The following is a 447,747-nucleotide window of genomic DNA, read 5'->3' as shown; positions in this document are numbered from 1 at the left end:
GCTGAAGATTAGATGGGTAGATCACATAACTAATGAGGAAGTATTGAACAGGATTGGGGAGAAGAGAAGTTTGTGGCACAACTTGACCAGAAGAAGGGATCGGTTGGTAGGACATGTTCTGAGGCATCAAGGGATCACCAATTTAGTATTGGAAGGCAGCGTGGAGGGTAAAAATCGTAGGGGGAGACCAAGAGATGAATACACTAAGCAGATTCAGAAGGATGTAGGTTGCAGTAGGTACTGGGAGATGAAGAAGCTTGCACAGGATAGAGTAGCATGGAGAGCTGCATCAAACCAGTCTCAGGACTGAAGACAACAACAACAACAACAACTCGGCCAGTTCCACTTTATAGTAAGAGTGTGTTTGTTGCACCAAGCTAATTGTTAAACATTAAAACCCTATGACACTGACAAATGCTCACATACTTCCTGGACCTTAAGTTAGATACAGGGTGAGTCACCTAACATTACCACTGGAAACACCTCCCAAACCACAGGAAACACTGAATAACCAATTCCGCGGACTGAAAGTGAGGAGAGGGGCTGTTGTAATTGGTTTATACAAACCATTGAGAGATGCACGGAAGTCTGATTTTAAACACATACTTATGTTTTCTTAAATGGAAGCCTGTTACTATTTTTAGCACAACTGAAAATAGGAACAAATGCTTAATCAGTGCCGTTTGTTACACTGTAAAATGTTAAGTACATCCAGAGTAATTTGTAACGTAAAGTTGACGCTTGAAACCTCAGATGTTCAGCCGACTGTTGTAACAAACAAGATCTGTGGGGGTATGCTTACGCCGGCCGGTGTGGCCGAGCGGTTCTAGGCGCTTCAGTCCGGAACCGCGCGACCGCATCCTGCCTCGGGCATGGATGTGTGTGCTGTCCTTAGGTTAGTTAGGTTTAAGTAATTCTAAGTTCTAGGGGTCTGATGACCGCAGAAGTTAAGTCCCATAGTGCTCAGAGCCATTTTTGATATGAAACATCGTATTGATGCAGCCTGTGGCAACATTACACCAGATTTACTGCGTCGTGTAAGACATTCATTACGCGGTAGATTGCAAATGTGTGCAGCAAATGATGGCACCACTTGGAACATTTATTGGTCTGAAATGTCAGGACACACACTTTTACATTCTGTAATTGAAAACAAAAAACAAATTTGTAAGTTTAACTAAATTCTCATGTTAATGTGCATTTTTTTCTAACAAATCGGTGCTGTACAGCATTCTTCAGAGAAAAAGACTAAAAAAAATGATAGCATGTGGACGTAACGCGCTGTTAAAGTCTCTTCTGTACCTACGTTACATCACTGCTCTTTTTGAATCCCTAATTAATTCGGTTCTCTCCGATACGCAAGACCCAACTGCTGAGGAGTTACTCAAGCGTCAACCTTATGTTACAAATTACTCTGGATGTAATTAACATTATACAATGTAGGGAACGGCATAGTTTAAGTATTTTTTTCTATTTACAGTTGTGCTAAAAATAATAACAGATTTTTATTAAAGAAAACATAAGTATGTGTCGAAAATCAGACTTCCGTGCATTTCTCAATGGTTTTTATTGACCAATTACACCAGCTCCTCTCCATCTGCGGAATTGGTTATTCCGTGTTTGTTGTGGTTTGGGAGGTGTTTACAGTGGTAATGTTAGGTGACTCACCCTGTACATACTGGTGTCCAAAATTAAAGCAACAAACCGCTATTTCCCCATCCCGCGTCTAATTCACGATATAATCGTACAAACTGTCAACAGATGTTCGTACGATGTTGTTCTACACTTAAGATGGCGTTTCGGTCAACGGAAAATCACGCCAACAATGACATAGGGCACCTATCAAGTGGAATAGTGTTTGCCGGATAGCCACACATCAACAATCGCTGTGTGCACAGTAACAGACCGTGCAGTATGGCACAGAGAAGGCGCCTAGCAGACTCTCTGCGGTGGAGGGCCATAGGAAGAATGGAAGTGGGACAGTTGCAAATTGATGTGGGCCAGTGGCTAAACATGAATCGTTCTGTTGTTTCTCGGATGTAGCGACAGTTTATAGAGACGGAAACTGTATCACAAAGACCAGGGAAGAGTCGAGCACACTTGACATCAAAAAGAGAGGACCGTTATTTGGCTGTAAGGGCACGACGGTACCGCCTTAATTTATTTAGCGTATGGCATTTAGACACAATTGTTATTACAATCAATATGCAAAATTGTAATAATTTGGCATTAGATATTCTTACAGTTATTACAATAGTTATACAGAATTATACAAAATTATACAAAATTACACATAATACACATGTTACAGTAGTTATACAAAGTTATAGTAGTTTGGAAGTAATTACAAACAAACATCTAATGAGTTAATATATGCAATTGATTCTGGAGTCGCCATCAGGAAATCTTCTGGAGTCCCATCATAGGCTGTCCTGGGGCAGTCTTCTATTATGTGCTGGATAGTTTGATTTTCTCCACATTGACATAGCGGCGATTCTGTCATGCCCCACTGGTAGAGGGAATAGGCGCATCTGCCATGTTTAGTTCTAATTCTGTTTAAAGTTGCCCAGGTTTTGCGTGATAAGTCAAAACCTGGAGGCTTCTGGGAGATACATGGAAGTTTGCTGATGTTCTTTAAGGACCATTCTTGGTGCCAGGCGCTGGTTATGTTGAATTCTTCCTCTGTTGCAGATGTGGCTATTGCGGTTCTGATGGGTGACCTTCTGGAGCGGAGGCGGCTTTGGGTGGCATCTTCAAAATTCTCATGGATGGGTAAATTCCGATTGCTCATTATCTTTTTGTACTCTCTTATAAGAGCGTTTGTGCGGCGTAGGTTAGGGGGTGGTATGTGGCTTAGTACTGGGAGCCATTCCACGGGTGTAGTCTTTATTACACCAGCGATCATTCTCATTGTGTTATTGAGCTGTGCATCGATTCTATGGGTGTGGGGGCTGTTTAGCCATACCGGCGCACAATATTCGGCAGCTGAGAAGACGAGACTTAAGGCTGATGTCCGTAACGTAGTAGCTGCCGCTCCCCATGTCGTTCCACAGAGCTTCTGTATAATGTTATTCCTTGTTTTTAGTTTCTCTGCTGTTTTCATTAGGTCACCTTTGAAAGAGAGTGTTCTATCGAGGGTCACACCTAGGTACTTTGGGGTTTTATTGTGGGTAAGCCATGTGGTCTCGAATTTTATTCTGAGCTCCCTCTTAGCCGCCTTAATACCACGCAGCAACTGGCATCTGTCCTCTCAGCATCCACTGGACGTGTTGTATCGAGGCAAACGGTGTAGAGAAGGCTTAGACAGAATGCCCTTTATTGTCGGAGACCTGCTGTATGTGTGCCTGAAGCGTCTTCGCAGAAGGAAACGTCTAGAGTGGAATCGTCAACATTCCACCTGGACAGTCGAACAGTGGGATTATGTTCTTTCCACAGATAAGTCCCAATTTGGCCTGGTGAGTGATCAAATGGTTGGTTCAAATAGCTCTGAGCACTATGGGACTTAACATCTATGGTCATCAGTCCCCTAGAACTTAGAACTACTTAAACCTAACTAACCTAAGGACAGCACACAACACCCAGTCATCACGAGGCAGAGAAAATCCCTGACCCCGCCGGGAATCGAACCCGGGAACCCAGGGGTGGGAAGCGAGAACGCTACCGCACGACCACGAGCTGCGGACGGAGAGTGATCCTCGACGGTTTTGGATCTGAAGGAAATGTGAAACATGATTTACAGACCTGAACATTGTGGAAAGAGACCGATATCGAGGAGGATCGCTAATGATGTGGGCAGGGATTATGTTGACCACTCGAACATCTCTTCATGAAATTGTATGGGTGAATCGGAAAGGTTTACTTGCTGTCAAGTATCGCGACGAGATCTTGGGACCTCATGTACGGTTGTTGCGAGGTGCTGTGCGCCCAGACCCTGTGCTGATGGCCGGCCGGAGTGGCCGAGCGGTTCTAGGCGCTTCAGTCTGGAACCGCGCGACCGCTACGTCGCAGGTTCGAATCCTGCCTCGGGCATGGACGTGTATGATGTCCTTAGGTTAGTTAGGTTTAAGTAGTTCTAAGTTCTAGGGCACTGGTGACCTCAGAAGTTAAGTCCCATAGTGCTCAGAGCCTGTGCTGATGGACGATAATGCTCGACCTCATGGAGCACGAGTGGCTGATGTTTTCTCAGAAACGGAAGATACTGCACGCATGGCGTGGTCGGCTCGCTCTCCCGATCTGAATCCTATAAAGCATGTCTGGGATGCACTAGGGAGACGGCTTGCATCACATCAACATTCATCAACCACTCTGAAAAACTTGCTAGCAGCTCCGCAGTAAGACTGGGCGTTGTTGCCTCAACATGACATTGACGACGTTATTCATGGCATGCTCCGTCGTTGTCAGGCCTGCGTCGCTGCTCACATACCATAGTGAGCACATTAACCAGTTGTTGGAATGTGCGTGCAAATCAGTTAAGTTGGAAAAAACGAAGAACGTATGCGTCTACCGTTATGCATGTTGCTGTTGTTTACATTCTGTATTCTTTACATTGTTTTTAGTTTGCTGTCACCTGTTTTGTGGCAAAATAAACTCCACCTTGCAAAATTTCCGTATATATTTGGTCCATTGATAGTGACTGGGCCAAATATTTCACGAAATAAGCATCAAAGGAAAAAACTACATAGAACGAAACTCCTCTAGCTTGAAGTGGGAAACCAGATGGCACTATGGTTGGCCCGCTAGATGGCGCTGCCATAGTTCAAACGGATATCAACTGCATTTTTTAAAATAGGAACTCTCATTTTTTATTACATATTCGTGTAGTACGTAAAGAAATATGAATGTTTTAGTTGGACCACTTTTTTCGCTTTGTGATAGACGGCGCTGTAATAGTCACAAACGTATAAGTACGTGGTATCACGTAACATTCTGCCAGTGCGGACGGTATTTGCTTCGTGATACGTTACCCGTGTTAAAATTGACCGTTTTCCAATTGCGGAAAAGGTCAATATCGTGTTGATGTATGCCTATTTTGATCAAAATGCCCAAAGGGTGTGTGCTATGTATGTTGCTCGGTATCCTGGACGACATCATCCAAGTGTCTGGACCGTTCGCCGGATAGTTACTTTATTTAAGGAAACAGGAAGTGTTCAGCCACATCTGAAACGTCAACCACGACCTGCAACAAATGATGATGCCCAAGTAGGTGTTTTAGCTACTGTCGCGGCTAATCCGCACATCAGTAGCAGACAAATTGCGCGAGAATCGGGAATCTCAAAAACGTCGGTGTTGAGAATGCTACATCAACATCGATTGCACCCGTACCATATTTCTATGCACCAGGAATTGCATGACGACGATTTTGAACGTCGTGTAAAGTTCTGCCACTGGGCACAAGAGAAATTACGGGGTGATGACAGATTTTTTGCACGCGTTCTATTTAGCGACGAAGCGTCATTCACCAACAGCGGTAACGTGAACCTGCGTAATATTCACTATTGGGCAAAGGAAAATCCACGATGGCTGCGACAAGTGGAACATCAGCGACCTTGGCGGGTTAATGTATGGTGCGGCATTGTGATGCTACAGGTGCAGGAGGCCTGGCTCAGGAGATGGTGTGCGTGGCTGTCATTCACCACAAGGCATCAGTGAAACAGTGTCGTCTGCACGCATATTTATTACTTGTGACTTTTACAGTGCAGATTGTCTCCTACGACACAGTGGAAGGTGTGCTGATTGACGCACTTAAGTTTAAATGGTTCAAATAGCTCTGAGCACTATGGGACTTAACATCTGAGGTCATCAGTCCCCTAGAACTTAGAACCACTTAAATCTAACCAGCGTAAGGATATCACACACATCCATGCCCGAGGGAGGATTTAAATATGCGACCGTAGCGGGCACACGCTTCCAGATTGAAGCGCCTTGAACCGCTCGGCCACACTGGCCCGCCGCACTCAAGTCCAGCAAGGAATGTGGACACAGTGTTTTATCAGCTACAGCAATGGAGTAGGGGATTTCGGAACATACGAATCTTCGAGCTGCCGTTTGAAATTCCGGCCACGCTTGTCGTGAACGCGCTGCGGTCTTACGGGTAAGTATTAAATCAAGTGGAAGAAAAGTGGCATACTTTCGAGACGTATCCTGAACTGAATAGAGTGCGTCAGGTGCGAATCGAACAGCGTAAACACATCCCATCGTACGTGACCGTTGGTGGCTGTCTTGCGACCGTCATTTATGACGGTCAACCGCGGACTTGTTAAAAAAAAAATGTCCAAATGTGTGTGAAATCTTATGCGACTTAACTGCTGTCATCAGTCCCTACGCTTACACACTACTTAACCTAAATTATCCTAAGGACAAACACACACAATCATGCCCGAGGGAGGACTCGAACCTCCGCCGGAACGAGCCGCACAGTCCATGACTGCAGCGCCTAAGACCGCTCGGCTAATTCCGCGCGGCGGACTTGTTCAGGGTGCGGGCAGGAAGCGCATGTACAGGGTGTTTCAAAAATGACCGGTATATTTGAAACGGCAATAAAAACTAAACGAGCAGCGATAGAAATACACCGTTTGTTGCAATATGCTTGGGACAACAGTACATTTTCAGGCAGACAAACTTTCGAAATTACAGTAGTTACAATTTTCAACAACAGATGGCGCTGCGGTCTGGAAAACTCTATAGTACGATATTTTCCACATATCCACCATGCGTAGCAATAATATGGCGTAGTCTCTGAATGAAATTACCCGAAACCTTTGACAACGTGTCTGGCGAAATGGCTTCACATGCAGATGAGATGTACTGCTTCAGCTGTTCAATTGTTTCTGGATTCTGGCGGTACACCTGGTTTTTCAAGTGTCCCCACAGAAAGAAGTCACAGGGGTTCATGTCTGGCGAATAGGAAGGCCAATCCACGCCGCCTCCTGTATGTTTCGGATAGCCCAAAGCAATCACACGATCATCGAAATATTCATTCAGGAAATTAAAGACGTCGGCCGTGCGATGTGGCCGGGCACCATCTTGCATAAACCACGAGGTGTTCGCAGTGTCGTCTAAGGCAGTTTGTACCGCCACAAATTCACGAAGAATGTCCAGATAGCGTGATGCAGTAATCGTTTCGGATCTGAAAAATGGGCCAATGATTTGTTTGGAAGAAATGGCGGCCCATACCAGTACTTTTTGAGGATGCAGGGACGATGGGACTGCAACATGGGGCTTTTCGGTTCCCCATACGCGCCAGTTCTGTTTATCGACGAAGCCGTCCAGGTAAAAATAAGCTTCGTCAGTAAACCAAATGCTGCCCACATGCATATCGCCGTCATCAATCCTGTTCACTATATCATTAGCGAATGTCTCTCGTCCAGCAATGGTAGCGGCGCTGAGGGGTTGCCGCGTTTGAATTTTGTATGGATAGAGGTGTAAACTCTGGCGCATGAGACGATACGTGGACGTTGGCGTCATTTGGACCGCAGCTGCAACACGGCGAACGGAAACCCGAGGCCGCTGTTGGATCACCTGCTGCACTAGCTGCGCGTTGCCCTCTGTGGTTGCCGTACGCGGTCGCCCTACCTTTCCAGCACGTTCATCCGTCACGTTCCCAGTCCGTTGAAATTTTTCAAACAGATCCTTTATTGTCTCACTTTTCGGTCCTTTGGTTACATTAAACCTCCGTTGAAAACTTCGTCTTGTTGCAACAACACTGTGTTCTAGGCGGTGGAATTCCAACACCAGAAAAATCCTCTGTTCTAAGGAATAAACCATGTTGTCTACAGCACACTTGCACGTTGTGAACAGCACACGCTTACAGCAGAAAGACGACGTACAGAATGGCGCACCCACAGACTGCGTTGTCTTCTATATCTTTCACATCACTTGCAGCGCCATCTGTTGTTGAAAATTGTAACTACTGTAATTTCGAAAGTTTGTCCACCTGAAAATGTACTGTTGTCCCAAGCATATTGCAACAAACGGTGTATTTCTATCGCTGCTCGTTTAGTTTTTATTGCCGTTTCAAATATACCGGTAATTTTTGAAACACCCTGTACGACCTGAATACCTGCAGCGATGCCTCGTCCAGATACCACGTGCAGACACGACACCTCCATCGCAACCGACAACGCTGCCTATTACATACGTTGAAGAACATGTCGGACGCGGACGTTGTTCCGTTCCATTTACAGACCCCCGCGGTCCCAGTTTCCGCGCCCACGCCGACGCAGCCTCCATCGGTACCGTTGCCGTGCTTGACAGCAGAGACCACGTCTGCACCCAAGCCGTGTGAGGAAGGAGAGCGTCAGTAAAACGATTCGAGCTAGGACACGGAGATGCGGGAGGTGCCTACTGTTTGTCGTGATCCACAGGACGGGGACACGCGTTCCCACAAACAGAAGTAACCCTAGCGACGAAAGAAGAGGAGGCTGTCTGCAGGAAATGATTCGCGAGATGGTGACACGCTGCAGAAAGATGAGGAAATCCATCTGCGTCCAGGGCTGTGGACCTCACACCAACGGTTCCTGGTTCGCTGCTGGCGACGTCCGCCCAAGGACAAAGCTAAGTTGACGATGCTCAGCTCACCGACGAGCCCTTTGGCGATTTTGCTGCTAAGACATCGGATGAACATCATGCGTCGCCTAACGTACCACAGCTTGGTGATTGGGCGTCCGAGATGGAAATGGAAAGAATAGCGACAAAAAGATGCCCACTGTCGGCGGATCGTCGGACGGACATCTTGTCTCAGTAGATCAATAATAATATATACGGTGCGGGTGACAGGGACGGCCGGACAGACGACAAGGCGCATACTGGCTTAAACGACTGCAGGATACGTCATCTTACTATCAAATGACCCAGGTGTATCGGATAGGTACAGTGAATGTCAACGGCATTAGTTCCACAATCAAAACTCAGTTGTTAAAGGACATGATTCGGACGGCGGACATTGATATCGTGTTTCTTCAAGAGGTACGGTCTGATCTGCGCCTGGATGTTTATGGATACACTTCTTACGTCAACCCAAGCTTCGACGGTGGTGGTGGTACGGCCATACTACTACGCGATGGCATCGAACCAACGGATATTCAGTTTTTGCCATCAGTGAGAGGCATTGCACTCACCATCGGCGCAGTCCACCTTGTGAATCTGTATGCCCCACCTGGTACTGCGAAGCGTCTAGAGCGAACAATCTATTACTCCACTGAGGTAGCTCCATTGTTTCAAGGCGCGACAGAGTATATGATGGTGGGCGGAGACTTTAACAGCGTCTTACGCCCTGAGGATCAGATCCCTCACCGTGTCTCATGTCCAGTCCTTCATCCTATGGTCAGAGATCTCGCTTTGCACGATACATGGACGCTAATACACCGTGACCGACGCAGATATACACACTTCACCAGCCACTCGGCCAGCAGGTTGTACAGGATTTATGTCTCCCAAAGTCTTCAGGCAGCAACTGCCGGTTCTGAGCTGTGGCCTGCTGCATTCACCGACCATCAGCCCTTCATCTATGCCGTGACTCTGCCACGGACCGTAGTAGAGGACTTTGGACTCTTAACGTTACCATTCTCCGGGAAGAGGCTTGCGGTGTAGCCGTCACTGATACCTGGCACAAATGGGAGCGACGGCGTCATACCTATGATTCCACGACACGATGGTGGACATACTGCTCCAAATCAGCTCTTCGCCGCACGCTCATGGCGTATGGACGAGACAGGGCGCTTTGGCTCCGATCCACCTCTGAGTTTAACTACACGATCTTGCGAGAAATAGCGTCGCAACGACCTTCGCCAGAGCGCCAAATGGCCGTCCACCAGACACAGGCACGGCTTCTGCAGGTCACGGCTGACAGATTGGACGCCACGCGGGTTCGATAGAGACTGCAAGATTCCATCCCAGAGGAACGTACCTCTCTTCATCACATCGTCAGAGAACGGAGATACCGTAAGAGACGACTCATCACGGCAGTTTTTTCTGCGGACGGGCAACGCACAGAGACACACAACGATATCTCCCGGGCCCTGACAGATTATTACCGCACACTATATCTAGCAGAACAACGGCGTGACGATGACATTGAGGACGTTTCACACGACCTGTCACCTTCGGGTAGGGCGCAAGGCGACGCCACATTCTTGGAGGCCGTCACGTGGGAAGAAATGCGCATGGCCCTCTAGCGGGGCGCGAGAAACAAATCATCTGGACCTGATGATCTCCCGCTTGAATTTTATAGCACCTTTTCTGACCTGATGGGGGAAGTTTGGCGGCAGATGTGCTGCGACTCCTGGATCCGGACTTCCGCATCCCCCCAGAATTTTTGGAGGGCATGATCATCCCTGTGCCAAAACCAAACAGGCGGTGCAGACCGTAAGACTTCCGGCCGTTGACGTTATTGAATTCGGATTACAAGCTGTGCGCCCGCATTCTTCGTGCTCGTCTCCTCGCTATTGTCAAAGATACCATTCATGCCGGTCAAACATGTCTGGGAGGTGGCAGTAACATACACGAGGCGTTAAGCTCTTATAGAGATGTTGGTGGCGCTAATGTCGGCATGCCGCTTAGAAGGCGCCCTCGCGGCGGTTGACCTAGACCACGCATTTGACCGAGTTGAGCACCATTTCTTGCAGGCTGTCTTACAAGGGGAGGCCGCCAATTGTGAAATTCAGATTCGATTCATACTGCGCATAATAAAAGCTCATGGCCAGAGGTGTAATGTGGCATAGCACCAAGATGCACTTCTCAGCCGTTGTCGAGAAAATCGACAGTTAAAAGAAACCGTTGCGGTGAAATACTCTCTACGAATAACAATTTTCCTCAGCATCGTGGAGCAGCGGTAAGCGCTCGGGTTTGTAATCCGAAGGTCGCCGGATCGAATCTCGCACCATTCAACTTTTTTTTTGGTATTTGTTTTTTGTAATTCAAATATATATATATATATATATATATATATATATATATATATATATATATATATATAAAAAATTCCCGGCAATCAGTTGCAACAATTATGCATATAATAAGTTGTTGAAAGTCGTTTGTCGTGGAAAAACTGGCGACTTCGAACATCATTATGTTTTCCGCAAACAAAGTTGTATTTCACAAATGTTATTAATTGTCTTCATAATGTTAACCACGTACAGTTAACGGAAGACGTAGAAACGATATTCCGAAACGAATACGTATAGCGTAAGTCAAACGTTCGAATTAGAATAGAGACCCCACGAACACAAATTCGCTGTGGCAGGTATGAAATATAAACTCCGTTACTCGCTCGTTACACTTGAAGGACAGATGAATGGGCCGAAACGAGCCGCCGCATAACAGCGTAGTTGCCTGCTAACTTTGAAAGAAGATAGATGCGGTCCCTAGCGCAACTTGTAACATCGTCGGTAATCAGTGCGGACGGGCGAGCTTTGGTACACCCTGTTAAAAAAACGGAAAAATGGAGGCGGTACAATTGGATAGCGATCCGCCTTCACCAACATGCATAAGCAATTCATGAATAGTTTATATATATATATATATATATATATATATATATATATATAATTTGAATTACAAAAAACTAATAATAAACAAAATTGCATGGCGCGAGATTCGATCTGGCGACCTTCGGATTATGAACCCGAGCGCTTACCGCTGCGCCACGACGCTGTGGAAAATTATTAATCGTAGAGAGTATTTCACCGCAACGGTTTCTTTTAACTGTCGATTTTCTCGACAACGGCTGAGAAGTGCATCTTGGTGCTTTGCCACATTACACCTCTGGCCATGAGCTTTTATTATGCGCACTATGAATCGAATCTGAATTTCACAATTGGCGGCCTCCCCTTGTTAGAGAAAATGGGACTATCCCCAATATCGTCTCATCCACGGAGCCCCTTCCACAGTTCCGGTCAATGGCTACCGCTTGCCACTGTTCACTATTGTGCGCTCAGTGCGACAAGGATGTCCCCTGTCAGCCTTTCTCTTCGCCGTCGCCCTCGAGCCTGCACTTCATGGTCTACGACAGCGTTTGGAGGGCAGTCACCTCCGCGATGTGCATTTTAAATGTTGTGCCTATGCGGACGATGTAGTATTCTTGGCGAGGTCTGTAGAAGATATATGTACAGCGATTGCGTGGCTTCAGCAATACGGAGAGGTGGCCGGGAGCCGTATCAACCTGCGAAAGTCGCACTACATGGATGTGGGCAGAGGATTGCATTTGAGTAAGTGCCCATTACCAACATCCTGGCGATGAAGTGTTTGGGGAGTGACCTTCCATGGGAACGTGCAGCTTACAGCACCAGCTACGTATCGCAGACTACTTAATGTGATCCGCACGCAAGTTCGTCTCCATAACTTTCGAACACTTGACTTGATCATGCGCATGCGGGTACATTTTGTCAACGTCTACCTCGCTCCGAAACTTAATCATTACACACGCGTTCTCCCGATGGCCGCTACGGTAGCTGTCAAGTTCCAGGCGGCCTTCGGTCATTTCGTCAGCGTGGGTACGGTGTTCAAGAACCGTTACGAGACGCTAACGTTGCCCACACATGCAGGCGGCATTGGAATGATAAACGTGCACAACAGGGCGCGCGCTCTCTTCCTGCGGACGATGCATCGCCTACGTACTTCGGACAAGGACACCCTCCCTGGTACACTGATACAGGAGGTGGTGGTTCAATCCCTCCGTTCGCCGATTCCTGTTGGACATATCACGCCAGCACTGTGTCAAATTCACACCTATCTGATCGACATGAGTTATCTGTTGGATGTCTTGCCGACCACGCGGGAACCTAGCACCAAGGACTTCTACCGCTACTTTCAACGGACGCTGCCTGCTAATGTGGTTGAACGTCGACATCCGCCAGTTGGCTGGAGGCGGGTGTGGAGTAACATACACTCGCTTTCCTTCCCACCACGGTTAGGGCGCTGTGGTTTGTGATAACGACTGAAAAATTCCCCACCCGACAACGTTTACACATGATACATCTTGCCGAGGATCCTCTCTGCCCCAGATGCGCCGCTGTCGACACCGACATGCACCGTTTCATTTGTGGTACGGCTACCGACTGCTGGCTCCTCACACGGCGCATGTTGCCATTGTTGCTGCGACGAACGCCTCAGTCCGTAGAGCCCACCGAACTGATCCATCCCGACTTCACTTACTTCCCTGCTACTCGTCATAACGCCACGGTGTGGGTTAAGGGTATGGCATATTTTTTTAATGAGAGCGCTGCAGGTTTGTTAGATTACTGGCATTATTTAACGAGTAACTACACTATTTTACGGCGCATCGCGTCGTATGGTACGCTCTTTGCGATTTACTTGTGGTCGTTGTTTACGTGCCCTGCAGACCATTGGGGTGTACCGGGTGTGAGAAGAGACTGAGATATCGCACATGGTGGACTGCTGAGAGACATCAACGGTAATTATAGGGGGTTTCACCCTCGCTGAACGAGAAGACGATCAGGACATACCGCCGTCTGGCTGCTGTGGACACCCCAGAGTAAAAAAGATAGAACAAAAAAATTACCAGTAGAAACATAAGAACAAAATGAACAACAAATAAAATATAATAATGTATTGTACCCCTTCCTTTATCCTTTTCTTTTTTAATAAAATGTTCAGAGGTATATTTAATTTTTGTTCCTGGGCGGAGCCTGAAGTGGTGGCGCACGACCGTCCTAGTTAGCTCTGGAGTGAAACTGGCGGCGGCACTAGCTTTGTGTTTGTTTTTAGGTTATATAGGTTTCTGGGGGTAGTATGGGTGATAGGGGCCAACGCCTGAAGTGGAAGAGGTCTAAACACTAAAATAAATAAATAAAAAATAAAATAAAATAAAGTAAAAGGGGTAGCGTGTTTGACTCGTATTCAAAACGTTTTCGATCCCGGGTTCGAATCCCGCCGCTGCTTAAATTTTGATTAATAATCAGCATTGGCGGCCGAAGATTTCCGGCATAAGAAGTCACCCCTCATTCTGCCAACGGTCTTGTAAAAGAGGGCGGAGGAGCAGACAGAGGTTCAAGGCAGTCTCTTGTCCTACGGGTGGGAAACTACCCCTAAAGGCGGAAGAATCAGCAATGATCAACAGCACGAGAATGTAGAAGGCAATGGAAACCACTGCATTAAAGACACATAACGCGTGTCCACAGGACATGTGGCCTGTAATAGAAAACTGTCACGCTGATCTCTCCATTGGTAAAAGATTCCGGAATAGTCCCCCATTCGGACCTCCGGGAGGGGACTGCCAAGGGGGGAGGGGTTACCATGGGAAAAAGATTGAGTAATCAACCGAAGGATAACGTCCTACGAGTCGGGGCGTGGAATGTCAGAAGCTTGAACGTGATAGGGACACTAGAAAATCTGTGAAGGTAAATAAATGGGAGGCTGAATCTAGATATAGAATGGGTCAGAGAAGCGAAGTGGAAAGAAGACAAGGATTTCTGGTCAGAAGAGTATAGGGTAATATCAACAGCAGCAGAAAATGGTATACGGGAGTAGGATTCGTTATGAACAGGAAGGTAGGGCAGAGAGTGTGTTACTGTGAACAGTTCAGTGATAGGGTTGTTCTTATTAGAATCGACAGCAAATCAACACCGACAACGATAGTTAGGGTATATATGCCTACGTCGCTATCTGAAGATGAAGAGAGAGAGAAAGTGTATGAGGATATTGAAAGGGTAATACAGTGCGTCAAGGGATATGAAAATCTAATAGTCACGGGAGACTGGAATGCAGTTGTTGGGGAAGGACTAGAAGAAAAGGTTACAGGAGAGTATGGGCTCGGGACAAGGAATGAGAGAGGAGAAAGACTAATTGAATTCTGTAACAAGTTTCAGCTAGTAATAGCAAATACTCTGTATACTTGGAAAAGGCCGGGTGATACGGGAAGATTTCAGTTAGATTACACCATGGTCAGACAGAAATTCCGAAATCAGATACTGGATTGTAAGGCGTACCCAGGAGCAGACAGACTCAGATCACAATATAGTAGTGATGAAGAGTAGACTGAAGTTTAAGACATTAGTCAAAAAGGATCAATAGGCAAAGAAATGGGATACAGAAGTGCTTAGAAATGATGACAAGATACGGTTGAAGTTCTCTGAGGCTATAGATACAGCAATAAGGAATAGCTCAGTAGGCAGTACAGTTGAAGAGGAATGGACATCTCTAAAAAGGGTCATCATAGAAGTTGACAAGGAAAACATAGGTACAAAGAAGGTAACTGCGAAGAAACCGTGGGTAACAGAAGAAACATTTCAACTGATCGATGAAAGGAGAAAGTACAAAAATGTCCCGGGAAATTCAGGAATAGAGAAATACAAGTCACTGAGGAATGAAATAAATAGGAAGTGCAGGCAAGCTAAGACGCAATGGCTGCAGGAAAAATGTGCAGACATCGAAAAAGAAATGATTGTCGGAAGGACAGACTCAGCATACACGGAAGTCAAAACAACCTTCGGTGACATTAAAAGCGAGGGTGATAGCATTAAGAGTGAAACGGGAACTCCACTGTTAAATGCAGGGGGGAGAGCGGATAGGTGGAAAGAATACACTGAAAGCCTCTATGAGGGAGAAGATTTGTCTGATGTGATAGAAGAAGAAACAGTAGTCAATTTCGAAGAGACAGAGGATCCAGTATTAGAATCAGAATTTAAAAGAGCTTTGGAGGACTTAAAATCAAATAAGGCAGAAGGGATAGATAACATTCCATCAGAATTTCTAAAATCATTGGGGGAAGTGGCAACAAAACGACTACTGACGTTGGTGTGTAGAATGTATGAGTCTGGCGACATACCATCTGACTTTCGGAAAAACATCATCCACACAATTCCGAAGACGGCAAGAGCTGACAAGTGCGAGAATTACCTCACAATTAGCTGAACAGCTCATGCATCCAAGTTGCTTACAAGAATAATATACAGAAGAATGGAAAAGAAAATTTAGGGTGCGCTAGGGAGAGATGTGTCATATGGGAGACGTTTAATCCGAGAGGATTTGGAGATGATGTGGCGAGTCGACGTCATTGAACATCCAGAGAGTCCTTGGCCCTCCTCTGTGGTCCTTGTGAAGAAATGGATAGCACATGTCGACTAACGTCGACTGAACAAAATTTCGAGAGAATGTCTCTCTCATTGTCACGCGCAGATGACACCATAGACTGCTTGAGTGGAGTAAAATGTTTCTCAGCTATGGACGTGGAGACATGTGCACGAGGCTGACTGGAGAAAAACTGCCTCCATAACTCCTGACAGCCTCTATCAGTTCAGAGTTATGTCGCTTGGAGTAAGTAACTCTCCAGTCACCTTCGAATATATATGATGGACAACCTGCTTAGAAACCTTAAATGGGTGTCATGTCTTTGCTACCTGGAAAACATTTTGGTTCCTTCAAAGACATTTGAACAACACCGATGTCACCTGACAATTACGTTGAAATATGTCAGGCAGCAAGCTTCTGACAATAAAAAAAAGTGCCTCTTCGCCACCCAAGAAATAAAAATCTAGGAGCACGCAATGAATGGTGATGGAGTTTGTCCTGATGCAGAGAAAATGAGACACACAGAACTCCTCAGCACATTCATGATGTGAGAAGTTTTCTCGGAATTTTCTCACTACCAACGATTCATAAATGACTTCTGTACCAAGGGATGTCACTTGCAACAACTGCTGCAGGGAGACGCAAAAATTGTCCTGGGACGAGGTGCAAAAAAGTACTTTCCTTGTGCTTAAGGAGGCACAAACATCTTCTCCAAACTTAGCATTGTATGACGAGAATGCCGAGGAGGAACTTCACACTGATAGTAGAGGTTATGGAATACGTGCATTTCTAGTGCAGATTAAGGAAAGTGCTGCCTTTCTAGAAATCCTATGGCAGAACACACCATTGTCGGCACTGCATTACATGACATTGATGCTGAACAGATCCAGCGTTGCTGAAAATCATAAATGCTTTAAAGGATGGGGAACTGACCAAAGGAGAATTCCAGTTAATAAATGGAACATTGTAAAGAAGACATATGAGCTGACTTAACAGAAATGGTTGCACACCATCCAAGCTCATCTAGGGCCAGCTATCCCGAAGTTGTTCCACAACACTCCAACATCTGTTCCCCTAGGTTTCATGAAGACACTAGACATAATCAGACGCAGGTATTATGGGTCAGGTCTCTACCTATCCGTTACACACTATGTGAGTCACTGTAAGGAATGCCAGCAACAGAATCATGTGACACAAAAACTTCCCTTCCACCGAAGTGGAATCGACCTCTCGAGGAGATTCCCAAAGTCGACAAATGGGTATCAATGGATAAAATCTGCACTGATAACTTCACCAGCTACCCTGTCACCAAAGCTGTGCTGTCTACCGTAGCTACAAAAATTGCAAGATGATTTGTGTAAGAGATCATTTTGAAGCACAAAGCACCACGTGTGATGGTCTCCGATAGTGGAAAATTTTCCCGCCAAGACTAATATCAAAATAAATGTCATTTCCTGTACAGCACAGTGAAGCAATTCACTACAGGCTACACACTGTTCTTTATGCTCCACAGTTGCGAGGCCGAAACGACAATGGATACGCTGTTACCATTTCAGTTGGACAATACTCAGGATGACTACATGAAACACCGCATCACCAGGATCGAAGATGCAAGATAGTTGGCTCACATACGGACCCTGGACGATCAGGAGAAAGACTTAGGGGGCTGTAACGCAGAGTACTGGCCACTAATATACAGCCCCGAAGACTTGGCACGGGTTTTTTACGCCTGTGCGAGTGTCGGAAAAGAAACTAAAGCGCTACTTTGGGCCATATCTTAAATTTCGTCGCTAGTCGGACGTCACATATGACGTCCAAGATTATAACCCTTCATCAAGAAGACAAAAGTGCAGAGACGTCATCCATATCCACCGTATGAAGCGCTCCTAGGGTCCAGAAGTGCAGATAGACGTAGGCTTTTCGTTCAAAGAAAATGAAGACCGAAGCGACGCTCGCGAATCATCAATGAGAAGGGTTACTGTTGATGCCACCTCTCCGTACTGCTGAAGCCACGCAAGCGCTGTACATATATCTTCTACAGACCTCGCCAAGAATACTACATCGTCCGCTTATCATAGTGAAAAGTATATATCAACGCGAGCAGAACGCGAGGATCCGCCAGCGCTGCGTAAAAAGGACCATTCACAAAATGTAAATTCTGGGTGCTTTAGTCGGTGCCAATAACTTCTGAAACAGCAAATCGCTGTTACTCCAGGTGAGCAATGGCGCGTGTTGTGCTGTAAGCAGTGTGGCGTACGGTTAGCGTCGCATGTGAGGCGTGCTTATGAGTGTATAGTTTAAACCCGACTCTTCACAACTACGTGTAACACAGTATTTATCAGTTGCGGAAAATTCTCGAAATTTCTTATGTTTCTAATGTTTGTATATTCTGCAGTGTTCATGTTTGCATAAATAGCTGCACCTTCCATACTAGAGTTCTTTTCTGGTTCTGCGTTGGAATTTGTAGTAAATGTCTTTTCAGTGCTAAGTTTTGAACTTCACTGATGATGCTGCTTTCGGATTTGGACTTGATTGTGGTTACGACGTGACAATATTGTCTGTGAAAAGAGAATGTGTGTTTCACATACATGATGCTTCCAAAGTCTGTATTGATTTCTCTCTCGTTTAGGAGTGTCATTCTGTTTGAGCTCCTCATATGCTCTTTGTTCCAAAAATATAGATATTAAAGACAATGGCGTACATTTTTCTTTTCTTAGAAACGGATGTTAAGCTGCATCTTTTTTGTCACTTGAGACTTTTCGTTATGTGACAGATTCGCGATAAACATAAGCTTGAAATGGATCTAATTACACAGCGTACTCAACACAAAATCTAAGCTCAAAGTCGTCAGATATTGGCAATTTGTTTTGCCCAGTAGTCTCACATAGTTCTTGGCCAAAGTTCACTCGACGGCCGAGAGGTATATGTCCAAACTATGTGTGGAATGGCTGGATTTATTTTAGGGGTCACTCACCGCGCCAGGGAAGTAACATGACACACATCGGGGCTGTTATTTGTATCTCGTCCCTTTCAGTCTACATGGCGATTGAACGGAGTTTCGTAGTACGATCTACAACGTTGCGTGGTAGTTTGCTAATATCATTATTGAAAATACTGACACCGAGAAAATAAAATTTCTTCTGCTATCTATGTACGACATCATTGGTGACTTATGTAGATGAGTTTGATGTGTAGGCTTCAGCCGACGTGACGCAAGCGTTGTATCCGGAATCCGCAACGACAGTAATTGTGGGGGAGGGATCTACGCTCCGTGCGCACGGCGAGGCCGCTGACGCAACCGACTGCGAATAATCCGAAACGCTGACCTCTTTTCCGGATTCTCTCGATGGAGAAAACCGTATTTTCCCCGTTCACTCTGGAGATGGCTCCTCTTCGTTAGTCCAACTCTTATCGCTCTGATTTATTTTGACGAAGCTCCAAGGAAATGCTAAAATAATGAAGCAAAGTTAGTCTTTCTTCCGTAACGCAGCTCAGCTCGAATGTTTAAGACGAGTAATTATGCAGTGTGATACTGCTGGAGTTATTGTGTATAACTGCAAGGAAGGGAGAGGGTAGAACCTGATATAATCACATAGTCCACTCTTCTAGAATGACACTAGATTACCGAAACCTTGTACGGAAGTACCATCATTAGCATAGGTACATATCATTAGTCCGTGATACATTACGGAGTAACACACTGCTTACTAGAGAGACTGTACGCAAGAAGGGAGAATGTTCAAAATGTTATAGATCAACCAAAATACAATGTAATTGTTTTACCTCACTTTCTATAAATCTTCATGCACAAAAGAACGGTTTTAAAATATCATATTCTACTTTCTGCAAGAAATTTATTCGACCACGGCATGATAGTCTGGAAAATTTAGTAAGAGTAGAATAATGGTTGGTTTACTCTGATATGTGCCGAAAAAAAGTACAGCTATGTGTAGTGGAAAATGTATTATTCATACCATTTCCTCCGCCTAATTAACTTACAAGGAACCCCTTGACTGCGAGGTCGCAAAAGGCCAATGATTTTTATGGCGTACTGTTCCCCACATATTGTCTACCACGCAACGACAAAATTGGCTACTAATGGCTACAAGGGGCGGAACTGGACGTATCCGATGGTGAGCACTGCATGAGGCTGCAGAGCATAGTTGAACTGCTTAATCGACGAGTAACTCACAACAGGGCTAGCGGGGTTGATACAAAACACAGGAATGGCAACGATAAGCGAAGCAAACATTGGATTATACGAGGGCAGTTCAATAAGTAATGCAACACATTTTTTTTCTCGGCCAATTTTGGTTGAAAAAACCGGAAATTTCTTGTGGAATATTTTCAAACATTCCCGCTTCGTCTCGTATAGTTTCATTGACTTCCGACAGGTGGCAGCGCTGTACGGAACTGTTAAAATGGCGTCTGTAACGGATGTGCGTTGCAAACAATGGGCAGTGATCGAGTTTCTTTTGGCGGAAAACCAGGGCATCTCAGATATTCATAGGCGCTTGCAGAATGTCTACGGTGATCTGGCAGTGGACAAAAGCACGGTGAGTCGTTGGGCAAAGCGTGTCATCATCGCCGCAAGGTCAAGCAAGACTGTCTGATCTCCCGCGTGCGGGCCGGCCGTGCACAGCTGTGACTCCTGCAATGGCGGAGCGTGCGAACACACTCGTTCGAGATGATCGACGGATCACCATCAAACAACTCAGTGCTCAACTTGACATCTCTGTTGGTAGTGCTGTCACAATTGTTCACCAGTTGGGATATTCAAAGGTTTGTTCCCGCTGGGTCCCTCGTTGTCTAACCGAACACCATAAAGAGCAAAGGAGAACCATCTGTGCGGAATTGCTTGCTCGTCATGTGGCTGAGGGTGACAATTTCTTGTCAAAGATTGTTACAGGCGATGAAACATGGGTTCATCACTTCGAACCTGAAACAAAACGGCAATCAATGGAGTGGCGCCACACCCACTCCCCTACTAAGAAAAAGTTTAAAGCCATACCCTCAGCCGGTAAAGTCATGGTTACAGTCTTCTGGGACGCTGAAGGGGTTATTCTGTTCGATGTCCTTCTCCATGGTCAAACGATCAACTATGAAGTGTATTGTGCTACTCTTCAGAAATTGAAGAAACGACTTCAGCGTGTTCGTAGGCACAAAAATCTGAACGAACTTCTCCTTCTTCATGACAACGCAAGACCTCACACAAGTTTTCACACCCGAGAGGAGCTCACAAAACTTCAGTGGACTGTTCTTCCTCATGCACCCTACAGCCCCGATCTCGCACCGTCGGATTTCCATATGTTTGGCCCAATGAAGGACGCAATCCGTGGGAGGCACTACGCGGATGATGAAGAAGTTATTGATGCAGTACGACGTTGGCTCCGACATCGACCAGTGGAATGGTACCGTGCAGGCATACAGGCCCTCATTTCAAGGTGGCGTAAGGCCGTAGCATTGAATGGAGATTACGTTGAAAAATAGTGTTGTGTAGCTAAAAGATTGGGGAATAACCTGGTGTATTTCAATACTGAATAAAACAACCCCTGTTTCAGAAAAAAAATGTGTTGCATTACTTATTGAACTGCCCTCGTATCTACAACAGCAGTTACCGAAGGTGACATTTCGTCAGAAAGGAACTCAAAGAATTTCGCAGAGTGAGAAAGAAGTAGCGGATGAAATATTAGCGTTTCTGCGAGATGTCAATAGAATGTGTGGTGCTGTATACGCTCGACTGTGCGGACAATGAACGTGAGGAGTACAATGATGACAATACGTGTGTAACAAGTAAAAGTGAACTGTTTGTCGAGCCACCTAGTTCGTCACCCTTGTCGGACAGGGAGCCACAAATTTCGCCTCCAGTGAGGACAATCGTCATTCAAAGAGCGGGTCCTAAACATAATTACCTACATGGAAGATCATCCACAGCATAGTAAAATAAAAATTAAAAAAATAATAGTTTTCGGACCAGTCCTACGTTATGCACATCAAATTGCGCCCGGCATACACTCACATTCAGAACAAGCAAAACATCTCGTAAACTGAAGGTAGTGGATCAGTGTGACTTGAGCAGATGTCCAGGATGCCTTGCAGACGTATGTGCGAACCCTACCATCAAGTCAGTGAGTTTCAAAGAGGGCACATTATTGGCATGAGAAAATGTGCAAAGGACGTGTGCCGAATGGTTTACAGGTCATAGAACACGACGAGATGGGTTAGGTCGCACCATCCAGATCGCCCCGAGAAGATCGACACCTCATCCAAATGGTATTGCACAACAGATGTGGGTCCTCCTAGGCTCTGGCGCAACAGTGGAACAGTCTTAACTCATCATACACTATCTTGGGTGACAGTCCATAGCCATTTCTTACGGCATGGGTTACGTGTGCGTCGTCCACTTCTCTGCCTACCTTCGACAAATGTGCAGAAACATGCTAAACGGCAATGGTGTATGGAACGACGTCATTGGGAACAGTAATGGTATCAGATAGTGTTTTTTGGAAGAATCTAGGTTCTCTTTGTTTGAAAATGATGGCCGCATTTTGGTTCACCGCAGACACGGGGAGCAGCATCACAGTGACTGCATTCGCACAAGACGTACAGCGCCAACTCGAGGCCTTATGGTGTGGAGTGCTATTGGGTACAACCACAAATTACGACTGGTGCATGTCCAGGACAGAGTGGCCAGTGTGACCTACTTGAATGACATCCTACGACCTGTAGCCATAGCCTTTCTGCCACAGCTCCCCCAGACGCCTTTTTTCAGCAAGGCAATCCATGACCATACGTTCCTGCATGAACACATACCTTCTTGGTATCACAGGATGTCAACCTTTTGCTCTAGTCCTCCAGATCACCAAACTTGTCGTCAATCAAAAATGTGTGGGATATGGTGACCCAATGCCAACGACTACAGATGAACTCTGGTACCAGGTGAATGCACACGGATGGCTATACCACAGAACACCATTCGCACCTTATACACGTCAATGCCACCATGCATGGAACAGTTTATCAGGGCCCATGGTGGACCCTGTGCCTACTAGGCAGCAAGACACATGCTGAGCCAAGCTGACTAAAATGCTAACCATTTCTGTAGAACATACTAATGTACATGTCCTGTGAATACAAATGTCCTGTCTCTAGTCGTTCAACATGTTTAGGTTTTTCTGAACACGAGTGTATATTACAGTGATTTCTAGGGAAGCAATGGATGGTTGCTTAACTTCAAACACTGCTACAGGATTGGAAGACACAAGATAACGAAATTTAAGACAAAGCATCAACTTCACGATGCACTCCAATAAGGAATTTGTTTTCAAATCTGAACAATCGGGATTTGAAGAGGAAATGCATATAAAAGGAATCCTGTAAATTAGAGGTACCAAGAGAATTGTATCAAGATCAAGTAACATCAATGGCTTAACGCATTCATATACAATTATGCCGACCATTAAGATGGATGCTAAATTGGCTGGAAAGTTATTTATTGAACTGCTAGAAGTTGGAGGAAAATGGGTGTAGGGTGTAAGAGAACTACAACTATGATGTGAGTACTGTTTTTGGCCAATAGCACATCGAAATAATTTGCCTTTGCGTGATTCCTATATGCAGGTATGCCTTAAAGTATAGCGTTCCACGATAAGCTCCGCAACAGACTGTTTTGCTTGCGGTTGTATGCCATCACATTCCATCAGTTCTCATCACCCCACTACACCAATAGGATTCTATATGCATCCTTAAGAAACGATACCTAGCTAAATGTCCTGCATGGTTTGTAACTCCAAAGGACTTTGCATTTGATCTTGTGGAGCATACCTTTGTGATCATTGAGACCTTCTGCGCAACATTTCCACAACACTGGGAAGTCAAATGAAGTTATACTACAGTAATCATCAAAGTTTGCATACTGTTAAAATTTAGTTATTAAGTTCGTTTATCATTGGTATATTATTCACTACATTGTTAAATCGTGATTCTACAATAAAGGCTTCCGTTACAGGTGTCTTAGTTGCTGGTGAACCCTCAGGGTTGTACGGTCGTGGTCTTTGAAATATAAACTCACTCCAGTTTTTAGACCAGCAAAGAAAATGTGTCAAGCTGACGGCTCTGTAAGGATAAGGGCCCTCCACATTGCATGTGGGGTATACATAACTCCAATGAATACAGTTATGAGGGGAACTCGAAGTCCTTGGTAACTAGTGATGGTAAAAATGTCAGCTGCAGCACAACATCCTCTTTAGTCAGGAAACCATGAAGTGAAGTTTTCCAAAAGCAAAGTTTCATCTACAGAGACGAACTGTTATCTACAGTCTTCTAAATATATAAACATGGGGACAATTTCAACAGAAAAGAAAAATCCATGAAACTTAGTGATACATGATCAGTATCTCTTCAGAATCCCCAAGTTTTGTCTTTGACAGATGGTATTTCTATAGTCAAGTTTTACCTTTGACAATACTGCATAAACACCTACTACGCATCCTTTCCACAGTACCGTATTTACTCGAATCTAAGCCGCACTTTTTTTTCCGGTTTTCGTAATCCAAAAAACCGCCTGCGGCTTAGAATCGAGTGCAAAGCAAGCGGGAGTTATGAAAAATGTTCGTACGTGCCGCCACAACTAACTTTTCCCGTCGAATATACGTAGCGCTACGCAGGCATGCTTTGTAGGCACAAAGATAAATAGTGGCGCCAAAACCTCTGCGTCAGTAAATAAATTTTTTTAAAAAAAGTGGAAGACGAGCTTTTTTTCTCCGCCGCGAGTTTCGACCACTGCATTTTCATATATTATCCAATGAAGTAAATACAAATTCCGTATTGTTCATCTTCGAATGTAGCACAATTTCAATGTACTACGAAAATCTGACTGGCAAGACTGTTTGGGATGTTTGTCAATATGGCCAAATCTACGTTCTGAATTTTTTCCTATCTGTGAGAAGAGATGGTTGCTAATAGGAACCTGATGAAATTTGAATCACATACAGTATTCTCTTCACCATAAGAATAATACGAATATAAACATTTTGCCATGTATTCTTTCGTGTTTGCTGCTATCTCATTTAAATCCTGTCTGCCTAATAAACTACGAAACTAGAGTGAGACAACAGCAAACGCGGAAGAATATACGTATCGTGTCATGTTTATATTCGTATTATTCTTATGCCTAATAGTGATACTGTCAGAAATGAAGCACGGCAAGTGACTAGATTTTTAAATCTAAGATGACTCTAATTTCTGTGCAGAATTTGATGTAATAAGGAAGCGGCCGCAAAGATTTTCAAATGGAGAAAAATTTTCACCTAACTCTCGTTCAGAACATGTTCTATCATACGCAGTCTATTATTTGATTCTTGTTGATCATTATCAAAGAAAGTAGCAGTGTAAGTAACAACAAATAGCAGTCTCTTGCCATTGTTTCGCTAATGAGACGATTCCTCTCTTTTGTTTTTTAATTGTAAGCGGCGACAGGTTGTAAACACACATTATCAGAATCCAACAAACAGTGCACGACACAGTACAGTAATGCATTTTCAGCTTAGAGTGACGTAAACACCTAAATCAAAGAGAACGGCACTTATCAGATCAAAGAAAAATAAGCAATCGATTCAAACCAGACGAAGCACGTGAAAAAGGAAGGGTATCGGTATAAATACGGACGGAGCGCCTGACGCATAGCAATGGCTACGTGGTAAAGCTTAACTGCTAAGCTTACGACTCGAACAAAACTACTGTAGCTGTATCGTCATTCATTCGACCTAAATTGTGTCTCATATTACAATGGACCAACTTTGTTTCGATTTGGAGGTGCGGCCTAAAACTTCTCTCTCCCCTTGAATTTCGAGTCTCAAATTTCAGGTGCGGCTTAGATTCGGGAAATTTTTTTTTCCTTTATTTCGAGTGTCATTTTTCAGGTGCGGCTTAGATTCGAGTGCGGCTTAGATTCGAGTAAATACGGTATTTATTTTACTCTCTGACATGCTATCTGTCAGACGGCTCAGGAGAGCCTGGAGCACCTCTGACAATGTCCAACTCAGCTCTGCACAAAATGTCAGGAATGAAAAAGTCTCTCATACCATGACCATACATACAGTCTGGAAGATTCACCACAAACTTAAATCGTGTTAATGTGCTACATTTGTTAGTGTGATAAACAGTACATTGTGTACTTTTAAATATATTTTAAGGGGTATGTGTGTTCTCTGCTGAAGGTTGGTGGGCAGAGTGAATCACAATCACTTGGTCACAGTAGAAAACTTTTATTTATTTCCCCACAGTTTATAATAGTAGACTGTTGTCCATGACAGGTGGTCGTAGGGTGGTGGGCATCAAACTAACGGACCTCAGTGTGCAAAATGTTGTCATGAAGACACCTGCAACTGCTATGCCCAACTCGGACCAACAGTGGGCTCACTGTATGATCCTACACTTCTTGGCGGGAGCTGTGTCAGGTGCTGGTGTGGCTATGCTGAGAGCAAGACATGCTGACAGCCTGCACAACCATCGCGAGTGACAGGAGTGTAGGTATCCAGGGTGCAAATCCTGTTCCAGCATCTGGCTGGTGGCTTCTGCCACTTTGTGGACATCCAGCGGTTCTGTAGCTGGGAAGGCTTCAGTTCGACCCTTGGCCCATCAGTACTGTGGTTGGATCTCAAGGCAAGCTGTCCTGCTAGCCTGGCAGTTCAGTTGTAGCAGCATCAAAGTGTAAGCCCACACTCCTGTGGATGCTAACTCAATGACTCACCAATTCGATGCCCAGTCGGACTGGAAGGTCAATGTGTATATGCACCAGAGAAGGTTTGTTGTCGAGTGGCTGCCACAGATATGTATGCTACGTTCTGAAGCACACCAGTTATGGTAATCGGCCAGCCAAGAATGCTGTGACTCCCAGTCAAATGTGAGGTAATGCTGTGTCACTGTGTTGTGGCAGGTAGTCCTCTTTTTGCAACAAGTCCTTGCCTTTAGATTGCACCATTACACTCTTCTCCTCTTAGAAGAATTGGTCCTCCTAATTCTCTCTGTGGTTGAATCTGAAATTAGTTGAGTTTTCACATTTCATTTCAGACACATTTTATGTAGTCTCTGGCTCTCGCTATGTGTAGGAGTCCATTAGCAACTCTTCAGCACCTAAGACACTTCCTTATAGGAGCTGACACTACTGGTGGAAGGCAAACACGGTATCTGTGCGACCCTATGCTTGGGACAACAAGAGAAAATTTAAAATAAATAAGAGTGTGACTCATGTGGAGGTTCCCCGGGTGGCTAGCATTTAGTCTGGGGGTGTGAGACATGTTGAGTCCAGGATAGTGTTCATTTAGGTCAGGTTTTCTCTAGAAAGATTAGGTAGGTAGAGTAGTGAATAAGTAGTAGTTAAGGATGTGGTTCCAGTAATGTGGCTAGTAGCCTGAAAGAGGGACCAGGTATGTCACAACATGTACAATTGAATGTTATACCCAGCATTTGTAACTGTTGCGGTTTACCTGTCCCTAGCCGCAGCATGTACAGATGACAATTACCAAGTTTGTGCCCCAGAAGAGCCAATGCTTTGGAAGTATTCGTTTGCTACCTGTAATAAATTCCTGATGACACTCGAACATGGGTTTCTCCACATGTAACAGTCTCAGCTCTCAAGACCCTCAGACAATATTTATCAGCTTTGTAGGACATACTGTGATACCCTCAGCACGACACTGTGGTGACGCTGAGGCCATGGTTTTCCAGTCATCTAGGGTCCAAATCACATGGTCACGAGCCCAGGAGAGGTGCTGCAGGCAACATTGTGCGGTTCGCAAAGGCACTCCTGTCAGTCATCTGCTGCCATAGCCCATTAACACCACATTTTGTTGCACTTTTCTAACAGATATGTTCTTCTTATGTCCAACAATGATTTCTGCATTTATTTCACACAGAGTTACTTATCTGTTAGCACTGACAACTCTATGCAAACGCTGCTGCTCTCAGTCATTAAGTGAAGGCTGTCAGCCATTGCATTGTCCATGACAAGAGGTAATGCCTGAAATGTGGTATTATTGGCACACTCTCGACACTATGGCTCTTGGAATACTGAATTCCATAACGGGTTCTGAAATGGAATTCCCAGGTGTCTCGCTCCAACTACAACTCCGCTTTGGAGCTTTTAATTCCCATTATGTGGCCATAAACATGTCAGAAACCTTTTCATATGGATCGCCCAAGTACAAATGACAGCTCTGCCAATGCACTGCCCTTCTATACCTTGTGTAAGTGATACTACAGCTGTCTGTATGTATGCATATCGCTATCCCTTGCTTTTTGGCATCTCAATGTCTCTTGGCTATTGTAATCTGCTCCCTGCACTGTTCATAGGTTACCTGATTTATTCCTCTATTATTAAACTTACTTCTGTATTATCACTCTCTGATGCTCTGTTGATAGCCCTTCTCACTATATCCAGTTTAAAGCTATATACTTCTCTTTCCAAATTCTCTAAACTGCCAACTTGAGTATGGGGCCTAACATCCCACACTCCTATCCATAGAACACCAACTTTTTCTTCCACTAACATCCCCGTAACGCAACACACATGAACCAACATTCTGCTTTAGTTGAAAATTAACTGAAATGTGCACATAATAAGATAAAAAAGACCATTATCTTCAGTTACACTTCTTCAACCAGTATGATATATTTTTTCCTTTCTGAAAACAAATAACATGTTTATAACACTGATGTAGCCTCCATACAATATAAGAATGTGCCACTTATCAAAAAGCAATGTGGTTTAAAAAAGCCTTAGGTTTCTTTAAATATAGTGCTGAAACTTCTGGTGAAATGTAAATAATGTAGGAGTAAAGAAGACCACTCACTGAATAGCAGAAGCATTGAGTCACCAACAGGTACACACAAAAGGGAATTAAAACTTGCTAGATATCAGAATAAATCCTTTGATGAGGTAGAGTACAAATGGTGCATGTGCAGACTCTTCCCAGAAAATTAAATCTCGAAATTTCAATAGTAGACCTCTGTGATGCACAATGTCTGTCTTGTAACATCTGCCACTTGACTTTATTTAGCCTCTCTATAACACTCTCGCACCAACTAAATGTTCCTATGAGGAAATGTGCCACACTTTGTTCGATATTCTTTATCTCTTCTATTAGTCCTACCCACTAAGGATCCCAGATTGATGAACAATACTAAAAAATCAGTTGAACAAGTGCCCTGTAAGCCACTTTCTTCCTACAAATCAGTCTGGTATCTGTTACTCCTACTACTGTTTTATGTAGTCATTCCACTTATGGTCGCCCTGGATAGTTACTCTTAGACATTTTGCAGTAAATACTGTTTCCAGCAATTTGTCATCAACAGTGCAGTTGTGGATTTCTTTTCCTGTGTGAACGCATCATACTCGAGTTTGATGGCTGTTTCACAAACTGTGTAAATAAGACACACAGCCTTTGTTCCCTTAATCATCCTAGTCCCAGTTTCAGCTAATCCACTGCCACTGCACCCTCCACTCAAGTTTCCCCTTCCTCTGTCCTCTCATCCCTTCTAATTCACCCCACCACATCATCTTGACTGTATGCCACACCCCACCCACCAGCTCTGGTACCCACGTACCACATGCCTAGCCCATGCATCTGCCATCCCTCCCTCCCACATTTATAGCCATCACATCTACTGTCTCCCTCCGAGCCACTAGCTACCCATCCCCAACCCCTTTTCCTACTTCTTTCTCCCACTACTCACCCAACCCAATACAGCCTCCATCCCACTCTAGTCCACCAGCCCAACTGCAGTCCCGACATTGTGTGCCTAACTGGCACCGTGTGTGTGTGTGTGTGTGTGTGTGTGTGTGTGTGTGTGTGTGTGTGTGTGTGTGTAATGGTTTTTAATTACTCAGTGTGGTCCATGCAATGAAGAACAAACATTTACAAACTGTAGACAAAGGGAAGCATAATAGTATTCAATGTACATCATCTCTTGTTGATTAGTTATGGCGAGTGCCACAAAAAACAAAATGCAGAACTCACTTCAACAGCACATAATACAGTTTTCATCAATGAATGATGAACATAAAAATTTCTCAAGCACACTATAATGTCGGCACTAAAGGAAGACACAGAAATTCTGTAAATAATGTTGTGTTTTTAATTTAAAATTCATGTTCTAGCCTTTGATACATATTAACTGTTAAAATTTGTTTTAACAAGGCACCAATTTTTACAAGCTCTAGTAAAATAACAATTCTAAAAATATATTTCAGTAGACAGATATTACTAATATTTCATACAAAGTAAGGCCCATTTCTTCATCATGAAATTATGGTAATACATCATGATTAATCAGTTTATGAAGTACTGGTATAGTATGCGTTTTAGTCATTTTACAATCAAAATAAATTAAAGCTTTGGCGTACTGACCCGCAGCTAGTGTTCAATCATGAAAATGTTTTATCAAAGTATTCACTTCTGTGTGTATTACATTGGTGAAAAAAAGGTTAATTCACTTTAAATATGCATGCCACAGTGAATGTGTTACACACTGCAAAGTGGAAAACATGGCCTTTATCATCCTAGGAATTAGGGTAAGACTTGTCTTAGAACTGAAAAATTGTTAAACAAAACATCCACAGTCTTGCCACTTAAAGAATAACACAGGTCACCAGCATGTTGTAAGGAAAAGCTTACTGAACTACTAATTGCATTTTATAGTAAAAAAGAATATATGAACTTTAACCAAATGACTAACAAGTGCCAAACTAAAAACATATATTTTATTTGAAATGTATGGCAAGGTCTAATACTTGCCAGCACATCACTGGAGGTAAGTTTCAAATGAAATATCTATTTTTAAACACTGTTTCCTAATTAATATTTATCTTTTCACAGAAAAACATGCAAATCTTTTACAGTTGCAGACACCATCTAACATGAAATAAAAATGGTAAGGAATTCTGAATTCTTTCTTCAGTTTACTACACAAATGGAATGTAAGAAAAATCTCATTTCAGACTGTCCCCACCATGTGACTGCTGCAAGAAACCAAAGCAGCCATTTTTAACACAGTTCTATACCAGCAACAAATATAAGATGAAATTTTAAATTGTCACCTATCAAAACATCTCAGCTGAGAAGAATGTGCTAAGAAATCAGTAACAGCATCACTGAATGCATTATGTCCATCATACAACTGACTATTTGGATATCCAGCAACAGTCCCATGTGTTTATGATACACTGTGGTGATGTACCTCAAATGTGAATACTAAGATGCTATAATTGGGACACTTTATTTTTAAGTAACATAAAACTATTACTACATATCAAAGGTACTGTTCATTACTGACCTGAAAAAAATTAACTTTTCAATTTTTTAATAAATTCAAGAAAGTTATGGCAATGTAATATACTATAATCATATAGGTTTCAGAATCTGAACTAACTGTGTGTGCATTTGTTTTTTACACACACACACACACACACACACACACACACACACACACACACACACACAGAGAGAGAGAGAGAGAGAGAGAGAGAGAGAGAGAGAGAGAGAGAGAGAGAGAGAGACAGAGAGAGATTGGGGGGGGGGGGGCTGTTATTTCCTTACAACATGCCTGTTAAATGCCTTGTTCCTCTGCAATAGCAATGTATTAATGTTTAACAGTGAAAGTGGTGAGAAACATTCACGAACAAAAATATAATAACATATACTTTACAGGCAATTTAAATGTATGTACTTTTGTTAAACTAAAAACAAATTAGTAACGAAAGTTCTGGAAGAACATAAATACTTTAGGACTAAAGGTGACAACTCACATTATAGCAGAAGTGTTCAGCTACCAGGCACGCTCAAAAGGAAAAGAAAACTTGTTGTTACTTTTCAGTACAAATCAATGTGCAAGTGCGTGATGTGCGCACGTGTGCGCGCGCGCACACACACACACACACACACACACACACACACACACACACACACACCTACCTGCGCTCCAACACTGTGCTATCTGGACCTACAATGAATATCTATCCAGCACAACGTAGGGGCACAAGTGTGTGTGTGTGTGTGTGTGTATGTGTGTGTGTGTGTGTGTGTGTGTGTGTTTACTCTAGCTCAATCAAGTATTTATTCCAAAAGCTAGAAAGTCTTTTGTGTGTGCCTCTTGACGTCTCAACACTTAGGCTATTTGGTGAGAGGTCTCTTTCCTCCTAAAGTATTTTAAAAAAAAAATAACTATCACAACAATGTCTTCTTATTAAGATTTTTATTTAACTAAATATAGCAGTTACTCTGGAGAAACACTTCATGAACACACTTCGCCTTTCATGTAACAATAATGATAGTGGCTTAGATGATATATTCCACTATTAAAAGCCACATTCTTAATAAACAAAAGTTTATCTTCAACAATACAAAACACTGAATAGATGAACTACCACAGTTGAAAAAATGAACAATTATAAACATAGTAAATTATCAACAGTATGTGGTACACACAAAAAATGACAAAACTGAGAGGTGATGGAAAGGTCTGCACAAAAGTGTACAGCATAACTTGCACTTCACATGACATAGCGAACACGGGGTGTGTAGAGGAAATGAAACTTTATGCAACACCAGTGACTAGAAGCTCTTTATCTCAACTTCGACACTGGGTGGCTTTTCCCATTTGATCATGGCTAGCACCTTTCATATTAATTTATTAGTAAAACATTGTATTTTGCAATTAATGCAGGTAAAGTGTTGTGCATTGCCACTAATGATGGAAATAATGAAAAGTTAGCATGTAAAATTTAATTTGATGATGATACTGTATCTCTGATGTGATACTCTTATCTATCACTCTCTCCTTCCTTAATGAGAAATCTAATTGTCCAGTTCAAAGTTTGTACTTTTGGATGTGTTTGTCAGCCAGGGTCCCCACAATGTTTTAGGTCTGTAGTAACTTAACAGCACAAATTGCATACTTATTAACTGAAGGAATAACCTCAAAAACATAAAAAAGTTCGTAGTTCATTCATACCAGTATTTCCTAAGAGAGAAGGAAAAACTGATACACTCTTTTTAGCCCGAGTGTGGATGTGCATGACTCTTCCAACCCCCCCCCCCCCCCCCCCAAAAAAAAAAAAAAAAATGTGGAAAGTAGGTAATGCCTTATATTATACATTCTGAACCCTGTGTTTTTACATTCATCTCAGGTTTTTTTTTTTTTAATAATGAATCTTTTTGGTCCTTTTTCTCTTTGGCTAACAAGGAGGGAAAACTGACCTCAGTGACATCAAAGTCTGCATCTGATTTCTCATATTGTATCTAGCCAGTTGTTATATACCTTCACGTGTTAGGTATGGTCTTACAACCCACATTTGATGCAGTTTTGCCTTTTGCCTCTAACTTTAAATTCAAAGTCTGTATCACATATATACAAAAGCAAATAACCATTAACAGCTGTATGCACTATTGTGAAAGTCCGAATATTACAGTGTAACAATGACAGGCCAAAAGACAACTCATCAAGACATGATAGGAAGTTTTCAAGATATTACTCTAAGTATATTAAAAGGAAATGCTTACTAATAATGTGCATGCTTGCTACCATTAAGGATATCCTGAAGATAATTGATTTTAATTTTCACTAGCATAAGTGACAATAAGCTCAGTACATTACCTTTGCCAGTAAATTGCTCATTTCAGTCATTACAAAAATAAATGGCACAAGTATGTGGATACAATTTCTCTCTCGCCTCCTCTTTCCATTTGCAATAAAAAATATAAAATGCATATTCAGCTGTTTAACTCCATAAAACTACTGTTTTGAGGGGTGTAAAATAGCTTTAAAAGCTTACTTCTCATGTGCTATCGTAACTTTCACATATAAACAGACTAGAATTTATTTACATTATTCATACCAGACTAGATTTTTTTCCCCACAACAGCATATAAGGCATTTCATGATTCATCTAAAATCTCATGTCAGGTTTACAGCCCTAAAATTTTTCTTCCTTTACAAAATTAATGCATTATATAACAAGTAAAAATTTTACTTTAGAAATTTTTCCTGCATGCTGATGATTAGCACACAGATCAAAGATAATTTGTGTTGTTACTACTTCAGTAACTGTAACATTCAAGTCTTAGTATGGACAAAGCATAAAACAATATATCAAAAAAGAAACAGAGCACAACAAATTACACTGCAAGTGAGACAAGAGCTGAACACAGGTTTCACAGCATTCCTAATAAAAATTATATTGATTTATCACATCCTTTGCATTTCAAAAATTTAAATAATTCTTTAACAAAATAAAGCAGAATAGTTTTATAGCATAGCACCACAATTTCAAAAGACAACAATGAATGTATTAAATCTGAATCACAATCCCGTGAATACATTCACATCCAAATACATCCAGGAATGACAGAGGTTGTTCTAACTGCTCTGTAATGTTGCAGAACATACTTGGACTTGTAATTACATGCAGTCTATAACAAAATTTACCACATTTGATACTTATAGCACAAAAATAGTACAGTCTGTAATCACAAATGGACAGCATTAACATTTTGAAAGGCAATTTTAATATGAAATAAATTATGCACATTATAAAATTTTATTCAGCTCCAACTAATGTGCTATCAATCATTTCTTAAAATTATTCCGAAAGTTGCAAATAGAATGTCTTTTTTGAAAAAAAATGCTTACTTCACCATTTGCTTACATCAGTGTGATTAGTTACTGATTAACAACACTAAATTTAGAATTATCTGTCAATTTCTATAAAACTTTGATTAAAAAATGATGTCAACATAATTCATTTTATGTAATAAAGTTTTACAGCATTAATCATCAACATTATACGTAACATTCATACATTATACAGATAAAAAAATGTCATACTCACTAACACTTTCATACACATGAGAGTTTAGATCTAATGTAGCAACTACATCCATGATATAACTTTAACTAAAAACTTTAAAACTGAGTCAGTAATTATAATAGTACAAAATAATGTTTAAAAGACACTATTTCCATAAATTCTGTTATTAAATGGAATAATTTTCCCATTTGTGGGATTATTCCCTCAAAATATATCAGTTTCAAAGTTTTACAGCCTTCAAAAATTTAAAACTAAATATTTAGTTTTATTAAATCAAAAAATAGGTTTTTGATTCTACTGTAATCAGAACATTCCAAATCCAGCAAAGTTATTGAAAGTGTTCTGAAAAACGAAGTTCTCATTTCTGGGTTTCATCAAGTTGAAAAGATTTCAGTGATGATGTGGTCATTGTGATCGTACGCTTTTCAGTACGCTGAGTAACTGACTGCTTTAGCATTCTTTGCTCTAAAGTTGTATTCTCATCACCCTGAAAAGTGGAATAATTGTTAAAACTAGATTCTGCAGTCATACTAGAATAACCTTGACTGGAATCATTTGACAAATCAAAAGTGCCTGCCACCTGTCGTGATGGAGTGCTTGTATAAATTCTAGTTTCTGTTTCATTATTACTCAGTGCACCATTTGTTTTACTCTGATCACTTGTTTTACTTCGTTCTTCTTTGTTAAATTTTGCAGGGCTATTGAATGCCTTTGAACTGGCAGTTTCAAAGCTTGATAGTTTACTAGGAGACTGCGTGTCCTTTGTGTCTGCCTCATCTAGCATACCACGAATGCTGGAATATGCTTTCTCCACTTTGCTCAAACTTGAATATAGCTTCTCTGGAGATGATACATTGCCATTTTGCGGTGTACTGTTATTGACTGTTGTAGAAAATGTGGTCGTGAAAGTGCCCACTGGAGACTGGCGCAAAGTATTGTCAAATGACCGTGTCTCATACCTGCAAATTGGTAGCATTTTTGTTTACATGGTGACATTGACATAAAGCAGAAATTTAATTAAAATTTATAACAACAGTAGAAAAGAGGTGGTTAATTTAATTCTATGAATAATCTACTTACGAGAAAATTTTTAAACTGTACACTTATTAAAAATACAGGATCAATATTGTACAGAGTGATAAAGTTTAGTAACGTGAAAAATATACCAGTAATAGCAACAAAAGCACATGTTTATAGAAATTACAAAAGTATGATAAAAACAGATGTTTAAATGAAGACAACATAATTATATAGCAGTCTGGAAGTAGTATTGTATATCACAAATAGTTTTAGAATATTACTGTACTGGAAGGAGAAAGACACCAATGTGGGCAACAAAATGTGATGTAAGTAATAGCAACGAAACATGTAGGAAATAGTGAATAAGAAGAAACTGTGGTTTGTTTAGGGTGGAATCCTCAAGTATATCATAATTATTTAACCCAGCAGGCACCTAAATATTTGGCTCTTTGAAAAAACAACTTAAGATAAATAAATTTTAAGCTCATTTTCAAAAAGGGCACCCAGTACAGAGCATTTGCTTGTGTCTGAAGTTGTTGTTCCTTCACGTATGTTCTGACCTATGGACATAACTTAATTTACCAGTGGGACTTTACTCTCTCCTTATAATTTTCCTTCTCTGTCAACGTGAGATGTCTACAGTTTGTCTGGAGCCATTTAGGGTGCTAATAGTCTCCTCACTGTTGAGACTCTCTCTCTCTCTCTCTCTCTCTCTCACACACACACGCGCACACACACACACACACACACACACACACACACACACACACACACACACACACACACACACACAAGAAGTATCTGTCAAGAAATCTCAAAAACTATTTCACAGTTTGCTGATATTCTCCTCGCAACTGAAAATGTCAGTTGGCTCTGGGTTATAAATGCTTCCAGTAGCACTGAACCTTCAGATTTTGGTATTTCTTCTCATGTTACCAGCTAATGTAAAGAACTATTGAAATTGTTATTTAGTACTATCACGTATCTGAACGCTACTTTTCTGACAGAAAATAATATGTATAAATCTCATAAAAACTATACTATCTATGTTAAGAACATTTCAGGCAGTAAGTAGATGCCTGCTATTAAGTATGTTTGACGGTCACTAAACAGTCTTTAAATAGTTTTGAGCTTTGTTTCACATTTCATTGCCTCCACCCTTCTCCCTTCTCTGAATCTAAATACAAGTTGCCCTCCCCTAGCTTAGATCCTGGGTATGCTCTTGGTCAGACTGAGTTACGCCCACGGTTTGATGGACTTGTGCCAAACATTTTATTTTTATTTATGCTTGCAATTCTGACTTTACTGTATGTTTGCACTTTCATGAGATTTTCCAGAAAAGTCAAATTATGGAAATCACTATTTCTCACTTCTTAATCTGTCTGTTAGGAGGTTGTACTATGCACAGTACCCTTTTAATAGCAGGTACTGTTTGCAGTTTGAAAAGCATCCTCAACTTTTCAGCTGTTTTTTTTTTTCTCTCAAGTGTACCTACTGTTCACATACAGGCCTTTACATCAGTTTTTTATGTCTGTGTGTAGGAACTGACGTGTTGTACTACAACAGTCATCACGGAAATCTAGGCAGCTGAAGATCTTACATATCAGTTCATCCAGCCTCACTCCATTTCATACATCACCACGTGATTTTGCAATACCTGAATATGGACAGGTGTTGACAAAATTCACTATTTGAGTGTAATTTATAGAACTTTGTTGAGTGAAAGTATTCTATTTTATAATTCAGTATGAGTGATACAAAAGAGCAACAGTCAGTGTCAAACACAGATGCTAGTCCAAGACATATTTGTGTACTCCCACACAGAATGGACACTTTGGAACAAAATAGATAGATAATATCTAACGTCAAAGTTTTTTGCAATCTTGCTCATGATGAGGAAGCTAAGTAGATCATTAACTTTATCCAAGTTCAAAAGCATGTGAAGTCTCTGAGATAATAGTGCAACACATTGGCAGCAACGTTAAGTTCTGCAGAAGGCTGAAGGTGTGGGTACTGTTTTACATCCACTCCAGAAAGGATTTAAATGGGGAGTAGATGCACCAGTATGGAAGAGGTCTATGGAACTGTATTTGGGTAAAACAATAGAGGACAGTTTCTCACAGCAGATACAACCTGTCCAGAACTAAATAACAAAACACAGTATGAGGTTTCAAAAATATCAATTTTTTTTTTTTTTTGTTAGAAAAGACACTTTTCAGTTCAGGAACTCAGAAAGTGCATCAATGGACAAAAATTTCTGGTCTCCTCTTTTTGCTTTACTGGCTACACATTTATTGGTATGACGGGCAAGATGCATATGATTTATTTGGATGAAATGAAGGTTTAGCAAAATCATACAAATGCAAATGATAATTAATTTAAACCGCCAGCTGCTGACAGGTGTTGCTGACATACATTGATGGGGACAGCTGAAAATGTGAACACCGATCTGGACATGAACCCAGGATCCCTGCTTACATGGCAGACGCTCTATCCATCTGAGCCATCGAGGACACAGATGAATAGCGTGACTGCAGGGACTTATCCCTTGCACGCTTCCCCTGAGACCCACATTCGCAACTGTCCACAATCTACATACATAATGTTCCTAATAGCAATGTATTTGGCACTGCTATAACCTTGTACGTAATACTTGGATACGCACTGCGGCACCAGACTGCTGGCACGCTACACTTAGAATATTCTGCCAATGGCATCTGTGGGGCCAGCCACCAGAGGCTGCCTGTGATGGGCCACATGACTTGTGTATACGGCATGGCATTTGTCACACCGTCCACCAGAGCCCTCCTCTTTATAAGTGCAGGGCAGCAGGCACTCACTCTCAAACTGTGTTCATATTTACTGTCAGCAATTGCCCGTACCAGTAAATGGATTATTTCTACGTTTGTGTCTATGTTCTGAACTGCTGTTCGCTTGCGTGTGGAAGAAGAATAAACCTTGGTTCACTGTCCCCATGCTGTTTTTTCTCTCTTAAGAGTACAATACAACTGGCAATTGGTGTGGTTTTCACTTCCATGAGCTCAGTCTATTTGGTTGTTCGTTCCACTCTTCTGGCCATGGAGGCAGCCTCCAATCTCTCCTTGAGTGGCAGCAGGCTCTTATCATGAACTTGTCGTACCACAGGGACTATGCAGGCTTTTACACCACTGGCATACCCGCTGCCCTTTGACCCTTATGACAATGTGGCCAAAGATGGAGGTGCTTATGAGAAGCTGCTTTGGCAACACTTCCTTGCTTTTGTGTCACTGATGCAAATAAGTTTAAGGCTTTGTTCCTTTCTTGGATTTCTCCTCGGATCTACCAATTGCTGTGCCAGTTAGTTATGCTCCAGGTACCTGCATTGCTTTCATTTGACAAAATGTGGAAGTAGTCAAATTATCACTATAAACACAATCATGTCATTGCAGAATGTGCAAGCCATCAGGAAAAGCTTTGTGGCAGACACTACTTGAGCCCACATGGCCTGTCATGCAAGCACTCTCTTGCGAACTGTATTCCCAGACGGGACAATAGAATAATGATGTCACACCAGCAGTACTTTATGTCAACAAAACTTACACTGGACATTACATTAGTCTTAGGGGCTTCAGAGCATGCCCATCAAGATCATCCAACTTATCATCAATGAATTATTGTTTGCAAGTATTGTTAGAGATAAACAGGTACAGGAAAAAGTGCAAACAAAAAGGAATTGTTTATTTGCATTTTAAACATCTTCACGCATATTACGGAAGAATAATGTAGACAGCAACTGTCATTATCAACACAGCATCCACGTATGTGATATGCAAAATAATCTACAGCTGGGAGTGAAACTTTTTAATACATACTGTGGAAGCAAGTTGACAATAAATGCGACACGTAACATTCCATTAGTTTACTATCACCTGTACCACTGCCACATATGGCAACTTGAAACCACTGTATCCCAGGGAGCACTGAGAATTAATTGGACATGCTCAGTGTGTGACCATTTCCTAATGTGAAATCTAGTCATTTGTGATTTCATTTAATGCATAGAACAAATATTACTGTTTGCTTACTTCAAAATATGAACACTATGAGCTGCAATTGGATAGTTAGCAAGAAAGCGAACTGTCAGCAAACATTTTCAATATTTATTCAGGATCTTTCTCCTAAGAGTCATCAGGTGCTTTGTCTCTGGTGTTTCAGCAGATACTTGCAATCATGCTTTTGCGAAGTGTAGCTGGAGTCAGCCCCAACAAATGCTCTTCACCATGTCTTTCATGTGGCAGCCAGCGTCAATGGAAAGTGTCATTACAAACAAAATGATACTTAAAATGGAATTTTATGTACCGATTTGACAGAGGGGTCTCAAATTAGTCTATCATTTTACTGATATGTGTTAACAGGGACAGAGAAACACAAGAAATAATGAGTACTCCATCAGAGACAGCAGCGCAGTGGACTGCGCTGACTGCTCCCACCAAGCAGGAGCATGTTACTCAGTCGTTGCTAGAGTACCTGTTATTCCTCATGTTTTAATGTCCCTGTTAACATGTGTCAGCAAAACAAGTATAGCAGTAGACTAATCTTATAGCGTTCTATCAAATGAGCACATAAAATTCTGATTTCAAAATAATTTTGTTTGAAACTGGAAACAAACCAATGCATTCTGTCAATGCCAGGCATTGCATGAAATATAATGAGTACTATTTGTTTGAGTTGGCACCAGCTACACGTTGCAAAACCAAAATTGCAAATATCTGCTGAAACATCAGAGAAAATGTGCCTGACAACTCTTAGGAGACACACCTGGTATAGTAACAGACAAGAACTAAGATCAAATCTCATGTTTTTACAACTGAAGTTACTTCATTGGGAGTGAAAGTCAGAGAGGACTATAGGCAGCTCGTGTTTCTCAATTTATAATTTGTTCATCTTCTCTTGTTTCCCAATCACAAAAACACCAATATTGATTTGTAGTTCAGAATGACTTATCCTTCACAGTATATCTGTGCCAGCTTACTACATCACTACTTATTTCCATGTTTCTTTTTCTTCTTTCTCATTTCCTGGAAACCCAGTGTTCCAAACTTTCAAAATACATTTTTAATTTTTTTATTGCTATATGTTTTGCTCTAGTTGGTTCCCATAAGCAACTATTAGCTTCTCTCACTAAATAATTTTGGAAAACTATGATAACTGTGTATTACACATTTACTGTCTCAAAAATTGTGTACCTAGAGAAAAAAGTTGACGACTGTAAATAACGATAAATAGTTAAAACAATGAAAGGACACAATTACTTTCAATGGCATGTTAACATGAAACATATGATGGAGCCAAAATCTATATTTATAAAGCAACCCACAGAGCATGTGATGTGACACTTATAACAACATCCAAATGTGATTCATGAGTGAGTGATTGTACATTACAACACTGGAAATTAATTCATTTGGAGCATCAAATAAACAAGTATTTACCTTGATGTGAATGATTCGTAAGTTTCAGGATCTGAATCTGATGGAGCTTCTCCTTTTAATTTGTACTTTGCTTGGCGGATAGCAGTCAACCGACTCCATGCTTCCTCCAGTTGACGTTCAATTCGCAGAACTTCAGATCTTGCATTGATTTCCTGTGCTATACCACCAACCATTCTCTGGTTCAGTACAAGGCTGCGCTGCTTCTCCTGCTGTGTTGCCTGCTGGGCTGCACGTACTAAGTTATCTGTTGCCCGTTTCACTGCATTGCCGGCAGCCTAGAGTACAATGATATTTTAAAAATATTTTAGACTATCTATGAAAATAATCTAAACAAATAGCTCATGACACTACAAGAAATATATATATATATATATGATATGGTTATAATAGAAGGAAACATTCCACGAAGGAAAAATATACCTAAAAACAAAGATGATGTGACTTACCAAATGAAAGTGCTGGCAGGTCGACAGACACACAAACCAACACAAACATACACACAAAATTCAAGCTTTCGCAACAAACTGTTGCCTCATCAGGAAAGAGGGAAGGAGAGGGTAAGACGAAAGGATGTGGGTTTATATGTGTGGATGGATATGTGTGTGTGTGCGCGAGTGTATACCCGTCCTTTTTCCCCCTAAGGTAAGTCTTTCCGCTCCCGGGACTGGAATGGCTCCTTACCCTCTCCCTTAAAACCCACATCCTTTCGTCTTTCCCTCTCCTTCCCTCTTTCCTGATGAGGCAACAGTTTGTTGCGAAAGCTTGAATTTTGTGTGTATGTTTGTGTTCGTTTGTGTGTCTGTCGACCTGCCAGCACTTTCATTTGGTAAGTCACATCATCTTTGTTTTTAGGTATATATATATATATATATATATGTGTGTGTGTGTGTGTGTGTGTGTGTGTGTGTGTGTGTGTGTGTGTGTGTGTGTGTGTGCACGCGCACGCATTTTACCTTCCAAGAAACAGACAGTGATTCAGTGATTGTAATCACATAGGATTTGGTGTTCTTTCAAGTGGAGCACTGTCACACCCTACATGCTGATTGATTATTAAACTTTACTTTGTACTTCTGACGCTACTCCTCTCACATATGAGGTGTGTTAGAAAAGTTTCAAGAATTTTGTAGTTGCTTGGGTTTCAATAGTTCAATTTCCACAATTTTTCATTGTTGTGTTGGTAAACATATCTGAACTGTATCTGTACACTGTTAGCCATATTGGATGTTTAGTCTGTCATCAGCTGTCAATAAGGTTACATGTGTTTCCTTGCAAGTGACAATTACTGATTTGTTTTGAAAATGGATCACAGAATTTGCATTAAATTTTGCTATACAAATAGAATAAAATGTAACACAAAGTTTTAGCAATGTCGAATATTGCTTTTGGTGGGGCGGCTATGAGTAAAACAAGGGTTTACAAGTGGTTAAAGTGTTTCCCAGATGGCTGTGAGCAAGTTGATGGTAATGAATATTCTGGACACCCCAGCACATCAACAACTCATGAAAATGTGGAAAAGGTGAAAGAAATGATTATGAACGATAGTAAGATCACAATCAGAGGATTTGCTGATGATATTCAAATATCACTTGGTTCATGCCATCTTTTTGGATGTTTTTGATATGAAACATGAGACAGCAAAATTTGTGCCAAATGTGTTGAATTTTTAGCAACAATAGTGATGAATGGAAGTTGCTCAGGAGTCACTAAACTGAGTCAACAATGATGCAGGACCACTGAAATGTATCTTAACAGGTGATGAAACATGGACGTATAGGTATGACTTTGAAACAAAGACTCAATTGTTGCTGCGGAGGCATTCTGGATTGCCACAACCAAAAAAAAAAAGCTCAGCAAGTGGGAGTGGGGGGAGCCCGGATCTGTGGTGAAATAATTCATGGTTTTTGCACAACAATAATGCACCCGCTCACACATGTGTTCATGAATTTTTGGTGAGAAACAATGCTGTAATGATGCTCCCAGCCTCACATTTACCAGATATGGCCCTGTGTCATTTTTTCTGTTGCCAAAAATAAAAAGAACCTTAAAGGGCCATTGTTTTACAAGCTTAGATGAGATTAAAAGTGCATTGCTGAAAGAGTTCAAGAAACTCATCATTGTCATCAGTGTAACAGCCCTCTGTAACCCTTAGCCTTTTGTAGAAGATTATTCAATTCTTCCCCATTTCGTGCCAAACTACTCCAATTTTGAATTCCAATTTTCTTTATGTCCTCTCTGACACCTTTCTCCCACCTTAGCTTGAGCCTCCCTACTCTCTGGTCCCTTCAGGCACTGTGTTGAATATCTTCTTAATCATTCTGTTGTTTGCTCTCAGTACATGTCCTGTCCATTTCAGCCTTTTAATCTTAATGTAGCTGGAAATGGCTGGTTCAGTATAGACATTATGTAACTCATAGTTGAATATTCTATTCCAGACATCATTTTCTTCCACTGGTCCACAAAGTTGTCTCAAGATCTTTCTTTCAAATATGCCAAGTTGCTTTTCATCAACTTTTGTTAATGCCCATGTTTCAGCATCATATTTTAGCAATGGCATTACTAAAACTTTATACATCATAACTTTAGTTTTCCTGAACAGCAACTTAGATTTCAGATATTTTCTGAGGCCATGGTAGCACTTTTGGGCAGACAACACTCGTTTTTGTATTTCAGAACTGACACTGTTCTTACAGTTTACTTTTCATCCAAGTGAAAGTACACACGTCAAACTTATGTTAACCAATTTCTATCTTCGGATGGAGGCTCATTTGGATAATCTTTCTTAGTTACTAGCATATATTTAGTTTTCCCTTCATTCTGTAGGTTCATCTTTCTAGCAACCTTTTCACAACTTGTAATGGATTCTTTCATTGTTCTTGGCATTCTTGCAATTATGTCAATATCATTTGGATATACCAGCACCTGAACTGATGTATACAGGATAGTCCCTCTTGTACTGATGCCCGCATCTCTTATCACTTTTTTCAAGGCTACGTTACACAGAAGGTAGGAAAATGAGCCTCCCTGTCTTACTCCATTTTATGTGATCACAGCACTTGCTAACATATTCTGTATTTTAATCTGATTCCAGTTGCCCACCATAGTAGTTTTCACTAAGGCAATCAATTTATTGGGAATATCTAACTCTTCCATTACTGTATAGACACATTACTGTCAACACTGCCATAGGCTGATTTGAAGACTATAATGAGGTTGTGTGTATCAGTTCCAAATTCTTTCCTCATGCCCCAAGTGAAGCGAAGAGTGAAGAACAGAGGGATGCTTTTTATGATGAGTTACCTGAATACAGTGAAACCCTGCTTTTACAATTTTCAAGGGCCTTCAAAAAATGGTGTAAAATGCAGGAAAATGTAAAATGTGGGAAATAACATTTTAAGCTGTAAAAGTTATGTATAGCATACACCCCCCCCCCCCGCACTTTCGCACTTCATGTATGTGCACATAATAGGCATCAAAATGGGAACTGCTAATTGGGAAGCAGAAACGTTTGACACAATTTCATACGTCATTTACGATGTTTTTGGAATGCCTGCTGCTGTCATTCATTATTTAAATAATAAAACACGGCATCAGTCGTATTTTTTCATGTTTAGTACATTGTGTTTCGAAAATTTTTTCTCAATATCAAGTGCAAAAATTTACATAAGTATTTTGTGTGGTGTTTGCATGTGTGTTGTTCTGCATCTCTTGAACTGTAGTCGTCTTTTTTAGGTTATCCGCTACAGTGCTTCCTGAGTTATGTAGAAAACCACACACACACGCAAACTATCGCTCACATTGTTTTTTTGTGTAACATCACAAAAAATACGTACATAAATATTGCACTTAAGAATGAGAATAAATCCTTGAAACACATTTTGCTCAGCATGAGAAGATATGTAATTCAAATTGTGTTTAAACCACAAACATTTGAGCAATGTAAACTTAATGAAGGTGTCAACTAACGCTACTAAGGGCCTAAAGATGAAACACACTAAATATGGTTCGACAGAGTTGTGATGACGATTACAACTATCACAAAACTGAGCATGTGCTGTAGAGTCAGTCTGGAAATGGTTGCAATTGGTCATCATATGTTTATTCGTACGAACCTAATACTCCTATCAGCCACCACACAGATATAGTTTGGCAGCGGCAGGAGATACGGAACGAATTGTCCCAACTTTTACACATTTACCAGTTTAAATCAGCAAAGTAGAGCACCCTGGTGTCAAGAAACTTAACCACATAATGTTTGTAAACACTACTTGACGGCCAACATCATACCAACGTCATTTTACGTCAGGTTCTCCCCCCCCCTCCCCCCCAAAGAACATCTTTTCATAAAGCGTAAATTGCGGGAAAATTATAAATATGTTGATGGAAAATCAGGTGTGAATTAACATTGTGGAGATAGAAAATTTGATGGCAGTTATAAAAAATGTTGTGAATGGCGGGAAAATGTTAATGCCACGGACGTGAAAGTGGAGTTACACTGTATACACTGAACGTCTGAGAGGAGGCTGTACGTTAATTTTTGGAAAGATGAATGCTAAAGTAGGAAAAGAAGATGAATATCAGTCTTTTATTGGAAAATACAGCCTACTTGATAGCTCAACTGATAATAGGATCAGACTCTTACACTTTGCTTCTTCAAGAAATATGGTAGTGAGCAGCACAACTTTTAATCACAAAGATATTCATAAAGTAATGTGGAAATCTCCAGAGGAAATACTTTTAACCAGATTGACCATTTCCCAGTAAATGCAAGACTTCTGTCCAGTCTAATGGATATTAGATATTATAGGAATGCTAATGTTGATCCTGACCATTAACTTGTAACAGCAACTATCAGGAGTCGAATGTCTAAGGCAAGGATAATTTCGTATTGATAAACTCCAGGAGCCTGAGTCTACTTGAAGATTCTCTGACTTACTGAAGGAAGACCTGGTGCACTTCTCTGACAGTGATAGTATCGAGAAAATATGGAAGACCCTAGCTGCTGACGAAGGTCTAGGAAGAGTAGATTGGACCTTACACAATGGCTGCTTTGATGAATAGTGGCACTAGTAATAAGAATTAAAAATGAAGGCTACAGGAGAATGCAACAAGTAAACCATACCTGAAGATCTATGAAAGATTACAGAAGAACAAGAAGAGAAGAAAAGAGGCTGCACAAAAAGAAAGAGAGAGCATGAAAGGAAAGAACTCAAAGAAATGGAACAGGTTAGAGGGATGAATTAAGTGAGAGCTTTTTACCAGACGATAAATAAAAGCTGGAAGGATTTCCAGCCAAGGACTAATTTATATAGAAATACAGATGGTTCAGTTTTGAGTAGTGATGAAGCAATATGTAGAAGATGGGCTCAACACTTTGATGAACTGTTGAATGACGGTACACTGAGAACCATGGAATCTTACCCTCTACAAACAGAAGGACCTCTGAAAAAGAGGAACCAGTACTGGAAAAAGAGGAACCAGTACCAACTGTTGATGAAATGGAAGCAGATATCAAGAAGCTGAAGAACAATAAGACCCCAGTATTGTATCTAATAATAGCAGAAATCATTAAAAATGCAAGAAAAGAGTTTGCCAAACATTTCCACGTGTTTGTAATTAAGATTTGATGGAAGAAAGTACCCCTGAAGACTGGAAAATAAGTGCCATATTCCCAACACAAAAGAAAGGTGATACTATAATCTGCTCAAACTATAGGGGAATTTGCCTATTACCTACAGTATATGAAACATTCTCCAACAAGTGAACATCTGCTGTTGATCAGACCTCCGCAATATGGCAGATACTAGAAAGGGCTATGAGGACTGGAAGAAGCACTGGCATAAGTGTACAATATCTAAAGAGGGCTACTTTATATTAGATGACATTAACGTACATGAATAAATAAAATTATCTGCAAAAAAAGAAAATTCCCACAAGTTTCTGAACACCCCTTGTACACAATAACTCTACCAGTATTTATTTGTAGTGTGATGTGTATGAATTCATATCATTTAAATAAATGATTAGTGATTTGAATTACTACAATATAATTTTTCATGAAGATTTAATTTATTTGCATCTATATCTTGCTTACACACAAACATTTATTCTTGCACCTTTTATAACCAAATCCCAAAAATAAGATAATTTTATTGATGTCTCTTCTCCAGCCTTGGAGTACAATTCTGTGTGGCTGAGAGATGAGATTCCTCTGCACTGTTCACAGTGTTACAGAAACTTCTGCCAAAGAGGACATTTGTCCATATCATCAATATAATAAATACGAATATCTCTTCTTTTGCATTTATGTAATATGTATTCAAATTGCACTACTCTCAGCATTGTGGCACTGCTCATGGTTTTCACAATATCAATTTGCTCTTGCCTCCTCCTTGTAACCAATAAATTTAAGGACATTAACAATTTGTTATCCCAGTTGCCTGCAAAGACTTTTCTAAAACCACTTTCCATGCTTGTAGTGCCAGGTAACATAGCACACTATTCTGAACTGGAATGTGAGCACAGAGAATCACATGACCAAGTTAGTTTCCATTACAGCAACAACAGTTCGCTTTTTCAAATAATATATGAAACTACGAACAGCTGAAAGCAAGGGGAAACTACAGCCATAATTTTTCCCGAGGGTATGCAGCTTTATGGTATGGTTAAATGATGATGGTGTCTTGTAAAATATTCCGGAGGCAAAATAGTCCTCAATTTGTATCTCTGGGCGAGGACTACTCAGGAGGGCATCGTTATCAGGAGAAACAAAACTGGATTGGAGCATGGACTGTCAGATCCCTTAATCAAGTGTGTAGAGTAGAATATTTGAAAAGGGAAATGGATGGGTTAACCTTAGATATAGTGGGAATTAGTGAAGTTCAGTGGCAGGAGGAACAAGACTTCTGGTCAGGTGAATACAGAGATATAAATACAAAATCAAATAACGATAATGCAGGAGTAGGTTTAATAATGGATAAAAAAAATAGGAATGCAGATAAGCTACTACAAATAGCACAGTGAATGCCTCATTGTAGCCAAGATAGATATGAAGCCATGCCTACCACTGTAGTACAAGTTTATATTCCAACTAGCTCCGCAGATGATGAAGAGATTGAAAACATGTATGATGCAATAAAAGAAATTATTCAAATGGTTAAGGGAGCTGAAAATTTAATAGTCATGGGGCAATGGAATTTGATGGTAGGAAAAGGAAGAGAAGGGAAAATAGTAGTTGAATATGGACTGGGGTAAGGAATGAAAGAGGAAGTCGCCTGGTACAATTTTGCACAGAGCGTAAGTTAAATACAGCTAACACTTGGTTTAAAAATCATGAAAGAAGGTTGTATAGTAGAAGAGGCCTGGAGGCACTGGAAGGTTTCAGATGGGTTATGTAATGGTAACAGAGATTTATGAACCAGGTTTGAAATTGTAAGACATTTCCAGGGGCAGATGTGGACTCTGACCACAATTTATTGGTTATGAACTGTAGATTAAAACTGAAGAAACTGTAAAAACGTAGGAATTTAAGGAGATGGGACATGGATAAGCTAAATGAAGCAGAGGTTGCAGAGAGTTTCAGGGAAAGCATTTGGGAACAGTTGACACGAACAGGGGAAATAAATACAGTAGAAAAAGAATGGGTAGCTTTGAGAGATGAAATAGTGAAGGCAGCAGAGGACCAAATAGGTAAAAAGACAAGGGCTAGTAGAAACCCTTGAGTAACAAAAGAGATATTGTATTTAATTGATGAAAGGAGAAGATATAAAAATGCAGTAAATGAAGCAAGCGAAAAGGACTATGAACGTCTCAAAAAATGAGATCGACAGGATGTGCAAAAAGGATAAGCAGGGCTGGACAGAGGACAAATGTAATGATGTAGAAGCATGTATCATTAGGGGTAATATAGATACTGCCTACAGAAAAATTAAAGAAACATTTTGGAGAAAAGAGAACCACCTGTACGAATATTAAGAGCTCAGATGGAAAACCAGTCCTAAGCAAACAAGGGAAAGCGGAAAGACTGAAGGAGTATATAGAGGGCCTATACAAGAGCAATGTACTTCAGGGCAATATTACGGAAATGGAAGTGGACATGGATGAAGATGAAATGGGAGATCTGATATTGCGTGAAAAATTTGACAGAGCTCTGAAAGACCCACGACAAAACAAGGCCTCAGGAGTAGACAACATTCCATTAAAACATCTAATGGCCTTGGGAGAGACAGCCACAGGAAAACTCTTCCATCTGGTGAGCAAGATGTCTGAGACAGGCAAAATACCTTCAGACTTAAGAAGAATGTGATAATTCCAATCCCAGAGGAAGCAGGTGATGACAGGTGTGAAAATAATACACTCAATATGTTGGAAAAATTATACATTTAAAGTCAGTGGCAGGCATAAAACGTCATCCAAAATTGTACTGAATGCTTTCTCAGAAAATTATTTTGAACACCTAGTTCATGAGACCACTTGAAGCGTAAATGGTTGTGAAAGTATACTTGACCTATTAGCAACAAATAATCCAGGACAAATACTGAGTATCGTGACTAATACAGGAATTAGCAATCACAAGGCAGTTGCTGCTAGGCTGAATACCATAGCACCTACAACCATTAAAAAAATGCAAAGAATATGTATTTAAAAAATCTGATAAAAATGATTTTAACACCTTTTTAAGAGACAATCTTCACTACTTCTGATCTGATCTTGTAAGCGTAGAAAAGTTGTGGAACAATTTCAAAGATATAGTATCAACAGCAACTGAGAGATATATACCACATAAATTAACAAGTGATGATACTGATCCCCCATGGTACACAAAATGGGTCAGATGACTGTTGCAGAAGCAGCAAATAAAACATGCAAAATTTATACGAACGCAAAATCCCCAAGACTGGCAAAGTTTTGCAAAAGTTCAAAATATAGTGCGTACTTCAATGCAAGATGTGTTAATAATTTCCACAACGAACTTCTGTCTAAAAATCTGGCAAAAAAACCAGAAAGATTCTGGTTGTATACAGCACACCAGTAGCAAGACGCAATCAATACCTTTACTGCACTATAACAATGATTAAGTCACTGATGGCAGTGCCATTAAAGCAGATTTCTTAAACACCGTTTTCCGAAACTCCTTCACCAAAGATGACAAACTAAATATTCCTGAATTCCAATCAAGAACAACTGCCAAGATGAGAAACCCAGAAGTAGATATTCTTGGTGTAACAAATCAGCTTAAATCACTTAATAAAGCCAAGGCCTCCAGTCCAGATTGTATACCAGCCAGGTTCCTCTCAGATTATGCTGATACAATAGCTCCATATGTAGCAATTATATACAAACACTCACTCACAGAAAGATCCATACTTAAAGACCGGAAAATTGCTCAAGTCACACCAATACCCAAAAAGAGAAGTAGGAGTAATCTGATGAATTACAGGCCCATATCACTAAAGTCGATTTGCAGTATGGTTTTGGAACATATACTGTATCCCAACATTATGGAGTACCTCAAAGAAAACGATTTATTGACACACAGTCAGCATGGATTCAGAAAATATCGTTCTTGCTAAACACAACTTGCTCTTTATACTCACGAAGTAATGAGTGCTAACGACAGAGGATGTCAAATTGATTCCATATTTTTAGATTTCCAGAAGGCTTTCTAACCGTTCCTCACAAGCGTCTTCTAACTAACCTGCATGCCTATGGAATATCGCCTTAGTTCCTGTCAGAATGGTCACAGTTCATAGTAATACATGGAAAGTCATCGAGTAAAACAGAAGTAATATCCGGTGTTACCCAAGGAAGTGTTATAGGTCCTCTATTGTTCCTGATCCATATTAATGACATAGGATACAATCTGAGTAGCCGTCTTAGATTGTTTGCAGATGATGCTGTCATTTACCGTCTTGGAAAGTCATCAGAAAACAAAAAAGAATTGCAAAATGATTTAGATACGATATTTGTATGCTGCAAAAAGTGACAACTGAGCCTGAATAAAGAAAATTGTGAAGTTATTCACATGAGAACTAAATGAAATCGACTAAATTACGATTACATGATAAGTCGCACAAATCTGAAGGCTGTAAATTCAACTACGTACTTAGGAATTAAAATTACAAATAACCTAAATAGGAACGATCACACAGATAATGTTGTGGGTACAGCAAACCAAAGACTGCGATTCATTGGCAGAACAAGAACACTTAGAAGGTGCAACAGGTCTACTAAAGTGACTGCTTACACCATGTTTGTTCACCCTATTCTGGAGTATTGCTGTGCGGTGTGGGATCCGCATCAGGTGGGACTGACGGATGACATTGAAAAAGTACAAAGAAGGGCAGCTGGTTTTGTATTATCCCGAAATAGGGGAGATAGTGCCACTGACATGATATGTGAAATGGAGTGGCAATCATTAAAACGAAGGCATTTTTTGTTGCGACAGGATCTTCTCATGAAATTTCTATCACCAGTTTTCTCCTCCGATTGTTAAAACATTCTCTTGGCACCTACCTACATAGGAAGAAATGATCATTACAATAAAATAAAAGAAATCTGGGCTCACACAGAAAATTTCAAGTGCTTGTTTTTCCTGCGCGTCGTTCGAGAGTGGAATGGTAGAGAGACAGCTTGAATGTGGTTCACTGAACCCTCTGCCAGCAGATTTCAGATAAACATGAGAACAGCTTAATGCTCATAGGAACTGGATGCAGGACAACAATTTGAAAAATAAAAGGATGCTCCTTATATCACAAAAACAAACCAGTGGTTTTCCAATAAATATTATAATGACAACAGAATCAGGAATTCTTATCTTATTAAGAAAATATTTGTTGTAACTTTTCTTTAATTTTTTATTTTTTACTGTGAACTAACACGCTGGTTCTAGCAGTAGACAAGCAGTTTACTGCTGCTGTGTTTAAGCACTTCACCAGAAAATGTACAACCAAAATAAATGTGACTAACGCATCAGCTCAAGGTCAGAAGACCCATCACACAATAACACACTATGACAAATAGCTCCTTAATATTGCTAAAAAATATTTTTCTCTTATGTGGAAATAGAAGATAGGCATAAATGTCACAAATTGTATTATGAAGAATTATCATGTAAAGATGGTAACAAAAATTTCTAATTGTGGTATTAACAAAGTAAGAAAATTGTTAATTTAGGAAATTTCTGTAGCAACAATTTGGTACTGCTGTAGATATTTTCAGTTTTAATTGAAGCATTATAAAGTTGGGAGTCTGGAATACTACGGAGACAGGATATTTACAAGTAAAAGGAAACTTCTTGAATGTATTTTCCTAGTTTTCCACAAGTTACACCAGCAATGACTACATTAATCCACAAAGAGGTGTTAAAAATTTGGGCGACAAATAAAATAACGATCACACTAACAGATACAGTGCACAATATACTCTTTCACTGCATGTGCTGGAACGCAGTTGATGGGAACAAGCGTAAACCTAATAAATAACAGCCTACCAACTGAGGTTATATTGTGCTATTTGTTTGATATTTCTAGAGAAATTTACACACTGCCAATGCAATGCTTCACATTAACAGAGAAATAGCAAAGAGGAGATGTAGGAGGGAGATTAACAAGCTTGAATAATTCCGACAAGGGTCAGAAAAATGATTAATCTTTAGATGACTATATCTGTGCTCACTGGCTTTGAATATGTTATTCACATTCAAACCAAATGAGTTCTTAGTTTGAGATACATAATTACTGAACAAATCAGTAATTACTGAAAGTACATTTCAGTAAAAATGTGCATTTTTTTTATGAACAGGCTGTTGCTACTATCGTGATCTTTCAGTCTGAAGAATGGTTTGCTGCACCACTTCATGGTAGTCTACCATGCACAAGCTGCTTCATCTTTGAACAACTACTGCAACCTAAATACATGTGAACCTTCTTACTGTAGTTAAGCCTTGATCTCCTCCTAAAATTTTTACCGTGCACACTTCCCTCCACTATCAAATCAACAATTTCTTAATGCCTCAGGACATATCATTTTCTGGTACCGAGCGACGCAGGTTTCAAATCCGCGCCATGTTTCGAATCCGCGCCACACGACTTGGACCTCGATTACCACTGCTGTTCTGAGTGTCTTGCTCGGTTGTCAGTCATTGTTCATGTTCGTCGTTTCCCCTACATCCATTTTGTCTGTTTGCAGGCTGCTCCCGTTCGGTCCCGCCACGCTTCTGTTCATGGCAACCCTGCGACCAGAACAGTCGCGGTTACAACATTTTGGCGACGAGGTAAATGGTTGTAGTTGTTAGCATGGAGGTGAAGTTGGTCTGTCTTCTGGAGCAACAGCAGCAGCTCATGCAGCAGCAGCAGCAGCAGCAGCAGCTCCAGTTAGACATCTTACAGCAGTCGCTGCAGTTGCTAATGAACGAAGTTGATGCAAAGGGCGCACTACCACAACAGCTTCAGAGTCCTCAGGTGTCCAATGCTCTCCCACGTCCGCCATCGTTCCCCCTTTTAATGATGCTACAGAAGACTGGGAAACATACTTTCATCGGCTGGAACAACATTTCATGGCTTTTCAAATCATGGATGACTCCTTGCAGTGGTCGTCGTTCGTGTCTTGAGCCCCCCCCAAGACACGTTCTTTCCTCTCCGCTCGCCTCTCGACTGGAGTTCCACCAGTACCATAAACAGCCTGGTCAATCTTATCGTTCCTGGGTCACGGAGTTGCAGGGTCTCAGTCATTGATGCGATTTTATGTGCACCAATCAGCAGTGTAGTAAGGTTTCATATGTGGACTCCCTGATCCGGGATGTGGTGGTTAAGCTGGCTCCCGATCCCAATTTACGCAACGCGGCATTGAAACTCGATAACCCCTCCTTGGAAGAGATTCTCCACATTGCCCACTCATTTGAAATTGCTCAGGCGGCTAACGAGCGTCTCGTGGTCGAAAGTGGGGCGATCGATGCGTCTCGCCGGGTTCCACCCTCATAATGTTTATGTGGCCCGGCCAACAGAGGCCAGCACAGTCGGGACTCCCCCTGTTCGACGTGTCTATGGCATTGGCACCTCTGATTGCCCCTCATCGTCAGTCGCGCGGCCCACTTCCATCTTGCCCACAGTGCTTTACTGCACATTCTCAAGCTGATTGCCCCACTGCTGGATAACGTGCCCACTGTGCGACAAGGAGGGCCACATCCAATCGGTTTGTCGTAGTCGCTCGCCTCGCTCCAGTCTGGCCCCTCCTGGGCCTCAGGATACTGTACATGCTCTGCAAACGGTCGTCCCACTGGATGACCCATCAGCGCTGAAGCTTTTTCTCACGCTCCGCCTTTTCACTGAGGATGTCCATTTTCAGGTCAACAATTGGGCCACCGTCTCCCTGATTAATATGGTGACATATACCAGCCTGGGCTATCCAGAGTTGTCACCTCCCTCTCGGCGTTTGGTCACCTGCAGAGACAGTTCCAGTCCTCTTCGTGGGCAGTTCGTCGTCCAGGTGACGTACAAATGTGTTCCCCAGCTCCTTACCCTATTTGTCGTCGACCATACATCGGCTTCAAATATTTTTGGCCTTGATGCCTTTCAACTGTTTGGCTTTTCAATTTCCGATGATGTTAAGGTCGTTTCCACGGCTGTTCCTTTTCAGGACTTGGATGATATGTGCTCAGGTTTTGCATCGTCATTTGCAACTGATCTCGGATGTGCTTCAGATTTTCAGGTGCACATCACACTTTGGCCGGATGTGCAGCCTCGCTTTTTCCAGGCCTGATCCCTTCCGGTGGCTTACAGCCAGCAGTCAAGCAAGAACTTGATTGGCTCCAGGCTGCTGGCGTTCTGGAGCCTGTGACATACAGTGCCTGGGTGACACCATTGGTGGTCATACGGAAACCCATGAGTCCCTTCAGCTGTGTGGCGACTTCGGCACTACTGTCAATGCTCAGTCCCTCGTAGACACTTACCCCATTCCCCAACAGGAAGACCTTCTCGTCAAGCTTGCCAGGGGAGAGTACTTTCCAGAGATTGACCTGGCTGAGGCATACCACCAGTTACCCTTGGATGCCAATTCCCAGAACATCTTGGTTACCAATACGCCTTTAGGATTGTACAAGTACCTTCCATTTGGTGTCTCTTCGGCGCCGGCCATTTTCCAGCGGTTCCTAGAGCAGCTTACGCAGCCTATCCCCACCTGCGTGAATTATCTGGATGACATCTTGGCCACCGGGTATTCCCCCTTGGAACTTTTGCAAAACCACAGAGCCTTATTTCACGCTCTGCAATCAGCAGGTTTACACTGTCAGCTGGACAAGTGTGAGGGCCCCACGGTGGAGTATGTGGTCCCAGCGGCCAATAGCAATGTACTCTATCATGTATTTAAGCGCCTGCCTCTCCCTCAGTGAGGCAGTCTGATATTCGCATGAGTCTCTCGATATTTCGCCTACAGACAGCATGTTTACTTTGCTTATTTCCGTGTACGAGTGGACGTTGTTGATTTCTTGAGGTTTTCATTTGTGACCCCGTTGCTTCTTGCGTGGTGTTGTTCTGAGTGACTTGCTCAGTTGTCAGTTGTCGTTCCTGTCTGTCCTTTCCCGTTTGTCCGTTTCATTTGTTTGCGAGCTGCTCCCGTTCGGTTCCACTGTGCTTTCGTTCACGGCAACCCCGCAACCGTTCCAGTCACGGTTACAACACATTTAATCTTCAGCAATCATCTGTAGCACCACATTTCAAAAGTTTCTATTCCTTTCTACAATCCCGTATTGTTTCCCTCTATCTAAACCTTTCTCCAGAACCCAAACTGGTCTTTCGCAAGGGGGTGGGGGGAGGGGGGGGGGGGTGGCCTATAGCAGTTTTTCCATTCTCATGTATAAACTTCACATCAGTAATTTTCAACCACTATTTATTAAACTAATGGTTGGGTAATATTTACACTTGATGGCACCTGCCTTGTTTGGAACTGGAATTATTACAGTCTTCTGCAAGTCTGAGGGTATTTCATCTGTTGCCAGGTATAATGGTTCTGACATACATTCTCCTAAGGATCTCAATAATTATGAGGGAATGTCATCTACTCCAGGTGCCTGGTTTCGATTTAGGTCTTTCAGGTCAAATTCTTCTCACCTAATCATCTAGTTCCTATTCCTTTTTCATAATACTGTCTTCAAATCATTACTGTTACATAGTCCTCCTATGGAGTCCTTCCAGCTTTCACTCTTCCCTTCTTTGCTTTGTACTGTTTTACCTCATGACATTCATACAGATGATTCTCTTTTCATCATAGGTTTCTTTCATTTTCCCATATGCATCATCTGTATTTCATATACTCATGCATGCTTCTACAGCTTTGCATTTGCCCACTAGCCACTCCCACTTTGCCATTTCACACTTCTTATCAATCTCAGTTTTAGACTATATTCCCTCTTGCATAATCTGCTGCATTTTTACACTTTCTGCTTTTGTCAATTAAATTCCATGTCTCTAATGTTACCTAAGGATTTCTACTGGGCCTTGTCTTTTTCCCTTATTTGATCCTCTGCTACCTTCACCGTTTCATCTCTCAAAGCTATTCATTTGTCTTCTACTGTATTCCTTTCCCTTGTTTTAGTTACTCATTGCCTAATTCCCCTTTAAAACTCTCAATAACCCGTGGTTCTTTCAAGTTATTCAGGTCCCATCTCCTTAATTTCCTACCTCTCTGCTATTATGTCAGTTTTATTCTGTAGTTCACAACCACTGAATTACGGTCAAAGTCCACATCTGCCCCCCAAAAAATTTTGCAGTTTAAAATCTGGTTTTGTGATCTTTGTCTTATTATATAATATAAGTGAAACCTTCTGGTGTCTCCAGGTGTCTTCCATATAGAACTTTCTTTCACGACGAAGTGTCAGTAGTGCTGTGCTGTGGGCAAATATTCTACCAAGTGGTTTCCCCATTCATCCTTTACCCAAGATTTTTCTACCGTTTGTCTTTCTCTTCCTTTTCTTCATACCAAATTTTAGTCTCCTATCAGAATTAAATTCTTGTCTCATTTCATTAATTTTATCTCATCATATGGTCTTTCGATCTCTTCATTATCTGCAGCTCTAGTAAGCATACAAATTTGTACTGCTGTGGTGAGTAATGGCTTTATGTCCATCTTGGTTATCATAATGCATTCACTACGTTGTACATAGTACATTTTTATTCATTATTAGACATACCCCTTCCTACATTAACCCTATTTGATTTTGTATCAATACCCCTGTACTCACCTGACAAGAAGTCTTGTTCTTCCTGGCATTGAAATTCACTAGTCCCACTGTGTCCACATTCAACCCATCCACTTCTCTTTTTAAATTCTGTAATCTACCTAACAGATTAAGTGAGCAAACACTCCACATTCCAACTTGTAGAAAGCCAGATTCGTTTTTCCCAATGACAACATCCTTCTGAGCAGTCTGCTCCAGGAACTGAACAGACTATGTAAGTAAGATGATTTTCCCTATATGAACTCATATTGGCAGTTCCAAATGGAGTTACATACAAGAGGAGGCTAAATGAGAAAGTAACTTGACAATACATTAAGCTTATGCAACAATTCTCTTTTTCACTGCAGAAGTTTAAACTAAGTAAAACTTTTCCTGGAAAAATTTCATATCTCTGTTGCTACTACGCAGTCTAAAGTTATTTACCAACATGCTCTTTTTCCTAGCCAGAACATCCATCCATCCATCCATCCATCCATCCATCCATCCATCCAATTACCTTAATTGCCATAAGATGAGGTTTTTACAAATTTTTAATTAGAGAAAAGACCTTAGATTTGCAGTAATGCTTTGGTTGCTGAGGTCAACATTTTTACATTGTGTAATAGCTTAATGTAAGTTCACAGATGAAGTTTTGATGGCTGAGATCAAATGCAGATATACTTTGATGATTTCAAAAAGATGTGAGAGTGTGTGGTGGCACTAACATGGCTGAATATGAGGGAAGTAGTGAGGAGCGGGCAGCAAATTTCATCGTGCTGCCAACCACACGAAATTGCATTTTATGAACATCTACCATGTTTAACCTGATGTTTACCTGAATCTAAATATAGTCTGAATTGAACTAAAAATATAAATTTCTATAGGAGAGAAACTATTCTAACACAAATATGTTCACACAGAATACCCAAAATATGTCATAATAAATGAAACATGAGGTTCCAACACCACCACTAATGCAGCTACTATTTGACAGCACTGTCGATTTTCAAAATGGCAATAAATGACAAAAAACACTGTTAGCCTGAAGTGATCCAGATTCTGTCGAATCAGTGCCAAGAGGATAACATACTGTTGTTATTCAATTTGCTTAATGATGTAAGAACAGTAAATTGTAATTATCAATAATAGATGGTAATGACAGCTGTGGCTCTGTTGAGAAATGTAGATCTAGGGGTTTACAGTTAATAATTGGTTCACACTGATAATACAAAACTAATTTTATGTTAATGGTTATTCATGACACACAGACCACAAACAACTGTGCAGCAGAAAGACAATTTGATACTACAGGAGCAAATGTTCATAGGTGGTGTCAGATGAATCATGAATTACTGTATGTACATGAATAATCCATATATACTTTCTCCTGAATTTAAGGATGAAAAACTGAGGTGCACATATTAATTGTAATTATGCTCCAGTTCCTGTCATATTACAGCGTTGTTGCAGCCTCAGTCTGTGGCGTGTAAGTAGTACATTAGAAGTTAAGTATTAACCACTTGTTAATTATGGCTAGAAGTTCTCATTATCACTCACACACAGCTAAAGGAAAACTGAAAATAGCTGAAGAAGCAGAGAACAATGGAAACCGAGCATTGTAAGAAACTCTGATATGAGCAAGGATTGTATTCATGAATGGCGAAAAAACAAAATGCAGCTTCAAGAAACAAACAGAAATTGCCAGGCATTTCATGGCCACAAAGCGAAGCATCTGGACCTAAAAAGAGGCTTTGTGATAATGAAAATGAGAAACAACAATATGGATGTACAGTGACTAGTGAAATGCGGCAACTCAAAGCATTGAAATTGCCTAACAACTAGGCATCACCAGTTTCAAAGCTAGCAGAGGCTAGCTATCAAGAATTTTCAATGAAAATGGATTAGGCTTCTAGAGGAAACTATAATCACTCAATAGCTTCCAGGCAATTATGAGGAAAAAGTAGTGGATTTTCATCGCTACATGATAAATTTGCACTGCAAACATTCCTATATACTATCGCAAATTAGTAACACAGATCAAATGCCAGTCTATTTTGAGATGTTGCTTGACAACACTTTGAGGAGGAAAGAGGACTCCAGCATCACGATACGAACTGGTGGCAATTAAAAGCAAAGGCATATAGTGATGATGTGTGTAACTGGCGATGGACAAAATCTATCACCGTATGTGATATTTAAAAGGGAAACTATTCCTAAAATGTCAGTAAAAGGCAATTGGTGAGAGCGAACCTGAATGGATGGATGGATGGATGGATGGATGGACAATGACCTTGTGGTTGTCAAAACTTTTGCAACATTACCCTGGTGCATTACTGAATTTACATAAAGTGTTGGTCCTAGACAGTTTCTGCAGACTTAGAACTAGAGAAGTGCGAGACAAAACAAGTTACAAAAAGAGAAAACTGACTTGGCCATTATTCCTGCAGGCCTAACATCCGTCCTGCAACCACTAGATATGTGTATATATCGGCCATTTAAGGTTGCACTTAAATAGTGATACACACAATGTATGGCCGATGGAAACCACACGTTCACACCGAGTGGAAAAACCCAGCAGCCCAATCTGTCCCAGAATTGCGAGTGGGTGAAATATGCATGGGACTTCATACAGTTACTATTGGTGGAAAAATCCTTTGAAAAAGTTTGTATCACAAATTCACTAGATGGAAATGAAGACAATGCTCTATGTGAAGATGGCAACGACAGAGCAATAATTCTCCTGCTACCCCCCCCCCCCCTTTCTAATGAATCACGTAGATTTTTAAATAACTTCACTGTTAGCTTATTTTGAAAATTTTTTCTAAATTTAAACAAAAATGTTAGTTTCTTTCTTTTAAGAATGGTTCATCCATATGGATACCCAAAAATTAGCTGAAATCTCAAAAATGTTAAATACAACATTCAGCGTCCACAACAGATATTCACATTCCACAGTTTAGACTAATGAAGTCCAACTGTACAGAAGCTGGAATGTAGGAAAACAAGACTTCGCCTCTCCTAGTCATGAATGTGACAAATTAATTGAGACTCAGAAAGAGTCCAACTAAATAAATTTAAGATAATACTTGTTTCATGTCACTGTAACAACTGCAGAATGTTTTTACCAGTTAATTACGAGGATCTAAGAAGCTAAGTTAACCTCTTGGACATAGTATTATGTCAACCAATAGTCATTTGAAACACAAGAATTCCACTTTTCTCATCTTGTATCGATATAATAATAATGATTTGACTTAAACACGAGATTAATACTCAGAGTTTGTATATGGATTTTCACAAGGAAGTAAATGTTACATATATGGCCTAATTACCTGCAGTCGCTTTGTGCTTTCACTGTCTGGATCAGCCTTCACTTTGCATGCAACAAGTAGCTGTGCTGTTGAAGATGCCACCTGTTTAGCACTCGATATAAGCTTCTCCTCACTTGACATACCCTGAACAAGTGAGTTGGCTGATTCTACTAGACTGTGTGTGGCTGCAGCAACCAGTCGAGCTGCTGAGATAAGGCCTTCTGACCACTGACCGTCGTCAGAGCTAGTCAGAGGTTGCCGACTTACCTGGAAAAAAACCCACAATTTATCATTTTTCAACAACTCTTGAATATAACTATTAGCAACCAGTCTGCACTGAACACAATGTGAAAGGGCTAATATACACTTTTTTGTGCTTAGCTGCTGTTTGAAAAGAATGTTTTCCACTGATGCTTTTATTTTATTTGTAGTTCATTTAATGTATTGTGTATTGTCTGTTATTCTTCCATGTTCATGGTTCCCCCATCCCACCCTTCCCCTCTCGACATATAAATTGTTCAGCTTACTATCCAGAACTACTATGGACTGGAACTATTAAACCATGCCCTGTGTGAAGGCATTGATTACATTTTACTGTGCTCATACTCACCAAAATGCTTCCAAAAGTCATATCCCTGCTACCACACTCTAGCCTCATGCACCATATCCTTGGGAAAGATCTGGATTCAATACCCAGCCATTCACTGTCTGTCTATGGCTCATTTTGGTTGTTACCAGCACACATTGATGAGCCAAAACATAATCACCATCTGCTTAACAGCATGTTGATCCTCTTTTGTAATGCAGTACAGAAACAACACTGCACAGTAAGAATTCAACAAATCATTTGGTAGGTTTCCAAATGTATGTGGTAATGTGATGTGTATGCATTTAACACTATTTATGAATATTATGGGCTGGTAGTTCATGAGTGCGGAGCTGGAGCCCAATAGTGTCCCAGATGTGTTTCATCAGTTTCAGATCAGGCAAATTTGGTGGCCAAGATAACAGTACGAGTTCATCATCATGCTCCTCAAACCACTGCAGCATGATTCTGGCCTTGTGACATGGACAGTTATCCTCGTGTAAGGTGGTTTGCAATAATGTTCACGTATTTCACAGCTGTCATGATGCCTTTGATTACTAGCATAGATCCCAACATAATACTGCCTTCCAAGGCCTACACCTGTGGCCCAGTGCAAGTATTGAGCAGCCATTTGTCTGGATGCCAGCGTAACTTGACATGATCATCAACTTGGTGTGACATGAAATGTAATTCATCAAACAAGTAACACATTTCCATTGATCCGTGGTTAGGGACAGGAAAAATTTGCTAGTTGTGATAAATGTGAATCCTGCCTCAAAATGTACTATTACCTAATAAATGCTATTTCATAGTGAATTGTATCCAGATGAACAATTCCATTGTAGTTTGAAATAAGTTTTTTTGTTCTGCATATAAATATAAAAAATGCAACCAATTTTTTGTTACTGGTGTTGCACATCATCCAGCGAAGCCCAATTTGGTAAGATCATGTGCATAAGAATGTGTCTGGAAACCAAAAAATGCAGAAGCACAACAATGTATCAGTGGACTTGATGCTCTGGTGCCATTCTAACTGTGAGCAGTTGAATGGGCTGTATGAGAAACACGCTGCGTAATGCAACATAGTAGTGGGACCTATCATGTTAGAACAAAGAAACACGTACATTTGTTTGTTGGCTGATGTTCAAACATTCATGGTATAATGCATGGCAGTTTGAGGTAGCGAGTATTTCTAACTGTGGTTGCATCGAATATTGCTAGCAGTCGGGCCTGAGATATCTTGTTAACAGTCTGCCAATCTTAACCAGCAATTGTGCGGTAGCTGTTCCCAAACATTGTGTGTTGTGCATTTCTCATGTTTTCTTTTTAATCTTATTTAGAAATGAGTGGAAAGACTAACCCTGGTCCATCACGAATTTCAATTAGGACCCTTACAACAGCAGAACAAGCTGGCAATTCCTACAACAATATGTTAATTCTGCTTTGACAGGACACGGTTTCAGACTACTGCACTGCGAGAGGGAGGCAGGGGCTTGTTTCTAGGCACCGCTCCTCTCCCTTCTAGTGGTCAAAATTCCACTTTATTTACACTCAGAGCCGTCTGAATGTATATAGTGTCCGCACTCTGCTCTGGTGACCGGAAAACAAACCCTGTCTCATATTTTAACTGCGTTGAAATTCTTCCCCTAATATTGGAAGTTATTTTCATTTCTATTTCTATGCTAAGTCCATTCTACATGCAGTGCTGTCAAGTATGGGTCGCGTATCTCTGCATGACCATGAAAGGTTGAAATTCATTTTGTGTGGATTTTGTAGTCATTGACTTGGTCAGGAAAAGTAAACCAATGTTGGGAAACACATTAAATCAGAGATGTATTCAGTTCGATGGCAGCAAATTTGACTGCTTCTCAATAGAACAGATGTTTGTTGAACACTTCAACACAGCCAAAGGAAAAAAAAAACAAAGGCCATTCCAGGAAAAAACTGTAAATTTTTGCAAATGCAAACATTCCAGCCAAAACGTTCACCAATCAGTCAATTTCGAAGCACTATGTCTTTGTCTTGACTCGCCTAGTTGACAAATAGTTGTGAATTTTGCAAAAAATAGAAACCTTAGTACAACAGCCACGTTTCTCAACATGTCGACTTTTGACAAAATAGCGTTAACTCATTATGTCGGGTCAACATGGGAACAAGTAGGCCTCATCTGCTGTGGAGCCCCATGTTCAACATTGTGCACTGAATGGTGTGCTTTGAGAGACATATGCATGCACCAGCACCATGCTCTGACATTAGAATTGAAGCAGATTGCCACCTATTCTGCTTTATAGAGTGGGCAAGCCTCAGATCTCCATGTTCTGTGATGGGGCACGAATGTCCCACAATTTGTTGTCTACTTGTGGTTTCACCGTCCTTCAACCATTTTCCACAGAGATGCACGACAGTAGCACATCCTGGGGGCCAGGCCATAACAATCTGCCCTTTGTCAAAATCACTTATGTCAGTGGATTTCACCATCTTTGGCCTCTATCACTGCTAGAATTATTCCCCATTCACCCCTGCCCCACTTATATAACTTCCTTATTGCACAACGTACCAATACCACCAGGTGGCAGTCAATCTCAATAGTGGGAAGTGGGCATAATGTTTTGGCTCATCAGTGTATCCTATTCTGTAAAATGCATGGTCACTTGTAAAATCAGCCCTGTCCTATATCAACTTTGCTGCAACCACTGCACTCTTCCTAAGCCAAGGGCAATCTTGACTATAGAGGTGCAAAGACCAATACTCAACATGACATGTACGTCTTCCCAATCTAAGCAATTTGTATCCTCTCTATTAAGCACCAGCTCTTACGCAACTTCCTGCCTTTCCTCCTGCTTCTATTCTCCTCCCCCTTTATCAAGTAGCTTCAACATCTCTTTGCCCTTTATTTTAGTTTTCTCACTTACACTTGTTGCACCAAATTTCTCTATCATTATGTCCCTCTCTCATTATTCTTCCACAATACTATGTCACCCACCTCTTCAACATTTTTTCCTTGTGCATGGATTTGCCAGTTTCTTGCTCAAACTTGCAGAAACTTTTTCTTATGTATGGATTCACCAGTTTCTTGTGCACACTTGCAGAAACTGTCTCCGCCATTTCGTACCTATCTCTCTAGGTAACAACTAGCTCTTCTACTGACTCCCACTGACTACATATGTGATCACTACATGATCTAGTGAAACCATAACACCAGGAGAGAGAATGTGTGTGTGTGTGTGTGTGTGTGTGTGTGTGTGTGTGTGTAAGGAACTGAAAAAGACCTGTATTTTGATAGCTGAGCAACAACTGTAACTGCTTCATTGTGTCTTGCCTGCTGCTCATTTTTCCCCTGTACAGTGAGTGGAGATTTGTTGTCATGCCACATTTTCACCTCAAAGCCCAAACTTTTCCTTACTGAAATTAAAGTACAATCAATAACATATAACATTAACTCTGCAACTGATAATGTTGACCTTAAGCAACACTGATTGCCAACAGTGCAAGCACTAAAAGTCCAAACAGTAGCATTGTTTTAAACAGATTAGCTGTGTATTTGCGAGGGTGCAGGCTCCAATCTTCAACCAGACATCCTGATTTAGGTTTTCTGTGGTTTTTCAAAAATCACTTCAGGCAAATGCTGGGATGGTTCCTACTATAAGGCCACAGAAGACTACCTGTCCCATTATTCTCAAACTAGACCTGTAAGTATGTAAATGCCTGTATATGTGAACTGTGTTGTTTTTTATTTCTTAAATTACAAAACTAAGACATTTCCAATACCTCAATAAAAGTGATCTATGGATGAATAAAGCTGCTGCTTCAACAACTGTTCTAATATTGCAGAAATTTTTCCCGATTTACATAAACATAAGAGTATTTTAGGCACTGGGATGAAAATTTTAAATAAATTAATATAACTATTCACTACATTCAAAAAGACCCATTCAATCAGCAAAATTTTAAAGGCTTCAGGTTAACACAAAAAGTCTAAGACAGCTTCCATCCTACATATACACAGCTGAAAAAAAACTCACTTTTCCTGTTTCAATTAGTTCCCGCTGGGCAGCTGAAGCTGCTTTCACTAGAGCAGAGTTTGCAGCAGCAATTGACTTTGCTGCCTCCAGTATCATCTCATCAAAGTTCAAGCTCTCGTCAGCTTCCTGTAAAATATAATGTTCAGTTCCACAAACATATTTAATCTTACGTGGTACTTCCTTTTCATGAAATACATTTTTGCAGGCAAAGAAATGTAAATGAAACACATTGGCAAGGAAATGAAAATTCTATGCAAATATGAAATAATTTTGCATCACAACTTATGCTGATAGACATGTGACAATAATTGGATATTTATTATTGTAAATGAAATATACAATCAAACTCATATGAATGCATACTGAAAACCTAAACAACAGCAGGAAAAAATTGAACATTATTCTTAAAAAGCAGAAAGCCATATTGCACACACATTCAGACTACAACAAGCTTTTAAAACTATTTGTTGCGTAAGTAACTGCTAGCCTTCAACATGCAGCCTATCTAACAAAACCTAGTAGAGATACAGTGCTGGTTTGTGTATTTGAATTATTTCAATACCTGTGGCTTGTATTAAAAACAGTATTACATTTGAAGCCAAAGTATGCAAGCAGGAAATACAAAGCCCACTTTTAATGCTGACTACACAAATGTAAGTATGTACAGTGAAAAACATTGTCAATTTTGCAATCTAGCTTGTATAAAAATGCCACAACTAACAAAAAATTTTAATGATATATCCACTGACAAATTATGTAACTGTGAAAGGAAAAGCCTCAAAGCAAACTGTTCTGAAATTGCACTGTAAAGCAATATATTGTAGGCAGCCACAAAAGTAATGCTGAAATAGATACTAAACGAAAAAGAAAGTTGTTATGTGGAAGTGCTACAGCATCATGGTAAACAAGTAAATAAGAAACTCACATAGAGTGGAGAGAAAAGAAAGGCATCAATTGGGCAACAAAAATGCAAAAATAGACCACTGAAAATGTTGTATTTTTAAAATAAAGCTACAGTTTACACTGAAAACAATGAAAGAGCAGGTTAGTAATTAACTACATAAACAGTTTAATTTAAACTTACGTTACATTTTGTCTTGAGCAGTCACTGACAGACAACTTTTGCGTGCAGAATGAATTATTTTCTATGCTTTAAATGGCTCTTTCACATGCATTATTAATATTTAAAAATAAAAATATTCACATAGAATTCAGCAACAGCAGGGAAAAGGTTTCTACAATAGAAATCAAGCAAATGAGTCTCAAATGCTAAAACAAACCACCTTCAGTGAAATTTCCTGTTTCCTAAGTCATATTTCCACTTCAACCACTGAAAGCTATTCAGAAATTTATGAGATGAAACAGTATTAAAATGATTATTACTTGTGTGCAAATTGATAAGTAATCACAGATTTCCAGGATGCACAAAGCATTTGTTAGGAGAAAGTACAGTAGAGAGAACAGAAGCAATGACAGCCACGCTAAACTAAGTTTCAGAGGAGAAGCTAATCCCTTCCTTCACCGACTGGCAGCCAAGCAGAAAGGTTTTCTGTGCATGTGTCTGAAGATGCTGCTGGACCCCCCTCTGTAATAATATGTTTGATTCCTGGGTGATAATCTGATATTACAACCAAGAATATCAAACATATCTCACAGCGGTGGGGCTCATGGTGAAGTAGTCTCCGGCCCATCACGAAAAACAGCAAGTGAATGAGACAGTTATGTTAGCAGAAATTGTAGAAAGAAAATTCACCTTAACAGATTTCCTGGGTCTAAGGCTAGCCAGTTTTTTGGCAGCAGCATCAATTGAAGCTGCAGCACCTAGGAGTTCATTTTCAGCAATCACAGTTGGATCATCTGGATCCACCCACTCCGTACCTGAAAACATATGATATTTATTTTACAATATCCTGAATATCAAGACAGTAGTCTCATAATGTGTGTTTCAAATAGTAGTACAATTAATTGTTTTCATATTTTATATGATTATTCTCCCAATTGATGAAACAGACTGCATTATTTCTAAAGTCACAGTAATAAACAGACTATAGCATGCCTCAGAGAAACAATATCATTTACTGCTTCAATATCAGCACACTTGTAGCACTTTTTGCCCATTTTCATTATGTCTGCAGATGTCTGCTGCAGTTCACTAATGTCTTTTGCATGATCTTCTCAAGTTTCATAGTAAAAAGAAAAATTGTTCTAGTGTTCTTATTTCGTAACTTTATACCATTTGAGGTCACACACGTGTACAATTAATAATAATAATAATAATAATAACAACAATAACAATAACCATTATCCAGAAATTATGTTTTCCACACTGCAAAAGTGTGGTAGGGTATGTAATACGAAAGTCAAGTGCACATGTGATATATTCAGGATGTTGTATGCATGCGACAGTTGACACTTCCTGAAAACTCTTAGCATTGTTTAGAGTCTCAGATTTATTTTCTTGTCAACTTTGAAGTCTGATGTAAGAAAGTGTTCCAAAGGAAAGATTGTAGTGATCAAATTTTACCATCAACTCAGTCTAATATATGGATCAGATGTTATGAGCAAGCAAATGGTGCATGGCCAGGGTAGGCAAATTTCTGAAGGTCACCAAAAGTTCACGGTGAAGAGTGCAGTGAGCAGCATATTACAAATAAACATCAATTTTTAATTACAGAACTCTGCAGTAATTCCCTGCAGATACCTTGGTACATGTTGCACAAAGCTGTTATAAAGTACCTGCTATTACACAAGTTGTGTAATAGGTGCATGTCTGACAACCTAATACTTAAAAATATAAAACAAAATGCAGGCAAGCATGATTCACATTTGTGGCCATATTGTAGTGATGTTGATAAAATCTTGGACATGACTGTCACAGACAATCAATTGTGCATTGCTCACTTTCTTCCAGAAATCAAGTCAACACCTGAACATCACAGTGATTCTTCATGCAATACCAAATTAAAACCCGATGCCACAGAAGTTGATGTGAACTGGGTTTTGCTCACTGACTTCCTGCATTGAGGTGAAGAGATGAACTAACCATCACTAAAAAAGACTGCAGTAACTGAAACATCAGTAACAGAACCATCCACAACCAGAGGAAAAGAGTTTCAGTGCAGACAGCATGCTGTACGAATTTCACTGGAAGTAATTTGAACATCCAATCTGTAGTTATGCATAATGTCAGAGCTAAGTATATTTGAACATGGGCAAATTTTTGGTGCTTGTGTGTTGGGTGCTTCCATAACGAAGACAGCTAGCGTGTTTGGCATTTCAAGAGGCACTGTACCAAAGATTTATAGCACATATACGGAAATTGAAAAAAACATCATCTATTAAGTCACAATGTGGATGAGTGTATATTGAGTGATCATGACCAACAGTCACAGAAGAGGATTGTATCGAAAAATAAAAGGACAACAGCAGCAAAAGCCCTGCAGAACTGAAAGTAACACGCACAAACCATGTCAGTGCCAAAATAACATGAAGGGAGCTCCATAAGCTGCGAACAGCAGGTCAAGCTGGGGCCCTCTTAGGAACATGGCTGCCAAGAAGGGGAAGGAAGCCAGTGTGCACCCTGTGTGCATACCGGGGTGAGATGGGGGGGGTCATTCCGGATGTGGAAAGGGTGCTTCCAGATGTCATGAAGAGTACAGGGCGCAGCCAACTGCAGGAGGTGTCCCATGTCGGTACCAATGACGTGTGTCACATTGCATCGGAGGAGATTCTCTCTGATTTCGGGCAGTTAGGAGAAATGGTAAAGACTGTCAGTCTTGCTTGTGAGATTAAGGTGGAGCTCACCATCTGCAACATCGTCGACAGAACTGACTGTGGTCCTTTGGTACAGAGCCAAGTGGAGGGTCTGAATCAGAGGCTCAGGCGGTTCTGTGACCATGTAGTCTGAAGATTCCTTGACATATGCCATAGGGTGGTGGGTTTCCAGGTTCTGCTTAATAGGTCAGGAGTCCACTACAAACAGGAAGTGGCTACACGGATAGCGGGGGCTTTGTGGAAGGGACTGGGCAGTTTTTTTTTAGGTTAGAGGGTCTGAGGAAACCACAGAAAGGGTGTCCGTCTAGAAGGGGGCAGGTAAAACACAGTAAGGTAGTTGTAGAAATGATCGGTATTGTAGTGGTAAATTGTCGTAGCTGAGTTGAGTTGAGAAAGAACCTGAGCTCCAAGCCCTAATAGAAAGCACTGAAGCTCTAATAGTTATAGGTACGGAAAACAGGCTATAGCTGAAATAAATTCAGCTGAAATTTTTTCAAATGGCCTAACAGTGTTCAGAAAGGATAGATTAAATACAGTTGGTGGTGGAGTATCTATTGCTGTCAGAAGTAGTTTACCTTGCAGTGAAATTGAAGTAGATAGTTCCTGTGAAATAGTATGGGTAGATGTTATACTTGACAATAGGACTAAACTATTAATTGGATCATTTTACCAACCCCCCTGACTAAGAAGATATAGTTTCTGAACAGTTCAAAGAAAACTTAAGTCTCATTTCAAATATGTACCCCACTCATACAATTATACACAGTGGTGACTTCACTCTCAATATGCTGAAGAAATTATACGTTTAAAGCTGGCGGCAGGCATAAAATGTCATCCCAAATTGTACTGAATGTTTTCTCAGAAAATTATTTTCAACAATTAGTTCATGAGCCCATTCGAAGCGTAAATGGTTGTGAAAGCATACTTGAACTCTTAGCAACAGATAATCATGGACAAATAGGGGGTATCATGACAAATACAGGGATTAGCGACCACTGGCCCTTATCACTAACACATATACAGAGTTCGAACATTATGAATTACCTCAAAGAAGACGATTTATTGACACACAGTCAGCACGGATTCAGAAAACATCGTTCTTGTGAAACACAACTAACTCTTTATACTCATAAAGTAATGAGTGTTAATGACAGGGAATGTCAAACTGTTCCATATTTTTAGATTTCCAGAAAGTTTTTGACTTTCTCTACTGAAATCATTTTCCAAAATTTTGAGAATGTGATGTATTCTCAGATAGTATACCAGCTGGGCAACAAAAATATCCTCAGTAAATCACAGTTCGAATTTCCAAAAAGTCACTCTACAGAGAATGCCATTTACACGTTCATGCACCAAATTTCGCAAGCATTAAATAAGAAAACAGTGGCACTTGGTATTTTCTTTGACCTGTGTAAGGCATTTGACTGTGTGAATTAATATTCTCTTACATAAAATGAAGTTTTATGGGCTTGAAAGTACAGCCAACCAATGGGTAATGTCATACCCCACCTAAAGAATGCAGAAAGCTGTACAATGACCTTCCCTCTAATATACAACATGTGGATTTTTTTTTCCTCTCCAGATGGCACTACTACTGTAATCAGTCCAAACATACATAAGGAGCAGAAGAAATGGTAAACAATTTTTTAAACATATCATTGACTAGTTTTCCGTGAATGATTTAAAAAAAGAAAAAGAAACACAGGATACTCAATGTTACCAACCTCCTAGCAGTGGTAAATGCAGCACGTGGTAAGGAAATATTAAATAGGGTGGAAACTTCAAAATTCTTAGATGCTGCCCATACTGATGAGGGTTTAAACTGAAATAACATTTTGGAACATCTAAGACAACTTAGTTCAACCACATTTGCCCTTACAATCATCACAAGTCTTGGAGGGACACAAATCTGTAAGTTGACATAGGTTGCATATTTTCATTCAATAAAATCATATGGAATAATGTTCTGGGGTAACTAATGTTTAAGAAAGAAAGTTTTCATTACTAAGAAATGTGCTGTAAGGATTACATGTGGTGCTCACCTGCAATCTTCTTGCAGCTATCTGTTTAAGAAGTTAGGCATTCTGACTACTGCTTCACAGTATATTTACTCCCTCATAAAGTTTGTTGTAAATAACCCACTGCAGTTCAAAAGAAACAATGACGTACACAGTTACAATACCAGAAGAAAAAAATGACATCCATTAGGCCACATTAAGGTTGTCTTTAGCACTAAAAAGGTGATAATGCTGCAATTCAGTAGTATAAAATGTCTAACAAACAGCAAAATAAAATTTGGAAACAAACTGAAAAGTTACTCCCTGACAACTCTTTCTGTTCTGTGGAAGAATTTCTATTATTGTAACAGGTAGTGGGTAGGAGTTACTAACTCATATCTGTGCGTTTTATACTAAAAAAAGGCTTTTCAAGACCTATCTATGTCGGGTGGGTGGGTGTGTGAAGAGAGAAGGGGGGAGAGGGACAGAGAAGAGAGAGGGGGAAGAGGGGAAGGAGGGGTGGGAGGGAGGAGGGGGGAGGGGGAGGGGGAGGGGGAGAGGGAGAGGGAGAGGTTCCAAACATGAAAGTTCCTAGCAGACTAAAACTTTGTGCTGGACTGAGACTCAGACCCAGAACTTTGGCATTATTTTGAGTTTGAATCCCAATCTAACACACAGTTTGGGTTTTTTTGGGGGAGGAGACCAACCATCTCGACATTTGCCTGGTGCGATTTAGGGAAATCACGGAAAACCTAAATCAGGATGGCTGGATGCGAGATTAAACAGTTGTCCTCCCTCATGCAAGTCCAGTGTGCTAGCCACTGAGCCACCTCACTCAGTGTTACCAAGTTTCACAGAGGGCAAATTCTGCTGCAGGGAAAATATTCTTTCTGGAAACTTCAATCATGTCACAATTTTTTAAATGGAACTAATGAAAAAGTTACTCATAATACTGAGAAGTTAAGAGTGAAAGTTCAGAAAGCTTACCAATACTTGGTGTTATTGAATTGAATTGAACTGAATTGTTTACAGAAAACTGAACAATGAAACAAGACCAAGTGTGTGAACATAGATATTTATATGTTTGATCAAGTCATCATCCAGCAAAAGAGCAAGATATGCCAAATTGTGGATATTTCAATTAATGACAAAAATAACCCAGAACTGGAGTCCAGCTGCTTGAAGAAAATTTTGCTCCTGTTGCTGTTATCCACAGTAGGAATTTTTATGCTTGGTTTGTGTACTATAGTTAAAAATGTGGAAACACATAGGAAACCCAAATTTTTCAGCATAAATTGTAATTGATCTACATGGTTCAAGCACCTTATTTTCACTTCTCTTGTACACAGTACAACTTACGTAAGAACAATAAAGCCAGACAATTCTAGAAGTGCTCCAGGTGAGTGAAATATACACTTGCACAGTTTACTAAGTTAGCAGAGCCAACAAACCATCAAGAATGGAGATAAGGCAGCAGTTTTAATAATAAATGAAACAAGTACTGAAGCCAGGGGACTAAATGATGGCCTATTTATTAGTGATAAAAGTTACAATGATACTCTATTTATTAGTAATAAAAGTTAGAAAAAAATTTCACAGGAAATACGAAATTGCAGTTAAGTGACAGCATGACATTAGATGGTTCCCTGATGTAGTATATTTTGTGTGAAATAGGAGGGTGTGATAATTTTATAGCCTGCAAAACATGTAAGAGATGAACTACTGAATACAACAGTGCAGTGTTTCATTTTAACCCTTTTCTTTTAAAGTTTATTGTGTCATTGCAAGAATGAGTGAGTGGGATCTGAACTTAGTCTCTACATATTACAAACACAGGTCATACATTTCCAGTTTCTTCTACACTAGTAAATAAAGGGAAAAGCAGAGGAGATGACACTAACAACATCAACCAAAACATTATGTAGATAAAGGACAGAAATAAAATGTGCTACAAAGACAGCAGAAAATGGAGTCTTTTCATGAGAGGGATTTCTTAAAACAGCACATTGGTTAGCAATGACTGTGACTGTATAATTAGTAATTAGCAATAAGTTAGTTGGCAAAGGAAACAAGTAAACATAGTTTAAGGATTGTCCTCTCAGCCAACACAATACAAAGTCCCCCCCCCCCCCCCCTTCCAACTGGTTTGCCACCACCACCATTCGTAAACATGTGAAATACTGCTTTCTAAACTGACCTTTCAGTAACTCAGCTGCAGCAACCAATTCAGCCACACACTGAGCTATCCTCCGAGAAATTGGCGGCAGACCTGTGCGTGCTGCCTCTTGTGCACCAGCTCCTGGTCGACTGGCAATATGTAGAATAGTCTGCAGCAACTCACGGTACTGGACTGCCACATCATGTCCAGCACGTATTGTGCGCGACCTGAGTTCGGGTGTTTCTGCTGCATTTGCTGTTGCCTAAATTAAATAAATAACGTATTATGTGACTTATTTCTACTGATAGTAATATAGCTGCATCATTAGACAACAAAGTACAATTGATTTAAAACTAAACTACAAAATATCTAGTCTGTATACCCATTTTTATTAGACAGATGTACAATTAATGTGACCAAATAAGCTTCATGAATTTGATTATAAATAATTTCACAAAAGTTAACACAGTTTAATGAACAAAAAGAACATTTTGCAGGTGAGAGATGAGATAGTTGAGGTTAAAGATTGAAAACAGCTTAGTTTTTTAAGTATCTGTTTGAGAAGAAAAACACCTGTTTCCGGGAAACATATGGCATGTTAAGGGTCTGGCTGCACAACACAATCATATTTTGATTGTAATATTTTTAATCAGTACAGAGATATAATCTAAAAACTTGGAAATGTGTGAAGAAGACATTGAACCACCTCATGGTCTGTCAAGAAACCAGGCACTAACATTACACATCTACATTCATATTTATATGCCACACGCCTTGTGTTGTGTGCAGCAGAGGGCATCTTTACACTGTCATTTAATTCTACATGGGAATTCTACATGGGAAAACAATTGCTTGTACAGTGCTTTACCACCTTTATTTTTACACTATGGACTCTGTCTGATGTAGCAAGCTATGATAAATTCTTAGAAATTTCTATGAAAAAAAGTTCTCTAAAATTTAAGACCAGCATTTCATGTGCTGTGTGTACCTTTTCTAGCAGGGTAGAACACTGAAACTAGCTTTAATAAATTCAAGTTAATATGGATCCCCAGATAAGCATTCAATACTCAAGGATGGGTTGGTTGCATGTGTATCTAGTAAGCTACTGCTTTTGTGGGAGAAACAATCTTCTCAACAGTAATCTGTCTTGCTTTCAGCTTTAAAGGTTTCGCATCTCATGAGTACTATTACGAATGAAAAAGTAATGAAACATGGACTGATTTTCAATCCTTTGTGACATTTGCAGATTTCTTTTGGATTCTCTGTTACAACTGGTGCAATGTTTCAACAAAGATAACTGATTCTACCACTTCTAGTGGGTTTGAATTGGCTAGTAAAAATTCAAAAATACTGTCGACAAATAAAGAGTTTTTAGTATAACTCAAAAAGTAAGTTACAGCCTTGGCAGTTAACTGATGTGAAAGTGCTTTGGTTCATAACATTATGAGTGAAGTCTGGAGCCATTACAAGATAGACATAAATTGATCCTCCACAGACAGTGTTGAATAAAGCATACAGTTTAGAGGAAAATTTCTGTCTCAGATTTTAACATAAAACTCTCCGACTGTTCAAATGACTCTAAGCACTATGGGTCTTAACATCTGAGGTCATCAGTCCCCTAGACTTAGAACTACTTAAACCTAACTAATCTAAGGACATCACACACATCCCTACCCAAGGCAGGATTGGAACCTGCGACCGTAGCAGCAGCGCAGTTCCGGACTAAAGCGCCTGGAACTGCTCGCCACACCGGCCAGCTCTCTGACTATTGATTTAAAATAGTAATAGTAGTAGTAGTAACAACAACAACAACAACAACAACAAAGTAACTGGAACACACACAAGTGAGAGGTGGGTAGATTAGCATTTCCATACCTTGCAGATTGTGAGCATATCTGAAATGGCTTTACGGCCAACATTAGCAGCTACAATGATGTCGTCCTGCTTGCAGCTATTGCCAGCAGCTACAGCTTTTGCTGTGGCAACTGTAATCGATTTTGTACAACGGACTAAATCCTCTGGAGTTGCTGAAGTCTTTGGCTGGTCAGGAGAATTAAGAGCCTGTGCAAATAATGAGGATAACTTACAATGAAGCTTAGATGAGAAAGTAAACAGTTACAAATGTTGAGTTGGCAGAGTCATCACTACATTCATGTAATTATAAATGTATATTATATATTGTGTGCTACAAGGCAACTGTGGTGTTTGGCCAAGAACAAAGCCTTTATACAAACTATAAAAAATGATGTGAAGCATAATGCTGAAGAGTGAATGCTACATTGCAAGACATACTCTTATCTCTTGCGCTATGGCCTGTATAGTTGACTCCAAAGCTCGGGTGCCCCGTGTATGTTCATCTTCAACTGCTTTAACAGTCTTCAGTAAAGATGTCACATTCGTCACCATCACCTATAAAAGAAAAAGTGAGTCAGGTTAACACCCAAGATGCATAAACAAGAATAAATCTAAGCTTGGGTTACAAGAAAAGAATGTTAAGTAACTCTGACAGCTACAAATAAATACAGGCAACACTTATCAACACAACAGATTATATGTTACTTAACAGTTAATATTCTACAGCATACACAATACCACAAAGTCTTTGGTTAGCCATGCATTCCTTCTCCGTCAGGCTGGAGTAACACACAAAACACATCACCAAATTTCGTTAAAAATACAATGGCATGCTGCATGTTCAGTAATGAAGTAAATTGATTACCTACCATTTAAAAATTAAAAATTTTGATTTTTAAGTGTAACAAAACATCCACTGCATACCATTATTTCAGTTTTTTATGCTTGTAAATACCACAAACAAGTCATTATCTTTGTGCAAGTGACACTGTCCTCTTCACACTTCAATAGGAAACATCATATACCTCAAATTTATCAAGTACTTCTAGAAAAAAAATAAACAAACAACAATTTTGGAATTGCGAATTTAGGAAGTCTATATATTTTGACTGATCCATATATCACAATATGGAATATATCTCCTGTTGATTGCAAGCAACAACATAACATTAATTGAAGGCAGTACATTGTGAATAGTGCACAACAGTACAAAATTCAAGATATAATAGAATTTTAATAAAATTCTGACAATTATAATCACTCACAAATCACCTACTTTTACAAATTTGCTGCTATGTACAAAAGTCAGCACAAGTACTAACTGTTATTTAATGTTTGGTATTGTGTATCATTTTCCTCTAACAAAATGAGTAATGTCATCCCCACAGAGAGATTGATGTCACATAAATGCCTTTCACCAAATTAAAACAAACAAACAAACAAAAGATAATGATTACATATGTCATCTCGTCAACAAAACTGTTTAACTGGACGAAAAGCCCGTTCCTGCAAACTATTTTTTCATTAAAACACCATGTAAAACTCAATACCATGCACATTAATTTTGTTATTGAGCACTTGATTTTAATATATAAATCAAACTAAAAGAAAAACCGAACAAGCAAGCACCAGGTTTTAATCATTTTGGCACACCAGGTAGATTAATTTTATATAATGTTTAGCAGTGAAAGGTGACATGACAGCAACTCTAGTGGTCTACAAAATATTTTAAGTTCCTTTAATTTTCTCACTTAAGTATATGCAATCACACTAAATCTTGTGCCATGCATATCAGGTAATGGTCAGACTAATGATACAGCAATGGGGCATGTACAATTTGCACAGTGATTTCATTTATATAAAATATACATTTCCAATATAGGGGACATATCACTTGAAATAGCAAAACAACAACCAAGATAAATAAATTTCATACATAAATGGTCTGACATTTTTGTAGGAGATAATTTACTCCACAGAAAACTGAAGCATATATCACTGTGTGACAGTTCACATTAACCTATTACTAATATAAATTAAGCCCCAAGAGTACACTTTTATGAGGCCTATCTGTTTATATTTCTTCCTTTTCTTTCTTTTTTCTTGGTAATAAAACTGCATGGACTTCAATCTGCAATAGTCTACTTGCTTCTAGATACATGTGCAGGTAATGTTTGAATTTTGTACTTTCAGCTACTATGAGAGAGGAAAAAATTACACTATGAACCATTCTAATTGCCCTAATACTGGACAACAGGCACATGTACCACTTCAGATGAGAGTGTCAGTTTTCAAAGTTGGTTTTCATACACTACTCCAGGAGATCCCCAACAAGTCAGAGTGTAACATTGTTCATCTCTGCTGCAGTACTATGTGGTTCACAGAAGCACAAGTTTTAGCACATATGTTCTGTGGCTTTGGATGGTCACATTCTTAAATTGACAAAAAATTACATTCAGTGACTGAAGAACTGTCACAGTAATTCACAATTCATTAAACTGCAAACATATCATCTAGTTTTATCAGTCATCATTGGGTAGAGATGCTGCAGGTTATTGTTTACCTTCGTTCATAAAGTATCTGTCTTACAAACATAATTAAGAAATTGACACCATTTGTCAGATATTTTACCATGGAGGTGAACAATATATTTATTGTAACAAATAACTGTTATCAGCAAAATTAACAAAATTTTAATCTCATATCTCTTAAAAATGTTACACATGAACAAAGTTCTTTCTTAAGAAGCGGGATGTGTATCAAAATCAACCATGAAAAAATAAAAATGGGGAAAAGTGCACACAATAGACTGCATAACCAATCATGTCAACAATAGTAAAAATACATTTTTTCATCTACAGCCACACACTGAATAGTGTCATACTTTCCCAAAAGGCAACAGATCATTTATGGCATTTTAGCAGACAACTCTGATATATTTTCTAATAAAAAGTTCTGAAACTGGTAACTGTGTTTATTTTGATTTTCTAATATGACATTTATGAGATGTGGCTGCTATTTAAATCAAGTTTAAATAAGAAAAAATAAATATATTTGAAATATCAAAATGAACATTTAAGTCACAATGTGATTCTGGTCTCCAAGAAAATCTCTGCAACCAAAAGTTTTTAAGCAGCTACTAATTGTACTAAATCAGTGGTGGGGGTCTCTGACTGATGCAGATTCTCGACGCTAAGCAGGCGGATTAGTTCCTCTTCTTGATCAGACACGAGCCAATCCGTGTCCGAATCCACCTGCCGGATCAACAAAACATAAAATATGCATCCTCTTTTTTTCTTTTCTTTTTTTTGCACAAAAGGTGTCCACACTAACGTCTGTACTACTGAGAATTGCAAAAGGATGAGAGAAAAATATGGTGACACTCAAGTACTGTAATGCCAATTAATTTGCACACAATTTCTTCAAACGGGTGACAGAATGCAAGTGCTCCATCTACTTGTGATGTTCCTGATATAGCATGTGGTATATGAACACAAGTAAATATAAATTTAGGGAAACAAAGATATATTTTGTGATAACTATTAGCTAGCAGAAACATAATCAGCTAACTATTTACACACAGAGCAAAGGACAGTCTTTTGACAAAAACACATAGTTGCAAGTTCTTCCTCATAGACGAATTGGCAGCAATTAGAAAAGATCTGACAAAACCACAATAGGTCACATTGGACAAGTTGCCACAGGCCATTTACAAATCATGTCTATGGTGAATATCTGTGCTCCTCATACTACAGTAAAATACAATCCCTGAACGCTCAGAGTAAAGCTGACTGTAATTCTGTTGTCTGGAAACAGAAAATTCACTGAGTGCAGTTTAAGTGAACATTTACCAAAAGAACATTGAGGCAGACTCTCTACCTAAAGCACAAATCAATAATTTATAAAGAAGAACAAAAAATTCAAAGCCTTAATTTTCGACTGAGGGCATCAATCTATAATTGAAAATGTTATAAGTCAGTCATTCTGTGCCAGAAGAACAGACAGTGATATTTAGACTAACTCCCAAAATAAAATGACTACAATTCAAACATGTGATGATTTTATCAAATTATTAAAGTTTTCATATCAGTCATTTCAGGAAAGAAAACTTACAAATTCTTAATTTCCTTTCCTTCAGAAACCTATATTCTAATATAGGGTAGTTCTGTAAAAATAGTAAGTTTCAAAGATTATAACTTCTTTTATTTCACAGTTCATACCATACGATTTCTCACTGTTACTCAGTACAAAATGACAATACAATATCATTACCACATTACTTGCATTAACATTATATGCCTCTTAATGTGTTGTATGGCTCCCCTTCACCTTTGGTTTCTAATATGGTATTTGTTTGCACCATTTCCTTGTATTAAACCCCTCATTCTATTCCTGCTATCTACAGAAGAAGGAATTCATAGGTTTGAAACACTGAGATTCTCAGTTTACATCAATGTGTATTCATTACGAAGACCATTACCCCACTTTCTTTCATGGGGCAGCATTCCTCCAACCTCTCTTCATATTTATGTTTTTCATGATGTACAATTTTTGTTTTCTTATGAACAGAACAAACAGACAGTATAAATAGCACACATTCTAACTGGATTTAATTCTGAATTTCTATTTGGGCATTTCTACAAAAAAAAAAAAAAAAAATGCTCTTTGTTACTATACTGGAAAATTAACTTCTAAATACTATCTCACACACACGCACACACACACACACACACACACACACACACACACACACGTGCGCGCGCGCGTAGACGCAGACGCAGAGAGAGAGAGAGAGAGAGAGAGAGAGAGAGAGAGAGAATATGGTTATGGTAGAGTAGTGGTAGAGGCATTCTGCATCTGGTTGCTTAGAAATGATGGAACTTCACTGCTGTCAGTATTTAAAAAAGAAAAAAAAGGGGGGGAGGGGCATTCTTTGAAGATGTAAAAGTTCTGTATTAGATTAGCTACACATTGAACAGTTCTTACAATTTTTACTGACGTATATTCTCATGAAACATAACACAGACAACAGCATATCTGAACAGCTTAACAATAAGGTTTCCCCTTTCTCAGTTTCATGAGAGAGTAGCTAGTTATCAATAACATACCTTGGCTGATTCCTTCAGGTGATTCATGGATGGATCATTGATGCTCTTCCCTGATGCAGCCTTTGTAGCCTGTATCAGATCGCCAAGAGCTGATGCAACATCTTTTACAGCGTTAATTAGCATTACCTACAGAAAAAAGTGGGATTACAAATAGTAAACTTGATGTGCACCACTAAATGTAAAATATTCTTTCTAAAAATTTTATCCGAAATAGTAGCTCTCTGAAAACTACCAAAACTTACATATGTAAGTGATCTACTCTGATTTTTCAGTTAAATATTGCTAAAAACTTTAAAATAATCTTTTCACCTGAGCTTCTGGGTTATTGGATCCAAGAGAGGCTGCACCGAGTTTCACAACTTCTGACAGCTGTACAATTGTTGCAACAGCATTCTGAGCAGCAACAGCTAACTGCTCTTGAGAGGATGCTGCACCTAAAATGACAGAGTAACTACGTATTATTTAAAATGTGTAACTGATCAATTTGTATCCATTTAAACGTTAAAGAGATGTCAATGACTTGCCATCCTGGTAGACCTGAGCTAGGACACACAATGTAACACAGGTAAAAATATTAAAAATGTTCAAAAACATGTGCAGATGTGTGTACTTTCCTGATATTTACAAACTATCCCCTTTGTTGCCAACTCAATATGACTAGTAATCATCCTTTCCCTCTCACTTTACTCTCATTCAATTTCTGAAAGTCATTTGTGACAGTTCTGCACTGTTGTTTAGTGAAAAAAATACAATCTTATCAAGAATTGGACCACATTTGTGACTGGTTTCAGGACTTCCTTGCAGATAGAACACAACACATTGCTTTTAATGGAACAAAACTGACAAATGTAAAAAGTTCTAGGGGACTGATGACCTCAGATGTTACGTCCAATAGTGCTCAGAGCCATTTGAACAGATGTAAAGATAATTTTGAAGTACCTTGAGGAAGTGGGCTACAACTGTTAATGCTTACAATACATTCCAATGAACTTGTGTATAACGTCAGAAGTTCCATGAGGCTGTTTGCAAATGATGAAGTTATCCGTAAGAAGGCAGCAATGATAGATGAGTCTACCCAGTGAACTACAAAGAAGACCTGCAGAAGAGTGGCGATTCAGGCTATGTCTGGCAGTTGGCCCAGAATATAAATGAATAATGTATTTGGACATAAATGAGGGAAGAAATTTGCTACTGTATGATTATAATATTGGCAACAAACCACTGGAAAAATTAACTACCATAAAATACCTAGGCATAAACATCCAGAGCAACTAAAGCAGAAGGACCACATAAAACAAATTATGGGAAAAGCACGTTCACAGTTGAGATTCATTGGAAGAATCTTCAGGAAACATTATTCATCCATGAAAAAAGTGGCTTACAAAACACTTGTTCGACAAATTCCTGACTACTGCTCATCAGCCTAGGACCCTTACCAGGAAGGATAAACATGGGAGCTAGACAAGATACAACAAAGAGTGGTACACTTCTTCACATGATCATTTAGCCAGTGTGACAGTATTATGGGTACACTCAACAAACTCTAGTTGCAGACACTACAATTGTGTCAGTACCACCATACTGTTAGATAAACTAAGGAAGCACGGGATGGGGGAACTAGATACTCTTAATTATTTAGTATACCACAGTACATGAACCCAACAAATGAATAATATTTCTAAACATATTATTTAAAATGTCCTCAGTTGCTCTATGTTTATTGGTATTGAATATACTGTAACTATTCTTTGCATATGAAAAAATAACTAATTCTCAATGTACATTAAGTGGAAAATCATTAGCATCATCATGAGAAACAACGGAAAACCCAACATTCAAACTTGTAGAACTCCAATCAATCATTCCCCCAACCCCTCGAAAAAATTTGGAAAAAGTACCCTCCTACTACTGATGCATTTTTGAGAACAAGTGTCTGCATTATTATTATTATTATTATTGTTGTTGTTGTTATTAAGAATGACACAAGCGACCTACTAGCTACACAATTAAGGTCATAAAAGTCAAGTTTTGTATCAAAATGTGGTTATTTACAAAGCTGAATGCATTGGATAGGTCACAGAAAATATCACTCGTTGCTGTTTTACAATTTCGTCCTTGTAAAAGCTGATGCGTGAATGTACATTTGGCATTACTAATTGCAAAACCCATCTGAAATTGAAACTGTGATTTGCTAACATCATTATTGTTTGCAAGATGAGAAACTATTTCAGAGTACACATACATAACTTTCTCGAAAATTCTAGAAAATTATGTCAACATTAAAATAACTTAGTAATTATTAACCTCACTACTAACACCTTTGTGATAAAGGGTATAACAAATGCATATTATAATTCCTCTGTAAAAGTGCCCTGACTTGTTGGTGCTTATATATTTCAGAGAGGGTGACACTTGTAACTTGAAATACTTGTTTTTAGTTAAATGGTTTGTGGCAGACATAGTACTTATATATCTCTGTGTGTGTGTGTGTGTGTGTGTGTGTGTGTGTGTGTGTTTCGGGGGGGGGGGGGGGGGGGGGGTGCACACAAAACACATATACATATGCTTGACTTCATACTCTGCTCACATCATCCATTAAATTTTTACACTCTGAATCTATTTACTTATTTATTTTAATCTCACAAGTGCTGACAACGATCTTACAATTCATCAGCAATGCTATCACTCCTTGATATGATAGCATTTTCAAAGTTCACAAAAAACAGCAAGTTATAACATGTTAGAGAATGTCATACTCAATAACCAACCTGCAACAAGTGTTTTTGTGTCTTCAACCAGAGCTTTTGCGGTCTTGAGTATGTTCTCACGGTGGTCAGAGAATGATTCATCTTCATTGTCAGCATGCAATGTACCAGCAGTGGCAAACATAATAGTTGTATCAAGATCACCAATGATCCCAGAAACCGTGCTGGCAGCATTGATACAAGCCTGGGTGCCTCGAGAACCAGCCTGAAGTGCTGCCAGAACGGCAGACACCTGTAACACACACAAGTAATAATATGTACAATTTTTGTGGTTCTCATTAGCAATTTCTCCCTCCAAGAACTGTCTGCTTTTCACTGGTCTACAATTTTCATTGTATGAAATGAAGCTATATGGAATTGCAGATGAGACCTGTGGCCTTTGTAGTGGATTAGATTATGAAAGTCAGTGTCTTGGTCCCATTTTACTTTATTAAAAGCCATCAACAGATTTAAAACTGTGAAAATATAAACAAAAACAAACAAGAAGATGGACTTCTTAAATGTGTGAATAGTGAGAACAACTTATCTAATGATTACAAGTAGAAGAACAACAGCACAGAGTGCATATTAATGATAAAGTAAAAATTACAATGATGTACATGCATTGACTAAGTGCCTATGTGTCACTGCTGTAACATTTAGGTTACTTGTTCACTTTATTCACACACTGAATAAGCCTTTTGTCTTGTTCTGTAAATCTATTTATATTTTATTGTTTATAGTTTACCATTTTTAGATCTGATGATGGTTGCACACTGACTTTTATAACCTAATTTCCGTTGTATTTAACTGTAGTAACAGATAGCACCCATCCCCAGAAATCATATGAAAAGTTTGGAGCACATTCAAAATAATGCCTCATCTTTGGACAACAAGCTAAAAAGAGGAAGGTAAACTGCCTTCACTGAGAAATTCCTTGTACAGAACTTAACATTTCATTAATAAGTTTCTTTTTACAAATGTTTGGCATAGCAGAAACTGCAAGTGTGTATACACAACACTTTCAGACAAAATTACGTTCCAGAAGAAAAGTTTCAATACTAGCAGAGAAAACACACCACCACGTCAACTGCAGTACACATTTTCAAAGATCACAAATGAAGAAATAAACAATACTTATTGACATTACATACAGTAATTTACAGTTCCCAGAATGCCAGAATAAGGTTTTCACTCTGCAGTGGAGTGTACACTGTTATGAAAATTCCTGGCAGATGCACCTATGTGCCTGACCATGACTCGAATTCGGAACCTTAACCTTTTGTGGGCAAGTGCTCTACTGTCTGAACTACCCAAGTATGACTTATGACCCATCCTCACAGCTTTACTTCCACCAGTAGCTCGTCTCCTACCATCCAGACTTCACAGAATATATCCTGTGAAAGCTGCAAGACTAGCACTCCTGGAAGAAAGGATATGGCAGAGACACAGCGAGTCAGTCTTACAAGTTTTGCAACAAAGATTCTGTGAAGTTTGGATGGAAGGAGATGAGGTACTGGTTGAAGTAAAGCTGTGAAGACAGGTCATGAGTCATACTTGAGTAGCTCAGGCAATTGAGCACTTGCTTGCGAAAGACAAAGGTCCGAGTGCGAGTCTGGGTCCGGCATACAGTTTTAATCTGCCATGAAGCTTAATTTTCAAGTAGTTGCAGGTAAGACATCTAGCTACAAATACTCTCTGTAAATCAGGAGGGTAATAAGAGGAAATGATAGAGAACAATGTCCTGTTGACATCCAGGTCACTAAGAGATGGAATGTTATTTTTGACTGGATGAGGATCAGAGAAGAAATCACAACAGCTTTGTAGAAGAGACTACATATTTCTGCCCTCAAAATGTTTCTACTAACATATTAACAATGCATATCATTTGTACACACTGCAAAGATTCACAAAGATCAAAATCACATTATTTTTATATCTGCTTAAGAGAGCAAAAGTAGATAATTCCACTTGTAAAGACAAAGAAGAGAGTGGAGCAGCAGAATGTGTACATTGAAGGTTGAATTACCATCAGACTTGTGGAAGAAAATCTTCCACACAGTCCTGAAAATGTGATAACTATTTCACTGTCAGCTTAACAGCTACTACATCAAAATTACTGACTAGAATAATATATACACAGAGGACAAAAGTCATGAGATATCTCCTAATATTGTGTTGGACCACATCGAGGAGCTCCATTATGACAGGCAATGGCGTAATGCAGCACCTCGATGTGGCATGGACTCGGCAAGTCATTTGAATTTGCCTGCAGAAATATTGGGGGTCCTGCTGCCTCTACAACCTCCCTTAATTGAGAAAGTGTTGCCAGTGCAGGAATTTGTACACAAACTGACCTCTTTATTTTCTCTCATAAATTTCAATGGGATTCATGTTGGGTGATCTGGGTGGCCAAATCAGTTGCTCAAATTGTCCAGAATATTCTTCAAACAAATCGTGAACAGTTGTGGCCCAGTGATTTGGCGCACTGTCATCTATAAAAATTCCATCATTGTCTGGGATCGTAAAGTCCACGAATGGCTGCAAACGGTTTCCAAGTAGCCGAAAATAATGATTTCCAGTCAATGACCAGTTCAGATGGACCCGAGGACCCAGTCCATTTCATGTAAATACAGCCAACACCATTATGGAGCCGTCATCAGCTCGCATAGTGCCTCGATGACAACTCGAGTCCGAGGCTTCGTGGGGTAAGTGCCACCTTCGAAACCTACCATCAGCTCTTACCAACTGAAACTGGGACTCATCTCACCAGGCCATAGTTTTCTAGACATCTAGGGTCCAACTGATATAGTCAAAAGCCCAGAGAAGCACTGCAGGCGATGTTCACGCTGTTCACAAAGGCTCTCCTGTGGGTCATCTGCTGCCATAGCTCATTAAAGCCAAATGTTTATGCAGTGCTCTAATGGATATATTTGTCATACATCCCAAATTGAGTTTTGCAGTTATTTCTGTTAACAGTGACAACTCTACAAAAATGCCACTGCTATAGGTGATTAAGTGAAGGCCATTGGCCACTGCGCTGACATGAAATGTCCCCTGGGCCTAGCTCCTGCTATTATTCTGAATTTAAAGTTCATTAATTCCTGTCATGTGGCCATAATCATGTCAAAAACATTTTCAGGTGAATCACCAGAGTACAAATGACAGCTCTGACAATGCACTGCCCTTTTATACCATGTGTATGTAATACTACCATCAACAATGTATGTGCACATTACTATCCCATGACCTTCATCACCTCAGTGTAGAGGAATGGAAGAGAAAGTCTGTTAGATGACAATCCCTTTGACCTTAGCAAACGCAAAGGCACCAGAGAGGCAGCTTTGGCATTGCTCCTGCATGGAGACATGTCTCGAGATAGAGAATGACAACGTCAGTTGATTTATTCACCGACAGATTTCATTCGACAATGTAAAATGTCGCAAGATGTTTGAAAGTCTCAGAAATATACATACAAGGTCTGTTCAGAAAGTAACCAACCATTTTGAATTACATACCGACAGAGGTATTTAGCGATATGTAGTTGGCAGCACTCCCTTGCACACTACCTCCTTTGTAACCATGTGTTTAGAGTGTTGGTATCTTGTTTAGTTTTCATGAATGTGTAACTGGGGAAGACTTTTAAAAAAGCATTTCAACATTCAGAACTAGCTCTTGGAGATGACGCTCTGGGCTGTTCACATTGTTACACATTGTTTTCACAATTTATAAGTGCTCGTCACTCAACTGAAGGTGATCCTCAACAAGGAAGGGCTTCCACTTCAAATGACAAAATACACATTAAAATAAATAAATAAATGACAATGAAAGAAAGGGACTGAAGCAGACTGCAAGCAGGGGAAATGAAATTTCTCAGAGCAGTTAAGGGAAAAACAAGAATGGACAGAGTAAGGAATGTAGAGATTAGAAAGGACCTCAAACAAGAAAGTATGAGAGAAGAAATTGAAAGAAAGAGATTAAGATGGTATGGGCATGTTAAGAGGATGCATGGGCAGAGACTCCCCAAAATTATGGAAGAACTAAAGATGGATGGGAAACGACCTAGAGGGCGCCCAAGAACACGGTGGAAAATGGGAGTGAGAATATCTGTTGAAAGGAGAGGTGTGACCTGGCAGCAAGTGGAGGAAGAAAAGTGGTGGGAGGACCGAGCCAAATGGAGAGGACTCGTCAGCACCCAGACCCGGCAGTAGCTGGAGCGGGATTCGGATATAGATAGATAGAAATAAATAAATAAATCAGCAATTTGGTGGACACAAATTGCTGACTTACCATTGTGCAATAGTTACATGAAAAAAAAATCTGTAGAAAGAGTTCAGAGATGTGGCAAGACAACTCACGAGTCTTGCACCCCGACAATGTGCCTACACACTCAGCTTTGTCAGGTCCTCAGTTTCGTGTCAAAAATCAGATGATTGTTCTCCCACAGCCTCCTTACTCACCCGCCTGGCTCCTTGCATTTTCTTCTTATTTTCAACATTAAAGTCAGTGCTGAAGCACAATTCTCAGAGTACTGATGACAAAGCAAATTCATCACAGAACATTAAGGCCATTCAAAGGAAGGACTGCTATGCAAAATTGAAACACTGCTGAGAAAAGTTTGTGAAGGGGGTAGTGGAGTACTCCGATGGGGACAATGACCAATAATCTGTGAAATTGACAATAAAGTTTACAAAAATAAATTTTGGTTATTTTCTAGCAAAACTCATATAAGCCGTAAGGAAATATGGGTAATACATAACACATACACGAACCAACAGGGAACAATAAAAATGAAATACTAAGAGAGAAGTGGTCAAATTACAAAGGGTTTAAGATAAGGATGTAGTCTTCCTCCCCTACTGTTCAATTTTTACATTAAACAAACAATAAGAACTCAGGGTGAAGTACATCACTGATAAGATTTGCTGATGACATTACTATCCACAGGGTGGGTGAGTAAGATTAAAGGACCTGCTGAATAGAATGAGCAGTCTAATGAGAACAGAATATTGTCCAAGAGTAAATTAAAGGACAATGAAAGTAATGGGAATTACCAAAATTGATATTGGTAATAAAATCAAAATTTGGGACCATGTAGTAGACAAAGTGAAAGAAATCTCCTATCTCAGAAGCAAAATAACGAATGATGTACAAAGTGAGGAGGACATAAGAAGTAAGTTAGCACAGGAAAAGAAGTCTACTAGTACCATACATAAGCTTTAATTTGAGGAAAAATATCTGGAGACAGCATTATATAGAAATGCATCATGGACTATGGAAAAGCTAGAAAGGAAGAGAACTGAAGTGTTTCAGAAGTGATGTTACAGGAGGATGCTGAAAAAGAAGTGGACTGATGAAAAAAGGGAGGAGTAAGTTCTCAACAGAATTGGCAAGAACGTAATATGCAGTAAACACTGTCTACACAAGGGAACAGGATGATCTGTATTAAGACATCATGAAATAACTTTCGTGATCCCAGAGGGAGCTGCTGAGGACAAAAATTAACACACACTGAGATTTGCAGACGACTGCACAATGAAAGAGATATTAATGACTCAAATGGGAAAGAATTCCTACTGTAAGTGCAGTTAGGAGCAACTCACCTTTTCGGAAACAAGCCTTGCTCCATCTGCAACATCCCTCTGTGCATACGTATCATGGGGACCAGCCAACTGACAACTGCCACCAGCCTGTACTAGGGTCTGACATGCACGGCCAAGCTCTTGTACACCACCTCTGATACGAGCAGATACTTCAGCATTACTCGTAGCAGCAGCCGCACCAATAGAATCTTGTGCCAACTGAGCATACCAACGTGCCAACTCGGCACCTAGTGCTCCTAGATGACTTGGCTCAGTGCCTGACTTAGCCACCTGAAACACATTTATGGAACATTGCAGACAACACTGATGAAAATGTAAAACTGCTATTTCCACTGTAGAAATCTTTGAAATGATTTTCACGTAAACAACACAAAGAAAATTATGTCCATTCAAGAAAGCAATTACTTTTATAATTACTAACTATCAAGACAATTTAAAAAACACTGCTGCATGCATTAAAAGAATAATGCATGCAAAATAAAAAAATATATAAATACTGAAAGCTGCAGGATTCAATACAAACCATGTCTTGTGACACACGTGCTATTTCTTTGGCTGCACGAACCATACGTGTCTGGTACTCGACAAAACCATGCTCCTCATCAACACCGACACTAGCTCGTGTATCCGAGATGCGAGACATGGCACGTGTTATCGTGTCAACAATGCCTGTTACAACTCCTGCCTGAGTCGACAGTTGCTCCAATGTACGGCTTAGGTCTTGAAGAGCATCACGCAAGGCATCAGCGGTCTCATCAATGTCTGAATGAATATTCACTGCCTGTAGAATACAAAGTGAAGAAAATGAAAAGAAACCTAAGAAGACATGCAAATTATTAAGAAATGGAAGAAGAGGGGAAGGAGGAGGAATAGCAGCTGAGAGCACAGTCATAAAAAGGAGTTTGAGAACTAGGTGGGATAGAAGGTCAGTGGTAACAAGGTGCTAATGGGAGAGAGTGATTCTTGTTTTATAAGCATCTACTATTAAGGGAAAGGCTGTGAATACTGATTATTTTTAAAGCCAAAATAAACAAATGCAGTAGCATCATCATAGATATCTAACTACCAAATGCGTTTTCAACATAATAGCTGACACGCTATATCAGTTACTACACACGCATATTTCTTTTAACATAATCCAAACATTAAATCAGCATACCTTTGGATTACCACCACCTTCCTTTGTTGCATAAACTAACTGTAAAGCACTCTCTGCTACAGTCTTTGTCTGATCCAGGAGTACCATCTGCTGCTTTGAGTGCACCATGTTGGATGCTGCTCCAACTGCTCCAGTTACCAAGGGATCAAAATAGAGCACCATTTGATTCACCTAGAAAATGGTTTACAAAGATATTTCATACTTTTTCAATGGTCTATAACAAATACAAAGAGAATTTTCAACAAAAAATAACACTGAAATCATTTCTATAATAATTCTGATATTACAGGCACACTATCTTGTCCCTTGTTAGTAACTATGCACAAATAATAACATATATTAATACTATAAAAATATCTGTATTTGATTATGTGACACTGAAAGACTGCAATAAATATAGAGTAATGCTCTGCCTATCACATGGAAAATCGCTCTGCTAAATCTTAACACACTACTGTAACAGATGGTAACACTAACGTACAGAATTTCATAAATACAACTAGTTCAAAATATGTCAGTATACATGTCTGACAATAGTGTGAACTGTACAAAAAGGAAAGTTCCATTCAACAATTTTTCATTTTACCCAGAGATAGTTCAACTGACCTGTACTTATCTACTAGGTTTTACAACCACAGGTTTCTTCTTCAGGGTACAAAAGGAAAAATTCTATTTGTCAAGCACTGCTTGATCGCTGAACACATTAGTTCTGAATTGAAAGAAGTTTATGTACTACAGATTTTAGTATATTTATCCTTAAAATATACAACTGCTTTCCAGAAGCTAAGAGGCAGGTGGACAGAATGTGAAATGAAGTTGAGTTTCCATCTGTGCTGCCCTTTGAAAGCCACAGTTTCAACACATCATTTGATTACTTTCACCCAATTCAAATAAACTTATGGTATTTGGAAAGTAAACGAATCCAAAGCAGCCAACCAGTTGCAACAAAAGGTGGCTTCATTGGATGTAAACCCGCCTTCTGAATCCATCAAAACCATGACAAAATGTTGAATAAAACACCTTTTGTTGCAAATGGTTGGCTGCTTTGGATTCATTTACTGATGATCTCTAACCATTGCTGAAGCACAGCCATGTTCAAAATATACTTATGATATTCTGTATATACTAACTCAGTTGGTGCCATTTATCATACCCATAAATGGTTTCCTTGCTCTTTCACCTAATCTGAATAAAATCAGTAACCATTAGCTTTACCATTCTGCTACAATGGTTTGATCACTTTTGTATCTGGTAGGTGACTGACAGCCATAAGCTACAAATATCACATCTGAAGAGGATAAAGTGTACAAGAGACTTAGAACCAACAGAGGAGCACTGTGACAAAACCAGGCCTCCAGGAGTATTGGATCCCAATCAATTTGGCATGAGACACTAACTTATGTAAAAAGCAGAAATCAGCAGGGAGAAGCAGTATTTAATCCTTTCTGAACCAGCTTGTCATTGTTCAGGCAGCTGGACAGTACGTGACCCTCAGTCATAACTCTGTTGCCACCTGGTCGCGAACCAATGATTGCACCTGTCTGCCCAGCCCAGATGGCCAACACTCCACCAACTGCCTGCCCCTGCTCTTCAGTTGTCAGTCCACAGGTCACCCTGGACACCACCACTATTGTGCCACTGGGATGCCAGGGCCTGTCATAAAGACAGAAGACACTGATGACTGGCCTTGCTCCACACCAGAATCATATGAAGCTTTGGGTGGCATCCGTGCCACCGTCACTGAGTCAGCACTCCATGATGACACTCCACTGAGTAAGTAGCCCGCTTCTCTGGACCAATGGCTGTTACTAAGCCTGCTGCTCAGTGTGGAATATTACGCGAAGAATGAAATACATCTCACAGACTGTACTAGCCGGATGGAATAAATAAATACATTTCCATGTTGAAGGAGGAGTGAAGTTGAATGATTAAATGAAGAACAGGGTATATGTCCACTGCTGGTCTGTCTACTGCTTCCCCGCACATCTCCCCAACACTGCCACATGCACACGAAGACTTGAACTCATCCCTAAGAAGAAAAATTGCTCATGTATAATTCTGGTTTCCCCACAGTTACAGCAGACCTGCTACATATCATTCAGATGCAGTTAACAGATTATCTGTGCGTTCCAGGCTGGGAATGCTAACAGAACACTCCCTCCCTGTCAAGACAAACTATGCAGGAGAGCCTCAACAGAATTTGAAAGAGAGAAAATACACAGACACAAGCTCTAGATTGGCCCATTATGATGTCTAAAGTGATACAGCAGTGCATGTGAAAAGCAAATGTTGGAGTTCTAGTCTCATACAGTATTTTAGTTTATCAGAAAGTTTCAAAACAGTTCACATTTAGCTAAAAGAGTGAAAATTTCATAATACACAGAGTTTGTATATTGTTAACTAAGGGGAAATGAATGACACACAGCCTCTGTCACATCTCAAGCAAAGTTACGGGGATTAATTTCATTAGCTGACTTACCGCATGACCAATATTTTCTGCTCCAAACTTGGCTGCTGTTCGAAGAGGTTCTAGCTTATCTGTGATTTCAGATGCTGACCGGGACATCTGGTCTGTGAAGCCTTGCAAACTATTGTCACGACGTGGAGCTAAGCTCTGTGACACAGCTGACAAGGAAGCCTGATCCAGTTCACGTATTTTACCACTCAGTGTCTCTACGGCATCATCACATTCCTTTTGTCCTGGAGCCTTATCTCTAAATAGAAACAGAGTGACAATTATCAAATATTTCTAATCACATTGATATCACACTATTCCAACTGCATACATTCATACCTTATTGAAGACACAAGCTTCTTTATTGAGTCCGACACACTTTTGCTGTGGTTGGCAAGCAACTGCCATGTTGGCGGGTCACGAGGACTGACTGCCAGTGACTTTGCAGCACGAACCATGGCACATGATCCATCAATTATCGACCGGGCAGCAGAGGTAACTGGCTCCTGCGCACGACGTGCCACTGCTCCAATTTTGGCTGGTTGAGAAGCAAACTCTGGTGAGCTAGCAAAGGTGCAGAGACTGTCGACAGCCTCAAGGAGTGGACGTGTAGCTCTTGCACAGCAGTCACGGTTACTTTCACTGTAGTCCTGATCCAGAGCTGTGACAACAAAGAATTCACACATAAAAATTATGTCTACCACTGGCACAATATAACTTCACGCCATTTTCCTATCATGATAAAAACAAAACTGAGCCACTAATAAATATGATTACTTGGAAATAATTTGCAGTAGCATTAATGTCACCTTGAGGTGTTTACCATTAACACTATCTGATGTGGCATTATATAAAATTGACAAAATTACAAGTTTCATAAGCTTTCTAGAATGAAATTTTCACTCTACAGTGGAGTGTGCGCTGATATGAAATTTCCTGGCAGATTAAAACTGTGTGCCAGACAGAGACAAGAACTCGGGACCTTAGCCTTTCGCTGGCAAGTGCTCGCAGGAGAGCTTCTGTGAAGTTTGGAAGGTAGAAGACGAGGTATTGGCGGAATTAAAGCCGTGAGGACGGGGTGTGAGTCGTGTTTGGGTAGCTCAGTTGGTAGAGCACTTGCCCACGAAAGGCAAAGGTCCCGAGTTCGAGTTTCGGTCTGGCACACAGTTTTAATCTGCCAGGAAGTTTCATAAGCTTTATTTATACTTCCCAGAAAAACCAGAAGTTTTGCAGTATGGCGTTGGGTGAAATGTAAAAGTGAAGCTGTTATTAAAAAGATAAAATTTTAGTGTTTTCTGAGAATTGCTGAAAACACTACTAAGCTCGACAAAAAAGTTTGATTGTGCTTCAAGAAAATTATTTGTATAAAAAAGAGGCTATACAAGACACTTAAGCCAAGTGATTTGGAGTCTTCATATCAATACCAGAATCATTACAGAAAATGGAAAGTAGTTATCATCAGAGATGGATGTGAACCAGGGAGTTAAGACAGGGACATAATGCATCTCCAAAGCTATACCAAACTCTCACTAATCCGACCCTCAGTAGTCCAGTCTCTCAGTAATCCGACACACATCCAGTGTCTAGTTGGTGAAGCAGAAATGATGCGCATAACAATGAATTACCATGAGCAACGATGTTGTCAGTCAGTTAAAATATTAAACAATGCTACACATTCCAGGAAGAGTGGAAATTTATGAATAACACGTCACTCACTGGTTGAATGGGGAAAACTGGAGATAGACCAACTTTTAACAGATGAAGGAAAGGACATAGTAGGAGAGAGAGCATGAAGATTTCGCACACTGCTGATGCTGAAGCTGTACTCATCTTCCTAGAGTACATTATGCAACAACCTGACACATGCGATATTGATGTAATACTTATAACGCAGTTCCATGCCAGCATCGCATATCATCACTGTAACAACTAAAAGCTCGGGAAATGTTGCATAGTGAGTGATACTACTGTACATGTATACACTCCAGAACGAAGTTTTCAATGAAAATCAATCTATCTTAGGATTTAATAAAGAGTATTCCTTATGTGCTTAAAATAAATTTTGGACACATTCAATAATCTGGCACTTCTGTTAATCCAACATCCATATGTGCAAGGAATTGCTGGATTAGTGAGAATCTAGTGTATTTAACATCTACATAGATGACTTGATAAGGATGTGGAAAGACAACAATATTCCTTTGGGAATCAAATTGAGACGCCAGCAGTATGTGAACATCTAATTCTAGGCTCCTGCTACTGGTGCTGCTGCTGCTGATGATGATGTAATTATTCAAAAATGTGATGACAAACCACAAAGCGCAAAACTAAGGTAATTATGGTGTTCCTAAGAAAGGCACAATTAGGATAAAAAAAGTTGCATCTATAATAAAATATTGGAACAAGTGTCCCAGTTTCTGTATCTTAGCTGAGACTTAACCTATCAAGAGGATCATGATATAAAAATAAACCAATTTCCTATCTGAGAAATTGTAGGCTAACTGCAAGGACTTACAAAGAGAAAGTGAATGGAGAGATTAAAAAATGGAATTTTGTAAAGTAATGGCATTTTCCACCTTGTTTTATTATGTAGAATGGTAGACTGATACGGAAAGACTATAGGCAACTGGAAACATTAAAAATAAAGCTGCTCAGACCTGTAAAAAATGTTAGAACTTCTACACAAGAGCAGAATGTAGTATGAAATTTTTAATATAGAAAGCAACAAAGAACAAGGATGAATGGAAGGAACATGTTTTGCTTATGTTAGAGACCAGAAACCCACAACATGTCACACATTTTAGGCTTGAGATCAGTGAGCACACCAAAAACAAGGTGGTGAAACCTGATCATGCTTACCTTGGCTTAGAGCACTGCTGAATGAAACAAATGCATAACTGAAACAGCCTAAAAATGAAAAAAGGAATATATACTGTAAAGCAATGAAAGAGAATATGAGAACTGAAACCATTGCTACATAAGGGTGCAGAAGAGAGACTACTGACATGCAAACTAATAATCAGTTGTGAAAATGGGAGACTCAAGTGATATACACAATAGGGAAAAACCAAAGAGAGAGAGAGAGAGAGAGAGAGAGAGAGAGAGAGAGAGATGGTTTCAGCATCCTGTAAGGCCAATATAACACTGAAAGCAAGGAAATACGACACGCTAAGGTATAAACATAAGTCAAGCTTGGAAGAAGGAATAGGAGAACCTAAAACCAGGAAGCAGTGAATGAAAATGAACATTACTAATCAGTACAAACTAAATGCAAAAGCCTGCAAAAAGATAGATGTTACTGACTGGTTTGTAGCTGCTGCTGTGGGAAGAATGGCTGTAAAGCACTTATGTTGATGTCTGATGCACTGCACATCACAAGTTCAGTACACAGCTTGAAAATGACGCTTCACACAATAAAGGCAGTTGGATTGTTAGCCTTCACCGGTGGTTCACAGTCAAGTGAGGTGACAAAAACAAGGGAATTCCATAGAGCAGAACTGAACAACTATTTCCAAAACACATAATAAACAGAAATGAAAAACTATTGATAGCTCTTAGTGCAACTGAGGCGGCATAACAAAATATTTACATTGTTGGTAGCACCAATTACAGTTAGATTCACACACACACACACACACACATACACATGGGCATACAAGCTGCACAAATAATTCACAAACCGGACAATCAGAAGTACACTGTATTTAGAAACTTGCAATATACAGAGCATCATAAGTTTCTTTCTTACCCTTGATTTCTTTTACCAAATTTGCTGTGGAATTAGCTACATCCTTCGCAGACTGCACAAAGTGACGTTTGGCTACAGGATTTGTTGTTTTGGATGATGCCAAACGACATGCATTACACAAGGCACTTGTATGCTTTGCTATTACAGTTGCAGCAGAAAGAACCTAAAATGACAAAATGAATGCTTAAGTATGTGCAATGATAGCAACACAAGTATGTACATAACATGCAAAAACTTTGTAACAAAGCCAATTTCATTTCATATAAAACACATTAATAATAAATTTTGCTACAGTAAAAACTGCTGTGTCTTCTGAACAAGACAATGCCAGGGAAAAAGCACCAATGGAGCAAAGATGTGAGCTGGTTCCAGTCTCATAGAGATTCGTCACTTGCGCAAGTTCCACCAGCGCTACGGGTGGTGCTGAGGATGAAGATATGAACTTCGCCTCGGCCAATTGCCGGCCGAACACAATCTGCCAATGATCGGACGACAATGGACAGAAGCCTACTCGGAAGATAGAAGAGCAGCTCTCATGCACTTGGTAATAGATCATCGTCCAGGCCTGACAGATGGGAAATGTCGTTTACTGAACTCTAAGTGAAGAGACAGTTGTGGTATATTGCATTTGCTACATATTGTGAAGCTTATCTATGATTGTTTGCAGTTAGCCATTGAGGCCTTTTTTGTGCTATACTACATGCAGTATTGCAGATTTCATTATTCAACTAGTCACAAAGACAAGTAAACCTTGTAACTCATTTGTGTGACTTTGTTACTAATTTGTTAGGGTGTTGTAGAACCTTCGTTCCCCTATCCTGTTACCTGACCCTGAGGCATAGCTGTGGAATAGTGGCAGTGAGAAATTATCTTACCGGTGTACTGTACCATAGGCCATTTCACAAACTCACCAATTCGGCCTACCGTACCAACAGTGGCAACTTGGCCTCCACAGTAGTAGCAATGAGGCCTTTACAAAACTGGCGACGAGGTACTTTTTTTATTTATTTATTTTAAATAAGAGAGAGAGAGAGAGAGAGAGAGAGAGAGAGAGAGAGAGAGAGAGAGAGAGACTCATGCTCTCATATTGATAATAGCTTGTCCAGCAGACAAACTCCAGACTGCATATCAAATTTTTGTAGCTTCTAGTTTTTCATCGAGTGAGGATATGAGACAAGGAGAACAGAAGTGTGTCTACAGACTATGTAGAATAAATTTCTTTTATTTCCATCAATGACCACAAAACTTTTGGTCTGTAGACTACAGGTTTCAGTCAACAATGACCATCTTTGGATCTCCAGCAAAACATGGGAAATGAAATACAACTAGTTGAAAGACTACATTTTAAAACAATAAAATATGCCACAACGAAATAGCATGAATTCCGATATAACATACAGAACTTTTAAAGGCAAACATACTAATAACATGCATAAACAGAGCTCTGTTTATGCACATTAGTATGCTTGCATTTAATAGTCCTGTATTTTATACTGGAATTCATGGCATGCTCTACATATGAGACATGGCCATTATTTAAGTAATGCTAGATGTAATGTTGTGGCCTAAACTGTTTTAATCTTAACCTGTGAAGATGATTTGTGAGTGAAACAAGTTGATATTTGAGTTTTAAATACAAAAGTAGCTGATGCTCAAACATGCATTTTATATATTAGTTATATTTCATTTCATGTTTTACTGCAGAAGACTAAATCTGGTGGTCTAAGGACCAAACTTTTGTGATCATTGATGGAAATAAAAGGAATGAATGGCTGTTTTAATCCACAATGTCATGACACAGCTTGTGAAGATATCTATGTGCTCGGGAGTAAAGGACGCAAAGCAAGAGGGGCGGTGGTGGTGGTCCCATTAAGATAAAATAAAAATTCAGAACAGCAGGCAAGAAATGTTTCCAAAATCTGACGGCAGCAGAAAGAATCCAATGCTTCATCTAGGAAACTTCATGTTCCAGGAGTACACTTGAAAGAGCAATGATGAGACACCTGCAAAAGAAGGTGTTATGCGAAGTTTACAGATGCAGAAAGGCATTTTTGCACTTCGTGTATTAGGCATCAAAATACAGGTCATTGTGGAGCTTATTATCCAATAATAGTTTATTATCTCATAAAAACCACTTGTGTAACTGGAACTGGAAACTGCCTGGGAAATAGAAACCTTCCATCAGCCACCATGTCAAGCAGCAGTTGGCACCAGCAGGAGATACAGCACAAATAGTTCTGACTTTTACCCATTTACCGGTTCAAATCTGTTGTCAAGAAACTTGACCACGTAAACACTACTTGATGGCCAGCACCATTTTACATCAATTACATCAGTTCTTTTCTTCAATTTATTTATAAAGCATAAATCGCAGGAAGATTATAAATATGTTAACGCAAAATCAGGTGTGAGTTAACATTGAGAACATGAGAAATTTGATGGGTGCAATAAAAAATGTTGTAAATGGTGGGAAAATGTTGATTCCACAAATATAAACATGAGGGTAATACCGTAACTATGTATTTTTTTTTTTTTTTTCAAATTATTGTGTTGGTGACAGATAGAAGTTGGTTTATTTTGGAACTCACTAGTAGATAAATCATCATCTGGACCAATGCAACAAGCAGCTATCTCCTTTTTTTTCATAAAAATAAACCAATTTTGAAAAGAAAAGCAGAACAAACCAGAAGGTACTGACCTCCTTGAACTAATTTAGCATATCAGATGTGAATTATTTCGAACAAGTGTACAGCAAAGCCTTAAACTGTGACAAATTTTCAGACATATTTTATTAACTAACAGCTATATTAATTTATCTAGTTGTAGTACTAAGATGGTGGTATGGTAACAATGTTACTTGCATTAACACTTTGGCAACCAAGCCCAAGCACAGCTCATAGGTCACAACATTGTGTTCAAAGGACCATGCCCGAGTATATCTAGGACTACAATTTTCACGATGCACGAGCCAATATCACTCAAAAACTGGACTAGTTTCATATGAGAACAATGTATGGACCTGCCCCTTGACAGGCGCTGTCTTCTGTTGCCAATTTCTAAAATTACTTCAAAAGAAGCAGTAGCAAATGTATGAGCTGCTGTTGCTACTGACTAAGTCATTATGTTCTCACATTTTCATTGAGTTTTGTGGATGCACACATTAGGTTTTGCAGTTTTCTGTAATACTGCTATAATCATGTCACGTTTGTTGAGTGAGCAACAAATTTTGCAAGCTCAAGAGGAGGAATTCGATGATTCTGGATCTGAGGAAGAGATATCTGAATGAGAACAGTCTGAAGAAAATTCATATTCAGGTAAGCTACAGTTTGTTACAATTTATCAGCACTAGTATTGTTGGTACACATACTGCTGCTGTAATTACAATTTAGTTCTATTTTATGTGTCTTAATTTTGTCTCTCGTGTAGTTGAATCTCATGATGAAGCAGTATCCAAAACAGGTTTACAAGATTTGTTTGGAGGAGATGAGAGAATTTGTTGTATAAACTTTCGATACCACACTTGCTAAGGGTTGCAGTTATCGACCGTGGGCCGTATTAGTATTGTTGGACCCGCGAGTCATGACCAGTGCCGTTAGTGCCGCTCTGTGGCTTGTATCAAGTTTCCACCGAGCTCTCATCCACTCCTGATCGAGACATCAAGTAGTAGAGTAGTATAGCCTTCAGCTGATAGGAAGCAACCTCTAACAAGGCGCTTAGTAACACATGGCCTAAATGAGGCCTCAATAGCTATCTTTTTATAATTATATGTATGCAGCCAAGAAGAATCCTGTACAACCAGTTAAGTACAATATATATTATTTTTTTACCAATGACTTCTAATTATTTTAGTCATTGCAGATCCAGACCATGCAGCCAGCACCTTATCGACATTACAGACAAAACTGTTGTAATTTATGTGTTTCTATTTAGCACTGGCCACAAGTCAACATTGGCAACGACTCGTTCGTCATTATCATAACAGAACTTACTGCCAGAACTAGCAGGAAAGCAACAAGCTGGTATTGACCTGATTGCAATGCTAGAATAATTTAAACTTTTCTGCACAAAATATGTGTGAAACTGCTCAAGTACTCGCCTCTCAGTTTTTTCTTGGAAGGATAACTATCAAAGAACTAAAATAAATATGAAAAATAAAAGCTGAAGCTTGATCTTTTCAGTCTGTATTACCCTTTAAGACATATCAAACACAAATGTGATAGTAACATTTTAAATAATGGCATAAAGAGCTGGATTTCTGGGCCTGAAACATTTTAAAGTGGCTGGACCTCACAATGTCAACCATGTTTGTGAAGCCAACTACTTGAGGGGAAATGGGAATAAGTTGCTAAAATCGGTGTAGTAAACCTCATATCAACAACAAAGTTATGTGATTTGCTAGAGCTGTGGTGTTTTCTCGTCGACAGAATCTATCCTGTCTAGCCTTAAAGAGCAGTGAACATTCTACTATCCCAACTGACCAGTAACCTGAGAACTAATATTGCAAAATACAAAGCTGCTAGACACTGCACAGAGCAATGTGAAAGTATGGACTTACCTGCTGCTGGTTGGTAGCAGGGTTGGTGAGAGAAGCACATGCTGACTGTATAGCTTGTGCTGCTCGAGCAAATTGTGCCTGATCCACAAGACCAGGTCGCCCTGCCACACTTGATGGATCTGAGACTCCTACCAAATATGCTGCTTGTGCTGCTGCTTCTACCAGGCCACAAATCGAGCTTGACACACTCTTTACTGATTCACCAAATTGCTCGTGCTGAGACTCCTTTGCATGATTTGCTATTCCTGTCATTCCATCCCCTTCATGGAAAAAAGGTTCTCATTTAACATCAACAATATGTACATATATACAACAGAGAATGTATAGTTACACCAGTAAGATTCAGTCTATCTCTTCGAAAATTTTTAATCACAGAAGGCCATTGGTAACGAAAAGAACACTAAAAGTTCATTAAAAAAGGTGTTAGCCATAGCTTTCAGGAAATAACCAAAAAATGTACTATAATTGATGTAATGCAGTTTTGGTTTAGGAGACTACTCACGTCATTTATCTTAAGATTTAAAGAGAGTTTTCTCAACTGATAAATCTAAAAGGCATCCGTGAAGCCACAACAAAATTCAGTTCCACTATCTACATCATATATCACACTTATTCAAATCCTGAAAATTGCATGTCTGGATTAACTTCACATTGTCAGAGCGCTTGAGATAGGGCACTAGATGAGATAGATAAAACCTGAAGGCAAAAACTATCCTGATATCCCCATAATGTGACTTAGAAAGAATTTATAAATATACAAAATCAAATGCATAAAACAAGATGACCATATCAGGATTTCGTCCTAACTACAGTTTCCACTTTGGGACTCATGATAAATTAATTAGATCAGATTAGATGTACTTTTCGTTCCAACAGATTCGTAGTGAGGGGATCCTCAGGAATGCCCAACACACCATAAAAACAAAAACGCACTATAAATACTTTCAAAGAAAAACAAATTTGCTAAGTGAAATGGTCCTCACAGATGTAAAAAGAAAAATCTTAAAAATTTTTTTCATTCAAAACATAATAAATAAATCTTCATGAAAAAAGTGCCCCATCATTCAATATGAGGTTGTCATATAATTTTCAGGCTATTGAAGCTATGCATCATCAAACAGAAATATCATTTTACAACACTTATTTACAGTGACTGCATTACTGCACTGAATTTATACAGAAGTCAGGTTGTACTGATAATCGCATTATTTGATATTAACAGTAACATTTACACATCAGTTGTTTCTTCTAAGAAAGTCATCAATGGTGTAGGAGGAGTTGGTACCTGAATAATGGGCATCTTTCTTGATCAAAGTAACCGATTTTAAATCTTTGTGAAGATTATTCTGGTTTCTAGTATTGATTCCATGAACTGGGCTGTTGATGCGAAAAATAGGTATACTTTTAATGATGGATTTCATTAAGGAACAAATACATTGGGAAGCAGTCATTTCTATCCCTAGTTCCCTAAACAGACCTCTGCAGTTTGTTCTCGAGTTCACACCACACATAATTCTTATTACATATTTTTGGACCCAGAAAACTTTAGCTTGGCTTGTTGAGTTACACCAAAAAATAATACCATACAGTTAGATGGAATGAAAATAAGCATAGTATGAAGGCTTTTTATCAACTACTTCTGATAGCATTTGAACTCCAAATAGAGATTCGTTTAGGCACTTCACACTTCAGCAGTTCTGTGGTATGCTCCTCCCAACTGAATTTATTACCAAGCTGTAACCCCAAGAATTTCTTCTATCTGTCTGTCATTACATTTTAGGCATATTCTGAGTGGAAAACCTCTTGTAAATTCTAAACTGCATGCAGTGTGCTTTTACAAAGTTTTATGACAAAAAATTGGCTAGGAACCATTTCTTAATCTCGATCAAAATTTCATTAATCAATCTTTCTAAGATTATACTTGATTTTCTATTTATTTTAATGTTTGTGTCATCTGCATACAAAACAAACTTGGCATCGGGTAATGTTACAAATGAAAGGTCATTGGTACACACCAGAAAAAGTATGGGCCCTAAGATGGAACCTTGAGGGATACCACATACATGTTCCCCGTTGGATGATGCCTTATAGCGTAACATACATCTATTTCCTAATAACACCCTTTGTTTCCTGTCAGAGAACAAAATTTTGAACCATTTGGTGGTATTTACTGCTGCACCGCAATATTCTAATTTCCTGCAACAATTTTACAATCAATGTAACATGTATCATGTTACTGGCACTTAGTCACGTTTTCCTTTAGTTAACATAATACAACAGTACCAAATAATAATGTTAACTGTATAAATAATGGAAACTGAAATAATCATAAATATACCTAGACTCTTTGATTTCTCCATCACAGTATCCAAGCACTCAAAGTAAGTAGAATCATTAACTGGTTCACTTGGGTTATCCAAAAGAGGACGCATCGACTGTATGTTTCGAATTGCATTATCACACTCCTTCTGCCCTGGTGCAGCTGATGTACAGACATCAATTAGGTAATTAATGCTGTCAGTCACTCCTCTGTAAACAAGTAAACAGATTTAATTTGCACAGTTCTGTTAAAATTAAGTAATATATTTATTTAGTTACTGTGTTAGGAGCACAACATTACTTGAAGCTAACAAGCAATGTGCAATAACGATACCATTGTTGCTCTGTGTGTGATAAGATGGTTAATATAGCAACACTTTCAAAAACTCTTGATGCAGAAAATAATGACCTGGATTGCATCTGCTGCAGACATGCACGTATCTGGCAGCCAGTTTGTTACAAATGTTTTACTTTTTTTGAAGAATCTTAACAACTTTAATGGCACCTACTGAAATTTTATGATAGATAACATACAGCAGCAGAAAAATATACACACTATTATCCACCTCATAGCTAATATCTAGAACAACGAGCATGTGTGAAAACACACACACACACACACACACACACACACACACACACAGAGAGAAAGAGAGAGAGAGAGAGAGAGAGAGAGAATATCCTTTCATTTTTTCTCTACACCCATTTTTCGTCATCATTTCACCTTCACAGTACGCTGGTATCTACTTTATAGGCACATCACTCAATTTTGCCATTTCGATGGGCCAAAACTAACTCTGGATTTTTCAATGTATGAATAACATGTAGTAAGGGAACCAAGAAGTGTAAAATTATAGCAAAAAGATTAATCCATTCACACTCTTGGGTTGCAAGAGCAATGAAAGAACCATCAAAGCATATCACGTAGAGTTGTATACTATATACACTGACAACACATATCATGCAACTCCATGTCAGGCCAGCATGGTGATATCAAATGCATACTGCTGCTGCTAATCATGAAGCTGTTGAACTTTACATGATCACACAAATTTTTAAAGCTGAAAGGTGTTTTGATGGAAAAAAAAACTTCTTGTCAAACATCATATCCTTGTTTTTGCAACTTCACTGCACTGCTGGTTGCAGGCGAGGCTCTTCATGAAATCAGACTCAGCTGCTGACAACTTGTGCCTAATAAGGAATATCAGTAGTTGGTTAAGGTCAATAAATAATTCCAGATGGTTGTACAGTAAAGGTATACATCCTTCATGTCATGTTAATGTGAGTTTCCCTTTCACACTAGCAGCTGAATAGTGAGTCTATGTCCACATTACTGAACTGGTAGCTTGTTTAATGTGTGTGGCTATCTGGCAGTAAGATAACTTAACTAATCCCACACTACAAAAATTCCACATTGGAGTTCACTGTTATGTAGTCTCTTAAGAAGAGCATCGTTTGACTTCACGTGTACACTTGTTACCTTCAAGGAATTGACCTTCCGTGGATTGCTATTTACACTTAAGCTCAAGCAGTTCATCAGAGATCACTCTTGCACAAATATGCACGTAGAAATGGTCTATGTACTATCCTCAAAGCACCCCAGCATCATATATGTCATTCCTCTGGTTGACACTTAAAATATGACTCCCTCCAGATGGTGCAATTGTTACAAATAGCAGGTTACAATTTGAATGATTGTGCTGGATGGTGAGACACAGTTATTTAAATGATAAACCCACAACCAACTTCAATTAAATGTTGTTAATACTTTTGGATTAAAGGAGACCAAATGTTTCACTCTAGCTTGTCAAAGGATAACTGTGAAAGCTAGCAAGTTTTCTTTATTTTGTGTGTGGCTATCGGTAACTCAATGCTTCTGCTTTTCGGTGTGTGGTCTCTTTTAATCAAAAAGTATTTTCATTCTATAAGAACTTTCCTACAGCATCAATTAAATATTGCAAAGTAATGTCTTCAATGTTTTACAGGTACAGACAGAAAGGATATCACGTTTCACAGCAAAGTTATTTTAAAATAAACCAGAAGACTAACCATAAATAAAATAGTTGCTAGGCAGATTAATAGTTTTTTGCACATACCTCGCAGCTGCAGTCAATTGATTTTTAGCATTGGGTGCAGTTGGATCAGCTGCTACTGTTTTTGCTGTGACAAGGAGTTTTGAAGATGACATGGACACATTTTTCAGCGACACCACCATCTGACCTTGTACTTCCTTATCCTAAAAAGTAAGTACAATATATTTTTCACCTCAAACCTAACTAGAGCATAGTTCAATGAAATATTTCTAACAATTCCAAAAGCTGTGATTCACTCTAAATTTGTCAGAGCATTTTCTCACATTTACAGGTAATCATTTCACAAAATTTTACTATACTAATGAGCATCAATACATAATCTTTTCATTTGCAATTTTCTCAAATGCTTGAACCTAATGACATTCTCTGCAATTCAGGCCAAACAATTTTCCTTAATTATGTTTTAGTATTTAAATCTCTACCAGGCTATAAGTTTTCATTTTTACGACACTAACAGTATGATTATTATTGTTATGTGTTTCTATTTGTCTGATGGTGGCACTGTTGATTCAATGCAAAGTAATTCTCATTTTACAAATTGGTAGTATAAAAAACAAATGAACGTTTGTTTCTATTTCTAAATTAGTGGTTGGTTTGCTATCAGTGGCAGTATCACTACAAATGAAGTAATAGCTCAGTCCATATAAGGAATGGTTCAACTTTACAATACCCATGTTTGTCATTAAAGACTGACAATGCTGGAGGTACCACCCACTAAGCCAATGACACCCATTTTCTGAGATTCCAAAAGAGCCACAAGGATTGACTAATTGCCAAATGTTAGTACTATTCTTACCCCCACAGTTTGGCAATACTAATTGAAACCACATATTTTCACAGGATAATTACCGTTTCATAGACATTGCACTTGCTTATTCTATCATTTTATCTATTTTTAAAACAGCACACTGACAGTCATACATCTTACTCCCCCCCCCCCTCTCCCCACACATTTTTCAAGTCTAATACGATGGAATATTATCTTTTATGGGCAGTGAAATGTTTACAATACCATCTTCATATCACAATGTAATTTTCAAGATTAAAATGTGTATGTTATGTAAAATAATGTCAATAAACATGAAAGATGAGGAAAGAGGCTAATTCTGTTACACTATCCACTATGCCCATCACAGTTCACGGTCCCCTACTGTTTTAAAAATTCACTGAATATATTTCTTTTCAAATGAGTTTCTTTCTTACCTTTGTTTGGCCAGCCATTTCCATGCTCACACCAATCAAGTCACCAAACGCTGACCCAAATTGCCGAGATGAAGCAGCAAGCTGTGCTGGACTATGAACTGACTGAACCACCTCTGCTGAAGCATCATTCAGATTTGCTGCTGCCGAATTTAGTTCTTGTTGCAGTTGCCTGTGTATCAAAGAAGTAATTCAATCAAGTGATGTGCATACCAAGATGAAATATACAAAGAAACATAGTAATTCACTCACTTCACAATCAAAGTTTATTTTCTAGTATAACAACTTCAATTGAATATACTTTAATAATATTAACTTCAGACATTTATTTTGTCATCTATATAACTTTTAATGCAATAGGAAAAATTATATATAGAATTTGTGAATTTCTAATAAAACCAGCCAGCTCACCAACATTTATGCAAAAAGATCTTGTGTATCTTCAAGAGACTATGTACATAAAATATATTTAAGCAATACTGTATGATTTTTACAAAATTCGAGAGAATGGAAGAAACATTAATTCATCCAAGTTAACGGGCAGTTTAGTTGTTGTTATTTCAATGCTAGTCAGTCACTATTCCCCTAGGTTGATAACCATCCATGTTAATTGCTAATAGTCATTTTACTAACACAGTCATTTTACATGACTAAAAAAGACCTATGTTTATAATAACCTTGTATGGCCATTACAATATATATTTACATATTAAGCAATTTTTTTGATCACACAAAAAATGTGTATCAAGTTTTAATGTCTATAACATTAAGTCTATAAACGTAACTGATTCCAGTAGTAGTTTTGGAATGTGTAAGAAAACTGTAACTTGAACTTAGATGTGATTTTATATAAAGGGGTATTAGTTGGTCATGTGGCGAATTCTGTACTGTATCAGTGCTTCAGTGAACCTGAAAGTGTTTTTGCTATGCATGTAAAAGTGTAAAAAGAACCTAATAGTTACAAAACAGGAGTATGTGCACTGTACTATTAATAAATTGTAAATAAATAATTCGAGGAAAAGTGGTACCTAAATGACGTGTTATTGTGTACAGGGCAGTTGCAAACTGCAGTCAATTAAAATGTTATCTGACGAAGATTTAAATGTATTACACCAACTGAAGATGAATGAAAGCCCAAAACAAATCTTGACATAAACACAGATACACAAAAAGTAGCTGGTTGTTTGTTGTATTCCTTCACGTAAAAGAACAGAAGAAAAATCTGTACCTACTTATCAATGAGACCTGCATTTATATGCATTATAAATCAAGGTGCCCCACCACACTTTTCTGTCTGCCTTTGAAGACTAATCTCAGTAACGACTGTAGGGAACTTGATATGGTTTTCACTAATAGACTGATTTATGACGAAGATTTGCCTATATAAGTATTACCGTTACACCAAACAAGTTGTCCTGCTGCAGATACTTAGTGCTACTTGTGTGAAACCAGGGCAGGTTGAGAGTATAGCATAACACGTTTGAGAAACATAACAAATAGGAGAAGCAAAAAGAAATAATTCTAGTAGCTGCACACATAGGCAGTATTTATTTATTCTTACCCATAAGATTTATTTGTTACAGGAAACTCTCCTTTCTCCAGAATCATAGATGCATCTGTTATGGAATGGATGGCTTCGTCAACATCCTTTTGCCCAGGAAGACATCCAACACATTTACTCAATGACTGCAACAATTAAGAAATTGAATGTTTACATTGGGGAAAAGGTTATAATCAAAAGATTTTCTTGAATTTCATTATTATATAACTTTCTCTAAAACTCAGCACCTCTAGCAAGTTGTCACAGACAGACTGAATTGCAAGGTAGTCGAATGATACCTGAAGTGGTTACTTCAAATGGTGCCTGTGGAATAACAAGTACCCCAATGCTCAAAAGTAAAGGAATGACTATTAGAGCTTAATGTTTGTTGACAATGGGGGTGATTGGAGATGGTACACAACCCTGTAATGGGGAAGAAAATAGCATGTGCCCTTTTGAAGGGAAGTAATTCCAGCTTGTGAAAAAACCAATTTAGGGAACCTGTGGAAAATTGGAATCTGTATGACTGGACAGAAGTTTAAATCTTGATATTTTTGAGAGTATAGCACATTAACCACATGAGCAAAATTAGTAAGAGTCTGTGGCAAATTTTTAGTATTCTGTTCTTGCAATACTGTTAGTAAATTTTCTGTTGATTAAACTTTCTATACATTCAGAAGAACCTCGAAACATTATTTAAAATGGGCATTAACTTAGCTGCTGATTTACCAACCAGAAAAAAGCTACTGCTGGACTATGCAGTTAAAGAAATTATTAAGAAGCTGCTTTTAATTATACTTTAAAACTTACAGATAAGATAGTTTCACCAATCACCAGTTCTATATAAATTACCAAAACAGGGAATATTATACTACAAATCAAACTGCTCCCAATAAGTAAACACTTCACAATATACTTTAAGTTTGTCATTACAAATTATACACACAGGGTACTACCTGAGAAACCTCTTTGACAACTCTACTGAGCTTCTGTGTATTATCCGGTTGATCTAAATTCTTCAGCACATATCTTGCCTGTTCAATTAGTTCAAGTGAGTGATCCATTACTTCCTCGGCATTATCAATTATCCTGAAAATAAAAGTGATGTTAAAATTCTGAAAACTGTATCACCTGATTCTCAAACATAACCTTCATTTGAATAAACTGTTAGATGAGTAGTTACTCTGAAGTTGTGGCAACTACAAGATAAAGCATAAAGTGATGACAACAATACATAATTAGGAATTTCAAGTAATGAACTACAATGTATGCTTCAATTAATTTTATGTTTATGCTTGAAGCTACGCTAATATTTACATTTCTTAAACTAAGGGTATTTAGTTAGCTGTTACAATACCAAATGCTGTAATGTCAGATACCTCAAATACTTATTTTCATTAGCAATATCAACCTATCTTCTTCTCAGTATGTCCTTTTGACAGATAAAAATGTGTGTTTTTAATGACATACAGGTGGCAATGTTGTTATTGTAATAGAAAAGAAGAAATGAGTTCAATGAATGGATGCTTCTCTGAGTTCTTGCCACATCAAGATCCAATGATATTTCATGAAATTTTTACACCTAACAACCCTCAATAGGAAAAATATGCAAATAATAAAAAAAAGAGCTAGTCATTCCCTTTATATCCTCAAGAACATAGTAGTGATGGCACATATAAGACCTCACTTTTTCTACAATACAGAAAACCCAAAGATAAATTTCCACTTACTAGTTTGGATGGCATACAAAGTTGATCACTAAGGGGAATCGAGGCAAGCGAGAATTCAGATCACTGTGAGATATGACTCAAGTCACAACGTCCCACTGATATACCAATTTAGACATTTAACTCAGAAAAGGAATTACCTCTGTTCTTTACAAAAAACAGAATCCAGCACTAAAACACAAAGATGTGGCACTACAACAACCTAAACAAAAATGGCTAAACTGGGTTGTTGTAAACTGTAGCACCTGACTTGTGATTATGCTATTCACACTGATTACAATAAGTTCTGGTTTTGACACAAATTATATAAAAATGTATATGATAAAGACATACTTTGCTTTGGTTTCTTTGTTTGAGGTAGTTGCAGCAACACCTCGCACAGCCACAGTAAGGTCTCTCAGAGAATTGGATGTGTTTCGGGCTGCTATACCAGTATAATTTTCATTGCCTTGCACGGCTGCAGTGACAAGCTGGGACATATTTGCTGCAACACTTTTTGATGTTGCACCCAGCTGAAGGCTCGCAGATTCAGCCTATGAATAAATGGTGTATCTCAGTATCATGTATTGTAAAAATGACATTACTGTAAAACTACGATACACAACTGTAACACATAAGTCATGTGCAGATTCACTGGTAACCTATAACAACAGCTAAGGGATCACAAACAGAAAGTATCGCTATATCAGACTATGGGACAACAATCACTTCAGCATTTACATTAAATAAGTAGATACTTAATCTCCACCTTTTGACTAATCTTGTGGTACTGGAAAGGGGAGATAAAAAAGATGAGAAGATCACTTAGGAGGAGGGTAATGAGCTAGTTACAAGCAAGCTTTAAAAATATAATATTTTCAACTATTTTTAAAGTGGTTCTGGATGTGTTATCAGTAAACTTTAATCAATTCTTGATACTACAGCCACAGATTGTACATAAATGCTTATGCACTTTTGTATACTGTACTTCATATGGGAAGCTCACCGTTTCTCCTGGTAAAGGGCGAAGTTCAGTTGCTCTCTGGAAAGCCTGAAGTTCCATTTTAAGGTTACGAATGACCTCTGCAGCTGATTCCAGTTCAAGAACTCCACAAGCTTCACGTGCACGACCTACAGCAGAGCGGAGATCAGCCAGTGCTGCACCAAGCTGATTAGATGCTGTTGATAACTGCCTTGCACTTGCTTGGTCTGTTACTGTTGGTAATACTGTTCTTGCACTCTGCACTGCACGTGCACCTGGCTGTGAAAACATAACATCTGTGTTGTAAGTTATTTTAATCCTAGTTTGTGTGTGTCCAGTTCTAAAGAAACTTATATGACACCAATTTTTAAGATACTCTTAAGGCAACTTAATTATCTTGTTACTAAGTTAATGTTACACATATCGCACAATTTCACACTAAACAGATAAAGTTAGCATTGAACAGACACACAAATTAAAGAGAGACTCTGCAGAACTATGAACATATATGAGAACCATGATTGTACATTGTTAGCTCCAAATTGCTGGACTTCAACTAAAAATACAAATTACATAAAATTTACACCAGTAATATTTTGTGCATGAAGTGAAATATTACGTGGAGTTTTTATTATTTTGTTTCTTTGGGAATAATGTTCAAGCACCAAGAACTCATTGCTTGCAATTTTAATTTATAACTTTTGCATGTATCTCCTTCTTATTTGACAACTACTAGATAATGTGATCTTTTTGATGCCAATACTCCACAAACAATATGTACATTTTCCTCCCCGTGATTTTTATATTTCTGCACAAACCATGTTTTTCCTCTTCCTTCTTATGATGCTGTCCTAACAAAATTTGTTCTATATAGTAATTTTAATAGCTTACTTGAAGAAACTGTTCTGATGCATCAATGAGGTTAAGTTGAGCAGTTGGATTATCAGGATTTGACAGGGTTCCCTTGACACCCTCAACAAGAGCTGGGATATGGTCAGCCATAGCCTTGCAATCCATCATAAGTTCCTCTTGAGCAGGCTTACTAGTGTTGTGGTAGGATGCTCCCTGAGCAGCAGCTATACACTGTGTTGCAGTACTTGCTGCTTGCTTTGCTGCTGCCTGTTAACATGGGAACATATTCTATATGTTAAATGCAAAAGAAAGAATATCTGAGACTCAAAACATATGGGATGATGACACTGTTCGACAGAAATAACTGACAGTCATTTATATACTCCAAACAACAAATGCTGTGCTGCCGCTATCAAGACATCAATTATAATAAGCTTGGTAATGTTCTTTGCTAATATTTACAAATACATGACAGTAAATAAGACTGAAGAAAGGTTAGTCTTTAACATATGAAAATAGTAGAATTTCTGTGACATTTAAAAGTACCTGTTTATCTACCTTGCAGCAACAGTTAAAGATAGCTAGGAGATTGGCACAGCTTGTAAGCACCAGTAGTATAACATATTCTGATTTGTAAAAAATCACATATTGTTTACACGGTGCATGATTTGATACAATGTCCAGTGTTCTTCTAGATTACGTTACAAACCTGAAATCTGTTCAAATATTATACTAGCCTTTCACCTACAGTTAATTATATTTTCTGAAATTTTTGTTGTTTCATGAATTTTTGTTGTACTATATTTTGGTTGTTACATAAGCTTAGCAGTCAGGAGAAAACACATGAAATGGAGCAGCAGAAAAAATTCTGGTGACTGCATGTAAGTCATCAAGTGTTTCAGTCATCTTTAGCTGAAGTACTTCAAACAGCAGTAGTTTGTGGAGTGCATATTTTAGAATCTCTAGCACAAATTTGATCTTTAAACTAATAAAATTCCAAATCTGAAAAATTAGGGAAACAACAATGTTCTCAGGGAACATAATTACCTACACTTGCTACTCATTCCCTCTGTGTGAATACTTTAACAAAAATAGTCAGTACTATGATATATTTCACATGAGCAGCATAATATTACTGCAACTGCTCTCAAGCCCAGTCTTGTGTAAAAGTATGCAGTCCTCAATTTCATTAAAATTCTCACGAATATCTACAAAGATACTTGTTTTGTGGCATGTAATATTTAGAAGAGGTGCTAATGAAGTAGGCAGGCCATTACTAACATGAAATGCTGACATACATAAAGAAAATGAGAGGAATGAAAAATAGTCTTTCAAATTAATGTTATTCGGAGCACAGGAAGTCAAAAACACTATTTCAAGTCCATATAAAAGTTCTCATTGTCATAATAATTGCAGTTTATGTTATATATTTAACTCTTCACAACTGAATATGTCATTTCTTTTTCAAATGCTGTCAGGCAAAGACAACCCAAATTAAACAAAAATGTACATTAAAATACTATTTACAGCTTTCTCTGCTAAGAAGGACAGAGACATGCACTTGAAACTATCCTCCATGACCCTCTGCTTCCTTTCCAATCCTTCTTAAACATCTCTTTCTTTCCTGCTCCTGTTAAAAAACTTCTTGTCGGTTTCAGATGTTCATGCCTTCTCCTTGTTTATTGTTTATTGCACCTTATACTCCATTGGCACCTCTTCCTTCACTGCACTTAGCATTTTGCACTCAGTTTATTTGCTTTCTACCATTTGGTTACACCTATTTAAATGTGAGTGGTAGTCTGTCCTCTCTCAGCCACTGTCCTTTTTCCCCCAATGTGGACTAATCATTAACAAATTTATAATATTTTGTAACTGTAACTGCCACTAACCTCTAGGCGAGATACAATTTTTCGACGCAATGCAGGTGTGGCAGCAGCTGCTGTAGCAGTACGCAATTCTTCTGCAGCTCTGCGTAATTCATCCTGAGCACCAGCATCTTGGGGACTGGATGCACACAGTCTGGCAGCTTCAACCATCCGTGCAGTTGCATCAGCTAATGTTTTTGCTGCAGCCAACAATCGTCTTTGTAGTTCTGAATCTGGCTGCTTTTCCGCCTCTCCCTAGAACAGACGGAGTAATAAAAATATTGCATACTCCAAACTGAGGAAAGTAATATTCAACAATCATCTACCTATCTTAAAGGTAAGGATTTTTTCACTATCTGAGAAGAGACTACAAAGATTGTTTAGTAAACACTCTCATCTACTTTGTCAATATTATCAGTTCCCTGGTCATTTGTGCTGAGAATAATGAAAAATATTATACTAGCCACAAAGCAATTTAAATTTACTCTCTTACCTTTATTGCTTGTATAAGGTGAGCAGTTGCTTGCCCCAATATTCTAGCCTGTCTCACCATCTCTCCAGCATCTCCAGATGATGCAAATAATTTATCTGTTGCCACCAGGATTGTTTCAACTGCTCCTTCCTGTACACTTTCATGGGCCTTCTCCCGGCTGCTAAGCCTAAGTAACATCCAATCAAAATATTCAGCAATATTTATGGATATGAATGAAATAAAATTTACACAATACATAATTAATTACATGTCAAAAGTGTTATCTAATTGTTTGAGATTCCAATATTCTTACTAGATCTAAAACACTGTCGTTATTTCTAAACAAACAGCTGTCTTCATTTTCCCAAACAAGCTTCCTTCTCCAATTCAGTGCTTTCCTGTAGGCCCAACAAGGAAAGTTGGCAGACATGAAAAATCATTAAATGGAAGAACAAAATCCAAGAACTAACTGGATGCTGAGCCCCAAAGCTTTGGGATTTTAGTCAGACACAGAGAGAGAGACAGACTCATCAGACCTGATATGAAGATCATTTGAGCAGACATATCTTGCAGTTATCTAGTTCTCACCAAGATTTTATGGAGGTTTCACCCGGCTGTGAAGTGAACACTAGAACTGTTCCCCAAATTTCCTCCAAATAAATTTGTAGTTGTGAGTATAATTCTCCCCCATGCTATTAACAATAAAGATGTAAAACAGAAAAAAATCTAAACCAAATGATTGGATGGGAATTCCTGTTACACTCTCAAACATCCACACTCCTCCATAAAATGAGTAAATGAAATGAGTGGGAATGAAGACTAAGCGCACCCGAAACAGACCATAATAAAGGAAACATGAGGTTCAACTACAGCACTACAGCAGCTAATGCTCGACAACATTGTTCAGTTTCAAGGTTGGCAACGAATGATGAAGCGTACTGTTTCCCCAAGGTGATCCAGCTTTTGCCGATTCAGCACCAAGGAGCTGAGAGGATAACATACTGTTATTCAGTTTGCTTAAAGCTGTAAGAAACGTAAATTATGGTGATTGATAATGGATGTCAATCACAGTTCTGAGTCTGTTGAGAAATTTAAATCTAGGAGTTCGCAGATCACAACTGGTTCAAGCAGGCAATATGAAACCAATTATAAGTTAATGGTTATTCACGACACAGAGGCCACAAACAATTATGCAGCAAGAAGACGATTTGACGCCACAGAACAAATGTTTGTAGGTGAATTCAGATGAAGAATAAATTATAAGTGCGCCAATTCTACACACCCAGCTTTCATGGGACCAAATCAAGATGAAACGGAGTTCGAGGATGTTCACTACATGTGAGAAAAATGCAATTATGGTTTCCCAATTACTCAAGAAATTATCCGAATTATGCAATTTTTGATGAGAAATTACTTGTGTACCAGAGCATTCTACAGCACTGGCCCCATTATTTAGCTTGCATTTATCGCAAATCTCTCAGCCCAGGGCAAAGTACGAGTGATTGGAAAAAGGTGCACATGATGCCTATATACAAGAAGGGTAAAAGAATGAGCAGTAAAATTAGAGACCAATATTCTCAAAATCGGTTTGCTGCAGAATTCCTGACATATTCCAAGTTCAAATATAGTAAGTATCCCTAAACTCACAAATCAGTATGGATTTAGAAAACATTGCTCATGAAAAACACAGCTTGCCCTTTTTCTCACAATCTTGCAAACCACAGATGAAAGGCAACAGGCAGATTCCATACTGCTCAATTTCTAGAAAGCGTTAATGAAGGTCGGGTTGACAGATGAAATAGAGAAGATCCAAAGAAGAGCAGCGCATTTCGTCACAGGGTTATTTGGTAAGCGTGATAGTGTTGCGGAGATGTTTAGCAAACTCAAGTGGCAGACTCTGCAAGAGAGGCACTCTGCATCGTGGTGTAGCTTGCTGTCCAGGTTTTGAGAGGGTGCGTTTCTGGATGAGGTATCAAATATATTGCTTCCCCCTACTTATACCTCCAGAGGAGATCACGAATGTAAAATGAGAGAGATTCGAGCACGCACGGAGGCCTTCCGGCAGTCGTTCTTCCCGCGAACCATACGCGACTGGAACAGGAAAGGGAGGTAATGACAGTGGCATGTAAAGTGCCCTCCACCACACACTGTTGGGTGGCTTGCGGAGTATAAAAGTAGAATGTATAATGTAGAAGGTCTGAGCATATGGATTACATACGCAAGTGGCTCAAATACTTCTTAATTAATAGACTCCAGTACACTGGCCTTCATGGTAAGTATTAATCAGAGACACAGGTGTTGTCTGGAGTACCCCATGGAAGAGTGATAGGACCACTCTTATTCCCTATATACATAAATGGTCTGACAGACAGGTTGAGCAGCAATTTGTGGCTGTTTTCTGATTATTCTGTGGGGCATGGGATGGTGTTGTCATTGAATGACTGTAGGAGGATACAAAAAGACTTAAGACAAAATTTCAAGTTGGTGTTAAGAATGGCAGTTTGCTCTAAATGTAGAAAAATGAAAGTTAATGCAGATAAGGAAAAGCAATCTTGTAATGTTCAAATACAGCATTAGTAGTGTGCTGCTTCACACAGTCAAGCTGATTAAATATCCAGGCATAATGTTACAAGGCAATAAGAAATTCAACAAGCATGTCAGAACAGCAGTAGGGAGGCCGAATGGTCGACTCCAGTTTATTGGGAGAATTTTAGGAAAGTGTAGCTCATCTATACAGGAGATCGTGTGTAAAACACTTGTGTGACCCATTCTTGAGTGCTGCTCGTATGTTTGGGACCCCAGGGGTTACATTGAAAGAAGACATCAAAGCAATTCAGAGGCATGCTGCTAGACTTGTTACCAGTACGTTCGATCAACAAGCAAGTGTTATGGAGATGCCCCATGAACTAAAATGGGAGTCCCTGGGGCGAAGATGACATTCTTTTTGAAAAACTCTATTGGAAAAATTTAGAGGACTGGCATTTGAAGCTAACTGCAGAATGAGTCTACTGTCACCAACATACATTTCGCGTAATGATTGTTAACATACAGTAAGAGAAATCTGGGCTTGTAAGGAGGCACACAGACAGTTATTTTACTGCTCGATCTATCTGCGAGTGGAACAGAAAAGTTACCCTCTGCCAGACACACTATATGGTGGCTTGCGGAGTACGTATGTAGATGTAGATATTATCTATCCAAGAAAATGCTACAACTGTTTAAACAGATAGTGTTAACATTTTCAGACAGATCTTAGGATATTTTGTACCCATAAAACAGTATGTTAATCTGATTCAAGATTGTCTTATTATTGGGTAGTTCAGAAACTGTCAAATATACACACTGCTGTTACATGTGAAGGACTTTATGGTATCATCATCTAAGAAGTTCTTATTTAACACATGTGATATTGGTAACATCATTTGAATGAGGATACATTTACCAGTTTCACAGGGAATGGACCAGCTTTTGAAGCCTCTAATGGTGTAGACAATAAATTCTTTTACTACGCCAATTATGAATTATATTAAGAAGTGACCAAATATTAAACAACTTTAACTAATGGCACATTTGGTGATTTAGCAGTATTATTTCCGAGACGGGTTGTATTCAGCACGTCAGACAATGTATGCATGATGGCGTGAATAAACTTTCGCATCTTCATTTCTGCGATTCAAAGCACTTAATAATAAAAAACTCAGCACATGTGTGGGCATTTTTGCTAAAATGAGAATGTTTCTGAAACTGCCAGAATCTAATAATTATTTGTTGCTTTCATTGATAACAGTATGAAATATTCAAATTTAGCTATATTTTTTTCACATATACATTAATTAAACATGGCTGTTTATCAACTGAACTCTTCTTTTAATGTATCCTTTCTCAAAACACTCACATATATACATTTTTCTCCTTTGAATGTGTGTGGTTTAATAACATGCTGCTGTAGATGACAGTATTTCTTAAAAAAAGCTATACATAGTCCAAATTTTCTTGAAAATTCTAAAGAGCTCTACAATTTAATGTGAAGTCACATGGCAGTTTCCACCTGATAAATTGAGAAATGTGTGGTACTACATGGTTGAAGGTCTGAAGAAATGTAAAATTCCTGGTTTCAAGATTGGGGTTTCAAAGAAACTGGCAGAATACCTCACCTCTGACCTGAAGTGCTGCAACAGTGTCCTACAGATCCAACCCATGATTCACAGATTCCCAGACAGTCAAAGAAAGCACTTGGTTCATAGGTGACTTAGCCTAGCATTCAGGACATAAACAGGAAATGAATGCAAAGGCTTGCACATGTTTCTCTTCATCAGGTTACATGCTCACTATTCAAATTTGCCTTGCTACCGTACCTTTCAAAAAGTGAACTTTGAGCATAACTAATTTCAGTATTTGTTTACGAGACAATTTCATATCTTATGTAGGCAAAATGTATAATATCATTGATACTGACTTGATGTGATGCAGAAGATCGTTCAGTGTGCGAGTAACTTCTGATGCAGCATGAGTCAATTCTCGTAACAAGTGTTCATCAGAACAGCTGTCATTACATACTGCAACAAGACCCTCTACAGCACGTGCCACCTCACGCACTGCAGCAACCAGCTGTTCCTGACACGCTGGACTGTGCAATGTTGGAGCCACAACCTTCAAGGAAGTAAAGAAATGATAACCACAAAATATACCATTTATTTCTTGAATATCATAATATCGAGTATTTTTATTCATATAGACTAAAAAAAAAAATAGGTTTTCGTCTTTTATATCATTTATGAAATGTAAATTTACAAATCACAGATCGCATCTCATTCATAACTGTGAGAAACTTGTCACCAATGAAAAAATGTTTTTTAATGAGAAGTCACACCTGTCATTAAAATTAACTAAGTCAACATATGACAGCAAATGTTCTCAATTTAATTTACCAACGACACACTTTGATTATAGAAAGGTACCCTTCGCCACGGACCATACGGTGGCTTGTGGAGTATCTATGCAGATGTAGATAGAAATTATCCAACTTAACACAGACTGCAAGAATTTCATTTAATTTCGCACCAATTTCAATGTTTTCTTTTAATATGCCTGTTAAATGGTAGGTAGTTAGTGTTTAACGTCCCGTCGACAATGATGTCATTAGAGACGGAGTGCAAGCTCGGGTTAGGGAAAGATTGGGAAGGAAATCGGCCGTGCCCTTTCAAAGGAACCATCCCAGCATTTTCCTAAAACGATTTAGAGAAATCACGGAAAACCTAAATCAGGATGGTTGGAGACGGGATTGAACCGTCGTCCTCCCGAATGCGAGTCCAGTGTGCTAACCACTGTGCCACCTCGCTCGGTAATATGCCTGTTAAATCACAATGGGGGGTGGGGGGGAGATAACAGACATGTTGTCAAGAACATACAAAAAATATGATTCCCTTTTGCCACAGTTTCAAAGTGATTTTGTGTCTCTATTACATTAAATAAAAATGAATAAAAACAAAATTGAAGAGGTACTGCACAAAGATCAGTTTGATTTCTGGATAAGTAACGCTAAAAGAGAAGCAATTAGGATTTTATATTTAGTGACATACAGAGGGGGAAAAAAATCAGGTATCTCCATAAAATTTGTGTGTCCAGAGCTAGACTTCAGTGATATAAAATAGAATAAGAAGTTTTGAATCTAGGATTGTTTGGATAGTTACCTATTTAGTTTTATGTTCCATTCACCATTTACGTGATTAATTGTAAAAATGTGGAACTAGTTATTTTACATTCAGATAAAAAATACATAGATGATAAACTAAAACATCCACTGAAACCTAAGGAGAAATATTGTGGAAGACTATGGAAGGTAAGTTTGTGTTGCGATAGACGTAAAAGCAAGATTGCTGTTTGCACCTTAATACTTGTTTGTGAAAGAAGCTATGTAGGAAAACAAAGGTAACAGGAAAAAAGGACAATTATGATTTAAAGTCGTGTTGCCAATGAGCTTATTAGAAATAGAGCACAAGTTCTGATCAATTGGACACAGATTTCAAACTCTCTCCTTTTGAATGTAAGATCATTGGTTTAGCCACTGAATCACCTAACTTGGTGGAAGAGGAAGGACATTTCACTGCTAACCAGGAATTTGGAATGTGGTGCTACACCAGAATGTTAAAACAATTATTGGTCAGATAAAATGTCGAATGATGAGGTTCCAGAAAGACTAGACAAGGAAAGAGGCATAAGGAATACATTTCCCAAAAGGGGCAGGTTAGTGAGGTAACTGTTACATCCAGCAAATGGGAAAAACTATATGAGCAGACAAGGACTATAATATGCTAAGAAAATTATCAAAATGTTGAGTATAACCATTATACAGAGACAAAAAGATTAGACAAGGTAAAAAGAGATTTTAATACACACTTTATAATATAAAATAAAAGACAAGGGAACCAAGAGGAAAAGTGCAAACAGGAGGGCAAGAAGAACATTTCTTAGCTTGGTACATAATAACTATTTTTTAGTCCCAATATGCAATCTTCTTTACTGTTTGCAGTGCCCTTGTATGACACTGCACTTTGTCCAATGTCTTTCCAGAGAGAAGATCAAATCTTGATGTGATATTCTGTAAGGTCTGCAAAATTTACATTTATGGCATCAATATCATCATCGCTGGACTGAAAAACATTACCCAGTCAATAATTTCTTTAGATGTGGGGCCTCGTGAAAGCCAGAGGGTGCCAAACAAGAAGAATGGAGTGAATCTCCCAACACTTTGTGCTTCAAATAAAATGGCCAAAGTCTTTTTGAAGGCAAGTGCATCATCATGATGAACTTCTTTGTGAATTTTTTTATCAAGTTTTTTTCAGAAAAATTGTCTAATATTGATTGGGTAGTGTTTCAGTCTCTGCAAGATAATACACAATCACTTTTGTATCCTAGAAAACACTGATCAATTTTTTCTTTCTTTTTTTGGTACATGAAATACACTTCATCATCTTTTTTTATGTACAGTCATGTACTTCTAAGCCCCCCTCTGCTTTGATTGTTGTTTCAATTTGAGAATGAAAGAGTGGACCCATGTATCATCTACAGTAAAATAACTAGCACTCAAAATCTTTTATGTTTCTGTCTTTTACCCTGCCATCACCAGCAAACTTGATAAATTTATTTTTGGTCAATATTCGACAACAGTAGCACACAAATCTATGGAAACTGAGAAGTAAAATGGAAAGAAGAAATAAATAGCTGCAGACACAAGAATAATAATTGTGATGATAATTACAGTAGTGGTATGTATTCTTCAAACCTTTAATAAGAAAATTAATTGTTTTTTCGCAGACAATTTCATCATGCTATGTTGAAACAGAAGTATTTCTTCTGACTTTCGTTCTCTGCCTGAGGCTTGACTTATTACAGATAACTAACTGCATGCCATAAGTAATTACAGGAATGTTGGTGGTAGTGCTGCCACACTTCACTGTACTGTCTAGTTGCAAAGCTTCCAAAACAGTTAACAAAAATCCAGTGTTGAAATGGTCATTTGATAAATGTTTCATGTACAGTTACATAGAACAAGAAATTTGTAACTAGTATACACCTGTCACCATTATCCTCCTATACTGTCAATCTTATTACAGACACCATATAATGAAATAATCAACATGTCATAAATTAAGCTGTGAAATTATTATAATCATAAAATTCTGTAAGCATAAACAACACATTTATGTAGTACTCACACACACAAATACACATTCCATTGCTGTGTATGAATGCCACACAACTGCCAACCTCAAAGATATTAAGTAACATGCTGTGGGTGTTAATTATCAGGCAGGCTCTAAGAGGCTGTGAAAGAATTGGTGGGGCTAACTGATAGCAACACACGACTACAGCTTTCTTTTTGTTTCCTAAGAACAAGCATGGCTAGGAATATTATTTTTATACTAGGGAAGCTTCCTTCTTATTTGCAATCAGAAAACTTGGCTTTTGATAATAAGTAAACACTCTAAATATATGGGTTTTAAATAACTTATGCCATGAACACATATAATGACTGACTGGTTTAGTGTCACCAACTGATTGTCTTATTATTATTATTATTATTATTATTATTATTATTATTTATTGAGGGGAAAATTCAGGAGTGGTGTAAGATTTATACTTGGATAGATCACTGCTCACAAACTAGAATAGGTCTTGAACAGTAGACAGATGTGCAGGAAAAAATGGTAAATTTACTTGCTGTGTGTGTGTGTGTGTGTGTGTGTGTGTGTGTGTGAACGTCCAGAAGCTAAGCAGTTCATTGTCTTCTCTAAATGTTTGTCTGCTGGTTAGCATCTCCTATGTTTGGCAGTAGTCATCTACATTTATGTACATATTATTATTATTATTATTATTATTATTATTATTATTATTACAGTTATCAATGCAGAAAGTCAAAACTACACTGTGAACAAGGATCTTTTTATGTGGAGCAAGAAAGTGCTGATATAAGGATTACAGATGAAAACTAAGTATGTGTATGTGGTACTAAAATCTCTTTGTGAACAAAACACTGAAGACAGAAGGCAGACTAGGTACTATACATCCAAAAGTCATCATCAATCATGTCTCAGACTTACAACACAAACTGAGTATGCTCAATTCTCTCCTCCCATTTTAAACATCAGTCATTCGTGAGTAAGACTTGCAATTTTGACATACCTTAGCACATGCAACAAGTTGGGAGGTAGCTAATGCACATTGTGTAGCAGCTCCTATGACACGATTCTGTGTCGCTTGTTCATCACACGTGGCTGCAATATTCTTTGCTTTCAGAACAAGTGCAGCTGTTGTATTAGCCACAGCTTTGGCTAGGCTCAAGAGTAGATCTTGAAGCTCTCGACTCTGTTCATCACCATCTCCCATAGTTGTCAGGACCTGGTGTGAAGCTTCGCCCACTCTACTTGCTGCATTCAACAAGTTCTGACGAGGCTGGGGAAAAAAAGAAAAATTTTCAGATTTTTTTGCCAAAACAACTCCAATATCAAACGCAGCTACTGGTAGCACTAAGTAGTGGAGATCCTATCAAACTTTATTTTATGATAACAAAGAATGATCTCCACATCATTTTTTAAGGACCCATAGCTCAAAATTTGATGTTTGCAAGACACCTGCAGTTAGGTTGTGTAAACTGCAAACAAAGAATCAACCAAAAATAAACAAAGACGTAATTCAATAATAACCTCTTTAGTTTCTGGTTCAGCAGCTTTAAGCAAGTCACTAAAAGCTGAACACAAACGCCTTGCTGCATCCAACAGTTTTTCTCCAGATGTGTCATCCTCCATCAGTGCTGCTATCATACGCACACCGCGTGTCATCTCTGGCAGGTTGCTTGTAATTGTTGTAATGGCTGCACCAACAGCAGTGTGATCCACATCTTCTGCAGGTCCTACATGAATAAACAAAATTCAATCTTAGTGCAAAGTGTGAGAATGATTCGCTAATTCTGAACAAGAAGGTAATACTGCACTATGCAAGGCAAAGTTGCTGGAGGGTGAAAGAAAAACGCAGGGGTGGGTTTGGGGCACAGTGATAGATGAAATAATCAGTGCTCAAGTTTTATGAACCAGAATGCTGTGGACTGAGAAAGTAAATGAAAGTAATATTTCTGTCAACACTGTACATTTATGTTTGTTTGCAGGATACTATGACATTGGTCACGACTTTTCCACGTTGTTGTCGTCGTGGTCTTCAGTCCTGAGACTGGTTTGATGCAGCTCTCCATGCTACTCTATCCTGTGCAAGCTTCTTCATCTCCCAGTACCTACTGCAACCTACATCCTTCTGAATCCCCATCTCTTGGTCTCCCTCTAAGATTTTTACCCTCCACGCTGCCCTCCAATACTAAATTGGTGATCCCCTGATGCCTCAGAACATGTTCTACCAACCGATCCCTTCTTCTAGTCAAGTTGTGCTACAAACTCCTCTTCTCCCCAATTCTATTCAATACCTCCTCATTAGTTATGTGATCTACCCATATAATCTTCAGCATTCTTCTGTAGCACCACATTTGACTTTTCCACAGGGTAGGCAAAATGAAATTGGCCCAGAAATTATTCATAACAGTATAAACAGTGGAGTTCCTGTTGTTAATTAACATCACTGAAGATGCTGGAAATCACCACTCTTGAAGTCAATGCAGCATTGTGCTCGATTTATCAATCTGCACCATACACGTAGCAGCTCCTGAGGGATAGCAGCCATAGCATTTTCAAGGCTCTGCTGTTGCCCTTCCAGTAATTTTGACAATTTGAGTACACCTGACCCTTCAGTTTGCCCCATAGGTAAAAATTACAGGGAGAGAGCTCAGGCAATTGAGGTGCCCAGGAGACTACACTGCCTCTGACGACTGTCGTCCCTTCACTGAATGCATCACACAGTACTGACAAGGTTATCAAGGGATTGTTTGCTGCTGCTCGTCTAGCTGAAAGTATCCACACAGTCATTCATCTTCTGTGAGGTTGTCCACATATGGATTAAACAGTTCCTAGATGTACAAGTTAGCATTAACAGTTTGGTGAAAGAACTGTATTTCGATGCAGACACCAGATGTCATGCATCAAACAATGATCTTGACATTATGTCAATGCCCATCAAAGTCCTGATGGGGATTTTCTGATGGATAATGGTGCACATTATGTGAGTTTACCTAGCGTGACAGGATGAACCTGGCCTTATCTGAAGAAATGAAAAACTGAGGATTCAAAAGTCCTGATTCCACTTCATTCAGAAACTGCAGGACAAACTCGATATGCGAAAGTTCATCTGGATGCCTGAACTTGTGCACAACAGTAATTTTGTAAGGATACAGATCACAAGACATTTTAATTCCCAATTGCAGTAATAAACAGAGTTGAGATGCTGTTGGGTCTTGTTACAGGCTTTTCTTCACTCATGCAATGTTTTCTGGTTTTCTAAATCTTTTCAGATAGTAAGGAGGCTTGTTTGTTACAACGCCACTTCACACCATTCTGCCACTAAATATTCCACCACTGACTTTTCTGGAGGTTCTGACAAAACACTTCCAGTCTAAAACTCTTGCACAAGCAGTTCCACACACGTCTTCCACGAACTGCACTTCACTGAAAACACCTGACAACTAGAACATGCTGTTTTATCATGAGTGCCATTTTGTGTTGCATTTAAGTTGTCACTCCTCACACATACTCAAAATGTGATGACGCAGTGCAGTACTTGGTACAGAGCATGCAGGAGATGCTTTTTTTTTTTTTTTTTTTGGTACGTTTCATGTAGCCTATTCAAGATTAATGAAGTGAGTCAATTGTCACTTTGAAGTTATGTTACATAGCTACTCCATTATAAAACTGCTTTGATAACTGCTACAAATCATTGCATACAAAGTGACACAGGACATAGTATGATACCTGTACAGGCCCTAAAAGGTGGAATGGAAGGTTTACATTAATGAACATGTACATATAAATAATTAAAGATTTCCTCGCAACAGAACAATACCAATGAAATAAAAGGCTGCATCATGCTCGTATTATCAGACAGCATAGGAATACAAAATTATATGTATGAACTTTAAGGTGACAACTTTAGTAGAGATATGTAAAATCTATGACTTTTGAAGCATCAAAAGCTGGTGAAACTTGAATTTTGTTACATCAGTATGACAAGGAAGTATCAGAAAACCATTAACATAAATACATTCTTCTTTCTCTTGTGGCTTTGTCGTACTGACACAAGGTCATCATAGTTATTAATAGCTTTGACTTGGTTAGTTTTACAGATTGTTGTATGTCTTTCCTTTCACCACTCCATTAAGCCCGGAACGGAATGTGTTTACCCCAACTGTCTGTGCATAGCATTATTTCTGTGAAAGTGAGTGAAGTTTTCAAAATGTTCGCAAATATTGCAATTGAGGCAGAACTTTGGTACCAGCCTAGTATACACCTAGTGGGAAGTGGAAAACTGCCTAAACACCACATCCAGGCTGGTAGACACACTGACCCTTATCGTTAATCCACTGAGCAGACTCGAGCCAGGGCCAGTGCACCTTCCCATCCTGGAAGCAGTGCTTTAACATGCATTGCTATCTGGATGGGTCCTGAACATTAATACAGTATAAAAGGATTAAAGGCTACGCCACTATGAAACAATACTACACACTTACAAGATAATTACACTTGTATCTACTACCAAAACAATGTATGGTCTGGACTTACCTGAAGTTAATGTAACAACCTGTGCTGTAGCAGCATTCATGGCCGCAATTTGTGAGCTTACACTTTGCTTGTTTGTATCTAGTGTAGATTCCTTCCATTTCAGCGAAGCCTATGGTAAGATATTTGCATATCAGTAGTAATCCGAAGCAAAATTCAATCATATTAAATTTGCTATAAATAATATATGTCAACAATATTTTACTGACACCAATAACTACCTCACCTAACAATACTAACCTTCATAATTTACTGTCTTAGACTTTATGGAGTCATAGCTTGTTAAATGTGACAATACCTAAATCTATTACACAGCCCAGTCACAATAATATGACCACCACCTACATCTGACATCAACGTGCAATAACCACTCACAGATGGAAGGTGGCAGAACTAGCAGTGGACAATCTATAAAGTGCGTCAGGGGGATGTGGAAAAAAGTGCAGTTTGTTGTCATAATAACGGTAACAGGGCGATTTATCTGATGTCTAAAAGGGTGTGATAACTGGCTTTTGGGCCAAGGGTGGAAGCATTTCTGAAATGGCTAAGTTTGTAAACTGTTTGTGTGCCGCTGTGGTTCAAGTATAACGTGCATGGCAAAATGGTGTCACTCAAACTGGCACCAAGACAACTGTGGTGCACAATAGGTCACAGAAAGCACGGGTGAATGGTGGTAGCAGAGACAATCATTGGAGCGGCCTAGAGGAGAGAGTGGTATGGTCTGGAGAATGTTTTCACGGAATTTCTTGAGTGATATCATCACTCAGGAAGGCGCATTGGATCAACACAAGTATGCATCTATCCTTGAGGACCATGTCCACCCCTACATGCAGTTTTCTTTTCCCCCTTGGCATAATGGTATCTATCAGCAAGGCAACCAAAGTGTCACACAGCTTGCAGCATACGTGTGTGATTCTAGGAGCACCAGGATGACCTCTGGCCACTAAACCCTCTGGATTTAAATCCAATTGAGAATCTGCGTGACCACCACGATCGGGCTGTTTGTACCATGGATCCTCAACTGTGAAAACTAGTGCAGCTAACTACAGCACTGGAACTGGCATGGCTCCACACCCCCGTCTGTACCTTCCAGAACCTAACTGACTCTCTTTCTGCATGTCCGAACTGCGAAACATGGTTATTCAGGCTTCAGACAGGTGGTCACATTAATGTGAATGGACTGCGTATATTTGATGTGTTCATTCTATTGTCGAAGTCAAGATAATGAAATGAATGAAAAATAAAATCCATGTAATTTAGACAAGTTTCCATTTAATACTATTTCATCGATTGTATGCACATGCAGGCAACTGCAGTGTACATATAGAAACATTTTATAAAATTAATAACACTAAGGATACAAGAGCCTGCACTAAACTTTATACTACAGCTCAGTATACAGTTGATTAGGATTACAGAACTGTTGATGATCTCAGATTCTGAAAATTTAGTATAGTGTGAAGCCCTAACTTGTGCTGCAATCAGACCCTTTAAACATGGAATTAAGAAGAACCTGAATGTGTTCCTGAGGAATCTCCATCTATGTAACTTGTTTATGAGTCCACAAAGCACCAACAGTGAGTGCTAGAAGATCATGACCAACAAGCTGATAACTAATCACATCCCAGGCATGTTCGGTGTTAATATGTCAGACCTAGGAAATAATGCCTGCCTTATAAGAAGAAGGATCAAGACACCCCTCTTCATATACGAATTGATGATGTTCTGGTGAAATATGACAAGAAGAAACAGGCATTATTTCAGGCTCTAAGCCTCAATAATGCAACAGTTGATGTTCAGTTTGCCCTTAATATTTAAGAGTCAATCTTACATGCTGTAACCAATGGCTCAACAATTCAGGTTGCAAAACTGTCCACCACAATGGTGTCTATTGTACATAGACATCATATTAAGGCAGGTCAAAGAAGGGCTCATCCAAGGAGACTACATTTTGCCATTCAGCCTGCAAGTGAAGGTTTTTACACACACATTTTAATCCAAGGAACTGCACGTTTCTGGACAATGAAACTTGATGCAATGCCACATACACCACTAACCCAGCACGAAATAGACTGTGTGAAGCCAATCTACATTACAAGGTGACTACGCTGGAAACCAGTACCAACTGCAGGTTGCCTATCCGATGCTTCCAGGGGCAACAAAAATTTTATTTTCAACATTTTGCCAAGTGTTGACCGAATTTAAAATTTCTACTCATTAAGAGGTATGTTCTTATGTTAAAAGTTTAGCACAGTAAGACAAGTAAAGTGAAACCCCCCTATTATGCTTTTCAAAGTACTTTAAAAAAAATGGCATAAAACGCAGTAAAATTTAAAATGTGGGAAATAACATTTTAAATGGTAAAAGTTACATATAGGAACCCCTTTGCATTTTCACACTTTATGTATAATACACATACATAATAGGTATCAAAATACTTGTCAGGGACTTGTTTATTATCTAATAAAAACCACTGGTGTAACTGGAACTGGTAACTGCCTGGGAAGTAGAATATTTAACTTAATTTCATATCATAATCAATGTTTTTCGAAAGCCTGCTGCTATCATTCATTATTTAAACAATGAAACACTCAACCAGTAATGAACTTTTTCATGCTTTAGCGATATGTGTTTCAAGAATATTTTCTCGTTGTCAAGTGAAAATATTTACGTAAGTATTTTGTGTGGTGTCTGCATATGTGCTGTTCTGTGTCTCTTGGAATGTAGCCGTCTTTTCGAGATTATAGGGTACTGCACCTCCTCAATTATGTAGGAAACCACACATATGCAAACTATCACTCACACTGTTTGTTTGTGAAATGTCATAAAAATAAATATGTAAAAATTGCACTTGGCACCAAGAATAAATTCTCGATACATGTCTTGCTAAGAATGAAAACGTATGTAATTGATGCTATGTTTAACTCAAAAACATCTGAGTAACGCAAAGTCTCTGAAGGTGTTAACTAGTGCTACAAGTGACCAAATGACAAAACATGCTAACACGGTTCGACAAAGGTGACATGACAATCACAACAACGAAGAAGCTATGCATGTGCAGTAGAGACAGTTTGGAAATGGTTGTAATTGATCTTATCTTTATGTGAACAAACCTACTTACTCCAATCAGCCACCATGACGATTAGAGCTTGGCAGCAGCAGGAATATGGCGCAAATTGTTCCAACTTTTACCCATTTAACGCTTCACATCCACTAAGTACAGCACCCTGTTGTCAAGGTATTTGACAACATAAATTATGAAGGTGGCAGGGGTCCAATACAAGGAATAAAGAGCTATTTACAATTTGTACAGAAACCACATGGCAGTTATAAGAGTCAAGGGACATGAAAGGGAAGTGGTGGTTGGGAAGGGAGTAAGTGAGCAAGCAGTAAAGGAAACAAAAGAAAAATTTGGAGTAGGAATTAACATCCATGGAGGAGAAATAAAAACCTTGAGGTTTGCTGATGACATTGTGATTCTGTCAGAGACAGCAAAGGACCTGGAAGAACAGTTGAATGGAATGGACAGTGTCTCGAAAGGAGGATGTAAGATGAACATCAACAAAAGCAAAATGAGGATAATGGAATGTTGTCAAATTCAATCAGGTGATGCTGAGGGAATTAGATTAGGAAACGAGACACTTAGAGTAGTAGATGAGTTTTGCTATTTGGTGAGCAAAATAACTGATGATGGTCAAATAGAAAGGATATAAAATGTAGACTGGCAATGGCAAGGAAAGTGTTTATGAAGAAGAGAAATTTGTTAACATCGCATACAGATTTACGTGTCAGGAAGTCTTTTCTGAAAGTATTTGTATGGAGTGTAGCCATTTATGGAAGTGAAACATGGACAATAAATAGTTCAGACAAGAGGAGAATAGAAGCTTTTGAAATGTGGTGCTACAGAAGGATGTTGAAGATTAGATGGGTAGACCACATAACTATGGGGAGGTACTGGATAGAATTGGTAAGAAGAGGAATTTGTGGCACAACTTAACAAGAAGAAGGGATCGGTTGGTAGGACATGTTCTGAAGCATCAAGGAATCACCAATTTAGTAATGGAGGGCAGTGTGGAGGGTAAAAATCGTAGAGGGAGACCAAGAGATGAATAAATTAAGCAGACTCAGAAGGATGTAGGTTGCAGCAGTTACTTTTAGTTGAAGAAGCTTGCACAGGATAGAGTAGCAGAGAGAGCTGCATCAAACCAGTCTCTGGACCGATGACAACAACAACATTTGTAAGCACTACTTAATGGCTCACGTCATGCCAGTGTCATTTTTCATCAATTACGTCAGTTTTTTCTTAACGAACATTTTGTCATAAAGCATTATTCACAAATTATAAATATGTTAATGCAAAATTGGGTTTGAATTAACATTGTGGACATAGGAAATTTGATGGAAGCAATAAAAAATGTTGTGAAAAGTGGGAAAATATTAATTCTGGGAATGTAAAAGCGGGGTTATGCTGTATTACGGCTAGAAACTGTGCATTTATCTTGAGGCAGTATAACTGACAGCACACAAACACCCAGACTTTATTCATCCGGTATCTGAGAATGAGTGACTTCCAAACTTTACATGTAATTTCAACCATTTGGAAAACTTTTTCTCACTGAAACTCCCACAAAATGATGAACATGAGAAAATTTTTGCAAACACAAGTTTATCCTTAACTATGCTTTCACTGTTCATGCAGTAAAACTTCAACATCAGACTTGATATTTAAATTTAGTGGCGTGTTCTTCGAGAGTTAATGCTGGTATTGTGTCCTTTAACACTGATGAGATATTCTGTGACATGTTTCCATATTGCCTCTTCAAATGATGACACTCCACTGTCTGAGTATGGCGTAATATTGAACTTCCTGGTCACATAAAATAGGGTGTTGCTAGGCTTAGCAGTACACTCCCTCACTGCAATCTCCATTACTTGTTACTAGTACACTGTTCTACACACTCTCCATTCATTTAGATTTTTGCAGTTTTCACACACATTAGTATAGTACTGGATGGACAGAAACTACACATAGAGCATCAAAGGATCACGATAGCAGCAACTAAAAGCCTTAATGAGAGACAGTCTCGAAAAACACCATATGCTATATATGTTTTTGTTTACACTTTGTTTTATTATATTACAACCAATTTCAACCTTCTTGGTCAGAATCAAGTACAAAGTAAAGGACAACTACATAACAAACCATCAAGTAACTGTCCTTTACTTTACATTTGATGATGACTAAGAATGTTGAAACCAGTTGTGCTCCAACGGGATAAAGGAGTTTTATGTTTACAGCCTATGGTAATTTCCCAGAACGCCTTTAATTAAATCATACATAGGACTTCATAAAATGTATGCAATTGACAATTTCAAATCATGACTGATGTAGAAAGCGAAGATCTATGTAATATAGAGAGAGGTACTAGGAGAAGTAGAGCTGTGCGAGCAGGTCATGAGTCATGGCTGGATATCTCAGTCAGTAACAGCATTACCTGTAAAAGGCAAGGTTCTGGGTTCTAGCCCTGGTCTGGTGTACAGTTTTAATTCACCCAGAAGTTTCATTATTTACAATATTTCCAGTCACTAATCACTCTTACACAAGAGCAGATTAAAGAAGTACAGGTATTGTACAATAGTGATGAATGAAGCACTCATAACATGATGATACAGTAAACTTTTAAACTATATGTAGATATATAAAATGGTGGGCATTTACACAGGGTGCATGGAGAGAAAACTACCAATAGCAAACCAGATGAAGAAATGTGGCAGAGCATATCATCAGGAGTTCAAAATGGTTCACATGGCTCTGTGCACTATTATCATCAGGAGTTGCTCATGAAAATTAGTGCATATGGAAAAAAGAACACCAAAAACAAACAGTGGCCTGAACTGAATGACATTATTGCTTCAGATGAAGAAGAAAAAAAAAAACAACAACAAAATATCACAACTAAGGATGACAGAAAGTTGTTATAGAGGTCGGCGACCATGATGAAGCACTTGTACTGAATTAACTGCCTGGATCACACTTAATATTATTTGAAATGTTGGCTCACAAGCATCTCTGTCCTCATATGCAACACTATTCTTTTCATGTGTTCAGATTTCATTTATGGGGATTCACTTTGTTCTTCTGAATTATATTGTATATATACTGATAACCTGTTTGCTGTATCAAACAAGCACTGATCACTTCTCCCATTTAGTGTGTTTTCTCTTATCTTTAATTTTTGTTGTGCTATATAATATTAATCACACTGAAGGGAAGTGAGTGAATATCAATAATGAACACAAGGCTGCAAAAAATACCCTAGAATGACAAAAGCGAAAATTATTTTTAAATATACAACACCGAAATCAAACCCACATTCCTTATTATATGTTGTTGTTGTTGTGGTCTTCAGTCCTGAGACTGGTTTGATGCAGCTCTCCATGCTACTCTATCCTGTGCAAGCTTCTTCATCTCCCAGTATCTACTGACACCTACATCCTTCTGAATCTGCTTAGTGTATTCATCTCTTGGTCTCCCTCTACGATTTTTACCTGCCACACTGCCCTCCAATGCTAAATTTGTGATTCCTTGATGCCTCAAAACATGTCCTACCAACCGATCCCTTCTTCTAGTCAAGTTGTGCCACAAGCTCCTCTTCTCCCCAATTCTATTCAATACCACCTCATTAGTTACGTGATCGACCCACCTTATCTTCAGCATTCTTCTGTAGCACCACATTTCGAAAGCTTCTATTCTGTTCTTGTCCAAACTAGTTATCGTCCATGTTTCACTTCCATACATGGCTACACTCCATACAAATACTTTCAGAAACGACTTCCTGACATTTAAATCTATACTCGATGTTAACAAATTCCTCTTCTTGAGAAACGCTTTCCTTGCCATTGCCAGTCTACATTTTATATCCTCTCTACTTCGACCATCATCGGTTATTTTACTCCCTAAATAGCAAAACTCCTTTACTACTTTAAGTGTCTCATTTCCTAATCTAATTCCCTCAGCATCACCCGACTTAATTTGACTACATTCCATTATCCTCGTTTTGCTTTTGTTGATGTTCATCTTATATCCTCCTTTCAAGACACTGTCCATTCCGTTCAACTGCTCTTCCAAGTCCTTTGCTGTCTCTGACAGAATTACAATGTCATCGGCGAACCTCAAAGTTTTTACTTCTTCTCCATGAATTTTAATACCTACTCCGAATTTTTCTTTTCTTTCCTTTACTGCTTGCTCAATATACAGATTGAATAACATCGGGGAGAGGGTACAACCCTGTCTTACTCCTTTCCCAACCACTGCTTCCCTTTCATGCCCCTCGACTCTTATAACTGCCATCTGGTTTCTGTACAAACTGTAAATAGCCTTTCGCTCCCTGTATTTTACCCCTGCCACCTTCAGAATTTGAAAGAGAGTATTCCAGTTAACATTGTCAAAAGCTTTCTCTAAGTCTACAAATGCTAGAAACGTAGGTTTGCCTTTTCTTAATCTTTCCTCTAAGATAAGTCGTAAGGTCAGTATTGCCTCACGTGTTCCAACATTTCTACGGAATCCAAACTGATCTTCCCCGAGGTCGGCTTCTACCAGTTTTTCCATTCGTCTGTAAAGAATTCGCGTTAGTATTTTGCAGCTGTGACTTATTAAACTGATAGTTCGGTAATTTTCACATCTGTCAACACCTGCTTTCTTTGGGATTGGAATTATTATATTCTTCTTGAAGTCTGAGGGTATTTCGCCTGTCTCATACATCATGCTCACCAGATGGTAGAGTTTTGTCATGACTGGCTCTCCCGAGGCCATCAGTAGTTCAAATGGAATGTTGTCTACTCCCGGGGCCTTGTTTCGACTCAGGTCTTTCAGTGCTCTGTCAAACTCTTCACGCAGTATCTTATCTCCCATTTCGTCTTCATCTACATCCTCTTCCATTTCCATAATATTGTGCTCAAGTACATCGCCCTTGTATAAATCCTCTATATACTCCTTCCACCTTTCTGCCTGCCCTTCTTTGCTTAGAACTGGGTTGCCATCTGAGCTCTTGATATTCATACAAGTGGTTCTCTTCTCTCCAAAGGCCTCTTTAATTTTCCTGTAGGCAGTATCTATCTTACCCCTAGTGAGACAAGCCTCTACATCCTTACATTTGTCCTCTAGCCATCCCTGCTTAGCCATTTTGCACTTCCTGTCAATATCATTTTTGAGACGTTTGTATTCCTTTTTGCCTGCTTCATTTACTGCATTTTTATATTTTCTCCTTTCATCAATTAAATTCAATATTTCTTCTGTTACCCAAGGATTTCTATTAGCCCTCGTCTTTTTACCTACTTGATCCTCTGCTGCCTTCACTACTTCATCCCTCAGAGCTACCCATTCTTCTTCTACTGTATTTCTTTCCCCCATTCCTGTCAATTGTTCCCTTATGCTCTCCCTGAAACTCTCTACAACCTCTGGTTCTTTCAGTTTATCCAGGTCCCATCTCCTTAAATTCCCACCTTTTTGCAGTTTCTTCAGTTTCAATCTGCAGTTCATAACCAATAGATTGTGGTCAGAATCCACATCTGCCCCAGGAAATGTCTTACAATTTAAAACCTGGTTCCTAAATCTCTGTCTTACCATTATATAATCTATCTGATACCTTTTAGTATCTCCAGGATTCTTCCAGGTATACAACCTTCTTTTATGATTCTTATTATATATTGGAGACAAACTGGCACGGTCAATACATGTATGAACACAAACATTAAACATTCTGTGGGGGTGTGTAACACAATTTTTTACCTCCTTAGCAAAACAGTATAGTATTCCACAAATAATAAAGAATTCACTTCTGTCTTCTAGTTTTTCCTGGTTCTTTAATATTACCTGTATCACTACCAGTGCTCTTAGTGAATGAGAATGCCAAAATGTGCTGTTATTCAGAATCCACATTAAACTGCAAGTGTTCCAATAACTAGCTGGCTAACCCAGTTTCCAGTTCAAAGAAAGACAAGAATATACTACCTCCAATAAGATGACACCTAGCTTATCAAAATAACAAGCCTCCAAGTTTGATAAAACTTTAACCACATTAAGGCAGACATAAAGATAAAAATTCATAAATTTGGTTTTGTTAATAAATATTGTTAATGATGCATGAGCCATGCTTATAAGAGTTTGTGAAGACTGTGGCACATTCAACAAATAAATTCACAGATAAATCCTAAATTTTGAGCTTTTGTGGCTATAGGGTTGTTCTGCAGGAGCTGGAAGAAAAAGAGAATAGTGGAGCGGTCACAGAGGTGGAGAAAACATGCCAGGTTGTGAAAGTTTACAATTACCTTACAAGCAAATCCACAATCTAATAGTAAGAAAAATTAATGAAAGATTTTTGTTTCTAAAATCAATTATGGTACTTACAGGGTCTGATCCTAAGGGTGGAACCTCTGCTTTAGTCTGTAAATCACGTCCTGCAGAATCAATGATGTCGTGGCCAGCACTAATAGTTCCCAGCAGGGCACGTTGTGGTTCTGTCAATACACTTGTCACTTTTGTTGTCTGTACCTGTACAAAAACATATAAACGTATCTCACCAAACTTAAGTATCTATTCCCTACTAAATGAAAATAATAGCCATGAGTTGTAAATTGAAGGAAGTCTGCACTTTCAACTTTCCACACCTTGAATTATTTTAATAAAAGAATTTTAAAATGATACTATCAATCTCTACCACTTTATGTTCCATTGCTGATGACATTCTCACTGGACAGTTTGTGTGATTGTCTTGGCAGAAAGTTCTTATGATTCTTTGTGTGTTAATAATGTGCTATTGCAAGGTTGCTTCTAGATAGCTGAAAGATTTCAAACATTGCTTTGCACATTTTGTGTCATTTTATATGTGATTGAAAAACTAACTTAAAAGTATCAAGTGCCCATTCAAGTAACAGAAAGAATTTTGTAAGCAGATGTCCATACTACAGTTCCAGTCGAACTATGTAGTTGTAACGATGATACTGATGTTATAGTTTACAAGAACTTCTACATGTTGCATAACCACCCCAGTAAATCTACATATGGACATAGGGCATCTGCCTCTGACATAATATATTATTTCACTGAAGCTACCAAAGGTTTATAGCTGCTGAGACTGGTATTGCATAGTTAGATGTGCAAGGATTTCAAAAATGAACATAATAATTTGCACGATTTCCTAAATTATTCCACCTCGTATATACCACTATCAAGAACAACATTAAATTATGGCCTAAAGAAGACATCAAAAGATGTACCAAAACTTTTACTAAGATAGCAATAAAGATGTGATGCAAAAATTCAAAGTTCTGTTCAAGAGCATAATTGAAAGTATCATGTCTCTAAGCATAAAATGTGTTAATGAGCACGATGTGAATAGTGCAGGTAGTACCTTTTAAACAAGCACTTTTGGGGCCAAGAGAAATCACACACAAAAAGCACACAGATTTTTGTATTAATTCCAAAACAAGGCTTAAGACAAGAACTCTGCACAATATCAGAAAAGTTTTACAGGAAGAACACCTGAAAATTGTATGAAAGTTAACAACTGATAACAAGGATTCCCATTTCTAAGAGCAGCAATGCAAACAAACAGATAAGATTTACTTCTGTGTGGCACTGGACTTTTTAGAGATGTTACTACGAACTAGCAGCTAATGGCAATATTCTTGAATGCAAAATATCTTCTTAAACACAGGGAAGAATTTTCACGTTCCCACATATGAAATTCAGTTTCATTCACTCTGGAGTGAAAGTGTAGGGTAATTTGATGACAGTTATTGTTTTCAGAGTATAAAACCAGACAAAAACAATGATTTAACCAGAGCAATCTTACAAAATGGCAAAATATAGAGAAAGAAATACTTTTTTCTTGATCATCATCTAAAATTGACATATGCAAAAAGGGAGCATGTGGTAGTCAACCAGTTATTAATAATCTTATACACTCTAATGAACACCTGCAGCGTTGTAGATGAAAGAACCTAGTCTTCAAACTATTTATATTCCTATACCTAACACCAATGATACTAGCAAAAAAGTGAATTTTATAGTAGACAGCTTCAACAATATAAATTAAATGTCTGTATTGAAGTGATACTTTTGATGATTTTTTGCACTTACTAGTGGCTATTTAACTATAAATTTAGTTATAAGTAGTAAAATACTTCAGAAATGTATACTGAACTGTATATTTTAAAATAGAACATATTGTTAAATAATTAGAATAAACTGTACTGCACAAACTACACTTGATAAATTATGTTCACTCCTATATTTGTCTATGCGATGAGCATATAGAATATTCCTTAGCTGTCATTTCTTCATGTCTTACCTCGTTAAATAGCCACAGGGTAAAACACTTCATTTCCTTGCCCACTCTCCCTCCCCCCCTTCATTTCTGACGTGACCCGTAATATAATTGAGGCACTGAGGTACAAAATGCGGAATGGTATAATGAATATTTTTCCTTGTAAAAAAGATCTGATTTTCTCCAAGCCATAAGTTAACAGCAACAATTCCTTCTTTTTTTTTCACTACAGTAGAAGAATCTACAATGAATTCAAGACAGTTGACATTGGTCAAATTAGATATGTGTGTCATTCTTGTTCGCAGTTTATTTTGCAAGTCACTGTCTGGAATTGCATTTTTATGTAGATCTCATACTTTTCAATCAAATAATTATAAGCAGCATACTCGTGTTTGATGCAAAGTCACCAACCAGCTAACTTTCGAATTGTTGCTCGTTTTCCATCCTCATGAACTGGATGTTTCCCAGTAGCAGTTATCTGTAAGTAATGAATGAACTTCCATCCAATTTTGTTTTCTAGAAATATCTTGAAAAGTGTCTTTTTGGTCCCTTTTCATATAAATGAACACACTTCCACTTGTGAAAATTGTAAAATGTGGAAGGAGCACAATTTGAAGCATGAAATAAAATAGGGCAGTTATATGACACAGGCATCTACATCTGATTACGATGGTAAATCCCCTGCTTACTTAATTGTAAAGCACTAACCTGTTTACTGTATGAACTTAGGGAAACAACAAGAAGTGAGAGATGGGCTTTCAAACTGACAGAGTTGTTCTAGAATCACATCAAGCCTCGTCCTAGAGGGGCAGTGCATTACAAACAACTGACAGATCTTAAACATGGTAAAAATATTGGTGAGCAACTAGCAATTTTATTTCGCTGCCAGATCACTACACACATGGGTCAAATTGCCAGTACAGCTATATATACAAGGTGTCACGTGATCAAGTGAAAATCAAACAAAAAGCATGCTGTAACCAAAAGGTGAAAACACAGACTTATTCTACATGCTTGTCACAGATATATCAGCAACATAAATTGTGCCATCACAGTAAAGGAATAGTCACAGGTAAAATGATGAGTGTCGGCACAAAAAAGAGGAAGTTTTCATAATCAACAAAGTGAGACTGTTAGACAGCCAATAATGTTACAGCTACTAGTTATATGCTTCCATCTATCCAGCCATGTACATTCAATAGTTTCTGGCAAAAGAATGGTTCCAATTCCACTGTGAACACTGATCACACCATCCAAGTCCATCTACAGATTCTAAATCTGAGAATAAAATTATATTGATTCTGAGAAAACAAGACAGCTAGCAGACTGCACTGGAAGAAGGAACTAAATTTTATTTCAACATAAAAATATGCTGGAAGTGGTGTCTAACTTGTGAGTAACTATTTAGAACAAATGAATTCTTGTATCATATCATATATGTATCACGAAAAAACTTGAAACTACTAGTTTTGCCCCACATTGTAACTGCTTTGTCTGGGTGTTTTCTGGATAAAGATCAAGACAAACAAAATAATATTCACTCTTTCAATGTCTCTTAAAAAGTTACTTTCACATTTTTAAAACACTGAATAGCAATAATAAAATAGGATTAATTAAGTACAAAGTCTACTTGACATTAGGACAACTACTGCTCAAAGCTGGTGAGAATGTTTATAACAAAATAAAAAGGAAAAGAAAGAACACCACCCAAAATGAAGAGAAACAGGCAGGTCACCACTAATCCACAATAAGAATCAGAAAGCAATAAACTGATTACACTGAGTAGAGTTGAGATCTTAAGACTTCAGACTGTGTCAGTTCCATGTGCATGAAAACAGCTTAAGAGACGAGGCAAGTTTACAACATCAAGAGTTAAAAATACTGCACACTGGTGTTACACAAGGAATCAGAAAAGTTGGAAGTCTGAGATAACAACTCTACCCAGCCAAACTGCTTGTCATTTCTTACTACAGTTCTCAACTGGAAACATGTCTTGTTCCCAGAAGTAGTTACATCAAATTACTGATTTTTTTTTTAATATAAATTATCCATTCATATGTACCTACTCTGCTCCCTGGCATCCAATCTATTGAAACGTGAGGCATGCAACAAAGAAGAAAAGAACTAAGTTTTTAACTTGAAGAGGAGCACATGAAAGTCAGTGGCTTGCAGCAGCTTGAGAAATTTACGTACACAAATCACTTTACATACACTCTGAGTAACTTCCATCAACACTTCAGCAATGTGAATGACATTCAAACCACCATTGCAGAACCAATGACCTACAAGGCCATACTGCCAAATGGCATACTACTCACAAAATATATAATAGAATACTAATTCCAGGTATGACTTCTGCAACTGCAGACGAGTTAAAAATTGTTATAAAACAGTGACAACAATTATTAATACAAACATGACATCAAAATTATAGTCTCATGGTCAAATTAAAGAAGAGCAAATTCCTGACTAAACTTTTTATATTACATTACAGATTAGTCACCAAAAACTACTCTTCTGCAGGAATACAGTCTCACATCACAGTCTCTCTCTCTCTCTCTCTCTCTCTCTCTCTCTCTCTCTCTCTGTGTGTGTGTGTGTGTGTTGTGTGTGGGTGTGTGGGGGGGGGGGGGGGGGGGGGGGAGCAGGGTCAGGCAAATTGTGTACACGAATGACAAATGTGTGTATGTACTGTCAGTAGTCCTGTCTATCTCACATATGTTCCAGTATATTTTGTCAAAATTCCATCCAAAATAAGGCATTAATCACTAACATGTTACTAATGGTAACCAGGTTCTGCTCTGGAAGCTCTCTCTCATCATGAAGTACCAAATTTTGAATAGCACTGAGAATGTACATAGGTTTTCTTTCAATACAAATGTATTTCACAACATTCACATGTAACAGAGTGTATGTAAAGTAACAGAGACACATCTTACCATTGGTGGCACGTGGGCCAGGTTGACCTGGCCGCTCACTGTCGTCAGCTGTGCACCAGCAATGTGGCCCGTGCCATAAGGACGTGCACCTGCACACCACACCACACACCCATTACAGCAACACTTGTCATCCCAGGTAACATGTGATTTGGGGAAATACCTCCCACAACAATTTTAAGCATCTAAAATGTCTCAAGACATGAAGAGTTACCAATTTATAACTGTCTTTCTAACAATAAAATAAACAATTTGTAACCTTCAAAAACCCATACAGTGTACATTAATGTCAGTGTCTTTCAAAAATAACAAAAAATTAACAAATACAATGTAAATTCAATCTGAATTAATTTAATATTTGTAATTAAAGAAATGGACAACATTTTCATTCCAATATGACTTAATATTACAATACTTCAAATCACAGATCAACACACAGTAAGTGGTTGTATCTAGAATTACCTAACAACAACAATGACAGAAAATATTTCATCTCTAAAATGAGCTGAAACACAGTACATAAAACTAGAATATGTGGTGTTGTTGCAGGGAGATTTGAGCAGCTGTAAGATGTAAGTAATTGAACTTCCTCCATCTAATAGTTCACACAAATCTACACTGAGGTGACAGAAGTCATGGAACAGTGACACAGACGGTGGTGGTATCATGTACGCAAGATATAAAAGGGCAGTACATTGCTGGAGCTGCCATTTGATCTCAGGTGATTCATGTGAAAAGGTTTCTGACGTTATTATGGCTGCAAGACGGGAATTAACAGACTTTGAATGCGAAAGTAGTTGGAGCTAGATGCATGGGACATTCCATTTCAGAAATCTTTAGGGAATTCAATATTCTGTGATCCACAGTGTCAAGAGTGTGCTGATAATACCAAATTTCAGGCATTATCTCTCATCATGAAAAATGCAGCGGCTGACAGCCTTCACGTAACAACAGAGAGCAGCAGTGTTCGCGTAGTCGCCAGCACTCACAGACAAGCAATACTTCAGGAAATAACTGCAGAAATCAATGTGGGATATACGACAAACTTATCCATTGTGACAGTGCAGCGAAATTTGGCGTTAATGGGCTATGACAGCAGACGACCGATGTGGGTGACTTTGCAAACACCACGACATCACCTATGGTGCCTCTCCTGCACTTGTGACCATATCGGTTGGACCGCAGGCTGGAAAACTGTGGCCTAGTCAGATGAGTTCCAGCTCAGTTGGTAAAAGCTGATGGTAGAGTTTGAGTGCCGTACAGACGCCATGAAGTTATGGATGCAAGCTGTCAACTAGGCACTCTGCAGACTGGTGGTGACTCTATAATGGTGTGGACTGTGTTTAAATGGAAAGGACTGGGTCCCCTGATCCAACAAAACCCATCATTGACTGGAAATGGTTATGTTCGGCTGTTTGGAGACCATTTGTGGCCAGTCACGGTTTTCTTGTTCCCAACAATGATGTCATGTCACCAGGTCACAATGGGTTGCGATTGGTTTGAAAAACATTCTGGACAAATCTAGCGAATGATTTGGTCACCCAGATCACCCAACATGAATCCCATCAAACATTTATGGGATGTAATTGAGAGGTCAGTTTGTGCACAAAATCCTGCAATGGTAAAACTTTCACAATTATGGATGGCTATACAGGCAGCATGGCTCAACATTTCTGCAGGGGACTTCCAATGACTTGCTGAAGCCATCCCATATTGAGTTGCTGCACTACACCAGACAAAAGAAGGCTGACAAAATATTAGAAGGTTTGCTGAAGCCATCCCATATTGAGTTGCTGCACTACACCAGACAAAAGAAGGCTGACAAAATATTAGAAGGTATCCCATGACTTTTGTCACCTCAGTGTAAATGCATAAACATTCTGGTTGTACAACAAACCTAAAAACTGGCCCAGACTTGTTTTTGAAAAAAGATCTCTTGTAATTAAATATGAAAAGGAAAGATAAACATCTGAATGAGAACAGCTTACAACACAAGTACAAATAATAACTTTTTTTTGCAAAATTGTATCAATAATGGGATCCTTAAATATGCAAGTAAATTCTTGCTCTCAAATATCTAATATGGCAGACTGAATACCACAATTGCTTAATTCACTGTGAGTGCTTTACTGAAACCTGGAAGAACTGAAATCACAATAGGCTGTCCAAAGTCTGAATTTTTATACATTCCATTTTCTCCAATAGCTCTTAATTCAATTTTATCATCATGACTAGTTTTACATCAAACATAGTACAACAGTGTAAGTTCCTTACTTTCCCATTCTAAAAACATGTGACCATTAAGCTGAAAGAATTCATTCATAATCAGGAATTCTGATGTATAATGCCCACAAAAGCTTAATTACTATGTCCAAAGCCAGTTGAACATTTAAAAAATACCGCCACCACCACCGCTTTCGGCTGTATCTGATGAAACCAGTGTTTTTATCCCTACTTATTGTTTATTGTTCACGTATATTTTCTGTTTCTTGCCTGGATAACTATCCCTTTCTTCCAGAAATGTTATAATGTTATTCTGGCCCTATACTCTAAATATTCCAAACATTCAGCTACATGTTGTCTCACTTCAAGCAGCAGAACTCTCCTCTTGCATTCCTCAGACTCTGGCACAATTACCACACATTACCTGTCTTCTGTGTTCATCAAATATTTACCAATAATTTTTGCAGTAACATTTTCTGTTATGAAGAGTATGTAATTCTTCACTAATCATTTTTGTATGTATTATCTGTAACATGGTTCATACGGAGTAAGTTGTGGAGGGAAATGAAAGCAGCAGTGGTATGCAGGTTTAGTAATTTGAAGATCCCATTTTGGAGCTTATTCTGACCCTCAGAGAAAAAGTTATTTACAATCAAGTCTATGTAAAAGAGCTTTGGAGCAGCTGGAAGTAATTAGCACATTGACAAGTATGGACAGTTGGAACATCTTTGGAAATAAGAAGCAGCTTCTGAGGAAGAAGGAAATCTATAGGTTGGTTTGTAGTTGGTATTAGGGCACTCAATACAATCAGTACCTGTGCATATAATGAAGGTGAAAAATTTCTTTACTTGAAACCTGAGACACGCAAACTTGAAGAACAGAATACTTGATGGTCTACCTGTCAGAGTATAAAGTCCTGTGTCACATGACTATAACTTATATGAAGATAGGTCTGAAGAAATTTGGCTTAACAATATGGCTAGAAGAAGATACACCACAGTTGCATCACTTGTTTCACTAACCACAATGTATTGTCCTTCACAGCCACAGATTGTTACTTCCACTAACACATGATTTTCTGACTAGCTGTTAGGGAAGTCTTGCATGTTCTGAAAAGTTTTTATCACCAATGTGTGCATTTTTTGACTGTTGAGAGAATCAGAGTGGGCAAGGAGCCTATGTCATGTTCACACCTCATCTGCCACAGAGCCTAATGAGTGTACGAAGATCAGCAGCAAAAAGAGAGTTTCTTAGAGGAGCAAAATCTGAATTTGTTGCAAAGGATCATAACTGAGAAGTCAAGGGAACCAATGTTAAAGCATTAGTGCATACCAACATAAAATTATGATGCTCATCTGAAGTACAATTAAAGATGTTCTGGCTCTTCATTCTATGATCCACTGTAACAATTTTTAAAATTATTCTAAGTATCTTTATGTGTCATGATGACACTTTTTTTAATGATTTTTCATCCACTCCTAAACCTGTGAGGTACCCTATTGCTCAGATTGTAAAAGACCTTGCTGATCTCAAGCATGAGAATCAATGCTAAAAACTGTGCTCAGAGAAGCCAGCCATATCTTTTAGAGGTATCACGCTGTGATAATGAGCCACCAGATGGCAACTGGTGCCTCATACGATTCAGTGAATATGCTGATTAAGGGAATTGTTTGGTTGACTCCAGTGATGAGTCTAATGCTCTTGTGGAACACTGCAACCAAAATTTTCAAGTAAGAATGTCACATTTATCCACATACAGTGAAGCCATGAGGCTTTATAGAAGTACATTAGGCATAATAGGTCCGAATACAAAATTCTGCAACCAGGCAATTTAAGTACACTGAGCGCTTGTCTTGCTTTTGTTTTAAGATTCTTCAGAGATTGTAGTCATGCGAGTTTTGATGTAACTATCTAAAATTAAGAACTATATTCCAGTCTGAGTTCACAAAAGAAAATGCAACAAATCCATTCAACTCAACAAGCCACCTCATTCTTTCATTACCAGCAACCACACTGGCAACTAGGGTAGAGAAATTTTCCTTGAAAACACAAGTCACTTAAAATAAAACAAAAGCAAATGATACTGCAAACATGGCACACTAAAATCCAATGTCTAGAAAAATGGATAATAACTAATGAGAAATCCCTCTTGGCCATACAGATTAGTGGACAACCTAGGAGTCACCCAACTGACACAGTTATTGCACCACAAGAAGGAACACAGACCAACAGAGACAGGGTTTCTGAGAGGAATGTAAGTTTTGTGACTGTGGGATTTATCAGATTTTATCCCACTTACTTCAGTATCACTTATGCACAGCCTAGCATTTTATAGAAGATTTATCAAATACCATCTCTAGAGGTTGACAAATACTAGTCAGAAGTTGTATAACACCTGCTTCAGGCATAACACATAAATAAAATCAACACAAACTGTCCCTTCAATAAACTATTTAAAATTTGTATTATTCCTTCACTCTCACAATGTCATCTGTAGATGAAGGACTGTATTTAGGAGATTGGAAAATGAGCAGAAAATGGAAAGCTGATCCACAGTACTGGTCTGGACTCCTCACAATAGATGATACACTGCTGATTATTATGGAAGGCAAATTTCCTCTTAATGCACCCCCTTGAAGAATGGCATTGTCCACTAACAATTGGCCAACCAGCAACACATCACCTCACTGTGTGGGTTGCGTGCACTCACATGTGTGCAGCTCACTGACAGAGGAGCACTGTTTCAAGTGCTCAGTAGTTTCTTTCAGTACAGCTCTATATCAGAAGATCTGTCACTTAAATTTTGTTACTTGGTAGACTAACAATGAGAAAATATCTTTCTTTACTGTGAATTTTTTTATGAGTTAGTGTCTTGTCTGTACATACCTGTGACGGTTTGTGCTCAAGTAGTTTACATTTGCCATTCTGTAACTGAGGAAGGCTAAGCTACAAACTGTTATGAAGCTTTTGGTGTTTATAGGAAGATAAGGCAGATATGTTACTGGCATTCTACAGGACAGTTTTTGTGTCCAAAGTTTCGAACAATGATTTGTCATAGGTTAGTCAGTTGCGGGGTACGTTATGAACTAAGTAGCATGTAGTTTCACTGGGGCAAATGTAGTGGAGAAAGCTAGTGGAAAATCTTGTGAGGAAGTCTCCTGGTCCACAGGGCATGTAGAAGTAATAGACTAATACTGGAGCAGGAAGTGAGAATTTGTGCCCTTCAGGCACAGTTAGAGGAAGCTAGACAAGAAAATGAGAAGCTATGCGGGGAGAGAGGATGGAGAAGTGGGAACAGGTAGTTGGCAGTCAGCCCAATAGGAAGATAACAGGCTGTGATAATTTCTTTTTTAATGTTGAGAATAGGTTTAGCCAGCTGTCACGACAGCCTAGAGGAGCTTCAGTAGTTTTAAGAGCAGGTAAGATGCGGAAGACATCCAACGTCGATAGGATGCTAATGTTAGATACAAATATAAAGAAAAAGAGGAACCTGCTGCTAGATGACAGTCATGGATGCAGTGTAGGCTTGCAGTTGCAGGAGACATAAGGCGAGGAGTAATAAGTCACCAAGATTTTTAAATCGAGTGCCTGCCCCAGTAAGAAGACATGAAGCTTAGAGCTTGGTGTAAGGACTTTGCTAGAGAGTGTCAGGTAGTGATAATGGCAGGGGTTGGGAATAGCATCTTAGTAGTGGCAGGGTTTACGATACAGGTGGCGACTCAGGTAGGACTGCTACTCAAACTCAAACCACTAATGTTCACTTCATACAGCTTTTCCGGCATTACAACCAACTCCATCTTGACAGTGCTGTGTAGTAAGTTACTGTGGGGCTTCAGAGGGCACTGATCACTGCTCACAAGGCACACGGTTCATTGGTACCATTTAACAGTATCTATACTAGATATGGCCTACACCTGAACAGGACTGGGAAAGGCTGGTTGGTGAAGCTTATATGTGACAGTGTAGCAAGTGGATCTGGTCTCAATCAAGGCCAAATTCCATCGCATTAGTAAATGTGTAGAAGGGATACACCATTTTTAGAATGAAGTCTGGTAGGAGGCAATCCTGCTTGAGGAATGTTCTTTTCACGTGGGAAGATAGTTCTATAAATGGGGAATGCTGATAATATGTTGCAGTGAGTTTATTTCATCAAAATATTTGGGGAATTTGAGGTGAAGTACATGAACTGTTAATAGATCTTGACTCTTAAATTATTTGTGTGTCAGAGCATCATTTACATAGTGAATAAATACTAAGGCTTTCTTTGAAGGGGTTCATCTTACCGGATTTCTGAGCGAGGAGTTAGTTGCAGATGAATGAGAGTGGCCATTTACACCAAATGTAATATTCCATCCAAAAGAGTTGAAATATCAAAGACCAAATATTTGAAGATTGTCCATAAAAGTGAATTTTCAAGGAAAAAACATAAAATTATGTCTCCAGACCCTCCAGTTCAGACTACAGGGTTTTCCTCTTCAGACTTGACACTGACCTAAGCTCAGACCTTAAGAAAGGCATAATGTTGGATTTACTTGAAACTTATGAGTGGTACAGACAGTATACCTTCCAAGTAGAGTTCATAGAAATGGCAGCACAATCACAGACAATATTTTTATAGAAAAAAAACTTTCTGGAGGATTAAAGTTTTGTGCTGGACTGCAATTGAAACCTTTCCTAGGTTTGAGTTTCCCTCCGGCACACAGTTTTCATCTGCCAGGAAGTTTCAAAACAGTGAACACCCTGCTGAAGAGTGGAAATTCACTCTGGATATTCTGAGATTTTTCCCTAGTTGACAGGTGCTGTGTGAGAAAAATTAGTAATGGCCTATCAGATCATGATGCACTTGTAGTAATACTGAAACTAATCACATAAGAAAGCAGTAAACAAAAAATTTAAAATATGGGTCCACTTGCAAAGCAGACACTTAAAGCCAATCTCACAGGGGAAACTGGGCAAGTCATCTACAACACAGCGAAGTTGAATGACAAATACACTTCTAAGAACTTCGATCACTTCTTTTGACAGCTCTTTCCACAAATACAAATGTCAGTCAGAGACTCGTTACAGAATTTCACTACAGAAGAATTGCAAAGTGCTGAAGAATATCACCAGACACGAAATGCAGCGAACAATGCATTACACCAAGAGAATACAAACCTCTGACAATAAAACCACAACTATATGGTCAATTTTGAATAGGGTGCCAGGGCAGAATACGGGGGATAAACATATTATTTCTCCCTTGTGTGAGAACAAAGCTGTTAGTGGACTACCAGAATTGTACAAAAATATTCAATACTCCCTTCCTGCCAATAATCTGAAAGTTACTTCAAAATTTTACTGGTGCACATAAATACACGCAACTCTTTAAATGCTGATATTCAAAGACAATTACATCACATGAACCTACACAAAACAAGCAAAGATGAAACTAAATCAGTTACTAAATCACTACAGTGTAAAGCTTTCAGGGTAACAGGGGTTTGTGTGTGTGTGTGTGTGTGTGTGTGTGTGTGTGTGTGTGTGTGTGTGTGCGTGTTGGGGGGGGGGGGGGGGGGGTTGCTGTAGGGTTACATTTTGGGTCAGTTGCTTTTGTTGATATATATCAATCATTTGCCATGTAACAGGACAGATGATTCAAAAATGCCATTAGCAGTTTTCCAGCAGATAACAATCCATCTGGCAAAGAAGCACATACTGGAAAGAGATAACTAGAGTGATGATTCTCTAGGATGAAGAATGAAACAGAATATGCAATGGCAGGCAAGTAAAATGATGAGTCGGTGTTGGAGAAAGACTTTAGAGTAATACTCCATTTAGACCATGTTTCTGATTATATGTGGCTCTCAATGAGCTAGACCCTGGAACAGGTGAGACAGACATCCAAAACACATTGAGCAGTTTCTAGTCTCCAAGCAGTAATTGAGTCATAATTTTTGGTGAAAGCTTTTTATTCCATGTTCACATGCACATACACTGTGGAACAAACTGAAAGAAATTGCTTGTAGACGAGAATGAATCTAAGTGGAAAACATCCTAGAAACAACCCTTTGGCTGCAGCTCACCCATTTCCCTGTTACATCATTTCTCCTTGGAGTTATAGTTCACAAAGATATGCTGGGGAGCTTCTGAGAAAGAAGGAAGAGAGATGGCTTTAGCGTACTGTCGATGACAAGTTTGTAAGAGGTAGAGCACAGACCAAATGGGGCAAAAACAGAGACTGGAAACTCAACAGAATCATTCCAAAACTCACTTTAAGCAGTTATAGGAAATAATGACAACCTGGATCACAGTGAGCTGACTTGATTGAATTTCCCAAATGCAAGTCCATTGTACTGGAAATTTTGAGTGCTTCTACAAGATTTTGAAAGTAGGAGAGATGTAGCAGACTGCATCTGTAGGAGGTGTGCCTGAACAGTTCAGTCATTAGAAACATTGCTCACGAAAGACAGGCATCCAGTTCAGGATCCACTCTAGTATGCAAGAGTTTCATAACCACTTATAGATATGTCTTAATGTGGACAAGAGCAGTGGATTACATATTCATTTGTATAATACAAACACTGCGTCCTTTACACAAATTCATTAATGCTTCAATGGCTTAGGTAGCTGTTTTTTTATGAGCTTTTAAGTGCATCACTCTTCATAAAGAGTCTTAAGTGGAGATAGGCATACCAGAAAGAGTTGCTGATTCGTTATCACTATTGTCTAAAGTTGCAAGTAACTGGAGCTTCAATTCATTTCATTTACTTACTCCTGCACTTCAACTCCTCCCCCCCCCCCCCAATCTTCTCCTTAAGGGGACAACAGTGAAACTCTTGGCAATGAAAGTGGTGGTGTTTTTCATATTGTTATTGTTGTTATTTTTATTGTGATTAATTATGAGGCCACTCAAACTTCAGAAACACTGATGGATACATTTACTACATAGGTTTGGAGCTAATAGGTAGTGTAAAAGGTGTTACCTTATAGATTCACTTGTACACATTCACACAAGTATTAGGTTCTTCAACATACTGCTCACTTTGAGGTTTCCACCATCCTTATGATCCAAGCAAGTTAAACAACACCCACATTATCTGAATCATATGATGTTCCACTCTCACGTCCAATGGTGATTGTTAGAACATATTCAGAGCTTAGATAAACAGAAGTCTCACTACATGAAGTAGAGCCAAGCTTCAGATTCACAAGTTTGAAAAACCTAAACCCAACTGTAGCAGGCTAAGTTCCACAAGGTGCTCATAGTTTTGTACTACCCAGTTAAGGGCATACACAGCAGACTACTTTCAGTGTAAAAGACATTTTCACCATTCACAAACCATCATAATAGGTACACACAAAATGAAGAATGGACAATAAAGGAAGAACAACTGCAACAGGAAATCATCTAGAAATCAGAAGAATGGTGTACTGAGAAACCACACAAGAAGAGTTTGCAACAGATGGTACCAGAAGTACCATGGATGTTGACACACTGCAGGAACATTGCTGGGCACAAGCCAGTCACAATGCCTGTGAGAATCACGCCCCCTGGAGCAGCAGCACCACCAGGCAGAGCGATGTGCACTAAGTCACTGTGCATGACTGGAAGTTGGGAGTTGCAAGTTGTACGTCAGTCTGGGTCTTGCTGGGGAGTTCCTGGAGAACGTTTATCACGTCTTCAAGTCTTTGTGTGAGAGAGAACAGCAGCGGATAGACAGACAGTGGTTAGTCTTCAACAGAAACAGAATAGTGAATACAGTTATCGTGTATGGACAGAGACCGCCTGCCTAGAGATTTAACTGAGTACTGATAGTTTGTAAATGTTTACTGAACAGTACACCATGGCAAAAGATTAGTTGTCTTCCATCTTTAGTTCAGAGAACATTATTTAGTTGTCTCTCTATGTCTATCTTTTCAGAGATGGTTGCGGGCCCTCAGCTGTTCATATCAAATGTCAAATCAAACACCTTTCAACCATCTGATTTCCAAGCTGTTATTTTTATTGGGCTACCAATCTCAGTGCCATCTTCAGGCCCCCAGACCGACATGTAGGAAGATTTCAAATTTGGTTCTGGTCAAAATAGGAGCCAGCATTCAAAGACTGGTACCTGTAGATTTCTGTTCAATACAGCGATCACTTCAAACATAATCTGCTGACATATTTATTTACTTGTGTTCATGGAACTGTAGTCAACACAGGACAGATAGGCTACACCTGCAGTATACAATTGCTGTAACCAGTGTTACCAAAGTTGAGTAATATATTTTACTAATCATTATTTTGTGTTTCTTTCATTGTATGTGCGCTTCCCTAGAAACCATGCATCTGTCATACCATGAGACCTATATTAGTCTTTTTCAGCAGCAGTGAGACTTTAATCAAAGTAGATGGCCCCAGTCAACAACAAGAAGACATATCAGTTACTGCAAAACTAAGCTGAGACAAAAGCAGTAAACATGAATCCAAGGCTTTGTTGACACCACAGTAATAACAGCAGTTCTAATAAATGTTAGCTGTATTATATCTGAAAATTATTAATTAGATCTACATGTATAAAGGTATGGTATCACTCTACTGGAATAACAGACAATCATGTTCCCATTAATAGAATATTCTCACAACTATAAAGATAAATGTTAAGCTTGTCCTTAGATTCTGCCTGTTCTTAATACATTATGGACAGAGCCCAGTTAGGACTTGTCGAGTGGCAGTTAGTCATGCGGATGTACCAGAGTCTTGCTCATCCAGAGTGTAAAAATTCATAGCTGCCATTGTGTTCCAAGCACTCCGTTGATAACCATGTAGACTGCGTAAGGAAAGTGTCTCTGCATTGTGCAGGCCCTATATAGCAGAGACTGCTGCCAGTGTAGAATTACAACTTGCAGTCCTCCTCCTGTCATCTGTAGTTAGGTCTGTGATATTTCCTAATTTTGACTGTGTGGGTAACCCAAAACATGGAATTTACAACCTAACTTCTCTCTGTGGTCAGCAGTTGCAATTGAAACACTGACCACTCAATCCAAGGGTGAAGACTTTTGATTGTTTGTTGCAAGGGTCTTAATGAACTGATACCGGCAATAAACTTAAAAACTAATAATATATATTATCAGTTCATAAAAGTCGGTTTCTCACAAACTTTTATTTTTCACTTATTTGCTGTTTATAGGAACACCTTCTGAGTTCATAGATTACTTAATGAAAAGACTAATCAAGTTCCACATGCTAGGAAGTGCTAAAAGCAAAATACTTTCACAATTTAGACTGTCACACTAAAAAAAGTAACACACTTACCATCTGCACCTGGTCGAATGACTGCAGGTTTAGCCAAGGATTCAGTGTTAACTTTAACAACACGGTTTGTCTCATGTTGTAGGATAGTAGCCCTGTAAAAAGACATAAATAAGATTGTGTACAAAAAATTAAGATTACAAGAGCTGCAACGATTACAAAGATAAACTTACTTCAGTGGAGAAACACTGTCTTCAACCATGGTTGAACCTTCATCACCCTCAATGCCAAAATGGTCTTTTGACTGCTTCTATAAAAATTGAAAAGGCACTGGTGAGTTAACTATAAAAAACATATTGCATAGTACCAATTAAGAGCACACCATTTTTACAGCTACAAATATATTGTTACCCTTTTCCTTTTAGCCTGTTACCATATTATTGACAGAACACACAACAACTTCTGTCTTCAATATAAACTTCCGAAGTTAATTACAAATCAATGAACTTTTTTATAGTTGGGAACACATACACATAAAATTCCTTTAAACAAGCTAATTCCTGCATTAGGCTGTTAATTTTCCGCCTCCCAGCATCATGAAGCATGAAACACGGTACTTTCTGACAAATGGAACATGTAACACTTTTGCATAATGTTGCTTCATAATGTCAAAGTGGGAAAAGATAGTTATAAGTTCCAGGGATAGTCACTGAAATTCAAGATTTTATACTGAAATGCTATGGTATTAATAACGCAAAAAATTCTATCTACGAGTGCCTCCAAGCAAAAATTTGTAGCGTTTTTATTTCTGCTTTCCAATTACTTCAGATCAGCACTTAGATGCTGTAAAATTGAATAATAACCACAAGCATTTGGGTATCAGCTCCTGCTTGGCCTTAAACCTTTAGATAATTCAGTATCAGACAATACATATAGCTACATTTTAAAGGAAAGTGCCAAATTGGATCCTTTCATTAAATCTTATTGGTTACTTTTATTAAATCTTATATAAATCTCAAAGACAATGGCATAATGAAAATCAGTCTGCAGCAAAAGAAGAACTAGTCATCTAAAATTTCTAAGCTCAATAATATTACTATGTTCCTTTTTCATACAACTTGTACCTTTTTGAGAATTATATCAATGTATCCTGAGATGAGCTGTAAAATCTGTTCAGCCTCAGTGGTTTGAACACAGTAGTACTGATCAGAGTAATCACCAAAATCAAGAGTGAAAGTATTTGGAGATGCACCCCAGCGCCTGACAGTAGTCAGTGGCCATGTCTTCAGAATCTCCTTAGTTTTTTCATCCAAGCGCAGTACAGAATCTTTTGTCACACCCAAAAGTCGAGGCACCAATTTGTTCTTGCCTTTCATTTTCTCCTGTTAAGGAAGAAATAATGATGCAATGAAGAAACATTCTATATGAAAAACGTATTTCTAAAATACCCTCTACAAAATACAACACTTACTGAACAGATCTGCATAGAAGATAATAAAAATTGAAATAATAATGAATTACGTGCTGAAATGATATTTTATTTATGACATTAAAATGCTCGCAATGGCTTTCAGTCTGATCTTTGTTAAACACATCAGTATACATTTGTTTGTCTGTATATGTCCCCTTTTTTCCTTTGTTATATTCTGACAAACCCCTGGATGAATTAATTTCTCTAATATACTAAACAGAAAACACCAGTCACTGCTGAGTAATATCTTATATTAATGGAGCAAACGCCTAACAAAGAAACAGGGTCATGTGTTTCAAATGGGAAGGTCTCTGGACAGAATAAACACATTTCACCTGTGGAATGGAAAATAGTGATTGTTCAAAGTGTTTCGGTATATAATACAGGTGTTTCCAGTACAATGCAAGTACTGTGTCTGGGACTGCATGGGAACCAATTATGGGGAGGCAGGCTCCGATCACCACATACACTGCGGCCAGTTGCTCAGACTCTGGCACAACTCATATCAATTTTAACCTAATTAGATGAGCAGATATTAGATTTAGAAGGAAGTCCAATGAAATTATTGCACTATTTAGCGTTTCTGACAGGTGTGTGCCGGCCAGTGTGGCCGAGCAGCTCTAGGCACTTCAGTCTGGAACCGCGCGACCGCTACGGTCACTGGTTCGAATCCTGCCTCAGGCATGGATGTGCGTGATGTCCTTAGGTTAGTTAGGTTTAAGTAGTTCTAAGTTCTATGGGACTGATGACCTCAGCTGTTAAGTCCCATAGTGCTCAGAGCCATTTGAACCATTTTGACAGGTGTGTCAGTAGGGTCTGCCCACACAGCTGCATACAACAATCAACAGGTACCATATGAATTCATTTACTGTTGCTCAACATCAGTATAGCAGCTGGCTACTGTAGTCTCTGCATGAACCAGATATTTTTTTTAATTTTTAGTATGGCTGCATTTGTTCGGATGTGTAAACTCAGGAAACAACAGTGGAGTTCTGAGAATCTTCATCAAGCACCTCTGCATGATGCGAAAGAATGAGTGTAGAGACGAACTGGTGCAAACATTAATTATTAAACTGATATTTTCCCACCAAACCATAACTTACGATACATAATGAACAATATACTGCAATCTTCATTGCAGGCATAATAAATAACAACAAAAAGCTACAAACAATATTATGAAAAGGACAGATTACTACTTACCCTAAAGATGACCCACTGAGTTACAGACAAGCACAACGAAAAGACTGTTACCCCTGAGATTTCAGTCAAAGCCTTCTTCAGAACATGAAACAAACTACACACACATTCACACAACCAAGGCGCATGGGCTGGAGATAGCAGTCTTGTGTGTGTGAGGTGTGCTTGCTTACGTGAATGTGTGTGCACTTTCATTTCTTTTCTGAGGAGGGCTTTGACCAAAATCTCATGTGTAACAGTCTGCACCTCAATGTGTCATCTTTACGGTGAGTAGTAATCTATCCTTTTCATAATATTGTTGATATTCCAACCTGGACTTTCAATTGTTTAATAAAAAGCTATGGTTATTTTGTGGCGAACAATTTAAGTGCACACATCAGCAATGCTTCTGTTCAGCAAAAGTGACAAAAAGCAGATTACAAAGTACCTGACGGCTCAACACAAAAGGTTTTCCTCAAGTACAGATAGTGTTGAGGATCAGTGGACAAAGTTCAAAACCATCGTACAATATACGTTAGATGAGTATGTGCCAAGCAAGATTTTAAGAGATGGAAAAGAGCCACCGGGGTACAACAACCCAGTTAGAAAACTGCTGTGGAAGCAAAGGGAACTTCACAGCAAACATAAACATAGCCAAAGCCTTGTAGACAAACAAAAATTATGCAAAGCGAAATGTAGTGTGAGGAGGGCTATGCGAGAGGAGTTCAATGAATTCGAAAGTAAAGTTCTATGTACTGACGTGGTAGAAAATCCTACGAAATTTTGGTCTTATGCCAAAGCGGTAGGTGGATCAAAACAAAATGTCCACACACTCTGTGACCAAAATGGTACTGAAACAGAGGATGAGAGACTAAAGGCCGAAATACTAAATGTCTTTTTCCAAAGCTGTTTCACAGAGGAAGACTGCACTGTAGTTCCTTCTCTAGATTGTCGCACAGATGACAAAATGGTAGATATCGAAATAGACAACAGAGAAACAATTAAAATCGCTCAAAAGAGGAAAGGCCGCTGGACCTGATGGGATACCAGTTGGATTTTACACAGAGTACGCGAAGGAACTTGCCCCCCCCTTCTTGCAGCGGTGTACCATAGGTCTCTAGAAGAGCGTAGCGTTCCAAAGGATTGGAAAAGGGCACACGTCATCCCCATTTTCAAGAAGGGACGTCGAACAGATGTGCAGAACTATAGACCTATATCTCTAACATCGATCAGTTGTAGAATTTTGGAACACGTATTATGTTCGAGTATAATGACTTTTCTGGAGACTAGAAATCTACTCTGTAGGAATCAGCATGGGTTTCGAAAAAGACGGTCGTGTGAAACCCAGCTCGCACTATTCGTCCACGAGACTCAGAGGGCCATAGACACGGGTTCACAGGTAGATGCAATGTTCCTTGATTTCCGCAAGGTGTTCGATACAGTTCCTCACAGTCATTTAACGAACAAAGTAAGAGCATATGGACTATCAGACCTATTGTGTGATTGGATTGAGGAGTTCCTAGATAACAGAATGCAGCATGTCATTCTCAATGGAGAGAAGTCTTCCGAAGTAAAAGTGATTTCAGGTGTGCCGCAGGGGAGTGTCATAGGACTGTTGCTATTCACAATATACATAAATGACCTGGTGGATGACATCGGAAGTTCACTGAGGCTTTTTGCAGATGATGCTGTGGTGTATCGAGAGGTTGTAACAATGGAAAATTGTACTGAAATGCAGGAGGATCTGCAGCGAATTGACGCATGGTGCAGAGAATGGCAATTGAATTTCAATGTAGACAAGTGCAATGTGCTGCAAATACATAGAAAGATAGATCCCTTATCATTTAGCTACAAAATAGCAGGTCAGCAACTGGAAGCAGTTAATTCTATAAATTATCTGGGAGTACGCATTAGGAGTGATTTAAAATGGAATGATCATATAATGTTGATTGTCGGTAAAGCAGATGCCAGACTGAGATTCATTGGAAGAATCCTAAGGAAATGCAATCCGAAAACAAAGGAAGTAGGTTACAGTACACTTGTTCGCCCACTGCTTGAATACTGCTCAGCAGTGTGGGATCCGTATCAGATAGGGTTAATAGAAGAGATAGAGAGGATCCAACAGAGAGAAGCGCGCTTCGTTACAGGATCATTTAGTAATCACGAAAGCGTTACGGAGATGATAGATAAACTCCGGTGGAAGACTCTGCAGGAGAGACGCTCAGTAGCTCGGTACGGGCTTTTGTTAAAGTTTCGAGAACATACCTTCACTGAAGAGTCAAGCAGTATATTGCTCCCTCCTACGTATATCTCACGATGAGACCATGAGGATAAAATCAGAGAGATTACAGCCCACACAGAAGCATACCGACAATCCTCCTTTCCACAAACAATACGAGACTGGAATAGAAGGGGAACCGATAAAGGTACTCAGGGTACGCTCCGCCACACACCGTCAGGTGGCTTGCGGAGTATGGATGTAGATGTAGACAGTACTATGAGATGTTTTTGATGACAGGAACTATTTCGTATGCACTGTTGAAATTCACAGAAATTCAACAGAATATAAAACTGGATGCAGATTTGTTCTTGACTTAGACCAACCAACCATATTTACTTGCACATGGTAGCTCTTAGAAAACTTACCTTTACAAGGAAGAATGTTACACCATAAGTGGGAAGAGAACGAGCTGTTTTAGTGTATAGCACTTTAGCATCAAGTTCAGATAATCCAATGTGTTTCTTGTGTTCAGAGAAAACCTTCTTTTCAATACCTTTAACTTTAACATATGACTGTGGTAAAAATTCTTTCAAACTGTAAGTAAAAAAAAAAGAAATTAATGTCACAGAACACTTGCAATAAATAAACTTTAAAATAATTCTGTGTAATATAATTACTGCACAATTCTCTTAAACTACTAGTTAAAAATGTTGCAGTAAAGCAGTAATAACATAATTTCATACAGTATATACTCACTCAAGAAATCCTGGACGATGCCTATTCTCATTATGATCACCGAACTGTATTTGACACTGAATACCAGCAAACTCACATGCTTTATCTTGTGTCACAGGGTGTGTTCCGTCCAACATTGCATCTCTTGCTTGGACATATAAAAGGTTCAATTGTACTGGATCTCTCGAATCAATATTTTGATCTGAGAAAAAGAACTTACGTCGCAGGAGGACAGTTTCACCTTCGTCAATACCTTGTTCACGAAGTGTTTTAGAAGGATCAATCCAGTTCACTACAACATAATACCAAATCACATTTTAGGGAAGGATATTAAATTAATGCACACCAACATAACATAAAATATATGAAGTTAGCTAGTTCTATGTTGTAATGTAAAAATTATGACAATGAACAGCATAAAATATATTTCATCAAACTAGAACAGGGTGTCCATTGTCTCACATTTCCTGAGACAGTTCCCCTTTTTCCTCAAAAATCCACAACCCGATAGCTTTTTGGGGGATGCTCAAATGTCCCACTTTTTTGTGATTTCACTTGACTACAATTGCAATTTATTGTACATAATGCCACTTTTACAACTTTTGTTTATTTGCCATAAACGTTTTGCACTGTTGGTATTACCGTTACATGTTCATTGTTTCATCTCACGCCAAAAAGAAAATTAATTTTAACAGTAATATAAAAAAGTGAGTTTACTTTTATCATTGGAAGTGGAGAAACTGTAGAATGTAAGTTGTGTAAATCAAACTTTGGTACTGGACATTGTGGTAGGTCTGACACTGGAAATGACATTAAGACAAAGAAACATTGCATGAATGTTAAAAAAAAAATGCACTTCTTGATAAAATACATAAAGTGAACAGTAAGTCGAAAGTGCAGCAAAATAATTGAAAATGTCATTTGCAATCATCTGAGACCACAATGCAACGGAAAACTATGTCCACTAAATTTTCTCAATACAACTTGTGCCCCATTTTTTCCCCTTAACTGTCCCGGTTTTTTTCCCAAGCTTTTTCAAATGACCCTTTTTTTTTAATAAAAATGAAATGGACACCCTAAACTAGAAGAGAAGTTGATGTTACCATTTTACTGTAAAATCTCAGTTATTAATATCTGCAGAGACCTTCATCATCTGTTTTAAGCTTCTTCCTCAGTTGGTCCATTTTGGCATCGCGTTCCTTTTCCTCTTTCTTTCGTTTCAAAGTAAGGGTTCCGAAATTTGGTTTATTTTCTAGCTCTTCCTCCTGGTTCTCTCTAACAAGACTGTATTCATCATGATTGGTAATTCCTGAAATTACAATGATTCTTTTTTGAAGGGGTTTTAAGCAGTAAGTTGCAAACAAAGATTGTGTAGAGCTAAGTAATGTTATCTTGTAAAAACATCAATAGTTACCAATCTTTGTGCAAATAACAACCATTAAATTCACTACTGGTTGGCTGTCATCCACCAGTAATGTCTTCACTGTACCATCCAGCATCCTGACACGAAGAGTTCGTAACTTCTTTCGATATTCTAACAGATCCTGTAGAAATTAATATAGAAAGATTCATAAGAACAAATTGCATCACCAGACATTATGTTTCATACTATTAGTAACTAATAACTCTTAATTGTCATCAACTTACACCATTCCTCAAAATATAATACTCCAAGTTTCTTCCCGGTTCCAACCACACTCCCTTCTTAGCATCTTCATCTGCTAAGAAAAGACCGTAATCTTTTGCTGAAAAACGACAATATGCAGAATTACACATGTGGTGTAAATTACATTTTTATACTTTTTTTCTGTTGAAACGTCAGCCGCCAATTTCTAGGCTGTAGTTACCTAGTTGACTAACATCACAAAACTTACTCGTATACATAAATGTTGTGTAACACTTACGCTGCCCTTGGTTGGCTTCAGATATTTTTTCCCTTATTATCCGGCAGGCATCATAAACTGTAGTTGTTGGGTCAAATTGCATAGTCTTCGTAACATTTTTGTCGACAATGCTGATTCGCAGTGATAGTGTGGCCATGGTCTCCTCACTCGAGTGTTCCCTCTGCAAAGAGTAATTGTGAATCAATTTATTTAGACTTAAAACAACATTCATTAATTATGAAAATATCAGTGAAATTGACCATCACAGCACGTAAATTAATTTCATCACTAAATACCCTTAGACCTACTGCAATGGGATGTTTAATGACAGTTCAAGGTAAATACTTTGTAAGCACATATTGTCAACAGCAGCACAATTAAAATAGTCAACATTATATCACACTACTATTTATTTTCATACATATAAATCAGTGAAACGATTCAGTACTCTTTGATTAGTGATCACTGACATGACTGACCCTCAAGTATCTATTCAGGTTTCTACCCAGAGGAATTTCAAGTCATATGACCACACTATTCGAACTACAAGGAAGGCAGATGGCAGGTTAAGTTACATTGGAAAGACATCAATGGGAGAGGGGGAGGGGGTGAGCATTATGCATCACTATTATATTTCTGTTGTTTCCTGGGGTTTTGTAAGACCACAGACGAGGCAGCTACTCATTCATTCATGTAACAAGTCACTACATAATGAGTGAGAAAATATATTATTTATTCCCACAATGATCATAGCTGTACAATGAAGGAAACTGAAGGTAGGCACTATAGCAAAAGTGATATTCACATAAACTTTAAACATTCATAACAAGAAGGTTTCCTTAAAGAGAAGATTGCTGACAACTTTTTCTACTGTAAATAAGCATTTATAATACACACTTAAGGACACTCAAATTTATATTCTTTTTCCCTCAACAACTATATGGGGAGGGGGTAGAGATAGTGATGAAATTGCATATTTCTTTAACCTACAACCCTTTGGATAAACCTCTTAGGTGTCTGTTCCATTTATGTCATATCTCATTACGCTTTTCTCCAGAAACTTTGTATTCGGTCAACACACAACAATATTTTGTGTGACTGTACTCCAATAAACTAATTTCTTTACTGTGACAAATTATCACTAGTGTCTGTCTGTTGCAGAATTCTAGAGCATATTCCAAGCTCAAACATTAATAATTCCTGGAGGAAAAGGAGCTTCTGTCAAAGAATCAGCATGGATTCAGGAAAAAAAAATACCCCTGGGAAACACAGCTTGCTTTCAATTAATAAAATGTTAGGGCTATTATCCTGTGGTTGAATGGATTTCACCCGAAAACCCAACATTTCATCCCCATCCGTGGAGGACATTTTCAAAGGGCATCGCAGCTTCTTTGAATGTCCAATTCACACCATGGCTTGCTACTGTGTGAATGGGACATTCAAAGAAGCTACAATCCCCCTTGAAAGTGTCCTCCACAGATAGGGACAAAACGTTGGGTTTTAAGGTGAAATCCATTCGACAACGGCATAATAACCCAGAACATTTTATTAATTGTGACATTTCCAGTTGCGAAAGTTTACATTTTACACAGCTTGCTTTATTCGTATACAATATCTAAAAGTCAGTAGATGCCAGTGAACAGGTACAACCCATCTTTCTAGATATCTGAATGGCACTAGGCACTGTACCACACGGTTGTCTAGAGGAAAGTATCATAACAGGAAAGGAAAATGCATCGTAAAAGATGGTACACTGACCAACTGTAGAAAACTGTTCCAGCATTTGGAGTCCTTATTGAGTATGGCCTATATGAAAATATTACATAGGTGCTTGGGCAAATTAAATGAGAATCTGTTGGGTACATGTGGAGGACCAGTAGTCAAAGATGGTATGACAATTCTTATTGCACAGTTCTGAATATGATGTAGGGAACTGAAAGCATTCAACATCAATAATGATAGACTCAAACGAGATGCCAAATGATCTGCTACTTAATGGTAAATTAGTCATCCAAGAACCTATCAGTTATTACTGTGTTCACGTCTTACAGTTATTACAGAGAAACTACAAACCCTACTAACTAGGTACAAAGAAAACCATGGCAAACAACAACAAAAACAACATATGAGAAAACAATGTTTACTTGGAAAAGTATAAGCTGAACAAAACTCATTAGAGGCAGCATATACACATTTAAAAGATATCTGTAGATGCAGCTTCACAATAGTCACCGAGAAAAACATAATATCCAATAACTGTGAGATTTTATTATTTGGCATGCCTTATTTGTGTTGAGTACAATATTCTAACTGTCTAAGAATTTCATAAGATCTACAAATTGGATAGTACTTAGTTTTGCATGTAAGTTACATACAGTATTTGAAAATGGATGGCTTTTACCAACGTAAATCAATTTATGGTGTAGTTCCAAATTTACTACCAAAAGTTCTCTGGCTAGTTAGCAGATTTGTCTATATCAATAAACAATTAAACACCTTTAGCTACTACACAAAATATGCGATTCCAGGGATAAAAAAAGTAATTACTTTTTAAAGTCTGTAGCTTTCATCACAGATCATCACAGTACTGATCCACCTTATACCAGGGGAAGCTTCCTGTATGCTTTCCCATGAATGGGAAATTAAATGAATGTGGCTAGCTGTGAAGACAGTTTAGATTCAGAATTGTTCTTCATTGGTGAAACAAACTTGAACAAAATTATAACAACTGTATTGCCATGTCAAACAATAGTGCAAAATCAACATTTCTGCTGCTATTACAATGAGTTTTTGACCAGAACAACAGTAATTTCTCCAGAGCTATTCTGTTACTTCTATACATCATTTATCATGTCACTTTTTTTGTGACAACGTGTTATGAAATATTCCTGGGACATATTTAAATTAGAATATATTTTCAATAGGTCCCCTTGTGGCACCAAGTCAAGTGGCAAAATATATACTTGAATAAAAGTAACCTGACAGGCAACAGCTCCAGAACACAATAAACATCTCCCATAACATGTAGAAGCTGTTATTGCAGGTGCTGACCATTTTATAAATTCAGGATTATGTGTAACATTATGGTCTTCTGTTGAATTTTCACATACACATATTGCGTTTTAGTAATTGAGAATGGAACTGACTCAAATGTACCTCTATAAATAAATATACATGAACAAAATTCCCAAACTTATGTACATCTTGTGAGAATCACAAGCCTCTTCACGGGTGACTTGGTTTCTGTGCTGATTGCGATGTAAGTGACTTTTGTTCATGACAGGACTTAATATGACAACAATGAATTCCGGTACAATTCTCCAATCAGTAGCTGTAAGCAAAGGCCTTAAATAAATAAATTTGCACGCCATCAGAAAGAATTTTCTTCTCTAGCAATAATATATCATTATCTACTGTGGTGACAATTCAACTCTAAATGTTGTATAAGAAAAGGAGGGGGATGGAGGGAGGGGGTTAGGGAGGGAGGGGGGGGGGGAGAGGGAGGGAGGGAGGGGGGGGGAGAGAGAGAGAGAGAGAGAGAGAGAGAGAGAGAGAGAGAGAGAGAGAGAGAGAGAGAATCCCTGATATTTCAACGTCCAAATGATCTTTCTAGAGTAGAGTTTCTGGGATCCATTTCCTTTGTTACACTTCATTTCTGTTTCACCTACTTCTGCATACTAAATGCACAGTGTTGTGTTCCTAATGATTTCGAGTGAGATCCCAGCAACTATAATGGTTCAACTGCAGAAGTATTTAACATTCAGATATCATTTCAAACACTAGCTAATTAACCAGTAAAACATGAAAAAAATAATGGGCTGCACTGACTTCTGCTATGATAAAAAACTGCAGGATTTTGGTAAGATCTTACTGCAGTACTGATATTACAAAATAATGGCAGTGACATCGGTACCATTTTTATGTTTTGTTTTTTGTTACTGTTGTATTCCCAGTGATGAAATTTGAGAAATCACAGTCCCACTCATGTATAATGACACCCAGAAAAAAAATGGTTCCCCTTCATTAAAGGGCCACACCCCAATCATTTTAATTATCCTACTAAAATCACTGGAAACCTTGATTGCAAAGATGAGATGTTTTTGAGAAATTCTATGTTTGTCTTAACTGTGGTCTTTTTCATTGAAACTGTCAATATACATTTCAACAAACAACTCCTTGTTTCCTGCTGCTAAGAAATGCCAAAATGATTGTAAATATCATTTCTATTCACAGTTGCTTACATGTGAAATGGAGTGTTACACCTAGTGTGAAATTATGTACATCATATCAGTTGATCGCTGCAGTTTTAAATACTTCGTAAGAATTGTGTAAGCTACGGAAAACAGAATCTAATCACTACCACAGCCCAATATTATATCCACAAGAATGAGTTTTCAGTGTGAATTACTAATACAAATATTTATTACATACTAAGCATCATAAAAATACTTGCCAACCTTACAGATCACATTTTTTGACTGTGAAGAGAGTCTTTGGTACCTGAAGTGCAAAGCAATCATGAGAGGACTAACCTCAAACTCCAAAGTAAACTGCTGTACTATAATATTTTCCTTTCTTGCAATTATGGAAATCTAACATACATAATCCATTCTCTTGTAAACAATACAGCGTTGTATAATAAGATACCATACATACATGCTCTGCTTAAGAAAGATGCAAGGAACAGCGTACTACACTTTCTGGTAAGTTAAACATCTTATCTTTAAGCAAAGCATTTTTCATCCCAACTGTCTACCTAATGAAGTGCTCTTCTCTATTCATTTTACAGACCTGTTTCAGTCTATCAGACAGCTAAGGTCAACTTCTTCTGTCTACACAGAATGCCAGTTTGTCCTAGCTGATCAACAGATGTACTCCTAATCTCAATCTATAAACATGTGTAGTCTTCTGTAGATACGTTCAAATGTCATTCCCAGAACCTTTTGTTTCCAGCCACGGACTAATAACTGTTTAATTATTTGAACAGGTTTCAGCATCATATTTTCCTTTGAGAGATAGAGGAGTAACTGACAAGAGATCGTGTTATTTTTGTGTTATTTCTGCAAGTCCCACAAAAAAATTTCAATCAAAGGCTTTTATTTCAAATGTTTTTATTCCTTAAAACGATTATGCGGTTTTAATTTTTTGTTCTGGGTGTGGCTTGGTTTGGATTCCATATTAAACTGTGTGTCCCACTGTAACTGGCTGGACAGAGCAGAGGAAGGCAACAGCATACATCTAACAAAGTACAACGTTGTGTGGTGTTCATATCATCCTTCGAGTTGACGAATATGCAAACAAGCTGATCAGAGAAACTTACTTCCTCCCACATGCATGAATGTCCGAAAGCTACCAGAATACCCAATACATTTCAACATTGCAGCAGTTTTCGTATTATTGTGCGTAGCGTAATAATAAAAAAAGAAACTTGCATCGTACTTCCGACAGACTCACCATGCTTAACGCGAAACATTTTTGAACTGTCGGATAAAAATGTTTATTTTCAATTGCTGTTCATTTAAAAAACGAAAGCATCACAAGCCTGCAGTAGATATGTCAGCCTTCACAATTCCAGGCTATAATCTGACACGGAATGAAATGTAGACTCTACCTGCTGACGGCGAAATGTCCTAATAAAATTCCCAACTCTTAAGAAGTTCGATGTAGTGGACATTAATGAGGATCTCAACGAATCTCAGGCCATAACAAGACGCCAACTGTCACTGCAGAAGAATGAATCATATGGCATAGTCGTTCGAGGATCGACCAGAAGTATCGACAACATTTGTTCAAAATGATTGCGATCAACCACTGAAAATATCACTTTCATTTCATATTTAAAGTACAGTATAACTTTTTCGTTAATAATGTAGCCATGGAAGCTTAGCGATGAAAATTTTTGGAAAACGTCGCTTTCAGTATCGCGGAAAGGTTCTCGTACCACTTCGACAACACTTCTTCCGTCACTGCGAGACATCACTAAGGCACAAAATTATTTTTCCGTAAAAAAAAAGTAAAATAAAAAAAATAAAATGTTAGACTTCGTAAACTAAGTCCCGTGTCGCATATGTTCACCATTGAAAGCGAGATGCTTCCTTAAATTTTAATATCACCACCGGCGGAAAAAACGGTTGCTAAGATGGCACTCCAGCTCTACAGGTGGCGAGTTTTTTCTCTTGGAGCTGGTTACAGATGCGTTACTGCGAGGTTTGGCTAACGAGATGCTGCAGAACCAATACGTGAATATACTGCAATGTATGCATCAAACTAAACCAGTGTGATGAAAGAAAATTATTCGATATGCTTCGGCTCGACAGTTATCGCTTTCGATTTGTTGCAATGCACTATCAAACGAACAACATTTTGTTTTAAAACTTTACGCAGCTTTTACAGCACTCCAGCGAGTTTCGTAACACGGATCTGCCGCTAACTCTGCTAATAATGTATTTACATGTGATGGTGTTTTTTGGGAATTAATGAAACGTGTTTGCGTGGGCAGCGCGACAAGTGACTGTTGGCGGCCGAGCGCTGGGCACAGAGCTTCTTTTTAATACGGGCAGCGCGCCCGTTCCATCAGCTCCGCTCTTTCCCAAGTCCCCAGAAGAGCACGGTGCCTCGTGCACTCCATCTACAGCAGAGGCAGAATAAGCTAACAATTAGCAGACGCCTTCAGAACGCGATCACAGGCGTTATCTACTTCTAACGTTCATCAACAATGTTATTTGAGACGGTAACGTCGCGAAGTAAGAGACTAGAGCATTCCAATACTGCCCCATAGGTTCGATCACCACTCTTATATCTAACATATTTTTGGCACGATGCGACTAGTAATTGAGTGTTCATAACAAAGTTCTTCCTTTACGTACAAATGTCCAACGTGTTAATGTTAAAACTTCACCAGAAGGCACCAGCATATTTTTCTCGTTAGGGGGTAGACCACAAGAATATTTAAAAAATATTTTTTTTATTTGTTTTAATCCTCATTTACAATCAGAATGGCAGACAACCGCAACCGAGCGTCAATGTACAGTGCCCTTCAAGTTAGGAAACTATTCAAGCTGGTGTCAAGTGTAAAATGACTCAAGAGAGCGGCGTGCCGATATTAAATTAAGGTATACAAATGTGTGCAAAGCAATGTGGCTGCAAGTACACTTACATAAATTTTCTGTTTTTAATAAGAATCTATCCTTAAATCAACAAAGGAGAAAATTTGTTAGCAGTACAGCGGACGTATCTGCAAAAACCTATTATTCCCGCATTCTACTAGAAACTTTTTAAATCACTTAACAGCTATGATTCCCGCCGACGTGGTAGGCCACAAATCGTGAATACGGGATTACAAAAACCGGAATCATTCCGGTCGAAATTTACCGAATACTTCAGTAGCTCCGCAGCAAATGAAAACACAGTATTATAGCATACCTAGTCGAGCATAGGTCTATAAATACTATCAAAGTCACTGCACAATCTGCATGTCGTACAACCATCAAACTTTTTCAAGACCCGATGGTCAGGAAATGCTGACTTTCTTCATATTTCTGCATCTCCTAAACCATGATCAACTAAATGCAAAACAGGGAGACAAACTCAAAAACGCGAATATTTCTCCGTTCGGGGTCGCACATCATCATCCTGGATAAAAATTAGACGCTCTTTTTAAAGCAAAATACCCTTAAGGCAACCTAAAAAGCAAAATAGGTGATTATTAGTAGCAATCGTGTATTCGCAATGCACAAACGTCACTGAAATGCAGAACCGTATCTGCGACGTAAAACCTGCTTCCGATCCCTCAGAACCTACCTGACCCTTAAAGCCAGCAAATTACAACTAAAAAATGCTACGAGCCGACAGAGTTCCATCCATTACTTTACGAGTATACATTCATTAAACAGATCTAATACTGAACAGATACTTCCGTCCCAAACATTTCCCTCCCTTTAAGTAGCAGTTTGACGGAGGAAGTGAGATCTTTACTTGTAGATGCCACGCGCGAGGAAATTCGAGAAGGAGCAACGCTAGAGTCAGAAAGCATCGGAGTGAGGAAGCGCGGGAGGAAGAGCCAGCTGCTAAGCGACGACGGCAGACTTACCATTGGTACACGCCTCCCGGAGCGGAGCCTGTGGCGCGAACACCAGTGTAGCAGAAACGTGCAACAGCTCCAGTCATCCATTCCCCGCGCGGCACCCCTACCGTACCGTTTCTATTCTTTATCCACTTATAATTAACCCTGCTGATGAAACCTGAAAGTTCGGGAGTTGCCTCGATATCTCAGCTTAAATTTTCTCTTTTAGACCTATATACGGCCAGCTGTCTACGCACTACAGGCATTAGTATTCTACGAAGCAGTGCCGACACATGATATTTCAGTTATGTTGTTTTACTAGCCAACAGCGATGGAAGCATTAACAAAAACGCAGTTCTTAAAATACTGGAAGATTTCTGTTATCTCGGTTTGTAAATCGGCAGCCAATTAACGCAAACAAAATAAGATTTTAAAATAACACCATCTTAAGGGAACTGTTGCATGTACTATTGAATTTAGAGACGAAAATTAAATGATAATACTCATTTCACAATTGAAAACTATGTGACAATTCGCAGACTGATGTTCCCTGCGAGAGATTCGCCCGAAAACCTAAAGACTGTTCGCCAAACTGAGTAGCACCTACGAACATTAGAGTTTTTTCTAGGAACGCGAAAAGCACGATGAGTCCTGGAGACGCTAAGCCCGAGAGTGCTGACACCGAATAAACAAAAAGTGGGATGTGAATGACGTTACCTAGTATCACCGACTGATAGGAAAAATAAAATTCCCTCCGACGTGGTGTCCCGCTTTCCCCCCTAAGAACAGTGCGGCTTCGTGACTGACTCACGAAACCAACAGAACTGCTGCCTATCGACGAACAGGGAGCGCTACTGAGCTGGCGATACGACCGCAGGGGAGCGACACGGTAGGGTGGCCTTACACAAGTCCGCCCGGGAAAAAATAATTTATCCGCGGGATGTGTCGGAGCGCGCAGCGAGCCGGCGACTGGGCGCACTTACCTCGCCATGGCGACTGCGGCGGCCGGTCTGAGCGGATCGGAGCGGCGCGCCCCGCAATAAGGGGTTGTGCTGGCCAATAGGGGCGCAGGCGCCCGAGCGGCGGCCAATGGGCTTTCGCAACGGGGGATGGGGACGCTGGCGCCCTCCGCGCCGCGACGCTACCAGACGCGACCAGACGGCGCCCGCGCGCGACGTCCCGCCAAATGCTACGCCGCCCCCGGAGTCCGACACCCATTTGCCTTCGCGTATTTATTTTTTCATTATCCATTGTCATTAATATGTCAATCTGCCTTCACGATACTTTTGCCGTTCCTCCGATCAAAAGACACAATTATCTACTCTTTTCCTCGTAGGTAACATTTCTTCGACTAGTTAAGGTGGCACAGAAATGTAGTATCACACACTAACACAGGGTTTAGGTTAGCTGATTGTTCGTCCAATCAGTATAAACGCTGCTGCAGAGGGTTTCAAAACACATTTTAACGCACGAAATACTATCAATGAATGTAGAAGAAGTTGCTGAAAAAGTCCCCAGAGTTCTGAAGCATTACTGAAAGCTCCCTAGCTCACGTAGCATTCGGTATAAAGAGTTGGGTAACACCAAAAATTGTCAGCAATGAGATCTTCAGGTCAAGCCTGTTTACCATTAATGGAATGAGAGGAAGTGTAGTGTGTGAATTCCTAAGTGACCAAACTGGTGAGGTCATCGGTCCCTATACGTACATACTACTGGAACTAACGTATGCTAAGAACACACACACACACACACACACACACACACACACACACACACATGCCCGAGGGAGGACTCGAACCTCCGGTGGAGCGGTGGAGGGGGAAGGGCGGGGTGTGGTGGGTGGTGGCGGGCGCGCAATTCGTGACATGGCGCTTCTAACCGCGCAGCAGGCGGAAGGAAGTGTAGTGTACATCGTCTAAAGCAGCGACTGAAACTGCTTGGTTTGGGGAAGAATAAGAATCACGAACGTGATAAAAGTTGTAATTGGGACCTTCTACTCGTCACTAACTTATCTGCAGAAGTAACAGAGAACTTCACAAAAAAACCTGAAATTTTCATGCCGAGGCCGCTGTCCCTTGCATGTTCTATACAGAATTTGAGATGAATTAGCTCCAATCTTGGACCATACATTACCAGTGAATCCTCGGTTCTTGTACGTCGCGGGGAAATGTGAAGGCGCATTAATGACTTCACCATGCGCGAAGTCATTAATGCGCCTTCACATTTCCCCGCGACGTAATCACAGACTTTTCGCAGATGATGCGGAATTTTTGTCAACGTGCAAGCTGACAGTGCGTTCCTTGAGAGGTGTTGTTCATATTGTGGAAATAATCACAGCAACTATCGTAGCTCATTACTTCCAAAAATTCTTATTTTTAAACATAGATCTCCGTATTACATAGTTTCCAGCTGCTGCTACTACTACTACTACTACTACTACTACTGCTAGATGAAAAACTTCCTTTGCATTACTGATAGAGAAATTGTGGTGTGGAGGTGGTTTTTCTGTGTTTCAATCATATCAGGCACATCGCAAGATAGCATATGACAGTTTAGGTGCTTCGCATGTACACTGCATTGAACTAGGGAGATATAATTCCTTGCAATGTAATAAATGTCGTCAGATACAAACTCACTTCCCTTTACACCGTGTCGCTTTGACGTCTAATCTGTTATATGACAAAATGATCCACAAAACCTTTGAGAATGATAATTGAAATATCGAAATCGGTGATGTGAATACATATATTCTAACAGTAACTATGAGAATAACATTCACTGTTTCCCTAAATTATATCAGCCATGCATTTTCAAAATCTTGAAATATAAGTATAGTGTCAAAATGAGCTTTTAATGCCTTAACTGTTAATGATGGGTGTATGACAATTCCATACGTCTAACAATAATATGGAAATTTCGCAAAACCGATCGCATCGAATGGTTTCGAGATGACATCGATTTTAGCTATATAACCCTGGCGTAAGACGTTCTTGCTGACCTGGATTATTTCAATGTACACGTATTTCATTACTTTACAAACTGTGTAAGCTAGTATTAACGGTTTCCACAGTTCTGCATTATTTCATTCGGTACAAGAAGAAAGAAAAATCAACCAAAAAAATCAAACAGGATTTTCTTCGTGGTATTTCGCAGCCACGAAGAACATGCAATAATCTTCTGAATCTTAAGAAAAATGGGTGGAAACATAAATCACTGAAAGTGACGTGAAAGTTACCACGATATTTCTTGCCGAAAGAACAGAAAATTATGAACAGTAAACCTTAGAGGAAAATAAGAAAATGCAGGGAGTTCACTGGACACTTGATTTACTTTCAGTTCGTTCAGCAGTTGCAAAAATTATTAGTCAGCCGAACGCTGTCGTCGCTCTGACGATTTGGTGTAACCTAAATAAATGATAGCTGTGACTTGATTTCCAGTTTTACAAAGCACACGTCACAATTTTTAGAGCTCTAAAACCCATGCATCAATCATCACTAAAATATCCACCAAAGGAACAATAGGAGGTTGGGGGAGAGTAACGCAATACGATGACAACAGTGTGTTGAAGTATGAAAAACCAGCCTATCTGCACTATTCGCAACAACATTTCACTACAAGAGAGCAAACACGATGTCAGGGCATTCCAGAAAGAATGCTGGTACTTGGCAAAGTGCAAACATCTCAGACATGAAGAAAGTGTATATTGATCCATTTTACAGACTAATTGCTATGGTAAGTTTATGTTTATTATTGTATGGTGACAGCAGTACGCTGCATAAATCACGAATTGACGAAAAAATTGCATCACTATGTGATTATTGTTCTTATAATGTATCCTTTCCTACGCTTGGTTCTATTACCACATCGTTAACCATCCCGTGTTTAGCCTCTGTGTAACTGCAGCCAACGACGCTACCCAAGTATCAGTGGAGATATTCATGAAGAAGGGATTGATGAATGCAGCACACGGTACAACGCAGTGTAACTACATTAACGAAAGTTATCATAAATGCCAAAGTCAGTCAGAATACTACAGTCCTTTTCTAGGCGTGGGACTACTGGAGTACAACTTTACTTTTTTGCATTAAAAACCACTATCAGAAATGTACAAAACTTTACGACATCGTGGGGATCGAAGTAGGAGCCTTTGTATTTTTAACCTGAAACTTATTCGCGCAATCACCAAGCCAAACTAGATTTACATCTTCGACACGAAAATCAGCATTTACCGGAAATGCTGGATGAGTTCCCTGGACACCGCCAACCACAATGTTTCGACCTGAATCTGTGGCCACGAATACTGAACGTCGCCGTGCTACGCGGTGTAGGGCGACCATTACTGCCTCGAGTTAAAAGATTTAAATGTGGCGATACATCGAGAGTCCTGTTTGGGTAAAGGAAGGAAGACAAGAAGTCTAGTGTTTAACGTCCCCTCGACGGCCAGATCATCAGAGACGGAGCTCAAGCACGGATTACGAAAGGATTGGGAAGGAAATCGGTCGTATCCTCTCAAGGAACCATCGCAACAGTTACCTTCACCGATTTAGGGAAACCGTCGAGTTTCTTAACATTGAATATAAATGTAAATGTTAGGAAGTATTTATTGAAGGTATTTGCCTGTTATTTAGCCTGGCACGGAAATGAAATGTGGAAGATAAACAATTGAGATAAGAAAAGTAGAACCTTTTAACATGTGGTGCTACAGAAGATTGCTGAAGACTATGTGGGTAGATCTGTTAACTAACGAGGAGCAACAGAATCGAGTTGTAGAAACAAGAAATGTAAGGCACAGCTTGACCAAAGGAAGGGATCAGCAGACAGAGCAAATCTTGAGGGATCAAAGAATAATTAACTGGTAATGGAGGGGGACATAAATTGTATAGGGAGACCAAGGCTTGGTTAGAGTAAGCAGGTTCAAACGGATATAGGTTGCAGTAGTTACGCTGAGATGATGAGGTTTGCGCAGGACACACAAGCGTGGAAAACTGCATCACACCAGTCTTCGAACTGAAAACAACAACAACATAGAAAACGTAAATCTGGATGGCAAGACGGGGACCTGAATTGCATATCCATAGGTCAAGAAGCGAAGAAGCAGCAACCGCTGTTTTCCGATCAAAATATGGTTAATAACTGTTACTAAACGATTGAAACAGGAAGGTATCGAAAGAGTGCCTAGCTCTGGAGCTCCTGGAGGCACCAGCAGGTGCTGTTAATAATAATACAGACAAGTCATGATAGTTCGGAGGCTAGTGATATTTATAACAGGCTTGGTGCTACTCCAAGAGCATGTTGGAACGCAATGCCCGGTACCACCAAATCCGTTGCCGTGGTTATACTGTGCAGGCAAGAAGCGTTCCTATTCACATTCATACGCCCATTATAGTTTGAGGAGTCGACTGTTCAGAGACAAGAGCATCCTCCAAAACGCTTATATATAGCCCTCTGCGCAGCAGACACAACTGAATCACGAAATCCGGACATTCCATGCCTGTAGTATGGTTAGGCACTGTAATGCTCAAGTTGTCTCTCTTCCCGTGATGACGTGGTCCACTGAATTTTTTATACACCTAGTTCCCTCCATTCTGCTGTCTCAACAGGCACACCAAAGTGAAGACATTATGGCCCGTAGGAACAGTAATTTTGAGCACTCCTCCTTATACGAGCTATTGAGTTGGTTTGGCATTTGGGAGAAACAGGGTTCGAATCATCCTTCAGCCAGATTTAGGCTTTCAATGTTTCCCCCAAACCGATCACGGCAAATGCCGGACTGGTGCCTTTGAAAAAGACGTGGTGAATTTACTGTCCCGTCCTTTTCCTAGCTGAGCATTTTCTCCGTCTCGGTACTGATGGGACGCTACACCCTTACCTACCTACCTACCTACCTACCTTCCTTCCTTCCTTCCTTCCTTCCTTCCTCCCTCCCTCCCTTCTTTCTTTCTTTCTTTCTTTCTTTCTTTTAGTTTTTGTGACGGCGAAGGATAAGGATTAGATCCAAATATGGACTTATTGAAATTCTTAAGCTTATCTTGCGAATTTACAGTCAACATTATTCCAGTCTTAGTTTCTAAAACTCAGAATCACATGATTCTGATTTTTTCCCCCCTAATCATACAAGCTGCACATACGTTATGCAAACTAAATAATCCCTATCGATCCAGGCCGTAGTGATATGTTTATTAATATGGTCCGTAGACGATTTCCCTTCAAGCTAATGTTGGAAGTCTTATTTTACCTGCCATATAAAATGCACGTACTGGGCAAAATTAGCAAGAAACAAAAAATTGCTGAATACTTACATCTCTTCCATTTATAAGGTGTATTCATAGTATTCATACATTATAGGACAACAGAAATAGATAACAACTACCAGGAACACAGACTATGGCTGCAACAATCAAGCGACATCTGCCACGCTGGCCAGTGTGCATATACGAGTACTGTGTGTCCGTCCTAAGAGTCGTCTGGTGCATTTTCCCTGGTGTTTCGGCAGATATTTGCCATCTGGTTTTTGCAATATGTAGCTGGAGTCAGCCCACACAAATATTGCTCATCATGACTCTCAGGCGATGGAAACCGTCGGTTTGTTTCCCGATACAAACGAAATGAAACAAAAGCGGAATTTTACGCCGACACAGCGTCGGTAAGTCGCTGCAGGAGTACCGTTTACTATTCGTATTTTATCGCCCCTGTCATTACTCATCGATAAAACTACTCTCGCACTAACTTGGGATCGCTCTACTGAATGGGCACGTAAAATTTCGCTTTAAAAATCGACGCTGTGCGTTGCATGAAAGACGCGATGGGCAGTATCTGTTCGGGCCGACACCAGCGGCACACTGAAAAATCTAAATTGCAGATTTGCTGGAATACCAGAGGAAATGCGCCTGAAGACTCTTAGAGTGTCACCCGGTATACTGGTCGAACTAAACACAGGATCAGTCAAGATATCTTAACACATCCTAAGATTCTCAGCGGAATGTGGAAAGTTTGGAGTACAACAGCTCAGCACAAGGTACAGGAAAAGGAGAAGGTCGTTCCGGTCGCCTATATAAGAAACACGTCAACCATGTGGAGAACTGATCTACAAACTGCCGCTTCAAGAATCTTCCAAGTTTTGTGCTGTTGTGGACTTCAAAGCGAGTAAAGCAACACAGTAACGTAATTTAATGTCACCTGTAGCACGGCGAGCAATGGGTAGTACAGAATCTGGTCAGTCACTACGTGATGTAACTAACTAGCCTGTTGGTTTTTGTCTCGAAATCTTAGGTCGGCGTTTGATTTAAGATTTTTCTGACGTTTCACCAGCACGAGTGGCTGGCACTGTACATTTCCGATACAAAAGCCAACAGGAAATGAGTCAACAATTGACCACGGAGGTCTCAACAGTTTTGTACTAAAACGGAAGTAAAAAAATCACAATTTTACGACAGTGGATTAGCTTCCTTACAACACGAGTCATTCGAACGAGATCATGATTAGGCGTTGGCGTAAGTGGCACAATGAAACTCAAGAGCAGCAAAATTGAAAAAAAAGCAAGCTGCAGAATAAAAACCGAAATTATCAACAATCGTCTTCGTGATAAACGGCCTCTATTTGTAGAGCCGCATGGTATGTGTCCCATCAACATCACGACACCGTAGTTTCCGAAGACAGTGGCCGAAGTAACATTGTGGTTGGGGACATGTTCGATGGAGCCGAGGTTTCTTAATTCAGTATCGAGACTGACAGTCGACGCGTTTATATTTAGAGGGTAGTGGAACGCGAAACGCCACAGCATTTATGAGCGAAACGCCATGTAGAGTGAGAACAGACAGTTTATGTGCACAAAAATCAGCATTATCGGACTTAACAACTTTCATGTCATTCCAAACGGTTCACAGATGGGTATGGAGACGAGATCCTCCGAATTTTTGTTCTGTAGTAAATGGGCGTTAAAGTCAGTAGACAATGCTCGTTCCCAGCATGCCACAGACTGACGATAAAACTGGAAGGCCGTTGTCAGCGTGCTCCCAAATTTGAGCGCAAATAAATCTGTTAATTGGAAGATTAAGTGAGCAAGGAAAGCCTTTCTGAAGAAGAGAAATTTGTTAACATCGAGTATAGATTTCAGTGTCAGGAAGTCGTTTCTGAAAGTATTTGTATGGAGTGTAGCCATGTATGGAAGTGAAACATGGACGATAAATAGTTTGGACAAGAAGAGAATACAAGCTTTCGAAATGTGGTGCTACAGAAGAATGCTGCAGATTAGATGGGTAGATCACATAACTAATGAGGAGGTATTGGATAAGATTGGAGAGAAGAGGAGTATGTGGCACAACTTGACAAAAAGAAGGGACCGGTTAGTAGGACATGTTCTGAGGCAACAAGGGATCACAAATTTAGCATTGTAGGGCAGCGTGGAGGGTAAAAATTGTAGAGGGAGACCAAGAGATGAATACACTAAGCAGATTCAGAAGGATGTAGGTTGCATTAGGTACTGGTAGATGAAGAAGCTTGCACAGGATAGAGTAGCATAGAGAGCTGCAGCAAACCAGTCTCAGGACTGAAGACCACAACAACAACAACAACAACAACAACAACAACAAGTGAGCATGAACATGATCGTTCCAGATCTGAGATCCTTCTCGTTCTGAAGCAGCAAAATGTCGTTCGTGATGCTGTTTAAGTGATAGCAATTACGGTTGCCTCTCCTGTTTCTGACTCATTAAAATAACTGAAAAAATGTCCACTCTTGTCTTCAGTCATATAAACAACAATTACATAACACCTTCATCAGTAAATTTTTCAGCCTATCATACTGCATCTGAAAGCATACCCTACTGTTTGATTTAAAAGTTAATCGTGTAATAATTGGTGATGTTCTAGGTGATCCTTTTTGTTTTTATCGACGTAGTTTTCATATAATTTTTCGTAAATATTTGGACGAGGTCCAAGTTTGTGATCCGTAAACACTTTAAATACGCATTCCTTTATCATCGCTGATGTGTACACTTAGCATGACTACTCGGCACGAATATAAACTCAAATTAGTCCCACACAACATACGCGGTAGAATCTTTACAAGAAAATTTTTCTATGACAACAAAAGACATAAAATAGCATCCATGATCCTCCAATCGAGCCACTCATTACTTGTTCGTTCAATAATTAGACTACCGTAATATGTAATATCTAGTCCCTCTACATCACACAAAAACATACCGCAGCCATTAGACAAATAGCATTAGCTCAAACTGGACGAAAATTTTAAGAAGGAATTCTGCCGTAGCCTGGCTGGAGGAATGATGGCATTACAGACGCTCGCACAAACTCGACTTGGGCCAAGAAAATCAGCCGTGTCCTTTTCAGATAATCCATTCCGGCATTTGCCTGAAACGATTCAGGAAAACAACGGAGTATCTAAACCTGAATGACCGGAAGAGCATTCGAACCCCTGTATTCTCGAATGTGATTCCTACCCACTGCGCCACCTCGCTCGTTATACACTACTGGCCATTAAAATTGCTACACCAAGAAGAAATGCAGATGATTAAGGGGTATTCATTGGACAAATATATTATACTAGAACTGACATGTGATTACATTTTCACGCAATTTGGGTGCATAGGTCCTGAGAAATCAGTACCCAGAACAACCACCTCTGGCCGTAATAACGGCCTTGATACGCCTGGGAATTGAGTCAGACACAGCTTGGATGGCGTGTACAGGTACAGCTGCCCATGCAGCTTCAACACGATACCACAGTTCATCAAGAGTAGTGACTGGCGTATTGTGACGAGCCAGTTTCTCGGCCACCATTGACCAGACGTTTTCAATTAGTGACAGATCTGGAGAATGTGCTGGCCAGGGCAGCAGTAGAACATTTTCTGTATCCAGAAAGGCCCCGTACAGGACCTGCATCTTGCGGTCGTGCATTATCCCGTTGAAATGTAGCATTTCAGAGGGATCGAATGAAGGGTAGAGCCACGGGTCGTAACACATCTGAAATGTAACGTCCACTGGTCAAAGTGCCGTCAATGCGAACAAGAGGTGACCGAGACGTGTAACCAATGGCACACCATACCATCACGCCGGGTGATACGCCAGTATGGCGATGACGAATACACGCTTCCAATGTGCGTTTACCGCGATGTCGTCAAACACGGATGCGACCATCATGATGCTGTAAACAGAACCTGGATTCATCTGAAAAAATGACGTTTTACTATTCGTGCACCCAGGTTCGTCGTTAAATACACCATCGCAGGCGCTCCTGTCTGTGACGCAGCGTCAAGGGTAACCGCAGCCATGGTCTCCGAGCTGGTAGTCCATGCTGCTGCAAACGTCGTCGAACTGTTCGTGCAGATGGTGGTTGTCTTGTAAACGTCCCCATCTGTTGACTCGGGGATCGAGACGTGGCTGCACGATCCGTTACAGCCATGCGGATAAGATGCCTGTCATCTCGACTGCTAGTGATACGAGGCCGTTGGGATCCAGCACGGTGTTCCGTATTACCCTCCTGAATCCACCGATTCCACATTTTGCTAACAGTCATTGGATCTCGACCAACGCGAGCAGCAATGTCGCGATACGATAAACCGCAATCGCGATAGGCTACAATCCGACCTTTATCTAAGTCGGAAACGTGATGGTACGCATTTCTCCTCCTTACACGAGGCATCACAACAATGTTTCACCAGGCAACGCCTATCAACTGCTGTCTGTGTATGAGAAATCGGTTGGAAACCTTCCTCATATCAGCACGTTGTAGGTGTCGCCACTGGCGCCAACTTTGTGTGAATGCTCTGAAAAGCTAATCATTTTCATATCACAGCATCTTCTTCCTGTCGGTTACATTTAATTTCGCGTCTGTTGCACGTCATCTTAGTGGTGTAGCAATTTTAATGGCCAGTAGTGTAGTTTACTGCAACCGCACGAAGACAAGCACGAATGGCCGCAGAATAATTCCTATAGCCGCCAGTGTTTTACGGCACAGTCGTCTCGTTCACTACAGAATCATAATTCACATAAATGGTTTTAGCCTACAACTGAATAAGAACATGTTTTCTGCAGCACCCATAAACAGCATGTTCGCTCTATTCACATCTTTCACTGGTAACGTCCCTCCATTATTCTACCTCATATACTTAGGCAAAATATTACATATCTGCCACTGAGTCCGACTGTGGCAAATAAACCATACTCAGATTGCTGAATTAAGTAAAAAAAACCATGAGGTGAGTGTGGAAGAGAGGAGAAGATGACTGCTGCGTGAGCATATCCGAATGCGCCGATTCTCAATGAGTAACGTCTTTTGTAAGACTAACATAACCGGGTTCTTAGAGCCACAATAGCAAAAAAGTTTCGAAATTCAAGCTCACGATGGTCCACGACGCTCAGTAACATAGTGTACCAGTCTAAAATTCTATGAAATATACGCAATTCAAAGCAGTTCCTATAATTTTCAAGGGAGGCATATCTGATTATTGTATAGAGAATCACTGCCGAGAAGAAGGCAATACTGCTCTTGAAGGGCGTAATTATTTGTAAGCTGCACATTTTCGGAATACACCCCTGTGATCTTCTAGGTAGATGTTGACTGTTGTTGGTCTTTCTACGTCTGTTAATGTAAGTAGACATATTAACAAAAAGTTGGAACATAGCTTTTAACACGAATTAATGAAAACTAAAGCAGAATTTAAGTCAACATCAAGGGTGTGATACTGGCGAAATACATATAAATGATACTTTTATAAAGAGATAATTGGTCTCCATTAAACCGTGAAAAAGTAAATTGTGCAAACTACGTAGCTGATATTTTCTACAATGTATTCCAGTGGATAAAGACATACAGTCATTAGCCTTGATAGCTCACCAACTTAAGCCACAATACCAAAGAAAGTGTAATGCCTATTGTCACTATTTTACACGTGTGTATTATGTATCACGAATAGTTTACGAAATTTGAACGTAACAAAATATACAATTGAAAATATTCATATCTTTATTTACAGAGTTTCTGAAGCAACCAAAAAGCTGAGTGAAAGATACGAGAAAACATCTTTCTGATCGAGATTGTACAATGTGGGTGCGTATGACAGTGCATGCTAGTTTCATTGTTAAAACGCCACTGAAAGAGCGTCTAATAACATTTAAAAAATGTGCCCTCGCTTACGAACAAGAACTGAAAACGTCGCCGATTTTAGCCTTCATTAGAAACATTTCGTTACGTACACGGTACGAAAGTAAATGTACTACGACATGTTGATACCCAGTCTGTGAATCGTGTATCTCTACAGCTATATCCTTCCATACGAAAAACCTCAGGCACGGAACAATGTGGGTGCATCAAGGATCTGTCGAGTAGTTAAAGCGATACGAGGGAAGGGTCGACGATTAGGATTTAACGTTCCTTCAACGAGGCCTTTAGGGACAGTATAAGCTCGGATGAGACAAGGATGGAAATGCAAATAGGTCATGTCACTTTCAAAGGGACCATCTCGGCAACCGCGTTAATCAGCACAGGAATACAATGAACAACCCGTCTCTGAACTACGATTTGAAGCCTGCTACTCCCGAATGTGATTACAGTGTCTCAACCACTGCGACTTGTCGAGCCAATAGTTGTCGCCATAGTAACTTTCACTGGCAATATTATGAAGACACATTACAGTTAACTAACTGATTGTATGCTATGATCTAAGAAACGACCTTTTTTTTCGTCATCTTATAATCTCCACCACGTCATGGCCATTACTACCGTTTCACTAACAAGGGGAGATAGGTCACGACGTTGGGATCACAGGTTTACTTCAAACTTTGTACACTTCTAGTACGCGATTAAAACAACTTAATGTGCTAGTAGTAAGGTGCACTACTCTGACACTTCCTTGGAAATCGCATGAGAAGTTTTACGCGTCTGTTATGTAACTAATGTATCTGTGCATAAGGTTCAAAATGGTTCAAAATGGTTCAAAATGGCTCTGAGCACTATGCGACTTAACTTCTGAGGTCATCAGTCGCCTAGAACTTAGAACTAATTAAACCTAACTAACCTAAGAACATCACACACATCCATGCCCGAGGCAGGATTCGAACCTGCGACCGTAGCGGTCACGCGGTTCCAGACCGCCTTTAACCGCACGGCCACACCGGCCGGCTGTGCATAAGGGGTGGAGGTGAGAGACCGTGGTGGTCAAGTGCTTAGCGTTCGAGCTACGTAACACGAATGTGTGTGAGGCGATGTTTCAACTCCCCCTCAAACTTAATTTTTAATCTATATTTTTTTAATCATTGGTCATGTTACTTATATGAAATTTGATAACTTTTGCATGAAGTTTTAGTGAATTTCATGTTATCTAGCTACTTACTATTCACAATTAAATTTAATTATTAGAACAAACATATTAATAACTATCCACGAGTAAATGAAGAAACGCATCGAGTTTTCCTGAAAATGTATGCGTGTCGTGATTTTCAAAATCCCTTCTACATGCAATCTGGTAAGGTACCCGGAATTACTTTGCACATTGACGCTTCGAGCTGCAGACACAGAGGCAGGCCCCATTTGGCAGTTCACCTGCGCAGCGGTGGGACGTTGCTAATGCCGCAAGAACGAATAGAGTAGCTGAAAATCTTACCACCCTGAACAGTAACGTCCGGCACCTACTCACAGATACAGTTACACAATAACCGTGACGCGAATCGCAAATTAAATTTGGTATTTGAGAATTTTCCTCTGGAACATAGCCCATACTCAAAATACCTAGGAGTAATTTTAGGTCGGTTCCTTACTTTTAAGAACCACTTAAAGTAGTATACAGCAAAAAAGGAACAACAGAATTGATATCATTAGAAAACTAGCTAGGTCAGGATGGGGTGCACACAGCATATACTCTCTGTACTGCTACATTGACATTGGTTTTCTCTACGCCAGAGTAGTGTTCCAGTATGGAAAAGCAGCGCACATGCACGCAAAGTTGATGTTAAGTTAAATCAGGTACTTTTACGGCTGCCTGTAATATTGCACCATCATAAATTAGACGAGAAGCTGCACTTGTAAGACAGTTCCGTAAGTGTGCTACTCTCTTCTGGACAACCAGCTACACAATACACCAGCTAGTAGACTTAAATCCAGAAAAAACCCCTACCCAACGCAAGATGCGCCTCTTATATACGACGTGTGTCAAAAGTGAAGAGAGGTTTGGTAGACGTTTCCTTCATCGAATTCTCGCCTTATTACTGATCCTACAAAACGCGTAAATAGATTAGGTGTTACAAAGAAACTATGGAAAGCCCTGAATCGATTCTACAGGACATGGAAGCTGTCTGTTTGGATGAATGGGGCTTCAAAGATGTCCCGATGCGCAAACGTGGGGCTGCTGTGCGAACTACACAGCACTTGACTGAAGGGTGTTTATAATGAAAATTTCCTGGTGGACTCAATGAACTTCATTTGGTGACTACTTTATACTATGTATTTTTATGTCGATTTAACCATTTATATAAGAACATAAAATGACCATACCAATAATAATAATAATAATAATAATAATAATAATAATAATCGATGGGAGCCCACATCTTGTTCTATGGTGTCCCGCATGTGCGCACTAGGATTTAGGTCGGGATCTAAGGGGAAACACAAGCACCCTCGTGTTTTTCAAACAATTCTGACGCAATTCGAAGGCGAGGCGTTGCTTTGTCTTCCTACGGATACAGACCGTATGAGAGGTGCTGTTGACAAACAAACAGATGCACATGATCAGACGAAAGGTGTTTCTATCATTTGTCGGTTGGGTGCTTCTATCACTCGTCGGCTGGAGACCACGACAAGTTTCTGGGAGCACCTTTCATTCCATGTAGGTGTTCCCCACACGACAGTTTGAACAGCGACCGATTGCAAGCATAATACATCGCCTCATGTACCATCATGTACTCGATACTCTGTGACGTGCAGTAAGCAGAGGTACCCTACAGCGAGTTGGTGGTAAGAGGCTATGGCTGCTCACCAGTTCCTGCTGTCCACCATTGAATTAGGATTGTGCTGCACTGCGAACGTCAATCCTGAGTTAAAATCCGCAGTAGTCGAGCGACCCTTGTCGCTAATAAGTTGTTGCGCATGACAGTTGGCTTTGGCGATATTCCCCGAATCGCGGTATTCACGGTGGCACATGAAAAGCCACGTGCCTACACGGCGTCGCAGATGAAGTATCCCACGCGTCGAATATCCACGACTACGCCCTAATATACATTTTGCACTAGACGCTAAAGCAAGGGCTTACGGCAGCCCAATCATGTGACAGGCTGAACTATTCCATTTCCAGTGGTGGCAGATGCGCTATCTCCCAAACGCACCAACGATCTGTAATTGAACTGCTCAAGAGTATGTAGCATCATGTATTCCAGCGCAAGCGTTTACAATGTTAGAGGACTTTCGCGTGACTGTTCGTTTGTGGACACGTTTTCACCGTTAGTTCATATGCAAGTCTTCCATGAGTTTAGCTCTTTTAATACGCTGACTACAGACTAAAATCTTAAATAAACAGCTAGCGCGGTAATTCACCTTGCTCTTCAGCTGAAATATCTGTAGCGGGATAGATTGTCTGACCAGTAGCAATCTCTTACTAGTTACCACGGAGACTAGTGTACATAGGCGCATTCTGCAATGCACACATAAAAACATAAGTCACATTTGAATTCAACGTAGAATTGTTAATCAACGGTAATTGTCAAGATCCTAACGAGCTGTTTGATTTTTTTCTCTCCAACACATATCCCATAAGCGTAACAAAGCATTCTTTTACATGCTAGTGCTCGTACATCTCAACAGCGCATGAACTGAATCAAGTAGTTCTCACTGGATCTCATTCCTTCTGCAAAAGAGCTAACAAGTCACTGTACCAGTGTTAGATGTCCTATGTTTGGAATTTAATTCAACAACGAAGCGGAGAATTTAGGTACATAGGAAACTATGACCATCGAGAAAAGAGAAGAAAAGGGAAATACTATTATGAGACAAGATGGCGTGACAAACAAGAACTGTGTCAAGCAACCGAAAGAATTGCCATGCAGGCATACAATGCTGGTTCAAAACGAGTTGCCTCACAGTCCGAAGTGCAGCGTCTGACAGTGCTTCCTTCAAGAGAAGACCATCGTCTACAGGACGGTGAAGTCATCTGGCGAGAGCATACTAACTTTTATTCCTGCTAGTCCTATATCTTGTTTAAATGTATTCAACGCATCACTGACACTACAGATGTAAATCTCATAAATGAACAGTAGGACGTACCACTAACAAATAGACTGCAGTTAGACCATAGTTAATTAGTTAGTTACATATTCCATAGATTACTTGAATGATTCTTTTATCGAAATAATGTGGAACGAGTCAGTTTACAAGGTATGTATGCACGATTAGTGTTAACATTAACGAATGCATTATTTTCTTAACCCTACCCATTCAAATAACGGCTTTTTTTTCGTTCCGCAACTAACTCCACTTCCACTTTTCGTGAGATTCAAGTTCAAAATGTCCAGAGTCCGGAACTTCAGCCGATCACTGTTATAGTATACGGTTTTAGTACGTTATAGTATATGGTATAGTGTATAGTTTCTTTCTTTTTAATCTTCAGCGTAACATCTGAGTTCGGTTTCATATATGTCCAAAGTATGTCTCCCCACTGAATTTGTGTCCCTACAAATATTCAATAACCACTGACTATTTTAAGTATGCCATTGACCTAGCAAGGGGACTCGTGCTCGACATAAATAACGTTCAAAAACTCCCGAATTGTCACTATTTAAGCTTTAAGTGGTTTCCCTATATCACTTCAGGGGGAACAAGAACGTCCTATCCTTTCCTCTCCTTTGTCCAAATAAATGAAACGCTCAAACTCCAACGACCTGGATGTTGACGGAATGGGATGGTAAATTCAAACAAAATATAAAGTACAAACTACTTTTTTCTGGAACACAAAAATGCGAGTTTTGTTCAGTTAAGACATTTCTACATATCAACAGTTTAGAGTCCCGCTAAACAATGACAATCTGGCAATCTTACAGTCCAGTGCCATAAGCCAGTTATGTAGAGACGGAAAACGTACGTCGTCACAACGGCAGTGCAGGTCATATGTCATACGTCGAGAGAGAGAGATGTTTCTTCAACAACGAGCAGAATCCTAGATCGTTACCTTGTTTAAGGAACTGTCGTCGTGTACACATCAAGCTATACGGGGACACTATGAATGATCGAACGGCGTTGCACATTGTTCTCCTCACGATTATGGGGTAGTACTTCATCGATACATCGTCGCGCCCTATGATACAATATTGGATGAGCCGCAGCTCATTTATTTCTTCACTCCTAATATTCGGTCTGGAAACTCATCAGCCATCACTAGATCTTTTTTATTTTTTTGAAAGTTTTCCAATAGGCCTTAGATCTCTCAAATTCAAACATCATAAACTGTGGAACGGTGACAAGATTTAGAATTGCAACACAGGGGGTTTCCTGCTCGCGAAGCATCCGTGATCAACTGCCCGTACTCATGCAAAGCCAATGAATGGCCTCTGTCGTCCTAAGATGTCAACAATGGGGCAAGCACCTTATATGCTCTTTCTAAAGCTCCGAAGAAATATACTTCACGCTTCGAAACTGTGCTCTTTCACTTTTCCAAATGCTGTTCCAAGTTTCAGAATTTCGACACGTAGAATACCTCTGATATTTGCACAGGAAGATCTCGCACGTAGGTGCCATCAACCAAAAAAGATGTAGCAGCGAGAAAGATAGGGTACGTAAAAGTGTTGATGCTGAGGGAGCAGAGCGGGGACGGGGCGTTTCCGGCGGTGTTTTCCAGCGGCTGGGCTGGGGCGGGGCGTTTTGTTTGCGGCGCGGCTCTGCGGACGGCGCCAGCGAGTCCGACGCCGACGGCGGCGGTCGTTGGCGCCGCGGCGCTCGGCGCTGGGCGAGGCGCCGGCAGCGTGCCCGCTGCGACGCCAGGAAGCCTGGAGCCGGCGCCTGGGGCCGCCGCGACGCCACCAGTCTTCACTACCATATCGATTGCTCCTCCCGGTCCAGCGGCGCGGCCAACCAGTAAACAACGACGCCGCAGTCATTGATGCCATCAATCAAAACTTCCGCAAAACGACGCAATCCTATACTCGTACTTCAACAGACAGGTTCTTCGGCAGCGTGAGATGAAATTCACTTTGAGGCATAAATGAAGAATCTAACAAAGATAGCGTCTCGATTGGAGGCTAGTTACACTTGGTGCTTTTCCAGGAGCCGCCACGAATGGTAGTTACCTTTCGGACAACATAACAAGTACTCTACTCACATATCGCTTCTTTCAGCCGCGAGATCTGTGTTCCTCTACGACTCAACGAGGCCTTACGGCCCGTTTCGCGAAGTATTACCGGCCACTGCGCGGCAAGCGTATTAAACCAGCGTCGCCGAAGTGCCTCGACACGTCATGGTAGCGTTTCTTTTTAACTAAACACGTTAATAATATACAAAATACAAAAATTGGAATGTATCGAAAAAAAACCTACACGAACCGAATCTAGAAAAACCACTATAAGCTGATTCTTGGTGTGTCCGCACGGCAGTTTTAGTGCTCTTCCAGGAATGGCCATTTCCCCCACCAAGAGCAATACTTATTCTTTAGTTTATAGATAGACTATACATGAGAAAAATGTCCAGTTGTAACACTTCACGAAGTCCAAGTTAACTGTAGATCCCTCAATAACTCGTAGGGTAAGCCAGTTCAAACGTCAGAGGAAGGCCTAGAACCTGCCACCTGACATCTCAAACAGGACCACGACTAGTACTGTCCGTCTGTAAATTGAAGAGGCAGCAGAACGTGCGGTGGCGGAAGTGACTTTTCCGGGAAGAACGCCGTATCAGCCGCACAGAATGAGGAAGAATTTTCTTTCCGTCTACTAGCTCAGTATAGCGTACAGTGATTTACGTGGATTCTATTCGTGCGCGTTTCAGGCGTTAGTTATAGTAGTTACTAATTTACGTATTCTATATTGTGTTGACGTATTTAGTAGAAAGTGTTCACTCTCCAGGCGTGTCTGCGAACTGCGTCGCAGCTGATTTAAAAATCGTGCTGGGGAAAAGCCGCTATAGCGTACTGAAAAAGGGTTCGAATTGAGGACAGTTTTAGTTTAAGCGTAAGAAAGGATTCTCTGTTTCAAATTCGAATAGGCATTTGATTGCACGATAACAAATACCATTTCCATAGAACCATAATGTCTTCCATCAAATGTATTCACAATTGCGAATATGGACAACCATCAGTTGTAGAATGGAATGAGGACTACGAAAATCTTTGCCAGACCGGGACTCGAAGCCGGATTTCCCGCTTATCGCGAGCTGTCACCTTACCATTTGGCTATGCGTGCTCGACTCACGGCCAAGTCCAAACTTCGATATGTCGTCAACCACTCGTCTACAACCTGTATTCATACATCCATTATATACGTTCCCGTACAGGTGAGGCATTTTACATTAGAGTCGCTTGCCCGGTGTCTGCAGATAAATACGATATTGCATATGCAAAGGAGCTTTGCATCGTATTTGGATTAACACAGGCACTGCAATTCGTACATAATGTCTTAATAGTGTTTACACTTTTGTTGTGAGTACGGCATAATTTCTTTATGAACTTTGCAATCCAGTCCCACAAACATCGAACGCTTGTACCAGTTCAAACGCCTAGTGCAGTTTCAGAAGAGTTGAATTTCCCATCATGTGTCATTTTTAAGCTTTGGCAACGGTTCCAACAAACGATATGTTCCCTGTAGGCCAGTACAAGGCTGACGTAGAGAAATCACCCTACAACATGATCCATATTTGGCCTCAGATGCACGATGAAATCTGCCGATGTCTGCATGATAACAGTCCGCAGAAACTATAACTGTACCAGGAATTCTAGCCTCGTAACTACTACACCACCTCGCTAAGAGGACTGGAACCATGCGTGTGTCGCAGGACTTACATGATTTGTTCATGTTCGTCATTTAGATGTTGTCATAGCTGACGCCTAGTACTTAAAGATTCAGTTTTTCCGAATATTTAATGTGGCACATAGCATTTTGCACAATTTATCGTTTACCTCATGAAGTGAGGACAGTCAGCAACGTCGTAGCGGCATTGTGAAGTTCAAAGAATATTATAACATGAAAATGAGATCTTTGGTTGGGCCGGGAGGTACCCTGAGTCAAAACTGCTACATCGAGTTGCTCGAGCACTAAATTTTACAGTGTATTTATTTTAACAAGAAGCGTCACGGTACGAATCCTATATTCCAAGATAACAATCCTCGCGTCTTCGAAGCGAAAATTGTGAGTGGCATGAGAAACACTCACGAGTAGCTTACAAATCTGGACTGCCCGCGGATTTGCCTCTTACACTGCACGAAACACCAAGATCGACTGCTATTGCACCTGCCAGAAATCCACGAGTTGTTAGGATGAAAATTATTGTTTCTACCTCTAGTGCCTTGTCCAGTTTCTACCATGAGAACAGAAGCTGCTACTAGGTTATGGAGGTGTTACAAGCTGTCAGGAAGTAAGTGGGCTTATGGTTTATACTATCGGCCTCCACTGCTTCTATTGCAAGTGTCTTTGCTTTTATCGATGACTTTACGACAGATAGATGTAGCAGCAGCTGCTGAAAGCATCTGTACATGTTAAAATGTTTAACCCATTTGAATAAAACACAGCTTCCCGCTTCAATACATGTAATGTTGATGCAAGACGCAATATCTTGGCTGCGGGGCGAATGCTGAAAGGATCTGTAGCCAAATTCCTGAACCCTCGCCTCTTGCATAAGGTTGGGTGTCATCATGAAGAAGAAAATATCATTCATCAGCATTATAGGCTGTTTCGTCGTAATTGCGACACTCCAGTTGCTGATTTTGCCTTCGTAGCATTGTACACAAAGTGGAGTGCAGTGTTCGATATATTCACGATAAAGTTAAATCGTTGCCAAACAAATAACGGCCAACTTCTCAGGAACATATACCAACCAGGAAAAGGAGATCTACACACTCGGTATCGGTAGCTTCATTTCACCTATACAGGGTGTTCCAAAATGTCGAATATTTCGAGAGATGGCAGTAAACATCAAAGTTCAATAAACAAAGGCTCTAAAATGCATACCTTAAGAGCTGTGAGCACTTATTCGTGTTCGATACCGTGGAACACATCGCTTCTGCTGCAAGCTCTTTGCTTTCCATATTTTGGGAGGACGTAGTATGGGAAAAAACAAGAAAAATGTCCAGGACACATGGGCTCCAAAATACATACCTTACGAGCTATGAGCACTTTGTTAAGGCGTGGCCGGCCGGAGTGGCCGTGCGGTTCTAGGCGCTACAGTCTGGAACCGAGCGACCGCTACGGTCGCAGGTTCGAATCCTGCCTCGGGCATGGATGTGTGTGATGTCCTTAGGTTAGTTAGGTTTAATTAGTTCTAAGTTCTAGGCAACTGATGACCTCAGAAGTTGAGTCGCATAGTGCTCAGAGCCATTTGTTAAGGCGTGCATTTTAGAGCGCATGTTTATTGCAATTTTTCTTGTGTGATAGTAACTATCACCTCTCAAAATATTCGACACTTTTATTAACATCTTGTATAGCTAAACTGAACTACCCGATACCCTCCCATGATATCAGAAATCATTAAAACTTAAAAAAAATGCCGTACCTTTCAGGAAACACAATCAAACAAAAAGATTCCTTGAAATAAATAAAGAAAGTAAAACATGATTATGTCTCCAAATCAAACACACGAAATAAAAGCAATAAAATGCTGTGCTCGATAACCCCCGAGTCATGAGAACATTGTCACGAATACCTGCCCGAATAAAGGTGATAGATGAACTGAAACTTGACATAGATGCACGAGAGGCTTCTATCACGTGCTTCTTACCGAGCGGGAAGCGCAGTGGTTAGCACACTGGACTCTCATGCTGAAAAAAAAGAAATGTCAACTTAACAATATCGCAGATGGTGTGCCTCGATTTTTCAAATCAAGTGGTCTGCGAATGTACCTCTATAAACACCGAACTTTTCGGTACCGCTGCAAATACGTTGCTGGTACGGGACGTGGCAGCTTTAACTATTTTCGTAATTTTCAAACAAACATATTAAAACCAATAATAACGAGCTGCAAATCAGAAATAATAACATACCCACAACTTAACGGACGTCAAAAATTATCACAAGAGAACCCCACAACAAAGAAAACATACATTCAAACGCCCTCTTCTCGCTCTCAGCGAATCTAAATACACGTGTGAGCAAGTGTTCAGGTCCATCTTCCTGAATTGAAGAGAGTAGACTGTCAGAGCGCGCTTACTTTGGAAATGTGTGCCGAAGACTTCACTGTGTTCGATATACAGCGAGTAACACTGTCCAAAATATTAACGGCATAACAGAATCAAGGCACGTGCATTATCTTCGGAGAAGGATAGTTGCGGACAGAAACCAGTCTCCTAGCGTACGAAATCGCAGAACATGAGGAGGACTGTCACACCGCATAGGACGATGGTAGCAGTTCGCACAACACAGAACTGCAATCTCGGTCCGATGCCAGCTGCATATCATAAATAGCTAAATTAAACAGACGAGGATGTGCGCCTTTGGCAGGTATTTGTAATTTCACCAATATACTTTAATGCCCGAGGCAGGATTCGAACCTGCGACCGTAGCGGTCGCGCGGTTCCAGACTGAAGCGCCTAGAACTGCTCGGCCACGCCGGCCTGCGCAGATGTAACACCGGAGTTAAGATGCAGCCACTAGATAGTGTACGTTATATTACAAGCAACCAAAATGCAGTGTCAATCAAAGAAACAGACAAATGGAGAATAGACGTAATTTAAAAAGGAATGGGAGTATAGGTTTTTCTTTTATATGTTTATTTGCAGAATAATGATAAATTCAAAATGTTTAACATGTGGCCGTACATTCGCTGGTCAGCGGAAGCTTGGTGTAAGACTCCATAACAACATATTTCACAAGAATGAGTGTAGCTTCTTTTCGGATTATGAACGGATGGGAGAATTAAATGAGCTTCAAAAGAGCGGTCTGGCGACACCTGATGAATCTGACCTAAATGTCTTTCCCAAAGAGGGGTCTACAATTTTCCTTCGGCAGGTCTCTCATCTAAGTGATGCAGTATTTTATGCAGCACTGTTTTCAATTTTTCAGGATGATGCGAGCCATGTTATGAGACTGAGCAAGACACAGCAAGAACTGGAAAATCGTTTGCTAACGGTGAGTTCATAAAGGAGTGCATCAACAACGCTGCAGATCTTTGGTGCACTCTGAATGTCAATCGGTGTCGAGCAAGCAATCAGCCTTTCTAGGTGTATTGTACCGGAAATTAATAAGCGCAGGACGTCACTGTATTTGCCATTGCACCTGAGTCCACAGACATTTCACGTACTGCGCAATTATTGTCCGACGCATGGACGCTGATCTGGACATAACTAGAGATTCTTTGGACGTATCTTTAAATAGCAGTCGCGCCTGTGCGGACACCTTAAAAATCTGTTGAAGAATCTGTCGATTCTGTCAGTTTGTACTGGAAACGTTTCGTGACAGTGACGACAGACGGAACACTTGCAATGAAAGAGGAGCAAATTGGATTTGCTGAACTGCTAACAAAGAAGCTGCAGCTTACAAAAGAATCGCTGTACAGCATTCACTTCATTTTTCACCAAGAGGTACTCTGTGAAAAAGCAACAAAATTAGAGGACATACTTGAAAGCTGCAGCCGATGAACTGAACCAGTACTTCCCATAACTTACAACAGCAACTGAACCACAAACAAAGCAGAGACTCATTGATTACTTCATGGAGGTAAATGACTGTAGCCACTAAATATTCTGTGTAAAGCAAGTTACTTGCAATACCGTCAATAAAGCCAGCATGCGTATGCGTATTGCAGAACCATTACTGCCCAATATAACAGATATCTTCAACCACAATTGTTTCCAGTGAGGCCTGGAAACAGGGACGAGTTAAGCCATTACCAAAAAGGACGCTGACACAGCACCCTCTGATTACCGACCTATGTGCATTCTTCCTGCACTGTCCCAGGCCTTAGAATATATATATTTTCCACGACCAGCTAACGAATTGTCCTAGCTATAAACAACCTATTAGACGAATACCATCCTTAATAGAGGTGTAGGTGACCTGAAGCTTGCCATAGATGCACAAGAGGCTACTGTCATGTGCTTCTTACACAGCAGGGTAGCGCAGTGGTTAGCACACTGGACTCGCATTCGGGACGACGACTGTTCAAACCTGCGTCTGGCCATCCGGATTTAGATTTTTCGTTATTTCACGAAATCGCTTAAGGTAAATGCCGGGATGGTTCCTTTGAAAGGGCACGGTCGATTTCCTTCTCCATCATTCCCAAATCCCAACTTGTGCTCCGTCTCTAATGACCTCTTTGTCGACCGGACGTTAAACACTAATCATCTCCTCCTCCTCATGTGCTGCTTACGCTTAAGCAAAGCATTTGACACCGTCGTGTATGTCATTGTACTCGCCAAACTTAGCAGCCTAAATTTCTCGTCAAGTGCACAGTGCAACGGTTTCGCTCATACCTGAAATCTCGCCAGCTACGCGTCATGTCCGGCACCATGAAGTCACAATGGAGGCAGGTAGTATTAGGTGCCACCCAGGGTTCGGTATTACGTCCTATACTCTCTTCATTGTACGTAAATGATGTGTCATCAGTCTTGTCCTATTACAAATGCCACATGTATGCTGATGACTTCCAGCTTAAGTGCAAAACCTATAAACCCCAAGGCAAGTATCGAGAATCTCAATACCGACCGTGTGTTCGCTATAAAAATGGGCGCAGGGAATGGGATTAAAGCTCAATCCATCCAAAACCTAAGCTGTACTGGTTGATTATTTTAGGCTTATTAGCCCGAAATATATAGAATCCCTACCATCTTTAATCCTAAATGTGGAAAAATTCAACTTTAATAACAGATGAAAATCTAAATTGGACTGAGCATGTAATTGTAATGTGCAAGAAGGCATCAACATTTCGCCATGTCCTACAAAAATATAAAAAGCTTTTCCCTCTTGACCTGGAAAGAAACTAGTAAAAACACTTAACTTCCAATTATTCATTACAGTGATGTTATCTGGCGAAGCCTTTCTCACAAAGGAACCTCCCCATCGCACCCCCCTCAGATTTAGTTATAAGTTGGCACAGTGGATAGGCCTTGAAAAACTGAACACAGATCAATCGAGAAAACAAGAAGTAGTTTTGTGGAACTATGAAAAAAAAATAAGCAAAATACACGAACTAAGTAGTCCATACGCAAGATAGGTAACATCAAGGAAAGCGTGAGTTCAGGAGCGTCGTGGTCCCGTGGTTAGCGTGAGCAGCTGCGGAGCGAGAGGTCCTTGGTTCGATTCTTCCCTCGTATCAAAATTTTAATTTTTTCATTTTCAGACAATTATTATCTGTCCGTCCGTTATGTTTTCATCACTTTTTTGGGAGTGATTATCACATCCACAAGAAAACCTAAATCAGGCAAGGTAGAAGAATCTTTTTACCCACTCGACAATTGTACAAGTTAGGTGGGTCGACAACATATTCCTGTCATGTGACTCACATGCCGTCACCAGTGTCGTATAGAATATATCAGACGTGTTTTCCTGTGGAAGAATAGGTTGACCTATGACCTTGCGATCAAATATTTTTGGTTCCCATTGGAGAAGCACGTCCTTTCGTCTACTAATCGCACGGTTTTTCCGCGCGGTCGCTAAACACAGGCACTAAACTTATTACAGTGAACAGAGATCTCAATAAACGAACGAACATTGCCAAAATAAAGAAAGTAAACTTTTCACTCAAGGGGAGACTTGAACCAAGGACCTCTCGCTCCGCAGCTGCTCACGCTAACCACGGGACCACGGCGCTCCTGAGCTCACGTTCTCCTTGATATTTCCTATCTTGCCTATGGACTACTCAGTTTGTATATTTTGCTTATTTGTTTCATAGTTCCACACAACTTCTTCCTGTTTTCTCGATTGATCTGTGTTCAGTTTTTCAAGGCCTATCCACTGTGCCAACTTATAACTAGATCTGAGGGGGGTGTGATGGGGAGGTTCCCTTATCAGGAAAGTTCACTGCACCTGTACCTGGTTATGAAAAACTGCGTGCGTTATATCTGTCATGTCTGACTGTTTAATCACATTTCACCACCATATACACAGCTATCCTGGCTGCGCGCAGACAAGCACAGAGATTTCCATACCTCTGCCTTCTCTACTGTCTTAGCAATGAACACTGTCCATTATCTCTCTTCTCTTCCTTAACGCTCTTGTCTGGACAACACAGCACGAACACCCGTTCCCATCAGAGCACAAAATCCTTTTTGCCCCATTCCATCGTTCAGCCACCTTCTCGAAGTCCTTCTCAGTAGCTGGAACTCCACACTGGAACAACCTCCCGCATTACATAGGAGAACTAAACATCATCTCCAGCTTCAGAAGACAAATCTACTAAAGCAAAACTAAAGGCTACCACTGCTCTTGTAGCGCCCACTTTCCAAGCTGACCTTCCTTATTTCCCGGTATTCTCAACCGATGTAGTGTCCTTAAATTTTCTTTTCCCAGACCTTGCTATATCAGAAAACAACTATTCTGTAGACACATAAATTCTTTTTATATCTGCCACTGTCATTATTATTACTACTGTGATTTATTATTATTATTATTATTATTATTATTATTAGTGGCTGCAGATGCTGTAGTACAAGTAATGCCAGTAATAACTTGGTCAGCTCAAAGTCACTATAGCCGGCCGAAGTGGCCGTGCGGTTAAAGGCGCTGCAGCCTGGAACCGCAAGACCGCTACGGTCGCAGGTTCGAATCCTGCCTCGGGCATGGATGTATGTGATGTCCTTAGGTTAGTTAGGTTTAACTAGTTCTAAGTTCTAGGGGACTAATGACCTCAGCAGTTGAGTCCCATAGTGCTCAGAACCATTTGAACCATTTTTTGAAAGTCACTATATGGTAATTTAATCACACCGCCATTTCAGGCACTCAAGTCATTGTAATAGTAGTAGTTGTATTAAAATTTAGGTATTTTCTCGGGTAACTATGATTTAATAGATATTGTATGTATAAAACCCTGATCCGATGTAACGGGGGGGGGGGGGGGGGGAATGGCCCTAATCGGATCAGGTTAAATAAATAGAAGTAACGCAATTAGTTATTCGGATAGTGAATTCCTTGAGGTCGCATGGTTTGACACATCGACAAACAAACAAACACCGTCCGAACAGGCCTTGAAAGTTCAACGGTACCGACCGGCCGCCGTCTCATCCTCAGCCTCTAGGCGTCAGAGGATGCGCATACGGAGGAGCGTATGGTCAACACACCGCTTTCCCGGCCGTTGTCAGTTTTCGTGGCCGGTGTCGCTACTTCTCAATCAAGTAGCTCCTCAACTGGCGTCACAAGGGCTGAGTGCACCCGGCTTGCCAACAGTACTCGGCAGACACGGTCGATGAACCATCCAAGTGCTAGCCAAGCCCGACAGTGTTTAACGTCGGAAGTTTGAAGGGAACCAGTGTTACCACTCAGTGTTACCACTGCGGCAAGGCCGTTGGCTTGACAGATCGACAGTTCTAAAAGTAATTAGTTGAAGACAGAGAAGAGTACGTGACATACCATAGCACTATGTGGTCCTCTGGCTTAGCAGCAGTAACATACTGAAAAGATTTTATTTTTAAGTGAGAATACCAATAAATAAGATTTTAAAGCACAAAAGAAGGTAAGACCCAAAACTAGGAGATCCTGCATTTTTAGTGGATATTGCGGGACATATGAATGCTTTCAACATTGGCATGCAAGGCGAAAATCAGTGACTGAAAAAATGCAAGCTTTCACGAGAAGGCTGTGTCGTCTCTGTCCATGAAACAATTACAAGGAGTGCATTTCTTTACTCAGTACGGTAATAGAAGAATTTCTCAAGCGATATGAGGATGTATTAAATCTACACCAAGCTTGCGAATTATTGCAGTCTACTGTCGCTCAGTGGCTAGGTTATCATTGCTTTCGAATTATTTTCGAGATCATTTGATACGTCTGTAGATTATACTCCTCACAATTTGCATGTGAATTAACAAATCTAGAGTGTAATTTCTGTCTGAGAGGCAAGTTCTTCCGGCAAGAAGATTAATAGAATTTTATCAAATCTTTCACAGCAAGGGTTTCCTGGGCTTCATCGTGAAGACACGAAAATAATTTAAATGTTTGGCTCGACATACATTTGTGAAAATTTTTTTCTGTTATGAATATTAATAAACCACGGTTAAGAGCAAACATAAGCGACGAACATTCATGTAATTGTAAACATGAAATGTAGGAAATGGAGAGAAAGAGAAAGCATAACGGGACTCGAACCCGGAATTAAAGCTTATCCTGATCCGTTGCTTTAACCTCTTCAACCATCCGGTAACGGACTGGCCGAGTCAAATTTCCATCATTTCCCTTTCCTGTATTTCATGTTTACATGTACGTACCAGCTGCATCATCACGAGTGATATCTGTCCTGCCGGACATGTCCAGCAGAACAGACACCATTCAGGTATATACATTTCTGAAAACGTCACGATTTCCCATTATCCTTTCCATCTGTTCCCTACATTCGGTGTTTACATGTATGGATCAGCCGCGTAATCGTGAGAGATCTGTTCTGTCGGAAGTGTCGACAGAACACACATAATATTATATAAGTGTGAATTCCTAAGGGACCAAACTACTGAGGTCATATTATATATAATTGTTTTTTGTGTCTATCTGTATGCAGAAATTTTGAACCAGACATTAACCTCATTTAAATTCGGCTTGTAATAATTAAATGAAATGGCTTTTAAGTAATACTATCGGAAACCATGATTTATTTTCAGCTGTCGTGTTAAACCCTGCTTCCTCATTAAATAATGCAAGCTAAGAAATAACAAATTTAACTAATTACAGATGAAGAAAGCGCGGTGATGTTGGGAGAAGCGTGTGGAGGGAGTGGAGAAAAGCAGACGGCTGGCCTGCCATGCGTGCATGTCGCTCACAGTTACCTACTACCGTGGCAAGTGCGCTTCACACGAGCAGCATTCCTCTTGGCTCCTGTTCTACACCAACATGTTTCCTTATTTGTCAGTCCAAATTACCACACACTGACATTAACATGTAAAACAGCTCTATTTACAGCATCGACATTCGCAAGTCGGTTAAAAATTCCATCTAAATGACGCACTAAATAATATAAAGGCTTCTTGTAGATTGTACATACGACAAGCTAATCATCTCTGTTAGTACACGAATGCAAAGATACGTTACATCGTTTCTTGACTACACTATGCTCGGATCGTTATAATGAATATTTGTTTAATGTCCTGAGAACGATGTGGACTAGCATTGAAGGGCATAAATGGAAGAAGAAATCAGCCTGCCAGTCACCGTAAATGGTGCAGGAAAACCACATAAAACCTAAATGAAGAGGGTCAGTTAGGGATTTGAATCTCTCCCCTCTCGAATAAAAATCCAGTATCTTAACCACTGAGCACTGCTCATAGCCTGCAACGATGAAGTTCCTTTGACACAGCACGGCCGACTTTCTTCCCCATCCTTCCCCAATCCGATGAGACCGATGACCTAGCCGTTTGGTCTCTTCCTCCCAAATCAACCCAACCCAACATTTCGAGGCTGGGAGAAATTCCATTGCAGTGCCAAACATGAATGAGACAGATTCACGGTATGTGTGTGATCAGATAGTGGGAATGAAATCTCCACTCGTCTTGACAAATTGAATACAGCTGAGATTTTGTGACGTATTTCATGGGACTGCAGGATGACGTAACAGCTAGACCTCGGTCAACTGTTTACTTCGTCTGACAAAGATACTGCTTCGTCTCTAATGATCTCAATGCTGATGGTACGCTAAATTGTAATTTTTCCTACCAACCGAGCGGGAGCATCGGCTAAGATGCTCCACTAACATTCTGGACGTACTGAGACCTAATCTCCAGTCCAACTTCCTGACTCGACTCCTTTTTGATTTTCTTCGATCACTTATGAGTGATGAGATGATACATTCGTAAATAGTACGATTGTCATTCCCCATTCTTATCCAGCCGAGACAGAACACCGTCTCTGAGTTATCAATTATACGGAAAAACCCATTCTCTAACTTTCCTCCACCTTCGCCGCATGTAAGTACAAAAGAAGACGGGGACAGAAACTCAATTCCATTTAAATTTCTTAACCATGTGATTAGGAAAAAAATGAGCTTGCTTAAATGTGGTCGCACGATTTCACCGTATGTTTTTTTTTTCTTTCTTTCTTTTGAGGTATGACTGTATTTCTGAGAGCGAAGTCTTTCCAGCTTCCCTTACTACTTAAACTAAATACACTGACGGAAAAACACAGCAACACCAAGGAGTAGTTGTGCAACAGGTACATCTGAAAGACGATGTCTATTCACATTTCGCGCCAGTCGCATAAGAGTGACGCTAGCTGCGCCACTATGAGCATGCAAATCACGTTTGCTTTAAAAACACGCTGTAATGATCGAGAGCGTTAGTTACCTTTGAGATTGGACGTGGTTAGTTGATGTTAGTTAAGAATGCCTTTAAGGCGACAAAGACGTCATTGTTAACACCTCACCGAGTTTGAACGAGGTCTTGAAATAAGGCTATGAGAAGGTGGACACCCATTTTGCGATATTGCAAAAAGTCTTGGCAGGAATGTAGCCACTGTACATGACTGCTGGCAGAAATGGTCACGAGAAAGTACGGTCGCAATAAGACCGGCTTCTGTATGGCCACGTTGGACTACCGAGTGGGAAGACCATTACGTTTGGCTCATGCGCATCGTACTGCATCCGCAACAGCAAATTGAGCAGCAGTTTGCACCACAATGATACAACGAACTGTTACCAATCGATTACTTCAAGGACAGCTTCGAAACAGAAGCCCTGTAGCGTGCATTCCACTGACCACAAACCACCGCCATTTGCGACTTCAGTAGTGTCAAGCAAGATCTCATTGAAAGGCACGATGGATTTGTTATTTTCTGATGAAAGCTGTTTCTGAAACTAAGGAGAAATTTGGGAAAGTTCATGAAGAAGAAATAAAAACTTTTGAGATCTGCCAATAACACTGTAATCCTGTCAGAGACGGCAAAGAACTCAGAAGAGCAGTTGAATGGAATGCATAGTGTCCTGAAAAGAGGCTGTAATATGAACGGCAACAAAAGTAAAACAAGGGTAATGAAAGGTAAATGTCAGGAAGTCTTCACTGAGGGTATTTTTCTGGGGTGTGTCCTTGAACTGCAGTGAAACGTGGACGTTAAACACTTTACACGAAGAGGATATAAATTACTCAAATGTGGTGCAACAGGAGAATGCTGAATAATGTATGGATAGATTTGATAACTATTGGAGAGGTACCGAATCGAATTGGGAAAGAATGAAATTTGTGGCACAACTTGACTAAAAGAAAGGAGAAATCTCAAAGCATGAAATTAACGATTGTCAATTGGGTAACGGAAGGATGTGTGGTAGATAAAAATTGTAGAGGGATACTTGACTACAGCAAGCAGGTTCAAATTGATGTAGACTGCAATAGTTACACAGCGATGACGGGGCTTGTACAGGGCGGACTACCTTAGAGAGCGGCATCAAATAGTCTTCGGACAGAAGACCGCAACATCAACACGTTCTTTCGTTCCAAACAGTTTCTGTTACACAAGATCGCGTACAAGCAAAATGCGAGTGTTCTCCGATATTGAAAAAAGGCAGATTATTTTGTGTATCTAGTTGTAGCATTCATGAGTCATATAATCATTGCAGCTGACGTATCTATGTTACCCGTTTCTGAGATTACCACAACGTACACGGTTCTCGGAAAGTTATCGTCCGTTAATAACATTCTAGAACGGAAATAAGCCCGTAAGTGAGAGAGATTTATGTTACGGTGACCGATCGCGTGTCACCATTCAAGCGACTGTGGCCACCACAAACCTGTCCAACGACCTGTACCGCTGTGAACAAGAAGTTCCGAGACCGAGATACAGCGGTCTGCGAGTCTGGACGTAGAACAAGGGGACTCACCCCAGCAAACAGATACGCGGCCGATCTTTCGAACTGTTCAGTCCGTCGGAAGTGTGCGCCTGTAGTTCGCAGTAAATGCGATAGAAAGGATCAATAAGCGTTTGCAAAGCCCTATTTTCAGAGGCAACTGCACACTTACAGCTTTTATATCTTCCATTACAGATGACAATCGTATAGCGACAAAAGACGCAATGATCGTATGAATCTGCGATGACAAAGGAAAAGAAGAAGGTAACGTGGTATGCTGGATAATTTCGATCATTCTTACAACCAGGATAAGTTTGTCAACAGAGCATTACCACTGTTTTCTTTTTTTTTACTAGCACTTTAACATTGTCGAAAAAACGGTCGTCATCACCTGTATATTAGCTTCATCTTCAAAACTGTAAGAATTTCGGCCAGAAAAAGGAAAACACAAATCTAAATAAACAAAACGGAATTCAGAGTTGTAGTTACTAATAAAAAAAGAAATCCAGTGAGCGAGCTTTTGAGACTCAACTTGCCTGCTAATATGCAGGGACCAGCGTGGCTCCTAACATATTGGCATCATGTGCTTAATGGATCTGCTGTTCGGTGGACACCCACGGCCGTTAACAGCATTCAACCAGCAAGAATAGTCTATCATCAAATACTCGAACATATATCTAATAAATACAAAGTGTCGCAGACCTGCATATGAATTAGTGAAAACAGTTAGCCTCACACGTGGAGCAAAAACTGAGTTGCAGCTTCGTTCCCAGAACCGATCGTTTCCTCTGGTTTGGAGCAAAGGGGAGGGCTTAAACGGAGGATCAGACCATTCTGTAAAGATCTTGGATCCGGATTTCTCGACCTCTGCAATCAGTTTGATGTACATGAACTGTATGTACATAGATGGGAGCAAAACGAAAAGATCATTAATTTTTGCTACCTGGGAATCGAGTGGTAGTAACTGCAGGAAAGTAATGCGAATCTCAGTCCTATCTCACGGAGCAGGAATAGGATAAATAGAGCTAAAGTAATCATATACAAGTCGACATCAGAGTATTGTCTTGTATGAAGCAGAGACCTGGACAATTAATCAGAAACATATTAATTAAGCTGAAAGTATTAGAGATGGGCTTCTGGAGAAGATTAGCAAGAATTCCAAGAAAAGAAAAAGTAACACACAATGAAGTGTTAAAAAAAAAAAAAAAAAAAAAAAAAAAAAAGAGGACGACCCCCAACGACCTGACTCCACCCAACGACCTGACTTCAAAATGTACAGCTGATAATGAGAAGACTTGGTGCAAAATCGAGGGATGTACAAGGCATTGTCGTTCAGAGAAAGGAAACGTTAATGCAGTGTCCTGTGAGTTAACTGCAAGTACGTCATCCGAAAGCTTCCAGAAATAGCCTCGCTTATAATCCTTGCATAGTACTAGGATCAGAAAGCTGGCTGAAGCCAGGAGTGAATAGCAACGAAACTTTAAATTCCAACGTGCGGTTAAAGGCGCTGCAGTCTGGAACCGCAAGACCGCTACGGTCGCAGGTTCGAATCCTGCCTCGGGCATGGATGTTCGTGATGTCCTTAGGTTAGTTAGGTTTAACTAGTTCTAAGTTCTAGGGGACTAATGACCTCAGCAGTTGAGTCCCATACCGCTCAGAGCCATTTTTTTTTAAATTCCAATTGGAATGTGTACATCACAAAGATATGCTTCACACCTGGGGTGTGAATACGATAATAGCTAGTGAGACTAATACCTAATCTGAATGCGAAATGATTTGGACTGAGATAATTGTTAAATGAATGCGTGGTGTTCACCACATGGAATCCGCAGCTGTGGTACATATTACGCGTATTTCAGGTGGAGAGGGAGAAAGGAAAGGGGGGGAATTGATGTCAGATGCATCGGGACCTTATACGGAATCAGCGACGACAAGTGAAAATGTGTGCCGGCTCGGGATCCGACCCGGGATCTCCTATTTACTAGGCAGTTGCGTTAACCACTGCGTCATCCGGACACAGCATTTATCGCAATTGCGCCGACTATCTCGGTACGCCTCTTGGCCGACCTACACTCCCACCTATCTGCATTCCCTCTCCAAGTCCTGCATGTTCACTACTTTGAGATTCTCACAGGAAGTCGAACGTAAATGTGGTTCCGCACTGAAGGTGGAGGATTCATGTTCTACAGAGGTGAATCTACATCGATATTCCGCAAATAACACCTAACTGCCTGGCAGAGGCTCCATCGAACCACTTTCACAGTAATTTTCTATCATTTCAATCTCGAACAGCGCGCGGAAAAAACGAACAAATATATCTTTCCGTGTGAGATCTGATTTCCCTTATTTTGTTATGATGATCGTGTGTCCCTATAGTGGTCGGTGTCAATATAATATTTTCGCATTCGGATAAGAAAGTTGGTGATTGAAATTTCGTGAAACGATTCCGCCGCAATGAAAAATGCGTTTCTTTTAACGATGTCCACCCCAAATCCTGTATCATTTCAGTGACACTCTCTCCCCTATTTCACGGTAATACAAAACGTGCTGCTTTCTCGATATACTCCTTTAACCCTATCTGGTAAGGATCCCAAACCATGCAGCAGACGGACGGACAATCGTGGTGTAGGCAATCTTTTTAGTAGATCTATAACGTTGTCTAGGCGTTCTCCCAATAAAACGCAGGCTTCGGTTTGCATTCCGCACGACATTCTCTGTGTGTTCTTTCTAATTTAAGTTGTTCGAAATTGTGATTACTAGGTCTTTAGTTGAATTTACGGCCTTTAGATTTGACTAATTTATCGTGTAACCGAAGTTTAACGGATTCCTTTTAGCAATGATGTGGATGACCTCACACTTTTCATTCTTTATGGTCAATTGCCAATTTTAGCACCATACAAACATCTTTCCTAAATCGTTTTGCAATTTGTTTTAATCTTCTGATGACTTTACAAGGCGATAAACGACAGCGTCATCTGCAAACAACCGAAGAAGGCTGCTCAGATTGTCTCCTAAATCGCTTATATAGATAAGGAACAGCAAAGGTCCTGTAACACTGCCTTGTGGAAAGCCTGGTATTTATAAAAAAAAAAAATGGTTCAAATGGCTCTGAGCACTATGGGACTTAACATCTATGGTCATCAGTCCCCTAGAACTTAGAACTACTTAAACCTAACTAACCTAAGGACAGCACACAACACCCAGTCATCACGAGGCAGAGAAAATCCCTGGCCCCGTCGGGAATCGAACACGGGAACCCGGGCGTGGGAAGCGAGAACGCTACCGCACGACCATGAGCTGCGGACTGGTATTTATATATATGCTTTGTATAAATGATACATAGGGGATAAAATTGGAATCTCCAAGTAGCTGTTCGCAGATGTTGTTGTTACATGTAGTGGCAGCTACAGAAAATTAGAGTGAAATGCGGGAAGACTTGCAAAGTAACAGCACTTGGTGCGGAGGAACTGCATCTGACCCTTAAACAAATGTAACGTATTGCTCATAAACAGGCCGGAAGACCCATTTTTGTTTGACTGCCGGAAAGTCACACGCATGAAATAGCTTCCAAAATGTCACATCACGTTATGCAGTGGAAAAAACATTGTACAGTAAAATAGCATGGATATTCTATACGCCAGACAATGGCGTGACGTGGAAGCAGACGTTGGTACAACTTCAGCAGTTTTATAACTGTCATTGTGCCATCACTACAGATGGAACTCTACGGTCTTTTCTTGGCAAGTGAAAGTCATGTTTACAAGTCAGCTATTTCTTCGCGTGTCGCCCCACACCCCCTTGTCCAGTCTCTCATGCACATAAACAAGGTGGGGTGGTATTACGCTCGAAAGGGGTTGCTATTTTATGATACGACAAGCCAGATTCACCAAGGACGACCTTCCTTCGAACAATATATCGGGAGTGTGACGCTCTTTAGGGTAAAATGATCTCCCATACAATGTCTATTGCCGAGAGAGAATGTTGCAGAACACTACTCAACAACCGCATCACGGCAGCTGATAACCACAAATAAATACGAAGTGACTGAAGATATTGTAATATGGTTTTCGACAAGTGACTGTTCGCAAAAGCTCGAGTATTATGTTGTTCGTGAAAGATCGTTGCCAGTTTTATCGACCGGTGTCCGTAAGAGATGGAGTCCTTCAATCTACGTAATGAACCGTACTGGCAGCCCGAAACAAAAGACTGCATTCTACAAGGCGATTACTGCCGTAGCAGCAACTCAATCACCGAAAGAAACTTAGGGGAAAAATTTGTTTAGTTAAAAATTTTTGTATAGTGGTAGGACGGAGTGTCGTGAACAAAATACTAAAAATCCTCAGCCGTGGGGTGTGAGGGTGGGAGTTAGGGTGGAGCGTTTAAAGGTCACTTTTTATGTCTTTCTTGTCCGCGTTGCATGGGATGGAAAAATTGCACGTTATTAAAAATACCGTTTTAATAGTATAAAATTAATGTTCACAGTAAAATGAAATCGATTAAGAATAAATATTAAATGTGTGTACCACTTCTAAATACAGTACAGCTTTATTAAGGGCAAACTGTGTTCTACGGGTGTAACAGGGTGTAGTGTGCAGCGGTGGAGGGTACAAGCGCTAGGGTAGATAGGTCGCTGGATTGTGTTCATGCATTTCCCTCCTTCACAGGACTGCAAACTGAAGAACGAGCAGATGATTCCCCACTCTATATACCCCACTACGTCACAAGAACTAACTACAGGGATTCCAGAATGAAATTTTCAGTTTGCAGCGGAGACTGCGCTGATATAAAGTTGATGAAATGTTCAAATGTGTGTGAAATCTTATGGGACTTAACTGCTAAGGTCATCAGTCCCTAAGCTTACACACTACTTAACCTAAATTATCCTAAGGACAAACACACACACCCATGCCCAAGGGAGGACTCGAACCTCCGCCGGGACCAGCCGCACAGTCCATGACTGCAGCGCCTTAGACCGAAAGTTGATGAAATTTGGAAGGTAGGAGAAGAGGTGATGGCAAAAGTAAAGCTTTGACGACGGGCCCTGACACAGTTTTAACCTGCCAGCACGTTTTAACTACAGGGTGCTTCACAAAGTTATACCCACCCTCCACACTGTATATGATTAATCACTGGCGACGCAGTGAGCATACATGATCCGGCGGGGAAAGGGGGTATGAGGATGGGGTTGGGGGGGGGGGGGTGTCGAAGCTGGCTCTGAGCACTATGCGACTTAACTGCTGAGGTCATCAGTCGCCTAGAACTTAGAACTAATTAAACCTAACTAACCTAAGGACATCACACACATCCATGCCCGAGGCAGGATTCGAACCTGCGACCGTAGCGGTCGCTCGGTTCCAGACTGTAGCGCCCAGAATCGCACGGCCACTCCGGCCGGCATGGGGTCGAGGCGGGGTGTTCATTTACCGAAAAGTGCATTAACACTACATGAAATACAAATTTGAGTGTTTACTGATACTAACGCAAGATCCCACGCAGAAGAATGCGCCTCGACCTATTCCTATTTCTCTGCACGAACTCCAGCTGGTCGAGTGGACACGCAGCGTTTAGTCCGTCGCGCTCTCCAGACCACAACTTTACAAAGGTATAAAAATATTTGTGTAGTTACGATATACACTGAGATACACGAAAGTCTTGGGATAGCGATATGTACGTATAGTAATGACGGCAGTATCGCATACACAAGGTATAAAAAGGCGGTGCATTGGCGGAGCCGTCATTTGTAGTCAGGTGATTCACGTGAAAAGGTTTACAACATGATTATGGGTGCACAATGGGAACTAACAGACTATGAACGCGTAATGGTAGTTGGAGCTAGACGCATGTTAGGTTCCATTTTGCAAATCTTTAGGGAATTCAATATTCCGAAATCCACAGTGTCAAGAGTGTGCCGAGAATACTAAATTTCAGGCATTACCTGACACCACAGACAACGCAGAATCCGACGGCCTTCAGTTAACGACCGAGTGCAGCGACGTTTGCACAAAGTTGGCATTGATAACAGACAAGCAACACTGCTTGAAATCGTCATTTTTATCTGTTTTCTGTCTTTCCCTTAGTTGCTCTAAATTTGTAGAGGTATGTATCGTCTATGCAACTAAATAACGGCAATTTGTTTATTGCCATACGCTTCTTTTATGTGGAAAGGATCATCAGTGGCCTGAACACATGTTTCTTTTTATACATACAATAAACGTATTATGTGACAGATATTGTATGCTGCTATATTACATTCTGACGTGTTTTCCTCTTGCTTTTTAGGTTAGATTCAACTTTTGTGCCGGCCGCGGTGGCCGTGCGGTTCTGGCGCTGCAGTCTGGAACCGCGGGACTGCTACGGTCGCAGGTTCGAATCCTGCCTCGGGCATGGATGTATGTGCTGTCCTTAGGTTAGTTAGGTTTAAATAGTTCTAAGTTCTAGGGGACTGATGACCTAAGATGTTAAGTCCCATAGTGCTCAGAGCCATTTTTCAACTTTTGTAGCACAAGTTCCGATACATTCACAATATAGAGGCAGCATGGCTCAATATTTCTGTAGAGGTCCTCCAATGACTAGTTGAGTCCCTGCCACGTCGAGCTCCTGCACTACGCCGGGCAAAAAGAGATCAGGCACAACATGAGGAGGTATCCCATGACTTCTGCCACCTCAGAGTAAATTGCTCTGGCCATAAAAATAGGGGTTTGAGATCGGAGTGGTGGCTAGAAATTACCATAGCACTTACTGGGGGAGTGTGTTTCAATGGAATTGGAAGAAAGAAAAACAGATTATATGTATAAAACTCGAAAAACTACTTTTTACTTCACGCATATCTACAAGCAAGTTCGTCTTCATCTTCCAGTTAGAACAACAACCTATGATTCACTCTTATAGTAGCTTTGTCAAGGCACTGACCCATGACTAGAAGAAGAATAGACTGGAAAGTAGTCTCAGACAAATTTTCTACTTGTGCTGTCTCTAGTTCCGCGTGCAAACATACTTGTTATAGACGTTTCAATGTGACCTCAAAGTTTTAATTGCAAACATCCTCACAAAATAGTTAAGTACACAACACGTAATCATATAATGTCAAAAAATTCGACACACATGCCTACTGGCCGCTGCATTCCTTGCTAAAAGCGAAATGCACAGTCAACAGAACGTCTAGCTCTTGATAAACTACGTCTACCTAAACACTCCACAAGCCATCTGGCGGTGAGTGGCGGAGGGTACTTCTGGCACTACTGATCTCCCCTGCACCGTTCCATTCGCGAATGGCGCGTGGGGAGAATGACGGCGGTAACCTCTGTATTTGCTCTAATTTCTCGAATTTTCTCGTTGTGGTCATTTCGCGAGACGTATGTGGGAGGACGTAATATGCTTTCTGACTCTTCCCGTAATGTACTATTTCGGAATTTCACTTGTAAACTTCTCCACGATGCACACCAACTATCTCGTAGCGTCAACCACTGGAGTTTGTTGAGCATCTCCGTATCTCAGGCTATCTATCCTGTAACGAAACGCGCTGCTCTTCATTTGATCTTGTCTATCTCTTCTATTCATTCAATCCGGTACGGGTCCCACACAGATGAACAATACTCAAGAACACATCGAACAAGTGTTTCATAAGCCACTTCTTTCGTGCATGAATTAAAGTTTCTCACGATTCCATCTATGAGTCTCAGTCTGGCATCTGCTTTTCCTCCAATTTGTTTTAAGTTGTCATTCCACTTAAGGTCACTCTGGGTGGTTAATTCTAGATATTTTACTGGAGCTATCGTTTCTAGTAGTTTGTCATCTAGTGAGACTGTACAGTAGTGGGATTTCTTCTCCCACGTATGCGCAATATGTTACATTCATTTATGTTTAGGGTCAACTGCGAGTCCCTGCACATTTCATCAATGCTTTGCCCGTCTTCCTACAAATCGCTGCAGTCTTCTGGCGTTACTACATCCTTATACAAAACCGCATCATCTACTAACAGCCTTATGGAGCTTCCGACCGTATCTACTAGATCATTAATACAGAGTGATTCAGAAATCCTATCACACAGTTAGGTGTTAAAGAGAGGTATCAAGACTGCGATAACTGGTAATAAACCCAAGTTCGGAAATGTGCCGTTTGGAAGATAAATAACTGAAATAACAACAAAAGATACGTTGCACGTCCATCAACCAACTCGTACCAGCGTGAACTACAACATATCCTCGAAATCGCGACCACGAGTTTCGTTGCACAAAGTGAACCAGCGAACAATGTTCGTTCACACACACACACACACACACACACACACACACACACACACACACGATCCAGAAGTCCTCGAATATCCTGAATGACCTCCGCAGCAGCCATTACACGGGCAAGAAGATCGACCTATGACTCCACAGGAGTCTCGTAAACAATACTCTCCGTGTAGCCCCACAGCAAAAAAATCGAGGTGTTAAATCGGAAAATCGTGGTGGCCAAAGAATCGGTGCATCGCTACTTATCCATCCGTCCCCGAATGTGTGGTGAAGGGGCTGACGGAACGTTGCGCGTGTGAAGTTACTGTTCATGGGGAGCTCGCCAGATGCTTCTCTAGGATACATCTACGCAACCTCCCTGGTCGACCACTTGGAGGACCTCCCCTTCCACGTCAACGGTGTGGCGCGTCCAGCCACGACCACAATCGGCTCTAATAGCCTTGAAGGTGCCGGTTTGCCGCAGCCGTTGTTTCATCTTGCATAAATGGCGTATACTTGACCATTCCGTAATGCACCGTCTTTCTCGATTACTCAGTGGCAACTGATGTACATGCGCTTCAGTTCATTAGGTTGTTCTCTGATGACACGCGACATGGCGTCACACAAGACACCACGTGACACCAGACACCGACCTCTCACAATGTGTATTGCCTTCCATCGTTCAAAGTCGTTTATCTTCCAAACGGCGCATTTCCAGACATAGGTTTATTACCAACTATTGCTGTTCTGAATCCCGTCTACAACGTCCATAACTGTGTAATAGGAATTCTAAATCACACTGTATATATCTCACTTCCTTGCGCTACTCCTGAAATTAAATCTGTCGATTTTGTTCCGTTAAGATGAAATTAAATCTGTCGATTTTGTTCCGTTAAGAGTGACGTGTTGACTTCTATCTCCAACAAAAGTCTTGAAACCAGTCGCAAATCTGGTCTAATGCTCGGTAAGCTCGCATGTTTGTTTATGTAAATGGCAGTTAAGTGCCTTCCTGAAGTGAACGAAAACGCTATTAACCTGAAAGCCCATGTCTGCAGCGCTCTTGATATCATGAAGCAAAAGAGCGAGCTGAATTTCACAAGTTCTCTGTCTGCGGAATCCATGCCGATTTTTATAAAGAAGACTTTCTCTCTCGAAAAAGTCATCCTATGTGATCATAAAATACACGTCAGTGATATAGTACTATAATTGTGTGCATCTGTCCTACAACCCTTCTTGAAAACGGGAGTGGCCTGAGTTTTTCCCAGTAGCAAGATATCCCTCGTTGTGCCAGCGGCCTACGATACACTGCTGCTAGAAGAGTAGCAAGTTCTTTGCATAATTTCTGTTGAATCTTACGGGTATCTCATCTGATCAAGGTGCCTTTCCGCTACTAAGCAATTGTAGTTGTTTTTCTAGACCGCGATCTCTTATTTCAATATCTGCCATTTCGATGTCCGCACGATGACTGAAAGGAGAGACTGTATTAGGATCTTTTGCGGTGAAACAATTTCGGAAGACTCAATTCAGTATTTCGGCTTTATCTCCGTCATTTTTCGTTTCCGTGCAAGTATGGTCAGTGAGTGACTGAATTGACGGTTTCGTGCTGTTTACTGATTTTACCTAAGACCAAACACTCTTACGGTCTTTAGCCAGATCTGTTGTCAAAATTTTACTTTCGATGTCATTAACACTTCTTTCACTCCTCTATTTGAGCTCATTTTCGCTTAGTTCAGCTTTTGTTTGTCAGCTATTTTTTATCTTCTCGTAAATCTTGATGAAGCTTGTGGTGTCACCGCCAGACACCACACTTGCTAGGTGGTAGCCTTTAAATCGGCCGCGGTCCGTTAGTATACGTCGGACCCGTGTGTCGCCACTATCAGTGATTGCAGACCGAGCGCCGCCACACGGCAGGTCTAGAAAGACTTCCTAGCACTCGCCCCAGTGGTACAACCGACTTTGCTAGCGATGGTTCCCTGACAAAATACGCTCTCATTTGCCGAGACGATAGTTAGCATAGTCTTCAGCTACGTCATTTGCTACGACCTAGCAAGGCGCCATTACCAGTTACTACTGATGCTGTAAAGCATGTACCGTCAAGAGCGATGTTCACCATTTATGGATTAAAGTTACGTATTCCATCAGCTACGTCAGTTTCTTCTACAGTCTAATTTCCTTGTCCTGTTCTAGACCTCACGCCAGCCTGCGTGAGCTAAAACGCGTGCCTTTCGGCTTCCTCTCATACAGGGTTGGCTCTCTTGCCAATCCACAACAATGCTATTTTTGTTTACGTAGCAGTTCTCTACCACGACTATTAAATCCTTTCAAGGAACATACTTGTCTAAGGTGGACTGAAAGATGGTTTTGAATTTTATCCATTTTTGAGCCACGTACTCATGCGAAACATGGAATATTTGATGATGAATACTCAGATACTCTGCAATTTGTATGTCGTCACTGTTGTTAAACAAAACTATCTTCCAACCTTTCTAAACAGTCCTTGTAACATCCTAAGTAATTGTTGCTATCACTGCCTTATGATCATTGAACCCCTCCTCTACGTTAACTGATTCGAAGTTAATGGTTTCTTTTAGCTGGCCATGTCGTCTTGGGCCACAATGTCACCGTTAGGGAACAAACACTGTAGCATGGAATGGGCCTGACCAGCCGAAAGGGTCACATATTCCTTGGGAATAATTTCCCTGTTAAGCCGTACGAATCTTTTACATTGTGAATCTTGAAACACCAGACACTTCGGCTACCTGGACTACGGTAGAGCCGGCCGTGGTGGCCGAGCGTTTCTAGGCGTTTTAGTCCGGAACCGCTCGACTACTACGGTCGCAGGTTCGAATCCTGCCTCAGGCATGGATGTATGTGATGTCCTTAGGTTAGTTAGGTTTAAGTAGTTCTAAGTTCTAGGGGACTGATGACCTCAGATGTTAAGTCCCATAGTGCTCGGAGCCATTTGAACCATTTTGAACTACGGTAGCACCCACCATACGAGCACAATAATTTGCCCACGTGCGCATTCGCATAGGTCCGACATAATGCACTTAACTACACATAACACTGTTTTGACCAAGACTGACGCTTGCAACATACTGAGGGTATTGCAGAGGTACCGTTCGTGGTCAATCCAACAGCGCAACTTGCATTCTTGGCCAGCATCTGCATTTATGTTCAAGCATGCATTTCTCGCGGTATTTCCATATTTCTATCCATCCCTATTTACAATTTGTACAGAAACCAGATGGCAGTTATAAGAGTCGAGGGGCATGAAAGGGAAGCAGTGGTTGGGAAGGGAGTGAGAAAAGGTTGTAGCCTAGCCTCTCCTCGATGTTATTCAATCTGTATACTGAGCAAGCAGTAAAGGAAACACGAGAAAAATTCGGAGTAGGAATTAAAAACCATGGAGAAGAAATTAAAACTTTGAGGTTCGCTGATGACATTGTAATTCTGTCAGAGACAGCAAAGGACCTGGAAGAGCAGCTGAACGGAATGGACAGTGTCTTGAAAGGAGGATATAAGATGAACATCAACAAAAGCAAAACGAGGATAATGGAATGTAGTCGAATTAAGTCGGGTGATGCTGAGGGAATTAGATTAGGAACTGAGACGCGTAAAGTAGTAAATGAGTTTTGCTATTTGGTGAGCAAAGTAATTGATGATGGTCGAATAGAAATGATATAAAATGTAGACTGGCAATGGCAAGGAAAGCATTTCTGAAGAAGAGAAATTTGTTAACATCGAGTATAGATTTAAATGTCAGGAGGTCGTTTCTGAAAGTATTTGTATGGAGCGTAGCCATGTATGGAAGTGAAACGTGGACGATAAATAGTTTGGGCAAGAAGAGAATAGAAGCTTTCGAAATGTGGTGCTACAGAAGAATGCTGAAGATTAGATGGGTAGATCACATAACTAATGAGGAGGTGTTGAATAGAACTGAGGAGAAGGGATCGGTTGGTAGGACGTATTCTGAGGCATCAAGGGATCACCAATTTAGTATTGAAGGGCATCGCGGAGGGTAAAAATCGTAGAGGGAGACCAAGAGATGAATACACTAAGCAGATTTAGAAGGATGTAGGTTGCAGTAGGTACTGGGAGATGAAGAAGCTTGCACAGGATAGAGTAGCATGGAGAGCTGCATCAAACCAGTCTCTGGACTGAAGACCACAACAACAACAACATACATCCCTGTAGTTGCTTAGTCCACCCGTCGTGTCATTACAGTATTCTGATGTGTATTTCCTGTACAGTGACGACACGTTGGTTATGCAACCACATAGACGCGATGATCAAATGTTATCGACACTAGTCACACCGTAAAAAACGGAAAAATGGAAGACAGATTTCTTTAAATATCTACACAGTTGCTGAATTATCTCGCGAGGGATATTTCAGTAATAGTGGAAACTGGAAGAAGTGTACGGATATAGGGCAGTTTGCAACAGGTTTAGACTGAGGCAAATTTAGGGACTGTGCACTTTTTTTTTTCTTTCTCGATCAGATACTTCGAATGTCCATAGCCTCACACATCACTATATCTGAAAACAATAATTGTTATCTCTTCAGCTACCTACTAGAATAATCGAAAAGAACAATACCTGACCAATGCATCTGTTTTAGAAATGTCAGTTTTTACAATAGGCAACAGTTTTTGACTGAATTCACTGACATTCGATAACACTCAAAAAATACATCGAGATATTACTTCGGTTCGCAATGTAGCAAGAACTTTCCTTTGCTCACTTGTCACTTGTGATAGGATGGATTCAACATTTCCTGTGTTGTCTTTGACCTGAGGACGAGCAAGTAATAAAAGGCAAACATAGGGTGAAAACTGAATTGCTTTCCAACGAAATACGGCCACTGCTGTTCTCGAGAGGTTGCTTATCCGGAATGCAATACAAGTGCCTTAGCGACGATCTTTTTCAAGGGGTGTCTGTTAGGCTCGTTAAGTCACTGATTTACGATTCTGAACTAGGCAGTATGTGCTTCACAGCCGCTGAGTCATGAAATATTTGCTGCTTTTTCCGAGGCACATTAACGATATGAATGAGACTGAGGTTTCCGTTGAGCAGTTGCTTTTTGTATGAGGTGCTGCATAGGATTATCTAGCAGAATAAAGGCATACCACAAGGAGGTCACGCATTTTGCGCCCCGCAAAAACAGGTCGCTTCTTTATAATCGATGAATACCGCACATTATCAGGATTCTCGTAAATACGTTTGCAGATGGTTATTTTAGCATGAACAGCTAGCTCGCCAATGGCAAATGGAAACGTGTGACGTATGAGCGAAGAAATATGACTTCACAGTGTCCCAACCTTTAGTAGGAGACTTACCACGTAGCTTGGTTCTAGAGATCTGCAATTTTTTTGCGAAAGGAACATCTGGTAGACATTCCAAAACACAAGGCACAGAGTTAAGTTAGTCGTAACACTTCCTGAGTCAAAAAACTGAACATTAAAAAAAAATAAAAAGTCTCATTTACTAACCTCCTCACTCCTCAATCATTCAGCGCTGCCTACGGCAATATTTTCCTCCTCCGTCACAGGTTTGAAATAGAACGGTGGTGTCATTGTTCGCGACAATCATTTTGAAATTATGTAACTCATACGCTACCAAACTTTCAGTTTAAGGGAATCCATTATACATTACCGTCAATTCCAATCTGTATTTTATTTTCATCGATAACCACTGACCGGGTTACGCAAAGCCAAATCGTCCTGAACCACATTTTCTGTGCTTCTAAGATTTTTACCCATGGGTAGTACAAGAGGCAAAAGAAATGTAGTATATTTCATATATCATGAGATTAACAGAACTAGGACACCTAAAAACTTCATTAAAATCTGGATAAATAGAAAAAAACAGTTTTAGAGATCTGAGAATACACAAACGGAAGCGTATTAAAACTGTGTGATCCACAGGTTTCTACAAGGAACTTTTGTCTCTGGCGAGATACCGAGATAATTATACTAATTTTAAATACAACACTGTCCTCTTTTCAAAAGAATTCGAGCGGTCTTGAATACAGAATACGATAATACAAAACGATGTCTACAATGGAGAACTTTTTTTTGGAAGACTTGTCTGGAGATGTGTTGCATGTAAGTACTTACTTCGATTATCAGGGCAGAAGAGTGTCGTCACATCAGCTACTCGTACGTTCTGAAACAAACATATGACAGCTGTTATAATTTCGCTAACTGTATCAGTATGTGAACAATACCAACTAAAAGCCTCCTACCTAGAAACGCATTCTATAACTCTGCACTTATTACACAAGGAACCTCAAAATAAATTACTTTCAAGATAAATTGAGAAATAAATAAAAAAAAGATTAGAGACATAACACAGTTCACATGACCGTTCCTATTATAAAATCAGGAGACACATTACATATTTTTCTCTCTCTCCCAAATGGTGTGCTGATGATTACGGATAAACAAAGAAATTTTTTCGACAATAGCAGAACGTATGAGAAGAGCGATTCCAGCACCTCCTGAGCTAATGATTCTAGTGCTGCATTTTTCTCTACGTAGCCTAATACTATTAGACCATCAAATGGTTGGTCTGTAATACTGGCAAAAATCTTCAGTAGCTAGAGAGGTAGCGAAGTGGTAACACATTGGACTTGTATTTCGGAGGATGGCGGTTTAAGTCGCCGTTCGGCCATTCACATGTAGGTTTTCCATGATCTCCCCAAAACAAAGTAAATACCAGGATGGATTCTATGAAAGGGAACGGCCGATTTACTTCTTCAGCCCGAACTTGTGCTCCGTCTACAACGACCTCGTCTTCGACGGGACGTTAAGTCATAATCGTTTAGTCCAGGCACTAACAGCACGAGTTAAGTCGCACAAACGAACTGGTACTGACCCTGTCGGTTAACAAAATGGACCATATTCTACGTCACCGAGCAAGAAGGCGCAGTAATAAGACCCTGGATTCGTATTTGTAAAGACAGCCCTTCAAAATCCCGTCCAGCCACAAAGATTGTTTCCATGAGTTGCCCAAATGACTAATTGCAAGTGTCGGGATGGTTTCACTGAAAAAGAAACGGCCGATTTCTTTTCACACTCTAAGTTTCAGCTCAATCTCTAAAGACCTAATGGCGGAAAGTGTATCATCCTCCCTCCTTTCTATTCATGTTAAGATCATCCCTCAAACAATGAGTATTCAACCTCAGCGAGCATCTGTTGTCCGTGGGGAATGATGTGGTCAATCGCCACTGCGCCTTGGGCCACATATTCCCTGTGCGTCTAAGAGTTTAAGTTGGATGACTGCTTCCCAACAGAGGAAATATATACCAGTGTACTCAGAATAAAAGGTTACAACATGTACACTAACTAATCAAAAGCATCCGGACTCCTGTTAGAGGATATTACTACGAAGTGTGTGTACCTTTCACCCATATGACGGCTTGAACTCTACTGGGGATACTTTCAATGGCGTGTCTGAGCGTCTGTGGAGTGACGGCAGCCCATTTTTTCTCAAGAGCCTAAACCAGAGAAGACAGTGATGTTTGACGTTGACGTCTGGAGCAAAGTCGACATTCTAATTCAAAGGTGTTCCACTGGGTTAGGTCGGGACTCTGAGCAGGCCAGTCCATTTCAGGAATCTTGCTGTCCACAAATCAGCTCACAGCTGTTGCTTTATGAAAGGGTGCATTTTCGTGTTGACACAAAGAATCATCATCTCCCAACTGTTAGTCTACTGTACAAAGCACACAATGCTCAAAGATGTGTTCACATCCCTCCAAATTTAGTGTTTTCTTGTGCGAAATAAGGAGATCACAAAAAACACGACCATACCGTAACGCAACATCCTCCGTTATTCACTGTTCTACATCTGCATCTACATGAATACTCTGCAAATCACATTTAAGTGCCTGGCAGAGGGTTCATCGAACCACCTTCACAATTCTCTATTATTCCAATCTCGTATAGCGCGCTGAAAGAACGAACACCTGTATCTTTCCGTACGAGCTCTGATTTCCCTTATTTTATCGTGGTGATCGTTTCTCCCTATGTAGGTCAGTGTCAAGAAAATATTTTCGAATTCGGAGGAGAAAGTTGGTGATTGGAATTTCGTGAGAAGATTCCGAAGCAATGAAAAACGCCTATCTTTTAATGGTATCCAGCCCAAATCTTATTTCATTTCTGTGACACTCTCTCCCATATTTCGCGAGAATACAAAACGTGCTACCCTTCTTTGAACTTTTTCGATGTACTCCGTCAGTCCTATCTGGTAAGGAACCCACACCGCGCAGCAGTATTCTAAAAGGGGACGGACAAGCGTAATGTAGGCAGTCTCCTTAGTAGATGTGTCACATTTTCTAAGTGTCCTGCCAATGTGTGTTGGCACTACTCATGATGAGAGATAACTCTGTCCATGCAATCGCCAATCTTAAGTCCTTCCATAAGATGACCACAGATTCATCACTCCAAATACCTCGTTTCCCATCATCCACTGTCCAATGGCGTCGCTCGTTACTCCACATCACGTGTCGCTTAGCACGGACTACAGCAATTTGTAGCTTAAGAGGAGCTACTCGACCACTACACCACATTCTTTTTAACTAAAGTACCGCAATCATTTTAGATAACGAGGAACAACCAGTCTTGATGGGCAACTGCGCCCCGCTTACTATGTTGCCTACAGACTGTGGTGCATTTTAAACATATTCATAGTGTGTCTGTTTAAATCATCCTGACTTCTGTAGACCTTTATAACACCATCATACCACCTCCCATTTCGGAAAAAAAAGATTTAAGAATGGACTAAATGAACTAATTTTACATCTACGTTTGCAAACATATGTACGGCAGCCGATACGTTCTTCAGGGCCAAAATTAATAGCTTTTATGAGAAGGAAACGATGAATCTGCTGCAACCACTTTATCTTCGTTGCTAACTCCAGTCGTCTGGTAAGTGTCCAACCAACGGCTGCGTAAGCGTAGCGAAATATCAAGGAGTGGACAGCAAGAGTTCTGGAGTTCTGCGATATGTCGATCAGAGTGGCCAGCTCGCTGTCTGCGCGGTGTGGCTACCATCATCAGAGAGCCTGCAACAAACGCTTATTACGCTGAGGTGGTCGCATTGGGAATTATATTCCTGCAAGAACTGTCGCGTCGTTTATGAGGTTTAATGGTGTGCTTCTCACAATCTCACCAATTACCGAACCAGAGTAGTGCTTTTACTGTTGATGAGGAAAGGAAGGTTTGAGTTCGATGTCCCATCTACACTGACATCATTACGGACGGAATACATGTCCGATTTAATGCGGTTGGGATGGATATCGGATAAGGGAGAAGCGAAGGTATTATGAACAGTATAGAAAAAACGAGGGTCGAGACATAGGAAAAAAGAGAGTTTGGGGCTTAATGTCCAATGAACGTTTACTTCGCCATTTTACATTTCCAAGTTGTATCGATGAGATGCAACGAGTCAGTAAAGTCTGTCAGCTCCGTTATGAAACTAAAACGGTTTGCACATACATCTGCAGATCAAGTGTAACATTTTTTCAACATTTGCATACGTGTGCGAATAACACCGATTATAAAGCTGTAATTAAACTAGAGTCATCCAACAATAATATTATTTGCATCATAAAAATTTATGTTAGAACGTTATTATCTATGGAGACTGTATAGACGTATCTGCGACCATCAGCTGCATTACAGACGTTCTGTTGCCGATTCTGTCTGACAGTGTGGTTATTTCTTTGTAAGTTGTACAAAAAAAGTCCCTCCCGAATAGGTAACAGTCAAGGGAAGATATTATTGCGTGTATACTTAAAATTGCTGTACAATATGTCAATTAATACGAAAATAATGTTATTTCAAATAAAGACTAAGGAAAAATTCAAATTATTTCGATAATAAATAGTACTGCTGCACTCAATTCAAACAACACAAAGACGTAAATTTACCTACACGAACCAAACGAAGAGCCAACCCAAAAATACTATTGTCTCAAAAGCATACTGAGTTTTTCCAATCTTTTCTGAAGAGATGGTTCCAAATGGACATCAGTATGCCTATCATAAATACAAAAACAGTGCACTGATGAATGCACCTTACTGCTTATTACAGGTAATGAATAAGTGTGCAGTGAGTGTGCTAGCGCATGACATCAGTCCAGGAATCGATTAACATGTATTGTACATCATCTTGCTGCGTCAGGTGCTTTAACACAATGCCTTTTCCTACGTAACGACAGAGCTACCGTAAGAGACGGCACATTTGCAGGTTTTTCTCGCTTTTTTATTGGCTCCTTTCGTCGGCAGCTTGCGAGGTCTAAAAATAGTCACGGCGGCCAGCATGGTCGCTCGCGTCTGCTCTTCTTAGCGTCAACAGTAGACGAACAGGAAAGAGAGCCATAATGACCGGATCTGCGTGTTCCGTGCGTGAGAGAGAATTTAGTGCTATTTGCTTGTGTGTTCAGTTTCAATATTTATTCGCTATCATTAAAGAACTGCAGATTAGTCAGTAATGTTAAAAACCTTCTTTATTCGTTGTCGCCAATAAGGCAGCATCTAAAATGCTTTTATTCGAATTATGTAGAACTTCTTTTCCTTCCAAAACCCCTTCGCCCGTTCGTTGTTTCTTCTTCTATTCTTTAGTCTATCCTGTAGCTTGTAGAGATGGCTTCTCAGCATGCTTGCGGTTATGAATTATGGCTGGAAATTTTATTCTATCTTGAAAGATTTCCTATGTACGTCAATTTCCTTTAGGTCATCTTCATGCATTTCTATTAACCAACTGTTTCAGCTATCCATCGATAAAGCTAATTTCAATATTTTTGTGAACAAGTTGTTATTCATTCTACGTACGTGATCATAAAATTATAATCTCTATTTCCCAATTGTATCTGTTATTTTTTTCAGTGGCGTGATAGACTTCGTTTGAGTTCTTCTAAATTCCATTTGTACATTTTGGTCCTACGATTTTCGTCATATTTTTCTTTTTTCGTTTTTGCCGAAAGAAGTGGCACACTGACAAGACATTGCATTCCTATTCGGGAGGACGACGGTTCAAATCTCTGTTCGATAACTGATACTCCGTAACTAGTTTACGGCGAATCCCGGGATAGTTCCTTTGAAAGTGACGGCCAATTTCCTTCCTTGATCATTTGTGATCCGTCTCTAATGACCTCGCTGTCAACGGCACGTTAGACTCTCATTTCCCTTCTACCTTGTTTTTCGATGTTTCTTTCAAATTTGAGAGTTGGCACCTATTATCACGGAGATGATAATAATAATAATAATAATAATAATAGGAGGAGGAGGAAGAGGAAGAAGAAGAAGAAGAAGAACAACAACAACAACAACAGCGTGTTTTTGGTGCGTAGGTGTTATGTATCACTCTTGTTGGAATATGGCTAGTTTTACTGTTTTAATTGAGTCGTCAAGGCCTTCCTTCGCACTATTAATAATACCCAAACGTTGTGTAACACTTCAGTCCATTGTGTCTTTTTTACACAAGCTCCTAATCCTCAAATCAAGCTACAAAAGGATTAACTAACAAAAATACACTTCCAAATCGGGGGTCGGTGGCATTCCATCAATTGTCGCCGCCACGATCTGCCGACGCCGTTCATAGTTGTGTGTGTCAACAATAAAAAACCACGGGCATTTCTTCAATACATTTATTCACATTCGAAGATTTCATAAATAGCCGGGCGAATGGAAAATGAAGGAAGACATCAGATCAATGAGCGCAGCGTCAAAGACACTCAATGCGGAGTACGCTATCGGATTGGACAAAGCTGGGGTATTAAGTAGGCCGTCTCCTTATTTAAAGCATCTTCGCTTTAGCAAGATGTGATTTAGAGTAAGCAGTGATTATAAATACAGTTTCATACCTCTAGTTTACTTATCGCGCTTCTGAACCGTCGAACACTTCAGGTGTGATGAATTCACCAACGTAGTTCAACAACTATAGTCGAACTTCACCTACGCCTGCAGAGGTCCTCTGTTTGACAATCTATAGGGTACCGATGTCAACATTTGGACAAAGACCAGGGGACACAACCCCTACTACGATAATGCCTTCTACGGTGTATACTTAGCTGCTTCCAGAGTGCGGCATAATCAACTCTATTCAGAACAGAAATAAGGAAAGTGGCATTTCAGGGAGGATTATTTTCTCTCACACACATTGCAAGAAAATTATTTATCTCCTTGTTAGAGTGTTAATTTACAAATGTAAAAATATTCTACTAAATCAACTACGTTCAGTTAGAAACGCCCAGCACGCTTCAGGCGTAAGCAGCATCACAAACAAATAACTTGCAAATTATAGTTAGTAAACTGGACACAACTGAGAAAACAATGTAAAATTCCACTTGCGAGCGATGAAGAAAACGTGTGATTCTGTTCAAGATTATCGTTGACTCTTTTTCAGTTGCCTGCTTCCAACATGTGATGATTTGTAAAGCATGTAACTGCATCGCACAAAACCAAAAAAATTAGGCTGGTACGCATATTCCCACATGATCGGCACACTCCCAACGACAGTGTGTTATGGGTTTGTCTATCATACACTACAGGGGAGTTTGAAAAGTATTCAATACAGCTGACATTCAGTCTCTAAATCGGGAACTGCCACCCGAATAGTAAACTACCTCTTCGTATCAAGCTACGTGAGTTGGCGCTTCTTAACGACTTTGGCCAAAGAGGGAGGATTTACCACTGGGAAACATTCTTGCGAAAATGTAACAGAGATTGAACTGGCGTGAATTCTGAATTTTGTCAGGTTTTTAGCCACGGCCTCTAGCCCTCAAAGTTTTCGTCGGGTGGTTCGCTACCTCCCTACCTATTCCACTAGATACATGAAGCATTTTGCACAAATTTGCGGTAAATAGTCAAGTAAAATGGTTTTAGATTCGCGCTTCTTTCGTATTTTTTTTTTTTAAAGCATCACCGGCGACCAGCTTTGCGAAAGCAGCGGCGAGCGGCGCCACTTCCTGCGCAACACACCCATCATTTTGGACGACAATGCGCGGGCGCATACAGCGCAAGCTGTGGCTGCTCTGTTCCGTCGTTGTACTGGGAAGTACTGTACCATCCACCATTCTCCCCGGACTTAAGTCCTTGTGACTTTGATTTGATTCCGAAGATGAAGGAACCACTTCGTGACATTCGCTTCAGAACTGTTCCAGATATTCGACAGGCAGCAGACCGCTCCATTCGCACCATCAACAGAGCAGACTCTGCTAACGGTATACTACGCCTTCCACATCACTGGCAACGGGTTCTACACAACGCTGGTGACGACTTTGAAGACAGTAACAGGTGCGAACATGTAACTCTTTTGTATCGGTAGTGAATACATAGTTGCCACTATTTAAGTTCCAACTATCGTACATTCGGTGGTGGTACTACTACTACTACTACTACTACTACAAGTAGTAGTAGTAGTAGTAGTAGTAGTAGTAGTAGTAGTAGTAGTGGTAGTAATACCACAGAACACTAGTAGTAGTAGTAGTAGTAGTAGTAATACCACCACCGAATGTACGAGGGTTGGAACTTAAATAGTGGCAACTATTTATTCACCATTATTATTATTAGTAGTAGTAATCTCTTACGCCACGCACGAGTTTCGCAACATGATTTCTCGTTATTTTCAATGCGTCTAATACAAATAACAGAAACACAGGAAAAAGAAGTTACATGAACTTATCTCGTTTAAGAAATTGGATACTGGTTATGTCAGCGATACTGTATCGTGTTTGGGAGTAGAACAGTTGTAGGTGCTTCTGTATTTAGGATAAATGGAATAGTAGACAAAATCTTTTACAGTTCTCTATTATTAAAACATTGGTAACGATCTGCAACTGTAGTAATGTTACGTAATTTTACCGCAATGGTGAATATTTTTGACATTTGACATCATACCTATTGGCAACACACAAAAATTTAGGCCTCAAAAGTACAGGATGTGACATATATCAGTACGAAGTGCGGTTCACCAAACACTGTGGAGCAGCTTACGGAGTCGTTTACGTCTCATCGACACCGAGGGCATCAGAGATGGAAACCACTTCAAATAGACAAGTATGAGGTAGGAAATCTGAATCAACAGTGCGGTACTCAAAAATGATCTAGGAAAATCGCGGGAAACCTTAAACTGGATACTCGAACAGAGATTCGAGATGCGCTCCATCAGACTGCGAGTTCAAACTCATCACGACGAACTAAATCACTGATCTGAAGAAGTCTTGACCGGTCAATCTGGTTTTCTCACCCCATGTCAGTCGTCGTTTTAAATGAAGCTACACATGGACTTGGCTTTGTTTGGTGCACTGATTTATTCTCGAGCTAACCAAACAAACCAGTGACAAAGCGTGCAGTATGCGCCTCCCCCTCCCCACCCCACCGCCACCCCTCTCTCTCTCTCTCTCTCTCTCTCTCTCTCTCTCTCTCTCTCTCTCTCTCGTTAGCCCAATCGCTGGGGAACCCACAAGCCGACAAATAATATTCAACGATTGGTTGAACAATGTATTTGCAAGCCCTCTTCTTTATGGGTAAACTGCGTTTCCTTAGGATTCCTCCAACTAATCTTAAATCTGGTATCTGCCTTCCTCGTGGCTAGATTTTTATCGTTTGGTATCCAATGGTTTTTCATTACCGCCGTTCGTATTTCCAGGTGCTGATTCGTGTAGTTATTTCAAACCGGTTATTCTCGGTTTACTGCTGCTCGAATGTTGCACATTTTACGAACTCAACTTCTATACATGAACCAACATTTAAATTTTACCATTGTTACCAGACTAACTTTCCATGGAATATTAAAGGGCTCTTAACGTACCCTACAGTGAAATGTGCTCCACTTGCAAAAGGCACGGCGAATGTTTGAGTATCAAGACTGAGTACGTGCAGTATTATTAACACTAAAATATTACAACGTAGTCACTCACAAAAATCACATCTTCATATAATTAAAAAAAATTAACATTGCTGCTACATGAAAAACAGTCTCTCCCAGCACTGAGGCAAAATTTAAATATCTCGTAATTCGGAGAGACAAGATTTCCTTTTTGTCTTGCTTCCGATCACCGTGTAGCATCTCCTATATCTTCTATTTCGTTACAAAACACAGAAGCGCCATTACAGCAAAGTAAAGCGAGTCAGATGTCGCATTCGCAGTGTGTAGCATAGTGGAGAGAGAATACCCCAAACGACGCGGAAAGAGGACGACTGCTCACCGAGTGGCAAAACACTTGTTGCACTGCGTTGCGCGTGTCACGCCGCCTGGTCGACTTTTCCCACCGTTCAGGATGGCGATCGTTGTTCTTCACTTTCAACAGGTCTCGGTTCAGCAGTAATGACACCCGAAACTGGTCACTTCAACGACAAAGAATACGCATGCGTACGAGACGGTCATTCGGCTCGGCGCGCAATCTGAACGAAACTGAGGCCTGCGCACGAGCGGCCAGGCGCGGCTTCCTCTGGGATACTGCCAACTGCAAACCACGAACTTCCCCTGCTGACGAAACGAGGCGCGCGCAGGGAGCTTACACACTGCATTCGGCAACCGTTCGTTTTAAGTTTTTACAAATCGATTAACGCTAACTGAATAACAAATCGCAGGAATTCTGTTGTTTCCTCCTTTGTCTCTGTCGCTGGGATGCAACAAATGAAGCTATTCTTCCCTATTTTCGCTATGGACGATTTGCACCGCAAAAAACACAATGCTATATCAACTGATGAGACTCCTAGTTACACGCATTAATGTGGCTTAACAGTTCTTGACACACTGGATTGGTCAGGAAACGGTCGATACTACGGAAAATTCTTTCTATTTTCTTCGATTATTCAGCTTTCACAAATAAATAAACAGCGACAGCTCCAACACAGTGCAGACAGTTAAAGAAGGTTGTCAGCCTACGAGTCTAGTGTATTCCGATATATTTACCAACACATTGAGTGTAGTGCATTAACATGCTTTACTCCAATGCACTTCCTGTCGGGCAACGTCACGTAATGTATACGAGACTCTTATCTCTGAAAGCTTCAGAATAAAGTTTTTTTCGTGAAAAACAGTATAAATTCCAATAAATTTAAGTCTGCGTCAGATCAATCCACTGAGCTTCAACGCAGCATACATGACGACGAAATGAGTCAAAGTATACGCCACGGCGAAGGAACACAATACGCCACTTGTTAACATGAAGTCGTGTCTCCCTTTATAGTAAATGCCTCATAAAGAAAGGAAACGAGAGGAATTTCATAACAGAATATTCACCTCCAATTTAATACTTAGTGGGAACGCACTACAAAGAAGACACAAAATCAAAATCAGGATTTGTCTTTGAGGGTAGCAACATATACAAACCAATTCAATTCAGTTCAGCGGCAGAGGAGCGGGATGGAACAGGACGGGGGGAGGGGCACACCCACTTCGACCTTCACAAAAACTGATACATAGGCAGGCAGGCAGGCAGGCAGGCAGGCGAGCGAGCGTACGCACGCATCCACGCACGCACGTCTTCAATGGAAGTTGGCAATATGAATCAGCTAAATCCGGCATTCAAGCTGGGATGTAAGGAAACTTCGCAAACGCAACGGGAAATGCCTCACGTAACGCAACCACTGCAACTATGCAGAGAACACCAAATATTCAGCATGAATACAAATTATATTTTGAATGATAAAAGTTTAAATTTACTGATACCATCAACATTTGTTAAAATGTGACAATAATTACTTGTCTACGTCTGCTGAACTAACAAAAGCACACTCAGGTCTTCGTAATATCTCGACCGGATGTAAACTATTACTGTTCGATGCAGAATGATTCAATTGAACAGTTGTATGCAAGGAACTAACGTAAGTGATGCGTTTCCAGTCTTGTGTCTTGGCTAGAACGGAAGACATGCACCGCTTATGGTACGCTGTTTAATGCCTAAAAAGTTGTACTATGTAATTCCGATTTTACACTTACTGCTACATGAACCTCTCACGCAGCTCTACCTCTTCTTCCGCATAGATTCTACCACAAACTGTCATCATCTACCAGATAGAGCACCGCAGACGTTGATCGAAGTTTTTATTACAAGAAAACTGAAAGACATGGAGATTTTTCTTTTCCATAACAATTTAAGGACACAAACGCCCTATGGCTAACAGCATATCTTGTGTTGCTTTACAATTCAAAATTTTGATAAGGACTGGGTTCACATTCTTGGTAAAGTTACTGAAAGTTGTCATTTCTCTAGGCTGTGCCAAATATCTTTATTGTTTATGCATCGAAATAATGATTTTTGGTACAGCCGAGAGGAATGACAACTTATATCTTCACAATTCATCTGCGCGAAAACAAACTCGTGTTATCTCATGCGGTTCCGGAAGCACTTGAGGTTAACAGGTTACGTAACTCACCCTGTGTACGATGTTGTACTGGAACCACGCGCGAACGTTAAGAAAGAGCTAAGCTCTGTTGGTAGTAAGGAAGGGCTGGCAGCAGGACAGGAAAGAGGTTAGTCACTGATGGTGAGTAGTGTTTACTTGCATAGCTCTGTGTCATACAGACCATTTCGCAGAAGCGCAGCACGTAGGGTGTAGTCCAGCTTCAGCACACTAGACTAGCGTCGATTACACCGCAGCTTTAGCGGTAACTCTAAACACCGGATTTCTAAAAATACGCGCAGCGGCAGTCGATGAAGATAATTGCCACTGGCTGCCGTTGGGTGGGTGGGTGGGTGGGAGCTCCAATACACGAGACTCAAGCGGCAGTACAGCACTTTCATTCGTTGTCTGTCTCATGTAACTGAGAACCACTTTCGCAAAGTAGGTATTCATGTTCCCAAATCACTTCACGTTCCTGTATCAACTTTCGAAACAAAACGTGTTCTGGAATCCACAACAGCATTAGTATAGCTATGTTCATCTCATTTTCTCAAATGATTCCCACTATACTCCGTGCACTTCATTACCATTTGAAAACATTAATCAGGCCACTTTTCGCAAGTATCTGATGGCAGTTGGCCATAGCATCACCCACCGTAAATCGACATCCTTTTAGTCGACTTTTAACTCAACGCGCAAAGGGGCTTTTTCAAGCTTACTACACCTAATTACTCAGTACACTATAAAGCAACCTGTCTCAATGATGTATACACAGCGAGGTGCGCTGATTCCGAATGTTTGGAACCTTCCTTTGCACGCACCAGTTACGTCATATGAACTGTCATTTCATACGTACGGTTCTACAGACTGAATCGCAGATACAGAAAGGAGCAACCGTTAGCCTGATCGTAAGGCAAACAGAGCGGCACCGCTACCAAAGTGTCTGTAACGCATTCTCGTTTTCTTTAGTGAGCGATAAAGGAGATCGATGACTCTAAGCAATACGATTTTACATTGCCTGTGTTAATTCTAATTATGAAGCAACGCTTCTTTGGACTTGCATGCATGAACAGGCACTGCGGCGACTACAGCCGTTACGAAATACATGAAATGTATTCACAATTACGAGTATGGACAACCATTAGTTGTGTAATGTAATAACGACGGTGAAAATTTGTGCCGGATCAGGGCTCGAACTCGGATTTTCTGCTTATCGCGAGAGGTCGCCTCACCTGAGCAGGACTCTCAGCCAGACCACCGACAGCTGACAGGTGTAGACACTTGGTTGGCGACATACAGAAGTTTGGGTCTGGCCGTGAATCGTGCTCGGATAGCCTAACGTAAGGCGACCGCTTGCTATAAGCGTGAAATATGGGTTCGAGTCCCGGTCCAGCGCAAATTTTCACTGTCGCCATTCCATTATACAGCTGATGGTGGTCCATATTCGCAACTGCGAACACGTTTCATTTATTTCACACTTAGCTATGATCTTGAGCCTAGATTTACAAATACGAAACCCTCAGAATCATCACAGTAGTGTAGGTGGTGAACAGTCAACTGACAAGACTGGCAACATTCCGCACTTGAAATGATTCAATGTCAATCCTCATGAAACTTGTACTGCAAACTGCTCATGACTCGTCTTCCTTCTATTGCGATATCTTTCGATATTAACTTATCAACAAGTACAGCAAATAAGCCGGCCGAGGTGGCCGAGCGGTTCTAGGCGCTTCAGTCTGGAACCGCGCGACCGCTACGGTTCAAATGGTTCAAATGGCTCTGAGTACTATGGGACTTAACATCTATGGTCATCAGTCCTCTAGAACTTAGAACTACTTAAACCTAACTAACCTAAGGACATCACACAACACCCAGTCATCACGAGGCAGAGAAAATCCCTGACCCCGCCGGGAATCGAACCCGGGAACCTGGGCGTGGGAAGCGAGAACGCTACCGCACGACCACGCGACCGCTACGGTCGCAGGTTCGAATCCTGCCTCGGGCCTGGATGTGTGTGATGTCCTTAGGTTCGTTAGGTTTAAGTAGTTCTAAGTTCTAGGGAACTGATGACCCCAGATATTAAGTCCCATAGTGCTCAGAACCATTTGAACAGCAAATAAAACAGGAACAACTCGAGCGCTTGTCTACACAGAAATTATCGTCAGGTTTAACCATGCACAATAGCAGGTTGTGCCGCACATCAAGTACGTGGCATTCACAAATGTATCAGCTATCTTTACTTTCCGAAACCGCGGAAGAAGTGGACATAATTTAACAAGTTCAGCGGAGACAGTCCTCCTCCGGTATTTGTATTATACCGCCTCATATGATACATGGAGTTCCTTCGTACCGCCTCCTAGCACAAACCGAGCGAAATGGCACAATGGTTGGAACACTGGACTCGCATTCGGGAGGACGACGATTCAAATCGCCGTCCGGCGACCAAGATCTAGGTTTGCCGTGATTTCCATAAATAGCTACAGACAAATGTCGAGACGGTTCCTTTGAAAAAGGCACGACCGATTTCCTTCCCTATCCTTTCGTAATCGAAGCGTATGTTCCCACTCTAAGGACCGTGCTGTTGACGGGCGTTAGACTCTAACCTTTTTTCCTTCCTTCATCCGAAGCACAAAGTACACTAGTGTACAAACTTAAAGCGACAAATGGAAATTTTACAAGGTTGTGTTTAATTTGCCCCAGAACAGTGTAAACAGGTGATAGTAAAGTAGAAACAGAACGTGAACAACTGCAACACGGATAACAGTAGATAAAAACGCTCTTCGTTTTCTCCAACTTAACGGATTTACACAGCATTCCGACAACTGGTTAATGTACTCAGCGTGGGGTGTTACCACCTCTGGCAGCAATACAGGCCTGACAAAGACAGGGCATGCTATGAGTGATATCATCAGTCTTATGTTGACGCAATAACGCCCATTCTTCCTGCAGAGCTGCTCGCAAGTCTTTGAGACTGGTTGGCGGATACTGACGTGATGCAACCTGTCTCCCTAGTGCATCTCAAACATGCTCTATGGAATTTAAATCGGGAGAGGTCACGGCATGCATGCAGTATCTGCCGTTTCCAAGAAAACGTCAATCACCCGTGCTCTATGAGGTCGACTATTATCGTCCATCAATACGAATTCTGGGCCACACAACCTCGCAACAACCGCATATGAGGACCCAAAATCTCGTCGCGATAACTGACAGCAGTTAAACCCTGCCGATTCACCCGCACAATGTCATCAACATAATCCCTGCCCACACCATTACGGATCCACAATGTTTGGATTCCGAAATCGTGTTCCACATTCCCTCCAGGTGCGAATGCATCGAGACACTATCTCCAGTCCAAATCGGGACTCATCTGCGAAAACAACATTGCCTCACTGTTCGACCGTCTAGATGGCATGTTGACGACTCCACTCTAGACGTTCCCTTCTGTGAAGACGTGTCAGTGGTACACCTACAGCAGGTCTCCAAAAATAAAGACCAGTCCGCCGAAGCCCTCTGTACACCGTTTGCCTCGCTACATGTCCAGTGGATGCTACGAGGTCAGATGTCAGTTGCCGTGCAGTACTAAGGCGGTACCGTCGTGCCCTTACAGCCAAATAACGGTCCTCTCTTTTTGACATCACACGTGGTCGGCCCTGCTCTTGTCTGCGGGATACTGTTTCGGTCTCTATAAATTGTCGCCACATCCGAGAAACAACAGAACGATTCACAGATTCACATTAAGCCTTCGGGTCACACCAGTTTGCGACTGTCCTGCTTCCATTCTTATCATGGCCCTCCACCACAAAGAATCTGGTGTCTTGTTTGTGCCATATTGCACCGTCTGTGACTACGTACAGAGCGACTGTGGATGTGGGACTAGCCGGAAAACATTACCCCGTTTGATAGGTGGCCTGACGCCAGCGTTGACGGATTGTCCATTGACCGAAACGCTATCTTTTGTGCAAAATACGACTGTACGGACATCTGTTGACATTTTTTATGATTATACAATGTGAATTAGACACAATACGAGGAAATACCAGTTTGCTGCTTTAACTTTGGACACCAGTGTAAATAGCTGACGTTTCTACAGAATACAGTTCTTACACGTTACGTTCGAAACACTGAGCTTTCGAATGCAATGTATACTATAGTGCAGTCTTAGGAGGAGAAAGGGTAAAAAATAGAAACAACACAGTCACTCCAGTTATTCAGGTGTGCTCTTTAAAGCCAACTAATATCCCGAATCAATGCAGATATTGCAAATACTTACAAAATACATACCTTTCCTGGCATCGATTTTACTGATTACCCCCTCCACAGGCGTTATCGCAAGAGGTAGCGCAATGTTTTACACACTGAACTCGTATTCGGAAGGGGCGGAGTTGTAAACTCTGTACAGCCATACAGATTTAGGTATTCTGTGGTTTTTCTTAAATCACTTCTAGCAAATGCCAGGACTGTTCCATCTACTATGCAAATACCTATTTTCTGCCCCACCATTGTCCAACTGACCTCCGCCTTAGATGACTTCTACGTCGACGACACGCCAACTTCAATCTTCATTTCTCTCTCCTTGTTACATACCACAAAACCGTACTAAAGGCTCTGAACTACTCTATACGACGCTCGATAAATGCCACAACTGATTCCGGTGCTAAAATACAGCACCCAGATCTAGACAAGATGCACATTCGCTCCTTTCGCAGTCCGTAACTTTAACTCTGTTTATGTAGCTCTTAATGCTAAAAAGGAAGGTAGAAATGTACAAAGGACGTGTAAATCATTATCGTTATGTTGCTGCAGAATCATTATTTTCTGCAACATCTCCCAAGAAATGAGGCAGCGCCAGCAAGCGGGAAAGCGTAGAGCTAAAAAGGGGCGTGACGCCTGGAGGAGGTGGCGAGATATAAATAGTCGGCAGCAGGTACCGCGCGGCCGCTTCCTCGGCACACACGGCCGCGATGCGTGAGTGGTCCGTCTGCACGCCCCGAAAAGGCAGCTACAAAGACTTGTCTGTATTCTCCGTCTGCGACCCACTGGTACGCCGTCATGAAACACGAGACGGCGAGATAACACGCGTGCACATTCCGACGCGCCGCTCGCCGTGCTCTGCTACGCGTTAACTCTCCGGCGGCGATAAGGTAACTGCCCGTTTCCCTCGCAGCTGCACCCATTATGCAGTCAACTTGCAATGCTCAATGTATACACAAGTTACAGACCCCACCGTAGCGCCAGGAACAGACGGAGACCACACGGCGGATACAGAGGTTACGTTTGCACAGTGAATGTGGCGCTGACGCCACTGGTTGTTAGCATCTGCCACAGTATGTTGTATACAATGGCGATAATTACATGAATAATTACACACAATTTCAAAAGAACATAATGAATGACTTGATTTCGCTCAATGGCATACAAACCATTTAAATAATGTAACGGGCATCTAAAAGGAAGTGTGACGATTACTGTACTGTTAAACACGACGACGACCTACATTATTTATGTATCTGTACAATATTTGCAGTGTCAGGGCAAAATCTGACAATGTTATTGCCATTCGTACTATCCCTCAAGTCGCAAGACAAAATTCCCTACGATGTAGTACCTAACTTAAAACAGCTTGCCCCTTCAATGAAGTGACAGCGTCGTCATGAAGGCTTCCTAAACGAAATGAACTGCAAGGTTGGAGCGAGGTTCGCAGACGAAGAACTTACGGTTTCTGGGCTTTATTTTTTGGTCTTTACAAGCATCTTATGTAATTAAAAGATCCTTTTTTATGTCTGTGTGGCTTTCGCAATGTTGGTGTGTGCGGAACAGTCCATGTTGCATAGTTGTTCGGTTTCCACGTCAAACTGTGGTTTCCCGTACACCTGATAATGTTATTCAACTCACAAATCGTAGGAAAGGAAAGGCAAGCCACCTCCGATAGGACCACGTATAGCAAAAACCCTGCCGAGTTCAAACGCGAAATCCTCTCGTTTAACCAGTAAGAGAACATCACACAGATTCCACGTGCTGCCAAGCGTTACTGGTAATGAGAGACAACGATCTTATTGATGGTAACATTCAGAGACAATATTCCGTCAATCCTCCTAACACCGCAATTATTAGTATGAGCAAACGTTTCGAGCTAGATTCCGGCTGAAGGTGCTTAAAGTTCCCTATTGACACACGTCTCTTTTTTGCTTTCTCTTCATTGAAAATGAAACATTGAATTAAGAAACTGACCGGACCCACTTGAAATGTGATGAATGAACTTTTAATATCAACATGAAATTACTTTTAATAACAACCACGAAAAATGTCACGCTCGTCAATTCTCTACGTTGCTCACTAAAAATGTCTTCGGATGTATTCTATTCGGTGTCACGTTGGCATGCAGGGAAATATTGTGTAACTAAATGTCCAAGTAGACGGTCCTGAAATCTATCTAAAGGAGTTTGCGAGTTCATACGAGACTAAATACAGGTGACTCAGTCTCGAAGACCCTGTTCCCGTAGAAGGCACAAGTGTCCGACTCCTGTGATTCACTTCCGGAGTGAAACACACACTGTTGCAGGAGACACGACGCAACCGAACTTTCTCGGAAGTAGAGGTGTCGTTAACTTTCGTCGTGGCAAGAAAGTCTCAGAATTCGATCAGCGCGTGTGTTCCGAGAGGTTCAGAGATTCGCTATTAATTCGTATAATAAATAACCCCCAAAAACTTGATCTGAGGACGAAACAAACCAGTTAACTGAATTATATTGAGCACAAAGAATGTTGTGTAACGTGAAATGTCTTTATTAGCTTGGAAGACTCACGTAAACTAAAGCTCTGAAGGCAGTCCGAGAAAACATTTCGTGTTCTGAACAGGAAAACTGAAAGAAAACTACACGATTTAAGAAATGTGGAAACTAAATTGTCACTTAAGTTTAAGTACTACGGTAAGTACTACAATAACATGTATATAATATTTTATTAAGTTAAATGTATCGTGGTTTTGAAGTCGAGAAAGCTGAAACGGGGCAGAAGAAAGAACACAATTAAATGGTTATATGTCAGTACATTGAACTTCTACTGCATTAGATTGTCTTCCAGTACAATACGGAGTAATTCTAGATTTTTTTCTTACGATCAAATCATTTCGTCTTCAATCATTAAGCAGTTGAATTTCGTGCACAATGACCTTTTGGGAAACTTTGGATTTATTTCTTTTTGGCGGTTTCAGCGGAAGTACTGAACTTTCCTGAGTCTCCTCCATCGCGATACTGACCGGATACCGAATCTCGCATTAGATCTTTGGAATTAGTCATATCATTATTCGAACATGTGGACGCATTAATTTTTAAAAACATTGAGGATGTGAATTGTCACAATTACGATCGACACAATAAGCAAGCTAAAGACAAATTGTTGAAGAGTATTCTGAATTTTTTAGCTAAGATACCAAAGCTGCTTTCAACCGATTTTTGAGTTCTAGGCAGGTGAAAACTATATACAAATTTGGGCTTTGTCGCATCCCCAAAAGTCACCACCATTAGGGTGTTGAACCAACATAATCAAACTATGAAGTGATACATCTGATACGGGAACACACTTCTGATCCATCCTGTAGCACAAAATTTCGTGTGAGAAGACACGCTCATCAAAAATTCGAACCATGACTTAATACATAGCATCTCCGGCTAACTGGAGAACTATTATGTGTAACCCTTTGTGATTATGAAAACATACTCCCACTATTTTTAGGAGCTTGTACGATCACTTCTTTCCTTTAAGGGAACTGTAAAATATCCAGTGTTCCTTGTTTCACTATTCTGCCAATAGTGCCATACAGGAATGCGAAACAGATACTGATCCTTGCTTTATGAGTTAAATGAAAAATCATTAGCTGATTATGAAGGTTTTTTACGAAGTACAAAACAATTCTAAATAAACCTTTAAAAGCACTCTTCTGCATTTTAAAGAAGTAAATAGTGATGCACCTTTGGCTGTAGATAGATTCAATTTCAAGACTGCTGACAGCTTGGGCGTTTAGGGAGTGTTATTTTTATTTTATTTACACGTCAAGTTCTGTAGAACCAAATTGAGGAGCAAATCTTCAAGGTCATGGAACGTATCAGTACATGAAATTAAAACATAAAAGTAATAACAGATAAAAATAAAATGTTTATGAACTCAAAAAAGTCAAGCCCTAAGTTTAAGTAAAAGAAGTCAACAATACAACAAGAACCAGCTTAATTTTTCAAGGAACTCCTCGACAGAATAGAAGGAGTGACTCTTCAGTATCTATTTGAAAGCGCGTGGATTACTGCTAAGATTTTTGAATTCTAGTGGCAGCTTATTGAAAATGGATGCAGCAGCATACTGCACACCATCCTGCACAAGAGTTAAGGAAGTCCGATCCAAATGCAGGTTTGATTTCTGCCGAGTATTAACTTAGTGAAAGGTGCTTATTCTTGGAAATAAGCTGATACTGTTAACAAGGAGTGACAGTGAGAGGCCAATGTCAAAATATCCAGACTGGTGAACAGGGGTCGACAAGACGTTTGTGAACTTACACCACTTATTGCCCGAACCACCCGTTTCTGAGCCAAAAATATCCTTTTAGAATGGGAAGAGTTACCCCAAAATATAATACCATACGAAATAAGCGAATGAAAATAAGACTTATTTTCGTATCAATCGATTACTTACTTCAGACACCGTTCGAATAGTAAATATGGCAGCATTAAGTCTTTGAACAAGATCCCGAACGTGGTCTTTCCACGACATCTTACTATCTATCTGAACACCTAGAAATTTGAACTGTTCAGTTTTACTAATCATATGTGCATTCTGTGAAATTAAAACGTCGGGTCTTCTTGAATTTTCTGTTAGAAACTGTCAAAACTGAGTCTTACAGTGATTTAACGTTGGTTTATTTTCCACAAGCCATGAACTTACGTCATGAACTGCACATTTGAAACAGAGTCAATATTGCACACAACATCCTTTTCTACCAAGCTAACGTCCTCAGCAAACAGAAATATTTTAGAATTATCCGTAATACTAGAGGGCATATCATTTATATAAATAAGGAACAGGAGTGGTCCCAACACTGATCCCTGGGACAACCCCCATTTGCCTGTACCCTACTCAAGACCCCACGTCACAGCCATTCTCAACACTGTGAAAAATGACCTTTTGCTGTCTGTTGCTAATGTAAGAGGTGAACCAGTTGTGAGCTACTCCCCATATTCCGTAATGGTCCAACTTCTGGGGCAATATTTTGTGAAGAATACAGTCAAATCAACACAAATCAAAAAATATGCCTAGCGTTCGAAATCTTTTGTTTAACCCATCCAGTACCTCACAGAGAAAAGAGAATATAGCATTTTCAGTTGTTAAACGACTTCTAAAGCCGAACTGTGCATTTGACAGCAAATCGTGTGATATAAAATGATCAATTATCCTTACATACACAGCCTTTGCAATAACTTTAGCGCACTGATGTCATAGAAATAGGTCTAAAATTGTCGACACTATCCCTTTCTCCATTTTTATAAAGCGGCTTTACAAATTAATACTTTAATCGTTCAGGAAACTGACCATTCCTAAAGGAAATATTGCAAATATGTCTAAGTACAGGGCTAACACGTTCAGCACAATACTTTAATATTCTACTAGGCACTCTATCAAATCCATGAGAGTCCTTAGTCTTCAGTGATTTAATTACTGGCTCCATCTCCCCCTTGTCAGTATCACATACGAGTATTTCAGACATCAGTCTCCAAAAGGCATTTTCCAAGAGAGTTATATGATTCCCTGTAGAACTAATTTTTATTTAATTCTCCAGTAATGCTCAGAAAAGATTGTTAAATACTGTACATATATCTGATTTATCAGTAACAGAAATATTTTTGCTACGAACTGACTTTATATCATCGACCCTGTGCTGCTGACCAGACACTTCCTTTACAACTGGTCATATGATTTTAATTTTATCCTGTGAATTAGCTGCTCTACTTGCATACCACATACTCTTTGCCTTCCTAATCACATTTTTAAGCACTTTACAGTACTGTTTGTAATGGGCTACTGTAGCTTGATTGTGACTACTTCGCCGGCCGGTGTGGCCGAGCGGTTCCAGGCGCTTCAGTCTGGAAACGCGCGACCGCTACGTCGCAGGTTCGAATCCTGCCTCGGGCATGGATGTGTGTGATGTCGTTAGGTTAGTTAGGTTTAAGTAGTTCTAAGTTCTAGGGGCTGATGACCTCAGATGTTAAGTCCCATAGTGCTCAGAGCCAGTTGAACCTTTTTTTTGTGGCTACTTCTAAAACTAAAGACAACAGACTTGATATAGAAATATATGCCCGTCTAGGAACAGCGAATAAAACACGTTTTAGTTTCATCAAAATTCTAAAGAAATAAAACACTTAGTATTAACTTCAAAATCCTGCTTTTATCAATCGACTATTATACCGGTAACATTATACGGATGTGAAGCTCTAATATTTACGGAAAAAGATGCAAAAGAACTTAATATTGAAAAGCAAAATATTAAGGAAAATTTTTGGACCTATATATGATGAAAATAGCATGGAATAGAGGATAAGAAAAAAATTTAGAATAAAGAGAATTATACCAACATCTTAACATCGTCAAGTGCTAAAGAAGAGAAGGTTGAACTTGGCACGTCATACAGCAAGAATAAAGGAGAGTAGACTACCCAGAACAGCATTCTGCAAAAAATTAAATGGAACGAGAGGAAGAGGATGACCCAGAATTAGGTGGCGAGATCACATCTGGGAGGACACAGGATGAACGTCAACACCAAACGGACTCACAGTGCTCTCGACAGAAAGAAATGGAAGAGGCTCTTAGAGCAGGCGGCATATGGACGATAAGGCCCTTGGCCCATATAAAGTGAAAAGTAAATCATTTTACGCAAACAAGTTTTTTGTGGTATCTCGATTTTTCAAAAGAAGGTACTAAAGATACGATACAGTAATGGAACTGTACCGTGTACTGTCAGGCAGCAGATAGTCTCTCGAAACTGTCCGTCTTCAAACTACAGGTGCTATACAATGATGTAAGAAAAGTCATGGGACAGCAATACACACAATACAGATGGCTGTAGTATCACGTTAACACGGTGCGAAAGGGCAGTGCATTGGCGAAGTTATCATTCGTACTCAGATGATACATGTGACAAGGTTTCCAACGTGATTATGGCGGCACAACGGGAATTAATGACTTTGAATATGCAATGGTAGTTTGAGATAGACGCATGGGACATTGCATTTCGGAAATTGTTGGAGAATTCTATATTCCGAGATCCACAGTTTCAAGAGTGTGCCGACAACACAAAATTTTAGGCATTACCTCTCACCACGGACAACGCAGTGACTGGCGGCCTTCACTTAACGACCGAGAGCAGCGGCGTTTGCGCAGCGTTGTCAGTGCTGACAGACAAGCAACACTGCGTGAGATAACCGCAGAAATTAATGTGGGATGTACGACGAACGCATCTGTTAGGACAGTGCAGTGAAATTTCGCGTTAATGGGCTATGGCAGCAAATGACCTACGCGAGTGCCTTTGCTAACAGCACATGGCCTTCAGCGTCTCTCTTGGGCTTGTGACCATATCGGTTGGAGTACAGACGACTGGATAACCATGGCCAGGTAAGAAGAGTCCCGATTTCAGTTGGTAAGAGCTGATGGTAGCTTTCGAGTGTGGCACAGACTCCACAAAGACATGGACCTAAGTTGTCAACAAGGAACCCTGGTTGTGGCTCCATAATGGTGTGAGCTGTGTTTACATGGAATGGAATAGCTCCTATGGTCCAACTGAACCGGTCACTGACTAGAAATGGTTATATTCGGTACGTGCAGACCATTTGCTGCCATTCATGGCCTGTATGTCTCCAAACAACGATGGACTTTTTATGGATGAAAATGCACCATGTCATCGGTCCAATACTACTTGCGATTGGTTTGAAGAACATTCTGGACAGTTCGAGCGAATGATTTAGCCACTCATCGAACATTTATGGGACAAATCGAGAGGTCAGTTCGAGCACAAAGTCCTGCAACGGCAATACTTTCGCAATTATGGACGGCAATAGAGGCAGCACGCCTCTATATTTCTGCACGGGACTTCCAACGACTTGTTGAGTCCATTCCATGTCGAGTTGCTGCATCATGCCGAGAAAAATGAGGTCCGACACGATATTAGAAGGTATCCCTTGACTCTGTCACCTCAGTGAACTTTGTTCCCTCATTGGCGTATGCAAAGCTTTTAATTCATCCTTATGAACTAGTCATATTTTAATTTATAGGATTTTTCCCTCGTCAGTTTTCTTTTCGAATAAATAGCATCAATCACTATACCGGCTGGAAATTTTGTGTCATGTGAATTCGCCTCGAGAATTTTCAGCTGGCAACTGTAAACGGTACCCAGTGCACACTGCCTGGTGGACCCTCCTTTGAGAAGACAGTGTAGAGAGTTCGCCGCGTAGTTTCGAGATTAAATCTCGCCAACCTGTACTCTCAAGTAGAAGGAATTTTCATACTAGTTTTCAAAATCTAGTAACGAGAGTGATTTCACATGAACACGCACCGTAAGAGGTCCGTCATCGATGTTACTGAGCGGTAGGCCGGTAAAAGCCTTGATGCAGCCCAGAACTTGTGTAGTACACTGCTTCTAGGCAAATGGGCTGTCACTGAAATCTTATTAAACGCAACATATTCAATTCTGCAAAAGCCCTGACCGGCCCCCAAAACAGCAATGACGAAAAACCGATATATAACGTGGAGTTTACAAAACTGGCGGTTGTGTGTACTGATACGAAATTGCTCTGACTATCACAAACTGCAGATGTCCTCCAACGTCGAAGTATAGCAACTTTTGCATGACGGATATGAGCAGTATTTGGTCACCTTGGCTATTTTATTCAGTAATATCTTACGTCTAATACTCTGGCGTAACTCCTCACTGAGAAACAAAGTAATCAATGCTTGGAAACGTTTGACAAGGGTAATACCTTATTTTCGTTGTGGGAATTCTGAAGCAGTTTACCATCCTGACTACAGCCTCTCAATGTATTTCTTAGTTTATAAAGTTTGTTCAAATGGCTCTAAGCACTATAGGACTTAACATCTGAGGCCATCGGTCCCCTAGACTTACAACTACTTAAACCTAACTAACCTAAGGACATCACACACAACCATGCCCGAGGCAGGATTCGAACCTGCGGCCGTAGCAGCAGCGCGGTTCCGGACTGAAGCGCCTAGAACCGCTCGGCCACAACGGCCGGCATAAAGTTTGTTGTCAACAATCAGTTTCAGTTAAAAAGTATTCGTGTTTTTCATAGCCAAAACAACAGAAGGATAATGACACGATTTCCGTCACTCAGCCTTAGAAGGGCAAAGAAACGCGTTAAGTAAGCGGTCATAAAAATCTATAATCACTAACCACTAACCCAATAACTGAAAATTGCAGCATATGAAAGTAATTTAGAAAACAAAATAAGAATCATTTCTGCTCGGCAACTCATCCGATTACGAAGAATAAAATCTTACTCTCATGATATCATGTTCAATTATGTCCGACTCACCGTAATAAAAAGATACTCAAGCTTCAGCGCTACTATGTAAATGGGCAGTATCTAATATGAAAGCAGCTTAAGACATATCTAGCATACTGTAACACACTGATACACGTTCCTCCTCATACACACGCGACAATACGAAACATGGGAACAACAATAAAGTGAACTGTTTGTACCAAGCGACGTGGCGTACTAGCAAACACAACTGATTTGCTTTCGAGAGGAATAGGATTCTAATTCCCATCTGGATATTATGATTTGGATTTCCTCAGTGTACGTAATATACAGGTGAATGTGAGTTCGGTCCACTCTAAAACGTCGCGGCCGTCTCCTTTCCCCATCACTGTCCTATCCGAGTTAACATTTCATCTCTAATGACTTCACTGTCACTGGATTGTTAAACACTATCCTTCCTAACCTGGTCATAGGCTCCAAAGGCCATTTTTTTTTTTTACAACTACGTATGAACGGTTTGTGAAATCTCTGCACCTGTCTGGACACCAAAGATGTACCAAAACACTATACGATTGGTAGTCGTAACTTCTTGACCGGTCGGTGTAAATCAGATGTTAAATAACGACAGCTCAGTAAGTCCTCGTCCAGCACAGCTTTGGTGCGGTGCTGCGAGTGTGTTTCGCTGTGGCAGCCGCTGTAGGCGTGCCCGTGGGCTGAGCGCAACGTCAGCCAGGATTCAGACCCACGCAATGGCTCGCCCTGCGCCGACGTAAATTGACACAATTACACTGGCCAGCACCAACCGCCTTCCGCTTTTAGTCTTTTCTTTGCCATAACAGCGTACGTAACCTTTGGGTCTTTCTCGTCTCCAACAACATAGCACGACAACTGAAATACGACCACTTGGCAACTCGAAACTTCCACACTACTAACATGCACCAGCTCTGATAGGTTAATGTTGAGAAAGGAAATCGGTCGTCATTTTATTTAAATAACCGCGCCAGCATTTGCCTTAAGTCAGTGGATCTAAATAATCTATCCAGCCGCGCTTGATCATACTGAAACCGAAACTGAGGAGGACCGAAAGACCGAAAAATTGAATTCTGGCGTCGTTTTTTTTTTGTTTTTTTTTTTCGTCGAAGACTGTTCTCCAATTCTAAAATATTGGTAGCTCGATATATAGATAATTAGCTGACAAACCTGATACTGTGCGGGTATTTATTGTGGCAAATTTCCATTATAAACGAAAACAAAAAATAAACTGTGTTAGTAGCGAAGTACTGAAAAAATTTCATTTCCATGTAATCGAGAAAACACGTTTGAAATTACGAAGCAGTCTTATAAAGAAATATGCGTAACGTGAAAATGTATAAGTACAGTATCCAAATTGAGAAACATGATCCCGGGCAGTTTCCGACCGCTGGTCGCACCTGCTACGCGGGTCTACAATGTGCTTTCGTCTCTCTATGGCAACACCTCTTCAATAGCTCTACAGACAGCTACTGTTTTCGCCTACAGTCGTTTGCGCTTCGCAATCGAAAGATGTCAAAAGCACTGTCAGGTGTCAGGAATTTCCTTCATTTGACTCGACTGTACGAGTGTCTTAGTAGTAGAGAATGAATGTATAGAAACTACGTGCATGATGCGAGAATTTTTCATGCAGCTCAGTGTTTATGACGTCATATCTCTTGCTTTATGTATCGTACAACGATGTATTTATGTAGGCGCATTCAGCGGTATATGTGGATACTGTGTGCGAAATATGTTGCGAATAAAGTAACAAAGGAGTAATAGTTTAAACGTCAAGCATGATGTGGCAATTTTTATGCATCTCAGTGTTTATGACGTCCTATCTACTGATCCATTTGTCATACAATGATATAATTTATTAGCAACATTAAAAGGCATATGCGGATACTGTCTGCAACATCTACTGAGAATGGAGTTAGTAGAAAAGACGTAATATATGTAAATGTCATGCATGACGCGGCTGTCTTTCAAACATCTCATTGTTTATGACGTCATACATTCTGAACTATGTTCGGTAAATGGTTCTTATCCCCACAAGAACTGTTGCCTGATAGTGAAGGATATGTGTACCGAGTTTGGTTGAAATCGCTGCAGTGGTTTAGGAGAAAATATGGAAAACACAAACATAAAAATCCATTTTTATAATATTGATGGATTTAGTGTTGAATCGAAATCAAATATCACTCGAAATAACAGGAAAACCACCATACCAGATGGAATACCTGCCCAATTCTACGAAGATTACACTTAAAAATTTACTGCCCTGGTCGCTGGAGCAGCGCAGCCTTCCAAGCCATTGGAATAACGGTGCAAGTCAGTCTAGTTTTCGTTAACTATCAAACGGATACTCTTAATAACAGACTGACGTCGACTTACTGCTGAGTTATGGAATGTGTTAGATATTCTCTGTTTATGGCCATATATCTCGCAATACAGCTCATAGATCTACAATTTACTACGTGGAATGAAGCTACAATTTTTATTTATATTGAAGGCAGCCGATAATTACAATTTTTACGTATCCATACATATTATAAAAATGTGTGTGTTTCGCAACGACCAGTCTCCGGCAGATACTCAACGCTGCGTAGAAGCGCAGCTAAGCAGAGATGAATATCTGCCAGAGACTGGTTGTTGCGAGGTATCTGCAACTACATCATACTCCGCCTAATGGCGTGTGGCGCAAGGTACACTTTGTACTACTAACTGAGCCCTCCAATCCTTTTCCTTACGCGAATAGCGTGTGGGAAGAACGATCGTCGATTAGTCTCTGAGTATTAGCTCTAATTTCCCCTCGTGATCATTACGCGAGACGTATGTAGGAGGAAGTAATATGTTGTCCGACTCTTCCCGGAAACTGCTCTCTCGGAATTTCAATAGCACCCTCTTGTAACCATTCCCAGTACTCGCCTCGAACGTTTTGGGAAAACAGGGGAAAATATAAACTGCCATGGCCTAAGAGCAAGCCAAGTCCAATAGTGCACATAGCCCATACGCCAGACAGTGTAAAATGTAAGCTCATGCAATTTTAGACTAGTTACAGTGCTACTAGGCTCCGGAACGTCGTTCGTTTGGTGTTTACTCATGGAAGAAAGATCGCTTTGCTGCTATACGATTGATGGCATTAATATTTATGGACAACCTTTCGCTCAGCGAACAGGCTCGCGTTATTGGACAAGAGTTCAAGTTCACTGTACTCATAAAAAGGGTAAAAGAACGAATCCACTGAATTACAGGCCAATATAGGTAACGTCCGTCATTCGAAAGATGCTGAAGCACATTTTCAACTGCAATATTAAGACATTTCTGTAGGTACAGTAGCTCGTCCTAAACCGTCATCAAGAGTTCGGAGGAAAAAACTCCAGTGAAACATAGCTAGCTTTATTCACACTCCATACCTAGCAGATAGCAGAGGCAGGTACACAGGAAAATTTAAGTTTTCTTGATTTTCAAAAGACTTCGGGCAGTACACGGCATTGCCGAGTAATAACTAAGTTACGGTCTTACTGAGTGTTGTCTTAGACAAAAATTCTGATTAATAAAACCCAGTACAATTTACTAGATAGCCAACGCTCAACATAAATGACAGTAACTTCGGTTGTACCCAACGGAAGTGAATAGGACCGCTAATGTACTCAACACTCGTAAGCAATTTGTAAACTAGGGTCTGCTGTACTGTCATATTGTAGCTGACGGTGGTGATGTCACTGGACTGATGGACGGAAATGCAGACAGCTTACAGCATTTTCACAAAGAGTAATGAATTACAGCTTTATTTAAATGTGGATAAATGAAAGAAAATAACTACTTCACAGAGAAAGAACCCCATAGCATCCCGTTACAAGATTAGCGGTTACGTCGTTTAAACAATGATGGGTAGCACTAGGAAGTAATACAAAATTTCATGAATTCAGAAGGTGAGTCCTCGCTCTGTTCGAGGAGGAGTAGAAACTGATTTTAATTTCCCATTCACACGTACGTCATCCATTAGAACTGAAAACGTCCCTATTTGGAGGGGGGTTACGTCAGGAATCATATATTCACCAGCAGTGTTTTAAGGAAACCACAGGAAGCTTAAATATGACTGAACAGATGGGGACTCCGGCCCGATACTGCGGAATACGGGTCCAGTGTGTTACTCATAGCATGTACTCCGTCCAGTATCACCATTCTAGGCCGTGTACGTCTAGCTTTCTGAAACTTTGCCCACTACACAACATTTGGAATAGTCCGTAAGTTCCCCTTAAATCAAGTCGTATTAAAATGTTGGCAGGAAGGCCGGAAATGTAAGTTACAGGCTGCTTAAATGAATAGCTTTTTATTTTTCTCCTAGCACATTGGTATATTTCCTATTTAGTGTAGACGTGTATGGTGATTATGTCTTATTACTGATACGAAATAAAGCAACACGAAGCCCACAACGGCTAAGGAACTACTGAAAAATTTCATGATATTAGTACAAAATTGACAACATTGTCTGATTTAATGGGAAGCAAAACTTAATACGATCTGTAATAAATACCTAAATACAATAGACACGAATAGAAACTGTAAAATTTTCGGGTGAAATCGATAACACTAGCTCCTCTGAACAGAGAATTAGTACAACTACGCGAAATTTCTATTGAGCAAAATATTTTCCATGTAACAGAGAACTGAAGCCATGTTAAACATCACTCTGATTGAAACTTCCTGGCAGATTAAAACTGTGTGCCGGACCGAGACTCGAACTTGGGACCTTTGCCTTTCGCGAAAGGCAAAGGTCCCGAGTTCGAGTCTCGGTCCGGCACACAGTTTTAGTCTGCCAGGAAGTTTCATATCAGCGCACACTCCGCTGCAGAGTGAAAATCTCGTTCTGATCACTCTAATTGTTGGAAGCAATTCTACACTCCTGGAAATTGAAATAAGAACACCGTGAATTCATTGTCCCAGGAAGGGGAAACTTTATTGACACATTCCTGGGGTCAGATACATCACATGATCACACTGACAGAACCACAGGCACATAGACACAGGCAACAGAGCATGCACAATGTCGGCACTAGTACAGTGTATATCCACCTTTCGCAGCAATGCAGGCTGCTATTCTCCCATGGAGACGATCGTAGAGATGCTGGATGTAGTCCTGTGGAACGGCTTGCCATGCCATTTCCACCTGGCGCCTCCGTTGGACCAGCGTTCGTGCTGGACGTGCAGACCGCGTGAGACGACGCTTCATCCAGTCCCAAACATGCTCAATGGGGGACAGATCCGGAGATCTTGCTGGCCAGGGTAGTTGACTTACACCTTCTAGAGCACGTTGGGTGGCACGGGATACATGCGGACGTGCATTGTCCTGTTGGAACAGCAAGTTCCCTTGCCGGTCTAGGAATGGTAGAACGATGGGTTCGATGACGGTTTGGATGTACCGTGCACTATTCAGTGTCCCCTCGACGATCACCAGTGGTGTACGGCCAGTGTAGGAGATCGCTCCCCACACCATGATGCCGGGTGTTGGCCCTGTGTGCCTCGGTCGTATGCAGTCCTGATTGTGGCGCTCACATGCACGGCGCCAAACACGCATACGACCATCATTGGCACCAAGGCAGAAGCGACTCTCATCGCTGAAGACGACACGTCTCCATTCGTCCCTCCATTCACGCCTGTCGCGACACCAGTGGAGGCGGGCTGCATGATGTTGGGGCGTGAGCGGAAGACGGCCTAACGGTGTGCGGGACCGTAACCCAGCTTCATGGAGACGGTTTCGAATGGTCCTCGCCGATACCCCAGGAGCAACAGTGTCCCTAATTTGCTGGGAAGTGGCGGTGCGGTCCCCTACGGCACTGCGTAGGATCCTACGGTCTTGGCGTGCATCCGTGCGTCGCTGCGGTCCGGTCCCAGGTCGACGGGCACGTGCACCTTCCGCCGACCACTGGCGACAACATCGATGTACTGTGGAGACCTCACGCCCCACGTGTTGAGCATTTCGGCGGTACGTCCACCCGGCCTCCCGCATGCCCACTATACGCCCTCGCTCAAAGTCCGTCAACTGCACATACGGTTCACGTCCACGCTGTCGCGGCATGCTACCAGTGTTAAAGACTGCGATGGAGCTCCGTATGCCACGGCAAACTGGCTGACACTGACGGCGGCGGTGCACAAATGCTGCGCAGCTAGCGCCATTCGACGGCCAACACCGCGGTTCCTGGTGTGTCCGCTGTGCCGTGCGTGTGATCATTGCTTGTACAGCCCTCTCGCAGTGTCCGGAGCAAGTATGGTGGGTCTGACACACCGGTGTCAATGTGTTCTTTTTTCCATTTCCAGGAGTGTATAACATGTCTACTGGAATTAATGGGAGATAAGCGGTAATTTAAAGGAGTAAGACAGGCTGTGGAAAGGAATGTTACCGAAGAACCCTGGTGTTTGAAGTCTGCTCTTCCCTAATAAAATCCAGTTTGTTGGTCAGGTCGGAACTTAGACTGGTTATTGTGAAAGATCCGCTAAGCCAATAAGAGGTAGAAATGACACGAGCGCCACATGTGACCATAACCACGACTGTGGTTTACTCAAGGAAACTTTTCATTGAAGTCTATTAACTCTGTGTCTAAGAACAGATCCAATATTTAAAAAAATCATCAGATAAATAATTTCTTCCCTAATAGAGTAACATATTGTGATGTGGAAACGTAAATCTACGCCTCTTAGCCAGGAAACTTTTTGTGTCGACTTATAATTATGTTTATGCAACTTCCCGGTAGCAAAATCCTCTTCCTGGGTGGTCAGATGTGTACAACCAAATCGAAACGTGCAGCAACACACGTTACAAAGGAATCGTTATCAACAGAGTTTCGTAACCTCTTAAGTTCCCTGTGCAGGAAAACGTTCCTCCATAACGTACAAACTCTTTCAACCTCGTCGAAGCAATTGCGAACTAGAATATAATTTCTTCGAGTTCATTTTCCATTACGACAGTTTAACTGTGCGGTATTATGCTGCTTTGCGAAGTGAGTCAACAGAGTGTATGATTTAAATCGTTTACTGAAAAATATTTGCACTAGCGAGCATGGCTGTAATGAACGAAATGTCGCTTTGTTATTGATCAACTTCTCACGTGCTGGACTTGTTATGAGTTCTTACTACACGCAGTGACACAGTAATGGCTGTCAACGCGGACAGTAGCTCGAAACCAACCTTTCCACTATTCCTTTACATTTCAGGAAAACTATGAGTAACTTAAGTCAGCTAGTAGCTATGATACGTAACTAGAATGGAACCTAAGTTTGTGCGGTATAAGCTTTTCTGCACAGAAAGAAAACATCTGCAGAATCCAAGCTCTGTGGTTTTAGCTGATATACGTTAAGACCCTTTTGGTACGTGTCATATGTGAAATTGAGTTTAAAAGTAGAAAACGTCAGTTACTTCACAAATGGTTGCACTGAAATAATAAAATTTAATATCTCGTACATCTAAAGAGAGAGCCAGACAGGAGTTGTCTTCCTTATTTTCCGTTATAGAAGAATAAAGAACTGATGAATTAGGACGCTATATAAGCAATATCAGTTTCACCGTGAACCGAAGTACAGTTCCTTAAACCCTGCGCCATTTCTTTCAGCAATCGCATCTGTAAGACTCCTACAAACACACTAATTTAGTTACTTTGTTTACAACTGTTTTTCCGCGTTGTCTATTTGATACCCTCTCCTCATCACCGTTAATTACCTACGCACGACGAATACATCCAAATTTACACTTTCCCATTGCATTACTGTATTTTGTTCACAACTTTCCATTTATGGTCTCTATGTCCCCTGAATCCTATATGATTATTTTCCCGCCATGCTTACTACTGCTTACCTAGCCTCCGTAACTGTTTTATAAAAACATTTGCCTGTATTTAACTGATCTATGACCTGTACTGATGAATTACAGCTGCTTCAATCGTGATCATAAGGAAAAACAACCTGTGATAATATGCAGCCAAAGACATGGACTGGCCGTTTACTTCTTTAAGATATAGATAAGTAGCTGCCTAGCTTTAGTAAAACTGTGCAGATACCTGCGGAATGGTCCCAAAAGAGCCAGCAGCAGTGAGCGATTCAACAACGAAGTCTATCAATACCACGTTACAACTAATCCACAAACTTGAAAGGGTCCACAGCCTATAGAAAGAATAGCTTACGCTACAGTCTTCACAGATATACATTTTCACAGTACGCTCTCATTTCATTATTAAACTGGGGTTAATGTAATTATCTCATAGAATCAATATTTCGAGTGGAAATTTCCCAAGACCACACGGTCATGACACTGATTGTGTCATCTTCACCACCTAACGGTACAGCAGGATTTTCGCGTGGCAAGAGGTGTGTGCTGAATATGCGATTATTCAAATTTAGATGGAAGTAGTACAGAAATATCTGAATAGCTGGAAAATACAGAGTCCCTCTGTTACTGTCTCGATGACAATTTCTCAAAGTGCAGTAGAGGATTTAATGATCACATTACTGTCTATTGCAGAAAGCGATCCAACAGTTATCGGGTAAAAACCAACAGAGAAGAATGTAGCATCCGTTTCCCTCGTTTTCCATATTTGCAATGCAAAACTAATATATCATCGCCAGTCCATCACGTTTCAACACGTTTGCCTTTTTTTTTTTTTTTTTTTTTTTTATCAACAAGGCATGCGCCTAAGGCTACAATGTGATCCTGTGAGGAGCACTATTGACAGAGAACATATTATGTCTTCTGTCTTGTCTCAACCGTTTGTACCGCCAAATATTACTGACAGAGAGCATAGTCAGTAATACAACAGTGTAGTGCAAGCAAGACATTGATATTTGTATCAAATTTGTGTGTAAAAACCTCAGATGGTGTGGCAGTACAATATACAATGGAAGGGCTTCACTAATCATAGTAATTCAGGCCCATAATGCTGTCTTACATACTATTACACGTAGCGTGCATAAACAAACAAACCGAAGCTGTCAAAACATTCCTGTGTCTTGTCACACTTTTTAATAAAAGTAGCCACGTAGACGTTGCCGTAGACAATCGGCGAGCAAAAATCCTGCTTGTGCCAAGTGCACTTGCAAGTGAGTAGGTAACTATACGGCGTGCACGCAGGTGCGAGCCAGCCGCCCTTTTCTCTCCCCTTCCGACCACTCTACTCACCGAGCGAGGTGGTGCAATGGTTAGCACACTGGACTCGCATTCGTGAAGTTGACTGTTCAAATCCGCGTCCGGTCATCCTGATTAATGTTTCGCCTGATTTCCCTAATACGCTTCAGGCAAATGCCATGATGACTCATTTGAAAGGGCACGGCCGATTTCCTTCCACATTTGGTCCCCTCCCCCCAAATCAACCAACCAACCACTCTCTTCCCCTACCATGTCCGCGCTTTCTTTCTAGGTAGCGCGTTCCTAGCTTTCATTTTGAAATGAGGGACAGGATTTATTATGACACCTGAAAAGAAATCTTAGTGTCAAAGTGTATCACTTAAAATCCATTTTATTTAATTATAGGCCCGAGAAGTCGAATTTACAACGAGGTTAATGTCTCGTACAAAATTTCTACCTCAGACAAACACAAACAGTTACGTTAATTGTTATCACTGATGCTTGCTCTTAATTGTGATTTATTAATTTTCATAACAGGAAAAAATACCTCGCAAACATATGACAAACCAGACACTGACATTTTCGCGGCTTAAAATGAAAACAAGGAAGCTCTTGCTGTGGATAATTTTGATAAATTTCCATTAAACTTCTTGCCGAAACAAATTGTCTCTCACACAAGAATTACACTATATATTTATTAATTCAACCTGCAAATTGAGAGTAGTATAATCTACGACGTATTAAATGGTCTCCAAAACAGTTAGAAATCTTGGTATGGATTAAATACATTCCCAAATCGCTTGAGAAATTCCTCTTTTATTGTATTAGATAGAGAAACGTACTTCATGTAATTCTTTTCACGGACAGCATGCAGGGTACGGAAATGTGCTACGTTCTTTGATGAAAGTTGTTTTCCCACAGCGCAACCTTTCTCGTGCAAAGTTTGTACTTTTTCAGTAATTTCACAAATTAACTGATTTTTACGTTGAAAGCTACTGTCCCAAGTATTCAAGTGTCCCGTAATATCCACTAAAAATGTGAGGTCGGCGACCCATTCTGGATCTTCTAATATGGGGTCGTGCCTTCTTTTATGTTTAACCACTGATTTATTAACATTCTCAGTTCAAAAGATCTTTTCAGTACAAGACTGAGTCTCAGACAGCGAACTTCATTGTGGTATGGTACGTCACCGTACTCTTCTCCCATTTCAACCAAAAAGTTGTCGAACTGTCGATGTTTCAAAACACGGGCTCTCAAATAATTGACTGTCCGAATATCTATTTGCATGATGTTCCCCAATTTTGCTGCTTCTGCACAGAGTATCTTTTGGTACAAAATGCCGTGAAGGCTGTACAATGATTCTTCTGTGCGCCGCAGCTTCCGTCTTAGCAATCCAACAAATCCCATTTGCTCACCTTTCATTGCAGGTGCTCCGTCTGCTTGATACCAAACGCTCCTAGCGTAAACCAACGGAGTAAACAGCTTCTCTACCAGCTTTTAGGTTGTCCGCGACAATGGTAGCGCTCTTTTTAAGATATGACAGCCAAAAAAATGCTCAGTTATGTGTAGATCAGCGCCCACGCCCTGGACATAAATCACTAACTGTGCAGGACGTGAAATGTTTGTGGTTCTCATCAAGTGCGATGGAAAATGCAATTCCGTCCTGAGCTTTACTTAACTGTCGGTAAACGACACCATCCTGGGAGTTACGCGGCGCCCTACAATCCACCTAGAAAGGATGATTGCTTGAAACAGATTTACATTCATTGGGCACCAAAGATCGGCAGCGTCATTGATGCACTCTTTTAGGAACTCACCGTCAGCGAAGGGTTTTCCAGCTCTCGCTATGTTAAGTGCAATCTTATAACTTGCACGTACCGCTAGGATGTCACTGCTGTTGTCTTGAACAACTGAAAACAGTGCTGCAAAAATACAGCATCACTTAGATGAGAGATGTGCCGAAAGAAAATTGTAGATATTTCGTGCCAAAAGCAACTTAGGCGAGATACATCAGGTGTCGTCAGACCACACTTTTTTAGACTCAGTTAATTTTCTCGTCCCTTCAGAAGACAATCAGCTGTACTCATTCCTGTGAAATACATGTATTTTACAATGGCGTTCTTATACCAGCGAGTATATGGCCACATATTAAGCATTTTTAATTTAGATCAAAATAAATGTGCTGGATGCGAATAGCTTGGCGTCACAAAAAGGACTATTAAGCGAATTTATTTGGATATAATTTCGAACGGCTGTCAATCACCATCGATGTAAATTTTTAATTTACATTATTCTCGACAAAGAAAAACTCGTACTCCCAGTCCTTTTTAAACTACGTCGAATCTCCACTTTTCCGTTTCTGTTGGATGTACAACTACACAAGCCAGTACTCGTTCTCAACTTCGCCAACTAAGGCCGGTATTATACTGCCACATCGAGAGGGCTGTACCGTGCCTACGCTTGGGCGCGAGTAATGTTCACGTGCAGCGCTGAGCGTTCGCGAGCCGCGTGCAATATTTGTCCGCCCCTGCCGCAGAAATAAACTCCATCTGTGACCACGTAAACAATGAAATATGCGTCCAAATAGAGCAACGAGTGATCCAAAATGAACGTAAGGAGAGCAATGTGAGAAGCGCTCAATAAATTCGAAATTAAAATTGCCGATATGACGAAAAAGCTTTTTGATCTTAAGTGAAGTCAGTAAATTGATCAGAACTGCCTTTACAGTCGTTCAGTGATAATGCTGGCACCAAAACGGAGGACGGCAGAGAAGTGGGGCAAATATAGACTACGGCCTTGCAAAATCGTTATTCTATGGAAGATCGCATTATGCTTCATCCTCTCAATAACCGCACAAACAGCTCAGATTTTGAGGTAAGTAGTCGCAGAGTAGAAAATCTAATATCGTTCAAACGAAGAAAAATAACTAGATCTGATGTAATATATGCGGATATCCAGGTAGACTGCGCAAAAGAAGAAAGTGTTCCAGGCGATTGGAAAATATTGGACATTTCCGTTTTCTAGAACGGTAGACAGACAAATGCGCCCAGCTGTAGGCCTATATATAACTGATGTAAATCTGTTGTCAAAGTGGGTAGTGCGTTTCATGCTCGGGTTTTATGACCTATCTGGGGATCGAAAATCTCCTCTGTAGGAATCAGTAAGGATTCCGCAAACAGTGATCTTGCAAAACTCAAGTAGCTCTCTTCGTAAATGAGTTCCAGAAGGTAGGCTAGGTGCCATTTCCCGTGACTTCCGGAAAGTATTCAATACAGTTCCGCATTGTACCCTAGTGAACGGAAGTGAAAATAGCGTCATACATATTCGAAGGAAGTGTTAACGGACCGTAACTGTTTAGGACATATATAAAACACACGGTGGATAATGTTGGAAGCTCCATGGTGCTGTTCGCATATGTTACTGCTGTATAGAATAACTACACCGTAGCAAACTGCAAAAAGGCTAGCAGAGGGTTGTCGATTATCACAGGGCTGCCAACTGATCCTCCACATAAATAAATGTAACGTACAGTTCGCAAAATAGATCGAGACAAACACTACATTTAAGAATAAGCAGTTGGTGATCGTTCACTGGAAACACTGCAGTTGGTGACCAGTCTCTGGAAACACTCGTGAAACGCCTTAGAATATGCGTCCGGAACGTCCGTAGTGGAACAACCACGTAAAACTAGTTGTAGAAAAGGCACATGCCACACTGAGATCCACTGCAAGAATCTTACAGAAACGTAATTCTACCACGAAAGACGTAGCTTACAAAACGCTCGTATGAGTTCCGGAATATTTCTCGCCAGACAAGGATCCTTACAAGATAGGTTCAAAAGGTCTCTAGAAGATCGTACAAAGAGCGGCGCGTTTGCTTGCGACTTCGTTTCGTGAACGCGACAGCATCACGGAGATGCTCATGAAACTCCAGTGACAGACCCTGGAAGAGAGAGATTTTGCATCAGGGAGAGAAATATCGTTAAGATTCCGAGAGCGTACGTTGGGTAACATACTTTCTGAGACACAGATCTCGCGAAATGAAGAAGACGTCGCAAATAGAAAACGTTGTGGGCAGGGATATCCGTCACAAGCCGTAAGGAATACAGATGCACATTATAAGTTTAGTACTAAACACTTTGCTTTTTGTAAGCACGGCACCGGTTTCGAGCTGCGTTGGTCGTTATAAGACGTATTAAGTGTCATTATTCCAGTTGGATCAGCATTATTTTGTATCGTACATTTAGTACCCATCAAGCACTCAAATGCTCCACGAAGTTCATGTACAGAATGAACGACACAACTTAACACCAGGTGTTTCCCAGACTGGAATAACGACAAGCAATAACACGTAACGCACATATCGCTGTTCAGGTATTTCATTGAATATGGATTGGTGTTCTTGCACTGATCATGATACCAGCCCAGTCCATGCGCCCACGTACTCTTCACACCAGCTGGTTTCCTGATCAGGGATTTAAGCGCATCATTGTGACCACTATTTCCAGTAGCAGTCGTGGTATTTAAAAGGATGAAAGGTTTGGTTTTGACGTCCCGTCGAAGACGATGTCATTAGAGACGGAGCACAAGCACAGATTAGAGAAGAATGGGGAAGGAAAGCGGCCGTATCCTTTTCAAAAGACGGTGGGGAGTCAATGGAAACAGATTCGGACACAGTGCAACCACAGTGAAAGAGCTCTGGAGATGGGAGGGGGGGAGGGGGGGGAGGCGACGCACAACTTTTCCTCCAGTAACAATAGCTTTTAGCTTTCTTCAGTCAAGGTTGCAGTTTTCGTCACTCCCACTGGACTCGTGCGGTGGTTACATGCCGTTCCACTTCAAATAAATTGTCGCACTTCTACGATCATATCCAGTCGACGTAGTGTAGCTGTCTTTCAACAGGATTATTTACTAACTATAGCGGCAGCGCACAATCACTGACTACTTGCGCCTTTAGAGGGTCTCGGGAGTCACCCTGAACTCTGACAGCACCATATTTTCTTTGATAAGTGAGCACTAGTGACGCTGCTGGACAGATCCCTGGAAACAATCTCTTCTTACTGTCTCGTATCAGTAACTTGATGAACACAAGAAAGTGAGTGTGAATAGAGGACACTGGATTTCCAGATAGATGGTCTGTATTTAGTTAGGAAGAACTTGGGACTCTATTCAAAACCCTAATTATGTGGGTCAGATCTGGGTCCTGCCCTTGTTGCTTTTCCCCACAGAGAAAAGTAATGTGGATTATTTTAAACGAAAGGCATTGTATTCTTCATAAACATGCCGCTGGAAAAGAACTTCACTTGTGAAAGACAAAGCTTGCTTCAATGAACAGCCACGCGGTTTCTCAGTAAAATGAGAGGCGGCAGAGGCGAGAAGCCACAGGTTGCCCGAGCGGCACTTATTGAGGTTAAGCGGGGAAGGGCGCGGCGGGCCAGGGTAACGCAGCTGCGCCACAGTACCCATGAGCAAACACCGTGTTCTGCTGGCCTCCCTGCTAGCGTCGCCGAGTCAAGGCTTCTCGTCCCGCCCAGGGCATGGGTGTTACGGTGTATTTACCGTCACTAGTCGTCCGCGCACTACAAAAGATTTTCATTAATGAGTCTTATGAACTATGATTTCAAGGATGGTGGGCTGGGGAAGCTTTACATGCAGTTATATTCCCCGTGTGTTAACTTGAGACGCACTGAGTTTAAGCCCCTGAATTACATCCCAATCAAGCATGTTATTCGAATATCACATCCCTCCTACCTCTCGTCACTTATAAGGAATACTATTCAAAAAACGGACATAACACGTAAGGAATAATAAAATTAACATTGCACAGAAAAAGGTGCAGTGTAGCAATACCGTTAACTTTGGATGCTATTACAGTCTCCAGAATAAACTTCCACTCCGCGGCGGATTGTGCCCTGACACGAAACTTCCTGGCAGATTAAAACTGTTTGCCGGAGCAGGGCGCAAACCCTACTACAGCTGTTTCTTGTGTCTACTAAAGAGTGAGGGCAACTCGTAACAGCTTCATTACATAGGAAAACCAGCCAGAGTATAATACTCTAAAGCTAATGCAACATTTTCGAAAGAAGGTATTGGAAGGATACTTATACGTTCCCTACTAGTTTTTTATCTCAAAATTACGCATACCATTATCACAAAAATTTAGTAAAATTTAATATGGAAGACGAGTCTGAACAGCTGTTTGCAACTTGGAAGAATGCTGGAAGTGGTAAAATTTGAACAACAAAGTTTAATGCTGTCATTCCAGCGACTACTGTTGTAAACGAACGCACTACTGTTACTACTGCAACACACACTGCAAAGCCCCGTTGGTTAATTGGTTATCGCAAGCAGTACTGAACCTCATGGAACCATCGAACAGGAGCCTAAACTACCTGTAAGTTCGAGTTTCTTATTCCACCCACATAGGCAAACCGAAGAATGATTTCTCATTTCTGGTTCAAATAGGTACTTTACAAGAACAGAGAATAACAAAACATTTCGCATTTCAATGTATCATAGACAAGACACTACCTTCTGGTTATAAAAATAAGGACAAGTTGCGTAGTAAATGGGACAGTCAAACGTAAACGAACGTCAGGCGCTGGAAAAAAAAAAAAACTGCTGTGACTGATCTAGCAACGCAGAGCATCCCCCACAAACTATGAACCGCATGAACAGTACGACGTTCTTCGTTAGGTGGTGACAGGACAAATGAGACTCTTCACTGACTTACTATGTAAAACTGCAGCGAAGCTGCTTTACTGCACACGTCAAGACCGAACATTCTACCAGACAGGTATCCATACGCTACACAGACACCTACAATAACAAGGAACCTGACGGAAGAACAGTTCTCAAAACTGGCAAATCTTTACTTGGATGAATGTCACCTGTCTCTGGCTCTTGCGAGAACGAGTTTAAAGAAGACTGCCAAAAAACTGTAAACAGTCAAGGAGTCAGTTACGGAGAGGGAAAGATCTGTTTATGTTCAGCTGCAACAGGAGGGTTTTTCAGTGAGCAGTGAGCACCGAATGTTAGATTCAAATTAATTGCAATGCAAAAAACTGAGCTGTTTATCCACCCTCAAAAAGCGATCATTGTAATATATAACATAAACTTGAGTCTGCGCGTAAAAGAGAGATAGTGGGAGAAGACCATCGATTTTTTTACTTAAGAAACTAATTCCATTACTGAAAGTAAGAACGTTTAAAAACTGAAGAGTCTTCAGAATTGAATAAGTGGGATTTTTATAAGATAAGTGACGAACTGCCTTTTCGGCTGAGAAATCCACATGTTGCAAACGAAATCAATAAAATCTCACGGCTAAGTCAGAAGTTTTATGTCAAAAACACACACACACACACACACACACACACACACACACTCTCTCTCTCTCTCTCTCTCTCTCTCTCTCTCTCTCTCTCTCTCTCTCTCTCTCTGGTGAGCATCTTGGAAACGGAGAAGATTGTTAGCTTTTGTGAACATCCAAGTAAGTAGTCGATTATAAAACAACGACTAGGCGATGAGGTGTTGAACGTCCACGCCTCATCACAAAACATGGACGTCGGAGGCTTGCCGGCTCTGTACAGCAGGACAGGTGGGGGCGATCTGCGGCAGATAGGACGAAGTAGTACAAAGCTAGTACAGGCACAAGTGTTTCGCGGCACACTGCTCCGTGCACATTATTGAACGTTGGGCTCCGCAGCAGACGACTGACGATCCCTTTATGTTGAGGCAACCACGTCGTCAATTACGATTACAGTGGGCACGGGATCATCGAAATCGGACTGTGGCTCAATGGAAACGTGACGCCTACTCAGATGAATCACGTTTCTTGTTACACCAGGCCTGTGGTCGTGTGCGGATACACAGTCATCCAGGCAAACTTGCAGCTCGAAACGTAAGCCGTGCCACGGACGTAGGCAGGTTGGAGCAGTATTATGCTATGGGCGACATTCACCTGGGATTTCATGGGGCCTGTGATAGTAATCGAAGGCATCATGGCAGTTATGAATTAAGTCAACTTCCGTAAATCTACCAAGGGCATGTCGAATCCATACCACGCAGATTCGCTACAACTGCGTTCCAAAGATGGGCCAACGCACTATCAAGCTGGTGGTCAATTTTTTGGCTCATCTGTGTATATTACTTGCACTGCATAATTTTCTTACGTTGTAATGTTTCCAAACATTGATCGAGCTATATTTAATGCAGGTGAGGTACGACCATTTGCAAAGATATTTTCAACCACGTTGAGCGGTAATAAACTCTAAATAATCTTTTATTGCCAGTCAGAACTTTAAAGACGTGACCAAGAATTTCCACCACCACGTGTCAGTGCCACTGGAGGCTGTTGCAACGGTTACAAGAGGTCACGGGTATCTCTGTTGTGTTTGATGGGGACAGGCTCGTTGGCATTGTGCCTGACTCATGAACAATATCAAGGTCGAAATGAAGGTGAACACTGCAGTAAGTATCCTTACTTCTGAATGACCCAACAGTTCACAAGACAAATGCGTCACTTTTCATCTTGACAGGACAACACTAGCCTTATCAGTGAAGATTAGAGCTGCAGAATGAAACCCAGCTAAATGTCGTCACAAACAAAATCTGAAAGTTACCAAGAGAACTGACGAGAACCCACTGTCATGACAATTCAAAGCCATGTTGAATCTTAATCGACCGTGACTGTTTCAAAAATATGTAAAGGTTTTTCAGAGGCCGTTACAAATCACGTAATTTGTTTACTACCTAAATTTTGTTTAATGCAGCAACATGTTCGGGGTGAAAACCTCGTCTTCAGGCCACAATGCCAGTACAAAACATATAACAAACGACATGTAGATATTAAAGTTTTCTGTGAAGCCTTGGCATGTGTTGTGGTCATCTACATGTACTTTTGTTAAACTTGTTTGTATTGGCATTGTAGCCTAAAGATGAGGTTTATACCTCGAACATATTGCTTCATTAAATAATTTCATTAGCCGACAAATTTTGTGATTGGTACCGATCTCTGAAAAACCTTTACGTACTAGTAAATCCGATTTTTAAAAATTTATATAAGTGATTTTCAGTATTCCGTATCTCGATGCCCAGATAAAGTCTACAGGGTTTATCGAGATATTAAGTTGCGACCACTATTTTATTACTCTGATACCGCGGGGACAACTTCAAGAAACCAGCAACTATTGAGACCTACAAAAAATTTCCATTATTAGCAAATTATACAACTTTTGTACGAACTCTGCAGCCACGGGTAGCTTACGAAGCATCATTTTTCTTCTTCTCAGGGCAAATGTCTCAGTTTACGAACTGATATACCACACGTGTGAATTTAAATTTCACTTAAGTTTGATGCGACACAGACACGTGAAATGAGGGTTTACCTTTGCGCGAGACGATCTAGCTGTCCAGCCTAGTACATAGCCCGAAGCCTCAACTGTCCGATACGAGAATTGGTATGTCACTTAGAGAGGAGTCAGAAAGCGGCAAAAATGCAGAGTAGACGGGCGGGAGATGCGGCTTCCGGCGGCTGTGGCGGCTTCCTGTGGCGAAGCGCTTCCTGCGTCACACGCGCAGCGCCCCGGCAAGTCTCACTATTTCCGAAGTTCTTCGCTTTTCTGCACCAAACCCAGAGCTACAGTATCATATAGACAACAGCACAGAGCTTAACAAATTGCAGTTTTAAAGGCATCGACAACAAGCGAGAGTTTTTTTAAGTGTGTGTTCGTGATGTTTTTTCCAGGAGCTACGGATTACAATTAATAATTACCTTTCCTTCTTGATTCTGTATTTGTTTTAAATTTAGTCTCGGGATTTTTTTGGCAATAAAAACGACGACTTTCTTCAAATGCATCTCGTGTTACATAAAAATCCTAAGTTCTATGTCCACATCCACACTCCGCAAGTCGCCTCATTACGCTAAATAAATAAATCAATCAATCTGGAACTGCACAGCACTTATATGTCTCGCTGCATTACTATCATAACCTTGCACAGAATTTTATCAAGTTGTTCCAGGAATCGGCCAGTGGCTTCTAAGAACACATATCGGACGGAAGACTTAGCTCTTAGTCATTTTTGTATTCAATTTACTATACCAATATTTCAAAAATAGATACAGTGACAACGACGCACTGTATTCTATCATCAAATTAAGAAGAATCAAAACTCCCATCACATCAGTATCCATTTACAGAGGAGTATACGCAAAATATAAAAGTCTGTGGAAATCACAACACGATCTAATGACTTTCGTGATTTCTCTTGCAAACTGTGAAAAACCTCTGTATATTCTTAAGAATGCGGCTAAAAAAACGTCTACTATACCTAACTGCAAGATAATATAACAGCTTTCTTGTTAGAAACGAGTTTCTGCTGGGAGGGTATTCTTTCGATCGTTTTCAAAGTAATAAAAATAACGGTGCACGAAGAATACAGATAAAACACCCTCGAGATTTCATTATTTTACCTTCTGTCAAACCAACCACGATCCATGTTTATGCAATTTCTGCGATAAACAATTCGATCAGCCGCAAGGTGTCTTCGTTAAACTGGACCTTGAAAATCTTGGTAGAATCACGGTTAAAAATAAATACTTTTCATCGTGTTGACGAACCTGATCGAGAAAACTATAAATATATATGCATGTACTATACGGCGAAATCTTCAATAAGCACGTGTGTGGAAGCGATATTGTAACTAGAACTGAACGCAACACAATAAACGCTTAAGTGTCTGAAATAGTCCCGTAACTTGTGCGTACGTCCTTTTCTAGTTGTCTTGCTTCCATAAGTGAAGATTCGACTCAAAAGACCGCGAAGAAGATGTGCACTTAGAGTAATTTAAATTATTGGCTGGTTCAAATGGCTCTGAGCACTATGGGACTTAACTGCTGAGGTCGTCAGTCCCCTAGAACTTAGAACTACTTAAACCTAACTAACCTAAAGACATCACACACATCCATGCCCGAGGCAGGATTCGAACCTGCGACCATAGCAGTCCCGCGGTTCCGGACTGTAGCGCCCAGAACCGCACGGTCACCGCGGCCGGCAGCATATAGGGACAAACTGATAAATTCTAACCGACATTGTCTATTTCACAACACAGTATCATTACAACTCATCCTGTCGCATGCTGTCGAGAACAAACACAATTCAAAAATGCAATATTTGAAAAAACTCGACTTAAAGAATTAGTTATATAAAACATACACTGAAAATAGTATACGCTTCTTTTACATTTCAAGTAAATATTGTTGTCAGTAAATTCCATTATATTTTTCGTGCACGGTGGGACACTTCACACGTATTTTTGAGTGACAAACAAAATCTAGTTTTTCGACCTGTGTCATTTTTTTAACCAGGGTGCGATGTCTAGTGCAGTTTTCACGTCTCTGCTACGAATTATAGCAAGTACGGCCATAGAAGGTTGTGAAAAATAAGCCACTTGCAGAGTGAATACATTTAGTATCAAAAACTGTGCCCTACTGCAAAATCCCTTTCCTGATTCTCGGAAATTGTCTGTAGACCGTTAGCTTTTGAAACACGCGACACACGAGGCAACATAGCACATTTCTGATTTCTCATAACAAAAAAATGGTTCAAATGGCTCTGAGCACTATGGGACTTAACATCTATGGTCATCAGTCCCCTAGAACTTAGAACTACTTAAACCTAACTAACCTAAGGACAGCACACAACACCCAGTCATCACGTCTCATAACAGCAGATCTGTTGAGAACTTGAACAAATAAAGGTGTTTCCTTTTCTGTTTACATTACACTATACAGCTTCATTCAGCAAACAGAATTCAACATTTTAATTGCTCGGTAGAACAACAGTGTGTTAAAAAGTGTCTGTCTAGCGTACAGCTACATCCACAGGTGTACGTTGGAAACGGGTTGGACGGGTTCCACGTTTCAACACTTGATTCTTTCGCCTACGTAATTCCTTGACACAGCCCAGTAGAACCCGTGAAGAGACTAAGTAGCGAATGATATTATTTTTAGATTTTTAAATTTTTATTTAGATGAGTGTTGACTACCGACGCTAGCCGTGTATAATGACCACACAAACATGAACAAAAGCTAACGTGTTCTGTATTTCAGCGAACCTCACTCTGCAGGAGGCAGGGATATACTAACAAACAGGAAAAGTATTCCACCCACACACTCACCCCATTTCGAAAAGATATGTCGCAATACGTTTCAATCAAATACGAAAACTAAACAACGACTCTAGTGGCCAATCACATTACATTACTATAGTTTTATCTATCTTGCGATGCCACAGTCACGTTGACTTCATGCTGGAAATACTTGATTGGCTCCATCTGGGCTGTCAAAACTGTATCTATTGTTAATTTACGTACAATCGGTTTCAATCTTCATGTCCAGTCTGCAGCACAATACTGGAATAGGAAATGTGAACCAGGCGTACTAGATTAATTTAATTCTCTTTATGACGTACATTTGCCAAACGGGAAATATACATGTATTCCCAACTCAAACTTTTATGGTCAAAATTACACAGATGAAAAGGAGCTAAATAGAGTATCTTGAGATGGTGAACTAATGGTCAAACACTAATATTAAGCCATTTACTGAGATAAAGAACTTTCATAGCAACTGTTCACAGTGACGACGGAGAGTCTCTATGCATTACAACAAGCCATTGACAGAACTCTGATTTCAAAATAATTCGGATTCATTGCTTGCACACAACGCTCATGATATGAAAGCAACTGCTGTTCCGTCAGTACTATCCACACTATTATTCGAAGTGTCCATTTCACAGAAAGCTGACTGGTGCTTATTGATGAATCTTTTTCCACACAAATCTCAGATTTTACTATGCGAACAACTCAGTTTCTTATTAGTTGCTATCTATGGTCATAAATTTCTTCCAATTAGTCTGTTGCCAAACTTTTGTCTATGGTACGAAATTTAGACGCATTTTCGCGAATCCCGACTGACGTCAGCTGCTTGTGACAGCAGAAAGTTGTGCCACACCGGCACTCGAACCTGGATTTTCCGCTTAACGCAAACGGTCGCCTTAACCACTTCGGATATCCGAGTGCACCTACCGAACCGACTCAAACTTCCATATCACGGAGTTCACAATCCGTACGCTCGCACATTTCGTGATTCCAGCACAGAGAAAGAGAGAAATATTTTATCGTCATTTTCGAATGTCGAGGCATGCATACATCATTCATTGTTACAATGTCTGTGTTTATACAGTGTGTGAATCTTCACATTAAAATGTCCTTTAGACACGCATGCATGCATGCATGCAGTGAACACATTTCTCTGATAATAATATGTTTACAAAAAGAAGTGTTAAAGTCTTCTTCGCTCAACGCAAGCGTTTTTTTGAATACACGAGATCTGGACGTACGTACAGACAGTGAATAAATGACGGCGGTCGCGCAATCAAATAGTAAAATTAAGATGGGAGAGCGGGATAAATTCTGGGAATAATGCAACTGCCCGATTGCTGGAGTCAGCGATTCTGGGAAAAGATCTAATGCTGATGTCATCAGTTCCAGGAATGCTGATGCTGATATCTGCGATCTTTGGGCTCATACCCGCAATGCCTCTCTACTCATGTCTCCAAGATCCAGAAACGCGCATGCTTCTTATCTTTGATAAGAAACTGAGCTAAACTTCACCGTAGACATGTCACAGACGATTTTGTATCCCCCCCCCACAAACACACACAGTCGCACCACTACTGTCAAAGTTGCTCACCTGTTTGTTAAGAAAAATAAGCAGATAGCAAATACATGTCACACGTATTCTTCATTCGACGTCTCGTACCACCTGAGATATTCATTTCCCACCCTAGAGGTTTGTGATGCCCTGTATTTGATTTGATCAGTACCTCTCGCAATTACGCATCAAATATTTAGTGTATCATTACATTGTGCACTCTGCAACACTGTTCAACAGGAAACAATGACACGCGTCACAAATACAGACCCCAAGAAAAAATGATAAATTGGAACCTGGCAACGAATAATGAAACCAACACACCTGTAACCTAATACTGCTTAGAAATGTACTTTCTAGAAGCATTATAACAGATGGTATCAATTTTGCCAACAGTAATTTCATTATGAATGGAAAATCTGGCGCACTAATTACGACCAAGGTATCAACAGATGACCTCGATGTATAATAATATTTAATAATGGTAATATTCGGTAACACTAATAATGATCGGAGCGCCCCTTACGCGACTTTCATATCTTGAGCAGAACATACGAAGCGACGAAACTGCTTCTTTTCTAGTGTGCCAGGAAGAATGTGCCCCACTTAGAATTACTTGTAAGATATTTCTTATTCTGGTAAATATTTTATTGGTTTCTTTTCGAGAAACTTTTTGAGTTGTGTGACCCTTGTGTAAGATCTAAGACACACCTAGTAGAGCAAATCCGCAGTTCCTCTCAGAGCACGGCCTTACAACTTGAGAATTTGTTCACGGTAACTGCAACTGATTGAAAATTACGATAATTGGAATTCTTGCACAAAGTTCGCAAGAGAAGATTAGAAACTCTAATAGACTAAACCGTCACGAACAACCACGTATTGGAAATTTCGCTAGTAACTATCCTTGGGTTTTCCACACCGAAATCCTACTCGTCAAAAGAGCATGCTCAATTTTCAATTAAGAGGGAAGACAAATTGTGATAAAATGAAATATGAAAAAAAATGTTTTAAACTGAAGTTATGACTTTTCGGCAACTATGCTTACCTTCCGACGGTACAATTAACGTGTTACACATTGCCGGCCGGAGTGGCTATGCGGTTCTAGGCGACCGCTACGGTCGTAGGTTCGAATCCTGCCTCAGGCATGGATGTGTGTGATGTCCTTAGGTTAGCTAGGTTTAAGTAGTTCTAAGTTCTAGGGGACTGATGACCACAGCAGTTAAGTCCCATAGTGCTCAGAGCCATTTGAACCATTTGTTACACATTAGACTGCACAATGCATGTTACCATCATGTCATCTGCTGCAGGGCACTTTTGCCGTCTTTCATTACATAATTTTTCGCTAAAACACGCGCTGCGCCATACGTGAAGCACAATTAATACTTCCACACACAATACTTCAACATTTCGCAAGAGAATATATAATTATTCACTCGTTCGTTTTTCACTGTTTGACATGTGGTTCGCGTCGTTTACAAAAGAAAATGTTTTAATTTATAGCCAAATAGCATATATGAAGGCGAAATTAGTGAGAGAGAATAAATATTTTGCGAGATTTGAAAGTAGTGCTCAAAGAAGCAACGACTGTGCAATATGGTTTAGTCTTGCATGTGTTGCAAAAAAATAAAGTCGCAGCGAGAAACCATAAATAATAACTATAAAATAGTGGCTTTTGCCGCTTCATTTCATCACCTTCCGTCATTAAAATGGTCACGACGCAGCGAATAAGAAAGTATGTAATTACAAGGGGCAGTCAAATGAAAACGAGACATATGGAAAAAATAATTGAACTTTTTATTATCTCAAAATTAATCGCCGTAACTGTTAATACATCTATCCCACTGCGAGACAAGACGACCAATGCCTTCATGGAAAAATGTTTGCGGTTGCCTACGGAACCATGACTGTACCATGGCGTGCTGCTCTTCGTCCGAAGCAAACCGACGACCACGAATGTCCTTCAGGATTCCAAAAATACGAAAATCGCATGGGGAGAGATAGGTGTTGTATGGAGAATGTGTAGAGTCTCCGCAGTAAAATTTCTGTAGCGTAGTTGGAACAACCTTGGAACATATGGGCCCAACCACGGTGGGATAAATGTAGTAATAGTTATGGCGATTACTTATGAAATAATACACAGTTTACTTACTTTTTCCCATCTGCCTCGTTTTCATTTGACTGCCCATTAAAACGCATATTTGTACAAGGGACATCGCAGCTAACAAAACATTAAGTCACGAACATGAATCTTATTTTTCTGCACTTCTATGACACAAAGTGGGGAGGCCACTGAATTTCACAGAACTACATGGAAGAAGGAGCATCTGAGCGCTGCCTTGTTCCAGCACGAGCAACGAGGGAGGAGGGGGGGGGGGGGGGAGGAGTCGCCTATTCGTTCGTCGCGTTCTTCTAGCACCCACTGTCGCTATTTTGTGGGTAAGGATACAAACCGCGTGTTTCACACTCTGTACAAGGAAGGAAGGGTCAGTAACTTTTTACACATGTGGAGCGTTCAATGTCAAAGAAGTATCGGTCAAGCAAACCATGTGATACGTCATCGTCTGCTCGTCAAAACACGGCTATGTTCAGCTCTCGCAACAGCCAAGACTTCCTGTGCACACAATTTAGGGAAGAAACCTCCTGTTGACAAAGATGTCACAGGCACGTGGGTACTGGCTGAATATGAAATGGAAAAGGCATCGGCCGTGGTCTTGCTGATATTAGGGATCGGGTATCAGGCTGAAGTCATTTAGGGAAAACACAACACGTCTAAAACTAACAATATAGGAACTGCACAGCATTTTCAAAGCCCAATAACTCACGATCTTTCTTAAGGACAGCAACAGGGTTATTTTTTTCAATTACCTATTTCGGACGGTTAAACCACCAGGTTGGTTTATGTTAATTTTGTAACATTAAGATTTATAAGTTCAATTGGTATTCATAACACTCACGGTAAAGACTAACTTAAAATGTTCGTATTTAAATAGCGGGACACGCTAATAATCCCAGTTATAGTAAAAAAGTTGGAACTTCTGTCAGAACATTAAACCAACTTATTTTTGCTTATAGTACTGGAGGTAAATAGAAGAGTGATATGCGACACATTGGAAGTTACTAGTAAATTTTCTTTTGAATTTCTGCCCTTTTTCTTGACCGGACATTTTAGACGTGCTGTAGCTGTAAGAGCTTCATATTTATTTGAAAGACGTTCTCTAGCGCGGGTGTAGCATAAAAGCAGCGTACCTCCAGTGAGAAGACGTAACATCGGTGTACGTTACTTATACTTTATCACGATCGCGCGAAGTATCTGAACCTCTGTACTTGGATCTCAGAGAATTAGTCTGTCTGCACTGATGACTGTTCTACTGGCGTTGGTAGAACACTTCGGATTTCAGTAACAACTATCGTCATGTACGATGTCACATCTATATTTCGGTCTTTATAAAATAGCATTTAAGACTTCTTATGGGTACTCACTGTGGCCTTCCTCACAAATTCCTACGGGTCCTCTTACCTTAGCAAGTTAAGAAAGTAACAAGAAACAGAATTCAAGAACGGCGCAAGAGTAGGATTCTCCCTAACTTCAGCTTCGCGAGCTTCAGCTGTGAGTCTCTCGCAGGCGCGGTCGGTTACAGATACGGTGACGTAGAGAAGGAAAGAAGGCAATACTGGTGCACCGTCTAGACCCCAGAACCGGTTCGGCGCGTCCTCCAACTGCTGCGTATACAACGCCGCTTCTCGTAAAAAGATGGCACATCGTCAAACGATTAAGTAACGCGCTGGCAGGAAACTGGTTGCATATCGTGTGGCGGCAACAGGAAGTACGCTTGTACTAAGGCTGGCCGACATTTCTCTCATGTTTCACAACTGTCACGAAACTGGTCAACCATCGTAATTGCGCAAGGTCGGATTAAACTCCTGACAACACTTACTAAAACACGTAAGGTTTTAAAAATACAAATATTTTCAAATATGTCTATCGAAATGTAAGAATCAAGTAATATGTGATACTCTATCGTTGAACAGTATACGAATTTTTTCTGGCACACATTACACAATTTCCAATAAACTTCGCCCACTGAAAAAGGAGACAAAATAAGCGAACACGTGTCATGGATTATCCGTAGGTACGCGATCGTTTCAGAGAAAACGTCAGTCTGGTCCTGGCGGAGGTTCGAGTCCTCCCTCGGGCACGGGTGTGTGTGTTTGTCCTTGGGATAATTTAGGTTAAGTAGTGTGTAAGCTTAGGGACTGATGACTTTAGCAGTTAAGTCCCATAAGATTTCACACACATTTGAACATTTAAACAAAACGTCAGTCAAAGTTTTCGAGATACTGCATGTGTCTTTTAGCGCATAATAAGTTCCACCGAAGTGGTGGTACAGTTGCTAGCTTCGCAGATTCACAGTTTTGCACCCTGTGTTCGAAACCCGAACTGTTTTTATCTACCCATCTCCGTGGAAGATTAATACACGAATATTTTCCAATATATGTCGAAGAAACGTCGTCCTTATTCGTCTATTAAATGTCTGTATTTTGAATGAATTTAAAAAAGAGTAAAAGAATGAGAAAATTATTTGAAATTGTTTTCGGTGAAATTCCTGTAGCTTATCTTGATTCACAATAAACTGCAAGCGCCAGTTAAAAACAAGTTATATATTATGCATGGTTTTCCGTGAAATTATTGCCAATGCATGAAATCTTCAGCAGTGTTAACGACGTTTCTTTTTTAAGAGAGATTCATACGAGTGTGTGTGTGTGTGTGTGTGTGTGTGTGTGTGTGTGTGTGTAGTAACCTACGAACATGGGTAGCTAAATGAAATAAAATAAAATTAAGAAGAATTGGTTTTCGCTTCAGTTCAACTTTCAGCGACATAAAAGGCATATAAATTAGGGCGAAAATTTTGAGCGCAGGTTTCTTAGAAACGGTCGAGTATCTACGGATACGCCGAGCACATTTTCGTTTATTTTGACCCATCTTCCACCGAGCGAAGTTAATGAGAAATTGGGTGATGGCACTTGCTCTGTTCCCCTCGTTAACCTCGAAAATGTCAAGTAACAGCACGGTTTCCAAATTCCTGTTGACTTGTATCACTGAAATAACTACGAAGGTGAGCTGGTTCACAGATTTACATTTCTCGTGGTTTATCTACATTACTTCAGGCATATGCAGGGGAAACGTAGGCCTTTGATGACGTACGTGTATGTATATATAAATCATATATTTTGTTCTTAAACTGTAATACCACGACAGGTTCCAACCCCTCTTCCTTAAATTGACCCACGAACGAATAAAAGTACTACTACTGCTACTACTACATCGGAGAAAGGCAAGACCATGATTAAAAACTAAAGCACAGTGAAATTCAACTCAATCTGATGGTCAATGACTATTTCACTAGTCTGTTGGATGTATCACCCGCGCGTTTGTTTAGGAAATCATCCCGGAATTTATTTAGTGTTCCTTACAGAAGCCACGGAAAACCAAACTGAGGAATCCAATGGCTCCTGACCAGTTGTCTTCCGGGTTATACTGACTGATTACAACGCATAAAACCCATACTTAGGCTGGCTGGAGGATCACACCAGCCGCCGTTAACTCGGCGCGAGCAATGGATACCTTCTGGCTCATATTCCAGTCTCGCAAGCTAGCTCTCTGCGCGTTAACCCTTTCGTGGGCAAAATTATTGAGTAGTTTTTTTTAATGAATTGAGAGCAGATAGTAGTTAACAGATAGGTGAATTTATCATACAGAATATCAAATTTGCTCCAACTATAAAAGTGAGGTCACACAACAAGGTGGGAAGTATTCTTACCACTGCCCTTCCTTGGAGTTAAATGACAAAAACAACTTTTTCAATGTATGTCATATTTATTTGATAACATTTACTTCTCTTGTTACAATGATTGTTCACAATTACTTGCCATGAAATTTTCTGAAACATGGGTCTATGCAGAGTGAATATGTATGTACAAATACAGCGAGTGCTCTTTTCCGCAGCTTTGGTGCTAAAATGACCGCACGTCCAGTAGGTTTCTCCTAAAATGGGTCGATGCTCCCCTACAGCCACATTACGAAAATCTTCAGGTACTTTACCCCTTTTTGCCAGTAAGACAGGTTTTTGTCCACGTCTTTTTTTTTTTTTTTTTTTTTTAATGAGAAGCCAGCGACCAGTTTTCTGGCTAGATGGAGCCTGTATGTGAGCTGATCATGCTGTCCACTTTCTCTTTTACTGATTTTCCACAGGATCAAACTGTTCACTGCAGCAACGTCCACCAGGAAATAAAATACTCTGTGTCAACATTTTACAGAACGTCTGCCAATAGCATACCTTTCTCGTAACTGATCAAACTTATCGACACCACCCATTATTTTGTTGTATTCTGCCACAACTTCAGGACAAGAAATCTCTGTACTAGTACCATCCTTGTTTTTCCTTTTCACTGTGGCTGTTTCTCGTGGGTCATGAATTGAGGACAGGAAAGTGACTGGATGGTTATCCATCCATTTTACTGCAGAAATGGCTTCTTTTGTTAACTGGAATTCTCCTCGTTCCAATTTTACGTTTTCCTTCATAAATTTGGGTAAATCAAAAGTATTTACCTTATACTATAGATTTGAGGGGAAAAAAATCACAAAACGTCACGCAAACAGCACTGAAAGGCTCCTCTACATAGCAACACTCAGCTATACAATGCCTCTGCGCGAAGGTACAGCAAAAACGGCGGGAACTTCCGATTGGAAGTAGTACCCTATACTGTTCACTAGGTGGTAGCACCGTACAGAGGTGGGAACTGTGAATCCCACAGGACTAGGAGCGAGTTCATTGTAGTGGGAAGCATGTTTCACACGGCTCACGAAAGGGTTAAGCTACACGGAAAGGTTCCCTGTGATCTTACACATACCATAGTGTCGTGTCCTCAAAGAAGCCTAACCAACAGACACCATCCAACTCTTAAGTGCACTGTAGTTATCAATCAACTGATATACATATATTACACCTTCTGGTTGCTGTTTGAGATAGAATGTGGTTTTCAAAGTCGTCCTGTTGTACAGTATGGCAGTGACCACATGAAACGATTGAGTGTTGTCACAGTTGTGCGCAACGGTGATTTGGCTATGGTGCAGCGAAAAAAGGTTTCATGCAGTGATGAACCATGGTACACGATGTGAGCATAAATCCACCTGGTGATGGGCGATTGTATCTGATTATAAGGTTATTAGTAAACTTATCATGTCCGTCACATACGAGTAACACTATAACCCGAAATGAAATGTAACTAACACGTAGTCAGTAGTAAGGAAAGTGAGTGAACGATACAGATTTGTTGGAAGGTTCAAGGAAAGTACAGCGCATCTGCAAAAGAAATCGCAAACAAGATGCTAGCGCGAGCAATTCTAGAGTACTGCTGCAGCGTTTCGAGTTCTTGTAAGTGCACCTGACAGCAGACACAGAACGAATTCAGAAATCCTCTTGCTACGTACCGTGAGGTGACTTGCGTAGTACAGATGTAGATGTACCCCATTCGAAAGTGCTAACAGAAACGCTCAGGGAAATTAAACGTGAATCTATGGTGGAAACACATGGTTGTTCTCACGAAACCCAGTTGGGTAAATGTAGAGAACTGGTATTCCAAGAAGGTTGCGGCAACTCTGCTGCACCATCGTATCATATGTAGCGAACACGAAAACGAAGTAAGAAAGATTAGAGAGCTTAGATGAGCATATCGGCAGTCATTTTTCTTACGCCCAACAGATGAATAACAACTAAGAAAATCGCTAATATTGGGTGTAGCAAGATAAGCTGGGTTGAGAAATAAGTCTTACGAAAAAAATTCGATAAATTGCGCCGTTTCTGAGCTAATTGGCATTGAAGTTACCCATCAAGCCGTTGCGCGCGCAAATTCAAGTGGCCAGCCAGATACAATATTAGTGTCAGTTGTTCTCATAGCGTACCTGATAGCGCACGAGACTGCTCAACCCTGGCTCGGGTTCGATCCTTACTATCGACCCATGCAAAAGTTTTGTATCGCTCTTCTGTTCGGTTTTAGGAAACCAAACGACACGTTTGAGGACACCGTCTCTAACAGGCCGCTTGAATTTTCGCACGCAACGGACTGATTGGCTAACTTCAACGCTAATTAACTCAGAAACGGCGCAACGTATCGAATTTTTTTCTTTGTAATTATTTCTCACCACAGCCTACCCTGCAATACCCTTGCATGCGTTCCATAATGTTTCTGACCACCCTGTATATATACCATAGATGTAGAAACAGTGAGTGACAAACGATGTTTAGCTGAGTGGTTACGTCTGTGTTCTGATGACCTAGTGCTGTTTTTCTTTGCTTAGTCTCGGATTACTGGTTGCCATCGGTGGTAAAATTAAATCTGCAAATGTTTATGAAAAAATTTATACTGCAGCATGCTCCCCACACCACAAAAACGGATTGGAACAGAAATTTTCCTGAATGAGCATGACAATGCAGCCATCGCGTAGCATGGACGACTGCATCGAGGTTCAATTAACATCACGTGCTTTTGCAAGACTGGCGCACTCAAAGCTCTGACCTGAAACCAAACATATTTTAGGCGAACTGTAGTGAGTCCCGGTTGCGTGCCAGAGGAATTCAATCAAAAACACAGCATCAACTATTCACCATGCTTCAGAAAAAATGGAAATAAACTTTTCAAATGGTTCAAATGGCTCTGAGCGCTATGGGACTTAACTTCTGAGGTCATAAGTCCCCTATAACTTAGAACTACTTAAACCTAACTAACCTAAGGACATCACACACATCCATGCCCGAGGCAGGATTCGAACCTGCGATCATAGCGGTCTCGTGGTTCCAGACTGTAGCGCCTAGAACCGCTCGGCCACCCCGGCCGGCTGAAATAAACTGTCCTTCATAGATGATTCAAAAATACATCACCCTATGAAATAAGGATATCGCGAAGTGACCATAATTACAAAATTTTGGGTATCAGGGTATAGTGAACCGCACAGTCAATATCAGCTGCACCGCATCCGTGAATATCAGGGGGTGGGGGCGGTGAGGGATAGGGGAGGGACAACACACTAAGTCCACTACGTCACACGTTGTACGCTTGCTAGTAGAGTATACGAGATTGCACAGTATATGTTTAGCAGCCTAGAGAAGCTAATGGGCTACGCATATTCAGTGAGTAAAGGTGCGCGGTAATAGGTCAGAGCTGGCATGAAATTGGCATGAATTTAAAAACCGACCAACAGAAATGATTCGAGAAGGGGAAACATTAAAAAAGCTAAATATAAACGCTGTGTATGGGAGGCAAGTGGTGGGGTATGGCCGAATAGTGCAATGATAATGATCACTGCGACATAATGCATCGTACCTCTCCAATTAAAAATTTGACTACTGGAGACGTCATGCATACAACTTTGCATGTGGCTGGTTCTCCAGTGTCACGAATCAAACAACAAAGCGGCAAATTTTGGAGCGACATTGGAAGCCACTCCAATCACGCTCCAAAAGTGTGCGCAGTGGGCGCCATGTTTACGCAACGTCATCTGTTATTCCACATGGGAATAGAAAGCTAAGAGTGTGCTACTCTGGCCAAGTGGTAAGTTCGTTCGCCAAGACGGCGCTGCAGCACGACTTCTCATGCCTGTTCCAACAGCTTGACTTCAGCCTGATAAATCACTTCAGTTGTAACAGTGGCTACGTGCACTAGCAAACCGAAGAAATGTAATGATTTCGGTTCGTTTTCCCGGGGCTGTACGTAAAACATAAAAGATAAATGTATCGCCCTTACAATGGGTCTTGTGTGAAGTCCATCTTGAACGGTCGAAAAACGGATATTATCTTCTACAATCTTGGCGGTCCCTTATTGAACAGAAAAAAATATAACGTCTATGTTTTTACTCCATTAAGAACTGTTTACTACCACCATAAATTCATGGAACGAGAAAAAAATGTTGACTGCAAAACATGATTTTATTCGAGACGGCGAACTCATGCACCCCTCATTACAATGACATTGAACAGACGGAGAATGGTGTACCCATGACACGCATTTAATTAAAAAATTTTAAAAATGCGAGATATAAGACTAATTAGAGCGGAAGGTTAAGAGAGGGCACACGGATGATCTTTCTGGAAGGACGAGAGGATGTACCTGAACGTTTTTAACTTACTATTCTGAACATCGGTGAGTAAATATTCAGCAACACTGCTACCGTCCGGTTGTTTTCCATTTGCATCGCTTTTGGAAGCACGTTCTGATAGTCGAAAGATTAGCTGGTGTCACAGACTGAAATGTCAATGAAAATCATCTTTCAGAATCTTGCCAGTGAATTTCCGGGAAAGGAGCAGTTAATCTTTCCCAGTTCTGTGTTCTAAAGTGTTCGGAATTTCGGTCAAGATTCAATGCTGATTAAAGGGGAGGCAAAACTATGAAAATCGAAAAAAAACTAAAATGGTGCAGCCCATAGCTACACGCTTCTCTTATCTTCAAATTTTAAGTTACATGTGGAAGGTTAATTTAGATTTAAAATTAATTTGGAAGCTCAACTGAAAAAGAGACACTTCTATCTTTGATACAAATTACGGTCACTGGTCCGGTATTCATTTCTTCGCTTCCTAAAACTGTAAACAACGGGTAATATGAGAACGTGCATAAAGAAAAAGTAACGCAGAAAACATTTCTGCACGGTAGAGGCTCGAAAATAACTACGTCCACATGGACAAGACACCAAGAGCCTCCAACACATTTTAACAATTCCCAGTGTTGAACTACACGCACTGACGAGTGCAAGAAAACAGAAGGCTTAGTGTCAAAACTTATCTGTGTCTCAAGTGCTTGATTTCCTACTCGTTTGGAATGCTTACATTAGATATTATTTAGCATTATTCGAACAGCAAAAAACAGCAATTCTCTGGAACAGGGCTATGAGTTAATTTTAAAACTTGTTACTGCTAAATACTTCGAAACATCTTTTTAATCACCCATACATGTCTGTCGCGGTGTTTCATTATGGACGTAGTATTAGTAGTTTGATAAGGACACATTTCAAAAAAAAATGGTTCAAATGGCTCTGAGCACTATGGGACTCAACATCTTAGGTCATAAGTCCCCTAGAACTTAGAACTGCTTAAACCTAACTAACCTAAGGACATCACACACACCCATGCCCGAGGCAGGATTCGAACCTGCGACCGTAGACACATTTCAAAATTACAGTATTTTGACTTTTAACATGTACTACACTACTTTCTTCTCTTCCTTCATCAAAATTTAGAACAGTAACATGAAACAAGAATGGAACCTTTCTGTAAGGGGAAGTTAAATGAAAACAAGACAAAGGGAAAAAAGTAAGTAAACTTTAGTATTTCAAAAGTAATAGCCGCAACTTAGTATATTTATCCTGCTGTGAGACAAGATGATCAGTGCCTTCATGGAAAAATGTTTGCAGTTGCGTACGGAACCATGATTGTACCTAGGTATACACTTCTTCGGCCGAAGCAAATCGACGGCCACGAATGTCTTTCTTCACGGCTCCAAAAATTGTGGAAATCACATGGGAAGAGTTCGGGGCTGTATGGAAGATGTGTACTGGCTTCCCAGAGAAACTTCTGCAGCATAGTCGAAACCATCTATCAACAAAATGCCCGTCCACGTGTTGCCAAGGTTCTTCGACTACGCTGTAGATGTTTCGCTGGGAAGCCCTTACAAATTCTTCACACAGTCCCTATCTCTCCCCATGCGATTTCCCTATTTTTGAAGACCTAAGGAGATATATTCGCGGCCGTCGATTTACTTCGGACGAAGAGGTGCACGTCTGGGTACCATCATGGTTTCGTAGGCAACCGCAAACATTTTTCCTTGAAGACCATTACTGTCTTGCCCTACAGTGGGATAAATGTATTACGTCATGGCAACTACTTTTGAAATAATAAACAGTGCACTTTTTTCAGTCTATGTCTTCATTTTATTGCCCGTTATAGTTTCATATCAACTACGGAATACAGTGCTCGCGGTCTCAGAGAAAGGTCAAAGAAAGCCTGTTACAACAAAGGTCACGGGATGGAGAAAAAGGGAAGATTCGATTTTAATGACCCGTCGACAAAGAGGTCATTAGACACAAGGCACATGCTCGGGTTACGAATGTGTATGGAAGAAACTCGGCCATGCTCTTTTCAAAGGAACCAGTCCGGCATTTGCCTGGTGCAGTTTAAGAAAATTTCGGAACACCTAACTCTGGATGGCCGGACGGGGATTTGAACCGGCGTCCGGATACGAGTTCAGTGTGCTAACCACTGTGCACCTCGCTCGGTTACGGGTCCGAGTTCCATCTCGGGCTTGATACAGGTTTGCAATATGCCGTTACTGATTCGTATATGTGCGTGTGTGTGTGTGTGTGTAACTGCAAAACACTTTTACATGACGGATTCAGTTAGTGGATGCCTGTGGGTCTGAATACAATGATTCCTTTCGGCATTTTTTCCTTGATATACTAAGCTGTTGAATTTGATGATTATCTAAGATGGCGTCAGCCGACACAGAAAACGTAAACCGTTGTTTCACCACCCACGTACAGCTCTCTCGCACCAGAGTTCGAAGAATAGGCATCAAAGGCGATGTTATACTAAGTTCCCTTACTCATTACAGGATTTCAAAGCAAAGCACAACCAGAATATTTCGCTGCGCCAGTCTTGGAAACATGAAACGATCAGGTGGCAACAGTTCTGAGTTCTGGTCATAATTATAACAACTATACGCTAATTAATTTGCACGGGAAGGCCGAAGACCGTTCTCTTTGGTGGATGTAAGGACTGAAATACAAGAAGCAGTTGGGCGGGCAGAGAGAGAGAGAGAGAGAGAGAGAGAGAGAGAGAGAGAGAGAGACTTCTTTGATACTGCCTCCCCCTCTGGTGGCGCCGGCAGCAGGAGGCTGACTGCAGGGTAATGACTCACAAGGTTCACACTGGAAATCAATAACAGTGGCGTGCCGTTACTTCAGCACGCTTGTATCCAGCCCCAGCTCCGCTGCACGACACCCAACACTCCCATTTCGCATCAGTACTAGATACAAATAGAATGTCGTTACAAAAATCAAGGCCCACATCAGCGTCAGTCTTTAAGTCAGGCTGCACTTGCTGGAAAACAAGTATTATCTAGAAGAAAGGTTTACATGGGTGCTTCTTCCATGGACAGCGAATCATGTCGTAGCCACTCGAGGTTCAATATTTCAGATATCTCTCACATGCGAATGGACCACCGTCAGGACAATCGCTAACTTCATGTTAAACTACTCCGTTCACATACAAAATAATAAATCAATACCACTAAACTTAACCCTTTCCAAGACGCGGATACATTTAATGTGGATGGGTTAAATCATTCCGCCTCTAATATTTCACGGAGGCAAAACGAAAAATTCCGAGTACCAAATCGCAACGTCCACTGCGCTTGTTTCTTTATTCGATTAATAACCATCGTTCGTTTGACGAGGATCTGATTTCAAAATCAGCGCTTCTCTTTAAGGTTCGATAAAAACTGGGGACAGAAAAGAGGGTAGGGGGAGTTTAAGGTGTGTTGCGCAACATCCAGTTACGTGAAACGTGTTACGTAAAGAAATAATAAACGATGAAAGAAAACACCATTCGTACAATATTTTTCTCCGATAACTCCTACGCTTTACCGCTGCGTCAGTACTCCCAAAGAGATGCTCTTCCCTCTGATAATACATAACGGAAATACCAAGGCCATACGGAAAGTGATTAACGCTTTCACATACGATTTTTGTTTACAATACTGCAAGAAATCAATACACAACAATTTCCAACATCAACAGTTTTCAACGTCTTGCACTTCATATTGTGCAGGGCTTGCAAACATCGTGTCCGTCATTACTGCTTCTTAAACTCAACACTATACTAGAAACACAGCAAATGATCGGTATCGTGGCTTTCAAGCTTAAATGTTCATTACTCTCCGACTGATTTACGCACATAATCACGCGGATTGTTCTGCTACGTTACATTAGGTTACAACCATGCTTCCTAATATAATCCTGCAACGTCTAACTGCAAAGCTTCTCTGACAACTTGAGGACGTAATTATTTTAACGCAGGCATTATCAGAGGAACAGAAACTATATGGAAGATTCCAGCAGTCGCAAAAACTAGTGTGGGGCTATCCGGATGTATGTTATTACACATGGCATCATTAACACTCTGCGAAAGTGGCTGGGTGGGATGTCAACGAAGCTTATTCATGATGAACGAGTTCTGTAAATGGGGAACACAGTGAAGCGAACACTGCGTCGCTACATGATGACCAGCTTACCCCCAATTTAAATTTTTTCGCTCTGTTCTGGATTAATTGTTGGATACGTTCCCGACGTCACTCAAGGCATTTTAGCATTTTACTGACTGAAATACCTGCTCCCGTAGCCAAGGTTGCTAACGCACACCTTTGCAGTGGCATTCTGCTACGAGATAATCAGGACCGAATCCTCGTGGTGGCGTTACGTTCTACGTCACCAAACTTTGTGCAAATATCTTTGATTAAATTCAAAACCTCTCCGCAGTGTCTCGTGGGATGAAGTCGCATGACACTACTGATGGTGATGGGGACGGTAAGCTAGGCGGCCGCATTGGTGAATCGACAAGAATAACCTATGCGCCTTCCCCCTTTTCTCTCTCTCATTTGTCATCTAAAACAAAAGTACGGCATTAATACTCCAAAAGCATTTGTCATAAGCAGCTACAGTCAGCAGATACAATTAAGACCCAACACACAGTTCAGGAAAGACTGGTGTGCTCGTGGGCGAAGGAAATAAACCTTTCTAATCACTCGGCCGAAACTATCCCTCGATACCACACAACCAACTATGCCATACAACTCACTAATCTTACTGATCAGATCCTTTACCCAATAATGTCGTCATGGGTACCAAGTAACTTATACGTGACTGTGGAACGAGTAAAAATATCAATGTGCAGTACTAGAAAATCCAGGATGTCAAAACTTCAAATAATATATATTTTATTAACCACAATTTTTTAAAATGCTATTTAACTATGACTACTGCTGTGACTATTTGTGCTGTCTGTATTACAACACAATAAGGGTACAATATCTTATAGCTTGATGGCTGTGCCGGTAAAATGCACGCTAAACAGCACGAGTTTCGTTAGCCGGATAGTCCGATATTTCCTTTCGATTAATCGGGTCCTCCTATAATTGGAGGGATGAGCAGATTCTCATATATTAGCAAGGAAAGAGTATACCTTCTCCGATATGATCACACTTAGTTAAGCACTATGGTGTAATAATCGGACTTCGTATCACTGCTGGACTTTGTCGCCGATTACCCTGTCTCTTCTCATCAGCGCGTACCACGATTTCATAACCAAAACATTTACTTTATACAAGGTAATTATGTCTTTTACGAGTGTGACATTTGTGCACTGTGTCACGTCAATAAAAAGCCAATGTCATCACCGCCAGTGTATTCTTTTTTAGCAGACTGACACTAGCAACTGCAGCGAGCGCTGATCTTCGGCCATCTTCCAAGACAGATTGGCTCATAGCGCAATACTGGACTCTCGTTTAGGAAGACCATCGTTCGAAGCACTCCAAGCAAGCTTTAGTATTAGGAAGGAGAGGCACACAAAAGTCAGTCGCAATCCCATTGGCTTTTATCATTCTTACAAATTTAGAGTTAGGTTATAAATAGCCATTTTCAGTGCATTTTCGTTATATTTCAACAAGACTCGCGGCAGTTCATGTCACCATATCTACATCTACATCCATACTCCGCAAGCCACCTGACGGTGTGTGGCGGAGGGTACCTTGAGTACCTCTATCGGTTCTCCCTTCTATTCCAGTCTCGTATTGTTCGTGGAAAGAAGGATTGTAGGTATGCTTCTGTGTTGGCTCTAATCTCTCTGATTTTATCCTCATGGTCTCTTCTCGAGATATACGTAGAAGGGAGCAATATACTGCTTGACTCTTCGGTGAAGGTATGTTCTCGAAACTTCAACAAAAGCCCGTACCGAGCTACTGAGCGTCTCTCCTGCAGAGTGTTCCACTGGAGTTTATCATCTCCGTAACGCTTTCGCGATTACTAAATGATCCTGTAACGAAGCGCGCTTCTCTCCGTTGGATCCTCTCTATCTCTTCTATTAACCCTATCTGGTACGAATCCCACACTGCTGAGCAGTATTCAAGCAGTGGGCGAACAAGGGTACTGTAGCCTACTTCCTTTGTTTTCGGATTGCATTTCCTTAGGATTCTTCAATGAATCTCAGTCTGGCATCTGCTTTACCGACGATCAACTTTATATGATCGTTCCATTTTAAATCACTCCTAATGCGTACTCCCAGATAATTTATGGAATTAACTGCTTCCAGTTGCTGACCTGCTATTTTGTAGCTAAATGATAAGGGATCTATCTTTCTGTGTATTCGCAGCACATTACACTTGTCTACATTGAGATTCAATTGCCATTCCCTGCACCATGCGTCAATTCGCTACAGATCCTCCTGCATTTCAGTAGAATTTTCCATTGTTACAACCTCTCGATATATCACAGCATTATCCGCAAAAAGCCTCAGTGAACTTCCGATGTCATCCACAAGGTCATTTATGTATATTGTGAATAGCAACAGTCCTATGACACTCCCCTGCGGCACACCTGAAATCACTCTCACTTCGGAAGACTTCTCTCCATTGAGAATGACATGCTGCGTTGTTATCTAGGAACTCCTCAATCCAATCACACAATTGGTCTGATAGTCCATATGTTCTTACTTTGTTCATTAAACGACTGTGGGGAACTGTATCGAACGCCTTGCGGAAGTCAAGAAACACGGCATCTACCTGTGAACCCGTGTCTATGGCCCTCTGTGTCTCGTGGACGAATAGCGCGAGCTGGATTTCACACGACCGTCTTTTTCGAAACCCATGCTGATTCCTACAGAGTAGATTTCTAGTCTCCAGAAAAGTCATTATACTCGAACATAATACGTGTTCCAAAATTCTACAACTGATCGACGTTAGAGATATAGGTCTATAGTTCTGCACATCTGTTCGACGTCCCTTCTTGAAAACGGGGACGACCTGTGCCCTTTACCAATCCTTTGGAACGCTACGCTCTTCTAGAGACCTACGGTACACCGCTGCAAGAAGGGGGGCAAGTTCCTACGCGTACTCTGTGTAAAATCGAACTGGTATCCCATCAGGTCCAGCGGCCTTTCCTCTTTTGAGCGATTTTAATTGTTTCTCTGTCGTCTATTTCGATATCTACCATTTTGTCATCTGTGCGACAATCTAGAGAAGGAAATACAGTGCAGTCTTCCTCTGTGAAACAACTTTGGAAAAAGAGCTTTAGTATTTCGGCCTTTAGTCTGTCATCCTCTCTTTCAGTACCATTTTGGTCACAGACTCTCTGGACATTTTGTTTTGATCCACCTACCGCTTTGACATAAGACCAAAATTTCTTAGGATTTTCTGCCAAGTCAGTACACGGAACTTTACTTTCGAATTCATTGAACGCCTCTCGCATAGCCCTCCTCACACTACATTTCGCTTCGCGTAATTTTTGTTTGTCTGCAAGGCTTTGGCTATGTTTATGTTTGCTGTGAAGTTCTTACAGGTGTATACACATAAGGACACTGAATGCCTGGATTTGCAAGAATAATAAAAGCTAACAGGATTGCGACTGACTACTGTCTCCCTCGCCTTCCTTATTGTCTACGGTCGCTGTGCACCACAGTCCCTGATGGAATCAAAGCTGATGAAGCCTTACTATTCTGTTCCATAGACGACAATGGCGTTCCTTGTTTAGAAAAACTGGCAGGCTCGTGCTCTTCCTTTGGAGCTTGTGCGTCAGTTGTTTATTTCATGGCTTAGCTTATAGGACCATGGTAACATCAATAAGAAAAGAGGGTGAGAAGAAAGGAGGGAGGAAAAGGCAGTTGTTATGGAGGTTGCATCATAGTTTTTAGACACAAAGAGTCCGGTCAAACCTACGTAAGAAAATAAAAACCTGGTCCACTGACCGAATATCCGCTGTTAGGCTTTACAAATCAGCACAGTGAAACAGTACTACAGGTTGACCTGTTTTTTGTATTCTTACACTGGTGATCTCTTCTTTTCTTTCAACATGGTGGTCACGTAGCGTGAGACACAAATGATTGGTGGCAGCATCCAGGGCGCCAGAGAAATGCATATACACCGACAGAAAAGAGCAACACCCTCAAGGACTGTGGTCAGTGGCACGAGGGTATAATATGTGCATACTGAGGGGTTGTAGTGTTAGCAATTCATCTGTCACGGTCAACCGAGAACAGAGGGCACTAAGGAGGTCTGTCTGTGCGCCCTCTATTTCGACTCTGCAGACAGCAACTGTGACGAGTTTAGAGGTGCACAGTGTTTGCAACGCTAATTATACGGTACAATCAAGCCCTGCCGACGAGTATGTACGCATGCTGAACAGTTTCAGCCATTTGAAAGAGGTCGCATTGTGAGCATGTGGGAAGCTGGATGGGCATGCCGACGATTTGCTGCACACGTTGCATCGGTGGTGTATCGCTACTTTCATCAGTAGTCTGTGGAACATTCCCACACCCGCAGACCAGGTTCTGGACCGCTACATTGCACAAGCTGTTATCCCCATGCTACTGCCATTTCTTCGAAAGGAAGGAGATGGCCTTTTCAGGAGGGCAATCCACGTGCACACAGGGCTGCTGCGACTTAACGTGCTCTTCTGCCCAACAAGGTCAATTGAACAAGTATGGGATACGATGAAGCGGGCACTTACCTGTTCTCCAGAGCCTGCAAAATTGCCCAGTTGCAACAAGAGGTGGAAGATGCTTACTACAGTTTATCGCATGATGCCATTCGGCACCTTTATGACCAGTAGTGAAGCTACTGTTTGAACACCCTTTACTGTGGCAGGTGTGCTTAATTTGGTCTGGATTTATCTTATACCACTACAATGATGAACTACCAGTCGCAACATTTGTCAATAAAATGCCCTTGTCCTTGATCGTGTTGCATTTTTTCCGGTAGTGTACATACAGAATTTACTACACAATCACCATCGAAGAATTTAACGCAATTTAAACGGCATAATAAGGGTCCTTTTTTGGTGCCTGGAAACGCGATGTCGACGACGTGGAACGATAAAGAACCGATACGAAAGATTTCACGTGATATGAAGGCATAGTCACCACTGCACGACGTACATGCTGGACTTGACTGAAACGAGGACACCACCGCCGTGGCAGGAATTCGAGGTCAGAATAGAAGTAGCAAAAAGCTCTTCATTTGTTACCCTATTCCACTGTGGTAACAATTTTATTGCTCTGTCAATTAAACGCAAATGATTCTACGATTATTGTCAACAGCAGACATCTCTTACATCCATCTCTACGAGCTTCGCTGGAGGATTTGTCAGCTATGGAAGTATCAAAAGGGACCCAAACAAAAAGGAATATGTGTTTTCTACGAAACAATACATTAAGCTTGACCTTGTAACTTGGAAAAGACAACACAGACTCGAGTCATGCACCTATCTTCTATGTATCACGTTATTTCAGTACAGTATTTCTGATAATACTGGAAACGGCTACATCTTCAACGTAACTGAAGAAATCAAGCGCGAAAATACTGAAATATAGAAGAGAACATATTCTTCTTCTGTGTTCGAAAATTCCGGTACTTCCCAGGCAGCTATAAAGCCGATGTGTCACTACAGGAAGTAATACAAATACTAGTCTTCTTGTAAAAATAATAAACAGCCAATCAGCTGCTAATGGGAGGTTTATTAAAACCCCTCTACTATGGTTTCAACGTTTATAAAAACGTCTTCTTCAGAAGGAAATACTGACAACTGCATTGCATGTTATGGCAGAGGTGCGATTGCTGCTTAAGCCACGTAAAAAAATTACTAAAGAAATGCTAGTCTTCTTGACATTAATTATTTACTTACTTTTTCATATTTCTAGGAAACATTTACGTAATTGTCTAGTCACGTCGCTACCTATCACAGAACGTTCAGGACGGAGGTTCGGCAGCTCTGTGAAACAGGACAGGTGGAATCTATGGAAGCTCTAACAACAGAGCGCAGTGCTCGTGCTGGCCCAAGTGTTTCAGAGCAAACCTTTCCGCGCAAATTGTTGAACATTGCGCTCCGCAGCAGACGATCCCTAACGTGTTTCCATGCTGACACTGTCTTATCATCAGTTACAGTTAAAGTGGGCAAGGAATCATCGAGAATGGACTGTGGCTCAATGGAAACGTGACGCCTAGTTGGATGAATCACGTTTCTTGTTACACCACGTCGGTGGTCGCTTCCGGATACGTAGTCATCCGGGCAAACTGCTGCTCGAAAAATTCACCGCGCCTCGGACGCAGGCAGGTGGGGGCAGTGTTCTGTTATGGGGAACATTTACCTGGGCTTCCATGGGATCTGTGGTAGAATCGAAGGCGCCATGACAGCCGTGGTCTGCGTGAACTCTTTAGTGAACCACCTGTTCCCTGCATGTTTTATAAGCTCCCCGACAGTGGTGGCATATTTCAGCAGGATAAATGCCCATCCTACAAGGCCAGATTTGTGCTATAGGTGTTTGAGGGGCCCGATAGTAAACTCACTCTAATGTCTTGGCCACTAAATCTACCTGATCTGAACCCAATGGGACACATCTGGGACGCTACCCGGCGCCAGTTCCAGGCCCACACATCACCAGCCCGTAATTTAGGGCAACTGCGTGATCTGTGGGAAGAGATCTGGTGCCGCATACCTCCGGAAACCTATCAAGGACTTGCTGAAAATATGATATGCAGAATCGTTGCTATATTGCGTTCAAAAGATGTGCCAGCACGCTTATAAGCAATCTCATTCTTCTCGGTGACAGATGCCCGTCTGCGAAGAAAAAGAATTACGTGGATGTAGCTTACGGTACGTTATATAAAGTTCGAACTCCCAAGGGTTTTCTTTCCGCCGTGGGGACACGGTGTTCCCTGCTTATATTAGCTGCTAGCAGAAAAATGTTAACCTCATGAATTGATGGTATCCTATAGCTTCAACAAACGGCAAATGGATTCGTGACAGCCGCTTCCTTGGCATGTGTACCGACGTTGCTGTGGTTAATGACAATTAATTTGGACTTAATACAGTGGGTAATCTGGACTTCATACAGTGAGTAATTTGGACTTCACACACTGAGTCAGCGTGGTAAAAATATTTCTAGTAGGCTGTCGGCTCAATAGCAGCCGATAATGCAACAAACGTCACTGGCTACTTGGTTTGCTAGTTGGGGTTAAGGGCCGTAACAGCAAGGTCATCAGTTCCTCGGTCCAGAGGTAGTTCATCTGAAGTTAGTGGCATCCGCCAGATATTTGATCGGATTATAGGAGTGCTAAAATCGAAGCACTGAAGGCAATATTGATGGGAGACCTGAAAAATAACTTAAGGAGAAGTATATATGTCGGGCCAGTACGTAGGTCAAAGCAGACGAATGGTCTCTCAGGGCTCATCTGTAGCAAAAGAAACTCCACGCAATCCAGATTCACTGCCAAACAGCTTAAGGGCGAGGGCAGCAACAGAGTGAAAAACTAATGAACGCCGTCTAGGAGTGAGATTCGTAATACCATAAGTGAAGAGGCTAAACGCGTAATGGACTTCAGTTGGACCGACAACAGTGAAACAAAGTGAAAGAAATAAAGTCAGCAGATGAATGAATGGAGGTCAAGCGAGTGCTCACGAGGGCTCTGCATGCGACGGGGGCTGTCCATCACACAACCGTCCCACCCTGATCCGTTACAGCAAAGCGCTGAAGAGGGGAACAGCAGCCATTATTCATCGGAGTACTAGCCCTAAAATGGAAAACAGGGTGTGGCACAAAAAACTGATTAAGCGCACCAAAAAGCAATACTAACAGGTAAAAGGGGATGACCGAGGCAGTTGACATAGGAGTTACAGTCGAGGGTCCCCCACACACACAGCATGCGGCGAGACACACCCCAACCATTCTGCCCCGAAAGCAGTTTGAAACGTTTCACCAGAGAATAAAAACTTTCACGAAGAAAACAAAATAGTGGTTCAATTGTCCATGTGTCGTCCGCCAGTATTAAGGCAATCAGGGAGACCATGCTTAACACGGGGAGTCAAAGGAGGGGGCAATGCATCAGTAAGTGAACTACTGTCTTCAAGGCTCCAGAACGTCGGGGGACGCTCTTTATACAGGGTGTTACAAAAAGGTACGGCCAAACTTTCAGGAAACATTCCTCACACACAAATAAAGAAAAGATATTATGTGGACATGTGTCCGGAAACGCTTAATTTCCATGTTAGAGCTCATTTTAGTTTCGTCAGTATGTAGTGTACTTCCTCGATTCACCGCCATGATTTCATACGTGATACTCTACCTGTGCTGCTAGAACATGTGCGTTTACAAGTACGACACAACATGTGGTTCATGCACGATGGAGCTCCTGCACATTTCAGTCTAAGTGTTCGTATGCTTCTCAACAACAGATTCGGTGACTGGTGGATTAGTAGAGGCGGACCAATTCCATGGCCTCCACGCTCTCCTGACCTCAACCCTCTTGACTTTCATTTATGGGGGCATTTGAAAGCTGTTGACTACGCAACCACGCTAGGGAGAATCTTCGTGCTCGTATTGTGGACGGCTGTGATACAATACGCCATTCTCCAGGGCTGCATCAGCGCATCAGGGATTCCATGCGACGGAAGGTGGATGCATGTATCCTCGCTAACGGAGGACATTTTGAACATTTCCTGTAACAAAGTGTTGAAGTCACACTGGTACGTTCTGTTGCTGTGTGTTTCCATTCCATGAATAATGTGATTTGAAGAGAAGTAATAAAATGAGCTCTAACATGCAAAGTAAGCGTTTCCGGACACATGTCCATATAACATATTTTCTTTGTGTGTGAGGAATGTTTCCTGAAAGTTTGGTCGTACCTTTTTGTAACACCCTGTATAACATAAAAATATGGTAGGTCTGATAACAAAGCGACATAGGAGGGCCGGCCGTTGTGGCCGTGCGGTTCTAAGCGCGTCAGTTTGGAATCGCGTGACCGCTACGGTCGCAGGTTCGAATCCTGCCTTGGGCATGGATGTGTGTGATGTCCTTAGGTTAGTTAGGTTTAAGTAGTTCTAAGTTCTAGGGGACTGATGACCACAGTAGTTAAGTCCCATAGTGCTCAGAGCCATTTGAACCATTTTTTTGACATAGGAGGAATGGGAGAAGGAGCGCCAAGCAGTAGAAGTCTTCTTGATAGTGAGGAGTTTATCAGTTCCGTCAGTAGCCCATCACAGGTTCCATCTCCAAGTGAGGAGAGGTCTTATTTGCACTTGCAAATCCGCACCTGGGACCCTCAAAGCGAACGTTGGGCGGGTAACAGCTTCTCTAGCCAAACGGTCGGCCACTTCATCCGCTGGGATACACACGTGACTTGGGACTCAGATAAAGTCTACGGTCAGAGAGACCATGGACAGCAGATATCACAGGGCGACAAGAGTAACATATCCATCAATAGCCTCGGGACTGTACACTTGGTCACAACAAATTAAAATTCAGTGGAGGACGTGCTGTTCAATAAAACGTTGGGCGTTGTTAATGGCTATCATCTTTGCCATAAAAACACCACACGTTCCCAGTAACAAATGATAATGCTGACTGGCGGGAGATATACAAGCACATTGTTTTATATATGGTTTTAGTGCAGTCAAAGTGACAGTAGCACCCTGCAACTCCTTCGAACTGAGAGGAACAGACACTGAAAGGTCATGGGGGCGAGTGAAACTTTGGGTTCTTGAAACAAATTGGTCCTAATTCGTGGTCTGGTTACTAAATAAAGAGGGGTATGCAGGACAACACAGGGAGCACATTCTTAAGAAATTAGACATAGGTCTTTAACAGAGGGTTCATGGCATATTCAAACTGGTAATCCCACCTAAGGATAGGTGTCAGACAGTCTATCTCTTTCGTACGGAAAAAGAATTTGATAAACTGGATGATTAAGAAATTGTCGGACGGTGATTGCGTAAGTGAGAAAAAGTTGGTACCATTCGAACTGAAGAGGGGCGATTCTCGCTATGAGACGGAGACTGTTTATGGGCCTAGTCCAGAAGGCACCACTGGCCATTCTTACACCATTATGATGAACTGGATCTCACAATTTCAAAGCTAAAGGTGGTGCTGAGCCATAAATCTGGTAAGTATAGTCTAATCGGGACGAGACCAGGGTCGTGTATATATGGTGGAGAGTAGCATGATTCACACGCAAAGAGATATGGCAAGGAATCAGAGAGGTTTAAGCTTTCGCATACAGATATTCTTTAGCTGATGAATATGGGCAGTCATATCAGGTTTTTGTCAAAAAGAGGTGTACCAAAAATTGGGTCTGTGCAACAATGTCAAAGTGCTGGGTACCCAGTTAAGAGTTCTGTGTAAGGATGGGCTTTGGAATGATGAATGAAATGCAAGTATCGCATTTTAATAAGAAAGAATTTGTAGTCATGGGAAAGGGTCCACGTGGAGGCCTGTTGGATGGCACCTTGGAACTGGCGTTCAACCAAGGCTACAATACCAAATTCAAAAGTCGTCGACATTCAGCATGGGGTGACCAAAGATCCAAAGGTCACTAGCCCATTGAGGGTGATGAGGAAGAGTGTAACACTCAGCACAAGACCCCGCTGGCCACTACTCTTTTGGACCTGTGAGGAAACTAAGTGACATATCAACTCTAACAATTGGTGGCATAAAAACTGGCGAACAAAAATCGGTTGGTAGTCTCGAAAGCACCAGTCATGGTGAGTAAGTAAAATGTGATGGCATCATGTGGTGTTGCAGGCCTCACGTAGCTCAAAATAGACTGCATTGAGGTGCTGGCTTTCAGAAAAAGCATGCTGAAATGCTGTGACCAACTTAACCAGATGGCCGCTTGTGGATCATCCCTCTCACAAATCACACTAGCAGAAGACCACGAGGGCTTCGAGAAGCCAGCATAATTCTCGGGCTACCACACATTGAAGGTGTTTGCATAGCACGTGGGTAACGCTAAATGGTCAGTAGCTATCGATGGACGGTGTATTTTTCCTGGCTTAAGGATTAGGACAATGACACTATTTCACCACTGTGAAGGGTAAAAGACTTTCTAGCCAAAGACGGTTGAAGACGCTGAGTAGACAAGAGTCTTTGAGTAACATTCAAATGGAAAGCTCCTTATATAATTCAGCGTGGAAGGTGGAGGGGGGGGGGGGAGAGAAAGAGGGAGTTAAGGATAGGGAGATGTCTTCAGCATGAAGTTAATGCATTTGAAAGGTTGCTGTGTAAGAAGAGGACGCCGACACTTTCACAAAGTGGGTCACAAGGCCTTCAGCAAGAACTAATGAACTGGTACCAATACCAGTATGAACGTAAGAGACATGGAACAGTTGTTTATCTTTGATGGCCCAGAACACTATAGAGCTTGACCCACATCAGGGATGAAGAGACATTTGTTTCCAAGGAGGAGACACAGCATTCCTTCTTATGGTGTTTAATTAGATAGCGAGCCTTAGTTTGAAGACCCTTACAAGTGAATAGGGTAGTCTGTGAAGGATGTCACTGAAGACATTGCAGAGCTATTAGACTATCCTGAATAGCTGTTGCAATGTCTTTGGTTACCTTGGCATTGGTTGGCGGCAAAGAGTGCCTGTAAAAAGAGGAATACCAGCAGCAGTGCCACAGGCATGGCTTACTATGTCATATCAGAGGCGTTTCACACAACGTCGTCGGTGCAATCTGACAGGGAGTGAAGGTGACAGCAGAGGTAAAGAACTGCCAGCTGGCACTTCAAAAAAGGCCGATTGTGATGACTGGTCTGACATATGGTAACAACGAAGGGCAGTGTCACCAGAATGCAGTCACTGTCACGAAGATCGAAGTGTAGTGAACAGTGTAGCAATGTCAAGAGATTGGGTGAAGAGAGTGTAATATCTACTGATGAAAAGGTGCAATGGGCAGCACGAAAGTTGATAGGAGTATCGTCATTGAGGAGAGAGAGGATTATGATCAGAAAGAAGCTGGTCAATCAGAATGTCTCTACTATATGAAGTGGTACATCCCTACAGGATATCATGCACAATGAAATCCCAAACAGGAGAAAAGGGAGGAGGATGAGATGTTGGATTAAACTTATCGTCACACAGCAAGTAAGTGCCCTGCTGGAAGGTAAATAAATGTTACAAATGGTGATCGGTGGGGTCGTTTTCACTCACACTGCTATTGCTTCCAACATGGTATGGAGGCGAGTCCACTCACTGACGACATCTGTATGAACCAGTCCCCACAGATGCTCTCTTGGGGCTAATCTGGTGCCGACGGAATGCATAGTAGCCTCAAAGAGTTGGGGCATAGTCAACAGTGAAGTGCGGTTTCTGGAGAGCTATACAAATTGTAGAATAGAAAGAAAGGTGACAGTAACATCCACTGCAGTTTGATTGGATCAACATGTTGAGGGTTTCCCGGTTATGCGTGAAGGGACCAGCACAGGTCACGCCCCAGGATCACTGCCAGTCACCTGTGAGGCTGTAACAACATCAACGAACATCTGTTCAGAGTCGGATCTTGCGCCTCCAATGGGTCACTAAAGTAGTCTTCTCTAAAGATTTCTTCTTTTTCACAACTTTTGGCGGTTGAGATTCCTCCTTATCTGCTGCAGGTGCAGAAAGAGAAGAGGTGGACATGCCTGAGACCCTCCGCCAGTGCCTACTTCAGTCCTGAAAGGTGTCAGGCCTTTGATCTGTGGATTTCCATGGAGAGGATTCCTGAGACGGGACTCTGTCATCGATAGACGCCGGAGAGATATTGCGGAGACGATACAAACAGTCATATTTTTTTCCGAGCATCAAAATGCATTCAGTTCCTGGATTTTACGTTTCTTGTGTAGGTTAGCACACTTCAGGGATCGAGAAAAGAATTTGTTACCCCCTCAAAAGTGAGGATGACTGCACCAATACCTACCTTGTTCTCTGGAGAGCCTTGACGTACACCAAATACGAAGTAGATTCTTTCCAAGGGTTCACATAGTTCTTTATCTGTCCGCAGTCCCAGTGAAAAGTTAATCCCCGTACCATGTTTAAGTTCTCATGTGGTGTGATGGGAGCAACAGTAACATCCAGGACTGTATAGGCTTTGCACTCTTAATTACGATGGAACTACTGCGCAATTTGATCAGTGAAAAGTGTTTATCAAAGACGCTTTCAGTATAAACATACGTTAAGCTGAGAGAAAGGACCCTCCGTTCGCATGCAAACCACGAATGAGGAAAATAATTGTCCACAAGTCACTTGGTTTTGTTTTCCTCCCATGGTGTAACCAAGGGGTGAAAGTTCCCTGGGTCGTAACGATCGGCAATTGCGGTTAGTGTCGAGAGACTACCAAGGCCTCTATATCACCGCCTTGTAACTTCTGTCTTTGATGAGGTCAAACATCCGTTCTGATACCGCCTAATTCGAACGAGGGTTCCCCCCCGCAGGTGACACCCAGCCACAGCGAAGGGCATCTGACATGAACTGAAGGCCAGTGCCCGGAGCTCCAGTTGCTCTAAAACGGACGGGCATCTACTCTTCGGCATGCGCGAGGTGGTGACAGCTCGGGCATCAACAGCGCTATCCCTGCGTTGTCAAGAGGCTACAATCGTACGATTACCTGACAACCCCCGTATGGACTGGCTGCCATCCTGGGTATTGGGCGGCCTTTCCTCATTGCCTGTACATTTTGTAAAATAATTTCGAAAAGGTGGAAGTCAGATGCGGGGACTGGAGGTCAAGCGAAGATGTGGAGACCGAACACAAGTTAATCTAAAAATGGGGTGTAAAATAAGGGAGCAAAGAGGGAAAAGCCACAATCGACGTCCTACGAGCGAGTTAAGTTGTCCGCAGGGAATAAGACCTAGAAAATAAATCTGAGAAAAGATATAGCCAGAGAGTAAAATTGCGGCGTAGGAAAGAAGTGCTGCAAACGCTTGGGCCCCCATGCTCGCAGTGTAGTCACGTGGTCGCGCGGATGTCTGACTAAAATACAGGATTTTTGTGGAAGTTAACCAGACTTTCAACTTGCTTTCTGTAAGCAATAGAAAAATCAATAGTTTCGTCGTGGTTGATACCTAGGGCCTAACTGTAGGCCCGCCTGTAACTGGCTATTTAAATAACAAAAAAAAAATGTTCAAATGTGTGTGAATTCCTAAGGGACCAAATTGCTGAGGTCATCGGTCCCGCGCAGTCCGTGACATGGCGCCTGAAACCGCACGGCCACTCCGCGCAGAATTTAAATAATATTTTTCCACGTTGTCGGTAATTAAATTGAGAGCAGTTGCATTTTATTACCTCCGCCATGCATTTTGCAGTGTCTTGTGGAATATATATGTAGACCGAGATTTTTAGATTTGCAAACAGTTTCAGTTCTGAAGCCATTTCAAAGGAGAACATGTTCACAAGTCCTCTGTGGTCAACCTTTGGGCAAGACTAACAAGGAAACCTCCCCATTGCACCCCCCTCAGATTTAGTTATAAGTTGGCGCAGTGGATAGGCCTTGAAAAACTGAACACAGATCAATCGAGAAAACAGGAAGAAGTTGTGTGGAACTATGAAAAAAATAAGCAAAATATACAAAATGAGTAGTCCATGTAAGATCGGAAACATCAAGGATAATGTAAGCTCAGGAGTGCCGTGGTCCCGTGGTTAGCGTGAGTAGCTGCGGAACGAGAGGTCCTAGGTTCAAGTCTTCCCTCGAGTGAAAAGTTTACTTTCTTTATTTTCGCAAAGTTATATTCTGTTCGTTCGATCACTGACGTCTCTGTTCACTGTAATAAATTTAGTGTCTGTGTTTTTTGACCGCACCGCAAAACCGTGCGATTAGTAGACGAAAGGACGTGCCTCTCCAATGTGAACCGAAAACATTTGATCGCAAGGTCATAGGTCAACCGATTCCTCCACAGGAAAACACGTCTGATATATTCTATACGACACTGGTGACGGCATGTGCGTCACATGACAGGAATATGTTGTCGACCCACCTAACTTGTACACTTGGCGAATGGGTAAAAAGATTCTTCTACCTTGCCCGATTTAGGTTTTCTTGTGGATGTGATAATCACTCCCAAAAAAGTGATGAAAAAATAAGAGTTTGTCACATAAACTGCAACAAATGAATGCAACAGTTTCACAGTCGCACAGTTTCCCCTGTGCTCTGTCAAAACATATGTTTTTAACGTTTTCAAATTTTTCCGTGTGTAGACCGTCAAATCCTGCATATATCCAAGCAAATCTGAACATGTCCTCGAATTTTGGAGAGCGAAGTTGATTATGTGTGAGTACCAGAACTTTGATAATTGTCTGAAAACAAAAAATTAAACTTTTCACTAGAGGGAAGGCTTGAACCTCGGACCCCTCGTTCCGCAGCTGCTCACGCTAACCACGGGACCACGGCGCTCCTGAGTTTACATTATCCTTGATGTTGCGTATCTTGCACATGGACTACTCAGTTTGTATATTTTGCTTATTTTTTTCATAGTTCCGCACAACTTCTTCCTGTTTTCTCGATTGATCTGTGTTCAGTTTTTCAAGGCCTATCCACTGTGCCAACTTATAACTAAATCTGAGGGGAATGCGATGGGGAGGTTCCCTTGTAAGCAATTTATACACATAGCACTGCAACCGATAGGGATTCAAGCACATTACCAGACAGACAGCACGTATGTTCAATATAGACACTCTCCAGGACGCCACTATGATTCGTACGGACTGCGCCTCACGTTTTTAGACTGAACAACGTATCGCCCAATCATATGGTTTGTGCATACGTTCCCATTTAAAATGGCTTCACAGCTGAAACTGTTCTGCACTCCGAAGTGAAGTAAAACAAAATGTGTTTAATTTCATAACCGTCAGTCGGAAAACTTGTACTAATTAAAGAATTCACTGTGGCTGTGGACTGAATTGAACGAAACAATATAACTACTGGCTGGGCATGCCGGTCCTAAAATCGGATGGGGAGGGGGTGGGGGGGGAGGGTTATTGACATACCTTCACCAATACGACAAGCGCTAGTATGGTGTTGCGTATGGCGAACCAGTCAGTGACGAGGTGTGGTCACTAGTATCACGTCCCAGCTTCGCGTAAACACAGCTTACGTTGGACGCAGTGACGGACGCGGGGTGGGGAAAGTGGGCCAGTGCGGGCCTGCGTCCTGTGAGCTCGCAGAGGCGGCGCGTGGGCAGAGCAGACTGCGGCAGCAACCCGCGCCAGCGCCTATATTTGGTCATCATCTTCCGCGCGCGCCGCTACACACACTTCCTTTGCACGCACTAAACTCGCCTGCGTGGGCCACGCATCGCGTCTGAAAAGACCTGCTATAAAAGGACATGATGACTGACAGCACTGCGTGTTTCAGAAGCAGCATTTAGAACCACCTGAAATCGCTAAATTCAACAAGGTCCGAGGGCTCGACTGGATTTCTGGCAGATTCTATACACAATTTGCTAGTGAGTCCGTCCTTTAACCATACTATACCGTCGACACCACAAACAAAATACTGTGCCCTGGATTTGGAACAAAGCACAGCTCATACTCGTCTGCAAGATGTGTAGCGAAAACGATCCGAAGATTTACCGTCCAGTGTCACTGACATGCATCTGTTACAGAATCTTATACCATAGTATGAGCTCAAAAAAAAAACACGGATTTCGGAAACACGGGTAATAAAATGGGAGGCCTACGTGAAGCATTCCCTTACTTCCGAAAAGCGTTTAACTTAATACTATACCTACGCTTAATAACTGAAAGTAGAATAATATACGGTATCAAGCAAAACTTGTGACTGGACTGAAGATTTATTGGGAGGGACAGTGTAGCACGTTGTCTTTGAAGGACAGTCAACATACAGAGCAGTAACTTCAGGTATACCCCAAGGAAAGTTGCTGTTCTTATTGTATATTAATTACCTGGTAAAAAATATTGATAGTAACTGCACACTTTTCACAGACATCTATAAAATCTGCATAGATAATTCTGAATCTCATAGGATTTCAAACTGGTGCAATGGTTGGTTTCTCGCTTTAAATGCCCAGAAATTTAAAAATGTGCACTTCAAGAAACGAAAAAACGTTGTAACCTACGATTACAGCATCACTGAGTCACAACTAGAACCAGCCAATTAAAACAAACAGCTGTGTGTAACCATTTGGGGAAAGGGGGGGGGGGACGAAATGGTATGATCACATAGGCTCAGTCGTAGGTGGCAAAATTCTGGCAAAACTACTGGGAAAACGCCATCAACCTGCGAAGGTGACTACTTAGGAAAGACTCGTGCGACACATCCTAGAATACTGCTGAGGTGTTTGAGATCCATACCAAATAGAACTAACAAAAGAACAAGAAGAAGGGCGGTACGAATGGTTATGTCTGAAGGTGATCCAACTATCCCAGGAAAGCCTACTTAAACGGTTCCAAGAAGCACGACTGCTACCGGCTCTTGCGCATCGCTCTCACGAGGACAGACGCACCCAGGCATCTAAGTAGTCATTCTTACTGCGCTCCTTACGGGCTACATGCTATAGTGGGAAGCACCATATGCCATGCACTTTCACTGTGGTTTGTGGAGTATAGATGTAGAAAGTAACTTCTTTCAATTCTTTTCTTCTTCGTAAACGTTTATCAATCAGAACTACCAAGGAAGCAATATTGACGGTTACAATAACTTCCGTTGATATTATGGCTAGAAACATGTACATAGGACAAGTCTTGCAGCAGCTCTCTAACAATCTGAGGCCTACATACTAGTTTTATATGATAATTTTTAAAGTGCCTTAAAAACAAAACAGAAATGACTGATACCGAAGGGCACAACTAGTGTGAGGTGTCGTGGAAGTGGCGCTGATTTCGTTTAGTGCATTCAGAATGCTGGTGGCTAAATTTGTGATCCTAATGTAAAACCGTTTCCAACGCCGAGTACGTAGGCTGTTAAACCACGAAACACCAAGGACGGGGCGGCGAGAGGAAGGAGGTGGGTGGGAGGAAGGAGGTAGGGGAAGGGGCGGGACAGGCAGTGTGGGCAGTTCAAGATGTTAGCTGAACGCGGCGAAATTTGGCGAGAGAGAAAGTACTACGCACGACAATCTCAATCTCAGGTCTGTCCCTCCCCGCATACTTGGCGCGTGTATACCTTTGAAATAATTATTACACTTTCTAAAGTAATATTATATTAGTGTTTCCAGCAGCTGAAACCTTTTATCTTTTTGAATATGCTGCATGTTGCTTTGCATCTCCAAGCTAATTACTTAAAAATGCATTTTACGATGCGTGAATTTGCTTCAATTTGCATATGCTTTACTAAAAGCATTGAGAAAAGTTGGAAGAAATTTGAAAAAAGATAATACATACCCAACACACTAAGCGCACACGTACTCAAAATTAAAAAAAAAAAAAAAAAAACCGAACACGCATGCATATCAAAACTGCCTGTTACCGCTGGCACAAGAGCTATTTCCGATGAAAAACACTGTCCATTATCAGATTGTAAGATATTACTCAGAAACTAAAACGTACGTAAGAACATGCCAATAACAGAAGCGAATGACAACAGAAATTATTTCAGCGATGGAAATAACGGCCGGGCACTCGGCCCACTGATTCAGTTACTTGAATCAATACGGCAACAAGCCAATTTTTTTAAAACTTCATTTCCGCCAAGACCAGTTCCGGTCGTCGCCCACTTTAATAGCCTTCGTTCAGTCACTTAGTTACTGTCAGTGTGTCAATTGCATTTTAAATGCTGCATCCACCCTGTGTAAAACAATTTCTTTCAGTAATATCTTTTCCGAGTGTCATATTAAGGTCTAATCTAGAATTATGATGCATTTATTTTCTTTTTGCATACAGTACCTCTCTGTTCAACATTTAATGTGGTATGGAAGTCATAAAATACAGTGAGTGCAGAAATTGTGTTGTAATGGACAGCTGCAGCATTCAAAATGTAGTTGATATACTGATGATAAATATGTGAGTGCACAAAGCCAACTAAAAATTGGCAAAGGCCCAAATACAGCTCAGCATACATAAAAAAGGAGACACCTGTTCACCTGTTGCTGTATTTCTTCAAATCATGAAGGGAAACACTGCTGAGTGCTAGGGAGAGGGAGACTTATGCTTATACTATATTCATATATACCACAATTGAAAAATTTTGAGGAAGAAGCAAGTTGGAAAATAATTTCTGAGAACGGTCTACACAGTACCTCAGGATACTAGAAAACTATACCTAATATAACAAAATACAGTATATCAACAATAGCCAAGGAAACCAAATGAAACTGCAACTCACAGAATTTTTGAAGTCAAATACTTCCTACTGAGGGCAACAAAACTGAAATAATGCCTGATCAGAGATTTTTCTCCTGTCACTACTCATTAACCAACATCAAGAGTATGAATCACACTGAACAAACCTTTGTAAGACCAGTCTCAACAGATATATAAGTATTGCTACATTTCCTCTTAATGCCACATATTTTGATGTCAACCAGTACCATTACCTTTCTAGGACACTAATGAATTGGGTAGAAGTAGCTAAACTTAACTGCGAATTAGTGAAAATAGCAACGGCATATTCATCATGTGTGTGATTACAACTACTGTAAATTAAATCATTTACTAATTAAGAAGCACAACACTACCCTGAACACTGTCCTAAGAGCAGATGTTTTCTGTTGTCTTCCTCCTACTTGGGAATTGTATATTAAATATGTATCTGCACAGTGCACGTAATTACAAAAAAAATGGCTCTGAGCACTATGGGACTTAACATCTGAGGTCATCAGTCCCCTAGAACTTAGAACTACTTAAACCTAAGTAACCTAAGGACATCAAACACATCCATGCCCGAGGCAGGATTCGAACCTGCGACCGTAGCAGTCGCGCAGTTCCGGACACATGTAATTACATGAAGTGCTTGTAGAGTGGTATGCGATAATACTGTTCTTACCATAAAACATAAAATGGAAAGCAAGCTAAATACAAAAGTCAATACCAAACACATCTTACTCCTCTCATAAAGTACAATGACATTTTCCCAACTTATCAGCCCCATCTGATAGACAGATCATAACCCAGGTGGTTTTACACCCTCACTCGAAACAACAATGTAGAAAGGTATTATTCAAACTGTACAAACTATATGAGGTATTACATCTTCTGTTATCAAGTATCTCTGGATTACAAAAACAAGGTAATGAATAAATTAATAATTTCTAGCTATGTGCAAATATTCAATTCAGAACCTAAATATGTATCTGATAAAGAGAGTGACCAGTAATTCAACAGTGGCTGACAATTTAGAGGCACGTCTCTACGTAGAAATTAAAGAGGACAGATGATTATGTAAAAATGACAGTTTCCTGAACTTTCACAAAATTTTGGATGTGAGGCAGAAGAGCGTGAACTGTCGGTTCAACTAATGCCAACAATGTTGACAGAAGATCATCATCAGAAGTGTCAGAGTGTTACATTGGATTTCTTGATCTTTGATGCTGATTATGATTATTCCCTGAGCTATAACCTCACCAAGATGATGCATATGCAGCATTCAACCCTGTCCCAAAATGCCTGTTCATTGGGGGAAGGCATCATCATTAATGTAAACGTGTATCATAAACATGCTGCAAAAACATCACCTGCACTTTTACAAATCATAATAATCTCCAGCTGAATACAGTGGTCATAAGGGTTTGGTTGGAAGCTAGTTCCTCGATTTTCTTGTAACCGTTCTCAGGCTGTATTTTTCATTCCCTTCACCTTATTCAAAATTATTTTTCACTGGACACCATTTCCACAATGATGACAATGTGGAAACCTGATACCAAAATGTGATCATAAGAGGGAAATTTCTATGAAAATATACAAGAGTATCGTAACATAGGCCAACAGATGTTTTGGTGCCAGGGTTTTTGGAGCGAATTTAATATGAATTTGATGTCCTGAATTCAAACATGGCATTAGTATCAGCCCATGAACTCAAATTTCTGAGATACACCATTTAACTAAAATATATGTTACACTATTTTAAGTTAATCCATGCATCAAATACAAAATACGGATTATTTATTATGATATCGTAAAAATATTATTATATACAAAAATAATGAAAAGTCATCAAACTTCAGAATCTTTTCAATTATATTTTTGAACATATTTTGAAACAACCCATTTTTAAACTCCAGCAGTAACTCTCATAACATGATTATCCCAAATCCTATGGCAATGGCTCTCCATGGTTTTAACATTCTGGTGAAATCTTCATTTTGCTTCTCACTGTTCTCTCTTAAATTTTCAGGAAAACAGTAAGCGGCTGTGTAAATAGTGCACCTTAATACTCATGTTACACCAAAGGGATTTGAACCTTGAGTATCACATCTGCCAATTCAACTTAGTTTTCAGAACTGCATTTTCCCAGAAAATTTCTGACAGCTGCAGCAAATGAAGTTCAGACTTTTCGTTACACCTAATTCATCAAATTTACGAAGAGAGGATGCTAAAGGAGTTGTGTTATTTGTGGGCTGTCAAATATTTGTGCTGTAATTTTTTCCATACATTACTGAGGCATTTCCCCCTACATATATATGCAAAGCATGATCCATTCTTATCAAGAGCATTTAAAAACTGTTTCATGAGGCCCAGTTTGATATGTAGTGGAGGAAAGATTATTTTCTCTCATTCAACTAAGAGGCCATTAATGTCATTCTCTTCCCCAACATCTATGTTTTCTATCTTAGGCCACTCTTTTCTAACCCAGTCAAGTTTTGTCTGTGCTGTTCCAGAGCAACAAGAAGCAAGAATGTTTGGTGTGGCCACTTTGCTGTCCAAGGAGATACTTTACCTTATTGCTTAAGTTCACAAAAAATCACCAACTGATGTTCATGATACTTTATCTTCTCCAAGACAAAGCTATGGTGTATGAATGAGTTAGCAACTGGAATTGAACTATATTTGTTCTCACTGTATAGAACAACAAATTTCAATTTTCACATTGAACTGCAACAAATAGGCACCAGTCATCTGGAAAATATTCAGGAAGATCAATTTTTCCAGGAGACTTCTAAATTTCAATGATAAAATACAAGATCATCTTCTTGACAGGAGATGGACAGCAGACCTGTTTCCCTTGCATAGTAAAAGTTAATTTTGGTTCCTTGTTCCAGCATAAGTTTCTCAAGACAGGTAGAGATCTCTGCTGAGGGCATTTAACACACTGACCGTTGTGAGGTCACCGGCAGCCACAGCAGAGCCTCACGCCTGACGCCACGGTCTGGCCTGTCGGTGAAACATCCATCACTATACGTATAGTAGTCAACATGTTTACTCATCCTGGTTGAAACGTTGAGGAATTGATAATGTCCCCTAATAAGTACTGTCACTTTCATTAGAAATGATAATTAAATGGACACCCTAGCTGCAAACAGGCATTGATATACTTCATTGGATACATGTTGAAAATGTGTGCCCCAAGCGGGACTCGAACCCGGGATCTCCTGCTTACATGGCAGACGCTCTATCCATCTGAGCCACCAAGGGCACAGAGGATAGTGCGCCTGCAGGGACTTATCCCTTGCACGCTCCCAGTCGGGGCACACATTTTCAACATGTCTCCAATGAAGTATATCAACGCCTGTTTGCAGCTAGGGTGTAAATTTAATTATCATTTCATTCTAGCGAAAGCTGCATGGTCATCAACGGTAACTGTTCTTTCGGGAGCAGATACTACCTTCATATACACTTTCATTAGCATCAGAGGGCCAACACTTGACATCACAAAGCACTTCCTCCGAGTGAGATAATGAGCATTTTGCAGACACTAAATCAGGATAAGTCAACTTGTTTTGATTGATTCCAGTGATATTTATTCCACAGAACTGACAGCTACCAAAGTGGTTTTCGGGTTCTTTCCTAACCATCAAGTTTCAGACTTTCTTTTCCCACTGTGGTAAATGTCCTGTACAAAATTTACAGACGTGAAGTTGTGCCCAGGTCTTATCCTGATCACCAAACATAATACCAAATTATCAAAGATAAGCTTTTTTTACAAAGTCACTAATAGTATTTCCATTCTCTTTCAATATGTATTCTCCACATATATAGCAAAACACATCAGGATGATTACACAATTTCTTCTAATTCAACTCATTGTATTTCTTTTCAACAACACAAATACAACGATCTGCAACACAATACATTTTAGGTGAACTTTACAGCAACTCTTTCCCAAAAACAAATATCGTGCAGGATCAACTACACTCAATCCCGTACGGCAAAAAGTCACTAATCTCAACTCTAGCACTGAAGATCACTTAGGTACTCTGATGCTTACTCCGTCTGGTGAATTTTCTTGGAATTAACTGGATGGCAGACTGGTAACAAAGCAAATATACAGGAACTAATACCTGCATATGTGGTTTAGAACTGCACGAAATGGAGTTAGAACTGCACTTTTCAAGTAGAGTTGCACATTCAAAAACACTCATCTACAATATAGAGCAGATAGAGAAATTTTGTTTCATATTCCACGCGAGTTCTATAAACCTAGGCACAAAAAACTCTATCTTGTACGCCCATGTAATTAATAGCAAAAACTGACATGGATGAAAATATATGATAGAAGCAAAAATGTACACACAAACATGTATTTGCAAATGAGCCACTTGCAAGGTAACTGAGAATGAGTGGTTACGATTTGCCACTAACCTCAGTAAGGAATCTGTCGTACGTAGACCAACTGTATTTGAAATGTAAACTTTTCAATGAAGTCTCCACCTAATTGGGCTCAAACTGAAAATTCAACTATGACCCATTGCTGGGGAATGTGATACATGAATGATAACATACTGGTATTTTTATGCTGATGTAAGAAGACACTGTGCCAATGTTTTCATATATGGACATATCACACTGGATCTGTACCTTGGCCTCCAAGATCACCTGACTCAATCCTCTGGATTTATCTGTCTGTGGTCATCTCATAAATAAAGTTTACTACACTCCTGTTGCTAAGTTGAAGATTTACGAGTTGATGCAGGTTATTTTGAAAGAATCCAGAATACACTTCAGTGACAACTGCAGTACTGTATACAAATGCAAGCAATGGAAATACGGAAGCGTCCGATCCCACCCGTCTGCTTTGACCCATGACGTCACAAATATGGCGGAAACAAAAACAAACACACACACTTTCCACAAGAAGCCTAATGACACTAACGGGACAAGTGCGGGAAATGGGGTGTTTTGGGTGGGGGGCAAACTAAATATAAACAAATTTAGACGCCTTGCGTAGCTACAACGTGTAAGTGAAGACAGCCATGCATGAATACCCACCCACCTCCCCAGGGATCGTAACCCCTGCAACCCACAGAAGATAAAGATGCTTCAGTAGCTGATTAGTGTTTTTTGTCTTTAAAAAAAAAAAATTTCACGGGATAGAACGAACAGATCAGACAGATAAATATAATAAACTAAAAAAGAAATTCGAGGAAACAGATAATTAAAATAAGGAATAAGTGTTTTTAAATTAAAAAAAAAAATCTCACGAGATAGAATGAACAGTTCAGAAAAGTAAATAAAATAAGATAAAACAGAACTGGAGACAGCCACACTCAAACCAAACTCCGCGCCGTCATGACGTCACACACGACAACACCCTTACATCACGGGTCAAAGCCGACGCGTGGGATCGGACGCTTCTGTCGACCCGCAAGCAACACATGTAGAAAATGTTCTTTAAAATGTGTGAGTGTAAAGTAAATTGTAATGCGTAATATGATGATGTATATTATTTCTGGTTAAGGTAGGCCAAAGGGGAAATTAGAGTCCATACATGCAAATACATTCGTACTTACTAGAACAATATTGGCTATGAAGTCACTGGCTGCTTGTAACCACATATTTGCAGGGTATTTCATAAATGGCTTGTTTGCAGACCAATGTTTCAACAGAATTTTTGCTTCTATTCGTACATACTTTCACCCGTGTGAGTTAGTTAATTAATTATAATACACCTTGTATAAAAATTGGTGACACCGTTACAATAAGTGTTTCAGCAATAGAAGCAGTTATGCAGAAAAAGCATCGAAGATAACAACTTGAATGGAAAAAAAATTTAATTCATACGGACATTATAGTTGGGCTGTTACAAGTTGACGGGCGAGAAACTCCACTTTACAGTAACAGTTTTTTTGTTTTGTTTTGTCATTCCGATATAAAATCTGTTACATGAAACAATGGCAGTAATGGATGATACACTGGATTATATACTTGTCTAGAGTAGTTTATTTCCCAAAACAATTATTTATACTAATGATTTGAAGCAACATGCTGACATGGCATTATGCAGTTACGAAATACGTAGATACAAAAATCTGTTTCCGCATTTTATTGATGTATATACTGTGATGAATATATGCTCCATTTAAGGAGAACCTTTGGGGAGTTTGGGAAATGTGGACAGGAACTAGAAGAAAACTGGGGTTTGAGTCAGAATGTAATGCATACTTATGTAGTGGAATTAGTTCACACTGCCCACAAAAAGTACAAATTCAGATTTGTGTCATAGTGTGGTACACTATTTTACATTATAACAAATGTTCACTACATAACTATTAGGTTTTGCTTCCAAAAGTCCGCCATACAAACTATTTACACCAGGTGTGCAACTACATTTTAAATTCTCCTCAGTGATGTCATAATTCCCACGTCTTGATTATTATAAGAATCACTCAATTACATAGCAATATGGGCTTCTGCTTGACTAATCATAGAAGCAGGCCCTTATAGAGAAGTGTGGACATTAACTGATGTTTGTTAATAAATTTACTATTGCAAACAGCTTACCATTCCTATCTTCCTAAAACTTCATTCCAAATTATTTACACCACCAGCTTACGGCCAAGCCAATACACCACACAGCATGCACATTATCCATTACTGCATTAGGCTTATATGGGAAATACATGTTATTTTGCAACAGGGATCACAAAAGCATTTTTTTGAAGGAACTTTGTGAAAACAGCGAATTGTAAAATAAACTTAGAGAGAGAGAGAGAGAGAGAGAGAGAGAGAGAGAGAGAGAGAGAGAGAGAGATGAAAGCACTTTGATAGTATGGTGCTTCAAAGAGATAGTCCTTGTGTATCTATATTGTAATGTGGAATATGAAACGTACTGCAAGCAGATTTTCTTTTCACACCCACAAAACAATAGGGGATACTGCCAGGTCAACTTAGGACTGAAGTCTAGGTCCTTGGAGCTATACTCTTGACACTTAAAAACATTGCCCGCAAGCCACTGCCAGATGGAGCACTACGGCATACCTAAACAAACATTAAAATCAGGCAGCTGCTAATAGTGCAATTACAGGTAGTAATGTTTTAACACACAAATAAGTCCCTTGGAAATGGTGGGAGTGGTCTGTCTCTGTAAGATACTTACCATCAACTGGAGAAACTAAATAATCATTGGGATATAAACCAGACTAAAATTTACAAGAATATGTAAATCACATTGTTTATGTTACAAAGCTGAAAAGTCTTTAACTCATCACCAGTGTTTTATAGTGCTTTATCATGAACTGCCTATCATGAATCGGCATATTACTTCCTGGGGGGGAAAAAAAAAAATAAATAAAAAAAAAAAAAAAAAAAAAAAAAAAACTGGTGTTCGATTTGACCCGTCTTAAGTTTCAAATATGGATCCACTTTTTTTGTGAACTGCAAGCAGCCTATGTGTAGTAGTATCAGAATGTCTCATCCTAGATGTGACTTGCTATGACAGAACACAGGATAAGATTATTGTATCTATTTATGGTTGGATAGCAAAACGAGGAGTATCATATCCATAGCAAACAACTGACACATTTTCAACAGCTCAATTAAAGCTAATGTTTTCCTTAGTGATATTGCTTAGGCTAGAGAGTGGTATTGAAGACCCCCCTCCCCCCCAGAAAAAAGACAACTTGGTTGTGGTGACAGACTGGTCCATAGTGTAGCCCGAGGTCTGGGTCAGAATAGTCATACAAAACACTTTAGGAAATCTAAGGGGGGGTTTACACTATTAACTTTTACCTTGATCAATCTGAAGTAATCCCTGTTATATTCAAGGAAATTCTTCATTAACAGCAATTTTTTATGAATACCTCTAAGCATAACACATATTTTGGTATTCATTATTTAGTGTACACTACAAATATTTGTTTCTCCATCATGAAAGTTTTTCACAGTACCAAAACACATTTTTTTTAAGCAGAAAATCAAATTAACTGTGTATGCTCTCTCTTACCTGTCAAAGTTTAGTAGACTATGTTTAACATAACGTAAATTTTTAAAGAAAAGAGTTGCTGCTCATATTGAAATTTTATTATGTTTAAAAAAAACTGGTATGAAAATGTCCTAAGACATAGTTACGGCTGTACTTGGCATGTAATATTTATAACCAATCAGTACTAGAACTAAAAAAGTTGCTGTTGCCCCACCACCCCATTCTCTGTTACTTCCACCACAGACCATGTGCAAGAAAGTGGCACCAAGAAACTTCTGCATATGTCTACCATTCCTTATATGCTCCTCAACACTTGCAAAAAGCTTAACAGTATTTGCAGAAAGGATTCCACTACCTTGCGTTCCATGTCACTTCAAAATACAAACACTTTATGCATCTCACAGATCTGCATTTATAGTCCACAGCCTTTTTATGATTAAAGTAGGAGGTTCTCAGTTATCATAATATTCCCCAGCCACATTCTTGGCATTCCAGTCACTGATCCTGAGAGAGAGAGAGAGAGAGAGAGAGAGAGAGAGAGAGAGAGAGAGAGAGAGAGAGAGAGAGATATATATATATATATATCTGTGTGGGCTGAGGAGCTATTCACACAAGCACCCACCCATCAGAGGAGGGGGGTGGGAGCAGAGGGTGTAACTGCAAGGATTGGTATTTAGTCTCAGGGGATAAGAGCTACATTTTACCTTATGCACGATACCTTCCTTGCAGTTACCTACTGGAATTAGTTGAGCATTTCCTTAATTTTCTCATGCTTATGATGAGTTTTTGTACCAGGAAGAAGAAACAGAACTCTTTCCATTTATTTGGGTAATAATGAAAGCAATAAATATTATAACCTTAATGGTGTTGCTGACCAATATAGCTTACTGAAATTCACTCTATTAACCAATAAAAGGAAATAAAACCATTAATTTAATGCGAGTAGTGACTATCAAAAATGTGGTAGAAAAATGAATTTTGCCAACTGTTCAATGGCCACAGCAAGCTAACAAAAGTAATTTTAGAACTAAGACCACACACATCTATTTTTAAGTTCCAACTAGCCTATAATCTAATTTTCATAGTGTAGCTGTTTCTGAACTGCACAATACATGAGATAATGTTCAACATCCACAAATACATAAAAATGCAGATACTAAAAAGAACAACCATACTTCACAAATGACAGATAAAAACCATTGTTCATACCTGCATATAAGTTATGTGACAGAAAAACTTCTTGAAGCATTTATTCAAGAAGCTCACTTCAAAAACTACAATAGCATGTTGCAGAGCTCTAAAATTTTGCATTCCTGGTTCTTCAATGCTATGTCATAAACACTCATTCTAATTTGAGGATGATCATTCATGTTAATTCCCTAAGATCAATCTTTAGCATTTATTATGATTGGCTCTGGACACAAAAGAAACTGGCCTTTGGATGGTAAATGCAAAGTTGAAGCCACAGTTTGATGACCAGGGACCTAGCAGTACTAATACTCTGTCATTAACTGTCAGTAACTATTGTTAATTACTTTTAAATGCTTGTAGTAAAAGATGACTCGTGGAATAAATGAAAAAGAGAATAAGTTATGCCTAAGCTTACTTTTTTAGGTGGTGCATACTGAATGAAAATCTGCCCACCACCAAGTATCTAGAAGAGGACACCAAGCTCAAACAATTTTATAGGTAACCAGTCACCTGATACAGGGCATGCAGCTGATTTACATAAACAAAGCACTATTTCCACTGTCTTAAGTACTTAAGGCAAAACTGGCACTATTTGTATAATGTTTAGACCCAACTGAGGACCCCTATCACAGGAAAATTTCTGTATACTACTTCATTGAAACTTGAATAAATCACACATTAAAATTTCGGGACCCAAGTCACAATTTCCCGTTATCTATCACTACAAATCTGATTGCACCTGACTGTTACCTGTAGTATCTCCAGTCTACAAGCAGATATCTGGGCCACTTCACAGCAGTGCAGTATTTTAGGGCGTAATATGACTGAACTGTGTGTCATGATGGCTATGTAGTTAGTTGAATGCATTATGTTACTCTTATTTCTTGCTTAAATGGAGGAGGTAGCATGTTAATACACGTCTTGCTGCTGATATTTATCCATCCTTTTACTGTGAATGAAAGAAGGCGTTCCCCAATGAACATGACGTTCGTAATTACGACAGCTTAACCAGTTATAATGAGACATAAGAATGCTACGAGAATATTATTAAACAGTTAGCATTAGAAACTCATTCACCCCAGAAAATACAACAGAGTTTGTGTCAAGCAACACAAACTTTACAAAATACACATTTACGTACGGCGTACAAGATTTCAAATTAGGCAGTCTGTACTAACAATAAAACTTAAATAAAAATTACATTAATAGGCAACACTTTCCCCACTGCGATTAAATCCTCTGCACAGTTTTCCTATTACATGAACACAACTGCCATAAAATTCGAAATGTCTTATTTGTGTACATTCACCACTGACATGTAAGAAGCGTAGGATGTAGTGATAAAAGTTTATTTGTCACTCCTCTAAAATTATATACAAATGCTTTGTAAACGTAGTTATTACTTAACCTATACATATGAGAGGAATGAAAAGTTTACAGTTCACGATGAAATATTTTCAAACCTGACATCATGAGGGTTACAACCGAGAGCCAAGTTTTATTCAAATGTCAACAACAGCCAAAATCGTTCATTACTAGAGAAGCCATTTTCACAATTTTCACCGCTTCTGAATTTTCATTCAAGCAGTTTCGAGGGCGTGACAAAAAATTAGAGTTTACACATGAAGTGTAATAACTCCACGAAGACAAAATACAATATTTCTTCAAACATTTGCGTGAGCAATGTAGTAATGGCGAATCACCGAGAGGAGGCACATCTGCGACAGAAACCCCTCTCTATCCAACGGGCGTTGTCACAAAAAGTTTATTATCAGCAGATGATAAGGTTAGCAACTGAAATATCTCAGATGCCGGTTATAATACCAACTATTATGGAATTTACCCTCAATATTCGCAAAATTCTACTCACCGACGCACACGCCCTGCGATACGTCTCTCACACAGCGCAAGCTCTCCTGCTCTCCTCTCATTGGTTGACGACGAGTGACTTACGAAAAAAAAGGGGCAATTGTTTCTACATCGGAAAAACTTTCTGAACATTAGTATAACGAAAAGCAACAACATGAGTTTTATTCATAATTACAAATAGTGGCTAAATGTATAACTTTCGTACAGATAATAACGAAATTAAATGTACGTTGATACTGCAAAGCATCATGCAACTGTTACCGTATATGGCTTGGTAGGCGTTACGATTTCGCGCAGTAATTATCAATAAATTCCATTTTTCTAAATGAAATTACTTATAAACACAACTTAACACAGAAGTTAAGGTAGTGAATTACTTAGTCACGGCTCGAGAAATGCGTGTTCCTAAAAGATTTTTTTAAATGTCGAAAATCAATTGCGACAAACTCTTACTTTGATTGTCACCACTGATTGTTACCAGGCGTAGATGTGTTCCTGGTAATCTTGTCTCTAGTAATTGTAAATATGAAAATCTTCACAGCTCACTACATGTTAGTGGTTCACTGTACAGCAATAATACACAAATAAAACTGCGGTATGCTCACTCTGCTGTTACGTTGTTGCTGGACTGATCTTTCGCAGAGAGCGAAGAGTTCAGAAGAGGCGGAGGATATTTAACCTTGCACTACTTTAAGGTCTCTCTCTCTTTGTCTCTCCCTTCCTCCCTTTCCGGCACATACACACACACACACTTTCACGCACACAACATATTCGTACGCATGCAGTCACAGGGCACAGGCTACGCTATAGAACAACTAGTCTCTAACGTTACATTTTTCACCGCCGACGCTTTACAGAATGAAACGTCCTTTGGCTTGCTTGCTCTATTTTAGACTATGGAGAGGAACTCCAGGAATAGTGTGTGTTATTTACGCTAGCTCTGCTGGTCAAATTTCCAGCAGAACGGCAGACAGTTCTCTCAAACCCATAATCGATTTCTTCCCTTGCATTTGTGAACAAGTAATCGCGAACGGCGGAGGGCTTGTGTTTTTCGTAGTGAGTACATGCCGCTTTTCTCGGTGCGAAGCAGCGCAAATAGAGGCAGCATATCAAATATTTGTCACGCTGTAAATCTTGCACCGGCGAAATCTGAAATCAATTTACGTAAACTTGTTTTAATTTGACACATCACTCACATTTCTAACAGACCCCAGGCGTTTCGCATGGTTCTTGGCAATACGTTCACTTAATTCGTCCCAGGATTATGTAGTAAGAGGAAAGGGCAGACTTCACATACCACTCGATAGAATATACAAATAACAGCATGCAAGCTTGAGAATGACAAACAATTTTTCCATAACTATAACCCGATTCTCTCTCTCTCTCTCTCTCTCTCTCTCCCTCTGTGTGTGTGTGTGTGTGTGTGTGTGTGTGTGAGAGAGAGAGAGAGAGAGAGAGAGAGAGAGAGAGAGAGTTTACTCCTTAGTATTTAAAGTCCCGCTGCCATGTAAGACCAAGTATTTGCTAATCAGTTCGAGACAAATCGCGGATCAAATGGGTTATGCTCTTGTTGAAGGAGGCACCAAACGTTTTCACCTGAAGTAATGAAACTAATCTTTTTTAAAAAAAAAAAAAACAGATAGTAGAAACCTGGCCGATGCATACCATTGGTTTGTGCAGTAGGTCTCGTCGATGTGCTGTATATGAATAACACTAAATTTTTGAGTTGCGTAGTTTTTTAAACAAAAATTATCAGTGATCATTGTCGAAATTTTCTCAGCTTTGTGTAACATTAGAATTCCTAAAGACGTCAATTTCATGCCTCTCTACCATAGAAAACAAGAGCCTTCTTTCTTTCTCCTTCTTGTTTTCACCAAGTTCTTCTATACGAGAGCGCAAACCATGTTTGAAAAAGCTTGCGGCAGACTATACGCATCTTACACAGACTGTGTTGTTTTCGAGCGTAACAGCTCCGTAATACCGTTGTGCCAGTAATTCACCACACTTAGTTTGTCATATGACTTTTATCTTGTTACGCATAAAGGACCAACGGCAGGCGTTCCATTCATGCACAAATAGCAAATGAGATATATTCTTGAGTCTCAATCTTAAAGTCTCAGGCGATTCGTATACTATATCTAATAGTTTCCACATTCCGTCTGTGAGATTATCGTGGACAGAGTGCGCTGATATACATCTTACAACGTGATTGTTATTTATTAATCATCTGAGGACTTGGATACTGAAAATCTAAAACTGAGTACAAGAGACAGCAATCCAACCAAAATACTATCACAGTTTAACACAACTCTATGTATTAGACTGTGGTACTATTTCCTACATTTTATAGTTTAAAATTACTAATACTTCCCAGAAGCTGTATAATCAGATGCAGCTACGAACATTAGCATGCTGATAACGTGAATTTAAACAGTAATAAAAACTAACAAAATCATCATCGAACAGCAACGCCAAGAGAAATTTCAAAATGTTTCGAAAGATAGAATTTAACTATAAAATTCATGTAGCCTACTTGCTCTGTAGCACTTTAAGATGATCTCACAAATACAGAAACTCCAGAAAGAAAATTCGACGCTCATCGTATCTATTACAAGTCACCTCAGTGACAGATGGAAGCGTAAAGCGTGAGAGCTGTGTAAAATCTTGTTACGATATAACATGATATCTGTGTTGGCAGACTCCGTCCCAGTGTAGTTAATCTACAAAATACTCAGGAAAGCACGTTTAATGTGTAGGTCTGCGAGAAGCGGATCGGGTATAATAATAACAGCTGTAGGCGGCGCTTTTTTTTTTATACAGGTTTGTGTGTGATCTACAAATCAGTGGTGGTACCGCGAATGTGCATTGACGCAAATGAAAAGCCGTATCACGGCATTAAACGACATATTCATAGCTCTCTATAAACTGCCGTTCTCCTGGATAATCGCTCCGCTTGAAATGCGGCTTAAAAACAACAGTCGGCTTGGATTCGACCACAGAAGCGATTTCCTCATCCGTTCGATACGACCAACGAACGCAGGCAGCACGTGCAGCGCACTGCACGGCTGCTCTAAAGGGCCGTGATACCACAACCGCTCTATAGATGGCATTGCATTCGAGAGATGAGCTCACAGAGTCACAGTTCCCTCCATCGTTACGGAAGGAACTGTTTGCTGTGTTGCGTTCGAGATATTCTGTTGACTACATCGCTCACCCAGAGAGTAGGAATCTGCAACAGAAAGGCAGCCGGAAGAGAGTTTCGAGCTTAACGAACTGATTACTTGACCCGTCTAGCAAACAACTGAATGACACCTAACAAACTGAAGACGTGAAAAATATCAAGTGAAACTGCGGAGATATGACAGTATTTGCCACAGCCCTCAATTTAATAATTTTTCTTCGAACAGTCGGAATTAATTTACCTTTGTGTGATACAGTATTATAGATGGTCTACTGCCCCAATTTGTTGAGAAGATAGTAATGTGTAGTCTGATAGCTGTAGTGTCTGGTAAAACCAAGACTCAATTAATATAAAATAAAGAAATTAAAAAAAAATTGTGGTTGAAGGCGGAGAGATTTATCATGGAGTACTTTTTCGAAATGTGCAAAACTGAGAGAGAACTGGCTAAGATTCGCGAGACGTACCGGTACAGATCACTCTGACAGAATGCTGTCTTCTCAGCGTACTAAATTATTCTTGATTATTCAGGAGAGTGAGAGAAAGCGTACTTTTCTAACGGTAGTACCTTCTTGACTGATCTGTCACTTACTCTGCAGTGTTAGTAGTGGCAAAAAATAACGTAGCTCTTCATTAAAATGTGTGTAATTGACTGACGGTTTAAAACCCATCCGCAATACGAATTCTGTTATCCGTTGGAAGTCAGTGGAAAAATAATGGAAGGATTTTTGTGAAAATGCTGAAAGATTGTGTGAAAGTTTGAAACGGGTCATATCCCTTGGATTTTGAAACATATTCTTTTCTCAGAGGAAGCTGACTAAAATACGAGTGCTTGTTATCCCCGCCCAGTCATCGATGAAAGAACTTATGAAGATATAAAATGAGATGCATATTATTTTGCTATGGTTGTTATCATTAAACGAAAGGAATATAGGAAATAATAAAAGAAACCGTAAGGAAAACGTAGAAGATGCTACTATGCAACGAATAAACGGAAAGAACTGAAAAAGTAATAATTTTTATTTTGTAAGAAGGAATAAAAGGAGACTGTAAGACAAGACTGGATAGCATGAAGAAAAATAAGAGACTTGAATATGGATTTTATGAAGAGTGAAGAATGTGTCACAGAACAGAAAGAGATCAAGACCTTTACAAAAATGCGATGCAGTCCTGAAGTATGCAGGAGTTACCACATTAGGTAGATGGATGTTGCGGGCAACAGAGGCGAACTCCGGTATGGAGCTTAAGTTCCCTGAGTAACTGAGTCCCTGGTGGACAGCCCTTGATTGCAGGACATTATTTGTCCGAAGAACAAACAGCAGTGGTAGTAGTAGTAGTTTTATTCATCTGTAGATGGTATTGGATACGTCTTGTTATTACAATTTCAGAACAACAAAAATAATGTAATTTATATGCACAGGCATTCACATTCTTCCAGGTCTAGTTCGACAAAGGTAGGACGGGTAATCGGCCGTGGCCTTATAGTCGTAGTGGGAACCATCCGAGCATTTACCTGAAGTAATTTAGGGAAACCACGCAAAACCCAAATTAGGACGGCCGGATGAAGACCGGAGCCTCCAATCTTCCGAATAAAAGGCGACTCGCTTCAAAACAGTGCTACCTCATTCGACTTATCCCTAATGTACAACGCTGTTTTGGAAAGAACTTATTTAATAATGTAAAAGGCTAGTGCTGCACTGTTGAAAATCTTCCATTCCCAGTTACCGCACACACCATACACACACTGTTTAATAATGCAGCACTTCAGCGGCGGATACATAATTTTTTCTGGAGGCAGGGGCAAATATCAAAAGAGTGAACATGTGAACATGTCCCAAGTCTTCGCAAGATTAATAATAAGACACACAAACACACACACACACACACACACACACACACACACACACACACACACACATATATATATATATATATATATATATATATATAATGTTGAGCAATGAAATTTCGGGAATACGTTTGTCTAGGTAATATTTAAGTGATTAACATTACAAGATAACGGGTTAACGTAAGAGCGAGATAAGTCATTGCAAATCTGAAATGGTGGTACATTAATAGCCAGTGTAACCGCCAGAATGTTAAATTCAAGCATGCAAACGTGCATTTGGTCTGTCAATCTAGGGACGGTTAATGCTGTTTGTGGAGGACGCTGGAGTTGTCCGACATGTCCCATACGTCTTCAATTGGAGACAGAACTGGTGATCGAAAAGACCAAGGCAAGACATCGACACTCTGTATAGCGTGTTGGGTTACAAAAACGGTTATGTGGGCAAGCGTTGTCTTGTTGGAAAACGCACCCTGGAATGTTGTTCGTGAATGGCAGAGCATCAGGTCGAACCACCAGACTGATTTACAAATTTGCAGTCAGGGTGCGTGGGATAACCACAAATGTGCTCCTGCTGTCATACGAAATTGCACCCCAGAGCATAACTCCGGGCCTCAGCTGGCCTCCTTCTAACCAACAAATGACCATCAATGGAATCGAGGCAGAACCAACTTTCACTGGAAAACAAAACAGACCTCCACGCTGCCATCCAGTGAGGTCTTACTTGTCACCACTTAAGTTGCAGGTATAGAGCTAGAGCCTTGTTCCGCACATTCGTGAGAGTAAGTCCTCCAGAATGGTGTGGGAGTGTTAAAGTCTCGTATTTGACCTTAAACAAAATCCCTTGGCTGACATAGTATCCAAAGGCTGCCATTAACCTGTCAGCAATACCATGTGACACTGGCAATACTTGTGCCAGGTGTGGCAGTCGCGAGTCCAGATGAACATCAGAGTATTCCACCCTTTGGAGCAGGTCGTGGGTTCGGAGTGAATTGTTGCGTATGTGCCGTCGGACGTGCTGGAGCAACGTCGGTAGCTCGCCGCCGCTGATTGCCGTAGCGATCGGGCGAACAATACTCTAAGCATCGCAAGATGTCCACCGTCGTAAACGGACTGTGCAGAGCGTCCAGCCCTCGTCCGATGTGCATAATCTTGGTTTTATTCACGTTGACCTTGCTTCCCGCGCTCACTAGACAGATGCACTGACCACCGCGACATCCGTATGCAATGGTCAGCGCTCCTGCACAGACTATCACTAGTAATGTAATGCCCCTTGCCGATTATTCTCATTACTCGCGACATTTCGCCTATTCCCGTAAGAGTTCCAGCCTGGCGTGCATCCGCACATCTGCGAAATGGTATATCTATTTATATATAAAATTGAAGTTATTGTGTATCATTTAGTTAGTAAATATAACATTCATCATCAAACAGAAGTCAGGCAAAAAATTCTTTTGTCGATGGTATCTGCGCGAAGAACCCTCCACCCTACCCTCCAATCCTTGATGCCTTAGAACGTGTCCTACCAACCCATCCCTTCTTCTAGTCAAGTTGTGCCACAAATTCCTCTTCTACCAAATTCTATTCAGTGCCTCCTCATTAGTTATGTGATCTACCCATCTAATCCTCAGCATTCTTCTGTAGCACCACATTTCGAAAGCTTCTATTCTCTTCTTGTCCAAACTATTTATCGTCCATGTTTCACTTCCATAGATGGCTACACTCCATACAAATACTTTAAGAACGACTTCCTGACACTTAGATCTATTCTCGATGTTAACAAATTTCTCTTCTTCAGAAACATTTTCCTTGCCATTGCCAGCCTACATTTTATATCCTCTTTACTTCGACCATCATCAGTTATTTTGCTCCCCAAATAGCAAACCTCATCTACTACTCAGTGTCTCATTTCCTAATCTAATTCTTTCAGCATCACCCGATTTAATTCGACTAAATTCGGTTATCATCGTTTCGCTTTTGTTGATGTTCATCTTATATCCTCCTTTCAAAACACTGTCCCTTCCGTTCAACTGCTCTTCCAGGTCCGCGGGCCGGAGTGGCCGAACGGTTCTAGGCGCTACAGTCTGGAACCGCGCGACCGCTACGGTCGCAGGTTCGAATCCTGCCTCGGCATGGATGTGTGTGATGTCCTTCGGTTAGTTAGGTTTAAGTAGTTCTAAGTTCTAGGGGACTGATAACCTCAGAAGTTAAGTCCCATAGTGCTCAGCGCCATTTGTACCATTTTTCTTCTAGGTCCTTTGCTGTCTCTGTCAGAATTACAATGTCATCGGCGAGCCTCAAAGCTTTCATTTCTTCTCGGTGGATTTTAATTCGTACTACGAATTTTTCTTTTGTTTCCTTTAGTGCTTGCTCAATATACAGATTGAATAACATCGGGAGATAGGCTACAAAACTGTCTCACTCCCTTCCCAACCACTGCTTCCCTTTCATGCCCCTCGACTCTTATAACTGCCGTTTGGTTTCTGTACAAATTGTAAATAGCCTTTCACTCCCTTTATTTTACCCCTGCCACCTTCAGAATTTGAAAGAGAGTATTCCACTGTCAAAAGCTTTCTCTAAGTTTACAAATGCTAGAAACTTAGGTTTGTCTTTCCTTACTCTATTATTCTAAGATAAGTCGTAGGGTCAGAATTGCCTCACGCGTTCCAACATTTCAACAGAATCCAAATTGATCTCCCCTGAGGTTGGCTTCTACCAGTTTTTCCATTCCTCTGTAAAGAATTCGTATTAGTATTTTGCAGCCATGACTGATTAAACTGATAGTTCGGTAACTGTCACATCTGTCAACAACTGCTTTCTTTGGGACTGGAATTATTATATTCTTCTTGAAGTCTGAGAGTATTTCGCTTGGCCGGCCGGAGTGGCCGTGCGGTTCTAGGCGCTACAGTCTGGAACCGAGCGACCGCTACGGTCGCAGGTTCGAATCCTGCCTCGGGCATGGATGTGTGTGATGTCCTTAGGTTAGTTAGGTTTAATTAGTTCTAAGTTCTAGGCGACTGATGACCTAAGAAGTTAAGTCGCATCGTGCTCAGAGCCATTTGAACCATTTTTTTAAATTTCGCTTGTCTCGTACATCTTGCTCACCAGACGGTAGAGTTTTGTCAGAGCTGGCTCTCCCAAGCCTATCAGTAGTTCTAATGGAATGTTGTCTTCTCCCGTGGCTTTGTTTCGACTTAGGTCTTTCAGTGCTCTGTCAAACTCTTCACGCAGTATATCTCCCATTTTATCTTCATCTACATCCTCTTCCATTTCTATAATACTGTCCTCAAGTAAATCGCCATCGTATAGACCCTCTATATACTCCTTCCACCTTCCTGCTTTTCCTTCTTTGCTTAGAACTGGGTTTCCATCTGAGTCCTTGATATTCATACAAGTGGCTCTCTTTTCTCCAAAGGTCTCTTTAATTTTCCTGTAGGCAGTATCTATCTTACCCCTAGTGATATGCGCCTCTACATCCTTACATTTGTCCTCTAGCCATCCCTGCATAGCCATTTTGCACTTCATGTCAATCTCATTTTTGAGATGTTTGTATTCCTTTTTGCCTGCTTCATTTATTGCATTTTTGTATTTTCTCCTTTCAACATTTAAATTCAATAAATCTTCTGTTACGCAAGGATTTCTACTAGCTCTCGTCTTTTTACGTACTTGATCCTCTGCTGTCTTCACTATTTCATCTCTCCAAGCTGCCCATTCTTCTTCTACTGTATTTCTTTCCCCCATTCTTGTCAATCGTTCCCTAATGCTCTCCCTGAAACTCTCTACAACCCCTGATTCTGACAGTTTATCCAGGTCCCATCTCCTTAAATTCCCACTTTTTTGCAGTTTCTTCAGTTTTAATCTACAGTTCATAACCAATAAATTGTGGTCAGAGTCCACATCTGCTCCTGGAAATGTCCCACAATTTAAAACCTGGTTCCTAAATCTCAGTCTTACCATTATATAATCTATCTGAAAGCTTCCAGTATCTCCATGCCTCTTCCATGTATACAACTTTCTTTCATGATTCTTGAACAAGTGTTAGTTATGATTAAGTTATGCTCTGTGCAAAATTCTACCAGGCGGCTTCCTCTTTCATTCCTTACCCCCATTCCATCTTCACCTACTACGTTTCCTTCTCTTCCTTTTCCTGCTATCGAATTACAGTCACCCATGACTATTACATTTTCGTCTCCCTTCACTATCTGAATAATTTCTCTTATCTCATCATACATTTCATCAATCTCTTCATCTGCGGAGCTAGTGGGCATATAAAAAACTTGTACTACTGTGGTAGGCGTGGACTTCGTGTCTATCTTGGCCACAATAATGCGTTCACTATGCTGTTTGTAGTAGCTTACCCGCACTCCTATTTTTTATTCATTATTAAACCTACTCCTGCATTACCCCTATTAGATTTTGTATTTAAACCCTGTATTCACCTGACCAGAAGTCTTGTTCCTCCTACCACCGTACTTCACTAATTCCCACTATATCTAACTTTAACCGATCCATTTCCATTTTTAAATTTTCTAACCTACTTGCCCGATTAAAGTATCTGACATTTCACGCTCCGATCCGTAGAACGCCAGTTTTCTTTCTCCTGATAACGACGTCCTCCTGAGTAGTCCCCGCCCGTAGATCCGAATGGGGGACTATTTTACCTCCGGATTATTTTACCCAAGAGGACGCCATCATCATTTAACCATACAGTAAAGCTGCGTGCCCTCGGGAAAAATTACGGCTGTAGTTTCCTCTTGCTTTCAGCCATTCGCAGTACCACTACAGCAAGGCAGTTTTGGTTAGTGTTACAATGCCAAATCAGTCAATCATCCAGACTGTTGCCCCGGCAACTACTGAAAAGGCTGCTGCCCCTCTTCAGGAACCACGCGTTTGTCTGGCCTCTCAACAGATACCCCTCCGTTGTGGTTGCACCTACGGTACGGCTATCTGTATCGCTGAGGCACGCAAGCCTCCCAACCAACGGCAAGGTCCATGGTTCATGGGGGGAGGGGGGGTTCTTACGGTAACGAATATGAAATTAAATTAAGCATGTTGTAACAATGTTAGATCGCAAAGTTTGGCAGTGGCTCGCTACAGCACTAATTTTATCGACAATGCAAATGACCACGCTCACGAAATGGTGTGCAACAGATAGTGGTCAAATAAAATTAGAATTCTGGAAGCAAAAATTAGTCGAGTTCTGAAAACTATTTTAAACTCTCAAGTAGGTCTCTGATACGAATATTCTGAGTTTTTCCCGATTTATTAGTGTAGCTTTAGCCATGATGGAAAGAAAATCACCGAAATTTTGAACTTATTCTGGTTTTTCTCAAATTCTTCTGTAATTAACCGTTTAATCGAAAACGCCAAGGTTTACAAATATGTAGAACATTGAATTTGGCGTCGCATCGTGCACGAGCTTCTCGTTATATGTTGTGCCCTAGATCTACTCTGTGAGGTGTTCTTTAATTGTGTGTACTTTGTGAGATAATGTGTAAATCGCTATGATAGACCTTCAGTGAAAATAAATAAAAGCATTTCTCTTATAAATGATGACTAACTGAAAATCTCAGCTGCCGACAGGTGTTGTTGATATACCTCGATGTGGACAGCTGAAAATGTGTGCCCCGATCGGGACTCGAACCCGGGATCCCGGTCGGAGCACACATTTTCAGCTGTCCACATCGAGGTATATCAACAACACCTGTCAGCAGCTGAGGTTTTCAGTTAATCATCATTTATTCCAGGGAAAAGCTGCACGGTCATCAACAGTTGTAAGTAGGCTGTTTAGGTTCTTATATTGGTAACGCCGCCGCCACGTAGCGCTCTCTGTATGAAAATCACTGGCTGTGCTGTGTGCAGTCTGTGGCTAGTTTGCATTGTTGTCTGCCATTGTAGTGTTGGGCAGCGGCAGCTGGATGTGAACAGCGCGTAGCGTTGCGCAGTTGGAGGTGAGCCGCCAGCAGTGGTGGATGTGGGGAGAGAAATGGCGGAGACTTGAAATTTGTAAGACTGGATGTCATGAACATGTATATTATGATTTTTCAACACTATTAAGGTAAATACATTGTTTGTTCTCTATCAAAATCTTTCATTTGCTAACTATGCCTACTAGTAGTTAGTGCCTTCCGTAGTTTGAATCTTTTATTTAGCTGGCAATAGTGGCGCTCGCTGTATTGCAGTAGTTCGAGTAACGAAGATTTTTGTGAGGTAAGTTATTTGTGAAAGGTATAGGTTAATGTTAGTCAGGGCCATTCTTTAGTAGAGATTTTTGAAAGTCAGATTGCGTTGCGCTAAAAATATCGTGTGTCAGTTTAAGCATAGTCTTGTATAATTTTTCTAAGGGGACGTTTCATATGACGACCCTTAGCCAAGGATATCTCACTGGAATCTTCTGATTTTTTCTTGTAGTTTGTGTAATTAGTGTAGCTTTTGTTTATTGCTAGCGCGTAATTGTAGAGAGAATCTCCTTTGTAGTTGCAGTCTTTCATTGTTGTACAGTAAAACAGTTGTGGCATGCATGTAGATTTGCACTAAGTATTTCGCAGCTGCGCTTGCAATTAACTAGATATTATTTTCAGTGCTATGTTAATGTGTTCTCTTATTTTTGCTCTTCAAATTGTGCTTTTCTGTGTTATCGTGTGAAATATTGTAACAATAATGGCGTGTGAAAAACGTAACACTAGACTCCAAAGTAAACTGAGAAATAATAGTGACGACGAGCGTAGCTTATCAGCACCACTGTGTAGTGAATTAACAGACATTCGAAGTAGTAATTTGGTAATTGTGCATAGGGAAATGGAGCGGGCGGCAAATAATGGTGTAGACAGTCAAACAGGTAGTGAACAGGGAAGCATTATCGATCGATCGGTCGGCAACAGCTCGCCTCAGGAATCCGAAATGACAGAACACAATATTGCAAATACTGTAGACTTAGGTTTTGGGTCCTCACCGTTTTCTCAAATGAGTCAAGACACATTTTTTGCTTGTCAAAATGTGAATGTTGCCGGTGAAAATGCACTGCCAGAAAGCATAGAGGAGCAGATTCCAGACACTAATACATTATTATTGCAATTAATGCAACAAATGGAACAAAATCAGAGACAAATGGGACAAAATCTTCAAAAGTTAGACACAATGGAACAACACCAGAGACAAACACAGCAACAGTTAGACACAATGGAACAAAATCTTAAAAAGTTAGACACCACACTTGAACAAACACGTGAAGATTTAACTACTGAGTTACATAACATTGAATCGAAATGTCAAAAAGTCTGTAATGACGTAAAAACACAAATTTGTGAGCATTTTCAACCTATTTTTTCGCGGCATGAAAATGCATTACAGAATCACGAAGCAGCCATAAAAGAACTGCAAACCATTGTTCATGAAAATCATGAGACCTTGTGGGCTAAAATTGACTCAGTTGCATCTACCGATTCGGTTACGCAACTTGCAAAAACTCAGGAAAACTTAAAGGACACAGTAGATTCGATTTCAACACAAATGGACACTCTGAAACTTGGTTCAGAAAAACACACTGAGGAAATGTGTTCACTATCGGAGAAAGTAGCCGAACTTTCGGATCAGGTCACTAACTTATCTACAAAGGTAGATGATGATCTGAATGACACAAGACCTGTAGCCTTCACTGACACAGAAGAGTATGAACAAATTAGAAAATTCAAACAACATCAAAATCAAATCAATACACAGTACAAAAGAGAAATCCGGGAAGTACAAGATCAGTTGACGCAGATAATACAAGAATTACATATTTCAGAGGACACTCGCACTCCAGTACGGGAAGAGGGACATAGAAATACGGAACAATTACAAAATAATAACACAGGACACTTCGGAAATTATGAAATAAATTGGCAAGGTACACCGGATTTTGAAATGGAACTGCCGAAACGACGTAACAATGACCGACATGCAATTCGCCGACATGATGATTTTGACTATAAGCTGTTCATTACTACACGTAAATTCAAAACGTTTAAGAATTCTGCCAACGACATTCATCCACAAGCATGGCTCCATCAATGCTCTCATTGTTTTCCTCCCAACTGGTCATTAGAACACAGATTAGAATTTATGTGTGGCTACTTAGAGAATGAACCAGCTGTAAGAATGCGTCGGTCATTCACGATTGCCACAGTGAAGGAGAATTTTATCATGCCTTCCTCTTAGTGTACTGGTCTCAAGCTACACAAGACCGAGTAAAACATAGCATCATAATGATGAAACGTTTCGAACAATCTGAATTTTCCAGTCTTGTCAAATATTTTGAAGACATGTTGCATAAGAATCAATATCTTTCAAACCCATACAGCCCTTCAGAACTCATCCGCATTTGCTTAATGAAATTGCCTGAACATTTAAGAAATATTATTTTGGTAGGGCGTTGCAAAGACGACATTGAAACTTTTCAGGGACTCTTACAAGAACTAGAAATTGACACAGATAGTCGCAGGATGCGAAAACAGGAAAACAATCACTACAGGTCACATCCGTCACAATTCCGTGACGATAGAAACAATAACTGTATACGACAATTCTATTCTTACAACGTAAATCGTGACCAAAAGAGACACCACCCGTATGACAACCACTGGCAGAGTAATAGTTACAGAGAGAGATCGCATTTCCGTAGTAATGAATATGACAGAGACACTCATAGAAACAGACAATTTGGCAACCAGAACAATTATTATCACGGGAGACAGAATAACTTCAGATGCAACGGTCCACCGTGCAGTGATAATTCAGGGAGAAATTCTCCACCACTTAACCGACAAGAAAGAAACTATGGAATCTACCGACATGACGACAGACGATGTGATCGTAACGACAGACGTGAATTTCATCAGAACTGGCGAGATTTAAACAGGGCTGGGCCCTCTCGGCAAGGCGAATTTGTAGAAGTTAGGTCTCCTAATCCCAATAACGACGCGCGCCAACAAAGAAACAGACAATGACTCGCACCGCAGGCAGCCACTTGCGCCCGCTGGCTCAGGGAAAAATAACATTGACGCTAAACTTGAGCAAAATTCCAGTATTCTTTACGGACGAATACCGCATGATAATTGCATTCAAGTTGAAAATCTGCGTACTGAGAAGAGCAAAGGGTTACACCACATCTCACATGTAAAACCGTTTATTGAGAGATAAACTGTTTTTTAATTTAGTCTTTGCTATAAAATTTTTCACTTCACGTTACTAGTACTCTTTGTCACACTTACAAACTGTTAACATGCAACTATGTTTTAATGCTAACTAACTATCCAGTCAAGAACATAGGTAACTTAGACAAGTAATTGCGAATGCATTGTTATTGCGAACAGACGACACAGTGTTGTTATTTATACATTCTTCCTTGTTAGTTGCACGATTACGTAACGAATATACGGCTTACATACTTAGAACATAAACTGCTAATGAGATTTTAATGCAACATTTTGGTTTACTTGAAAATACATTCTGGATTTAAAGTACTTTCTGTGAGATACCAGATGACACAGTGGTTAGTTTATGTGACAGCTACACGATTTTATCACGACGCTACTAATGAGTGACAATTTACAATGTTGCTTTTGCGGTGTTTCTGTTTTATATCTTCACAGTTTTTCTGAATTATTCTTGAAATTAAAACATGTTTTAGTAGTAACTTTTGTGGTATAGCTACAATGAGACAGCCTCTTTCGTAGCACAACAATACGTTACAGCACAGTACTTTTCTCATCACGGCAATAAGCGTAATAACTAAGATATCTATACGCAAAGCATTTCACTTTTGTTTATCATGAGGTAAGTACATTGACTTCTACATAACTTAGCTTTCGGAGGAAAATAACTACGACACTTCCACAGAGATTATCTTATAGCAAGACGCACATTTAGCGCTACAGGACACGTATTTGAGTGATCAATTTTGTACTTAAATCATTTACTTTTAAAGATATTTGAAGTACAATGATACAAAGGTTTTCCGTTATACATTTCATTCCATTGCTGTAATCTGTAACACCTGAGGGTATAATTACGTTAATCCTCAGGGGGGTACACGCCTACTTTGTGTACCATGTGTTTGGCAAGCACAAGGAGCCCTAGCTAATATGGTATTTGCTTATACAACTTTACACATTGGTACCATATTTCTCCAACACAGAATTACACAGCCACCTGATTATTTAACAGAGAAACAAACATTTTTTTTACTACATCAGTGACACATGTTTACGCAATTACACAGTTGGGTAACTTTACACTTACGAAATTGTATTTTGTCTGTACTTTGTGAACTGTTCATATTTTTTCGGACCCATTGTGATATTATGAGAGCTTTGAATGATATATTTGGTATGGGATCACGATTTTTAAAGTTTTGAGGTAGATGACGCTATTTAAATGAGCAGAGAATTTTTTTTAGGTTTTGAAATTATTGGAGGAAGCTACAACGATTTTGAGAGTTGACTGAGGTGTTATGATTTATTATTACGATGACGATGTGTATTATGCTGTTGCGGTATGTTTATGATCAATAAGCTGATGCTATATGAGGAATATGATTATGCTATGTATTTATTATGATGAAATATTGAAGTGTCGTCGCAAGATTGACGTGTCAACGAATATATATATGTGTAATAAGGTAAGGAATAATGAGTAGTGGTTAGGGACTCTGGTTTGTGAAAAAGGTTGTTGGAAACCAAGAATCGTACTTTAAGAGTTATGAAATGTATGTAAATGCATGAATGTATTACAATGCCGATGAAAATTTTTGGACACTGTTATATCAATAGCCCGCATCTCGTGGTCATGCGGTAGCGTTCTCGCTTCCCACGCCCGGGTTCCCGGGTTCGATTCCCGGCGGGGTCCGGGTTTTTCTCTGCCTCATGATGGCTGGGTGTTGTGTGCTGTCCTTAGGTTAGTTAGGTTTAAGTAGTTCTAAGTTCTAGGGGACTTATGACCACAGCAGTTGAGTCCCATAGTGCTCAGAGCCATTTGAACCATTTTTTTTGTTATATCAATAGAATGTTGTTTCTACAGCTTTGTTACGCAAATTCTTGACCTGTGAAATATTTTTATATGAGACTGTCACTGTAGCAGAAACTGCTGTCGTAAATATTTCCGTAAGAAAGTTAAGTGACCACCTGCACATAATGCGTCGTGGGCACCCAGCTGTGTCAGACGCCTGAAAAAAAAAAGCCATTAGTGAGGGCCTTTTCAGAGGCACAGGTAGAAAAAAAAGGGAGGCCATTATCCTCGCTTTTGACATTCCTTTGTAGAAAGCATCGTAAATACGACACCCTCAAACTTGAAAACATGATAACACTGTGGAGCTATTAATTTATGATATTTACTAAAATGCCTAATGAAATGATGAGAAACATTTTACATCTATTGTCTTTGTAGTTGAGAGATTGCTCATTTTGTTTAATATCTGGTTTCCAGTTGTGTTTCAGCATTAGTTTTATAAAATAAACTTAGATGCATTTGCTAATATGAACACTTTCTGTCAACAGATCTATTAAATAATTATTTTATGATCCACATTCTTCGAAATAGGAGCTCTTGGAATGGAAAGAACAATAAGAAGGGACTGATAACAATAACTGCATATATAATTTTCTTTTCAAGTACTTGGTAATCTTTTGTAGCATTAGTTTTTGTGGTGCACCACTTTAATTACATAGACATTAAGATGTGAATAGACATTTCCCTTATCTGCATTGTTGTCTTTAGTATACTATTTTCTCTGCTTGAGCTTTGTCATGCTTAGGTATAAGTTATAGCATTTACTACTGCTGTTTGCCAGGCATAGTGCTACTAAATTTCACTTTGTACTACTCTGTTAAGCTAGTTTTACTACTGATTTATTTTTCTTGTTGCTGCACATTGGCTCATATTAGTTGTAATGTTGCATTGCTTGGTAATTTAGATTTACTGTAGCTTGCTTTGCAATTTTCCATTTTTTTGTCATTGCTGTTTGTGTTAATTGTTTTGTGCTGCTGCATTGCCTTGTCCCTTAGTTTAGCATCTGAGCTTAGTAGATTTAAGTTAGCTTAAGAGGGGGTAGACTATATAGGAAACTAACTATGATGAATTGGAAGAAATGCGTTGAGAAGCTATAAGAAAATGGTGTGGCCAAAAAAAGAATTTTGAAAGAGGATATGAACAAAAAAAGTAGGGTTTAGGGACAACAGGTTTAGGTAGGATTTTCTTGGAAATAAATGTTGAGGTAAGATAATGGTAAATAAATAATGAGGTAAGAAATGTGTGAACAGAATACAGAAAGCATGCTTGGATAGAATTTTTTGGCTGGAGCAAATATCGAAATAAGAGGAATGATCTGTGGAATGAAGGTTTGGGTTGGACTGCAGTACCAAACGCTACACTGAAAACAAACCCTGTCCTTTCCTTTTGTGTTATCCCACTATGTGTTTGTGTACCCTTGTGTATTTGTTATCTTCCTGTCTCTGCGTAGTTTCATAGATTTTTTCTTCTTCTAATACTAAGCTACATTCACTATGATGAGGAATACTGTTATCCTCAAATATAATTGGCATTAATAATATGTTATTTACCTTGTAAAGATGTTTAGACATTATTTATTCTGTTTTGTTTTAATGCTCATGTGTAAAGTTGATGTTTCAAAAGTTATTCTGATCTTTTATGTATGTACTCATGTCATAATTCCTGTAACACTGTTGTATGTTATTTCGATTCTTTTGTAAAGCCCCTATTACTACAAATGTTATCTGTATTATTATGTTTTAATGATGTATTTTGTACCTTTGTTATTGTATTTTTTATTTTATAAAATTGTAATTGACACCAATTCATCAAATGAAGTAACTTGTAAGTTACATTTCACTGCACACATTTCTGTTGGTCATAGTATGTACACAATATGCGAAAAAAAAGAGGACTGTTAGTGTTTGCACGTGTGTTAATAATTCAGCAAGGTACTGGATAACAGCATTGCTGGTTCTAAGGACAATTCCAAAAACTTCGTGAGTGGTGGTTTATGGACTTGCTATATTGTCTGCAAGACTTCTAAGGACAATTCCAAAAACTTTGTGCGTGCACAAGTGGTGGTTTATGGACTTGCTATCTTCTCTGCAAGACTCTTCGATGGTGATTGTGCACCTGCACAGTCGCAACAGATGGCTGCTGGCCATCTCTACCAGGACTACAGTGGGTCTTCTCTGTGATGACCTAGCTACCAATATTCTTCAAAACGTCGAATGACTCTGCTGTGGGTTTGCTCCGTTGTGGCCCATTACCTGTCAGCATGTCAAGAGTCAGCACTGTCTTTCCGTTGGAAGGACAACACTACTTCTTCAAGACTGCATGGAAATCCACTACTTCCGTGTGCATTGTCTTTTACTGCTCAGACTTTGAGAAAAGAAACGACAGTTTTACTGTGATGAAAGATCAGAACTGTCTTTATGGACTGTGAGAAAATTTTAGCTTTTGACCAACATTGTATTAATAAGTGTGTGCATTTGATATCTTTCTTACTGTAATTATGAAAAATTTTTTCAAATCTGTATTGGTCAGTGCCCAAAACAATTTGTAAATTTTTTTGTGGGGAGCATGGGGGGCTATGTAAGTAGGCTGTTTAGGTTCTTATATTGGTAACGCCGCCGCCACGTAGCGCTCTCTGTATGAAAATCACTGGCTGTGCTGTGTGCAGTCTGTGGCTAGTTTGCATTGTTGTCTGCCATTGTAGTGTTGGGCAGCGGCAGCTGGATGTGAACAGCGCGTAGCGTTGCGCAGTTGGAGGTGAGCCGCCAGCAGTGGTGGATGTGGGGAGAGAAATGGCGGAGACTTGAAATTTGTAAGACTGGATGTCATGAACATGTATATTATGATTTTTCAACACTATTAAGGTAAATACATTGTTTGTTCTCTATCAAAATCTTTCATTTGCTAACTATGCCTACTAGTAGTTAGTGCCTTCCGTAGTTTGAATCTTTTATTTAGCTGGCAATAGTGGCGCTCGCTGTATTGCAGTAGTTCGAGTAACGAAGATTTTTGTGAGGTAAGTTATTTGTGAAAGGTATAGGTTAATGTTAGTCAGGGCCATTCTTTAGTAGAGATTTTTGAAAGTCAGATTGCGTTGCGCTAAAAATATCGTGTGTCAGTTTAAGCATAGTCTTGTATAATTTTTCTAAGGGGACGTTTAACAGTAACTGTTCTTTCGAGAACAAGTTACTATCTTCGCATTTCTTTTAGCTACAAAACTCGCGGTACGTTTCCATTGTTTCACGGGAGATAACATACAACAAAGCAAATTAGTACTCGATGCAAGGAGAGAACTATAAGCCATGAAAGAATACTATATACTCCGAATATTTCATTCCAAAGAACTAAATGGTAGGGACTCCCCGTGGTATACGAACGACATTAGAAAACTTCTTTAGAAACAGCGTATTCTCCGCAGTAGGTACAAGATGAGGCATAACCCCAAACTGGCAAATGCTGATCGAAGCACATGTGGCAGGCAGAAAGGCAACTCTTGACGTGTTCAATAACTACTGAAGCAAACCATCGTCACAGCAGCTCTCCCAAAACCCAAAGAAATTTTAGTCTTACATTAAGGCTGTCAGTTGTTAAAAATAAGTGTACAGACGCTCGTTAAAGAAACAGGAATCGAAGTAAAAAATAGCAAAACTAAAGTTGAAATCTTAAATTCCGTCTTCAAATGTTCACTTACAAAGAAAATCAAGAAACATTGCGGCCATTCAGTAACCCTCCTCATACGAAAAAGAGTGCCGTTGTAATCAGCACTAGCGGTGTTGAATTACAGCTCGAACCTCTGAAGCATAATAAAGTTCCAGGGCCGACGGCGTTCCTGCCAGTTTCTCCCCAGAATCGGCGACCGAATTAGCCCCCATCTTAAACATAATTTATCGCGAGTCCCTTGATCAAGGAATTGTTCTTAGTGATACCAAAAGAGCGTAAGTCACATCTTTCAATAAAAAAGAAAGTAGAAAGGATTCCCAGAATTACTGCACTGTGTGTCTACCGTCGATCTGCAGCACTAGAATATATTCTGCATTGAAACATAATTGATCTGTCTAGAACAAAATAAACTTCTCCATGGAAGCCAACATGGATTCCGAAAGTACTGACCCTGCGAAACCCAACTTGCGCTGTTCGTACATGATATCCTAAATGACAGAGGCAGCCAAGTAGATTCAGTGCTTCTAGATTTCCGAGAGGCGCTTGGTACGGTACCACATAAATACCTGTGACTGGAAATACGTTAGTACGGGATACGTAGCCATATTTGTGACTGGGTCGAGCATTTCCTAACACGTAGAATGCAGCACATTGTCGTACATGGAGAGTCAGAAGCACTCGTAGAAGCAATATCCGGTAATAGAACGCAGCATGTCATTCTCAATGGAGAGAAGTCTTCCGAAGTAAGAGTGATTTCAGGTGTGCAGCAGGGGAGTGTCGTAGGACCGTTGCCATTCACAATATACATAAATGACCTTGTGGATGACATCGGAAGTTCACTGAGGCTTTTTGCGGATGATGCTGTGGTATATCGAGAGGTTGTAACAACGGAAAATTCTACTGAAATGCAGGAGGATCTGCAGCGAATTGACGCATGGTGCAGGGAATGGCAATTGAATCTCAATGCAGACAAGTCTAATGTGCTGCGAATACATAGAAAGAAAGATCCCTTATCATTTAGCTACAATATAGCAGGTCAGCAACTGGAAGCAGTTAATTCCATAAATTATCTGGGAGTACGCATTAGGAATGATTTAAAATGGAAAGATCATATAAAGTTGATCGTCGGTAAAGCAGATGCCAGACTGAGATTCATTGAAGAATCCTAAGGAAATGCAATCCGAAAACAAAGGAAGTAGGTTACAGTGCGCTTGTTCGCCCACTGCTTGAATACTGCTCAGCAGTGTGGGATCCGTACCAGATAGGGTTGATAGAAGAGATAGAGAAGATCCAACGGAGAGCAGCGCACTTTGTTACACAATCATTTAGTAATCGTGAAAGCGTTACGGAGATGATAGATAAGCTCCAGTGGAAGACTCTGCAGGAGAGAATCTCAGTAGCTCGGTACGGGCTTTTGTTGAAGTTTCGAGAACATACCTTCACTGAGGAGTCAAGCAGTATATTGCTCCCTCCTACGTATATTTCGCGAAGAGATCATGAGGATAAAATCAGAGAGATTAGAGCCCACACAGAAGCATACCGACAATCCTTTCCACGAACAATACAAGACTGGAATAGAAGGGAGAACCGATAGAGGTACTCAAGGTACCCTCCGCCACACACCGTCAGGTGGCTTGCGGAGTATGGATGTAGATGTAGATGCAATAGCGCCGTTACTGTTCATGTTGGAAGTTAACGACTTAAGACTGGTAGTAACTGCAGTCTTTTCTCAGATGACGCGGCTATTTACGAAGAAATTCTATTCGACAAGAATTGTAGTAATGTCCAGTTAGACCCTGACAAAATATCTGCGTGGTGCAGGGACTGGAAAGTAATGGTAAATGTAGACAAACGTAAAGTTGTGGACTTCGATAAGCGTAGTAGGCTTTGTGAGTTATCAAGCATTGCGCTCTCATTTGTATGTATGACCGAAAGAGTCAGCCTACAGGAATTGTGAAACGAACCCTGTCGTCCAGGACCGTGCGCCGCAAAGGGCGCAGATTCACCACGAGATGGGGAAACTCTCAGGTGTCAATTGTCTATTGAGCCCTTAGCGCTGTAGTGTGCGACTAAAACTGACGAGAACCTACATCATATGGAAACCCAGTAGAAGGCGTTTGTGGCCACGGAGACGTAGCAGTGTTAAATGTGGCGGACCGGAGATCGGCCATAAAGGGAAACATTTATGGAAACTATTTAATTCTGTAGTAATTCAATGAATGAAGCCACTGTAATTTTAATCTGCCATCCTCCATAAATTTTCATGGTGATCCCAATAAAACTTGTATATTGATCATATCTATAATAGTTTGGGATTTATTGTTAAAGTGAAATTAACAAGTTTTGTAACAAAGACCTGAATGCTAGAATCTGAACGCTTTGCTCGATCTTAACGATCGACATTTCATAGAGAAGCGCATAATTAAAATGACAAACGTTGTGAATATCAACTCTGTAACTTTGTTTGTTTAAAAGATATAGTAAACTTAAATTATCTTTATTTTCAGTTAAGCATCAGATCATCATTTCCTCCACACAAAACACATTGAACGATGACAGCATGACACCTTATTGAATCATTAGGTAACAGAATATTTGTTGTAAAGTTAGGGCATAGTAGTTACTTTTGTTCTTTATTTATCAGAAAGCACATGGGTGCAAGGCTACTGGCCCTGGCATTCAAAGCTAAGAAGGAAATTGTATTGGTTTTATGTAAAAGAATTTAACGTTTATTATGTAATGGATATTATTGTTACTTTATTTAGAACGTGAAAGTGGTCAAGCTTTGATTATTTAAATATGTTAAGGGGCTCCGGAACGCCCTATACTTGCAATGTTAAAATAACGCTTATAAATTACATCTTTCCTCACAAAGTATTTGAGGTAGGAAGTTGAAATTTTTACAGAATATTTATTGGAATATGGGCTACAACTTAACACAGGGATTTTACAAAATTTTAGTTCAGTTATTAAAGATGATTTATTTTCAATTGTAATGAAAATTCACAACATTTTTTTGAAATTTTTTATTTATATATTCAAAAATATACAGTTTTTTAGAAAAAGGCTGTGTTAAATTATGCAGAAGGTACTGTGTAACATTTACTGAAAGTTTGAAACAAATATGTTTGGAAGATCCTTAGAAAACATGTAATTAGTATGAGAAAATAAAAGTTTTGGGAATCGAGCGACAAAGATTGGATTAACTTTTTAGTGCATTCCAGGTCCATAGGATGGATTATCTTCATCCTCTGCAAACTCCTCCTCCAGCTTCCTCTTGTTCCTCCTCCTGTTTACTCTTGCTTGTGTTTCTAGACTCTTTATAGCCCTGTCTGCAGCCCGAAGGCGTTCCTTGTCTAAAGCAAGCATCGCTCATACCATGTTAGAACCTATCTTCATTCCCATATTTCTAAATACCTTGCACCTTACAATGTTGCCATCATTGAAAGTCGCAACAGCAACTTTACTTTTACTCATTATTATACTTCAACAAAACAGAGACTCAAGAAACAGAATTAATTACGAATATTTTCGAGATAACGACAGAGTAAATAAACATGAAACAATCGACAATCACACCAGCGATATATATTGAACCATCACAGGTTAGCCACAACACATACTTTATCTCACATCGCTAAAATGTACCTGATGAACACGGACGTTAATAATAACACCATTTGACAGCAGTTTAACAGCGCCACAGTGGGTCACGCCCATGTAGAACACATTTCAAAAACAATTTAAAAATAGTTGTAGTCTTCGGAATTGAATAAATTATATATCTATTAAAAGGTAATAGTCTGCAGATTCAGAAAACGCAAAAAAGTAAAAATTGAACTTTTCATGATTTTGAGCCTTTCCGGAGCCCCTTAAAATGTAAAATAGTGTGGAATAAGCTGTAGCCAATCAGATGGACGGCTTCAGGAAAGGGAACTGCCCCAGTCAGTTAGCGATATTCGGCGCGCGGGAAACGCGGCCGGAGGCGGGCAGAGACACCAAAGTGAACAGTTCGGATGCAGACGCGAAAGCGGACGGTCCGTCTTTAGGTAGCTAGGAGGTGAAACGACTTAGAAAATTTCGCATTGTGTGGTATCGCGGGACTTAGTCTCTGAGCGGTGAACAGCCGCACGCCTGGTGTGAACTCTAACCTTTCGTATAAATGACGAGGTGGAGTATCGGACTTGTGTTTCGCGATGAGATTGTGAATGATCGAACTGTGTCAAATGGAAATACGCTCGAGTGTAACAGTAACTTTAAACACGACCACTTTCGCTAATAGTTTGCTTTTTGAATAAACATTATTCTAACCAAATCGCAACTGTTTCGAGATGAAATTGTGAATGATCGAACTGTGTCAAATGGATATGCGCTCGAGTGTAACCGTAACTCTAAACACGACCACTTTCGCTATTTGTTTGCTTTTTGAATAAACATTATTCTAACCAAATCGCAACTGTGTGGCCTATATCATTTATGAGTCGTTAATTTAATTCCAGATATTATTATTACTATTATTATATGTTACATTAACTTCGTATTTCGCAAACTTGCCATCAGCCAGACAATTTAACCGAAGAGTCACAAATGTCTAATTTAATGCGTGTAATGCGACACGTGCGGTTCAACCCCTAGACGAGTTTGGACCGAGACATTTCGATGAAGGGGAACCGCATGTTAGCCCGAACATATTTGGGATGTTATCTCGCAGCTTTGATTACAAGAAATTGCTGACAAGACGTTTGTGCAGCCAACACTTGAATACTGCTCAAGTGTGTGGGACGCGTTTCAGGCCGGACTGATGGGGGACATAGAGTGTGCACAAAGAAGGGCAGCGCGAATGGTTACAGCTTTCTGTGACTGCGGAGGGAGCGTAACGGATATGTTGCAACACTCGAAGAAAGACGCCGCATATCTCGCGAAAATCTACTTTACATCTACATCTACACACATATTCCTCAAACCACCGTACGGTGCATGGCGAAAGGTACCCTGTACCAATACTTTCCCGCTCCGCTCGCAAACAGAGCGAGGGGAAACCACTATCTATATGGTTCCGTATGAAACCAGATTTCTCGTATATTATCTTCGTCTTCTTACGCAGAAAGTACGTTGGCGGCAGTAGAATGGTTCTGCGGCCAGCTTCAAAGGCCGGTTCTGAGCATTTTTTCAGTAATACCCCTCGAAAAGATCGTCGGTTTCCCTCCAGGGATTCCCATCTCAGTTCTCGAAGCATCTCCGTAATACTTGCACGCTTTTCGAACCTATTGGTAACAAATCCAGCAGCCCACCTCTGAAATGCTTTGATATCTTCCTTTAAACCGAACTGGTACAGACGTTAGACACTCGAGCAGTACTCAAGAATAGATCCCACTAACGTCCTACATGCGGTCTTCATTAAAGATGAACCACACTTTCCAAAAATTTTCCCAATTAACGGAAATAGACATTCGCTTTCCCTACCACAATCCTTACATGCTCGTTTCATTTCATATCGCTTGGCAGCGTTAAGAGCAGATATTTAAACGACGTGACTGTGTCAGGCAGGACACAACTAATGCTGTATTCGAACATTACAGGTTTGTTTTTCTTACTCATCTGGGTTAACGTCCATTTTTATACATTTAGAGCTAGATGCCATTCGTAACACCAACTACAAATTTTGTCTAAGTCATCGTGTTTCCTTCTACAGTCACTCAACGACGACACTTTCCCGTACACCACAGCATCATCAGCAAACAACCGAAGACTGCTGCCCATCCTGTCCATCAGATCATTTATGCATATAGGAAATAATAGCCATCGTATCACACTTCCTGGGAAACTTCTGGCCCTATCCTTGTCTCTGATGAGCACTCACCTTCGAGGACAACGTACTGGGTTCTGTTACTTAAGAAATCTTCGAGCCACTCACATATCTAGGAATCTATTCTGTATTCTCGTACGTTCGTTAGCTGTCTGCAGTGGGGCGCCGCATCAAAAGCTTTTCGAAAAACTAGGTATATGGAATCTATCTATTGTCCTTCATCCATAGTGCGCCGTATATAACGTGAGAAAAGGGCAAGCTGACTTCCGCACCAGCGATGCTTTCTAAAATCGTGCGATCCGTGGACAGAAGCGTTTCGGTCACAAGAAAATTTATTAAATTTTTTCGAACTGAGAATATGCTCCATAATTTTGCAGCAAACTGATGCTAGGGATATTGGTCTGTAATTTTGAGGGTCCGTTCCGTTATACTTCTTATATATAGAAGTCACCTGGGCTTTTTCCAGTCGCTTGGGACTTTCGGCTGGGCGAGAGATTCGAGATAAATGCAAGATAAGTAGGGGCCAGTGTCGTAGAGCACACTTTGTAAAACCGAACTTGAAGTCCATTCGGACCTGGTCACGTATTTGTTTTCAATTCTTTTAGTTCTTTCTTTGCGCCGTGGATGTCCATTAGTATGTCGTCCATACGAGGGTCTGTGCGATGATCAAACGACTGAATGTTTGTATGATTCTTCCCTTTTAAAAAGTATCAAACGCCAGGTCTGATGGCAGAAACGACATGCATTCTTCAGCCACCTACGTATCGATTCCGTGAAGATCACGAAGATAAAATTAGGGAAATAAAAGCTCGCACAGGGGCGTGTAAGCAATCATTCTTCCACGCCCCTTTCGTGGAAACCATAATGTATGATACAATAAAAAGTACCTTCTGCCACGTACCTTGCAGTAATTCGCAGAGTTTAGATATAGTTGTGAGTGTGGGATTTGATAAATGGCCAATTAAGTCTCGCGTTGTACCTCGCGAACAATTTGACAACGAAATTTGGATCAATATATTCTTTTTTTTATTAATTCGGTACTATCGTCCAAAGTCAAGAGTATATCCTTAGCATAATTCATATTTTACTGTTGGTTATCGCCAAAACAGACTGCCACTGTTATGGTATTCTCGATTTCTTTTTAGTCCTGTGGTACCTAATTCTGGTCGTAACTTGTCGATAAAATTCGGAAGGTTTTCTGCTGTTTGAGTCGTCATGTAAACCCGATCCTTAAAATTTAGTTAGTTGACTTTCTGGGGATAGTTTCCATCTGTCTTCAAGAGCCTGCCAGTTCAGATGTATCAGCGTCTCAGTGACACTCTCCCGCGGGTCAAACAAGCCTGCGACCATTCGTGCTGCCCTTCTCTATATACACTCCTGGAAATTGAAATAAGAACCACAGGCACATAGACACAGGCAACAGAGCATGCACAATGTCGGCACTAGTACAGTGTATATCCACCTTTCGCAGCAATGCAGGCTGCTATTCTCCCATGGAGACGATCGTAGAGATGCTGGATGTAGTCCTGTGGAACGGCTTGCCATGCCATTTCCACCTGGCGCCTCAGTTGGACCAGCGTTCGTGCTGGACGTGCAGACCGCGTGAGACGACGCTTCATCCAGTCCCAAACATGCTTAATGGGGGACAGATCCGGAGATCTTGCTGGCCAGGGTAGTTGACTTACACCTTCTAGAGCACGTTGGGTGGCACGGGATACATGCGGACGTGCATTGTCCTGTTGGAACAGCAAGTTCCCTTGCCGGTCTAGGAATGGTAGAACGATGGATTCGATGACGGTTTGGATGTACCGTGCACTATTCAGTGTCCCCTCGACGATCACCAGTGGTGTACAGCCAGTGTAGGAGATCGCTCCCCACACCATGATGCCGGGTGTTGGCCCTGTGTGCCTCGGTCGTATGCAGTCCTGATTGTGGCGCTCACCTGCACGGCGCCAAACACGCATACGACCATCATTGGCACCAAGGCAGAAGCGACTCTCATCGCTGAAGACGACACGTCTCCATTCGTCCCTCCATTCACGCCTGTCGCGACACCACTGGAGGCGGGCTGCACGATGTTGGGGCGTGAGCGGAAGACGGCCTAACGGTGTGCGGAACCATAGCCCAGCTTCATGGAGACGGTTGCGAATGGTCCTCGCCGATACCCCAGGAGCAACAGTGTCCCTAATTTGCTGGGAAGTGGCGGAGCGGTCCCCTACGGCACTGCGTAGGATCCTACGGTCTTGGCGTGCATCCGTGCGTCGCTGCGGTCCGGTCCCAGGTCGACGAGCACGTGCACCTTCCGCCGACCACTGGCGACAACATCGATGTACTGTGGAGACCTCACGCCCCACGTGTTGAGCAATTCGGCGGTACGTCCACCCGGCCTCCCGCATGCCCACTATACGCCCTCGCTCAAAGTCCGTCAACTGCACATACGGTTCACGACCACGCTGTCGCGGCATGCTACCAGTGTTAAAGACTGCGATGGAGCTCCGTATGCCACGGCAAACTGGCTGACACTGACGGCGGCGGTGCACAAATGCTGCGCAGCTAGCGCCATTCGACGGCCAACACCGCGGTTCCTGGTGTGTCCGCTGTGCGGTGCGTGTGATCATTGCTTGTACAGCCCTCTCGCAGTGTCCGGAGCAAGTATGGTGGGTCTGACACACCGGTGTCAATGTGTTCTTTTTTCCATTTCCAGGAGTGTACATTCACTATCTCCTGGCAGTCTTATTTGGTACGCGTCCCATACACTTGAGCAATATTCTAGGATGTTCCGTATGAGTGATCTTTAAGCAATTTCCTTTGTAGATTGACTGCATTTCCGTGGTATTCCACCAACAAACCGAAGTCTGCTACCTGCTTTACCCAAGACTGAGTCTATGTGATCGTTCCTCTTCACGTCCCTACTAAGTGTTACACCTAATTATTTGTGTGTGTTTACATATTCCAGCTGTGGTTCACTAATATTATATTTACAGGATACTATGTCTTTTTGTTTTCTGAAGCGCAGAATTTTACATTTTTGAACATTTAAAGCAAGCTGCCAATCATTGCACCACTTTGAAAACCTATCACGATCTGACTGAACATTTGTACAGCTTCATTCAGGCAGTATTTCTTTGTAGATAGCTGCATCATCTGCGAAAAGTCTGAGATTACTATTACTATTGTTAGCAAGATCATTAATTTATAACATGAAGAGCAAGGGACCCAGCACATTTACCTGGGGTACACACAAATTTATTTCTACATTTGTTGATGACTCTCGATCCAAGATAACATGCTGCGAAGTCGTTCTGTTCGAGATACCTCATCATGACACAAAGGAATTACAGACACTGGCTGCGAGAGGGCACTGATTTAAGTAAATGAGAAAGTTGAAAATCTGTTCCAGACCGGGATTCGAGTCCGCACCTCGTGGTCGTGCGGTAGCGTTCTCGCTTCCCACGCCCGGGCTCCCAGGTTCGATTCCCGGCGGGGTCAGGGAATTTCTCTGCCTCGTGATGACTGGGTGTTGTGTGATGTCCTTAGGTTAGTTAGGTTTAAGTAGTTCTAAGTTCTAGGGGACTGATGACCATAGATGTTAAGTCCCATAGTGCTCAGAGCCATTTGAACCGGGATTCGAGCCTGTGTCTCCCGCTTACTAGGCACATGCGCTGACCTCTGCGCCATCCATACACACTGGTCATCGCAACTCCTCTGACTACCCTTGCACACCTCCCGTCACACCCACATCCTCAACTTATCCACCACTATTCATGTAGTACCCCTTTCCCGTTATCCTTACTACTTGCGGCATTTCGTCGATTCCGGGAAGAGTTGGAGTTTGGCTTGCGTCTGCACTGAAGAGATTATTGGCCTTCCTCGATATACCGGGTGATCAAACAGTCAGTATAAATTTGAAAACTGAATAAATCACGGAATAATGTAGATAGAGAGGTACAAATTGACACACATGCTTGGAATGACATGGGGTTTTATTAGAACCAAAAAAATACAAAAGTTCAAAGGATGTCCGACAAATGGCGGTTCATTTGATCAGAATAGCAATAATTAGCATAACAAAGTAAGACAAAGCAAAGATGATGTTCTTTACTCAATATGTCCACCATAATTCCTCAACAATAGCTGTAGTCGAGGAATAATGTTGTGAACAGCACTGTAAAGCATGTCCGGAGTTATGGTGAGGCATTGGCGTCGCATGTTGTCTTTCAGCATCCCTAGAGATGTCGGTCGATCACGATACACTTGCGACTTCAGGTAACCCCAAAGCCAATAATCGTACGGACTGAGGTCTGGGGACCTGGGAGGCCAAACATGACGAAAGTGGCGGCTGAGCACACGATCATCACCAAACGACGCGTGCAAAAGATCTTTCACGCGCCATCTGTCGGACATTTTGTGAACTTTTTTTTGTTTGTTCTAATAAAACCCCATGTCATTCCAAGCATGCGTGTCAATTTTTACCTCTCTATCTACATAATTCCGTGGTTTATTAAGTTTTTAAATTTATACTGACTTTTTGATCACTCTATATGGCGTCTGTTCTTTCTAAAAGAACAGGCACTGTTGGGATCCAGCAGCCACATGAATTAAGACGCAAAGGGATTACAGAGACTTGCTGCGAGTGGGCTTTGATTTAAATCAAGGGGAAAAGTTGAAAATTTGTGCTGGACTGGCATTCGAACCCTGGTCTCCTGATTTCTACGTAGATGAGCTGACCATTATGCCATCCGGACACAGTGATCGGCCTAGCATGCCTCTCTTAAACCCAAATTTTCAACTTATCCACACACTACTAATATAGTACCGCTTGGTCATTATCCTAACTACTTGCGTCATTTCGACGATTCCCGTAAGAGTTCGAGCCTGGTGTGCACCTGCACTGAAGAGATGATTGGCTTATTTCAATAGTGGTACAAGTCCATTTCTGTTCATCTTGAGACACAGAGTTCTAAAGTTAAATGAGCGCTGAAAAATCTGCAGTTGAGATACTAGAAATATTCAAGCATATGGCTTCTTGCTAGAGATGAACCTTTCTTTCTGTTTGTTTGGATCATTAATTTCAGAAGCATCATAGGCAGAAAAGTGAAGGTAATGGACTTGTACCACTATTGAAATAAGCCCTTCATATATATACCTCATTATGTTTGAGCTCAGAATATGTTGCATGACACTGCAACAAATGGATGTCAAGGACATCGGACGGTAGTTTTGTGGTCAGGAGTGACCTTTGCTTTCTTCCAATTACTGGGCACAGTTTCTTGCTGGAGGGATATATGACAGATTATACATAACAGAAGGGCTAACTCAGCTGCGAACTGGGTGTTGAACTGATAGGAATTTCTTCGGGCCCTGGGGCTTTGTTCAGTTTTAACGATTTCAGCTATTTCTTTATACTACTGACACTAATATCTACTTCACTCACCTTTTCAGTGGTACGATACTTAAGCTAGGGCAATGCTCCTGGGTTTTCCTTTCTAAAGGAACATTTGAAAACAGAGTTAAGCATTTTTTCTTTTGCCTTGATACTCTCAATTTCAGTTTCTGCCGTATTCTTGAGTTACTGGACGCTAACTTAGGTGCCACGAACAACATTTACACACGTCGAGAATTTCTTTGGGATTTGTGAAAGATTTTTCGATAATACGCTGCTATGGTATTCATTGAAGGCGTCACTCATTGCTCTCTTGACTGTAAAATGCGTTTCATTCAGCATCTCTCCATCTATGGCCCCATGTTTTATTTTATATCTATCATGCAGCAGTCACTGTTTCTTTAGAAGTGTCTTTACAGTGATTGCATACCATGAAGGATCTCTCCCATTATGAACTGTCCTACTGGGCACATATCTGTCCTGTGCACGGTCAACTATTCTTTTAAACTTCAACCATAGTTCCTCTACATGCTCCTGCCATGAGATACAAGTTTTAAGCTGCTCACCCAGGTGTGACACTATTGTTTCCCTGTCTAATTTGCTGAACGTTAAAATCTTTCTGCTTGTTTTAGTTTTCCTTTGTGTTTTGATATCACTGTTGCTAGAACTGCCCCATGGTCACTGATACCGGTTTCGATGTGGACTTCTTCAAATTGGTCAGGTCTGTTTGTTGTCATTAGATCTAATAGCTTTCCATCACGAGTGGGGTTCTGAAGTAACTGCCCCAGGCAGTTTTCAGGGGGAAGGCATTTAGTAACATTTGTCCGCAGCTCGTGGTCGTGCGGTAGCGTTCTCGCTTCCCAAGCCCGGATTCCCGGGTTCGATTCCCGGCGGGGTCAGGGAATTTCTCTGCCTCGTGATGACTGGGTGTTGTGTGATGTCCTTAGGTTAGTTAGGTTTAAGTAGTTCTAAGTTCTAGGGGACTGATGACCATAGATGTTAAGTCCCATAGCGCTCAGAGCCATTTAGTAACATTTCATAGAACGCTTGTCACGCCCAACATTAACAAAACTATAATTACCCCAATTGACTGTTGGATGATTAAAGTCTCCTCCAATGATTAGAGTATCATCAGGGAACTTATGAACAAGCCAACCAAGGTTTTCTCTAAAGTTGTCGGTTACATTAGGAGAATCTGGTGGTCAAAAAATGGTTCAAATGGCTCTGAGCACTATGGGACTTAACAGCTGTGGTCATCAGTCCCCTATAACTTAGAACTATTTAAACCTAACTAACCTAAGGACATCACACACATCCATGCCCGAGGCAGGATTCGAACCAGCGTCCGTAGCGGTCGCGCGGTTCCAGACTGAAGCCCCTAGAACCGCTCGACCACACCGGCCGGCGAATCTGGTGGTCAATAGAAGGACCCAGTAACAATTCTTTGACCACCCTTGGTACTGAGTCTTGCCCAAACAATCTCACATACAGCTTCAACTTCTATAACCACAATTGCGGAGGAGGCGTGACACCGACAGAACTTCGAACGAATGTTTTCTCACTACACCCAATGTCAGCAACTCTGACAATATTAGGCTATCCCTCATGCATGGACGGTACTACCTGTGCTTTTCAGGACTCCAGATTAATCCTACTCATTTGAGGCTCAATCCACACATAGGTGCCAGCAATGTTGTCAACGCTGTCTCACCGCTGCCTTATACCCCTCGCGTACTACGTCAGCTGTTGTTTGGAAACGTGATACTTTTGAAATAATATTTCTTAGCTTCGCAAACGTTTCACCTTGATATAAACGAGTTGGTGATGGTTCAAATGGCTCTGAGCACGATGGGACTTAACTTCTTAGGTCTTCAGTCGGCTAGAACTTAGAACTACTTAAACCTAACTAACCTAAGGACATCACATACATCCATGCCCGAGGCAGGATTCGAACCTGCGACTGTAGCGGTCGCGCGGTTCCAGACTGAAGCGCCTAGAACCGCTCGGCCACTCCGGCCGGCACGAGTTGGTGAGTTTGAGCATGTATCTGGCAGGAACAACATAAATTCATTTCAATTCAATTCAGTTTCTTTATTCATACGTTAACAATATTCATTGAATGTATGTAGTCAATTCATAGCCAAGGCTACTTAGAGTAAAATTTCTCATATTTAAGTTGTTTTCAGTCTCACAAACAAATACAATCATGTTACATCAGTATATGTGAATAATTTTACTTTTTCATATTTAGATATTATTCAATGTTGTAAGTACGAGGTGCATTGAAGTTCTAAGGCCTCCGATTTTTTTTCTCCGGACTGGAAAGAGATAGAAACATGCACATTGTTTTAAAATGAGGCCGCGTTCATTGTCAATACGTCCAAGAGTTGGCAGCACCGTACGGCAGATGGAATTTTACCGCCAGCGGCGAGAATGAGAACTGTTTTAAATACTTAAAATGGCGACGTTTTCTTTATTTGAACAGCGTTCAATCATTCATTTTCTGAATTTGCGTGGTGTGAAACCAATTGAAATTCATCGACAGTTGGAGACATGTGGTGATGGAGTTATGGATGTGTCGGAAGTGCGTGGGTGCGACAGTTTAATGAAGGCAGAACATCGTGTGACAACAAACCGAAACAACCTCGGGCTCGCACAAGCCGGTCTGACGACATGATCGAGAAAGTGGAGAGAATTGTTTTGGGGGATCGCTGAATGATTGTTGAACAGATCGCCTCCAGAGTTGGCATTTCTGTGGGTTCTGTGCACACAATCCTGCATGACGACCTGAAAATGCGAAAAGTGTCATCCAGGTGGGTGCCACGAATGCTGATGGACGACCACATGGCTGCTCGTGTGGCATGTTGCCAAGCAATGTTGATGCGCAACGACAGCATGAATGGGACTTTCTTTTCGTCGGTTGTGACAATGGATGAGACGTGCATGCCATTTTTCAATCCAGAAACAAAGCGCCAGTCAGCTCAATGGAAGCACACAGATTCACCGCCACCAAAAAAATTTCGGGTAACGGCCAGTGCTGAAAAAATGATGGTGTCCATGTTCTGGGACAGCGAGGGCGTAATCCTTATCCATTGCGTTCCAAAGGGCACTACGGTAACAGGTGCATCCTACGAAAATGTTTTGAAGAACAAATTCCTTCCTGCACTGCAACAAAAACGCCCGGGAAGGGCTGCGCGTGTGCTGTTTCACCAAGACAACACACCCGCACATCGAGCTAACATTACGCAACAGTTTCTTCGTGATAACAACTTTGAAGTGATTCCTCATGCTCCCTACTCACCTGACCTGGCTCCTAGTGACTTTTGGCTTTTTCCAACAATGAAAGACACTCTCCGTGGCCGCACATTCACCAGCCGTGCTGCTATTGCCTCAGCGATTTTCCAGTGGTCAAAACAGACTCCTAAAGAAACCTTCGCCGCTGCCATGGAATCATGGCGTCAGCGTTGTGAAAAATGTATACGTCTGCAGGGCGATTACGTCGAGAAGTAACGCCAGTTTCATCGATTTCGGGTGAGTAGTTAATCAGAAAAAAAATCGGAGGCCTTAGAACTTGAATGCACCTCGTAGTGGAGAACGAGCGTGGTAATTACGACGAGACTGAGATTCATTGGAAGAATCCTAAGGAAATGCAATCCGAAAACAAAGGAAGTAGGTTACAGTACGCTTGTTCGCCCACTGCTTGAATACTGCTCAGCAGTGTGGGATGCGTACCAGATAGGGTTGATAGAAGAGATAGAAAAGGTCCAACTGAGAGCAGCGCGCTTCGTTACAGGATCATTTAGTAATCGCGAAAGCGTTACGGAGATGATAGATAAACTCCAGTGGAAGACTCTGCAGGAGAGACGCTCAGTAGCTCGGTACGGGCTTTTGCCAAAGTTTCGAGAACATACCATCACCAAAGAGTCAAGCAGTATATTGCTCCCTCCTACGTATATCTCGCGAAGAGACCATGAGGATAAAATCAGAGAGATTAGAGCCCACACAGAGGCATACCGACAATCCTTCTTTCCACGAACAATACGAGACTGGAATAGAAGGGAGAAACGATAGAGGTACTCAAGGTACCCTCCGCCACACACCGTCAGGTGGCTTGCGGAGTATGGATGTAGATGTAGATGTAGATGTAGATAAACAATCACTCGCACTCCCGTCACTTACTATGAATACTTGTATTTTCGCAACGTGTACACAATGCGTGCGCTATAGAGCGCGTACTACAGAGAACTGACCTCGCAAAGATACAGCTCTTCTTACTGGGGTAGGGCAGCGATATTATTGGGGGTGGGGGGAGAGCCAGTGGTTCTACGTCCTCACAATGTTATGGAACTTATGTACTATTAAAAACTATTTTAGCTCTACTTGGAATTTATGAAATTATTTAATTTTCTTTATTGTAGCAGGCAATGTAATAAAAATAGTTTTGGTTGATAATGTACACTCATTTGGCAAAGGGCTTTTTTGTGAGTGCCTCTCTGAAACTCTTCTCTGTTTCTTGTTTTGTAGTTATGGACCTGAGTGCTCAGTGTTGAAAATTCCTGGTGAGTTTTAGGAAAGCACACACTTTCATAAATATATAAGCCAGGAAGTGTCATTATTTTAAATTCTTTAAATATATTCTGGCATGTCTCTCTGTAGGGAACTGCTTTCATTATTCTGACAGCCCTTCTTTGGAGTTTGGAAGTTTGTTTTGCCATACTTGTATTTCCCCAAAAGATCACATCATATCTAAGCAAGCTGTGCATATAAGCATCATAGGCACACCACAATGATTCAATGCTGCAGCAGTCCTGGAGCATTCTTAGCACATAAAGGCATTTACTTATATTTTCATTCAAAAGTTGTAGATGCTTCTCCCATCTCAAGTGCTCATACACCCATATGCCTAGAAATTAAGTGGATGGGCCTTGTGCAACAACATAGTTACCTAACTCAGCTTTTATGGTGCTTTTAGCCTTGCTTCTGACATTACTGAAATTCATCCATACCATGTTTTTCTTATTTATGACCAATGCATTATCTCTAAACCATTTTCCTGTCTCATTTATTGTCTTAGAAACATTCTGCTGTAGGTCATGCTCTGTGCACCCTTTTATTAAAATGCTCATGTTGTCGGTAAACATCACTGTGGCTGCACCTCTCAGATGGTTTGGAATATCATTTATACGTACCAGGAACAGCAGAGGGTCTAATACAAAAGTCTGCGACACTCCATAATAATTTTGTTTTTTTTGTAGACTAAATGTATTGCTTGCCTTCATGACATATTTGTGCTATCTGTTGTCTACCAGAGAGATAAAATTTGAACCATTTGAAGGCCACTCCCCAGACCCCATAACAATCTAATTTCATAAGCAGTAAATCATGAGTGATAAATCTAAGAATATCCCACAGCTGAGATCATTCCTATCTAAGGCGTTTAGGATCATTTTCATGAATTGAAAGGCTGCTGCTTCTGTTGACCTGTTCTTCCTAAATCGATTTTGAGCATTGGTCAGTATTTCGTTCTTATTCAGGAAGTCAGCTAACCTTTTATACAGCTGTATTTCAATCACTTTAGAAAAATCCATCACTAATGGTTCAAATGGCCCTGAGCACTACGCGACTTAGCTTCTGAGGTCATCAGTCGCCTAGAACTTAGAACTAATTAAACCTAACTAACCTAAGGACATCACACACATCCATGCCCGAGGCAGGATTCGAACCTGTGACCGTAGCGGTCGCTCGGCTCCAGACTGTAGCGCCCAGAACCGCACGGCCACTCCGGCCTGCCATCAGTAATGACATTGTTTTATAATTATTTATGTCAGCTGTACTACCCTTTTTGTAGAGTGGCTTTATTAGGGATAACTTTAGTTTCGATGGCAACACGGGACGACAAAACATCTAGAATAACCAGTATTCCAGCAACGAGAGCTCCGCCCTGACTCACACTGACTGCTACTGGCGTGCAGTATCACTGCATGGTCACTGCTGACGTAATGATTATCCTCTATTTTACTGTTCCTACTAATTCATATCGATAAAACTAATAATGCACTATTCTAATTCGGGACCACACCATCAAATGGCACGTTAAGTTACGATTTAAAACTCATTTTATTTTCAATGGGAAAGAAACCTACGATTTCATTCGAGTTGGGCGTCGTATGTGAGAGGTGATAAGCAGGATTTGTTTGCCCTGATTCCAGAAACACGTTACAGAAACGAAATTGCAAATATCTGCTGAAATACTAGAGAAAATGCACCTGACGACCCGTGGGAGATAGACAATTTGCACGCACAAGTAGTGTGCAATCGTTCACACATACTCATACAACCACCTATTGCAAACGGTTGATCCAACTATTCGTCATACACTCGCACACACATCCAGTATTTACAAATAAAAAACCATCCACTGGTCCAATCCTGTCACCATGGATGAACGATTTGTCGTCATGAGGCGACAGCCTGACTCTCAGCTGCAGTTGAGTATGCACCTCATGGCCTCACGAGCGAAAAATTACTTGGCGCGCCATATGCCGAGCGGCGCCAGAGCCTTCGAGCAGGCTACTGTTGAAATCCTCTATTGTGAGAGCCTTTGAGGCCGCACAGTGCACACCCTTATCCTGCCTTTGGGCGGCATCTGCATTTGTGTGGTATGCATATATTTTTCCCACGAATTCCACAATCTGCAAACCATTCGCCTCATTTTTCATCAGGCTGTTTTGAGGTGTTATTCCATAAGGATTATCGGACGCATATTCAGACATGTCGAATGCTTCGGAATTGTATCTAATTACTTCACACAGATCGCAGCCCTCCACCCAGTAGATGAAACTGTCGGTATCCATATAAAGTAATTTTGTATTAGCGAATTCAGTTTCTCAGAATCGTAGTGGAATCGGTACACGTTGAGTCTGCAAAGGTCCAGAACACACATACCGACATAGACAGTCTTTGTGAACTGCACTGAAAACTTTGCCATTTCCACAGCGACTATTCCTTGATTGAAGATGGTGGTCCTCTTAAAATTTGACCTGACAATGTAACCTCCTGCACCACAGCAACCGCACCCCCAACGGTAAATTAAACGAATTTCATGGTATTCTCTAACTTTTCCATGGTTTTCCCGAAAATTGAATTATTTATTAATTTATAAGGATCTTTTTCAAAGTTACATGTTGTGAGACCACTCTGTTTGGTGCTTACATCAATTTACTGCTTCAGCCAGCGACGTTGCTGAAGGAGATGCCATGGGTGATTCTAATAAGTTCCATGCCTGAACTAATAAATTTCCAAACATTGTCATCAGCCAAGAGATGAAACCATTGCATGGGACTAGGCACTCTGGCCCTAGCAGCAAGTCACTGGGTGCATCACTGAACTGGATAGGATATGCAATTCCTGCCCCCAAAACATATCCTTCACTAGATTCCACAGCCACATCATGGATCTTTTCCTTCAATCTCGCTATTTCTCCTTTGGACATCTACTTATTTGGCCCTTATTTGAACTCTCCAAACGGTACAGACTCTTTAACAGTGTGTCTGCAGGTATTGTTTATTTTGTGTCGTCTTGTTGTCACTGTAGGCTTGTACCATGGGAAGCAAGGAGAGGATGTTGTTGCTTTCTATAATACAACAGCACACATATATTAACAGGGTTCTTTGTTCATAAGAACTAGAAGTTACTTAACTTAAGATAGTCCAGGTATTGTGGTACAAGCCCTTTCATAATAGCCCACATTAGCAACACTGCCGGTGAAGTACAAGTCCTGCTATGTACACTATTTTGGTCACTAGGTACTGATTGACTCAGAGCTAGGGGCTGAGCCAGATGCGACTGCGACTCCCACTGGGCTGCGACTGATGACTAGTTGTTGACTCATTGGATGACTGACTGGGCCCTCTGGTCCGTGGCAGCGATCTAAATACTGGCGGTCGAGAGGGAGTTGGCGGACTGTTTCGTGCAAGTTTGTCTTTGGTCTCTCTCCTGATAGGCTTGCTTGCTCTGGCATCTACTATCGATATTCTCGCAACCTCTTTGCCGCCTGGAGCTTACACAGCACATTCCTCCCCCCCCCCCCCCCCCCACCCTGAAATACCGCACCGTGGTTGTGTAGTGAGACTGCGAACGACAATGGGGGAGGGAGGCGGGAAGTTGGTAATAGAGATGAGCTGGGAGCTGTTGGTGTAGAGGATGGCATACTCTGGACCATACCTCGTCATATGGCTCTTGCACAATAGGAACATCCTCAGTAAAACTGCTGCCAGGGCACACGTCCAGGCCTGAGGGCGCATTATGGGATGATGATGGCGGCAGCAATGGCGATGGAGCAGGAACGACAGGGGCCAGGGTGCATCGTCCTTCTGCTTCTCCTGGGGTGCCCTGGTGGCACCAGCGGGCAGCTGCGAAAGCTGCACTGTCCCGTGATGCAGTGCATCTGAGGCAAGAAAAGAAGCATAATCATGTGGCAAATGACACGCACGAATTTGGTTCTGGTGGTGCTGCTGCAAACCATCTGGACCTGCACTTAAATGCGTAAAAGAACCAATGTGTTCCTTCATCATGCCTCTTTCCAAGCGCCCAAGGTTGCCATAAACCCTGAAAAGAACAAGCTCGCATGGCGTAAAGTGATGCTTGCGGACCATTGGCAGTGATGGACGCTGCGACATGTGGAGCAAGTGAAACAGTGTCCAATGGCTGCATCCATGCAGAAGTTCTGCCAGTGATGGTCCAATTGTCAGTGGGAGCGATAGGAGGCGAGAAAGAGATGCAGCGCCTGTTTCCATGTGTGGGTGGTGTGAAGCTTGGCCATCTGTTGCTTAAAAATGCGTACAAAGCATTCTGCTTCTCCTTTGGAAGGCAGGTGAAACAATGCAGTTTTTAGGTGACGAATGCCATTGCTTGCACAAAACTGTTCAAAGTCATGTGAAGTGAACTGTAGTCTGTTGTCTGACACAAGTACTTCTGGCAACACTTCTATGCAAAATATGGAGGACAATGCTTGAATGGTGCTACTTGAAGAGGTAGAAGCCATAGGCACCGCCAATGGAAACTTGCTAAAAGAGTCTATCACTATGAGCCAACGAGTGTTCCAAAATGGTCCTGCAAATTCTATGGGCACTTGTTGGCATGGCAATTGAGTCTTAGGCCAAACTGAGAATGTCTGTGGTGGAGTGCCATGGTTCTCCAGGCATGCGCAAAACTGTGTCGTAATCTGTTAAATGTGGGCGTCCATGCCCGCTCATGCACAGGGCCGTCACACTAACTGTTTAGTGTGAACAATCCCCCAGTGTCCTCGGTGAAGTGATTGCAACACATCCTTTTGCAACACTTTGGGAAAAAGCACATGCGATTATCCACAGTCATTCTGAACTAGAATTACACCTCGTTGAACTGAAAGGTTATGTCGACGTGCAAAATATTGGTGCACAACTGAGTTCTGGATATTGTTCAATGAACAATGTTCTTGTAATCCCTGAGTCTGGAGATGAGTGTAGAAATCTGAGGAAGCAGGCAGGTCCAGGCCAGAAACAGTAACGCAATTGTACCGAGGGGGGGGGGGGGGAGGGACGAGCCAGTCTTCGCACAACAGTTCTGAGGGTGACTTCGATTCACTACCAGCTTTCTGATGTAAAAGGGATGATTTTGTATGGTGGAGGATATGAATTGTATGTTTACTACATCGAAACGGTATGCGGTAATATATTGCTGAGTTGGAGATCGGTTTCACTCTCTAATATTCGCCGGCCAGTGTGGCCGTGCGGTTCTAGGCACTTCAGTCTGGAGCCGCGAGACCGCTACGCCTGCAGGTTCGAATCCTGCCTCGGGCATGGATGAGTGTGATGTTCTTAGGTTAGTTAGGTTTAAGCAGTTCTAAGTTGTAGGGGACTGATGACCTCAGATATTAAGTCCCATAGTGCTCAGAGCCATTTGAACCATCTCTAATATTCAAGCTCCTGTCCTTAGTGGGAGAGCAGTGTAATTGAGTAAGAGTCTTTCCATATTTGACGATATGTGTGGCACTTTGCGAGGTTTAGTTGTTGGTGCAATATTTACTGCCACTGAATGTCACGTCTGTAGAAAGAAAGAAAAGGTGGATGGTGCTTCCCTAGGACTGAGGAGCATTGTGACATATAGCCAGTGTGAGTGTAGGCATACCATAATATTTTTGGGTGCTGTACAGATATAAAAGATAACTGCACTGTTTGTGTAAAATGTGTATATATTGCATTGTAAAGTTACTGTGGTTTATGTTGTGGCATGACTACAGAGGATGACTATGTTTCCTATCATGAGGGACGTATAGATTCAGCACATTGATAACTGCAATGGTATGAGAGAGATAGATACTAAGATTCGTTCCAGAACCACAGCCATCAAGAGGCATCGATCGATGTCAGACTGTAGCAGCAATCATACTATTTAATTGTAGTTACATGGGTAAATATGTTCCTAGCTTCCGATATTCTTGTCAGTCTCATATGTATTTGATGATCTGTAGACAACTTTGCAGGTTTAACTGTCAATGCAATTTAGTGATCTGTGCAAAATAATTTTGCGACTGAAAGTCCTGTCTGCAGAAAGAAAGAAAAGGTGAATGGTGCTTCGATACTGACGGCATCAGTAAATCGGTGGGTAAATTCGATAAGAGCCAACCTTAATGCTCGAATCATTCACATCCTTTGTCCTGGAATATAGGTGCCTCTACGTAGTGGTGGGAACGTTTGTGTGGGTTGAAAGCAGGAAGGGTGACATGGGATGGACTGTGGTATAGCATTAGCACTGCTGGGAAGAGAGAATTCGATGTTATTCTGTGTTATTTGCAGTTAAGCACAGTTAGACACATCTCTCATGTTGCACTAGGAACAATGCACCCTGTGCTACTCTGTCATCAACAGTAAAGACACAAGCTTCCCGGAGGTGTCTCGCGTATTAGACCGGTGTGAGCGTGCCTTGGATTTCTGTGACGTCAGTATAACACTGGCTGTATACCCGAAAATAGAGGCAACTTTCACCTGCGTCCAGCAGTGGCTCGTGGCTGTGACGGCGTGCGCCCCTTGAGCGCTGCGCTCCTGATCGGTCGCATCAGCAACAGTGCCTAGGTGAACGCCTATTTTGAGAGCAATTTCTCAGGTATCAAGTATGAAAGGGCTGTCGCAACCTCATGGGTGTAGGCATCTGTGCGTGGTTTGACAGCTGACGACCGCGTCACTATGTGGGGCTGCAGGTAGCCTCCTGTGGGGTCTACAGGGGGTGGCAGACAGTGTCTGCATATGTTGTTTGTGTGTCTGTTGCATTATTTTGCGAGCAGATCTGTAGGCTGCACTATGCATTATTTTGGCAGTTTACTAGTTGATTTCGTGTCTACATATCTGTGTACTGCATTATTTAGGTGGAGTCTGCATGTCTGTACTGAAATTATTTTGGTAAATTAGGAGGGATTTGCGTGTCTGCAGACCATTATTTAGGAGTAGTTTACAGGTCTGTGGGCTGTGTGGCATGACCCCAAGCATGTGTTTTGTATCAGTGTGATAAATATAATTCGTCCCTAAACAAATTGTTCCAAAATGAATAAAGTACCCTCCTTCCTTACTCTATCCAGCAGCCCAGCGCAGGCTGAGTCATTTTCGCGTCATTTTCCCCCTCCAGACAACCATTTTGGATTACATCACAGGAGGGATGACAGCACACTCTGGTGGCAGTATTGTGTACTAGGTCAGTTGAAGTCTAGATCTCATGGTGGAGACATTGTCTGCAAAATAAAAACTTATGTCCAGCAGAGGCAGAGTCGTTTTCCCACCATTTCCCCCCACCATCTTGGATTACATCACTAAATGGACGCCAGCGCCCTCTGGTGGTGGTGCTGTGTACTAGGTCCAGGCCCCATTGTGAATACACTGTTTGCCGCCATCTTGTATAATGGTACTCGCATCATCAGCTGACATCATGACTGCCATCTTGGATTAAGTCACGGAATGGACGACAGCGCGGACCTCCTGGCGAACACACTGGATGGTGGTGCTGTCTCTAATTGTTTAAAATGAAGACTGGTGCATGATTTCGACAATTGACGATTAGCAGGCATGTTTGCAGAGACTTTTAGATGGATTATTATTTTGGCAATTTACGAGTTCCTTGGCTCTCTGGACGTAAATGTAGTGCATTATTTACGAGAGGTTTGCATGTCTGTAAGCTGTGCAATGCGTTATTTTGACAGTTTACAATTAGCAAGCACGTGTGTAGAGCATTATACATGAGTTAGTAGTTTGCAGATCTGTATGCTGTGTGGCATGTCAGATCGTGTGTTCTGTATCACTGTGATAAATATACCCATCTCTAAATAAATTGTTCCAAAATAAAGTACACTCCTTCCTCTCTCCAGCAGCTCAGTGCAGGCTGAGTCCTTTTTCCACGAATCCTTAGGAGGAGGTGGTGGTGGTCGGGTGACTTAGATTAGGGGAGGTAGTCCAAGTGTCCTTCCCTTCATGCCAATTTTCTTAGCTTGGTAGTGATACGCAAATTGACCTTTCTTTACTGCCAAAATTCAAATTTGGCGCCAGTTCCTAGGAAGAGGTGGTGGTCGGGTGACTTAGGTTAGTGGAGGTAGACCAAGTGACCTGTCTTCCTGTGATCTTGGATGACGTCATCGCCGCCATCTTGGATACATCTGGCATCAATGCACAGTGGCTCAGAATCCCCCTTGCATCAATACTGATGCCCTGACCACTATACCACCCGGACTGTTCGAGTTTAGGAAGAATACCAAGTGGGCTGAGGCATGAAAGGGTATTTGGATTGTGGAGGGAGGCATGCTAGGGTAGTCCATGCAGTTATGCAAAGCCACTGTGCCAGTCAACGGCCCGCAGTATGCAGTCATTAAGTACAGGGCAGTTCTTGTGCTGCAAATTCACGTACCCTCTGAAAGAAGGTAGTAATGCGGAGGAAAAGAGCATTGTCTAGCTAAAAAAGATTAATCATAAAGGAAAGCGACAGGGTCTCAGTACCACACATTAGTGTTGTCAATGTGAACTTGTGAGATCTTGTCCCCAAAAACGCCAGCAAACACAGAGTACTCCAATGCGGCTGCAGGTTGCACCTGGCGATCTGGTGATCCATAAGAGAGTGGGCTGTGAGGCTGCTGCTGCTAGGCCCAGTGTGGTGTTGAGGTGATGCCAAATGCCCTCAAGGTCCAGGATAATTACGAGATGGTCGAGGGAAAGGAGAGTGTGGCTGTGATGGCAGGCGAGTGGGAGTTGTAAGTCTGTGCCATGAGTTTGATGGATTGGGCTGCGATGCAACCAACCTTAAGTGTCGAGGGGCCTGCTCATAGCAACACGTCATTGTCTGGTCAGATGGTGGAGTTGTTGTAGGTGCAAGCCTGCATTCGCATGTATCCATCACAGCTACTAAGATGTGATAAGCATCATGTATGTGTAAAAACGATATATGCTGATGCCTATAATAATAATAATAATAGTTGAGTCCCATAGTGCTCAGAGCCAATAATAATAATAATAATAATTTTCGGATTTTTGTACTTACAATCAAAATTATTGGCATTCTTATCAGTCCACAGGACACTCATCACATAATTATTTGTTATGATGTTTTATAATATTCTATCAAGTTCATCTTGAAGATCAGTATTCATCTGACTCGTTGCAATATTATCACAAAATTCCCCTAGAAACAAAGAAATGTTCGCAAGTTTGTGGGTAATAAAATTACTGTAGAAGAGAAAGAAAAAGTGAAGTTCTACTGCTTACGTGTCTGTCCCCTGATGATTGGTGTCATTCCCCACGAGTTAATAATGGAAAATAGTGTCATTACCTCGGTTTACTTGTTCAACTGGATATCCACAGCTGCTGCATCAGCCCATTCAACCCTATTATTGTCACCACTGGGTGCACCTAGAGACAAACTAGTGTGTGTGTAAGAAACGTATTACTGTAGTACGAATTACTACTACTATACTACAGCTACTACTTATATATTTGCTCCCCAGTGACTGGTGTCATACTCACAAGCTCAAGCTGGAGAAAGGCATCGGCTCAAATACTCGGATCACTGATGCAGATGGATTTGAAGTTGGCTCTATCACTTGAACCTTCTCTGATGTAGGTAAATCAATTTCAGCCACAGACCGTGGCATGGAGTTAATAGCTACTGAGCTTGGCTGCACCTCATCCATGCCCTTCGCCGCAAAGCCACTGAAAAATTCTACAAAAAACAGAAAAAAAGAAAGCATTACCTTACATAACTGCATTCTTCACAGAAACACACACATAGAGGGAGTGAGAGAGAGGGAAAACGAGTACTTACATTCACATAATTGGACTGTTGGCCTTGCGCCATCTTCTGTTGCGCCAATAAGGTCCATCAGATCCTCCAGTGTACTATCATGGATCAAGGACGATGGTACAGACCCATCTACAAGAAAAGAAATTCATCAGCATATTTGCAGCTGAAATATGCATACAACATGGGAAGAAATCATCTTAAAACATACATTCCCGTAGAATGACTAGAGTCCAACCAGCTATGTTCTTTAACCCCTGATGAAGCATCATCACTTCCACTTTGGCGCTTCATATTTAACACACAGAAGCAGTCTTGAGAACGCTGACAAGGTACAAGCTGCAAAAACAGGAGATGGGAGGATAGCAACTGCTACTGATGTAACACTGGAGACTGCACTGGGCAGTCTACTCAGTAGCTGGTGCTACCATCTAGTGTAGCTACTACTGATCAAGTACCAGGGAGTGTCCTGTCTGGTCTAGACAATACACTCTAGGATCTAGGGTAGCTGCTGTTAAGGGATAGCACCAGGGAGCGCCCTGACCAGTCTACTCAGCAGCCACTAGGATCTAAATCTACATCTTCATCTACATGGATACTCTGCAAATCACATTTAAGTGCCTGGCAGAGGATTCATCGAACCATCTTCACAGAACTCTATTATTCCAATCTCGTATAGCGCACAGAAAGAACGAATACCTATATTTTTCCGTACGAGCTCTGATTTCCCTAATTTTATCGTGGTGACCGTTTCTCACTATGTAGGTCGGTGTCAATAAAATATTTTCGCATTCGGGGGAGAAAGTTGGTGATTGGAATTTCGTGAGAAGATTCTGTCGCAACGAAAAACGTCTTTCTTTTAATGACGTCCATGGCCGAGCGGTTCTAGGCGCTTCAGTCTGGAACCGCGCGACCCCTACGGACGCAGGTTCGAATCCTGCCTCTGGCATGGATGTGTGTGATGTCCTTAGGTTAGTTGGGTTTAAGTGGTTCTAAGGTCTATGGGACTGATGACCTTAGATGTTAAGTCCCATAGTACTCAGAGCCATTTGAACCATTTTAATGATGTCCAGCCCAAATACTGTGCCATTTATGTGACACTCTCTCCCATATTTCACGATAATACAAAAGGTGCTGCCCTTCTTTGAAGTTTTTCGATGTTCAAGCGTAGTGTAGGCAGTCTCCTTAGTAGATCTGTTACATTTTCTAAGTGTCCTGCCAATAAAACGCAGTCTTTGGTTTGCCTTACCTACAAAATTTTCTTCCAATTTAGGTTGTTCGTAATTGTAATTCCTAGGTATTTAGTTGAAATTACGGCCTTTATATTTGACTGATTTATCGTATAAGCGAAGTTTAATGGCTTCCTTTTAACACTCATGTGGATGACCTCACACTTTTCGTTATTTAGGTCAACTGCCAATTGTCGCACCATTCACATATCTTTTCTAAATCGTTTTGCAATTTGTTTTGATCTTCTGATGACTTTATTAGTCGATAAACAAACAAGCCAAGACGGCTGCTCAGAATGTCTCCTAAATCGTTTATATACATAAGGAAAAGCAAGGGGCCTATAACACTACCTTTGGAAACGCCAGAAATCACTTCTGTTTTCACTCGATGACTTTCCGTCAGTTACTACGACTTGTGACCTCTCTGACAGTAAGTCACAAATCCGTTCACATAACTGAGACGATATTCCATAAGCACGCAATTTCACTATAAGCCGCCTGTGTTTTTTAGTGTCAAAAGTCTTCCGGAAATCCAGAAATACGGAATCGATCTGAAATACCTTGTCAACAGCTCTCAACACTTCATGCGAATACAGAGCTAGTTGTGTTTCACAAGAACGATGTTTTCTAAACCCATGTTGACTGTGTGTCAATAGTCCGTTTTCTTCGAGGTAATTCATGATGTTCGAACACAATATATGTTGCAGAATCCTGCTGCATATCGATGTTAATGATGTGGGCCTGTAATTAAGTGGATTACTCCTACTACCTTTCTTGAATATTGGCGTGACCTGCGCAACCTTCCAGTCTTTGGGTACGGATCTTTCGTCGAGCGAACGGTTGTATACGATTGTTAAGTATATAGCTATTGAATCATCATACTCTGAAAGGAACCTAATTGGTAATAGTCAGGACCAGAAGACTTGATTTTATTAAGTGATTTAAGTTGCTTAACTATTCTGAGGATATTTACTTCTACGTTACTCATGTTGGCAACTGTTCTTGATTGGAATTGTGGAAAATTTACTTCGTCTTATTTTGTGAAGGCATTTCGTAAGGCCGTGTTTAGCAACTTTGCTTTGGCAGCACTGTCTTCAATAGTACCTCCATTGCTATCGCGCAAAGAATGCATTGATTTTGTCTTGCCGATAGCATACTTCACGTAACACCAGAATCTCTTTGATTTTTCTGCCAGATTTCGAGACAAAGTTTCGTTGTGGACAGTATTATAAGCATCTCGCATTGAATTCCGCGCTAAATTTCGAACTTCTGTAAAAGATCGCCAATCTTGGGGATTTTGCGTCTGTTTAAATTTGGCATGTTTGTTTCTGCAACAGCGTTCTGACCCGTTTTGTGTTCCAGGGAGGATCAGCTCCGTCGTTTGTTAATTTATTTGGTATAAATCTCTCAATTGCTGCCGATAATATTTCTCTGAATTCAAACCACATCTGGTCTACACTTATATGATTAATTTTGAAGGAGTGGAGATTGCGTCTCAGGAAGGCGTCAAGTGAATTTTTATCTGATTTTTTAGTAGGTATATTTTTCGTTTATTTTTAGAGGATTTGGGGGCTACAATATTAAATCTCTCTACGACAAACCTGTGTTCACTAATCCCTGTATCCGTTTTGATGCTCGTTATTAAGTCAGAATAATTTGTTGCTAAGAGGTCAAGTGTGTTTCAAAACCGTTTACTATTCGCGTGGGCTCATGATCTAACTGCTCGAAATAATTTTCAGAGAATGCGTTTAGCACAATTTCGGATGATGTTCTATGCGTACCTCCGGAATTAAACATGTATTTTCGCCAGCATATCGAGGGTAAATTAAAGACACCACCAACTATAATCGTATGAGTCATGTACGTGTTTGAAATCAAAAGTCAAGTTTTCTTTGAACCTTTCAGCAACGGTATCATCTGAATTGGGAGGTCGGTAAAAGGATCCAATTATTATTTTATTCCGGTTGCCAGCAATCATCCCTGCCCATACCAACTCACAGGAACTATCTACTTCAATTTCTAACAGCAACAAACACTTTACCGCCAACCGTGTTTAGCCTATTCTTTCGGAACACCGTTAGGTTCTTCGCAAAAATTTCGGCTGATCTTATATCCGGATTTAGTCAGCTATCAGTGCCTATAACGATTTGAGCATCAGTGCTTTCTATTAGCGCTTGGAGCTCTGGTACTTTCCCAACACAGCTACGACAATTTACAACTGTTATACCGATGGTTCCTGTATCTGCGTTCTTCCTATGTTCAGCCTGCACCCTTTGTGGCTTAAGCCCTTCTTCTGTTTTCCCGAGACCCTCTAACCTAAAAAACCGCCCAGGCCACGCACACAGCCCGTGCTACCCGTGTAATTGCCTCTTGCGTATAGTGGATACCTGATATATTCAGCAGAACCCGAAACCCAACCACCCTTTGGCACAAGTCGAGGAATCTGCAGCCTATACGGTCGCAGAACCGTCGGAACCTACTGATTCAGACCCTCCACTTGGCTCTGTACCAGAGGTCTGCAATCGGTTCTGTCGACTGTGCTGCAAATGGTCAGCTCTGCTTTCACCTTGCAAGCAAGACTGGCAGCCTTTACCACTCCTGTTAGCCGCTCGAAACTTCTGATCCAAAGTGACACACATCATTGGTACCGACGTGAGCAACCACATGCAGTTGGTAGCACCCATTGGTCTTCATGCCATCCGGGAGGACCCGTTCCACATCTCGAATGACTCCACCCGGTATGCACACGGAGTGCGCATTGGTTTTCTTTCCCTTCTTGGCAGCCATGTACCTAAGGGGCCCCATAACGCGCCTAATGTTGGAGCTCCCAACTATCAATAATCCCACCCTCTGTGATTGTCTGGATATTGCAGGCTGAGAAGTTTCCTCTGAAACAGGACAGATGACATCCTCTGGCTCAGCGACAGCGTCAGCCACAGACAGCGCCTGGACCCTGTTTGTCAGACAAATCGGGGAGGCCTTACGTGCGGCCGCCTGGGAAGTCTTTCGCCGCCTGCTACACCCCGGGGCGACCTCCCACTCGACCACAGATGAGGGGTCAACCTCAGTGCGAGCAGTAACTAGGCTGTCCACCGGTGAGGACCGATCGGAGGACTCTGCCGTGCTGGACGTCCATTGGATCCCCACGGCCAGCCCACAGCAGTGGTGCCCATCCACTGCAGCCTCAAGCTGTGTAACTGAAGCCATCATAGCCTGAAGCTGAGAGCGAAGTGTCACTAAATCGGCTCGCATCTGCACACAACAACCGCAGTCCCTGTCCGCACTAAAGACCGTGAAAAACTAAACTATGCAGATAACGGATTATCGGCACGTGCTGCGCAACTCTACTGTAGACCCTGACGAAAACGCAAGAACTGTGTCTAATAAATTAGATTAACACACAGAGATTCTAAAACTTACTACCGAAGCACTCAGGTGAAACTGATTGATTCACCCCTGACTAGGGACTGCTAATACGTCACAAAATCGATTTACTTTCCGACGCAAACAAAAAACGCTAGAACTGTGGCTATTAGAAATTAAATAAACACGCAGAAACACAAGAAACTAAACTATTAAAGCACACAGATGATATTATAAACTTCACTCCTGGTTAGGAACTCCGATAGGATAATTGCTACTGAAAAGCACCAGGGAGTAGCCCAAGTCAATGCAGACGGTAGCAAAACCAAGGGGAGCGACTCCTGTCAGCATGCAGATTGTAATGGATTCCACACCGAAATGCTCGTTATTTATAGATGAGAACTACATTTCTTTGTTTATTTCAGCCAATAGGTATCGAGTATGCTTATCTCTAGTCATGTGGGCAGAGGTCGGTTGGCAGTTTTTTGACGAATGTAAGTAGATATATATTTTTATGTGGTCTATCCGGTAGTATAGTTCAGGGACCCTTTTTTTTAAATAATAGAGTCCTAGTACTTTCTTGTGTGGTTTTAAATATAGTCATTTACCAATAGCGATGGTGTTCAAAAAAGGGTTCAAACGGCTCTGAGCACTATGGGACTTAACATCTGAGGTCATCAGTCCCCTAGAACTTAGAACTACTTAAACCTAACTAACCTAAGGACATCACACACATCCATGCCCGAAGCAGGATTCGAACCTACGACCGTAGCGGTCGCGTGGTTCCAGATTGATGCGCCTAGAACCGCTCGGCCACACCGGCCGGCCTAGCGATGGTGTTCACCATCCTGTTATGTCTTTTAGATTCGTCTAGTTACTTCTCTGCGTTTTATCCGTTCTTTATTTCTTGGGCTATGGCAACTATTTCTCCTGGTAACGACCCGCTTTCTGAAAGTCCCAGATGTCCCAGATGTCTTAGGTATTGGCAGAACCTTGGGCGTTTTAATACGTCTTTTCCATAATTCTTTCTGCTTCAAGTCAATTTTTGCAGCTGCCACGGCTGGTTGGATGCAATTTTTAAACATCCCACACGGTTTTTCTCCTGCTTATTTAGTGTTTATAATTTGTTTGACATTTATTCCAGCACCCTATTTAAGTCTGGTATGCATTGCTTTATATACTGTGAATGCTTCACTATGTTGTTCTATACCTGTGTCCCTTCTCCAACATATTTCCTTGGCTTGATTGTCTAACATTCGAGCAACAGCGTGACGTTCCGTAAAACCTTGATTTGCAGTGTCTGCTAAATCATGCACCTTGCAGATTTCGCCTCATCACCACACTTTTTCAGCTTCGTTCCAGGTCCAGAGATATGCAGTCCAACTTTAACTTAAATCCTGGCACACAAGTTATGCTGCTGCACGTCTGAGGCTTGTGCACCCTGTTATATACCAAATTGCAAGCATTCATCCAACTGTTTCATGATAATGGAAATTCGAGCCATTTCAGTGTAGCATTGTTTCCTTAACTTATTATTCCACGCTCTACAAGAAACATGCCGGGTTATGAACTTTTCTGTAATTCTACTGTCTAAAAAGTACTGGAAATTTCTTTACATTAGGTGTCCTTTAAGATGTAAGTTCTCAGGTTTGTCCATTTCACTTTTGGGATTGTAAATATCTCTGCTAACCAGTTCAGCAGTTAAGACTTCTCAAACACAGTTTTATATTTCGCAATACACACTAAATAACCTACACTGAATTTCTGCTTGTGTAGATCCACCACCTTAATGGATTGTATACTATATTTAAAAGCCCATTCTAATGAACATCAATAGATTTCATTTTAACTGTATGATATTTTGTTCGACTATACACTCCAATAATTTGTGGGAGAACGACTAGTCATTTGTATGATTAAAATGCATCCACGTAAGATTTTATATTGTTCTGTTCAGACATCCCACAACTCTCACTTTCATCTGGAGAATATCGAGAAGTGGTTTATTCTGCATCGTTTCTTTGCTAACTTCAAATACCTATTGCAAAACTGGAATCTCGGTCGGTTTGTAGGTTGTCAGGACACCAGTTTATCCCAGTCTGCAGAAATGGTTCAAACACCTGTGCAACGCCCTTCCCACTCTTTGCCTTCACAGTAAGCTGCCAGATGAATTTGAAATAACTATCTATGACCATTAAAACATATTTGAAACTTCTATTTGATCATGAACAGCCTCCCATATCTATGAGATCAACCTGCCTTATATTATCCAAGCCCTATATTATGACACGTCTATGAGGGAACGTTTTGTGTGCAGGTCTGTGGAGTTCACATACCACCGTCTCGATAATTATTCAATAATGCGTCTTCCTTTCCTTGAAGCTCTGAAATCACTGACATTATTTCAATAATATGAGCTGTGTTCCCTCTGGTAGCTGACGCTGCGTGTAGTTGTTGTCCTTCTATGATTTCTTTCAGGTCATTTTAGTATATGTACTACAGAGGTGATGCTGAATATCAATGCCTTCACGTTTGCTGTTTGTGCTTTTAAACGCCCATTTGGGGTTTTGTATCGTCTATGTGCGTTATTCATGTATAATGTTTCTGCATACGATCATATCTCTTTTGGCAAATACTTTTTGGGGTTCAAAGCATTTAAGAATATTAGTTCCGCAACCCGAGGTCTTCACTCAGACTCCTTGTCTCGAATGTGTACTGCATGCTTCATTAAGCATATAAGATGCACATATGGTTGTTCCCAGCTGGCCCCAAATTTTGCGTCACACCTAATTCTCTAGTACTGTGTTGATTATCATATTTTGCGGTGTACAAGAAACTTCAAACTATTAGATGCCCTTTATTTTTAAGCATTTTTTTAAAATAATAACATTTTTACCATTTTTGTTATTAGATTGCAAAGCTAGACTAAAAATATTCTTAGTTTATAAAACCGAACTGACCTTAAAATCCCTGAAAATCTTTATCAGAACTTCCTTCTTCCTTTTGATCGATATCGTTGTCTTGTTCACACATAAGATGGTCTGTACTGCCATCGAGAGCGTTACTTATGACGTAATTCTTGAAAGATTTAACAATAATGTCTTCTCTGACTCTGGATCACGACTGTTTCATCCCCTGACAAAATTGATTGAAGGTCGTTTTAAAGCTCCCTTCGGCCTGAATTCATGTTCGGATTCATCCATCACCCATTTGCTCCATTCCTCTCTCATACACACTTTAAATGGTTTATTTATCGAGACATCAAGAGGTTGTAGTTGTCAAGTAAGTCCTCCTGGGGTGACAGCAAGCTCTGTGTTTTCCTGTCTCAATTTCTCTTCCACAAAATTTTTCAAATGACTACTAAGCTGATCTAGCATAAGAAGAGAACTCTTCTTCAATCAAGCGCCTTTACTTCTTTTCCAAACTCTGTTAATCCATAATTTCATACCAGCCTCATCCATCCAACCCTTCTCATGTATGTGAACAACAACACCAGGTGGCATTTCGGGAGGTTTTGACATTGTTTTGCGCTTCAAAATGATTACTGGATTGTGTTTAGTACCGGTATCACAATATGAAAGAACAACAGTGTAGTGAATTTTTTCGTATCATTTTTTATAGTTACAGTTTTAGCATCTTTTATGAAACACTTCTTTTACTCGGCACATCAAATGTCAGAGGAATTTCGTCCATATTCGCTAGTTGGCTTAGTTCGACACTGGTTTTCTTTCGTTGTTGGATGATAAAGCGATGAAAAAATAAAGGTTTCTCTTCATACTCTTGCGGAATTTTCTGAGACATTTTGGTTTTGGTTCGCATGCCAAGTCCATAGCGCTTCATAAACATATAGCACCAATCAACACCACCCTTGAAATCTGGTAAGTTCCACTATAGCTCTAGCCTACGAGCGTCTATTTGAATCATTTTTGTATTAATTCCAGTGCCATTTTGACGGTGGCATTGAATTCATTTCAATAGTCATCTTCTAGTTTTGGCCATTTTGCATTTAGTCCTCTATTTGCACATTTAGTCTTGCTAATTTTTCCAGTTCTTGTTTACTAGCCCGCTAGTCGCGAATGGTTTTTATCTGTTGGCTAAGGGTCGAAATGCCGCTCAACTGCTCGGTTTTCGTGTTCTATTGCGTATGCTATTACTTTCAACTTATGGTCTGCAGCTTATGAATAGCTTTTATTTTTTTCCATTGTGAAACTAGCTATTGACAAAGATATTGTACTGTTACCGATAACACAAATTACTTTCAATTCTAATTCACTGGTACCATAGACTGCAATGACGTCATCATAGGCTAGATGCATCGAAGCACTGCTGCTACCAGTTGAATCCAGTGTTGCCAGATAGAGATACATTTCCCGTGGCATCGAATATATGGTCATTTTTAAGACTGGCTGGAATTTTAAGCCAAGTACTGGACATTTTACATTAATTTCGAATATAAGACGCACCTGAATTTTGGAGGCAAATATTCAAAGCAAAGAGCGTATCTTATAGTCCGTAAAATACAGTAGTGAAACCTGAGATAGTATATCCTCCTTCTCCTTCTTCTTCTTTAACTTCTTCCTCTGCTGCCTCCATCTGCCATGTGCGAGAGCTGTTTCTGTTAGTGTCTTAATCGTTTCAGAGAGAGAATGTTCCCACTCCAACTGTCCCAGTTTTAACAATCGTAATTTCCGATAAACAGCTTTCTACATCTTGACGACTTTACGTTTTGTCAACACGCTGCTGCATACTAAACTGACTTGGAGATGGTAGATATATTGTATTCTCTTATAAAGAGCTTTATCCTCATGTGTTTAAAACTTTTTCAGTCTTACCAGCCTTTGCATTTACTATGTTGATTAACCTTAGAGGGGTTTCAATTCCTTCTTCCTATGCTTTTCTATTCACAATATTTACAGGAAGGTTTTTTTAATATCTTCTAATTTTTTCTCAGTTTAAAGAGCTTTTATCATATTATTCCCCAACGTCTACATTTCAGTAATATGATGTTACACGGTATAGTTGGTATTTTCAGTAGAGATTATAAGACGTGCATTTATATCCTCGATTTTACTGTCGATGTATAAACATACATTTGGCTTGTGCTTCATCACGAAGGAATTAGTACATTGCACACGTGTGAATTTGTCTCTAGCTTACAATATACCGACACTGTTACGTATTGGCACACTGCACTTTAAGCAAAATCTCCCGGAAGTTTAGATTATATCGACTGTCATTCAATTTTCTCATTTTATCAGTAATCAGAAAGCCGTACTGCGTGTTATTCTTGCAGTCCGCGAGTATGGGAACAAATTTAATGAGCGGCATGTTTGTTCCTACATGCGGTTGGTAAATATGCTTTAAATTCATACTGTCCTATTTGAAAGTGATAAAAAGGTTCGAATTAGAGTATCATTGACCAACTGCGGATGTCAAAGCAAATATATTACAAGGAAAAGATAGTCATATCAGATAACAAAATAAAGACAATATGGGATATAGTGAAGGAGGAGACCGGTAGAACCAGACATGAAGAGGAACAAATAGCATTAAGAGTAAATGATACATTGGTGACAGATGTGTATAGTGTTGCAGAACTTTTTAACAAACATTTTATAACTGTTACTGAAAAGATGGGGTTGTCAGGTTCGGTAGATGCTGCTATGGATTACCTTAAACCAGACATTTCAAGTAACTTCCATAATATGAATTTGACCCTCACTACCCCAACAGAAATAATGTCCATCATAAAATCTTTAAAATCATAAACATCTAGTGGGTATGATGAAATATCAACAAAGTTAATTAAAGAATGTGATTCTGAGCTAAGTAACATATTAAGCTATCTGTGTAACCAGTCGTTTATCAGTGGAATATTTCCTGAATGGCTGAAATATGCTGAAGTTAAGCCACTGTTTAAGAAGGGAGATAAAGAAATAGCATCAAATTTCCGTCCAATTTCACTGTTGCCAGCATTCTCAAAAATTTTCGAAAAAGTTATGTACAGTCGTCTTTATAACCATCTTATCTCAAATAACATACTGTCAAAGTCACAATTTGGATTTCTAAAAGGTTCTGATATTGAGAAGGCTATCTACACTTACAGTGAAAATGTGCTTAATTCATTAGACAAAAAATTGCAGGCAACTGGTATATTTTGTGATCTGTCAAAGGCATTTGACTGTGTAAATCACAATATCCTTTTAAGTAAACTAGAATATTATAGTGTAACAGGAAATGCTGCAAAATGGTTCAAATCTTATATCTCTGGCAGGAAACAAAGGGTGTTATTAGGAAAGAGACATGTATCAAGCTATCAGGCATCATCCAACTGGGAACTAATTACATGTGGGGTCCCACAAGGTTCCATTTTGGGGCCCTTACTTTTTTGTGTGTATATCAATGACCTTTCATCAGTAACATTACCAGATGCTAAGTATGTTTTGTTTGCCAATGATACAAACATTGCAATAAATAGCAAATCAAGTGCAGTCTTAGAAAGATCAGCCAATAAAATATTTGTGGACATTAATAACTGGTTCCTAGCCAATTCTTTGTCACTAAACTTTGAAAAAACACACTACATGCAGTTCAGAACTTGTAAGGGGCGTCCCAAGAGTATATGTCTAACATACAATGACAAGAAGACAGAAGAAGTGGACAGTGTTAAATTCTTGGGATTACAGCTTGCTAATAAATTCAACTGGGGGGAGCACACCACAGAACTGCTGAAGCGTCTTAACAAATCTCTGTTTGCAATGCGAATTTTGTCAGACATAGGGGATATAAAAATGAAAAAGCTGGCATACTATGCTTACTTTCATTCCATAATGTCATATGGGATTATTTTTTGGGGTAATTCATCAAGTCAAGCTAAAGTTTTCCGGGCACAAAAACGTGCAGTAAGAATTATATGTGGTGTGAACTCAAGAACATCCTGCAGAAGCCTGTTTAGGGAACTAGGGATACTAACTACAGCTTCCCAATATATTTATTCCTTAATGAAATTTGTCATTAAAAATATATCACTTTTTCAAACCAACAGCTCAATTCATGGAATCAATACTAGAAATAAGAATAATCTTCACAAGGATTTAAAGTCACTTAGTCTTGTACAAAAAGGTGTGCATTATTCAGGAACACACATTTTCAATAACTTGCCAGCAGCCATAAAAAGTTTAACAACCAATGAAATTCAGTTTAAGAGAAGCCTAAAGGATTTATTGGTGGCCAACTCCTTCTACTCCATTGATGAATTTCTTAGTAAAACCAACTGATTTGTATATAAGTACAACATAACTTCTGCACAATTTCAGTGCAGTAATGTGTTCACTGAAAATGTGTGTGTCTGTGTGTGTGTGTGTGTGTGTGTGTGTGTGTGTGTGTGTGAGTGTAATCTAACTTCTGCACCATTTCAGTGCAGTAATGTGTTCATTGTAAATAAATATTACAGTAGTTGTATTACATGTTTATTACCTTATAAATAAATAAAAAACTTTTTTATTTTAAATTCAGTGCATTAGTACTTGTAAAATGACTCTTAGTGTTCATTAAAAAATGACGATCATTCCACTTGGGACCTGTGGAATGGTACATTACCTTATTTGTTTTAGTTGTAAATATTTGATATGTATTGTTGTTTTTCTGACATGTTCCACATCCTGGAGGACCTCCTCACTACGGATCAATTGGAATGAAAGTAAATCTAATCTAATCTAATCTGCTTCCGAATCCTTGAGTATAACTTGCATCCTCAACTTTCATATGATGGCCAAAACAAAAATATTTTCATATCTATGATATCATCAAATATGAACACGCTGTTTGCCTTTACTTTTTCAGATGGTGGAATATCGCTAATTTTGCTGATTGTCTGGTAGGTTACGCCATCGATACCATGCAAACTCTCCTGCAGTGGTTGATATTTAGGTTGAAATAATGTTTCTGAAAGAATATATACGTGCTCAGAGTGGATCTCCTTAGGATGTGTTAACAGTGATAGGACAAGATTAGTCTTCTCGCAGTCTGAGGGACTAACAATTAAAGCATGTATATTATCGGGAAGTAATGATCCATTCTTATTCTTTTTCCAATTTCCAGTATCATTGCGGGACTAGTCGATTACCACACGGGCTCTTGTGATTGAGATGTTTCATGCACTTGGGCATGGCTATGACTCACGCATTCACATTAGTATGCAGCGGTTTTAAAGAGAACACACACACACACACACACACACACACACACACACACACACGCACATGTAGCTCTTAAACCTCTTTATTTGCACAGCAGGATATATGAACATACTTAAATAAGATCACAGTTCCGTGCCTGCATCTGGCACAGTTAGCTCATATATTTCTACTTATGTAGATGCATAGCCTGAATTGTAGAGTTGGGCGACAGTTTTTTCTGATGGGCAAGGACTTTGGCGAGCTTAGTCCACAATGTCTCGTAGACGCTGTGGACATGCAGTTGACACCTAGTTGATGTCTAGGGCATGCTGTATTGCATAATTGGTATACATGAGATTCTTAAACGTCAGCTCCTGAAGATGTGTGCACTCTCTGTTACATATTTTAAGTGTTCCAGGGAATTCCACTACTATGAATGTATGATCTTTCAGTAACACTAATGGACAGTGAATGTTTCTATGGAACAAAGCAGTAATCTGCATTGACGTAATAAATACTCAAACTCATTCATCTGCTGATAATCTTACTTCGCCATCATTAAATCATGGATTTTCGAATACAAGCACTGGATAGAACTTCCGATCTGACATCATACCCACACTGATACATTTAAAGCCACTGGTGTTTAAACTGTAACTAATGATAAACAACATAATTTGTCCATCAGTGGTAGCTGTTATTGCACTAGTATTAATATATAGCCCACTACACTTTTTAACAGCACAGCACAGCATTTTCTGTCTCACAGGTGAGTTTAACTGAAAATTTGTACATTGTAGTTAAATAAAAAATATATATCCTACATCCATCTGAATGTTTATTAGTGTACTGTGTAAAAATTTGAAGTTAATTGGTGAAGTGTTTTTCGAGATTTTCGATAAGAGCGTTTCCCATTCATATATGATACATATTTTTATTTATTACATGTATTAAAAAATATACAGCCTATACCCATCCTAATGTTCATTCAAGTGTCATGTAAAAATTTTAAGTAAATTGATATAGAACTTTTTGAGATTGGTAACAATGTTTCTATTTATGTACTACATATAAATTTACATATTATATGTCTTTAAAAATATATGAGCCACGGATGTCAAAAAGTTTATTTGACTATCGTGGAAAAATTTGAAATAAATCGATTAAGAATTTTTTAAGATTTTTGGTAACAACATTTTCCCTTTATATATTAATACGTATTTATATAGCATATGCAGGTCTGAACGTTCATTGGAGTATCATGAAAGAACTGGAAGGAAATTAGCAAGAGCTTTTCGAGATTTTTTTGGTCACAACGTTTTTCCTTTACATACTACATATAATATTTATATATCATATTTATATTATATACATTATATAATATATATTAAAAGGTATAGCCTATGTCCCTCCTAACATTCATTTATATTGTATGTATATATTTATGTATTATATATATTTAAAAATATATTGCCTATGTGTGTCGCAATGTTTATTAGAATATTGCGTAAAAATTTGAAGTAAACTGGGCAAATACTTACCGAGACTTTTGGTAAAAGAGTTAATAACGACTTGTGTTTATATAGTTGTATAGATTTGCAGCAGTGTATTTAACTTTTTAAAAAATGTTATTTGTTTCCGGATTGAAATTTTCATTCTGAAGTGGAGTGTACACTTATATGGAACTTAGTGGCAGATTGAGCCTGTATGCCAGAGCAGGATTTGAACTTAGGACTTTTGCCTTTCACGGGCAAGTGCTCCACCAAAGTACGACTCACGACCTTTCCTCGCAGCTTTACTTGCACCAGTACCTCATCTCCTAACTTTCAAACTTCACAGAAGCTCTTCTGCAAAACTTGTCTTTGAGAGGCAAAGGTCCCAAGTTCGAGTCTCGTTCCGGCACACAGTTTTAATCTGCCGGTAAGTTTCAGTTTATTTGTTATCTTTGGTTTCGGTATAAAAGACGAATATACTGGGCTCTACAGTCAGTTCATTATCAAAATGAACAAGGTTATGATCCTTCACGCTAAATGCAGAGCTACAGTACTAGTTGCTAACTTGTGTGAGGGTAGTGAGTCTATATTGCACGTTCTGGCCACTGATGCATCTACCTGTACGTTGAATACAGCGATTCACTCGCTCATAGGGGATAATACTGACTGCACAACTTTGGTGTATTCAAGAAATCTGCTTAACCCAGACGTTCTAGTTATTCTGGAACTGATTATCCCCAAATATGTTGCGTCGCTTCAGCTCGAGGACCATGGTTTCAATGAGAAGGAATTGTCACTGGTTGTTACACATACGAGTGACTCAAAGGAAGAAACATGTGTAAAGTGCCTTTGAACATTTATAGGAAACTTACTGAAAGGCACTGTAGTTTGAATGCTATACATTATTATTTGTTCCTTACACAGCTTATAAGGATGTTATGTGATATTTCACACATACATTTAACTGTCTGACTTAAGTATTTAAGGATGATGCCCTTCTTTCGAAGTATGATTCTTCTGTAAACATTATGATGTGAATGCACGATGTCAGACTGATGGACATTCTCCTACTAAACTTCATTGTGTTGCTTGTAAAAATACATTATATGGTTTTATAATATATTCTTCTTAATGTATCTTTCAGCCGACAGCAGTGATCCCCCGTTAATATAAATGTAGACTATAAAAATGATGATGAAATAAATAAATGATTTTCATCTCAATGCACCTTTTTTCTTTATTATGTGTAGACGCTGCAGCTTAGCAAGGATGTTGGATTATGGTAATGAGAATCTGTTTATGAATGAAACACGCTATTCACTAAGCTGGTGACTGTGTCTTCTCATAAACTCTTAATGCATACTTGAATACTGACTACTGCTGTCAGAGAAGGAGGCCGAAGCTCTGCAACTGTATGAACGTTGAGACCATTACAAAGGTATGCAAATGTGAGGAGCTCAAAGCGGTGGCTGGTCTCGCCATAAGCGCATGTATCTCCCTCTCTCTCTCTCTCTCCCTCTCTCTCTCTCTCTCTATGGTGGTTGGACACTGTTGCAAACTTGTTACAGCCATCAACGAGCATAGAGGCAGCATCAGAGCAGGAGGTGGTGATGGTGGCAGTTGTGTCAGCAGTGGCGGCAGAATCTTTTTGTAGGAAATACTTTGTTTTATTTACATATATACATTTTTTCAGTCATATATTTTGCGTCTTCTGTATGCTTTACATTCGGCCTGTATAGCATTCAGTTCAACAGGTGCGACAACATACATAGAAATACCATCTGTGGTACAGGATTTACTCTTATACATTTTGGCACCTGGGGGTGGGGAGTGGGTGTCCTCGAATGTACCAAATACAAATGAGTGGGAAGGGTTCCCAGAAGTCTTATTAGTGGATTCAACCAACTTGGGGCCAGAACTGGCAATGGCTCAGGGCAGGCCTGGGGTAGGGGGGAGTGGGATAACCTTGAATGTACCACCTATAAAAGCATAGGTAGGACAGGAGTTCCTTGGATAACATCTAGCCGAATTGCCTTAGGGGTAACCTGACACCAGACGCCCTTATCAGTGATGTTGAGGTAAGAAACTGGAGGAACATACAATGCATAACTAATTACCTGTTGAGTGCAGTGGATCACATGACAGAGTAATCATTAAGGTGCATATTTTATATCAAACATATTTTGGAGACTGGAACTGTGAAGTAACCCCGCTGTGCCTTCAAAACATTAGAAGAAGGGAACCTCTCCCCTGGTCGCCACCATATTCGCCAACAATGTATCTGGAATAGTGCAGAACCATGACTTATCGCTAGACACACTGCGACACCACTCATCAGCAGTCCTTGGTTCCAGGCCATGGCAAAACTCTGAACACAGTCATTTGTGTGCGTTGTTAACAGCAGCCTAAGAATGGCATAGTAACTCCCCAGTCTAGCTGATGCAGGATGTCACAGAATGTTTTGTGGAGTTCATCACACGTTCTTAGATAGCTGGCGCAGATGTGAAGGGATTAAAATGCGCTTGTTTAAAAATATGGTGCTCCTCCCTTGTGGTGGTCAGATATGGCTGATCCAAATCTTGATAATGAGTGTGCCTTATGTTCCCATACAGTCCAACATCAAGCCACTGTAGTAGGGGATTAGATATCTTTCAGGACAGGTTGCATTGTTGCCACATTTCCAACGATGTCGTAAGCCGACTGCTCTATCTATGAAATTGTGGAATTTCAAAAACTGGCGAGAAATTCAAAATATCCAAGATGGTGGACCTAGCCAAATAGTTCAAAAATATAAATTACAATATGGCTTACCTTAGCACAAGCTTATGAAGTCACAATCCAAGATGGAGGATTCTAGTACTGTCAGCAGATTGTGTGGGTTTTCCCCAGCCCTATGAGATACGAATTAGAGATCGCGGGTATTGTGAATACTGTCAAGGACAGCATTACCGTAAGGTCATTTGTGCGAAGTACAGAAACTTCAGCTCAGCCTTCTGATGTCACAGGCCACATGTGATAAGTACACAATCCAAGAGCTCTGTTTAAGAAAATGATGGTAGCACAGCTGTCCTAAGTCTAAACAATTTCCCCCTTCTCAGTTGTGACTGAACGAGTTGGCGCAGTGGTTAGCACACTGAACTCACATTCGGGAGGACGATGGTTGAAACCCGCGTCTGGCCATCCAGATTTAGGCTTTCTATGATTTCCCTAAATCGCTCCAGGCCAATGAAAGGGCATGGTTGATTTTCTTCCCCATCTTCGCCACAATCCGAGCTTGTGCTCCGTCTCTAATGACCTCGATGTCGACGGTACGTTAAACTCAATCTTCCTTCCTTCCTTCCTTCCATCGGTTGTCAACCCATTTGGGCTCTTTAAACATTGTCCACCCTAAGTTTACGGCTGTCGTACCCAAAGTTTAAACCTGGGTACTGTTTATTAAACATTTACGCTAGGATAGACTGATAGACTGGGAACAATTTGTCTTTGTTTAAACGTTTTCCCTACCATACGAGACCAGACGTCATAGAACGTGCGATTTAGTGAACCCAAGAAAATCGACAAGTATTCATTGAAAGATACAGAAACGCATGGTCAAATATTAGAGTGTGACGGAAATATATAAGAAATCCATTGGAATAGGAACAAAAAGCCCCAGTAGTTCTAAATTCAAAAATATTATTAAGCAGGCATTACAGGGTGTACCCGACGGTGCCATTAGTGACATTCAGAATAAAAAAATTAACAATGCATACCAACGACATACCTTCTACGGTGACCCCAACGAAATAGGTGAACAATTACGACTGCTTACAGCATCAGCAAGAACCATTGGTTACAAGCCTCGGTCACCTCTTGTTCGCATTGACGGCTCTTTGAACAGTGGACGTTACATTTCAGATGTGTTACGACCCGTCGCTCTACCCTCCATTCGCTCGCCTGCGAAACCCCACATTTCAGCAGGATAATGCACGACCGCATGTTGCAGGTTCTGTACGGGCCTTTCTGGATACAGAAAATGTTCGACTGCTGCCCTAGCCAGCACATTCCCCAGATCTCTCACCAATTGAAAACGTTTGATCAATGGTGGCCGAGCAACTGGCTCATCACAATACGCCAGTCACTACTCGTGATGAACTGTGGTATCGTGTTGAAGCTGCATGGGCAGCTGTACCTGTACACGCCATCCAAGCTCTGTTTGACTCAATGCCCAGGCGTATCAAGGCCGTTATTACGGCCAGAGGTGGTTGTTCTGGGTACTGATTTCTCAGGACCTATGCACCCAAATTGCGTGAAAATGTAATCACATGTCAGTTCTGGTATAATATATTTGTCCAATGAATACCCGTTTATCATTTGCATTTCTTCTTGGTGTAGCAATTTTAATGGCCAGCAGTGTAATTATATTTTGAATTAATTTGTCTTAATGGGATACCACTCGCTTTTTATAAACAGAATACGAGAAACTGCAGAGTTATAGTCCACTTTATCAATCACAAATAATTTCTGTTCTTTACACTTTCAGAGAGAATAAACAATATAATGAACTGTGTGTTGGCGTAATTATTCTCAAACTAGTTCTCAATTACACGCACAAAAAAACCAGAAATTGCTAATCAAGTTCTTAACCGATATCGACCGCGTCAGACAACGCGTCTCTCCTCCTTATCTACTAATCGAGCTCTCATATTTCCGAAGCACAGATTGCTAATTAAGTCTTAACCGACACCGACCGCCGCAAACAGCGTGTCTGTCCTCTGAGACTGCCAGTCGAGCTCTTGCATTTACAATCCACAGATTGCTAATTAAGTCTTACCTGATATCGACCGCGGCAGACAACATGTCTGTCCTCCGAGACTGCCGATCGAGCTCTGATCTGGGAGCCGAACCACCTCATTCGCTATCCAAGTAAGGCCTTTTCGTTTAGCAATTGTTTATTATTCTGCTGGTAATTAACACTTTTGAAATAATGGAATGTACGGCAAGAAAAAAGGAATAAAAGTGAGATAGTGTTAATACTTTCGTCCTTCTTTACCTCCTCTGCATTGCTGCAGTTGACGTGTCACTGAGCACATTTGTATTGTGCATGCAGTACACGTGAGGTGCCTAGTTGTTTCCAGTGCCCTGTGTGGAATGCATAAGTTCTTGTACACTTCACTAACCTGCTGTCTTCATGATGATGATGTCTCCAGCGCAGAAAACAGCACGCAGGTCGTGGATTTTTTCGTGAGGCTGAAATTAACTTCGCAAGGAACTGCTGCTACGAATAAACTATAACTCATTTGGGATGCCACTCGCGTTTTTATTGATATAGACACGAGAAACTATTCTTGGTCACAACGTATTGAACATATCTTTCCACAGTCATTATATCTGGCTAAAATAACATGAAATACATCCTGCCACAGACAACATGTCTGTCTACTGGAACCGTCAGAACTGGAGAATAAGATTCCATGAATCAAATACTACTATTACAGACAACATGTCTGTGCCTAGCGACGGTCGGAACTTCAGTAAATAAAATTGCATGAAACAAATATTGCTATAACAGATAACATGTCTGTCTACTGGAACAGACAGAACTGGAGAATTGGACTGCCGAGACACTTCGCACGCCAGGCCCGCAAGGCGTGACCCGAACGCCACCGAAGTGCATCGGCAGTAATATCGTCGGTCTTTTGTTTTAGTAATACTTTGATTTTAATAATTTTGAAATGACTGATTGGTAGCTGGCTGTTGAAAGATATTTATTTAAAAAAATTAAGTAATTTGGATGACATGTTTAATTAATAATAGCAACTAAAGTTTAACGTTTTGGCGCCCTACCGCCGAACACAGCAGCCAATCACAGAGCAGCAGCATCACGCAGGCGGTCTTTCTCTCGGGAATGGTACCGAATCTAACATCTGTCACCGGTACCTCATCCCACATTGCGTCATCTCTATGCTTCTTGCATCTCCACTGCCCTGGGAATAGCTTCCTGGAGCCTAATATGATGGCTGAATGAGCCAGAAATATTACAAATGATAGCCTGCTACTGAGAGATACTTTTGTATGAAATGAAAGTAAATGCAGTGTTTATTTTTTCTAGCGTTAGTAACAGAAGTTAATCATTTTGGCGTGGTGCTTCCGAACGCAGTAGCCAATCGCGGAGGAGGGCCACAGTTTAGGCAGTCTTTCTAACGATACATGTTCCGAATAAACTGTCGCCACATTACGTCATCTTCCCATTGTTCCCTTCTAAACTGCTCTAAGAAGAGCATCTTGTAGCTGTATATCATGGCTGTAAAGCCAGAAATATTACAAAGCGTCTTAACGTAAACCGAGCGAGGTGGCGCAGTGGTTAGACACTGGACTCGCATTCGGGAGGACGACGGTTCAATCCCGCGTCCGGCCATCCTGATTTAGGTTTTCCGTGATTTCCCTAAATCGCTCCAGGCAAATGCTGGGATGGTTCCTTTCAAAGGGCACGGCCGACTTCCTTCCCCGTCCTTCCCTAATCCGATGAGACCGATGACCTCGCTGTCTGGTCTCCTTCCCCAAACCAACCAACCAATCTTAACGTAAATGGGATCGATTACGAATGCCGGATGAATCGCAACACCTCAGCTACGGCTTGAGCTGCCCGTTACATTATCAGTACTATTCAGTGAGCATGACTGCACAAGTTCGGCAACCAAAGTTGTGGTACTGTTCGTTTGGTGTCCGCAGCTCGAGGTCGTGCGGTAGCGTTCTCGCTTCCCGCGCCCGGGTTCGATTCCCGGCCGAGTCAGGGATTTTCTCTGTCTCGTGATGACTGGGTGTTGTGTGATGTCCTTAGGTCAGTTAGGTTTAAGTAGTTCTAACTAAGTTCTAGGGGACTGATGACCATAGCTGTTAAGTCCCATACTGCTCAGAGCCATTTGAACCATTTGTTAGTTAGGTAAGCCCATCCACCACGGCAGGGTCGTACCACATCGGATGGAAAAAAATTGGTTTTTAACTGTCCTGAGGCCAAAAACCCCATAAAAAGCAAATTGGCATCGGTTTTTAATTGTCATGGGGCCTTTTTAATTGTCATGGGGGGTCAAAAAACGCATCAAAAGCAAAATGACATTGATTTCTAATTGTTGTGGGACTGGTGCAAGGTATGTTCAATGTGCTGCCCGCCGTTTTCTGCCGAGAGTTGAAATCGAGAAGCAGCATGTTCCACAACAGATTAGATGGTCTCTGGGCTCACGTTCAGAATGTGTAATACAATACGTGCCTTCAATTCAGCTACGTTCGTAATTGGAGAACTGAACACAACAAATTTCAGATAAGTTACATGGACTAAGATCACGTGATCTGGAGCGCTAGGCTGTGAGGAAATGAGGGCTGATAATTCTAGCATTTCCGCCCGATCACAGCCGACCGGCCCGCCCGCTATCGCGCTCGCGCTGGCGTCAAAACGAAGCACGCGAAACGCAAACATCTGTCACACAGGCCAGCCACAGGCTGGACGCCTGCACTTTCTCGCTGCTTCGAGCTCCGTTCTCCGAGAGGGATCTCTGTGGCAGCCGTGCCGCAGGAATGTGAACAGACCAGAGCTGCTCGTAGCCGGTCCAAGTTAGCTGCGTCAGATATCTGTCGGTGCGTATAGTTACCGATAGGCAAAACCCCGGCAACGTGTGGCGTGCCCTAGTGCCGGTAAGCAAAAAGCAAAGTCAGTGCGGGCTGAGCCACCGTACAGTAAAGACGCGTCTTTCCAGAATCTTTGACTGCAATCCGCGGACCACGTGGTTCGAGCTTAACGCGAACTCCCCAACGACACGTATGGAAGTTTGGCGCTCTCCGTTTGTTTTCGCTTTCCCTTCGTCGCGTCCGCAAAATACACAGCGCCCCGTGATCGTGCAGAAAGCTCGCTTCGTTCGGGACACATGTCGTTGCCCTTTCGCGGACGCGCAATCCGTCGGCGCGCTCGTCACTGAGGGGTGTACACTGATCTACATCTACATCTACATCGACATTTATACTCCGCAAGCCACCCAACGGTGTGTGGCGGAGGGCACTTTACGTGCCACTGTCGTTACATCCCTTTTCTGTTCCAGTCGCGTATGGTTCGCGGGAAGAGCGACTGTCTGAAAGCCTCCGTGCGCGATCGAATCTCTCTAATTTTACATTCGTGATCTCCTCGGGAGGTATAAGTAGGAGGAAACAATATATTCGATACCTCATCAAGAAACGCACCCTCTCGAAACCTGGCGAGCAAGCTACACCGCGATGCAGAGCGCCTTTCTTGCAGAGTCTGCCACTTGAGTTTGCTAAACATCTCCGTAACGCTATCACGGTTACCAAGTAACCCTGTGACGAAACGCGCCGCTCTTCTTTGGATCTTCTCTATCTTCTCCGTCAACCCGATCTGGTACGGATCCCACACTGTTGAGCAATACTCAAGTATAGGTCGAACGAGTGTTTTCTAAGCCACCTCCTTTGTTGATGGACTACATTTTCCAAGGACTCTCCCAATGAATCTCAACCTGGTACCCGCCTTACCAACAATTAATTTTATGTGATCATTCCACTTCAAATCGTTCCGCACGCATACTCCCAGACATTTTACAGAAGTAACTGCTACCAGTGTTTGTTCCGCTATCATATAATCATACAATAAACGATCCTTCTTTATATGTATCCGCAATACATTTCATTTATCTATGTTAAGGGTCAGTTGCCACTCCCTGCACTAAGTGCCTATCCGCTGCAGATCTTCCTGCATTTCGCTACAATTTTCTAATGCTGCAACTTCTCTGTATACTACAGCATCATCCGTGAAAAGCCGCATGGAACTTCCGACACTATCTACTAGGTCATTTATATACACTCCTGGAAATTGAAATAAGAACACCGTGAATTCATTGTCCCAGGAAGGGGAAACTTTATTGACACATTCCTGGGGTCAGATACATCACATGATCACACTGACAGAACCACAGGCACATACACACAGGCAACAGAGCATGCACAATGTCGGCACTAGTACAGTGTATATCCACCTTTCGCAGCAATGCAGGCTGCTATTCTCCCATGGAGACGATCGTAGAGATGCTGGATGTAGTCCTGTGGAACGGCTTGCCATGCCATTTCCACCTGGTGCCTCAGTTGGACCAGCGTTCGTGCTGGACGTGCAGACCGCGTGAGACGACGCTTCATCCAGTCCCAAACATGCTCAATGGGGGACAGATCAGGAGATCTTGCTGGCCAGGGTAGTTGACTTACACCTTCTAGAGCACGTTGGGTGGCACGGGATACATGCGGACGTGCATTGTCCTGTTGGAACAGCAAGTTCCCTTGCCGGTCTAGGAATGGTAGAACGATGGGTTCGATGACGGTTTGGATGTACCGCGCACTATTCAGTGTCCCCTCGACGATCACCAGTGGTGTACGGCCAGTGTAGGAGATCGCTCCCCACACCATGATGCCGGGTGTTGGCCCTGTGTGCCTCGGTCGTATGCAGTCCTGATTGTGGCGCTCACCTGCACGGCGCCAAACACGCATACGACCATCATTGGCACCAAGGCAGAAGCGACTCTCATCGCTGAAGACGACACGTCTCCATTCGTCCCTCCATTCACGCCTGTCGCGACACCACTGGAGGCGGGCTGCACGATGTTGGGGCGTGGGCGGAAGACGGCCTAACGGTGTGCGGGACCGTAGCCCAGCTTCATGGAGACGGTTGCGAATGGTCCTCGCCGATACCCCAGGAGCAACAGTGTCCCTAATTTGCTGGGAAGTGGCGGTGCGGTCCCCTACGGCACTGCGTAGGATCCTACGGTCTTGGCGTGCATCCGTGCGTCGCTGCGGTCCGGTCCCAGGTCGACGGGCACGTGCACCTTCCGCCGACCACTGGCGACAACATCGATGTACTGTGGAGACCTCACGCCCCACGTGTTGAGCAATTCGGCGGTACGTCCACCCGGCCTCCCGCATGCCCACTATGCACCCTCGCTCAAAGTCCGTCAACTGCACATACGGTTCACGTCCACGCTGTCGCGGCATGCTACCAGTGTTAAAGACTGCGATGGAGCTCCGTATGCCACGGCAAACTGGCTGACACTGACGGCGGCGGTGCACAAATGCTGCGCAGCTAGCGCCATTCGCCGGGCAACACCGCGGTTCCTGGTGTGTCCGCTGTGCCGTGCGTGTGATCATTGCTTGTACAGCCCTCTCGCAGTGTCCGGAGCAAGTATGGTGGGTCTGACACACCGGTGTCAATGTGTTCTTTTCTCCATTTCCAGGAGTGTATATTGTGAAAAGCAATGGTCCCATAACACTCCCCTGTGGCACGCCAGAGGTTACTTTAACGTTTGTAGACGTCTCCCCATTGAGAACAACATGCTGCGTTCTGTGTGCTAAAAACTCTTCAGTCCAGCCACACAGCTGGTCTGATATTCCGTAGGCTTTTACTTTGTTTATCAGGCGACAGTGCGGAGCTGTATCGAATGCCTTCCGGAAGTCAAGGAAAATAGCATCTACCTGGGAGCCTGTATCTAATATTTTCTGGGTCTCATGAACAAATAAAGCGAGTTGGGTCTCACACGATCGCTGTTTCCGGAATCCAAGTTGATTCCTACAGAGTAGATTCCGGGTTTTCAAAAACGACATGATACGCGAGCAAAAAACATGTTCTAAAATTCTACAACAGATCGACGTCAGAGATATAGGTCTATAGTTTTGCGCATCTGCTCGACGACCCTTCTTGGAGACTGGGACTACCTGTGCTCTTTTCCAATCATTTGGAACCTTCCGTTCCTCTAGAGACTTGCGGTACACGGCTGTTAGAAGGGGGCAAGTTCTTTTGCGTACTCTGTGTAGAATCTAATTGGTATCCCGTCAGGTCCAGTGGACTTTCCTCTGTTGAGTGATTCCAGTTGCTTTTCTATTCCTTGGACACTTATTTCGATGTCAGCCATTGTTTCGTTTGTGCGAGGATTTAGAGAAGGAACTGCCGTGCGGTCTTCCCCTGTGAAACAGCTTTGGAAAAAGGTGTTTAGTATTTCAGCTTTACGCGTGTCATCCTCTGTTTCAATACCATCATCATCCCGGAGTGTCTGGATATGCTGTTTCGAGCCACTTACTGATTTAAGGTAAGACCAGAACTTCCTAGGATTTTCTGTCAAGTCGGTACATAGAATTTTACTTTCGAATTCACTGAACGCTTCACGCATAGCCCTCCTTCCGCTAACTTTGACATCGTTTAGCTTCTGTTTGTCTGAGAAGTTTTGGCCGCGATTAAACTTGGAGTGAAGCTCTCTTTGCTTTCGCAGTAGTTTCCTAACTTTGTTGTTGAACCACGATGGGTTTCTGCCGTCCCTCACAGTTTTACTCGGCACGTACCTGTCTAAAACGCATTTTACGATTGCCTTGAACTTTTTCCATAAACACTCAACATTGTCTGTGTCGGAACAGAAATTTTCGTTTTGATCTGTTAGGTAGTCTGAAATCTGCCTTCTATTACTCTTGCTAAACAGATAAACCTTCCTCCCTTTTTTTTATATTCCTATTAACTTCCATATTCAGGGATGCTGCAACGGCCTTATGGTCACTGATTCCCTGTTCTACACTTACAGAGTCGAAAAGTTCGGGTCTGTTTGTTATCAGTAGGTCCAAGATGTTATCTCCACGAGTCGGTTCTCTGATCGGCCAGAACATTACGACCAGCGACCTACTATTGACATAAACCAGTCCAGGCGGTAGCAGCGTCATCTGGCGAGGAACGAGTGCTAGTCAGACACACGCACGGTGCATATAGTATCAGCGAACTTGCTGTCCGTGTTTAGAATGGCCGCGCGGGATTAGCCGAGCGGTCTCAGGCGCTGCAGTCACGGACTGTGCGGCTGGTCCCGGCGGAGGTTCGAGTCCTCCCTCGGGCATGGGTGTGTGTGTTTGTCCTTAGGATAATTTAGATTAAGTCGTGTGTAAGCTGGGACTGATGACCTTAGCAGTTAAGTCCCATAAGATTTCACACACATTTGAACTTTTTTTTTTTTTTGTTTAGAATGGGCAAAGCGTGCGACAGATTGTGATGGCCCAGAGGCTCCGCACGAGCATTTTGGAAACTGCATGACTTGTTGAGTGTTCGAGGAGTGCTGTTGTGAGTGTCTTCAACACGTTGCGAAATCAAGGTCAAACGACGTCTTGACGTCGTCGGGTTGGACGGCCACTCCTCATTACAGATGTCGGACGTCGTAGACTGATAAAACAGGACAGGCGGCGAACTGTGACGGAACTAACATCACACTTCAGTGCTGGGCAGAATATAAGTGTGCCTGAACACACAGTGCGTGGAACACACTTAACGACGGGCCTCCGCAGCCGACGACCGATGCATGTTCCAATGTTAACACCACGATATCGGCAATTACAACTGAAATGGGCATATGACCATTGGCACTGGACGCTGGCGCATTGGCACAGCGTTACATGGTCGGATGAATCTCGATACCTTCTTCACCATGCCGATGGATTGGCGCGAATCCATCGTATTCCAGGGGAACAGCTGCTTGACACCTGTACCGCGGGACGGAGGCAAGCTGGCGGCGACACCATTATGCTCTGGAGGACCTTCACGTGGTCGTCTATGGGTCCAGTGGAGCTCGTGGAAGGAACCATGATAGCCAAAGAGTATCGTACTCTGGTTGCAGACCACGTACACCCCTTTATGGCGGTCATGTTTCTTGACGACAGTGGCATTTCTCAACAAGATAATGCGCCATGTTTCAAGTCCAGGAGTCTGACGGAGCGGTTCGAGGAACACAGTGGCGAGTTCCAATTCATGTTCTGCCGCCCCCCCCCCCCCCCCCCAGCTCACCAGAGCTGAAGCTGATCGAACACATCTGGGACTGAACGTGGCGTCAGAGCTCATCGCCTCCCTCCCCGAATTTTATGGGAATTAGGTGACTTGTTTGTGCAGATGTGGTGCCAAATCCCTCCAGCGACCTACCAAGGCCTCATTGTTTCCATGCCATCACGAATCGGTGCTGTTAGTCGTGCCAAAGGTGGACATACCGACTCTTAGGTAAGTGCTCATAATGTTCTGACTGATTGCTGTATACATGAGAAAAAGTTTATAAAGGGTTTATAATTATGTTTGAAATTTGTTTGAAGTCGCTAAGTGCTCTCGCTATGAAACACTGGATGGATATAGTGCGCTCCATTTTAAGCTAAAACCAAGTTCTTCACGAATCTCAATATTTATGACGTCACATCTGGTCATAATGTTATGGCTGATCAGTGTATACCCCGAGGACAGTGTTGGTGTGGAACTAGTGTGCATCACCATTACCACGATAGCCAGGTAATAGACGTTGCAATCAGAATTTATTTTGTCGAGTGTTCATTTACTTATAGGACATGGGTTCCGCCGTTTTACAAACACGCTGTTTTGTTTCATTTTATCGAAACATGTTCATTTACTCTTTCGTGTAGAGTAAATACACTTACGGCAAGCGTATACTTTATCCGTTTCCGTCACCAAATCGCCACAATAGCCCACGTCCTGAACGTAGTGCATGGGTGTGGAGATAAATCCGGCTCACTACACGACTGGTATGTAAGCGGCGATACTCACACGTTCCCGCTTCAGACTCTTACGCTTGGGGTGGGAAACTGCCCCTAAAAGGTGGAAATATCAGCAGGCGTCAACGGTATGAGGGTGCAGAAGGTAAGGGAAACTACTGCATTAAAGACACATGATGTGTATGTGTAAGTCATGTGGCTTGTAACTGAAAAAGTGTCATCATGAGCTTGTAATTGAAAAAAAGGGTTATGATGATCTCTCCATTGACAGAAGATTCCGGATTAATCCTTCATTCGAATCTACATAGGGGGTGGGCGAAGGAGGTGGGGTGTATCAAGGGGAAAATCAACATGAGGAAACGACTGAATACACAGCAAAAGGGTAACATTCTACGAGTCGGAGCATATAATGTCAGAAGTATGAATACGGTAGAGAAGCTACAAAATATGAAAAGGGAATTGCTCAGGCCCAGTCTAGATATAGTGGTAGTCAGTAAAGTGAAACAAAAAGAAGATAAAGATTTCTAGCCGAACGAATACAGGGTAATAGCAACATCAGCAGATAATGGAGTAATCGGGGCGAGGTCCGTAATGAATATGAATATAGGGCAAAAGTGAGTAACTGTGAACAGTTCAGTATTAAGGTTGTTCTCACCAGAACTGACAGAAAACCAACGCCAACAGCAATATTTCTGATTTAGAAGCTGACGTCACAAGTAGAAGACGAAGAGATAAAGTACATAAGAATACTGGACGTATATTCAATATGTGAAGAGAGATGAAAATCCGATTGTCATGGGTAAGTGGAATGTTGTGGTGGGGGAAGGAATAGAACACAGAGATATGGGAAACTGGGGGTTGGTAGTACGAATGGGAGAGGAGGAAGACTAATGGAGCTCCGCAAAAAATTTCAGTTGGTAATAGCGAAATTACTGTTCATAAATCGCGGCGCGGGTAACCTTGCCGTTGAGCGCCTGTAATCTTGAAACACACACACAAAAATCACGCGAGGAAAAGGGCTGGAAGCACGGGAATATTCCAGCAGGATGACATCATGGTCAGACAGTGGTTATGAAATCAGATATTGGGCTGTAAGGCTTACCCAACAGCAGATATAGAGTCAGATCAAAATTTGCCAATAATCAAGAATAGACTAAGTTTTAATAATCGTTTGGAAAGAGGTGGGAGGAATGTTGAGGTGTGTGTGAAGTTCTGGGGCTGTAGATACTGCGATAGCGAATACCGCAACGGGTAGTTCAGGTAAATACGAAAAGATACCTCTAAAAATGACAGTTACAGAAGTTGACGAGGAATAAGGAATAAGGAAGGTAACGCAAAGAAACTTTGGGTAACACAATACATACTTCATCTAATCGACGTAAGGAAGAAGAACAAAGAACGTTCAAGAAAAGACAGAAATACAGCAATATGAGTCACTTAGGAGTGGAATGAAAAGGGATTACAGGGAGATCAAGGCGAAATGGTTACAGGACAATGCGAAGAAATCGAAAAAGAAACGATTGTTGGAAGGACTTCTTGAGCATTTAGAAAAGTCAACACATTCTTCAGCGAAATTAAAAGCAAAAGCGTCAACATTAAAAGTACAAGAGGAATTACACTGCTAAATGCAGATGTGAGAGCGGAGAGGTAGAGAGAGTACATTCAAGACCTTTACACGGGGAGAATGGGACTGATTGTGTAATAGAAGTGGGAGTCGATATAGAAGACATAGGGGGTTCAGCTTTAGACTCAGAGATTAACAGAAATTTGGAAGACTTGAGACCAAATAAGGCAGAAGACGCAGACAAAATTTCTTCTGGAATGATTGAGAGAATTGGCAACCAAACGACTATCTTATGTAGAATCTATGAGTCTGGAGACATATCATCCACACAGTCCCGTAATGGCAAGGGCAGGAAGTGCGAGTACTGACGCACAATCAGCTTATCATCTCAACTTGCTGACAAGCGTAATATACAGAAGAATGGAATTGGAAACTGATCAGCTGTTAGTGGTCTATCAGTTTGGCTTTAGGAAAGGTGATGATGATGAGCGTTTGGCGTCACTGGCCGGGAGGCCCCTCGCGGGGCAGGTCCGGCCGCCTTGGCGCAGGTCTTATTACAGTCGGCGCCACATTGGGCGACCTGCACGCCGGATGGGGATGAAATGATGATGAACACAACACAACACCCAGTCCCTGAGCGGAGAAAATCTCCGACCCAGCCGGGAATCGAACCCGGGCCCGGAGGACGGCAATCCGTCACGCTGACCACTCAGCTACTGGGGCGGACTTTAGGAAAGGTAAGTGCATCAGAGAAGCAGTTCTGATGTTGTACATGGTAATGGAAGCAAGACTTAGCAAAAATTATGGCCCTTTCATAGGATTTGACGACTTAGAAGAAGTGTTCGTCAATATAAAATGGTGCAAGATCATCGGAATTCTCTGGAAAATTACTGCAAGCTATATGGATGACGAGCTATATATAACACGTAGAAGAACAAAGACAGGAAAATAATAATGGAAGACCAAGAAAGAAGTGCTCGGGATATGAAATGTAGTCTTTCAGCCCCACTGTTCAATCTATACTTCAAAGGAGCAATGATAGAATTAAAAGAAAGTTAAGAAGTTGGATTAAAATTCAAGATGGAATGTTATCAATGGTAAGACTCATTGAAGACATTACTGCCGTCGGTAAAAGTGAGGAAGAACTGTGGGCCTTGTTGAATGGAGTGAACGAACTACTGAGCACACAGACTGTGGATAGAGAGAAATACGAAACTAATGAGATGTAGCAGATAAGAGATTAAGGATAAATTTAAAATAAAAATTAGAGACCATGAAACAGATGAAGTGTAGGATTTCAGTTTGCTTGAAAGCAAAACAAAACTTGACGGACGAAGAAGGGAGGGCATAAAAAAGTAGCACAGGTGAAAAGGACATTCCTCGCCAAAAGAAGTCTATTAGTAGCAAACACCGGCCATAATTGGAGGATGGAAGTTCTGGGAATGCATGGTTCAAATGGCTCTGAGCACTATGGGACTTAACTTCTAAGGTCATCAGTCCCCTAGAACTTAGAACTACTTAAACCTAACTAACCTAAGGACATCACACACATCCATGCCCGAGGCAGGATTCGAACCTGCGACCGTAGCGGCCACGCGGTTCCAGATTGTAGCGCCTTTAACCGCTTGGCCACCACGGCTGGCCCTGGGAATGCATGTTTGGAGCACAGAATTCTATGCAAGTGAATCATGGAACGTGAGAAAACCAGAAAAGAACAGAATCGAAGCGTTAGAGATGTGATGCTATAAAGGTTGCTGAAAATTAGGTGAACTAACAAGATAAGAAATGAGAAGGGTCTCCGCAGAAGCAGTGAGGAGAGGAAAATGTGGAAAACATTGACAAACACAGGGGGATAAAATGATAGGACATATTTTATGACATCAAGGAATATCTTCCATTGTACATTAGGGAGCACTACACAAAGGAAGCGGCTACTCGGGCAGCAGAGTACTTGTGGCGTGCACGTGGGTTTTTTTTAGGCTAGGCAGTAGTGCGAGGTGTCCTGATGAACACTCACCAGTCGACGTGCAGGCAGGGAAATCAGGACGCGCTCGGTATAAAGACACTTCAGCTATCAAGATATTAGCAGTAAATTTTCGGAGTGTTCGGAATAAAGTTCTTGAATTTACTGCCCTCCAGGAAGCGTGTGGCGCGCAAATTATTCTCGGGACCGAGACCTGGCTGAACCCTGAGATAGGAAGTTCTGAAATATTTAGTGAGGGTTGGAACGTGTATCGGAAAGACAGATTATACACCGTAGGAGGTGGTGTCTTCATTGCAGTTGACAAAAATATTCTGTCTACTGAGGTCGAAGGAGAGTGTGATTGTGAAGTTATCTGGACACGTTTAACAGGGCTAGGAGAAATAAAATTAATTGTTGGGTGTTATTACCGACCACCAGGTTCCACCGTGATAGTTCTAGAATCATTCAAAGGGAGTCTACACTCTGTATCGCAGAAGTACCCGGATCGTGCTATATTAGTCGGAGGCGACTTCAACCTACCTAGTATAGACTGGGATGTCTATGGATTCATTACAGGTGGTACAGACAAGCCGTCGTTTGAATTACTTTTGAACACATTATCCGAAAACTGTCTTGAGCAGCTAAATCGACAGCCAACGCGTAATGGAAATATTTTAGATCTGGTAGCCACGAACAGACCAGACCTCATCGACGATGTCAGTGTTGAGACAGGGTTTAGTGATCATCATGTTGTTATTACGACTATGGTTACGAAAGTTAAAAAGTCGGTCAAGAAGGCTAGGAGAGTATTCTTACTAGAAAGAGCAGATAAGCAGTTGTTAGCATCCCACTTAGTAAATGAATCGACTTCATTTACTTCCAGTACGATGGACGTGGAAGAATTATGGGCAAATTTTAAACACATTGTAAATCACGCATTGGACAAGTATGTGCCGAAAAAGTGGGTTACGGACGGAAAAGACCCACCGTGGTTTAACAGCGCAAATCGGAGAATGCTCAGGAAGCAAAGACAGTTGCACTCGCGGTACAAGAAAGATCGGGAGAATGAGGACAGGCAAAAGTTAGTAGAGATTCATGCTGCTGTAAAAAGAGCGATGCGCGAAGCATTCAACCGCTGCCACGATCATACCTTAGCAAAAGATCTTGCTGAAAACCTAATTAAACTCTGGTCTTACGTAAAATCGGTAAGCGGGTCGAAGGCTTCCATCCAGTCACTCACTGATTAGTCTGGTCTGGCAACGGAAGACAGCAAAACGAAAGCTGAAATTTTAAATTTAGCATTTGAGAAATCTTTCATGCAGGAGGATCGTACAAACATACCGCCGTTTGAGTCTCGTACAGATTCCCGTATGGAGGACATAGTGATAGACATCCCTGGAGTTGTGAAGCAGCTGAATGGGTTGAAAATAAATAAATAGCCAGGTCCTGATGGGATTCCAATTCGGTTTTACAGAGAGTACTCTACTGCATTGGCTCCTTACTTAGCTTGCATTTATCGCGAATCTCTTGCCCAACGTAAAGTCCCAAGCGACTGGAAAAAGGGCAGGTGACGCCTGTATATAAGAAGGGTAGAGGGACAAATCCTCAAAATTACAGACCAACATCCTTAACATCGGTTTGTTGCAGGATTCTCGAACATGTTCTCAGTTCGAATATAATGAATTTCCTTGAGACAGAGAACTTGCCGTCCATGCATCAGCACGGCTTTAGAAAGCATTGCTCCTGCGAAACGCAACTCGCCCTTTTTTGCACATGATATCTTGCGAACCATGGATGAAGGGTATCAGACGTATGCCATATTCCTTGATCTCCGAAAAGCGTTTGACTTGGTGCGCCACTGCAGACTCCTAACTAAGGTACGAGCATATGGGATTGGTTCCCAAATATGTGAGTGGCTCGAAGACTTCTTAAGTAATAGAACCCAGTACGTTGTCCTCGATGGTGAGTGTTCATCGGAGGTGAGAGTATCATCTGGAGTGCCCCAGGGAAGTGTGGTAGGTCCGCTGTTGTTTTCTACCTACATAAATGATCTTTTGGATAAGGTGGATAGCAATGTGCGGCTGTTTGCTGATGATGCCGTGGTGTACGGGAAGGTGTCGTCGTTGAGTGACTGTAGGAGGATACAAGATGGCTTGGACAGGATTTGTGATTGGTGTAAAGAATGGCAGCTAACTTTAAATATAGACAAATGTAAATTAATGCAGATGAATAGGAAAAAGATTCCCATAATGTTTGAATACTCCATTAGTAGTGTAGCGCTTCACACAGTCACGTCGATTAAATATTTGAGCGTAACATTGCAGAGCGATATGAAGTGGGACCAGCATGTAATGGCAGTTTTGGGGAGGGCGGATAGTCGTCTTCGGTTCATTGGTAGAATTTTGAGAAAATGTGGTTCATCTGTAAAGGAGACCGCTTATAAAACATTAATACGACCAATTCTTGAGTACTGCTCGAGCGTTTGGGATCCCTATCAGGTCGGATTGAGGGAGGACACAGAAGCAATTCAGAGGCGGGCTGATAGATTTGTTACTGGTAGGTTTGATCATCACGCGAGTGTTACGGAAATGCTTCAGGAACTAGGGTGGGAGACTCTGGAGGAATGGAGGCGTTCTTTTCGCGAATCACTACCGAGGAAATTTAGAGAACCAGCATTTGAGGCTGACTGCAGTACAATTTTACTGCCGCCATCTTATATTTCGCGGAAAGACCAAAGATAAGAGAGATTAGGGCTCGTACAGAGTCATATAGGCAGTCATTTTTCCCTCGTTCTGTTTGGGAGTGGAACAGGGAGAGAAGATGCTAGTTGTGGTACGAGGTACCCTCCGCCACGCACCGTATGGTGGATTGCGGAGTATATATGTAGATGTAGAGCTGTAGGGTAGACAGAGAATGGAATATATCCAACAAATAGTTGATGGCGTTGGATGCGATTACTACTCTGAGACGAAAAGGATGGCACAGGAGTGGAATTTGTGGAGAACCGCATCGAATCAGTGAGAAGACTGATGACCACCCAAAAAAGTAAATAAATAAATAAGGTATATAAATAAACAACAAAGAAAAGAAACATCAAAAATAATCCGGAAAATCAAAAGAAACTGAAAATTCTCAGCTTACTGAAATAGAAGAAATTTTCACCACAAATAATACTAGAAATTTTTACCAAACTTTTAAACCTATACTTAAAGGATATTGGGCACCAAGTATTTGTTTCAAAGATGAAAACTGCAAAATGGGATTAAATAACAAAGAAAATTGTGAAATTTTAGCAAAATTTTTTGAAAAGCAGTTAAACTGTCCAGTTCCAACAGATAATTTAGAATTTCCAGTGACACCTCAAAATCTCGAGGAAGATTTCCGACCGACAGAGTTAGAAATTCTTGAACCCATCAAAACACTCAAAAGCAATAAACAAAGTGGTGAAGACTCCTTTACAGCAGAATTATTGAAGCGATCAGAACCAAAAATCATGAAGGATCTACAGCTGCTTTTTGAGAATATTTGGAAAACTGAAAAGATTCCAGTTGAATGGAAAACAACATGAATCCACCCGCTACATAAAAAGGCAGACAAATAAAATGTCAGTAATTATAGAGGAGTGTCACTTCTGCCAGTGGCATACAAAATATTATCAAAAATTCTCCCGAACAGAGTGGTAGATGCTTTAGACAAACAACTGGGAGAATATCAGAGTGGTTTTCGAAAGGGAAATCCTGTGTAGAACAAATTTTTAACTTAAAGTCAATAATTCACGATATAATGTTAACCAGCAAACCAATAATAGTGTCATTTATTGATTTAAAGGAAGCATTTGATTGTATGGACAGAGAAACAATAGATAAGGTCATTAGAGAATTTCATGTTAAATCGAAATTAGCAAATACGTATAATTCGTGAAACACTAACAGCTACAATATCTAAAGTCAAATTTATGGGAGAAGTATCTCAGCCATTTGAAATAAAAACTGGTGTTAGACTAGGCGATAGTTTATCACTTTACTGTTTAACTGTGTTCTAGAAAAAATTGTAAGGGTTTGGAATTCGGAGCTAAAAAATCACGAAATTGAACCAATAACTCTGGGAAGGAAAACAAAAAGAATTAAGGTAAACTGCTTGGCTTTTGCGGATGATTTTACAATACTTTCAGAAAACCTGACAGAAGCAGTTATTCAGATAAACATTATGGAAAAAGTAGCAAACAGAACTGGTCTCAAAATTTCAGCTGAGAAAACAAAATTCATAACAAATAGAAAAAAGGCGCCAAAATTCATAGAAACACAAATAGGTAAAATAGAGCGAGTAAATAAATTTAAATATCTTGGAGAAATTATACAACAGAATGAACTAGAAAAATCTGCAATGGATGTAAGAATTAACAAAATGGAATGAGCATATGGTTTGACCAAAAATATTTACAACAAGAAATGTATGTCTAGAAAAACAAAACTAAAATACTACATCACAGTGGTACGACCAGAACGTTTATACGGATCTGAATGCCTAACGATGTACTATAAGATGGACAAACCAGTTGTACTGGAAAGAAGGATTATTAGAAATATAATGGGTGCAATAAAAGCTGCAGATGGTTGGAAAATAAGAAGTAATGAGGAGATCTACAAAAATATTGAGAAAATATCTGAGCTATTGGCCAAACGACGATTGACCTTTTTCGGACACCTCTACCAAATGGATGGAAACAGACTAACAAAACAAATATTCCTATATTTCTGTAAGAAGAAATCGACAGTAGCATGGATTACAGAAGTAAGGAAAGATGGAGAAAGAAAAAACACCAAAGAATCAGAAATAGCAGAAAGGAACGGTTTTAAAAATAAAATACTAAACTTGGAAGTCTTTCAAAGCAGAAGAAATAAAAAATCGGGAACAACACGGACAGAAGAATGGAAGAGACTTCATGGGGAGAAAATGAGGGAATACTGGAAAAATAGGAAACAACAACAAAGAAAGGAGAGGAACTGAAGATATTAACGTGATCCTAGTTGGTCAATACGATTGTAAAAAACAGTAAATAAATAAATAATGTAAAAAATACTGTATGTGCTTACATATATTTTTTTGGACAAATGTTTAAATTTTTTGCCAAATAACATTTCATTCGTGGCTGTTGTGAATCTGTTGGTGATAATTGTTATACAGAGGGCCGGTTTATGGCCCCAGCGACACAGGCACCCAAGTGCATAATTGTATACGACGTGTATCATAATCAGCAGCGAAAACTTACAAAGGCGAAAGTATACGACAATAGATGCAAAAAAGTCCCAGCAAACGTGGGTACATTGGAAAAATTGTCAGCACACTTACTGACTTAATGTAGGAATTGTACATGACTTTACTAACGGAATATTTCTCTTTCATATCTTTTCAGTTGCATATAGAAAAACTTTGGCCGTGTTTATGTATTTTGAATCACTTTCATATAATATTTTCTAAAATTTGTCTACTTACTGGGGGTTTTCTTCACATATGTAACAAAGAACGTAAACAGTTAAACAGCGAGTTAGGCTTCAGAAGCCAATATAAAATTAGAAGGTACTTCTGTATATTCGTCTCACTTCTCCAATGGAAAGTGAAGTCATTTGTAAATTATAGAAATAAAAAGTAAATTATCAAATGCAGTACATTAGATCTAGGTCTTTCTGCTTTCACTAAAAGCTTTTAATTGTCTCGGGTATTACCTTTAATCGATATAATTGGTTTCTTCTTTTAATTTTTAGTACTGGAATAAAATTTAGAAATATGAAGACCTCCCTCAAAGAACGTATATAATAAAATGAAACACCTGCAGCCATACTTTTGATGTTACTGTATTATACTGAAACCAATTTCGCTAACTCAGTACATTATCTTCAGGCATGTGTGCCTTAACAGTAATGATAGAATCATCACCTTACCAACCAAACAAATACAAAGACATATTAAAAACAAAATAAGAATGAAGAAGAATCGTATATCAACACGCGTGTCTACTGTCACATATCCAAAAACGAATTACATATACTACACCATAAAGAATTTCCACTCTATACGTTGTACAAATGTACTATTTACTAATAAAATCATTAAATAAATATTCCATGATTAAAAATTACTCGACTAGATAATACACTAAGCTGCAGAATCCTGAAGTAAACTACGAGTCTACGAAAATAACAGTAGACGTATGAAAGAAACTACAACAACATCAGAAATAAGTAAATCAAAGGAATATGCAATTATGTACAAGCAGTCCTTGCAAAGGGACAGTATCAGCAATATCTAAGTGCCACTGTATGTTAAGCTATCAAAATGACAGTATAAATATAGCTATATTTCACGTCGAAGTTATAGAAAGCTGAGGTGAAAACCATATATGGGAATATTTATGTCATATGCATAAAACAAATGTCCACGAACATGTCAAAAGACCAAATGTAGAAAACCACCTATGTCATAACATGTTCAGTGTACTGTACATGAAAAAAAACACAAGATACTCAAAGAAGATAATATTCAGGGTGAACAACATTCATGCGTGAATGTATCCATATATCATGTACTACCATAAAACAAATATCAAACGAGAACCAGTATCTAACTCATCTAAATGTCAGAAACTAATAGTATACATCCACATAACATATTGCACCCGTAGATCATATGATAAGTTATCAGTAATGTCAAAGGTCAAAAAACTTCATATGTATCCAACGTTGTGCCGAAGAATTAGGTACCGATGAAAAATCGTATTATACCTCCACTAATCCTATCCAGACAAAGCGGTCATTAACCACAAAACACAAAAAGCACAAAAAATATATGTGACATGTCCATATACCTTGTATCTAATGCAGTCAAATATGGCGTGGATATGTGAAAATAATGTTTGTGTCATAACACAAAACTTGGAATATCTGTATGGAACCAACATACACTACTAGGTAATGTCGAAAAAAGATTTAACGGAGTAAGAAGACAATGGACGTGTCTGTTGATTTTTATCAAATACTAACTGTAAATTCACTTATATACGAGGGTCCTTGATTCTTATCTTGTTTCTAATTTGTCTTTTTATTTGCATGGTTGGTAAGGTGGTGATGCTGTCATTATTGTTTATGCACACAGTCCTGAAGATGGTGTACTGAATCGCCGAAACTGGTTGGTTGGTTGTTTGGGGAAGGAGACCAGACAGCGTGGTCATCGGTCTCATCGGATTAGGGAAGGATGGGGAAGGAAGTCGGCCGTGCCCATTCAGAGGAACCATCCCGGCATTTGCCTGTAGTGATTTAGGGAAATCACGGAAAACCTAAATCAGGATGGCCGGACGCGGGATTGAACCGTCGTCCTCCCGAATGCGAGTCCAGTGTCTAACCACTGCGCCACCTCGCTCGGTCAAACTGGTTGGAATTTAATAAAATAACACCAGAACGACGGCTGCAGATATTTCATTTTATTACGTAAGTGAACGGCCAAAGTCCTGCACACCGTCAGCCGCAAGGCTGGACAGAAAAAAATTCCCTCAAAGAAGATTGTCTTTCACATTTTTAACAAAGTTGAGTTTTCACTAAAATGAAAAGGTGTCTCACAAGAGACATGCTGCCAGAGAAAAAGATATCTTTTTCTCTGTTTACATGTTTAGCTATTTTTAGCTGAAAGTTGACCATCGTGGAAGAACGTTGTGTATCAAGGAGAATGACGGACGTGGCTGATGTCAATTTCGCTCCAAAGGATATTGTAAGGTTACATAAAAGCACAGAAAAGAAAATAAATCCATCAAATTGGAAGCAAAGTGTCAAGGAGAGTAGGAGGAACAGTGGAAAATCTTATATTTCTACAGCTACTAAAGATGTACCTAAAAAAGCTACATCGAATGAGGACGTTATATACTATTACAACGTAAAAATTGTACATTACAATAATTTACTTGGTCAAAGCGTTGGTTTGGGTAACAAAAAACTGACAATGATACATTTGTAGAACTACATTGTTTTGACAAGATATTTTAGAACAGTAAAACATAAGTTTATTATATGAAAACATGGTATCTGTTCTTTCGGACATGTCCGAAAGACTGAGCGGGGTAGTGCAGTGGTTAGGACACTGGACTCTCATTCGGGATAATGATGGTTCAAACCCACATCCTGTCATCCTGATTTAGGTTTCCCGTGATTTCCCTGAATCATTTAAGGCAAATGTCAGTATGGTTCCTTCAAAAGAGCACGGCCACATTTCTTCTACAGCCATACCTAATCAGAGCTTGTGCTCCGTCTCTAATGACCTCGTTGTCGACGTGACGTTAAACTCTAATCTCCTCCTTCTCCTCCTCCTCCTCCTCCAGACACCGTGCATTCTTATAAGTGACTCGCATCGATGAGCAGTGAATTCACCACATTCAGTGCAGACGCACAATTACGTTCGACCTCCTGCAGGAATCTCAAAGTAGCGAGCATGAAGGACATTGACTATGTGTAGGTGGTGCTGGGTGGAAGTGTGCGTCGGCCGACAGGCATGCTGAGACAGGCTGTTCAAATGCGATATACACTGTGACTGGGTGGCGCAGGGGTTAACACAACTGCCTAATAAGTATGAGATCCTGGGTTCGTATGCACGTCCAGCACACATTTTCACTCATCGCTGCTGATTCCGCATACACTCCCGATGCAGCTGACTTCGGGCAATAATTTGTTCCCTTTCCTTTCCTTTCTCACTAATGCTCCTACAACTTACATCATAAGCTTATTGTATCGTGGCATCGCTTTTCATGTAGGGATCACACTTTTGCATTAACTGATAAAAAAGAAGAGTAATGGATGCGGTGATTGCCTGTGACTGGAAATATGTAATATGTGAATCTTGTTTAAGTACTGCTTTCATTACAGAGGAAATCAGTCTGAATAATTTTGTAGCTTAAATGTCTTTGAAGTAATTGAAGTTGTGAATGCATTATGTCGGAGCTAAGTAAATTCGATCGTGGGAAAATTGTTGGTGCTCGTATGGTGGGTACATCTTTTGTTGCATAAAGAGCTTCTTTCTCAATCAGCCAGAAAACTCAGGGTCTTGTTGGACATGTGTAAATACATTGATGTATACTAGAGGGAATTTTATGTGAACTTACTTTCTGACTGAACAGTTCAATTTATTTTCCCTCTGTTTAATTTTTTCTTTGTTATTGTTCCCTGGTCTATATAGAACCAGTTGTTTTGGTTTGGAGATTAATTAAATAAATACATTGCATTATTTCAGTATGTCAGATAATATATTCTGTTAATACTTACATCAGTTTTGCCATTGTAACAGAAAATTAATATATTTTGATATATGCCGTAATTTCATAATGTACTTTTACTGGATATGCAACGTTCTTACACGGAAAGCTATGTAAAAATTAAGATAGCTTCCTAAATATTATAAAATATGCTAAATACATGTTGCTGTTATATAAAGCATACTGTATCACTTGAACAGTCACAATAAAACGCCTATAAATACTACCAAAGGATAGAAACAATTATTTTTACTTCCTAATAAATTATGACATTGTAACATACAGCCTTCTTTGAGGCAGGTCTTCATATATTGATGTAGAATTTCTGTGTGGAACCAGAAAAAAAAACCATTCCCACAATCACAAGATTTAGATCTATTTTTATAGGCCTTACCAAAAGGCCAAGGAAAGGTACCTTATATCTGAATAGGGAACGAGGGGGGCGGAGGGCGCCAAATGAAACGTAGACTCGTGTGGAAAACGTTCTCAAACCGGCCCTGGTTGTACGGCATCGTTTCTTCAACGACATTGAAACGGCCTTTTAATGGCCCCATTTCATATTTCTTTCAATTATCATGCTTTCGTATCTTATTAAAATGTCTCACAGATGCTGTTCTGTTGTCTGATTAAGTACATGGAAAAAGAATAATTTGGAGGGACTTTTTTATTTCATCTTAATATCAGCAGTCGCTTGCTTTTCCCCACTTTCCGTGAAAAACTACTGTACAATGCGGATGCATTGATACTGAGTGTCAATGCGACGGTAGTGATCAGGGAAGTTTCGCTTCCTCAGAATTAAGTAGTACAAAATTGAGAAGGACTTTCACTAGATATAAAGTAATGTAGCTTGCTGTCGAATGAAGAGCTATCCATCTTTTGTACTCCTGGCGTTTAATTAGGTCTGGCGATAGAAACTACCCCCACCGAGCTAAAAAAACAGGCTACGCTCCCCAACAGGTGACTGTTGGCCGTTTTTTAAGACACTGTTGCCCTTGACACTGACCCGTGAGTGTACAGATTTCATGCAAATTCAGTTTGCGTGCTGAAGATTAAATTTTGATTACTGTTAGGGAACCACTTGCTTATCTCAATTATGTGGTCGAAAATGTTTTGGTTTAAATCACTGTGTTATTTGATTGAATCTCAGTGAAATGGGTGGGATTGTACTCTTGCTTTATTTCTGGTCCAGAACTGACTATGTGCTTTGAGGACTTCTGTTTGTTACTTTTATTCATTTCCCCTGTGCCTAACAATAAGCATGTACCAGTTCACGAAGTATCTGAGTCAGTGGAGTGAATGATTTCAATGTAATTTTCGTAATTTAATGAGATTCATTGACTTTACTGATGGTCTATGGTTCTTAATTCAAATTGTGAAAAACCCTTAATTATTCAGTTGAGTAATCGTTCTCAGAGTTTTATAGTAGTGTTTGTGTGTGCTATTTATTGATTTTGTTATGTTTTCATAGTGATTTTCCCTGTATTATGAACTGGTCCTTGTTGTTGACTGATCACCACATGTAACCAAAACAATGGTCTCATGTGGGAGTGTAATTCCATTCGATGGAGCAAACTGCCCTGAGTAAAACGAACCCATAATCGTAAATGTCATTTTCAGTAATCATAATCTATCAAATTTAATGCATTTTTGCTGGAAATTCTGACTTCTGCCATCCACTATAGCTTTCCTATTTGAGACCATAAGGATTTCCTAGCATGGGGCAGTGAGTGGAAGCTTCCTACAATTTCTTTCGTATAACAGATTACGTGAATTGTGAAACAGAATTATTCTTTCCTTAGAGTTTCGTGGAGTTCGTATTCTAATACTCTCATGGGGAATTCATGTTGATATTTATGTGCAAAAACGTGCTTAACGTCCCCAATATATATTAAGGGATCTTTCACAATTAGCATTGTATCCATATCATGTCAGGAGCGTTTATAAAGTAATCATAATTTGATTCACTGTATTCGCTGTTCGGATGCCGTTTTGTTTAGTCGAAGAGTCCAGGCTGTGTTGTATACTGATGGTGAAAGAAAGATTGGTTTTATCTGATGAAGGTCCATACTGTTGTACAGATGTTGCAATGCACAAAGAATCATGTGAAACCACCTCAATTTATTTGCTGTGACGAAGATTAGTTTTCGTGGCGAGTTTTGTTTGGCGCTGATTCCACGAGTTGGTACTGAGTTGCGTGCTTTGTGATGACCTCAACCCACAGGAAAATAATTATCAAAATCTGAACTGTGAAATCATCCAAAATTCTAGTTGGAAAACCAAATTCTTTGTTATACTTCTCAATTGGCCACGATCCCACTTTGTTTATGAACTGAAAACTCTAATATTCACGAGAAAATGCTCTGAAATTAACCTGAACCGACAAAATTGTGTATATATTATCTGAAACTTCAAAGACATCTAAGACAATATCTGAAAGGAATTAGAAAAAGTGAGAAAATTTCGTGAATCACACACAATACTGTTAATAATTGCATGAACACTGAGAGTGGGGGGTTGACCATACATCTAACCACTTTGCAGTATAACCAGTGTCTCTTAATACTACGACTCGTAGCAATACAATATCAAAAACTTTTATTACTTGGTAAACAGTCCCTACGTGATTTGACAGCTGACATTTATAATTCACGCTCACGTCAGGAAATGCACCAATACGGGAATAGCAGCTTTAACGTTATTGGTCAGAACGCAAGCAATTATGGCGGTCGCCGTAATTTTCGCGCGACGCCATATTGTAAGTAGGCTGTTTAGATTTTTATATGGGTAATGCCACGAAGCGCTCTGTATGAAAATCACTGGCTGTGCAGTAGGCTGTTTAGATTTTTATATGGGTAATGCCACGAAGCGCTCTGTATGAAAATCACTGGCTGTGCTGTGTGCAGTCTGTGGCTAGTTTGCATTGTTGTCTGCCATTGTTGTCATGAACTGCTATAGCTGGATGTTAACAGCGCGTAGCGTTGCGCAGTTGGAGGTGAGCCGCCAGCAGTGGTGGATGTGGGGAGAGAGATGGCGGAGTTTTGAAAAATGTCATGAACTGCTGTATATATTATGAATCTTGAGGTAAATACATTGTTTGTTCTCTATTAGAATCTTTCATTTGCTAAGACTATCAGTAGTTAGTGCCTTCCGTAGTTTGTATCTTTTATTTAGCTGGCAGTAGTGGCACTCGCTGTATTGCAGTAGTTCGAGCAACGAAGATTTTTGTGAGGTAAGTGATTTGTGAAAGGTATAGTTTAATGTTTGTCAGGGCCATTCTTTTGCAGGGATTTTTGATAGTCAGATTGCGTTGCGCTAAAATTATTGTGTGCCAGGTTAAGCACAGTCTTGTATAAATTGTTCTAAAGGGGACGTTCCATGTATAAATGGTTCTAAGGGGACGTTTCATATGTCGACCCTTAGCCTGGGATACCTCACTGGAATCTTCTGATTTTTTTTGTAGTTTCTGTAATTAGTGTAGATTTTGTTTATTGCTAGTGCGTAATTGTAGAGGGAATCTCCTTGGTAGTTGCAGTCTTTCATTGTTGCACAGTAAAACAGTTGTGGCATGCATGTAGATTTGCACCAAGTATTTCGCAGCTGCAATTAACTAGATATTATTTTCAGTGCTATGTTAATGTGTTCTCTTATTTTTGCTATTCAAATTGTGCTTTTCTGTGTTATCGTGTGAAATATTGTGACAATAATGGCGTGTGAAAAACGTAACACTCGGCTCCAAAGTAAACTAAGAAATGACAGTGAAGACGAAAGCAGTGTGTTGGCCCCACCATGTAATGAGTTAACTAATGTTCAAAGTAGTAATTTGGTAACTGTGCACAGGGAAATGGAGCGGGCGTCAAACAATGGCGTAAGCAGTGAAACAGGTAGTGAACAGGGAAGCATTATCGATCGATCGGTCGGCAACAGCTCGCCTCAGGAATCCGAAATGATAGGACACAATTTTGCAAATACTGTAGATTCAGGTTTTGCGTCCTCACCGTTTTCTCAAATGAGTCAAGACACATTTTCTGCTTGTCAAAATGTGAATGTTGCCGGTGAAAATGCACTGCCAAAAAGCATAGAGAAACAGATTCCAGACACTAATACATTATTATTGCAATTAATGCAACAAATGGAACAAAATCAGAGACAAATGGGACAAAATCTTCAAAAGTTAGACACAATGGAACAACACCAGAGACAAACACAGCAACAGTTACACATAATGGAACAAAATCAGAGACAAACACAGCAAAAGCTGCAACAGTTGGACACAATGGAACAAAATCTTCGGAAGTTAGACACCACACTTGAACAAACACGTGAAGATCTAACTACTGAGTTACATAACATTGAATCGAAATGTCAAAAAGTCTGTAATGACGTAAAAACACAAATTTGTGAGCATTTTCAGCCTATTTTTTCGCGGCATGAAAATGCATTACAGAATCACGAAGCAGCCATAAAAGAACTGCAGACTATTGTTCATGAAAATCATGAGACCTTGCAAGCTAAAATGGACTCAGTTGCATCTACCGATTCGGTTACGCAACTTGCAAAAACTCAGGAAAACTTAAAGGACACAGTAGATACTCTGAAAATTGGTTCAGAAAGACACATGGAGGAAATTAGTTCATTATCAGAGAAAGTAGCCGAACTTTCGGATCAGGTCACTAACTTATCTACAAAGGTAGATGATGATCTGAATGACACAAGACCCGTAGTCTTCACTGACACAGAAGAGTATGAACAAATTAGAAAATTCAAACAAAATCAAAATCAAATCAATACACAGTACAAAAGAGAAATCCGGGAAGTACAAGATCAGCTGACACAGGTAATACAAGAATTACGTATTTCAGAGGACACTCGCGCCCCAATACGGGAAGAGGAACTTAGAAATACGGAAAAGCCACAAAATAATAACACAGGGCATTTCGGTAATTATGAAAGAAATTGGCAAGGTACACCGAATTTTGAGATGGAACCGCCGACACGACGTAACAATGACCGACATGCTACTCGCCGACACGATGATTTTGACTACAAGCTGTTCATTACTACACGTAAATTCAAAACATTCAAGAATTCTGCCAACGACATTCATCCACAAGCGTGGCTCCATCAATTCTCTCATTGTTTTCCTCCCAACTGGTCATTAGAACACAGATTAGAATTTATGTGTGGCTACTTGGAGAATGAACCAGCTGTAAGAATGCGATCGGTCATTCACGATTGTCACAGTGAAGGAGAATTTTACCATGCGTTCCTCTCAGCATATTGGTCACAAGCTACACAAGATCGCGTAAAACATAGCATCATGATGATGAAACACTTCGAACAATCTGAATTTTCCAGTCTTGTGAAATATTTTGAAGACATGTTGCACAAGAATCAGTACCTGTCAAACCCATACAGCCCCTCAGAACTCATCCGCATTTGTTTAATCAAACTGCCTGAACATTTACGGCATATTATTTTGGCAGGACGTTGCAAAGACGACATTGAAGCTTTTCAGGGACTGTTACAAGAACTGGAAATTGACACAGACAGTCGCGGGATGCGAAAACAGGAAAACAATCACTACAGGTCACATCCGTCACAATTCCGTGACGACAGAAATAATAACTGGACACGACAAGTCTATTCTTACAACGCAAATCGTGACCAAAACAGACACCACCCGTATGACAACCGTTGGCAGAGTAGTAATAATTACAGGGAAAGATCACCTCTCCGCAGTAATGACTATCACAGAGACAATCAGAGAAACAGACAATATGGGAACCAAAATAACTATTATCAAGGGAGACAGAATAACTTCAGACGCAAAGGTCCAGCGCGCAGTTACGACTCAGGCAGAAATTCTCCACCACATGACCGACAAGAAAGAAACTATCGAACCTACCGACATGACGACAGACGATATGATCGTAACGACAGACCTGAATTGCATCAGAACTGGCGGGTTTCTAACAGAGCTGGGCCCTCTCGGCAAGGCGAATTTGTAGAAGTTCGGCCTCCTAATCCCAGTAACGGCGCGCGCCAACAAAGAAACAGACAATGACTTACACCGCAGGCAGCCGCGTGCGCCGGCTGGCTCCGAGAAAAATAACATTGACGCTAACCTTGAGCAAAATTCCCGTATTCTTTACGGACGAATACCGCATGATACTTGCATTCAAGTTGAAACTCTGCGTACTGAGAAGAGCAAAGGGTAAAAGATTACACCACATTTCTCATGTAAAACCATTTATTGACAGATAATCTGCTTTTTAACTTAGTCTTTGCAATTTTCACTTCACGCTACTTGTACAATTTGTCACACTGAGAAACTGTTAACATGCAACATTTTGGTTTGCTTACGAGTGGATTCTGGATTTGGTGCTTTCTGTGAAATGCCAGATGACACAGTGGTTGGTTTGTGTGACAGCTACACGATTATATCACGACGTTACTAATGAGTGACAATTTACAATGTTGCTTTTGCGGTGTATCTGTTTGATATCTGCACAGTTTTTCTGAATTCTTCTGTAAAGTAAAACATGTTTTAGTAGTAACTTTTGTGCTATTGCTACAAGGAGACAGCCTTTTCCGTAGCACAACAATACTTTACAGCACAGTAATTTCTTCATCGCAACAATAAGCATAATAACTAAGTTATCTATACGCAAAGCATTTCACTTTTGTTTATCATGAGGTAAGTACATTGGCTTCTGCTGAACTTAGCTTTTGGAGGACGATAACTACGACACTTCCCAGAGATTATCTTAGAGCAAGACGCACATTTAGCGCTACAGGACACGTATTTGAGTGATTAATTTTGTACTTAAAACATTTATTTTTAAAGAGATTTTTGAATTACAAAGAAAGTTTTTCGTGACACATTTCATTTCATTGCTGTAAGCTGTAATACCTGAGGATACAATTACAATAAACCTCAGGGGGGTACACACCTACTTTGTGTACCATGTGTTTGGCAAGCACAAGGAGCCCTAGCTAATATGGTATTTGCTTATACAATTTAACACATCGGTACCATATTTCTCTAACACATAAATTACACAGCTATCTGATCATTTAACAGAGAAACAAACATCTTTTTTCTACGTCAGTGACACATGTTTACGCAATTACAGAGTTGGATTACTTCACACTTAAGAAATTGTACTTTGTCTGCACTTTGTGAACTGTTCATAATTTTTTTGGTACCATTGTGATACTATGAGAGCTTTGAATGATGTATTTGGTAAGGAAGAATGATTTAAAGTACGTTTGAGGTAGATGACACTACTGAAATGAGCAGAGAATTTTCTTTAGGTTTTGAAATCATTGGAGGAAGCTACGACGTTTTTGACATTTGACTGAGGTGTTATGATATTATTTTTACGACGACGATGTGTATTATGCTGTTGAAGTATGTTTATGTCAATAAAATTCTTGACCTGTGAAATGTTTTTATATGAGACTGTCACTGTAGCGGAAACTGCTGTCGTAAATATTTCCGTAAGAAAGTTAAGTGACCACCTGCACATAATGCGACGTGGGCACCCAGGTGTGTCAGACACCTGGAGAACAAGCCTTTTCAGACGCTCAGGTAGAAAAGAAAGCCATTAGGGTGTGCCAGAGGCACAGGTGGAAGAGAAGGACAAAGAGAGGCCTATACATATGTTAATGACATTCCTTTGTAGAGGGCATCGCTAATGCGACACGCTCGTTACTTGAAAACATATGATTTTTGTAATGCGTTGTGGGCACACAGCTGTGTCAAACACCTGGAGAACAAGCCATTAGGGCGTGCCTTTCATCGCTAATGCGACACCCTCGTTACTTAAAAAAACATATGATTACTCGCACTTTGTGCTAATTATTGAAATGCTTATGAATTGACAAGAAATAGTTTTACATCTGCACACCTGATTATGACAAGTGTCTTTCTACGAGAGTTGAGAGCCATTAACTTATGAAATGAAATGTCATATGACTACTGAATGATATTTTTATGCTTTGGTTTGCGTAATTGCTTATTTCATTTGATATCTGGTTTCCAGCTGTGTTGCAGCATTGCTTTTATAAAATGAGATGCATTTGCTAATGTGAACTCTTTCTGTCAACAGATCTATTAAATGATAATTTTGTAATCCACATTCTTTAAGAAAGGAGCACTTGGAAAGGAAAGAATAATAAGAAGAAACTAGCAACAGTAACACATAATTTTCTTTTCTAGTACATGGTAATATTTTTTTTTACAATCAGTTGTTATGGTGCACCACTTTAATTACATAGACATTAAGATGTGAATATGCATTTCCCTTGTGTGCATTGTTGTTTTTCCTGTAATATTTTTTCTGCTTGAGCTATGTCATGTTTAGGTATAAGTTGCTGCTGTTTGCCAGGCATAGTGTTACTGAATTGGACTTTGTGTTACTCTTCTAAGCTAGTTTTTCTTGTTTCCTGCATTGCCTTATATTAGTTGTAATATTGCACTTGCTTTGCTAATTTATGCTGCTTGCTTTGCCATTTCTATTTTTTTGTCATTGATGTTTGTGTTAATTTTTTTTTGCTGCATTGCCTCGTCCCTTAGTTTAGCATCTGAGCTCAGTAGATTTAAGTTAGCTTAAGAGGGGGTAGACTATATAAGAAACTGACAATGGAGAATAGGTAAAGAATGCATTGCGAAGAAAGATTTGGGCCCAAATGAGTATGGTACAATCAGAAATAATTATTTTGAAAGAAATATGAATAGAATACAGGAACGAGGTATAGGTAGGATTTTCTTGGAAATAAATGATGAGGTAAGCAATGTGTGAACGTATAAATACAGAAAGCATGCTTAGATAGGATTTTTTTTGGTGGAAGCAAAGGTTGAAATAAGACGAACGATCTATGGAATGAAGGGAGATCTCCAAGCAAAATACTGCAGTAAAAGAAACCCTGTCCTTTCCTCTTTGCTGCTTTTTCCCAATATGTAATTGTGTGTTGTCCTTTCCATTTGTGTTATCCCACTATATGTTTGTGTACCCTTGTGTATTTGTGTTTTTCCTGTCTTTATGTGTTGATGTGTTTATGTGCTGATGAGAGCTATGTTGTAGAATTTTTCTAATACTCTGTTATTTTCTTTGTAAAGATGCTTAGACATTATTTATTCTGTGTTGTTTTAATGCTCATGTGTAAAGTTGACGTTTTAAAAGTGATTCTGATCTTTTATTTTTGTACTCATGTCATAATTTCTGTAACACTGATGTATATGTTTATTTCTATTCTTTTGTAAAGCCTGTACTACAAATGTTATCTGTATTGTTATGTTTTTAATTATGTATTTTGTACCTTTGTCATTGTATTCTTATGTTATAAAATTGTAATTGACAGCAGTTCATCAAATTAAGTAACTTGTAAGTTCCATCTCACTGCACACATATCTGTTGGTCATAGTATATGGACAATATGTGAGAAGTAGGGACTGATAGTGTTTGCACGTGTGTTGATAATTCAGCAAGGGACTGGATAACAGCATTGCTGGTTCTAAGGACAATTCCACAAACTTTGTGAGTGCACAAGTGGGGGTATATGGACTTGCTATCTTCTCTGCAAGACTCTTCGATGGTGATTGTGCACCTGCACAGTCGCAACAGATGGCTGCTGGCCATCTCTACAAGGACTACAGTGGGCCTGTCCACAATTTCTACAAGGACTACAGTGGGTCTGCACCTCTGGTGGCCCACAAATACCACAATCTCTACCAGGACTACAGTGGGTCTACTCTGTGATGACCTACCTACCAATATTCTTCGAAACGTCGACTGACTCTGCTGTGGGTTTGCTCTGTTGTGGCCCATTACCTGTCAGCATGTCAAGAGTCAGCACTGTCTTACCGTTGGAAGGACAATACTACTTCTTCAAGACTGCATGGAAATCCACTACTTCTGTGTGCATTGTATTTTACTGCTCAGACTTTGAGCAAACAAACTGCAGGTTTACTCTTATGATGAATGATCAGGACTGTCTTTATTGACTGTGAAAAAATTTTAGCTGTTGACCAACATTGTATCAATAAGTGTGTGCATTTGATATCTTTGTTATTGTAATTATGAAAAATTTTATCAAATCTTTATTGGCCACTGCCCAAAAATATTTTGTAAAATTTTTTGTGGGGAGCATGGGGGCTATGTAAGTAGGCTGTTTAGATTTTTATATGGGTAATGCCACGAAGCGCTCTGTATGAAAATCACTGGCTGTGCAGTAGGCTGTTTAGATTTTTATATGGGTAATGCCACGAAGCGCTCTGTATGAAAATCACTGGCTGTGCTGTGTGCAGTCTGTGGCTAGTTTGCATTGTTGTCTGCCATTGTTGTCATGAACTGCTATAGCTGGATGTTAACAGCGCGTAGCGTTGCGCAGTTGGAGGTGAGCCGCCAGCAGTGGTGGATGTGGGGAGAGAGATGGCGGAGTTTTGAAAAATGTCATGAACTGCTGTATATATTATGAATCTTGAGGTAAATACATTGTTTGTTCTCTATTAGAATCTTTCATTTGCTAAGACTATCAGTAGTTAGTGCCTTCCGTAGTTTGTATCTTTTATTTAGCTGGCAGTAGTGGCACTCGCTGTATTGCAGTAGTTCGAGCAACGAAGATTTTTGTGAGGTAAGTGATTTGTGAAAGGTATAGTTTAATGTTTGTCAGGGCCATTCTTTTGCAGGGATTTTTGATAGTCAGATTGCGTTGCGCTAAAATTATTGTGTGCCAGGTTAAGCACAGTCTTGTATAAATTGTTCTAAAGGGGACGTTCCATGTATAAATGGTTCTAAGGGGACGTTTCAATATTTCGCGACAAAATACTCTCATTAGTCACTGTCATATATCTAGTCTCATAACAATACATAAAACTACATAAAATAACTACAATAATTTTGACATGCAAGGAGAATTGGTTCTAATGAGAGGAAGAAGTTTATATTTACTGGTGTTTCAACAATGACTACCAGGCAACTTTTAATTCACTGATTGTAATTTTATTTTCGTTAGCATAAAGCAAACATAAACTAAACAAAGAATTTATTTGAATAGAGTATGTAATTCTTATACTTTTAACAGAGAAAGAAAGTTTCTAGGTCAGGGGATAGCGTTCGGCGAAATCTCTTAACTTTTTGTTGCATACGAAGCGTTGCGTTGGGCAGCACGATGTCGGCGGGTTACGATGATGAGAGCAGGATACAGGCAGTTCCGCTGGTTAATCTTCTCCGGCGAAACGCAAATAAAGTTCCGGCACAGCTGTATCATTAACCCCGTGGTGATTAACAAACCACAAGACGCCAGTATACGACCGTTGTAGACATGTCCTCTCTTTCAAAGTACATTACGTAGATATCGCTCGTTTTTACACTTTATGCACTGTCCGTTACGCTATCGTCCATAATTACACAGTTCATCACATTCATACAGTCTTAGCCACAAATACACAGTTCATAGAATTGTTCTTGTGTTTGAAACACACCGTAAACAATGTCCACTCTGTTCTCGCACTTCAAACTTCGACAACGTCACTGAAAGTCATTTAAATTGCACAGTTAATTAAGTCTTCACTTTCACAGCTTGATAGAATGCGATAGACAACAGTTCCACCACCCAAAACCAATACCAGCAAAGTTCATTCGCATAAAAGCACTGTTCGTGTCGGCCACAACAAAGTATTGTTAGCGGCACTTTCACAGTCCGGTTTATTTGCTCTTAAAGTTCGCTGGCGATGGCATTACATACCGCAGTGGTAAAGAGAATTAACAATCTGATAGTTCGGTATCACTGTCCATACAATTACGTATGCTTTTCATAAAACACAGTACTATTTTTCCACGCGCGCTTCATAGACACACCATCCACCATCCCCTCTACTACACAACAACCTTTCGACTATCGATATCACTATCGCTGTCCCCTGTATATAGATGTTATATCGTTATCGTAAATTACATAAATCTTTATAAATGTTATTGACTGTATTTTTCACAATTAATAATATTCCAAAAGAGAACTTTATAAACTTTACCACAGGTACAAATCAAGAAACATACTTATCCATTGGCAAACGAAATAATCACAATTACAACTTTACATTTAAAAACCACAGTAGAATGTTACATAATCACAATTAGAAATGCCCATATGAACAAAAGAAAAAGAATAGAAATCTAAAGAAAATCACGAAAAAAAATTTTATATGCGTAATTAGCAGTGCCTTCACAGCTTGTATGGAGCAAATTAGGAGTTCATAGGTTGCTCATACACCGTCCAGTCGTATTAATATGACCACCTGTTAAAAGCCTGAATAACCACATTTTGTAGCACAGACCGCTGTGAGACGTGCAGGAAAAGAGTCAGTGAGGTGGCTTGCGGAGTATAAATGTAGAAATGTAGATGTAGGTTCTGGAACGTACCGTCAGCGATGTGGGCTCATGCCGCTTCCAGTGCCGTGGTCAGCTGCGCTGGGTTTCTCGGTTGATTCACGGCGCGAACAGACCGCAAGAGGTGGTCCCACAGATACCGACTGGTGCTCTTCGAACCATGTACGTACACTTGGAGATATGTGACCTGTTGCATTGTTTTGCTGGTAGACGCCATCCTGCCGAGGAAAAACAGACTGCATGTAGGGACGGACATGTTCCCCAAGGATAGATGCATACTTGTGTTGATCCACTGTGTCTTCCAGAACGACGAGATCATCCATGGAGTGCCATGAAAGCATTCCCCAGATCATAACGCTCCCTTCTCTGGCGTGGGTGTTTGCTTTCAGACGTTTCACGCCGTACACGACGACGGCCATCAGTCCGATGGAGTATAAAGCGTGGTTCATCTAAATGGCCACCTGCCGCCATCAGTGTATGTCAAGTTGCGGTACTGGCTTGAAAATTCCGTCCTTCGTCGCCGCTGAACAGCTGTAAGCGTGGGTGCATGAACCATGAACTCAATGTTCGTTGAGGAGACACTGTTGGTAGTCCGATGGTTCTTCTGGGTGGTCCGTTAACCAAATTGGAAATGTGTGGTAAGGCCTTATGGGACCCAACTGCTGAGGTTCAAAAAATGGAACTTAATATCTGAGATCATCAGTCCCCTAGAACTTAGAACCACTTAAACCTAACTAACCTAAGGACGTCACACACATCCATGCCCGAGGCAGGATTCGAACCTACGACCGTAGCGATCGCGCGGTTCCAGACTGAAGCGCCTAGAACCGGTCATCGGTCCCTAAGCTTACACTCTACTTTATCTAACTTAAACTAACTTACGCTAATGACGACACACACACCCATGCCCCAGGGAGGACTCGAACCTCCGACGGGGGGAGCCACGCGGACCCTAACAATACGCCTCAGACCGCGAGGATAACCCGCGCGGCTCCGTTGCTCAGCAGTTACACAGCGCCATTCAGCCTTGCATGGTATACCTTAACCATGGCGGCACGTGAACAGTTTATAAATGTAGCCGTCTCGGAAATGCTTCCACTCTTAGCCCGAAAGCCAATGATAATGCCCTTTTGGACGTCAGGTAAATCGCTCTGTTTCCGCATTACGGCAACGACTGCATTGTTTCCCGCGCACCCCAACGCGCTTTGTATACGCTCCACTGCTAGTGCTGCCACCTGCCGTCTGTGAGTGGTTATTGTACCTTAGCGTCGAACTTCGGCGATGGCCACATTTGTGTGACTGGACCGTGTAGGTAACTGATTGGAAGCTGGATGTAGAATCGTATATTATATTATACACTCCTGGAAATGGAAAAAAGAACACATTGACACCGGTGTGTCAGACCCACCATACTTGCTCCGGACACTGCGAGAGGGCTGTACAAGCAATGATCACACGCACGGCACAGCGGACACACCAGGAACCGCGGTGTTGGCCGTCGAATGGCGCTAGCTGCGCAGCATTTGTGCACCGCCGCCGTCAGTGTCAGCCAGTTTGCCGTGGCATACGGAGCTCCATCGCAGTCTTTAACACTGGTAGCATGCCGCGACAGCGTGGACGTGAACCGTATGTGCAGTTGACGGACTTTGAGCGAGGGCGTATAGTGGGCATGCGGGAGGCCGGGTGGACGTACCGCCGAATTGCTCAACACGTGGGGCGTGAGGTCTCCACAGTACATCGATGTTGTCGCCAGTGGTCGGCGGAAGGTGCACGTGCCCGTCGACCTGGGACCGGACCGCAGCGACGCACGGATGCACGCCAAGACCGTAGGATCCTACGCAGTGCCGTAGGGGACCGCACCGCCACTTCCCAGCAAATTAGGGACACTGTTGCTCCTGGGGTATCGGCGAGGACCATTCGCAACCGTCTCCATGAAGCTGGGCTACGGTCCCGCACACCGTTAGGCCGTCTTCCGCTCACGCTCCAACATCGTGCAGCCCGCCTCCAGTGGTGTCGCGACAGGCGTGAATGGAGGGACGAATGGAGACGTGTCGTCTTCAGCGATGAGAGTCACTTCTGCCTTGGTGCCAATGATGGCCGTATGTGTGTTTGGCGCCGTGCAGGTGAGCGCCACAATCAGGACTGCATACGACCGAGGCACACAGGGCCAACACCCGGCATCATGGTGTGGGGAGCGATCTCCTACACTGGCCGTACACCACTGGTGATCGTCGAGGGGACACTGAATAGTGCACGGTACATCCAAACCGTCATCGAACCCATCGTTCTACCATTCCTAGACCGGCAAGGGAACTTGCTGTTCCAACAGGACAATGCACGTCCGCATGTATCCCGTGCCACCCAACGTGCTCTAGAAGGTGTAAGTCAACTACCCTGGCCAGCAAGATCTCCGGATCTGTCCCCCATTGAGCATGTTTGGGACTGGATGAAGTGTCGTCTCACGCGGTCTGCACGTCCAGCACGAACGCTGGTCCAACTGAGGCGCCAGGTGGAAATGACATGGCAAGCCGTTCCACAGGACTACGTCCAGCATCTCTACGATCGTCTCCATGGGAGAATAGCAGCCTGCATTGCTGCGAAAGGTGGATATACACTGTACTAGTGCCGACATTGTGCATGCTCTGTTGCCTGTGTCTATGTGCCTGTGGTTCTGTCAGTGTGATCATGTGATGTATCTGACCCCAGGAATGTGTCAATAAAGTTTCCCCTTCCTGGGACAATGAATTCACGGTGTTCTTATTTCAATTTCCAGGAGTGTATTTGAAAACAGCCACAAGTCGCACTTAGTATTTTTTTTCACTACATTACGTAGTGGACATATTCTGTTTTCAGTAAGGTGGTTTAAGTTCCAAGAACAAAACCGGTAAATAAAAAATACTAAGTGCGACTTGTGTCTGTTTTCAAAAACTCAGTACATTATATTATTTCACTTCGTGATACTTTCAGTTCCAATATGTTACACTCTCCTGAAGTGTAAAGACTAATTTTTCACTCAGTAAGAATTAAGAGTAAGATGCTACTTCTGTTTGTGTGGTGTCACCGCCAGACACCACACTTGCTAGGTGGTAGCCTTTAAATCGGCCGCGGTCCGTTAGTATACGTCGGACCCGCGTGTCGCCACTATCAGTGATTGCAGACCGAGCGCCGCCACACGGCAGGTCTAGTCTAGAGAGACTCCCTAGCACTCGCCCCTGTTGTACCGCCGACTTTGCTAGCGATGGTTCACTGTCTACAGAAGCTCTCATTTGCAGAGACGACAGTTTAGCATAGCCTTCAGCAACGTCATTTGTTACGACCTAGCAAGGCACCATGTTCTTCAAGAATGTATTCTGAACAGATAATATTGTGAATCATGTACCGTCAAGAGCGACGTTCATCATTAATGGATTAAAGTTAAGTATCAAACTAATTACGTCAGCTTTCTGAATTCTCATTCCTTGTCATGTTCCAGACCTGACGTCAGTATAGTTCTTCCCTCTTCACGCCAGCCTGCGTGAGGTGAAACGCGTACATTTCGGCCTCGACTCGTAACACGGTGTTGGCTCTTCTGCTAACACAAAAGTTTGTAAGCATAAATCTGAAAGCTGTAGATTAAGACACCTGTGGGGGTTGTTTTTTGTTTCGTTGACAAGAGACTGGTTGTTAATTTATTTCTCTCGGTTTCATTTTATCAAGAATTTTATTATTCTTTGTTTTCAGCCACTCTAATGTGTCACGTTGCGTGGGCACCATCTTTTTCTTTGCGGGAGCTAACTACACGACTCACATGCTGTCTGACGGATAGGCAATCATCTGTTGAGCTGCCATTAAGCAATATTTTTAATAAATAATTCTTCTCTGCACGCTGCTAAGTGTCACGTGTTGATAAATATAGGTCGACGTATGCTGCCGTGCGCTTTGATGTTTTTAAGACATCGTGGTACGTAATCTCACTATTACGATGTTTTGTAGGAAGAAGAATCAGGATTTAAGGATTCACTCTAATGATCAACTACTTTGTCTGTATACCAAACCTGTGTTTATAGAAGTTAATAGACAGCCTCAGTGCACGGCTGAAACGCTATAAACAAAACGAGAACAAACCTTCAATGTAATCCACAACCCTTACGGCCGGCCGGCGTGGCCGAGCGGTTCTAGGTGCTACAGCCTGGAACCGCGTGACCGCTACGGTCGCAGTTTCGAATCCTGTCTCGGGCATGGATGTGTGTGATGTCCTTAGGTTGTTGTTGTTGTTGTGGTCTTCAGTCCTGAGACTGGTTTGATGCAGCTCTCCATGCTACTCTATCCTGTGCAAGCTTCTTCATCTCCCAGTACCTACTGCAACCTACATCCTTCTGAATCTGCTTAGTGTATTCATCTCTTGGTCTCCCCCTACGATTTTTACCCTCCACGCTGCCTTCCAATACTAAACTGGTAATCCCTTGATGCCTCAGAACATGTCCTACCAACCGATCCCTTCTTCTGGTCAAGTTGTGCCACAAACTTCTCTTCTCCCCAATCCTATTCAATACTTCCTCATTAGTTATGTGATCTACCCATCTAATCTTCAGCATTCTTCTGTAGCACCACATTTCAAAAGCTTCTATTCTCTTCTTGTCCAAACTATTTACCGTCCATGTTTCACTTCCATACATGGCTACACTCCATACAAATACTTTCAGAAATGACTTCCTGACACTTAAATCTACACTCGATGTTAACAAATTTCTCTTCTTCAGAAACGCTTTCCTTGCCATTGCCAATCTACATTTTATATCCTCTCTACTTCGACCATCATCAGTTATTTTGCTCCCCAAATAGCAAAACTCCTTTACTACTTTAAGTGTCTCATTTCCTAATCTAATGCCCTCAGCATCACCTGACTTAATTCGACTACATTCCATTATCCTCGTTTTGCTTTTGTTGATGTTCATCTTATATCCTCCCTTCAAGACACCATCCATTCCGTTCAACTGCTCTTCCAAGTCCTTTGCTGTCTCTGACAGAATTACAATGTCATCGGCGAACCTCAAAGTTTTTATTTCGTCTCCATGGATTTTAATACCTACTCCAAATTTTTCTTTTGTTTCCTTTACTGCTTGCTCAATATACAGATTGAATAACATTGGGGAGAGGCTACAACCCTGTCTCACTCCCTTCCCAACCGCTGCTTCCCTCTCATGCCCCTCGACTCTTATAACTGCCATCTGGTTTCTGTACAAATTGTAAATAGCCTTTCGCTCCCTGTATTTTACCCCTGCCACCTTTAGAATTTGAAAGAGAGTATTCCAGTCAACATTGTCAAAAGCTTTCTCTAAGTCTACAAATGCTAGAAACGTAGGTTTGCCTTTCCTTAATCTTTCTTCTAAGATAAGTCGTAAGGTCAGTATTGCCTCACGTGTTCCAGTATTTCTACGGAATCCAAACTGATCTTCCCCGAGATCGGCTTCTACTAGTTTTTCCATTCGTCTGTAAAGAATTCGTGTTAGTATTTTGCAGCTGTGGCTTATTAAACTGATAGTTCGGTAATTTTCACATCTGTCAACACCTGCTTTCTTTGGGATTGGAATTATTACATTCTTCTTGAAGTCTGAGGGTATTTCGCCTGTTTCATACATCTTGCTCACCAGATGATAGAGTTTTGTCAGGACTGGCTCTCCCAAGGCCGTCAGTCTACTCCGGGGGCCTTGTTTCGACTCAGGTCTTTCAGTGCTCTGTCAAACTCTTCACGCAGTATCGTATCTCCCATTTCATCTTCATCTACATCCTCTTCCATTTCCATAATATTGTCCTCTAGTGCATCGCCCTTGTATAGACCCTCTATATACTCCTTCCACCTTTCTGCTTTCCCTTCTTTGCTTAGAACTGGGTTTCCATCTGAGCTCTTGATGTTCATACAAGTGGTTCTCTTATCTCCAAAGATTTCTTTAATTTTCCTGTAGGCAGTATCTATCTTACCCCTAGTGAGATAAGCCTCTACATCCTTACATTTGTCCTCTAGACATCCCTGCTTAGCCATTCTGCACTTCCTGTCGATCTCATTTTTGAGACGTTTGTATTCCTTTTTGCCTGCTTCATTTACTGCATTTTTATATTTTCTCCTTTCATCAATTAAATTCAATATTTCTTCTGTTACCCAAGGGTTTCTACTAGCCCTCGTCTTTTTACCTACTTGATCCTCTGCTGCCTTCACTACTTCATCCCTCAAAGCTACCCATTCTTCTTCTACTGTATTTCTTTCCCCCATTCCTGTCAATTGTTCCCTTATGCTCTCCTTGAAACTCTGTACAACCTCTGGTTCTTTCAGTTTATCCAGGTCCCATCTCCTTAAATTCCCACCTTTTTGCAGTTTCTTTAGTTTTAATCTACAGGTCATAACCAATAGATTGTGGTCAGAGTCCACATCTGCCCCTGGAAATGTCTTACAATTTAAAACCTGGTTCCTAAATCTCTGTCTTACCATTATATAATCTATCTGATACCTTTTAGTATCTCCAGGGTTCTTCCATGTATACAACCTTCTATCATGATTCTTAAACCAAGTGTTAGCTATGATTAAGTTGTGCTCTGTGCAAAATTCTACCAGGCGGCTTCCTCTTTCATTTCTTAGCCCCAATCCATATTCACCTACTACGTTTCCTTCTCTCCCTTTTCCTACACTCGAATTCCAGTCACCCATGACTATTAAATTTTCGTCTCCCTTCACTATCTGAATAATTTCTTTTATTTAATCATACATTTCTTCAATTTCTTCGTCATCTGCAGAGCTAGTTGGCATATAAACTTGTACTACTGTAGTAGGTGTGGGCTTCGTATCTATCTTGGCCACAATAATGCGTTCACTATGCTGTTTGTAGTAGCTTACCCGCATTCCGATTTTCCTATTCATTATTAAACCTACTCCTGCATTACCCCTATTTGACTTTGTGTTTATAACCCTGTAGTCACCTGACCAGAAGTCTTGTTCCTCCTGCCACCGAACTTCACTAATTCCCACTATATCTAACTTTAACCTATCCATTTCCCTTTTTAAATTTTCTAACCTACCTGCCCGATTAAGGGATCTGACATTCCACGCTCCGATCCGTAGAACGCCAGTTTTCTTTCTCCTGATAACGACATCCTCTTGAGTAGTCCCCGCCCGGAGATCCGAATGGGGGACTATTTTACCTCCGGAATATTTTACCCAAGAAGACGCCATCATCATTTAATCATACAGTAAAGCTGCATGCCCTCGGGAAAAATTACGGCCGTAGTTTCCCCTTGCTTTCAGCCGTTCGCAGTACCAGCACAGCAAGGCCGTTTTGGTTAATGTTACAAGGCCAGATCAGTCAATCATCCAGACTGTTGCCCCTGCAACTACTGAAAAGGCTGCTGCCCCTCTTCAGGAACCACACGTTTGTCTGGCCTCTCAACAGATACCCCTCCGTTGTGGTTGTACCTACGGTACGGCTATCTGTATCGCTGAGGCACGCAAGCCTCCCCACCAACGGCAAGGTCCATGGTTCATGGGGGTGGGTCCTTAGGTTAGTTAGGTTTAAATAGTTCTAAGTTCTAGGGGACTGATGACTTCAGAATTTAAGTCCCATAGTGCTCAGAGCCAGTTTTTGAACCCTTACGAATCAATACGCTCATTGGGCAATATACAAATATTAGAAATGTAGACCCATTGCCTTTCGTTTCGCTAAATTTGTGAAAGTGTCTGAACTGTATGATTATGTCCTATTCAACTTAATAATCAGACCGCATTTCTGAATTTTCTATGACCAAACCGTGCTCAGGCAGGGTGACGACTCCAGTGACCGACCAAATGGTGTAAATTGCCCTGAAGATGACCCTGTCGCGGGTTGAAACCGGTTGGCGGCAAAATAAATAATGCGATTGAGACTGTCATTTTGAATAATTGATTATAAGTAAATTAATCGCTGTTTATCTCCATACAACTATGTTGCCTAAAAATTTCCGAATTCTCTCTCTGGGGTATTCTTTGAGTATCTTAAAAGTGTCATGGCTCGATTATCACTATTTTTTGGAGTAGTGTATACATTTAAAACACGCACACACACACACACACACACACACACACACACACACACACACACACACCACACACCACACACCACACACACACACCTTTCAAGCTGTAACGGTAACAGGAGGATAATCCTCGCCCCGGGTTGCAGTTCTACGAGAGGGTGCCACTTCCACCTCGATGGCTCGTAACAACAAAACTTGATATCCCAGGCAACGACTTTCTTCCGACTCGCGACCATTTGCTGAACTAATAAGGCAAGCCTGGGTGGCTGAAATCTGAAAAACATGAGTCGCGTCCTGGCACCGCAATCGTCTACAGATGGAGCAGAAGTTAGCTCCCGATGCCTGCGGCAGGCACGGATTGGTCCCTAGTCGCTGCTATAAATTCCAGGCGGCATCCTGCAGGGGCGCTGGTAACGGCACAGTCGTTGGGAGCCTCAACTTGGCCGATCGTTCCACGTTTCTCTGATGTCTTCTTTCGTGCGTTGTCGCTTCAGAACACTAGCAACTTCCGCTATTTCTCTCATCGTCATTATTAAACTCAGTCACCCACTGACACACGAGTTCAGCGTGTGGCTAGAAGATTTGACGGCTTGTAATTAATAATACTTTGCCTATTAACATTTTAACATGTTAACTTATATGACATACTGAGATAGATTCCCTGGCGAATTACATCTACATCTACATCTACATGGATACTCTACAAATCACATTTAAGTGCCTGGCAGAGGGTTCATCGAGCCACCTTCACAATTCTCTATTATTCCAATCTTGCATAGCGCGCGGAAAGAATGAACACATTTATCGTTCCGTACGAGCTCTGATTTCCCTTACTTTATCTTGGTGATCGTTCCTTCCTATGCAGGTCGGTGTCAACAAAATATTTTCGTATTCGGAGGAGAAAGTTGGTGATTGGAATTTCGTGAGAAGATTCCGTAGCAACGAAAAACGCCTTTCTTTTAATGATGTCCAGCCCAAATCCTGTATCATTTCTGTGACACTCTCTATCATATTTCGCGTAGTGCAGATGATCAGACAGGATGCATACGTATGTGTCATCTGTCAGAGTCGTATCTAAACGTATCAGAGGTCCCATATCACTCCAAGTGCACACGCCCTACACCATTACAGAGCCTCCACCTGCTAGAACAGTTCCCTGTTGACATGCAGGGTCCATGGATTCATACAGCTGTCTCCATAGCCGTACACGTCCATCCCCTCGATACAATTTGAAACGGCGTATGAATTAAAAAACGCCTTCAGTCACAATTTTTCGTGATCTATTCAGTACACGATGCATTTCGGACCCTGTGGGTCCACCTTCAGGTGTAATTCGTCTTAATACATGCTTTATTTGTTCTCTGGAATGAAATGAAATGCATATTCCTGTCACGAAAAGGTTTGATGTTACGTTACGAAATTCCTAAGTCAGACGCGGAAAATATTTGCGAGATAGTGGAAGAGATGAATAGTGTAAACTTATCAAATAACCCAAGAAAAACGTTTTTAACGTTTTACAACAGCATAAGTTTCTTCCTTCATCGTTTTCAAACATATCACTTCAGTGCTCTTGAATGAAGTGCATATATGCATAGTGCATGTGGCGTTACCCTGGTGGGAAAAAATTTCGCAATACCACTCGAAACTAGCGACAAACACACTCAAACTTCACCCTACACCTACAAGCTGTTGGGAAAAAGGCAGGGGTGTAAGGTACTGTCTTTATTCTTTTTGGTGGGAAATATGTTCAACTGACAAGATGCTGCATTTCAACAGGGAGGAGTTTAAAAAGTGTATTACGTGTAAGCATACATTATCTGTTGCTGTTTGACGTCAGAGTTCACTACAGATGCCTGCTCTAAAACCATCCTGCAGCCCAGATAATCGAAGCCAATACTCACTACCACAACTGATGGAAAAAAATGCGTCATAGTTCTAATTACACTTCGAAATACTCATGAAAAAACCGGCACACGTATTGAACGGGTCGTAATGCAGCACATGTACCGGGGAAAATCGTCGCCCTAAAAGACTGCAAACCGGGTGGTAGTTGAACGTGCATTTTTCTCGATGTACAATCACAAACTGCCAAAAACCAAGGCCTTCTCACTTCCCCTCACACCTCCCCCTCTTCCCCATCCTCTACGATGCTCCGACGAGCGCCTCGCACACCCGCTACCACCCTCTCTAAGGCCGCTGCCCGCACTCGGCTTTCCACCAGCTGGCCGCCGCCTTAAGGCGACGCTCCTACGCCCGCACAATTGCGTGTATAGTAAACTAAACAATAGGAGATAAAAGGACAGCTGCCTCAAGTGCAACTTGTTCGTCTATAATACAGGGTGTTACAAAAAGGTACGGCCAAACTTTCAGGAAACATTCCTCACACACAAATAAAGAAAAGATATTACGTGGACATGTGTCCGGAAACGCTTAATTTCCATGTTAGAGCTCATTTTAGTTTCGTCAATATGTACTGTACTTCCTCGATTTACCGCCATGATTTCATACGTGATACTCTACCTGTGCTGCTAGAACATGTGCGTTTACAAGTACGACACAAAATGTGGTTCATGCACGATGGAGCTCCTGCACATTTCAGTCGAAGTGTTCGTACGCTTCTCAACAAAAGATTCGGTGACCGATGGATTGGTAGAGGCGGACCAATTCCATGGCCTCTACGCTCTCCTGACCTCAACCCTCTTGACTTTCATTTATGGGGGCATTTTAAAGCTCTTGTCTACGCAACCCCGGTACCAAATGTAGAGACTCTTCGTGCTCGTATTGTGGACGGCTGTGATAGAATACGCCATTCTCCAGGACTGCATCAGCGCATCAGGGATTCCATGCGATGGAGGGTGGATGCATGTATCCTCGCTAACGGAGGACATTTTGAACATTTCCTGTAACAAAGTGTTTGAAGTCACGCTGGTACGTTCTGTTGCTGTGTGTTTCCATTCCATGAATAATGTGATTTGAAGAGAAGTAATAAAATGAGCTCTAACATGGAAAGAAAGCGTTTCCGGACACATGTCCACATAACATATTTTCTTCCTTTGTGTGTGAGGAATGTTTCCTGAAAGTTTGGCCGTACCTTTTTGTAACACCCTGTATAGCGACAAGGTCCCCGACGTCCTGCGAAGTGTACCACAGACCGATCACAAGTGCCCACCGTGCGTAAAACCAGGAAAAAAACTTCGACTATTTTGATGCGACAACTACCGATCACCACAGAATGTCCTCTTTATTTTTAAACCGTCTTCAGGTAAAGAAAAGGCGAGAGTTTAAACTCCAAAGAAAAAAATTCCATAATAAGCAATTTGTTCCAGCCTGTTGAACAAATTACATGACCTGAGAGCGTCTCCCGCGTTCAGTGTCTGCAAATAAGTTCTCATGCAAGTGCGTATTACAAACATTTCAGACCATCTTTCACGCCATTGGCACACATGTCGAAAGCTAAATGCTGCTTTATTTACCATTAGAACAGTATCTGAAATAAGTGACACTTCAACACGAAAAGTAGTCTACTTCGCATATTTTCATACACTTTTGTCGTATGGTATTATTTTTTGGGGTAATTCTTCTGATTCAAAAAGGGTATTTTTGGCTCAAAAACGGGCTGTTCGAGCTATATGAGGTGTAAGTTCGAGAACCTCTTGTCGACCCCTATTCAAAAATCTGGGAATTCTGACATTGCCCTCACAGTATATATTTTCTTTAATGTCGTTTGTTGTTAGCAATATTAGCCTATTCCCAAGAGTTAGCAGCTTTCACTCAGTTAATACTAGGCAGAAATCAAATCTGCATGTAGAATGCACTTCCTTGACTCTTGTGCAGAAAGGAGTGCAGTATTCTGCTGCATCCATTTTCAATAAGCTACCACAAGAACTCAAAAATCTTAGCAGTAGCCCAAACTCTTTTAAGTCTAAACTGAAGAGTTTCCTCATGGCTCACTCCTTCAATTCTGTCGAGGAGCTCCTGGAAGAGCTAAAAAATTAAGCAAATTCCAGTGTTACATTGTTGATTGTCTTCATTTAAACTTACGACTTGTCACCTGAATATGTTTTTTTTATATTTCATTTTATCTGTTTCTAATATCGTGTTATAATTTCATGTATTGACTCGTTCCATGACCACGGAGACTTCTCCTTAATTTGGTCCCACGGAACAATAAATAAATAAATAAAAAGCATTAATTTAACGTCTGACAACAAGAAGCTATAATTCGAGAGAACGTAGCTGTTTTATACACTATGACAGGTCCCCTTTTACCAATGCAATGCTGTGTCATACTAGCGTTTACGAAACAAATCGTGAGAGCATATCTCGCCCTGTGTAGGTGGGTGACTGAAATTTCGTTAAAAGATATTGCCACAACGAAAAAAAAAAAGAAACGCTTGTCACGAATCATTCCGTGCTGCCCTAGCCATCTGTTTCACCCGCCAGGCGGCACGTCATTGATATCAATTTAATAGGCTAATTAATTAAATTGATCATGAGAGTCACTTTGTATGGCGAATAATTTTTTTCAGCAGTCGGATTACACTCGCCAAGTAGGACAACTGGGAATCCATGGAGGGAACACGATGTTCCTTTCGAGGAACACTATTGAGAAACGACATTTGAAGCTGACCACAGAGGGATTCTACAACCCACAACATACATTTCACATAAGGACCGCGCTATTAAAAAACACGATCATAACGCCTATGTTACCATCACACTGCATAAAAGGCAGTATTGAGTCTACAGGTACACATGGTCACTGATAGTATTACGCTTTCTGGCAGAAATGCTGTTTGAAATGCTGTCCACAATTTTGAATCAAATCTATCCATTCAACCACATATTTGCAATGGATCCTGTAGAGACGTCTTTTAATGATTACAGCCACTAGTGAATCATATTTGCGCTAGTCTTGTATCTCGAAATGAGTCACCTTTTTTTCCAAACCTATCTGCTAAGGATCCCATACACCAAGAACTCCAGCGCTGTTTTTAGACAGTCCCTCAGCATCTTGTAACTGTTCCTAAGTCTGTGCCCCATCCTCCCTTCAGCTTAGTGCATGTAATCGTCCCAATTTAAGTCTCGCCTGTACAGAATTCGGAGAGCGCTATCTCTAAGACCTACTGCATCCTGTGGGGAAACAGGAGGAGCTGAGTTAATGCGACAGAAGCATGTTTTGACCATTCGGTTGAAATGGGAACATGGTGTCATAGCTCCACCAACTGTGTACAGTGTGTAAGGCTAGCGCCAAACGAAACTTTCCCCTGGAACACGAGGTAGTAGAAGAGGGAGTATGAGTAGTTACGCTGGTGTTTCTCGTTGGGAAAATTAGGAAGACTACACATCATACATGACATGGTGGAAGGACAAAAATTTTGTGACACATCTTCAAACCACATACAAGTAGTCCAAAGGAGATCTGTGTCTCTCAGGGTGCATTCATGGCTATCACCAAAACATATGTGGCGATCCTATTAAATATACAGGTATTGGTTCATTGGAGCAGGTGGTTCATGATCAAAGTCGCTTCCACAGGCCAGTGTACATGTTTCATCACCTGTTCTGTAGGATGACCATATCCAACAGACTATCAGTCACATGAGAGGCTTCCTGTATTGCTCCTTCATAAGCAGTTTAATACATTGGTTTTTTCGTCTGTAAAACACCCAATCAGTGTACACCGCCATATACTTTGTTTTTCTACCATGACTTAGAGACCCATGTCAGCTGCTGCTAAACCGACGTTAACACGTTTCGATCCTATGGCTCTCACAGAAAACTGAACGTCGCATGGCATAAATTATACAGCTACCACACCACAGGCTGGTAGAAATAAAACACAGACGCGATGTTCCTCACTGACAAAAATGCGGACGACATCACATCATATGGAAACTGGAAGAGTTTGCGGTATTGTAGAGTAGAGCCCTTCCGACAACTATAAGAAGGCTTCCAGAATGAGATTTTCACTCTGCAGCGGAGTGTGCGCTGATATGAAACTTCCTGGCAGATTAAAACTATGTGCCGGACCGGGACTCGAACTCGGGACCTTTGCCTTTTGCGGGCAAGTGCTCTACCATCCTTTTTTTTTTTTCGATATAGTTCGTTGCGTTGGTCTGGGCGGACGTCACAAGACATCCGTTCAAGTTGATCGTTGATTCCTTGACTCAGTTTTTCATTACAGAGGGCATACAGCCCTCTGACCGAACACGCTGAGCTACCGTGCTGGCAAATGATGATAATTAGGACAGCGCAGCACCCAGTCCCTGAGCGAAGAAAATCTCCGACCCAGCCGGGAATCGAACCCGGGCCCTTCGGATTGACATTCTGTCGCGCTGACCACTCAGCTACCGGGAGCGGACATACCCAAGCACGACTCACGCTGGCAATTGAAGTGAGTGACTGTCTGCACTGAGTTTGGCTGAAGAGTGGAGGGTGGAGGGTGAGGGACAGGGTTCAAATATGGCTCTGAGCACTATGGGACTTAACATCTTAGGTCATCAGTCCCCTAGAACTTAGAACTACTTAAACCTAACTAACCTAAGGACATCACACACATCCATGCCCGAGGCAGGATTCGAACCTGCGACCGTGGCAGTCCTGCGGTTCCGGACTGCAGCGCCTAGAACCGCATGGCCACTGCGGCTGGCTGAGGGACAGGGGGCAGGATACATCGCACAACTGTGCTATTTCCACCTTCTTGGATTTTTATATTTCCCACCACCGCCATCCCGCATTTTTCAAATTTACCAACATCGCCACCTTGTAGACTTCAAATATTCTGCCAGCGCCAACTTGCATTGTTGAATTTCCTGCCACCATTATCTGAGATCTTATGGCGACTGCAGCACTGACTAGCAGTGGAAACTTGAACTGTGATCTGGAGTTCTTATGGATATACTATTTCTTGTCGTTCGTGCTCCTCCACTTACTAGAGTTGTGCGATCACTGTATGACAAGTAGCCTTCATAAAACTTCCTCTAATTGTCATTCACTGTAGATTACTTAATTTCATTGCCTTCCGAGGTCATTCTGAGCTTTCTTAGATAGTGCGTCTGCTATGCTTTGAAACAGTTGCTGACTATTGCTTTAGTACTCATCCGAAAATGCAGAATGCAACAACAAGGTAAGACGGTTTGTAATTAATAGCAGCTAACGAATTAAACAGCTTTTTCATTGTTGAATAGCGACACATTGTTGCCTATGCGAGACCATTTCGGTAGCCGTGAATCTGTAGTTATGTAATCACAGTGCCTTTATGGTGGAATTTTTTTTTCCAAGTGACTGTTATTGTCCTGAAAGTCAGCGTCAATTCGGCCTGCACTTCAACATGTCGGGGAGGACGCGTACGTGATCCATCACGTAACAAACTTTTGTCATGACTGAAATACTTCAGAGGGGCAGGTTCAGCTCAAAAAGTAAAGTCAACAGGTCGCCCATGCTCAGATGATAATAATGAGAAAGTATGACACGTTCTGGTGACTAGTCCATAACGACGTGTTCATAAACACGCTTCTGCTATGCATCTGTCTGATAACAGCGCAAGGCGAATATTTCATTGTAATTTATTCTCTCACCCTTAAAAAATGACCGTTGTTCGCCAGCTAAAGACTCAAGATTGCGGAAAATACCTAGCATTCTCTGGACTAATGTTTGAAGTGCTGACTGACGACTGTGTTCTCATGGCGAGGGACGAAACACATTTCCATTTACCTGGTAACGTAAACCTGGAAACAGGTTGGAGACTATGGGTCAAGCTGCTGGAAAACCATTCTGGAGTGTAATTAGCAGTCTTCGAAAGGGAGGTAAGAAGGAAATGACAAGTATTTTGGACAGCTCAGGAAAACTGCTGGTGAATCCTGTGGATGCCTTGGGCAGATGGAGGGAATATTTTGAAGAGTTGCTCAATGTAGGTGAAAATGCGATCAGTAATGTTTCAGATTTCGAGGTAGAATGGGATAGGAATGATGATGGAAATAGGATCACATTTGAGGAAGTGGAAAATATATTGTCAATAGGCTGCAGTGTAATAAAGCGGCTGGGGTGGATGAAATTAAGTCGGAACTCATCAAATACAGTGGAATTTCAGGTCTTAAATGGCTACACAGGATAATTGAAATGGCCTGGGAGTCGGGACAGGTTCCATCAGACTGGACAAAAGCAGTAATCACACCAATCTTTAAACATGGAAACAGAAAAGATTGTAACAACTACAGAGGTATCTCTATAATCAGCGTTCTGGGTAAAATCTTCTCAGGTATTGTTGAAAGGAAAGTGCGAGTATTAGTTGAGGACCAATTGGATGAAAATCAGTGTGGGTTTAGGCCTCTTAGAGGTTGTCAGGACCAGATCTTTAGCTTACGGCAAATAATGGAGAAGTGTTATGAGTGGAACAGGGAATTGTATCTATGCTTTATAGATGTAGAAAAGGCATATGACCGGGTTCCTAGGAGGAAGTTATTGTCTGTTCTACAAGATTATGGAATAGGAGGCAAACTTTTGCAAGCAATTAAAGGTCTTTACATGGATAGTCAGGCAGCAGTTAGAGTTGACGGTAAAAGGAGTTCATGGTTCAGAGTAGTTTCAGGGGTAAGACAAGGCTGCAACCTGTCTCCACTGTTGTTCATATTATTTATGGATCATATGTTGAAAACAATAGGCTGGCTGGGTGAGATTAAGATATGTGAACACAAAATAAGCAGTCTTGCAAATGCGGATGACTTAGTTGTGATGGCAGATTCGATTGAAAGTTTGCAAAGTAATATTTCAGAGCTAGATCAGAAATGTAAGGACTATGGTATGAAGATTAGCATCTCCAAAACGAAAGTAATGTCAGTGGGAAAGAAATATAAACGGATTGAGTGCCAAATAGGAGGAACAAAGTTAGAACAGGTGGATGGTTTCAAGTACTTAGGATGCATATTCTCCCAGGACGGCAACATAGTGAAAGAACTGGAAGCGAGGTGTAGCAAAGCTAATTCAGTGAGCGCTCAGCTACGATCTACTCTCTTCTGCAAGAAGGAAGTCAGTGCTATGACTAAGTTATCTGTGCACCGTTCAATCTTTCGACCAACTTTGTTGTATGGGAGCGAAATCTGGGTGGATTCAGGTTACCTTATCAACAAGGTTGAGGTTACGGATATGAAAGTAGCTAGGATGATTGCAGGTACTAGTAGATGGGAACAATGGCAGGAGGGTGTCCACAATGAGGAAATCAAAGAAAAACTGGGAATAAACTCTATAGGTGCAGCAGTCAGGGCGAACAGGCTTAGATGGTGGGGTCATGTTACACGCATGGGAGAAGCGAGGTTACCCAAGAGACTCATGGATTCAGCTGTAGAGGGTAGGAGGAGTCGGGGCAGACCGAGGAGAAGGTACCTGGATTCGGTTAAGAATGATTTTGAAGTAATAGGTTTAACATCAGAAGAGGCACCAATGTTAGCACTGAATAGGGGATCATGGAGGAACTGTATAAGGGGGGCTATGCTCCAGACTGAACGCTGAAAGGCATAATCAGTCTTAAATGATGATGATGATGAGGTTTAACATCAGAAGAGGCACCAATGTTAGCACTGAATAGGGGAGCATGGAGGAACTGTATAAGGGGGGCTATGCTCCAAACTGAACGCTGAAAGGCATAATCAGTCTTAAATGATGATGATGATGATGGTAACGTTAACAATCGTAACAATCGCCGTTGCTCAGATAAAAACGCTAGATACATGCATGAACGTTCCCATCGCGGTGACAACGTGACAGTGTGATGTGGACCTATGAATAAACATAATTAAGCCAACTTATTTGAGAGGAACGGTGCACAAACAGTTGCAGTGTTTTCAGATCTTACCTGTTAATGGTCAGAGTAGCTCCAGGAAGACTACTCTGAGTTTAAACACTTCCGTTGGCTACCAAACTCCCCAGACATGAACATTATTGAGCATATCTGGAGTGCCTAGCAACGTGATGTTCAGTAGAAATCTCCACCCCCGTACTCTTACGGATTTATGGACAATCCTGCAGGATTCATGGTGTCAGTTCCCTCCAGCACTACTTCAGAAATTAGTCGAGTCCATGCCATTTCGTGTTGCGGCACTTCTGCGCGCTTGCGGGGACCCTGCACGATATTAGGCAGGTGTACCAGTTTCTTTGGCTCTTCACTGTATATTGTATTCTCATACACAGAGTCTCGACAAAGGTAATTTGTCTTCCTCCATTATCTGTAATCAACATCTGTGCATTAAACAATTTTAGCAGTAATATCATCATTTAAAGAGTCGTTCACGTCGAATTTCAGTGTACAATAACGTGAATAAATGTACATTTCTGAAAAATTCCTTAGCTTTCGAGTATTGTTTTCGAACTCTTGCAAACATGTATTTTCTAGAATCTCCGGTAAGTTACTAGTGCTATGCATAATCTATTTATCTATTTTGTAGTAAATTGGCGTTTGCGATTTACAGTTATTGTAAATAACTAACACACTGGGCCACATTGGTTTTGTCTTTTAGCTATAGTGTATAATGGCCATATTCATCGTAAATTAATGCCATTGTCTAATTTGTTAGCGAACATAAACCAAAAAATTTTAAGAGAAGCAGTAAAACTCATAGCAAGTTTTTCTGTTGTAGTAGATATCCTGTTTTGGCTGTAAATCGCTTCAGTTCTAAAAGGCTGTCGATAATTCTTGTTCCGTATCAGACCCATAAATTAAAAGGGAATCAGTTAACTTAGTTTAAAGTTATTTGTTTACTGCATTGTGAAATATTGCACCAGGCACACTGCAGCCCCACTGTGTATGCTCTTTCCAGGCACGGGATGAGTTAGCAATTATCGCGGAACGTTTGAAAAGATTGACAGAAACACAAATGTGGACGCGTTTTATTCTTTGTAAATCTTATAAATGGACTGATATCCTACAGCAAATCATTTATCGGTATAACTAAACCACACACCGAACAGTGAAAATGAAACCAATCAACATTTGTGATGATGGGTTTCTAAATATCGTACACAGTCGTATTAAACTAGTATATCTGAGCAAGCAGAAATTGAATTTAGGTGATTTAGTGCATATTTCAAAATACAAGACTGTATTCGAGAAATCATACCTACGAAACTGGTCAAAGAAATATTTACAGACCCCAAAGTGCAATGATCAAACCCTAGAATTTAAACGTCCTCCCCTGGTAGCTGAGTGGTCAGCGCGACGGAATGTCATACATAACGCCCCGGGTTCGATTCCCTGCTGGGTTGGAGATTTTCTCCGTTCAGGGAGTGGGTGTTGTACTGCCCTTATCATCATCATTTTCATCCCCATCGACACGCAAGTCGCCGACGTGGCGTCAACTCGAAAGGCTTGCACCCGGCGAACGGCCTAGCCGATGGGAGGCCCTAATTACACGACATTTTTTATTTAGAACTGAAACCATAAAGGATAACAGCAATAGTTAAACAGCTGGCAGTTTTTACACTGAAGAATTAAGGAGAAGCATTGAACCAGACGTGTTTCTCACAGAGTGTGTCATAAGGCATCAGGGGAACAAGGCCCTTGTTCAGTAGCTTGGCTTCCTTTCGTCACGCAACAGCTGGGTTGAAACCAATGATCTGGTACATAACGAGGTGCCTATCCCTCAAAATGTGCAGTAGCATACAATGCATGATAGCAAGTGCATCAGTAGAAGTAGTGTTACTCACGATGGTTTACCTGTATAAATGCACTTACCACACATAATTACTGTGGACCATGAACGAAGCTGGAACAGTGACTTGATGGGATGACAAGAGAATCACTCTACTAGATGAAGCCTGCTGACAGCAGAGTGTTGCATACCTGGCAAATAAAGATATCCTAGGTCGATATATTGCACATCGAACTTTAGCTGACCGACCTAAGTAAATACGCTCAAGAAGGGATATCGGTATAAGTCAGCATATTGTCACATTTGTAGTTGATAAACAATGTGTGTGCGTGGGGGGGGGGGGTTAAATTTCAGTCAGTTATGAACGCCGCTCGTCATCGACTGAAGATGAAGAACAAGAACAAGAAGAGCAAGAAAACCTGTTAAAAATTCATTCAGTTATCATTGATGGCAGATAAAAAGAGTCTGAAAAGGAAAACTGATTAAAACATGTCGAGTCCTATCACTATCTAGGATATTAGATAAAATCCTTCCATTCGTAATGCAGGCAAGACCTTCAACAATTGGCTCTTTAGTGGATGGTATTGTAGCTGTCTCCAGAACAGTGAAAAATGAAGAAAATGCAGATTAGGTTGACAAAGTGAGAAGATGACATATGTTTATGGAATCTGTGGCTCTTGGGAAAGTATTGTATTTAAAACCACAGAGGAAAGGGCCTGGATTGCTCATGAAAAAAGCTAAAAAGGGATTAGGAGTACCACCTGATAAACTGCTTACAAATCTCGGTCTGCTTTAATTCATTAAAAATTCTTCATTTTAAGATTCTGTGGAGCGTTTTCGTGGAATACACTACCTAAGACTACGTGGAAATCTACTGAATGCAGAACTGTAAATTTAGATGTTGAGGGAGGACCTGAAATTCACTGGGTGGCATGTGCTAAAAGAAGAAACCGCAATAATGTCTACTACACTGTGTCGTTCGGCGACTTACAGCTACCAGAATAATTATGCCTTTATTTTACCAGCAACAAGAATCATGTGTTCTACGATTTACAACGTTACCAAGACTTCAGTACATACCTGTGTGGACATCTTTGTCTGGAAGTTGAGCCTCGAGGAGGATATCATAAACTCTGATTTTAAAACAGCAATCATCGGTGCTATGTGTTAATTACTTTCTTCCAGTTGAATTAACCAAAGGGGATGGGAGTACTGGGTTGACAGGATCAGAAACGTACAACAGTAATCCTAATATTACAGCAAGCAGCTGTAAACTACATGTAGGAAGTAGCAGAATTGTGGAAGTACCTCACGGCAGGTGTGGCAATGGTGATTTAAACATGTATTTACAAGAGAGTGTTCCAAGTTTCGAACTACGTACGAACATCATTATGATTAAGAAGAAAATAAGAATGACCAAGGAGATTATAGATTTTCCATGGGAAAATTCAATAGGCTTGCTATTATGTTTCTTAAAGGAGCAAATTTTGCAGAAGGATCCAATTCCAAGTAAACTAAATGGCTCAAATGGTTCAAATGGCTCTGAGCACTATGGGACTTAACATCTATGGTCATCAGTCCCCTAGAACTTAGAACTACTTAAACCTAACTAACCTAAGGACAGCACACAACATCCAGCCATCACGAGGCAGAGAAAATCCCTGACCCCGCCGTGAATCGAACCCAGGAACCCGGGCGTGGGAAGCGAGAAAGCTACCGCACGACCACGAGATGCGGGCCCAAGTCAACTCAGTCAGTTGATATATGAGTTGTGCAAGAAAAGCAATGAGACTGACAGCACTGTGAGCGATCTGGTAGTGCCGTGTTGTTCTACTTGTGTAGGCCGGTGTGTTCATTCCTTCTAGATGCTCAGTCCCAGTCTCAGTTCCGTGCGGCCATCACGTGATGTTTGAGGGTGCTATTAGTGAAGCTGTGTTTTTGTTGTGTGTTAGGAAAATGGAACAGTGGAATTCAGAGCGACATTATGCCACCAAGTTTTGTGGTCGACTTGGGAAATCCACGAGTGTGACCTTTGAAAAGTTGAAACAGACCTATGGAGAACATTCCTTATCAAGAGTACAAGTTTTTAGCTGGCACAAATCATTTTTGGAAGGCCGAGAACTCGTTGAAGATGAACCTAGCTCAGGGAGACCTTCAAGTGAAAAAAATGCGTGCTCTTGTGTGGTTGTTCCTCCAGGATAAACTATCAACCAAGTGTTTCACAAAGAAGTCCTTGAAAGGCTCGGGAAAGGGGTGAATCGAGTGTGACTAGACATTGCAGACTAGTGAATGTCTAGCGGTTCTAACGCTGCAGTCCGGAACCGCGGGACTGCTACGGTCGCAGGTTCGAATCCTGCCTCGGGCATGGGTGTGTGTGATGTCCTTAGGTTAGTTGGGTTTAAGTAGTTCTAAGTTCTAGGGGACTTATGACCTAAGATGTTGAGTCCCATAGTGCTCGGAGCCATTTGATTTTGAACTAGTGAATGCTGCATCATGAAAACGCTAACTTTTAGCGCTGCTACCAAGACTGCGAAAACAACTTAGCCGGTGTATACACTGACGCGCCAAAACATTATGATCAACTGCTTAATAGCTTGACTGTTCTTCTCTGGAACGAAATACATCACTAATTCTGCGTATCAGAGATCCGACAGTTTTTTTCTCGGTTTGTGGAGGTATGTGGCATTAGATGTTTACGCACAGGTCATACAATTCGCGTAAATAACGGGCCGCTGATTAGCGTACGCGGTGATGCAGCCCAATAGCCACCCAGATAAGTGTCATAGGATTTACACCAGGCGAATTTGGTCTCCGAGACATCAGCGTGAGTTCACTACAATGCTCAGACACTGTAGCACAGTTCTGGATACGAGACACGGACGGTTATTCTCCTGGAAGATGACGTCGCCGTCGGGGAACACAAATGGTTCAAATGGCACTAAGGACTATGGGACTTAACAGCTGAGGTCATCAGTCCCCTAAACTTAGAACTACTTAAACCTAACTAACCTAAGGACAACGCACACATCCATGCCCGAGGCAGGATTCGAACCTGCGACCGTAGCAGCCGCGTGTTTCCGGACTGAAGCGCCTAGAAGCGCTCGGCCACCGCGGCCGGCTCGGGGAACGTATCAAGCATGAAGGGATGCAGGTGGTTCGCAGCTGTTAGCGTGTCTCCGATTACTACGATAGGTCCCATGCAAGTGCAGGAGAATGTCTCCCAGAGCATAATACTGCTCCCACCACCCTGCGTCCGTGATGCGCTGCACCTTTCGAACCGTCATTCACCTAGATGACGGTTTTTGTGGAGACGACCAGCGATGCAGATGATGCTGTGGTGTATCGAGAGGTTGTAACAATGGAAAATTGTACTGAAATGCAGGAGGATCTGCAGCGAATTGACGCATGGTGCAGGGAATGGCAATTGAATCTCAATGTAGACAAGTGTAATGTGCTGCGAATACACAGAAAGATAGACCCTTTATCATTTAGCTACAAAATAGCAGGTCAGCAACTGGAAGCAGTTAATACCATAAATTATCTGGGAGTACGCATTAGGAGTGATTTAAAATGGAATGATCATATAATGTTGCTCGTCGGTAAAGCAGATGCCAGACTGAGATTCATTGGAAGAATCCTAAGGAAATGCAATCCGAAAACAAAGGAAGTAGGTTACAGTACGCTTGTTCGCCCACTGCTTGAATACTGCTCAGCAGTGTGGGATCCGTACCAGATAGGTTTGATAGAAGATATAGAGAAGATCCAAAGGAGAGCAGCGCGCTTCGTTACAGGATCATTTAGTAATCGCGAAAGCGTTACGGAGATGATAGATAAACTCCAGTGGAAGACTCTGCAGGAGAGACGCTCAGTAGCTCGGTACGGGCTTTTGTCAAAGTTTCGAGAACATACCTTCACCGAAGAGTCAAGCAGTATATTGCTCCCTCCTACGTATATCTCGCGAAGAGACCATGAGGATAAAATCAGAGAGATTAGAGCCCACACAGAGGCATACCGACAATCCTTCTTTCCACGAACAATACGAGACTGGAATAGAAGGGAGAACCGATAGAGGTACTCAAGGTACCCTCCGCCACACACCGTCAGGTGGCTTGCGGAGTATGGATGTAGATGTAGATGTAGATGTAGACCTAGTGTAGCGAAAACGTGATTCACCCGAAGAGCCGACACGTTCCCATTGATCGACTGTCGAATCACGCTGGTCCCGTGCCCACTGAAACTGTAACTGACGATATCGTTGGGTCAGCATGTGAACACGCACGGGTGGTTTGCTGCCAAGTTCTGTGTTCAAAAATGTACTATGAACAGTGTGCTCCGAAACACCTGTGCGTGTACCAGCACTGTGCTCTTTCGGACGAGCTGCCACAGATCATCATCTGTCCTACTTTACCGGCCAGACAAGCCTACGAACCCCACTATCTGTGAAGAGTCGTGGACGTCCAACCACTTAGCGCCTAGTGGTAGTTTCACAGTCCTACCTCCTTCCGTAGATGCTTAGGACGATAGCACGTGAACATTCAACCAGCTTCGCCGTTTTCGAGATACTCGCTTACAGGTTCTGCGTAATAATAATCTGACCTTTGTCAGTGTCACTTATCTCAATGTATTTCCTCATTGGCAGCCCATATCTTCGCTTGGGTGATCCCCCGTCCGTGTCTGCTCCGCTTACAAACTTTTGTTACTGCGTCACGTGCCCGCAACGCCACCAGGCGACCTCCAACGTCGCAGTGGGCAGTGGTTCAAAAATGGTTCAAATTGCTCGGAGCACTATGGGACTTAACTTCTGAGGTCATCAGTCCCCTAGAACTTAGAACTACTTAAACCTAGCTAACCTAAGGACATCACACACATCCATGCCCGAGGCAGGATTCGAACCTGCGACCGTATCAGCAAAGTGGTTCCGGTCTGAAGCGCCTAGAACCGCTCGGCCACAGCGACCGGCTGGACAGTGGGCATAATGTTTTTGCTGATCAGTGTAGAAGCCGAAAAGAACTAACTACTTCGGAGAGGCCAAAAAAATATAAACTTTTATAGATAAAAATCAGTCTAATTACTTCTTACACACATCTTGTACTACCGGTTATTGATTCAGAGAATCTGCTGATTCTTCCCTACAGTCGGCCCAGGATACAAAATTGTAGAGACGCCAACCAGTACCATAGAGCTACTAGTAACTTTTAAGACATTAGACCATCTCGAGCTGAATATTGTGGGCCAAGACAGACTCTTGTCGACTTTCGTGATAAAGAAATCGTAGTACATTTACGCTTGAAACAGGATGGGCGTATGATATAAAACGAGCCCACGCAGTCAACAGCATGCCGCTTTACAATGGAAACAGGACATGTTCATTTCCATTCCTTAACTCACTGTGTCTGAAACCTCACATTGCCGTCCCTGAATGTAACTGTCATTGTTGACCATGATGAACGAGTCATACGTCAGTAATACTCCTTGCACAAACCTTACTTCACGAACATTTGATTACAATGTGGAGATCAGGATGGTTCAACCGTTCCAAGCAACAGTTTTCTATACTTTGAGGGAACATTTATGAAAAAGACAGATGGAAGCCCTACACCAACATCTCTTTTTACACATAATGTGTTAGGCCCCTGTTTCAGGAAATAAGTTATGAGCTGAATAGGCCTGAAACTGACTGCTCTTTTAATGTAGGATCATATCAACACACAAACAGACGTTTCTGTATCGAAATTGAACATTTTATAAAATATAGGATGGTTTGCGGAAAAATCGACATCAACAGATGAACACAAACGATTTAGTGCATGCATACCTCACAAGAAGATGATGGGATATTTCGATGACATGAAACGCACTCTAGTTAGTGTAAAGCAGGAATTCATTTTAGAACAAAGTAGAACGGATGATAATGCATATATCCCGGTAGGAGGTGCCAATCCCGAAGAGAATGAAATTGTGCTTCACAAATTAATTTGGAAAATACCTCACATCTTTGTAACTGACGAGGAACTTCAAAGCTTTTAAAAAACCTTTGCACTGGTGTTCAACCACGTTTGAGAATCCTCTAATTCAAAATGTATCCCAACAAACGATGGTCTATTGAAATATCTGTTCAGTTATAAACATCTTGTGTCATCATACTTGCATTTTATACCAAAAGAAAAATTAACCTGAAACGCGATTTGAGTGAATTCAATAATTGTAATGTAACAAACACCATAATTTACTTAACTCAGAGTTCTAAGACATTTCGCAGCAATATTGGTCTAATAACGTTTACAGCCAGCTGTTGAACATCTATGCAAGATTTCGTCTAGCATACTATAAGGGTGAAGAGGATGAGGGATGTTTGCTCAAACCAAAAGAATTTAAGATTTCAGCTCCAGCTGTCGTTGTAGTTTCCTCAAAGCAGAATGAAAATCTGAAGACAGGACCGACTGATGTCTATATTGAATATGAAGCCTCTGGTAGCTTTCCAGCCTACACAGTAGCATTCGCATTAATACTACCTGGTCATATCATTAACTACTCGCCACTCACGGGAATTGTGCAGAGATTTGTACAATTTAATATGTGCAGTATCACATCGAAACTATTTCATGATGACACCTTAAACAGCTAACATTATAATGGAACACTCAAGACTTTCTCGTTGAATGCTGCAGAGCAGCAACTTACGTATTTAGCATTTTCTTAATAACGTATCTTTTTAAATTATGCGCATGTGTTTCAATTTAAGAGGTGTAACCTCGCGTTTTGTAGCTGTAAGTTTAGATTCAGGAAGTCATTACGCAACTGTTATTCATTTGTTTGTCTTGAAGAGCCAGGAACTGTTTGCTTCATCCAGTCAGTCAGTCGGGTTCCAACTGTTGCCTGTTACACACCTGGAGAGCATCAACTTATGTATTTAGCTCCTCTCATTTTTTTCACAGTAGTATATTTCTTAAATTTTGTTCGTGTTTTTCTATTTAAGAGGTTTAATCTCCTGTTTTGTAAGTGTAAAGTCACGCAGTGTGAAGCAACAGTTGTAGTTTCTCCTGAACAGACAGCTACACAGCCCATTAAGGCGTCAGCTTCCATTGGTAACGCGTCATGAGGGTGCCAAGTTGCATATCTAGGTTTCTGTGTGTGCTTTTATAGTGCACTTCTTCAGTTAGTCGTTCTAGGAAGCGTGGGATGACAGCATTCTGTGTGCGAATGCAGGAGAAGCGGCTCACAGTTGGTGAACAGATGGATGCGCTTTTGGCTACAATAATCCGTCTTCGGGCAGCTGTCTGGGGACGTAGCGGTAGCAGAGTATCTGGTACGTAGCATGAGACACCTCAGGTGTCACTTCTTACGTCCAAGAGCTCTAGTGCCGAGGCACTTCCCAATGTACTCGATGCGCTGATCAGCCCTCACCACAAGGTGAGTGGCGGGTGGTAGGCCGTTCACGTAGCTCGAGGCGGAGGGTCAATGTGAGGACTGGCTGTCTGGCCTCGCCCATTCGCCTTGTGAGTGGACAAATGACACTCCTTCAGCAGGTTCCGAGCAGGCACATGAGGGGAGGGGTTTACTAGTTATCGGGACTCCAATTTTAGGCTCATATTTGAGCCCCTTAGGAAAATATCCGAAAGAACAAACACCGTACATTTAATAGTATAGATATGCGGCGACGGGCTTATGACTATTTCAGTGCAGATGCATACCATCATATCTCTCCTTGCTGGAATACAGTGATGCTGCAAGCAATGGGCAAAATGAACGGCGCCACATCATCAGTGGTGAAAAGCACCTGGGAATGTGAGTCAGACGGGAATCATGTCCGAGTGACAGAGGCAGTTAAGGCAACAGATGTAGAGAAGAAGAGCAGCCGGCTTCGAGTCCCGGTTTGGCCACAAATTTTCGAGTGCAGTTGTTGAATTATTTCAGCGCCCAAAGCAACTACGTCATAAAAGTTCCTTTAAGCTATGAATACAAGGCTGCGTAACTCAGGCATAGAACAGACACCACACATGTAATTGTATAGATATGTCTCGAGTTTGACAGAGCACTGAAACACCTGAGTCGAAACAAGGCCCCGGGAGTAGACAACATTCCATTAGAACTATTGACGGCCTTGGGAGAGCCATTCCTGACAAAACTCTACCATCTGGTGAGCAAGATGTATGAAACAGGCGAAATACCCTCAGACTTCAAGAAGAATATAATAATTCCAATCCCAGGTGTTGACAGATGTGAAAATTACCGAACAATCAGTTTAATAAGCCACAGCTGCAAAATACTATCACGAATTCTTTGCAGACGAATGGAAAAACTAGTAGAAGCCGACCTCGGGGAAGATCAGTTTGGATTCCGTAGAAATACTGGAACACGTGAGGCAATACTGACTTTACGACTTATCTTAGAAGAAAGATTAAGGAAAGGCAAACCTACGTTTCTAGCATTTGTAGACTTAGAGAAAGCTTTTGACAATGTTGACTGGAATACTCTCTTTCAAATTCTAAAGGTGGCAGGGGTAAAATACAGGGAGCGAAAGGCTATTTACAATTTGTACAGAAACCAGATGGCAGTTATAAGAGTCGAGGGACATGAAAGGGAAGCAGTGGTTGAGAAGGGAGTAAGACAGGGTTGTAGCCTCTCCCCGATGTTATTCAATCTGTATATTGAGCAAGCAGTAAAGGAAACAAAAGAAAAATTCGGAGTAGGTATTAAAATCCATGGAGAAGAAATAAAAACTCTGAGGTTTGCCGATGACATTGTAATTCTGTCAGAGACAGCAAAGGACTTGGAAGAGCAGTTGAACGGAATGGATGGTGTCTTGAAGGGAGGATATAAGATGAACATCAACAAAAGCAAAACGAGGATAATGGAATGTAGTCGAATTAAGTCGGGTGATGTTGAGGGTATTAGATTAGGAAATGAGACACTTAAAGTAGTAAAGGAGTTTTGCTATTTGGGGAGCAAAATAACTGATGATGGTCGAAGTACAGAGGATAGACTGGCAATGGCAAGGAAAGCGTTTCTGAAGAAGAGAAATTTGTTAACATCGAGTATAGATTTAAGTGTCAGGAAGTCATTTCTGAAAGTATTTGTATGGAGTGTAGCCATGTATGGAAGTGAAGCATGGACGGTGAATAGTTTGGACAAGAAGAGAATACAAGCTTTCGAAATGTGGTGCTACAGAAGAATGCTGAAGATTAGATGGGTAGATCACATAACTAATGAGGAAGTATTGAATAGGATTGGGGAGAAGAGAAGTTTGTGGCACAACTTGACCAGAAGAAGGGATCGGTTGGTAGGACATGTTCTGAGGCATCAAGGGATCACCAATTTAGTATTGGAGGGCAGCGTGGAGGCTAAAAATCGTAGGGGGAGACCAAGAGATGAATACACTAAGCAGATTCAGAAGGATGTAGGTTGCAGTAGGTACTGGGAGATGAAGAAGCTTGCACAGGATAGAGTAGCATCGAGAGCTGTATCAAACCAGTCTCTGGACTGAAGACCACAACAATAACAACAACATGTCTCGACGAGTATACACCTATTTCAATGCGGATGCATACCATCATTTGTCCTCTGGAGGAATACAGTGAGGCTCCGAGCAACGGGAAAATGAACAGGGTCACAACTTCAGTGGTGAACAGCACTAGGCCCTTAGCAAAAGATCTCGCCGAGAACCAGAGAAAATTCTGGTCCTATGACAAATCGCTAAACAGGTCTAAGGCTTCTATCCAGTCACTCGTTGACCAGTCTGGTGTGGCAGTACGAGATAGCAACAGGAAAGTCGAAGTTTTAAATTTCGCTTCCTCCCGTATGGAGCACGCAATAATAGGCATCCTTGGCGTAGAGAAATAACTGGAAGAGTTCAAAACAGATACGTCCCCAGGTCCGTATGGAATTCCGATACGGTTTTTCAAACAGTACTCTATGACACTGGCTCCTTACTTAGCTTGCACTTATCGCGAAGTTCCAATCGAATGAATAAAGCACAGATTACGCCTGCGTATAAGAAGGCCAAAAGAACGGACCAGAAAAATTACAAACCAATATCCCTACCATATCTTTGCTGCAGAATTCTGGAACATATTTTCAGTTTGAATATAATAAATGTCCTTGAGATAATAAAGGTTCTGTCCACGTATCAGCAAGGTTTTAGAAAGTTCGCTTGTCCAAACTGAACTTGCTCTTTTCTCACATCATATGCTGCGAACAGTTGACGAAGGGCAACAGACAGATTCCATATTCCTAGGTTTCCGTAAAGCGTTTGACAAAGTGCCCCACGGCAGACTATTAATGAAGGCACAAGCATATGGGATAGGTTCCCAGATATGTGAGCGGTTCGAAGACTTCTTAATTGATAGAATCCAGTACGTTGTACTCGACAGCGAAGTGTTCAGTAGAGACAAGAGTATCGTTAGGAGTGCGCCAGGGAAGTGTAACAGGACCACTATTATTCTCTATATACATAAATGATATGATGGACAGCTTGAGCAGAAATCTGCGGTTGATGCTGCCGATGTTGTGGTGTAAAGGAAGGTGTTGTCGCTGAGTGACTGTACGCAGATACGAGATGACTTGGACAAAATGTCTAGTTTGTGTGATTAATGGCATCTAGGTATAAACGTAGAAAAATGAAAGTTAATGCAGATCTGTATGAAAATCAATCCCTTAATATTTGGATACAGCATTAGGAGTGTGTTGATTGACACAGTCACGTCGATTAAGTATCTAGGCGTAACGTAGCAGAGCGATGTGAAATGGAAGGAGCATTTAAGGATTGTAGTAGGGAAAGTGAATGGTCGACTTTCGTTTATTGGGATGATTTTAGGGAAGTGTGCTTCATCCGTGAAGGAGACAACATATAGGTCACTTGTTCGACCCATCCTTGAGTCCTGGTGATCGGACTGGAGGAAGACATCCAAGCAATTCAGAGGCAGGCAGCTAGGCTTGTTATCAGTAGGTTTGAACAAAGTGAACAAAACGCAAGTATTACGGAGATGCTTTGAGAGCTGGAGGGATGAGGAACGCTACTGAGAAAATTTAGATAACCGTCACTTGAAGGTGACTGCAGGACAAGTCTATGGCCGCCAGCGTATATCTCGCGTCAGGACCATGAAGGTGAGATAAGAGAAATTAGGGATCACATTGAGTCATACAGACAGTTGTTTTTTCATCGCGTTTACGAGTGAACAGGAAAGGGAATGACTACTAGAAGTACAAAGTACCCTCTGCCACACTCAATATGGAGGCTTGTGGAGTTTGTATGTGGATGTAGATGTAGAATGTGGACAGTTCTCATTGAAAAATTGTGGATGCACTGGAACAAAAGGGTTACGCTGGAACAGGAACAGTTTGTTCCAGTAGTAAGGAAGTGCTCCTCTGTAAGACCCTCATAAAATGACAAAAGCTCCAATAGGATCGTATAACCAAGTAACTAATAATAAGTCTGGACTGACTCTGATCCCCTACTATGGCAATAGTACTGTTATTATCGCCTCAAACAGAACTGGAATTTCATCACCTGGAAAATTCAGAGATACAGTAGGAGTGAGAGAAAGTTTATTGCTGTAATTACTACTGCTGCAGTTGTTAGATAGAACGTTTACGTGGGAGAAGTGGAAAGACTTGATGAAAACATTGGAAAATGCAGGATTAATTTCAGAACAAAGAAATGGTACTACCAACTTGTTGCTTGGTTGCTGAACAGACAAACAATAAAATATAAGGCCAATCCACTGGATGTACTTGCTTCACAAGGTATGTAATAAACTGCTATTTTCGGGAGTACGGCTGACGACAGTCACCTGCCCATCCAGTGCGAAATCCGGAAGCGTTGCACAAAAAGGAGCTCAGTGGTGTACGCTATGCTGAGCAAGATCATTTGATTGTACCATTAGGCAAACAGCTAATATGTAGCCATTGCAAGAAGACTACAACAAAACAAAATAGAAAGTGCAAAATTCATTTGCATGCAAATTTTTTGCACAGTTTGATAAAAACTAGAGTTGAGCTGAACTCACGAGTACATTATAAGCTTGTTTATTCCTAATTTGGTTATACATTTACACATTGCATAATGTTCAAATGATATTTTTAAAATATATAAGAACAAAATAAATGTAAACATCATAAATTTAAATCCATTTCTCACAGCATTGTAGGTAAGGTGAACTGTTTTACAATCTACAAATAATACATATCAAAACAAAACTGTATAATTCTAGATCCCACTGATAATGCCTTACAGTGAAAAAAAAAGGCGAAACGCTTCTGGGAGAAATAAAATACAGTGAATCAAGAGAAGGTGGTTTTTATTTACAAAAGATATATTTCTGTGCTTACTGCGGACGGTGACAACGCAAAAAACCTATAATTATGTTCATTTGTCCTATAATCCTTCTTGAAGACGAGAATACCCTGCGAATTTTTCCAGTCGCTAAGTACCCTTCGTTGCTCCAGCGATTGCTGTTAGAAGAGGAGCAAGTTCTTTCACATAATCTCTGTAGAATCGTACAGGTAAGGCTGTCTCATATGGTCCAGATGCCTTTCCACTACTAAGCTATTGTAGTTGCTTTTCTGTTCTGCGATCAGTTACCTCAATATCTGCTACATCGGCGTTCATGCGATGATTGAAAGGAGCGACCGTACTACAATCTTCCCTGATGAAATAGTTTGGGAAGACTGAATGTAGCATTTTGGCTTTCTCTCTGTTATCTTCCGCCTCGGTGCCGGTCAGTGAGTGACTGAATACATAATCTCAATCTGCTTACTGATTTTACATAGGACAAAAAGTTTCTAAAGGTTTCTGTCGGGTCATTTGATAAAATTTTACTTTCAAAGTCACTGAACCTTCTCTCATTGCTCTGCTGCTCATTTTAGCTTTGTTTAGATTTTGTTTGTGGCCTAGGTTTTAACTTCTCTTAAATCTGTGATGAAGCTCTGTTTCTTTACGTAGCAAGTTTCTAAGACGGATATTAAACCACAGTACGTCTTTCCCGTTCCTCATAATTTCACTCGGAACACACTTGTCTAAGGCGTATCAAATGATGCTTTTGAATTTTATCCATTTGTCCACCACATCTTCGCCCTCAGCACTGTATTTTTGATGTTGGCTATTCACATACAGTGCGATCACATCGCGTTTCTCTTATTCTCCGCCATTACTGATATCGTTCCTTCAGCTTTTTTTTCAACCTTTTTGTTGATCCTAGTGTTTCTACAGCAGTCTAGTTTAATCCGTCTCACATACCTACCTTGAGAAATTTTCCTTTTAAAGTTTATTTTATCCTGCAATTTTGACACTAGCTACTGTCAGTCAAATTTACTTTATCCAAGGATTCTTCCAAATCATTTGTTTCTGCCATCCATGGTACTCTGCAGCATTCATAGAGTCGCACAAGCTATGCCTACATTTCTTGCCGTTCGAATAAATTATAATACAATTAAAGCAAATCTGTTGCTTCAAATGTAACATGATGACTGCAAATACAGGGTGATTTAGCGGCCCCTACCGACAGGTTCTATGCAAACCACAGTGCCTTCAAAAACCACCTGCGAGATTTTCCAATTCTCTCGCTCGCTACGCGCAGACTATTATTCCTAAGTATCAGGACCTTTTCGTAGGAAATTTAACCTGGTTAAATTTCGTACTGAGATACCTTTTCGCTAGAGACCGTAGTTCTTTAATTATTCAAGAAAAACGTATCTAAATGACCTTCAAACATGTTTTTCTTGAATAACACGGTTTTCAAGTTGTTGAACAAAAACGTGTTTGAAGGTCACTGAGGTACGTTTTCCTTGAATAATTCGAAAACTACGGCCTCCAGCGAAAACATATCCTAGTACGAAATTTAACTACATTATATTTCCTACAAAAATGTCCCGTTCATTTTTCTGTAGGACAAATAGTTTGTGCGTAGCTAGCCAGAGAATATGAAAATCTTGCATCTGATGGCGTTGCTGGTTGCATAAAACCCTTGGCTAGGGACAGCTGAAGAAGGAGGGTGATAAGTGTTTAAAAGTCCCGTCGACAACGGGGTCATTAGAGACGGAGCACAAGCTCGGATTAGGGAAGGATGGGGGAAGGGAATCGGTCGTGTCCTTTCAAAGGAACAATTTCGGCATTAGCCTTAAGGGATTTAGGGAAATCATGGAAAACTTTTTTTTTTGTTTATTTGGCCTTTGAGTGTGTACTCAATTCTGAAATATCTTCATCAGCAAGACATATTTATAATTTTCGTACACCATTAAAACCTACAGATTGTAACCAGTACTCTTGATGAAGTTAACTATCACTTTATATAGACGAACGTCTTTAGTACACAAAAGAGAAGAAGCTGATTGAGGAAGATGGTAGCCCATACTCAGCAATGTCTTCAGAAAGACCAACCGTTCACGGTCAAATTTGGGGCAGTAAATAAAATGTGGTTGACATCAGCTTCCGACTCAGGATCACACTCACATGCTGGTGAACTGTAAACGTTGATCCGATGGAGATATTGTGGGAAAGAGGAATAATTGAAGCGGAGTCTTATGATGGTAGAAATCGTGGATCGGTCCAGATGTGTCCTCATGAACCACGGCTGTGAAGGAATCCGAGGTTGGAGCACTGCGTAATAACCGCCTTTTGTCTGTTGAGAAACGTTCCACATTTCTTGCCATTGTTGTCTTGCGTGATCCTTGACTTCACGTAAGTAGTCTGTATAAGGAAGGTGCAGATCCAGGACGGTGCCTAAGGTTGCCGCTTGTTTGGCTAATGCATCAACTTCATCATTATAGAGGATACCAGAGTGGGAAAGTACCCACAACAAATGGATCGTCCGGCCCGTGAGTGTGCTGCGAATATATTCAGATATCACATCCAAGATATAACTGTTCGTTGTTTTGTTCCATCGACTGTACTGAATGTTTTTAAGAACGCTTTGCGAGTCAGATACTATCAATATCTTGGGGAAGGAAGTGCTAGAGACAAACTTAAGTGCTTCCAAAACTGCCACTGTCTCCGCCGTAAAAATAGAAGTGCTCGTAGGCAGTTTGAAGGTTTTGCGGATCTGGATCTGAGGGCAGAAAAAAGCGCATCCTGTACACTCTTCTTGCGGAATTTTGGAGCCATCGGTATATACACAGAGAAAATCCGGCCATTGTGCTTGAACGAGACGACTGAAGCCAACGTTGACATTAGTACTGCCCAGCCAGGTCGTACTTAAATAATGAACTGGGATCTGGGAGCAGAGCGTTTGAAGATCATAATCAAAAACAGAGACGGAACTGTCCATAATGGCCATGCCTTGAATGTAGAATTTGTCCGATAACATTTGGCGCCTAATGCTCAAGGGCATCTCCTCTGCTTCTATTAAAAAGGCGTTGGTTGGCGTCGATCGCATGGCTCCAAGACAGGTACGAATGGCTCTATATTGAAGAGTATCTAATTTGGAGAGATGAATCTTTGACGCATTGTGGTAGAATTGACAGCCATAGTCTAATCGAGATCGAATTATCCCTCGGTACAAGGTGAGTAAAACACTCTGGTGCGCTCCCCACCAGACACGAGTGAGTGTTCTGATTATATTTAAACCTTCTTCACACTTGGTAACGGTAGATCGGATGTGGGGCGCCCAGCTTAACCGAGAGTCAAAAATCATCCCCAGAAACCGAACGTGAGATTTTATTTGGAAGGTGTACTTGCCACACGTAATGTGATCTTCCGTGCGAGCTGTCGTCGACTTGGATAAGGGAACGACTGCTGATTTCTCAGCCGAGATCTCCAGCCCATTGATAGAGAGCCACTCATCGATGTGTGCGATGGTTGTGGTTAATGCCGTTTTGGCCTTAAGATATGAAGCAGCAGTAGAATAAACACATATATCATCAGCATACTATAGGATTTTTGTGGGGGGAGTAAGTATGCGTTCTAGGTCGTGCGTATATAGATTATACAGGAGAGGACTTAAAATTGCACCTTGCGGCAAGCCCTAGGAGACATAAAAAGGTCCGATCATGGTACCTTTGAAACGGACGTAGATCGTTCTTTGAGTAATTAGGGTACTGATACCGTAGATCATCCGTGAAGGAATTCCGAATCCTGCCAGCTTGTCCAAGAGTATCGGTATTTGTACGTGATCATATGCACCCTTAACCTCAAGAAAAGCTGCCACTACTGTCTCTTTCGTTTGAAAGGCTGACGTGATATCCATATTAAGCAAAAACAGGTTATCCATGGTCCCTTTGCCTTTGCTGAAGCCGTATTGACTCCGAGGCAACAAATTACTTTTTTCAAGCCACCATTCTAGTCTCCTTTTTACCATTCGTTCCAGTGTTTTTGCAACACACGATGACAAGGCAATAGGTCTATAATTAGTACCGACATTTGGATCTTTACCACTTTTGAGAATTGGAATTATACTTGCGTCTTCCATGTTGATATGAGGTCTTTCTTCATCCAGTACTGATTAAAAATGTTCAAGAGAAAGTCTTTCGCTTCTATAGGCAGGTGTGCAAGCATAGAGTAGTGTATACGATGAATGCCAGGGCAACTGTCGCTCGATACTTTAATAGCGTCGTTGAGTTCTTTTTTAGAGAAAGGACGAAGGAGAACATGAAAGCGGTCTTCGTCAGCAGGGAACCGATGGTTTAAAAATGGCACCGTGGGAGGGGCGATTGTATCTATGAATTCCTCTAGCCAGGCCGTGGTAGCAGGAGGGGAGGAAGACAGTCTTCTTGTTCTAAAGGCTTTTATTTTATGCCAGATGCTTGCCATACTGGTTTTATTATTTAGGGACAGGCAAAATTGTTTCCAGCTGTCCTTCTTGGTTTTCTTCAGAAATTTGTTAACTCACGCATTCACTTTTTGCACAGCCAAGAAGTTGTCCAATGAAGGATTCTAACGATAGGTTTTCAAGGCGAGTCGTCGCTTCGCAACATCCCGAGAGCATTCAGAATTCCACCAAGGAGGAGAACGGTGCTTCATTACTGTAAACTCTATTTCTTAGGGATGCTGATGCCAGCTGCGACGTTCATAGCATTGAGTAAAACTGGGTATGCATCTTCGTCCCGTAAGTCACGTCTCGTATTTGCGAGTGCCCGCCGAACCGTTTCCTTATAAGAGGCCCAGTTGGCTTCCTTGATTTTCCACGTACTATTAGAGTAACAGATGTGCGTAGTATCGACTTTGATGTTAATGTGAAACTCTATTGGGAGATGATCGGATCCCACTGAATCCTTTTTAACGCACCAATTAGATATTTCAGTAAAGCAGGGGGTGCAAAGAGTTACATCAACTGCGGAGGGTCTACGGAGAGGTGAAGTTATCATAGTAGGAGAGCCATCGTTGAGTGTCAGTAGGTTATTATCTTCGATAACGCTTATCAAGGTCCTGCCGTTCCTGTCTGTCACGTCTCCTCCTCACGCTACATGGTGGGCATTCATGTCTCCAGCTACGATAAAGGGAGGACGAAGCTGACTTATTGTCTCCAGTCATCTTCCACGATACTGTGGTGGGGAGCGTTATACAACGAGACAACTGTAAAGGTTTTGTGGGCAGTTCGTATCTCCACAGCAACTAATTCAAGGTTGGTGACAGGTACGTGTCACGGGTGTGGTCGATGCGGAAGCGAAGTTTTTACCAGTATAGCTACGCCGCCCCACCCATCGAGACGGTCTTCCCTTACTATAGAATAATTTTGAAAGCGAACAGTTCGTTCGAATGTGAACCAAGTTTCACATAACAGAACGATATCAGGCTGACTTACGAACAGTTCTCGTTGCAAGCTTTCTCTATTAGAATTAGCCGATCTCGCATTCCACTGCAATACTTTTAAAGCCGCCATAATTTAGGGAGAGAGAGATTGAAATATGCCAGTAACGAGGTGCCGGATATCGGAATTGTTCAAAGCACTATTTTGTCTCATGTTGTGCATGACAATATCAATCACATTTATTATCTTATGTATAAGTTAAGTTCAGCATGACCTTGAGGCTGTCGTTGATTCGGCGCTTGTGGGGTTGCTAATCTGTGAGCAGCAGGCTGGTATGGATTTTGGCTGATAGGAGTGAATGAATGTTGCATGGGATATAACAGGCTGCGGTACTGAGACCACTCACGAACGTTACTTTGCTTGTTTAGTTGCGCCTGCCGCCGGGGAGGCCGGTAAGCGACGTGTGTCTGCTGGGGCACAGTTGCACACTGAGTTGCGTCCCCACTTCCGCGTTGTTGACTCTGCATGCTTGCGGCGGGCAGCGGCGGGAAGAGTTGTGGGTTTTGAAAGTCCGGAGAGCTCAAATTTGTTGGAGCAGGAATGATCGGAGCCGGCAAGTGATGTTGTTGAACCCCGGTGACGGATGCATAGGTTGGCATACGAGCAATAGACAGCGCATCCCTGAAGTCAATGTTGTTGAACGTAGCTAATTCTTGAGCTCGTCGCCGTATATGGTATTCCGGGCAGGAACGGTCCGTGGATGCGTGTTGTCCCCCGCAATGAGCGCAAATAGTGATAGGTGAGACACAGGATTCAACATTATGTGGACCACTACATTTAATGCATCTCATCTGAGATCGACATTGTTTGCTGATGTCCCCTTAACGAAGACAATTAAAGCACTGCCTGACAGTTGGTACATAAAGGTCTACGGGACATCCTGTTCCGTGGGTAGACACTGCTTCCGGTAAGGTTTGAGAGTCGAAGGTTAACAAACAGGTCTGCAATTTAACGATTTGGTCTTTACCATATCTCTTCGTAAACCTCCGAACACCTACAACAGGGAAGGGAGATTGTACGACTTCCAAAATCTCCGCTTCTTCAAGGTTGGTGTCTACTTTCCTGATTACTCCCAGCTTATGGACAACAAAGGAAGGAATGTAATCTTCTACATTTTTTGACTTTAATACCTCACTGGTAACTAGGAAATTAGCCTTGGCTGGGGTTTTCAGTTCCACCTTAACTTTTGTTTTTCCTGCTGAAGAGATGTTAAGTATAGAATCCTTCACTTCTGGCAAGGAAATATGCAATAATTTCCCTAGTGCCATAGGGTGCAAGCGGCCTAAGTTTTTGTCCAAACATTCCATGTAAACTACGAATGGTCCCCTATCTGTACGTTTGTATAAGTTGAGAGACCTCGGAGTAGGTGCAGGTCCCACAGGAGGGGTGTTAGTTGCAACATGTTGGTTAGGAGTGAGCCCAGAAGCAGTTGCTACAGGAGGGGTCAGCTACATTTGAAACGTCAGTTACAGGTAAAGAGTTGATTCGCGTCTGCTATGAAGGTTTTGGAATTTCTTAAATCCAGACTGACCTCACTTTGTCTCTTGTTTCTCGTAGCGCAGAAGCTGGAGGAATCCTGTTCCGATAAATCCATATGCTCTTCTGCCGGCTGTATTCCAGCTTCTCCCCGAACAACTGCTAACGAGTGGCTGATCACAGCCGTCGCGTTGTCCAATGTAGTTCCTGGAGGAGCTGGTAAGGGTGCTGCATCTGGATGTAGCCGCTGGGCAGGTGGTTGTTGTTGATGTTGTCCCATAGGGGCGTCGAAGTCACCACCCCCTTCCCCATACACCCCACCATACATGACGGGGCTTGCCGTCACCGATAGTAATGTCAGGTGTTAATGTGCCTAACAGAAAACCGTACCAAACGAAAGCTGTTACGCGCGTGCACTAGTAGGTAAACACAAGCGTCACACGGAAGAGCGACCGCATAGCACGTCTTAACACTTCCGCGTCTGCAAGCGAACTGCATGGAAAACAGATGTGGATGGGCGGACGGAATTCGAACCGTCGTGCTCCCGACTACGAGTCAAGTGGGGTAACCACTGCGCTGCCTCGCTCAATGGCAACTGAATCACCCCGTATATGGAAGGAGTAAAGGTAAAAAAAAGGACATTGTAGAGTAGTGTGTCTGTGTGTGTGTGTATGTGTGTGTGTCACTACGATTTACCACTATATGTATATGGTGATGAAGTCTTTAACTGTTAATGAGGAGTTACATTGAGCATGGAAAGCTGTGTTGACTACTGCACATCTTTCAACTGTTCATACAGATAACTGCAACGTTTTAAAAACATGTTCATTCTGTCATAATATGATTGTTTATTTCCTAATCATGGAAATCTTACGAATGCAGTGGGATGAATATTAAAAAGCCTCTGAAACAGTAAGAAACTAAACTCCAGTCATGTCAGCGAATTACAAAAGACAGTTTTAACCAAAAATCATGCCCGTCGAGGTTGTTGATTCGGAACACTGCACTTAAAGCATAGAAAATTTTTAGTTTTGATTACAATCTCCACTCCATCACAGGATCAACTGCGTGTGATAATTTCTTGGATACTGTTTCGGAAATTTAAGGTTTGATTACAAGTTCTCAAGAACTGACGATTGTGAGCTGTGAAATACACTGACGGGAAAAAGTCGCAAGACCAAGAAAGAGTTGTGCGACACAACCTAAAGCTGGTAGACGTGTTTCTACATCTGAAAGATGATTTCTCAAATTTCGCGCCAGTTGCATATGAGTGGCACTAGTAAAGTAACTATGAGGATGAAAATCAGGTTCGCTTTAAATACACGCTTTAATGGTCGTGAGCGTTAGGCCAGTATTACACTATCAAATTTCTTTGTCAAAGATTTGATCAAATGTTCGTCAAATATATTTGACAAATATCTTTGACGTGGCGCTAAAAAGGGGTATTACACTGTCATCATATTTTTCGTCAAAGTTCAAGGTGGCTGACATCAACAACTTGTTAGTAACCGCAGCAGTTGCATGTACCACAACTGCACTGTGTACACATACGGAAGAGAAACGGGGCAAAAAATGGAAACGTACCTGGGTGAAGCCATGGGTTTAACGGCGACACGATAAAAGCATTCGACAAAACTTGTTACGTGAGCTTATTAGTGGAGGACGTCAAGTCGTACAGCAATTACTTAAGAATGGATGAGCATACATTTCAGTGTGTGCTCAGTGAAGTGTATCCTCATATCACAAAGCACAATACTCACTTAATAACTGCTATATCTGCAAAAGACAGGCTCACTGCAACACTTCGACTCCTTGCTACAGGAGAGAGTTAGGTTAGGTTAGGTCAGATCAGGTCAGGTCAGGTCTCCAATCTTCTTAATCTATTTTTGTATTCAGGGTCCCTCACGTTGTAAAGCGCCTCATCAGCTTTATACATCTCTATTAATTTTGTAGTTGTCGGTACACACCAATTGTATTTACTGGCAATGTGTATAAAAACACTACAGATGACAGAACGCTGCAGCGATGCTAGCACTCCACGTGGTAACATGTCACATTGTACTGAACAGAAGACAAGCGACTTCTTTGATCAAATCTACAGTGAGGCCCCAGATTTGATCAAATTTGTTTGACGACAGACGAGATTTGACAAAGTTCCCTATTATACCATCAAATTTTTTTGACAAAGAAATTTGATAGTGTAATACCGGCCTTAGTTACCTTTGAGAGTGGACCTGGTGAGTTGAGGATAGTCAAGAATGCCTTTAAGGCGACAGACGACATTATCAACATCTCACAGATTTTTAAAGAGGACTTGTTAGGGCAACGAGATGCTGGATGTTACTTATGTGATATTATAGAAAGTCTTGGCAGGAATGTAGCCACTGTACACGACTGCTGACAGTGGTGGTCACGAGAATGTACGGTTTCAAGAAGACCGGCCTCCAAAGGCCTCGTGGCACTAACGAGAGGGAAGACCATCGTGTCCGGTGCATCGTACTACATCTGCAGCAGGAATTTGAGCAGCAGTTGGCACCACAGGGACGCAACGAACTGTTGCAAATCGGTTATTTCAAGGACAGCTCCGAGCCAGTCACCCTGTAGAGTAGGGCTTTAACAACTGGCCGGTTTTGAGCGCGAGTACTCGCGTCTGCTCAGGCACGTGCTCGGGAGGGTGGGGAGGGAGGGGAAATGCGCGCGCACGTATGAATAGGACCGCAGCATGCCTATTGAATTCGCGCCGACTGTGTAACGTTTTAGTGATGGGCTAAACTGCGATTTTCCGATATCAGTGATTTCTGTGAATGCTACTTTTCAGTATCTGTTATTCTTAACTGTGATTTGTCGCAGTTAAGAGTCGCAGTTAAGGAACATAGGTCGTGTATCCCTCCGCCACTGCTATTTCTGCGATTTCTGCTACTTCCGCGATTTCTGCTACTTCTGCGATTTCTGTGACTTCTGCTACTTCTGCGATTTCTGCTACTTCTGCGATTTCTGTGACTTCTGCTACTTCTGCGATTTCTGTGATTCCTGCGATTTCTGCGACTTACCACCGTATGAAAAAGTTACATCTGTCAACACAGAAAATTGCATCTCAACAAACCTGTCATTGGCAAGTATGTTTTACGTTTTTTCTTCCGTTGGCTTTAATTTTGTTTGGAATTTTACAGACACTTCCCTCAGGATAGATGTCCTCATTTGCACAAACTGGCGGCTACAATAATATCAATGTTCAGTTCCATTTATGTTTGTGAATAACTGTTCTCTGTAATGAAATGTAACAAGACGCGCCTGAGAAACGCATTGTCTGATCGAAATTTAAACTGCACGCTGCGCCTACGATGCACAAGAACAATTACTCCGTACATAGACGCAATTGTAAAGGGCAAAAAGTACAAGATAACAGAGAATCCCACACTTCAGTGACACCTTTTATTGTGTAACAGTTCACAAATTAATACGAATGTAGAGGCATACACTAAGCTAATAAAATCATGTGGCACGTGTACATTCTCCTTTATTTGTTTCATTTGTCGCAGTAATAATTCGTGAGTGATATCCCTGCAGGTGGCCGCGGATTTACTTTGACTGGCTGTAGCTGTTGTGTGCCCCACGTGACTCTCCCCACTCTCCGCTCTGGTCCGGTAGTGGGGGTAGCGCGCTCGCGCTGCTCCCTGCTCGCGCCTTGCTGCCCACAGCTTGCTCCGCGAGCACGCATGTTGTGAAGCCTTGATGTAGAGTGTATTCCACTGTCACCAAACAACCTCCAGTTGCGACTTCAAAAATGTTCAAATGTCTGTGAAATGTTACGGGACTTAACTGCTAAGGTCATCAGTCCCTAAGCTTACACACTACTTAAGCTAAATTATCCTAAGGACAAACACACACACCCATGCCCGAGGAGGACTCGAACCTCCGCCGGGACCAGCCGCACAGTCCATGACTGTAGCGCCTTAGACCGCTCGGCTAATCCTGCGCGGCTGCGACTTCAGAGGTGCCAAACGAGAGCTCACTGGGGGGTAGGATGGAGGTCTGTTGTGTTTATTGATGAAAGCTGGTTCTGCTCTGGTGCCAGTGATGGCCAGCTGTTGATCAGGAGGAGGCTAGCTGAGGGCCTGCAACCAACCTAGACAGCTAGACACGCTGGACGTTGTAATGGTACTTGAATTACGTAACTATTACGTCACCTCACCTCAACCTCTCGATACCAGCAATATTCTACTGTGTTTCTGTAGAATAGTTAGCATATTTCTGAGATAACATTCTGATTTGATTTCATTAATGTAGAGGTACTTTGATACAACGATATGTTTATATTTCAATATTATTCTTATGTGTATTCTTTCTTTTGTCACTATGATCTTTGACGTACTTGTAACTCTGATTTTTGGGCGCGTAAGCGGTTATTAGAGGCTAAAGTCAAGTCTTGGACGTCATGTTGAAAAGACGCAAATTGTAGTCAGTTTATAAAATGTGAACTTTAACAGTGAGGAAGATATTTTCAAGTATGTTTTATAATGTGATGTTTTGCGTGTTACGTGATACTGCAACAGAAGTAATAAAAAAGAAGTGTAACTTAAATTCGGAGTGCTGATTACTTTTTTACATCACCATTGTGTTAACATTCAAAGGTTTAATCTTCAAGAATGGTTTGTGAAACACATCTATAAAACTTTTGAATATCGCAGAATAACACCTAGGCCTCTTTGCATCCGAGCTTGGAATCATCACTACCTAGATTTTCGACGATAGAGCCATGAATTCACAACGAGACCAGCGTGGGAAACACGAAAAGATGAGTGCCTAGTTTATCCATTATTTCATGAAATGACTGTATTAACTGTGTTCTAATGACACCTGCCACATAATATAACATTGTTGTTGCCCGAAAATGCAGTATTTAGCAGCGTGAGCAACATCACAATCATAATTAATTTTTGACCTTTGTTGTGGTCGGGTTGTTAGAACGTCCACTTGGAGATACCGCCTGGGTGCGATT

General features: G+C 40.9%; 1 protein-coding gene and 1 non-coding gene across 3 annotated transcripts; both read right to left on the bottom strand.

The window, feature by feature from the left end:
* Positions 1–33,207: 33,207 nt before the first annotated feature.
* On the bottom strand, positions 33,208–305,664 carry LOC126184950 (talin-1). Of its 2 annotated transcripts, XM_049927624.1 has the most exons (45): positions 305,628–305,664; positions 213,597–213,645; positions 159,109–159,268; positions 158,852–158,949; positions 158,619–158,748; positions 158,349–158,513; positions 157,226–157,496; positions 156,895–157,063; positions 152,723–152,980; positions 151,832–151,908; positions 151,662–151,753; positions 140,165–140,253; positions 135,305–135,448; positions 125,902–126,010; positions 122,893–123,098; positions 122,372–122,641; positions 118,146–118,339; positions 113,711–113,876; positions 113,242–113,472; positions 111,392–111,619; positions 110,525–110,779; positions 109,873–110,072; positions 108,769–108,901; positions 107,834–107,958; positions 106,276–106,444; positions 105,076–105,215; positions 102,999–103,189; positions 100,661–100,920; positions 96,106–96,268; positions 92,697–93,018; positions 92,382–92,616; positions 89,903–90,073; positions 89,267–89,524; positions 88,744–89,013; positions 83,165–83,393; positions 80,706–80,830; positions 80,397–80,522; positions 75,727–75,843; positions 75,310–75,495; positions 73,474–73,696; positions 67,259–67,383; positions 65,506–65,631; positions 60,919–61,164; positions 41,380–41,654; positions 33,208–35,847 (listed from the first exon to the last, which is right to left on the bottom strand). In XM_049927624.1, the coding sequence occupies exons 3-45, from the start codon at positions 159,242–159,244 to the stop codon at positions 35,247–35,249; spliced, it is 8,304 nt and encodes a 2,767-aa protein (XP_049783581.1). In that variant the 5' UTR covers positions 159,245–159,268; positions 213,597–213,645; positions 305,628–305,664; the 3' UTR covers positions 33,208–35,246. The 2 variants fall into 2 exon arrangements, with proteins under 2 accessions (XP_049783581.1, XP_049783582.1); XM_049927625.1 differs by lacking the exons at positions 33,208–35,847; positions 41,380–41,654; positions 60,919–61,164; ... (3 more) ...; positions 75,310–75,495; positions 75,727–75,843 and adding an exon at positions 76,503–78,542.
* Trnat-ugu (transfer RNA threonine (anticodon UGU)) lies at positions 297,767–297,841 on the bottom strand. The gene has a single exon. It is a non-coding gene; the product is annotated as a tRNA-Thr (tRNA).
* Positions 305,665–447,747: the final 142,083 nt, after the last annotated feature.

This window comes from Schistocerca cancellata, chromosome 4 (genome assembly GCF_023864275.1).
Source record: "Schistocerca cancellata isolate TAMUIC-IGC-003103 chromosome 4, iqSchCanc2.1, whole genome shotgun sequence".
Lineage (NCBI taxonomy): Eukaryota > Metazoa > Arthropoda > Insecta > Orthoptera > Acrididae > Schistocerca > Schistocerca cancellata.
This window is presented reverse-complemented; position numbering and strand designations above follow the sequence as displayed.

Bases quoted from the DNA above. Each gene is read 5' to 3' on its own strand.
- LOC126184950 (XM_049927624.1), bottom strand. From the start codon at position 159,244: ATGGCCACACTATCACTGCGAATCAGCATTGTCGACAAAAATGTTACG. The intron at 118,340-122,371 runs GTATGTCAAAAT...ACTTCCTTGAAG, and splicing joins AACTTGTTGCATGTGCTAAG to GTTGTGGCTCCAACATTGCA. The intron at 108,902-109,872 runs GTATGTCTTTAT...TTTTATTTTCAG, and splicing joins AACAAAGAAACCAAAGCAAA to GATAATTGATAATGCCGAGG.